General features: G+C 42.0%; 1 protein-coding gene and 2 pseudogenes across 4 annotated transcripts; 1 reads left to right on the top strand and 2 right to left on the bottom strand.

The window, feature by feature from the left end:
• Positions 1–5,185: 5,185 nt before the first annotated feature.
• Positions 5,186–5,340, bottom strand: LOC118592661 (annotated as a pseudogene).
• Positions 5,341–183,754: 178,414 nt separating this feature from the next.
• Cobl (cordon-bleu WH2 repeat protein) lies at positions 183,755–415,881 on the bottom strand. 4 transcript variants are annotated; one of them, XM_036201372.1, is made up of 16 exons: positions 415,579–415,881; positions 334,132–334,335; positions 325,675–325,885; positions 323,044–323,272; positions 320,185–320,229; positions 316,473–316,570; positions 312,818–312,892; positions 289,878–290,051; positions 255,353–255,488; positions 251,749–251,919; positions 213,855–214,164; positions 203,707–203,804; positions 200,617–202,499; positions 198,473–198,592; positions 197,110–197,373; positions 183,755–185,155 (listed from the first exon to the last, which is right to left on the bottom strand). In XM_036201372.1, the coding sequence occupies exons 1-16, from the start codon at positions 415,617–415,619 to the stop codon at positions 185,138–185,140; spliced, it is 4,077 nt and encodes a 1,358-aa protein (XP_036057265.1). In that variant the 5' UTR covers positions 415,620–415,881; the 3' UTR covers positions 183,755–185,137. The 4 variants fall into 4 exon arrangements, with proteins under 4 accessions (XP_036057265.1, XP_036057267.1, XP_036057266.1 ...); XM_036201374.1 differs by lacking the exon at positions 312,818–312,892; XM_036201373.1 differs by lacking the exon at positions 320,185–320,229.
• Positions 415,882–463,332: 47,451 nt separating this feature from the next.
• Positions 463,333–463,485, top strand: LOC118592672 (annotated as a pseudogene).
• Positions 463,486–480,484: the final 16,999 nt, after the last annotated feature.

The following is a 480,484-nucleotide window of genomic DNA, read 5'->3' as shown; positions in this document are numbered from 1 at the left end:
AAAAAAACAAACAAACAAACAAAAAGAGCAGCTTCTCTCCTCCTCAGGCCTCCTATTTCCTCTCTCTTATATGATCTCTCCCTCTCGCCCTTTCTCTCCTCACTGTCAGATACCATCTGATGTGTGTTGCAACCAGGGGCCCTCACCAAACATTGCTCCATGCTGTTTGGACATTCTAGTCATCAGAATCGGGGGTCAGGGTCTCTCTTCTTCACACATTACCCAGGATAAGATGTTTTGTTAGAGCAATGACAAATTCCAGGACCATTATTGTTTGTGATCACCCTTCCAGGAAGGGAGCTTGACCTTTGAGGCTCTTGGTTGCTTTCTTGCTGGGGGATAGGAGACTCAGAGCAACAGCTTAGGTAGTCAGATGACAATGTCCAAAGAATGCATACCTGAATCCCCTGCCTGGTACGGGACACCCTGTCCCCATCCCCACCCTGTTCCATTGACGGTTGCTTTGATGGGCCAAGTGGGTGGCCTGCAAGGTGAGCTTTGAGCTGGGCTGCCTGATCCCCTCTTTATCTCAGAAGCATTCTCCACACCCATCCTGGGGGCGAACAGCCAGCCCTGCAGACATCCATTAAAGTTCAGCAGCAAGCGGGTAAACTCCGTGGTGGCTTTGTTCCAGAGAAAGAAAGTAGAAAGCAGTGCCGTGTGGCTCAAAGCATCTCCTTTTATAACCATCCGTGGAAAGATAAATTTCCCTCATATTCACAAGTTGACAGGAAGAGTTAAAAAATACTTGAAATGTCAACTATTTATATAACCTTTGGCCTTTTCCCAATACTGCAATGTGCATGCTTCCATCTCAACACAAGAGGAGTGAGTTTCCTGTTTTGTTTTGGTTTCAGCTGCCTCCAGGCACCCCTTTCTATGAATTGGCACCCTCCACATGCTTGTCTGTTGGGCATTTGGCCAGTTTCCAGTTTTTGGCTGCTATGAATAGCATTGCAATAAACACCCATGGGCAAGCTGTGTATTTTTTCACTTCTAAAACACATATCCTTCCCCCCAAAACACTGAGAATTTACTTTCCACCTTGGAGTCTAACTTTGTATCTAAGGCTTAGACACAAGGGCTCATCACGGAGCATCTGCCTGTGGCATAAGGTGTTCCTGGTGGGCCACATGCTGCTGGGACTCTTTGCTTCTCCCCACCCCTTTTCCTGTTGGCTAGTCCTGCTCACATGTGTGAGATGTTCCTTCTATCTATCATCCCCCAGGACATGTCTCATTCCACGCTGACCACTCAATTTCCCCACAGTTTCAATGTCCATTTCTAGCAGGCTCCGTGTTTACATGCCAGAGTTAATCTTCATAAACAAGGCCATCTCTTTAGGCTAACCCAGATTTCACACAAGGCTAGGTTGTAAGATAGAGCCTCTGATAAGACAGTAGGACTGTATCCTGAATGGAAGTGAATTTAGTTTACTCTTAGTTCCAAATGGAATCTCATAAACCACTCTCAAATCCTGGTGACTAATATGATTTAAATATGAAATGCCCTTTACAGGCTCACGTCTTGACTGTCTATAGCTTGTAGTACTATGATGCAGGCTTTGGGTGTTGAGAACCTCTGGCAGTAGGCAGCTAGGGATGTGCTTTTGAAGATTATACCAGCCCCTGGTTCTGGTCTCTTGAGCTCTGTTGTGCTTCTTCCTAAGTCCATTATGGTATGGAAAGACTCTACTACACCTTCCCTTCCTCCACTGTGAACTCTACTCTGTCTTGCCTGCCTTGATGGGCTGTGTCCTCTAAGACCATGATTCAAAATAAATCCTTCCTATCTTAAGTCGTTTCTTTCCAGGATTAGGGTCATAGCAAGGCAAATGTAATTAACACAGTGACTTAGAGCCAGCACCCTCTTTGCAAGTCCTAATGGGTCAGTGATTGTTATCAGCCTCACCTGGGTTCCTCTGTGCTGTGACAAAGAGCAAAGTGGGTTGGGGATTGCTGGAGAGTCCTGACACCCTGCTTTTGCACTGAACAGAACAGCGAAAATCCATCACAGACTCTTTAATTCCATATTAGCATTTTCTCATGTCATGTATTAGTTACTATACAGATGAAAATGACACAGATCTTGCCCAGCTCCTTGAACCCGTGTATCACCAATGTGACAGTAGATCAGCCTATAAGCAAGATATTGTGCAGGGGGAGTGGTTAGTGTGAAAGACAGTCACTTGGGATACCTGTGAAAGGGAACGGAGGAAGCAAGATTGATTGGAGAGAAGTTGAAGGGCAAGGAAGCCAAGAAGGGCACAGTTAGTCCTACAGGTGGCTCTGGCCCTAACACCATGCTTTTCTCTTTTCCATTGACTGGATATTGAACAGTGTTGCTTCCACTGGGCATAGGATCAGTCTTGAAGTTCCAGTGGGTGCTGTCTGTCACCTACGTGTGCAACAGCTGGGAGAATTAGCCAGGCTAGGTTAACAAAAAAAAAGGTGGGGAGTGTACCAGGTTATCTGGCATTGCATGCTGTGACAAAATACTTGAACCTTGAACCCAGGAATTTTATAAAGAAAGAGTTGATCTTATAGCTTTGGATACTTAAAGTTCAGAATTATACAACCCCATATTTAGTCTATGGTAAGAGCCTCCTTGGGTGTGTCCAGTGATAGCAAATGTCATTTTGGTATGTGTGTGTAGGGATTGATCACACAGTGAGATGGAACCAGACAACAGGAGGAAGAGACCACTCTCATGAGAACTCCCTTGTTCCATGAGCCTGTGAAGGATAAACAGTGTGCATCCTTTCTAAGGACAATGCCACCAGTTACCCAATTACCTCCCACTAGGCCCTGCCCCTTAAAGGATCCACCACCTCTTAATATTTCCACATTAGGAACCAGACTTCCAACATAAACTTTTGGTGGACACACCAAACCATAGCACACTTTAATCAGCTGTCACTCAGCCGGCACTAGTAATTTGAAGGCACTTACATAACCACTGGATACACAGCCAGCAAGCTCACTAGTGTCCCCAGAAGAAGCATGCCATTAGAAGGCATGCTGAGGGTTATCTAATCCAATACTACTAACTGATGAGAATTGATCACCAGTTCTCTGTGGGACTCTCCCAGTTTTTCTAAATATTGAGTTATCCTATAGCAAGCATTTGTCTGTAAATTTCATGCTGTTTCTCTATCTGCTGCAGTGTCTTTGATAGATGGCCTCACAGGCCCCCCAACCTTAGGGCAGGCTGACCACTTCCACAATTCATAAACCACTTCTCAGTCTAGGACTTCCTGTTATAGGTCATTCATGTCAGTGACATAAAGCCTCAGAGTTCACTCTTGAAATGGGAGTCCACACACAGTTATAACTGATGAGCCCCCTCCCTGCCACCTGTCTCTCCCCCAAGTCTCTTAAGCTTAGTAAACACATATAGCCTAATAAAATCCCACAGATTTGGTAGCTTACATAAGGGGTGTTTATTTTATCACAATGAAGGAGGCTAAAAATGTTAGTCAAGGTGCCAGGCAGAGCTGGTTCCTCCTGTGGTTTTTTCCCATGGCTTGGAAATGACCATCTACTGAGAGTATCTCTACAGGGTCTTCCTTCCTTATAGATCCAGTCCTAATCTCCTCTTATGATGACACTAATCTTATTGGACAAGGTCTGAGTGCTGGCACCATCAGCTTTCCTCACCTGTTTTGGAGGACCTCTCTCCAAATTTGTCACATTATAATTAGAGCTTTGAGATGTGGCATTGAGTCATAGATTTTATCCATGGACACCCCCAGCCCAGTGCTTCCATGCATATCCCCTTCCAATGGTGGGCTTCAGATGTGGCAATAGGTCACCTTTTTCTTTTCCTTTATACGTGATTCCATTTTTGTTGCTGTTGAGAATTTCAGACGTGACTATCTCACTCTCTGTCCCTCTAATGCTCTCCATGCTCCGTTTCAAATTCATGGCCTCTTCTTTTTTGAGAGAGAGAGAGAGAGAGAGAGAGAGAGAGAGAGAGAGTGTGTGTGTGTGTGTGTGTGTGTGTGTGTGTGTGTGTGTGGTGTGTTTGTATGCACATGTTAGGGCTGACCATTTGGGATTGGGCATCCTCTCAGAGGGCTTGTTCCCTGGAGAAGACTGGTTCTTCTCTTAGCAAACATTACTTGCTAGCAGCTCATTCATTTGGAGGTGGAGCCTCATGAGATTCTCCCCACCATCCATGATGACGTGTTGACGGATAGGGTCTTGTGTGGATATTGTTTAGGCGACCATGTTGCGGGTGCAGCATTCCTGTCATGTCTAGGACACTCTCTTTCCACAGTCGTCCTAGTCTTCCGGCTCTTAGCATCTTTCCTTCTCCTCTTTCATGTTGTTCCCTGGGTTGTAGGTGTTAGAATGGTGTTTTAGATGTCCCATTTGAAGCTGGACATCTTAGTCACTTATTGTCTGCATTCTAACTAGTTGTAGGTCTCTGTAGAAGCCCCTGTATTCTGCAAAGAGAAGCTTCTCTGATGAGGGCCATAAAGATAGGTATTTAGAGTGCAGTTGGGAATTAGATTGGTTTAGGAAAGTTAGGTTCTTCTCTAAAGCCCATGACATCATCACCAGTAGGGAGAAAAACTGAATATTGTATTAAAGTTCTCTAGAGAAACAATTAGTATGTTGCATATATATATTCATATGCATATACATATGTACACATATATGTGTGTGTATGAGAGTTTATTGGATTGGCTTACATGATATGCTTTGAGGAACAGCATTGTAAATTACAGAAGATTACAGAAGGCATTATAAAATATATATCAGCAAGAGAAGGAGGAAAAGAAAAAAGTGATGAGGGAGCAATAGAGTGTGTGTGGGAGGGCGTAGAAAGAAGGGAAGGGAGGGAGAGAGAGTGAGTGTGTGACACAGAGAGGGGGATATCTCTTTATCCTACAACTCCTCTGGAGCCACATCACTTCCTAATCCACTGACAACTACCATCAGCACATTTCCTGAACTCCAGACTTTCATTCTCAACCACCAGACAATGGTGCCAGTCTGCCCTGCATCTATTTCAAGTTCATCTTCATGAGCTGGAGGGCCCACCCTGCTTCTTTCTTCTTATTTCCCATGTAGAACCCAGGGCAAGACAGAGAACACACTGTTCCAAGTCATGGAGTAGAGAAAGGTTTATCTGTGTGTGCTCTACAGACTGGCAGCATCCACACCTCTTTTTGGTGGTAGAGCATAAATACTCTCTACTACCACAAATTATGCAGTTGACTTTCCTGCTTTTGGAGAAATCATGGGTTAGCATACCTGTAGTGCAATGGATGAGTCTCACCTTAGGAAAGTCACCCTCATGATCATAAGATCTCCCCTGCCAGGTAAGTATGTATCCACACCTCTAGTAAGCTTGCTAGAAATGCATACTCTTAGGAACCACCCAGGTATACAGAATCACTCACTCTAGGGCTTGCAGCTGTGATCTACTTGAATGGATCCTGACATGCTGGTCTGAGAGACACTGACTGAAAAAATAATACTCAGGATTCAACCTACACACTACTGAGCCTGTTTGGCCACATAGTGTCTAGGACATATATTTGTGCCATTAACAGTGCAGTGAATCCTGTTTAGTGTCTACCTTCTCCTCTGAGCTTTGGGGACCTTGATTCAATCTTATTTACTTTACAAACTAACCCATGCACTGTGTCTGACGTTGAGCGGAGGCTCAAATGCTTTTGAACTGCTATCATGAAGTTGGTTCAAATGATTAACTTAGGGCCGGAGATGTCCCTACCTATGCAACACATGAGCCCCTACCTTGAGTGGACTGCACAGCTGCAAGCGAGGGAAGGGACAGTTAATGCACACTGCACCTTTTCAAGAGAACAGCTCCAGGGAGGGTGATCACCACCTGAACAATCCCAGTGTAATCCCTGATAGCAGAATCTCATTATCCTTGGTATGTTCTTAAGCCAGGATTTCACTCTTGTTTAAACATTAGGTGTGCAATTCATCCTGGTCCCCAAGAAGATAGCTTTTTGTGGAAGCAACCCCTCCTGAAGGAATGGCATGAATCCCTCCACTTTGGGATCTTTCCCTGGAAGCCTTTGACATGCTGAACTCAATAAAACATCATGGCTTAGAGAAAATAGATACTGCCTAGCTAGAACAAGATACATGTGGAATCTTTCAACTTTTTTTCATTCAAAGTCATAATAACCTAATGAACAAAGTTATTGCTCACCTATTTTGCCAAGGTTTATATAAGAGACCTCCTTTCTGTAGCTGATTGGGCTGTTGGAGTCACATTACCCAAGATAGTAATTGTCAACGCTAATGGGAGCACAACAGAAGACTAAGGGAACAGTTACTCAGCATGAGCATCTCTTGCTTAGAACATCCATTTGGGGAGTATGGAGATGCCAACCTCATTCACAGTGAAGGTGCTGAGAAAATTAAAAGCAGAAACTCACTTGTGAATGAGCCTCGGGAATTTGAATACCAGAGGGAAGCAAATGTGCTGAGGGGTACAAGATCCACAGAGAAGCATCCCCATGAGAGACAGGAAGGACTGGCTGCTGAAACACCCACAGGCAGCATTGTGGGCTCTTTCATAAAGTTTTTCTTTTCTCAAGGTGCGTGTGAGTGGTCCTCTATGTCTTGAAACTTCAGGACACTGGGCTGAGTGTAGTCTAGAAATTTAGATCCACTGTCAGGAGTGTTTTAGGAGTGACAAGCATTTTATTGTGATCAAGTCTTTATTTGTCATTTATAGGAAGAGCAACAGCTGGCATAAAGCCAACTGTGATCCCAGGAATCAGACAGCCTGGGTTCCAACATGACTTCTTGTTTCCTGTGGATTCATCTATCCTAGGTAGGTTAACTTTTCTGAACCAATGTTTGCCTAGTGCCTGGAATAAAAACTGTGCTCAGTAAATATGAACTACTCACAATCCACACTCTTTCCACTGTCTCACAGTAGTCTGAATATTAGTCACAGTGTTGTTGAAATCCAGTTCAAAGATAAACTGTTTAGTTCCTTGGAGAGATGGAGTGCATGGAAAGACTATACATTGTAAAGGACAGCTATTAAAAGTATTCCCGATATACTGAAAGTATAAAGGATGCAGTGTGTCGATCACATGCTTCTTTAGATGACTCTAGTACCCTCAGGTTTGGTATAGCCAGGATATCTCAAAATCCCCTGTAGATTCTGAGGGAGAGCCACACTTCAGTCAGTTGTTTTCAAAGGGACAGTCCCTCCAACACCAGGGCCAGCATTTGAGAATACCTTAGAGAAACACATTCCTCAGGTGACTGGCTCAGACTTTCAGGCAGGCAGTTGACCTTAGGCAATTATTATAAACAAAGAATCCGCCCCCAACACCACCCCTGCAGACAAGTGAGTTCTAGCCAGAGGCCCCAGGAGAGAACACAAATAAAGATCCAGCCCCAAAGAGTCAACTTCCAGTAAGTTACCAAGGCCAAATCACTTGTTTGTACAGCCTATAGGAAGCCCCTGGCCCAGACCCCACATTCTCTGAAATTCTTAGCTCTTGGCTTTGATCCAGAGCGACTTTTGACTACTGCCTTCCTCAGCCTACCTGAATGCCTTCAACATGAGAAAGGAACAACACCTTGGAGTGTCCTACACTGACAAAACCAATAGACAAACATAAAACAAGCTTGGTTATGGCCTCACTATACCTCATCACCAAGCAGCAGCACTTCTGAGGCTGACCCCAGTCTCGCTAGATGAGAGAAGCAGTGGGTACATCTTGCACTCTGGAGTTGCAGGAAGTCCTGTTACCCACACTGTAGTTTCCCTCCCTGTGAAGCCGCTACCGCTGTTCCTGCTTCGTTTTCTTGGTCTTCCCCAAGCTCAGAAGGGCTTGCACTCACCTGGCCTCCATCACAGCAAATTCCAGGCTGAAATGTCTCTCAGTGAAATCACCTGTAGTAGTTAGGAGCTAACTTCTTCTGACTAATGATTTGGGGATGTCGTTGACTGAATTCTCATTTTATGCAAAAGTTTTAATATCTGAAAGGCACATACCACTGGCTGAGATTTCTGATGTGTTAGAAAATTGGAGCAAAACAGAAACTTTTTAATGTTAAATTACGTTTACATAAATCCTGATGCCTTGTAGTTTTATTAAAAATATAAAGCTAAAAATAAAGTGAAACTATTTCAGGATGGCAGTTATAAGACCTAATGATAAAGAAGAAACTGTTTCTTTTTTCTTGGTTCTTGTGAAATGCTTTATATATGTGTGTCTGTGTGTCTGACAAAAGAGGGAAAGGGAACTTGTTAGACTGGCTTGCACTAGAGGTCTGGGTGGTCCAACAGTTGTTGTGTACATGCTGAGGGGCTGAGAATCCAGTAGGCATTCAGCCCTGGGAACTAACTGAATGCCTTTCCATTCCTAACCCGGCGCTGAAGTCCTTGAGAACTGCTGGAAAATCACTGGTCTCCTTCAGTCCGTTCTGGAAAGCCGAAGGAGCTGGGATCTGATGTTATCAGAGAACGGGATGACAGCAACAGAGAGAGGTGCTCTGGCTCAGGAAGAAGGCATGCAGGCAATGCTGGTTTTCTTTGGACCTCAGAAGCCACAAGTTGGAAGGTATCACTCACTCTGAAGGAGGGTCTTTTCCCCTCAGCTAATCTTCTCTGGAAATCTCACTGACATGCCCACACGTGCGTTCCTGGTGGATTCTGGCTCCACTCAATTTGGCAGTCAAGATTAGTCATCACAATAGGTGTGATGATTAGCATTAATTGTCGACTTGGTAGGATCTGGAATTATCTGGGAAATGGGCTTCTGGTCGGGCTTCTGGTCGGGTCTGTGGGAGATTATCTTGATTATGTTAATTGATGTGGGAAGACTTATCTAAATTGTTGGTGGGACAGTTCCCTGGTCAGGGAATCCTAGGCTGTGTGAAATGGAAAGAGCAAGCTGAACACTAACTAGCTTACCTTTACCGCTCTCTGTTTCCTCCCGGTGGCTGTGATTTCCGACTGCTGCTGCCACGGCTTCCCTGCTGTGATGGTTTGCGCTTAAACCGTGAGTTAAAATACCTTCCCCTTCAGTTGCTTTTCTCAGAGTGTTTTATCACCGCAACAGAAAGAGAACTAAGACAGTAGGCAGTTAGGATCAGTTGAAAGTGGGGATCCCATGATGCCATCAGGGACCTTATAAAAGGGAAAAGCCTCAGCAAGCACATATGCTCTACCTTACTGCGTGACACCTTCTGTCCTATTATGATGCAAAAAGAAGGCCCTGTCAAGATCCTAGCATCCTGCTTTTAGACTTCTCCTCCAGACTCATGAGACAGATAAACTTCTGTTCTTTGTAAGTAACTAGACTCTTAACATTTTGTTATAGCTCAAAAAACAAAACAAGAAAACAAAAACCAAACAAGCAACCCCCCCAAAAACCTAAGAGACAGATTCATAGATGAATAAAATTTGGTTCAGAGATGTGAAACCGATTTCCCCTCAATCTCTCAAAACAACACAGGGAATCATGGTTTCAGGCTAGTTCCGCTTCCTGGAAGCAGATGTGTGAGATTGTGGAGTACTGTCCCACTCTGTGCAGATAACCGAGACTTTGCAGCCATGAACTTTCCCCCTCCTGGCCTTTGCTCTGTTATCACACTCTTACTTTTAGATACATTTTAACCTGTGTAACATCCTTATTTGTTCAGAAATGGGCAATCAATTAGCTTCCAGGGTGTTTTTAGGAAAAAAAGAAAAGAAAAACTCTTAGAGTTTGCCCACGTCAGTTAATGGACCCGAAACACCTAGTCTCTCCGTGTAGACACAGGTTTCCTTTGTGCCGTGGCTGCTGTTGATCACTGCCTTGATGATTTAATGTCAGAGCAAAAAATGTTGAGTAGGTTAAATTTCAGGAAATGATTTTCCTTAAACATGTGATTCTCTGGAGAGTTTTGTCTTGGTTTCAGTGCTTCTGGATTGTATGTTTCTGATGCAAAGGTGGTGGTGGCACCTGATGCTCCTCATTACAAACCTGTCTACAGTTTCAGTTGTCGGGGGCCAGTGTTTCCATCTTAAGGAGAAACTGACAACCTCTCCTCCATGGAGGACTCATGGCCAGCCAGTGTCAGTCACTGATGTTCAAGGTGGGATCTTCTCTCAGGTCCTTGCTGGGGTATTAGAGCACCAACTAGGTGATAGAAAGGCAGGAGAGATGTGTGAGAGCCCTTTGTTGTGACTCACGTGGCAGATGCAGGATGCAGGACTTGTGGGGTGATGTTCAGCTTTTCTTGGCATATTTTTTTTTTGATCATGGTTTAAATATGAAATGTCCTTCAGAAGCCCTGTTTGAACTCTTAGTCCCCAGTTAGTGACATTGGGAAATTCACTGGCCCATTAGGGTCTTGCTTTGCTGGAAGAAGTACACCCCTGGGCTTTGGCATTTTATATCTACCACTACTTTGTATTCTCTAATCTCTGCTTCCCGTGTGTGGATGAATGTGATCACTCTGCTTTCTGGGTGCCAATCCAGCCTCACACTCCTGCTGGCATGCCTTCCCTGCTATGATGAACTATACCCTGTCTGGAACTTTGAGCCAAAGTAAACTCTTTTTCCAATAGGCTACCTTTGTCATGGTATTCTTTCACAGCATCAGAAAAGTAACTAAAGTGCTGCCCCTCCCCTCCCCTCCCAGACTGCATACTCACTCAGCATACCAGTAGTGGAGGTTTGTATGTAGCAGGGCGCTAACTCTTCATCATATCCTTCTTTTTAGCCTTGCTGCCACCATCTAGACAGACAGCGAACGATGTCCAGCTTCCTCATCCATGTGAAGCAGATGATCAATATCATGAATACACAAGGCTTGGAACAGGCAAGGAGCAGCAGAACTCTTGCAAACCGTTAACTCCACGAATGCAGGAGGTACTGTTTGACACTTAGATCTGATTTGAACATGTCTAACTGTGTCAGGCTTTGCTTCAGAATGTCTAAACAAATCTCTGAGTTAGAAATAGGAGCTAGAGTGGTGTAGAGCTTCCGCTTATGGGCCACCAACCTGTTTAAGGTGTGGCCCATTCAAATTCTTATACAGTTATACCATGTACACAGTCACACCTCAATAAATGTTTCAGCCACCCGATGCAGTACACCATCTTTCAATACTAGACCTCAGCGAGGGAAGTAAGTACAAATTAGGGACACATTCTGTTGTCCTTGGAAGAAAACATGGTCTCTGCGTGATTGCTGTTTGGTTTGCACTGTGCTTGGAAATGCCCATGCAGTCTACAGCTGAGCTGTGCCCTTTGAAAACAGACAGCTCACTGGCCCCCTCGCCTCTGCCCATCGATCTACAGAACTTCTAAAGACAAGGCATGTGACATTGACCATACAAACAGAGACTGCTTTGATGATAGGAAAGGGACTTTCTGCTCATGTTTTCCTGAAGGAAATTTGTATTTTCGTTTTGTTAATTTACTCACCAGTTTAGAGTTTGATGGCTTCTCCTGTCTAATAGGTACCATAATACAACCCTCTCTGGAGTGCTCACCTTCTGTAATCTCTCACATCCCCACACTAGATCAGCCCCACTGCTCCTCCCCCTCTTTTTGAGACAGGATTTCACTTTGTAGCTCACATTTAGACCTGAAATTCACTATGTAGCCAAGACTTGTCTCTGGATTCTTACCCCTCCAATACCACCCTGTTTTGATTTTATGTGCATTTTATATGGTTCCTTGGTTTTTTAAATGAATAGAGAGCAATGGCTTCAAGTCTTACACTTCTGATGTGGTTTTGTTTGTCTGTATGGTAGTCTCTCTGGCGGTTGCTTTATAAATTTGATGCTGTAGTATTTGATTCGTATGTATCCATCATAGAGAGATCTTATTCTGTATTGTATCCTTTATTACCAGAAAGCAACCTTCCTCACATCATATAGCATTTCCTGGTGACATTTTTGTATGTTTGAAAAATTTTTAGATGAAAATAATTGTTGGAAGAAACAAACTAAAAATAATTGTTGAGATCGGTTGAAAGATATTTAGATATTAATTGTTGTATTCTTCCAGCTTCTCCAAAGGCCAAAAAACATCAACCTGAAAAGCTAGGATGTGTTGGGATAGCGGTGTGAAAGCCACTTAGAGTTTCTATTCACATGTCGTTGTGGTTTGCAAGATAGAAAGTGAACAATTTCAATCTCTAATGACAGATTTGAATCTAGGACCAAGGGCTAGAAAGAGGTGTCAGCAGTTAAGAGTATGTAGTGCTCTTGCACTGAATCTGGCTTTATTTCCCAGTACCAGCATTGAGTGGCTCACAGCCACCTGTAACTACGGCTCCAGGGGACCTGTTGCTCTCTTTTGGCTTCTACACACACGCTTCACCAATACACACACTTAAAAATAGTGAAATAAAATACAGACTTTAAGTCTGAAATGAACCAGGAGCCTTCAGTTCCCTGTCATGAAATAGGGGCAAACAAACTCAAGACTGTTGCAATCCTTGCAATGACATAGGTGAAAATGGAAGCCATGCAGGGATTGCTCAGGGTAAGAAGCATTTGCATCTTAGGATGCTACCATAAAAGTTCAACCAGTATTTTTATACTCAAGAGTTCTGGTTCTGAAGCCAAGTTCTTAGGACTTACTAAACCACCTCAGGCAAATCACTTGATCTGCTGGGTCTGTTTTTTTGTTTTTTGTTTTTTGTTTTTTTAAATTTGTAAAATAATGTATGTCCTGAAAATTGTTATAATCACATGAAGTGATTAAGAGTGTATGTTTAATATAAAATCTCACTCTCATTACAAATGCCAGTGTTATGTATTTATCACTTACTGAAAGCCAAATATTATTCTAAGTACTTTTCAAATATTAAATAGATGAATTCTCCTAACAGTCTTATAGATCCCACAATCATATGATATCTCTACAACTAGAGGTCTCAGTTTAACTTGTGAGGAAACACACACAAAGAGAGAATTACTTTGCCCAAAGTAGCACACTTGGCATGTAGGAGAGGTTGAAGACAACTCCAGACAGTCTGGCTCCAAAATCCTTACTTTGATCTGTAATGTCCTCTCAATATAAATATTAAAAAGACAGTATTCTATTATTGGGAGGTTACTAATTTGATTGACTAGGATCATTTTGACATAATCTAAAAGTATATATTAGATTTTTCAGAATATCCCATCTGTGATTTAGCTTTCTAGAAGTTTTACTGAGTAAATAAGTTGAGTAAATAAACCTGGCCTCAAATAAAACACAACACAAATAAATAGCATCAATAAAACCTTCCTGGTAGGTGTAAATCTATATACAATGCAGCTAAATATTGTCTTCCTAAAATTTTAGTTGGGTGGAAAGTTTAAGGTAAGGATCTTAACAGATTCACCTGTCGCATGTTGGAATGAGTCTTTGATAGGCAGGAAAGAGGCTTTTGTAGACTTTTATAGCAAAAAAATCTTCTCTATGAATCAGCTCCATGGTCTCAGGTGAAGTGTGTCACACAGGAAGTAGGCACTGCCGTGGTTGCTCTCCTTTGAGGAGAAAAGATACCATATGTTCAGAAGTGTTGGCGCAGACATGCTGATAAACCATCAACCTATTGCTATGGCTTGAATATGTCTCCCAGTGTAATGGTTAGAAGCCTAATCTTCAGTTTTATACGTTCATGTGTTTGAAAATGGGGCCTCAGGTGTCATGAGGGTACAGTTTCTATGATATCCTTAGTTGCTTTATAAAAATGAGTAAGAGAGACCCAAGGTAGCACCCTTGCTCTGTCTTTCTATGACATGTCCTCTGTTACATTATGATGCAGCAGGAAGGCCCTCACCAGCAGCAGAGCAAACCCCAGGGCCATGCTTTTGTGTTTCCTAACCTCTAGAACCATGAAGCGAAAGCAATGGTTCCCTGTGCTTTATAAGTTACCCAGTATCAGATCCCAAAGATTATGAAAGAAGGGGATTGGTTGTAACCCTGTACAGTAAAAGGCCTTTGAAGATACAAAGGATGAGTCGTTTGGGGTTACCAGCATCCTGTCACGTCCAGCTAGATGGGAAAACTGCTTTGGCTGCTCACACATACACTGTCGTTTTAAAGGGTGACAGACTATTTGATCAACAAACACTAAAACATTTTGAGCTTCTGCGAAGTTAGTATGAGGTCACTCACTGTTAAAATATAATAGGGCAGCCTAGATAATGCCTTCACTGACAGGCGCACAAATGACCAGTATCACATATCACCTTTATTTGCAGACAGGCCTGTCCCTTAGCCTGTTCTGGCCAATGTCTGATGTTAGCATTGAGATCAGCTTTAGAAAGACCTGGACTGAGGAGAAGATTCATTGGTTCAACTATTGAAAGGAAGACAAAAAGATTCAGAGTCTGTAATTTTCCCACCCACATTAAGTTATTTGGATAAAACTCTGCTGTCATAATGGGACTGAACTCACTAAAAATAAAATATGTCTGAGAATACTTTCACAGGTTTGACTACTCTCTCTGTGAGAAAGAACAGAGAAATTTGGGGGCCTCTGCAAAATACAGCCCTGTATCAGAAAGTGTTGGCTTTTGTTGAAATTTATTGCTGGAAATTTATCGACTTGTGAGATAAATATTGACCAAGTCAAAGTCAAGGTTATTACTTATCTTCAGGAATAATAAATCTTAGTGTTTTCAGTGACACAAAGTCAATATGTACTTTGCTGCATAAAGTCCAAATGAAGAGTTTCATCGAAACATCTGTAAATCTCTCCATCATGACCACAATGGTAGCTTTACAAATTTTATTATTAAAGAAAGAAGGGTATAGAGGCCTGGTGGGAAGATCTGCTGTTCACTGCTATGAAGGTAGTCAGGTAGCCCCATTTCCAGGGTGAAGGAACACTGGCTGGCTCCATGGCTGTTAACTGGTTCCTGTTGTCACCAATTCCAAGTCACGAGAATCAAAATTTTCTCACCCTATGTAGGAGGTAGAGTGAACAATAGATTCCTGACCACTGGTGCATTTCAGGACAAAATATTGTAACTTTTTAATACATGCAATAAACGGATTCCAGCAAAATTGATGGAACAAATTAAATGAAAACAGCCTTGGCTTTTTGGCAAGTCTGTTTCTAGCATATATTCACCTTCTCAGTTTACTCCGCCCACATCCCTCAGCAGTCATAGGGCAGTTAACTCTACACAAGTCCTTCTGTAAACATAGTTGTGGGTGCAGAAAAAATGGAAAACCACTAATTCTTCCTTTGGGATGTTCTTCTGTAGGGAGCCATATATTGGATGACTAGCTGAAGGGTGTCTGTTATGTCAGGGATTGCAATTACAATGGACTGCCTTCACCTGAGTCCTCCAGGCACATAGGTGGGTCCAACCATGTGACTGTTTCTTATGTCATGCTTGGCTGCCACTGCAGGTCTCAGCCTCAAAATGGGAGTCCAGCTCCCTGGTGCTGCTTGCGGACACCTCTTCTGCAGTTCCGTATTCTCCCTATGTATTCCCCCTAACTGGCTATTCTTTAGTTCCTATTTATTTGTGTATTTTCAGGGATAGTGGTCAAGCTCATAGCCCTTGTGCATGTGAGGCAAAGATCTTACCGCTGAGCTACACTTCTAGCCCTGCAGTAAGCTTTCAACCTAGTGGCCACAGCTTCTTCCACAGTTTCAGCCAGACACACTACTGTTCAAACCCTTGAGGATGACTTACATGTGTTAGTTTCTTAGGGGATAAGACAATAATTTATAGTAGGCCTTTTGTATCTGCAGATTCCATGCCTACAGATTCAACTACTATGGTTTAAAAAATATTTTGAAATTAATTTTAGAAATTTTCCTTGATCGATTGATTGATTGATTGATTGTGTGTGTGTGTGTGTGTGTGTGTGTGTGTGCGCGTGCGTGTGTGTGTGTGTGTGTGTGTGTGTGTGTGTGTGTGTGCGCGTGCCATGGTGCATGTGTGGAGATCAGAGGACAATTGGTGGAAGTCAGTTCTCCCCTTCTACCATGTATGTTCCAGGGAATTGAACTCAGGTCGTCAGGCTTAGTTGTAAATGCCTGTATGCAAACAAAACCATTGGCCCAAATTACAGAAGGTTATAAAAGTCAAAATTTAAGTTTATTGTCTATAGAGCATTCTGGTGAAAGGCAGAAAATGCTGTATTGTCTACCATGCTGCATTTATAGTGGACATAGACAGACTTATTTGTTACTACTCCCCAAGGGAGATAAGAACTATTTACATATTGTGCACATTGTATTACGTTTTGGGGAGAATCTAGAAATGACTTGAAGTTCACGGGGGGATGTGGATTTGTTGTGTGAAAACAGCACCCCATTTTGTAGAAAGAGTTGGGCACTTTTAAGTTCTGGAATCTACAGGAGTCCTGGAACCCATGCCTCCCAGACGGCAAGGAACAGCCCTCACACAAACTGGGGGTCTGGAAACAACAGTGGTGTTTGTTTTTGAGGTGTCAGGTATGTGAGTCTCAGGTTAAGGAGTCTTCATGGCTGTGCTCCTGTGCAAATCCCTCCCTGTCTCTCCCTGCCGGTGGTTGTGCAAACCCTTGGCGTTCTGTGGTGTGCTGCTGCATCACGCTTGTCTCTGCTTCTTCTGTTGTCTCACAGCACTCCTCCCTGAGAGAATCTGGTGTGTACTCTCTCTTTTCAAGGACACCAGCCATTGGATTAGGGCCCATCATATTGCAATAGACTTTCATCTCAGCTTAACGGTCCTCTTAAAAGCACCCCCTCTCTTACCCCACATGACACATGGTGTGGTGGCACAAGTCTTTAATCCCAGAACTGTGAGTTCAAGGCCAGCCTGGCTTACAAAGTGAGTTCTAGAACAGCCAGGGCTGTTACACAGAGAAACCATCTCTAAGAGGCAAAAGACCCGGGAAGATCCCTCCACCCCGACAAGCTCACATAAAAAGGCACTGAATGTTAAGCCTCAGTCTGTCTTTTGGGAGACATTGTCCCACCTACCACCTCTTCCTAAGAATGAAATTGGATCAATGGACTTTTAATCTCAAAGGTCTCACCTCCTCTGGCTTCTTCCTTCTGCCCCAAACTGGCTCTACCACTCTCTTATTTCTTCTGTTTCTCAGACACTCCTGAATCTGTATTGACTCTTTCCCCACCAGTCTTCCCTCTGCTTGGAATCTGTTCTTTTGAAGTAGAATTTCTTTTCTTCAAAGCTGAACTCAGAGAGCCTTCTTTGGTCACTCAGTGCAAGTCTACTAATTTTTGCCATGTTTTGGGTTCACCTCTCAGACTCGTCACCAATTGTAATTGATCTTCTACTTACAGCTTCTCTCCTGCATGATGATGTATGTGGCTGAAGAGCAGGCACCTCGCATGTCTTGTTTGTGCCTTGTGAGCACTTGCTGGGACAGAGTAGACTCTTACTTGAGATTTGTTGATGAATGAATATTAACTTTTCTCTGACACAGCCCTGCAGAAGGTTGGTCTGGAGTCATATGTTATCTAGAGATTCATTTCCAACTCTTGGTGACATTTCGTTGGTTTTTTAAATCTGCCACATACCTAGCCTGTGTCTACCACAACAAATAGATTCAGCTTCTCTGGAGTGTTATTACTTGCAGGCTTAAAGGAAACTGGGAAGAACTTTATGCACATGTATTTTGACATTAAGTTTGTGTTTTTATATTGAATAGAAAATGTGGCTTTAACTTGCCTTTTACTTTTGACAGTTTGAGAGTTTATTTTGCTTAATGCTTCTATGAGCCCTATGCCTTCCTGGAGTTTTCATGCTTTCAGTTATACCATAAAAAGACCCAGGATCTACAGCAACCCAGTTAAAAAAAAAAGGCTTTCCTGAATCTCATTTCTTCGGGAGACCTCACATATCCTAGAGGGTAGGTAGGCTTAGCAGAGCAATTGGGATTTGAAGGATACACCATTAGAAGAATAGGAGCGATATGTGCTCACTGTCAATTATCATAAGCACCAAGAATGACCTCCAACTGTCAATGATATCTATCTGCCTCTTCTTCCCAGAAGCAGGAGTGCAGACGCTCTAGGAGCAGCTTGGTCAACAGTCTCTTTTGGATCCTTATAAGTAAGTGAAAATTTCAGTCTCTCTGGGCCTTGTGATCCTTGTTCATCCCTGGGGTCCTGTGATTGGGGGTATGGTTGGTCTCCTGTGAGACTGTTGATGGTATTTGGTTGGATTCTCCTTTAGGAAATGATTAGCTCATTAGTAGGGATCAATGCTTTCTCACTGGTGTGTTGTTTTGTGACAATAGATTGCTGCAAAGCAAGGCTGCTCCTTGTGTTATCGCTGCCTCCTGCACCCGTTTGCTCTTTTAACATCTGCACACTGTGAAGCAGCAGAAAACCATCACCAGATACAGGTCTTGATCTTGGAATTCCACGCCTGCAGAACTGTGATCCCAAATAAACTTCCTTGTTTCCTTTATAAATTACTGACTTGGGTAACCTGCTATAGTGATGGGCAATGGGCTAAGACAAGGGGTAGGCCCCACTTCTATGTAAAGCTAGGTATTATATTTTCTGCTTTTCAAACTATACAGACACAGTCACCAGAGTGACAAGCTGGAGATCACATGCAAGTAAATGGGCAAAGCCATCTCCCAATAAAACTTTATGGATACCAAAATTAGAATTAGGCCCAATTTTCATATGTCACACAGTAATCTTTGTTTTATATTCTAATCCATTTAAGAATATGATGATAGTTCTTAGCACATATGCCATATAAAAACAGGTATTGGGCAGCTTTGGCCTATGAACTTGCTTTGTGGGAGGTATAGAGGCACAAGTCCCAGAGTCATTGTAAGAATTAGTGGGCATATGCTTTAGCTCATGCACCAGGCTTAACTCCATGGTGCTTATTCAACAGTGGTGTTCTTGTATCCCTATCCCAAAGGGAAACAGACATGTCTATCATATAAAGCAAGACTTGGAGTCTGAGTGACCACTTTCATATAATTGGAGATCTGCTACTTCAACACTCACTCTCCCACCAGGGTTCTTTGCAGTTTTCTCTCAGCCATTGATTGAATATGCCAAGGGCATGACATCTACAGTCATTTTAGCTCTTCTCCAGCTTACTTTTGGTTCATGTTCTCCTATCCTCCCCCAGTTCTGCCTTTTCTAGGACACCTACATTTCTCCTCTGTAAACTGGAAGATTTTGAGAGCTAGGTAACCAGGAGTAAGATGAACTGGTCAGAAAGCCTTATTTTCAGATGACTTCTGCAAGGGAATGTGTGGAAGAGAAGTCTATGGTGTAGAGACAAGAACAGGCAGAAGTCATTCTGAGAGAGTACATGGGGAAGAGGTAGTATTCAAATGACATGGAGATAATATTCCCTCCATGAAAGTCCATCATGCCGAGTTAAAGGCACAGACACAGGCTCTGGAGTCAGTTCTAAGAGTACCAAAGTACTCCTCACCTTTTGCACCTGATGGTCATGGTACAAGTCTCATAATAGTGTGCACATCACAATGTTGTTAAAGTTTCTAAAAGTTTCTTAAGTACTGTATGCACAGCTCTTGGCTGCATACCTAGTATGAAACATTTGATGAATGTTAGCTTCTCTCTGTAGTCCCATGGTAGATCTAGAACTCAGGACCCACTGCATAGAGGCAAGCATTCTAAAACTGAGCCACACCAACATCCACAAATGACATAACTTCTTTATTTATAGCTGAAAAAGATTGTATTATGTATATACACTGCTTTCTCCTTATCCACTTCTCTGATAGTGAACACATAGGTTTGTTTTATAATGTCACTGTTGTAAATAGTGCTGCAATGGACAGTTGTGTATGAGTATCTGATGTTGAGTTAGTGTCCTCCTGGTAAATATCAGGGGGTTTATTTCTGGATCTGGTAGGTCTGTTTGTAGGTTTTTGTTGTTTGTTTGTAGAAACCTCCATACTGATTCCTACCAGCAGTGTTAAACTCATCAAGTACTTGACTTGTGTGAAAAGCCCAGGAAGAGAAGCAGACCATCTTCCAATTTCTCCCATCATAGAATTTACACTCTATATACTTTCTTCAATTAATACTAAATCTCAGTGCTCATATCTGCCTACCTGTGGATACAAACATTCTGCTGAATATTGAGTAAGAGTTTCAGTGTACTTCAAAGTCTGGTTTCCAAAATCTACTATTCACCTTTTAGTTGTGCTTTAGGCAAATATTTTTAGTTAATTAGCTCTGTTTAAAAGGATATTTTCTAATGACTCTTTGTACTAAGGTAAGAACCACTATATTCCTTTAATAATACTATCCAATACTTGTGAACATGTGGTAGAGCATGTACATTTATATACTACAGGTAACAGAGTGAAGGTTCTCAGATCAACAGCCATAAAAGTGATGGGCAATTTAATCCATTAATATAATTTGGCAATATAATATGAGGAACTAATCCAAAACAGATAAAATCATAAACATAGAAAAGGTCATTGGAGAGATGATTAACATTTCATTATAGAGAATTGGAAAAAATAATTAAAATTTAAATCTGAAACATTATGTGAAACATTTGAAATTATACGTACAAAGATACTCAAGTAAGATAAAAATATTTGCAATGGAGACTTCTCTAGTCAGGGGAGATTAAACAGTTAGGACTTAGAAACAGGGAAGAGACACCAGAAGTGAGCCCAGACCCAATCCCAGAGATGAATCATGTCTCTTCAATCCCAGCTCCCACAAATGTGAGAGTATAAATTTCTGTTGTCTAAGGCACATAGTCCATGACACTTTGTTATGGAAGCCTGAGCAGACTAATTCAGGGGCAGAGAGAAATGAGCTCAGCGTGTGTTTTGAAATAAAGAATTGACAAACAGCAGTGATATCTACTTACAGAGAATGAAATGAAAGCCCCAGAGTAGCAGGATGTCTGTCTACCACACTAATCATCATTTTCACTTCTCCGTTTGAAGCTTTTGTGCTATCCTTTAAAAATTGTTTTATATAATATATTGAACTGTAATTAATGTCCTGAGTGAGTAACTCATTATTACTGTTACAAAATACCTGAGAAAATAAACTTGAGAAAGGAGCATTTATTTTGTTTTAGAGTTCTAGGGCATATAGTGCATAATGGCATAGGAGGCAGGGCAGCAGGGGCAGGAGAGAGCTCCACAGTATGTCCACACTCAGGAATCACGGACAGATGAATGCTTACAATCAACTTGGTTTCTCTTTTTTATTCAGTTTGGGTACCCCAGCCCATGGAATGGTACTGCTCACATTTAGGATGGATCTTCTCACCTCAATCAGCCTAACCTAGATGATCCCTTACAGGCATGCCCAGAAATTTGTTTCCATGGTGATTCTAAATGCCATCAAGATTAGCCATCATCTCCACCCCTTGTCAACCTGACACCCAAATACATCAAGTTTAACCCATAAATTTCAATCCCTTGTCCCTATAGGCTCATGGCAACTTCAAATGCATTCAACCAGACTTCAAAAATTCCCACAGTCTTTTAAACAATTTAAATATTATTTAAAAGGCCAAAACTCTAAGTCTTATATGAAACTCAAGGCAGTCTCTTAACTGTGTGCTCCTATGAAATAAAAAAAATACATATGTTCAACATGCGATGACTCAGTAAATATTCTCATTCCAAAGACTAAAATAATCATTTCATCCGAAGACCAAACTCCAGCCAGGAAACACCAAGCCCTACAGTTCCATGTCCATTTGGGGGGCCTGCGATGAAAGCATTGGGGTCTAACGGGCTTAGGTATGCCTCCTTTCCACTCCTGCAGCCTGCAGCACACATAGCCACTCTCTCGGGCCAGCTCCTTTCCATGCCAGCAGTTTTGTCTCATAGTCCTGACATCTCCTAAATCCCAAGTCTCCATTGCAAAGTAGACTTTTCTTTCAAAGCTTTATACAGTGGTCTCAAAGGTCTTCTTTGCAGGGACACCAACCATGTCATACATTGCCTGGCTTCAGTCTTCTTTGGAAAAATGGTGTAAGACTTTATGACTCCAAATCAGTACCATGTGGATAATGTTCTGCTGTGAACTTGAGATGGAGCCAACCACAGTTGGTTATTACAGCATGGGGCATCTCTTTCAAAGAAACCCATATTAGCAGGTGTTACCCATTCTTCTTCCAGCCCATGGAAACTGCTTATGTATTATTGCTCTCTTTGGCTTTGACTACTCTGGATATTTTGTATAAAGGGAATTGTAGAACTCTGTAGCTTTGTTGAAGTTTCAGTGGCTAGTGGCTGAGATTTTTCCTCATCGCCAGTTCCTGGAGGATCTCTTAAGGCTGGGGAGCAAAGTCAGGGCTCACATGGGGTGTTTCTTAACTTTTGGTGACTATTGACTTACTTCTACTGAGTGGTGTCCAGTATCTTGAAAATTGATCTTTCTTAAATTTTGTTATCATTGCCTTTTAACCTCTCTCTCTCTCTTGTGCGTGCATGTGCGCGTGTGTGTATGTGTGTGTGTGTATGTGTGTGTGTGTGTGTGTGTGTGTGTGTGTGTGTGTGTGTGTGTTCATGCTCTGTAGATGAACAGGAAAGATTGCTCAGAGCTGATAGGAAGAGAACAAGAGGAGCAAAGAATTAGACTTCAGTGAATAAAGTCTATGCCAGAGAGCAAAGGTGAAGCTTCTCAGAACACCAATCCCTCTTCAAACCATTTTACTTTAGAAGCACTTCCTATGTGGACTCTTCCTCAAAATGCCTCTTAGACATTCTTTGACCTTCATATCACCATTTCATTCTACCTCAATATATGATGGTTATTTATTATCACTTGCATTGTGATTATTTTTAGCCTCATCTTTCTCTTATGAAAACTCTGAGTCCAGAAAAACTGGTTGCAACCTTGTTCTGCAGACTTATAATGCCTAGCTCATAAGTGTTTTATAAATATTTGTTGCAATAAATTGATTTTTAAAAATATCTTAATTTACAAAGTCCACAGTATTAGTAAACTATCTTCTTTCTTTCAGTAGAGACTAAAAGGAAAGATGAAATATACCAAATCTTTGGCCAGAGGCTTGTGATGAAGACATTTGAAGCAGGCATTGGGACACAGACCCGAGTTCAGCCTTGCATCTGTCTGCTTCTTGGTTTGCTTCTCTTGAACAGTAGTGAGTCATAGAAACTTTTGTGGTGATGAAATATTCCCTATCAGAGCTGTTCAGTGTGGTTGCTACTAGTCATATGTGGACAATGAGCACTTGACCACAAGACTGGGGTGTCTAATATTTGATAGAAAACAATTCATATGTAAAGGCAAATTGACACCTGTGACCATTGGCTACCATATTGGATCACATAGCTCTAAATCGTTAGAGACAGAGTTCTTATACCTTTCAAACTCTGAACTGTACATGCTCAGTAGAGACTGAAGAGGGTTTTGTAATTGTCTTCTGGAGAATGAAGGAATTATGAATTATAAAAAAAAATGTTTGAGCCAGAAATGTTTCTCTTGCCAAAAAAAGAAAAAGGAAAATAAAAATAAAAATCCAAGTCTGAAATGAAAGGAAAAAGTAAAGCAACAATATCATATCCCAACAATATGGCTGCTTGAACAAGACCTTAACAGTGACAACACAGTGGACATGGTGGCAGGGAAGGGGGACATAGGCGACTAATGACCACTCAGTGGGGAAGGATTAGTCTTTCTCAAGGATGAGCCCCCTACTTGGTTATCCCAAACAAAGTGCTCTGCCCACAAATCATATGTATATACAAGCAACACTAAACAGACACAACTGGTTGTATTTATATATTTCTGTATGTATGTATGTATATGTATGTGTGTGTGTGTATGTGCGTGTGTATGTATGCAACAATAATAAAGACAAAAAGGTAATTTAAGAAGGAGTGAAGTGGGGTCATGGAAAGGGTTGGTGGGAGGAAAGACAAGCAGGGGAAATATTACAATTATATATTAATTAGATAAAAATCTAGTTATAAAAAAGCAACAATAAAAATGTTCAAGTAAAAACTATTGCTTCAGAAGAAGAGGGTTTCTTTAAAACAATCACTTGCCTATGTACTTAATGAGGAATAGTGTGACCAAAGTTTTGTATCTGTATGTCTTAGTAAATGTATACAATCATCCTCTCTCTCTCTTATGTGTGTGTTTATGTAAATAGAACATCTACATACATAATTGTGCCATTCAAGCATTTTAAGACTCAACTTTATTCTGTAAAGAGGAACAGCTTCCAGTTCAGCAACCATCCCCGTCATTGGTGAGCTTGAACTCCGTGACAGTGACCCCGTCATTCTACCTTCTTTCAATGTTAAGGTCACTTGAAAGATCTCCTTTGTCCTGCCCAGCTGGTCTCACTATTTTTTCATAAAGGCAAGTGTGTTAGTTCCTTGGGAGCTTCTGTCAGCAGCGACCAGGGGCTGGGCAACCCAAGCAACAGGACTTATATCTTACAGGGACAGGAACTCTAAAGTCAAGGGGACAGCGCATTAGCTCCTTCTGGAGGCTGTGGAGGAGCAGCCGTCTGAAGTTTCTTGGCTGATATCTGTCTTCATAGTTACATGGTGTAAGAAAAGGAGAGGAGAATAGGGACAGTCCCTAAGCATTTGGGGGTGTCCACACGATCCACACTCTTCCCCATGCAAAGATGGGCTCTGTATATATGACACCGGTCCTCTGTGCCAGTCCGACTCCTTGGAGGCGTAGATGGAGGTGCTTGCAGTAGGCACTTAGAAAAGATAGATATGCTGGTTAGTTTTCCATCAACCTGACACAATCTGCCATCATCTGGGAAGAGGGAACCTCAGCTGAGAAAATTCCTGGGCATGTGGTGCTTGCTAAGAAAGCCATGGCGAGTAAGCCAATAAGCAGCCTTCCTCCATGGTCTGTGCTTCAGGTCCTGCCTACAGGTTCCTGCTTTGAGTATTTGCCCTGACTTCCCCCAATGATGACATGGGATCCAGAGTTGTACAATGAAATAAACCCTTTCTTTCCCATGTAGCTTTGGTCATATTGCTTTATCACAGCAATTGAAGGCAAACTAATAAAATAGAACAGGGCCTCTCCATCTGTGAGCTAGATGGCGAGGCAAAGCTACCTTGTATGGTCTTATTTCGTGCAGAGTGATAGGAGTCTCACCTTATCCATCCTACTCTCCATTTCCCAGGTCAACTTCTACCTTAAGTTTCCTTTGTGTCTTTTCTTGAGGATGCTGAGCTCCCTCAGCAAAGCATCATCCTACCTTAATGCCATTTTTCCTGACAGAAGTCGTGTAAGAAGAGTTGACATCTAACAGCTGTAGTCTTGACTGAGACTCAGAAGATGACTGGGAGTGAAGGGAAAGATAGGTTGTGGGTGAGGTGCACCATATGTCGTGAGCACCTGCTCAGAGCTAGGGGGTCACACTGACATGAGGAGAAGGCCCCTTATTGTAGCCCCCCAAAAGCGGAAGGTGCTGCCCAAAGAGCAGGTATTGCTACACAACTCCCACAGGCCAGCTCCAATGAGTAAGACAGCCTTTGTTTATCATCGCCTCCCCACCCAAACCACACTCAAATAAGCAGCGAAAACCTCCAGACCTTAGTCATCAGGCGAGGTAAATTACAAACTTCTAAGAGTGTGGCTTCTCCAAGATACCACATTTTCCTCGTATAATGAGCCTGCAGTTTGTGGCAAGGAATGACTTAAGAACAAGTGAACTCACTGTCTAAAAAGAGAGTTTTTAATCACTATCAATTGCTCTCTGACTGACAGGACTGTTATTTCTTTCAGTAGGAGAAAGGGCTAAAATACAGAGAGAAAACCTAGAAATAAACACAGCCTGCATAATGGCAAGGTTTTGTGTTGCCAACGTCAAAAGAGCAAGTTCCTGGGTAAGAGACCTCGCTTACTCCTGTTACAGTGACTTTGTAGCTTCTGAGTCCCTTAAAGCAGCTGCTACCACCACTTTGCCATCAGTTTTGGGGCTGAGAGGCAGCCATGACAGAAGCAACATCCTTGTAAACCAGGAGCTCAGTTGAGCAGGAGGAAGCTGGTGAATGAGACAATAGGCATCCACATGCAAAGTCTTCAGGTGGAAATATTATGCCAGCGTACATAGAAGGCTCCAGTGGACTTATGCTTTGGGGACGTGTCACCAAAGGTTTCCCAGAAATGACATTTGAGGTAGATGTGGCACGGTGTGTAGAAATAACCACACAGAGGGGAGGAAAGTTGTTCTTCTCAGCAGTAACATGGAGGTAAGTTCATCCAATGACCAAGAACTTGACTTGGCTGGAATGTAGAGCCCAGCAGGGAGGCAATAGGAAGGACAAGACAGACTCATGGAGTGTGCTGATGCATGACAGCTAGAGAGGAAATGCCTTGCAAGGGTGCTTCGTAGAGGCCGATGTAGCCAGATCTAGGATTTAGTTAATCACTGGCAGAATGTCAAAGGTGTGTGAGGTATGCAGGATACTGTGTCATCCAGCAGCAGGTTATTCTGGGAATCCAGGTGAAGTATCTTGACATGACATTGAGGCATGGTCTGAGTTTCAGGAGCTTCAGCAACTTCCCTTTTATAATGTTGCCCAACTGTTAATTTTGTATTGTTACTAGAAAATTTTTTAGAGGCAGCAGCAGAAGGCACATTGCAGATGGCAGAAATATTTTTCACAGCTTTTATGGTGGATAACAATATACTTGACATTTTTCTCATTAAATGTGAGCTTTGCTGTATGATTAAACTCGCTAGGCATCTGTGATCTAAAATTACAAATGTGAAAAGCAACAGCTCAAATGTTTCAGTCAATAAATACACAGGAGACAGTCAACATGTAACAACTCCATCATATGCTCTCTTCAAGGAGCTGCTCGGCTGACACTGACAATGTTTTTGGCAATGGCCTCACCTTCACACCAACAAGAATAAGGAAACCAAAGTCCCAGACTGCTAATTACAGCCTGGGAGTCCAATAGGAGTGAGTGGTTTCCATTAGGAAATCTCAAGGCTGAAGGCAGACAGAGCTGGGAGAAAAGAGAGGCTTTATTGAGGCAATTAGGGAATTACCAAGAGGGTCGCCAGGGGAATAGAACCACACTGAGCAATCCATCATAATGTAAAAGCATGGAAGATCAGTGGACCAGTCCAGTGAACAGCAGACTGTATACACATGGATCTGCTGAGGTAACTCTTAGTGTTCACGTGTGTGTGTGTGTGTGTGTGTGTGTGTGTGTGTGTGTGTGTGTGTATGTATTCCACACTTTGCTAAAGGAAAGGTGCTTCTGAGAACTATTCCCTTATACAAATTAGCTACCTAGCCAGGGTTCCCAGGTCCCCAGGGACATCTGCCATGTGTGGAGAATCACAAATAGAGTGTGGCTGCTGTATGATCATGACACAGAAAGAAAATGGCACACACGAATCCTAACAGGCCCAAGGGAATGCACACATGGGAGTGGCAGTTAAGTGGATGACCCAGCTAACACAAGGATTGATGAGGAAGGATGTATTCCATTGGGCATGTCTTCATGTTCTAGAGACAAAGAATGGTATGTACAATGTGTCAAAATGAGGGGACCAGGTGTTCTACAGAGAGGATGAAGGAGAGAGGAATGTGACAAGGTGGTAGAGAAGGGCAGGTGCACCAATGGAAACAATTAGCAAGAATGTTGGCCACCAGAACACAATTAGATCAAAGAATTTACAACCTGTCCACAGTATGACCCCCTTCCTGAGTTAGACTGATAGCAGATTTTGTCTATTTGGGGCATTAGAGCTAGGCTGATGCTTAGAAGCTCAGCCTCTCCACTGCCATTGTTAAGGTACCTGTGTGTGGTGCTCAGGTTTCCATAACAAAACATCTCACCTGGGCAGTTTGCACACGGGCATTGATTTTCTCATGGACTAAGAGGCTGTGCACACAAGACCTGGGTGCAGGTGGGGTGGGCTTTTCCTAAAACCTGCCTCTACTCTCCTCTCACCTGTGCTTTCCATTGTCTGTGTTCTAATCACTTCTTAAAGATGTCAGACGTATTAGAGCCCCCCTCCCCCATGACCTCAGATTAATTTAACAAGCTCTTGAATGACCTTGTTTCCAAATGCAGTTACAGTCTGAGATACCAGGAGTTAAAATTTTAACATATGCATTAGTGGAGCACAATTTAGGTCTTAATTAGTGATACAATGATACACACCTGTAATCTCAGCGCTAAGGGGATTGAGGCAGAATCATGGATTTAAAGCCAGTCTGGACTATATAATGAGAGCCTGTTAGAGTGTAGGAGATGGGGGGGGGAGTGGAGAAGGAGAGAAAGAGAGAAATTGGGGTTGGAAATTTCTGGTTGGGGATGTAGCTTGGTGAGAGTGTTTGCCTACATATTCAGACCTTTGGTTTGGATCCTGGTACCATACTGGAAATAAATAAGACCCCAGTAACCCCAGCTTCTACACTCCATTGTTTATTCAAGATGCTCCAGTCATCCTTTCCTTTGTTACTCTTTAATCTAGGAGATCAGAACTGAAAACTGAGAGTTCTGAAAGTGTCTCCATTTTCTTAAGGGCTATCAGGATGTGGTTGACCCTCAAGACTTTGGGAAATCAGCAAGTAGGGGAGAAATATGTTGCTAAGGCTACAGGAGGAGAGAGAGTGGGAATGGTCCAAATATCCTTTTTCCCTTATAATATATATGGAATGTTGTAAAGGAGTGAAATCTAGATATGCTGAGAGTTCAAAGTAGCAAAGATGTATTCTTCCCACCAGACCTCACCCATGCTACCTACCCTCAAGTAATCCATCAAAAGCAAAGTCTGGCTCCTCTTCCTGCATTTTCTCATGCCTCCTTAGTAGGAAAAGAATAATGGTGAGACATGCACATCCTTTCAAGCATGTTTTCATTGGGTTAAAGTTTCTTATGAGTGGCCCCACCTTTATCTTGTGGTTAGCTCGCCGAGGTAGGGTTTAATTTAGCTTGTGACCAAATGAGTAATCGTGGGTTTTACAGCTCCTGAAGACTTCTGCTGCAGTCTCAGCCGAGAAGCACCGTTATGCCCTCTAGGCAAGTGTTCAAGGGAGCCCAGGATTTTTCCCCTAATGGATGGAATACTTTATTGCGTGTTGTCTCAGCTAAGTGAGATTCTAGGATGGGAAGAGGTGTCAGGGATGTAATGTGTAGATCAACATCTATCACTGAATTGCCAGTCATTCTGCTGTGAGCCTTTCGTATGTTATGATGACAGGACAATTAAGTCAGATAACATGTCAAGTATTATGAACTTACCCATTAGCAGAAAGCAGATGTTTAAGTGTCATTTCCTTTTCCATCCATGGACAGCTTGCTTCGATGGATCTTTCTCACAGCTGTCCTTGGGAAGAGAGATGTTCAGCAGCAGCATGTTCAAGCTCAAAGTGGGGGAAAAAAAGGACTTGGCCGTGCTCTGAGCATCTATGATAGAAGACCAGGTAAAAGGACATGGGGACTAAAGAGGTGGGCTGGTCCCGAACAGTCTTGTTAATGTTTCTTCTACTCACATTCAGAGTGGGCTGTTGAGACAGTAAGTTTAGCATGTTCTTATCCATTGACACTTCTCTGATGACCTCTGTTTAAACTGTACTGACGCTAAAAGGTCTTTATAGCATCCGTGAGTCTCTCCCTCTAATGCGCCCTTGGTCTCTGATTCTGCCTTTACTTCCCTCCATGTGCTCTGAGTATGCCAGGCAAGGTCCCACAGCTTGCCCTCAACATTGGCTCCATCCTCAACCCCAGAGGTGATTCCTGTTAAATCTCTTACTACTTGTGGGATGCCACCTCTTCAGTAGCTCTTCCCATCTCCCTTTCTTATTTTACATGCTTATCATCAACTAATGTAGTCTATATTTTTTTCATATAATTTGCTTATTTTGTCTTTTGTAATTTCTTGTCTTCCTTCCTCCCCTTTCATGTTCTTCTTTCTTGTTTAATGACACATATACAAATGGATATATCATGTCGATATATAAATACACATACATAATTTAAAATTTCATTTCTACATACAAGAGAAAACATGATTTATTATTTTTTTTTGAGTCTGGCTGATTCCACTTAGAAAAGTTATTTCCAGTTCATTTTTTGCATGTTTCAGTAACTTCTTATGGCTTGAAAATAAACTCCATGATGGTAGGGATTTTTGACATTTTTGAATATTATTTTTACTTATTCCCTGGTATTTCTGTTATTTAAGTAGCAACCACAACTAGAGTGAGTTGAATTTTTGAATATTCTGAGATGAAGGAAGACCATCAATCCTGATCTGCCCTTGCTGGTTCAACTGCAGACAGTGAACACTTGAAGTTGAACTGCAGCAAAACTAGTTGAATTATAGCCTGAATACTATTGTCTAACTCCCAAACCTCTGCTAAATTGCCTCAGTTACAGCAAAAATCAACTGTAGGCAAAAGTAAGAAGAGCTGAGTCCTGGGACACAGTAGTGAGAATCATTGTTTTTTGAAGGTTTTAGGAGCTAACTATTTAATGTGTTCTCATGGACATGGGTTGGGAACAAATGAAAGGTCCAGCCAAAGTTTCCTGAGTGTGTGTTTAAGGCAAAGAAATCTGTAAGATTTAAAATGGCAGTATAGAAACAAGACTTTATCGAAAACACAGAAGTGATTTAGCTGTCTGTGGGACAAGAGAACTTTGGCCATCAGCAAGAATAGAGAAGATGGAGCTTGTCAGTGGAGATCTGGGAGAGGAAGAAGTACAGCATTTCCTTCTTTTCTTCATATCTGGTGCCAGGGCCAGTCCCTCAGAATGGCATGTGTAACCCATGTGAATGTGTGTGAGAGGAAAATTTGGCAGTGACTGAACTAGTGCCTAGGAGAGATGGATCCATTAAGGAATGACCAAATCTGCCTCTTGATGGCTATATTCCCATTTCTGGCTCAAAGCCTGGCATGTCATAGATGTTTAACCCATGCCTCTAGAATGAACTCATGCTGAAAAATCAGACCTTGGTGCCATTGTTCCCTTTCTAAGCTTTTTTTTCCTCTAAAGACTCTAATGTGGAGGCTTGAGGCTTGTTACTAGACATTAGGTAACAATATAAAATACATTCGTGTGAGCACAGGGGGTTGTGGCCTATTTTTCAAGTATCTGTGTTTCTGGTTTGCTTGGTGGCATTTTGCCTATGTGACTATTTCCTTTTGTCAGTGAGAAAAAGAATGGCCCTCGTGCCTTTGGAAATAAGCTGCCTAGGTTCAGATTTCAGCTCAGTTTTCCTTCCATGTGATCTCAGGGAAGTTACTACATTGCCCTGAGCCTCAGTTTCCCCATTTGTGAAGGAGTAATTATGGTTCTACTATCATAGAATTGAGTTTAGAATTAAGAGAGATAATCCAAGGAAAGTCCTTAATGGTGTGCTGCCTATGGGAGGCATGTTATGAGGAGTTGATTCTTCTTGTTCTCTGTGCATAGGGTGAAAGGTATGGGAAATGAATCCTTCACCCCCTCCATGGGGGCAGGAAAGAAAATAAAGGGAAACCAGGTCTTGTCTTGCTAGGGTGAAGCTGGAGTTGGTCAGGCTTGGTCTTATCTGGGAACAGAAAGAAGGTATGAAGTTATTCCTAAGGACTCTAAGTGCTAAAGAAATGAGCTGTGAGAATCTACAGAATCCCAGTTCCAAACATGGAAGGTATGTCCCAAAGGTCCAGGCATACCTCCTAAGAGCTAGGTGAAGAGCTCAATGTTCAGGAGCAAATAAAGAAAAGGGAAAGACTAGGACCAAAAAGATAGCAAAAGAAAGGGCTGGCCCTGCAATACTGCCTAGAATGTTGTCACCTACAGACTCCTTGCTGGCTTGCCTTGAGTCAGAATTACTTAAAAGGTCAGAGACAGGGCATATAATGAGAGAAAACAGCAAGGCTATCCCCAGGAACTCTCTGGTGAGCTCAGATTTAAATGACACATGAATAAAACATAGAAAAAATGGCATGGCATAATATTCTATGGGGAGTATGAGGGAAGTGTGAGTTTGCAGCATAGCTTTAGGAATATTAAAGACTGATGTGCCCCAAGGACACAGGCTTTCCAAATGCTACCAAAGGGGCTCAGACAAAGAGCAAGGTGTGGTGGTGGTGCCGGCCTGATCCTGGCACAGTCATACTGATTGATGGCAGAAAAGCAGATGAAACTAAAGAGCAGGAACAGCAGCAACAAAAAACAACTCTTGGGCCCCAAGTCAAGAAGCCAGTAATAGTATACTAACACGGGCAAAAATGAAGCAACGTTTTTGTTTTGGGGCGAGGATCATGGAAACAGTCCCAATCCATGTCACTGATGGATGGAACCTCAAATTTAATGTATAAACCCAAAATTTAGAAATCTACATATTTCTTTCTAAAAAACCTTCTATTTTCTCAAAATATTAGATAGTTTGATATTGTTGGACGCTTAGCACTGGGTCATGAAATCTGAGGTGCTGCTGACTTTGGTTGGGAATCTTTAGTTTCCCAGATTCTTCTTCCCTCCCCTGTCCACTACTTGGCTCCTATAGACATTTGAGTTTGTGACCCCTTACGTAAGTTCTGGAAATCCATCCAAGTCCCTGGCTCAGATCCCAGGGGCCCATGAGACCTTGTAAACATTGAACCTCTGTGGGTGATCTTAAAGGAATCCTAGAAAACTGAATTGATGTTATGAAATGAAAATGGGTGGCATCACTGCAGTGTTCAAAAAGCAACAGAAAGTGGAAAAGGTCTCTGGGTAAACAGGGAGATTCACTGAGCAGAAGTATAATTTTTATTTTTCATAAGCAAGAGAGAATAATGGTATCTCTAGAACATGTCAGAAACCCCATCTTCACACTTGTCCAGTGATTTGGATGAAAATAAGGGACAGCTATCTCATCATGCATATAACACAAAGCTGGGAAGGATATTCAAGCCACTCTTTGTGGAAACCTCATTACAACACTGTAGACCCACCCCCACTGACTTTACAGAACAGCACAGTGAGTGGAAAGTAAGGTTGGGTTTTGATCGGAGTAGGTCAGTGGGACTTAAGAATTGGCTGCCAAGGATGCCAATCCAGTCTCTGACTTCTAGACTAAAATGGAAAGATCTAGAAAAAGGAAAAAAGTTCCGGCCTACTGCAGATGTCTTCCAAACCTGGCATACATGTACAATTCAGACACGTCTAAGAGCTAACCATGTAGCTGGTTTCTAGAGCATTTGCCGAGTGTGTGCAAAGCCCTAAGTTCCAACCCCAGCACCTCAACTGTTAGATCAGGTTGATGGAGGTGAAGTGGAAACTAAAGAAAGCAGACAGGCATCTCCAAAAGCAGAATGTAATTGTTCTTTTAATCAGAACAACTGAAGGACCTCAGTCTCTCTGTGAGAGGGGAGATTGTGGCGTGAGGGTCTTGGGGGTTTAGAGGATGGAAAAGGGGGAGTCTGGCATTGTGGAATACTACTTTAACTAAGAAAAGATATGTTACATTTGTTTTGTTTGTTTGTTTGTTTCAAGACAGAGTTTCTCTGTAGCTTTGGAGCATGTCCTGGAACTCACTCTGTAGACCAGGCTGGCCTTGAACTCACATATATCTGCCTACCTCTGCCTCCCAAGTGCTAGGATTAAAGGTGTGCACCACTACCGCCCAGCTATTGCTACATGTTTTTCTGAGATATTTGAAAAGAGGTTGCAGGCATCAGAGCACTCATACCTGCGTCTTCTAAGAAGAAGGATGAGCTCTAAATAACTACTCTTTTACCAATACATAGAAGAAAGTGGACAATGATTCCTAAGCACAAATAATATCTAGCCCGTATGTTATGAGTAAGTCAGAAAACCTTAACACAAGGTAAGGAGGCATTCTCCTGCCTCCTTCCATTCCCTATTGCTTTTAGGGGAAAAAAAATCTTTTTTAACATTGATAACATTTCTCTCCTCACTCCCCTCTCTCTCCTCTTTTAAAAATTAAATCTTTGAGAGTTTTAGACAGTGAATTTTGACCATGTTCATTCTTTTTTCCAGACCTCTCCCAAATCCACCCCTTTTCTCTACCAACCCAAATTTGTAAGCTGGGAGTTTCATCCTATGAGCTAGCTTTTATAGCATTGGAAGGTGCTATGTATGCTACCAAAGGAGAAAAGTAATCATTAGTCCCACTTAACTGTGAACCCTTTGAGCTACAATAATGAGTGGCCTAGCAAGACATCTCTGCTTCTGCAATATTGATTTGAACCACTTTCTGATTGCATTTCAGTCCCACTCCATAAAATGAAGCCCATACCTGGTGCCAATGTTGCACCAACAAAACAAAAGTCTCAATATCTAGGCAGATCATAGGCTCTAGGGTAGAACCTATTATGCTTGCTTTGCTAAATGGACACACCATTAAACTGACTCCTAATGAGTTTTTTCTACACCTACAATGCATCTCTTGACTGTCATCAGAGAAGTTTCTATTCTTAGTAGATGATGATTGACACAGGGACCTACAGCTGGTCAAGGTATGGAGAATTAGAGACTAGAATGTTTAGCCTTAAATAGAGCATTTATACTTCCCTCTTTCCTACAAAGGCTTGGGGATCATTGTGGAAGAGCAGATGGAAAGAGTATAAGAACCAGAGATGGTGGATGACTGCATGCCTTCTAGGCACAGCAGGACAGCCTACACATATGAAGTCACAGTGGTCGTGACAGCATGCATATTCCCTGTGAGCCTCAAGCCAGACCAAATCCCAGTATGTAAAGGGGAGCTGTAAGTGAAGTCCCACCTTTAACTGAGGAGGTCTAAGCAATTGATACCTCCTGGGAAAGGGAGTATCTGCTTCTTTGAAGTGATGCCATTGATAGGTGAACCATGTTCTGGTAGAAGACCACACAGTCATGAACATATGGGCAGCACCATTTGGTCCTGATGGGTGGAAAAAAAAAGACTACACAATAGTTTGTATTCAAAAGCTTATACTCTTGTCCTGAAGTGTTTTGTGTTTTTCCCCAGTAATTTTTTTTCATAGTTTGAGTTTTACATCTTTAATCCATACTGAGTTGATTTTTTTCAATACATACATATGTAGAGATATCCAATTTTCCATATACCATTTGTTGTCAAGGCTATCATTTCTCCAGTGCTGGTTTTTGGCTTCTTTGTTAAAGACCAATTGGCTCTAGATATGTGAATTTATTTCTGAAGTTTCTATTCTATTCTATTCTATTGGTCTTAGTGCCTGGTTGTATGACACAATCATATTGTGCTGTTTTAGTCACTATAGCTTTGCAGTATGTTTTGAGGTAAGATATTGTAATATTCTAGGTTTGTTTTTTTGCTTGAGTTTGCTTTAGCTATTTTGTCTTGTAGTGGGTAGCTGTTCCAACTTTGACCTGGAAGTACTAACCCTATTGAGGCTTCCTGTAGCTGTCACACCTACGAGGCAGATAGAGAGAGGAGCCCTTAAGACCCGAGATCCGGATATGCCATCTCTCTTGGTTCTAGGATCCTGGACACTGAAGGTAGACTGAGCAGAGTTCTCCAGAGAACACCACTGGACTGCACTACACCTTTCCTGGACCCTGTAACCTATCCCTTTACTTTTAAGTTACCCACAAAATCAACATCCCTTTTTAACTACATAGAGTTGCCTTAATACTTCCACCAATATTGCCTATTTGTGTATTCTTGTTTTTTCTTCCTGTATCCTCATGAGTTTCAGGATTGTTATTTCCGTTTCTGTGAAAAGTGCTATTGATATTTTGATGGGAATTACAGTGAATCATCAAATCACACTGTGTAGAACAAACATTTTAACAATATAAATCTTTCCAATTAGTGATCATAGGCTGTCTTTCTATTTTTTAGTGTCCTTGTCTATGTCTTAATGTCACATAATTTTTTCTTGTGAAAATAAACAACTTGCTTGTTAAGTTTACTCTTAGATTTATGTATGTGCATGTGTGCATGCATGTGTATTATGAATGGAAGGTTTAAAAACTTCTTTTGTAGTAAGTTTTTAATGGGATTTAAAAATAGTAGTTATTGTTACATGTTGGTTGTGCATTCTGTAACTTCACTGTATTTATTTGTTAGTTCTAGCAGGTTTTTAATGATATGTTTAGGTTTGTCTTTATATAAAATCATGCTGTCTGTAAACACCTACCATCTGTCTTCTTTCCCTTTTCTATGAGGAATAAGATGAAGGAAGTGGATAGGTATTCTTGTCTTGATCCTAATTTTTACAGGAAATTTTCAGTGTTTCCCAAAGACATTGGCTGTGAGTCTGACAGATAGCCTATATTATTTTGGGGTGCTTAAATTCTATGTTAAATTTTATCCAGTGTTTTTTCTATATTTATTGAGATGATCCTTTTTTTTTTTTATATCTGTTGGTCTCACATATTTTGTTACTATGCTTTGGTTGAATCATTGTACCTTTTTAGGATGAAGTCTACCTGATCATAGGGTATAATTTTTCAATGGGCTGTTAGGTTTTGTTTACTAGTATTTTGTTGAGAATTTTTGCATCTACATTCATCAGGGATGTTGTTGTTGTTTTTCCTTGTTGCAATATCTTCTCTGATTTTGATGCATCAGTGGTACTAAACTAGAAGGAGTTTGAAAGGACCCCTTGTTTTTCAATATTTGGCAGTAGATTGAGAATAATTGGGATAGGTTTTCTTTCAAAATGTGGTCAGATTCATCAGTTAGGCCATCTTGTCCTAGGCTATGGTAGTTTGAATGTAATTGTTCCCCCATAATTTCATAAGTATTGGCACTATTAGGAGGTGTGGCTTTGTTGGAGTGGGTGTGCCCTTATTAGAGGAAGTATGTCACTGTAGTAGTGGGCTTTGAGGTTTCCTGTGCTCAGGATACTGCCCACAGGATACTGCCTGGTGTCTCAGTCAACTTCCTGTTGCCAGCAAGATGTTGGACTCTCAGTGACTTATCCAGCACCATGTTTGCCTGCATGCCATCATGTTCCCTGCCATGATGATAATGGCCTGAACCTCTGAAATTGTAAGTGAGCCCCCTCAATTAAATGTTTTCCTCATAAATGTTGCAGTGGTCATGGTGTCTCTTCACAGCAATAGAAACCATAAGCAAGACAGAAGTTGGTACCAGGAGTGGGGTATTGCTGTGATAGGTCTGACCATGATTTTGTTTAGAGGAATTTATACTTTGGTCCTTTGGGTTATGATAGTAGTGAAATGCTTTAAGCATTGCTTAATGGGCATACTAGGATGAACTTGGAAAACAGGGCTAACTCAAGAGGTTTCAGAGAGGAAGAATTTTAGAATGTTGCTTAGAGATTGTTCTTGTGATATTTTGGTGAATAAGATGCCCTTTGCCCTTGTCCAAAGCATCTCCCTGAGGCTAAAGTGAAGAGTTTTGTATTAATTCCATTGGCAGAAGAAATCTCAAGACAGCCTAGTATAGACTCTGTTATGTGGTTATTAGTAGTAACTGTAATGAAGATTTATAATGAAAAGGAGCAAGCAAAGCAGGGTAAATTACAAGTTGTAAATCCTGTAGAGAAAAATAACATCAGAAAGTGGAATGGAGCTAAATCCTGTGTTCAAGGAGATAAATGGATTAAAAAATTAAGTAAAGGGAGTAGTGACCTCAGGACAAACTCCCACTCAGCTAATTTTCCAACTTGTGAAAGGAATTAAAGAAAAACTTAGAGCTGGGTGTGGTGGGGCACACCTTTAATACTAGAACTCAGAAGGCAGAGGTTGGCAGATCTCTGAGTTTGAGGCCAGCCTGATCTACAGAGCAAGTTTCAGTACAGCCAAACTTAGGCAGTGAAAGACAGAAAGCTGGTGAAGATATAAATGAATTTTTCAGCCCCAGCAAGCAGCAGGACTTGGCAGCTTCAGTCACATGGTTCTGGTTTTAGAGTTAAAGATAGAAGAAAGGAGTTATGGAATAAATCCACTGAGGCCAGGCATGTGCCATGGGTGTCCCTGAATGGAGGACTAGTAGAGAGGCCATTGTGTGAAGCTATGAAGTTGAAACCTGGATTGCCTTGGAGAACCCAAGATGTTAGAGATGCCAGAGTCATGGGATACCAGCCTAGGAGAGCTGCTAACAGAGAGTAGAAACAGCCCAAGAGAAAGAGTGTGTTGCAGTCAACAAAGCTGAACAGAGTTGGAGATCTGATGAGCGTTTTCAAATCAGACATGAAGATGCAGAGTTTGGAGTTTGCCCAGCTGGTTTTTGGTCTTGCTTTGGTCCAGTATTTCCTTGCTATGCTCCCCTCCCTGTGTTTTTGAAAGGTAATGTATATCCTGTGTCATTATATGTTGGAAGTAAGTGATCTGCTTTTTGATTTTGTTTTTTACAGGTGATTATAGTTAAGAGATTGCATGAATATCAGAAGAGACTTTGAACTTTGGACTTTAAACCATTGTTGAGACTGTGATAGACTATGGAGACTTTTGACATTGGACTAAATGAATTTTGTTTTATGATTCCAGGGAGTGGAATGTGGTAGTCTGAGTGTTATTGGCCCCTATAATCTCATAGGGAGTGGCAATATTAGGAGGGGTGGCTTTGTTAGAATAGGTAAGACCTTGTTGGAAGAAGTGTGTCACTGTGGGGTAGTCTTCCAACAAGGATACTTCCCAGTGTCTCAGTCTGCTTCCTGTTGCCTGCAAGATGTTGGACTCTCAGAGACTCCTCCAGCACCTCATCTGCCTACATGCCATCATGCTCCCTGCCATGATGATATGGACTGAAATTCTGAAACTATAAGTGAGCCACCCCAATTAAATGTTTACCTCATAAGAGTTGTGGTGGTCATGTTGTCTATTCACAGCAATAGAAACTCTTAGTAAGATATAGGCTTTCCTTTTTGGGGAGATTTGGGTTTTGCTACTGATTTCATTTTGCTATTTATTAATCAATACAGATTTTCCATATCCTCATCTTTTTGTTGATTATATTATCTAGAAATTTGTGTATTTATTTTAGGTTTTCCAATTTGTTAGCATATATGTTTATATTAGTCCCTAATGATGATTTTTAATTCAATGATATCAGTCATAATAGCTCTTTTTTACTTGGGGTTTAATCTATTTGAATCTTTTCCTTTTATTAGCTAAATTACTAAGTGGCTTGTTGATTTTCTTTCTTTCAAGAAATACTTGTTTCATTGTTATTTTGTAACTTTCTAGTATCTCATTTTTTTTCTGTTCTACTCTTTGCTATTTCTGTCCTAATAATATTGAGTTTTGTTTGTTATTGCTTTTTCTTCTTCTTTAAATTGTACCCTTGGTTGCTCATTTGAAGCCCCCCACCCCATAATTATTATAAACTGGCCTCTTCATACTACTTTTACTGTGTCCTATAGGTTTTAGTATATTGTGTTTCAGTTTTCATTTGTTTCTAGACATTTTAAATTTCTATTTTGATTTCCCATTGATCAATTTAGATGATGCATTTGTATTTTTAAAGTTTGTTGATTCTAGTTAAATTTGATTTGTGTGAAAGAGACACTGAATTCTATTTTGAAAAAAAATGTTGACAAGCATTTTGGGCTCTAAAATATCTAACTTGGAAAATGCTGTCAACCACTGATGAGAGGAATATGGATTCTGCTGCAGCTGAACCAAGTGTTCTGTAAATGCCTGGTGGACCTATTTAGTATACAGCATTGTTTAGCTCTGAATTTTTTTCATCTGGCTGATCTGTACGTTGATGAAAGGGTGTGCTGAAGTACCCTGAAAGCACAGATTATTAATATTTATACCAACAAGTATAATGAGACATTGTACAAAAAGTGAGTATGAATAAAATGAATAAGAAGAGTATACAGTGTGATGCAATCCACCGAGAATTTAATTTAAGGGACTCCTGACTGTGGGTGGATCTTGTCCCTCAAAAGTGCCTTTGTTTTGTTTTCCTTGAGACAGGGTCTCACTATGTTGCTCACTTCAAACTTATGGCTTTAAGTGATATTCTTCTTGAGACCTCTCAAGTAGCTGGGAACGGCAGGCATGCACCACCATGCCAGCTTCCCCAATAGCATTTTGATAAAAGCATAGTTTGGTATATGTGCAAAGCAGCAGAACTTTTTATGTTTTAACTCAGCTGAAGAATAAATCATGGGAGAGGAAGGGAAAGAAAAAGCACCCCACACTTACAATTCCTCCCAATAATCACAGGCTTTATTTTTTGGCCGTTCTGCTTCATAGTTGTCTTTGTGGTTAATAAATGTCTCTTAAGACCTAAAACACCACAGAACCAAAGAAAATGGCTCACAGTCCTTTGTCCTCAAAAATCATTTTCAAATTCTTTTCTTTGTTATATTAAGCAAGTTAAGTCTAATTTTGTAAGAAAGCACAGCTTACTTCCGGGCATCCTATACCATGCAGAGTTTTTATTTTATTTTTATTTTTGTCTGTAATTCTGAAGAAAGAGCAGGGAAGGGCAAAATAGCAAAGCTGTATTTTCTCATACTGACCCAAGAAGAGGTTAATCTCTGTGTCCTTCAATGCCTCAAGTGTGGGCTTTTATAATAATGTTAATACAAAAATCTAACTTAGGCCAGAGTTGCTAAGAGTCTCAAGATTTTGTCAACTGGAAGCTTTAAAAAGTGCATTCCTTTTTCTATTTTGTTTGAACTGGAAGCTACTTGTAAAACCTGGTTTTGCTTCTTGAGAACTTTCTCCTAGACATTCTAGCCAACAAAGGGGACACTTTCCTTGAGAAACTAGGAAATTCCATGAGGTGCTTTCCTGCCACCTTCTTCCTGTCCTCCAGTGAGTGGGAGCTGTCTGGTAAGCAAACACAGACAGTCCTCGTGTAAACCAGCCAGAGGTTTCCCTTTGCAGTGGAGGATGGGAAACATTGCAGAAGGAGATGTTAATCATGGGGTTGACTCTTTCTGGTCTGGGTATGTGGCTGGATCTGCAACCACCCAATCTTGACCCAGGGAGTAGGTGGAGTGGAAAGTCTGATTACAGCTTCCAGTCCCTGGTCATGACTCCCACTGCTTCTTCCAAGGTGTCAGGTTCGCCAACTCCAATGAATTGAACGACACTAAAACTAAGCCATTAAAAAGCACACAGCCCCCAAGACATTACCTGGAAAATATCCATTCATCTCTACTTATTGGAAAGCATTATTCTCTTTATCCTGTATGCTACTTGTGTGAAGAAGAGTGCAGTGCACTCATGCCGAGAGGAAAGGAAGCTAGGCGGGAGAGCTTCGTAGAGAAAGCATTATGTCACTAGGGTGTAGTAGAATGGCAGTGTGTCTGAAGTGCATTAGTGAAGTGAAGAAGACACTGAGCACTTTAGTAGCTATGGTCAGGGAAAGCCTCAGGGAGGAGGTGATATATAAATTGGGATAGACACTTTATAAGTAGAATCTTGATAGGATTTCTCAAGTCTGAGGGCAGCAGAACAAAATCAAAATCAAAACCAAAACAAACAAAAAACAACAGATATCCTGTGTTGGGATAGTGAACTACATCCTTCCATGAACAATTGGAAGAAAGACTGTAGAGGCATATGTGTCCCACACTGGCATGTGTCAATATATGTGCAAGTGTGTGTGTGTGTGTGTGTGTGTGTGTGTGTGTGTGTGTGTAGTATGGTATACTTAATGTCCCCCCTTAGCTTCATCTGGTGGGAATTCCCAAAAGGAATTTGATTGTCATCAGAGGGACAGCAGACAGGCTGTATCTTCCAAATGCAATTTTATAGATACTTGAACCCCTCTACACAACTATGTTGGCTTGTTCCTTCTACATAGGGTTAAGCTGAGAATTTTCCAGAATCTCTTTCCTTCAGTAGTTCTGGGCTAGGTTTGGACAAAGACAAGTTGGAAGAGATCTGAAAGCAGCATGAAGTGACACCGTGGCACGGAGGCTGCTGTGCTTGGATATGGGACAGAGAAGCGTGCGTGTCCCATGCTGCCTCACTTGATGCTACACCTGCCTTTCCATTTGGGCTACAGCAGGTGTTGGCCATGAGTGGCCTGAGCCTCAATAACAGAGACCTACGTGGATCAGAGCAATAGCTAGCAAAGGCCCCAATTTCTCAAATACCTTCACGAGCCCCCTTTGTGATCCTGGATCATTGCCTGGACATGTTTGACTTTCAATTTCCTGACAAGATCCTACCTGCTACTCACTTTATTCTTAGGAAGCTGGTAGTGAAAGAAAGCCTGTCAAACTTTCACTTCCAGCTTCTTGCATACTGGGTAGGTCTTAAATCCAGTATCAACTATCACGCTCCCATCATGCTCATGACTGTTTCCTGACACCCCTGGGTTGTAGGTGGGAGGCTGACACCTCTGGGTCAGAGAATCGGGCCTGCCTCCATCCACTGGGCTGGGTTTGATAACAATCTCTGGTCTGTACCGTCTAGCCTATGGTAATCCATCTGTATTTTTGCTGTGACACTCCTTTGCTGATATTAGAACCAACTTCTTTGGGCTTCTCATTTAGAGTGAAAACTCAAACCTTTCCAAGAATCCTTCAGGCCTTTAGCACCAGACTGGGACAGCTACTGCATGGACTGAACAACCACCAGGTTCTCTCCCACTCCTGTGTGAGACAGCCGTTGTCAAAGTGTCCAGACCACATCATGTAAGCCAACCTAAACTCTCAGTCTCTCTCTCCTCTCTCCCTCTTTGCGCCTCTCCTATTTCTTCCCCCTCTCTTCCTCCCTCCCTCCCTCCCTCCCTCCCTCCCTCCCTCCCTCCCTCCCTCCCTTCTTTCTTTCTTTCTTTCTTTCTTTCTTTCTTTCTTTCTTTCTTTCTCTGTGCTCTATTCTTTTTGGAGAACCTCAGTACACCATGTTCTTTATCTTTTCAGATGATTCTGCCATAATATACTGGTGTGTTCTAGATTGCCCTGAGGTCCTTGCTTCATTTCCTTCTTTACAGACAAGGGTGGTGCCATGCAACATCTTTTGTTCTTGTGTCTGCATTGAGCAGTGTTTACTTTCTGTCAGTCCCTTTTCATGATAAACTTATTGTATCATCATCATTTTTGTTGTTGTCATTGTTATTTAGGTATTTTGAGACATGTGCTTACTACATAGCAGATCTGGAGCTTTGATCTGCTTGCCTTTGTGATTTAAATAAAGGCATTTCACCTCTATAACCGTAGAGCATCATTGTTGATATATTCAAGCTACTGCATGATCAAGACAAAAAAGACAGTGAAGAAGGAATGAAGGGCACTTATAGGGTAGGTTCCATCTTACGGTGGGCCTGTGAGAAGAAGGAGGGAGGGAAAGAGGGCAGGTTTGGGGCTTGGACACTTGCCTGAGGTCAGCCTCAGTTGCAGAAGGACTCAGCTGCCTTCTCCATCTGCAATTTAGAAAGTATGCCTTTATCTGTGTAGGAAGAAAGAATTTTCAGCTGCTTCTGTTCCTTACCAATCCCAGGAGCTGGAGCCCTCTGGGCATCCAACTGTGACTGGTGTAGCCTACGTCAGGGCAGCCTGCCCTAGGATAGTCACAGTCTCTGGAGCAAGCAGATGCAGGGTCACCTTCTGCCACTCATCTTAGACAAGCAGTAAAGCTAATATTATTGTACTACCTGTCTGACAAGGGTGTTGGGAGGGTTTGAAAGGGATGACAGAGCCCAAGCACAATGCCTGGTACGTGGCAGGTTGTCCATGTTCAGCACATTTGTCTATAAACCCTCCAATTCTGGTCAAGACTACCTCTTGAGCTGCATGGCTGCACACATTTGAAATTTACTCATATACACCTTGGTGCTCAGCTAGTCTCCTGCTTGGGGCCATCTGGATGTTGTTCCTGTTTTTCATAGGGAGTAGAACAGGTAGATAGTGGACTGTGGTCCAAAAGAGTTTCCAGGTGGGAAAACAAAACAGCGTCAGTGGTATCAGAAGGATCTGTTTGGCTGTGTGAGTTATTCACCCTGATCAGAGCCTCCCAGAGGTGACTTAGAAATGATTAATAATATCTGAATGCGAGCATTCTTTTCTGAAGGTTGTGGGCTTATAAAGAAGTTCAGTGATAGAGCATTTGCCTGTTTTGTGCAAGGCCCTGGGTTTGATCCCAATTCTTCAAAACCCAAACCAAATAACCTACATAAACAGTCATCACAGAGTTTTTAGACTGACATTGTGCCCTCTGAGCAGACACTCCTCCTCTCCACGTACTCCTGCTGATGGTGAAATAAAGTTGGCACATTCTTGAAAGACACAGCAGCCCACCCTGTACAAGTTTCTGAGTATTCTTCTTATCTGGGCACCTGGGGGAAAGAGCCATGATCAGAAGACGCAGAATCCCCTTCAAGCTCCATGAGACAGTGGCTATCTGATAAAGCCCAGGTGGCCTCTAGGAGTGGACAGCTGGCAGAAACAGTGATTGCTATGGCCCCTAGCCGTCCTCAGGGCTTCTTGGTCTTTTTTTTTTTTTCCTCTCCACTTTCGGTCCCTGAGATATTATCCAGCTTCAGTATGCAGAAGCATTATCTCTCTGCAGTAGAGCATGGTGCTCTGCACAGCAATGCACTTGCTCCTGCAGGCTCTGGGGACTGACCCAACCCTCTTTAGTGCTCAGCTCAATTCTTTCCCAGGAGGAGAGATTCTCATTTGCAGACTCCCCACCTTGCATCTCCAGCTGTTTCTTCCTGGGGCTGAATTGGATTATGAGGACCCATCAGGACAGCAGCTGCTGGCAGTGGCCATGCCATTATTGTGGGCTGGGGGGCTCCCAGGTAGAAGACAGGTGCTGGTCAGGTGAGGTTCTGTGCACATTTTCCCTTGGAGGTGGGAATCTAGGGCAGTGAGGCTACAAAAGCCTTGGGCTTCTGTTTATATTGAAACATTTGAAGGCGTGCCAAGTTGTATCACAGCATCATGGACTAAATACAAAGCTATAAGAGTGGCCGCCTGTGGAACTGAATCCCAACCTGACATGCACCGAGGTCCAATTTTATTCCACAGATGCAGCCATTATCACAGTTAAGTTTGTTGTGGCTGTGAATATATAAATAAGCCTTAACCCAAGAACTCTTGCCACTTCACAGAAATGAGGTAGGTCTTTTTTGACATACAACCTTGTATTGTTTTGGATCTGTCTAGAGGATTTTCCTATATTTCTGAATGAATTCTGGGGTTGTAGAAGTTGAGATGGAACTAGTACTAAGTAGCTTTGGAGGACTACAAACCCCAGATACATCTGAGCAAATCAGGACCTATGTCTTCCTAGCTTCTCTTACTCTCTCAGTGGATGCTGACTAAGCTGGCTGTGTTTGGATGGGTTTTTACAGACTCCTGCGGTCTCCAAGGCTGTCCAGTCTGAATCTTCCAAACAGCAATGACTCCATGTGAGTGAGAGGTAAGATAATATCTCAGGGACTGAAAGTAGAGAGGAAAAAAAAAAGACCAAGAAGCCCTGAGGACGGCTAGGGGCCATAGCAATCACTGTTTCTGCCAGCTGTCCACTCCTAGAGGCCACCTGGGCTTTATCAGATAGCCACTGTCTCATGGAGCTTGAAGGGGATTCTGATCATGGCTCTTCCCCCCAGGTGCCCAGATAAGAAGAATACTCAGAAACTTGTACAGGGTGGGCTGTGGTGTCTTTCAGGAATGTGCCAACTTTATTTCACCATCAGCAGGAGTACGTGGACAGGAGGAGTGTCTGCTCAGCGTCGGTCTAAAAACTCTGTCACTCTTCCTGATTCCTTAGAACTCTAGACCTCCTGTCTCTTCTGGAAATCATAAGTGTGTTGTCACCTGCTCATGCTCAGCAGCCAGGATGTATGTCTTGAGTGCAGGTTGAGTTCCCAAATCAGGCACTTCATATGCCAAATTCGCTGTGGCCACATACGAATACCCAGAACTTTCAGAAACAACCAGGGAGAGTCTTTTTAAATGCAACCTTAGTTGTCATGGAGCAGAGAAGAGATCTTAGTTCCATTTGCTCTTGGTTTTTAGTTGAGGGCATAATGTAATCACTTCATTGTGCTTATGAGTTCATGGATCAGGATCAAGACAGGGCCCAGGGCAGACTCTTTGCTCTTATGGTGACAGATATTTGCTAGGAAGACAGGAAATACATGACTGGAAAATCTCTTCCCAGGCTTCCTCCTGCACTGTCTGCTAACTGGGCCAGGATGGCTAAAGTGAGGCTCACCTGGGACCAGAGTGCTCATGTCGTGGTATGATTTGAATCTGAAATGTCTCCCATAAGCTCATATTTTATCTGTTACTATTCTGGGGCACGATGGGACCTTTAAGAGGAGCAGAATAGCTGGCAGAAGTAGGCCACTAGGAACAGGCTCTTGAAAGTTAAAAGCCTGGTTCCTGTTTCCTGGTCTGCCACAATGTGAACAGCCACTATCACAAGCTTCGACTGTTGTTTATGCATTCCTGGCCATGAAGGTTTGAGACACCCTGAAATCATGAGCCCAAAGAAGCCTTCATTTCCTTGTTTCTTTCAGGTATTGTGGTCAGAACAATACACAATTAACCAATGTGTGTGGCTCGAGCATGTAGCTTGGGCTTCTCAGAGCATGTTAGCTCAGCCATGCGTGAGAATGTCCAGAGAGGGCACTCTAGGAACAAGCTGTATTAACTTTTCTGCCACAGCAACAAACATCTTTAGAAGCAAAGGAAAGGACACAGACCTAACTGAGATGCCCAAGTCATATACATTATAGGGAAGCATTGGTGTGACAAGTATTTTCATGCCATCTTTAGAAAATATAAACCCCATGTATTCTGGATCTAACAGTTCTTTCTGATCTCTAGACTGCAGGGTTCAGTCCAACCAAAGGGAGTACAAGGAGCAGCAGTTGTATAGCACAGATGTGCCATCTTCTTCAGCACAAAGGATGGCCCAGCTGCTTTTTTGTTTTCCATTCAGTGGTAGTTTTAATGAGATGTCTTCCATAGTGTTGAGTCTTTAAAAACTTGGCCCCCAGTTGGTGGCACTGTTTTGGGTGAGATTATGAAGTGTGGCCTTGCTGGAACAAGTATGTCACCAGGGAGTGGGCTTTGACGTTTAAAAGCTCCACACCCTTTTGAGTTCACTTTGTTTTGTGCTTTAGGATCACAATGTGAAAGCTCAGCTTCTGTCCCTGCCACCATGTTTTCAAGCCACCATCCTGGACTCTAATCCTCTGGAACCGTAAGTTCAAATAAACTCTTTCTTCTGTAAATTGCTTTGGTCATGATGTTTCATTGCAGCAATAAAAAAAAGTAACTAATATATATTCCACTCTCTCTATCACACATATATAAGGTATACAGGCACACCATGTCACCTTGGAGCATGCAGAAACTGACAAGGGCTAAGGATTTTAAAGACTAGTGTGATAGTAATGTTGATTATCAACTTGACAGGATCTAGATTCACCTTCAAGATAGGTTTCTGGGTTTATCTAAATTAGGTGCTAATCTCTGGCTGTGCCTGTGAGGGATTAACTTGATAAGGTAAATTGAGGTAGAAGAATCCACTTTATTAGTGGATGGCACTATTCTCTGGTATTGGCTTCTGGAGAAAAGGAAGACAGCTGGGCTGAGCAGCTGGAATCATAGTCTTCCAATTTCTAGCTGTGGATAAAACAAAACCAGCTTTTGCCACCCAAACTGCCCCTTCATGATAGACTGTCCTGTTAAACTTTGAGCCCAAACAAACCCTTGCATTTGGTGATTTGCTTAGTGAGGGTTGTAGAAAAATGGAGGCTCAACCTTGAGGTGATTATTGCAGAGCTGTGCCTTATTCAATAGTTCCCAGCAGTCCCTGTCAGAACTGGGATGCAGAATGGGTGCCCAAGGTCCACCTAAATTCCAATGAGAAGCTTTAGGGCATCATCAGTTGACAAACAGAAGCTGGAAGTAGTTGGGATCTGGGCTTCTGGGAAGAGACAAGGAGGCATTGTGTGCAGAGCCAAAGGTAGATGTTTGTCTTAAAGAAATATCCTTCTTAAGGATGTCATAGCGTCTGATTCTCTAGATGCACCCAGCTCCAGTCTACCCCTGTGTGGTGTGCGGCAAGAGGTCAAACAGTTCCACTTACACTAGCAGTCTTCCTTTCCCCTGGGACCGTAGTTCGTCTGACTTCTATAGAGAACAAGGGAGGGCGGAGAGAGAAACCAGACTTACTTCTTAGTAGCCCCCTTGATGTCATCCTCGGGTATCCCCAAGTGTGGAAGCTGGATGTCAATACCAGGTGTCTTCTGTTCTTCTTCTTCATCATAACTTTTGAGACAGGATCTCTCTCTCTCAACCTGGAGCTCACCATTTCAGCTAAACTGGCTAGACAGGGAACACATAGGATCCTCCTGTTTCTGTCTGCTCCCTAAAACTTGGGTTTACAGATGCTCACTGCCATTCTTGGCTTTTATGTGGGTGGTGAATACCCAAAAGGTCCTCATAATTGTGCAACAGGCACTTCTCCTACTGAGCCATCTCCTAGGTCCCAAGTTTACCTCTTTCTATGAGATGGGGCTCTATATCCTTTGGGGATTATATAAGACACTAATGTTGTCCACCAGGAAAGAAGTAAGAAAGCATAAATCTACCAGTTGCTGTTGCTCATTAGTCAAGGGTTGTCTCATGTACTGAGGCCAACTGTGAAATTTGGGAGATTTGTAAACAAAAGTGTTTTTATTAATTATTTGAAAATTCCAAACAGTATATTTGATTTGTATCCACCCACACATATTCCTTTACCTAACTAGGTCCACATCACCTCCTTCCCCTCTACAAATTCATGTACTCTTGCTTTTTTGGGCTTAAATAGCTCACTGGGCCTACTTTGTGTTACTTGTAACATTTGTGCCACTATCAAGCCTCATGGATATCGTCTAGTCCCACTGGTCAGTATTGAAGTTCATGAGGTTTACAGCTAATTGAGATGGTTGATGATCTTTTCTCCCCAGAAGCCTACCTAGTACTTTCTGGTACTATGAAAGCTAGCCAGCATAGAGGAAGCTTCCTGTGACCAAAGTGTGTGGTGTTTTTAGCAACAGGGTCTTATTACAAAGTTCTGCTGGGCAACCAAGAATAATAGAAACAACATATATTCTCCTAGAGTGGGGGTCTCTAGGGGAGGTATCCCACATCTGGCATTGGACCTTTTATTTAGCAATGTATGTTTTCTGGGAAGAGCATTATCCCTGGGTAGGTTAACTCCAATTAAACTTATTGTGTGAAAATAAAGGTATTGAGGAAGCTTATAGCATAGTAAGTTTGCATATGGTGTTTTCAACTCTCATTGGTATTAATTATTCCCTCCTACAACTTTGCTGTCCTGCTTTCTCATCCTTCTTCCAACTTACACCTTCATCCTCATTATTCTCCCTTCCCCCTTCATCTCACCCGTGTTCTAATATGCCCTTTCAGTTGGGATATTTTTCAAATACTGGTTCCACCTCATTGGTTGTTATAGATTCTTAAAAATTACTAACCTCGGGGCCTGAGAGATGGCTCAGTGGTTAAGAGCATTGACTGCTCTTCCGGAGGACCTGGGTTCAATTCCCAGCACCCACATGACAGCTAACTACTGTCTATAACTCCAAGATCTGACACCCTCACATAGACATACGTGCAGGTAATGCACCAATGCAAATAAAGTAAAAATAAATAAATTTAAAAAAATTACTAACCTCATCTTATTTAACTGTGGTAGGTCATGTACACCTAGGAATTTATCCATTCCTTTAGATTTTCCAGTTTCATGAAATATAAACAGTTAAAGTAGGTCTTATGATTCAAATTTCCTCATATTATAACAATATCTACCTTTAATCTCTACTTTTGTTAATTTAAATCCTTTCTTTCCCTCTCTGTTAATTTGACTACAATTTTGTCAAACTTGTTAAATTAATAGATGTTTTAATTACTTTTTTTGTTTGTTTGTATTTCACTCAATCTTGATTTTGATTATCTCTTCCTGTCTACTGTTTTTGGATGTTGTTTTTACAAAGCTTTCTTGTGCAGTACTAGGTTTTTTTTGTCATAGTGTATGATCTTTTTCAATATTATTTCTTTTATTTTTTATATAATTACATCATTTCTTCCTTCCACTTCTTCCTCCATACCTCTCATATATCCATCTTTGCTGACTTTCAAATTTATAGCATCTTTCCCCATTAATTATATATATGCTTAAATACATAAATACAGCATATTCAGTCTAAATAATTTAAATAATAAGTATATGTTTTCAGGACTGACCATTTGGTATTTTCATTCCTAAGGAAGACTATTTCTTCTATTCTCAGCATTTATTAGTTGGCTTTGGTTCTTAGTGTAGAGTTGAGGCTTCCTGAAATTTCCCCATTTCTGTAAACATATTAGAATCATCCTTGTCCAGCTCATTATGAAGTTTTTAACTTGAGATCTTTCAAATTTTTTGATGTATTAGTGCCATAAACTTTCTTCTTAGGAAGAGTTAAAGTATCTTTATTTGCAGATATTGGTTCTACACATAAAGGACCTCAAAGCCTCTATCAGGGAACCCTTACAACTGATAGACACATTCAGAAAAGTAACAGAATACACAATTAAGACACAATATCTAGTACACTTCTTATATACCAAACTACAAACTACAGAGAAATATCAGGAAAACAATGTCCTTTATTATAACCTCAAAAATATCTCAGAATAATCTAACCAAGAAAGTAAAAGTCTTATATAATGAGAAGTTTAATACACTAAAGAATGAAATTAAAGATACCAGAAGATGTAAAGACCTCCTAACTCATTGATTGGTAGGATTAATATTGTGAAAATGGCCATCATAACCAAAGCACTCTACAGATTCGATACATTTCACATCAAAATTCTAACACTATTCTTCACAGAGGCTGAAAATAGAATCTCAAAATTCATATGGAAGCACAAAAATGTCCCCAAAGTCACTCAAATAACTCAAAACTTGAAATGAAAAACTCAGGAAAGTAAACAAAAGCTTATAAGAAAGCATTGCCAATAAACTGGATGAAGTGGAAAAGAGAATACTAGGTCTCGAGGAGAAGGTAGAGAACTCGGATCACACAGCCAAAGAAAATATTAAATGTCAACAATGACAGCAAACCCCAAAAGAGAACTTTCAGGAACTGTAGAACAGTATAAAAAGACAAAACCCCCAAATCATATGTATAGAATAAAACTTAAGAAACCCAGGTCAAAGGCAGAGAAAATATTTTCAACAAAAAATCATAGAAGAAAAATTTCTAAAGCTAAGGAGATTCCTATTGAGGTATAAGAGGTATACAGAACACCAAATAGACAGAAGCAGAAAAGAAACTACCCACATCACATAATAATCAAACCCTTACATATACAGAACATAAAAAGAATATCAAAAGCTGTAAGACAGAAAGACAAAGTCAACTATAAAGGCAGATTCATCAGAATAACACCCAACTTTTCAAAACAAACTTAGAAAGACAGAAGGTCTTGGTGTCTTCACAGTTAATATAAAATTCTAAGACAGCTGCCAATGCGAACTATCATACTCAGCAAACCTACCTAATAAAAGCAAAGGAGAAATAAACACTTTCGATGATATAAACAGTTTAAAGGATTTTACAACTTCTAAGTCAGCTCTACAGAGCATACTAGAAGGAATACTTAAATCTGAAGAGAGAGATGAGCACACTGAAGAGGTCACAGGGAAGAACCAAGTAACACCAGGATGGATTATCAAAAGACAACCAGGAAACACGAGAAAATCAGCAAAACAATAGGAATTAGTATACATCTTTCAATAATAATTTAGGATATTAGTAGTCTCAATTGCCCAAAAAAGACACAGACTAACAGATTGGATTGGATAATGGGATCTACCTTTTTTTTTTTTTTTTTTTTTTTGCCTTCAAGAAACATATTTCACTATCAATTTTAGCTAACGCCTTAAGAAGAGTATGTTGAAAAGGTTTTATCTCAAGCAAATGAAACTGAAAAACAATCAGGCATAGATATTTTACTATTTAAAAAAAAACAAAATAGTGAGGAGATAAGGAGAGCCACTTCCCCATCAAAATTCCCAAATTGGAAAAAAAATAGAGCTTAAATTTCATTTGGAAACAAAAAGAAACAGACACACTGATCAATGCAGTTGAATTGGAGACCCAGATATAAGAGCAATACTCTTATAGCCAGCTGATTTTTTCAGATACCAACAATACACACCAGAGATAAGACAGTAATTTCTACAATGGTAAAACTCCATAGCTACACGTAGAAGAATAAAACTAGATCCTTATCTCTCACCCTGCTTAAAACTTCCTGCTTCTGAAGGACAAAACTCTTATAAGAGGAAAAGGAGAGGGGATGATAGCCATTTTGAACAACATTGTATTTCAGGTACTATCTTACAAATCCCCCCCACCCCCCCTTCAAATCCCAACTTTAAATGTGTCAAGAGAAGACATGTATTTGTTCTTTGTGTCAGCTTCCTGTCACATGACTACTACAATATTTGGGTCTTCCTAAGTAATAGGAGTATCTTGTTATTCATCATGAACCCCTTTGAGGTCTGAGCATTTTCTCTTGTGATGACTTTGGGTGGGACCCTTAGATAACTTTCAGATAGGACCAGTACCAGGGAGCCCATGTATTTGGAGAAATAGTGTGTGGTTTCCAGGCCCAATTTCAGTATCTAGGAAAGAGGTAGGAGGGCTCTTTGAAAACCTTTCTACAATGAGGTCTAGTGATCTTCCAGGTTGGTGAGCATAATCATGCATTGGGAGGATGGTGGTGCACCCAAAATCCCTTGAGACAGAACTCCTTTGCTTAGGACTTTCTGGACCTAACTATGTGACTTTCTGCATCTGGCTATTCTTCCGTTTCCTGTGTAACATTCCTTATATCCAGACAGTGAGTATCCTGGAAAAGTTGCTGGATGTGAGCAGGGCAGTCATACAGAATCCAAATGATACTGTTTGGTTCGAAGTACAGGTTTCCACTGCAGAATGGCCATCTTAAGTGGGCACAGTGTAGTGGACTGAGTCTTGAATTTATGGAGTCTGATGCTACCTCAAGTAGAAGGTGTCAGAGGTGAATCAATTGCAGTTCAATCATTTTGAGGTCAATTGGAGGATTGCTTAGAATGTATGTGGGATAGAACCCATGCTTTTGCTGAAAAGATAGTCTATGCCTGAGAGGCTGATACTGAAGATACCAGGTAGCTTAGACAATGATTATTTTCTTGTCATTCTGGATTCTTGGAGAGGTACAACTGAGAAGGGGAGGTGCTTCCTGAGTGGGCAGCACAATTTCATGGATTGGGGTCCCAGACTGAACAAAAAGGAGAAAGCAATCAAGTACCAGCATCCTGACCGTGGCTGCAGTGTGTGACAAGCTGCCTCCCTCTCCTCCTGTCATGCTTTCCACTGTGATGGACAGACAGACCTTCACTGTGAGCCAGAATAGATGCTTCCTTCCTTTAGTTGCTTTTGTTAAATCTGTTTTCAGAGCAACAAGAAAAGTAACTGACGAAAGCCCCTATTTCTAAACACAATAACAGAGGCTAGAGATGCCGCTTAGTGATGGGCACACAACTCAGTCTATAAAAATAGGCTATGAGAATGTTTCAGTCCCCAAATTATAACACATGAGGCGTGTGTGTGTGTGTGTGTGTGTGTGTGTGTGTGTGTGTGTGTGTCTATGTGTATGGTTGTACTCATTCCTTAGGGACATCAAAATTAGATAGTAGTTTTATTTCAAAGTTTGTAGGTGACCTGCAGCAGCATGGATTCATTGTAGTCTTTCCAAGATGCCCTGTCATTTTACTGTATCCCATTTACTCTCTTGAATTGGGGCTCCCTCCTCTGCCATTGTCTATAACTTCATACTGCCCAAAGAAGTGAGTCTTGTAAATAAGCATCATGTCTCGCATGTGTCAGGATGAATAGAAGCCTGAGAATTGTTGATTTAGGGTACCATGAATGCTGAGTGGGGGGTGGAAACAGGTGGAAATCCAAGATAGCACAGAGGCACATGAGCAAGTGTCTGTTTTTGCCTAAATTGAGTAAGCTACTTGGAAACTCTTGGGTTTGGGCAGCGCATTTCTCACAGAATGCTAATTGTCATTATTATTTTTGTCAATGTTTTGTTGGTTAAGGAAACAACAAGGAAGCAAATGCTGAAATTGGACACAGGGTTGGTAAATGTACTGTGCATATTGGCAGGTGCACTACTGAGACTTTCCAAGGGCTCTTTTCCACCGGCACCCTTGCCAACAAAACCTCTGCATAGAATGTATCCTGAGGGAATGTTTCCAGATCCACAGAGAGTAGTCCTGGTAGACTAGTGCATGAGAACCCGATTCCACCCTTTAAGACAGTTGTTTTGAATTAGACCTAAGCTAACATGCCAACAAGATACTAATAACCATGATTTTTCTGTATTTCTGTTGCTATTTTATTTCCAGAAACTGAATCCAAATCTTTTTAGTTGTTTAGTTTTCCACTGCAATTTACTGATCTTGTATGCTAGCCAAATTGCTTTTTGGTTAGGTTACAGTGACTAACTTCCTAGCCCTCCAGAGCATTGCTCTTATTGCAAAAACCTATAGAACGAAGGACTTAGGTTCCTGTTGGGAAATGTAGGGCAGAAAACTCGACCTTTCCTGGTGACACTGGCTTCATGTGTGTCAATCATTGTTGTGCTCACTCAGGCCATGTATGTGTTTATTAATTCAAGGATATTGACTGCCTGGCTTTACAACCAACCCTTTGTCATCTGTTGTCTTTGCCACCACTCGTTCTGTAAGGGACATAAGCCACAGTGATTTTTTAAATTCTTTGTAGTGGAAGATCTGTTTTATTGTTATTTTTGACCTATTTCTGAATAATGTTCTCACAAGCTACAATAGAAATGAATTGCCAAAGAAATGGAATAAGGCATTCAAATGATATACCCCAACTTTTCATTATTAGATTCAACAGACATAAAATTACATTTGAATAGGTATAATAAGAACAAACACAACATGAGTGCACTGAAAGTTTCTCAACACTCTTGGTAGTCATCTCAATTGTAGCTTGGAAGCAGACAATTCCTGGACCATGGTCTGCCTAGCCCTGGGGCTGAGATCTTTCTATGGACTTCCCATCCCAGGAAAAGCTCTCTGTGATCTGACCAAAATTCATGCTGTCAGTTTTGGCAAATTTGTTTTTTTCCCTAGGTGGTCCTCAATTGAAATTAGGGAAGAAGTGAGAGAGTTGTTCAGTTATTGATCGAGTCCTGGCTGTTTGGGGCTGTTTGCTGCACTGGTTATGCTTGGTTTCCTTGACTGATTGCTCACAAGAGGGGGTTGGCCTCCACTTCTGTTTGCTATGTCAGAATATTATGGTATGTATGTTCTGTCCACTGTCTATGCATTTAACATCTCAACAGGTATGAGAGTAGGGACCAAGAAAGGCCATAGATTTGAGCCTCAACATTACCAAAATAAAAATCAAATTGAATCTCACATAGAGGTAGAACGGGTGAAGAAATGAGAGCAGATGTGGGAAGATTCCAGGAGCAGAGAGTTGTCCAAGCTGCTGTAACACTGTTGGCCAGATGAGGCTACCAAGATCAATGAATCTAAGAAGTGTCTGTTTCTAATGGCATGATCTAGACAGAGCGTCCTGAGCTGTGAGCACCTGTGGATGGCGACAGGGTGGGGCAGTGGTCGTCAGGTCCCAGCCTGTGTTCTGATAGGGAACTGAGGCAGAAAGTGCAGGGAGGCAGCCAGGCTGAAGGGATGAGCAGCATGGAAGTGCACACTGTCTTGGGCACTACTTCTGTCTCCTGGATGTTGATACTCCTTTTATAAGACAAAAGGTTTCATGATCTGAGTCAAAGTTCTGTCTTTCCTTCCCTGTGGGAAAAAGTCCTCATTGTCTATTGAGTTACATCCTTTGGAAACCAGTAACAAAAGTGTTACAGTATCACCTCAGTTATTCTGGACTTTTCTCCAGCTCCAAGTGGACAGGGAATTTTAACCAAAGTCTTATGGACATGCTATTGCCCAGAGACTTGACAGGATCACCAAGATGAGGTGGAATGAGATAGCTAGCCTATACACACGTGGTTGCAAGGACTCAAGGGTACAGAACAGCATTGAGACTTCATGGAGCTACAAAATGTTCTATGTGGCCAGAGACAGAGTACAGAAGGACAGAAGGAAATGCTGAAGTGTAGTATAAAATGAGGCCCAGCATTGCATTATAAAAGGTAGAATATGAAAATTGGGGTTATTCCAGGATGGGATGGTGACTCTGTAAGACCTCACTGACACTTCTGGGAAATGGTGAAGACATTACCAGGTCCCTACACAGGAAAGGAATACATCTGATCTGGCTTACAATGCTGTGAATCAAGGAGGGAACAAGATGCCATAAAGAAGTAGAGGGGGCCGGGCAGTGGTGGCGCACACCTTTAATCCCAGCACTCGGGAGGCAGAGCCAGGCAGATGGATCTCTGTGAGTTCGAGGCCATCCTGGTCTCCAAAGCGAGTTCCAGGAAAGGCGCAAAGCTACACAGAGAAACCCTGTCTCGAAAAACAAAACAAAAACAACAACAACAAAAAATTAGAGGGGCCAACAAGGATTTCAAGGCATCTCAGATTAACCCTTTCAGTAAAAAAAGAAAGGGGAGATAATTACTATACCTACACAGCCAACATAGACCTAGCACAGCATATGCAACCTGTTGGAGAAACAAAACTCCTTGTAAATACCCCAAACAAAGCACAGCCCTGAAAATCAATCTTATCTATCTAAAAAAGCTTTGAAAATTAAGCTGAATACTTTAATAAAGAATACAATTGCTACATATAGAGAAATAGTGTTTTTATTTCACTTATACTTTCTCTACATCAGCCTTAGCTTTAATTTGATAGTGCTGAATCAGAAGCAACTGAAGAACAGAAGCTGTAGACTCTCATTTACCTGGATGTCGAAGTAGCCAGCCTCAGAAAGCCTTCAGTGTCCCCTCCTGACAATGAAAACGATAATTGGACTCAGTGCTTAGGGCTCTTGTGAGGGTCACATGAGGTAATGTGCATTGTGTACCTTACATGCCCAGCACATTTTAGCTTTTATTATTATGGAGAATAAACCACAAAGCAGAATTTATACCCTGTAGGACATTTGGTGGCTTCTGAGGACCAAGTCTTGAACTTGCTAATATCTCTTTGACCACTTATAAAAAGAGGTGTGTCTAAATCTGGGTGTCATCATTGTGAAAACATGGCTCACAGTGGATCATGTGGGTGGTAGCCAGACACTGCGTCTTTGTTTGGTCATTTAGTGATGTAACCCTTGAAAAATCCTCTCTCAGATAATTCTGTTGGGAACAGTTTCCAAGCCATTAAAATGTTATTCTTGCAAGTCTTCTTGCGTGGGCAACAGGAGTGGAGACAAAATGCAATGTCATTTGGGCTTTGCCTAAAATTAATTGAACCTTCTCTAGTGTGTGAAATTGATAATAAATTTTTGAAATCAGAGCAGTGGCTGGCTGATGTTAATGTCAAGGGTGCAGGTACAGGAAGGGCTCATTAGCACAATCTTCATGGATTTGGAATTGCAAATAATTTTCACAGTGGTCTGGAAGAGATTACTGATTCAGGGACCAGGACTGGAGGAGGGGTTCCCTAAGAAATCAGTACCTATTGATAGATATATTTCATAAGATACATTTTCCTTGGAGCATGAAGCATTTGCAGGATATCCATTTACATGGAAGTAATTGCTAATTATTTACAAATAATCCTTATCTTTCTCAGAGCAGTTTCTCTAGGGAGAAATCGTGAATGGATTATAAAAGGTTAGTCTATGCATAAGATGGAGTTTTGCAGTCAGAAGAATACATTAAACCAACTTTCTAATTTTTTAGGCAGTAGGAGTCAGGAAAGTGGGGGCTAGCCTGGCAGCCTTGCTGTAGTGCCGACAGACAGAAGCCTGGAACAGGAAGAGAGTAGAGGCTTCTCTTCTGACCCTGATAAATGTATCAGAAGTTGTTTCACAGATGACTGTGAGAAAAGGACCCTGACATCACCCAAGAGCATGAGGGTCTTGGTCTCTGAAGTACTAAATGCCTGTAGCCCCATGTTAAACTTACTTCCAATTTTAAATCCTGGAAGATCATACTAATGAGCTATTTCTCTATCTGCATCCTACTAAGAGAGGGCATTTGTGCACCACTATCTAAATGATTATGTTGACCAGTTTGGCACACAGAGTTTATTTTGGCTCGTGGCTTCAGGGGATAGATACAGTCACCACAGAGAGGAGTTCTGTCAAAAAGCTCAGCTCCACATTTATTATATACCAACTCTCATTATATCTTCTCAGAGCTTCAATTTTATAGATGGTAAATTATTTACAACATCCACTTTCTATTATTGGAACTGAAGCCTTGGGTTTGATCCCCAGCACTATATAAACTGAGCATGGTGGCACATGCCTGTCATCCCAGTACTTACAGGCTAGAGGTGGGAAGATCAGAAGTTCAAGATTATCCTCAGCTACATAATGAGTTCAAGGTCAGTTTGGGATACAAGAGACCATGTGCCAAAATAACAAACAACAGCAAAACAGGAATACAGACGAAGACACATACACACAATGTTCAGAGAATAATGTTACTAGTGCATAGAATCCTGGTTTGACTTGTGGGGATGAATATTTATCATCCTATGTCTTCTGTTCCTCTGCACTGGATTAAAGTACATCAGCTGGTCTGTAATAGCCCAGATATGAAAGCAGAAGAACAAGAGAGACAGTTGAGCACTATTTGCTTAGAGTGCTCCTCTCCCTCTGGGGATGTGGATATATGAATTCAAACCTTCAAAAGGAATGTTCTGTTTGTTGATCCCAAGCTACAGCACTGAACATTGACACTGCAAACAGCAGAAAAGGAAGATGGGTTTGTTCACTGCTAATTATAAAAACATTTGCACAAAATCAACTAAATGCTACACTTTTATCTAAGCAAGAATGCCTGTAGTATACAATGGTAGTCAAGAATAGACTGTGAAAATCCTTCGAGACCTACTTGTTTAGATCTTGGAACCTACAACAGAAAGATTGTCAAGGGAATGCTTGCTCAATTTCATTGAAATGATACCTTTTCTTGACCAGAAGTGTAAGTGATTTTACCCAGCTCAGAGCTATTTTACTAGCACCAATGACATTACTGAGTATGGTGGTGGCTGAGTTACCTGTCTTATTGCTGTAACAAAAACTCCTTACAAAAGCATCTTAAGAAGGAATGACTATCCACAGTATAGTCCAGTATGGCATTCAAGTCATGGGAGCAGGTATTGGCCAGTCATATTGTATCTACAGTTAAGAAGCATAGAGACGTGAATGGGAGTGTTCAGCTACCTTTTTCCTTTTTATGAAGCCCAGGACACCAGTCCAAAGAATGGTGCTTCCCACGTGTAGGGTAGGGCTACCCATCTCATTTAACCTAGTCTAGATAATCTCTGATAGGCATTACCAGAGACTTATCTGCTGGGTCATTTCCAGGTCTTGCCAAACTGATAATCAATATAAGCAATCACATGGATTTTACAAAGAACACAAGACCAAAGGTGTTGGTGAAATTCAAGTGAAGTAAACTGTCTTCTTGCAATGTTCTTAAGGCTCTGGGGGAGATTCTTAAACATTGAGATGTAGTTCAGAGAGCCTATCAGTCTTCAGAAAATTTATTCCTTATCTAGCTTCAAGAGGACTCCACATAGTGTTAATGAACTCAAAGGGAGTATTGTTGCTTTAGGATATAACAGTAAGGTTGGGTTATCAGACTTTGTGCTGTTTTTTTTTTTTTTTTTTTAATGTTAACTTGAGAAGCTCTAGAATCATGTTGGAGACAAATCTTGGGAAATCTCTGAAGGATTTTCCAGATTGAGTTAATTGAGATGGAAAACCCCATCAAAAATGATGGGCTCAAAATAAAAAGAGAGGGCAGGCTGAGCATTCATTGTTCTTTACTTCATTGCTGTGGACAAAATGTGATCAGGTCCCTCAAGTTCCTGCTGCTGTGACATCTTCCACAATGATCAATTGCATCCTTGAACTATGAGCCCACACCAGCCCCTCCTTCCATAATTGCCTTTGTCCCAGAAATGAGAGAAGTAGCAAATATAGAGAATTGATAGCTAGAAATAATCGATTGTTGCTGACTGTGGGGTATCCAGCCTTCTGAATTGTTTTATAGGAAGAAGGTAGAAGAGTTTGCAACTGGGGGTACAAAAGCCCTAGAATGCCACAAATAGAGTCTTTCTGGTTGGACTATGGAAGATAACAATGTTAAGATTGATATGTAGACAGCAGAGGTCTGGCTCCTGATATTTTAGTGGGGGAAAGACTCTATTAGAAATTGGGCTAGGGTCTAACGGTATCATACCCTGGCAAAGAATCTGGCTACATTGTGCATGTGTTCTGAGAGTTTGAATAAGGTTGAATTTAAGGCTTATTCTTGTGAAAATGAAATTTATTTGGAAGGAGAGTCTAAATTGAGAGAGCCACAGAAAGGGTTCCCTGATCCTCAGAAGTAATTGCACAAAGAAGCCTTAACCCAGGCTCGCCACACAGAGCCTGCTCTAACTGTGGTCCAAGGAAGCCAGGTGTCATCTAGAGCTGGCAGGAGAATTTGGTAGCATTGTCCTTGTGGTACTTATTTTACAGGCTTGAAGTTGTTTTGAGCTAGGACTGTCCTAAATATCCCCAACTTCAAGTCTCATCCCTTGACTATGAGAAGTACAAGACTTTATCCACACCATGACTAAAAGAAGAAATTGAAAACAAGAGTTAAAAACTTAGGATAATAGGTCCTCGAGATCCATCTCATTTGGTACAGGGCTCTTTTGGCATTCACAAAACCCCAGGTTTGCTTCCCAGGACTTCATAAACTAGGTATGGTGATGCCCATGTACAATCTCAGCACTCGAGATGGTGGCATAAGGCTCAGGATGTCAGTGTCATCTTTGGCTAAATAGTAAGATAAAGGTCATGGGATGCAGGAGCTAATGACTGAATACACACTAAGCAAAATGTATCATCATTAAGCTGGTGAATACACACTCCTTTCCCAACAACTAATCCAAAAAGAAAAGATATACTTCAGCTCTCCAGACCAAATTATTTTCTTCCTTCATTTTTCTTTTGGGTGTTTCGAGACAGGGTTTCTCTTGGTAGCCCTGGCTGTCCTAGAACTCGATCAGTAGACCAAGGCTGGCCTCAAACTCACAGAAATCCACCTAACTCTACCTCCCTGGGTGCTGGGATTAAAGGTGTGTGCCACCACTGCCAAGGTCCAAATTATTCTTTAAAAAGACTTGATATATACTCCCTTGGTCACCTCCAGACTCCTACTGGGACCCTTAGGAACTCTGACTGACCAAGACTGAGGTCAGTAATGTTCAGCCTAGTTCTATATCCCTTCAACCATCTTCAGACTCTTAGGGACTCTGACTGACCCAGTGTGAAACCTGCCAAAGGTTACCCCATGCCTGTGTCCAACTATATACTCCTGCTCAAACCCAAGGGTCTCTGATGGCCACTGGCAGTTCAGGGACCCATGAACTGTGACCCTTTCCCTCACATCTCCATACTTTGCTGCACTCACACAGGTTCTGATTGACCCTGAGTGAGATCAGATGAGTTCAATGATTTATACCTCTATTTCCTCTCCCAGCTCCAGGCTCCTGCCAGGACCTACATGCATAGTCTTATGTGAGGTCAAAGATATATAACATGAGATCTCAGACCTCAGCCTATTGACACATTGAATCCTGTCTCTAAAGATCCATGACTTTGCAATGTGGTTCCAATAACAGCATATCCTGTGGACACCTTTTGAGAGATCAGAGAATGTAGGGATGGCCTCAGTTACTCATCTGTGAATCAGCACTAAGTATCTTCATGACTGAACTCCAAGCCAAATCAAGGCCAAGTAAACTGAGGGAATACAAGGCACCAATCCAATTGGTATATTAGAAAGGCTCAGCCAATGAACTAACTCCAGATATATAAACCCCAGCACAATAACACTATTAACAGCTGCCTGACCAGAGGCCACACCATTATCAGAGAGGCTTCCTCTAGCAGCTGATGAGAGCAGAAGCAGAGACCCACAGTCAAACATTAGGTGGAGAGAGAGCCCAAATTAGAGCTTAGGGAACCCCATGGAAGAGGGAGAAGAAGAACTGTAGGAGCCAGAGGGGTCAAGGAAACCAAGAGAACATGACCCACAGAATGAACTAAGCAGGGTTCATAGGGGTTCACAGAGACTGAAGCTGCTATCACAGAGTCTAAATGGATCTGTGCTAGTTCCTCTGCAAATAGTTGTTATGGTTGTTAGCTTGGTGTTTTTGTGGGGCTCCTAGCAGTGGGAATGGGGGCTGTCTCTGACTCTGACTCTTTTGCCTGCTCTTGGGACCCCTTTTCTCCTACTGGGCTACCTTGCCCAGCCCTGATGTGAGATTTTTGTGCTTAATGTTATTGTAACTTATTATGCCATGTTCAATTGATATCCCTGGGAGGCCTGCTTTTTTTGAAGGGAAAAGGAGAGGGAGTGGATCTGGGGGAGGTAAGGAGGGGGAGTGCTGGGAGCATTGGAGGGAGGGGAAACTGTGGTCAGGATGTATTGTATGAGAGAAGAATAAAAACCAATACAAAATAAAACAAAGAAAAAAACATAACAGAAAAATGAAACCAATGTCTCCTCCAAAAAATCTATTGACCTGATAGTGATAGTGATGGTCCTTGAGGAAAGACACTTAGATGAAATTGCATATAAAGAATAATTATAAATATGTTCATAGGATTCAAAGTGGACACGAATAAACACCAAAATGAATTTAAATAGGTCAAGCATACACTCCTGAATAAATTCCAAGAGAACACAAGCAAAGAACTAAATGAAATTAGAAAATCAATTTAGGACACAAAAAAATGGAATTCAATAAAGAAATAGAAATACTATGATAAACCAAATTGAAATGAAGCTGGAACTTAAACTATAATTCAACTAAAATCCTTAGTAGAAAGCTTGCCAGTAGAATGGATCATGTGGAAGACAGAGTACCAGAGTTTGAGGACAAAGTAAAGAAACTGGAGCATTCAAGTGAAGAAAAATGACACATTTAAAAAATATCAATGGAACATACAAGAACTTTGAAATACCATGAAAAGACTAAACCTTTGAACTGTAGACAGAGAAGGAGGAGCAAAAGAGAAGAATCACAGACCAAAGGCCCAGACAACATTTTCAGTAAAATCATAGAAGAAGAATTTGCAAATGTAGGAAAAGAGATGATCATCCAGGAATAATAATCAAAATTATATAAGTAGAAAACAAGTTCCCCACATTAGATTATAGTCCAAACTCTGAAAAAAAAAAAAAAACCAAACAACATATATTATAAGCTGCAAGGGAAAAGGGCATGATCACACACAAAGGAAGTCTCATGAGAATAACAACTGATTTCCTCCTTCTTCAGCAGGATTCCCTGAACTTGGCCTAATGTTTGACTGTGGGTCTCTGCATCTGTTTCCATCAATTACTAGGTGAAGGCTCTCTAGCAACAATTGGGATAGTCACCAATCTATGAGTTTAGAAGAACATCATTAGGCATCATTACATTGACATTTTTTTTCTCCAGTCATGTTTGATTCTATCCTAGATCTCTGGGCCATCCAGCCTCTGGGTCCTGGCACTACAGGCAGTGTCAGGGGTGGGCTCACTCTCATGGTAGCATGGGTCTTAGGCTGGACCACTCATCATTGGTTGGCTACTTCTACAATCTCTGTGCTATCCTTATTCCAGCACATCCCATAGACAGGACAGACTGTAGGTCAAAGGTTGTGTGGATGGGTTGGTGTCCCAATCCTTCCACTGGAAGTCTTGCCTTGTCATAGGAGATGACCAGTTCAGGCTATGTATCCACCATTGCTAGGAGTCTTAGCTGGGGTTATCCTTGTAGATTCATGGGAGTTTCCCTTGTACCATATTTCTACCTGACCCCAAAATGCCCCCCTTTCTAGTCATTTTCTCTGTATGCTTCCCTTCCATTGCCCCCCCCCCCCAAACTCAATCCCTCATATTCCCATCCTTGCCTGCCCCCCAGTCCACTCATGGGATCTTTTCTATTCCCTTTCCCAAGGAGATCCATGCTCCCAACTTGGGCCCTCCTTGTTACTAAGCTCTCTGGGTCTGTGGATTGTAGCATGGTTTTCCTTTACTTTATAGCTAATATCCACTTATAAGTGAGTACATAACATGTTTGTCTTTCTGGGTATGGATTATTTCACTCAGGATGATTTTTTTCCTAGTTTCATACACTTGCCTGCAAATTTCATGACATTATATTTTTTCTTTTCTTTTCTTTCTTTCTTTCTTTCTTTCTTTCTTTCTTTCTTTCTTTCTTTCTTTCTTTCTTTCTTTCTTTCTTTCTTTCTCAAGACAAGGTTTCTCTGTGTTACAGCTCTTGCTGTCCTGGAACTCACTTTGTTGACCAGGCTGGTCTTAAAATCACTGAGATCCACCTGCTTCTCCCTCCCAAGTGCTGAGATTAAAGGCATGTGCCACCAACACCTGGCTGGTGTCAATGAGTAATACTCCATTGTGTAAATGTACCACATCCCCCACCCCCTCATTCTTCAGTTGAGGGACATCTATGTTGTTTCCACTTTCTTGCTATTACAAATTGAGCTGCTATGAATGTAATTGAGCAAGTGTCCTTGTGGTATGATTGAGCATTCTTTGAGTATATGCCCAAGAGTGGTATAGCTGGGTTTTGAGGTAGATTAATTCCCAATTTTCTGAGAAACAATCACACTGACTTCCATAGTGGCTGTACAAGTTTGCACTCCCATCAGCAATAGAGGAGTATTCTCCTTGCTCCACATGCTCTCCAGCATAAGCTGTCATTTGTGTTTTTTATCTTCGCTATTCTGACAGGTGTAACATAGAATCTCAGAGACGTTTTGATTTGCATTTCTCTGATGGCTAAGGATGTTGAACAGTTCTTTAAGTGTTTCTCAGCCACTTGAGATTCTTCTTTTGAGAATTCTGTTTAGAGAATTCTTCTGTTTAGAGCTGTACCCCAGTTTTTAATTGGACTATTAGGTTTTTTGTTGTCTGGTTTCTTGAGATCATTATATACTTTGGAAATCAGCCCTCTGTGAGATGTGGGGTTGGTGAAGATCTTTTCCCATTCAGTAGGCTGCCATTTTGTCCTTTTGACCATGTCTTTTGCCTTACAGAAGCTTTTCAGTTTTATGAGGTCCCATTTATTAATTGTCAATCTTAGTGTTTGTGCTACTGGTATTATATTTAGGAAATTGTCTCCTGTGCCAATATGTTTAAGGCTGTTTCCCACTTTACCTTCCATCAGATTCAGTTGGATTTATGTTGAGGTCTTTGATCCACTTGGACTTGAGTTTTGTGCAGGGTGATAGATATGGATCTATTTGCATTATTTTACATGCTGACATCCAGTTATACCAGCACCATTTGTTAAAGATGCTTTCTTTTTTCCATTGTATAATTTTGGCTTCTTTGTCAAAAAATCAGGTGTGGATTGATATCTGCATCTTTGATTTGATTCCATTGGTCCATCTGTCAGGATCTCTTTTGTTCATTAGTTTGTTTGTTTTTTTGGTTATTCCAAGAAACACAGCTGACAATCAAAGATGCAAGTTTATGGTGAAAGGATGGCACAGATATTCTAAACAAATGGAACCTGGGAACAAACAAGTATTGTGATCATAATATCAGCAAAATAGACTTCATATTATAAATATACAAAAAAGATGAACAAGACCACTTCATACTAATCAAGAGAACAGCCCCTCAAGAGGATATTATAATTATAGGTGCTCCCAATTTCATAAAAAACTACTAGATATAAAGTCACAAATTAATCCCAATTCAGTATAGTGGGTGACTACAATATCCCATTCTTAACAATATACAGGTAATCTAGACAAAAATAAAGAAACATTTGAATTAATGACTCCATAGATGAAATGGACCTAACAGATATTTACAGAATATTTCATCTAGGTAGTGCAGAATATACATTCTTCCCAACAGTCCATGAGAGTTATTCCAAAATAGATAAAATGCTAGGAAACAAGATAAATCTCAACAAATAAGAGAAAATTGACATTATTTTTCTATTCTATATGACTACAATAGAACAAACCTAGAAATCAGCAGAAGAGATATTAGTGAAAATATGCAAACTTATGGAAATTAAACAACACATTGAGGAATGATGAGTGGACTCATTAAGAAATAAAAGAGAAAATTGAATGAAAATGAAGCCACAATATAACAAAACCTATGGAATAAAATGAAAGCATTTCTAAGAGGGAAATTTATGGCTCTTAAATACATAAATTAAAAAATCAGATATCAGGTCGAGGGGTTCTTGGCTCTGAATTCCAGATCCAACCTCTCCAGGCTCAGGATGGCTCTTGTAAGGAAGGGTCCTGAGACAAAGAAAGGCTATTCTGCTATCAACAAGGTGGTAAGCTGAGAATACACCACCAACATTCACAAGCACATCCATGTGCGCTTCAAGAAGTGTGCTCCTTGGGCACTCAAAGAATCTAGAATTTGCCATGAAGGAGATGGGGACTCCAGACATGCTCATTGAGTGATACCAGGCTCACAAAAGCCATTTGGGCCAAAGGAATAAGGAATGTTCTATACTATATCTGTGTACATTTGTCCAGAAAAACATAATGAGGATGAGAACTCACCAAACAAGTTCTACACATTGGTAGCTTATGTGCCTGTTATCACATTTAAAAATCTGCAGTCAATGTGGATGAGAACTAACCTGCTGAATTTCAAAGTTGCAGAACTGCCTTCAAAAAACAGAACAAGACAAAAAGCCATATATCAGGAAAGTAGCTTTATGATACACCTCAAGTCCTTAAAAAACAAGAAAAAAATAACCCCAAATGCATAATAAGCATAAAGAACATTCAAGATCAGGGTGTGAATCAATGAAATAGAAGGAACATCATAAATAGAATCAATGAAATGAAGAGTTGGCTCTTTGAAAGGATAAAGATTGATAAGTGCTTAGCTAAATCAACCCAAGGAGGAAAAAGGCCCAAGTCAGTCAAATTAGCGATGACAAGAGAATCAACACACACAGAGCAGTGAAATTCACATTGTCAGGACATAGCTTAAAACCTACGTTCTTCCAAATTAGAAAATTCGAGGGAAATGAATTTCTAAATGCATACAACATACCAAAGTTAAGACAAGATGCCACAATTTTTAAACAACAAAACATAAGTAAAATAAGATGAAACCAAAGCCATCATTTCTAAGTTGGACCAAAGCAAAGCAACTGAAGGGAAAGAGCCCAAGAGAAGGTATAAGAACCAGAGACCCATTCATTTACATTCACGTACTTAGGAGTCCCATCAAAACACTAAACTGAAGGCTATAATGTATACACAGAAGACCTGGTGCAGACCCCTGGAGGCCCTGTGCTTGCTGTTTCAGACTCTGAGTTCATAGGAGCTTTGCTCAGTTGACTTAGAAGGCCTTGTTCTCCTAGTATCCTCTATCCTAACTGCCTCTTAGACATTCCAACTTCTCTGAGCTCTGAGGGGGAGAGATTTGATGGAGACATTCCATTTAGAGCTGTATGTCCTAAGGTTGGTCAGTCGGTTTGTTTGTCTGTCTGTCCATCTCTCTCTGTCTCTGTCTCTGTCTCTGTCTCTCTCTCTCTCTGTCTCTCTCTCTCTCTGTGTGTGTGTCTGTCTGTCTGTGTGTGTCTGTGTCTGTGTGTAATATTTGGCTGTGGGTCTTTGTATTTGTTTCCATGTGCTTCAGGAGGAAGCATCTCTGATGATGGCTGAGCAAGGTACTGATCTATGAGTACAGCAGAAAATCATTAAAAGTCATTTTATCACTAGTTTTTTTAAGGCCAGTGTTATTTGGTTTTACTCTAGGTCTCTGTGCTATTTAGGCTCTGGTTCTTGGCCACCTGAGCAGTGTTGGGCATGGGTTCCATCTTGCGTCATGGGCCTTAAGTCAAATCAGGCATTAGTTGGTTATTCTCAGAAGCTTTATGCCACCATTGCCCTAGCATATTTTTGCTGGCAGGACGGCATTGTAGATCAAAGGTTTTGTAGCTGGGTTTGTGTTTACCTCTCTATTGGTACCCTACAAAGTACCTTCTTGTACCAAAGACACTAAAATGTAGAGGTGAAGGTTCTATGTAGGCACCAGCTCAACCTGTCCATGTTGAATGAGTTGTGTGGGTGTTTTCTTCAGCAATGGTGCTTTGCTGTCAGTTTGTAGAGAGCAATCTATTGTCTTGGCAATAGCCTGCATGGTTGGGGATTTCCATGGGACCCCTTTGGCCAACAACTCAGTTAGATACAATCTATTCCCAGTACTAGAAGCTTCCTTTGGTGACAAGAGATGGCCAGTTTGGACTTTTATCTTTCTCCTTATTTGGAGACTTCATTAGGATTGTGTTAATATGTTAATATAGGAAGTTTCCACAGCACTAGGTTTCTAAACTGTCCCTCAAATGCCCCTCAATTCCAGCTATTTCTTCTAAATGGATTTGCTACAGAATTCTGGCAATTCCTTAAAGAACTAAAAACAATGATCCCCAAATCATTTCATAAAGTGTAAAAGCAAAAACTGCATCCAAGCTCTTTCATGAGGTCAGAGTTATGCTGGTACCAAACCCAGATAAACAACATACTATAGACAAATCAGTCATGAATAAAGATGGAAATATTCTTTATAAAATACTTGAAAACTGAATTCAAGAACACATCAAAAAGACCACCATTTATATTCAACTTGATTTCATTCCAGAGATGTGGGGATGATTTAACACATGCAAATCAATAGCTTTATTTTTCACATAAATGGCCCCAAGGATGGAAATCATATAATCATATCAATAGATGCAGAAAAGCATTTGACAAATTCAACAACCTTTCATCATAAAAACTTCATAACAATTAGGATGAGCTTTCTCTCAGTACAATGAAGGTTGTATATTACAAATCTATAGCATCATGCTAAATGGGAAAAAAATCGAGAACTTCCCATAAAGTCAGGAACAAGACAAGAGTGCCCATGTTTTCTTTAGTATAGTATTTGATATGGGGAGAAGAGCTTCAAAGTGTCATCTTCTAAGCATAACACTGCTATGATAATCATGAGTTAAGAGAAGTTGTGCCTTTTGGCACTGGACCTGTATAATCTGGGCCCTCCCAAGTCAACTATGGGTGGGAATGGCCTTACAGGATCCTGCCACTTATTGATGAACTATTGGCAGAAGATTCTTGGAGAGGGATTGTCATTGTATCCAGTTGTGTATCTATCTACTAGTTAGCCCACTAGGCTCTAATGAATAGTTCCAAACCTCATGGTAAGTAAGTCAGGCTACAGAGTATGATCCCTACTCCTTAAACTTCTGTGAGCATTGTGTGCGCATACATACACAGACAGACAGACAGACACAAAAAGAGGCAGAGAATAGAGAGAAGATAGAGATAGGCAGGCAGACATGGGATAGGAGCAGTGCCAAGTTTGGAAGAAAGCAGTCAGGTACATTGGAAGGGATAGGAGAGGGTAATGCAGAGTGACTATGATCAGGATATATTCTACACATGTATGTAATTGTTAAAAATGAAATAATTTTAAAAAGAGGGGATAAGGATACATGGCAGCAAAAGATAAGGCATGCTAATCTCAAATTGAATCCTTGGCCCAAAGTGGATTTTACTTTTATTATTGGAAACATGATCACAGTAACTGGTGAAATTTGGAAATACCCATATACACAGACAATAAAATAATTTGTTCTTCATATATGACATTTTAATATTAAGCTCAAAGACAAAAATAAGCAAACGAGCAAGAAACAAATTGAAATAGCTTACAAAATGGTGCATTCATTTCATGAAGGTAGAAGGTGGACCAGCACAGGGTGTCTCAAGGCCATAGCATCCTTCTTTATTCCAGTATGCGCTTCAGATCCTATAACTCACAGTTCAGAAAATTTCCCTCATTTCTTTCTTCCCCTTCCTCATCTGTACCTCTCCCCCCACTTTATCTTCCACAGAGAGCTTGAAATTATACACTCACATAAAAAGTGGCCAGTTTCAAGGTCTGCCACTCCAAGGGTTGCTTCAAGCACAGCATATAGCTCTCTTGTTCTCAGGAATTTTAGGACAGGCCAAAACAACAACAACAAAAAAAAAAAAAAAAAAAAAAACAGTCACAGGAGATCTTTCTGTGGTTTCAGTGTAAACTGTTCTACATCCCTTGTGATTCTGCTTTTGATTCATGGTTTTTTAAAAGTGGCATTCTTTTCAATTTTACAATCTACTTGGCACCTTGTACAGCCCATAATTTCTGGTTCATCAAAGCAAGGAGTCAGAATTTTTGGTCCTCACACCATCCTGTATGTCTTTGTTAACACTTCATTTGTGAAATATTCAATGGGCTCAGAGGGAAGCTCTAAATTAAGCACAGGATGAAAATGTGAGTGTCTACCAGATGCTTCAGAATAGGTTCATCATATTCTGGGACATTGTCACCTCATAAGTTGCTGTTCTTAAAAACAACCAAACAATTTCATAAATTCCTTTAGCATCTCTCTTTTTTTTTCATTCAGAGTCTCATCTTCAGGCTTGGTATTTATTCAGTTCCTCCAGAATTTCTTTTTTTTTCCCCTCTCAGTTTTTATTAGTTCTTGAAGAATTCCATACAATATATTTTGGTCATATTCACCGCCCTTCCCCAACTCCTCCCAGATCCACCCCTCCTTCCAAGCCTACTGAACTGTATCCTTATTTAATTTCAAACCCATCAAATTCAATTTGTGCTGCCCATATACTCTTGGATGTGTGACCTTCACTGAAGCATGATCAACCCACCAGGGGCTCCACCCTTAAAGAAAACTGACTCTCCTGCTGCCAGAAGCTATTAATTCCCAATAGCTCCTTAGACGGGGTGGGACTGCTTTCCCACCTCCCCTCCTCCATGCTGGGAGTTTTTCTGGATGCGGCCCGTGGAGGTCTTGTGTATGCTGTCACAACGACTGTTCATGTGTGCCAGTGCCATGCCGTGCCCAGAAAACACTGATTCCTCATAGTCATCCTGTGTCTCTGGGTTTTACGATCCTTTTGCTCCCTCTTTGGTGGTGATTTCTGAGCTTTAGGACAAGGGAGTGTGATACAGATGTGTTGTTTAGTGGTGAGCATCCTGCCATCTCTTATTCTCTGCACTGTGACCATTTGTTGGTTTCTAGGTTAATTTGCCATCTACTACAACAACAAAAGCCCCTTTGATAAGGGTTGAGAGATGTATCAACCTATGGGTATAATGACAAACTATTAGGAGTCACTTTAATATTATGTCTGTTTAGCAGAGTATAGTAGAGTTCTCCTTTAGGGTCCATGATACATCTAGCTACAGGTTCTTGGACCTTATGATAGTGCCAACTACAGGTTTCAACTTGTGGAGTGGGCCTTAAATCTAATCAGAAAGTGGTTGGTTACTCCCTCAAAATTGGTGCCACTATGTTGCTAGTGGCCAAGTCTTACTAGACCTATCATTGTTGTGGATCATGTAATTTGCAGTTAGATAAGATTGCTGTTTCCTGTTTTTCCTCTGATAGCATGTACGGCACCTTCCAGAACTTTGGAAACTAGCCAGTAGGAATGAAAGCTAGCCAGTGAGGACCGACTTGATACCCCATATTCTGTGACTTAAGTTTGTGATGTCTTCAGCAATAGCATTGTACCATCCAGTTCTGGTAATTGGTAATCGTTATAATACTGGGCAGAGGAGTCTCTGGGACCTGACTGACTAGCCATGGACTCTAAAAACTTGCCTCCTCTAATTTCCATTCACAGTCTTCTATCAGTTAATATATTGCATTAATGATCTCAAATCACTTGTCCAGTGGAGATAGAATTAGAACAATGTACAGCCTTTCAAGATTATGAACTTCCGCCAGGCGGTGGTGGTGCACGCCTGTAATCCTAGCACTCAGGAGGCAGAGGCAGGTGGATCTCTGTGAGTTTGAGGCCAGCCTGGTCTATAAAGCAAGTTCCAGGACAGCCTCCAAAGCTACAGAGAAACCCTGTCTCAAAAAACAAAAAACAAAAACCAAAACCAACCAACCAAACAAACAAAGGTTATGAACTTCCCCATAGTCTCTGGCTCCTGTCTGTGCCTGTTGAACTTGAATATGTATGAAGGCATTCACCAGCTTTTAACTACCTGATACAAGAGTTTTGTGCACTCTGTTGGTGTTTTTAGCAGACCATCAAACCTTTCTAGAAGGGCTGGGAGAACCTGATTGTTTTGCATGGTCTAAATGGCCAGCTGGTACACTGTGGTTCTTCTTCATTATTTTTTAAACCATTCTTGATCAAGTTAAAACTGTCCTTCACTGTCAGCATCTGCCATCTTGTAAGAATTTTCTGTAGCTAGTACAGGATCTAGGAATCCAGAGTTGCACAGGCAATGGCGCATGGTCCCAGTGGCCCTGGAAAGAGTTGATGACAGTACAACAGTAGACACCAAAAAAGACCCGAGAACTCACCCTTGATGCTCGTATACAAATTTTCTCGTTTTTACCATTGTGTTTCAGGTACAGCTTATCCGTCTGTTAGTAGTGGTTTTATGAAATGCACTATAGCATTTAGGGAAAGCAAGTATTTATTCTCAAATGGTTCAAAACTAGAAATATGCCAATATAATAAAATATTAACAACAGGCTAATATATATACTGTTACAGTTTGAATGTGGAATGTTCTCATAGTCTTGGCTACTTTTTTGTGTACTTGGTCCCCAGTTGGTTGCACTGTCTGGGGGACATGTTAGAGATACAACCTTGCTGGAAAAAGCCTGTCACTGGGGGCTGGAATTTATAGTCTTGCCTCAGTTCCAGTTCCTTTTCTCTGCTTCTGGCATGTGTTTGAATTTATGGTCTCTTAGCTTCCTACTATGGGTCACTACTGCCATGCCTCCCCTGCTGGTATGGACTTTCCTTCTAGAAACATGAGCCAAACTAAACTTTTTACTCTGTGAGTTGCTTTTGGTCATTTTGCTTTATCACAACAATAGAAAAGTAACTAATGCAGCTGTTGTGAGAATTCTCTCTGCTGTAGTATTCTTCCGGTAAATTTGAAATGATTTCAGTTGGAAAATGTTTTAAATGTCTGAAAATGAATGTTAGCTATCATTAAGCTAACATGCAGTAGGGGATCATATTTACAATGTGTATAGCTGACAAAGGTCCAATATCTATAAAGTATAGGCAACTCTTTCACTTCAAAAGTCAAGACAGGGCAGAGGTTATAGCTCAGTGATCGAGTACCTGCTTAAAATGTCTGCCTTCCTGAGTTCAATCATTAGCACATCTGTGAGCATGAGCACAGACAGACAGACAGACAGACAGACACACACACCATAGTATTAAAGAAATGGGCAAGAATACAAGAAAATTTGAGACATTTCATAACAGTGGATGCTCAAGCAGCCAGTAAATAAATGGAAAACTAAAACCATCTCACTAACAATGTAAGAAATGAAAAGTGTAGTCATTATGAGATGACACCTTTCACCCACAAAATGGCCCCAGTTTTAAGTTCTGGAAAAACAAGTATTGATGAAAATGAAGAGCAATGAGAATTCACAGATATTGTTAATGCAAGTTACCATAGTGACCTCTGTAAAACTGAAAATGACTGAGAAAACTCAACCCATACCTACTTTGTGACTCCAGATTTCTCGTTACATACCTTGTAGAACTGCATTCACATGTGTACCAAAGTGTCTATGTCTTTCACAGACAACAGCATATATTAAGGAATATGTAATCAATCCATCAACTCAGTATGCAACAATATGTATATTAAGGGATATGTAATAGCACCATATAAAATACAAATAAGCAGACTGTAATTTAAGCACACCTCATGTTCTAGTTTGCTTTCTGCTGCTATGATAAACACCTTGACCAAAACCAACTTAAGAAATAAAGAATCTCTTTGGGCTAATGGTTTCAGAGGAAGAGTCCACTATGACAGAAGAGGGATGGCAGCAAGTGACTGGAGCAGAGGACCAAGAGAGCATGTCTTCAATCACAAACACAGAGCAGAAAGGCAGAAGTACATTTAGAAACTCTCAAAGCCATCACACCTTCCAGTGATGTGCTTCCTGGCACAAGGCTTCACCTCTTAAGGTTTCCACAGCATCCCCCAAACAGTACCACTAACTGGGGACCACATGTTCAAATATCTCAATCTATGGGGGAAATTTCTTACCTCACCACACCCCACAATGATAAGAAGTTTAAAAAGACATAATTGCATATGCATTTCCTTCCTTCCTTCCTTCCTTCCTTCCTTCCTTCCTTCCTTCCTTCCTTCCTTCCTTCCTTCCTTCCTTCATCTTCCTCCTTCTCTTTCTCCTCCTCCTCTTCTTCCTCCTCCTGGTTCTCCTCCTCCTCCTCCTCCTCCTCCTCCTTCTTCTTCTTCTCTCTGTCTCTGTCTCTGTCTCTGTCTCTGTCTCTCTCTCTCTCTCTCTCCTGCATTTATAGTACTAGACACATTTTGAAACCTTTGGTGAAGAATGGTGAGTCATAACAGGTTTTGGGGGGCTTTGATATCTTAATTGTTGACTGAGTAGTGACTATACAATTATGTTCACTTTATGATGGTAAATTAAGTTGAAATTTTATCATCATTCCCCTTTTCTATACATATAACACTCAGTAAATATTAATATAGTGTGGAGATGGTGGGGATGGTGTTAATTGACACTAAGGATGTTTGAAAAAATGTGCAAATATTTTTCGGAGACAGGGTTTTATTGTGTAGCCCTGGAATTCACTGTGTAGACTAGGCTAGACTTCAACTCACAGTGATCTGCCTGCCTCTGTCCCTAAAAGTGCCAAAGTACCTGGCAAAACCTATTATTAATGCATATATTATGTATTACAAGCTACATATTATACCATTTTATAAAATTATATATATATATATATATATATATATATATATATATATTCATATAAATAATTTAATTGGGGTTATCCTACACAAGGGATAGTGTTCCTCTTAGAAATTGTAGGTTACCAAATAAAAAGCCTAATGCCAGATGTGGAATACATCACTGCAAGTTATTGGTGAAGGGCGTCCCAGAGACACCTAAACAATACAGGCTACTGCCATTGCTCTTGCTGACTACTAGATCTGATGGTAAGAACCCATTGTTGACAACACCACATACTGTTGTCATAGGACATGCAAAAACTAGATTGCTGAGGCCCAGGATACTTCCTTCCTGACAGTTACCTTCATAGTACCAGAAAGTTCTATGTAGGTTGTTTTGAGGAAAGTCATCAACAGTCTTACTTGGCTATGAACCCTGTAGACTACAATAATGATCAGTGTCGCAAAATATGATCATGGGTTCAATAGTGGCATGACTGTTATGGGGGTGGTAACCAACTACTTTCTGATTGGATATGAGGCCACATCTACAGGAAGAAACATATACATGGTATCACAAATCTGGTCAAGAACCCATGTGGTGAACATACTATTTTTATTCTACTAAATGGACATAGTGTAAAACTGCCCTCTGAATTTATCTCTATATTCATCCATCAATGCAACTCCTAGGCCTCATCAGAGAAATGTCCTTGTACAGTAGATAGTGGTCAACACAGAAACTCATGAGTAGTTACAGGACAGACAATAAGTGTCAGCAGAATTCTCAGTCACAAATGGGATATCCACGTCACCCCTCCAAGGCCCAGAGACTACCATAGAAGAACTGGTAGAAAGATACAAGAGTCCAGGACCTCTGCCATGACCACTGAACTCCATGCACACACAGCAACTGCATTTGTCTTCCAAAGACCTTCATAGTATCAAGCCAGCCCTCATTCTAATTGACCACTCCACCTCTAAGAGGAGTGGAGATTACTGATAGTTTCTGGAGGAGAGAATCAGTTTATTTTTAGGGTGTGTCCCATGGTAGATCAACACATATTGTAGTTGATGGGCCTATGCATATGAATGTATGGACAGCCAATATTTTACCCAGGTTATTAAAAAATTTAAAAAAGATAGAGGATATGACGCTGAGAGGTAAGGAGTGGATCTGGGAAGTGTTGGGGGGAGGAGTGGGAGATGAATATGAACAAAATCCATTTTCTGAAAGTCTCATTGAATTAATAAACATAATGAAAATATTAAGAAATAGGGAAGTAAAAGAAATATAACAATAAAAATAGTGGAACAGTTTAAAAATGATTCTGTTATAGATTTAGAAGTATGAGTAGCTAAAATTAGTCACACTTACAGTCTATTTAGCAACATTGATAGCTAAATCATACTGCAGATATACTCTCAATGGGTTCTGCTGTCCTGCTTCATATCTGTGTTCCACCCAAATCATTCCATTTGATTAGGGCTTATTTTTGGTACCAGAGAAAATACCACATTAACAATGATGTTTACTGGGCAGACATAGTTAAATTCAACATTGTGTGTTACACAGGCTCGATTTGGTAACATGCTTCTGTATGAATTTTTCAGCAGAATCTGTTATGTATTCAGTGCTGCTTAGTTTTTGCCTCCTCTAGGAGGGGAGATATTCTCAACCTCATTTGTCATAATAACTTGGTTGTAATATTTTAGACCACAGAATAGTCATTTTTCACAGCCAGTGGTGAATTAATGTAATGATCTATCTCTGTGCTCACCAATGCTTTCGTATCCCATTTTCCCCACTCTGGATTTTCTTTTTCTCCTAAAGGGAAGAGTTTCCTAATTTGTTCTTTCAAAGACCTGTAAGTGGTAAATTCTTCATCTTTGAACTTCAGAGATGGCTTTATTTGTTGTTCACATCTAAAACTGATCATGTTCAAAGTTCAAGATTGGCAATCATTTGACAGTTTGGGAATGATTGATAATGCTGATTGGAAGATTGTGCTATTCCTTTTTGGTCATTTATATTCTTCATGGGTTAATTGAACACATATTCTTGATGTTTTGATATCTCATAAATGTGTATTGGTTTTCATTAACTCTTTTAAAACCAAGAATCAGTTTTTTGAGTGATCAGATTATTTCTACAAATTTAGAAATTTCCAGCTATTATTTCATGAAATATATTTCCTGTTACTCACTTTATCATTTTAGTGATACTCCTAAAAATATATTATAGTCTCTAAATCTATCTTGTATGTCTCTTTTTTAAAAATTATTTTTTACTTATATGTATATGTGTTCCTGCATGAGTTGATGTATACTACCAATATGTAAGTGCCCACAGAGGTCAGAGAGCATTGATGCCTATGGAATTAGAGTTATAGGTGGTTGTGAGCCCCTGATGTGAGTGCTGGGAACCAGAGTCCTCTGCAAGAATAGCAAGTGTTCTCCACAATCAAGCAATCTCTCCAGCCCTGACTTCTTTCTTTCTCCTACATCTCTTTAGTCTGAGTTCTGGGTAAGTCATTCATTACTAGCTTCCAGCTCCCTAGTCTCTTTTGGCAAACACTTTAGAATTTATTCAACAAAAATTTATTGAATTTTAAACGTGTATATTTTTTTCCTTCAAAGATCTTGTGTTTGTTTTTAATGTACCATTAGATTGTCTTTTTTTGGGTTTTCTTCAGTTTACTGAAATGTAGTTTATATAAGTAATTTCAGTTTATGGTTTGATATGCTTTTGGCAATTCTGAAGTCTTCTGACCACCACCACAACCAAAATACCCCTTTGCAGTCATTCCATTTCCCAGACTCAGCCTGCGAAATAACAGCTGGAATTTCCATTACTGAAGTTTTTCCCATTTAAGGACTGAAGATAGAAGAAATCCTACAGTATAGACCATCTTTTGCTTTTAATTCCCTTCCCTTTGAAAAATGTTCTCATTATTTATTGATGTTTTTGCATGTACCAATCTTTTTTATAATTTAAATTTAAATGTTTTTGAAATTCTCATACACGAGTACTGTTTTTATAACATCTTCGCTCCTCTCTCTTACCATCCAACTTCTCCAAGTTTGCCCCCTCTAAATGCATATATTCATCTTTAATTATCAGTGTTACAAATGTGTGTGTGTGTGTGTGTGTGTGTGTGTGTGTGTACAACCTACTGAGTCTTTTTAGTGTACACACACACACACACACACACACACACACACACACACATACACACACACACATGCATCTATTATAAGTGCATAACCTACTGAGTCCGTTTTGCATTGTCATACTTACAAGTGTTTAGGGCTGCCTCCTTGGGCCTGGATAGCCTTTCAGGGAGTTCATCCCTGGAGAAAACTGATCCTCCCTCTTCAAAAGTCACTGATTGCCTGTAGCCCTTCATCTAAGGGTGGGACTTCTGAAATTCTCCTCATCCATGTTGGCATGTCAACTGTTGTTGCCAATGTGCAGGGCAGTCTTAAGCAACCAATTTGTTGCTATTTCGTGCGCGTATCTTCTCTCTCATGTCTGGAAGCTATGCACATATGTTTATCGGGGTACTGATCTGCAGCTTTTGTTGTGCTTGTCTTTAACTGGGTTGGGAATGAGAGTGATACTGGACTTGTAGAAGGGTTTGGGGAGTGAGTGCCCCCTCTGTTTGATCTTTTCTTTTCCTTTGGGTAATTGAAGAAGTGCCACCTGTAGATAGCCTTTGAAAGCCCAGTAGAATTCTACTGAGAATCACCTGGGCTCCTTTGTTATTGTTGTCAGAAGGCTTTTCATTTCTGTTTTGATCGTCTTATTCATTGTGGATTTATTTAAATTGTTGATCTTTTCTTGGTTTAACTTTGGTGGTTTGGATCTTGTTCATTTCTTTAAAATTTTCTAATTTAATCAAGGATAGACCTTCAGATTATTCCCTTATAATATTATGTGTGTTTGTTTGCTGTTAATTTTAATGTTGCCTCTTTCATTTCTGGTTTTGTTAATTTGAGTCATTCTTTTGGTTAATTGGGCCAATGTTCTAGTTATTTTAATTTTTTCTTCAAATTTTGAGATTGTAATAGAATTACATCATTTTCCTTCCCTTTCCTCTCACCAAACCCTCCCATACACTCCTCCTTGCTCTTTTTCAAATTCATGTCTTTATAAAGAACCAGTTCTTAGATTCATTGATCCTTTTTATGGTTTCTTTTGTTTCTGTTTCATTAGTTTCTGCTTGATTTTTATAATTTCTTTCTCTCTAATGGATTTGGGTTTTGTCTGTTCTTGTTTTTCCAAATTCTTGAGCTGTATGATTAAGTCATTTATTTGTGCTCTTTCTAATTTTTTAATGTAGGTGCTTAGAGCTATATATTTTCCTCTTAGGGTGGCTTTTAGTGTGCTCCAGAGGTTTTGTTGTGTAGTGTTTTAATTTTCATTTAATAGGAGGACTTTTAATTTTCTTGATTTCCCTTTTAACTCATTCATCATTTAGTATTGTGTTGTTTAATCTCCATAACTTTGGTAATTATTGGAGATTTGTTTGTTGGTAATTTAAAGCTTTGTTGCATTGTGGTCAGATAGGACACACAGATTTATTTCAGTTTCCAGAATTGGTTCATATTTGTTTTGTGTCCCAGTCTGTTTTAGGGGAGCTTCCTTAGGCAGCTGAGTAGAATTTATGTTCTTTGGTGTTTTGGTGACGTATTTTAAAAGTATGTTAGGTTCATTTGATGAATGGCATCATTTCATTCTAACATTTCTCTGTTCAGTTTTTGTTCAGATGTCCTGTCTATTGGAGAAAATGAGATATAGCAGTCACCTATGATTGCTGAGTTGGAGTTTATCTGTATCTTTATGTCCCATTGTATGTTTTTTATGAAACTGTGGATGCCAGAGTTGGGTGCATGTATATTTCGTGTTAGATGTCTTCTTTGTTACTTCTTGATTGGACAAAGTGTCTTTATCGCCACTTCTGATTGGTTTTAGTTTGAAGTCTATTTTGTAAGATAGTAGGAGAGTGGCACTGCTTGCTTCCTGGTCCTGTTTACTTGGAATATCTTTTTCCATCCTTTACCCTTTCACTTTAAGGTTGTCTTTGAAAGCATGATGAGCTTTTTTATTTTCTTTCTTAATCCATTCAACTACCTTGTGACTTTTGATTAGGGAGTTGAGGCCATTAAAAGGTATGTACTGATTGTTGCCTTTGTTTTTTTTTTTATATATTTTGTGTTTCATTGAACTATGGCTTCATTTGTATTCTTTTTATAATTTCTTAGCTATGTGTATTCCTTTCCTCACTCTGAAGTACTGTTTCCAGTATTCCCAGTAGGGCTGGTTTGGTGGGCATAAATTCTTCTAGTCTATTTATATAATAAAAAAGTTTTTCTTTCTCTTTCAACTACTGCAGATCATTTTTCCAGGTACAGTAGTCTAGGCTGCCATTAAAGGCATGCATAACTATATCATACTAATTCCTTGTATTCTGTGTGATCACAATGGAATAGAAGAATTCTTAAAAGTTGGAATACAAATGTCTGAGAAACATTTGTTAAAATGTTCAACATCCTTTGTGCTTAGGGAAATGTGAATTTAAACTACTTGGAGATCTCAGCTGACCCCAATCAGAATGACTAAGATCAAAACAAACCTAAAGATATCAAAGGCTAGAACGGATGTAGAGAAAGGGGATACCTATTCACTGCTGTGGTAGTACAAGCTGGCATAGTCAGTCTCTATGGAAATCAGTGTGTAGGTTCCACAAAAAATTGAAAATAGATCTACCTTTTGATCAAGCTGTACCATTCATAGACCACTCTATATCCTACCACAGACATACTTGCTCATCCATGTTCATTGTTGTCTTTTTACAACAGCCAGAAAATGAAACAGCCTAGATTTCATCAACTGATGAATGAACAATGAAAATATGGTATATTCAGATAATGGAATATTACTCAGTTATTAAGAAAAATGAAATTATGAAATTCACAGGTAAATGGATGGAGCTGGAAATTATTCTGAGTGAGATAATGAAGAAGAACAGCACATGTTTTCTTTCATTTATGGATGTTAGCCTTGAATTTTTAGATATATTTGTTTCATTTGGAATATCCATAGAAATCAGGAAATTGCTAAGAGCTCTTGGAGGAGAGTTTTCAAGGGAGAGGAGATAGAAAACCCTGGTACAAATGGCTTAAAGGGAATTACAGGACAGGAAGTCTTAAATTGGTTTTTTGTAGGGGGAAGCAGAATAAAATAAGGGAAAGTTGGAGGGATAGATAATACTAAAGACTTTTCAAAAAGTTCCTATGAAAACCTACTGCTGTAGAAGCTTTCTAAAATATGTCTACACACACACACACACACACACACACACACACACACACACACACACAAAGAGTTAAAATGGATTCTTCTATAATAGGGAAACATTGTCCCTAATAAACACCAGGACCAGGAATGGCTACTTCTTTTTGAGTTTTGGCCAGTGGGGTCCCAAAGGCCCTTAGACACAGGCTATTGAAAGCCTTCTGATTATCCTCCAGAACTGAAGATTAAGGCCTTATTGCTGAAGACATCATATACATGAGTCACAGAACATAGAAAAATCAAGCTAGTACAGACCTGGAAACTTCATACATACTGGCTACCTTTCTTTTTTTCTTTCTTTTTTTTCTTCTGTTTTGGTTTGTCTTTTTCTTTCTTTTTTTTTAAACATTTTTTATTTTTTTGTTATTTATTATATTTGTGTTTTAATTTTACACATCAGCCATGGATTCACTTGTCCACCCCCTCCTGCCCCTGCCCCCACCTTTCCCCCAGCTCCTCCCCTCCATTCCCATCTCCTCCAGGGCCAAGACTCCCCTGGGGATCATTTAAACCTAGTGGATTCAGTACAGGCAGGTCCAGTCCCCTCCTTCCAGGCTGAGCAAAGTGTCCCTGTGTAAGCCCAAGGTTCAAACAGCCAGCTCATGCACTAAGGACAGGTCCCGGTCCCACAGTCTGAGTGCCTCCCAAACAGTTCAAGCTATTCAATTGTCTCACTTATCCAGAGGGCCTGATCCATCTGGGGGCTCCACAGCCTTTGGTTCATAATTCATGTGCTTCCATTCATTTGGCTATTTGTCCCTGTGCTTTTCCAATCTTGGTCTCAACAATTCACGCTCTTACAGTCCCTCCTCTTTCTCGACAATTGGACTCCTGGAGCTCCACCTGGGGCCTGGCCGAGGATCTCTGCATCCACTTCCATAAGTTACTGGATGAGAGTTCCAAGACGACTGTTAGGGTGTTTGGCCATCTGATCACCAGACTAGGTCAGATCAGGCTTTCTATTGACCATTGCCAGCAGTCTACAGAGGATGTATCATTGTGGATTTCTGGGGACCTCTCCAGCACTCTGCCTATTCCTGTTCTCATGTGGTCATCATTTATCATGGTCGGTTATTCCTTGCTCTCCCTTTCTGTTCTTGATCTAGCTGGGATCTCCTGCTCCCCTAAGCTTTCTTTCCCTCAAACCTTGCCCTTCATTATTCCCACTGTCGTCCATGTTGTTCATGTAGATCTCATCCATTTCTCTGTCATTGGGTGATCCCTGTGTCTTCCTTAGGGTCCCGTTTTCTAGGTAGTCTCCCTGGAGTTGTGTAGCATTCTAGTCATCTTTGTTTTACATCTAGTATCATCCTATGAGTGAGTACATACCATGTTTGTCCTTCTGAGTCTGGGTTACCTCACTCAGGATGATTTTTTCTAGATCCATCCATTTGCCTGCAAACCACATGATGTCATTGTTTTTCTCTGCTGAGTAGTACTACATTGTGTATATGTACCATATTTTCTTTATCCATTCTTCAGTTGAAGGGCATCTAGGTTGTTTCCAGGTCTGGCTATTACAAACAATGCTGATATGAACATAGCTGAGCAAATTCCCTTGTGGTATGATTAAGCATTCCTTGGGTATATGCCCAAGAGTGCTACAGCTGGGTCTTGGGGGAGATGGATTCCCAATTTTCTAAGGAAGCGCCATATTGATTTCCAAAGTGACTGTACAAGCTTGCACTCCCACCAGCAGTGGAGGAGAGTTCCCCTTGCTCCACATCCTCTCCAGCATAAACTGTCTTCAGTGTTTTTGATCTTAGCCATTCTGACAGGTGTAAGGTGGTATCTCAGTCATTTTGATTTGCATTTCCTGGATAATTAGGGATGTTGAGCAACTCCTTAAATGTCTTTCAGCCATTTGAACTTCCTCTGCTGAGAATTCTCTGTTTAGTTCTACAGCCCATTTCTTAATTGGACTGCTGGGCATTTTGATGTCTGATTTCTTGAATTCTTTATATATTCTGGATAACAGCCCTCTGTCAGATGTGGGGTTGGTGAAGACCTTTTCCCATTCTGTAGGCTGTTGCTTTGTCTTGTTGACCATGTCCTTTGCTCTACAAAAGCTTCTCAGTTTCAACAGGTCCCATTGATTGATTGTTTCTCTCAGTGTCTGTGCTACTGGTGTTATATTTAGAAAGTGATCTCCAGTGCCAATGCTTTCAAGACTACTTCCTACTTTCTCTTCTATCAGGTTCAGAGTAACTGGATTTATGTTGAGGTCTTTGATCCACTTGGACTTAAAGGAAATCAGAGATGCATCACCCTTTACAATAGCCACAAATGATATAAAATACCTTGGGGTTACTCTAACTAAGCATGTGAAGGACCTATATGACAAGAACTTTAAGTCCCTGAAAAAAGAAATTGAAGAAGATGTCAGAAAATGGAAAGATCTCCCATGCTCATGAATAGGCAGAATTAACATAGTAAAAATGGCGATCTTACCAAAAGCAATCTACAGATTCAATGCAATCCCCATCAAATTACCAACACAATTCTTCACAGACCTGGAAAGAATAATACTCAACTTCATATGGAAAAACAAAAAATCCAGGATAGCCAAAAGAATCCTGTACAATAAAACAACCTCTAGAGACATCACGATCCCTGACCTCAAGCTCTACTATAGAGCTACAGTAATAAAAACAACTTGGTACTGGCATAAAAACTGACATGTGGACCAATGGAATCGAATTGAAGACCTGGACATTAACCCGCACACCTATGAACATATAATTTTTGACAAAGAAGCCAAAAATGTACAATGGAAAAAAGAAAGCATCTTCAACAAATGATGCTAGCATAACTGGATGTCAATGTGTAGAAGGCTGCAAATAGATCCATATCTGTCACCAGCTACCTTTCATAGTGCTGGAAGTTGCTAAATATGCTACCAGAGGAGAAAGGTAAGCATCAGTCATACTCAGATGGACACTTTGCAAGCCACAATAATGACTGGCTTGTCAAGACATGCCCACCTGTGCAATAGTAGCATAAACATCATGGGAGTAAACAATACTTTGATTGGGTTTAAGATCCATTCCCCAAGATGGAAGCTGTACCTGGCATCATTATTGGGCTGAGAACCTGTGGCTAGATAGGTCATATGCCATAGGAGAGAATCTATTGCTATTATTCTACTAAATGGACACAATGTTTTATCAGTAAACCTATAAATTAAGGCACCTCCCAACCCTTACCAGAGAAGCTACTGTATATAGTAGATGATGATCTACAATTGACCAAGCAGAGAATACAGGTAGTTCACCCTAAAGGGAACATAGACACCATCCCTAGTTCTCCAGATGCTCAGGAAACATTGAGGAAGAGGGGATTGACAGCATCTAAGAGCCAGAGGTGCTGGCGACTACATGGAAAGTCTTCTAGACACAGTAGGGCAGCTGCACTTAAGATCTCACAGTGGTTGTGACAGTATGTCCAAGATCTAGGCAAGCCTAACCCAGACCGAGTTTTAGAACAGAGGGAGGAGTTAGGCCTAAAGATCTGGTGATTTAGAGAGGGGACAGGTTGGTTGGTTGGTTGGTTTGTTTAGAGAGGGGTCAGGTTTGTTTGTTTGTTTTAGAATGTTGTCCCCGATATTTCAACCTCACCCCAATGGAAAGCCATGCATCCATTGGTGTACAGGCAGTACAAATTGATCTTGATAGGGGAAAATGACACAAAGTTGGGTGGGAAGAGAAGTGGATGGGCTTGTGGAAGGTGTGTAGAGATAATCAGAACTTATTATATGAAATTCTCAACTAATAAAACAATAAATAAGTAATTTTAAAAGACTGCAAATCAACAGCAAGAAAAACCTTAGAGCATGTACAATCTCATGATGCTTGAACAACACACTATTGATGATGTGTCTGGGGAAAAAAAAACCAATCAATCAATTCACTTCTAAAGTTGGATGAAAATGAAAACACAACATATAAAACTTATGGAATAAAGTTTATAAAAGTAGTCATAAGAGGGATGTACTCAGTTCTAAATGCCTATGTAAGAAAACAGAGATCTCAAATAAATAACTTCATGATATAACCCAAAGCTCTGGAGAAAGAAGAACAAGTCAAACCCCAAGTCAGTTCAGGGAAAGAAATCATTAAGATCATGGTAGAAATGAATGAAATTGAAACAAACATAAAAGACAGCACAAAGAATAAAAGAGTTGGTTATCTGAAAAAAATGACATTTAGCCAAAGAGAGATAAGACCCAAATGAGTAAAATTAGAGATGAAAAGAGAGCCATAACGACAGATACCAATAAAAATTTAATAATCATCAGTTCTTATCTGTAAAGTATATTCCACTAAATGGGGAAATCTAAAAGAAATAAATGAATTTACTTATGACTTACCAAAATCAACCACAATGAGATAAGCAATTTAAATAGATATGTAATAAATAGTAAAATTGAAACTAATTAAAAATCTCCCAACTAACAAAGGTATAGGTTGAATTTTCTAGACTTACAGGAAGAACTAATGCCAGTGCTATAAAATAAAGGAATAGAGGAAGGGAGAAATGATGCAATTATATTATAATCTCAAAAGAAAAAAAAACAAAAAGAATGCTGCCAACCTCTTTTTATGGAGTGAGTATTACCCTAATACCAAAGCACATAACACAACAAAAAGGAAAAGTATGGTCTCCATGATGAACATAAGCCCGGAAAGTCTCAGTGAAATACTTTGCAAACTGAATTGAAGAATACAACAAAATATCAGTCATCATGATCCAGTTGAATTTATTCTGGAGATTCTGGGATGGCTCAATATATATAAATCAATATAGGTTACAAATTACATGCATGAACTCATGGACGGAAATCACGTGGTCATCTCTATTGGCGCAGAACTATTTCTGAGAAAATCCATTATCCTTTCATATTAAAAGCTTGTAAGAAATTCAGAATATATCTCAACATAATAAAGGCTATATATTACAGTTCTACCGTCAACATCTTATTAATTGGGGAAAATTGAACATTTCCACTAAAATCAGAAATAAGGCAAGGGTGCTCACTATCTCCACCTCCATTTAATATAATTCTGTAAGTCTTAGCTCAAGCAACAAGTCAAAAGAAAAGAGATAAAGTGGATACAAATAGGACAGGAAGAAATCAAAGTATCTCTATTTGCAGATGATATGGTTCTATACATAAAAGACCCTAAAGAATATAATGAAACATTTAGAACCCTGAAGAAAGATATTGAGTATGATACTAGAAGCTAGAAAGAATTCCCATGCTCATGGGTTGGAAGAGTCAATGTTGTAAAAATGGCTTTTAAGTATTCTAAAAGATTTATTTTTTATTTTATACATCTGGGTGTTTTGCCTGCATGTGGTCTGCATTCCACATGCAGTGCAGTGCCTCTGGATCCCAGCAGATCTGCTGGAACTGGAATTACAGACAGTTGTGAGCCACAGTGTGGGTTCTGGGAACTGAATCTTTACAAGAGAATAAAGTGCTGTTAACTATTGAGCTATGTCTCCAGCTATAAAATGACTATCTAAGAGCAATCTACATATTCCATGCAACCCTAATCAAAACACCAGGGTCTTTCTACACTTAGTAAAAAACAATCTTAAAATTCACATGGAAACACAAGAGACCCCAGATAGCCAAAGTAATCCTGGGGAAGAGGGGGCACACTGGAAATATCTCCACATCTGATTTTATGTTATGCTACAGAGACATAGTAATAAAGCAGCATGGTACTAGCAGAAAATAGTTCATGTCAGTGGAATAGGATGGAGGACCTAGTAACAAACCATACAACCACAGTCCTGTGCATTTTGATGCAGATGTCAAAAACACACTAGAGAAAATAATCTTTAACAACTGCTGCTGGGAAGACTGGATATTTATTTGTAGAAGAATAAAACTGAAACCATATCTTTCACCCTACACAGAAAGTTAATTCCAAATGAAACAAGGGCTTCACTATAAGTCCCAAACTTGGTAACTGCTACCAAAAAAATTAAGAGAATGCTTCAAGATATAGTCACAAATAAGGACTTTCTGAATAAGACTCTGACTGCTTATGAGATAAAGCACATAATCAGTAAATGGAACCTCATGAAATGAAAAATCATCAGTTTACTGAAGGAAACTGTCAACAATGTGAAGAGACATTTTCAAATCTGACAGGTAATTAGAGTCTAGCATATCCAAGGAACCCAAGAATCTAAACATCAAAACCCCCAAACACCCTAACTTAAAAGACAAGCCATGAATCTAAACAGAGAGTTCTCAAAATAAAGAGTGCAAATATGTACTGTGAGGGTTTGAATGTTCCCCAGAGGGTCTAGGATTTGAACACTTAGTTCCTAGTTGGTCGTGCTGTTTGGTAGGAGGTGGTGTGGCCTTGTAAGAGAAAAAGTGTCCCTGTGGGGTGGGCTTTGGGATTCTATAGCCTCACCCTATTTCCTGCTCACTCTTTCTGTGCAGTGCTTGTGGTTAAAGATGTGCTCCATTAGCTTCCTGCTCCTGCTGTCATGCCTGTTTGCTACCATGTTTCCCCACTGTGATGGACTCTTACCCCTCTGCAACCATAAGCCCAGATAAACTCTTCCTTCTCCATGGGCCTTGGCCCTCTTATTTTTCTATGCCAACAGAAACACAACCAACACAGATAATAGACATTTTAAAAAGAATTCAGCATCAGTGGCCATTAGGGAAATGCAAATTAAGACTACTCTGTAATTCCATCTTGCCCTAGTCAGAATGATGATGTTTGGCAGATGGCTCCTGGAGAGGGCAGTTTTCTTCTAACATTCTCGTAGGATGCCCATATCCAAATGGTCAGTCTTACACCCAAGTGCACATAGGCAACACTAACTGGACACCCTATGTATAGACATAGATAAGATTTATTATATATGTCTACATGGTGCATATTTATATCAAAGTATATTTATTGAGGAAGAGGGTATACATTTGAGTAAGGTGTGTGTGTGTGTGTGTGTAAACATGGGAGAAGTTGGAGAGGGAAGGAGGTGTGGAAATGATGAAAATTCATTGCACTCATGTATGGAATTCTCTGGAAAAGTAAAAGAACAAGTGACAACAAATACTGGGAAGTATGTGGGGGAGGAGGCGGGAGGAAGGCTTATCCACTGTCACTGGGAATATAAATTGGTGCAGCCAATGAGGAATCTTCTCAAAAGCTAGAAATAGATCTACCCTATGATCTGGCTGTACCACTCCAGGGCATTGAGGCTTTAGTCACAGGAGCCAGGAAATGGAGTCAGACTAGAAGACCATCAACAGATGAGTGGATAAGGAAAATGTGGTATAGACACAGAATGAGGTTTTAGTTATCTGTCAATAAAACTGAAATTTGCAGGAAAATATTACAATAAGTGAGGTAACCTAGGACCACAAAAACAAAATCTGCATGTTTTCTGTCCTATATGTACAAGCTTTCATTTTTGTTTCAGGTGTTTAATTGGGACTATCTGTAGATGCTAGGGAGCTAGAAAGAGGAGGGAGGAGGTAAGGGACGAGAGGATAGAAAACACATGATATGCAAGTAGAGGACACAAATACTCAGGGCTAAAGGTTTGATCATGGATGGGCCAGGGAAAGGGGAAAGGAGACAGTAAGGGGTTTGTTAACCCAAACTTAAGGATGTATGAAGATCTCTTTGTGGAAACCCACTACTTGGTAAGCTAATTAAAATGTAATTATAAAGAGAAGGAATTTAAACAGAAGTACACTTGTATGTTGACAATGATTCCCCCAGAAGACATGACTTATCACATGATAATCTTAGTGTCAGATGTGGAATAAACCTTTCTGAATTACTGGTCAAGGAGGCACCGGTGGCTCCCCAAACAACATATGTTATACCCATCCACTATTCTTGGTTGACCATCAGAATGACATGGAAAGATCCTGAAGAAACTATACACTTTGGCTAGAGGACATAGAGAATTCTATCTCAAATCTACTGGGAAAGCTTCCTCCCTGAAGGCTAGCCTTCATAGATGAACACATAAACCCATAATGGCTGTGATTGCATGCATAGAACCTGAATAAGATCAAGCCAGCAAAAATCACAGTATGGAAAGAGGTGGAGACTGATAAACTTCCACTTCTATCTGAGGAACTATGGGCAATTGATAGCTGCTGGAGGGACAGTCAGAGGATGCAAATCTTTGGGCTACTCATGTTGCAATAAAGAATCCTGCATTCATGCACACATAGAAGGCATTAAATAGGCTAAGCGGCTTTTTTTTTTTAAAAAAAAAAAAGCGATAACATGAATTTAGGAGGGAAATATGGTAGAGGAAGAGGGGAGGTATTAGAAAGAAGGAGCTGGGATAGACTTGATCAAAATACATTATATATGCATGTGTGAAAGTCTCAAAAAATAAAATAAAAGACAAAGTAGAAGGTTAGTAGGAAGAGGAAAGGGGTTCTCATGAAGGGGGATGTAAGAGAGGTTAATGGGGGATAAATATGATTGAAATACTTTGCATACATGTTATAATGAAACCCATCAATACATATTTTTGATTTTGCTAATAAAATATCAAAAATGAGAAAAAGATGATTTTAACCCAACACTGAAATTGATAGATGTTTAACGTTTTTAAGAGGATAGGTACATACCTTTTTTTGACTGTTCAGAGTATGTCCACCCCTCAGCCATGCTTCACTCACCACCCACCACACCTTGCCGTTGGCCTCTACTCCACACAACATCAGGAGCTGAGATATGGAAGTTTCTGACCCTTTCTTCTGTTTTCCTGTCAATTAGTTTTCATAGTAAAAACAAATATAGCCAGTTGCATATGATTATTTTTAAAATATCATCAAGGCTTATATAATACCTCAAAGAAATCCCCCTCCAAAAAACAAACAAAAAAGAAAATTACAAGTGAAGGAAGGTTGTTTACTGAAAAGTGGATGGATTGCTATTTTTTTTTTTTTTTTTTTTGCAATGGAACTCTGTTTAATTTGCTGGGAATTTGTGCAGACTTTTCAAAATCTATCATTTGAAAAAGCATTATATACAGAAACATGCCTCCAATTCCTTTATTTATCAAGAAAATTTTAAATGTAACAACTCAGATTGTATTATAAAAGCCTGTTATGTGTCTTCTACATGCATATCCTTCCCAACTATCAACATATTTCATCAGGGTGGTTTATGCATAATAAAAGGAAAGCTGCCTTGAGACTTCATTCTCAATCAAGGTTCCACAGTCTGTATTAGATATCGCTCTTGGTATCTTATACTTGGTTAGTTTGGATACTTTTTTTAATGGTATGTGTACATGATGACCCTATAGACTAGATCACACCCCTAAGAAGCCATTACATTCTGCTTACTCTTTTTGACTGGGTTTTTGTTTTCGCCAGAACATCACTTGGTTAGACTCGTATAGATTGGTGTCTTTCCACATTGGCCTCTTCCACTCAGTGACAAACATAATCGTTTTCTCCTCCTCTTTTCATGGCTTGGTAGCTCAGCTCTTTCTAGTGGTAAGTGCTGTTCCATTTCCCAGCTTTGCCAGTTTGTTTATCTATTATTAACAGAGATCTTCGTGGCACGTAAGTTTTGACAGTAACAAATAAAGTTACTCTAATGATCATGTGCAGGTTTGTGGTGGACATAAAATTTCATTTCATCTGGTTAATTACAAAAGAGCACAAATGTGGAATCAAATGGTGAGAGTACACGCTCTTCTAAGAAATCAACAGACTGACTGTCTTCCAAAGTGGCTGCTCTTGGTTTCTCACCAACAGCAAGTCTGACTCTCTGGTGCTTCTCTTTATCAGTGTTCTATGCTGTCAGTCTTGGGTTGTGACATTCTGGAAGAGGGGCTTTGTTTAATTGCAGTCCCCCAGTCATAGTATGTCCAGCATCTGTTCATGTGCTTACTAATTTTTAAAAAGTGGGAGACTTGCTCTCCCTAATTTCTTTTGTATATTTGCACATACACTTATATATGTGGCTGTGCAGGTGTGCCTACATACCATTGCGCAGGTATGTGGAGGCCAAAGGGCAGACTTGGGTGTTATTCATCAGGCCCCATCCACTTAATTTACTTTTTCTAGACTCTCAGGGTTACTCCAATGACCTACAAGTTTGTTCTTATACAAGTATCCCATCATCTTTTAAAAATACCTTTTACGTTTTCTTTGACAATTTTATACATGTGAACAATACATCTTAACCCTATCCATCCCAACTCCTCTGTCCCACTCCCCTAAAGCAACCCTAATGTGTCACCTTTCCCATTTAACAGCCTCCTCTTTTATTCTATAACCTTCTGAGTCCAATTAGTGCTTCTTGTTGGAACATGTACTGACCTTGGTAACTTGTGGTCCTGCAAAGGTCTTGTGCAGGTAATCATAGTTGCAGTGAGTTTATGGGTTTGCTCTTCATGCTGTGTTTAGAAGGCAGCATTTCATAAAGCTCTCTGTCCTCTCTGCCTCTTACATTCTTTTTGCCCCTCATTTTACTATGTTCCTTGAGTCTTGGGTAGGAGGGGTGTTGGTGTAGGTGGCCCATTTACGGCTGAGCCCTCAGGAGACACTTATTCACAGACCTTGTGTCAGCTGTGAGTCTCTGCATTAACTGCTGAGCACTGCAGAGAGGAACTTCTCGGGGGGAGATTGAGTGTATCATTGATTTTGGGATACAAACATAAAATATTATAAGGTAGGTGGACAACATGTCCATTTCGAAAGACAACAGTTGTAGGCTCCACATTAAGGACTATGGCCTCCGGTGCCATGGGCTTTGACCAAATTATACTATCAAGGACAAATATCCTCTTGTGGAGCAAGCCTCAAAACCAAATCAAAAGTGGTTGGTTACCATAACCTTAGTGCCACATTTGCACAAATGGATACATCTTGTTTGGCAGCTTGGTATTGTAGCATGCATTGTTTGTTGCTTGGCAATACCTTTGATGTCTTCCCACCCCAGTAGCCTTTCTAGCACCTTCCAGCACCGTGGAAGCTGGCCCGTGGGGAGGAGGTTTCCCAGTTTGTTTGAGGTTGATTTCTCTATGTGCTACAACCAAAATGTGCAATTTTTTTTTTTTAGCAGTATGGTATTCTGTGTTACTATAGTGTGCAACCAAGAGCAATGGCAGTAGCCTGTGGAGAACACATCTTGTCAGCAGTTGTCAGCACACTCAAGCTCAGATCATAAACTTATCTACCCCCTTCATTTTTGTGTTTTGTTTCATTTCCAGTTTTATTATTCATTTATCTGTTTACTATGTGAGAGTACATGAATGTAGGTGCATATGCCACAAAGTACTTGCGAAGCTCAGAGGACAACCTGTAGGAGTTGGTGCTCTTTTAACATGTAGGTTCAAGGGATTGGTCTCAGGTTATCAGGCTTGGCAGCAAGTGTCTTTCCCTGCTGAGCCGTCTCACCAGCCCCATTTACTTATTTTAAACACAACTGACTCCTCAGATAAACTATTCTAAATATATTTCTGACCATCCGTCTTGGCATTGGTATTTTTGATAGATTTTTCCATGTCTTTTTCCTTTAGGAGGAAAGCACACCAGCATGGCTCTGTGAATTCCATTCTTGGTTTTACTCCTTATTTGCTGCACGAATTTGTAAAAATGATCGGTGTTTTTGATCCCCAGGTTCCTTTTCTGCAGAGTGGCTATCACAATAATAGTTGACTGCCTGCTGCTGCTAGGTCAAGTGTCAAAGCTAGGGATCACAAATGTTTAATAACCTTCGAAAACAGTGAGGGTTGAGAAAAATACCACATGTTCACATAGCAAAATACTATTATTTAAGCTCCATAACTTAGAAATTGATATTCACAGAGGCCGATCACCTAGGTAAACGCGTCTGAGCCTCGTTAAAAGGCAGTGTTCTACTCTGCACTTCCCCGCCTCTCTGATCAGAAAGGCAGGTTTCTCCATTGACATGCTCGGCTCAGCTCAGAGACCTCTGTTTATGCTGCATGTCACTCGGGACAGTCTCAAAGACACAGTATCATGGGAACTGAACTGAAGCACTGGCAAATGTGGTGGTAGGAAAATAGGCAAGCATGTATATATATATTTTACCAGTTTTATTTATCCCACTTTTACCCCTTAGATTGAGTCAGAAATTAGTAAATGTGAAGTTCATTTTTGGATCACGTGATTTGTTTTGAAATAGCATTATCTCAAATAACATCACACATCTCTTATGCATAACATTTAAAAGCATTGCTTTTGTGTCTTCCAGGGTGACAGCCAAGGGAAGTGTTGCCACATCAGTGGGCGTGGCATTTCCAGATAAGACCCAGCCACATCTCCGAGCTGCTTTTCAATGAGACTGAAAAACAACAACGCTAATGTTTCTATATTTCTCCTCCTATTTTCTTGGCACTTTCCATTTCAAGCTGTTTAAGACAATTTCTTCAGTTTGTTGCACTTCATTTCTCTGGCGACAGGCACTCGTAGCAAAACATATGGCCCGGGGCTCATCTTCGGGTTTAATCTAGGTAGTAATTCTTATCTATACCACTCCACCCTGACAATTCTGGAGACATGGCCTCTGTTTATCGTGTTTTCCTTACGTGTACAATGGTCCATCTCTAAAGGAGAAATGAATGGAAACCTGGTGGGGAAAGGATTTGCCGCCACTGTGCTGAAGCCTCAGAGAAAATAGTGGGAGAGTCCTCATAAATATTCATTGTGCGCACTGAGAAGGCGGTATGCTGAATAGGATGACAGATGAGACTTCCCATCTTAAATGGATAATAAGCAGTTCTACAAAACGACTTTCAACCATTCCTTACTTGGTAGAAATGCTGAACACTGTCCCAGGAATTCTAATGAGATGTGTGTCCATGTTTTTTTTTTTTTTTTTTTTTGTTGTTGTTCAAAAAAAAAAAAAACAAAACCAAAAACAAAAACAAACAGGTGATATGCTGCATTAGAGACATTCTTGCCTGTGTGTATGATCTCCATCAAAATGTTCAGAGCTTTTCTGATGCTAAGAATCAGAATTTTTGATTCCAGATTTTTGGTTCTTATCTGAGACCTGGACGTTTGATGTAGGAGTACCCTTAAGTATTTCCTATTGCTCTCAGCACTGATAATTTTATCAGTTGGTTTTCTGTGGCTAATGCCACAGAGAAGAGACCGAGTAACTTATAAAGGAAAGATGCTTAAGATGCCCCTTGACTCTGGAGGTCCAAAGCCTCCTCCGGGCTGCTTTTTGGTGGTAATACTCTTGCTGGTGAAGTCCTAAGGTTGAGGGAGAAGGAAGACCAAGACTGCAGGTTACTTCCTTATTCAGTCCCTATTCACTCACAGAGACTGGACCCTAATAAGCTGATATAATTTTGATTGCTTCCCCAAAGTCCAACTCTAAGAACATGACCAGGCCAGGTTTCCACCCTCTTAATGCCTCACAATGAGGATTAAATGACAACATATATTTTCAGAGGGAATACAACCATATTCAAGCCGTAGTGCCAACCAAGTAGTACTTCTCAGGTTCCGCAGGGGATGGCACAGTGTTCAAGTGCAGCCCACTTCTAGTGCTATGAGCTCCCAGGCATCATTATTGGAGTCACACATACTTCCTGGAAATGATCTGTGTTGGTATTCTTGTTCTTGTTTATAAGGATTGGATGAGATGCTGGCTGTGAGGTGCTTAGTGGGCCCAGCGCAGAGATGGCATGATCCTTCTCGGTCATTCTGAGTGGTCTCAGTTCTGTTGGTGATAGTTTCCTGTCAGAAGCATATTCTTTGAGCATTTTGTGCCCGCGTCTTTCGTTTCCGTGTGAGAGCTGTGATTCCGTGTTCCCATTTTCACTCACCTCTTCCAGCTTCGTTTCTAATGCCACTCACATCACACTTCCAGCGTGTAGCCTGTTTCCATTTCTGTTTCCCAAAGTGGTGACTAACTCTGAAAATACTCTTGTGCTGAGGATAAGTTATATGGACACATGTATACTGGCATTTCTTACCCAGTTTGTTTGTTTATTTTTTCCCTGTCCCAAATTGGGTAGATCCTCACTGAAGTCATTCTTCATCTACTTTTCTGAATCTCCCACTAAACCTGGAATTCTTTATTCAGCAAGGCTGACTACTGAGTGAGCATAAGGGATCTGCCTGTCTCTGCCTCCCCAGCACTGGGACTGCAGACAGGCACACGGCCACACTTCGATTTTCACATGGGCGATGAGGATCCCAAACTGAGATCTTCAAGCCTGTATGACAAGCACTCCCCCAACTGAGCCATGTCCCTAGCCCTGGAAGAACTTTGTATGTAGTCACTTAACATTTTAGATTGAGCAGGCAGCCTTCTTGATCTAGTTCCCACAGACTAGAAACACTTACACGAGAGACTCCCTCTTGCCCCTCTTGATCTAGTTCCATAATCTTCCCTAACCTGAAGTTTCAGTTTCTATGATTTCAACTACCCATCATCAACCATAGTGTGAAAACAACTAAATTGGAAATAATAATAAAAGAACACAAACAATTCCTAGGTTTTAAGTTTCATACAGTCCTAAGTATCTCGATGAAATCACACAGCATCCACTGCTTCTAGTCCAGGATATGATGATCAGTCGCTCAGGGTATCCATACAGCATATGCTGCTGTTCATTTGTCACTAGTAGCCTAGTTGACTGTATAACAGACTAGTGTGATGTCACAGTGCTTTTGTTCAAGGAACCCTTATTTTACTTAATAGTAACCCCCAAGTGAAAGAATTAAAAAGTGCTGGTAATTTAGATATTCCCAAGATGAGTCACTAACATTCTTCCTTTCAATGAAGAGGTAGAAAGGAAAAAAAAGACAGCATGTAAAGGGTTGACTCCGAGAGAAGGTTTGATACATCTGGGAGAGGTCTTAGAACAGCTGCCCAACCATGGGGTGGTGGTGGGGCTAATGTAATTTAGTGCCATTATTTAAAAGAAGCCCTTAAGATGTGTCTGAGGAGAAGGGTGCCTGGGGTGTTGCATGGAATTTGGAACTACTCACCTAGGAATACATGACACCATAAACAACCAGAACGGTAGGGCCACCAGCCACCAGAGGAAGTCTGTTTACTGTAATACTCCTAAATGTGATCCACATGCTGTACAAGGTATTGACCCTATCCAGAATTTGCCTTTTGGACTGGCTGCAAGTAACATCACATTTACAAGGGTGGCACTGTCCTGACCTGTTTCTGCACAGATGTGTCCCAGGGTCTCTTTTAAACCTCCCAGACTCTATGAGCCAGAGGTGATGTCAAAAATAACTGCAGGTACTGAATTCTGAGCACTTGCCTTGACTTGATATGGCTTTACACAACCATGCTTTTATTTTTACAGTCACATCATTAACCGGTTATTCTGCTTTGTAATTGAGAAAGTTGAGGCTGCAGGTGGTCAGTAAATGACCTTGGGCACCACAGTGGTCAGCGGCTCTCAGCTCTGCCTCATCAGTTCTTGACCTCCCATACATTCACATTGTTTGGGGAGATGCTTTGTAGAGTTCTGCCTTGATACCTGAAGCCTTGATCTCAGTGTGTGGAGGTGATGCAGAGATATGAAATTGGTATTTGATCTGGACTGAGAGGCGCTATGTTCCTGTGCCCTTCCCTGTTCACTGTGGCTGCTGTGGGCATTGTTGCATATTGCTTATCCCCTTGGGTGTAAATGCATCTAACACCGAGCTCCAGGAGAAGGTAAGCCCCCTTTCATCATAGCTGATCTTAGCTCAGCCAAGGAAAGCCAGGTAGCAAGAACTGAGACACTTGGAATAAAGAAAGCCATCCCCCACTTTTCCAAGACACCTTTATGCCTGTTGCAAGTGCTCTTCTGTTTTTTTTTTTTCTCAATTTTTTTCCTTTCTGTATTTTACAAGATAATTGACCTTTCTCTAACCTATTTGCAGTCCACCCTTCGTTATACATTCAAGCTTTATCCTTTTCAGAACATAGCTTACTATTTCATGAAACAACACAAGCCTCATTTTTTCATTAAATATTAATATCAGTGTAATAAAACTGAACCATCAGAGTTTTTAATCATCCCACTTTCAATCATTAAATCTCATGTGAGTTATTGATGATGTCAATACAATGGCATATGTAATGTACATTGCTGGAGTTTTAGCACCACAAAAAAATTACGTTTTGCTATGATTGCATCTTGTGAGTTCTTCATGTTTACCTATGACATAGAAAAATAGATGAGAACATATATTTTTATACAAAATGCTATTATGAGAATGTGCATAAATCTACATTTGCAGACCATTGCCAGTTAAAAGACAAAATATGTATGTGTCTTATGGAAACAAGTGTTCATATACTTCTCAGTACTCAGGATAGCTGTGTCAGTTTTCCATTGCTATGACAAAGTATATGAAATAAACATGTTATGAGGAAGAAAGGTTTGTGTGTGCCTGTGGTTTCAGAGGTTTTGGCGCACAGTCCCTTTGCTCTGTCATATTTGGGTGTTTGATGAGGTACAATGTGAGGGCAGAACAGAGCTACTCACCTCACAGTGGCTGGGGAGTGAGAGAGGAAGGGATTTACACCCCCAAACCTACTCCAAGGATATGCCCCAGTGACCTAGTTCCCTTCCACTGAGCCACATACCCCAACGGTTCCAGCACCTCCATGGTTCCATGGACGAGAAGCAAGCCTTCCATAACTAGGTTAGTCCAAGGCCTGCGTGTAGCAATAGCTTCCCATTGTGACTGGTACCTGAATTGGGAACTCCCAAGGCCTTCACACGGGGAAGTACATGAGAATGAACCAAAGTAGAGAAGAGAGGAAAGACAAACATCCTGTGGTTAAAATGAAAACACAGATCACACAACTCAATGCTGGGGAAATTTGTGGAAGCTTCAACAGCAGTTCTGCTCACGGATCATTCTTAGCTATAGTGTCCCTCTGTCGTAGATGGATCTCTATCCAGGTTCTATTCATGCTATCAAGGGCCTTTGTGTTTCCATGGTGTAAACCAGAATAGCTGCAGTTTTACAGATGGCTCAGACAGTACATCACAGCCCAAAGTTCTAATCAACAAATGACATGAAACTTCGGCTGCCAGATGGGCAACACTAAGTGGACGCAGTGGGAGAAGAGAAGAGAAGCAGAGGAGGAGAATGGATAGGAAGAAGAAACTGGAGGAAGAAAGACTCAGAACTGGGAGTGGCCATATGGGGGATTCCAGGGAGAGTTGGAGGGAGAAAAATGGGGAATGAATATAATCATAACACATTGTGTGCATGTATGAAATTCCCAACGGATAAATATAAAGTATTTTTTAAGATGACAAAAATCCAAACAAACCCAAACCTCCAGCTGCCTGGCCACCCAGCTGCCTGGCCACCCAGCTGCCTGGCTGTGAGGTGAGATAGAGAGGTACAGTTTATACACTGCTGAGTGTGAGGATTTGAAGGGATAAAAATGTTTAAATGCCTTAACTGATGAGATGCAAATACCAGGTGCCCTGGCTCGGCTCTTTCCAGATATTTTCTATGGATAATTCAGGGCTTCAAATGCCTTCAAAGCCAAAGTGCTTCTCTGGGGATTAAGACAGTAGTAAAGCAAAGTAAATCCAGGATGGCAATCCTATGACAAATTGATGCCAGCCTTTAAACTTGATAAAGATCCACCTGCCAAAGGATAAGAAAAATGAATTTGTTGTTTACTCTGTAAATGATTTTAAACTTTATCATGGCTGGAAATGTTCATTGGGTGCCAACTCTATTCTGGGCACTAAGTAACACATGAAAGTTAAAATTCTGAATTAGGTAAGATGATGTCTGCTGCTTATCACTCATACTGGGCAGGTAGACATAGGTCAAAACTAAGAATTTAGGACACCTGAGTTCTATTTTTGATGAGTGTTTGGAACTAACTTAGTTCCTTGACCAAGCTGGGCTTAGAAATAGAAATTTCTGACCTCTTGTAGAGGGTCGTTGTTTGCCCAGATGCAAAGAAAATGATCGGTGCTAAAGCTAGCCTAGCTCTTGGTCAGTGGGACAAGACTTACCAGGATGTTCCCCCTCCTGTGGGTTAAGTGCAGTGCCGTGCAGAGGAGCAGAGGGAATGCCAGAGAGCCAATGATCAGACAGGTCAGTTGAACATAACCATTAGAGGATGGAGGTTCTGCAGTGGCATGTTTTCGTACATGAACCTACAGGCTTAGTAGTTGCTTTACATGGGTCTCTGTGCCTGACTGAAATTTTTAAAAGTTATAAGCAGCTATGTCTACCTTGTATGGAGATTGGAATTAGCTTTGAGCGAATCTCCTCTGGGGCCCAACTTTTAATTATAGACATGAAAAAAGGCTCATCCATTCTTGAGAGAGAACATACCACAATCAAATCACATGAACTGCAGCCTCATGATGGCCAACTGTGATCTTTAAAGACAAATTGTGGGCATTTAAAGAGTTTTTAGTAATTGCTTTTAATTGTACAAATTAATGGGATATGTGGTGATAATGATAAACTTCTTAGATGTGCAGTGATAAACCAGAGCAGCCAATGTTGCCATCCTCTTAAACATTTTGAAAAAATTTTGATTATCACATAATCCCTCATTTATGAAGCTGAATGTGATATTTTAGTATACATACACTGTTATGTACTGATCAAATCATGGTAATTAGTATTTTCATATTCTTACCACTCCCTTTGAGTTCCTCTCCTCTCATAAAATGTATGATAGGTTATTATGAGTTATAGCTCCCCCATTTTGTAGAACACTAGAACCTAGTACTTCAGTCTACATTTATTTTTAGTTTTGTGGGCCTTTTAAATTATTCCCTTGGGATTATTTATACGAAAACAGCACTTTGCTGAGCTGTTTAACTGAGCATACAGTGAGTGAAGAAGAGAAAGTTTGCTCTCTGTTAATGGCTACAGTCAGCCCTTCCCATTTGGAGCCTGGAATCCTCAGGTCCAACCAACCTCAGATTGAAAGTATACAGAAAAACAAGTATCCTTTTCCTTTGTCATTATTTCCTAAAGAGCTAAGATAACTTTTGCAGACTTTATGATTTACTAGATGAGTGATCAAGACAGCACTTAGAACGTATGAGAAATTATGTGCACGATTTGTTAGGCACAACTATTAGTTCACTTCAAATATGGGATTTGTGTGACCAAAGATTTTAGTATCCAAAAAGATCCTGGTTGCCATTTCATATAGAAGCTGAGAGATGATTGAGCGTAAGTTGGAGCTCAGGGCTTTCAGGACTGTATGCTTCCTTGGCCTCAATCACAGCAGGGGGATGGTGTGTGTGTGTGTGTGTGTGTGTGTGTGTGTGTGTGTGTGTGTATGTGTGTAAAATACAGTCATTTCCCCTGAATTGAAAACAAAATCTTGGGTTCCCTTGTGATTTGATATTTAGAACACAGTTGGAGTGTATTTAGATGATGAAGAGAAGCCTGGCTCCTGTATCCCACTGTCTACTACTGCTAAATCCTCGTATACACAGAAATAATTCAGAACTGCTGACCAAAAATAAGCTTCCTACTTAGAGTTCAGTATTTACTTGCACTTCTGTCTTTAGCCTTAGGATATATAGTCACAAGAGCTTGGTCTCGGGACATCCTTCTCCACTATACCCATATCTGCAGAAGCTCATGATTCTTACATGAATATGCAGTGTTTATATGGCACCTGTGCACAGCTTGTATATTCTGAGTCCCCCCAGAGGTAATGTCTTTTAAATTCTTTATCCATTCTTTTTATAGTGGACCTACATTTCTAAGTGGTTGGTAGTCATATTTCCAGCCTGGGATATTACTTATGAACTATTATTTATTAACACCCACTACATGAGATGATACAACACCTAAAACACAGTAAGTGTTATGCAAGCAGTTGTGCTGCATTGTTTGGGACTATGACAAGAAAAGATCTGTTTGTGGTCAATCTAGACACCTTTTTAAACTAAAAAATTAGTTGAAATTATAATAAATTACACAGTTTCCCCCTTCTCTTTCCTCACACCATCCTTCTCACGTACCCCTTCCTCTCTCCTTCATGGCCCCTATTTCTTTAATTGTGTGTGTGGGTGTGTGTGTGTTTGGATTTATATAAGTATATTTCCTAAATATGTGAATACAGTGTTCTCAGTCTGTATAATATTACTTACATGTATATGATATCAAGGTTGACCACTTTGTATTGTATAATCAATTTGGGGGTTCTTCCTTAGGGAAGACTATTCTTCCCCTTCTCATCTCAGCATTCTTTAGTTGCCTGTAATCCTTTATCTAGGGTTGAAACCCCATGAGATTTTCCCTTTTCATTTGGCATGTCTATTGGTATCTTCATTGTTCATGCCTTCTTTAGTCAGCCATTTGGTAAGGCTTCATGGGTCTACTAGCTCTCTGACATTTCTAGGAGACAGAATCTCACAGCAAACCTCCTACTCTGCTATTTCTCATGGCCTTTCTGGTCCTTCTTCATCTATGATCCCTGAGCCCTAGATTCAGGAGTTGTGTTGAAGGTGTATTAGGTAGGACTGGACACCACATAGCCGCTGTTCTCAGCATTTAATGAGTTATGGCTTTCTGTAATGATCTCTGTATGTTACAAGTAGAAGTTTCTTTGATGAGGGTAAGACCTATACTTATCTGTGGGTATAAGGATAAATATTTAGAGTATAGTTAGGAATTATGCTGGTTTAGTAAAGTGGTGGTTGTAGGTTCTCCTTCAAGACCTATAACTTCACTAGCCTTGGGAAGTGGGCTAGGTTTCCAGTACCAGGCATGGTTTCCCTTTTGTTGAGTGGGTCTCAGTACAATTAGAGAGCTGTTGGTTACCACCAATGTATGCTTGCCATTAATGAATCCTTAGGGTTACTGAGACATGTGAATCATTGTTGTGATTCCTAGGCATCATTTATGGATGGTACTGTTGGTTGCTTCCCTCCTTTGGAAGCTTGCATGGCACCTTCTCATTCCATGAAAGCTAGTCTTCAGAGGGGAGGCATTTAGGTTAGTTCCAGCTCAGGGGCTTCTGGGACCTGTATCTGAAGTGCATGGTGTCTTCAGCAATAAGGGCTTACCTTCCACCTTTGGAGTCAATTAAGGGCAATAGCAAATGGTTGTATGTTTTGGGACTCTCTTGGACAGCCCTGACCAACAGCTCAAAAGAGGGCTTCTCAGGTCTAGTATTGGGGTTTTTGTTAGGTGATCTTTGGCTCTTGGAGGGAGCACTGTCAGCTCAAATGAGAAAATTCATTAAAATTATATATGCATATTTATACATGGAATTATGTACATTTTATTTTTAAAATAAATAGTTTATTACTTTTTTCAGACATCACTATTGTTATTTTGCCTCCTCCCTCCTTCTTCTGGACTTATCTCCCACTTCCCTATAGAGCCCCCATTTCCACATTTTCCTAATCAGATTGTTTGTACCCTGCTAATCTCCCTTTTGTTGCTCCCCAGTGCCCCTGTACCCCATAAATGGTTCCTTTTTTCTTCCCTGGTTTCTGTAGTTACTCCAGGACATGTACTCCCAGCTGAAGATTTGGAGCTAGAAGTTTCTGATAAGAGAGACCATGTGGGGTTTGTCTTTCTGAGTCAGGGTTACCTCAATCAGTATGATCTTTTCTAATTCTGTCCATTTCTCTGCAAAGTTCATGGTTTCATTTTTCTTTATAGCTGAATAGTATTCCACAGTGTGTATGGACCACAGTTTCAATATCCATTTGTCAGTTGTAGGACATTTAGATTGTTTCCATTTCCTAGTTATTATGAATAGAGAAGAAGTGAATGTGGCTAAGCAAGTGTCTGTGGAGTGTGATGCCAAAGAGGTGTATAGCTGGGTCATATTGTAGATTTATTGTTAGCTTTTTTAAAAAAAGATTTATTTATTTATTATGTATACAGAAGAGGGCACCAGATCGCATTACAGATGGTTGTGAGCCACCATGTGGTTGCTGGGAATTGAACTCAGGACCTCTGGAAGAGCAGTCGGTGCTCTTAACCTCTGAGCCATCTCTCCAGCCCCTATTGTTAGCTTTTTGAAAATTCTTCATATTGATTTCCATAGTAGCTCCAGTTTCCATGAATGAGGGTTCCGTTTTCTCCCACATCCCCTCCAGCATCTGTGGTCAGTTATTTTGATAATCTTTGCCGTTCTGACTGGATTATAAAATCCCAAAAGTTGTTTTGACTTGCATTTCTCTAATTTTTATGAATGATGACCATTTTTTTTAGCTATTTCTTGGCCATTTTTTTCTTCTTTTGAGTACTCTCTGTTTAGTTCCCAGGCCCATTTTTCTAATGGTTCAAAACATTTATTTTTATTTCTGTGTATTTGTATATATTGTATATGGTGTGTGCCTCATATGTGGGTGTCCAGAGACCAGAAATGGGCATTGAGTCAACTGAAGCTGGAGTACAAGGTGTTTGTGAGCCACCTGATGTGGATCCTGGCAACTGAACCTGAGTCCTCTAGAAGAACAGCAAGCTGTCTGAACTTGTGAGCTGCCTTTACACCTCCTAGTCTGTCTTTTGCTTGGGGGAATTGAAACCATTAATATTCAAGGTTATCATAGAAAAGTATATGTCAATTTGTTGTTTTGCTGATTGTATAGTGTTTGTTGTTTTTCTGTTTCTTGGTTTGTCAGCTAATGGTCTAGCATGGTTTATTATTTCCTGTAGCCTCATGGATGTATTTATCATTTTCTTCAGTGCTATGAAATTCTTTAAATATCTTGTACATACATACACATATGTAACAATAATTAAAGAATTAGAGGCCATGAATTTGAGAGAGAAAAAGAGTAAGGGACTATGGGAAGTGTTGGAAGGAGGAAGGGAGGGAGTAGACAAAATAATGATATTAGTGTATTTTCAAAAATTAAAAAAAACTTTATTATAAAGAACTTGCAAATAAAAACATCACATAGTGAAAATATTTCTATAATGTTAGATTATTGGTCATGAATTAATTTAGTTTGTATTTATTACAAAAAGTTTTCCCTTTTCCATTAATTACCACAAACAAGTTGAAGGGCATAGTAACCTGGGTTGCCAGTTAATGTCTTTCAGATTTAGAGTGTAGACTTCCATACTCTTCAGAACTGTAGGTTTTATGTTGAAAAAAGATGATGTAATTCAGATGGATTTGTCTTTTCATGTAACATTGTGCTTTTTCTTGAAGCATGTAGTATTTTTCTTGTTCTTTGTGCTTCATGTGTTGACTATTATATGGTTTATGAAGGTTCTGTTCTTGTTTTATTTGTCTGATGTTCTAAATACCTTCTGAGGCCTAGGTGGCCATCTCTCTTCTTAGATCTGGGAAATGTTTTTAAAGTTGTTCTTCTGTTGCCCAGATTTATACGTTTGGTCTTTTAATACTGTCTCATAGACCATATATGTTACAGTCACAATGTCTTATTTTATTTTTGTAGATATCTGAATGTTCTAATTAATCTGTTTTGTCTTCAATCTCTTCCTGAGGGTTTCAACTATGCTTTTTACTTGGATTGATGAAATCTTTATTTCTAAAACTACAATTTTGTATTTCTTCAGTATTTTTAATCTCCTTCTTGAATTTCTCTTTCATATCCTGTGTTGACCCTCTTACTACATTCAGCTGTTTATGTGTATTTTCTTTGAATTCATTTGGGAGTTTATTTGCATTATGTTTGATTTAACTGAACAATCTTGTAAGTATTTTGTGAACTCTGTCTGGGATTTCATGTAATTCATTCACACTGGAATGCATTACTGTGGAATTTACTTTTTGGAGGGGTCATAAATCCTTGACTTTTCTTCTTTCTTATAGTTCTGCATTCCTACTTGCACTTTCGGCATTCTTCCAGTGGTTTTAAGTTGTAATCTTCCAGGTGAAGCACCTGGAATGTCCAAGTGGGACTGGGCTGTAGTAGGGGCAACGCCATAGCTAAATTCATGCTCTGCATGCTGTAGGTTCAGGGTCTGAACCCCTGTACAGTTTGAGAATATAGTATTAATTACAGAAGCAACCACAACCACTGGATAGGCCCCTATGCAATATTAGAGCTGGTTAAATACTGTCACACCTTTAACCTTCTAACTTTTGAGATAAGGGGAGGTAATAAGATTTAAACTAAGATATTAGTTACTAAGTCAGGAAAGAAAGGGAAGTAGCCTGAGTAAGGTTAGAGATAAGTGTTAGATCAACAGAGAAGAATATTGAAGAGGGCAAAGTAGGAAAAGGTAGGAATGAATGGGGAAGGACATAAGTCGTGTGCAGGAAAAACAGGACATAAACAGTAGAGTGGTACAGAAATATGAAGAATATTACTGAACAATATAAAAAGTCAAGCCAGGTCATTTATTATGACTGTTTATGAAAGAATGATTAAAAAGAGCAATGGGTCTTTTCTGTGTCTATTGAGATGAACATGTGATTTCTGTCCTTAAGTCTATTGGCTGCATTGCATTTGTTGTTTTGGATGTGTTGAATCATCCTTTCATCCTTGGAATAAAATCACCTTGTAATGGTTTAAGGCAGAATCTTTATTTTAATGCACCATTGAAATATTTATTAATGGCCTTTACTTGCATTTTTTACTTACCAATATTGCCAGATGAATATCAGTTACTTTTTTAAAAATTCTTTACTTCAGTACTCATTCTTAGCCATGTTGGATCCTAGAACTTTCTTTGAGCTTACTATGTTCCTTTTAATCTTGAGGCAGCCATTAGACCAGTGGTTTTCAATATGGCTTCTTAGCGTCTCTTTCTTTTCTTTGTGTTCTAGGACTACCAATATACCATTAAAAAACAACATGGGTGGTGCAATGTAGGGGAAATACAAATGAGTCTTGTAGACTTCCCTCTCTTCACTTGTCCTTAGTTAACCTCCAAGCATGTTAGCTGGTAGAAATCCACAGACACTATCCCCAGAGAGGTGCATTAGAGACTGGAGTCTCCTGTGTCCTCTAATAATGTCTCCTTTATAAAACATGTCCTTTTGGTGATTGGCATGCCATTCAGTGAGGAAAACTAGCTGGTTTAGTAACAGCAATATCCTATGTGTTGTGCAACACCACTCTAAATGCACTTCCTGATTTACTCTTTGACCCCTTTTTGAACAGTGAATTACAAGAGGAGTACACTGCTTAACCACAGGTATCTGGGGGTTTCCTGATTATTGTTCTTTTTTCAAAATTTTCTACCTTATTTCTAAAGTAGTCAGAGAAACAGTTCCAGAGGTATCTTAGAATTTCTAATTATACCAATACTCTGTCATTTTTGCTTTATATAGTTTAGGTGCTACTTGATGATATTGTCTTAAGTGTCCTTTTTTATTCTTTGTTAAGATTAGTTTTTATTTTTAATTTTGTATATGTACATGTATTTGTGCAGATATGTGCGTGCAAGTGCTGTTTCCTGTGGAGACCTTGGATCCCCTGGAGCTGGAGTTACAGGCCTTTGTGAGTCACCTGACATGAGAGCATGTGTACTCACCACAAGATCATCTGTCCAGCCCCTTCTTTTTTACTATTAGGCATAGATGGATTGGAGTCTACACAGTATAAAGCTGGTACTGTCACAGTAACTTTCCTTAACTTGTGTTTCTTCAATGTACCATTTTATCAATTTCCTGTGAACTTTTGGTATCTTTATAATCGAAATGTCTCCAAATACCATGTGTTCAAATTTCAATTTGACAGCTTATTATTTAAACTGGTAATACTTTTTATGCTTAAATTTACTGTATATATAACAGATTAGTATCAGCAATTAGTAATTTATCTAACTCTTGGGACTTAGAATTTCTGTCTTACCCCTTCTTCCCACCTTTCATTCTCTTTCTTTCTTTTGGATTAATCGTGTTATTTGCTTTTCTCCAATTATCTTAAATATCTCATTGAATCCTGTTACTCTTCTTTTGTGGCTTTTATGGCTCTTAGATGCAGGTTTTTTTTTTTTTTTTAACAATGTAATATGTATATTGGATTCTACTTTAAGAACTCTAAACCAGAGTTGATGATGCAGCTTTGTGGCCCCAGCACTTGAGAGGCAAGAGGATCAGGAGTTCAAATTCAGGCCTGGACACACAACAAGCCTGACACCAACCTAGGCTATATAAGACCCTGTGTTAAGAACAAACAAAACAGGAAAAGAAATCACGAGGAATTATTTAAACCCAGCTATCCTTTTATCTGTATTTGATGTTGATATTTCAGTGTTAAAATGTTCCTTGTATTACTGAATAATTCCATAGTCATTTCTACTTGCTAGATTGTGTCCCACTCACATGGTGTTTTCTTCCTGTATTTCCATGCTGCCATGGAGATCAATTTCTGTCTGTGTTTCTGTATTTCCTGGAGGGCACATTGTATCATGTTGGATCATTGGTAGAAAGTTTTTTCCAGTGGTTTTTTTTTTTTCTTTCTTTTTTTCAAACAACTTCCTTATCTCTTGGTTTCCATAGTTTCTCCTCTGGATGCTTAGATGGTTTGTCTGTCGCCTTAACAGTGGCTTTGTCTTTGGGAGATTTTCTCTTTAACTATGATGCATGTGTGCACACACGTGTGTGTGTATGTGTGTGTGTGTGTGTGTGTGTGTGTGTGTATGTGTGTGTCTTGGTGTTTATGCTGGTTGGAATTTTGCAATTTTTTTTTCATTCTGTGGCTTGATTTTCTGTGCCAGTTTTGGAAAGCTATTGCTGGTAGATCTTAAGGCCTTCTGACCTTATCTTCCTTTTGTTTCCTTATAGGATTTCAGGTATACCTACATTAAATGTATTTCTTATGTGCCTTATATCTTATTGCATGTGTTTTGAACTCACTGTTTTTCCCAGTGTTCAACCTGAAGTCATCTACTGACCTGCCTTGAATTCCAAGAATGTTTCCATCTTTCATTTTTGTGATATCTAACTCTACCAAAATTTAAAGAATTTCCATTTTGTTGATCTTCATAGTTTTTCTATTAAGAACTTCATAGTTCCATCTATATTTGTAATTACAGTTGTCATTTTGAATTTCATGTGCTTGTCTCAAAATTGTTGCTTACAATTTACCAGATTTGAGAGGCTGAGGCAGGAGGATTGTAAATTACATTCAGTCTGGGTTACTGAGACCCTGTCTAATAACAATACAAATAGGAACAACAATAATAAGGACATAGAGTTGCTGAGGCTCGGAAAGCAGTTACCTTCAGTAAGGGAAAGTGTACTGCTTTCTACTTCACAGACAATGTATCACTTTGAAATTGTCTGCCTTTCTCTATGTTAACCTGAACGTACTAGTTAATGTACTAGGTTAACTGTCTTTGGGTTTTATGAAATACTAGAAATATAAGAGCAGTGTTCCTTCTCCTTGGTGAGTCTTGGAATTTGATTTTTCTCCTTGGCACCCCAGGGCCTCCAAATTTCTTGCATAGGACAAGTAGCCATGGTCTTATCATCTGCCTCTCAGAGTTCATAGCCTAGAAGTTGGCAAATGCCTTTGATGGAAATTATATTTAGAATGTCAGGTTCAGTTTTAAAAATAAAGGAATGTAGCAATAAAATGACTCCCAGTAACATTCTGCTATGCTCATAGATCACTGTCTTGCTCAGCCATCATCAGTGAAGTCTCTGCCTGCAGCAGATGGGAACAAAAACAGAGAGCCACAGATGGGCAAGGTGCAGAGGGTGAAAGACTTTGGGACACTCAGTCCTAAAAGGGAGGTCCCCATCACAGCTCTCTCCCCAGGGCTCAGGATGCTCTGCAGAGGAGGAGACAAAGATTGTAAGAGCCAGTGGGACAGACGACACCAAGGAAACAAGCCCTTCTAGGCAAAGCGGGACAGCTCCATGTATGAACTCGCAGAGACCACAGCAGCACACACAGAACCTGCACAAGTCTAACTCGGATGAGGTCCCAGCACTGAGAGGTGGACACAGCCTACCCTAACCTAGATGCTATCTCAGCTGATAACTCTCCACCCCTAACCTAGATGCTATCTCAGCTGATAACTCTCCACCCCTAACCTAGATGCTATCTCAGCTGGTAACTGTCAGAAAAGTAAGTTTTCTCCACTGGAGTCTCACTGGGTATGCAAACCACATGTAAGCATGGGGCTCATGCCCAGCAGTAGATGGCCAGCACAAAACAAACTCAGTGGTACTCTTGGAGAGTTTTTTGGTTTCATAATGCTTTGACTGGGCATTCTTTTTCTTTTTCTTTCTTTTTTTAACCTTAAAGATCTTTTGTTTGTATGTTATGGTTTCCAGCTTTGTGTTCTTATGGGATTTCTCTTCTCTCTCTCTCTCTCTCTCTCTCTCTCTCTCTCTCTCTCTCTCTCTCTCTGTATGTGAAAGGAAGACAGACAGATGAGACAGTCAGAGAGAATACATGTGTCTCTGTGTCTCTGTGGTTCTTGTGCTTCTTTTTGGCTTTTTTCCTGTTTGTTTTGCTCTATTTTTGTTTGTTTTTACTTTATCATCATCATCATCATCATCATCATCATCATCATCATCATCTGCTTGTTTGTATTCTGATGAGAGAAAGGGTGTGAATTTGGGTGGGTGGGGATGAAGGAATAATCTGAGAAGAGTTAGGAGGGGGGAACTGTAATTAAAATACATGAAAATCCATTTTCAATAAAAAAAATTCCCCTAGTCTATCAACCTGCCCCCTAAAGTTCAGTGGGCACAGGGCAAGCCCTGGGACACGTTTATTTGTTTGTGCTTTTGTTTGCTTGAGACAGGCACTTGCTCTCTAGCCTAGGCAGGCCTTTAACTCTGAGCCTTTCCTGCCCCAGCTTCTTAAATGAGTGCTGGGCTCTCAGAGCTATGCCATCATGCTTGGTTTAGGACACATTGTTGTTAATGTGTTTTGAAAATTAATTTACCCATTGACAATTTTGTATGTGCATATAATACATGCTGGTCACTTTCCTCCCTCCACCTCCATTTACCCTCCTCCCAGTCCCACCAAACCCCCACTGCAATTTCATGTCTTTTTGTCTTTGTTTTGTGACCCATAGGGATTAAACAGGGCCACCCCCGTGGGCAGGAGTTGAAACTATCTACTGGAGCATGAATAACTCGCCAGTGGCCACATCACTGAAGACAATGACTTCCTCTCTCCCGCAGCCCTCCACTGCCATTAGCTCCAGTGGGTGGAGAGGGACCCCATGAATCCATCCCCTTCTATGCAGGTAACTCAGCTGCTGTGAATTTGAGTACCGTGGCCATATAGAATGCTGGGGTTTTTTGTTGTTGTTGATAAGACATTTCTCTAAACTGAGAGGGAACTGCTGTGTCAAATGAGGTTCACATCAATATTTTTTCTTGTTACAAAGATACTGCTTTTTTGTTTTTCTCTTTTGTTTTTCTCCAAAACTTTGCTGTTCTCTGACAGTGGCATACATGGTGGGCAGTGGGCTGTACTCCAGATGTACAGATAGAGGTGTACTTCAAACCAGTTTCCCACATGGAGTCTCTACTGCTGCTAAGAAAGTCAATGTCCTTTTGTTTATTTTTTTAATAAACACATTTTTGAGCTTAGAGCATTTCCAAGTTTTTTTTTTCTATTTAATAATATAATGGTTTTGATAGTTTTGGGGAGAAAAATGCTAAAAGTCTCCAACTATGGTTTTAGATGTGTCTGTTTGGTCCCTTCAGTGGTGTCATGAATTTAAAAACTCTTTTTAGGTGCATGTATATCGAAGATGCCTCTTTCTTTGCAATGAATTGATCCTTTATCATCATGCCCTGCTTGCCTCTCACCATAGTACCCGGTTTTAAAATTCACAGTATGGATATAGTCACTCCTAGTTTTCTTATGACTAAGACCTGTGTGGCATAGGCTTCCCCATCCTTTTTACTTTTAACATACCTGGGTTTCCATCCTCAAAATATGTTTCATATAGTTAATATTTACCTACATCTTCTCTCCCTGACTTAGTGAACATGCGTAATTGACAAAACTGTAATGGGAGGGTTTGATATATGAGTACGTAGTAAGGTGATTAGCTGAAGTAATACAACATTAAGATTTTGTTTATTTAGTTTTGTTTTTATATCCCAACCAAAGCTCCCCCTCTCTCCCCTCTTCTCAGTTCCTCTCCCCCCACCTCCCCTCTACCGCCCCCCATCCACTCCCCCTCCACTGTTTCTCTTCAGATACAGGCGGGCCTCCCATGGATATCAACCAGCCAAGGTACATCAAGTTGCAGTGAGACTAGGTGCCTCCTCTTCTATTAAGGCTGGATGAGGCAATCAGTAGGAGAAATAGGTCCCAAAAGCAGGCAGCAGAGACAGAGACAGCCCCTGCTCCCACTGTCAGGGGTCTTTCAAGAAGATCACATCAGGAAACTGTCACTTATATGCTGCTGTCCAGATTGTTCTTCTAGGTCACCTCTGTCTATATGCTTCTGCTTTCCTGATTAGTTCTAAGTTTTCAGTTTGGGTTTGTTTTGCTGGATTAATTTACTGTAATGATTTGGTGTTTACAGTCTGTAGGGCCTGAGACCCCATGGCTGGAACTCTTAGGCAAGGGCTGACCTTATTCGTAGGGAACTTCTTCCCCAGGGAGCCTGTGTTCTGCACTTCCTGCCTCTGATAGACTTGAGCAGACCCACTCAGCCCACCCAGGGTCATTCCTTCCTAAGCATTAACTGAAGTTTTGAGGTCTTTATTTCAATAGTTGCAAGAGGTATGTGTGTTCATCTTGCTTTTTAGTTCCTTTACTTGGGCCCTTGGCAGCTACCATTAAACTGAGAGAATTTGGGCCATATTTTTTTTCAAAATTGTTTTGTATTCCTTCCTTTTTTCCCCCATCTTTTTTTTTTCTTGGTTTTTCAAGGCAGGGTTTCTCTGTGTAGCTATGGAGCCTTTCCTGGAACTCACTCTGCAGCCCAGGCTGGCCTCGAACTCACAGAGATCTGCCTGTCTCTGCCTCCCAAGTGCTGGGTTTAAAGGTGTGCGACACCACTGCCTGGCTTTTCCCCTCAACTTTTTAAAATTCACAAAGATGCAGTCATGAATAGACCACTGGATGCTGTTCCTCTCCTCCCTTCTCTTTCTCCGATTGTTTTTAACTCTTTCATTTAGCTTAGGTCATTTCTGTTATTATGCCTTAAGGTTCACTCATCTCTGTTTCTTAAGTGTTTGAGCTTAATCTCATTTAGAGATTTTCTACTCTGGATTTTACATGTTTTTCTCTCTAAGTGTTAAACTTGCTTCTTTAACTTATATATTTTGGAATTCTTTCCAAGTAATTTGAGCTTTTGAGCATACCTGTAAAAATTTGTAATAGCTATTTAAAAAAAACTTATGAGACAAAATTTTTTTTATTCATTGGAGAGAATCCTGGCCCATTATGGCACAAAAGGCATGCCCACAACAGTGAGGGGGACACCGCCAGCCGCCGCCTCCATGAGAAGCAACATGTAAAGACACTGGTAAGCCACAAGCCACGTGGCAACGTATAGACTAACAAAAATGGGTTAATTTAAGATAAAAAGGTAGATAACAAGCAGCCTGCCACGGCCATACAGTTTGTAAGCAATATAAGTCTCTGTGTGCTTTCTTGGTTGGATCTGAGCGACTGTGGGACTGGCGGGTGAGAGAGATTTGTCCTGACTATGGGCCAGGCAGAAAAACTCTAACTACACAAACCCTCAAGTACACACACAGGAATTAACAGACAAGAATCCTTAAATAGCTATTACAAATTTTTACAGGTATGCCTTGCTTTGATAGGCCCATGGCTGACCAAGCTCCTCTCCCCACATCCATTTTAGGGGGAACAGAGTGAGAGCAGAGCAAGAGAGGAACTCAAGAGAAAAAGAAACACAGTGTTATTTGAAGAGGAGGACAGGCGGGCACTGAAACCACATGTATCCCTGCCTGTGATGAGGGCAGTCCAGACAGTCCAGGCCTCCTTGTGATGTAAAATATTTAGAACAATATGGTGCTTTCTGGATTCTCTATCTCTTCAGTGCTCATTTGGAAGTTTTCTTTTGGACCCATCTTAGGGCTGGCTGTCTTTTGTGTCCTTGAGACTAAGACATGATCCCTAAGATACTTTATGTGCCTTAGAGAAAACGATCATTCTTGCCACCCTGGGTCTCCTTTCCCCTTGTGTCTCTAGGCACTGCACCTTAAAGCCTTGCTGGGGACCTTCTGAGGTGCAGGTGTTTCCCCTGTAGGGACTTGCATGTACTTCTGTATCCAAACCACCTCTCCTCCACTTCTATCTGCCCAGCAAGGGTCAGCTGCAGGTTAAACGTCATCTTCATAGGAAACTTGCTTAGCAGCTCAGATGTAGCTGAGAATTATAAAGCTCCATGAGGGACAGAAGACAGAATTCCCATGCTTCATTCACAAATGTAACTGGGACCTATCAGTGTTCATTATACACACAGCCGGGATGCTTGGAGACCAGCTAACCTCTGAACTGATTGCTAAACTAGACAAATTCCAGTACAGTTCAAAAGCTAAGTACACAGACTAGATGCTCATCAGTAGAACAAGTTCACAGCTGTACAACACGGCTGACCTATGTGAGCCTTTATGCCTCAGTTTTCCATGGGAAAAGAAGCAGGAGAAAAATGCCTGTCCAGAGAGGTACCCTGCATGTCATGAAGCATCTAATGGCTGAGCAGAGCATCTGCTTCCCATGTCCTCTGGTCCTCTGGGTTTGGCCATCATGGGGAGCTGTACACAGTGGACAGTGGGATCTGGCAGGAGCCTGTGGCTTCTGATGTCACATGGTTCTTGCCTTTCATTTCATGCACACACTGGGCTTCGGTAAGGACACATGAGGAGCGTGTCCATAACAGTAGGTTGGCCTGGTGCGGCAAGAAACAGAATGCAGCATGGGGGGGAGCGGGGAGGGAAGAAAAGAAAGAAACAGAGTGCTTGTCAGTTCTTCTACCTCCACTTCCCACTTGTGTGACTCTCAGCAGGTCCTACAGATGGTGTGAGCATGGCCTTCGCCTCAGGTTCAGTTGGCAAAATGGAAAGGACTTGCAATCTACTTCTTCAGGTCAGGAGAATGCGTATCCTTGGGGATCCTGGGGCCCTTAGCATTTACTGGCCTTCAGTTCTGGAAAATTAAACCTCATAGTTATTTTTCAAATATTTGAATTGCTTGAAGTTAGAGCCTTTTGTCAAAGTGCTAAATAGCAAGAGTATGATTAGATATTGTCCTGCGATGTGCACTTTTAAAATCTTGATGGTTGGGCCTCTTGGCCACAATCGGTTACCTAAAACATTTCAGCTTTCTCTTCTCCTTTTCCTAATCATTAGAGAACAATCTCACCATCAGGACTTCACATGTCTGTCTTTCTTTAAGCTAGAAACTGCCCAAAGCTCCTAGTTCTGATTTGATTGTGTCCTTTGAGGGCAGTTTTGATACCTGTCGTTTGCTTTCATTGGCTGTCAGATTTGCAGCACAGCTTGGCCCTTGTTTCGGGAGTGATAGCTAATAGACACTTGCTTTGCAGATCCATGAGAGTATAAATTAGGTTGTTAGGGACCAATCTGATTTCGAACTCATTCTTATACTAGTATAAATAATGAAGGATGCTAAGATGCTTCCATATAGTTAGTTGGATATAATTAAAACCCCAGAGGTTGTGGTTTTTAAAAGCTACATTTGCCTGTTGTCTGTTGGGAGTTCGAGGTCCTGGGAAAAGAGAGTGTTACTGTCTTATTCTTTTCTTTGCCTTACCTATTTCTGCTCTCCTTCTCTCCTCTCTTGCTTTTGTCTTTCAGCCCTCCAATTAAATGCACAGTCCATAAACTTTAGTGTCAAGAAGGGTGATGGAGGATGACTCCTGTTTCCAAGGAGCAGAGTTAGGGAAGAGCCAGATGAGAGAACTGAATAAGATGTGGTAAGTGATGGGTGAGACAGGATGCCACAGTCCCCATTAGGGTGTTTAGCCCTCTTGAGCAGGATCAGGAGTCAGAAAGGCATTCTGGGAGAGGATCCATCTCAGTTCACGGGAGGTCATCAGCCTTTGGGGAATTTTCTTTGAAGATAACGTCTCTCTCTCTCTCTCTCTCTCTCTCTCTCTCTCTCTCTCTCTCTCTCTCGTTTATTATGTGAATCCAACAATGTCACTCACTGTTCTTGTTCATACTAAATGTCACTTTGTTTCTGTCTCCCCCGATCTCAAATATCCACGTACTCTTCCTCCAGATCTCCACCAACACTGGGGACTAGGACTAGCTCATGCTCATGTGTAAATGACTGCTAGAACTCCATCATTCTTTAGTGTACTTTTACAGGTGAGAAGGACCCTTAAACTCTACCAAAGTGTCTTTTATTATGTGAAGGCTGTATCAAAAAGCAAGGGCATATACGTACAGATGAAGAGACTGGGATACAAGTAGAGCCATGCCCACCATTGTCATAAACTGTTAGGGCCCTGGCATCTCTGTATAGGCATCAGAATGCTGTACCATTAAAAACTGATTTGAGGAAAGCTCAAATCAAGGACATCGAAGCAACTGAGGACAGCTCATGGTCCAAAGTTGAGGTCTCTTTGAACGTTATAGGGAGGGTCTACTATGAAAAGGGATGATTTCATCAGAAGTGGCTCATGTTGGCCAAGCCTGAAAAAGGCAGGCTAAATATAATAACTGTCGTTTTAGACCATGTTTATTCCAAATATTCTTTACCTTATATCTTTTTTTTTTTTCCAGCCACCTAATGCAATTGCGACACATCTGACTTTACTGAGCACTAGTAACCTAGCTAGCATCTTTGGCTTTTTTTTTTTTTTAACTGTTGGGCAAATATTATGATTTGCAAACAAAACCCAATAAAAACACTCACCAAGAAGTGAGTTATCAGAAGCCAATTTTTATTCTACATGTTCAGGTTTCTTTCTTCTTCAAGTTCTCTGATCTTGAGGATTTTTTCTTTTTGTGTGTTTTTTTTTTTTTTTTTTTTTTTTTTTTTCCGAGACAGGGTTTCTCTGTGTAGCTTTGTACCTTTTTCCTGGAACTCACTTGGTAGACCAGGCTGGCCTCGAACTCACAGAGATCCTCCTAGCTCTGCCTCCCAAGTGCTGGGATTAAAGGCGTGCGCCACCACCACCCGGCGTACTTTTCATTTTAAAAGAAACGATCACCCACTCCACTTTAGAAGGCAAGCCAATAATCCTTTGTTTATAAATTCTGGAAAGAGAATGGTAAGTCTGAGGATGGAGGGAAACAGAGCCACACTCTTGATGACACCTCTGAGGATCAGGAAAGATGGAGTTTCCCACAGGGACCTCATGGATAGTATGGAATAAAACATAGTATTATTGTTTTCTATGACAACCTCTCTGAAATGAAAAGCAACAGCACTTTGATCTCCAGCGCTATGAAGAGTAAGTCTCTCACTTCTCTGACCTCCCATGGTGACAGCCCCTTAGAAACTTGCTCCTGGGCATCAGCTCACCATCCCAGTGGTGTCCCTGCCAGAGAGTATGAGGGATAGTTCTCAGAGTGGGGAGGCTGAATCCTCCCCTTGAAATGCTCTCATTCATGTTGTAAAAACTAGGTGTTTCTCAGTGTGTTTATGTGCAGCTAAAAAATAATCTCCCCAGCCATCAGTCTGTTGTGTCCTGCAGACCAGCTCTTTTCCCTCCACAGAACTGGAATATGATTCTGAGTAGGGGCATGTTATCTGGCTGTTAACAGCTATAGAGCATCACTAAGCCATGTCTTGACTCTTTTGTTTGTTTTCCAAGACATCGTTTCTCTGTGTAGCCCTGGCACTTGCTCCGTAGGCCGGGCTAGCCTTGAACTCAAAGATCTGTCTGCTTCTGCCTCCCAAGTGCTGGAATTAAAGGCATATGTCACCACACCTGGCTCATGTCTCGAATATTGCAGTGGTCAAGGCCAAGGGCAGAGCTTGTTCAGAAGTCTGGGAGGAAGATGGCTGGCCCAGGAACCTGTGTGGGAAAGTCTTCTGTCAACCTCTGCTGCATGATGGAGATCCTGGGGTAACAGAGGGTGAAGACTCACAGTACCAGAAGATGCTCTCCAATTCAAATGTGTTATCCATGCCCGTGGGTTTCACCATGACCATCTATAACAATTACACCAAAGTAGTTAGCATTTTCATCACATCACACATCATTTCTACATCTGGGGAACCTTCAGACTTCTCTGGTTATGTGCAATGTGTACAATCACCATAGACTACCATAGACTATAGTCACCTGTGCTGCAGAGCTTTAGAACCAGCTCTTCTTGCCTGTGTGCAGTTTGGTCTGAATTTGCCTGTCTGTTGCTCTAGATATAATATATGATGGTACCCAGGAAACTGATGCAATAAGAACCTAGTGGAAGTTAAAGTTCCAGACTCCCTTACGCTCCTGGCAGTGTTTTATATGGATGTCCATGTGTTACATTTGCAAAGATAACAATGGCTTTTATAGGCTCTGACCCATCTCCCACATCTATCCCACAGTTTGCTTGTGGTTGGGTGCACACAGAAGACATGAGCACAGGTGTGGTGAGGAGTCACTTCAGTTCCCTGTGGCTTAGCAGTGTGCTAGCTATTGTGAAGGATTGGAAGATAAATCCAGCTCTTCTGGCTTCAGCTGGGTTCTCTGCCGAGGAATCCAGGAGTCCTGCCCACTTTCTTCCAGGATTCTTTGGCTTCTATTCCTTTGTTTTAGGGACAGCATGCCTCAAGACCGGTGACAGTGTCAGGGAGTCCAGCTCCCTCTCCTGACAAAAAGAAGCCTCCAGGCACTTGTACACTGCCATAAAGCAAGGGAGGATGAGCCACCAATGGTTATTTTGTCTTTGGATTAAGGAGTGTGACCACATGTTCAGGAGCTCTGGACAGGCAAGAGCCTTGTTTTGCATGATTTCTTCATTCTGTCTTCAAGTACAGGGCATTGGAGAGGTAAGCATATGGCAGGGCCATCTGCTCCCTTGGGGCAACCCAAGGTTCTGCAAAGTACCCAAGCTCTTTGCTCCAGGTGTGATCACGTGCATCTGTGTCCCTGTTTCTGGATTCATGAGGACAAGGCCATTGCAGCCCACAGAAGAGGAGCTGGGTATGAAGCTCGCAACACTCACTCATGGTCCCTTTTCTCCCTATATACGGATGTGATACATGGTTCAAGCCCTCTTACTTACTCTTGTTTCAGGAAAGAAGACAGATGGCTGGTTAAATTTTCACAGTGGACAGCACACTGCTGCCCAGCGGTGCCTGAGCCATGGGGATGATGGGAGCAGCTTGAGTCTGCAGTAATAGCTCCACCTTTTGTGGATGAGTGCATTGTGATGCCATGGTAGGTAGTACATGTGTGCAGACACTTGGCTCCATCAACTGGAAGGTGAAAGTGTCAATTGCTATTGGCTCGCATCCACTTATGTACTCACTGGGTGTTACAAAACGATTATTTTGGGTCAGGTACCAGGAATATAGCAATGGAAAATACAAAGTCTTAGCTCTACAGAGGAAAATGGAAAATAAACAAAAGACCAGAGAAACATTTCAGATAGTAGCGAGAGCTATAATAACCATAACACAGGATAATGGATGACCATCACTGCACGGGGGAGCAGGAACATGAGGAGATTTTAGGGGTGTGTGTCATGGGAAGAGGCTCTACTTGGCTCACTGGAAGAAGAATGATGAATTTATTGACAGCTCTTGAGACCAAGGAGATAGGGACCACCAAACCGTAGCAACTTTGAACTCCTTTTGATATCACCAACTTCCAGTTCTTCCAGGTCCTGCGGGACAGCTCTGCCTACTTCTTCCTCCTGTCTCCCTTCTGCTCAGCCCTCAATTGTTGCAATTCACATCAATTCACTGTGGAGATGCTATAGCTAGCTAAGATTTAATTAACCAATGAGGGTGAAAAAAAAAGAATTTCAAACACTTGCCTCTTCTGACTCCTCTGTAAGAGACTAGGGTGGTAAGGCTACACTATAGCCCAGGGTAGCTTTGAATTTGCAGTCCTCCTGCTTTGGTGTCCTAATGCTGTTATTACAGATTTGTGCCACAAGGCCTGGCCTATGAGAGAAAATTTTGAGCCTGTAACACAAGGGGGGAAAATTATTAAATTTTACAGTGCTAGCCAGTGTGTGGTTATGTGGCCAGAGGCCAGCCATTGGTTTCTGTTGCTGGAATTTGAATGCTAAAAAAGACATGCAAAGACCAAGGACCAAATAGGACATTATATTGAAAGGGATAAGAGTACTGAGCCATGCCCTCCAGGCTCCTCAAATACATAATACAACTGAATCACAGCTTTGGCCCAAGGTAGCCATATTGGGAGCTTGCTCGTTCTCTCTCTCTCTCTGTGTCTCTCTCTGTGTCTCTCTCTGTGTCTCTCTCTCTCTGTTATAGTCTTGCTTGATATTGATGGCTAAAGAGTTACTAAGAAATTATTCTTAGGAAGGAAAAGCTATAACATAAAAATAGGGTTACTAAAATCTTAGTTAATTTGATGATACTGGAGCTAATCAAGTAGGGAAGGGGAACTAAATTCTGAAATAATGATCTTTGGTTATTTATCAGTGTTGGACAGAGAATTTGGTCTTGGGGTTTTAAAAATATAACAAATAAGCATAGAACAATAGTCAAGAGTCACAAATTTGGTTGGAAAATGATCTAATTACATTTCTTCTATAAAACAAATACCTAAATTAAATAACACAAAAAAGTTGAAAATGGAAATGAAAAAAGATAATTTTTTAAAGTACAATTCAGCTACATGGCTAAAAACATCTTGCCCAAAGTGTACAGATGGCTTAGTGGTTAAGAGCCTGGTTGCTTTCTCAGAAGACTTGGGTTGGATTTCAACCCTCACAATTGCAGGTAACTCTAGTCCCAGGGAATCCAATATCTTCTCCAGGCCTCTGCAGGCCTTGCATGAACATGGTACAGAGACATATGCAGGCCAAACACCCATACACATAAAATAAAAATAAAGTTTTTACAGAAGAGTATTACATGGATCAAAGTATGTCTTCTTGATGGAAAATGACATTCTACCAAATATACACCAGTTTAACCACCAAACACAGAAGCACTGATGTCTACATTTACTCAAAACAGACAAAACATGGTTCTATAAAATATGACATATCATACTTACACCATCTATATTTTTATAATGATAAAAAAGAAAAAGACTATACCTATGGAATATTGTCAAGTGTAGCATGTCACAGGATACAAAGAAAAACTCAATACAATTCCCAAGTGACAGAATTCATGTCATATTCTGTGACCAAAAGACAGTGAAAGAAGAAGCTAAGAAACAAAATTAACTGAGCAAAATCTATCCATTTGGAATATTCCAGAACAGTATTCTTAAAATTCTTTGAATAAAAAGGAATCAAAGTGGCATTCTAGACTATTCAGTAACGAACAGCAGTGGGGTGCTATGTATGACAGTTGGACAGCCCAAGGAAAGAAAGGGAACATGCACAGCCATGTGCATTTAAAAGTCTTAAAGAATGGAAAGAATTTAGATAATGTCTTAATAATTAAACTATACTTATGAGCCACGAAAGCAGGTCAGAAGTAGGTGCTATATTAGTGAGATACATGTTTCCCTAACAAAATACCTTAGAGCAATTAATTTGCAAAGGAAAAATAGCCTGGCTCTTCTGAATAGAAGGTTCCAGCTCAAGACCTTGTGGCCTCTTGTGAGGGTAACATATCATGGCAAGGACACCTGATGATCAAGCCGTATCCCTAATGACCCGAGGAGCAGGAACGGGAGATTTAGAGATCCGAGTCCCACAGTCCCCTTCCATGACCCAAGGACAGCTCATCCCACCTTTTAAAGGCTCTGCCACTTCGCTGTTATATCACCTTGAGTCTTTGCAGACATTTACTCTCCAAACTACAACAAATGTATGATGATAAAACAGAAATACCATAGGCTTGAGAAGCCCTCTGTGGCTTCTCTAAAAGGATAATGCAGAAAAACCCTACATTAAAAAACAAACCCTGAATGTAGGAAGGAGAGAAAGAAAAAACCCAACAACTGTGAGGTATAGAAAAGGAATTTTAGGTCAGGGGGCTGCAAACTTGTTCTAGAAAAAAACAGACAGTATGTCAGGCTTTGTGAGCCACAGGCAGTCTCCATGACAGGCCTTCACCATTTACCATGGCTCCAAAGCTGCCAGAGACAAGAGTAAATGAACACATAAGCTATAGCTGACGAAAGCTTTATTTACTGAGGACAAGGCCTGCTCATTGCACTGAGCCATGTTTACCGGTTATCTAACGGATAGTAGGTGCGTCCAGTCAAAGGTGGCCCACTGAGTACACACTTTTGACATGAAGCATTATGGCCCAAATGTATAGTACTGGTAGATGAGACAAAGAAATGAAAACTGAGATATTTGAATTTAAATGAAGATACAGATTTTATGAACAATATAAATGAAACAACAAAATCCCTAGACAAACATGCAAAGCAAAGCAGTGTAGACAACTCCTGTCTGAGTTCTAGAGCAAATGGACACAGCTGTGAGTGTCTGGACAGGGATCTCAGGTGAGTGGTCTCCTTATTACAAGGGCATGGGAACTCCTCCCCATAGTAGATCATTACTTTCTTAGAGAGCTTGGTGCCTCTTGGTGGGCCTTTTTAGGAAACTGAGTCCTGCTCAGAGTTGCCATTTTTTTTTTTTTTTTTTGGCCTGGGGACCCTTATGGTCTGTACAGAAAGGGCTGGTGATTGGCTGCTTATAGGTCAGTCCCACACAATGCAAAAGTGAAGTGTTCTGAAAGTCCCAGAAGACTACAGTTATTATTCCTATAAGTTAATGTACTTTAGAATCTCATTATATGGAAAAGGTTTTATAGGGTCTGATATAAGAATTCCATCAATATCAGAGAAGATTGTTCTAGAAAGAGACATTTATAAGGAAAGAAATAGTATGAGTTATTTTTTTAAAGGATGGCCTAAAACACCACTGCTCTTCCCCCTTACACTCTATGGGACAAGAGTCCAGGCTTACTTGTCCTGGTCTTCACGAACCCATGCCTGGGCGCCAGTCTGTCTGTGTTGCATTCTGGTCTAGAGCCTGTGATTCTCTTCTCAGCTCAGCTCATGTAAGGGTAGGTAAAAAGTCCAGCTTTCTGCACCTTCATGACTGAGTCTTCCTGCTGGCTCTAAGCCAGGAGCTGCTGACACTTCTCAGAGGCTATGTATGTGTCCATGCTTCCTTGCAGTGTGGCTGTTTGCCTCTCCAAGCCGTGACTCAAATTCTAGACACAATTCCACTCTCCAATTTCCTTTTGAATAAGGAGGAGTGCGCTCTCGAGGAGTGCGCATGCACTCCGCTTTGTTCCTGTGCCAGGACGTTTCATTGCCGAGGATGTGGTCTGAACCGCCGCTCCTCTGAGGACTGACTCATCTGTGAGAGCGTCGCCGTGAGTCCTCTTCATTTTCACTGTCGTCACTTCTAGATTGTCGTGATGTCGTCTCCCCACTCCAATAAGTTCACTCCATCTCTTTCTCATCCCACACAAATACAGGTTTTCTGCTCTTACCTTGTCAATTATTACTGTTCTGTGTCCATTATATTTCCTCTCTTTCCTTTCCCTTTATTTCTTATGCACACATGGTTTATAATTTCTCTACTTCTCAGGCATTTCGATGTCCCCATTCTCTTGCTTCTTTCCTTCAGGACTCCCATTGCATGTATGTCTTAATATTTAGTGATGTTCTAAAAATTCTTGAAGTTGTAGTCAGTTTTTGGGTCAGATTTAAAGTGATCTATAAAAAAGCCGCATGAATCCTTTTGCTGTAATCATCATTTGGCTATATATTTTATCCCATGATGTTTTTATTTCAAATGTTGTATTTTTTAATTGTAAAAGTGCCATATTAACAACTAATTTTGTGTCTCTGCTGTGATCTGTTTGTTCATAAATTAGAGCCATATTTTCATTAGGCTACTGAGAACAGATGTCATATCTACTTTGATGTCCTCATCCACTTCATCAACATCTGGATCATCATGAACTGAAGTCTGTTGGTTGTATTTTTATAATTCTTTGTATATTGAATAATTTTGTTGTATAGCCAGATATTGTGAATTTTATTATATGAAGACCTTGAATTTTATTATATCCCTCCAAAGACTGTTAGCTTTGTTTGGCATGCAAATAACTTGGCTAGACCCATATTGCCAACTAACTCTTGAGAGATCACTTAAATATCAGATCCATTTTTAGGACTTTATGGGGCTCAGGACACAGCCAGAGCTGATGTACAGGATTTGGATTCCTTTGTCTGGCTCTGTCCTTCTTGGAATATTCCCTCATTTTTCAAAGACTTAGACAATCCTAAATTATACATTTCAACCCACCCCAAAGCTGGCATCAGGTTTTCGGTTGGAGTTTCAACCAACCTGTAACATGGAGGTAGGTGCCACCTGCATGGCAGAATCCTGTAGTTGAGAAACATACCCAGGGCAGACCTTTTCTTTCCCCTGTCAAATCCCTTCCAAAACCCGCCTCTGTTTATTCTCCAGAACTTCAAATAGCTGTTTAGTATATTCAGCCAGACATGAAATCATTATTATCTGTGAGAAGGTCAGTCTGACAGTCACCTACTTATCCTAAAAAAACATTCTTCCAGACGGGTGGTGGTGGTGGTGGTGGTGGCGGTGGCGGCGGCGGCGGCGGCGGCGGCGGCGGCACACGCCTTTAATCCCAGCACTTGGGAGGCAGAGGCAGGCGGATCTCTGTGAGTTCAAGGCCAGCCTGGTCTCCAAAGCGAGTTCCAGGAAAGGCGCAAAACTACACAGAGAAACCCTGTTTCAGAAAAAAAAAAAAATTCTTCCTTACTTTCTGTAGATTTAAACTTTTAAACATTTGTTGTTAGTAGGTGCAAGAACATAAATATTTCCTTATATACTAAAATGTTTATGTATTTTATTATAAATTCATTATATTGAACTGTTTAATATAATTTGTATTGTAAATAAAATGTGATATAAACTGTATTTATTATAAAATTGATTTTATTTCTTCACATTATAGCTACTTCATCATACATTTTTAAAGAAATTACATTAGTAGATTACATTGTTAGAAATCATAATTTACACAATAAACATAGGGTTGATATCTAAATTACTTATTTTAATTTTTTTACATTTAATGGTGTGTGTGTGTGTGTGTGTGTGTGTGTGTTTGTGTGTTTGTGTGTGTGTGTTTGTGTGTTTGCATGTGTGTGTGTATGCATGCGTGTTAGGCCTGGCAGTAAGTACCTCTCCCCACTGAATCATTTCATCAGCTCCTAAAATAGTTATTTTATGGAAAGGATTATGGATGGGTGTGATAGAGTTGAGCAGCTCACCCATGAGACTGTGTTAATGGTGCAGGACACAAGCACAGATAACCAAGAGATGATGACCTGACTTCTGAACAGAGATTGAGCCCTTGGGGAGAGATATGGTGGCAGAGCAATGAAGAGCAGTAACATACAGGAAGAGCTTTAGACAGGAAGAGGATAAAAGAGATGGAAAGGAAGGAGAGACAGAATGAGAAAAAAGAGAAATATCTCCAATTCAAAATGTGTAGTGAAATTCAACCCAGGAGCTTCTCAAAGACTCTGATGATAGAAAAGCCTGTTAACTAAGTCTACATGGCCAAATTAGAGTAGATGGAGCAAAAATAATACAACACAATAGTCTGACAAAGACAGTGGCATGCGATTTTAGAGTTATTTAGAGTTATGGATGTTATCTACAACTACTACTAAGGCCAGATAGAAATGGTAAAAATAATAGCGTGGGCAAAAATCAAATACCTTGCAAGTGAACATTGTGGTCACTGAAACTTTTGTGTTGACAGGAGATTTGCAAGTCCAAACATTTGCTGAACTCTTTCCACAGCTCCTCTCCCTTTGACCAAGGTCCCCTGGCAGACAGGCAGAAACAACAAGGATGAGCGTTCTCTCCAAAGACTCTTCTGATTCATTTTTTTTTCTAGAAAAATCTCCAGATAAGAAGAGTCTATTGAACCTTAGCTCTCACAAATTTCTTCCTTGGTGTGAGTAGTTAGACTGAATACCACAGCAAACCATTGTCCCAGTTAGAGATTGGTTCTAATGGGCAATAGTCCTTTTCTGGGACTCTTGTGCAGGAGTGTGACCTCAATGGAGTGTGTTTCATGTGGGAAACATGCTTTGTGTTTGGCTTGTGTGGGCTTGCTCCCAACTTTCCTGCTGTGCACCTCTGTGGGCATGATGCCTGCACTGAATGTTTCCTCGTGTCCTGGATGGGGGCAGGCCACCTGCACTTGTCTCGAAGAGATACTGAGGATGGATGGAGGAGTGTGGAAAGCCTTCATTTGCCAAGTTCCCTTCAGTCCAGGCAGCTCCCTCTCACTATGGCATTGAGCTGGGATGCCTTGGACATCACCACCTGCCTAAGCCTTTTTAATAGAACAGCTGAAGCCAGCGTTGTTCATTTGCTTTTGCTTGGCTGCTTAATCCATTCTTGCCAAAAACTCCCCAAGGTAGGCACAGCCAACAAGCCTGAGAAGATGCCAGCTGGAAAAAGCCATCCCTCCTCCCCACCTCCCCCCCCCCCAGTTTGCTATTATTTGTGTTTTGATAATGCCACATAGTTGTTACAGGCTTCCACGATGTTAAACATGTTCTATTAAGCAAAAGCAGTCACGCGCAGTTGGATGGCTGACTTTTCAAAGCTGGAGTTGCTGTAGACACTGGCAAGGTTGACCTAGACACAGGTACCTGCTCAGTCAGTGGGAGCCAAAGCAGGGCTGGCACCTGCTCCTGATTGTGAAACTATGTGGCGCTGTAGGAAACATTTGAGGCACTCTTGTGATAGGAGCCGTCACGTTTTAATTACCAGTAAGCTGCCTCGGCAACACATCCTTTCTTGGCAGCCTGTGAAAAAAATACTTTTACAAACTGGAATGTAGACTGCTGGTTTAATATTTCTGTGAAAAGAAACTCTATGGTGCCCAGAGGGAAACACCGTTTTAAGCTTCCTACGAAGTAACCACACTGCATAGCCAGGCATTTCTGCATGCTGCTCTGTGGCTCACAGGTACTGAGACACTCAGAACACAGGGTGAAAAGACGGAGACTTCTTCAAACATTTCAGGAAGAAAGTGTTTGGACTGCCATCTTGGGGGAAGAAGGAAAACTCTAAGAATCCCTTAGACTCCCTTTTCCCAGCTCTTGTGCTAGGAATACAGGCAGGGTTTCTTCCTTCACGTCTACCCTTCTTCACCAAGGACTTTATTGGCAGGATTATCTCTCCAGTCCACCTGGGGCTATCAGGATGTCCGGAGTTAGTGAGAGCGTTGACACTTGTCTTGCACAGACAACATAAATAAAATGTTTTCCGAAGCAGACGGGCACTTGGATGCTTCTTTGAGATCCACAGCGTTGTAGTGAATTGTTGCATTCCTGGGGAGAATGATGGAGGTACTAGTGAGAGTATGCAAGTCTCCAGGAGTGGGTGCAAGCAGATTAATGCATGGCATCACAGTAGTGACCAGTGCAGGTCCGCCAAGCATCAGCCCATGGAAGTTCCACTGTGGGGGAGGAAAGTGTTCTGCTGTGCCAGATGTCTCTCACCTGCTGCACATGCTTTTCAGGAGCGTGGCTAGAGACTGGACAACACCTGCTAGAGTTGACAGGATATTTGGAATGAATTGGAGGCCAATATAAAAACAAGGTAGGCACCCGACCTCCCATAAGGATTAGATTATGTATATATGCGTGGGATTGTACATGTGTGTGTAGGTATGCTTTCCTGTGCATGTACAAGTGGAAACTGGATGTTGACCTCTGTTGGTGGCTTGTCACTTTATTGTTGTTGTTTAGATAAGGTCTCTCACTAAACCTGGATTCATTGTTTCAGCCAAGTGGCAATGTTAAGAAGTTTGGTGAAAATGACACCCTGAAGGAGAGTGGCTCAGGGGGGCCAGGAAGCTTGGGGGACTAGTCTCTATATCATCTTGTAGTGGGTGACCCAGCCACACTTCAAACCAAAGTGGCATAGCTCATTGGGACCTTTCTCCTTCTCCAAGACTCGCTCTCAGGGCAGCCACTGTCTCCTCTGCCTTCTCCTGTTCCTGCAGTGGAGACAGCACATCCTACATGGTTAAGTACATTCTTTCCTGATACTTTTCAATCAACTTTATATTGGGGTTAACAGGATACTAACTGTTCACTTTAAAGAACACCTTCATGATTTCATTCTCCCATCAGCTAGAAAAACATTGGTCCCTTGCTTTCCTTGTTAGAAAGAACCAAATGAAGAAAGGACATTTCAACCTCAAAACTTCTGCTGGCTTTCTGTGAGTGATAAAGGTCTGTTGTGGTATAATCTAGGGACAAACAGGCACCTTAATGAGGTGGGAGCCCTGGTAGAGCAGGAAGAACATGGGCCTGGGCATCAGATGCTACCAGCTCTTCACTCACGGACTGACTGATGCCTCTGAGTCTCCCTTTCCTCCTTTATAAAACATGAGTTGCAACAATAGTACCATTTTCAAGTCACTAGTGGGAGAATGGCAGTGTTGGAGCTTGCTACCATCCTGGGATCTTATTGCTGTATCTCTGATAACGGCACAGGTGGCAATGTAAGTGTTCATATTCTCATAGCCAGAGATATTCAGTCATAACTAATGCCCAAATCTGAGAATTTCAGAAGCACAGGCTGAGAATCAGAATGGTCAGGAGCCTTCTTCAAGGGGCCTGCTGATGAGAATAGGAAGGTGGATGTCTGGCCTAGGCAAGACAGAGAGGCAACAAGGGAAACAGTTGCTTCCATTGTGATCCACACTCAGCCACAAGGAAGCTGGAGTCACCAGGAACTTCAGTTATACCCGTCATGAGTGCCTGTGTGCTCCAGTGAGAAGGATAGGCAGAAGGGTCAGAAGGTTTGGGGCCCTTCCAGGCTAACCTAATGAGTAGACATCTGCTTGGAGTCTAGAAGGAGAAATCCCAAAGTATTCAGGCCCTAGAACAGTGGAGCCAGCACCAGCGAAGAGAGAGGTAGAGCTGCCCATAGGAAAGGGCATGTGTAGAAAGAAGTAATGACACACATAAATGGCACTAACAAACCTGGTTGCAACACACATGTGAGACAAGGAAAGACTGTGTGATGTGTGACTTCTAAAGGTTAAGAGAAGTTGGGAACCTACCCTCCATGTAATAGGCAATTCAATGAAATATTGGCAGAAGATGCACTGCTCCTTGTGTGAAGAAGCTGTTGGAGGCTGGGGAGGGGGCTTCAACTTGTTGAGTCAAGCAATTATTTCCACAAAGAGAATGCTTGAAATATACACAACTTTTAGAGGTCCATCCTCTCAGAACCTCCGTGCACCACAATGAGTATTTCTAACCTGCAATGAAGATGCACAGAAACTGAAAAACAGGTCATTTCTCACAAGGTTACACTTAGAGGAGTGAGGAGGACTTTGTACTCAGTAAGTGTTGGTGTTGGGTGTTCAAGATAGGTAAGGGTATCCACCTCTGTGTGTGTGTGTGTGTGTGTGTGTGTGTGTGTGTGTGCACATATTTTTGTGTGTACATATTTATATGTGAAGGCAGATGAACAGAGGACAGAGGGCAACCTTTAGTGAATTCCCAGGTGCCTTTCACTATCTGTTGGAGACAGGGCCTCTCATCGCCCTGGAACTTTGGGAAAAGGGTAAAACCAGTTGGTCATTGAGCTTCCAGAAGTCAATCATCTGTCTTCACCTCTAGTTTTACCATCATTGGGTATGCCCCAACATCTAGCTTTTTATTTGGATTTTGAGGTATTAAGTCAGACTCTTGTGCTTTCAAGGAGAGAACTATACTGACCAAGCTGTCTCAATAGTTTGGGAGGCTCATCTCATAATCCAGCATGGATATTGATGCACATGGGTTCCGAGGTTGATTTTTCATTCAGCTCTCTCAGTATTTATGTGTAAGTATGTGAGCACATCTAAACAAATAGAAATAGACAAATCAAGAAGTTTCTACCATAGTATGGAATTCAGTAGAAGGCTGGTTGAGGAGGTTTGCTCCCCACATAATGTCCATTGCACTGTGGCCAACTTTTCCATAGAGTCTTACTGTTGATATGTGGACATGAGGTCTGAATTTGCCTATCTGGGTAACTTTGGTGAATATTCTTGGTTGTAAGCCATACTGACAAGTCTCAAGGCAAGAGAGGACCTAGTATGAAGCTTGAGTGGGAGGATTAGACTCAGTGAGTGGGCAGAGAGCATAAGTTGTCTTGGTTCCCTGCAGCAAGAACAATTAATGGCAGAGGAGAAAACATAAGCATACATTGCTGATGAATACAGACAGGTCGGAGGAGGGTACCATTTTAGAAGCGATGGCATGAAGCTTCGTCTGCACAAGGCACCCTCCTTGAGTAGAGTGGGGCTGGGAGTGTGTCTGTCTGTGTCCTGTGTCTGTATCCTGGTTCCAGAAATGGAGGAGGACACTTGGTGCTCATAGTATAGGGACTCGGTATGCTCAGTACCAGAGAAATGAGGGAAGTTCCACAGCAAGGAAGCTGAGAGGACTTGAGTCTCAGAGCACAGGGCAATCGGGAAACAGTCTCTAAAGTCACTGAGTCTTGAACACAGGGAAGCCTATATTCCCCAGATGTGTTCTTGTTACACCAGGGCATTGATGTGCCTTGTGAGTCTGCTTTTTCATCTTTTAAATCTTGAGTGCTCAGGTTTCAGCCTTTCCCCCAAGTGAGGGGAAACAGGTTGGACATGTCCTTACCTGCAGAGCTCTCAGAGTTGGGCAGTACTGGCTCTAGAGATTGTAAAATTTTTTGCTTTACGTAAATGTGATAAAATTTTGCTCAACTTCGTTTTAAATTTACTTTATTATTGTTATCATCATTATGTATCTATACGTGTGTGTGTGTGTGTGTGTGTGTGTGTGTGTGTGTGTGTGTGTTTGTGTGTATACATGCAGAGATCAGAAGACATTGGGACTCAGACCTCTCTTTCTACCATAAGTTCTAAAGATCAAGCTTCTGTGGCAAACAGTTTTCCCACTGAGCCATCTTGCTGGACCGGTTTTTTCTCCTTCAAGTAAGAAGATGAACACTGTCCATTTGTCAAAGAAGTCACAAGGTCACAATGTGCCAGGTCCTGCTAGTTCAGTTCCAGGGGGCTTGTTTGTTGTCTTGTTTTCACCTTAAAAAGTAAGACACATGGGCTGGGAGTTGGTGGAATGCCTGCCTAGCATTCACCAAATCCTGGATTCAGTTCTCACCATCTCATATTCTAGGTGAGATAGTACATGCCGGCAATCCCATCACTTGAGAGGCAGAGACAGGCAAGTCAGAGTTTGAGGTCATCCTCGGCTACATAGCAAGTTGGAGACTGGATTGGCAGTTGGATATTTCCACTTTTCTTTTTAACAGTGTTTTGGAGCCCTTCCTGGAACTCACTCTGTAGACCAGGTTGGCCTGGAACCCAAAGAGTTCCACCTGGTTCTTCCTCCTGAGTGCTGGGATTAAAGGTGTGCGCTGCTGCTGCCACTGCCACCGCCACCGCCACCACCACCTGGCCCTCTACTTTTCTTTAACTTGTCTTCAAATCTTCACACATCATTTGGTGACTTCTGAGTTTGCTTCCTGACAGCTTCCTAGGTGTTTTTCTTTTGGTTTTCTGTAGTTTCATGATTTCCTGAGATGAATTAAAACATGTATGTAAGTATAAAGTATAAACATATTATTTCCCTGCTGGAGGTTTTCAGGGATTCTGAAATGGGGAATGGATATCTATACTAAATAGGACTGTTTGGCTTCCACAAAACTCTACATTCATCTAGAACTTCATGATTATGGCTTGATTTGTAAATTAATCCCTGCCGATGTGGTTGGTTAACAGAAAATAATTTTACAATGAGCTTGCTTGCATTATTTTGTGGAAACTAGAATTTGTTAGCTATGATTTGGATATTTACTTGAGGTTATTTCCAAGCTAAGTGGTGGAAGCATGGAAGAATTTCTCCTCGTTGCCCAGTAGAAAGAGTAGAAAAAAAAAAAAAAAAGAGGCAACTCAAGGAAGAATCTGCTAACCAAAAAAGAAACGCCAAGCTGTCCCAGAACCCACAGACATTAGGAGCTGGCAAGATGGAACTCTTCCCCAAAGCCTTCCAAGGGCTAGCTCCCTGTAAGTGCATTGACTGGATCTCCAGCATCCAAATATGTGATCATATGTTTATGTTGTTTGAAGTAAAAAACAATTATGATAATTTATTCTGGAAATCAGTACAATGTTAGAAAACATGCCACCCTTTATCTCTTCAAAAGTAAGTCCCGTTTCCCTTCCTCTCCCCTTTTGGGATGTTGGTTGGGCTGAGCTGCCCCTCATTATGCCAAAGTTTCCTCCTCTCGCATGTATAAGCTCTTACTCCTTAGGTTACAGACTCTGCCTATGGTGTATTGTACACACTCTTAAGCCTATTTAATATGGTTTTAATCAACTTTTTGCTTTGCTTATTCTAAATTCTTTTGAAAACCTGTCATTTTTTAAAATCTCAAGTCTGTTCTGGCATCATACTGCCCCACTTCCCATGAACAGATGCCCAAGTCCATCCTCTAAAGCTTTAAGCACAATCTTTGGTCAGTTTCAACATGTGGTGATTTCTTCTGCAAGTTGGCTGTAGAGGAGACCTGGGCTGTTTCACTCAGACACTATGGTGAAGGCTTTGCCTCCAGCCTGGCACTATTAGGAGGCAGTAAAAAAAAAAAAAAATCCTTAGAATGTGGAGACCAGAGGAAGGCTTAAGGCTGTTGGGTAATGCAGCACTGAAGGGAACTATGGGATACTGGTTCCTCTTCTTTGTTATCCTTTTTCCTTACCAGCTGTCATGAAGTGAGTAGCCTGCTCCTTCACACCCTCCCCATCATGATGTGTTTTTGTCTCATCATAGGCCCAAAGTAACGGGGCTGATCCATCATGGACTGAAACCAGGAGACCAAACAAGCTGTTCTTTTGGAAGCATCACAAGTGTGTTGTCATGGAAAACTGACTGACAGTCTCCTAAGTTTTCTCTAGATGGTTTTTTTCCTGTTATCTCATGCAGTCTAGTTTCCACATATGGCTGGTTATCTTTCCATGTTTATCAGCATGTTTTCAAAATTATTTGCAGAATTAATAGAAAGTATAGCATGAAAGTAGCTCTCTCAGAAATTATCTCTATGCATGGGGACTTGAGGACATTGCTAACCAAAGACTGTCATTAAACAGAGCAAAAGCTTTCAATAACTACATTTACCGAGTGATTGGAAGCTGTATTATACTTCCTATACTACCCTCTGATGGCATACCACTATTCTCAGGGAGGGATCCTTTGGGGTCTTCATTTAATCAAAGCACCTCTACACTCCTCATCTAGTGTGGAGATGGGACTGATTTATATTCCTGTTTTCCATAAGAACTTTGAAAGCTAAATTAAGTTTTTGGGAAATAGATTTAGGATCAGAGGAGTTTCCCTGAAGGGTTGCACTTCTTCACTATCGCCAGATTTTTCTTGTTTCTGGCTTTCAAATGTCCCAGGTTTTACTGTGATAAGCAGTAGGGTTACTTTGTATAACCTGGCAGGATGGAGTCATCAGCTCTCCACACCTCAGTGTTCAGAGCATCAGCTTTGGAAGCAGCTCTGCATTGGAATCCTCTCTAAACTGTGCTATTTCTGTAAAATGAGAAGGACTGATAGTTCAGCCATCCTGGAAGGAACAGAGTGAGGTGAAAGGGAGACACTTTGCAGATCCCAAGTATTTAGGTTTTCCTCGGGAATCTCATGCTATGAGAAAGAAAAGACTGAACCCTGTTGCTAGCCAGAGGAGTAACTTATCTCCCAGGGGGTAAAAAACTCACACGGTTCTGAGCACTTTGCAGAAGAGAGTGGAGCCGAGCCAAGAGGGGTCAGTGATGGGAAGAACATCAAGGCTGGGAGAACTTAGTTACATGAATGTCTACTCTACTTAAACCTAAACCTCCTGTTAGCACCCTAAAGATGGACTCAGGGATCACTGAACTTCTTTCTTGCTTTTTTCTTTGTGGCCACATTGAAAAATCTTCTCCTCTTTCCACGTCACTATCATCTGTCTCTTTAATTGGTTATTGAATATAGCACAGCTGCCAGAGCCCATGCTTTGATCCTAAAAACTTCAGCTGATGGAAGGAAGTGCCTCAAGGTTCAATACTACTTCCTTTCCCCTCCACTGTACACAGGACAATCAGAATACAAATTCTAATTTTGCAAAATTCTTCTTATGTGAGCGATAAAATTCTCTTTTTAGAACAATTTGGAAAACTTTGAGACTTACCTGACCTACATAGACCATGTGTGTCTCCCCTGAATGTCAGTATCTTTTCTTTATCTGCTTTCTGTTGCTGTAACAGGATTGCCAAGACTGGGTAATTGATTAAGAATACAGGTTTATTTGAGCTTATCATTACAGAGGCTTGGAAATCTAAGAGCATGGAGCCAGCAATTGACAAATGGGATCTCATTAAACTAAAAAGCTTCTCTACAGCAAAAGAAACTGTTAATCAAGTGAGGGCCCAAAATTTGAAGAAAATATTTGCCAGTTACACATCTGACAAAAGATTAGTGCCTACAGTATACAAAGAACTGAAAAAAAAAAAAACCAACTAAACACCAAGGGGGAAAAAAAAGCAACCCAATTAAAACTGGGTTATGAATCTGAGCAAAAGTTCTCAAAAGAAGAAATACAGACTTCAGGGGAAGCTGGCAGACCAGAAGCCATGTTGAAGTGAGTGGCTGATTACAATGTGAGAAAGTAAGGGGACTGGAATAGTTTATCCCCCCCATCAGCTACTTCTCCAGTCTCTGAATTGATTTCATCGGTACCCACAACAAACCTCTTCCGCCACAGGACTCCAGAACTTTCTCTACTATCAGACTAGATTCAGTGCTGTGACTGAAGCCAAAACAGCTTGTGTATGACTGGCCTTTAACCTTCTCCAAAGACTCCTATCTGGGGATTTGCAAAAGCTGTGTCAGTGGATATGTCATTGAAAGGGTTCCCAGCAACTTCTACCACCAGCATACTGTCAGTGCTCCAACCGGGAATGTGAAGTTCTGGGCTGTAAGCACAAGCTCTGGGCACTGATGAGCCACCAGGCACTGATTCCTTGATAGGAGTGCAGCAACCACTGAAGGACAGAGTTTGCCTTGTCTAGTCATAGCTGACAGAGCAGAGTCAGGAAAACTCCATAAACAAGAAGAGCTGGGAGGCCACTAGAGAAGAACAGGATCACCAAAAATCAATGGGGCCAAGGAGAAAAATCAGTGGATCGGCCAAGGGGATGAAAAACATTCCGGCCAGCAATCTCATTTTCTGATATCTCCACCCTGTTTTTCTTCCCCACTACAACTAATCCTTATCTTCTAGTGATTCCATTATCTCACCTCTCCACCCACCTCGCCACCCTCTCCTACAGATAGCGCTTATCTATAGATAGAACAGGCCGTCGTCACAGGCCAACACTGTCCCCTACTGTCCCAAGCCTTTTACTCTCGCTCCACTCCCTTCCTTCCTTCCTTCCTTCCTTCCTTCCTTCCTTCCTTCCTTCCTTCCTTCCTTCCTTCCTCCCTCCCTCCCTCCCTCCCTCCCTCCCTCCCTTCTTTCTTTTCTTTACTTTTCTTTTCTTTCTCCTTGTTTCCTTTTTCTTCTTTCTAAACCCATTCCTATTACTGTTGTGCCTCACAAATCCCAGAGGCTGCCTAGGTTTATGATATCCGAGTACATATCCATACCCATATATTTAGTCTACTGTAAACCAAATCCCCCACACAGCCACTCCACTTTTTCCTTTGCCTCAATTATTCCCATTCTCGTGTATCTCCCTCTCCTCTCCTTACGATTTAGCAATTGAAAACTTATCACGATCACTGGTCTCCCCATGACTCTTCTCACCTCTTCTCTTCCTTCCCACTCACACTAACATATCAGTACTATCAGGGTCCTTAACTCTCTAAACAAATTGGTACTTGGTAAGTGTTTATTGTATTTACCTGCCACTCTTATCACAGGAGGTTGACTACTGCATAGAGTGACTCTTGCTGTAAATAGTACTCAGCCTGTCTGGACAGACTGAGGACAGAGTCTGGTGCCTGGAACACCAGCAGATAAAAAACATCACAATTCTACTACAGCCTCATCTTTCCTGAATACTAAACACATTCACTGAACAAAGAGAGTCAACCTGAATTTAAACAACATCTTAACCAACGAGCTAACCCCATATGTGTAGATACCAGCTCCAAAAATATGAGTAACATACACAATCAAGGCACACTGCTTCCTATAAAAGTTACCAATCTCATAATAATGACTCCAGATAAAAATGACTTAGATAACATTCCAGATATAGAATTAAAAATAATGGTTATAAGTCTTATAAAACAATTCAAAGAGTACTCCAATATTTTCCAAGAGAACACAGACACACAGATAAATGAAATAAGGAAGCTAACTCACAATATGAAAATAGAATTTAATAAAGAGATAGAAATGCTGTCAAAAGCCTAAACTGAAATGATGGAAATAAAAAACACAATAGGAAGAAAAAAATCCAAATCTAGAAAAATAGAAGCCCATTCATATACAAGAGGCAGACAGATCGCCAAACAGACAGGACCATGTCATAGTCAAAATCTCTAATGTACAGAACAAAGAAAGTATATTGAAGCTTGCAAAAGAGAAGGGCCAAGTTATATACAAAGGCAGGCCCATAAGAACAACTACTGACTTTTTTTTTTTTTTAAATCTAACCCATGAAAGCAAGAAGGGCCTGGATTGATGTCTTTTAAACTCTAAACATCATAATTGCCAACCAGTCTAATGTACCTAGAAAAACTCTTTGTCATAATTGAAGGTGAAAGAAAAACCTTTCTATGATACAATCATGCTAAAGAAATGTATGACCACCAAACTAGCTCTGCAGAGGATGTTGAAAGGAATACTTCAGTCTGAAGAGAAAGGCAAACACACTTAAGACAGTAAAGGAGGAGAAAATAAATGATGTCAACCACTTATTAAACAAAAGAGGACTGAGAAAGTCCAAAGCACAGCAATGTGAAAGGGAACAAACCCCACCTTTCAATAATAACTCTGAATAACTCAGTGGTCTTAACTCACTCATAAGAAGTCATGGCAGGTTAGAAAAGAAAATCACTCATTTTGCTGTTTCACCAAACATAAACACTATCTTAAGGTAAGAGGGTGAAAAAAGTATTCCAGGCAAACGGAACCATGAAACAAGCAGGTGTAGCTACTCTAATATCTCACCAAATAGACATCAAACCAAATCCTTTTTCAGAAGAAATGAGGGGGATTGCTTCTTACTAATGAAGGGGAAAACCCAGAAAGAGAAAATTACAATTCTAAATATATGTGAAATAAATATAGGTTCGTCTAATTTTGTTAAGCAATTACTATAAATTTTCAGTCACAGATTGACCCTAACACAGGAATATTGGGTGACTTCAATATCTTACTCTTACTGTTAAACAGATTAACTTTACAAAAAACTAAATAAGATGGAACAAAGAAACAACTGGAGTCAAAGGGACCTAAGACATCTGCAAAATAGTCCACCCAAACACTTAAGACTATACATTTTTCTGAGAAGCCCAAGGAACTTTCTCTAAAATAGATCACATATTAGAACACAATGTGAGTCTCAATAAGGATAGGAAAACCTCAACAAAGGTATAGAGAAAGAAAGTGTGGTACATTCACACAATGGAATATTACTTGGCTGTTAAAAATGAAATCATGAAATTCACAGGAAAATGGATTGAACTAGAGAAAAATTATTCTGAGTGAGATATCCTAGACCCAGAAAGACAAACATGGTATGTCTTTGCTCATAGACATTAAGTCAATGATAATCAAGCAACAATCCATAGAACCACAGAGGTTAGGTATAGAGGAAGTGACTAAGGTGCAGATAGATCTCATTAAGAAAGAGAAATGGAATAGATAGTTATGGATGGATGGGGTGGCTGGAATGAAAGGATCAAGTGAGGAGGATGAAGGAGGGGACAAGGGAAGGAATGAGGGGAGAGGCAGTTATAATCAAGGGCTATTTGAGCAGCAGTATGGAAAGCTAATGCAGTAGAAGCTTCCTAACATATATACATTTATGAAGTCAATCTAAATGAAATTGCCAAATAATGGGGGAAACAGAGCCCCAACAGGCCATCTCTTGTCATCAAATAAAGTTCTCAGTCCTGGGATTGGGTTATATCTAATTGAGTTGTTGGCCAAATGGGTCCAGTGGGAATCCCCAAACAACCCAGGCTGTTGCCAAGATTGTAGATTGTTCTCCACAAACTGACATCAAGCCCTGCTGTAGAAGATAACACCTACCCAACTCATTGAACATGGAGATGTCAAGCTAGTGCCTACATAGAGCCTTCACTCTCAATTTATAGCATCTTTGATATAGAAAGGTATTTAGCACTCTACCAAAAGACAAAGGTAAACACCAACCCAGGCACAAACCCTTTGATTGACAATGGTGTCGCATCTACAAGATAAGCTAGCGCAATGGTGGCACAAAGTTTGTGGAGATCACCAATCATTATCTGATATGATTTAAGGCCCACTCCATAAGATGGACCCCCTACCTGACAACGTTTGGGTGACCAGGAACCTGAGACTAGGTAGCCCAGGAACCTAGGGCAAAACCAAGTACTGCTGTTCTTAAAACAAAAAATAAACAGCAAACCCTGTAGCAATAAAATGACTCCTAATGACACTCTGCCATACTGATAGATCAGTGCCTTACTTAGCCATCATGGGGGAAGCTTTCTCCTGCAGAAGATGGGAACAAATGTAGAGATCCACGGCCAGACAATATGCAGAGGATGGGAGACTTTGGAACACTCGATCCTAAATGGGGATGTCTCCATCAAATCTCTCTCCTCAGTGCTCAGGGAACCCTGTGGAAGAAGAGGAAGGAAGAGGAACCAGAGGGGCTGGAGGACATCAAGAAAATCAGCCCCTCTAAATCAACAGGAGTAATGCTCCTATGAGCTCACAGAGACTGAAGCAGCATATGCAGGGCCTGCACAGGTCTGCATCAGGTCCTTTTCATATATATTATGACTTCCAGTTTAATGGAATTTCTGAGCTTATCGACAAGTGGGACTTCTTTCTTATGTTTTCTCTTGGGCTCTTTTCCTTCTGTTGGTTTTTCTTGTCCAAATTGGATGTCTTAGTTTTTCTTTTATCTTATATTTTATTTTATTATTATATCTTAGAAGCCTGTTTGCTTTCTAATGAGAATCAGAAAGGGAGTGGATCTTATGGGAGAGGTAGTGGGGAGGGAGGTACTGGGAGGAGCAGAGGGAACAGAAACCATAATCAGGATATATGTGAGAAGGGGAAAAAAAACCCTATTTTTGACAAAAGGGGAAAAAGAAATAGCATTGTATATTCTATATTATCACAATGAATTAAAGCTAGAAACCAACAGCAAGAGAAACAACAGAAATAAATGAATTCATGGAGACTAAACAACACTGTCCTGAATGAAGTGAGGATCATTGAAGAAATAAGGGAAACATTTAAAATCCTAGTATAAAATGAAAATGAAATATCTCCAAATCTATGGAATATAATGAAGGCAGACCTAAGAAAAATGTTTATAGCTCAAAGTGTCTACATTTGAAAAAAATCAGAAATATTTCAAAGAAGCAACCCAGTGACGAATCTCAAGGGACTAGAAAGCCATAGACAGGAATAAAAATGACCAGGTAGAAACTACTAAAACAGAAATGAAAAAAATCAATGAAAAAAGTCAATGAAAGAAAGAATTACTTCTTTCAGAAGATAAGACTGACAAATCATTAACCAAATTAACCAGAAGAGAGGGAATACCTAATAAAATTTGAGATGAAAAGGAGGCATTCCATCAGACATGGAGGAGACTCAGAGAATAATGAGGACATACTGTAAAATTTTATATTCCATGGATCTCAGAAATCTAAAAGAAATAGACGAGGTTCCAGATGCACACACCTACCAAAGCTAAACCAGGATGAAGTAAATAATTTAAACAGATAAAAACCACCAATGAGTTAGCAGCCTCTATTTAAAAATCTCCCAACTGAAAAAAAAGAAGCCGAAGAATGAAAGAATTCAATGAAGAATCCTACTAGATCTTCAAAGAACTAAACCATTACTAATCAGATGATTGAATGAATCAGAAAAGGAACACTTGACAATTCTTTTTATGAAGCCTTTATAACCTTGGTACCAAACCAGACAATGAACTTACGCATAGAGTAGCACAAACATTACAGAAGTAACCAAGCATTTAATGATTAGATTTAAGGCCCATTTCACAAGAGGAACACATGCATGGCACCACACATATGACTAAGCACCAACACTGGGAGCTCATGGTCTCCAGGGATAAACCTATTACTATTGTGCTAACTGGGCATTGTATCAGTCTGCCTCTAAATTCGTGTCTCAGTTCCCACAGATTAGTGCAGCTCTCAGACCTCATCAGAGAAGGTGTGTGTGTGTGTGTGTGTGTGTGTGTGTGTGTGTGTGTGTGTGCAGTGAACAACAGTTAATGTAGAAACTCGCTCCTGATTAGAGCACAGAGAATGTCTGTGGAGTATTCAACCAGAAATGGGACACTTGACACCTGTATCACACCCTTACCTCCCAAGTCAGGGAACATTATGGAAAAGGTGCAAAATGATTGTAAGAGCTGGAGCTAGAGGAGGACCTAGAGGTAGAGGTAGGACCTGAGTGAAACAGTATCATCTTGTTAGGACAGGCCTGCTATACTCATGAGTCCACAGCATCTCTGGCTGTTTATATGAGATCTGTACAAAATCAGGCCAGGCAGCATTCCACCATGGAGGGGCAAGAGGATCACAAGCCTCCACAGCTAGCTGAAAAGTTACTGACAATTAATGACTTCTGATGGAGGGGGAGGCAGTTTTCTTTAAGGATATGGGTACTGGCATGTCAACCATGCTCTAGTGGATAGATAGCCTTACACCCATGACTTTATAGGTAGCAAAAATTGTACTGCATATGTTATTTAAAAAAGGACAAGAATTTGAGAGGGTTTGAAAGTATGAGGCATGGATCTGAGAGGGATTAGAGGAATAAGTACTGGTGAATATTATAAAAATATATTGTATCCATATATGAAATTCTCAAAGAACTAACAATATTATATAAAAAGAAAAATACATGTTGTGGGATATTTGTGCACTGTGTAAATATGTGTTGCTGTGATTGGTGTAATAAAAATCTGAACAGCCAATAGCTAGGCAGGAGACTATAGGCAAGACTTCCAGGCAGAGAGAGAACTCTGAGAAGAAGAAAGGTAGAGATGCCAGGGAGACACTGAAGAGGTTGGACATATGGCACAGAGCAGAGGTAACCAAGCCACATGGCAGAATGTAGATTAATAGAAACAGGTTAATTTGAGTTATCAGAGCTAGTTGAGGACAAGCCTGAGCTCAAGGCCAAACTTTCATAATTAGTAAGTCTCAGTGTTGTTATTTGTGAGCTGGTGGCTGATGAAAAGCATGCTACAAATACAAATGTCCAGCAAACTTAAAAAAAGTTCAACATTCTTAGGTATCAGGAAGATTTAGAGTAAAACTACTTTAGTATTCCATCTCACCCCAGTTAGAATGGCCAACCTCAGGAATACAAATGACAAATTCTGGCATGGATGTGGGGAAAGGGGAGCCCTTATACACTTGCTGGGAGTGTAAACCATTGCAGCCCATTTGAAAATCAGTTTGGAGGTTTCTCAGAAAACTAGAATTAGATTCACCATATGACCCAGATATGACACTTGGGTGCATATTGTTCCGTAAGAACTTTATGTCTTACTATGGAGATACTTGAACATTCTTATTCACTGTTGCTCTATTCACAGTATCTAGCAAATGGAACAGTGGTGGTTTGGAATAAAAAGGGTCCCCATAGGCCCACAAGGAGTGGCACTATTAAGAGGTGTGGCTTTGGTAGAGTAGGTGTGACTTTGTTGGAGGAAGTACATCACTTGGGGATGGGCTTTGAAGTTTCAGACACTCAAGCCATGCCCAGTGTGGCAATTTTTTCCTGGTGCATGTGGATCCAGATGTAGAACTCTGAGCTCCTTCTCCAGCACCATGTCTGCCTGCATGCTGCCATGCTTTCTGCCATGATGATAATGGACTAAACCTCTGAAACTGTAAAACAGCCTCAATTAAATGAGTTGCTGTAGTCATGGTGTCTTCACAGCAATAGATGCCCTAACTAAGACAGGAACTAACCTGGATGATAATGAAAGAGTAACCTCAGTGAGTACTCCTAGTAATGAAGGACCAGAGTCTGAACTGCACATCTTTTGTAGCCAGGCAAGGCTTTCAGTGATGGGACTGGGAAAGGTATTGGGGAGATCCCTAAAGAACTCAGGATGATGCTAGGACACAAGGTTGCCCCCTGAAAACTGACAGCAGGCCCCATTGCTGAAGACAATTTCCTCTCAGCTCATTGAATGTAGAGAAGTCGAGCTGATGCAGGCTTGGAGCCCTCGCCCCTACATTCTAGTCTCTTTGGTATAAGAAGATACTTTGTAGGCTACAGAAAGAGAAACCTGGACACCAGCTCAGCCACAAAACCCTCCACCTATAATCTGTCCTGTCTGCAAGATGTGCTAGGGCAATAGTGGCACAAAATATGTGGGAGTGGGCAACCAATGTTTGGTTTAACTTGAGGCCCACCCTACAAGAGGAAGCCCATGCACTATACTACCTGGATAGCTGGAAACCACAAATTGGATAGCCCAGAGACCTAGGGTAGACCCAAACATGACTGGCAAAAACCCAACCAAAACAAAACAACCAAAATGAACAACAACAACAAAACCCCAATGAAATGATTCCTAATGATATTCTGCTATACTTGTAGATCAATGTCTTATCTCTTTGTCATGAGGCTTCTTCCAGAAGCTGATGGGAGCTGGTGCTGTGACTCACAGCCAGACATTACACACATACACACACACACACACACACACACACACACACACACACACACACACACACAGAGAGAGAGAGAGAGAGAGAGAGAGAGAGAGAGAGAGAGAGAGAGAGAGAGAGCCTAAATTGGAGGTCTCTATCCATTCATTTCCTGCCCTAGGAGATAGGAGCCATGAGGAAGAGGGGGAGGAGAGACTGTAGGAATCAGAGGGGATGGAGGACACCAGGAGAACATGGCCCACTGAATCAACTACACAGGGCTAATATGGTCTCACAGAGACTGAAATGGCAAGCATGGGGCCTGTATGGGTCTGAACCAGGGTCGTCTGTGGGAGTCCAGCTCCCACCCTTTTGAAGGATTCTTAGGTGGAGGAGAGAGGAATTAAGAAATATTAGATAGAAAGAGAGACCTGGCCTACAAGAAGAAAGACAGACACACAGGATAGCTTTGGGAGGGCCTGGATCAATACCCAACCGCCTCATCCTTTTTTGAAAAGGCTTTTTATAACATGCCAAGGGGAGAGGTAAAAGGCCTCCCCCTCCTAAGATCAAACACACCTTAAAGCCAAGTGTAGACCCTTCCAAACTCCTGGTAAACATGCTCATGGCCAAATCATCTCCTTATGAAGCACCACTGGGTAAAGCAAGTCCAGATTCTCTGACCCTGAGTAAGTTCTCACTAGATAGCCTCTGTGGGCTCCCACAATCCTCTGCACATATGTAATGGCTGTTAGCTTGGTATTCTTGTGAGAATACCTGAGCAGTGGGAGTGGGTGTATCTCTGACTTGTTTGCCTACTCTTGAGACTCTTTCCTTTCATTGGGTTACCTTAGCTAGCCTTCATATGAGGGCTTTTGCCTTGTCTTATTGTATCTTCCTTTGTCCTGTATGGTTGTTGTCTCTTGGAGACCTGTTCTTTTCTGAAGAGGAAATGGAAAGGGAGTGGATCTGGGGGAGAGGGGAAGTGTAGGAAGGGATGAGTGGAGGAAGGGAAACTGTGGTTGGAATGTACTATATGAGAGAAGAACATATTTTCAATTTAAAAAAAAAAGAAAATGCAATAGAACTAAACATGCCATTTCTCCCTGAGACCTCACATGGTGGTGCCTTTGAGAGTATGTATGTATTCATCTCTTATCACAAGGATAGAATGATGTTTTATAGAATAAGTATTCTTCTTAGGCAAGGTCTGTGATGTTGCAGACATTCTAAGATAAGCCAAGAATCTCTTAATTAAGGAATTCTGTCACTGTGGGGAGAGAGAGAGACTTTCTAAGTTAGTTTTTGGGCATGTTCAAAGCGGGACAAAGGACCAAGAGGAGGCTAGACTGAAGAAAAGTGCAGGAGGTGTTGAAGGCAAGTGGACAGGGAGTTGTCCCTATGGTGTGATTTTAATAATCTGAGCAGGCTCCTTAGTACTTTGGGGACATACAATACAGGTAGGCATTCCCTCTTGGAGATGAAATCATTAAGATGAAGTGTCTTTGTTTTACAACATCCCATGGAAGTGTAGACATGTGGGTGGAGTAACAGTGAACTTCCTTCAGCTATCACCTTAATGCTGGTGTAATTTGTTCCATTTCTTCTCTTGAACAAGGTTCAGTTGTGGTGAGCTTGGGTGAGAGGCTACAGAGATCATCTGGGATTAGATTCTGTCCACAGTGGCCCAAATTGAGAATAGGTCTGCCACTCATATAAGCAGATGGCTTTTGTCCTTTTTCATTTTTAATCTTTGTTATGACAACTGTAGTGCTATTCGTGACACATATGTCAGACACTCCAATTCAGCACTCAGAGGAGGACTTTAGGGAGAAGGAATGGGGGACGTTTTAAATTTATATAAGCATGCAAAAATAAGGGCACACAAAGAATGCTAGAATGTCTTTCCCTGGATAGTAATCGCTGCATTTGTAATAAATGTAATATATATGATGCCAATGGTATAATGTATAATTTAATGCAGACAATTAAATGAAACTTTACCTAATATGATCCTCAACCTATTTTCTTTGTTTGCGTACTCTCTCTGTGTGTTCATTCATCTTTTCTTCCTCCCTTTCTCCCTTTCTCCCTTTCTTCCTCCCTCTCTCCCTCCCTCCCTCCCTCCCTCCCTCTCCCTCCCTCCCTCCCTCCCTCCCTCCCTCCCTCCCTCCCTCCCTCCCTTCCTTCCTTCCTTCCTTCCTTCCTTCCTTCCTTCCTCTGAACTAAGTTCTAACAGAAAGTTCCTAAGTTGGGATGTCAATATAGTTCGGTGGTAAATCATCTGCCTAGCATGTACGAGGCCCTGGGTTTTCAATCCCCCAGTTCCAGGGAGAACAGAGAAAGAAAAAGAAAAAGCTATCACACACATCTCAACACAAATCCCCGTGGCATGAACCCTTGAGAACTTCTCAGGACAAGAGTTCTCTCATGTGATCACAGTACACAGCACAGCATCAGTGCCAGATACTTTAGTCCATGCAACATTTGTCTCCCACCTGTAGCCACTCTTGTGTTGAACTCAGTAATGTTTGAGAATTTTCCCTCGACATTCATGGGCCTGTCTCTCTAACCCTACCAAGTCAAATGCATTTCCACTCTTGCCTCCTCTTTCATCCAGCTGACATACATGAACCTCTTCTCCAGCCATTAAAAAAAAGACATAAAGAAGACATTATTTATTTATTTTACTCTCTCTCTCTCTCTCTCTCTCTCTCTCTCTCTCTCTCTCTCTCTCTCTCTGTGTGTGTGTGTGTGTGTGTGTGTGCCTGCCCCCAAAGCACTCATAGAAGTCAGAGGACGATTTGTGGAGTCAGTTTCTCTTTCAACCATGTGGGTCCTCAGGATCGAACTCAGGCCGTCGTGCTTGGTGACAAGGACACACTGAGCCATCTCACCAGCCCTCTTTAACCCCTTTCAATGGGATAAATAGTTTCCATTTCAGTTTGGTTTCCTTTGATTGGAGTCAAATTGCATGTCTCTCCATACTCAGCTTAGGCTTTCAGCATTAAGAGTCCTCCAATAATGAAGTAATTGATTAACGTATAGATTTATCATTAGGGGAAATCCTTTGCATTTCCATTTCCCGGGTGGTTTATAATGCATTACTGTACCTGATTGGATGCACAAATCAATGAGTGCTTTTGGCCAGCAGAAGCCCCTTCTGGCTGCCTTCCACATCTGGGCCACTTTTCACCTTTGGTTGAGGAAACTTTCTTACTGTCTCTCATAGCCAACTGTTCTGTACTCAGCCTACCTTTCTCTATCCTGGAATGGACTTTCTCCACAGTAGTCTTGATCTCATCTTAGAGGCCAAGTTTGGGCTCCAATGATGCTGGACTCTTCTCAACTTTTTGGTAGACAGTCAAAGGGCCTACATTTATAATCCATAGCTTTGGGGACCTTTCTTGCTTCTCTAACCTCATAGCTGCTGTTGTTCTTCCACAGTGATACTGTACTTCCTGTTGACCTGGTGTGCTCACTGCTCACCCTGTCCCTATGGATCCAGTTTCAGGTTTGCTTTGCCTCTGCCACCACTGTAGCCCACAAGAGTTCAGCATCATTGGAGCAAACCCTCATTCTGTGTCATCTACTCAACCAGAGAGGGAGAGATTTAAGTTGAAGAGCAACAGTAAGTCACTAGGATTCATGTAAGATGTGGTTGTTGCTCTGGAACCATTTTGGTGTGATGCCAACTTCCAAGAAACTGAGGAACCCAACCCGGGCAGTGGCAGAGGAGGATATATGATGTAATCTTATCTGGGTCATGAATGAGGCATGATAACACAGTTAGGACACAGAGTTTCTTATGGGCTTCGCTATGTGGTAATGATCCAATGTGCAAATGATCTGTAATTGGTTTTTGTCTAGGATTATCCAGAAATCTTTGGTCTTGGCTCTATCAATAATTTTCACCATGGGGATAAGATGATGTGAGGAGAAGTCTTAATTTTTCAGATTCATTTTATTTTTAACTCCTCTCTCTCTCTCTCTCTCTCTCTCTCTCTCTCTCTCTCTCTCACACACACACACACACACACACACACACACACACACACACGCGCGCGTGTTTATGTGTGTATGTGCATATAAGTAGAGATGCTTGTGGAGGCCAGATGTATAGGATCCCCTGGAGCTGGAGTTCCAGATAGTTGTAAGCCACTATATGGATGTTAGGAACTGAACCTGGGGCCTTTGTAAGAGCAGCAAGTCTCTTGATTGCTGAGTCATCTCTCCAGCTGAGGCCACTGAATCATTTCTGAAAGTGAGGTCTAAACAAAAGTCTCTTTTGGTTTCCTTTTTTCACTGCCTGTGTGTAGTTCCAGAGGTAATGAGACCTAATCATGAAGATACTGTCAAAAGTTCTCCATTTTGGGGTCTGGACAGCTACTTGTGACCATGTTGGTGTCCGAGGTCCTTGTTGTAGCTGGGGCTATACTGATTTGTGTGGGCCGTCCTGCCACTGGAGCCATGGTGATTTCTGGCCTGAGCTGCTGCCGAGAGCATGTCTGGGTCTGTGTTCCTGCTGCAGCTGGGGTCTGTGATGATGCCCATGGCCGGTGTTACCACAGGGGGTAATAGGAAGCACACATGTTGAAATCCGTGTTGAGCCAGCCCTGCCCCTCACTGGCCCTAGGATAGCTGGTCCTGCCCCTCATGGGAGAGCTTCTACCTCCACCACTCTTCCACCCCCAACTCGGAAGAGATGGTCCCACCCCTCATTATGGGCATGAGAGAGCTGTCACCAATGTTCTGGGCCTAGAAGAGCTGGCTCTGCCCCGTGCCTGAGGGGGCAGTCCCAGTGGCCTGGACCAACCAGCTCAGCTACTACCAAGACCCACATCCTGGGCCTTGGGTTGGACCACTCTAATATCTAAACCATCTATGACCTGCTGGAATGCTCAAAGGGACTGGTCCTTCCAAACAAATAACCGCAGGATCTCCTTGGCTCAGGGCAACAGTAGGATATCTAAGAGGAGTTTTGGTGAGGATCCAGTGATGATGGTGTGCCAGAGGCCTTGAACCAGACCAATGACTCATTTCAATGATCTCTTTGCAGGTGGGCTGATTGGACAAAAGGGGTATGTATACACACTGAGTGACATACTGCCGCTCCCAATGCCACTAGGATGAATGAAGAGATGCTGGAAAGATGGAGGAGCAGGGGCAAGGGATGGATATGGAGGGACTGGGAGATGAGTGGGATTGGGATGCATGATGTGAAATTCCCAAGGAATCAATAAAGAATTATGCTGTTTTTAAAAAAGTACTCCATTTGGTCAACCCTAAACACATAATAGCAGTAAGTATATAGACTGAGAATGTTATATTTAGGAATATATGTATATACATATATGCATGTAATTACCAGTAGTGAAAAAAGAGACCATGAATTTGTAGGAGAGCAGTGAAGGATATAGGGGAGGATTTGGAGGGAAGAAATGTTATAATTACATTATAATTTAAAAAAAACTAAAGAGAAAAAAATGTACCTTAGCTATGCTGGTGTACGGCCACCTCTCCTGCAGAACAAAGCTTGCTTCACACACACTTACGAATCAATTGATATTAAACAGGGCTGGCTGCACCCTGATGCTGGGGTTTCAGTGGAAAGGTCTCTTGTCTGTTCACAGAAAGTACTGGGGTGAGAGTTTACATCAAGCCCAGGGAAGGCCTTGAGTGGAAAGGTTCCAGCAGATTGCTCTAATAGAAAGCTGCTAAGCTGCTTTGTTCCTCCACCAATTTCTTCATCTTTCTCCTCATATAATAATATGTCTACTTAGAGCTGGCAAAGGCCCATACGACATGCAGAATGTTGAGGGACAGAGTGTGAGCACTGAGGGCCATGAGGCAGTATATTGGGGCATCTACCTCACTCCAGGCCATGAAAGGCAGGAATGATGGCAATTTCATTGGAAATGCTATTTAGGCAAGACCTCAAGGTTGAATGAAGACGTTCAGTCACTTAACGGGAAGAGTGTTCCAAAAGGAACAGTGTGTGTCCAGGTTCTGAGGTAGGGAAAGGCTGCAAGACCAAGGTGTTGGGTGTGGGCTGAGGCCAACACACTCTGAGAGGCATTAGATGAGGAGAAGGAGGTGAGGACTTGCCTGCCAGGAAGAAGCACTTCCAATTCATCCTCCCCCACAATCAGCAGAAGCAGAAAGCTCTGAGGGAATTTCAAGCAGGGGGCTGCTGAGATGGAGATGCTGTGTAGACACCAGATGGAGGTGGGATGGGCTGTGGCAAGAAAAGGAAGCCGAAACACTGGGCGGAAACCAGCTGGTGTTTGTGGCTTTGGATGGGTTTAGGACTCAGTAACAACAGAGGAGGTGGAGAAGCAACTGAGCTTTGGTTCTTCTGCTAGCTTCCACTGGAGCCTCATGATGCTTGGGAGTCCAGTCTGATAGACTTGCATTTAATAGGCTTGGTTCTGGTGCCAGAACTAGCTGTGTACTGTGGGATTTTTATGTATATTCACTTGGCCCTTGATATCCACTAGAAACTGGCTCAGCACCTCCCTCATACCAAAATACAGGGAGACTCAAATCGCCTGATCAAATGGCATAGTGTATGAGCATGACATGTACCTCCCTAACTTCAAATCATCTTTGGATTACTTACATTGCCTAAAACTCTGTGTAAATTATTGTTATAGCATATTGTTTAGGGACACAGTACCAAGGCAAAAAAGTCTATATGTTCATCACAGATACATTTTTTTTTTCCTGAGACAGGGTTTCTCTGTGTAGCTTTGGTGCTTTTCCTGGAACTCACTCTGTAGCCCAGGCTGGCCTCGAACTCACAGAGATCTGCCTGCCTCTGCCTCCTGAGTGCTGGGATTAAAGGTGTGTGCCACCACTGCCCAGCCTCCCAGATACAATTTTTAAAACCATCAAATCTGCAGTCAGCTGGGGACAGGGAATCTATGGATACAGAGAGTCAATTACTTTTAGTTTAATGCCTATAGCAACCCTGTAAGGGATATATAATTGTGTCCATACTTTTCAACAAGTGGGAGCTGAGAGTTAAAAAAGTGAAGTATGCTTGGCAAAGGGATACCACTGGTCATTGGCAAAGTTGTCCCTAGAGCCCCGTTCTTGGTGGGGGTCACTACCCTGTGTCTGTCAGCGTACTAGGAGCAGATGCTATTGTAGAATCACTGTGAGCTCCCAAAAATCCATACTCAAATTCTAACCTTCAGTGCCTCAGGATGAGGCTGGATTGCAGCCAGCCTCTTTACAGAAGGGGTTAAAGTAAAACGCAGGCATTTATGTGGAAGCAATGCAGTGTGGCTATGTTCTTTAAGACAAAGGGACAGGACAGAAATATTGATGTATGTAGACCCAGAAAAAAGGCAGCATTCTAGAAGCCAAAGAGAAAGTCTCAGAGGCCAACACTCACATCTTGAACAGGGACTTCCAGCCTCTAGCACAATGAGAAAATATATTCTGCTGTTACAGGTGGCCGCTTTGGGGTATTTGTTCTCAGACCCCCTAGGACACTAACATATCATCCCTTTGACTTTCAGAATTTCTACCTCACAGGGTCCCAGATCTTCCAACAGCTCCTAAACCTCTCTGTGAGAGGACTGTGGTCTCCCTCTCCCTGAGAGGAAGTGCTAAAGGATTTGTTTGAAACTCTATTTTCACAACAAACATGGTATTGCAGTGTTTATTTGGGGTGGATTGAGGAGACTTGTAGAGAGATTTGCGAGCCAAGAAGCCTGCGGCTGGTGTCATGAACTCTTCTGCAGATCCTGGCCGGTGCTTGCAGTCTGCCTGTGTGTGTGTGTGTGTGTGTGTGTGTGTGTGTGTGTGTGTGTGTGTGTGTGTGATATGGCCATGCAAGTTTCTCACAGCCAGCCCAGCACAGGGATCCAGTGGTTAGGATCCCAATCCCAAGTTTTAATAGTATGCATTAAGGGTTAATGTAGCAAGGCCAAGTTGAGCAGGAAGACGAGATGATAAGATATACTTTGCCCCTCTTTCCTGTCGCTGGTCTCTCTGGTGAGATGTAGATCTTACCTTTCCAGATAGAAGGGATGACGCCTTAGAGAGATGTATTTTTATAATGTCATCATGTGCCTCTTGACTCTTTATGTCTGTTTTACTGCAATTATTGATATTTATCCCATATAAAAATATGACCACACTTCCTAGGAGCCCCTCAAAGTCTCATTCCATTCTAGCATCAGATTAATGTTGAGGACTACATCTCACCTCCATCAGGTGGAAGCATAGGTGAGGTTCCCCAAATACAGTTCCTTATGCGCTATCCTCCCAAACTGAAAACCCATCAAGTCTGAGTAGACAAATGATCTGCACCCCCCACTTAACAAACATGTAATTGTGGGAAAGGACTACAAGAACTGCTTTTAGTTAGGTGGTTGGTATCCCCTAAAATATACATGTCAGTCCTAAATGCTAGAACACATGTGCTGTGGATACCGCTCTGAATAAATAAAATACTGTTTGGCCAGTGGCCAGGCAGGAAGTATAGGTGAGACAAGAGAGAAGAGAATTCTGGGAAGTGAAGCCTGGGGCAGAGAGATGCTGCCAGCTACCACCATGACAAGAAAGATGTAAGGTACTGGTAAGCCACAAGCCACGTGGCAACTTATAGATTGATAGAAATGGGTTAATTTAAGATAGAAGAAGTAGATAACAAGAAGCCTGCCACGGCCATACAGTTTGTAAACAATATAAGTTTCTGTGTGTTTACTTGGTTGGGTCTGAGCGTCTATGGACCTGGCGGGTGAGAGAGATTTGTCCTGACTGTGGGCCAGGCAGGAAAACTCTAACTACAAATGGCACCCAATGTGGGTCAAGAGTTTCCACCTAAAACCTGACAAAAAAGATTCTAAAATGGGGCTGAAAACAGCTTCCTAGTTGTCTCTCTCAAGTTAGTAGCAGCCTGCCAGTTTGAGCTACTATGGTGGGGTTCCTGGCGTGTGCCTCTGACCTGCAGTGTGGTGGGAATGAGGAGTCTATAAACTGCTGTGTGGTAGATTTAGCCTTTGCTAGTTAAAGAAAAAAAAAGTTTCTGGGCTATGCGCTGTTTTGATAGAACTGCTTCTGATAGTTGATGGTACACATGGCTCCAGACCCAGAGCTGGTGGTAAACTGTACCACCGCCATGTTGGGAAGCTGAGGTGGGCAGAGCCAACAGCTGCAGCGGCAGTCTTACAAAGATGGATATTACACAGAGAATCTGGTTTGCATTGTCTTTGGGATTTTTAACTGCAGAAAAAGATTTGATTGTAAAAGCTGTTGAGTTAAATAAATATGTAAATTTTAAAGGTACCTTGACGTCAAAATTTGGATATAAGAATATGTTGCTTTGGAAAAGAGTCTCTGCTTTTGTTTCCACAGAAAGCCAGAGGCTGTGGGTTTGTTCCAGATTAAGATACATCAGGTTTGATCAGCCAAGACCACCTGAAAGGTCTCCAATGACATCATGGCCCAGATGATCCAATATCTAGAATGGTTTCCAGGCAACTGGCTCAGAGGTTTACCCTCACGGACTACTCCATAATCCTAAAATTTTCTTTGTGTCCCCATAAGATACAGCGCCCCCCTCCAGCAGGAAGTAGTAAGAGAAACTACACCCAGTTTCCCAAAATTATCAAGCTGGCTTTGGAGATGGAATTGGCTCACTCCTTCTCTAAACCCAAACATATTGCTAAAAGAAAAGGTTAAGAGATTTTTGTGTCCCAAATCAGAAGAGCCCTCTGGTGTGGGACAGAAAAAAACCTGTATTTTTATTTAATGCAGGTTGATTATAAATGCGATCTCTTTCTAAAGAAGAAAATGGGATATGATATATATATATAACAGGATAAAAGGGTAGATTAATAAACTTACTTCTAAAGAGCAACAACTTGTTTAAAATGTTTTACATTGGTATAGATTTTAGTCTATTGATACAAACTTAAAGTTAATTTTGTTATACTGTGTGTATATTTCTACTTGTTTAAGGTATTATGTTTGTACAGCTCATTTAAAATTGTAATGGATAATTAAAAATAGATTAATAATTAATCATCTATGATAATCATACTTGTAGCCATGTTAGTTAAGTCTTCTAGGTATACATAGAGTATTTCAGATATAGGTAATCTTCAAATACTTCAAATACCTACAGAATATGGCATTTAAAATATTTTTAAAATTTAGACTTTCTGGACAATGAGACATGTCTGCTCCTGACAACACCAATTTACTTCAGAGAGGAGGATGGGCATTGAAGACACTTCATATCTTATCTCTACCTTGGCAAAAATAGCCATTTGGGCAAGAAACTGTTCTTGCCTGGACTGCTTGATCGACTGGACATGCAGGACCCATAGAAAGGTGACCACTAAACTTTGTTTGACAAAATGGTTCTTCAGATACCTGCTTCACAGAGGAAACTGCCAGAAATTCTACAGGACACTGAGAGAAGTGACTGAGAGACTCTAGCCCTGTGGGCTAAAGACAAATGTCCCAACTTTACAAAGGAATTTAGGTGACTGTCCAGGCTGCCAGCTGTCTCTTTGTCTACCCTGTAAGACTCCCGAAAGTTGCTTGCATCCTTCTCCCTGTTTCTCAGGTAATATTATATCCTTCTAAGGTCTTTGATGTGGTTGAAGACTAGATAGTTATAATTTCCTCAGTTATGATAAAAGATAAGTTAGATATAAAAACCTTAGACTCACAAATATAGGACAGATAAAATATTTTGTTTAATTTTGCCAAAACAAATAGACTAGCTATTGTTAACTATAATTCTTTCTTTGTAATTGTTTTGTTATATGTAATTTTATTATGTAAAAGTTAAAACCTTCCTTAAAAAAAAAAAGAAAAGGGGAAGTGCTGTGGATATCGCTCTGAATAAATGAAATGCTATTTGGCCAGTGGCCAGGCAGGAAGTATAAGCGAGACAAGAGAGAAGAGAATTCTGGGAAGTGAAGGCTGGAGCAGAGATACTGCCAGCTACCACCATGACAAGAAAGATGTAAGGTATTGGTAAGCCACAAGCCACATGGCAACTTATAGATTGATGGGTTAATTTAAGATAGAAGAAGCAGATAACAAGAAGCCTGCCACGGCCATACAGTCTGTAAACAATATAAGTTTCTGTGTGTTTACTTGGTTGGGTCTGAGCGTCTATGGACCTGGCGGGTGAGAGAGATTTGTCCTGACTGTGGGCCAGGCAGGAAAACTCTAACTACACACATGATTGTGATTTTGCTTGTAAAGAGGGTTTTTGCAAATGTCAGTCAAAGATTTCAAGATGAGGACCATCCTGAATTTAAGGATGTTTCTAAATTCAGTAAATAGGTTCTTAGAAGGGAGAGTCTTAAGAGTCTTGCACCATGCAGAACCTAATACCACCAGAAGCCAGAGCAGGCAAGGGAAGTTTCTCGTTCATTACCCTCAGAGGGAGTACATTCCAGCTAATACCTTGGCTTTTTTCTCTGGCCTCCAAACTATGAAAGAATCCATCTGATTGTTTAATGTCACTTCATTCAGTGAAATTTATTACAGAAGATTAGAAAACAAATAGACCACTATTAGGATTCTCACAAAAATGGGGTGAGGTGTGATGGTTGCTCTTGTCAACTTGATTAGATTGAGAGTAATCTCCAACAGCTAGAGCCTGCCAATGGAGTGTATCTTGGGAGTTCTCAGGGGGAAATGACAGGTGGAGCCCTGACTGGGAAGAAGAGTTATCCTTAATGTGACCAGGTTCCCAACTGGAAACACACTGGAGGAAGAGGAAGCCAGAGCAAGCTTATTCTTCCCAAGCAGGTGTGTCTGTCATAGTCATTGCGTGTGGTTTTCAAACACAAGATCCTTTGGCCTTCAACCTGGATCTTTTCCCTTTGTGATGTGACACTGTTATCTACAAGTGTGCTGGACCACATTCAGAGCTGTCCTGGGATGCTTGTGGCCTGTGCCTGTAGATATGACACACTGAAAATATTTACTCTATAGACCTTTCTCGAAAAACTTTCCCCATCCCCTTTCATTTAATAATCAAGCCTCAGTTGACAGAGAGGTGTATCAGGGATGAAGTTGTATCTGGTGAGGGATGTTGTTCCCTGACTCACCAGCTAGGGTACTTGAAGGCTTTTGTGGTGGGAGATTGGAGCAGGGCATTAATAACTGGAATAGTAGGATGATGGTAGTTTCTTCTTTGTATTAAAAGTCTTTGTTTTGTTGCTGTTCTTGGTTGCGGGGGTTGGGGGTGGATTACAGGGTCTCATGAATGCCAGATAAGTGCTTTATCACTGAGCAACATCCCCAGCACAACTGGTGTTTTCTTCAATGAAAGTAGGATGTTTACAGAAAGTACAACACAGGACATAGAAAACAAAACAGGAACACTCAACACCACACACACACACACACAAAACACATACTTACACATACACAAAAACACATGTGTACAGAGACACATACAGACACACACGCAATCAACACATACTTACATACACACAGAAACACATGTATACACAGACACACACACACACAGAGACACACAGACACACATACACACACACACACACACACACACACACACACACACACACACACGTACGTACAGCCAGCCAAGAAGGACTTCAGGATTACACAGTCATTAGCATGAAGTACTTATTTGGCTTAGGGTAGGTATGTTCACATATTTGTAGAATTTTACTTGCAATCTTCTTATGTGGCCCATCACCATGTTCTAATACAATACTGAGCTTGATCCCAATGTCCTAGTTGGTTTGTATTTTCAACTTGACACAACTTAGACATACTTGGGAAGGGGGAACCTCAGATAGAGAGCTTCCTCCATCAGATTGCTGTGTGGGCATGCCTGTGGGGCATTTTCTTGATTCCTGACTGATGTATGAGGGACCACAGGGGTGGAACATCCCTAGGCAGATGGTCTTGGGCTATGGAAGAGAGCTTGTGGAGCGAATCAAGCAAGCAAGCAAGTCAATAAACAGCATTCTTCCCCCATTTCAGTTGCAAGTTTTTGCCTTGAGTTTCTGCCCTAATCTCACCGCCCCCCCACCCCATGAGGGGTTGTAACCTGGAAGTGAACAATGAGATTAACTCCTTCCTCTCAAAGTTACTTATAGTCAGTGTTTATCACAGCAAGCTAGAACACCCAGTATGTGTTTGAGAGACACATCAACACAGCTGATTTTTTTATTTTTATTTTTTATTTTTTTGACCAGGCCTTTTGGTGACTAGAATCTGTTTCAGGGCCATGGTCAACAATGCTGACATTTTCCATTCCACATGGATTTTCTGTAGCCAGGGAAGCTGAGGCATCACACTGGCTACCAATGATCTCATTATTAGACCTTAATTGAAAGCAAAGTCAATAAAAACTGGGTGTGGAGGGACAGGGTCAGCATTTAGGATCCAATCCTGTATACTGTCCATGGGGACCCAAGAAGCACCACCTCAGGGCTTCTATCATATTGACCTTGAAATGGCCACGAAGGAGCAACTTGGCATCGCGGCATCTTCGGGGCTGAATGCTGTCCATGGTTATTGCTATTCTGCTGTAGACCTATGGCTACTACAGAGGTTAGCAACAGATTTAGCTGTTAAGTCATTCAAACAACTTCATTAAGGAAAATATTTTAGTTAGGTGGATTGGATTGTCACCTAATTAACACATTTTCTAATTTTCCTTTCCATTTACTACATTTTCCATAAACATTCAACATCATTTTAGCTAGCTGGGACTTTGCTTCATATAGATAACTCATACCTTATTTTATGAATTTCCTATTTTTCTAGTTCATCTATCTTTGTGGTTTTGTTTTGTTTGCACAGAATTCTGGGAATATGAGTCAGTGAACAGGAGTTATGCCAATTTTGATGTGGAAATGCACTTTTAAATGGTTGAGTTGAAGCATGGTAATGATTTAAATTTTTCACTAGTAAGTACATGAGATAATACTAACCTTGAATATGCTCTCTTTTGTCAACAAACTCTTCCACAACACTCATTCTGTGAACCTACAGCCAACCACTTAGGATTTCCTTGAGAAGCTGCTTTCTGTCACTTGTCCTGTAGTACTTGGTAACTTCAGGTGTCACTGATGCAGCCCTGAGACTCCCAGATTCCTGAGAGTGGCCAGGTCTGGACAGCATTAACCTTGTGGCCCTGCTCCACATGTGACCTAGGTCTGCCAGAATATGCTTTCTCCCCTGTGTCCCAGATCGGAGTCCCTTGGCTCTTCCTGACACATGATTTTGTGGCCTGCTGCTGCACCCAGCATGAGATCATTGCCACATACCTCTTGTGTCAACTGGAGTCCAAAGCCAGGCTAGGACCTGTCCTTTTCTCTACCTGGCTCCAATTACTTAATGCTCCAATGAGTGATCCCCATGATTGTCAGATTTTTCTGTGAAATAAAACCCTAAACTGTTACATTTTTTAAAATGACATTCTCTTATTCCTTCTCAAGTATCTAATAATGGGCTAGGGCTCTCTCTTAGAGACTCTCATGATTTTCTGCATCCAACTGTTCCCAGACGATGCTGCAGTTTGGAATACAGAAGGTATAAATGGGGTCTGCCCTTCCCACGTGCCAGCCCTGGCACTTCTCTTCCCGCTGCCTTAACTCGTCATCTTTAATGATGTAATTCTGACCACTGATTTTTGTTGTTGTGTTTCTTCTTTTGGTACCGGGATGGACCCCACAGACTGGTAGCTGGTGCTCCCTAGATTCTTCCTCTCCTGCTTCTTTTGATTCTTGTGAGCATCAAATGCTGGAATTTGTGATTGAATTTGTGAAATACTCACAAGAGAAACACCATATCTCTCTGGGTGTCCACTGCTTTCTTTGTCTCCTATTAACACAGCCAATTTCTCTGAATTGGGGCTCATTATCACATAGTAGAGACGACCTGTAGTTCTGTGTGTATTCTCTCTACTCTACTTCTTCCTCAAAGCTGTTTCCTGGACTGGGACCCTGCCAGAGATCAGGACTTATGATAAAGCTAAGCAACATAAGGCAGACAGAGGTGCATCCTTTTTGCAGTGCCCAAGATGTTGGGCAATAAGATTATCATCTGAGGTCAAGTTTTAAGTATTGAGACCGTGGGCAAGGAGGGAGTTCTGTTCCCATCACACAGCTCCTGTACATCTGTGAGAGGAACTGGGGCTCTCGAGACCTGCATTCTGCAAACAGCCCCTGACCCCCACACACTGCAAAGCAGGAGACTTCCAATAAGGCTGCTGCAGCAAAGGGACATGTTGGGTAACAAAACCCTGTCCAGCAACTGTGAAAGTTAATTTCACATGGCACCTTGTTGTAGTCCTAGGGTGCCAGATATCTGGTTAAATATTATTCATGGATGTGTCCGTGAGGAAATTTCTGGATGACACTGAGGTTGAGATTGAGTAAAGCAGACCACCCTCCTTGATGTAGCAGGGCCTCATCCAATCTGTTGAGAGTCTAAAGAGAATAAAAGACAAAGAAAGAATTCTTTCTCTGCCCGTTTTTAACCTAGGCATCAGCTTTCTGAGATCCTGCCTTCAGACTCAAACTCAAAATGGATTTTATACCATTGGTTTTTCTGGGTCTATAATTCTCAACCTCCATGGTGGCATCACACACACACACACACACACACACACACACACACACACACCATACAAATTCACTCTCCTTTGGCAGACTCCAACTGATACTTATCTCCTTAGTAACTGAAAATCTTATAAAAGATAAAAAGGAGAAATGAAAATAGGGGAGGAACTACTTGAGACAAGAAAGATGACTATTTGGAAGAGTAAAAGGGTTAAGGGAGGGTAATAAGGAAGAGAAAATGGTCAACGTTTATTATATCCATGTATTAAAATGTAGGAAAATGTCATAATAGAACCAACTACTGGTACAGTTATTATATGCTAATATAACAAAATAATGGAAATGAACATGTATTTGTCAAGTAAGTTTAGGCAATATTATATACAAATGCAGTACACATAGTATAGACTTCCATAAGCAAAGTCATATTACAGTTTTAAAAAATGAATCATGAGAAACGTATTTACCCTCCCTAAGCTTCGTGTCCTCGTCTATATAATAACACTTTCATCACATGTAGACATACTAAAGGGTTAAGTCATAATTAGCACTTGTGCTGGTCCCTGGTAAGAGCCCAGGAAAGCACAGCTTTCTCTGAGCAGACTCCAGAAGCACATTAGAATGCACAGTGTATTTTGAAGGCCCAGACCTCATTGGATCTGTGGCTTAGAAAATCTCCACCTCCTCTCTGACAGTGGATGACTTGGGTCACACTAACCAAGAGCTGCTAGCTAACTCCCTAGCATGTGTTACCTTACACATCGGTGTCAAGAGTCACCTGTGTACTCACATATAGAATAAATATGCACATTCTTGAGTCCCACCCCTACTGGCTGAATCAGAATGCTCTGGCAATGAGCCAGGGAATTTGCATTTTTAACAAGCTCCCCCTGGGTGACTCCTAATGCAATTAAAGTCTGAGAGCCGCTGCCTTGTGCCCTGCTGAGTCCCCTCACTCCACACAGACATAATTAAGCTTCTTAATTACACTTTTTGCCAAGAATTAACAGCATCTTAATTATCTGAGAACACTGATTGACAATAAAAGGCACAGGGTAGTTTGGTGTTACTCAAACTGAAGGCAAGATTTGAACATCAAGGGCAGTAGCATCTCTTAGTATAAATGGAGGCTCATTGGCAGGACATTGGCCATTGTAGGATACTCACTCCAGTCTAGGTAGGTCCTTGAGGATAACCTGTGGTTGCCAGAGACAAGTCTACAGACCTTTATGGTACTTCATGAGCAGCCTTGTTAATATCTCTGCTTTTCCCAATTGAAAAGTCATACCTTATACCTAAAATAGTTCCCATTCTGATGTCTGTAGATCTACCTGAGAATATTGTTGGTACCTAACATTGTGGCCTGTGGGTAGGTCTTACTATTAACTATATAAGCAGGCTTCTGTAATCAAGATAGCTTTTCCCAGTCACTTATTTAAAGCACACAAGAGTGGGCCACTGTGTCCTCTGCATCTGCCTGGTGGGGAAAATGCTCTGTTGATTAGTTCACAGGATGGAGATTGAAGGCTGTTTGAACTTTACTGTAGAGCTCACAGGGATTTTCTGCTCCTAATTTCCATGGTTGTCTTATCTGTTCATCTTTGCTCTGGACTTTGAGGCCTGGCTGGTTAAGAGGTAAGACACAGGGAAACTGGGCTCCTGGGCCCTGCTCTAAAAGTATCCTGTGAAACACCTCACTGTCTATGTTGACTCGCCATTCACATTGTGACTTTCTGCCATATCATTGGCTATGATTGATGCTTCTGGCCTTGGGAGAATTGCAGATGCCCCGGGGAGCATGAGCTATTGGGTCCTATTTTTCTTGATTTGCATTTAAGTTCATCATTTATATTGAATCAATAAATCACTACAGAAGCCTCTTAAAGAATGGGGCAGGGACAGAATCATTTAGATGAGAGTTGGGGAGAAGAGAGAGCTATAGAGCCAGGGTGAAGCGGAGCAACCCCAGGTCTCATGGTCCCCCTGAGAACTGCCTCTGGGTTCACACTGATTCTTTATCCCAAGCTAGGTTGCCTGCGGTTATTGCAATTAGGGGTTCTCACTCCTTGATTATGGGAGTATACTTTTTTCCTTCAAATTCTCAATTACTGTTGTAGTTTGAATCACTACTAAAACTCATGCTGAAATTTACTTCTCACTTGTGAGGTTGGACCAGAAGGGAACTTTAAGAGATGATATGTGGATTAGTGCTGGGCAAATATCAGACTAATTCACTCATGGGCCAATGGGTTAGTGAGCTGAAAATTCCTCTCAGCTGAATTCTAGTGCAGCCTATGCAGAGCTCTGGGGCTCTCTCTTTCTGTGTACTTTTTCCTGAGAACATCAGAGGCACCCTTCTCTTGGTACTCACAGCCACATCAGCATCCACGCTCTATTTTGCTCCCTCTCCCCACATCTCATCCTGGACATTCTCCCAGAGCAAGAAGCTGAGCAGCTGCAATACTTACATCATCTGCTCATTTTCCTTTGAACAGGATCATTTACAGCTCGTGCTTTAGTGTCCAGATGTCATTGCTGCATGTGTCGGTGTTTTGTTGTTTCCTGTCGGAGGAAAAAAAAATCTCTTCCTTATAACAACATTGATTACTTCTTGATTAGAAGTAGAAGTTTGCATTTAAATTTAAAAGACGTAGAAATATGTGACTTAAGGTCACTGTGCTAAGTGTAATAAATCAGGCATGAACAGACAAATGACTGCACAATTCTACTCACACAAGCAGTATGCTGATCTCAAAACCTGACAGCAGATACTCATAGAATTCTCTCTCTCTCTCTCTCTCTCTCTCTCTCTCTCTCTCTCTCTCTCTCTCTGTGTGTGTGTGTGTGTGTGTGTGTGTGTGTGTGTGTGTGCACGTGCACGTAACATCAAGGTAGAAGGGAAATTATTTGGGAAGAGGTTCACCAGGAACAAGGAGAAAGGACAAGAGGTTTGGGGTGAATTTGATTGAAGTGCATGCTATACATGTTTGAAACTTTATAATGCAATCCATTGTTTTGTACAACTATACACTAGTTATACAGAAACAGGCCAACAACAGAATGAGGTTGCTAGAGTTTGGGAATTGTAGGAAGAAGAGGGTGAGGGAAGGTTGATAATGGCACCAAGAAATAGTTACAAGGACTAGGAAGGTCCAGGGTGCTGCACAGTAAGGTGACTACAATCCATGATAATGTACTGAGTGTTTCAAAATGCCAGGAAAAAGGATTTTTAATATCTGTGCCATAAAGAAATGGTAAATATCAGGTGTGGTGGTACATGCCTTTAATACTAGCATTTTAGAGACAGAAACAGGAGGATCTCTATGAGTTTAAGGCCAACCTCATCTACATAGTAAATTTGATGCTAGCCAGGGCTACATAGTGAGGCCCTGTTTAAAAAAATTTTTTAGCACATATTGAAATATGACATGAATAATATGAATGACCAAATATTAATAAATCAATCATTAATAAACCCCCCAAATGAATCAAGACTCTTAATACGAAAAATTTAGATTGATAAACAAAGCAAAACACAACTCTACTTATAAGACATAGTTGCAATGAACATTAATCCAAGTGAAAGTCATGGCCAACATGCTGTGTAAAGAAAAGCAACAGGCCAGCAGGGCTTATCCTTTTGGTGGGTAGAACTGATGCATCAGGACCCGCTCACATCAACCAATAGTCTTACTTTGTATGTACCAGTCTTATTGGTACTACCCACTCTGGCATCTCATTTCTTTTCATGGATTTTTTTTTTTTTTTGGCAGCCAGTTGATAGTGTGGAATTGCTGGAGAATTAATATCCCTGGGAGTAGTCCTCAACCATGATAATTGGCATAGAGCATGCAAGTACCCAGCTTCCTCCCTTGGACAGGAAAACCTCTCAGCATACACGTTATGCCAACAGCTGGTCTCCCAGTGAGTAAGCTCCATGTGTCCCATGGTCTTAATGCGACCCTTTATTGGTTTCCCACCCTGCTCTGACTTAGCTTTTTTCCCTCACCCGTTGTGTTCTCCACTTACCAACTCAGCCACTGTCATCTGAATCCTTGTTTCCAGATCTTAGTCAAAGAAACCCAGATATGTGTTAAATAACAGAGCAGTGCAGTGACTTTTGTGAAGTAGAAACCCGAGGGAATATAAGGGGAAATAGATCAAACACAGGAACTGTTCTCAGTTTGAGATAGATCAAGTAGACATAACATTTATTAAGGCAATAGAATGTGGGAGCCACTAATTAGTAACATTGTAAACATAATGTAAGATTCCCCAACTAGACAGAGAACACACCTTCTTCCAAGACCAATTTTCACTAAACTGCATTATTTTTCACACATACAAAAAACAAAACAAAACAAAACAAAAAACCTCAAGTTGCCCAAACAAACAAAAAACAAAACTCCATTGACAATAATTATGGCCAGACTATATAACAAAGTGAAAGTTAGTAACATTGTAAATGTCCTTGAACAATATAAACGTAAATTAAAGCAGGAAGAATTTGATTGTTAAGGCTTACCCTCTTTTTCTTCCAGTGGCCATTTCATCAAGCAACTGTTAGTGATTAGACAACTCTGCACAAAAGGAAAGATAAGGATAAATCTTAGAACTTCTAGAAAATAGCAATAATGGAAACACAACGTATCAGAATCTAAAACGCACGGCAGCAAATACTTATTTCAGTAAAATGAAAACACACAAATGAGTTGCCAATTCAAAATGCTAGGAAAAAATATCAACCAGGAAAAGTGAAACAACAAAACAAACAAACAAACAAAGAAAAGGTCACTAACAAAAAGCAGATTTAAGATGGGGAGAATTCACAGCCAAAGAAAATGGACGAAGGACAGAATACACAAGCTCAAGAAATAAGTAAGAGTCAGCAAGGAAGTGAGCAACAGGCAAGAAGAAACAGGGCTTCAAGTAACATGAGGACCCGGATGCAATCTCTAGAAACCTCTTGTAAACAGGTGGTGGGCATGGTGGTGCCTGCTTGTAATCCTGCCACAGTTAGGAGGATTCCTGAGCTCGCTGGCCAGCCAGCCTAGGCTACTCTGCAAACTCCAGGCCAACCAGAGATGCTCATTCAAAAAATCAAGGTGGATGGCTCCTGAGGAGCAGCACCTAAGGCTGACCTTTCTACAGATGCACTCACACTGAACACACTCCCACATCTAAACACATAAACATTTTTTTAAAAGAAAGTGATAGTAGAGAAGAAATAAAAACTTAGCAGAATATTATGCAAATACCTTTAACAATTTGATGAAAATGGTACATTTTCAGAAAATGCATTTCCTCAAGGTTGACCCCAGTAGAGATAGAAATGTCTAATCAGGACCAATTATCTCAGAAGAAAGAGAGCAATTTATAAAAATGGGTCTTTACAAGTACCATGATTAGATGCTTGCCTGCCTGCCTACCTTTCCTCTCTTTCTTTTTTCCTTATTTTTGATGGCTGGCTTGTTTTGACTTTGTGGAATCCAACCCAGAGTGTTTGTGTAGGTAGGGCAAATGCTCTACCACTGAGCTATAACCCCTACCTGACCCGTTGCTTTCTTATAAAAAGTCTGCCCACTGCAGTCTCCACACTCTGCCCCCACACCCATTTGCCCGAGACCCCAGCCACTTCCTGAGACTCAGAGACCAACCCCCAGCTCCTGTCCGCCCCGGGAACTGCCATCTGGACCAGAGGTGAATGCCTGGGGTTATAGTCAGAGAGGTAACTGCCCCTGGGTCCCACCACTGGACACAGGCCATCCTGGGAGGAACTGCCCAATTTGGCCCCAGTTTCCGGCCAATCAGCAGGCACTGCAGGAAGGCTCCCCTTTTCCAAGACTGCAGGCAGACCCTACAGTCTCCACACCTTGCCCCCACACCCATCTGCCAGAGACCCCAGCCACTTCTTGAGAATCAGAGACCAGCCCCCAGCTTCCATCCTGCCCTGGAACTCCCATCTGGACCAGAGACCAGAGGAACTCCCATCTGGACAAGAGACCAGAGGAACTCCCACCTGGACAAGAGGAGCTCCCATCTGGACAAAATAAGGAGACCTCAGGGACTTCCAGAGACTCAGAGTCCAGCCCCCCAGCTCCTATCCGGCCACCATTCTCATCTGGACCAGCACTCCCATCTGGCCCAGAGCTTCCATCTGGACCAGAGAGAGGCTCCCTAAATCTGTCAGCTCTCTCTGGACCAAGTACACTGAGAAGACCAAGAACGAACCCAAGAGGAGATGGGCAGAAGTCAAGGCAGAAGTACATACAACAAAATAAAGAGCAATACAGCATCACCTGAACCTAGCCCTTCTCCAACATCTCCCTAGACCTGAACATCATGGAATGGAAGAAGAAGAAGAAGAAGAAGAAGAAGAAGAAGAAGAAGAAGAAGAAGAAGAAGAAAACAACCTTATAAGTAACATCATGAAGAGGCTAGGGCCTTATATAGAAGAAATAAAAAATAAAGTAGAGGAACAAACAAAAAATGGGAAGAATGCTATAAAAAAACTAGAGGAGAGGACAATTAAAGCAGAAGAAAACAATAAGTCCTTGAAAGAAAATCATGAAAAAGCAAGGGAGACAGTCCAAGACCTGAAGAGGGAAATAGAAAAAATGAAGAAGACACTAGCAAAAGGAATGCTGGAAATAGAAAATCTGAGTAAACAAACAGGAACTTCAGAGGCAAGTATAACCAACAGAATGCAAGAGATGGAAGAGAGGATCTCTGGTGTTGAAGATACGGTAGAAGAAATAGATTCATCAGTTAAAGAAAACACTAAAACCAACAAAGTCATGACCCAAAATGTCCAAGAAATTCGGGACACCATGAAAAGACCAAACCTACAAATAATAGGGATAGAGGAAGGAGAAGAATACCAACTCAAAGGCACAGAAAATATATTTAACAAGATCATAGAAGAAAACTTTACCAACTTAAAGAAGGAAATGCCTATGAAGATATAAGAAGCCTATAGAACACCAAACAGACTACACCTCCCAAAAAAGTCCCCTAGCCACATAATAATTAAACAACTAAATGTACAGAATAAAGAAAGAATATTAAGGGCAGCAAAGAAAAAAGGCCAAGTGACTTATAAAGGCAAACCCATCAGAATAACACCCGATTTCTCAATGGAGACTTTGAAAGCCAGAAGGACCCGGACAGATATAATGCAGACACTAAGAGATCATGGATGCCAACCTGGACTAATATATCCAGCAAAACTTTCAATCATCATAGATGGAGTGAACAAGACCTTCCAAGACAAAACCAGATTTAAACAATACTTATCCACAAACCCAGCCCTACAGAAAGCACTAGAAGGAAAATCCCAACCTAAGGAAGGCAGATACACCTATGAAAACTCAGGCAATAGATAACACCACAGCAGTAAACCCCAAAGAAGAGAAGTACACACACACTACCACCAAAAAATAAAAATAACAACAGGAATGAACAATCACTGGTCATTAATATCCCTTAATATCAATGGACTTAATTCACCTATAAAAAGACACAGACTAACAGAATGGATAGGAAAACAGGACTCATCTTTCTGCTGCGTATAAGAAACACACCTCAAATTCAAAGACAGACACCTCCTAAGAATAAAAGGCTGGGAAAAGACTTTCCAATCAAATGGTCTTAAGAAGCAAGCTGGTGTAGCCATCCTAACATCCAGCAAAATAGACTTCCAACTAAAATCAATCAAAAGAGATGATGAAGGACATTACATACTCATCACAGGAAAGATCCACCAAGATGAAGTCTCAATTCTGAACATTTATGCCCCAAATGCAAGGGCACCCACATATGTAAAAGAAACATTACTAAAGCTTAAATCACATATAAAAGCCCACACATTAATAGTGGGGGACTTCAACACCCCACTTTCACCTCTGGACAGATCGGCCACATTGAAACTTAACAGAGACATAATGGACTTAACTGATGTTATGGCTCAAATGGACTTAATCGATATCTACAGAACATTCTACCCAAACAAAAAAGAATATACCTTCTTCTCAGCACCCCATGGAACCTTCTCTAAAATTGACCACATACTTGGCCACAAAGCAAATCTCAACAGATACAAAACAATTGGAATAACCTCCTGTGTTCTATCAGACCACCATGGTTTAAAGTTAGATTTCAACAACAGAAAAAACTACAGAAACCCTACAAATCTCATGAAAACTGAATAATGCTCAACTGAATCACCAATGGGTTAAGGAAGAAATAAAGAAATTAAAGACTTCCTAGAGATCAATGAAAATGAATACACCACATACCCAAACTTATGGGATACTATGAAAGCAGTGCTAAGAGGGAAATTCATAGCACTGAATTCCCACGTAAAGAAGCTGGAGAAATCTCATGCTAGTGACTTGACAGGACACCTGAAAGTCCTTGAACAGGAAGAAGCAAAGTCTCCCAGGAGGAACAGATGACAAGAAATTATCAAATTGAGAGCTGAAATCAATAAAATAGAAATAAAGAGAACAATACAAAGGAATAATGAAACAAAGAGTTGGTTCTTTGAGAAGATCCACAAGATAGACAAGTCCTTATCCACACTAACCAAAAGACAGGAAGAGAGCATCCAAATTAACAAAATCAGAAATGAAAAGGGGGACATAACAACAGACAATGAGGAAATCCAGAGAATCATCAGGTCATACTTCAAAAACCTCTACTCCACAAAACTGGAAAATCTAAAAGAAATGGATAATTTCCTGGATAGGTACCACATATCTAAGTTAAATCAAGACCAGATAAACCATTTAAATAGTCCAATAACCCCTAAGGAAATAGAATCAGTCATTAAAAGTCTCCCAACCAAAAAAAGCCCTGGACCAGTTGGTTTCACTGCAGAATTCTACCAGATATTCAAAGAAGACTTAATATCAATACTCTTTAAATTGTTTCACACAATAGAAGCAGAAGGTATATTACCAAACTCCTTCTATGAGGCTATAATTACCCTGATTCCTAAACCAAACAAAGATGCAACAAAGAAAGAGAACTACAGACCGATCTCCCTCATGAACATTGATGCTAAAATACTCAATAAAATTCTGGCGAACAGACTCCAAGAACACATCAAAACAATTATCCACCATGATCAAGTAGGCTTCATCCCAGGGATGCAAGGGTGGTTCAACACACGAAAGTCTGTCAATGTAATACACCATATAAACAAACTCAAAGAAAAAAAACACATGATCATCTCACTAGATGCAGAAAAGGCATTTGACAAAATCCAACACCCCTTCATGATAAAGGTCTTGGAGCGATCAGGAATACAGGGAACATACCTAAACATAATAAAGGCAATCTACAGCAAGCCAACAGCCAACATCAAATTAAATGGAGAGAAACTCAAAGCAATACCACTAAAATCAGGAACAAGGCAAGGCTGTCCCATCTCCCCTTACTTATTCAATATAGTACTTGAAGTTCTAGCCAGAGCTATACGACAACACAAAGAGATTAAGGGGCTATAAATTGGAAAGGAAGAAGTTAAGCTCTCCCTATTTGCAGATGACATGGTAGTATACATGAGTGACCTCAAAAATTCAATCAAGGAACTGATACAGCTAATAAAAATCTTCAGCAACATAGCAGGATACAAGATCAACTAAAAAAAAAATCAGTAGCCCTCCTATATACAATAGACAAACAGGCTGAGAAGGAAATCAGAGATACACCACCCTTTACAATAGCCGCAAATGATATAAAATACCTTGGGGTTACTCTAACTAAGCATGTGAAGGATCTATATGACAAGAACTTTAAGTCCCTGAAAAAAGAAATTGAAGAAGGTGTCAGAAAATGGAAAGATCTCCCATGCTCATGGATAGGCAGGATTAACGTAGTAAAAATAGTGATCTTACCAAAAGCAATCTACAGATTCAACGCAATAACCATCAAATTACCAACACAATTCTTCACAGATCTGGAAAGAATAATACTCAACTTCATATGGAAAAACAAAAAACCCAGGACAGCCAAAAGAATCCTGTACAATAAAACAACCTCTGGAGGCATCACGATCCCCGACCTGAATGTCTACTATAGAGCTACCATAATAAAAACAGCTTGGTACTGGCATAAAAACTGACATGTGGACCAATGGAATCGAATTGAAGACCCTGACATTAACCTGGACACCTATGAACATATAATTTTTGACAAAGAATCCAAAAATGTACAATGGAAAAAAGAAAGCATCTTCAACAAATGGTGCTGGCATAACTGGATGTCAACATGGAGAAGGCTGCAAATAGATCCATATCTGTCACCATGCACAAAACTTAAGTCCAAGTGGATCAAAGACCTCAACATAAATCCAGTTACTCTGAACCTGATAGAAGAGAAAGTAGGAAGTACTCTTGAATGCATTGGCACCAGAGAGCACTTTCTAAATATAGACACTGAGAGAAAAAATCAATCAATGGGACCTGTTGAAACTGAGAAGCTTTTGTAGAGCAAAGGACACGGTCAACAAGACAAAGTGACAGCCTACAGAATGGGAAAAGGTCTTCACCAACCCCATATCTGACAGAGGGCTGATATCCAGAATATATAAGGAACTCAAGAAATTAGACATCAAAATGCCCAACAGTCCAATTAAGAAATGGGCTGCAGAACTAAACAGCGAATTCTCCACAGAGGAAGTTCAAATGGCTGAAAGACATTTAAGGAATTGTTCAACATCCCTAATTATCCGGGAAATGCAAATCAAAGCGACTCTGAGATACCACCTTACACCTGTCAAAGTGGATAAGATCAAAAACACAGAATACAGCTTATGCTGGAGAGGATGTGGAGTAAGGGGAACTCTTCTCCACTGCTGGTGGGAATGCAAGCTTGTACAGCCACTTTGGAAATCAATATGGCGCTTCCTTAGAAAATTGGGAATCCATCTCCCCCAAGACCCAGCTGTAGCACTCTTGGGCATATACCCAAGGAACGGTCAATCATACCACAAGGGCATTTGCTCAGCTATGTTCATATCAGCATTGTTTGTAATATCCAGACCTGGAAACAACCTAGATGCCCTTCAACTGAAGAATGGATAAAGAAAATATGGTACATATACCCAATGGAGTACTACTCAGCAGAGAAAAACAATGACATCATGAGGTTTGCAGGCAAATGGATGGATCTAGAAAAAAATCATCCTGAGTGAGGTAACCCAGACTCAGAAGGACAAACATGGTATGTACTCACTCATAGGAGGATACTAGATGTAAAACAAAGATGACTAGACTGCTATTCACAACTCCAGGGAGGCTTTGTAGCAAACAGGACTCTAGGAAAGACCCAGGGAGCACCCAATGACAGAGAAATGGATGAGATCTACATGAACAACCTGGACGTGAGTGGGGGTAATGAAGGGCAACATTCGAGGGAAAGAGAGTTTAGGTGATCATGAGATCCTTGCTGGATCAAGAACAGAAAGGGAGAACTAGGAATAGCAGACCATGATAAATGAAGACCACATGAGAATAGGAAGAGGCAAAGTGCTAGAGATGTCCCCAGAAATCCAAAATGATACCTCCATTGTAGACTACTGGCAATGGTTGAGAGAAAGCCTGATCTGACCTAGTCTGGTGATGGGATGGCCAAACACCCTAATTGTCTTGCTAGAAATCTCATCCAATGACTCTGGGAAGTGGATGCAGAGATCCTTGGCCAGGCCCCAGGTGGAGCTCCAGGTGTTCAACTGTCGAGAAGGAGAAGGGAATGCAAGAGCGTGAATTGTTGAATCCAAGATTGCAAAAAGCACAGGGACAAATAGCCAATTGAATGGAAGCACATGAATTATGAACCAATCGCTGTGGAGCCCCCAGCTGGATCAGGCCCTCTGGATAAGTGAGACAATTGAATAGCTTGATCTGTTTGGGAGACTCCCAGGCTGTGGGGCCCAGACCTGTCCTTGGTGCATGAGCTGGCTGTTTGGAACCTTGGGCTTACACAGGATACATGCTCAGCCTGGAAGGAGGGGATTGGTCCTGCCTGTACTGAATCCACCAGGTTTAAATGAGTCCCCAGTGGTGTCTTGGTCCTGGAGGACATGGGAAGGACAGGGGAGGGGCTGGGGGGAAGGTGGGGGTGGGGGCGGGAGGACAGGGGAACCCATGGCTGATGTATAAAATTAAAACATATAATAATAATAATAATAATAATAATAATAATAATAATAAAAGAAAGTCTGCCAAATCACTAAATACCAGAAAACTGAAATTCTACTTAAAATATTCTGCCACTTAAAAAAAGGTAAAATATGAAGTATGACCAACATGGATTCTAAAACCCACAAAATGTAATATGAAAAAAATCACTATAAACCAAGTTCATTCATTACTATCAAGACAAAATATAATTTACATGGGTGAGTAGAACTCAGCATTTCATTTAAATATGAGTTCATTGTGAGTCAACAGTACTTATTCTAGGAAGAAAAGGGTGATGTAATATAAGGAAACAGGCTGACATGATGGCTCACACTGTAAGGCTGGTGCTTAGGAGGCTGAGGGAGGAGGGTATTAAATTTGAGGCTAGTCTGGCTCTGTAGTAAAACCCTGTTTCAAAAATATCCCCAGCCCAAACAAACAAGAACCAAAAGACCAAGGCTTAGAAAATACAGATGCCCATATGGATGCATATGTACATATACCCATGTACAGCATGTATTTTTTTTACAAAATTTGTTTTATAATTTATTGCTCACTCAATCAAAACTCCAATTGTTTTGTTGAAGTTAAGTAATTTGATTTCAAAACTGACCTACAAGAACAAGTGATCTTGCTTTGCAAGGAAATTCTGAAGATGAAGGACTATTTTGGAGGCCTTGCCCTCCATATATTGAAAGATAACAAGAACCTAACTATAACCAAAACAACATGTCTAATGAGATATTGACAAACTATTCACACTATTATTTCTTATTTGCTTATCAGTATAAATACCTCTCAAGCTGGTTAAAATTTCTGTTAAAAATGGGCCAAACATTTGAATAGTACTTCAAAGCTGGTTAGTGGTAAATGAGCTCTTAAAATACACAGCATTATTAATTATAAAAATACAAATTAAAACAAAAATGAGATACTACTACATACCTATTAAAATCTCTAATACTTTAAAAGTTTAATTTTAATGATTAATTTTATGTGTCAATTTGTCGACCATTCTTCTAGAGCAGTGGTTCTCAAGCTTCCTAATGCTGCAACCCTTTAATACAGCTCCTTATGTTGTGGCGACCCCCAGCTATAAAATTACCTTGTTGCTATTTCATACCTGTAATTTTGCTGCTGTTATGAATCATAATGTAAAACATCTGTTTTATGGGTCGTGATCCACAGATTGAGAACCATCGTTCTAGCTGCTTCTTTGAGAATACTCTTGGTTGAGATAAGCATAGAAATTGGTGGACACAGTAAGGCAGATTCTCCTCTGCAGTGTGGGTGGGCCTCAGCCAACCAGTAGAAGGCCTGAACAGCACAAAAGACTGAACTGCCACATTGGCAGAGGTAATTCTACAGAGGAAATCCAGAAGCACATATAATAGCGTATGGACATCTGGAGACACATGGACAAAAATGAAGTTATTTGTCTCTCTAGAACAAAATGGTAGGCTGCCGATGAGGAATGGAGAGAAGGGTGGGGCTCCTGAATTCTCCTCGGGTTTCTGACTCATGCAGTGACATGGATGTCTGCACTTCATAATCCTCATTTCTCAGTTGCCTTTGGAATATCGTGAATGCAGGACAACTGCTCTTAAAATGCAGCAAACTGTAATGAAAGTCAATGCAATGTAATCTGTAATTGTGTTGCTTTTGTGTGGGTAATGGGAAATCATGTGGCTTTGTGTATAATAGTTTATTTACGTCAGCTATGGCCATTGGTGCAGGTCCTCTTGACCATGAATGGCATTTCACACAGCTGACGTCTGTGTCCACGTCTAACACTGTCTGGTCTGTGTTGCCTGACCCCAGCTGGGTTTACCCAGCAGCCTGCTCACCTTCATGGGAGAGCTCCTGCTAGTTCCCATCTCCCCTCACTGCTTGGTCAGCTGGGGACCACTTCCTTAGTCTGCTCTTATGCGTGCCCCAGTGGCACTCACCCAGTGTTCTTTGTAGAATGACAATTCAAAATTAATCCTGTTCCTCTCTCTGTAAACGTTCAGTGACTTGTATTGGCATCAAGATGACGTCAAAGTCTATGTCTTGGAAGTACTGAACCATCAGTTATCCTCTTTGATTGTCCTGGTTTTGGGAACCTTCACCCTGGCTCTAGTTTACTCTGGCCTTTCAGAGAAAGCTCTCTGGAGTGACCTGCTGCAACCTGGAACCACTCATTCTTTGGTCCACTGAACTGTCAGCTTGCTGGGGAGCTTTCTTGACACTGTTAGCTACGGTTTGGTGTGTGTCCCGGGTCTGTCTCACTTGTACTCACTGACACACCCTTGCACTTGTCTCTCCTTCCTAGCTCCCTGTGAAGAACTGAAGCTTTGGCATCTCGTGTTCAGTGTATGTCCACTGTGTGTCCACTGCTCGTACTTGACAGCCTTCAGTGGTTTCTGAACTTAAGTGAGACAAGGGGCATAGCCCTACTTTTGCCCACTAATGGTTGACTTTGCTCCAGACATACTCTCTCCCTTCATTCTTAACATCATCTAAAAGCTCCAGAGATGATTTTTCATGCATCTATGCAATGACTATTTGGAAATTTCTGGTTCTTGGTTGGCATAGTCTAGTCTTGTGGCTAAAAATTCCATTTTGCCCCGGAATTGCTTCCCTCTGTAATCAACATGTATGTAGTTCATCAATATTGTCTAATTTCTTAAAGATTTTTCTCTTGGAATTTGGGTCATGACAGGCCCCAAGAATAGACTAACTTGTTGAAACATCACTAACCATATGATTCACCCTTTTAACCTTCCCATTCAGGTGTGCTGAATAAAGAGGGATAAAGTTAGAGCTCTTTGGGGGGGTAGGCACTTGGTCATGTGCCTTATTAGTTAGGAAGGGAAGTGAATGAGTGATTACTATAACTTTTGTTTAAAAAATAGTTTCAGGAGAAAAAAGAATGGAAATTTGTAACTGGTGAAATGTGAAAACAACTAAACCTGGTTTTACGTTGAAAGGAACAAATTCACATTGAGTTCAGATATTACTTGTTGTCTATTCAAGACCACCCTTTGTACCTTAAAACCCTGCCCTTACAGTGAGGCACTGGAGCACTGTTTCCTTTGCCTTGCCCTAACAAGGCACTGGGCAGAGCATTACATGTGCACTTCTAGACCTTATTTCTGTCCTGTGCTATCTACCTGGAGAATGACTCTCATGGACCCAGGAGGCTGACCATTGTGGGACCTGGAGGCTGACCACCATGGAACCTGGAGGCTGACCACCATGGAACCTACAGACTGACCACCATGGAACCTACAGACTGACCATCATGGAACCTAGAGGCTGACCATCATGGGGCATGGAGGCTGACCATCATGGAACCTGGAGGCTGATCATTGTGTGACCTGGAGGCTGACTATCTTGGAACCTACAGACTGACCACCATGGGACCTAAAGGCTGACCATAGTGGGACCTGGAGGATGACCACCATGGACCCTAAAGACTGACCATCATGAAACCTAAACACCAACCATTATGGAACCTACAGACTGACCACCATGGAACCTACAGACTGACCATCATGGAACCTACAGACTGATCACCATGGGACCTTAAGGCTGACCATAGTGGGACCTGGAGGATGACCATCATGGAAGCTAAAGTCTGACCACCATAGAACTTAAAGGCTGACTACCATGGACCCTAAAGACTGACCATCATGAAATCTAAACACTAACCATCATGGAACCTACAGATTGACCATTATGGAACCTGAAAACTGACCATCATGAAACCTAGATGCTGACCATCATGGACTCTATAGGCTGACCATCATGGGACCTAAAGGTTGACCCTCATGGTCTCTATAGGTTGGTCATCATGGACCTGGGATTATAACCATCATGGACCTGGGAATATAACCATCATGGACATGGGAATATAACCATCAGGGACCTGGGAGGATAATCACTGTGTATAGCACTGACAAGGTTCTGTCTTGTGAATTCTAGTTGGATCTGAAAGGAAAGCACTGGGAGGGCCTAAGACTAACAAACAGAAGCACTTCCTGTCCAGCTAGGCTGAGGTGGTCAGCAGCTGACTCTCTGTCACACATGCTTGTCTCCTCTTTGAAGAGTTGCTGAGCACAGAACCCTTGTCAGGCTGTGGTGACTGTCTCTTCCCTTGCCTTTTACTCCAAGGCCCACAACTAGCCTGGTTTGTTACATTCATGCCTCTGAGAACAGTTCTGGGATTAGTCTCAAGTGCACCTGAATGAAGGTATTTCTGGATCTTGATGGACACAGCATCAAGGGTCATTCTGTGTGAAAAAATTCAATTCCAGAACACCAAGGCTCTAGAGAGGCCGTAGCGAGCACTGTAAACTCGTTATTGTACTGGGGAGAGACAGAAGCTCACTAAGAAGGAGTGCTCTACAGAGCTACTGCCAGACAACCTGCAGCCAAGGCCCAGGGCTGAAGTCTTCTTGCCATAGGAACACTCTCACCATGAGTCAGATCGCTGAGCATTGCTGCATTCCTGTCTTCACCCTCCCATCAGACAAGGCTGTTAGATGCCATGTGTATTTACTCATCACCTCTTGGTCTCCAGATCTTCCAGTGACACAGATGAGGAAACCCAGTGCCTACAGTGCTATCATCAACCACATGGCCCGGGGAATGTGTGACAGGCAGGCTTCTCACCTGGATCTGGCAACAGAGCTATATTTAAACCACCTTGCCTTTGGCTAAGCCCGACCCCATCATGTGGGCTAATCTAAAATCAAAGTAGAGTTCCGGAGGCTGGACTAAATGGCAAAGGGTGTCTTGACTGTGATAGCTGTGCAAGGGCAGAAAGGGCATGGGGTTACCAGACTACGGCTAACATGGGTTCCTTCATTAAAAGTAAGCCAGAGGCTGTTTTTCTCGTGAAGGAGACTCTGGGGAAATGGGCTAAGCTACTCTCAGGGGTCCCTAAGGAATGTTCACAGGCATTCCTAAGGTCCAGGAGCATGCTGAAGTCCAGAATCAGAACTAGGAAGTTGTAAAGTTCACTGAAACTATTGACCCATAAAGTCAGGAGCATTCGGGTATGACTGTACCAAGATCTGGCCTTCCACCCCAGGGAAGCACAGAGATGCATGCAGGTACTCTGACAGCCTCCTGTAGCCATGATGCAGCAAGGGTGCCTACCTAAGCAATTCTGACAGCAGAGGTCCTGCATAAGCATTCATCACCTTCAGGGAAATTCAAATCAAAACCACAATGACATATCACCCAACCCCAGGTGGAGGGGCTGTTATTGAATACACAGAAGATAACACATGATGGCTGAGAAAACCAACAGTGGGGCTCTGTTAGAGAGATGGACACTGTCGGAGGGAGCTATTACAGAGACCACAGAACACAAGTAGACCCACTATATGATATAGAGATCCTGAGAGTAAAGTCAACAGAGATAAAGTCAGTACTTCTGTTTTATTGCCTCACTGTTCACAATGGCCAGTATATGGGACCAACAGGTGTCCATCCATAGATGAATGGCTAGAGAAAATCTCTCTCTTTCTCTCTCTCTCTCTCTCTCTCTCTCTCTCTCTCTCTCACACACACACACACACACACACACACACATACACACACACACACACATACATACACACTCACACACACATACAGGGGCAGTACAGTATTCTGTCATAAAAAGAATGAAGTCTTATCATTTGCAGCCACAGCAACATGGTTGGAACTAGGGATATCATGTCAAGCCAGGCACAGAAAGACAGATGTGGCATGATCTCTTTCACACGTGGAAAGAAAAGAAAATGTTGGTTTTCCAGAAGTAGAGGGAATAGTGGCCACTAGAGGCTTAGGAGGGTATGAGGAATAGAGACAAAGAGAAGAAGAGAAGAACCATAACAGAGTTCGCCACAGGGTTAAATCCCAGTGCTGTAAGGCAATCTACAATGGATTATACGTTTTATAAGGAACTAGAAGACAGGATTTGAAAGTTCCTAACATAAAGGAATGCTAATTAACCTAATTTCATCATTTTATGCTGTATTTATGAACGAATGCTCAAATTGAATTCCATAAATATCTATGATTAAAAAAATATAATGAACCTGGGAATGGTGGCACATTCCTTTACTACCAGTCTTGAGGAAGCAGAGAGGAAGGTGGGTCTCTGTGAGTTTGAAGCCAGCATGGTCTGCATAACGAGTTCCAGGTTAGTGGGGTTATGGCGACATTGTGTCCAAGAAAAAGAAAATCCCTGAGCAGTGGCAAGTGCTTGGGGTCCTGGCTGCTGAAGGAACTGAGGCAGAGGGTCCCATGAGCTTCAGAGTTCAAGCAAGTGGAGCTAACAGACCGTTCCTGTCTAAAAAATAATGGTAATTTTAAGTGACAAAAAGTTTTAGAGAATTATACATAGCAATGGTTCTTGACTATTGTTCATATGATAAAAATCACTACTTGCTTAAGAAAAGAAAAGCTGGAAGTGGTGGAGAAAAGAAAAATCAACCTTTCAGGCATGTTGCCATGTTGTCCACCACAGGGGACAGTCTGGGACAGCGAGGTCTGGAAGAGAGATGGCTATCTTTCCTGGGTCTGGCAGAGAGCCCATCAAGGAAGCATAACCACATCCCGCCGGGGCTCACACCCACAGCTGGGCTCGCTGCCTGCTGGTCCCCGAGGATCCTGGAAGCACAGGGGACCAGACACTGACTCAGGGCCAGCACACTTGGCCCTCACTCAGTACGGTGGCCGGTTGTGCCCTCTGAGGCAAACCGTGCTGTTCTCTCATCTGTAAGAGAACAGGCAGATGGGCCAGAACAGCTTTGCATTTCCCACGATGCTCTGTCTTATGGCTGAGTTTCTGATTGGGAATAAAGTTGAACAAGCACCCACTTGTGAAGAGAGCTGGGTGTTCAGACCTCTCCCTGCTCCACCTCACCTCAGGCCTTGCAATCACATGATATTTGTAGCAGCTTCTTGGCCTCAGGTTCCTGAGAGTCTCAAGGACCAGGCAAGCAGAGCCAGAAGAAGCCCCTTGTGGGGAGCCCTAGGCCTGATGGGACTTAGAAGACCTCCTCCCAAGCCGTGCTTCACACCTCTCCTTGGGGACCCTTTTGGTTTTAATTTCAGATGCTCAGGAATGTCTGCAGAAGGGTCTATGTTGCACCTGTCTTTTCTAGTTCTCAGGCAAGATCTATAAGAAGTTAGGTCCTTATTACTCAGATGTACCCAAACATGCAAAGCCTAGATCACCCCAGGGCCCAGCAGTCCTGACTTAAGGCTGCTTGGGTACTAGGACGTCTTAGTGAGGAACCACGGCTCCATGAGATTCCTGGTTCAGGAATCCTGGCAACATAGAGCCTGCCTAACCTCTGCAGACCAGCTCTGTGTCAAGCTCATAGATACATTGATCAGGTGCAGCTTTGATTACATGAGTCCAGTCCATGAAAAGCATTCATTTCTCCTGGGACTAGAGCTCTTCTTGGGGTACAATGGATGAGGGGAGAGTGAGATTTGGGGCTCAGGCCAATGTCAGGGTGAACCCAAGTGTCACCATTAGCAAGTTGCTAGATGTCTCTGCCTCCATTGGGAGGAGGAGGGATCTGATGAGACCTAGGTTTGGCTTTTTGAGATAAATTCAGGAAACACTTGTGAACTCCATATGGCTGAATCAAGGCAATGTTTACAGGGGCCCCAAGTTACTCGGCCTGCTAAGTTAATTACTTCTTTTTGTAAGGAGGAGAAAAGAGCAAAGCAAATGAAGGTAGAGGAGAGTGGTGGACCCTGCCAGCTGACTCTTTAACTCCTGTGTGATCAAAGATGTCACAGGACCTTGGTAGCCCCCCAACTACATCTTACAGGAAAGGGCCTTAAAAGGCCACTGCTGTCATCACTCAGAAAATGGCACTGCTTTGTCCAGTATCCACGATGTCATCCAGAAAGATCTGGGATGATAAATGTCATAGTGCCATGGCAGGGGGACTTTGGCTCTGGGAAATAGAATCACTTACTCCAGGGCATGCTCCACTCTGCTCTCCAAGCTGAGCCTTATTCACGTATGACTCACTTACTGACTCCCAGTTGCTTCAACATTCACACAGTGTATTCTGAGTGGCTTGTGGCCATCTTGTTCTAAGCCCCACCTCAGCCAACTCCTCATCCCCAGTGCTAGTGGCTCTCTGCCCAACCTGGGCTTGGCCAGCTGTACTCTTGAGTTGGAAACCTGCCAGCAAGCCCATTCTTTGTCCCGTCCCTGGCCACTGCCATCCTTGCAGTCTGGAGTCTTTCCAAGGACTCTGAGCTGCCTTGCAGGAACACTGCAGCCTCCCTTTCTTGGGCATCTGCCCACTAGCCATTGGCCAAACAGGTCTTCAGGAGTTTTGTACTCAGAGTTTGCTGCCAGTCTGGTTGGGGCAGACTGTGCACCATTCAACGAATGCCCATGGCATCAGTCCTGTGTTCTCAGGCTTGACACTCTCACATGAATGAGGCCCACAGAGTTCCGGGTCACAAATGCCAATCGACTCCATTGAGAAATGGCCATAGTAACAAGAAGTGCGACATTCCACAGGGGACTAAGTGGTTATAAGAGGCTTTCCTTGGGAGGTGGCTGGGTTTTGGAAGATCAATAGGCATTCTGATAAAGCAGGGTAGAATGAACCCACAAGGTATTTGCAGAGAAATCAAAGCTGCTTAAGCTTTAGAGGGCTCAGAACCTGAAGAGCAGCAGGAAATCTGAAAGGCCACAGCCGAGTGGAGGGACAGCAGCCAGAGCTCAGCCTTGAGCAAGTCCTTTACCTTGCCTGTTTGGCAGGGCCAGCCCCACTCTGGTTACAGAGTCAGGGTATGAGCGTGGCCTCATACCCTGCTGCTCTCAGAGACCTGGTGAGGCTGGGCTCAGAGAAGAGGTGGAGAGCAATGTGTGGTCCCACCTGGATTGACAGTCCATTTCTTTCTCCCTCATGAGTTTCCAGCCTCTAGAGCAAGGGTCTGAGATGCAAGTGCAGAAACCATAGTGCATGGTTTCTCCAGGGAAGTATGCCAGGCAGTGTTAGGCAAGCTGCTGCCACCTGCACTCCCTCGGCGCACACCCCAGTTGGGAACACAGCCAAACCACTCATGAACAGGTGCCAGCATAGTTAATCACTTCTTGATCTTTCCGCTTTGAACACATTTGTATTTCTAGTGGAACACAGGAGTGGGTGGCAGCAGCCTCAGCCTTAGGAATGTCTCTGCAGTGGAACAGAGCCCTGGTGCAGAACCTCTAGTCTGAGTCTCCCGTAGCAGCCTCGGCTTCCCCAGGCCCCCTGGCTATGGCCTGCTCCATTCACCTGCCAAGAAGCTTCTCCCTTGATGCTCAGTTGAGGGGCTTCCACCCCGGCCACCCACCAGGAAGAACCTCCAATCTTTACCCCACATCTTTTCTCCCCCAGGATACTTGTTACACTCTTGATTGGCATTTCTATGTGGCTACTTGCCAGCAGGCTTACTGGAAGGCAGAGACACTAATTTGTAATTGTCTCCAGCACCCATCGGGGATTCCGACTGAGAGAAGCTCTTGTAATATTAGATGAGAAGAAAGAGAAAAGGGCAAGGAAAAGAAGGCACCAAGGAAGGAGAGAAGGGAGGGAAGGATGATGGATGAAGAAAGGAATGAGGGATGGGGTATGATGGAGAAGAGGAAGGGAAGAGGAGAGGGAAGAAAAAAGGGAGAAAGGAGGGCAGAAGAGGAAGGAGGGCATGGGTGTGCCAAATGAGTCTGTACCCCTGTGTTGGGGGTAGATTCTGAGAAAAGAGCCTTGAGTCGAGGCAGAGCTGGACAGAGGCACAGCACAGTGGTGATTTGGGCTACCTGATTTCTCCACCTGCTCTTCTTCCCTCCCTGTCCCAGGAATATCTGTCATGCTAGCCTTCAGCCCCCCTGGGTCTCTGGAATCACCCTTCCTTGGCCTTCTGGCCCTCTTCTTCTTCCTGGTAGATGGACCAAGCCTCCTTTCACTGACAGTGCAGTTCTCTGCTATAACAAAAAGAATTTATCAGGAAAAATGTATGACTCTGATAGAGTATTAGAGGAAATGATGGGATCTGTTGGTACCTGACTCCTATGTGTACAGGAATAAATATATTTGTGTCCAGCATGGGTGTCCCTGAAAGAGTACCCTCAGCTAGCCCTGTGGGCTCAACTTACACTTTTTTTGTTGTTGTTGTTTGTTTTGTTTTGATTTTCAAGACAGGGTTTCTCTGTGTAGCTTTGGAGCCTGTCCTGGAACTCGCTCTGTAGACCAGGCTGGCCTCAAACTCACAGAGATCCACCTGCTTCTGCCTCCTGAGTGCTGGGATTAAAGGCGTGTGCCACCACTGCCCAGCTCAACTTGCACTTCTGATGGCTTCTGGTCCTGGAAAATGTCCCAACCCTTTCAGGAGCCAGGATGCTTTGAGGAGAGATGTCCTCTAGACCAATGTCTTGGCCACTCAGTCTCCTATTGAAGAAGAAGATGACATCATGGTAGATTCTGGAACTGCACTCAGGCCAATCTGCTAGTGTGTGCTACTGTGCATTGAGATTAGTTGCTCTTCTTCTCAGAATGGGGGGATGTGGCTGCAGCTTTCTTCCCTCTTCTGACCCATGTACATGGGATGAAAAAGGACAATGGAGCCATCAATACTACTAATTTTTGAAGTTACTCTGCTATTTGTTGGGGCTTCTGTGATGGAGGAATAATGTCATACTCTTGTCTAAATATTTTAGATTCCAAACCAATAGGTACGTGTCCCAGAAGTTAACATTATCAACATACAGCACAGTTGCTACCCATTAGAGGTGGCCTAATCAGCAGGCACTATGGAGCTTCCATTGAGCCCAGTGGCTAGAATGCTGGGCTGCATATAGGTCTGGAGGTGTAAGGAAGGCACAGGGGGTAGAAGCTGGACCTTCAGGAAGTTGGTGCAATGTGGAGGCAGTAAGGGGAGCCATGGAGAAGCAGCAGTGGGACAAATACGCACAGCCCTGGAAGGAGGAACTCACTGGAAGAATTTAGTGATTAGCAAATGTTTCCTTGTCTTTTTGACTTGGAAACTACTGAAGTGAGCCACTCAGGAGGTGCAGGCACAAGGCCCAGACACACATACAACAAAGTGGGGTCATGGTCAAGTGAGGCGAGCTGGCAGGACACACAAGCCAGCAGTCTTCCAGATCAGGAGCTCAGTTGAAGGGCTTTCCAGAGGCATAGAAAGGGACACTATTTGTGTAGCAGTGATGCTCATAGCGGGGCTTCTGGGATCCATCACTGAAGAGGCAGCTTTGAAAGCTGAATGGGTTAGGCAAGCTGTAAAGGGCCTGCCTTCTAAATTCAGTCACAAACAACTTCCTTCTTGAGAACTATCAGCAGGTTTTAGCAGCTAGATCCATCAGGGAAGAATTGCCAGTGTTTTTTCAGGCTACTAGCCCTGCAGGGGTGCCTGAAAGGATGTCTTACAGGTTCTTTTCTGGCCATAATGTGCCACACAGAGGCAGGGAGCAAAGCAGACAAATCTCAGGCAAGATGTGAGCCTTAGCTCTGGTCATCTTCACTAATCTGTGCTTTCCCAGGAGACTGAGGCGTTCACTGAAACTTTACTGCACTGTGTGGGCCAGAATCTGGTAATAGATGCCATGCATTTTATGAACTACATTGGGATATTTGGGGAATGCTTTCTGTAATTAGCTGAGCCATTTACTTCCTGTTTGAGATTGCTCACCTTTTCTCTTTGCCTCTGTGTTACACAATATGGCTAGAAGGGAGTGGATAGATATCTTTACAGGCTTCCTGCCAGGCTGATGACCTGAGTTAAGGCTGTTGAGGTTTCCCTGAAGGAACTAAGGCTTTCCTGCTCCTCGCCTCCAGGCTCATCTTTGCAGGCAGGAAGGTGAGAGATGAGGAGCTTGGTGTGTGAAGCACAGCTAATGGCAGAGATGAGACAAGGTGGGAGCAAGGAGGTGTGAGCATGCTGGATAGAGTGGGGGAGTTGTCTAGGACAAAGCTGGAGACTCCACTTAAAAGGTATGAGTAGTGGAGGATTCTGGGCATAGCAGGCAGGGGAACTACTCAAAGAATATAAAAATGCATTCGCTCCCTGGGTACTCTCAGTAAATGGGTGGTTGGATATGGACAAAGGAAACAGTGGAAGGACTGTTTAGATTGGGAACAGGGAGGAGAGATGGGGCCTATGAGTCTGGTAGGCTAAGGAGAGAACTCTGCCTTAACTCTGCACAGCAGGAGCCACAGAAGGGTGCTGCAAGAATGTAAGCCACATGATGGACCCATCTAGTCTTCTTAGCCGCCCGTTTGCTCATCTGGAAGTTGATGCTTTGATATTTGGGTTTACTAAGAAGACGAATCAAGAGTAACTGGGGCATCACTTAGCAGAGACCACACCATGAACCGGGAGGGTGTGATTATTCTATATCCCACACCGCAAAACCTGAATGTTTATGTACTTTGAGGGGCAGAACACAAGCACATATAGCATCCTACTGATCCACATGAGCAAAATTAACTAGAGCAGGGGGTCTAGGTGCTCCCTGAGGACCATCTCTGGATCCCTCAGGTTGGATTGGGGAGCCCAGCTTCATTGAAATGAGTTCCAGGCAGTTCACAAAGACCTGAAGAGGGGTGGTATTGTGTTCCCTGAAATATTATGCACCCTAATAAACTTATCTGGGGTCAGAGAACAGAACAGCCACTAGATATAGAGGCCAGAAAATGGTGGCACACACGCCTTTAATCCTATCACATGAGAGGCAGAGATCCATTTGGATGTCTGTGAGTTTAAAGCCACACTGGAAACAGCCAGGCAGGGTGACTCCTTTAATCCCAGGAAGTGATGGCAGAAAGCAGAAAGGTATATAAGGCATGAGGACCGGGAACTAGGCTGGCTAAGCTTTCAGGCTTTTGAGTAGCAGTTCAGCTGAGATCTATGAGGCTTCCAGTCTGAGGAATCAGGATCAGCTGAGGAAGTGTCAAGGTGAGGAATCTGTGGCTTGTTCTGCTTCTATGATCTTTCAGTATTCACCCCAATTCCCAGCTACGGGTTTGTTTTTATTGATAAGAACTTTTAAGGTTTTTGCTACACTGAAGGGTTGGGAGTTACAGGCCCGAGAGACGGACATGTTCACCTGTTCTTCCCTCTTCTACAACAGTCTTCCTCACTCCTCCCTTCTAGGATGTGTCCTCAGGGCCCCTGCACTTGCTCCTCTCTCTGCCTTGTTTATGTCTTTTCTTTCAGTGATTTACCCAAGCCAAGACCTGTCTCCATCCCCTGCGGTTTGACTCTGTCATCCCCTTGTCCTGAGGACTTTTCTCTCTTCTACAATCTAACCTCCGTGGTGATGATGATTTTGTCCACCGAGTTTGCTGAGACTCGGAGGAATACAGAAAGATGCAGCTATAGTTTTGAGTTTAAAGGCCCCCAAAGGCCTATGCATTAACGAGTTGGACTCCGGCCTGCGGCACTATTGGGAGGGAACCCTCAGGAGCTGAGGCACAGAGGACCTTAAGGAAATGGTACACATCTGAAAGAGATATCAAGAGCCCAGTCCCTTCCTCTCTCTTTTGTGTTATGCCACTATGAGGTGAGCAGTGGCCTCTCGGGGCGTGACACTTTGGTCATGGTGTGTTGTGTTACCACAGGGGTAGCAACACTGCCGAAGTCTCTAAAACCATGAGCCAAACTAACACCTTTTAAACTGTTTCCCTCAGGTGTTTGGTCACAGTGATGGAACACTGATTAACACAGCAGCCGACAGAGCTGCAGGCAGGACATACACTGTAGCATGAAATCCACACGACAGTGACAGGATTGGATTTGCATTTATTTGTGGCACTAAGAGAAAGAGCAGACAGCTGTGACTAAGAGCAATTGGCTGGTAGCTCTCGCTTCACTGAGAAAGTTTAGCAATGGTAATCGCATAGTACCAAGTTCCCATTCTATCCGATGCCTAGATTTGAAACAGGGTGAATCAGCAAAATGATCCCATGTATTTTTTTTTTTTTCACTAAGGCAGAGATTTTTGTATCATGAACTTTTGCTGACTTCTATTGTTGTCTTGGTTTCCTCCATATAAGAAAGGGTTTTAGAGACACATGAAAAAAAAAGAAAAAGAAAAAAGAAAAACAACCCACAAAACTCCCTGCTGAGCTTAAATTCTTTAAAGATGGTGTCTACCCACCATGTGCTATAAGACTGTCATATAATAGCAGAGCAGCTGCTGGACCATGCTGAAGTGTGCCAGGATAAGCTGTAAGTCACAGAATATGCAGCACAATTTGGACTGCCCTCTGTGACACGTAAGCACCCAACACCTTGCTCCTTGGCCCTCTGCAGGATTTCAGAAGGCTATTGGTGAAGACTCAGGCTCCATGCAAGGCTCCTTCGGAGTGGCCTGCTGCACTTCATAGCCTGCCGGGGCACTGAGGACAGCTATACAAGTGGGACACAAGCCATAAAAAAAAGGGACAGCCCTTCCAGTGTTCTGATCTTTGCTCCCCATCACCTTGTAAGGAGCCAGGAATGGCCCGCTCACATGGTCCAGTGGGGCTCCTGTTCTGGGCAACACTAGTTGAATTCTAAATGCTTAGTTGGTCAGATCCCAGTCCAAGATCATCTGTGAGGTGTGAGGCTTCACTATGTGAGGAAAGGAATCTGATGCTTTACTGTCCTGCAAAAGCCATCTTGTGGCAGCCTTCCTCCATCACTCTTCTTACTCCAGAAACAGAGCATCATGTAGCATGTGATGGATTCGGACTGGTTCTGTTGATTTATGCTTTTGTCCACCTAGAATTCAAAAGATCTTAAACAAAGGATTTTAACCACGTGTATGTGGTCAAAGTCTCAAAGATCCAAAAATCAATGTAAGGCGTGATTCTTTGTGCCCATGGCTATAATCAAGTGTGAGTGTTGGGCTCCAGCCTGTGTGTTCCCATTACTCTGCCAACAAGAGCAGTTTATTGGCAATTGTGAGCATTCAGAGGCAGATCACATGTCCTTGGCACACAAGCTACACAGCAAAGCACCATCTCCCCTTTGACTATTATGCAGGAACACTGAAAATCCACTGTGGGCACATTGGCCTGGAGACTGGAAAGTACCACTTCTTGTTGGTTTCATTTCCTGTCACTTGGATTCCTTTAGTGATGATCCTGGGAGCTGTACAGGTGGTTTCTGCAGTAGTAGGACTTCATACGAGCAAGGGAACCTGCAATGAAGACAGGTAGAGTTACTGTCTCTGTGGGCAACAAAGTGTACAGAAGGGAGATATGCATGCTCATCCTTGCAAAGAGTGTTGGAGAACTGAAATCTAGACCACTGGCCATGCTACTTACTGTTCCAGAGAGACTTTCCAAAATACAAATACACTTAAAACCTTGCAATGGTTTGTGATTACATGGGAGATTAAATAGCTTGTGGTGTGGATAAAGGTGTGTGCAAGTTTATCTTCTATTTAGCAGGAAAAGTCACCCAGCACCTGCTGGTTCAGTTCTCTCCCGACAGCCCAACAACAGGAAATCCAGATCTAGGGGACTGACTCTAGTGCCTGTCAACATGTTTTACAGAAATGGATTTTCTATGAAATAACCATTGCCGCTCTCCTGGAGTATCAAACTGGGGCACAGTTTGGACAGTACTGGACTGGGAATTCAGCATCGGGCTCTAACTTTTCAGTTTATCAACCAAAGCAAATACTCAAAAGACACAAACAGATTCCTTTCACTGGGTTGCCAGTCCCCGGCTTATGTCCAGTGTATATCCACAGTATGTTGAGTACCATGTGGACTCTATAAGTCTTAGCTCATCTGCCTATCAGTTCAAGGTGACTGTGATATTCTATCACCACCATCAGGAGTTTTTCCTCTCACATATAGACAGGTGAGTTGTGCTTCAAGTCAAGTCACATATAGTTATATTTTAGCCAGGCCTGCCGAGTTGAATGCACATATATGTCCACTTGCATATATGGCTCCAATTTCTTTTTTCTTCATGAGCACCAGTAATCCATCCCCTGTAGCCCTGTAGGCTTGCCTCTACCTCAGTCACCTGGACATTAAGGGGATCCTTTCCCTTTGCAGCCAGGTTGATGAAGCTTTGGACCAAGGTGTAGGTGGATTCCCTGCAAATATTTACTAATTCTGAAGTACCTCTGTTGGGCTGTCCTGTGTGTATTTTCTCAGTTGTCCCTCACAAAAAGGGACTTGTAAGATACCCATGGCAGATCTGCTTGTGCAGGGCTCCAGAAACCCTGCAGAAAGCTTCCCAGAGCCAACAGATGTGAGGGGGAACATGGCTGCATTAGCTACTGGTTAAGAAGGGATAAGGCTTAGCACATCCATGAAATCACTTCTGTTTCCCCTTCCCAGGGAGATCTGAGGCTTTGTGAGTCTGAGGTGACCTTCTTCTTCCAAACTGCCCCATTAACACTGTTGGAAATCAATTGACTATCTGCATTGGTTGGTTTCTGGACTCTACCACATCCACTGACATAGTTATCTGTCTTCATTCACTGTATCTATGTAATAAGTCTTAATATCACATAATGTATGTCCTCTAGCATTGTTCTTTCTTATTTTAAATATATTTTTGTCAGCCAGGCATTGGTGGTACACACCTTTAATCCCAGCACTCAGGAGGCAGAGGCAGGTGGATCTCTGTGAGTTCGAGGCCAGCCTGGTCTCCAAAGCGAGTTCCAAGAGAGGCGCAAAGCTATACAGAGAAACCCTGCCTCAAAAAACCAAAAAACCAAAAAAACAAAAAAAAAAAAATCCCCGAACCCCAAAACCTACTTTTGTCTATCATAGGTACATTGCATTCCAGTATAAATCTAAAAAGCAGCTTTTTCAATAAAAATTTCAATTGAAAAAAAAAAAAGGGAGGGTCTAGTTTAGCCTAGCATTGGGACCTGGGACCTGGACCTATCCTGGGTCCATGAACTGGCATTTTGGAGCCCATTCCCATGGTGGGATGCCTTACTCAGCCTTGATGCAGGGAGGAGGGGCTTAGTCCTGCCACAAATTGGTATGCCAGCTGGTGTTGACTACCCAAGGGAAGCTTTATCCCCTATGAGGAGTGGACGGGGGTGGGGTGGGGTGGGGGGTGGGGTGGGATGGGGGAGGTGGTGGGTAACAGGAGAAGGGCAGGGAGGGGAAACAGTGGTTGATATGTAAAATAAATTTTTTTTTAATTAAAAAAAAATTAGGGAGCCCATACTTTATAATAGTGCTTTCCTCTAAACTCTAGACCCTGGCCTCTATGCTCCTCTAGTCAGGTTTATGTTGTTAATCCAAACCAGCAGAATAAATTCATTGTAGAGTCTAACACACACACACACACACACCCATTATTGGAGACAGAGTCTCAGTATGTAGTCTCACCTGGCCTGGAACTCATTATCTAGACCAGGCTAGACTCTCACTTGTGGACAGTCCAATGGTCTCAGCTGCCCCTAGTGCTGGGATTAATTTGGTATGTTTTAACAAAGCATGTACCAAGGGCACCATAGCCACAATCAAGACCACAACAGCACTTTCAAGAGTCCCTTCAGTCCCCAGATGCCACCAATCATCTAGCACAACAGAGGAGTTTATATTTTCTAGAATTTTATGGCAATCAAACAATTACGGCACGTGCTAAGTTTTATGGCCAGGCTGTTTTCAGCATAATTGTCTTGAAATTAATATATATTGCTGCAGTAATCCACATCTCTGTCATTGCTGTAGTTACTGTATGGATACATCCTATTTGTTTATTAATTCTTTTGCTGATGTTTTGAGACAGTTATAAACACAACTTCTATAAGTATTACATATGAATGCAAATGCATCCATCTTCTTACCCTGTTCTATTTTTTTCTCTGTAAGTGTTGAAGAAAATCATAGAAAACAGGCATTTTCTTACTTTTTGATGTTAGGGAAGTATTCATTCTTATACTATCTGGTATGGGTTAGTTGCCGCTTTCCACTGATGGCCTTTATCAGTTTGAAGAAATTCCTTTTTTCCTACTTTATGGAGTTTTCATGAGAAATGGCGTATGTATGTTGTCAAATGCATCAAAGGAATCTATTAGGATGACTTTAAATAACAGTTCATAAGGGAATGGATTTGAGATGTTAACCCAACCTTGCATTCCTAGGGCATATTTCTCTTGGCTACCACACACCATCATTTTTATTTTGTTTTCTTTCTTATCTATCTCTGTCTGGTAGAGGAATCAGTGGATTCATAGGATAAGCTGGTAAGTTGGGGCCTGCTCTCCTCTTCAGCTTTCAGGATGAACGTGTTTAGAGGTCTTGTTATATTTGTAGAACTCATTGGTAAAGCTATCCAGGAGGTCTGAAATTGTGTGTGTGTGTGTGTGTGTGTGTGTGTGTGTGTGTGTGTGTGTGTGAAGGCTTTTAGTAAAAGCTGCATTATTTAGTCTCTTTACTAGATCTGGAGTTGTTCAGCTTATGTATTTCTTCTGGAGTTTTGCATTTGTATTTTCATAGTTTGAAGTTGGTGTGTTTAAAGTAACACACCCCTGGCATCAAACTGTGTGTGATATTCCTTTTTGATAATAGTCTTTTATGATGCCTGTCGAATCTGTGTGATATTAGGTCTCCTTCCCAAAATTAACAAATAACCTTTTTCTCTTGATATATCCTGTGGCAGGCTTACCAATTTGTTGGTTTTGTTAGAGAACCAGCTCTGGGTTTAACTTTTGAAATGAGTTTTCTCTTTTATTTTATTGATTCCTGCTTTGACCTTTACTTTCTCCTGCTAACTTTAGACTTCAGTTTCTTTCTTTTTCTAGTTTCCTAGGGAAGAACCTAACTCAGTTGTAGAATGACAAAGGACCATGGAATTATCTAGAAAACATACTACTTCGGCAGTACTCCACACTTCCATAGTATAATTCACAATCACCTCAAACTACTTTCTAATTTTCCTTTTTTCCCCCTTTTGCCCATGAGTTATTTAGAACTATGTCATTTCAATACTTGGGGATTTTCCTGAGGCCATTTTGTTATTAATTTATAATTTAATCCTGTTACATTCATGAACATAATTTTTATTTGTAGTCTTTAGATGTACTTACACTAACTCTTCTCTAATATCTGGGTTCATTAGTGGGTGGTGTGAGTCATGTTAAGTAGCTAATGTTGCAGGCTGGCCTTCCATTATGTTCTCTGATCATTTTTGATTGAATGCCAGACAGTACCAATTTTGCCTTGAGTGTTAAATAGTTTCACATTCATATGTATATTTTTAAGCTTTGTTCTAAGATGTGGTCACTGGAGGTAGTTTGATCCCTGTTTGAAAGATTTTTGGGCAAGTAGAGGGCCATGTAAATTGTTATAGAAAGAAGAGAGAAGAGAATTCTGGGAAGTAGAAGACTGGAGAGAGACACCGCCAGCCGCCGCCATGAGAAGCAACATGTAAAGACACTGGTAAGCCACAAGCCATGTGGCAAAGTATAGATAAGCAGAAATGGGTTAATTTAAGATAGAAAAAGTAGATAACAAGAAGCCTGCCACAGCCATACAGTTTGTAAACAATGTAAGTTTCTGTGTGCTTTCTTGGTTGGGTCCGAGCGACTGTGGGAATGGCGGGTAAGAGAGATTTGTCCTGACTGGGACAGGCAGGAAAACTCTAACTACATAGGATGATAGATCCAGTCCCTGAAATTACCTTCTGGGTTGAAGAAGCTTCCAGAGACCCATTGAGTATATTTAAAAAGCTGTGTCTTTCCCCCTAGGTGTGCCTTACCCTTTCTTTCTGGGTAATTTGATTCTACTGGTTCACCTCCACTGTTCTGGGTTAGTAGTCTTCCAACTGTACCTGACCCTTCCCTCTCTACTCAGCCAATACAAACTGTGCCAAGGCAGAAACAGGCAGCCTGAATAGCTATGAATCACATACACACATACACACATGCTAGCACACCTGTAAGCTCTCCATAAATACTATTTCAGCTTTATTCTTCTTGTGATTCTTATCAAAAACCAATCTCAAGATGGTTAAGGTGGAGCCCCACTAAAATGACCTTTGAGCTCCTTAAATGTGTGCATGCCACTCTATGTATATTTTTTACCTGAAAAATAACTGTAAAAAGTAAACAAACTCCAGTAGCACGCAGGTGAAGTCACCCAGGAGTCAAGTATGCTAATATTTGCAATGTGCTTCTACTGCACACAGATAAAATTCTCAGCCAGGTGTGAGGGTCACAGGCCTGCAATCCCAGCATTCTAACACTGAGACAGGAGGACCATTGAGTTCAATGCCAGCTTGGGCTACATAGTGAGATCTTGTTTCAACAAGAGAAGAAAAAGTGTGTGCAGGTAGGTAGAAGGGTAGACAGTGAAGACAGACAGATGTGAGAGAAAAAACACATTGCAAGCTGTCATCAAAAGCTCTCGGGGCTTGCACAATTACAATTATTTCAACTTTTCAACATGTTTGAAATAAAAAAAATGACGAAAAACCTTTCATGCAAAAATGAAGAAAAATGGAGCTTGATGAACTGTATTTTATAGAAGTCAGAGTAAGGAATGGCTTTGAAGCCTAGACAGGCTTTCAAGCAAACCCTCCACTCGGCCTTGGGATAAGTTCATTAAAAAATAATCCCCAGATGTACAGCTAGAACGCGCGTGAGTATGAGAGGCACACGTTGTGGACTGTGTACTTGAACCTTGGCTGGGTGAAGCTTTGAGAGCTGCTCACATTTTTTCTTAACCCCTGTGTCTTCCACTGGTAGAGTGAGAGTGAGATCTACATTACAGAGTTGTGTGTGTGGGGGGGGACAAGGTCATCTCACACGGTGCCTAGTACAATGTGCTGGCCAGCACACCTGCTCGCCATGTGGTTCCAGGGTGCTCCTGTGTTGGCATGCTTCCCCACACGCTGCAAAGGGTCGAGGTGGTTCTTGGTTTTGGAGGTGTCAGCCCAAGGTTTTATGTCTATGGAACCACATCACAAAGGCAGCATAGGATAGGGCATTTATGGCTGGGTACATGCATTCCTTTCACAGGAGGGAAGCAGAAGGCAGAAGGAGCTGGCCAACCATGGCCAGAACTCCCATTAGGCTTCTCCTTTGGCATATGGGCTTCTGGGGGAATACTATAGATGCAGACTATATCGCTTCCCAGAGCCAGGTTTAGTGATCTGTAATGAGGGTTTGGCATGGAGTCACAGGCCGAGTGAGCATTGGCAGCTTGCTAATGCTAGGATCCTGAGATCATTCTATCTGGGGTATTGTGATACCTTACCTAGGTGAATCTCTCAAGACACATAAGGATAAGTGGAAATGGGGCAAGATGGTGGTTGAAGGGGAAGGGAGATGAAGAGGCAAGGCAACTGCTCATCCTTTGCTCTCACAGGCAGTGTAGAAGATCTGGAAGTCATGTCTACTACCAGCAAGACCAATATGATGGTGCGACATGGGTTAGAACAGTTCTCAGTATGTTAGGAAAATTTTTTGGAAAGGAAAGTAAACTTTTTTTTTTTTTTGTATATATAAAAAAAGAAAACTGCAAAAGGGAAGCCTGGGAAAGATCTAGATAGAATTTCACTGAAGCAAGTTTAGGGAGGCAGGTAACTGTCAATGAAGGTTGAGCTTATATTGACAGCAAATGATGTCAGCTCAGGCTTCAGCTACATTGCTGGGTTACTGCCATCTAGATTGCAATCAGGGATCGGTCTACTGTGACAGTCTGCTTTTGTGGCCAGCAGACCAGCAGCAGCCTGGGAGACAAGAGCATGTATGAGGAGGAGAGAGATGGTGCCCATGGGAGAAGATCTCAAAGCAGAGATCAGTGTGGATGCCACACACTAGCACCTCCTCCAAGACTCATGATCCCTAAAAGAGTCTCATATTGTTTTGTTTAGACAAAAAGACAAGTTCTACGGGTGTGTGTGTGTGTGGGGTCACTAGAGAATACAGAAAGCTACAAAAATATTTGACTTTTATTTTTCTTCCTTACTTGCCAAGAAGAATAATCTCTGCATGGAAAAAGGTGAAGTGAACGGTACTCCTGGAGAATGCTGCTGGAGAATGGATTCTTTTTTTTTTTTTTTTCAAAAATAAATCGCCAAGAGAGCAGGACATTCTCTAGTTCAGTTGAGGGTGCAAATAGGCCAGGAAGGAAGATTGGAGATGCCCAAAGGTCATTTTATTTCCCCAAAGGAAGGGAAGGTGTGCACTTCCAATTTGAACTGGGTATCTGGCAAGATTTTCTACTGATCCTCATGGGCTGTGATCTCTCAGCGCATAGACAGCAGGACGCAGCAGGAGGGCTGAGATGTGCAGCACACTATAAAATAGGCACACTCTCTTAATTCTCCTTCCAGCTCAGGACTCAATGCCCACTCTGTGCCAGCAGCTATTGATGGGGCTGAAGACACAATGATGGGCGAGTCTTGTTGTGTAAATCCATGTTGTGCAAGCACAGGCCCACATCCAACAGGGCTTACACTAGCTCTCAGGGAACTCGGAGCTGTGACCTGCATTATGAAGGGAAAATTACATAGTGACAATGTGGGAAAACTGAGCTGTCTAGGGACTGAAGGAGCCTTTTGGAGAGTTTAGAGTGCATTTGAAAACAAGGATGAATTCACTCAGCAGTTTCGTGACATGCTTCATCCCAGCTCCATTTTCAGAGACAACAGGTAACGTGGGAGAGCTGTCACAGGAATATCTCAACTACCTGTCCTGAAGCCATTCCAATTTAACTACACGTAGCTAGGCTTACACAGTGAGCAACCTGGGCCCAGTGTCTGAAACAACTGTACTTAGGAGTCAGGCCTGTGCTGACACAGGTTTCTGTTCCCTAGTCCCCGGAACATGGTGTTCTCTTCAGCCGAGAAGGAAGAGGTTTGTTTTTTCTCTTCCCTAGCTTGGGACCTCCTGACAACGTTTCGTCTAATCAGTTCTTGGGGCTTCCTGTTGAGGTCAGGAGGCATGACATGCATGTGTCTACATCTGTGATTCCTGTAGTGGGAAAGAGGGCACCTGTGCTGTGTGAGCTCAGTGTGGCTCATGGGCATTTGCCAAGGCGGCCAGGAGCTGATAAGATGTCTGGGCATTACAAAGGTGCTGACCTAGGAATGTTTTGCCAGGAAAAGTCACAGGATATCAGCACCCCACCTGCCTATTTATCAAATGGAAGCCACAGCCTTTCCTCCCAGGGGAATAGAGCAGGAGCTTGTTATGCCCTCTGTGTGGGGTGGGGTGGGGATTCTAACCAAGTCCCTCAGTTATTCTGAAAGGTTACTTCTCTCTTTTTGTGTCTCTGTGGCACAGTGCTTTTTGTAGGCACAATGAGGCTTCATTGAGCTGTCTACTCTGAATGGTTCTCCCAGGGCCAGCATCCTGGAAGGTGCTACTGCAGGCTTAGGGGATGAAGCACTGCCACGTACATGTTTACACATACACACAGATAGAAGGAAGCAAGGTGTGCATCCCAGGCCCCCTGACACAATACCTTTCACACAGATCTGCTAAGGCAGCTGGATGCACAAGGTTGTTTTCACCTTTGCTGTGAATAAAGGACTGAAAGAAGGAGGAAGCTATCACTGGGAGGCGGTTATGCACTGAAACCTATCTTTGAGAAGAGGGGACATCCTAGGAGGAAACCGGTGTCCTCACACGGAACCAGAAGCAAATCAGGCAGCTGGGAGTTGTACTGGCGCTGTCAACAGCCAGAGACCTGGGCCACTCACACCATGAAGGCGACTGTGATCACTGTGAAAAACAATGATGTCATCTTTAAGATAATTATTCCTTCTCCCTCAAGCTGACCATCCTGTATGACGGGCAGCATCTTCCCAATGAAACACAAGTTGCAGTAGGGTGAACAACCATCCGACTTTGCCTAGCATGGTCAGTATTTTTTGTTCTTAAAGTTCTAAATCTCGGGGGAAGTCTCTGACCCCAGGATCTGAGCTGAGCAAGGGCTTTCTCAGGGGCAAGAAGCACCATGCAATGGTGCAGCAGCTAGCCAGATCCAAGGGCCCATCTGAGCAGGAAGTTATACTGAATACCCAGGTGTGAGGAGCCATATAGATGCCTCACTGTAGAGGGCCCTGCCCAGGCTGCAAAAGCCAAAGGATTACTGGATTTTCCTCAAGGTCAGTCAGCTGGATCAAAGAGAGGAAGGAAGCTAAAGAAACAGATGGAAAGCCCATGTGTTGACACTCCAGAGCCACCATAGCCCACGGGTCACACAGCAGGAGAGCACCATCATCTGATCAGCGCTTTGGAACCATTACCTGAATTGTGAACATTTCCACTGAGGCCCAGATCCAGTGCTCTACAGAAAGTTGCAGGAGGAAGGTAAACCAGAGACCACAAAGTTGGGGGAATGCCCCCTAGGGATCCAGCACCTGCCCAGGAGAGGGCAGTGTAGCTCATGAGCACCTGCACACCCACACCCACACCCATAAGAGGGGCTGGGAAGGGCTGCTCAGGAGCATGTGTCATCCTACCCTGGCTTCCTAAGCCATATTCTGCAGCAGGTGGCAAAGGTCATCCAGGTATAATATTGACAGAGTGACAAGAACTTGTTCAGTGTCATCTTGCCCCACATCACCCAGGACCCAGCTTTAAGCCCCAAAGCACCTTGTAAACAAACATGCCATAATCCTTAAACACTGACTGACCCATACTTTCCAGAGTGGATAAGGAGAACCTAAGAGCTAAGTCAATCCAAGAAATAATCAAAACTTGGTGTTGTGGATTCCACTTAAGCAGCTGACCGAAAGCTGAGATCATGTGGGAAATGACAGCTGTGTCTCCTACTCCGGCTAGAACATTGTAGCTGTAATGACCTTCCCTCCACGTATGCCTGGGGTGCATACTGGCCAACGTCCTCTTCACCTCCAAACCTTCAGCTGGCCATGTCTAGTGCAGGCCTTCTCATTCTCTGCCCTTCATTCCTGCTCCTTCCTTTCCAAATCACTTAGTCTCTTTTTTCAGACTCCTTCAATCTTGTTTCTTTTTATCTTCCTGCAAAGCAGAGGAAAGCAGTCTCCAAGAAAGCAAGGCTGAGTTTTCAATTTGGAGACTACCACTTGCCAGTTGAATAGCCTCGGCTTTTGGCTTCTCTTGACACAGTACCCTTTCATCATAGCAGGATAAAGTGGCAGCTATTTTGAAAAGCTCCAACTGTCGGCTAGTGAGATGTGTGTAAATATTGAGAGCAAGTGGGTGCCCATAGCCTTTATGCCAGCAGTTCCCTTTCCATAGAGCCCCCATGGGTGCTTAGAACTGTAGAGTGAATATGCTTTCAACTAGACCCGCACATCTATGAATATGAAAAGTTTATATTACATATTAGGCACAGGGAGACATTAACAACTATAATACTAACAACTATAATACTACAACTATAATTGCTATAATGAAAGTTATTTATAATTCCTCAGTTGTTAATTTCTGGAAATTTCCACTTAATATTTTCAAACCGTGGTTGACTAGATCACTGAAATGGCAGAAAGAGAAGCCTCCAATAGGTTATACTCAGAATTTTTCAGAATATATTAAGAGCAGTGAACAAGACATATAGTTACCCCAAATCTTACAGCTAAGTCCCTTTGTAGACAGTTGAATTCATCTGACATATGGATTCTAATGTCTGAAAAGTCTGAGCCTGGACTCAGATGTTGCCTATAGACTTTTTTTTTTTTTTTTTCTGAAAAACATGATTTTAGGAGCTCAGAAACAAAGTCTGATGATGGTCTTCACTAAATTACTTAGGACTTCTCTAAAGAGGCTGAGAGTCACTGGCTCTGGTACTCAGGCTCTGGGAAATGGCTATCTGGGGCCCAGAGGGGCCTCAGAGCTGTACTTCATCATCTTCATCTGACTTCCATGAGTCCATCTCAACCATTCATGACACAAGTTCAGAAATCCACCGGGTCCATAGACATGGGAAAACAGAAGGGCCCAAGTAAAGCTCCCATGCCATTCCCGAGGACTTGCTTGAAGCTTGTCACGCTCCAGTGCTGCGGGATAGGGACCTGTAGCAGGCGTTGCCTCCAATGGAGATGGCTTACATCCTTGATAGGAAATGTCGCTTCTTATCTGGAGTCACACCTGCAGAGCCATGGCTGTCCTCAAAACACAACAAGCCCAGGGAGGTGGGGCTAACCAGGGATATGAACCTAATGGATTCCTGAGGGAGCTGAGAAAACTGTCACTCAGGGGGGCCCATGAGGCTCTGACTTAGCAAAAGAGCTAGTAGCTTATGGCTGCCCATGGAGGGAAGGACCAATTTTCTCAGCCACATGTCCTAGGGACCTTTCCTCTCTTCTGCCTCAGTAGGCTTCTAATCGGGGAAACAAGGAATTCTGCCTGTCTTATAAAATATGAAAGTGACCCAGCTTTGGCTTCATGGGTAACTTGCTTTCCTTAGAGGATAGGCCCTGGGCAACAAGTACCCATTGTGCTAAGTCCATGTCTGACTAAGCCAAGGGACTTGGATCCTCTAGCCTTGTGTGTTTAACATATGAAGTAAAGATTAACTTTCTACCAACCTCTTCAGGGACAGCACAAATTCGGATGGAGAAATGATCTCCTAGAAAATCTAAAACACCCTAGGCTTTCCTGTTATTAGCATAACGTTCCATATCCAGGAGGCATGTGCAACCACAGAAGTCAGTGAATTCATAGGACGGCCTGGAGCTGAAACAGAGCTCAGAAGCCAGGTGGAGTTTTTACTGCTTCAGGAGCCACGGTTTTCTACAGTGTCTAGGCAGGAAGTAGATAAGTAGGCCTGCATTATACTGTACAAAGAGACCCAGGGGGAGGAAAAAAGGTGTACGCTCTGTTGGGAGACTTTGAATTCACTACAAGCCATGCTTTATGCTGGCAGATGAAGGTAGGCAGGGGAAGACAGCTGACGGCATCACAGGCTAAGGGTGCTGCTTTCCCAGTAGGAGTTCCAGCGAGCACACTGTGGATTCTCACCCAGCCCGTCCATGCACTAGCACTGATTTGGGGTTAGGAGGGGGACAGAAGTGGGTTTAGCTTAAATATTGCTACCCTGGGCAGCAGGTGGTATGGAGAGCTGGCTTTCTCCTGAGTCAGCTCTTTTTTACCCAGCCCTCAGTGGTGCCCTCCAGAAGCGGGGCTGCACAGTCAGCTTTACCTCCAGTTCTGTTACCCCTACCAACACTCACCTTTCTCAGCCTTGCAGCTCCTGTGCCCGAGCGGATGGCGTCCATCAAGGCTTGCCTGGCATCCACTGTGTTACTGAGGGTGCCTGTGCTGAACCTAGAAGCCACGATGGAGGCTGACGGAGCCTGGGGGGCTGCAGGAGGTGGTGGTGGCAGGACAGGTGGGGGTGGAAGGCCATGGTCTTCTTGCTGAGCTTTATCCAAACCTGGGGCTAAGAGCGCAGCATCTCGGAAGCTCTGGAGCTCCTCAGAGGCAAGGGATGACACCTAACGAGACAGTTTAGTGATTACTAGAGGGTGTGCTCATGGACCCCATCCCATCTGTGACACCCCAGGGTGATGATGACACTTTCGGGGGGTGATGAGATCATAAATGTGGAACTACCATGAACAGAATCAGTACCCTGTTAAAGGGACCCCAGAGAGTCTCGTGAACCTTCTGTCTTGTGAAGCCTTGGTGTGAAGGTACACTGAACTAGACAGACAACCAAATGAATCATCAACTCTGCAGCTGCCATGATCTTTGACTTTTAGCTTCCAGAACTGTAGGAAGTAAACATGTGTTGTTTCTAAGCCAGCCAGTCTACAGGGCTTTGTTATAGCAGCCTGCCAGACTCAGTCACCATTTATGTAAGGGGCCTTTCCAAGAATATAGCACACAGCTACCCATCTCACAGTGAACCTCAAACAGCAACTTCATGATGAATCACAAGAAAAAGACATCTGTCTGTTGATGACCTATACACATATCCCTGTGCTCTTCCAAAGCATGGCTCACAGGCACCAAGTATGGCAGGAGTACTCTCTAGTCACTCAACTTTCCTTCATATGTGAGAAATAGAAGCCAGACATACAAACTTGAATAACGAGGGGGGTGAGGGTTGATAGTCACTAAAACCAAAGGGGGAAATGTACATGTCACATCATTTCTTAAATCCCATGTATGACAGCTACGGGTGCACTGTCTTGCTCCTAAACTCAATTAATATTTTGCTGATAGTTGTGCATTTTTAGGGATAGCTTCGCACAGCAGCCTCATTCTGTGAGGGTAGGCAGTGGCCTAGTTTTCCTAGCCCGAGATCATGATGAGTGTGTGAGAGACTTTGGAAAGTGTTAGTGTACAGGGTAGGCTTGCAGAAAAGGCAGGGGAATGCCAGTGATCGGTCTCTCACTTTCTATGAGCAGCAGCTGTGACCGCTGCCTGGATTTGGGTGACTATGTGCTAAGCAAGTGGAGTCTGCAGCTCTGACGGTGACTGCCATCAAGTCAGAGAGATGCAAACTTGGTGGTCCTGGCCTAGGTTGCTGGGGAGAAGGACTGGCAAGTTTTTGAACCTGTTATATAAAGGGGAGGCCCATAACCTTACCTTCCTCAGGCTGAGAGTCCCGCTGTGGCCCCGAATGGCTGCCAGAAGAGCGGATCGCTCGCTCTCCGTCTCCATGTAGGATGGTTTCTTTGGCCTTCCTTCTGAGGTGTGTTCTGCAGTCTAGAATATGAACAAAGTCAACCTATTTCACTCTGACCATAAGGAAAGGCTCACTCCATATCAGTGGAGGTCTACAGCATACATTCCACTCACTGTTTGTCTAAAGGTACACTCAGAAGGTCCCAGAAGTGCTTTCAACTTTGCCACAGCATCAAAGCATATGCACGTAACCATTTGATTGTCTAGTCTCATCACATTCAAAGACTTTACAGAGCCATTCAACACCTTGGTAGAGCAGGCTTTGAGCTAGACTATGATGCCCAAATGTAGGCTGGTGTAAATGTTCTGAGCAGGGAGGCGGGGCTAAGCCCAGCTGAGCTCAGTGCATTGAGGCTTCTTCAGCTTAGGATATTTTCAACTTTCTATGGGCTACCGTGACAGAACCCTGTACTAAGCTGGGGGGGGCAGCTATCTGAGACTCAAAAGCTATAGATTTGGGGTTGCATCAAATGTTGGCTTCTACTATGAGACTGTTGTTGCTCTTCTCCCAGCTCTCCCCAACTGGCAATGTTGCAAAGCTTGTAAATCTCCTGAAAGCTTGTAAACCTGGCTGAGAATGTTAGTGGGTGACACTGAGCCAGAGCATTTAGACTCACTCTACCACGTTTCAACTGAAAAACAGAGAAAATAACTCATTATTAGCATTGGTTTAATAATAACATTTTGTTATTAAATGAGTTGATATGGAGAAGGATCACAAAATTCTTGTGTGTGTTTTTTTTTTTTTTAACTGTGGAATGGCAAAGCCATCGCATAATGTTTCAGTCAACAATACACTACACTGGTGACAACAGACTCCCCAGACTGAAAAGAGCTAAAATACTGCTGTCTCTCAGTGACACTGTAGCCATCCTATTGTCCTACTGCAATGAAATTTTCAGGTTTTGGGGGTGATGCTAGTGTAGGCAAGCCTATGCACTGTACTGGTAGACTTGCAGGGGTATGACACACAGTTATACATAGTTGTAACTCTGGATTATGACACGGGTGACCGTGTTACTGTACGATGGATGCATCACTACACTATAGGTTCTATGGTCAACTTTGGCATGGACAACTACCTTTAGGATATGGTTTTATTCCTTTATCTACCTCCAAAATGATGAGGCCTGCTATATCAGCAGCTTCATCTCCTGATGATTACATTTGATGTAACAAGAAGTCCCTGTTGAGTGCTGGCCTGTTGCCATATAGGCTTGTGCGACACCTCACAATGGTCACACAACAATGAATCCAAACTGCTATGCCACTCCCAGAATATGTAGCTGTGTTTATCAATACACAGCTGATCAGAAAGCAGTGGCTCTGCCTGAGTCTTACTCTCTCAGAGTGTCAAGATGTTCTCCAGGAGCTCATGAAAGGCATAGTCCTCAGCCTGTGACCACTAGAAGCTGGTGGAGACTTTAGGAGGTGGTACCTGGTAGGAGGTCCAAGGTCACTGGAAGGAGGTCCTTGAAAGGGATGGTGGGATACTTGTCTCTTTTGCCTCCCTGGTTATGAGGAGCATTTGATCTGCTATGTGTTCTCACCATACTCTGTTGCTTTGCCACAAGCTCAAAAGCAATAAGCTAACTGACCATGAACTAAAACCTCCCAACTGTGAGCCAAGATAAACCTTTCCTTTTTCTAAGTTTTTCAGGTACTTTGTTAAGATAACACAAAGCTGACAAGAGTGCTTCTGGACCAGAGTATAGTCAGTCACACACCCTGGCCTCCCTATTACTCTGTCCCAGAGGATGGATATTTATCGATTGACATTTTTTCCCTTGCACTGCTGGAGCCTGACAAGATAAAGCCCATCAGCCTCTCTAGTGCTTTGATTTAAATGCTTTGAAAGAAGGAGAACGTAGTTAAAATGAAACCTGTAAACTAGCAGCTCTGTCTTTGCAGTTTTTCCTCCAGTCCCATTCTTAAGATCTACAACAGGGATGAAAGGCCTGCTCAGGTGCTCCCTGCACCCAACACTGATGCCCACCACATTCACCTTGCTCCCTGTACCCAACCCCGATGCCCACCACATTCACCTTGCGGAGCTTGTCCCTCCCTCCTGATGAGTGGATAGCTTCCATTAGGGCACTATGCAGAGATGTGTCTTTTGGAACTGGCCTTTGAACAACAGGCTTGAATTTTTTCTTTGGCCCAAAAATGCTGGATGGTAGAGCATCATCTGAGTCTTGAACATCTGTAGTTAACGGACTGGGTTTTTCCTCTGTCTGTAAGATGATGTAGCTAGTAGGGCTAGACTCTTTTGGACAGTGAGGAGGCTCACAATTTCCTGGGGCCCGTGCAGAGCCATTCATCAGTATCTTCCCAGAGTCACGGGCCTCCGCCAAGAGCAGAGGGGGCGGGTGTGTCCTGTCCGGTGCCCATGTGGGGTTAGATGTTGAGCTCGTCTTTTGGTTACTTGTAGTTTGCTTTTCCTTGAAACCACAGCTTGGTCCCACAGAAACACGATCCCTCTGGGAAGATCTAACTGGGAGGAAATTGGAGTTTCTGTGGACAGCAGGACAGTCTTGAGTAGATGACTTCCCATACAGGCTGCTGATCCCTACCCTGGGATGGTCTCCTGCTGGCATATGCACACCAGAGTTGCTGGAAAGGCAGACAGAGGCCTGGTTTGTATCAGGCTCATGCTGTTGTGCCTCTGAGTATTGGTTGGGAGCTGCCTCGTCTTTCTCAGTGGGAGGTGGTCTAACCAGCGTTGGTTCTTCATGACCCTTTTCAGCAGTCTTCTTATGTGGTCTCACCACATCAGCATGGACTCTTGGAGGCCCCATCTTCTTGGCAATAGCAGAGGCCACGTACTGGCTGGATGTTCTTCTCTGAGGCTTGAGGAATGTGACTTCCGCAGAGTTAGCTGCTGGCACTTTCACATGACAAGAGACTGCTGAATGTGGCCGGCTTCTCTCTTCCTCCAGGTGGGCCCCATATTCCTGTGGGGCAGGCTGCTGCTGGGGAGTGGGTGTCGTGAAGGTTGCCTTCAGTCCATTATCCTGCTGTGGTTTTGCTGGTGTGGCAGCGGTGGCGGTGGAGGGAACACTTTTGGCTGTACACTCTGCTGGCCCATTCAGGTATTTTTCCATTGAGTTACGCCTCCAGAACTCTTTGACTTTTCCAATAGGTTGTGCATCTGTTTCGACAACAGCTGATGACCGGGATATGGTCCTGCTCCCATTCATGTGTGGACTCACCAGATTCCCTAGTTCATCAATCTTAATGGCACCAGTGGAGAGGGACCCATCCCTGTCATAATACCTCCTCTCTGATTTGGGAGGGACAATTTTATATGTAGTGAGGCCATACTTGAGCCCATAGCTTCCCCCTGAGGCCTGGCCATGCTGAGACCATGGTGGTAATGTTGAGATGGGGATTTCCTCCTCACTGTCTTTTTGATTCACTGGCAGTGAATTTGCTCCGGGACCTGCCTGTGTCTTCTGGCTGTGAGTAGATCCATGCCCCTTGCCTTTATCCTTTGATTTTAGGTCATCTATAAAAAGCTTAGAAACAAATGAAGTCACTCTGGGATCTCTTTCAACCAGATTCTCATCTTCAGATGTGTTGGCTAAGGTTGATGACTGATTTCTCTTTCTGATATCTTGGGAAGGAGGGGAGGGGTCAGGCTCTTTTCTGTTTATCCTTACATAGGGCTGGCTATGCTCAGTCTGAAATGGGGACAGGTGAGATCTTTGGCTGGTAATGCCCTCTGTGTTAAAGGTAGCTGCATTGTTGCTTCTACTGGGGAACAGTCCTGAGTCAACAGGCTCATCAGAAACTTCCCCAATAAATGTAATTGGGATGTCATCCATGCCATTATCTGGGATTATGGCTTCTGGCAGACTCTGGTTAGACACACCATTTATGGAGCTGGTTAGAGAGCTGGTATCTGTTTCATAATTTTCTTCCATGCCTGCATCGAAAGATAAACACAAGTCACCAATTGGCACCCTTTGTAGTGTTTCCAGTGAGTTAATGTAAGCATGGCCAATTCTTTGATTTCCCTAGGGATTTCTACTGTGTTTTTTAAAGCATACATGTTAAGTGTTATCTTGATTTATAATCTACATCTGTCTGGAGCCAGAAGTGCAACTTTTACCATACAGCAAGAGAGCCATTTGCAGATCACCAGGGTGAGATCTTTAGTCATCACATTTTGCCAAGTCATCCAATTATAAAACAGATTCCTACATTTGAAATTCTGGAAAATGTCCTCAAGTGAACTGGGATTTTACCCTTCTTATTTCTCATGTCTACTAGAAGCACAGCAAGATATGTAGAGTGATTTGCTCTAGCTTTAATTTCTTAAAGAGAGAATAAGTAAGTTTTGGTGTCTTCAGAATTACACTGATTCTTCAAAGCACTAAATGATGGAGTGGGTCATGTGGTCACAGTGTATGGGAGACTATATGGCTGGATCAGATTCCCAGCTGTGTCAACCGAATACCAATGAGGAGACACAGAAAATTGAATTAGACAAAGTCAAGGTCAGTTTTAATGTCTGTTTTATCCTTGTTGTGTTTTTCTAGTTTGTTTTTGATGTGTGCCACAAAGAAAATAGTGTAGCTTTCTTTGTCTAAAGGAGTTCCTGCTTACTTACTGAAATTATTTGTACCTGCCCTGACCTTATAGTGTTATTTTCCAAGAAACATGTTAAAAGAACAGCAGTGCCATGGGGCACTCCATGGTAAGGGTGTTTATCATGGGCAAAAGATTGTGTATTTTTGCCCTACCAAGTAAGGAAGAGTTATAAGTTTTAATAGACAGCTGCTTCTCTTTGTACCATCTAGTGTTTCCCTACCTCATTTTGGTATTCTGGATGTTTCTATCTTTAATGTATGGAGACTTTTATACACAAAAGCAGTATTGCTTGTCACACACTTTAAATACTACTGAGATGCTTTCTTAATATTGCTTGAAGCCCTGACAAAAAGTAGTCCATCAAGAACAGCCCTCACCTGAGAGAGGAGTTTAGCCCTTACATATAGGCAAAACACATCCAAAACAAGCTGTAATCCCGAGACTTCTTTCTTGTGAAGTCATACCAAAGTACTCAGAAAAAGTGACTTCCTGTAAGGTCATACAGGATGCTATCAAAGTAGGAGGCTTGTGGCTGTTACCTTGTAGGTCTTCATCAAGTTCTGCCAGGGTTTGACGGAGGTGTCCAGTAATGAATAGGTCTTCATCATCATTTGGAGGCATGGTGACTTTCTCGTTTCTAAGGAAGACCAAAGAGAAAGGAAGAGTGCTTATTTTCCTAGTACTGATTAGAACTTAGTCCTCTTTTTCCAGAAACTTCAGTTCATATTTAAAGCTAAGTAGTCCCACATTCAATGGACCACTGCTGTCCTTGGAACTGCACAGATTTGTATGGGTGATGTGTGTATACATGTGTATACTGTATAAGGCCCGTAAGTTATGCATGTAGTACCTGATAAGTTTGGAGTGTTATGTTCATATTAGCCCCAAAATGTTATCAACATCTGAACCCCATGTAGTTGTAATGAGGTCCCCATGTCTTCATTCTGCTATACCAGACAAGTGAACATGCTGGTAGGTCTCGTGTACATATCTGAGTTGCACTGTGCCTCGCATTCTAGGGAGTGAGGTACCTGATGACCAGCTGTATGTCATGATGCCAGGGCTGTGTCTCTCTGCTAGACTAAACTGTCAGCCTCTTCCTGAACACCTGCATCATGAACATCTGTCCATGAACATCAGTGTCCCTCAGGCTGTAGTCCTGTAGGCTTCAGGCTCTGGTACAGGACACTTTTGAACTTCCTACGCTGTCAAAGAGCATCTAAAAGCAGAGCATGTGGGGCCATATGGGGAGTATTCAGAAGTCCTTCCATGTTGCCTCCCCAATGTGCTGCCTCTCTGCAGTGAACCATCTGCAAGATTCGGAAAGGGAGGAACAGCTCATTTCTCTACAATAAGGGGCTTTCATACGGTCTGTTTCTTTTTCATCACATTATTGCATCTTAATTCCTGCACGGGGCAGGAGGTGGGAGTTATGGGGCTTGGGAAACCTGACTGTGCCCCACAAGGAGTTGAACTACCTTTGGATTATTTTTATTGTAACCATAAAAATACCATGACAAGAGAGACAGAAAACATTTAGCCCACTGGAATAGTAGAAAAGCCCCCATTCTTGGCCTTCCCTGTGGCTTCCTTCCTGGAGGTCTTTCAGAGGGAAGCTTCAGAAGATGGCATGCCTCTGTGCTAGAGAGGCAGCTTTGGCCTGCTGGACCCCAAATGGAGGTTATTTGTATAAAGCACCTTATTACAACCCTCACAAATGATTTACAAGGTAAGTGGTGTCGTCATTGTCATTGTTCAGATAGGAAACTGTAGAGAGAGACCAACTGACATCTACAAGGTCACTTAGCATTCAAAGCCAGGTGCACCTGCTCCAAAGCCTGAGTAAGGGTAGGCTGCATTGATCAGGTGGCCCAGCCATGTCTAGGGTCAAGAGGGACAATGTGGCCTGCTGTGGCACAGGGCATCCTAAGATATGTCATCCTGCTGCTCAGGAGAGGGAGGTCATAATTTATTTGCGTCACAGGGACAATGGCATATGTGAGACAAATGCTGCCAAAACAATGTGAAAGCTGCCTCTGCGAGGGCCATGCCTCTATTTTCCTATTGTGCAGAAAACACAGACATGTCTGGGGCAATTGTCCATCTTCAGTGAGAGCTGAAGGTTCCTTTCCGCTGACTGTTAAAATTGAGGACCAATTTCCATCATTGCTAATCAGGCCCAGATAATGATGCATGAAATGTGCCTTGTACAATCCTCACTTACGCAGCAAAATTTTTATTCTAATAAATGAGTCTTTCTTTCTTCGTGACTATGTCCATTCGGGAGTCAGGAAGTAGCTTCAGGATCAGTCCCTGCTAATATCCTCTGACAGGCTAGACAAAAGGGGCTGGTTGGAGATGTGTGTGCATGCAGACCAATTAATAAGGACCACAAGAGGTGCCCAACTGTCCTTCCCACTGCTTTGCGTTTGGCGTTTAATTGTTTCAATGCAGTCTACTAAAGCTGTTTCTCTTCCAGGGAATGTGATGGGAAACAAATAAATTCGAATATTTACTAGAATACATGGCAGAGGAAAATATTGCCAGGCAAAATGGTATTTGACAAATAAAACAAATCAGTTTTTAGATTTATACTTGTGGTTTAGGATGCTTAAAGTCCAGCCAAAGAATATATAATAAGAATATATGTATATGTGTACACATATACACATATGTATTCTTTTACATTAAGGTATTTGTCTTCAAATAATGTATGGTTCTATCACCCAGAAGACATTGAAAAGAAGATTATCAGTAAGAATTAAAACTAAATTCCACCAATTTATTCTAAATGTTAAACTAGGAAAGGAAGGAAACCACTTTGAACTAACAAAACTACAATGAATATAAGACATGCACACCTGCTGCTGATTTTAAACAGAAAACAATATGGAATCACATATCAACAAACAACAGTTTATCTTGTAAGGAAGCAATTCAATGGGAAGAGAAAATATAAATGCAACAGTATTCATTGTATTCTGTGAAGCAATCTAAAATATTCAGCTGTAAGGAGAGCTGTCTCCATTGTAAAGGGCAATAAAATCAGTAATTCTGACATCAGAGAGCCTGTGGAGAAACACAGTCCAATCAGTAACCATGACAATCAGAGAGCCTATGGAGAAACACAGACTAATGCTGCTGCTTCTAGCACAATGCATGAAAAAAACAAAAAACCAAGACACAGAACTATATATAGGATAACTGTGATGACAAACACCACATACGCCCGTGGGCAAGGGTGGGCTAAGAATGAGCCATGGTGTGCTGTACTGAAAAGGAGGATTTGCAGGGGCTGTTTACCATCAAGTGCCTTGTGTGATAAAGTAATTGTTTAAAGCGCATGCTTACGTATTTGGGTGCTTTTAGGTGCATGAATGTGAAAGTTTTGGAGATGGCCTTGCTCTAGAGTTCCCCATATAGATGCGACTGTCTGGTCAGTGAGCTATGGGGATCCTCCTGGCTCTGCCTCCATTGTGCTAGAAATAAAAACACATGCCATCATACTGGCTTTTTTTTTTTTTTTTTTAAATGTAGGTTCTGGAGATTGGACTCAGTTCTTCACGATCATATGACAATCTCTTTACTGACCTATTTCCCAAGACTGATGAGCCTATTTTAATGTGCAAAACTGAAACTGTTTCCAGACTCCAGTTAACAATTCTTTTTCTTTTTTTAATTGTAAAAGAGTTTAAATGTTTTTCACATGAATGGTACGGCAAGGCCTTCTTTCCTACAGGAGCCTACTGGTCCCACAATCTCACTGGCCATCCATCAGGGAGAAGGCTACAGTCAGTTTGGAGAAGCCTCAGTCCTTCTCCAAACTCCTATGACCCAGGAACAGTCTCAACTGCTCTAGCTATTAGTAGCTCAGTTCTAGGTGTATGGGCTTTCTTGGCTAGTTCTTCCCTGCATCCAGACCAAAAGCTGTGCTCAAGTCTGAGGTTCCATACTACTAAAGCTGCCCCTTCTCCCAGGTCTTCTTTCCCCTGACCAGTCCCTTTTTTTTTTCTGCCTCAGGACTTCCCTCTCTACCCACTGATGCTGGCACCCAGTCTCAGACCCTGCCAGCACACCTCTATTCTCCCATGGTCCTGGCCTTGCTCCCTGGCACTCAGATGTGATTTGTGCCCTTAGGGTCATAGTTATTCGGGAAGGAGTAGACATAGGCCAGCAGTAGCCAACCTGGGTGCCTTACAGAATGCAGGAAAGTCTAACCATTGCCAGGCCCTTGGCTTATGTTCTTACAAAGCTGCCAAGTCCCTTCACTCTCTGAGAAAGGTAGCAATGGATCCTTTTACTGCTTCTTCAGCCTGCCCTACTTTGTATGTACCTCAAGAATTGCTATTTTCTGAGCTTGAGCTTTTGCATGAAGGGTTATCCAGTCAAGATCAATGCCACGGTCCAATTTATCAATTTTGTTTTCCTGTCTAAGATGTCTGGGGTTAGAGATCTAGTGGCATTTGCTTTCCTCCATACCCTTTCTCCATTGTTGCAAGGAGTTACACTGAAGCATGATGCTGACATTCCTCTTTGGAACCTACCTGTACTCAATCATGGGGCCTGAAGAGTAGCTCCCTGGGCTTACAGGAGAGCATAAGGCATGCAGCACTGAATGCACAGTGGGCAGAGAGAAATGAATGCATCTGCTGACACAAAGCAAATGGGCACGGATGTTTCTTTCCCAGGCTCCCCCCCCCCCCCACACACACACAATGACCAAATCTTTAGATAGAGTTCTTATTGGCAGTTTACTGTGGCTGAAGACCAAGAAAACTGAAAGCAGACAAACATTGAGTGGGCATTTTGCTATCAGCCTACACATGTTGAATAAATACAGCCAGAGCTATTTTCTCACACAGAACTGGAGGTGATGACTGTGGAGAATGCGATAATGTTCATGCTATTGCTGTATGAGGGCCAAGCAAAGAACACCGGGGACTTCCAATCCCATCTGTCTAGGAGGCTCATCTGCCTCATATGCCTTCCCTTTGGGAACTCAGAGTGAGCTAGATGGTATGCCTCTTCTCCAGCTGTGGCAGCTTTGGCCCAGCTTGGCCTCAGCACTTGTGTCTGTAGCTCCAGGCAGCTGAGAATAGGGAATTGTCCTGTCTATTCAGTGCTAGGACAAACAGGAGTGGTGAGATTTTCTTTCCATTTGCTTTTAGAAAAAGAAAAGGGTGAATAGCATGATTCTGACTCATCTCAAATCATAGGATATCTGCAGTGCATTGTTATGCTTCTTTTTGATTTGGCTGAGTTTCTCTAAGAGATGTATACGATTGTGAACAATGTCTAAGAGGAAACTCACAATGTTTTCAGAGAGTAGTGTAATTTGTTTATGGAGACCAAAGCAACCCTGCTACTGCAAAATGATAAGGGCAGCCTGAGAGTAGGTAGCCTGGGAAACTGGATGACTGCTGCACATGCTCACTGCAGCTGTAAGCATTCCCCTGGCGATAAGGCTTCAGAGAGTGACACTGGTGTTTAATACACTGGGGGAGGGGTTCATAATGTGTAATTTTACATCTTCTTGCAATCCTATTTTAAAGGAGAGGAGTGAATGCAATTTTAATTGCTTTAATTTTAGCTTTATTTATACATGTGATTAAAACATTTGTTCACTGTGCAGTAGATTTAGTGAATATTTTAGACATACAAACTATTTCAACTTTGACAGCCATGTGGCAAGTGTTTAGCAGCTAATATGCCTAGCAGCTATAGTAGAGTCCAGTACTCCACATTTTTCTGTAGTATTGGTGATCAAATCAGGGCCTTATGTATACAAGGCAAGCACTCTGCCAAATGAGTGCTATCCTCAACGCTTCTCACACTCCTGTATGTTCTGATACACCTTAGAAGGACTGTACAATATATAACATGCTTTTAACTGTTCCTGTAGCTACTGTGCTGATGGTCATGAATACTCAGGGTTCTACATGGTCATGGTGTTGTTTATAAACACTCCTGTGGTCACGTGGTTTCTGGACTCCAGGTATTATCGTCTGAGCTACATGAATGACTTCTGAAACTTTTGTGGCCACAGTTCCTAGAGTTCTAGTTTAGGGATCCAGAGGCTGGATGATGCAGGGCCCAAGTTCTTTTCCAGTCTCAGTCCACATGCAAGGCTACTTGGGAACACATGCTCTGCAAGTCGGGGAAGAATTTCTCTCAAACTGTAATTATGAACCTCACTGCTACCATCCTACCATTTACCAACAAGCTGGGGCTAGGAAGGTCCTTGAAGGGTTTCCAGGTAGAGAGTGGAGCAATGGATGAGGGTGGGAGAGGGGACCCTCTTTACCTGCAGAAACTATACTTCTCCTCACACATATACGCTTTTTAAAAAAAATCTTCTGAAAATTCCATACATGTAATCACATGTTCTGACCATTTTCACCCTACCCCCTCCTCTCATCCTCTTCACAGTTCCGTTGAGCCCTTCTTCCCAAGAAGTCATCTCCACTCTCATGTGTCTTTTTTTTACTATCATTCATGACCCACCAAATTGAACTGGGTTAGTTAGTATGAATATGGATGGATGATTGTTTATTAGACCACGAGCAACATACCAGTAGCTACAGCAGTGATAAAAGTGACCAGCCTTCCCCCACAACAACCGTCACTTGTCAACAACTCCTGATAATGCGAGAGGGGTGAAGCCTCACGGCCCCTCCTCTAAGCATGATGGATGGTAGACAGGCTCCGTTTTGTGCAGGTCTTTTGTTAAGCACCTGCAGCCGCTGTGAGTTCATGGGTCCAATGGCCATGTCATATACCGCAGATGGTGTTTCATGGCATCCTCCCCATCCGCCGGCTCTTACATCACCATCTTTTGTAATGCCAAAGCGATAATGTATTTTCTACTTTGGGAGGCTCTCCATGTGACTGCATGTGGGTACATTGTTAAGAAAAACCTCAATCCACACAGTCATCTCTCTTACTCACATCTTACCGTATTTTTGCCAAACTGAAGCTCCCCACAGAAACCTTAGAACTCAGAGTTTCATGATGCTGATCTGTAGACCGACGAAGTGCCTGATGACAGCCAGATTGTTCTGGGGATCCTCTGTTTAGCAACACTGTTAGCTCCGCTCTTAGTCCTTGTGGGGGCGGGGGAGACAACATCCCCTCTGCTTCTCCCTTCTCTGCCTATTATTTCTACTCAAAAAACAATGTTCTAGTTTGAAGAGGAGGCAGGCAAGCAGAGCTGGAAATTATCATAAAGATTATCCAAAGAATCCTGTTTCTCTTAGTCCTCCACGAATTATAAATGACAGCAATAGAAACAATAACAGTATCAGTCACCACTTTTGAAGGCTAACAATATGCTAGTCACTATCCTAAGAGGAAGTGCTACATATCTCACTTTTACTGAGGAAGAAATAGGAGTCAGAAGTGTATTTGCAGGCCAAAGGCACACTTTTGCCAAGCTATTCTTTAAGAATAAGGAATGGTGGCCTGGGTCATCTATAACAGACAGGTGTAAAATACTTCTAAATCCACCCAGCATGAATCGTAACCATTTTCCTAGGGCAGAGCTACTGGCAAAGCTCAAAGTGTCACTCAGAAGAAGGAACCACCACCACAGGCATATTTCACCTGTGTGTGTGTGTGTGTGTGTGTGTGTGTGTGTGTCTACCTTTTGGCTGGAATTCCTCTTGTGAATTGATTTTGTGTATCAAGTTTAGAGGAAGACAATGGAAAGATGATGCCCCAATTTTGGGGTGCAGTTTGAATTCAGGGCAGTGAAAAATTTGCAACTGGATCTAATCAAATGAGTTGATGGAAGAGCATCCCCCTTTTCAAACTGTACCACACACAATAAACTAGACTTATGGTCAACCATTCCCACTTGCTTTATTGTGTCAGAAGATAAGGTTTTACTACTGAAGTCCTTAAACTTCAAACCTAGGCTCCAGGGACACTGAGTAGTACTCATCAACACAAGCAGCAATGAAGAAGCGGTCATAGTGGCAATGGACTAAGTCTCTAACCTCAGCCATGCCAAATCAAAGCAGCAACTCTACCACATGACTGCACATTAAAAAAACGAGAGCTAGTAGCCGAGGGTGACCCTCACAGTCCTCTTAGATGGGTGCTTGGGAGAAACAGTAACATGCAAACCCAGGCAATCCTTTCCTCCCAATACAGATGATATCAATAAGTAAAGACAAGAGGAAAGAGAAGCCAAGAGAAGCAGGACCTTTTGGGCTTTTATGGATCATGATTTGTCTTTACATGATGTTCAAATAGCATTTAGTGACTTCCTGAGTAACGGAGGTGAGGCAACAGAAGATCTCATGCTAGTAAAATTGAAAGCCATAAGTAATTCTTATCTCCCTAGTGACTGATTCCCATACTTTCTGCATGTTGAGGGTATCTATGACAACTTACTGGAATCCACTCTCATCCTAGAGTCTTGACCTTGTTTGTTATGACAAAGGGTAACTTTTGGTGTCCTTAACCTTCTAGGGTCTAGCATTCAGAGGTAACAGAGAGGGACACAATATAGCCTGGTCTCATACTACCATTATGCCCTCACACAGGATGAACCCTTTGGGAACACAAATAGCCATCATAATATTAATTCAGAAACTAGTTACTGGATTGGAATTATTCTGGGTAGAGGCAGGAGTTTGGAATGACATCTGCATCTGCACTAAGTGTGGCCCCTGGTAGGAATGTGATATTAAGCAGAGTTTCCAAACAGTGCTTAAGGGAGCATCATCCTAAGTCCCACCCGGAAGCCTTTTGCAGGGGGATGTATAAACCAGTGTCTTTGTCTGCAAGGCTTTCAAGATCTTCTAGTAACCCACTGAGGCTAAGAGGAGAATAGCATGGCTTCCCAAATATATTTGTACATGCTCTCATTCTGAATAGCTGTATCTACATCTGAAAGTTTACAGACAGGCAATCAGGGTAAAAGTGCTTCTATAAGAGTCACAGAATAGTGAAGGCATCCCTATATACTTACTCAAGGGCCTACCTGAGGACTGCCTACAGTGGACTGCATACCTGTTTGGTCTGGCTGTGAATGCTCAAGTTAATTAACAGTATTTTAAATTTGAGAGATGTGAAATACAAATCTAGATGTCTGGCCCACTTCAGACACCATCCACACAAGGTCTGTAACCTCCTTGCCAGGTGATAACTAGATGTCCGGAAAAGGGCTATCTTCGGGTGATGCCTGCAAGTGCTCTGTCCTCACTGCATGTTCCCTTAACGATGGCCTTTGGCCTCACCCCATGCCAGCTGCAGCACATGAGCTTCAACCCCTTCTTACACTGCAGACCTCGCCTACCATCCACCTGGCAACACTCTGAATTGTGTATTTTGAAATACACACATGATATACCCGTGGGCTGAGAATGTATTATTTTTCAGCCGAGATACTTTCTGCCAAAAATTTTAACCTCCTCCAACCTACAGTTTTTCATTTCATGAAGGGAGAGACCCGAGGTCGTCTTGTGAGAGGATAACTTAGTATCTCAGTCAGGATTAGAGATCAGAGAGACTCTTCTCCTTCGCCCCTCTGACAAGGTGAACAAGGTCAGATAGAAGAAAGTGACAGGGACCAGTGCTGTGCAAAGTGGTCCAGAGTGATATAGCTACTGAAACTTGTTGTCAAGTCAGAGAGGAAGTGGATTCTGGTAAAAACAAAACAAAACAAAACAAAACAAAACAAAACAACAACAACAAAACAGACTCTTTTCACAACCTGCCTGAAAAGGAACCACAGGTAGAGGAGCACCCTGATGTAAGAAAGCAACATAATTTAAGCCAATTAAGTCCTTGAGGTAACAGTAGGGGTCACTTAAATATGCAGAGACTATATACATTTGTAAGGCCAGGACACATTCAACCTTTTGACATAAGAAATTATTGTACAATTTAAAATAACAAAATAAAATTCAATCTGTAGACTTAGAAACTCCTATGGTCAAATAGCCAATGAAGAAGTTACTAATTTAAATATGGCAAGACATACAATTTAAAAAAAAAAAACAATAAAGTACACAAAAAACAATTCATAAAAAGATCAAATTGTTAGTAAACAGATTATATAGTCAATCTTTACTATCCAAAGACTATAAATTGAGGACACTTGAGATGCTATTTGACACTCATGGGATCAGTAAAGCTTAGATGTGTCCTAACCACAAACACAGGGTACCACAGACACACAGAGAATCTATTTGCTGATATTCCATGTAGCTGATGAATTTTTCTGATGTCCTAATTTCTCCTCTGGAAAACTCTCTAGATTACACAGAAACGTACATGTAGTTTGCTTATTGTTTCCAGCCCTGAAAACCTGGAATAACCTGAGTCCATTAGTATGAAAAAGGACAAATACATGAATGGTCACTCTATGTGTTATCAAGGGTGACTTTTAACATTGTTGAGTAGAAGAGTAGATCACAGGATAGTGCCTTTGGATCCAGCGTCAAGGCACACTAAGCATTCTAATGCACTGCTTCTAAGCATCTTCATGTCTACACACAGCATGAAGACAGGACTAGAGATAACAAATTGCAAATTAGGGTGGGGACACATCCATGGAAGGCACATGGCACCGGGGTATCAATGATCATTATTTGGGTCACCCTGACAAAAAACGTCTTTCATTGAAAACTAGGAAGTGGGTATAGGTGGCTCCTCCTCCAGCTATTCCATGACTCACCTTAGAATTGAGTTCCCAGAGCCATTTTTCCCCCATGATGGGCTCTTTTGGGGACCCAGTTCTGGAGTTCCAGCTAGATCCTGGTCGCTGCAGTCCTCCTGGTCTGTGGACCATTTATCCTTAGATCTCATGCTGTCTTGTTGGGAGTCTAGAGAAATGACGTCTGAGGGAGAGCTCATCACTCCTGAGTCCTCGGTTGTATCCTCGGATGCAAAACAGCTGCCCACAGATGCTGTCTCCTCAGCCTCTGGTGGCACCTGTGAGACTCCACCCATGCTGCAGTGGCTGCCAGGCCCCAGGGGCAGGCTCACTGGAGAGGACACACAAAGACAGGTCAGCACAGGCCACTCAGGGTGTCATGCTTCCTAACATGGGCAACATCCCTTTGACTTATCTTAAACGTGTGATTCAGGCAGATTTACGTAAGGAAGACCCCCTGCCAAACCAACAGCATCTCCTGGAAACGTGTTAACTCTGACAAGGCCTTCTGTGTATGCATAATTGACATAAACTTTCCCATAAAAATTGGGCACTTGATTAATTAGTCTTTTGTTTATTTATCTTTGTGGTGCTTGGGATTTAACCAGGGCACTGCACATGCTAAGCAAGGGCCCAGCCAAGGAGCTATATCTTCAAACCCTTAATTAGTCCCTTAAACATGCATCCTCCAGGCGATTATGGTGATTATATATTCAAGCTAGTGATAATGAAAGCAACTGTTTGTAGTCTGACTCTTGACTTAAAATGACTTTATATATATGCACACACACATATACACATATATGTATATAACAACAATTAATAAAAAAAAAAAAACAGGGCCATGAACTTGAAACAGAGCAAGGGGGGGTATATAGCAGTGCTTGGAGGGAAGAAAGGGAAGGGAGAAATGAAGTAATTATAATTTCAAAAATAACAGAAATAACAAAAAGTGACTTCCCTAAACAAGCAAACAAAAACATTGAGAATAACCAAAAGTAAACCATTCTGGTGGTATAGGGATTTCTGACAAGCAGCCTCATGGAATGATGCTGGAAATGTGGTCCTACATGTTCATGACATTCCTCCTCAAGGTTTGGACCTGTCTTCCTTTTTAGACTTGAGATAAGTTTTTGTGTAAATAAGAGATGAGCTTGGAAGGGAAGGTAAAATTAAAAGGTATCAGAACTCAAGTACCAGGGGTTGATTGATGTCCATGTGCATTAAGAAGAAACACACAAGGAGATTGAATGCAGAGCTGTGTGTGACTTTCTGTTGACTTTAGAGTTTGTCTCTGTTGAGACCTGATAGGGAACACGACAGTCATCCTCCTAATTGGAGACATGTTAAATATCCCTAGTGAGAGGTCACCTTTCTCTCCCTGAGTGTCAGAAAGCTCTGTGTGTAGAGCTGGAGTTTGCAAGATAGCAGTTCATCACTCTCCACTAGTTGTACTCTAGGGTTGCAGTTGATTCAATAGACACAGGTGCTAGATCTAAAGATTTGAGGCTAGAACCAGATACTGTGTTCCAAAGTCAATCCCCTTCCCACAGCCCCTGGACTTTCGGTGTTGATATAGGCTGTTGATGTGTGCAAGTGTACACTCCAATATTACTGTGCACTAATACAAGTCACACCCTACATCTCTAAACATTATATCTCAGCAGCAACTAAAAGCATGTGCTCAACAAACTGGAGGAAAATCCCTTCATGTGTTGCTTTATGTGAGATCTTGAACAATAAAAAAAATTAAAATGAACACTTATAAGAACACACATTTCACAAAAAGAGCTCAAGGCAAGTGGAGAACTACAGAGCGGGGTGGAGGAGGCACAAATGCAGAAGGCAATGCACTTAATTTCAGAGCGCTACTGAACAAGAGTTGTTGTTCCCATTCCTGGTTAGGCTATTCTGGAACTCAGCATCCTCCTGCCTCAGCCCCCTCAGTGCTGGGATGACAGGTGTGCAGCACCATGCCCAGCTGCAAGACTTAACAGGACAGACTGAAGAAGAAGACGCACTATCTGTATGGGGTGGCTAATGTAAACTTGACAAGATCCAGGATCACCTAGGAGACAGACCTCACGACATGACTCAAAAGGAATCTCTAGATTGGATTAAGTGAGACAACTGAGGCAGGCAGATGACCTTCAGTGTGGGTGACATCATTCCATGGGCCACGGTGCTGGACTAGATAATAAAATAGAAAGCTGAGCACCAGCATTCTTTTCTGTTTTCTGAGTTCTGATGCGAGATCAAATGACACCTGGGGCTACTGCTGCCATGTCTTCCCCACCACAATGGGCTACACCCTAGAACTGTAAGCCAAAACCCATTTATCTCCCCTCCCTCCCTCCCTCCCTCCCTCCCTCCCTCCCTCCCTCCCTCCCTGCTTCCTTCCCTCTCCCCCTCTCTCCCTCCCTCCCTTTCTTCCATTGCCTTTTCAGGAATTTTACCACAGGCATGAGAAAAGTAACACACGGACTTTCACAGCCTGCAGTTCTTGCTGTCCATGAGTTGGTGATAAGCTTTAAGATTCTTCTTTGCTTTCCCCATAAAACCTTGGAGTTGGTACCTATGTCCCTTACTCCTGGACTCCATCCCCACTTGGAACTCTGATCCTCTGAAGCTACCCAATCAGACGCCAGGGAGAGTCTGTTCACTGCCATTCACTTCCCCTCACCTTGACTTTCTCGTTGCTCTTTTTGGTCCTAGGAATCAAACTCAGGTCCTCATGTTTGTGTAACAAACATTTTAATGACTGTTAACTGAACTGTTTCTCCATTTCTTACCCACACTGTGATCTTTAGTTTTTTTTTTAATCTATCTTCCCTTCCAACCTCATGACTTACATGTATGAAATTGTCAACTAAAGTACATGACACATGATGAAAATGCACGTATAAAATTAGATGACCATCCTCAGTCCTCTCCTTGTTCATTTATACATGTCCTGACAAAGTCATCAGGGAAAAAATATCAAACCCCAATTATTAATCTTTTCAACGTAGACAATCCCTGATCTATGATGATGCAGCTTAAAAATTTTCAAATCTAGTATGGTACAAAATAACAAACATTCATTTGGAATGGCATTTTGAATCCCAATCACTGTTGGGGGTCCCTGCTGTGGTCCAAGGCTCTCTTGTGATGTTGCATAGCAACACTGAGTAGCGGCTTCCAGTTAGCCACAGACTAAGGAAGTGAACCACGGATACTCACCACCATATGGTGTTGACAAGCTAGAAGGTTTGTACATCAGTCAGATGTAGCAAACCCATTTCCACTTCTAATACTTCAAATTTCCTTATGTTCCTCAAGATGAAATCTATCAGTCAAGGAGAATCTATACTTACAATGGATTCTGTTTTTATTGTTTTGATCAATAAAAAGAAAATCATATATCATATTCTTTTTTCCCACTAGTTATCAAGAAAGGAGAGTCCTCAAGAGTTAATTTCACCTGGGTGCTAGGGAAGTTCCCAGAAATCCACAAGGATGACCTCACCTTAGAGAGGGTGCCTGAACTAGTCTACCCTAGTAATCAGATTAGTGAATACCCTAACTGTCATCATAGAGCCTTCATCCAGTAAATGATGGAAGCAGCTGCAGAGATCCACAGCCAAGCACCAGGCTGAGCTTTAGGAGTCCAGTCGAAGAGAGAGAAGAGGGATTCTATGAGCAAGGGGCATGAAGATCATGATGGGGAGGTGTACAGAGACAACCAAACCAAACTAGTGGGAACTCATGAACTGTGGACCAATAGCTGTAGAGCCTCCATGAGACTGGGCTAGGCTCTCTGCATAGGTAAGACAGTTATATAGCTTGATCTGCTTAAGGGGCCCTCTGGCAGTGCGATCAAGATCCATCCCTAGGACATGAATGGGCTTTTTGGTGCCCACTGCCTATGGTGGGATAACTTACACAGCCTCGGTGCAGGGGGAGGGGCTTGGGCCTGTCAACTGAGTGTATCAGGCTGTGCTGACACCCCACAGGAGGCCTTGTCTTGGAGGAGGTGGGAAGGAAGGGGTGGAAACTTGGGGGGAGGGCGGGAGGAACAAGGGAGGGGATCTGTGGTTGGTATGTAAAATGAATAGAAAATTTCTTAATTAAAAAAAGAGTTGATTTCACTAAATTTACATGGCCTAGATTAAAAAGAAAAAAAATATTTCTATGTCCCACACTGAGACTTGTGGGTTCCATATCCAATACAGAGTTAGCAGCTAATGTTTATCTTTCATCTCAACATATATTGTCTTAGTTCTTTATATTATATGTCCTGGGAACAAAGAGAAAATAAGGCAAATGCTTCTCATGTAGTGATGCAAATTCACATGATGCATTCTAATATGTTTTTATGTATCTACTGAATAATTCTAAAGAACCACACTCCCCTTTCCTTTTTAAAGCAACACTTGAAAAATTACCATCATGAATTCAAGTGATTACAAGTTACAATAGTTCTTCTGTACTATAAACATTAGTGTTTTCATATGAATGTTTCATTAATTAAAAATTGCAATCCAAAGACTACTTACTATATTTTCATGACCAGCTCCTTCCATAGAAAAATGAACAAAAATTCCTCCTCTAATAGGCAGGGCTTTAGGCCACATCTCTTTTTCCCTGAATTAATTTCCATTCTATAGCCCAATAAAATCTTATCTTAACTGAATATACTTTTTGCGCAAGATATATTTTAAACAAATTTTCTGTAAAATATGTTCATAAGTGAAAGATAAATTTTTATCTTTTCATTGTAAGGCAACACTATTAAATTCTTTTCAGCGTGTACTGAGTTTCTGCCAATGATTAGTAGGCAAGAGAATTAGCATAAATATCTTTTATCCTGAGACACTAGGCATCAACTTCAGGGTCTTGTATATTTCACACAAGCAATCTACCACTGAGCTACACCCCCAGCTACACAAACACACTAAAAATGTTGACATTTTTTAAACAAAATGGTAAAATGCTGCAAACGAATCTTATATAATGAATCAAATTGAGGCTTTTTCTCCTCCATTCATTGCTTAGAAATGTCTGGAGTCCTTATTGTTAAAATGAGGCAGAGTTTAGCACAAATTCAATCCATAACTTTCCGTTTTATCAGATTCAAGCACCAAAGAAAAGCAGAGGTAAAAGAAAGGAATTTTCTTATGGCTCCATCATTCCACTCAAATTTAAAAAGCTCTTCTTCTGTTATATGCCAAAAATAATAGACCTGTCACAAAAATTATGCTTAAAGATCTATAATTGGGCAGTATAGTTAGGTCCTTTATCAATTTGGTTGAAGAGAAGAACTGAAATTCCTGATATTCAGAAGGATTTGTTATCTCTAGTGTTACATATCTGCTCGACCATATGTCAGTATCTCCACTGGTTTAGTTAGGTCCTGAGGGAAAGACTTGTCCACTGCAAGAAACTGTACCTTAGTGAGGTTCCCAGTGGTTAAGTGTCTGTATTTATAAGAGAGAAGAAACTTTGCCAAGCCTGGAACAGGGAAGGAGACATGGAATGATGCCGGAGTTCTTATTTCAGTTGTTCTTGAAAAGGTAGAAAACTCCTGGAAAGCGCTCCTTTGGAAGTCCTGGAGATCTCCAATGGAAACATGATTGGTTAAAGCCACATATAAGCTCAGTGTGGCAGCTGAAGATCTGAGGTGATGAAGTCCATAGAGAATGTCCAGGAAATGTAGTGAGCAGAACATTCATTCTAAGCAGGGGAGTCAGGAAGCTGACTATTGAGCCACATTTTGAAACAAACTTGTTGGAAGGTAGAGATGAACAGTTTGATGAGAGGTAGACAAAACCAAAGGCAGCTTGGGAAATGCTGGGTATTGCTGAGTGGCCAGGGCTCCAGTGTCTCATGTTACATTTATGACTGCATGTATACATATGTGCAAATGGGGAGGTGGGTTTAAGATTAATCTTTGAGAGACCCTCTGCCATCAGTGCTACATGGATAGTGCTCCAACTAGTGTCTGCAAATGTTGTGCTCTCTTTTCTTCTCATCAATTCTCACTGTTCTCATCAAGTGAAGTTGACTTATTACTCTTCAAAATTATATCCTCTTTATCTTTATAGAAACTGTCTAGTATCTCATAGTAATGTCCTTGTCAATTAATTCACCCAGAGACACAGGCCTCTGAAGACCATCCCATGATGAAGGTAGCAAGTATAGGAAACTCAACCTAGACCATGACCATGTTTAGGAAGAAAAGGTGATGAAGACTTAGAAAGCACCAACAGACCAAGAAAATAGAGTCAAATATTTTATTCTTTGCATCAACCTATCCTCATTCCTTTGGGGCATGAACTATGTCCAGCCCTAGAATCCTAATGTACCTATTAGAATCTCAGCCAGAGAAGATGCAACCTGACTTCAATATAAAACAGAGTTAAGTTTTCACTGCTGTTACCTGTTTCTAGCCTAGTTTTCATTTTCTGGGTGAGTCTATTGCTTCCACACACTCTAGCCACAGAAGGTAGGAAACATGAAGCAAAACATGGGTAATGTGAAAAACATGAACATAATGACTAGTCCAATGATAGATATGTGTTTGAAGCTGGGAGCCTCAAAATCTCACAACCTCTCCATCAGCGCTATTGAGGAAGCTGGTTCCATTCATCTGTGACAAATGGATTAGGAGTGAGTTCTCAGTAAGTGCTGGCCATGTTAACTGGCACATGGTTTTCCCACTGGTTGGAAAGAAGCATAGCCCCAAGAAAAATTTCAGTTCATGGAGTTATCATACATATGGTAAAGACTTATCTTGTAGAATTCCAAGTGATAAAAGCTAAACTAACTAACTAACTAACTAACTAACTAACTAACACTCTCTCTCTCTCTCTCTCTCTCTCTCTCACTCACTCACTCACTCTCACTTTGATTAAGTCATTCAAGATATAGTTGTTTCTTAGAATGAAAGAGTTCTATTTAATGAATGTTTATTTTCTCTGACTGAAGATACACATATTTTCCAAGATGGTGTTTCCACTGTAGAAACCTTTATTTTCAAAGGACAGTAATTTGACAGCCACCCAACCTACGCCTTACCTTTCTGAGACTTATTTGTATTGTACATGAGTATAATCCAATTCAGGATATGCTTGAGTAAACCTGAAGAACACTTTGGCAGCCTTCCTTTGTCAGAAAGCAAGTTCACTGACTCCTTACTGTGACTTTGTGTATAGAGCAATCACAGTATGAGTTAGAGGCAAATCTTCCTTCCTGGCTTCTCTCTTTTTAGCACCTTGCCTAATACATGAAAACCTGTGTGCTAACATGATTTGTTTATACAATCTAAATGTAGAAAGTTGTAAGATTTTCCTTCCTACATACCCATCAAAACCTTGACCAATAGGTTTCTAAATGTGTGTTTTAAAGGATGAATACATAATTACCATGAATTTTTTTTTTAGTTTATTTTAAACTTTGTTATAAAAATTTGCAAAAAAAATTCACACACCTAAATTAACCAGATGAGATCCAAATACTATGCAACTCAATGAACTTCTATATAGTTAGAGTTGTTCAAAATGGAAGCTATAGAGCTTCTCATTGGATTTTTATACTTTCACTATCAAATATATTTTTATGGACTTATCTACCACCAAAAAAGAAAAAAGCTACATTTATAACTAGAAAGCAATTAGCTTTATATTCTTTCATAACTCATGCTCAGTGCCTGCATTTGGTCCTTACGCACCCCCTAATATTTAGCCTTTCTTATTCTCTTTTCTGCCTGTTATACAGTACCCCCTCCCCCACATTTGGTTGCGTGTGTGTGTGTGTGTGTGTGTGTGTGTGTGTGTGTGTGTGTATTATTGGGTAGATTCTGCACTCCGGGGAGAATTTTTTTTCTTTCTGAGATTATGTGGCCTCACTATTTTTCATTCTAAGTACACACAATTCCCTGAAAATTTTGTGATTTCATTTTTTTAGAGCTGAGCTTTCATTATCAATTCACTGCTATAGTGACTAAAGCAACAATAAACATAAACATAGGGATATATATATATATATATTTCTATTGTAGGGTATGGAGTTCTGGGTGTAGGTCTAGGAGTGAAGTAGCAGGGTCATATGGTAGTTTTAATTTTAAGTTTTACAGAAATCTCCAAAGTGATTTCTACAATGGCTGTATTAATTTACACCCTTCCCCACAAAACAGTGAATAAGGCTCCCCCCATCTCTCTCCTCTCTTCTCTCTCCCTCTCCTCTTCTCTCTCTCTCCCTCCCTCCTTCCCTCCCTCTCCCCATACATTCTTTGTCAGATTTGCTGATGATAGTCATTCTGAATAGAGTGAGGTGGTATCTCAAAGTAGGTTTTATTTGTATTTCCCTGATGAGTTTGGATATTGAACACTTCTACAAATAGTCATTGGCCATTTGATTTTCTTTTTCCTTTTTTTCTTTATTGAGAACTATCTTTTCTGTTCATCTGCCCATTCACTGAGTGGCAGTTTTATTTCCTTGGTATTTAATTTCTGAAATTCTTTGTGAGTTCTAGATATTGGCCCTTTGTCTGAACAGCAGCTGGTGAAGATTTTCTCCCATGCTGTGGACTGTGTGCCTGCTTCCTTTGCTGTAATAAGACTTTTTCTCTTTCACATAGACTCACCTGTTGATAGCTGGGGCTAGTTCCTGTGGTGCTGCTGTTCTACTTAAAATGTTCTTACCCACCTCTAAATGTGTATATTTTGAAGGATGAATACATAATTTTCATGAATGTTTTGGTAAACATTTGTCTATTTTTAACAAGATTAATTTTGTTTTATGCATAGAATGACATATGGAAATTTTCTGATGTAATTAATACAACATTTAAAGTTCTGCATCATTTCTTAAGTTCTAAGTAACTTTATTTTCTTTAGAGTTAACTCCTTCGATCAATCAGTCTCTTATGCTTTTAAAAAGTAGTCTGGCTCTCATGGTAGAGCACACCTTTAATCCTAGTACTTGTGAGGCAGAGGCAGGAAGATCTTTGTGAGTACAAGGCCAGTCTACACAGTGAGTTCTAGGCCAGCTGGGACTACATAATGAGATCCTACGTTGGAGAGGAGAGGAGAGGAGAGGAGAGGAGAGGAGAGGAGAGGAGAGGAGAGGAGAGGAGAGGAGAGGAAAGGGGAGGGAAGGGGAGAAGATAGGAGAGAAGAGGTGACTCTTGGCTTCTTTTATGTGTTTCATGAGGGTGGCAGCATGGGAGGAAGTGGGTTCCCTATGTACTGGTGAATTTCAGTGTTTCCTTACTTTGGTACAAAAAGCCTAAAGACAGCAGTCTCAGATGTGGCACATGGGTCAGAGCTAGACTATGTGCTGAAAGACAGCTTGACTTCTTGAGGTAAACAATACATTGACACAGGTAGCTGGGTTTCGGAAAACAGTAGCCATAATGTTGGTGTCGGTGGCCAGTGCTTAAACCTAGTCTTCATCAAAGTAAGGTCCCATTTTTTTTTTAAACAAGTTGTCCTTGTTTGTTTTTTGGTTTTTCAAGACTGGGTTTCTCTGTGTTGTTTTGGTGCCTGTCCTGGGTCTCGCTCTATAGACCAGGCTGGCCTCGAACTCACAGGGATCTTCCTGGCTCTGCCTGAGTGCTGGGATTAAAGGCGTGCGCCACCACTGCCCTGCTGGGTTTTGTTTGTTTGTTTGTTTGTTAGCTTTTTGTCAACTAGACTAGACACAAACAGATTTATCTGTGAAGAATTGAGAAAATGCCTCTATCAAATTGCCTACATGGAAGTCAGTCTTGTATTTTTCTTGATTAATGATTGATGGGAGGCAGCTCTCTCTGAGTGATGCCATCCCTAGGCTGGTGATATATATAGGCTGTGCTATATAAGAAGGCAGGGTGAACGAGCCAATGAGGATCCAGCAAGTAACCACTCCCATGGTTTCGGCTTCAGTTCCTGTTACTAGAGTCCTGCTTTGCGTTCTTGCCATGACACACTTCAGTGACAGAGCATGACCTGAGAATTATAAGATGAAACAATCCCTTACCTCCTCAAGTTGCTTTAGATCATTTTAGTATTTTATCAAAGCAATAGAAACCTAACTAAGATACAATTCTTTAGCATATAGCCAAACAGGATTCCTTGTTGATGGTAATGTCATGGCTTTGAAAGTCACCTACAATATCTGAGTATTGACTAATTACTATGAAGGAGAGGTCAGGTCAACACTGATATATTTGAAAGCCTCATCATAGAACTGGGTCTTTATATTCTGTATTGTCCAAGTGGCTGGCACTTATCTGTCTTATGTTTAATTCTCATGATACCTCCAATGCAGGTACCATGATTCCAATTTGGCAAACTGTAAAAGAAGTTAAGAGCTAGACAGATGGACCAGCAGGTAGAAACACATGCTGTCAAGCCTGAGAACCAAGACCCGCAAGAGAACTAACTCTCTCAAAGCTGTCCCCAACCTCTACATGTGTACTATAGCATGTACCCCCTACTCACATAAGTACAGAGAAAATAACTAAATGGATATAACATTTTTGAAGTTCAACCAACAAATTATTTCACCTACCCTTAAGGGTACATGGGACAGAAACACTCTGCTAGGCTCAGAAAAGGGGCAAGTACATTAAAGAAGATTACAAAAGTTCATTTAGGCAAGTTCTAAATCAAGCAAGGTTCTTTCACAAAGAAAATATAATCAGAACTTTACTAGAATATTTGCATTGAATTTTTTTTTTTTTACAATCAATGGAACAAATTGTAGTCACCAATATCCAAGGTTTTCAAAGTATTTGAAAGTATTTTTTAATAAAAATACCTCAGCTCTCTAAGTCCTTCTGTGGCCTCACCTCTGAGTGGAACAGGAAGACTGGGAGTGGAGGGCAGTAGCTGTTGCCAAGAGCCAAAGGAAGCCTTCGTTTCCACTGTCAAAATAGAAACCCTGCCTCCAGGTCAGCTAGTGTATGAAAACACAAGAATTTCATTTAATCAACACCTCAGAAAATTGACCTTTGGGACTTGCCAAGTTGCAAAGGGGCTCAATTTGGAAGTGACTGGGACTTGGGTCTTTGCAGAGCAGGTGAGTCATCTGCCACATGGACAAGGCAATCTATGAAAAATATCACCTGCTGCACTTGAAGTTTCTCCACGTTCTACCTTTCACCATTAGGGATTGAGAGACAGTGCTTAGGGCCTACTTCTGCATAACTGCCCACAACACACTGCAGAGATACCACACCTGGCCTTCATTTAATATAAAAACCAAATAGAGAAGATTTTTACATGTTATGTTGAATTGTTAATTTTACCTATTAGGGAAGTTTTCAACCTGTGGGTCACAACCCTTTTCAAGATTGAAAGACCCTTTCACACACAGGTGTTTTCTAAGATTATCCTGCACATCAGCTACTTACATAATGATTCACAACAGTAGCAAAATTAGAGTTAAAAAGTAGCAGTGAAAATAATTTTATGGTTGGGGGTCACCACAACATGAAGAACTCTATGAAAGGGTTGCAGCATTAGGAAGGTTGTAAATCACTGCATTAAAGATTTGACGTGTTTTAGAAATAAGTGCCTTTTTCAGTTTGCTCTTAAATTTAAATCTCCCTTGTCCTCTAAACACTTTCTCTTTTTTATTGAATAAATGTGTAATCTTTGATCCAGAGTCCTTCTTAATGTCTTCATGCCTTGGTTTTTCAAGTAGATTAGGAATAGTCATTGATTTTTTTTTTATATCATCTATCTACCCATCCATTGGTCTGTCTGTCCATCTGTCTGTCGTGTGTGGGTGTGTGGGTGTGGGTGTGTGTGCACGTGCATGCACGCGCGCTTTGTACACCATGACACGGCACATATGCAGGTCAGAGGATAATTTGTGAGAGTCACTGTCTCCTCTCACACATGGATTCTAGAGATCTAACTCAGCTTCTCACACCCAAAGGCAAGCAACTTTATTTGCTGAGTCATCTCATCAGGCCCACCAACTGGATTTCTATTTCTATTTTTATTTTTTTTTTTTATGGGTCCCTTTCCCCTCTGTTTTCTGTCACATACACTTTGAGGTGTCCTGGTTTATTGTTTGCCATTTTAGAAAAAGATGGATTTTATTTCCAATCATTCAAAATAAAAAATGTTCCTATTTAAGAGTCTTCTAGGTTTGAATAATGCTCATGATCCCTTTTAACACTCCCTGCCATTTAGAAATAAATCAGATCTTTCCAATAGAAGAAGAAAAGACAATCCTCTCACAAACACTATCTACCACTGAGTGTTCCCTCCACCACCCCTGCCTGCCCTACAAGGGGTATCTGGGGCCTATCCAAACTGGTGAGGAGGCCTCTTTCTACTGCCACAGTATGAACCTTAAACTCATGATAAAACAATGAATAATTGTAGTGTTCAATATGTGGAATGCATACTTTTGGTTAAAATTTGAGAATCTTGACATCAAAACTTCATCTTCTGCATGGCTAAGGACATACAGTCCTGTGAGTCACAGTTACACAGCTCGGAAAAAATGACAAATGACCTGCGATGCTACTATGAAATGTTGGACATCTCAAAGGCATACCTGGCCTCCCATGATTCTGAGAGTCCCATCCAGCATTAGGCCAGTCACACCCTCATCTTCATTAACGCCCCCCCCACCCCAACTTCAGTTGTACTGAAAGTGAAATCAATTATAACAGATGAAACTGCCACTGTATCTCTATAACAAAACCTTTCATTTGGTGTTTCTCAAACAACTGAAACACAAGGTAATGGCTGTTTTCTTTTAATATAGATTACATTTGTTCACCTGTCCTTTTTATTTTCATATTGATGGCTTCTTAAGTTTTGCAATTTACGTATCTATCTAATGCATGGAGCTTTCAAGCTGTTCAGTATAATACAAGGTGTTCCAGCTCCTGTCTTGGATTCAGACCACATCATATGCCTTATACTGAACAGAGCCTTGAGGTGGACTTTTGCCACCTGAATGACAGGTGCTAAGTGGCCCAGATGTTCTAGATCAATCAAGATTATTAAAATATTTTTCTTCTTCTTTTGACTGACTGGCCTAGAGGTGAGTGACTTCCTGAACTTTGTTCTGCATGACATTCCACTGAGCTAATGGCTGAGTGACCTTGCTCTAGCTCAAGATTCTCTTGAAGTCCTTTCACCTCTGCTGCCTGAGTGACTCCGTGTCTGCATCCCATTACAGACCCCTGGGTAATGGAGACTGGCTCTACCCTCTAGGAGCCCAAGGGACATCACCTTCCCACACCTTTTCTTATGTTTTCCTCTTCTTTTCACTGAACACGATATAAGCAAATGGAACTTACCTTTTACTTAAAACTTTCCCTTTTCAGCTATCAGACCACTACAGGTGTCAGAGACAATAAACCTTTATTATTCTACCCCTCCCCTCAAAATATGTTGCCATAATGTCATGAAGAGACCTATAAAAGTGAGCAGGCAGCAGGGAGATTAAGGGATCCTCAGCGACTATTAAAGCCTAGGTCTCTGAGGATTATTCATTGCACATCCCCAACCACACCTGCAGCCTCATCTGCTTAGCTGGCCAGCTCATTATTTTCGCCTTCTTATTTGTGTACATTGCCTAAAGTTTGGGACACATAGCCTAGCACAAGCTGTGAACATGACTTATTCAAACTTCTGCCTGGGTCTGTACTAATGAATAAAAGCATATATATTTAATATGGAAAGACACTGTGACAGGTGTTGTTTTAAGACAAGTTCCCTTCTAAATATTATCAGAAACCCCCAAATGGAAAATATACCATAAAATATGTAGAGAAAAGCTAAGTGACTAATATTTACATTCATATAATGTGTTCTTCTATAACACATACATACCCTGCAATATTATCATCTAAAGGCTGCTCAATCCCAGTGAGTGGTTAGCCTACAGACCATGAAAAGTCATACCATGATTTTCCCACAGAGCCCTCTTACCACTCCAGCAGGCTTGGTGATGTGTATCTGCTTGTAACGGTGACAAGATCAGCATCTGAGCCCATCATTTGGGGAAACTTGTATAGAATTGTTTCCAGCCCTATCCAAAGTCAACAGGCTACACAGCCAGCAAATTAAATGTTTCATACACAAACCACCTGTCTAACACACAATTATGGCGGCCCAAAATAACTTGGCTTTATTGGTCAGAAAATACTCACCTCAGCAAAACTACCAATCCCCAAAATAACCTTCATGGACGCTGAGGTCCAGCCCCAAGTTTTCAAGATCAGTCCTCAGGACTTAGGGCATCCTTCACTTTCCTTTTCTGAAAGGAAGGGATGGTACACTACCACCAAAGTTTACCTGGTAGGTTGCTATTAGGATTCTTTTTTTTTTTTCTTGGTCTTAAAACAAGGTTATTTACCCTCTAGATTAGAAAATCAAGAAAATACTAGCAATTAGAATATAATTGCTCATTCATTCATTCTTAGGATAATCATGGTGGTCTACATTTGGCTGCTTTAACTCCTGTTTTTTTTAAGAATACACATATAGGAAAATTTTATAGTGTATGAAGAAAATTAGATATATCACCCACTATTGATTTAGCCACTCATTCTATAGTCAGTGAATTCAAGACACTATTTTCCTCTATCATTTGTATATCTCATGCTTACAGAATTCACCCATTTCACATGTTTCTTGGCGTCCTGGTAGAACTGTGGTCTTTTGGAGACTCAGATACCACTGACAAAGTGCTGGTAGCATATGATGCTGAGCACAATTCTTCCAGAGCCTACATGTGTGGAGTCAGCATCCAACACACCATGCTGTCCTTCTCATAGCTGGGACTCAAAGAGTGGAACTGAAGTGGCATCACCTACCATCACCCCTGAGTTATCCACTAACAAAATTCCTGCTGCTGGTTCTCTTGTCCCGTTGTTCTGCAGGCTTAAGGTTTTCCATCCTAGAGTTCTGTGAGTAGACACAACAATGAGTTCATTGAACCGAAATTTAAGACTGCTTACCCCATCACTTTGGGATCTTCCTATCTTTGAAGGCTAAGAAAGGGTTAGAATCATGGCTAAGGTGACTAATCCAGACTACAAAAGGGAAACTGGACTGTACCTAAGAAAAGTAGGAAAGACTCTCTCTTTAGAACACAGGCTGCCCCTTAGGGCAAGTCTCAGAATTACAATGTCCTATGATTAAGGTCCATGGAAAACTACCCTAATCCATTCCAGGCAGACTACTAATGGCTCAGACCCTCCAAGAATGAAGATTTGTGTTATTTTACTAAGTAATAAACCATAAAGAGCCTAGGCTCTTAATAAAGGCCAAAAAGGGCTATAGAAAGAAGGTAGATGATAGAAATACCAGTTCATGCCATGAATACTGTTATGGAAATGATGACTACAATCATACTTCTTATTTTGTTATGAATATACTTCTAGATATATACAAATTATACAAAAATAAATCATTTTTGTCTGGTCTTTTTTCCTTAACATGTAATACCACTGACATTTTATGTCAGTATTTAAGTATTATTAATTTTACACCAGGAAAAGAGACAGGTCTCAAAGGTGTTGCTGCCCCTGGAGGAAGGGAATACTAAGGTTTCCATAGTTTGCAGTAGAGCTGCATTGTGTTACTTGATATTAAGACCTTGTCTTTATCTGTATTTGGAGATTAAGTGTGGTTTAAAGACATCCATGTGGTCAAGCTGATGAGAGAGAGTGAATTCCTGACAGTTGTTTACATGTCATCTGATGAGTCTAAGTGAGCAAAATATTTCTGGGGTGTCTGAGGCTGGCATGGAACATTAGCATTTTAACTATTATAGATTAGAAGAAAAAGAGGATTTACTGAGCTCAGTATTCAATCTGCTCAGGGTCAAAAGACAACAAACCGCTCTCTTTGCATGGTGACTTCCAGCCCTCTTCACCTTCAGACAGCAGAGCTCCTGGTCTGAGGCCCTTTACATTCAACTTGACTCACATTGCTCTTGAGGCTGTTGCCTGTGTGTGGCAGATGGTAGAGCTTTCTGGTCTCCTGTCACACATGAACCACTCTGCATTTTAATTCAGTTTCTCTTGAAATAATGAGCATGTAAAATACAAGCAGGTATCTCTATGTCTCTAGCAGTTCCATGAATAAAGCATTATTACATTATTAAAGCACTCAAGACTGAACATATATACACTGCTTTCTTGTCATTTCCTTTAAACAATACAATGATTCATATAGTGCTTACATTATGTTGAGTAGTATAAGTAATCTAGAGATAATTTAAACCATACATGAGAGGATTATGTAGGTTGCATGCAAATACTACACAACTTCACAAAAGGAACCTGGGCATCCAGAGTTCCCTGTGAATACTCAGGGGTGACTGCAGACGTCATTCGGGCTAAACATTAGGCAGGATTAACATATCCATATTTCATAAAAACTTTATTATTCTGCCCATGCTTTGAAGTTGTTTAGAGAATGAATTACACAATTAGCAATGGTGTAATTCCTCCCGAATCAGCTTTCCCAGGGTGCAACCCTAACTGCATATCCAGCATGGATGTTTGGCACAGCCTCCCACTTCCCCTCCCTTCTTGCTTCTTTCAACTGTCCCATGAGAGGTACAGGACTCACAGCCATGGAAACATGCTTGAGGGCTCAACTGCCTCTCTGTAGCTTGGGGAATCCTGTACTCTGGTCAGACACTGGGAGACAGTGTAGCAGGAAGGCTCAGGCTTAACTTTTATAGGCGTTGTGTCCAGCACTGGGCCTACCTGTAGTGACTGGGTGAGAAGCTCCCAATTAGCATCAGTTGTGTCTCTGAAGTGGCAAAAGTGTCCACTCTAGGCATCTCAATTAAACACTGGCTGCAGTGCTCCCAGAGGATGCCAGGGCTGATTTATTCCTGTGTTTTGTTGCTGCATAGAAAGACTAGTACTTGCTCATGGGCACTAAGACAGTTGGTAATGCTCTGCCGTACAAAGAAAAGAGGGTACAGAGGAGTCCGACTCTTCAGCTCCTATCTGCCAAGGGCATGCCATCCAGAACTCACAGCCATAGTTGGGAGAGGGCATCAGAGGTTCTTTGAGAAGTGGCAGGAGCTCCCCAAGTGCAAGGCATTAATTTTCAAAAGCAGTTAAAGATACTTTAAGATTTCTCTCAAAGGAGACAGGCAATGACAACATCTTAAGAAAAAAGAGAAAAGCAATTTAGCTCCACATTTCTCAGAAAGGGTTCTGAAGTAGAAAATGAGGTTTTATTTGGGCTTACTTCATAACATGATTAGCATTTTTCTTCTGATATTTTTGTTGTTGTTTACAATTGAGGACTTGAGTTGCTTAATCTTTCTAGTTTGTAGAAATCTGAGGAGAGTATTGAAAGAGATCTTGGGACATCAATGAAAGACAGGCCAAGGGATAGGAGTGATAGGTCACAGAGGATATCTAGAGTGCCAGGTGCCACCTATTAGACATAAGCATCACTGTACCATAACACTTTCAAAGAGACAAACTGATGTTGCCTTGCCTCTTCTCATAAGAAGCAAAAAGTCTAGATTTTAATGTATAATTTCTTGCATTTTGAATTGTAGACATTTTCATACTAATTATGATTTGTTCAGTGTTGATTGTTGTTCTAAATGTCTCTGAATTTATTTGCTTGTGTAATTCTCAAAAGCAGCTTTTCTTTTCATAGAAACTCTGGCAAAGTGCAATTAAATTGCCTGAGATTATCCAATAACAGAGTTAAGAGCTTGGGCCAAGTTGTATGACTCTAGTCTGCTTGCTGCTCTAGAGAGGCTTCCGTAGACCCTGTTGGGGTTGCTCAGGATCATTTCTCTCTCTTCTGCCTGGAGAAGCAGCCTAATTGTCTAGCACAAGGATCCTTGTGACCCAATCAAATCTTACTGTCCATGCTATGGCTTGGTCATTGCATTCTGGCCTAAAAAATGTAACTGCATGGATTAATCACCCTGACTTACTCTAGAGCTCACATGAGACTTACTTTGGTTTAAGGGAGCTAGTTCCCACCTCTAGAGTCACTGGGACTGGCAGAGACAAAAGGCATACTGAGTGACATTCCAGCTACCCATTCCTGGATCTGTTACGCCAAATAATGGAAAGCGTGTCTCCGAAGAGGTATTTGTACATTTGTGTTCCCTCTGGCATTAGTCCTGATAAGAAGTGTAAACAAATTAAATCTCTGTATATGGATGGATGGAGAAAGATAATATGGCATACACAAACAATGGGAGTTACTGAGTCTTTACAAGGAAGGCAATTCTGCTTTATGCCACCACATGAATGAATCTTGAGGGTGTTGTGCTAAGGGCCTTGAGTGAGTCACAGAAAGACAAATGCTGTGTGATTCCATTTACATGAGGTACCTCGAGTATCACATTCTTAGAAACAGAAGTGGGACTGTGGTTGGCAGAGGCTGGGGAAAAGGGCAAAACAGAAGTTAATGGATATAGAATGAGGCTTGTAAGACAGCAAAGACACGGAAGTCTGCTGCACAGCCATGTGAATATCCCAACACCACAGAATCATCGCACACTTGGAAATATCTAATGTTGCATATTTTGTGTTATTTTTTAAAGTTATAATTAAGGGCTACTAACTGATTCAGCAGTTTACTCAAACAATTTAAGATGCCTTGCATAGGTCAAGCAAAAACAAGTCTAAGCAAAACACAGAGGCTGCCAGGCCCTGGAACAGTGTCTCCAGGGCCCTTTTGCCTGTGAACTCTGCAACACAATCTGTGGCTAATGGTTAATATCTTGGCTCAGTTTCCTCAGAAGTCCTGTTAGCTGGGAGAAACCAGTGACAATGTGGTAACCTTTAAGATGGATAGAATTCATTACATTAGAGAAGTGTAAGTATCTGACTTCAGGAGAACATCTGCAGGTCCATAAATATGAAGCATCTTTACAATGTTGTGAAAGAACACAGGATAAACAGGAAGTGAATGCTGAGCTTACTATGAATGATCTGTAAAACCCAAAGTTCAAATGCAACCAAGGCACAAGATAGGTTTCAACTGTGGTGTGTGTGTGTGTGTGTGTGTGTGTGTGTGTGTGTGTGTGTGTGTGTGTATACACCAGCACACAGGTGCATGTGTATTCACAAATGCTTGAAATATCCAAGTGGAGGCTGAGAGGTACATGGGGACCAAGCGTTGGCACAAGCAGGAGGAGCCTCTGATGTCAGCATGGTGTAGGATATCACAGTTCCAGATTGCTCCTGGGAGCATCTCCTGGAATTGACAGGTTTTCTCTGATGGCCAGTGGAGAACTCAGTGTCATCAGAACTGCAGACACTCTTTAAGTTGTCAACATGGATGAAATTAAGTCAGAGGAAGGGCAGGAATGCATACAGGAAAATGGCTACTTCAGGGACAGGGCATCATAGACCATGATACATGTGGATAAAATCAGTACAGCTAGTAGCTGGAGAGTGGTGGGGTACTGACATGGAAAAGGGCCCAGGTCCCAGAGTCAGGATCGACTGCTGTTCCATGATTACACATGGGCACATCATACTCTCTGCAGCCTCCACTATCTCCTTAGCAACCACAGGATGATGACAGCGATTGTTATGGTCCAAAATTTGTTCTAAAAACACACCAGCTGCAGCAAATTCAGAATGGAACATTATGTGAAAAAGGTCTTGAAAGTAGTGAATAAGTAAGTCAGACCATAGGGTAGGCATCATTTGGTGAGACAATATGACTGGCATTCTTAATAAATGAAGAGATCAGAGCCCCAAACACAGAAGAGCTATGAAGGTAAAGGCAGAAAAATGTCATCCATGAGTCAATAAGAGAGCATCCAAAAGAAGCAATCCTACTGACATCCTGATCATGTACTTCTGGCCTTCAAAGCTGGGGAAGAACACGTGGCTTGTTTGAGTCGACAGTCGCTATTACATCACAATAGCCTCCGCAAGGCAACAGTGTATGGTGTGGCTCTGGAGAAGAGTCCTGCACGGTCTAGTCTCGAGAGGTGTCCACAGGTGGGAAACTGTGTGAGCCTAGTGCTTTGGCTCATCTTTGTACTTGCTGTTGGCTGGCATTTTAACACACAGAATAACTGGTGGTGGTGGACTCAAGAGCTTCAGACATGACCAGACACCACTGCCTGTACCTCAAATGGCAAGGGCTGCCATCCTCCGTCTTCTCCTGCAGACCCATGGACAGTTCTGGGGCACGAGAAGGAGAATGAGGAGGCAGAGCAGATGCACAACACCTGGCTGCACACTAGCAGGCCTGGTGCAGGGAGGAAACAGACACGAAGTTAAGCAAGTGGGGCCCAGCTGGCAAGGAACGCGGCTTGGCTTAAGCATTAACTTGATTTTTGGCCCAGACAAGTTACTTATCTCTGTGCCAAGGTTTTCTTATTTGTAAACCAAGGATGTTAACAACAGCACTGCCTTGTTAGGGCTGTGGTAAAGATTAAAGAATTAACCCATAAAAATGGGGGCGGGGTACCTTTAGCTACTTTTACCTCATGCTTTTATCCTATGAGGGGTGAGTCTGTGGAGTACAAAACGCTGTCCATCTCCATAAGAGTTCTTTTTTGCAGACCCACTATGTGCCCCGCTCTGGTCAGAGATCCCCAGACACAAAACAGCCAGTGGATGCAGATATTAAGATGGATGGGGAAACAAGCATATCAATATGGTGGCTTGAGATTCTGGCCCTAGCCAAAGCTGGATAACTCTCCATTTTAACCATTTGTTCACGTTCTCCTCCATTTGCAAATCTCCTTCCGATGGCAAACTAAGGACCACAGTGGTTTGATATAAAATATAATGTTTTATTACATATTGCAACACATGGTCCCTGGCTTGAGGCGCTCATTTAGAAGCTTATGGAACTTTAGGAGGAGGAGCCTCCCTGGAGGAAATCAGTCCTTAGGGGTGAGCCCTGACGTTTCATAGCTGGCTCTACATCCTATTCGCCTTCTGCTTCCTAATTACAGATGCAATGTGACTAGTGTCTCATGCTCCTACTAATGTGCCCTGCCACCATGGACTGTAGCTCCTCAAAATGTGCTCCAAAATAAACTCTTCCTCCCTGAAATGGCTTTTTGCTGGGTATCTGGTCACAGCACCAAGAAAAGGATCTGAGATAGACAATAAAAGAGGCCAAAAATGATTTCTGGGAAGGCTACGTGGATAGGTTCACAGTTCTTACAAAGCCAAACACAGGTTCATAAATATCACGTGTGACATGAACTGGCATCCATAAGCTAATAATATCACATGCTCTACTAACCACATATACGGACATGTACACATACAATGCACTATGTCTGTATGTATGGTTGTATATGTGTTATGAATGTATATATGGATATAGTGTGTCCATAACATGCATGTATATGGTATGGATACCCGTGTGTGTTGTGTGTGCATATGCATATGTTTACAACATGTACCAGTGTCTTTCGACACTATGCATGTGCATATGTATACATTACAAAGAGATACAGTGAATAAACATGTATATCCCCACAAAGCACACACACACACATGTATATATGCACATATACATAATGTTCCCAAATACATGTATTTATTAGTCACCCCAGCAACGGCAGATGGAGAATCTACTAAGCTGAGTGCAAGCCTTCCCTCCTTAACTGTGTGATTTTAAGCAAATCAGTTGATTCTTTTGGCTTTACTTTCTTCTTTGTGTGACTGGAGAGGGATCAGCTTTAAGACTGTAGTCACCAAGCCTGCTTGTTCTGTGTGACTGGTTGCAACATAATATTGGCATAAAAGCAAAGCCCTGGTGTTTATTTATTTATTTTTTTTTGTATCTTTGTTTCCATTCTGCAGAGCTGTCCATCAACAGGATAACTAGAGCTCCCCCTGGTGGTTATACATATAAGCAGCTAAAACCACTTGTTTTCCAAGATACCTTCAATTAAACCAGACCCTTAGGGACCTGCCAAGCTTGCAGAGAACAAGGGTTGGTCAGCAGTTGGTCCACACTGGAGCCTGGAAAGATTCTCCCCTGGCACTGGCCCTGCCAACTCCCGAGATGGTCAGAAGGAGACGGGTTGAAGCTGGTCCTATCAACTGGCTGTCAAGTGGGGTTAGGCTAGAAAAGAGGGAGGTTGACCTACGTATGAGAAATGCATTCATGCTGACTTGGCAGGAGAAAGTGGCATGAAGAACAGCCTCATGTCTCCTCTGGAAACGGACAGGGGGCAGAGGGCAACATCTTGTGTGCGTGTTTACACATCTGCATTTTCACTTACAATAACATATCCAGATGACTGCATGGACGGCAACATGCCATACTCAGTTTTTCTTCTCCCAAGAGTGAGGCCACTTCATCATTAAGGATGTTAATTTCAACGTGTGATGGCCCACACTTCAACAATCTCCTAGTTAGGTGGGATGGAGCTTTACTTCTCAATTGATTTACAACGTCATTAGAAAGCATGTTTTGCTCGTTTTCCCTTTAGATTTATAATACTGACATAGGGTGATGTATGTAGATATGTAAATAATGTTTCCTTTGTGCACAAAATATGCATACTTGCAGAGTAAAAATGGCTCTGGATAACAGAATATTTGAGGATATTTGAGATAAACATTTGAGGAACTGTGGCACAGATTAAGAGGAGTTTGTCTATTTAAGAGAAGACTGAATAGAAGAAAAAACGGTGGATGGAGAGGCTGTCAATGAGGTGCTTCTGGGTACAGGCAGCATACAGCAAAGAGAGAAACTGGCCCTGAGAACAAAGGTTCTTTATTGCTCCCAAGAACCACCCATTCTCCTGTACAAACAGAAGCTCTATTAATAGCATATGTTTAATTTTACACCTCTGTCCACCTATGGTCAGACAGTCAGGAGCCTGGCTGCGAGACACAATCACAGAACCACTCTCCATTTAAGTCTCTTATTGGAAAAGCAGCACCCCAAGACACCTAGGTGCCAATACAAATGTTGGGGCCAAGGGGACCAGAAGGTCCCCAGCCCATGCTTATGGGCACCTGCTGCCCAGGTTTCCCTGGGGGGACATAAGTCTGTGTGGAAGGCTTCTCATACACTCCAGAGGGACTAGCATTCCAAGTTAAATGGAACTTTAACACAAGAACTTGACTGAGCCACAAGGCCATGCAATTATGCCATATGTATGCTTTCCTGCCATCTCCAGTCTCCTTTGTTTGGAGATTTGTGTGAGGCTGGGGACTTTACATTCCTCAAGTCCACTTCTCCCTATGTCCCATGAGAGGAGACATTTGTTATTTAGTCCTGGTCCATTCCAGGCCCAAGATGGCTGTGTGGCACACATCAGCTCTACCATCTGGACTCAGGTTTGGGTTACTCTTTCCTCACTTCTCTCCCGTCTTCACCCAGTTTATAAATCTGGATACAACCTCTCCAGTCTGCCTAAGCCTCTCTTTCTGTGTCCCCTTCCTTTTTCTTTTCTTTTGTTCTTTACTGGGGAATACTGGCAGACACTAGGCAGCTTCATGTGTTATGATAAAAATGCACTTTTTTTCTTAAGAAGGAGCAGAAAGGATCAGAGGTCATGGGGGTCACTTGAAGATAGAATAAACAAAGAAATAACAGTATAAAAGGGACTACTCATTCACGGTTACTAACTCCATCCAGCTACTGAAGAGAAACATGAACCTGCCCACCCCCATCCCAAAGAGGCCTCCTGAGCAGTGTAATTTTACTATTTAGGTATTTGGTTTTTTTAGTGAAATGTTTGAAGTTTTCATGTTGTTTAACCATTGTGACTAATGAGAGAATACTATGTTGAGCTGTTCCCCTGATCCATATTTCGTGGGCCTGAACAATACAGCAGTGTGTACGCACACATACACATTCCTCAAAGAGGAATGCTCTGTAATAGGTGAATTCCAGGACCTTGGCAATTTATAATTGATTGTGATGTTTGAAATGCACCTTGCATCATTGTGAAGAAAGCCTTTACCTCTCCTTTCCACTTCTGGATAGGATATAATCCTATCCCTATTGCAAAAGTTGGTTTGGTTATGGGAAATGTTAGCCTGCACATAGAAATATTTTGAATCCGATTATAGGAACTATAAAAGTTGTGAACAAACTGAATCATATAGATCTAAATTAACATGAAAACTGTGAAAATTAGCAGCTGATAAGCATCGCAAACACAGATGCAATGTGTGATTGATTATAATGGGTGCGAAAATGAAATACCAGTTGAGTAAACAGTTGGAAAATATCTCCAAATTATTTCAGCTGCAAAGTTAGCAGCTTTATGTAAAATGAGAAAGATTCAGAATCCTCACATCAAGAGTGAAAGCTCATGCAGTTTATGGACTCACTGTGTTTCACTGCCCACTGGACAGATGCTCTCTACAGTAAAAACAGAAGCCTTCAAGCTAATTATATATTACAAATAATTACAGTTAATTTTTCTTTTACCTTAGCATTTGCTATAGAACAAAATTCTCCAGGGTGCTTTCTGCTCCGTAAATGTGCAAAAGAACAGGCCAGTTACTAGTCTGCTTGATTTGTGGGTCTCCATTCAGGACATGGGAACTATCATCTTTTACAGATAGCATGCACAACACATTATGGAGAACAGATATCAACATGTTTTCCCTCCAGCTGGCTTATCAGGAGAAGGCACAACCCACAAAGTCAGGGATGGGTTCTGGAGTAAGTCAGAGAGGGGCGCCTTTCTGAAATGCAGATGCTCTGGGGCAAATCAATGTTTCTAATTTGTAAAAGACTCTGGTATAATGCATGGCAGACACTAATCTGCCTGACTTTAACTGAGCTGTTCTGAATAATGCTGTATCAGGCTTTTAGGTGCTCGGTCATAAAAGTAAATTGGAGACTGTCAGAGACTACCCATCCATGTCTTTGGTGACTTTCATGACAAAATAAGTGGGGTTTGTGCAGTCAAGTTGTACTTGCCAGGTACTAAAGTGTTCTCCCTTTGTGTGTGTGTGTGTGTGTGTGTGTGTGTGTGTGTGTGTGTGTGTGTGTGTGTTCTACTTCCACTCATCTTCAGTATATTTTTCACTACATCTCTTTCACTTTTAATCAATTATTTCATAAGTAGTATCACCCTCCCCTTCTGTACTCAGGTTTTGTCTTGAGAATTTTTGGCTGCCATCTTTCTTAAGCATAATAGCTGCTTCTCACACAAATGCTTATTGCTGTAATTATATACAATCTTCTACAAGCTTTAATGTCTGGCTCATAAATCCCAATGCTTTCCCAACATTTTATAAACATTACCTTTTCTTGTTTAGACTTTCCCCATTTAATGATCTGAGGTCAAATGACTGCTACTTATCAGACAAAAGTTCTTTATTTCAATGAAAAAAAAAAGAAAGAAAAAGGAAAAATTAAAAAAGAAAAGGAAAGGAAAAAGCACTTTCTAATGTGTGTGTGCATGCATGTGTGTGTGTGCGTGCGTGCATGCGTGTGTGCGTGTGTGTGTGTGTGTGTGTGTGTGTGTGTGTGTGTGTGTGTGTGAATCCTATCAATTTTTGGCTTTTCTCCCCAGTGCATGGCACCACATTGGCTTTCTGCAGCTCTAACTTGGATTTGTTCTATTACACATACCAGCATCTGCTATGATTATTCCTGTATTTGTTAGCTAACGTTTCATTGTGATCAACAAGACAAGAGCAATAAAAACTACTCTAAGCAAAAACCTTTTAAAAGATTTGGAGAAAAACACACTCACACACACAAAAAAAAAAAACACACAAAAAACAAAAACAAAACAAACAAACAAACAAACAAACAAAAAACCCCTCTCAGATCAAACGTGTCTTTGCATACTCATAAAAATTAACCAAAGCAAGCAAGGATCATTTGCCATTTCTGCTTAACCTTAAATCTTCAGCTATGATCCTTCTCACCTCCTCTGCCTGGGATGACAGAGGCGACAGTAAGAGCTGTAGGATGTCAGTTTCCTCAAGATTGCACAGGCTTGGACGCCATGGAGATCCAAACCATCCCTTGTAGGCATAGTTGCTATATTCTTTGGCACCTCTCTCATCTGTACGAGTCTTAGGACCAGTATTTGTCCAGCAGAGCCACTGTTCTTTCCTTCCACAGCTAAGTAAAACCCACGTGTTTGCTATCTACTCTTATTTTCTGGATAGGAGGACAACCTAGTGTCAGATAAGTGCTTGATGAGCGTCTAGTGAGAAAAAGGTGGATGAATAATGAACAGAAGAAGGGAGAAACAGCTCCTCTTCTCTTTTCTTTTGTACACTAGCCAAATGGCAAAAGACAGAGTAACAGGAAAGCTGGAGACATACCAAGGAGTTGGACCCATGAATGCCCAAGTGGGGAAGGGCACATCCCAGGTCCTGAGTTCATGTGTTCAGCACTTTGTTTTACAAGGTAGATAGACCATTTCCATTCTGGCCAAACTGGCAATACCAGAAAAATCATGTATACAATCTACTTTTGAGGAAAATGGAGACTAAATTCTGGAAAAGAACACGGAGTAAGAAAAAGTATGAATTAATAATAAGCTAAAATAATGTACTTCACAGTAAGAGATGCATGTATCAGTGAATGTCAAATAAGTCGATATTATCAACTTAAAATTTATACTTAGAAGTCTTTATCACCTTCAAAGAAACATGAACCTTAAGCAAATCTTTGCTATCTTTGCATTTATATGTAAATTCTAAAGAAAGTAAAGGGGGTACAAATGAGGCTTTTTTTTTTTTTTTTTTTTGTCCTAAAAGTGGAAGAACGCAGAAGGACAGCAGCATCAGAGCCCGGACAGCAGAGACACCAGGAAAAGCCTGAGGCAGGAAGAGGCCTGTCCATCAGGAGCGCTTGCCATGGGTAGGGAACGACGCACAGCAATAAACTGTGGAGGAAATAGATGGTAGAATGAATGTAAATGTAAAGTCCGGGTACAACAACTGCCTGCTGGTACCATGCACTTCCACCCCTGGAGATTTCACACTGCACACAGAGCGGTGTTGGTCAATTGACGTCAGCATTGCTTTTTTTAGTCCCTTTCCAGGTCTGTTGTTAAGTGGGTCTATTGATCCAGCAGTAGAATTCTGTCTCCAGTGAAAACCGTGTTATGACTTTTAGTTCACCAACTAAAATAAGCAATAACACCTATTAGTTGGAAGAAAAATATTATTTCCTACCTCATTTATTTTCTTTTCTTTTCATATTGTTTAAGAATTTCATACGTACATATAATGAGTTTTGACCAAACCCACCTTCCCATTTCATCATTTTAAACTCCTCTCTTATCCCCCCACTACTTTTTTAAAATCTCAATTTCCTGTATCCTTTTAAAAATACCATCAGATTCACTTAGTGCTACCAGTATATGCATGGGTATAGGCCCGTCTATTGGGGGCATGGATAGCCTCTCAGAAGATGCACCCCTGAAGAAAACTAACTCTGTCACTCCCAGTAGCTCTTCATCAACTGTCAATAGCTCTTCAGCTAGAAGCAGGACTACCTTTTGGGAAAAAAAAATGGCCAAGCTACCTGTAGAACTAGTGAAAAATAGGTGGTATTGTTTTATAATGTTCTCAAGGTCAGATTATCCCTTCTTGATGCTAGTGATACTGGGCAGAGCTCAAGCCTACATTCACAGGTCAGGGTTCACTGAGCTGGAGATAGACATGAGGTGTCAGGGCAGGCTGTGATACAGTGTTTGAAAGGTCCTAAGCACTTTTCAGTTCTGCTGTTTCCTCTAGGGCAAAACTGACCTATGATATAAAGTAGTTTGAAATTTTAAGGTTTTATGGCTAAGGACTGAAATCAAGGACTCTGAAATTACACCACTGCACATGGTTCCCTAAGATGCATCTCACAGGGAGAGGCATTATTAGGAGGTGTGGCTTTGTTGGAGTGGGTGTGGTTTTTGTTGGAGGAAGTGTGTCACCATGGGGGTGGGATTTGAAGTTTCCTATGCTCAGGATACTGCCCAGCATCTCCGTCAACTTCCTGTTGCCTACAAGATGCCAAACTCTCAGCTACTACTTCAGTATCACATCTGACTACAGGCCGCCTTGTTACCCACCATGATGATAATGGACTTACCCTCTGTAACTGTAAGCAAGCCACTGCAATGAAATGTTTTCCTTTATAAGAGTTGTTATGTCATGGTGTCTCTTTATAGCAATAGAAACCCTCACTAAGACAATCATGAACCTTATTTACTTTTGATAAAAGGAAGAAATGGTACTTAATATTTTTTCATCATTCCTGAAAAACCAATGTGCCCATTACTTATTTCTTAGAAGGATTTAAATTTATATGAATCCAGAAAAAAGTTCTCAAAACATTCATATTAAATAAGTTGTATTCCTAACTTGATTTCATTCTATAAGGTAAAGATTTAAGACACACAATCAAAAGTGTAAGGGTATAATTGTTGAGTCAACATAGTGCTTGATTAGCTTGTGGAAAACTGAAGATAAACTTGTCTCTATGTTTCCTAAACAATTTTACTTTTTTTTCTCCAGTCTATGTATATTTGTTATTTCTTTTTAGTGATATGATGGTAAATAATAACCAGCTGTATAGAAGCAAAAGTATAAATAATTATGTCTTCTTGAGATAAGGATAGGAAGCAAAATATTTATAAGAAATTATAAAATATGTAATACTTCTTTTGTAAGTTTTATATAACCAATTGATTCTGACAGAATACTTTCATTAATTTTTGTCAAATTCCTTAATTTATAACAGCCAAAATGTAATTTCATTTTTTATTCTTTACACCTTGAACAATTGTGTATCTCTGTCTTAATTACCATTTACAGAAAAAAGAAGCTTCTCTGAGAGATGTATTAATCTATGGGTATAACAGGAAGTTATTAGGAGCTGGTTTAATACCATGTTGATTTAGCAAAGGAATAGTAGAAGGTTCTTCCCTAGGACCTAAGACCTGTCTAGCGATAGGTTCTCAACAACGGTGCCAGGTATGGGTTCCATCTTGTGGAGCAGGCCTTAAATCCAATCAGAAAATAGTTGGTTACTCACATGACATTCATGCCACTATTGCTTGTATTGCCAGGCCAGTTATCATTGTAACTTGCAGGGGTCACAGCTGAGTAATACTGATAATTACTCTACTCCTCTGGTATCATGCATAGTGTACCTTCCAGCACTACGAAAACTAGCTGGTAGAGATGAGGCTTCAAGGTGAGTACTTGATTTTTCCGTGTTCTAAAACTCCAATCTGTGATATCTGTAGCAACGGGTTCTTAACATCAAGTTCTGGAGGGTAACCAAGAGCACTGATAACAGCCTGTAATGCCAGGGGTCTCTGGGACCACATGGGCCAACAACTCCAAAAGTAGTAACCCATTCCTGGCACTAGGCCTTTCTATTTGTAAGTATATGATGCCTAGCAGTGGCATTGCTGCTCTGTTACAGTGTGACTCCATTTAAAGTCTTTATATTTGTGTATGTATATTTTTAAAGAAGTAGTAGGTTTCTTATGACTTTGCTGAAATATCTGTAGTGTTCTTCTTCTCTCTGTTCCCTCCTTTACCCTGTTCTTCCATCCCTCACCCCAATTATCCCTTCCTGTCCACTATCCCCCTCTCTCCTTTTATGCCATGGTGTCCTAGCCTTCCTCCCTTTAAGTCCCCTCAGCCCTAAATTGGACATCTACATCACACTGTTTCCTCCCAAAACTCAAAGATCACTGTGGAAGAGGGACTGGAAAGACAGCCAGAGCCAGAGGCAGTGGATAGATAAAAGGAACTGTTTCCAAGACAGAGCAGGACAGCTGCACATATGATGTCACAGCAGCTGTGATAGCGTGCCCAAAACCTGTGCAAGCTCAAGCCAGACCAAATCCCAGCATGGAGAGGGTGGAGGGGTGTACAAAGCCCCATTCCTAGCTAAGGAGGTTTTGGCAATTAATAGCTGCCGGGAGAGGGAGAGTCAGTCTTCTTAAAGGTATATCCCCTGGTAGGTTAACTACCTCCCAATGAAAGGCCACAAGTCTAAGACTATATGGGCAGCACAAACCGCACTTGATGGGTTTAACAAACAACAAAAAGATCATACAATTTTGGCAGGTAGGGATAGGGGAAGAGCTAGGAGGAGGTAGAGTGGGGGAGGAATGTGATCAAAACCCATTGTATGAAATTCCCAAAGAATTAATAAAAAAAATGAAAAAATTCACCCTTAACATTTTCCCTTTTTATTAATAATTCTATTTAGCAATTGGCTTATAACATTCCTGGAGATTTAACAACACGCTTTCATGAGCTGACACAGGCCCCTGTCACTGTGCTGTCACTAAGTTCTTCAATTCTCTTTCAAGTCAGGGACATGGTACCTTATAAAGTGCTGAAAATAATAAGCAACAAGAATCAAGTTCCTAAGTTTCTTTTTTTTTCTCAGTGCTGCACACAGACCGTGGCTTTCCGTACTTCTATCTTAAAAAGCATCCAATATTCGTGCTAGGTAGGGATAATAATGCCCAAGGTACAAAAATAACAGGCTGAAAATCTAGTCAGGGACAGACTCGGCTCCCACAGTCAATAATTTCCTGCTGTTTTATGGAAAAGGCTATTCGCTGCTCATGATCTATTTCCTGTTTTCCTGGATGCTCTGCTTTTTCCCACAGCAGCAGGAGCAGCTGTGCAGCAAGCTTGCTTGCCATGATCAGGAAAGGAAGAAATCAATAGGAGAAAAGGGCAAGTGAATGTTCCTGAGCTGGCTCTGACCTCTACCCACCTGTGGACTTAAGGAGCTTTGTAATGAATGGGTTTGTTTTTAAAAGCAGAAGTATATAGCAGGGGGGTGGGGTTGGATTTTAGAACAAGAGATTAGGTGACTTAGGACCACTGACCCAAATGTACAGGCATCTACCAAAGTCTTGCTTCATCTCACCAGCTTTAGGCTCTCTGTTCAGGCAGTTGCCACCAGCCATCAGCCCTTTGTGAGCATCTGCTGTTAGATTCCAGGCAGGCATCTGCAAAGGACCACGGCAGTGTGCTCCAAATCTCTCTGTTCTTAGCTCCTCTGCTGAGTCACTCGCCTGGAGTGTGAATTATTATTGTGCATTTTGCATTGATCAAACTCAAATTACCGACTTTTAATTCAAAATGGTAATTTTCTTTTCTCTGATCTTTCCTTCCCTCTGGCTTAGAATTTCCTTAATGTGTTTTAAAACAGGGTTTCTATTCAAATTTAAGAGGATTCTACAGATGATCTTAGCCAAAAGACCCCCGAAGTGATCACAATTTAAAATCAAAATGCTAGAAATCACACAATGGGATGGCTCCTGCTGAGAACAGGAGAAAATGGCCTAATTTTTTTCTATGCCATTACAATTCCTGGCCAATTCTCTTATAAACATATATCCAAAGAAAGACTTATTTCCTCAAGCTATTCACAAGAAAATGTGTAAGAGAATGATAGCCATTGGATAATTTACTGAAAAAAATTAAAAAATAAAAGCAATGCTTCAGTATAAGCTCCATGTGCTCTATCTGCAAATCCCTGGGGTCTTCTAACTGGAATGTGTAATTGATGAGCCATTAATAGCCCAATTAGGATTGTACTGTAAATCCTGAAAACAAACAATTCAGTGCAACTCATGGGATGATTCCACAGAAATGATTCGGAGAGCAGATTCAAATGCTCTCAGAATGGAAGCTGGTTAGAAAGCTATGAAGCAAAATCCAAATGCACACATTATTATTGGTTTAGACATGCATACCAAGCACTTGCCTATGTAAGTAGTGTAAGTAGATACCTAAAAGGAAATAGGAAAACTTACTAATATGAACAAGATTAAAGAACACAGAGAAGAGACCTATTAGTCTCCCACTCTTACAATTATGTTAAGAACCATTCATACACAGTAATGTTGGAGATGAACTTGGTAACACGAGGCTTTCAGAGGCTATCGAGCTTAATCACCTCTCTTCCTGTGGCATCCATCCATGCAGAATCTGCAATACGTTTTGACAATGAAGGTCCTGACTGCAAGGCTCATAGAGAAGGAACCTTAACTCTATGTGTAGCAGTGGCTAGCAGAAGGAAGAACTTACTCTCTGGCAGAGGCAACTTCACGTGTGCCTTCTGTTGGTTTTTGTTTATAGTTAATGTACTTATGAACATGAAAGAATGTTTTCTAAAGCAGGAAGTAATTTTAAATGACAATACTCTTAGGACTCATGAGTTTGATACACACCTTCACCAACACTGCTTTTCTATTTCCTTACTACTCAGACTATTCAGAAGACAGACACTTTAGTCTCTGGATACTAAAAAGGTATACAATAGCTACAAGGAAGGAGTTCTAAAACCCCCACTGGATGCTAGAAAATACTAAGAATATTGAAGTAGTTACAACTATACATAGACATAGATATATACATGTGTGTGTGCACGCACGTGTGCGTGTGTGTCTGTGTTGCATTTATTTTACCATACATCTTTCAGCAATTTCAGCGTAGGATTTCCTTTCCTTTTTCACTTAAGGGAAGCATGTCTGAACTGCCAGGACCACTCCACTTGCACTTTGGGGCCATTATTAAGGAAAATAAGGATTATTTGGACACAGGCACTGCAGTATCCTCACAGTCAATCTTAAAACAGAGATGCTACCAAGTGACACTAATGGCCAGGTAACAATGTGGGTATGGGGAAAAGGGGTGATTCAGGTCCTGGGCAGGAGAGAGCTGGATGGCACGAGACTTTATCACAATGTTTAAGAGAGTATATAATTTAAAGTGTATGAATTATGTCTGGAAATTTTTAGTTCATTCAGATAATGGTGATGAAACTATGGGACAGATGAGTGCAGGTGAGGAAGGATGTCTACATTCTGATGCTAGGAGCTCTATCAGTATTGCTTCTGCTCTGTAAAAGTCAGAAAATGAGAGATATAGGTAGATGCCAAGTCTGAGGTGGCTTGTCTTGCATGACACTGTCCCTCCTCAAGAGGACTGTTCCCTGGTGATTTCTGGCTTTCAGGTCCTTGGTTGTGCTGTCTTTGAGATTATTTTTTCATGTGTCCTTTACCAATAATAGACAGCACCTTCTCTTTACACCACTCACAGCATATCTTATGGGGACAACCACCAAACTGAAGGCTTCTAACAAGCATGGCAGATACCACTGGCTGTGTACACAATATTAACCATGGTACCCCAGTGCCACCCATCAACTTCCAATGCCTCAAGGAGAGCTGTCTAGATGAGCCTGGTTCATTTAAGGTGATGTCATTTTTGCCAGGCTTTGGGCCAATGTATTCTCCAGTGTGATCAAGAGACATGGAGAAACCCTTCAATGAGTTTGCTTCCTGCTACAGAGGGATTAGAAGAGACAGTTGTCTCCCTCTAAAGAGTCTGGGGTCTGGATGTAACCTATGAAAGAACCACAGGCCTCTTGCTTGAGGCCTGAGAAGGAAATCACCCCAAAGGGGACAGAGAAGGAGCAGAAAGCACCTGGGTCTCTGGGGACCAGTTTGGGCCCATCTCTGCCACACCTGCTCTGTGACATTATGTTCTCTCACTGGGGACACCAGCCCTTGAAGATAGGCTTCATTTACTTGCCACTTGAGTTGGTTACCTATTGCTACCAAACAAGCTGCCCCAACACCCAGAAGCTCAAAGCAATAGCATTTCTTACATCTCAGTTTTGTGGCAGGCCTGCAGACCAGGCATACTTAGTTGGATGACTACAGCAGAAGGTCTCCCACAAGAGCTACATCATGGCTGGGGCTTCATATGTAGGCTCTGCCGGCAAGATGTCTTCCTCCACATTGACTCAATGGGGCTGCTGGCATGATTTATTCTTGTGCTCCATGGACATAGGGCTTCAGTCCCTTATCCAAGAGTTTCCTGAAAGCAGCTCGCCTATAGCAGCCAGGTCTCTCCAAAAGGAAGGCGTAAGGGATGTCTAAGATTAAAGCCATAGCCATCCTCTATGTTCATTTTGGAAGTGACAAGGGTCTCCCTACGACTTTGTCACATCTTCTTCATTAGGAATCACTGGGCCAGGGAAAGAAATTAACAAGTAGGAAGGACATTATTGGGGAACATTCTAGAGGTATTCACCACATTTGAAGATCTAACTCCAACTAAAGAAAAAAGAAGCAAGCAGAAAGTGATATACTAAACTCCACTTAGACTTTCAATCTCTCTGAAGTAAAACAGACACGTGTCTTTTAGAGAACACTGGCTCACTCAGGATAGCCTACAGTACAATTAGGATGGTGTTGCTGAATTCTCTCTAGCTTCAAGTGAACCTCAATTTAATGAAGCTGAATGGAAGAGTGGTTTCTACTATGTCAAGCACCAAGTTGTAAGATAAAGAAAAATATAAGACAACAGCCTCCAGCTTCCTTAGGCGTATACCAAGTACATGTAATATAGCTCAAGAAAGGGTAAGCACATAGAGATGATTAGAAAAACTCAAACCAGAAGGGTGGTAGGCTTGTTCCTAGACAGCAGGGTACACACAGATAATGCAGCCTGTCTGACAAGCTGGAGTGTACAGAGTTCATATTAACCTAGATCTAGTCTGAGACCATCTAAGTTGGGTTAGAGAACAGGCTATAACAGGTGGGCTTTTAGAGTAAAGTCCATACATTAATGTATAGCTACTTTCTCTCTCTTCTGGAGCCCTTGACTCCAAATATGTTCAAAAGTCCCAAATCTGTGTGAGAGCAAACACATGGACACTGTCTTTCCATTTCCCCCCATCACAGGTTAGTGTGGTTTCACAGCCATGGATCAAGTATTTATAAAGGTTAGGGAGGAAGTGAGGGAAGGGTTGAAATAGAGGAAGTGAGGGAAAGCTGTCAAAACACAAGACAGAGGTCAGAGAACCTATTTAATGTCTTCCCATTGCCCTCCTACATCCAGATCCATCATCGACTAGCTTCTGGAATGTTCTCAAACTTAGGAAGGCTAGTTGAGCTTACTGTTTCCAGGAAAGACTAAAACGGTAGAATAATATACACATCTGTCACACAAATCACAATGGGTATGCCAAAGCCAAAGGTGTCCCAGGGATGATTTCGGCACAATGAGAGAAAAGAGCAGGTGACAGACAAAGCGAGAGAGAGGGCCCGAGATGCTATAGTGAGTAATTCACTGCATTACTTAAGGCATTCAAGCCCAGTTCTCTAAGATGGCAGAGCTGGGGGGGTGGGAGTCTACCTGAGGTCTTGTGCATGAGATTCCTGATGGACCAGCTGGCCCTCACAGATACTCAAGATAAGTTTCCACTGAGGGCATGGCAATTCCTTGATAAGGAAGAAGTTTTAAAACTGAAAGGAGGAAGAGAGACATAAGAGCTTGGAGCTCACATGAAAATGTCTCCTTTGAGCATTCATGTAGCCCCAAACAGCCAGAAGTCTGAAGGGAAGAGCAGATGAGAAGCATATGATATGGATACAAATTAACACCAGACACTTTATATGCTCACCACTTTTGCCTTTTTTGAGACAGGTAAGAGGAGTAACTAGATTTCTGCTTTATGCAAAGAAATGGAAGGATACAAAGGTTTCATTTCTCCCTAACGATTCTTTAAATCCTGAATCTAAGAAGGCAAGTTGTAGTCTGCCTGGCTGGGCAGGTGATTGCAATTTTCAATGTCATAAACATCAGACAGGCCAGTTCTACTAATTAGGCAGCATAAGAGCTCTGCACTGGATGCCGGAGATTCTGGGGCGCACGGTCAGGAGAGAAGAGGAGTGGCCCCAGGCTGCTTCCAAGGGGCTGGACTGCATTGCAGGGGCCGAGGGAGACTGAACAAAGTGGCATTTGTTGACTCACATCTAATGGTTTCTGGAGCCTCTATCTCAGCCTATTCTTCACTCCATTACCTGCATCTTTGTGGGTAGGGAGGGTGGAGGAAAGGTGATTTATGATGTGCAGGGCTAAGGAAACGCCATATTTGGAGAAGTAACTCAAAGTCAGATGGCAGTGACCATAGGATGAGAAATTGAGCCACAAGGCAAGAAGAAATCAAGTCTGCTGTGTTAATTCACACCCCTCAGACCTCTAAGGAAGTCTCAGGGCAGGCTGGGAAATGTCTTCATAGTACCGCCAATGAAGGGGGAAGGTCCGCCTCCCAAGCCTAATGAAGGCTTCTGTAAGCTTTTTCCCAGTCCTCTCTGCCTGAAGCTCCAGCCTGCTTGTGGATATCAAAAATCTGGGGGTCTGAAGAAAGGCAAGCAGGGGAGAGGATTCAGGCTTATCTGGCTCTTCCACCCTTTGTAGACCACCACACTGCAGGTCTTGTGGGTGTTCTTTCTTGACAGTGTTCTGAAACTTCTGTTCACTTGTCCCCATGAGGGGGAGATGTTGTGAGTAAGGATAACAGTCACAGAAGTGGCCTCTGAAATCATTGTGTGCCTTGGTGTGAGGGGGCTGAGAATACCCCTCTCTTCAGAGATGCCACAATGGCTTGATACCACCATAACTAGCATTTCACTGATGTCTAGTTGATTTTTTATAAAGATTTACTTTTATTTTTATATGTATTATCAGTTTTCTTGCATATATATATATACATATGCATATATATATATATATATATATGTATGTACACACACACACACACACACACACACACACACACACACACACACACACACACCATGTGCATGCCTGGTGTCCATGGAGGTCAGAAGGCAGTATCAGATGGTTGTGAGCCATTGTGTAGGTGCTGGAAACTGAACCTGGGTCCTCTGCAAGAGCAATAATTGCTTTTAACCACTGATCCATCTCTTCAGCATCTCTAGTTGATACTTTTTTTGTTTGTTTTTTCAAGACAGGGTTTCTTTATGTAGCCTTGTCTGTCCTAGAACTCGCTTTATAGACCAGGCTGGCCTGGAATTCATAGAGATCCACATGCCTCTGTCCCTTGAGTGCTGGGATTAAATGTGTGCCTCCATCACCGCCTGGTACTTGCTGATTATTAATTATCAAATACTTTATAATAATTCATTTTCATGAAGAAACATGCTCAATATAAAGAGGATAAAAATAACTGAAGGGTATAAGAACTATTTGTCGAGAAAGGTAAATTCAATCACCATTATTTTGCCTCATAAAAGGAAATAAGTTAGTGGATAGGTAATTGTCATTTCCAAAGTTAGAAAAAGGTAGATGCAATGGTGGAAAAGCACAAACTTCCTACATGGCACAATTATACCGATGTTGGCCACTGGGCTAGTTCAGAGTGAGTGCACCATTAGAATACAGGGCTGTGATGTGATGCAGTGTGTATGTGTACTGTCACAGGCCTGGCACAAAGGTGATGCCTTCCAAACATGCCGAGTGTGTAAAGCCCTTCTCCATCTCAAGGGAGAAATGCTATACATAGTTATTAACATTTATTAAAAGAATCCCAAGAGACTGCGAGGGGAGATGATGCATAGTGAGAAACAGGCACAATAGAACACTAATTCTGACTGTGGCCAGCCAGAAGCTGCTTCCTCTTTGGGTTTCTCAGCTTCTTTTAACTACAGAGAAGCAGTCTAGTGCCTGCCCACTGACTGAGTCACGGCTGACGTGAAAAAGTGAAGTACTCCAGTTCCTGAACACTGACTGCCCTGATAGTCATTCACAGCCATCCTGAGTGAGCCTCTACAGAATGGCAAAGTCTACTCTGCCAGTGGCTGTTGCTCTCCGAACACACTCTGAGGGAACTCCCAACACCAAGAGCATCAGCTCCTCCCGGATGGTACACCCACAAGCATATCTTTAGCTAAAGTCTAGAGGCAGTAGGAACAACTGACTCACTACGTCATTCTTACAGGCCCCTGTGTGGCATTCACAGTGCATTCTCTGTGAAGCTAGATGCATTGCATTGAGCATTTGGAAAGAAATTTGAAAAGGAAAGGTACAGAGATGTCCAAAAGCAAGAAGGGAATGTCTGGAAACATATTCGTACCAGTAGCGACCAGAAAGACAGATGGTCAACACATAGATGGGATGGGAACAAGAGGCACATACGTTTGGGTCTCAGCTCTGAGGTCTCGGAACCAGCGCCTTCCCCAGGAAAGGTGACAGGCTCTGTCACATCTGTGTCAGGAGGAGGGTAGGGTGGGGGCGGGGGGAGCACTAACTGGGGTGGGCCCCGGGCTGTGCCTCTTGGAGGCTTTTGTGGCACCTGACGTCCAACACCTACATGGAATCAATAGGAAGGATTCAAAGGTTAAGCCAAAGGATGTCCTGTCTTCTAACCAAGGACACATCGCCATTGCTCACCAGACACAAAAACCATTCATGATCAACACCATAGCTCACACCACTCTGCCCCAAACCAGCCATATGCAACACCAAATCCAACAACAACACAGACACACACAACATCAAATTTTATACCAAAGAGGTCACGCCCAACACCAAATCTAACACTAAACAAATAACATCTAATACCAAGTCAAATACCAAGGCAGCCACATTCAATTTCAAATCCAGCCTCAGTCTATACCAAACAAGTCACACTCAATCCCCAATCCCAGTTTACTCTACATCAAGCCAGCCACACCCCGTTTCAAAGTCACTCACCCAATTGTACACCAGAGCCAACCATCCCCATGCTTAAACATTTCATTTACACAGTGTTCTACTGTCAGCTATAATTTGGAAAGATTTGCTTGGTTGAGAGCCATTTGTGCCTTCCAGGCACAATCTCATAAATGCTGGCCCTGAAACAAGTTGAGAAAGCCCCAGAGGCAGCACAGTCAAGCTGAAATGAAACTGTTCCTCACATTGGCCTTTTCCAGGCTCACAGATCTTTCACTTACTTTTGAGACTACCTCACTATCAATTTCTTTCATTTTTTTTTTTAGGACCAAAGTCTTCAAATTTTCTTTTGAAGTGGGTTCCAGGTTGCAGAAAGAGTGAGGGATGTGCAGTCCACCTGTAGTTTGTATCGAGAATCACAGAAGCCCCTTCCTTTTTGTTATGTTAGGATACGTTTATAATTTTATGTGAAAACAAATTCCTTATACTAATGATTTTGCGAAAGCCAATGCGCTTAAGTTCATACATGACATAAATTACCATGTCATAACTCATGTTTACTGTTGTGTTTTTAAAAATACTTTCTTCAAGATGTACAGTTTAGAATCTTCTAATGATATAGCCTATGGTTTATGCCCTTCACCATACAACTAAAAGATTGAGAAATATGCTCTTCACTAAGAGATATGCTCATTTATCCCCTGTTTGGATATGGTTCTCTAGATGTAGTGAAATACTGACTTCCTCATGCTAAAATCATTTCTTCCCCAAAGTGCAAATCAGTCTGAATGATGCTGTTGGTGGCCCCTGGCATGCAGCCTTATGCGGGAAGGAGCACACATAAGGTCACACCATGGGAGCAAGGCACACTGGAAGGATGCTTTCCATGCCAAGATTTATTTGTGATTCCTAATAAATTAGACCCTTGACCCAAAGGAAGGTAACTGCAATATTATTTCACTTCATGTTCCAAAAATAATTCTTGCTTTTTAAAATCTAGATGTCTGAGTAGAAAAATCAACTTTGTGTACACATGTATGTGTGTGCACACACGTGTGTACGTGTGTGTGTGTGTGTGTGTGTGTGTGTGTGTGTGTGTGTGTGAAGAATCTTCTGTCTTCCTTCTAACCTGATACCTAGATTTTTTTTGCTGAGTTTTGTGGGGTGTTGTGGATATCCTCTTAATTCATGGATTCTTCTGATCGGGAGGAAAATTCAGCTTCTCATTGCTGACGAGACCTTGTCTGCCACTCCTGCCCTCAATGGGTAACATTATTTTTTAGAAAGAAAGGGATTCTGTCTGGCTTTCTTGTATCTACAAACAAGTTACAGACTGGGTAGGGGAAGTATGGCAAACTGCTACTATCCACATCTCCTCTTTGCACTACCAGTGAAGGGATGTTAGCTCAGTTCTCAGTTCTAGACACCTACCTCACATCCCTGCTGCCATCTGGGCTGATCTCATGTCCAATATGAACCCCAGGTCATTCCATTTTTTTCCTTCCTTCCTTCCTTCCTTCCTTCCTTCCTTCCTTCCTTCCTTCCTTCCTTCCTTCCTTCCTTCCTTCCTATCTATCTATCTATCTATCTATCTATCTATCTATCTATCTATCTATCTATCGTGTGTGTGTGTGTGTGTGTGTGTGTGTGTGTGTGTGTATGTGTTCATACACACATATATACATGTGCATGGGTCAGGGCATGAGTGGATATCAGAGGACAACCTGTGGGAGTTTTCTCCTTTTACATGTGGGTTCCAAGAACCACACACAGGGTGTTGGGCTTGGTGGTAAGAGCCTTTATCTCTGCGCTGTCTCTTCAGCCCTTGTTTTTCATTCTGATATTATATTCCTTTGGGAAATGGGATGAACTGATATAAAATGCAGATTATTACTTTTTAGAGTAATTGATTCCCAGGCTGTGAAATGCCAGGCATTAAAAGTAAAGTACTGACTAAAGCGAAACAATGCTGACAAACAGCCAAGTCACCCTTATTAAAATTTCAGAACTTGACAAAGCAACCACTTATCTTTGGGAGTATTGTCCCTTTGGGGCCACAGACCCATTGTCAATAGGGAAACAATGGGCAGCCTGAGTCAATGAATGGGTATGGTTGCCTCATGGTTTTAGCCAGGGCTCTGATGTGCTTTTACCTATGGGAGTCTCAGTGATTCTAAAGCTGCAGTGAGATATCCTACTGCAGTGAGATAGCTGATGCTGAAAGATTTGAAACTCAAATGAGCCTCCTAAGGTTCATGGACCCAGGAAGTCTAGCCCTTTGCATCTCCCCTCCAAGGTCTCCAGCACATGAGGGTGGGGTAGAATGACATCACAGATTACTCCTTGCTTACAGGTGTCAGGACTCCAGCCTGATTCTTTGTGTTCCTTACTCTCAATATGGGGGCTTTACTAAATGCATAAACAGTATATAAATGGGGATTATTTTCAAGTAGGAACTCACAGACTGATAACTGAATGCTCAGAGCCAGATGTGTTTTGGAGTTCAGATTTTTCTAATTTTTGAAAATTTTCATATACAGGATGTATCTTGGGGAATGGAACTCAAACCTAAATATGAAATTCATTTATAATTAATATTTATTAATGGTGCAGGTTTTCTCATTTGTGGCATCAGGCTGATGCTCAACCAGTTTCAGATTATGAAGAATTTCAGATTTCAGACATTCAAATTAAGAATGCACAACCTGTATATGCCACGGGGGGGTCTAAGATAGCTTTCAAATGACAAACACATTTCAAACAGCCTCTACAGACATCCTCCAGAGTCACCTGCCATAGCCACTCACACCATGAGCTCCATTCATCACTTTCTCCTGGGGTTCTGGGTTCTCTAGCCACAAGCCACCCTTCCCACCATCTTCGCCTCCTCGACGCCTTCCTCAGTGTAAATAAGATATTAAGGGAATTCAGAGCTAATCATTTCCAGACTTTCTTTCTTTAGCATACATGTTTTCCGGGTTAATATAATTAACAAGGAGTTCACTGCCAGGGTTAACAACAGTGCTAAAGAGCTGTGTTAAAGCAGGCATCCCAGAGACATGCACACAACAGGCCACACTCAACTCACCCACTGTGCTCTTCCTGTTCTCTTCTTTATCCTCCTTGCGGCTGGGGACCACAGGACTTGGTGGTGGTGGCTGTGGAGGAGGAGCTGGCGCCCGCCGCTTCTTCTTCTGTAGATCAGCCTGTGAGCTGAGTGAGGCCTGGGAAGCACAATAAAGGATGACAAGAATTAGTTGGTTTGTACAAGGAACACATGTGGACATCCCAGGGCCGGCATGAGCCATATTATGTCCAGCTCTTGCTCAGGGAGGATGGCAATGACATTGTAACACTGTCTATCAGCAGCCTGGGCAACACTCACAGTTGAAAGTAGAATAGGTTTTTGTGGTGATCCACTGGTTACATTTCTTTGCTCCTGAAGGACTCAATTCTCTTCCCTTCCTCCTTGCAGTCAAAGTTATCACCAGTTCATTCATTCTCACTTGATTGGAATTCATTTAAGAGGAGGGGCCTTGGTGCAGAACAAGATGGCTACACTCTTTTATGTCTTCAGTTATTCCTAGCCAAGTCCTGTCCAAACATTCCTAGACCTTTCCAGGGCTGGATCCTGAGTACACTGCCACCCTCTAGTAACTCAGGCCTGCCATGGGTACTCTTTGATTTAATAATTGAAGCATGCTTCATGAATACTACAATATAGTATCTATATAGCACCATGCTACAAAAAAATAACCCCTTTTTCTTGACTAGAAGTGTGTGCATCTGTAAAACATGTATAAATTTTTATCAGTAATATACTTTTATTGCAAAAAGTTTAAAATGTATATGGAAACAAAAGGTAGAAAAATCATTTTGTTCAGATAAAGTACTAACAGCTGGCATATCTTTTTTCTAATATTTAGCTTTCTCTTTTTAAAGTGATGCTTTTTATATATGTAATATATCACAACAATCTCCTGTATTTTCAAAGTTCTTTGGTATATTTCACATAAAAAGTGGGCCAAACATGAACTCAGTCCTTCAAAGCTTAGCTGTAGGCAAGTCTTGGTTCCTATCTCTGCTCCAGCAACACCCACAAAAAACACCTTCCTTTAGAATTCACTATTTCACCACAGAATAAGGTCAGCATGCTGTCTTGATTTGCATGTGCTAGAGTCCTGTCTTTATGCTCCAGAAGATGGATACTCAGTTCTTACACACACAAGGAAGGGGGTGATTTTTCTACTACAGTGTGCCCCTGACACTGCAGTTTGAGACTTCAATCAGCCTCCATTCTCTAGCGTCTCAGGACTCCATCTTTATCAACAGGTTCAGTTTCTGTTACCTGAAGTCAACTGTGATCTGAAATTCTTACACAGGAAACAAGCAGTTCTTAAGTTTTCCCCTGGGTCCAGCTCCTTAAAGACAAAGCTTCCCACTGTCCCACCGACTCCTGCTTGGGAAAACAGGCTTGCTACCTAATTCTCTTTTCCTAGCTGAACTTCCAGGAAATTAACTTTTTATGTTCTATTGATCCACTGTTTGTGGAACACGCTATACATGAAGATTTTTGAGATTCTGAATCTAAGAATGTCTTTATCTTATTACACTGTATATAGATACAGAGGAGAAATAACCAATTACAAAATACTGGAAACATTCAGGTCTGCCCACTCCCAGACTGCCACTGTGCCCATGGGATACAAACCCTGCTAAGACTCCGTCTTCCACCTGCTTTTGGTTTTCCTCCTGCTGACCTAGAGGGTCCTCTCCCCTATGTGCCCAGATATTCCATGGTGTAGGGGAGCATGCTCTTCGCATCCTTTTCTGAGGCATTTATATTCCTGCAATCTGCAGAATTTTCTAGTTTTGCCTTTCAGGTTTTTCTTACTTTTTTTCCCCCCATTTTTCCTCTCTGAATTTCAGTCAGTTGAGTATGGAGGATTGTGAAGCAACTGCCTATTTTTTTCTCTAGTGTTCCTGCCTCCTTCTTAGAAATTTCCTTTACTCAAATGCCCAGCTCTTTTGAGTGTTAAAGTGTGCTACAGCATATTTAATTTCCATGAGTTCTACTTATTTTAAAAATCAGCTTTGTGGTCTTCTTTCTTGGGTATAGTTTCTCTCATTTTCTCCTTGACAGCAATACACATATAGTATTTTTTTTTTTTTTTTGAGACTGAGTTTCTCTGTGTAACAGTCCTGGTTGTCCTGGAACTCGCTTTGTAGACTAGGCTGGCCTCAAACTCACTGAGATCCATCTGCCTCTGGCTCCCAAGTGCTGGGATTAAAGGTGTGCGCCACCACTTCCTGACCCATGTGCAGTATTTTTACTTTCAGTATTTTTAACTACTTGTTGTACTTTCCTATAAGTCTCTCTCCCTTATCTCTTCCTCTCTCTCTCCCCTCCCTGCACCTCTGTCTGTCTCTGATAACTTCATTTTAACCTGTCTTCAAATATCTGTGCTCCTTGGCTGACTGCTTACAATATACTGTTTTGGAGGGGAGAGTCTATTCACACACAAACAAGATTCCCTGAAGTATCTGGGCAGAAATCCTGTTAGCTGACAGGAAAGAGCTCCACATAACCACTTGTGTAGGATTCTCTCCTAAGTCAACCATCCCCAAATAGTGGACTCAGGGTTCCCTCCTAAAGGTGCACTCTGGGTACAAAGCAGAACAGGATGACAAGGCCCCTCTTGCTGTGTGTGGAGCTCTGACTTAGCCATGTCTGTTGTCTGGAGCCGCCCTTCTGAAGTGGGGGAGAAGGGTCACGTGATGCTCCTGCTCAGATACGCAATAGTCATCAGCCCATTCGGCACCCTTGGGTGCAGTGATTCTGCCCAGGTTCTGTAGCCCAGTTGGGTTCTGGGTTTGCCTGCCCTATCCCTAGAAGTCAATATTCAGCTGTTCCCGCTTTGCTAGGCATTTATCACAGTGCCTCCTGAAAAACTGCCATTGTTTCACTCCCTATTATCTACAATGATATGAATGTTATTTTAAAAACAATTTTTATTCATTTTAATGGGGTTTCAAAAGGAGAGACATTAATTTGTCATATTTTCCTTTACTTTCAAATTTATTGACGTATAGATGGTAAGTAAACATTGAACATATTTGAGGTGCTGAAACTGAAGGTTTGCTATATGTATATAATTATGAAACAATCATAAGCTACTTAATAAATCTATACTCTCACATGCTTACTGTTATTTTCATGTTCATATTCTCTTTCCCCTCCCCCCATCTTCTTATCTTTTATGCAAAAATTCAAGCATTTTCTTAAGTGATTGTTACTCAGCTGGACAGATGAGCCATACACAACTAAGGCCCCTTGCCTTTAATTGAATATTAAGAATGTTTGTCTTGTTGTGTAGCTAGGTCTGTTTGAGGGACCCCTGGCAGTGGGATCGGCATCTATCCCTGGTGCATGAACTGGCTTTCTGGAGCCCATTACCTAGGGTGAGACACCTTGCTCAGCCTTAATGCAGGAAGTACCAAGCTTGATGCAGGATGTACCAAGCTTGATGCAGGATGTACCAAGCTTTGCCGACTCCCCATGGGAGGCCTTATCCTTTTGGAGGAGGGGGTGTAGGGTGGTTTGGGGGGTGAAGCTGGCAGAGGAGTGAAAGGAGGGATGGGAAGGGGATCTGTTGTTAGTATGTAGAATGAGTGGACATTTTTCTTAAAAAAAAAAGAAAGGAAAAATTTCTCAGAACACTCTCATTTCTTTTCCCAACATTTATCTCTTCCTTTCTTCTTCTGAATTTTCATTAAGTCCATTTATTTTCACTTCTCAAGCAAATTCAGAGTGAAGACAGCAGAGTCCAGATTTACTTATCCCAATTTAAAAATCTGTTGCAACAGTAAGATGGAGGACTATGAAGCCCTGGGCCTTGTTCTATACAAGTAATGACTTAGCGTCCATCTGCAGCTTGCAAAGCTTTAATGAGAATTCCTGTAATCAGCTAGGATGTCACAGCATCCAGACCACTTAAGCAAGAGCAGTCGCATGAACATGAATAAGAAAGCCAATTCATTTCAAGTACCTCATCCCTTCCCCCAAGCCAGAATAGCTCAGCTCTCCCTAGGGAGGAAGACAAAGGAAGCATAAGGCCACTCTCTAGATTTTAGAAGGGTTGCTTAGGCAGGGACTGGCTCTGTCGTGAGTTACCGGAGAGCTCTTAGGGAGCTGATGTCATTCAGATGTGGGCAGATGGCAGGAACTGAAGAAATAAAAATTTAAGGGCGGGTTGCTTCAGAGCTCAGAGACTTGGCATTGCCTCCAATGGAGACTGCTATAGAGTGGCACAATCAGGAGTAAGCACTAACGTGCAGATTACTCATTGGGGGGATGAGAAAAGTGGGAAGGGCTGGTAATGCTTTGGCTCTCTGTAGAGGCCTGCATGAGTGAAAGGTTTTGGTCACAGTTGACTGGGGGGTGTGGAAAGAAGTGACATATTTCTGATACCTGTTATTTTTATGTTTATATTCTCTTTTCCTCTCCCTCTATCCTCTTGTAAAATTTCAAACATTTTCTTAAGTGACTGTTACTCACTGGACAGATGAGCCAAACACAATGAAGGCCCCTTGCCTTTAGTTGAATATTAAGAATATCTGTCTTGTTTATTACAAACTACATTTCTTAGAACACTCTCAAGTTTCCTGAGGAAGTTATGGAGACCATGGGATCCTAGAGACTGGCGGCAATGTTAGAACCTGCAATACCAGAGTCAAACACCAGAGGGAGGAAGAAATTACAAGCTACTTGAAAAAAAAAAAAAAAAGAAAGAAAGAAAGAAAGAAAGAAAGAAAGAAAGAAAGAAAGAAAGAAAGAAATTCACAAATATTCTATCTGGAAATACAATCACAGAAGGCCAGAGAAGATACAAACACAGGCAAAGTTTGAGCTGTTCCAAGATCTGCAGATGAACTTACTACCCCGATGGAACCATAAAATGCTATTCTGTCAAGTCTGGGGGAGTGTGTGTGTGTGTGTGTGTGTGTGTGTGTGTGTGTGTGTGTGTTTTGTTTGTTTGTTTTGTTTTTGTTTTTTGTTTTTGTTTCCTCCCAAATGTACAGTTTACAATAACAAATAAAAATAAAAACTACATTAAAAAACCAGAAAACTATGTCCTGAGAAAATCAACAAATTAAATCTCTAGAAAGCAATCCCAAAGAAATGGAGACTGATGGCCTGAAAAAATTAAAAGTAATTATCTTAGTAGAGTTTGATTAATTATAAGAGGACAGACAGACAGGGTAAGCCACATTAAAGAAAACTGTATGTGCTCAAGTTAAAAGATCAACACAAAGACAAAAGCCGGGGGGAAAAAAGAGGGGGTCCTGGTGCTGGAGAACGCAACAATGCTGAAAGCTCACTCTAAGGGTTCACCCAGCAAACCTTGCTAAACAGAAGAAAGGGTCTGCAAGCTTGAAGACATGCCACTAGAAGTCACTGAGTCAGGGGACTTCCTAGAAAGAAGATGAGACTCTTTTTGAGGTAACTTCACAGGGAGCAATGAACACATTATAGAAGTCCCAGAAAGAGAAGAAAGGGAAAAGGGTAGAACTTCTTTGGAGAAATAATAATCAGAATCACCCTACATAACAAGTCAAGTAGATCAAAGGATTCAAACTGAAACAAACCCAGAGCAGACCAGAGGAAAGACACCTGGGAAGAAATCATCAAAAACCAATGGCAAAGAGAATCAGTTCAAAGCAGTGAAGACAGACTGCTAAGTGCTACACATGAGCAGATCGCCAGGTTATAGCTTGTTTCTCAGAAGAAACTGTGGAGACCAGAAGTGATGGGATGGTAGATTCGAGGTTGTGTGGAAAAACAGAATGACAACCAAGAACACTCTGGCAAACTATCTGCTAAAAACAGAGATCTAACTAACAATAACTGCCCAGACTAATGTCGCAGAACGTTCTATGTATATTTTCTTCATATAGTTTTGAATTCAGGTCTTACTTCTAGGTTTTAAAATCCATCTTGAGCTAATTTTTGTGCATGGGGTGAGATAAAAGTCCAATTTCATTCTTCTACATATGAATGTCCAGTTTTCCCAACACAGTTTATTGAGGAAGCTCTTGCTCATGGCATGCCCTTGATGGCTTTGCTGAACGTCAGGTGACTGTAAGCTGGTGAGTATATTTCTGGTGTTTCTGACCTATTTCATTCATGGCTCTATCTATTATTATGTGATCTGCTGCTGCTTTGATTATAGTAGCTTTATAACATATTACACTGTATTTGGAAATCACGGCATGTAATGTCGTCAGCTCTGTTTGTTTTAATTGGTTTTTGTTCACGAGGCTTGGTTTATTTGGGGTCTTTTTGCAGTTCCATGTGAATCTTAGAATTGCTTCTTCTGTCTGTATGAAAAACAACTTTGGAATTTTGACTGGACTGAATCTGTAGTTTTCTTTGGGTGTTATGGACATATTAATAACACTAATACTTCTAACATTTAAACAATGAATATCTTTTCAATTATTTGAGTCTTGTTTAGTTTTTAATCACAAATGCTTTGCATTTTTGCTCTCTGGTTAAAATTATAAAATTCTGAAAGCAAAAAGAAACAAATATTATGGGATCAAGCTAAATGGCCTCTATATATGCAAATCAAAAAATGAAGAGTAAGACAACAGAAATCGGTTGGGAGAAGTTCTTCAAACCATATACCCAATACAGGGACAATATACAAACTGTATAAGGAACTCAAACAACAGTACATAAATTACTCAATTAAACAATGACCAAAGGGTCTGAACACATAGTCAATAGAAGTCAGTTATGGTGACTCACATCTGTAATCCTTATGCTCAGTAGGCTGAAGAAGGATTGCTACGGTCTGATGCCAAATAGGGATACATAGCGCATTCTAGACCAGCCCGAGTTGCAGTGTGAAACCCTACCTTAAACAAACAAACAAACAAACCAACCAACCAACCAACCAGTTTTTGTTTTATATAGCAACAGATATATGAAAACTGGTCAATAACTCAAATCATCATAGAAATGACAATTAGAACCACAATACTTCACCACACCTGTTACAATGGTCATTATTTTGAAAGATGATAACAGAAGTTGGGGAGGATATAGAAAAAAGGAGTACTGGTAGCTACTAGAAGGAATCTGAGTTAGTAGTCATTCCCAAGAAAGAGCATGAAATAGAAACCACATAACCCAGGCATTCCCATTCGGGGTCCATTTGCTGAGGAATGGACAAAAGTGAGCTGAAGGGATATCTGCTCTCTCATGTTACTCACAAGAGCCAATACACAGAGACAAGCACCTGTCAGTGTACAAATATAGAAAGGAACTGTAGAATATACATACAATGGAATACAGAGGAGGAGAGAAAGGGGAGGGTCTTAATCAAAAGATGCCATGTTTCAGTTAAACGGAAGGAACAAATTTCCTTGTTGCTTGATGGGAACCATGGTTCCTAACACTATAATGTACATTCTCAAATTACTTAGAAAATAGATGATTAATATCTCCCACCCCCACCCCCAAAACAAATTGGTGAGGTAGCAGATATGCTGACTAGCTTAACTATTTCTACAATGTGTCAAGGATCACACTGCACCCATAAACACACACAACAGTTATTTATTTAAAATAATCAAATCTTCAAACCAAGGAAGAAGACCTTACCAGAAAAACAAAAGCTGAGGGCATTTATCATGGCCAGACCTTCTCTAAAAGATTGTTAAAAGTGGTTTCTTACTTGAATTGAAAGAATAGTTGTAGTAGATAGTGATCTTTGAGAGTCTAGTATACTCTACCAGGGCCATTGGAGTGATATTTTTGTGTTAAGGATCTATGGTATCTGGTGAGCAGGGATTAAGAATCAGCTGTAATTAACAAAAAATTATCACCACTGGAGTGAAAACTTTGTTTTATGGGGACAACTGATTCTGGTCAGCTGAGGCTGAGAAATCAGATTCAATTAGGAGCCCAGCAGCACTGAGGTGAAATCTTCAGGGAGTATTTCCTCAACATCAGCACACAGAAGCTGTAGTATAGAAGGGGGCCAAATCGGTAACTCATGCTGCCAGCTGAACTTGGTCTAAGAATCACTCAGGTGGTGCTGGCTTTGAAGACATGAAGGGGTCATGGAGAGAGCTGAGGCTTGCCACGGTCAGAGGCCAGGAGAGGCTGTGGGATAAATAAAGTACAGCTTCCATTTCAGTAGGTGCCCTAGGTGTCATGGAGAGAAGTTGAAGCTTTACGTCAAGTAACAGGGTCAAGTCCCTGAAGAGGGTCCAGGAGAGGCTATCAGTGAAAGTACAGCCCAGTTGCAGAGACCCCAGAATTTTGCAGTTGGGACAACTGACCAAAGACAGCAGCAATGGAGGGGAGCCAGCCTGAGTCATGTTTCTGCCTTGAGTTCCAGCCCCTATTTCCTTGATGATGTACTTGGTGTGGAAGTAGAGATGAAAGAAACCCTTTCCTCCCAAGAATGCTTTGGTCACGGTGCTTTATCCCGGCAATAGAACCTCCTACCTATAAGACACTAAGCCACTCGAAAGGGGTCTTCTGACGGGAGTTACATGTTAAGGGAGGGAGCTATCATCTGCCAATTGCATCTCAGTAAGGACTGGGGCCTGGAGAGCACTTCCCAAATTTCAGTTGGGCTGATCGTGTGGCCATGTGCATCTTGTGAACATAGCCATGGCTGGTTTGAGCTCTTGTTGACTTGTTGAGCCCAGAAGTTTTCATTTCATAGTGCTTCTTCCCATCCTCCAGCTCCTACATTCCTCTGCCCCTTCTTCCCTTCCTTGATGTTCCCTGTGCCTTGGTGATAATGCAGGGAAGGGGTAGGTTGACAGCAGCTGGAGGGAAGAAAATAATTCTTCTTCTTTCTCTTTTTTTAATGTATGGCCACTGGTAGGTTTCCCACGCCCCAGTGGATGGCCCCATACTCATGCACATATGGACAGCACTAATTGGACTTAGCAGGTTATCAACAAAACCAAACAGGAGGTTGGGATCAGGCCATGTTGGTGAGGGGAATTGAAGGAGGAAGTGGGGGAATAAGTGATAATGTTTCATTGTATACATGTACAAACTTCTCAAGAATTTGAAACATTAATATAAAAAATGCAATAATTATGAAAAATGAATGTTAGGGCCTCAAATAATTAAAATAGAATTACTATATAATCCATGATCTTATTTTTATGCATACATTAAAAACTACAATTAAGACTGAAGTAGGATTTCAAATAAATATGTGTATATCCATATTGATTGTGTCACTGTTCCGAATAGCCAAGAGTCATGTGAAACCTAAATTTCTGATGATTATTAAATGCATTGTGGAAAACACATTTAGCCTTAAGAAATAAGAAATGATAAAGCATGTTGCAATATGGGTAAACTTTTGGAAGATTCTGATAAGTGAAACATGTCAGTCCTGAAAACATAATGCATGATTCCATTTACATGGGATCTGTATAACAGCCAAAACTCTAAACCACAGGAAGTAGGAACAGTGATTGTTGGGAGTACAGGAAATGGAGGAAGGGAGAGATGAAGTAGTTATAAAATATAGCCATCCAACAGGAACCAGTTTGTGAGAGCTATACAGGGTACACAGACCTCAATTTTGTACAAAGCTACAAAGATTTGTTATTTTCTATTTTTATGTATATGTGCCTGATTGTCTCTTTCTGCATCACGTTCATGATGATGCCTAAAGAAGCCGGAAGAGGGAGTGGGATCTCCTGGAACTGGAGTTACAGGCAGCTATAAGCTGCCTGATGTGGGTCAGGCTAGGAATTGATTGTGGATCCTCTGAAAAAGCAGTGTGCACTCTTGCCTGCCAAGCCTCACTGATGCACACTTGAAGGTGATGAAGATTCTTCCTTTGTGGTCCTGTTGTATCACGTTGGTAATATAAAGAATCCTTGTTAGATGGTTAGCTCACACTGAGTTTATAAATTACCACTAACATGTTTTCAAAAAAAAAAAAAAAAGGACAGCCAACCTTGCAATGTTTCTGCAAATATCAACTATGGTACAGTATTCTAAATTCTAAGGCCTGCACGGCATTGGTGATATGGTGAGACAAGCATCCTGGAGCAGCAGCAGCTTGCTTTGTACCCAGTTAGCGGGATATTAGTAGGCAAGACCTTTGGCAGCAGTTCTGTTTTCCACTGAAGCTGCTGCTGCTAACATTGAAAGCCATAAATTCCTTTGGCCACAGACTTCTTCCTCTAGGCTTAACATAACCCATTCATTAATTGTGGTCATTCAACACTGTGGGTTTGCCTACCTGCATTATTTTCTAGCCCATGCATCCTAATATTTATTTCTTTTCTTATGTTTTGTTTTGAGATTGGTGTTCCCTTCTGTAGTTTAGGTTGCCTGGAACTCAGTATATGTAAATCCACTGTTATGTTCCTGCACCAACTTCTTGAGTACTAGGATGATAGAGATTATCAATTATGTCCTGCTTCTCAACCACTTCCTCAAATACAGTGAGACTTTGGTACCAGCCATTGTTTTATTCCTTTCAGTGAATCAGCAAGAAGCTGATAAATCATTGTTCTGTAACTTCTGAATTTACAATAGATCCAATGATACATACAATCTCCAACCTTAACATGTTCAAGGCTACCGGAGGATAGGTAATTCTACAGAATTTATACAGTCTCTTGGGCTGGAAATGCTGCCCTGAACTGTGATTTGGGGGCCTGTTTCTTTTTCCAGTAATTCATACTAGTTACCAGAGATCACTAGGCTCCCAGTGATGTCTGGATAGGGATGTGTTCTAGAAGTTTGCTGCACATCCACAGTAGGTTGGAATTAATTAGGAGAGGGACCAGGAAAACAATTCAGGCTTACCCAATTTGGAAAAGTAATTTCACCTGCTGAAAGACAGCGACTGTGCCCTCCTCATTACAGATCTGGAGAAGCATTAACGTCCGGAGCCCCTGCCAAAGCTGCCTCACGCCACCACTGAAATGCTTCCTCTGAGCCAATCTTTCCCACTCGGCCAGCACTTGGGGAACAGCAGGTGCCTTTCAGCCACAGGGCCACTCGTACTAAACTAATTAAGGCACTGTGCTTGCAAAGGGTTTGGCAAGGTCTGAGGCCCTCCAATGAAGGTAAGTCCTAATGGGCAAGAACATTTTCCTGAAGCTTTTGGAGGTTTAACATGCTCGAACAAAGGCTTTCAGTAGAAAGGTTTATAGACTTCAAGAAAACACGAACAATGGCAGCCAAAACCATTTATTAGACATTTATTGGAGTTGTCAAGTGTATCTCACAGGACCACCCCAAGATCCTTTCTGAAGAGCCAGTTACTCTCATCATTAAATTATGTATCATATTGTCTGTATAGGGGGCATATGACATGTGTGGAGGCACGTGTGTGCCATGGAACACACATGGGGATAGAAGAACAATGAGAGAGGAGTTGTTTCTCTCTCCACCTTCACGCGGGTTCTGGGGCACACATGGGCAATCAGGCTTGGGTCACAAGTGTGTTTACCTGCTGAGCTATCTCAGCAGCCCACTTCTTTCATTTACGGAGAATAGAAACGGAGGCTTACGGAAAATAACTTGCCTTTGCATATACAGCTAAGAAGTGGGCAATGCCGGCATTCAGCCTTTAAAGGGCACAAAACAGAATCTCTTTGGCTATTTCTTTATATTGTCTATCTGGCTAGGGGTGAGAGGCTTAGGGCTCAACACCTGCAGCTTGAATGGAAATACGTCTTCCAGTGATACTGTAAGCAGTTATAGCCCAGTAGTTTTTTACACTACTTTTTAATTATTATTTTTTTATTTACATGCATTGGTGTTTTGCCTGCATGTATGCCTGTATGAAGATGTCGGATCCACTGGAACTTGAGTTACAGACAGTTGTGAGCTGCCATGTGGGTCCTGGGAATTGAACCTGGGTCCTCTGGAAGAAGAACTAGAGCTTTTAACTGCTGAGCCATCTCTAGCCAACCCCACTAGAGTTCTTAATGTCCCATATGGTAAACATCTGCTGACTGGACACCATACAAACCAGTTCGTATTTGAAAATGTTGCTTTAGAGACACTTCCCTCATATCAAGGCTGGATGAGGCAGCCCAGTAGGAGGAAAGAGTCCCAAGAGCAGGCAGAAGAGTCAGAGATGCCCCAACTCCCAGTGTTAGGAGTCCCACAAAACCCCCAAGCTACCGACCATAACATACATGCAGAGGACTGAGTGCAGACGCATGCAGGCTCTGTGATTGCCAGTTCAGTCTCCGGGAGCCTTGTGAGCCCTGCTTAGTTAATTCTGTGGGCCATGTTCCCCTGGTGTCCTCAACCCCTCTGCTCTTACAATCCTTCCTCTCCCTCTTCCGTGGGTTCCCTGAGCTCTACCTTCATTAGGGAATTCTTGGAGGAAAACAAAACACAAACACCAGTTCAGCTGTTCTGTGGAGCTTGCTTCTATTCTCTTTCCTCTCTGGAACCAGGAACTGTAGCTCCTTGTTACAAATGCATCTTCTCAACAAGCTCCTATATTGAAAGCCTCAGCCCTGATGCTATGGTATTAGGCTAGTAGGAGGTGGGGACTGCAAGGGGTGAGTAGGTCATGGTGGTGGAACCCTCATGGACTGCATCAGTGTCCTTATAAAGCTTCAGATCCCAGCATGTCTACCAGTTAAGGATACAGCAAGAAGACAGATGTCAGACAATCAGGAGGGGGTGCCTCATCAGATACCAAGTCTGAAGCCCCTAGAGCTTTGACTTTCTAGCTCACACGTTCCAGAATTATGAGAAATAAATGTCTAAGTACATTTGGTACAGCAGCCTAGAGAACATTGGGCTACTTAGAGTTAGAAAGCACTGCTCCCTTGGGCCTCTTCGGTTACTTAGTTTCTTAATCTCATTGTGTCAATTATATGTAGCACCAGACTCAAGTTCCAAAAGCATCTCAAGGGGAGGAGAAATTAATTAAAAGATGATAAATATGGATTCTCACTATGAGACACACAGCTTCATGCTTCTTACCTTGACCCCTGCAACTTTGCTAGGGTACGATATTCTATAGGGATTTCATACAAGGTGAGTAAATGAGCCTGTGCTGGCTTCTGTGATCCTTTATAGCTCTAATCTCTACACAGGTATTGTGATTTGAATGAGAATGGCCCCAAAGGCTCATAGATTTGAATACTTAGTCATCAGGGAGAGGCAGGCACTATTTGAAAGGATTAGGAGCAATAGCTTTGGTAGAGGAAGTGTGTCACTGGAGGTAGGCATTGAGGTTTTCAAAATCCCAAGCCAGGTCCAGCAGCTGTTCCTTCCTGCTGTTTGCAGATCCACATGTAGAACTCTCTGCCACTTCTCCAGTACCATGCCTGGTTGCATACAACCATGCTTCCTACCATGATGATACTGGTCTAAACCTCTGAAACTGTAAGCAAGCCCCAATTAAATGCTTTAAAAAAAAAAAAAAAAAAGAGTTGCCTTGGTCATGGTGTCTCTTCATAGACTGACTAAGAAGGGAATTATATGAGCATTCTTAAAGAGAATGGAAACAGTCTTTTGGGTCTCATGTTTAACAAAGCTCTAAAGAACAATGGATCGAAGGGTCCACATATGGTGTTTAGCAGAATGATTACCATCACACATCCATTTATGTGTTTCCTCATCTTTTCATCCATTTGTCTGTCTGTCCATTTATCCATGTACAAGTGTGCTTGGTGCCAAGAAAAACACAAAAAAGAAGAGGAAAACTGAGTGGATTTCCTTCTAAAATAGAATTCACAGACTCAAGGGGTATAATGGGGGCTCCTAGGGGCATATGGGAGAGGGAAATGAGACAAAGTTTGATAAGTCTAGTTTCATTTATGCAAGATGAGAAAGCCTGGAGATGCTATTATATTTGTCCCTGTGGTCACTAATACTACACCATATGCTTGAGAACTTACTGTGAGGAGACACATGCTTTGAAATAAAATTGGCTTTAAATGTGATCCGTTTTGCCAGATTAGAATTAGAAAGGTTGTATGAGTTTTAATCTTCAACAGGTGTTGGTATCCATTCTTGTTTTTATCAGAATACATGAAAAGCATTATGCAGATAATGAACATTGGGATTAGCAATTTTAATAATTACCATTAGTTTTTGTGTGTGTAGAAGAAAACTGCTTGTTCACATGCTTATGGGATGACTATTATATATAATTTCCTTTAAATACTCTATATTCCTAGACTATATGACAAATATTATGAGCCAGATAGCCAAGGAAAGACTAATAGGAGAGGAGTGCCTGGAATAATGGTAACCAGACTGCCAGGCTTACAGGTCCGTGTCTAATGGCCAAACAACATTGAATTAGCCACTGAACTAGCTCTTCCAGTCCCTATGAGGCCCAAATGGGAAAACAGGAAACACAAAGAATAGGAACTTCTGGGGGAGTTGATGCAGACCTCTTACTCTCAATCTTGGCTCTTCCCTCTCAAGAGCATCCAGCCTGGTGGGAACCTGGACACCTAGAGGCACCTTAGCATCAGATCTGCACTCCCTTAAATCATGGTTCCTAAGGGAACACAGAGTTCTCAAAGAACAATATTTGCCTCTCTACTTTGGTTACCTGAGCTTAAACACATTGATAATACTGTTCCATAAAACAAAAACAAAAACAAAAACAAAACAAGACAAAAATTACAATAACAAGAAGGTGTATATAGTTGTTTTCCATGATGATCTCCATTTGCTGCAAAGAGAAACTTCTTTAATGAAGGGTGATAGCTACACTTATCTGTGGGTATAAGGATAAGATTTAGAATTTAGATAAGGAGTTACATTGGTATAGCCATATAGCAAAATGGCAACAGTGGATTCTCATTTAAAACTCATGACCTCACTAGCCCTGGGAAGTTAGTTAGATCTCTAGTACTAGATAAGATTTCTTTTCTGTTGAGTAGGCCGTAAGTCCAATTAGACAGTCTTTGGTCACTATCAATGCCCAGAAATAGAAGGCCAACACAAAATGAACTCAGTGATATTTTTGGAGTTTTAATTTTGTTTCACATTGCTTCATTTGAGCATTTTTTTTAACCTTATTTATCTTAGCTTGTAGGTTACAGACTCTGTGTTTTTATGTTGTTGTTGTTTGTGTGTGTGTGTGTGTGTGTGTGTGTGTGTGTGTGTGTATGATGCTATTTGTATCTATTTATTTAAAATCTGTTTTTATTTACTGTTCTCTAAAGAAACAGAAAAAGAGGGCAGGGAGTTGAATGGGTGGGGAGTTGGGGATGATCTGGGAGGAGTTGGAGGAGGGGAAACTTAAATAAGAATATATTGTATGGAAAAATATTTTCAGTTAAAAAAAAGGAGGTTTCTGGTGCATGATCCTAAGGTTTTGGTAGTCTATGTATTTTTGGGGGGAACACCACCAGCCCAGGTGTCATGACTTCCTTTAAGATACACACATATTCATATTCTCTCTCTCTCTCTCTCTCTTCTCTCTCTCTCTCTCTCTCTCTCTCTCTCACACACACACACACACACACACACACACACACACACACACACACACACTCACACACCCCCTAGGTGTGATTTGTCCCTCTTCTCTCCTTCTCTTTTTGCATTGGCCCTTCCGGAGTCTCACTCCCCCTCCCCATTTTTCCATTTCCCGCTTCATGAGCCCCAATGGATATATCTCCACTACGGCATATGCCTCTACAGTTGGGGAACATCACAGAAGAGGGGCAGAAAGACTGGAAGAGCCAGAATACAAGTACATCTGCCGGGAAACAGCCTCTCCTGGAAATGGCTGCATAAACAAGAAGTTAGCCATACTAACTCCAAAGGGGGGAACCTCACTGGTTTCCCTAGACAAGAACTGAGGAGAATTAGTCTCTCTCAGGGATGACTTCCTAATTTGTTATAAATACAAAGTGGTCACACAAACTCAAAATGTTGTATTTCTATATTTGTGCATATTCATTCATACATAGATACATGTAATAATAATAAAGAGAGTCTATCAATTTGAGAGTGAGGAAAGGACGATATGGAAAGAGTAGGAGAGAGGGGACTTTGAAAAGAGGAAAGGTAAGGGGAAAGTGATATCATCGTATTTTAATTAGAAGTGTATTAAAAAAAAACCCTAAAAGAAAAGCAAACTGCCTTAGGTTGGAATTGGCCTACGTGGGATGTGACCTATTTCTGGGTGTCTTGGTTTTCTCATTTTAAATGGGATCATGACAACACTCACCCCACAGAGCTAATGTAATAATTCATGAGTGCTCAGAAAGGTCTCTGGCTGCAGAGGCTGTTAGAAAGTGCTATATACGTGCATGTTAAATAATTGGGAAGTCAGTTAAATGACATAAAAGAAGCACACTCTCTTTGAACCAGATGTATAGGCCATAGGTAAGAAAAGAGGCTGGAAGGTAGACCAAGATCATATTATCCATCTTGAATGAAAAAGAATAACAGACAACAGACCCAGCCTGATTCCTGAACATCAAACATGTACCAAGGCAAGATCTGTGCTCAGAGCTTCCCATATGTCACTGCTGTGGTTAATTATCACATGGACCCTAAAAAGTGACATGGCTGTAATTTTCACTGTGCCAAAGAGGAAAAGAAGCTAATTAAGGTCAAGAAAGTTGCTGGAGGTTTTGAGCAAAGGTGTCGCAGGACAGCCTGCCCTTTGGATGCTGCAGTACCTTTGTTTGACAAAATGAGAAGGTGGTAGAACAGTATGCATTCAGCCAATCCACAGGTCCCCCATTTTGTATATTAGAAGGAAAGGGTCTGTAGCCAGCCTTCTGCCCTGGAATATTTCCTGGCCTATGCAGGATGCTCACAAAGTACTGGCTGAATCAATGTTCTTAACCAAAGGCATGTAGGTGACTAAGACAATGTTACTTACAGAATAGATGTAGTCATTTGATGGCTTCCTTCTTACTCTATGTGAAAGTTGAACTTGACACTGAGAATAAGACAAGATTAAGCAGGGCAGAGCATGTGATTAGGGTCCTGGGGAGTCAGGGATGACAGGCAGAAACTTCAAAGGAACAGCAGATATTTTGTGTTATTTGTATTTTCTCCATGCCCAGTAGAGGATTTTGCATAAACACAGTATGTGGGGAATATTTGCTAAGTGAATGGATGAACATGTTATGTGCTGCTGGAAATAACCAAGAACAGAGTTTTAGGGGAAGACAGTGGAGAACTGACTCAAAGAAGGAGTACTCTCCCAGGAGAAGGGACAGCCAAGCAAACATGGAAGTAGCTGAAGAAGGATGGACACCTGCTTCTGCCATGGCAGTTCAAGGTGGAGAAGAGGGGCAGGTGTGTGAGTGAGTGACCTAAAACATGGTGGGATGCTGAGGCATCCTCTCCACTTGGACACTGAAGTAGCACACATAATGCCACATGAGTGTAGAGGGAAGTTTAATTAGGAGACCTCAGAGGTGAAATCTGGTGGATCAGGACTGGTACCAGATGGGAAGGGGGTGATCTAGGGCTACCCTAAACTATGGACTGGGCTGTTGTGTTCCTAGAAGGCTGCTCAGACTATGAGCACAGACACCACATCTGGGCATTCTGAGCATATGTAGAGATTATGCAAGAACCCAGACAAGTAGTGACTTCAGGGAAGGAACAGAAGACAGAAATGGAAAAAAGGAAGCGGAAGTGAGAATCTTCATATGTTGGGTCAAAGGACATAATAAGGAAAGAGAAGGTCTTGGAAGATTTTGGCTTGTCATTATTTCTAATATTTATGAAGGCAGTAGTTTTCTGGGGGCGGGGGTAGTCTTGCCCTCTGCACCAGCCTGTTCGGCAGAGCCATCATGGTGAGGCCTAGAGGGCTGAGTTTGTTGAGATCCCTCTCTCTCAGTTAAAATTTGGCTTGTAGGAACCAAACTGAAGAACTCTTGGGTGAGAACTCTTGGGTTTTCTTTCCTGGGAAATGAAGAAGGGGTGGTGCCATATCATTCTAATTTTTAATTTTGGAGCATCTCACTAACAACATCCCGAGGAGATTCTGCAATGCAGCCATCCTTGTGCTGTCTGAAGAATTTAATCTTCCTGGCAGAGAATAGCCCTACATCTTATTCTTTACATTGTAGTTATATTGCAATTTCCTTCAAATTAAAACTTTCCTTCCAGGAGGGAAGGAGAGGCTCATGAGACTCAGCAGGTAAACAAAAGGTCAGTGTCTGGAAGAATAGAAATTTGAAATATTCTAGAGGGGCTTTCCCCCAGAAGTGTATATAGGCTTAAATGACGACTTAGAGAGGAGACTCAGCAGCAGATACACAGAGAGAAGAGGCTCTCAGACTGTCAAGCTGCCTGCGGGGGTGATGAGAGCTCTAGGGCTACAGCTTTCACAAGCTGTCACGTGTGCTGGGGTGGGCATTCTGGTGATGCACCTGCCGTGGAGTCATCCCTATCCCTTGTAACAACCTCTCACCCATACTCCTCATAGTAACCCAATAAACCCTCACTGGTCCACCACATTGGACACTGGTACAGTCATTACTTTGGTCTGTACTGGGTTCCTTTTCTGAGGGGACTAGGGGTGTGTGTGTGTGTGTGTGTGTGTGTGTGTGTGTGTGTGTGTGTGTGTGTTGTCTCCTAAGAACAGTTTGTCACACAGTAACTACAGACAACAGAATAATGATCTGTGTACATGAACATGTGTGGCAGTAATAGAATTCCAGAAGTTCCCATCTAAGAAGATGGATAAGGGATAAATTTCCAATTTAACTGATAAAATTATTAACCTTGAAGTAGGAAGCCTTCCAGGATCTGAACAAAGCACACACTATCTACCTTTCCCCAAAGTGTGGGGAAATGAAAACAAAGAGTTTTATAATCTATTGCTGTTAAATGGCTGTAAAGTTTCTGCATTTTCTTCATGAAAAATATAGGATCTATGTGATAATTTGGGGCTCTGCTTTACTTGTAGGTTCCTTTGGAAGGCTGGAAAAAGTCTAAGTAAACACGTATGCCATAGGTCAACAGAGTGCTCCTCTGGTTGTCTACATTGTATTTTTAAAAAAGCATTTTCATATGTGGGTGTAGGCATGCTGGCAGGGAACACTAAATCTATCATCACAGACTTTGGTAATTCAAGAAAGAAAAACACAGGACACTCTTCACAGAGTGTTGTGAGAATAAACTAAATGTTAGCAAACCAAGACCATCCAGGCAACTCCCCTAAGTAAAGAAGGCGAGACAAGAACAAAATTACTGGCTAGGTATCAGAGACACCAAGAATATAGTCACATAATATGGGTCACACATTAACCAAGCCCCATTTCCTTACCCACCAGAAGAGTAAATCCTGTCATGTAGAGTAAGTCACACATGTTCCATGGCCCTCTGTCACATGGCATAGGTAACACATTAACCAGACCTGCTTCCCAGAAATGAAAGCTCTCTCCTTCCCCTGCAAACCATAGAAGAAACCACTTTGCTGGGCCTGCAAGGTGTAGGAATGGGTGAGATGAAACTGGATATATCAGATTCTACCTGTAGCATCAATAACTCTCTTGCCTAAAGGATTTGGCTCAGTCTCCTTTATTGTCTCCTCTTTATGCTCCCTAAAATATAACACTGAGGTTGTCTATTAAGTATTTTCTTCTTACACGACTTTTTAAAAAAGCTCAAACACAAAATACAAATGTGTTCTCAGCTTTTAAATGGGGATTTAAGTCTAATTTCTCTCCCTATTTCCCATCTTAAGCCAGGACTGAGTTCTTTATTTTTATCTTCCCTCTCTTCCTTTCTCTTCCTTTGTCTCCTCCTTTCCTTCCTTCCTTCCTTCCTTCCTTCCTTCCTTCCTTCCTTCCTTCCTTCTCCCTCTCTCTGTCCCTCCCTCCCTCCCTCTCTGTAACTCACCAAAGATTTACATGGACATATAATAAGAGTATTATATCTAAGGTTACAATGATTAAGAATCGCTCTGACACCACACCTTTAATCCCAGCACTTGGGAGGCAGAGACAGGCAGGTCTCTGAGTTGAGGCCAGCCTGGTCTACAGAGCGAGTCCCAGGACAGCCAGGGCTACACAGAGAAACCCTATCTCAAAATCTTCCCCCACCCAAAAATAATCACCCCACCCTAAAGACATAAAGATAGAAGCTGAGGGAAACAATCATTCTAACCAACTTCCTTAGTTGCTATGATAAAATACTCTGACAAAAGCAAGTTAAGGTAGAAACAAGTTATTATTTTCACAGTGTCAGGGTATAGTCCATCATGGCAGGGAAGTCACAGTGGCAAGTATCTGAAGGAAGAAAATCGTATTACATTTAGTCAAGAGCAGAAAAGGGGGTGGAATGATTTAAAGAGCCAGATGTTAGGAAGGACCGCTGAGAAATAGTGTCTTCTGGATCTGAAAAGGTTCATATACTCATGATCTCATTACAGCTATGGATACTTACAAAGACACAAATGCAATGGTGTGAATGAGTATGCCTACCCTAAGTTCATATATTTGAACACTTGGTCCCAGATTGGCAGAACTGTTTGGGAAGGATTGGGAGGTGTGGTCTTGTTGGAGGGGTGTTACTAGGGATGGACACCCTAATGGAGTTTCAAAAGATGTTCCATTCCCAGTCTCTCTCTTTCTCTGCCTTCTAAGAGAGAAAAGTGGATCAAGGTGTAAACTTTCAGCTGTTTCTGCCCCCATACCTTTGCTCTTCAATCATAGACTCTAACTCTCTGAAGCCACATGTCCCAAATTAAATACTTTCCTCTACAGGTTGTCTTATTTTTTTTCTTACTTTATTAACTTTGGTTGTCTTGGTCATGGTGTTTTATCACAATAGAAAAAGCAACCTACCATTTTCCTCTGTGATTTTATAATACAGAATAAATTTCCTTATGCCCACAAAATGTATGGAATCCTGATTCTCCCAAGTCTGACCTCTGATCTCTTCTTTGTCTCTAATAATATTCGGTACATGGGAAAGAGATAATTTCAAGATTCTCTGGAAAAGCCTCCCTATCTTAAATGTCAACATATTTCCAGGGACACTTCTCAGTGTTCTGTGATCTGCATGAGAAAGCATCTGCAATCCAGGAATGAATACACAATCTTTTCAACCAGCAGAAGTTCACCCACACTGGCAAAGAATAGATCGTGTGATTCTCCCTGGCCCACAGCCAACTTCATAAACATAAGCATTTGACAGGCTGCCAGCTTTCTTTACAATTTTATCTGTCAGGCTTAAACCCAGGAGGGAATTCTGGAAGAGCTGTTTTACTGCTTGCATTCTGACCAACGCCGTGAGTTCTTGAACTGTGAAGTGTGGAATTTCCAGAGGCAGCCATGATTGTTGTGGGTCCATCCAAACCCTGTCCACCCTCAACTTTAGCCATGCTCTTTCTTGAAGGCATCATTCCTCCTCCTCTTCTTCCTCCTCCTTTTTTGCTCCAATGTTACTTTTGTATTTAACATTTTTCTTCTCTTTTGCTCATTTGATTTAGTAATTGTACTAAGGATAAAACTATATACCTTTAATTTTTTCATTCCATTTAGATCAAGAGTGCTATAGTAGGTCTGTGACGATTTCCACAAGTCTAGTATTGTTTAGAAGGCCTCCAAATGGCTCCCATGATAAGGTCTTTACATAAAGTATTCATCTTTATAGAGATTTACATATGTGAAAACACTTCCTGATTTTTAAGGCACTCTTACATGTCTTATTAATAAACACATGGGCTCTTCAAAGGCTCTTTGTCATGTGGACAGGTTATTTTACTTCATAGAAACAGAAGTCAGAAATGTTGATTATTAAGTTCTTTTGAATGACTTGCCCAAAGTTGTAAAAATACACGGATGAGAAAGAGTACCTCTAAACTATTAAATTTAATTTCAACATGTCACTGTGTAAGTACATGCATGTATGTGTGTGATGTGTATTATGGTGTGTGTGTGTGTGTGTGTGTGTGTGTGTGTGTGTGTGTGTGTGAATTTATGTGCTTGAAGATGGGTTTACAAATGTTAACAACACATACGTAGAGCTCAGAGGACAACCTTAAGAGTTAATCCTCATCTTCTGCCTTGTTTAAGACAAGGTCTCTTTGTGGTTTTTCTATTGTACAAAGCAGAGTAGCTTGTACTCTAGGTTCTGGGAATTCTTCTATCTCCACCTCCCATATCCCTGAAAGAGTGCTAGGATTACAGATGCTCAGACTATGTGCCCAGCTGTGGGTGCTAGAAGTTTAAACTCAGATCTTGCTGTTTGCATAGCATGAACTTTTATGTACTAAGACATCTTTCCAGCCCATGCTGTGACTTCTTAATACATTGTAGGTACCTCAGCAAAAATGGACAACATGCTTTCAGGTTTCCTGTTGCACTAGGGTTTTTGGCAGAACACACACACACACACACACACACACACACACACACACACACACACACACACACCCCACAGTGCGTGTACAAATGTATGTATGTATATATGTGGAAACGAATACGTTAACTATGGGAGTGCAAAAACAGAAAGAAAACAATAGCTTTTTAAAACACACACTTATCAAAGAAGTGATCCAAGTTGTGCTGACAAAAGGAACAATATACACAGAGAACAAGAAAGGTGGACAAAAACATGTAAGTTCTTTCACTGGAATGTGTATTTCCCATAATTATGTAAAAGCATTTTGCTTAAGATTATACCTTTTCAAGGAAGTGTTGAAATCATTGTTTTTATTGTAAAAATCACATGGGATTTACCATCCTAACCATTTTTATATAAATGGTAGTGCTATACAATTAGTCCTCTAAACTCTTTTCTCCTCACAGGACTCATCCATTCTTTTCTCTCCCCACACATGACAGACATCACTTTACTTTTTGTATCTATACACTTGACCACACTGGGCATTTTCTATAAATGGCATCACACAGTATTTGTCTTTTAGTGGCTAGCTTATTTCAATTAGCATAATGTCTTCAAAGTTCATCCATGTTGATCCAGGTATCAGAACTATTTCCATTTTTAAAATTAATAATTCATGATACAGGTATACTCCATTTTCCTTAATCATTCATCCACTGATGGGTCATTGGGGTCACTCTCCCTTATTGATTACAATGAACAGAATGAGTGTTGAAATATCTCCTTAGGCCCATGCTTTTAAATCTTTGGGGAACATACCAGAAGGAGATTTATGACAGGAGCCAGTTTGTGATGTTTTGATAACTGTCACATTTTTCACCATAGAGGCTGTACCATTCCCATTTTCCCCAAAAGAACACACCAGTTCCAGTCTATCTACATTCTCGGCATTTTGTTTTTTCCTTTTCTGTTTTTTATAGTAGTCATCCCTGTAAGTATGAGTTCATACTGTGTTTTTTTTATTTGCATTTCCCTGGTGATTAGTGATACTGAACATCTATTCATATGCACATGTCTCTGTATATTTTCTTTTGAAAATGCCTATTCAACTGTATTGTGAATATTTTATTGTTATTCAATATGTTTGCTGTTGCTAAATTCTAAATTATCTATATATTCTAGATGCTAAAACCCCTATTAGAAATATTCTTTTCAAATATCTTGAGTTCCCCAGGCTGCTTCTTCAATTTGTTAGGTCCGTCCTTTGATATAAAAAAGTAAACATGTCACAGACACTAAAATTTCATAAGATTGGTTGAAGAATAAACCAAAAGTCTCAAAACATGGAGGTTATTTAACTACTCCAAACCCAAAGCAGAGACACCCGTGTCCAGAAAGAAAGTTTAATACAAGATAATCCTGGTAACTCAGCACTTGGGTTCAGCTTCCAAAATAGATCATGCCTTCAAGAAAGGATATAGGGTACTTCTCACTTCAAGTTTTAAGCACAGATTTGTATTCTTAAACTCACTTTTCCAATGTTGATTATCAAGGTAGCTGGAAAGAGTCATGAAAATTCTTAGATATAAAAAGTTACAGGAATGGAGAGATGGCTTGGTGATATGCTGGGCACTACACGACTACCTGTAGCTCCAACTCCAGCTTCAGGGGACTTGATGACCTCTTCTGGACTCTTCAGGAAATTGCAATAACAAGTACAACTCCACACACACACACACACACACACACACACACACACACACACACATACATATATAATTAAAAATAAAAATAAACACTAAAGAGGGAAGATGTGAAGTTAAGAGAAATAATGGAACCACAATTTCACCTATTTCTCTGTTGAGATGGCTGACGGGCAAAACCAATGATGAAAATGAAACAGTGTGCCCAGAACATGAAGTCCAGCTTCCCTTTTCCACTGCCCAGGAAACTGTTCCCCACTGGGAAATGGGCATGGCACTTTTTACTTTGATTCTAGCTGAAAGCCTCTCTAAAATGCCACACTTTAAGATAGCTAAAAATAGGTGAGAAATCTAATCTCTTTCAAAGCCACATTTGGTGCTTTCACAGCAAGTGTCAAAGAGGAAAGAATCTATAAACAAAAGGTAGATGTCCAGTAGCTAAAATAGCTACCATTTCCTTCCACAATGCACTTTCAGTATGGCCGCCCTGCTGTTTCCACTGAGGAACTTCCTCTGTGGCCTATTTTCCCAGGCTCTGCAGTGGAAGGGAGACGCCCAGGTTCTTCGGGATGTTTATGTTGGAAAAGAGCCTGTCTTCCGCCATGCCGCTGAACACAATAGTGTCTGCCCTCACTTTCTCCATCTCCAGAGAAGAAGGAAGCCTCCCAAACACCAGAGACATCTCCACACTTCCACTGTCCCAACACTTTTTTAAAAAGCTGTTCCATGCTCCCATGAACGTTGCATTATATTTCCACATTTTAGATACAAATGGAGCTTCTACTAGGGTATCCATTCAAAACAGAATCCTAACAAATCCAAATAACTAGTTTTGTGCTAGTTTGGTTCATTTACTAAAAAGACAGATAAACTTAACACCTGGAACATTTAAAGATTAATAACACACTTCTTTGTAGAATGTGTACTCAAAGACAGTTTGGCTAGGTCCAAAGAATTCTACTTATTTTATTCTTCATTTCTGACAAGGTTTGTGACGTTTCTGATACCATATGAGTACATAAACAGACTTGGAAATTGTATGGAGTCAATAAATAAAACCAGCAGTTCAGAAAATACACAGATAATCACATTTCAGCTATACTGGTAGATATATTTATAGTTTATTTGGCTATATCTACAGTAATGGCTTTAGAATGCTATGCTTCTAAATATGAGCTGTTTTGCACATGTCTACACATTCAACTCATTTCACTGAATTTCATTTTTATATTATGCCTTTTGTCTTTCATTAGTTCTCATATACATTTAAATATTCTAATTAAATAGTTTTTAAAATATAAGCTTAATATGGGCTTCAAAACTCTTAAAATTCATAGACTTTGAAACCAGTAAGTCTAAGACAGTTGAATACATTTATTTAAAATAGTTCTCTCCCCAGCCCCTCCCCTCCATTCCCATCTCCTCCAGGGCCAAGACTCCCCTGGGGCCCGGCCGGGAGTGGGGAGAACAGGGGAACCCATGGCTGATGTGTAAAATTAAAACACAAATATAATAAATAACAAAAAAACCCCCACACACATAAAAAAATTGTTCTCTCAACAGTCCTGTATCCCTCATCAGTTTCATGCCAGTCCAAATTAATTTTTTGACGAAGGATGCATGAGGAGGTGAACTGATATTTAACCTGTTTCTGCCAAGTGTTCTTCTAGTACTTTTACCTCTAGGACAAATGGAGTGAGCTACTGAGAAAGATCATTGCCCTGACAGCAGGAAGCAGCTGTTTCTTAAAAACTCATGAGTGATGTGACATGTGGAGCAAGAAAACAATCTTCCTTCAGCACTTATGGAACTGCCTTGTCTTTTCTGTTTGACCCTCAGACAGCAAACATAGGCTTTCCTTGCCAGTGGTGAATAAGTAATCTCTTCCATTTCAAACATGCCCTAACCCTCAGCATCTCCCTGTCAGGCAGGTCCATGTGAAGGCCATTTACCTCAGTGGCACAATGTTCTTTGGTCTATTGCCTCCCCAGTGTCAGAGCTGGCAAAGGGTGCAAATCAGACTCACCCCACCATGTTCCTCACTCAGCCAATTGACAGCTACATAGCTCTGTGAGGCAAGCAGCATTAATTCCAATGGTTATATGTAAGAAAGACAGCAGTTAGTCTCTAATGTGTCACTGACTGGTATGGCCGCTGCCCTGTCACCTCATTTCTTCTTTCTAAGCTCATTGGCCTTATTGGTAAAATGAAGACAGTAACTGTACATTATTTATAAATCAGAACAACTATTAGGCTATATGAGATGGTAAGCATAAAGGCCTTTGGACAAAAGATGAATTGTTATTAAACAACTATAATTATGTTTATGAGACCTGGGGCCAGTTAGGCGAAGGGGACTTTACTGCCCCATAGTCACAGGAAAGTACTGCCATTGAACATCCATATATCTATGATTTGTCTGCCACAACAACCAGCTTGGCCTTTTGGGTTTTACTTTTCTTTGTACTTCTTATGTGATATACTGGAGATATTAGTGAATAAAGATACAAATTGCTTTGTCTCCTAAACCTGTATGTTGAGGGCTAAGAGAAAAGTGAAATCAAGGAAGGGAATATAGAATGACAAGAGAAGGCAGCTGAATTGGTTTCTTTTCCTGTGCTGTGATAAAACTTCACCCACCAGCAACAGCACAAAAGAAAAGGTTTATTTCAGCCCCCAGTTCAAGGGTATAACGTGTGATCTTAGAACAGCTGGTCACATCATATCCATAATCAGGAGCAGAGAGTGATGAACATAAGGGTCTGCTTTCTTGTCCTCCATTTATATAGTCCAGAATGACAGCTATGACATGGTGCCACACAAAGTGGGAGTGTCTTTACACTTCCATGAATGCAATTTAGATGTTCCTCCACAGGCTAAACCAGAAGTCCACCTCTCTAGCTATTCCAGATTCTATAGATATCACTAACCATCTCCCAGTAGCCATGCTAGTCCTGTTGGACAAACTTACAGGGACTCCATAGTACCCGAGATCCTACAGCCCACCTCAGCCAAGGTGACCTCTCTGGAGAGCAGACACAACACCATGCCATCAGAGGTGACCTTGGGAGCCTTGCCTGCAGAGCGTTTCTGCTAACCCTGCTCACGCTTCTGAGTTCTAACTCAAAAAGTCTAACTTTTCCTCACCCCATTCCTGTTCCTTCTTCAAATATTAGACAAAATATTTTACAACGCCACACTCCCTTGTACTCCCTCTGCCTATACTTTTCTGTACGTCTTCATTTCTACAGCGTCCTTTTAAAGAAGCCACGTCCACATTCTTAGGTTGATCTTATCTTTCCTCCACAGTGACTCTCTTTCTTATGACCCCCATGGTCAAGACTGCATTAAAATACTGTTACTAAAAACCAAATTATGCCTCATAAAGAAAAGATGATCAGCCTCTAGGGCTGAAGATGTAGAGTTCTTGCTTAGTATGCATAAATCCCTGAATTTGAGTGTGGTGGGAGACATGCCAGTAGTCACAAAACTCGAGGTGAAGACAGAAGGGTCAAGAGTTCAAGACTACCCTTGACTGGCCCAACATATATTGAGTGAACTGGAGGCCAGCCTAAGCTATGAGACCCTTTCTCAAACAAGCAAACAAACAACAAGAAGAAACAGCCTTTCAGTTTAATAGTAAGATAGATACTTCAATTCTCAAGGAAGTATTCCTTCAGGGGTGCCCTCAGCAGTTTTTGATTTTCTGTAATATTCTAACCACTAAATCAAAGAAGTAGAGATGTTATAAGTGAAGTGTCTAACATCTAGGATCAATCTGTATCTTCACGATATGAAATATGTTTCCATGTGCATGCTTCACAGAAGCATGAGAACAATGAATTGCAATTCCTGGTCTTGGGGCAGATCCTTGCTTTCCACCAGTATTTATTGAACAAATAAGCAACACCATCACAGAAAACCTTACTTTGGATGATGTTAGTACCTGTTCATAGCACAGGCCTGCACCATTTTGTTTTTGTAGTCCACATTGCTATTTTGAATCCCTATGGCAATGAGCCTAAGATTACATCAAAAATCCCTGTCACGTTGGAAGTTTGGGATGCTGAGCATTAGAATAAAACATTTCAAATAATATAATATAAGAGAAAGTCTCAATAGCTTTAAAATATTTTCCTTTTTATCATAAAAGAAGAGATATATAGTTTGATAGGCATAAAAGTAGGTACATAATAACCATATACTTACGTAAGGAAGAATAGTTGTTCATTATGTATTTGTGGGTAATGATAACTGAACTTAGACAACAGTATTAACTGGTGAACTTCTCCTAGCTGTTTCTAATCAATTGATAGAAATGAAGGAGCAAAATGAACTTCTCTATGATATTATTCACAGCTTTGGGGGAAATGAGGTGTCAGCAGGCCTTGGGTGGAGGGTGGTGTTGCAGTCTTTACTGGGCAATGAAGTCACCTGGAGAAGAATGTCTTCTTGACAGTTTTCTACCCAGGTTGATGACCAGGACTTGGAAGGAAGGGTGACCCCCTTCTTCATAATTCTCTGAAGGTATGGAATAGTGGGTAGTGAGTCTGTCCTTTGTGGTTAAGAACCAAACTTAGAAATAATAGTAAGAGCCACATCTATGTTGAAGATTCACAAGATGGATTAGCTTACGAGAATTTCCAGATAGCAGAGAACTAGAATGTTGCAGATGGAGAGCCGACCTTAGGCTACATTAGTACTATCAGTAGCCATGCATCACCTACCCCATCTGACCTAACATTCTTTTGACAATTAGATAAAACTTTTGGAATATATTCACTTGCTTCCTCATCAGCATCTTAAAGTTATAGCAGACACTTTCCACTTCACTGTACCCACTTACCCGATGTCATCCCCACCAATGTATTTGCAGAATGCATTGATTTATGATGTTCTTTTGTTTTATGACTCTTAAAAGTTCATGTGACCAATTTCATTTGGGGCAACTAGAAACCATGTTCCCAAGCCATCATCACTCATATTTGGCTCAGAACAAACTGATTTCTTTCTTCCTTGTCAGAAAGCACTGTATTTTACATCAACAAAGCTGAGAAGGAAAAATATCACTAAGAGGGGAAAAGATACCAGAGTTGTTTAGCACATAAAATCTGTCCCACGGTGACACTTTTATCATATACCTGATACTTTGTAGCTATAAATAATTTGATTTTTAAGGATACATGGTCTAACTGTGGCTAGACCCTACAGCTCTCTCACGACACCTTTCCATCCTCCGACCTCACCCTCACACAGAGCTGTTCCTGCACCTCCTTTGTACACTTTGCACACTTAGGAACATAGGCACACAGGGGATCTTGCCGCAGGTCCCTCATTCTGACTATTCCAACATGTTCCTGTCAACACTGCTCATTGTTTTCATTTTACAGAGGAGGGCACTGGGGACCAAAGAGAGAGCTGGGGATAGATTTCAGTCAAGCATGTGTCTGACTGAGCATTTGTTCATAATCTGTCATTGCTTTGCATAAAACAAGTGCAAACCAAGTGGGAAAGCCCTGGCTAGATGGAAAGAAAACAATTCTCCCTGGGGCAGGTTGCTGAAGACAGTACATAAATTGTGGCTCAAAGACAGGTACAGCAAGCTAAAATCCCATCGGATGTAGAGCTGAGGTTTTGGGAAAAGCCTTCACAGCATCAGGCAAGTGGGAGATGCAACATGGACTTCCTAACCAGGAGGCAAGAAAAGGAAAATGGATATTTCCTTTCTGCTTGATGAATATTCCTCAGGTCCCAGTGTGCACTTCTTTTGAATTTTGAAATACAGCTTTAGGTCTCAACTTCTTTCATGGTAGTTTTACAGGTGTCTCTTGGTATCAATTTTGTATCCACAATGATACAAAATTCTGTTCATATCCCTTATTCAGAATGGGAATGCATTTGCATATATGATATATATGTATACATCTTTCTATATACTGCAAATTACATCTAGATTACCTAATAAAACATAAATGTTATAGAAATCATATTTTAGGGGACTATGTTAAAAAAGACTGTATGCATTCAGTACAGACACAATATTTTTCTAATTATGTTGGTTCAAGGTTGATTATAGCTACAGATATGGAATCAATGGCTATGTGGAGCCAATTGTAAGATGTAGCACGAATCTTAAAAGTTCTTATTAATAAAATCAAACCCAGGCCAGATATTGGGGTGAATGCTGGAAGATCAGAAAAGCAGAAAAAGCCACAGCCACTTCACCTTGCCAGTTCCTCAGCTGATTTTGTTTCCTCAGACTGGAAGCCTCTCAGTCCTCATCCAGAATGAATCTCAGATGAACTGCTGCTCAAAAGCCTAAAAGCTTAACCAGTCCTAGTTCCTGGTCCTCATGCCTTTATATACCTTTCTGTCATCACTTCCTGGGATTAAAGGCTCACTTCCTGGGATTAAAGGCATGAGTCACCATGCCTGGCTGTTTCCAGTGTGGCTTTAACCTCACAGAGATCTGGATGGGTCTCTGCCTCCCAAGTGATAGGATTAAAGGTGTGTGTGCCACCATTTTCTGGCCTCTATATCTAGTGGCTGTTCTGTTCTCTGACCTCAGATAAGTTTATTAGGGTGCACAATATTTTTGGGGAACACAATATCACCACAGTAAATAATTATTATTTTGTGGTATTATATTTGTTCATGTTGAGATAAATTTTCTGCTGTAGACTTTCTCCATATGTAACATCGATTAGTCAGAATTCTGAGGGGAGACAGTCTTCTATGCAGTGGTAGTTTGCAAAGTGCAAAACAGACATGGTGAGATGAAAATGTTCAGGTTCCTCCCAGACTCAATGAATGGGAATTCTGAGAATAAGGCTTAGAACATGTGTTTACAATCCTACTCTGTGTCTGTTCAAGTTAGAGAAATACTGGCCCAGTACCTAGTGCATGACCTACATCATATGTTATCTCTGCCTGAAAGTTCTCCATAATATAGTCAATGGTCAAGATGCTGTGGCCAAAGCAATGGGCTCTGAAGAGAGGCACCATCCTCCTCCTGAAGAGATAATGCCTTTGTTCCCACTCATGTTCTCAAATGCTCTACACGGAGATTTGTGTAAAGGTAGCATTGCTTGTTTTCCAGCCAAAGCATCTCCAGGGACATCTCTTGGGAATTACCTTCAAACCTAAATACAGATGACCAAATCATGAGTATTTAACCTAGTCAAAGATACATAATAATTTTTTTTAAATTTCAGAACATGGCAAAATTATGCTACCTTTAAGTCACTGACAGGTAAAATTTTAATTTTGCCACCTAGTCGATAAAAAAAAAAAAAGAGAGAGACATGTAAAGATGAAAACCCAAGTATCCTCCTAAGCTGGCCAAATCCTGAAACTAAACATTTTCTACTTATTCAGGATTTTGGTTTTAGTAGCAGCTACATATAAATAAGGTTTCCAAACAAACAACTTATCTTTAGATGAAAGGAAATTCATTAAAAGGAATTGATGTTCTTCCCAACAACCAGGACAACATAGATTTTTGGATTCCTTTCTCAGAAATTGGTAAATAACAAAATATATTTCTTTTTAAAAAGAAGCATGTTCATTGGAAGAGCTTAAATGCAATCTGTATTTCACTCACACAATTAAAAAGGAAGATGGTTTCCAGCAACCAATTTCTCGACTCATTCTGTGCCAAATAAAACAGATTTCAGCAGAAGCTTTTATTGCTGCAGAGGGAACTCTGTTCATTCTGCAGGGGAGAATGTACTGTTTATTTTCCATTTAAAGTTCCCAATTCTCCAGTTACTATATGTTTTTCTGCTCCAGCAGAATATCCAGTATGAGTAACTAAATTAAATTCAGAAAAACAAAACATAACATCCTTGTACAGAAGAAAATGTTGAAATGTTGATGTACCATCTATGTTCTATCACATTAAAGTTTCTTATTGAAGTAAAGTGTTTACATAACCCTGCTCCTGGAATACATATTTTTTATCATTAAAGAAATATCTATCTGAACTAGAACGAAAAAGATGTCTTGGGAGTAACTGGAAATGGCTAATGTTATCAATATACCTGGGTGTTTTGAAAAAGTACAGAATCTAAACTGATTAAAGAGATGAACTATGCTCACAGAAAACAGCTACACATAGTGGCTACATCATTTCATCAAGTGTGGAACAAACAGATGTACCTCTGTGACTAAATTTCCTTTAATCAGAACATGGCTGCAGCATCACAGAAATCTTGAAAGAAATGAGTATTTGAGACAAAAAACATTAGAACATCTTCTAAAATGTGTTGTATTGTAGGATTTTGAGATACATTTCTAGTGAAATGAGTATGGGCCTATAGGGGTCAGATGTGGCCTCTGACAGGCAAGGTTAAGAAGGCCTGTGGAAAAAATAAAGACACCTACAGGGCAAGACTACAGACAGACAAACAGACAGACAGAATGATAAAGATGCTGTAATGGCCAGTCTGCATTGTCAACTTGATCTGATTTGGAAACCTACCTCTGGCTATGTCTATGATGTCATTTCCAGAAAGGTTTAACACAGAGAAGAGCCATGGTGAGTGTAGATAGTATCATCTGATGAACTGAGATATGGACTGAATAAAAAGGAAAGAGAGCTGAGTATTCTCTCATCTCTCACTGCTTCTTGATGGAATGTAAACAGATGTCCAATCTTCTGCTGCTATGATTTTCTTGCCACGATGGCCTGTATCCTCAAACTGCAAACCAAAACAAACCCTTCCCTCCTTAGGGTGATATTTTCTCATAGCAATGAAAACTATAACTAATACATGTCAAGGAAGATGTCAGGACCCCATCACAGTGATATGCAACTGTAATGAAGACCCAAGGCAAAGCCTCAAATTTTGGTGGAATGGACATTGTTTCTAGTATACATAAGTATATTTTCAGAAAAAGCCATGTTATGACTAATGTAAAAATGATTCATACCTACAGACTGTCTGTGTTCTTGAGAGTCATGAAGCAGGGGCAGAATAAGGAATGCCAAGGCATCAGGAAAAAAGAGGGTGTGAAGTCCATCAGAGAGCAAAAGATGCTCAGCATGACTCATGTTCAGGGTACGCTTTCTTCTCCCAGGAGAAGGGATGCAGAGCCAGCTGAAACAAAGCAGCCAGTGAAGAAAAAGCCATCCTCATTCTCAAATTGCACCTTAGCACATGGATGATGATGCACAGCTTGGAAGAGCCAAAAGCATGAGTCCCTCTCAGGTACCCAAGAGGTGATCTCCACACTTCATTGAGGATGTGTTTAGAAAAATAAATTTTCATGTTTTTTTTTCCAGTATTTCCTTTAGAGCTTGAAAAAGAGGAGAAGTAGCTAATCCCTCCCCCAATACCTGCAGAGGACACAAATTTTAGAGATGCCTGAAACCTTAGTACCAAACTACACACACACACAAACAGACTTATACTCTGTGCTTCCGTGTGTGTGTGTGTGTGTGTGTATGTGTGTGTACACATACACTTTGAATAATGTTTCACCTTTCCACTTAATGAAAGCTTCTTTTTGGCAAATACCAACCACTTTCATGTTTAAATTACTATTCCTCACATTTGAGTCACAATTAAGTCAAATAAGAATTATGTGACCTATAGCACTGTAATACCATGGCAGTCAGTCATAACCTAGATAGCCACTTAGTAACGGACAGACAGATAGTCCATACAATATGATACATTGGTCAAAGGGATGGCTCATTTCCTAGCAGGATGGAGTATGACTGATATTTCATCATGCTATTCAGAGGAGTGAGGGAGTTAAATATATAAACTGTTTCTAGAACTTCTTATTTAATATTTTTCGAGTGCAGTTAGCTATGAGTAACAGCAATGTCAGAAAACAATATTATATTTTATACAGTCACATGGTTCCCTACTCCTGGGAAGAGAGGGCTTGACATTTCAAGTAAGGCTTCCAGGTATCAGCAGGTAGCTGAAGGAAAGAGAACCAGTGGAAACCATGGGCTAGGTAAGTCACTGCTGAGGATGTGATCTTCAGCGCAACATCTAATGACACAATGCCTTAGAAGGCTTTGCACTGCTCTTAAGACAAACAGAAAGTGGGCTTCTTAAATACCAGGCCTATGAAATGAACTCTGTATCATATTAAAAGCAACTTAATATGATGAAGTTTCAGTTTTTCTGTGAGTCTGAATAATTTGAGGCATCTTGGTTACACACTTTGTCTCTTTCACAAGCTTCGGCTCTCTTGAAGTAGCTTTATTTGTGCAATTTGTCTCTTTCACAAGCTCCGGTTTTCTTGAAGTACCTTTATTTGTGCAATTTCTCATACGCAATCTCTCTGACACTCCGCAAAACTTCAGTGCTAAAATAAAACACATGTGAATCTACAAGCATTGGGTCCTTAAGAACCAAAGACCCCAAAATAGTTTCCTACCTTAGTAACTGAAACAGAGTGACGTCGCACCTTGACTTCTAAATAAAGCTCAGATGTTCACTCTGAACACAGCTTGGTAAAACTACAAGAGTAAAGAATTCAGCATTTCCAAGGATCTGCAGTGGAGTTAACTGGGTCACTGAAAAGATGCTTTGGCCATGAGAGGAGCATTCCCCTACCTTTTCCGATGTTTTGTCTTGACCCAGGAGTCCAGGACTTGGAGGAGGAGGGGCTCGGCGCTTCTTCATTTCTGACTTCATAGACACTCCAGAGATGTTGCCCAGTGAGAGGGAGGGACCCAGTGTTAGGGACCGAGAATGCATGGATGGTGAGTTGGGTGTTGTCAAGCAGCCCTGTAAGAGAAGAGACACACAGCACCTCATCAATAAGGTGACTTCTCTCTGTATGGATGTCCAGACTTGAAACTACCCACTCAAGTTTCTAATGGCATCTATTTATACTGGCAGACATGAAGGACTGGAGCAAAATGTCTATTACCATTTTCCTAGGAAACTTTAAAGCATTCCAGACCTATGTAGTAGGATCTACTTTATTTTATTTTACTGATTTTTATGAGGATTTTATGCATGCATACAGTATTTGTATCATTTGTCCCTTCTCTTTCCTCCCTGTAATTCCTTCCTTCTGTATTCTCCCACATTCCTCAAATTCATGACCCTTTTTCTTTAATTATTATTTAATTGTCACACACACACATATATACATATATATGCACATAAATTTATATACAACTGTTGAGTTCATTTAGTGTTGCTCATACGTATATGTGTTTAGGACTGAGTGCTTGGGATTGGATCTCCTATCAGAAGATCAGCGTGGGAGAAGACAGATTCTCCCTCTCTCAAAAGTCAGTAATTGTCTGTAGCTTTTTATCTAGGGGTAGGACCTTGTGTGATTTCTCCCATTCACATTGGCACATCAGTTGGTATTATCATTTTCAGGTATTGTTTGGGCCAGCATACTGTGAAGATTTCATGGGTACAGCTCAATCACGAAGCATTCAGCAGCTCTAAACTGTTAAGGGCACTTAACAGCTAGAACCACTTGGCATTTCCATCTAAACTGTGGGCGTAAATCATCAATCTTAAAGCTTTAATGTGTCACAGGAATGAGTTCTTAGAGACTGCAAAGAAGAGGCTCCTGAAGCAATGCAACGGGGAAGAAAAGCAGTAGTTTACCACTGACAAATATTTCACCTATTTCCAGTTTCTTCTAACCTTCAAAAGTTAGATGAAAATGTGATGGTGTATTGTAAGCGCTATGCTTTGAAGATTCTCAGACCAACAGTGTAGAACTTGGCAACAGTTGCTAGTGAGCAAACATATAATTGCCACTCAACACACTTCTTGTTGGTCTCTAGAAACAATTTCCATCCTTGAGAAATGAGCTAAATAACATACACATTTTCTTTCAATCAACTGCTGTGTGCCCAAGTTTCTTAATAGAAAAAGAAGGTATGTTCATGAAGAAAAAAACACTTAGGGAACTAAAACTCTAACATCGCATTAAAAACAAAAGGCAGCTGTACCCTAAGCTATACTGTCACTCACATTGATCTTTATCTACAGCACAACCCATCCTGGATGTGTTCCACATAAAGTCAGTGCAGAGAAAGACAAAGTCTCAGACTTGGGAGATACTAAGTTTGATCTCTGGCTTTGCCCCCTCACCAGCCACATAACCTTGGGCAAGTTTTAATTTGTCTTTGCAACAATTTATATCTTTCAAAACTGAAGTGAATAACTCCTACATAACAGAACCATTATTATGAACCACATGAGTTACTACATGTAAAAGAGCATGAAAGAGTTCTTGGCACATAGTGAACAGTCAAAATGTTTAAGTGATTATGATTATGTAATGCCCTGTCTATCTTTCTCTCCTATTTATGTGAGGGCTCTGTAAAGACAGCGATTGTCTCTTGTTTTAGTCACTGCTATGTCCTCAGCACTCATAGTTCCTAGAGCCTGGAAGGCTCATGAGCTTATATCTGGTCTTTAGCCTCTACAAAACTCCACTTTCACATTTGAACTTGTGGGTAAGGTTTCATGTGACCAACTCATTCCTCATATGTAATCAATCAATCTCTCTCCCTTCTCTCTCTCTCTCTCTCTCTCTCTCTCTCTCTCTCCCCATATATATATATAACATTGTGAACATTGTGGCACATCCCTATAATCATAGATACTTGGAAAGGTGAGGCTGGTGGATCATGACATTAAGATCAGTCTGAGCTATATGGCAAGACCTTATCACATAATTGTTTTAATTAAAGAAATATATAAAAGAGTAAGCAACAACCTGGTATTACTTTGGTTAGTCATAAATTTTATTATTCAATTTCCTGATAAAGAAATTTAGTCTCAGATTTCTTTGACCTTAATTACAACACTGTAGTAATTTTAATGGGAATGGTCACCATAGGCTCACATGTTTGAATGCTTGGTTCCTAGTTGGTAGAACTGTTTGGAAAGGATTAGGAGGTGTGGCCTTATTGGTGTAGGCATAGCCTTGTTGAAGGAAGTGTGTCATTAGGAGGGCTTGAGGTTTCAAAAGACCATGCCATTCCAGTTAGCTCTTTTTCTGTCTTGTGGTTGTCTCAACATGTAAGCTCTCTGCTACTGCTCCAGCACCATGTCTGCTTGCCTGCTTTCATATTCCCTGCCATGATGGTCATGAACTAACCCTCTGAAACTGGAAGCGAACCCCTAATAAACTCTCTCCTCTATAAGTTGCTTACAAGTTGTTCATGGAAAACCTCAAGAACACAGGACCTAAGGGTTCAGGTGACTAAATGAAGTATAAGAAACAAACCACTAAAGGAACTTTGCTCACTCAATGATTGGAGTTGTGGAGAAGTTTCACTGATGGCAAGTTGACTTAGATTATCTCAAATTTTGGAGGAGCATAAACCTCGATTTTCCTTACCAGTCTGCATGTTGCCAGAAACACAGACACCAGAATCATCCAAGCAATTTACTTATATATAAAGTCAGGTAATTACACACACACACACACACACACACACACACACACACACACACACACATACACACACACACACACACACACCCTCCACATACACATTTGACTCACAATATTAACACAAGCTCACACACTCCTGTTAGGGAGGTTGGTTTCCTTCAATGGAGAACAAGACTGACTATCTGGCATCCCAGTAACACTAAGACCATTCTCTGAACAATGCATTTCACAATTCTGGCATCTAATCACTTCTCTTCCCTCTATCCTGTCTAGTTATGGGCCTTCACTTCCTCTCTTCTTAGTATTAACCACTAAGTATGCTTGCCTGACTGATCACACAACATGCTTGTGAAATTAGTTCTGTTCTTTAAATGTCTCTGCATAAAGTTCTATACAGTCTATTCTCATTAAAACATTTGACAAGGAACTTACTGATTTCAAGTTTTAATTTTATGACTCTTCCACCCCTAGAAGCCCTGACATATTGAATGGTCAACAACTAGGCCAAGGACTGCTATCACATTTAAAATGGGGGAAATTCTATTGGCTTTAACACTATTGTAAGCATTAAATGAAGTAACTAAGGGAAAGCACCTGGCATCATTCTGTCATATTAGAAGTATCAAATGAAGCGGCTAGAAAGATGGTTCTCTTGTGGTGGGCCCACGTTTAGAACCCAGAACTCATGTAAGATTGCTCACACCCATCTGTAACTCTAGCTACAAGGGAGCCAATACCCTCCTCAGCACATCAACAACTCCCTGGGGAGTGTGTAAATATAAGTAATTCTCCAGGAGAAAGTAGAGCTACTCCAGGGCCTTGTAGTCTGGATGTGAGAAAAGGGATCAAACCTATGGCTCCACTGTTACAAAGGATCTACTTAATTCTTTGTAATGCTGAAAACCAACAAGGGCCACTTAAAGCTAAAGAGAGATGCTGAGTTCCACAACTCAAAGGGTAATGGGTTCTGGCTTACTGGCCTTTGGGGAGTATGCACTGTTTCTTCCCACACAAAATTATAGGATCTTAGAGCTGGGATGTCACCTTTTCAGACATGAACTTATGTGGAAACTCTCTGCAGATGCTCAGCCTTGAAGAGACAGAGAGCCCTTGATCAAGATGAGAGTCACCAGTCTCTCATCCTCAACTAGCTCTAGCCATTTTGATGTGATCAAAACATACTCTCAGATACTAGTAAGAAACTCTGAGCCAACTAAAATTCTCAGTGCATTCATGCATAAGCTGCCACAAGATCTGGATTCACCTCATCTGCTGAACATGCCCCAAATTTTCCAATCTTAATTCAGAGACTTATGCCAATTTCCCTTGGCTCTGAATCACAGAAAACCAAGATCTATATAAATTTTGTATGTTAGCTCCAGGTGGCCCACTGGTATACTATATGCTTGAGCCTGGGATACACATGGGCATCTACTCCCAGACACTACAGAAAGATAAAACAAGCTTCACCCACTGTGCCCAGTCTGCCTTCTTCAGAGTTTCCATAGGGCACTGGCATGTGTAGGAAAGTAGAGAAGGCTGGCAAACAGATGTTCTGATGTTTAAACAAGAGATTTGATGCCTGCTCCTCTAACTCTTATAATCTTCCTGGCCCTTCTTTCACAATGCTCCCTGCGTCTCAGGTGTAGGACTTATAGATTTTTTTTCCCATTGTGATGGGTTTCTACAACTCTGCATTTCAGTTCACTGTGGTTTTTCTGTAATTGTCTCTGTTGCAAAGCTTCCTTGATGAGAGGTGAGGAATTCACTTATCTGGGGGTACAAGAGCAAATATTTAGAATGCAGTTAGAGACTGCTGGCTTAGTAAAGTGGTGGTTTGTAGGTTCTACTCCAAGATTCCTGACCTCACTAGCCCTGTGTAGTTAGCTAGGTTTCTGGTAACATACAGGTTATCCCTCTTTTTTTATTATAATAGAGAGATGAAGATAAAGATAGGAAAGAGAGAGACAGAGAAAGAGAGAGAAGAGAGGTGTGTGTACCTCATGGAGGAAGGGAAGAGCACAGAAGAGAGCCAGGTTATCCTTCTTGTTAAGAGGATCATAAGTCCAATTAGAGAGCTGCCAGTTACCAACAAGGTATGTGTGACATGAATGTACCTCATAAGTGTCACCTAGGAATGTCAGAAGCTACAACCATAAAGTCTCACCAAAATGATCTAAAAGTGAGGTGAACAAAGACAACAACAATAGAAATATTACCATGGATGGGTGCCAGCTCAAAAGGCCTCAATCCTACACCAAGAACTCTAGGCAACTAAGGGATGCTGGGAGTGGAAGAAACAGCCTTCTTCAGGGCAGAACACACAAACTGGTTATTTACCACCAAATGGTCAGCTCTGAAAACATACATACAAGTAACAATATGCAGACTGAGCAGGTTATACCTATGTATTTAGGAAAATGTGTATATGTGTGTGTGTGTGTGTGTGTGTGTGTGTGTGTGTGTGTGTGTGTACATATACTTATGTATATATAACAGCAATTCATGAAGAAAAAACATAAATTTGAAAGAGAGTAAGGCAGGGCATGTTGAGGCCTTGGAGGGAGAAAAGGGAAGGGAGAAATAATTTAATTATGTTATAATCTCAAAAAATTAAAGACATAATTTAAAGAAGGTGTATTTAAACCTTGCTAATAAGTGTGTAGTCTTCATGATACAGTATATTTCATAAAGCAATTAAGAAGAAACTAAGCCATTTAAGGTCAACTATAGCTTACCTACAATAATGTCCAGAATATTCTATTATTTCTCTAGGTATACATTACTAGGCTTTAATATATAATGAAAAACACTCATACTAGGAAAAATTAAAGGGGCAAAGTCCAAGCTTCCTTGATTAAGACATGAGCATGGTCATTTTTTTCAAAAGCAGAAGCCTCGCTGCAACCAAGATCAAGGACTCACAGCAAGACATGCTGGGTATGCAGCACGGCCATCCTTCCGCCTGTGCACCAAGACCAGCACCTACAGGCTGGGGATGCAGCATGGCCATCCTCCTGCCTGTGTACCAAGACCAGCACCTGCAGGCTGGGGATACAGCATGGGCCAACCTCCCGCCTGTGCACCAAGACCAGCACCTACAGGCTGGGGATGCAGCATGGCCATCCTCCTGCCTGTGTACCAAGACCAGCATCTGCAGGGGCCTGAGTCCATTCGTGAACTCAGATTATTTCTTCAGTGATCTCATCTGGCTTTATGCCATCCATGCCTAGCTCACTTATCATATGATCTTAGGGAAAAATATACTCTGACTCAGAAAAAGATTAATTTTTAATTTACATACTCTGCAACTTTGCCATAAAGGTTTGGACAGTGTTTGAGGAAACTGCCACTATCTGAAATGGTAAGGCTGCTCTTGCAGTATCAGTGTTCCAGGAAGGGCTGGCTAGGCACAGGGCAAAAGGGTAGACATGGCAATTACTCTAAGGCAGTTGTTCATTTCTGGTTCAGGAAAGAATTTCAGAAGAAGGGGCCCTGTCAGCTATAAGCTCCCCTTCCCCCCAAAAAAAACCCCTCAATCTCTCTGCCACAGTAGAAAGATGTTTATAGCTTTCTACTATATTCTTTCTATGTGTTATTCTGAGAAGAGGATTTCTCAGAATAGACAGGCAAGAACCAACAGGTTGTGTCAGAGCTGCCCTGACTTCCACCTTTCAGATGACCAGGTATTTGGTACCAATCAAAGGTGGTCAGTGGCAATGTTCACCTTCCACCCTTCCCTCTGGCCTCACAAAAAGCTCCCGCCAGCTACCCCAGCATTGATCCTTGAGGGGTCACTGATTCTGTACAGAAACCATCTCTCTCCAACTACTTTTTAGGACAATTGCCAAACCAAAAGCCAGAGGAGAAGGAATAAACCGTTATTTCACATTTTCAAGGCTCCCCAGGTACTTCTTAGTGCTGTCAAATCGATGCTTTAAGCTTTCTCACGAGTTTCTGGCTTCCTGGGGCGCTGTGTTCTGTTGCTAAGGAAAAGCTGGCGAAGGCCAAAAATATTCTGAAATTGAAAACAGCTTTGTACACAGGCTAATGGATAGCACTAATCAGCCTGGAGACAGCATCTTCTTTCCGCCTTAGAATACGGTTGCAGGGAAGACTTGGTGGCCTTGGAGGGACAAGGGATGAAAATGGGCTGAGGGGCATTTCTGTTTCTCTGACCCAACATGGAAATGTTCTGGCTCACCCACCAGGATTCTGCAGCTCAGACCTTCAGCTATAGCTGGACTATAGGATTTCTCAGAACAGACAGGCAGGAACCAACAGTCTACAAGCTAGAGCCCTCACTCATTAGGAATTATTTTTATATATGTTGAAACCCTTAGGGAGTTACGGTACTTCTGTGCTCATAATATTAAATTTACATGCTTGTAGAGTTGACTGTGGATTCTAGTTCTGTCTTCTCCTATGGGTCCTGGAATGTAAGGGTCTTACAAAATGTGGATCATCTTTAGGTAGACACCCAAGAATAAGTAGTCAAATAAAAATTGGTCTTTCTTTTGAGGTTATGTTACTGTGCTTTTTGATATATTGCTGTTGAATTTGCTTGCTTGCTAGCAATTAAGTATTACTGTTAATAGGATGCTCAGCATATACTTTTTACATAAACTAGAATAACATAAAATTCAGAAGGAACTATCTATACTCTGAGACTAAAACACATGTAAACATTATCTCATCCTACTTATCTGAATAATAGTAGCTCATTACTGAGATGCTGCCCAGAACTATGCATTGCTGTTTTTTTTATTTTTATTTTTTAAAAAAGATGTTGAATATGACTTGGCTGTTGCTGTTTTAACAGCATGCTCAACTAATTAAAACCATATAGGAATTTTTTTCTTCCCAGTAAATTAGCAAAGTAGTTGCTCAACTCAGACTGTTTCTCCCTATCTTCCTCTTTCTTGTCATCAGGAAAGGGAGGTGAGGGGCAGCACAGGCAGACAAGCAAAGGAGGCCTCATTCATTCGCAGAAGGGTAATGGCGGTTCTGCCAGCTGTGTGCCCAACTCCCTTCCCTTTACTTTATTCCAACGTCTGTGCTAAACTGAATGCTATTATCTCCCAGGCTCTTTTGTAGCTTTATACACCTGTGTTCTTAAACTATCTCCAATAAAATGGATATGTACTTCCAGGCTTGTCTTCTCTAGACTGACACCCAACCATAGTCACCAACCATAGTCACCAATGAGAGCCACCCTGGAACTAGGTTGTGCTAAAAGGCTGATGCCTCCATGTCTAATTACTCCAACTTTTCGGGCACTGTGTGAGAGAGTGTCTGATCAAAACCTCTGGATTTTGGAATCTTGTTATAGTAGCATATCTTTCTCTATTAGGGTGGCCACTGTGAGAGGTTACTTGAATGCCATGGATGTTAGTCTAGCAAAGAAAGCCCGAAGAAAGACTATGGCACAGTTTTAAGCTACTTCCCTAAGCAGAAATTTGTTGAGGGTGTTCACTGGATCTGAGAATGGACCAGCAACTGTGAGCTACATGGGATAGACCTCATGGGTAACTAGTAAGTGAGGCCAGGAGGCAGAGGGGCTTGAGAGCCACAGAAAGAAGGTAACACAGTTGTCATTACAGTGTTCAGTGCAAAAGGTGATATTTTAAAGGAGACAGTAGACCTGGGGGGGGGTGGTACTAAAAAAAAAATTAATATCCTGGTGATTCAACAAAAACATCAGGCTTTTCCCTCCTCTGCTTCTGCCATATAAATTTTCTGCAGGACATAGGATATCCTTTTCCTCTTGAGAATCAGCATTCTCAACAATGCAGTGAAGCAGGGGTCATCAGTGACATCTGGGGCTGGCTTACTGGTACTTGTGCCTGGTCATCCTGACCTCAACCCCCATGGGTTGGAGATGGCAGTTCCTAGAGAGGAATGGGCACTCACAGTTTCCCATGAACAACCAGTAATAATTGAGTGTGCTGCTCCATCCTTTTAAGGAGGCAGCCTCATTCCAGATCTCTGCATTAAAGCCTGCTTTGCAACTCTGACAGAAGTTTTAGCACTAATAGATTCTTACTTTTTTTGTGTGCATCATAGCTTTGCTGAAACTCTGTGATCCGCTTTAGTGTAGGACATGAATACTAACGAATTAGGCCAGAAGTCAATTCCCATTGGCTGTACTTCGAACATGACATTTTTACATGTAAGTAATGGCTTTACTTGACTTTCCAGCTGCATTGTTTAATGCAATCTGGATTAATAATCGTAAGATTAATAAGAAAAATAATAAATGGTACTTGTCTTTTAGAGTTGAAATCTTTTATGTGCTACCAAATCACTCCAATGTTTCAAAAAGAAGCAGGCTGCAATTGATTGTTGAAGTCAGAAGCCAGAAGATAACCCCCAAAACAAATAGCAGAGGTAGATTTTGACATGGTCAAACCCGTGTAGATGACTGAAAGAGGAAACCACAGTTTGGCAGTGCCATTAGACATACAGTACATAGAAGATAAAGTGTTAATAGTAGTGACAATGACTGTACACATAATTTATGGGAGTTCACGGCTTTTTATCTGCATAGTCCAAATTCCTTTCCTTACCCCAAATTAAAAAATAAATACTCGGAGGAAGATATCTACAGAGTAGTACATACTAATAGAGGTCATACTTGATTAAATGGAACATAAGCAGACCACCACCTTCCTAGTAATATTTAAGGCAGCTATTTGACTTGTTTAGGTTTTACTTGAGGCATCTAATCTGGGTCTAATTATAAAGATTTCTATGGAGGACAGCCTACATCACTCAGGAAATTTCCAGCATTCTTATTTATTCATCGCCGCAAGACCAAGAGGATTCACATCACACTAAATAAAGGGAGAGTAAAAATGGGAGAAAACTCACAACTTGCATATATATGCACATACACACACACACGCACACACACACACACACACACACACACACACACACACACACACACGCACACGCACACACACACACAATGCTTCTAGCCCATCTAAGACAGAAATTCATTATGCTAAAAGAAAACAAATACCAAAGGCAATAGAGTTAACTTAGGAATTATGATTAAATATATAGTTTTACTTCAAAATATTTATATAAAAAGCTGGAATACATATATTAGCAATAAATAGCTATTATTTTCAAGTGAGGAAGCCAAACAATTTCTTTCTTACACTTTTAGTTTTCATGTGTTTTCTTCCTTTCAGAAAAAAATCTCGCCAAAGTATTCATGAAGTAGTTATTGTCCAAATTTACCAAATTATCTCAGCATGAAGTTCAATGCCATCCCTGAAGAAATGTTCTTTCCTGAAAGCTCATCCAAGTTTCACCCTAAAAGGAGACACCAAGCTCCAGGGAGGCCATGGCAGGAAGCATCACACAGAAGTATCCAGGTTTATGGGAGGCCACCCTTCAAAGAAGTTATGCTTTCTAATTATGGGTGCATAGCTTCATCCACAGCTGAAAGCACTCTTAGCCAAGCTACTAGAGAGTCATTCTGACTGTGACATGAAAAGAATTACCTGATCTTTCTCACCACAGTGGAGGTCATGTATGGAGTAATGGTAGGTCATATGTTCAGCTTATCTCTAGATTCATGTTTCCAATAGTAGCTATTAAAACCACCCTTTATATACATATGTACATCCCAGGTGCATGCTCACACATAGGCACAAATATGTACACCACGGCCTAAGTTAAACATGTAAGGGTGAGCTTCCTAATCATAAAATGGTATGACTGAAGAACTGGAAGTTTTACTTAGCCTTTCTTCTCCATTTCCTTTAAACTCTTCTACACTTGAGCTGGAAGCCCAAATGTCCCCTTAAGTTGGAGCTCCCCTCAGGATTCTCAAGGAATTCCAGAGGAGAGTTGATCTTACGTGTCTAGGCCTTCTTCCTCTCTCACTGGGAGCAACCTACACCAATGAGTAAGTGGACCCCTAGCATGTAGATGAGCATCCATCTGAGTACCACGACCTCAGGCCCACAGCATTAGTACAGGTTCAGTCTGTGCCAGTGAGAGTCATGTCTGTGTGCTTAGTTACAGCAGGGGTGGCTGGCCGCTCTTCCTCTTCTCATCACTGCATCTTTATTATTTCTTTCAGGTGTTTCTATCTCCCTCCCTCTCTCTGTCCCTCCCTCCCTCCCTCCCTCATCTCTCGCCCTATCAATATTAATTGGTCTTATCCCATGAATCAAGACCCAGCATTGGAGAATAAGCCATCACTTCAAAAGAGCTGATTACTTTATATCACTGTGATTATACTTAATGTTCTACATGCTGGAAAAGTGCTGATGAAAAATGTAAAAGCTCCGAGAAAATATCTATGATGTAGCAGAAATGTTACTGTGATTCAGCTATATTGCAAGGAACATTTGTACATCATAGTATACAGAAAAAGCTATAACATTTTCATTTCTCAGTTAAATGAAGAAAAGGCATCCTCATCTGTTAAACTATAAAAAAAAAACATACTGTGTACTGTGTATGGACACTTGTCAAAAGGGTCCTTAACCTGGGTGAGGGAATGTTGCTCCAGAGGGGTGATTACCTCAGGGTGGGAGAGCATGAGATGTGCTATGCTTAGAAGGGCAACACCATTTGCACTTCCTGTGTTTCTCAGAGATTAACAATATAATACAGTACAATGTAATATAAATGTAGATAAACATGAAGCCTTGTGAGCTGTGCATGATGGATGGGTGGTTGTGTTTGTCCTCGGCAGTTCAGTACAAATCGGGGCTAAGAGCATTTCTAAAATGCAGAAGGACCCTCAGAGGCAGTTTCTTTTCAGAGTGGGATCCTGAGTGAAGGAGGAGGATGCTGAGGACCTCTAAGTCTCCCCAGTCATGAATGAGTCCACAACTGTGGTAAGAGACAAGGTCAACATGGAACTCACTTAAGCTGAAAGTCATAGCAAAGACCAGCCAATAGGGAAGGAAATGTAAAGTAAATGGAGCAGCAGGGAATGCTGGGATTTTTCAAGATGCTGTAGAGGTAGAGACACATGTCACAAGATACCTGGTCCATGGTCCTAAACACTAGAGATGAACTCATCCCAGGACTGCAAAAAAGCAGAGGCTAGATGCTCCCAGGGAACCCGTAGCTGCACTGCTGCACACTTTGCCTGCTAAGCCCAGGGAGAAAGCAGACAAGAGAGCTGGCACAAGAGCCAAAATCAGACAGCTTCAGGAAGAAATAACTCATCATAGAAAGAACACATGAGATCATAAGAATGTGCAAAGTACAGCTGGCCTTGTGCCCACCACTCGACATTCTCAGGGTACAAACTGAAAATAAATCCAGAGCATTAGAACAAGGTAGCAAGAGGTCTGAGATAGCATAGGTGTTGGGTAATGAGTAGAAAAAAGACTCTACAATTGTTTGAAAGGACATATCCAGGGAAGAGCCACAGTATAGGAAGCCTGTCTCCACACAGATCTAGATCCAGGAAGATGTGCACAGGAAGTTTGAGGGAGCAACACAGGAAGAGATGAGATTGAAGAAATGAGGAGGCCCCAGGAAGACGCATCCTTCTCAGGCAGCCAGACCTCCAAGGCTCTAAGCCAAGGAGGCTGCAGACAGCATCTCTCTAGCTTTTGAAGGGCTGTACCAGGACCGCAAACTCCAAAATTAGAAGGTGGTTGCATAGACTGTGCTGGGAGTTGGGAGCATCAGCCTGGGCAAGATGATGGCAACAGGGTTGTGCCACAACATAATGCTCTGTGTACTCCCTGCAGGTAGCAAATGACCTGACAGTGTGTCACAGGTGCAACAGTAGACAAAGGAGACAAAGAGCATCCTAGGTTTCTGTTTAGGTATAGACAATACAGAACTACCATTTCCAGGATGGAAATGGAAATGATCATGGGTCCAGTGCTCTGCAAGTCACCCCTCCCTAGAATCTGAAGCAACTTAACCCAATCGACATGCAGCCACGTGAGAGTCTACCTTTGTATTCACCTGTTAGAGAATAGGGACAAGGCCAGGCAAGAACTAAGGATGTGAGAAACAGCAGGTCATGCCTTAAGGGAGGAGAGGAAATAAGTGTTTTGAGAGGAACATTTTCTACCCCCAGCATCCCTACAAATACCATGTTTTCGGTAGAAGTTAAAAATCTGTACTTCTTAGCCACTACACTGTACAAGTAAGGGGTGGAGAGATGGGAGAAAAAGAGAAAAGCTGAATGGTTTGAGCATGATGAAGAGAGGTAGAGCTGAAGACTCAAAGGTAGACAGAAACAGCGTGATGTGAAGCCACCTGAGACCTGGTGAAGTCAAGTCCTGGCCCATGTTGCCACTGAGGGCCATGACTGGGTCGATGGCCATGAAGCAGCAGGGGTCTGTGTCAATGTCCAAGGCATACCAAAGGCCATGTGGATGTCCCTGGTCTAGATTGCCACCTGGGGACAATGATGATAGCCAAGGGCTGCACAGAGTTGGCCCCACCCCTCACCGGCTGCAGCACTCTGGAGAGTGGGCCCCTGCACTTTGACTGGGCAGCACAGTAGAATTGCCGCTAGAGGTGTGGGTATGGGTGAGCTGGCCCTCGGGGCTTGAGAACAGGATAAATGGCCCTTTCCCTTGCTGCCTGTGGCATTGGGTGAGCTAGCTAGGCCATGCTGGAGAGTTCTCTCTGATAGTGAGGATGAAGGAGAACTGGCGGCCAGACCAACCCAATTACCAACCAAGCCCAGAACCAGGGCTATGAGTTGGTCCACCCCCACATCCACCTTATCTATGAATTTTTGGAGCATGTGAAGGGGTGGTTCTACAGATCCAAAGCTGCAGGCTCTCCATGACACAGGACAACAACAGGATATTCAAGAAGAGTCCCAGTGAGGGCCATTATTGATAGTGTAGCAGAAGCCAGCCTTGAATCACACCAATGACTCACTGCAATAAACACTTGCAAGTGAAGATGTTTGGACTAAAGGGTACACTGTGTGACTCACTGTGCCACAGTACAGCTTCCATGATGAGAGTTTTTTCTTTTAAAATTTATTTTGTTTGGGGGAGGATGTTGCAAAGCAAAGAGTCGATACCAAGAGATAGGGAGTTGAATAGGATTGGGGTGCATGATATGAAATCCAAAAAGAATCAATAAAAAGTTTAAAAAAAATCTGCAGTACCTTTTTTTTTTCACTTAGAGTTAACAACTGTCAATCAACTTTTCGGGCTCTGTTATGTATTACAAGCTAAGCATCTACAATTGCTGGGTGTGGAGTATCCCTGAAAGCTATGACTTAGTTCTTAGAACCTATCAGGAGGTGGTGGAACCTTCAAATGGGGGCCTAGTGTGAAGAGTTTAGATCACTGAAGGAATAGCCTTGATGGGGCTATTTGAATCTCATCCTCTTCTTTCTTGGGTTCCTGGCCACCATGAGATGACCAGCCTTCTCTGCCACACACTTCCCTTATAATCTGCTACCTTACCTAAGCCCTGAAGCAACAGGTTAATCAACTATGACTTGAAACCTTCAAAATGCAAAATGTGAGCTAAGATAAACCTTTTTTGAAAACTGGGGGGGGGGGGGGGGGGGGGGGGGGAGAGAGAGGGAGGAGAGAGACAGAGACAGAGAGAAAGTGTGTGTGTGTGTGTGTGTGTGTGTGTGTGTGTGTGTGTGTGTGTGTGTGTTTATGGAGATGGCACCCAGGATCATGCACACAATAGGGTACGCTGATGCTCTATCATTAAGCTACATCCCAGACTGCCTTAGATACTTTTCTTTTTAACTTTAATATGCATGTGCACATGTGTGGGTTTGCATGCAGAAAACACATGTGGATGGCAGGTGGCTTCCTTTACGGCTCTCTACCTTTTTTTTTTGGGGGGGGGGACTTGGTCTCTCACTGAACTTGGAGCTCACTGAGTCCCCAGGATCCTCCTGGCTCTGCCTCCCAGTGCTGGGGTTATAGGCATACATGGCCATACTTTTTCTTTTTCGAAGGTGGGTCCTGGCAACTCAGTTTTTCATGCTTCTGTGACAGAACTTTACCCACTAGGCCATCTTCCTAACTTCATCTTAAGATATCTCGCTTCAGTAACAGATGCTGATAAACACAGCATCTCTAATTGGACAATTAGAAGTCTAACAAGCTCTGACATTCCAAAGGTTTTGGGTACTGACATGATGCTTATGTTTCCCATTGTGAAGCCTTTCAGATTTTGAACTTTTGAATTAAGGACTATCAGCTGGAAAACCAAACACAAATACTGCAGATACTTCTTGTGCCAAGTATTTGGATAAGGGGCATTAATTTGAACTCTCACTGCAAATACTTTGGGAGGAAAAGTCACTGAAGCTTTAAATATGAATGTTTCTCCGACAGCTCCCACATTAGCTCTAAGAAGGACATAGCATGACTATTTTGTTTTTAATACAATCTTTCCATTTATTTCATGGGGGGCATATGTGGAGGTCAGACAGAGGGCAGCTTATTGCAGTTACTTTTCTTCTATCATGTGGGTCCCAGGAATTGAACTCGGGTTCACACTTGGCAGCAAGTGCCTTTACATGCTGAGTCATCTCCTCAGCCTAATGTGAACATTTTAATTACTCTTTTTCACAAGTGCACAGAGAAAAAATATTTGATAACTCCTCTCAGCTGTGTATTGAGGTCTACCTACCTCCAATGTACAGGAATTTCACAACTGAGTCATGGGAAAGGAAACTCAAAACTGAGTGACTTCACAATGAACTGGTACTTGTTTCTGACAGGAGCATGCCCTTGTAGGAATCAATGTATCGACACAGACCTGTGAGATTCATAAAATTCCCGGTTGCACTGATTCACTAATTCTTCTGCTAGCTTCATTAACGCAACAACAAAACTTCCAAATGCAAACAGTTTTGGAGACCGCAGTAGCCTGCGTGAATGAAACAGTAACAAGTGACAGATACAAGAGCTTTATCAAGAAATAACTGAGAGTCCTCATTCTGCTTCCACTCATTCAGCATCATTCAGTTTGCCTAAAGATGCTGGGGGGCGGTGATGCTAAACCCACCCAACACAGGGAAAGATGGGGCTCTACAAGGTCAGAGGACTCTAAGTGCTTAAATCAGAATCCAAATTCAAACAGACACAACCCAGAGTCAGTCTCCTTTCTGTGCTGCAGATGGAACCCAGGGCCTGCTGTGCTAGGCAATGGCTTTCCATTGAGCTGGACTCCTAGCTTCCTTTTACAAAAGCACATCCAGCCTTTTCAACTATGAAGACAGCAGGGCAAAATTTTAAGCATATGATTTTAAATGGGAAAAGAGGAGAGCAAATCTGCCACTCTACGTGTATGTCAGAGAGAAAGGTACAAAGTGACAAGAAACCTTGGAGACTAGAAGCATTTGATGTGACTTCCAGGCTACTCATACACGTACTAGTAGCTAGCACTAATAAGATTCAGTGGACTTAAAAACAACAACAACAACAAAAACAACAAAGGGGACCTGAAGTTGGGGAGAGAAACATGGTGTTATGATCTTGGAATTAGAGTAAGGGAGTGGATGTGATCAAAATATACTATATACATGCATGAAATTCCCAAAGAATAAATAAAAATATATTTTTAAATTGCCATCTGCTATTCATTTTACAATATTGAATATATAATGTAAAAGATACAGACTATACAAAATTGATTTCTAACAAAAGTTAGTTCTACCCTAAAAGCACATGGCTCAGCCCTCAGGATATATTTTCTTATTAGCAATTTGTGAATGTTCCAGAAACAGCCTTCTTGAGCTTTTCCAGGCGAGGGCAAGCCTGATTCCTTGTACTTGTGTGAACACTGACACCCTGTGGTGAGCCAGCTCCACACACATGCTTCTAGCAGCCTCTGAGAGTCCATTGTCTTCTTCTAGACCAGTACCGGCTAGGAGAGAAGACAGGCTGGAATGTGTGGGAAATATGACAGAATTTCCTTAAGATGGTATTTCTAATGGCCTTTCCTAAGTTGTCCTTGTGTTCATGGGCTTCCTTGCTATTTTCTGGAGTCCTAAATGGCTGGGCTTGTGGGTAAAGACTACAGAGAGCTTATGAGGGCGTTGAATATGGAATCCACTGCAAAACACAGCAAGAGACTCCTTCTACCTAGGGGAGCCAATGCCATAGTACCAATTTTCCCCAGGACTTGAATAGGGCAAGTGAATAAACTGCCTCTCGTTTTAATTTTATGTACTTATGTTTTGATCCCTGATTCTTTAACTCATTCATCAAAAAGCCTTTGACTTCACAGTAGCAAGACAACAGTATCAATGAACCTCTTGTTAATGAATTGTAGATTGGTGCATTTATAGGATTATTTTTAATCAAATGATGGGGCCTATTAAAGGTAGATTATTTCCCATGGCTAATTCTGGAAAGGTCAGCATGCCTTGCTCAGTGTACCTGAGCTAATGACAAATCCTCTAAAGCACATTCCCTCCATAGACACAGAAAGAGAAGCTTCCTGGAAAATGTGGTATTCCAAGAAAGTCATTTGAAGCTTTTAGAAAAGCATTGAGCATACTTAATTTGATTCAAATAACAGAAGGAAGCTAAATCTTGGAATAAGGTAAACTTCAGTCTATAGAAACTGAATTTTCCTGAGAAGTGGGTTATATAGACTATTTATATTGATACCTTATTTTGTAGTTGTTTGTTTCATAGATATGATAACCTAGTTACAAGCTTCTAAAGAAAAAAGCAATCAACAATATTTGCAAGCCCTCTGACAAAGCTCCACACTCAATTGTGTTCAGTATTTCAGCAGGCTTCTCAGTGGGTGGAGTTAAGTGAGTCATGCAAAGCTAATCTTTATACTGGGCTCTCCTGAAGGGTGCTGTTTTATAGTTGAGGAAGGGAAGATGGACAGGTCCCCCTGCTAGGATGGAATATAAAGATCAGCTCCTCACCCCGAGGCAGGTACTTGCCCTGGGTCTCATAGAGACTGACCCTACCCTTACCCCAGACATAGACAGACAGACAGACAGACAGACACACACACACACACACACACACACACACACATCTCCAAGCACTCTACTGTCTGTGGCTGGAAAAGTTATATAAATGCACAGAGCAGCCTAATGGCAGAGGAGTGCTCAAGAGTCACAAAGCCATCATCTCACAGCTATTAAGGCAATACACAGTCTGGTATAGGGCCTAGAAGAAGAAGAAATCAGGAGATGGAGAGCTTGCAATTTATCACTGGATCTATGTACTGGGAGTCTCTCAGTTTAAATAGTACAACTAGAAGGAGGAACAGCCGCCTTCAATCCTTCAAAGCAGAGAACATACAAAGATATGAAGGGCTCCTGTGCCCCTTGACTGCTGATGCAATCTGATCCTGCCTTCTTGTCAGTTTGAGGGTGTATCTGCAGGCTAGAAGACAATAGCAAAGTAACAGGCAATGGCAGCACAGTGTTCTGAAGGAATGCTGTGTCATCTATGCACTTCGGCAAAGCAGAGATCACATTAAACACCCACAAAGGGATTCAACAAGTGCAACAGAATCGATCAATCATCCACCTCTGGAAATTGGATTTTTCTGTGTCTGTAAAAGGAAGATGGACTGAGATCATACAACTAATCTAGCCGCGGATGCCAGGCAGGGCTGGGGTTGCAGCTAAGGTCACCAGTAGGGACACTCACCATTTCATTACATGTCATCCTGCCCTAGGACTTGAATTGTTTTCAAAATCAGTGGTTGACCTACATATCAAAGCTTTATTACAGACTGTTTTACATTAAAAATAATTATCCCTGTTTTTTCTAACAGGGAAATATATATCCCAGAGAATACCACACATCAGTAGGTAAACATCATTTTCTTCCCTTCACAATGCTGCAATGAATCACGGTTGTTTACCCGCTCAGTCTCCCACTCAGGAGCCTGTGGGCATTGTTTAGCTCTTGCTATTATAAGTGATGTCGTAAGAAATGGACTCCTGCATCACCACAGACTCTGGTAAAGGAGCTTTTACAATCAATAGCTTTCTAAAAGTAGAATTTCTGATGCAAGGAATAATAAATCTACTTAATAGTTTGGCTAGATAGTACCAAATCCCCCACTTTAAATGTTATGTTTTTTGATATTCTGCTCAGTAACACATTTAAGAGTCCCCACAGAATAGCCAGCAGAAGTGATGGGCAAACTTCAGAGATTTTGCCATCTAATAGGTGGGTAATAAGAGTTCCCTGTAAGTGTAATTAGTATTTCTCATGACTAAGTTTCAACTATTTTCAATAATTTACATACCACACACACCAGTTTTCTTTCTACATTATCTACACATTCCTATCTATGCATCAACCCAAATCTGCCTTTATTTCTACAAGCCCTCTCCCATGGGATACTTGGAGTTCTATAGTGTTTATACTCTTCTCACATTCTCATTTCCTCAGCTCTCCCTCCTCTTTCTCCTGGATTGCTTTTTTTATGCCTTTATTCTTCATCCTGTCATTCAACATTTTACCCCACAGTCAAATTTATCGAAGTTCTCATTAGCACATCTTGAGTTTGAGCCACAGCTAGAGATTATTCACACATGTTTTCTGCTGGTCGCATGCCTGGTTTCAATATACACATGTAGATTTCTGATCTTTGGATTTGTTGTGGTGTATGCTATAGAGCATGCTCAATTTTTACTTTTCTTCATGCTCATTCCCACCCTCACTTATTAATGTTCGCTGGCCTCTGCTGCGGAGTGCTGACTGTACTGTAGTCCACATTTCCTGTGCAATTGGCTCCAAGTTTTCCTATTGTGTTGCCATACTATCACAGTATCGCCAAACTGCTATAATTTTCTTCAAAGCTTCAAAGTTTACTTGAAAAAACATAAGGCTTTCCATCTCTCGGGCTTTTTTTTTTTTTTTTTTTTTTTTTTTAAGGTTTTCTTGGCTATTCTTGTTTGTTAATTTTTCTAACTGAACTTTATAATTAACTTAATTGGTTCTAAAACAAAACCTAACTGAAACAATGGTACTGAATCAACCTGTCCAAGAGTATGGCCCCTGTTTCCATAGAAACAGTTCTATTGTTAGATATATTTGTAGGATCCATTTTTTTGTTTTGTTTTTTTACTGTTTTAGACATTTCCAATGAAGTTTTTGCTTAGGTTCTGACATCTATGTGTCATCATCCATCATTTATCCACTCATCCACCTTTCTATCTACTCATCCAGTCAGCCAGCCATGGCTATCATGACTATGTTATGTTCTTAAGCACACCAAAATGGCTAACCCAAATTAGCAATGCTTACTGAAAAATTAAGCTAGCATTCATTAATGTAGAAAGAGTTACTACTTGATTATATAGCAGCCTCAAATGTATGAGAGGCCAAGCCCTTGGCTATAATGGGTTCCCCACTCAAACATAAGTAGTTTGTTTATTGAGTGTGTGAAATATTAGAAGACATTTTGTTTTCAACATCTCCTGGATAAAATAGGCTGATGAAAGACAAGCCCAAAAGACTAGGGAGTTTATAGCCATCAAAAGTCATCCTCTGTTGATTTAAGTCTGTTTAATAGCAAAACAAACACAATGCCTGGCTGGTGCAATTAGTTCAGATAGGAACTTACTGAAGATTACCACAGAAGAGTGTTCCTTACAATCATTCCATAATTCTATTCAGGCTTGGGCGATTTGTATGGGAAAAGGCATGGACAAGTGTGTGCCCCTGTTCATGAGGGCTCAGCAGAGCTTTGGGGATTGCATTAAATCCTCAAAACTGCAAACATTCTTACTTGCCAAAAAGAAGTGGCTATAATAAAGGCGGAAGTCTGGTTTCCACGGTGCATTCATAGGAGGCCATTGAAAGGAGGAAACACTTAAGTTCGGAGCATTAAACTTGTGTTTTCAAGTGCATACAGAGCATCAGTACATCTCAGCACAGCTGTGGTTAGAGGCAGACATGACATAATTACCTCAGGCACATATTTATTTATTTCCTTGAATTTAAAAACGTAATTGGACTTTTGTAACTAAGGGAAATTTGACATTTTCTTAGGCCAACAGTATGGGCTTCTTGTACCAATTAACTTAGATAACAGGCATCTCCCACTGTCTGAATGAGCTAACTTGACAAAAAATAAGCCCAAGATTGTTCTCAAATAAAATTCCACATTCTTGCCTGCCCCCACCCCCCCAAATAGACTTGCACTTCATGAAAATACAAATCATTAAGAATTTGTTTATAAAAATTAGTAGAAAGTAAGGCTATTACAAAGACTTCAAGTCTCGCAAACATAAGGTTTAGAAACTACCCACTGGCAATAAATAAATAAATATATAAATAAATAAATAAAATAGTGCGTGTGACAAGCACTGGATAACGACTTAGATAGATTGTTCTTCCTTTACACCTCCCAGAAATCAGTGGTTCCAGAGTGACTACACATCTGATGGCTCCCAAGTTTGGGCCATGAACAGATTTGGAAGACAATTTGTTTATTCTGATCCTAGGTCTCCGTGCTTTGGAGTGTGCTTTCTCGAAAGACACTGAAGAAGTAAAAGGTGCCAATGTGACAGAATTGCTCTACCCTTATGGACTATTCATAGAAAATGTTCCTCAGTTTAAATCAGTAAATGTGGAAAGATGTACTGAATTAGTACTGAGTCTCTTCTGAATCTGTGGAATAGGTGAAAGACAAGTCATCTTTCATTTTATTAAGAAATGTGTTTATGCTGGTTGTTGGTGGTGCACAACTTTAATCCCAGCACTTGGGAGGTAGAGGCAGGTGGGAGTCTGTGAGTTCGAGGCCAACCTGGTCTACAGAGTGAGTTCCAGGACAGCCAGGGGTATACAGAGAAACCCTGTCTTGAAAAAACAAAAAGAAAGGAAGGAAGGAAAGGAGGGAGGGAGGGAGGGAGGGAGGGAGGGGGAGGGAGGGAGAGAGAGAGAGAGAGAGAGAGAGAGAGAGAGAGAGAGAAGGAAGGAAGGAAGGAAGGAAGGAAGGAAGGAAGGAAGGAAGGAAGGAAGGAAAGAAAGGCCTTTGCAAGAAAAATTTATTTCTCATGTTTAACGATTCAATAACAAATGTAATATCATTATATTATTTTGAAAAATTATTATAAAAACTTAACATATAAAAATGATTTCTAATTTATAGCTATATAACCACAGAAATAAAACAAATCTTGGATATTTCTACAACAGTCTTTATTTCAAGATTGTTATTAAATGCTTTAAAGTATAAAACACACACTGGCTAGAAGAAAATTTGATGTGGTAACTGATGTGAGACCAAAAGTGACAATATAAAATTATTACTGACATGGAAAGTTTGTCCATGCAATTTGGGTGTGCATGCATGCATACGTGTGTGTCTGTATGAATGCATGTATGCATACATGTATGTGTGTCCACATGTGTGTGGAGGATAATATATGAGCTAGCAGAAGCCAGAGGAGTACACTGGCTGTCCACTTTGTCACTCATCACCTTACTCCTTTGAGACAGTGTCTCTCACTGACCCTGGAAACAGCCATTTCAACTAGACTGGCTGTCCAGTGAGTACCCAGAATCTATTCATTTCTAGTCTCCGATCTGGAGTTACAGGCACACGAAGCAGCCATACCTGGCTTTATGTGTGGGTGCCAGGCACCGAACAATCTTCCTATGCCCTGTCTAGCTAAATTTTAGAGGTAAATGTCAGACCTTTATTAAAGATATTCAACATATATGTCCTTATATGATGCAATGAATTATACTGTTTCGGGTATTTAAAAAATTATAAGGAAACTTTCTTGATGCCAATTTTGAAATGTGGGTAAAATGGAGTTTGAAGAGATTCCTTTCTTGGTTCTGTGCACAAAATACAGTTACAGAGCTTAATAAACGTTAGCTCTGGGTGGCCAGTGGCTACAAACTATCAGCCTGCTCCTGGTAGCATATGTGAAAACTTCAGAAAGTGTACATTTGCCTAATCTCATGCAGGGTTCTCCTGCCTGTGCTTAGTGGAATACAGAAGAGCAGAAGCCAAGATACTGAACATTGTCCAAATAAGTACGAGCAACTACACACAGCCACTACAGAAACCAAGTAGAGGAGTGAACAGAAGCTAATCTTCAGTTTTGTTATCTGCAGTGGGAAGTTCTGCCTGGCTAGCAGAAGCACCCACTGGATTAAGTACTCACGTTCAAGTCCCCTCCAGACGCTGACTTCAAGGGGTCCTCATCACTATCTGCACCCGACAGCCCGAGATGCTCAGCCTAGAACACAGACATGCACCCCACAGTCAACTCCAGGGAAAATCAGCTCCAACAAGCGCAGGCATCCTTAGCAGCTATTAAGGCAAACAACACTGGCATGGCATGGCCAAGCTTCCAACAATGGAGAGTGCAGAGTCCACACTCACTCCTTCACCTTATGAAATGGAATACTGTCTTAAAACAGCTCCTAACCAAAGCACCCCCTCACTCCGAAATCACATGACTGAACCCACAACTCATGGGAAGAGACTTACTTTTTCCTTTTTTCTTTCCACAGTGCATTTCTTTAATTTAGAAAACATTTAATTTAAAAAATAGCAGGGGCCATGAACTGACAAGTTAACCCTACGAATCAACTGATTAACTAGGTCTTGAAGATTTCCCAGTTTTAATCCCCACACAGTTAATGGACTGAGTGTACACAGAAACCATTTACCAAACAGCTGATTCCCTTCCTATGCATAAAAGACAAACAATAATACACCATCAGCCACATGATCAGGTAGGGAGAGCTAATTGGAAAATTCAATTCCCTGGCCTCCTAATGAGAATCTGGGGACATGACCCCCAAGAATTCACATTTTCAATTAGGTCTCAAGATGACACTTGCGTATGTTTTGAAAACAACTGGTTTAAGAGAATAAATGATGCCAAAGTGATATAAAATTGGCATGCATTAAAAATAAAATTATAAAACCTTGGCGCTCACTTACTTGAACCAAAATTATGTTTCTTTAAGGTATATCCTTTATTGGCATTTTATGGAAGTAACATTCGCTCACCTATATCCACCTATGCATAATCTTCCATCACGGCAATATGCTAGAACATAACTTCAGTTTGAATGCTTTCACAAGTCCCCATTCTCAGATTTGATTCTGTACTGAGGCATGCGTATGCCTGTCTGTCATCACATCACAGGATTTTAAGAATCATTTTAAAGTTATTCCAAGTGCTTTTTATAGATAAAGAAATTGAAAGTTTTGCTAAGCATTGTACAATATAAATGAGTTATTAACATAAAGGACTTAGAAAGGTGTTCATTCTAGCATTTATTAATTCTATAACTGACTAAATTACAAAGGCATGAGCTGCTTGACCATATTGACCCATATAATGTGATGAAACTTCTTCTCTCCCAGGTCTTTAGGGACAAAGGTAAGGATGTATTTAGCATGCAAAAACCTCCAACTATAACAAGGAGAGAGGCAAAGAGCTAGGAAGTGTATGCATAAAACACCACACACACACACACACACACACACACACACACACACACACATACACACCACACACACACACACACACACACACACACACACATACAGAGAGAGAGAGAGAGAGAGAGAGAAGAGAGAGAGAGAGCGCGCCAATAAAGACAAGGCTGAGTAAGTGAATGTCTAGAGCAAAATATATTTAAATATTTAAATAAGGCAATAATAAATGAAAGATGAAATACATAAAAAGTGAAAAATTACTCTAGAATTCCAACACAGAAAAGATAAGGTACCACATAAAGAAATGTCCTTATGATGAACTGAGCAGAGTGTACTACCACATGACTAAGAGTCATGGGTTCCTGGTGTCTACCTCTTTCTAATTATCAAGTTATATGGCTGTCTCTAAACCCCAAGCTTTGGCAGCTGCCTTACTGGCTAAACCAAATGTACTCCGACCCCTATATTTTGCTTTATTTTCTGAGGTTTGCCTCACATAAAGAAGGAGTTGCAGAATCAGCCAGATCTAAGGTGAGGAATGGGGAATGGGGGATTTATTATGAACTGGTGACCAAAAGGACATCAGAAAACACAGTCCCAGCAAGTTCATCTAAACAATACCAGGAACAAAAACACAATTAAGAGACCTAAAGAATTTTGAGTCCTTAATTTCATTTATACTAGACATGAAAGGAGAGGAGGCCAGGAAAGGAAGGGGAAGAAAAGGAGGAGGGAGTGAACTGCCCAAGGCTAAAAAGATCTCAGTAAAGAGACATATCCTGAGGACGAATTCTCAAAGAACACAGAAAAACATGGTAAAGAGCAGAAAATATATAATTATATACCCCATCATTCACAGATCAGAATAAGAAAACAAGTACAAGGTTCCAGGGGGAAGGAGGAATAGATTGTGAAATCACTAAAGACATGAGGGTTAAGAGTCTGGAGTTCAGCCAGGCAATGGTGGCTCACACCTTTAATCCCAGCACTCGGGAGGCAGAGGCAGGCGGATCTCTGTGAGTTCAAGGCCAGCCTGGTCTACAGAGCGAGTTCCAGGAAAGGCACAAAGCTACACAGAAAAACCCTGTCTTGCAAAACAGAAAAAAAAAAAAGAGTCTGGAGTTCTATGTAACTTATATCTAGTGGAAGGTGCTGGTTGCCTCCACAGCTGGACAGACCCTGCGTTAACAGGTCAGGGTCACTGGGCAAAGCACATTACATTGCTAAGCTTTAGCACCATCAACAGCAGCAAACACAGGGAGAATCATAATACCAGGGCTGCAAGTCGCAGAAGGAAAGAGCAGATGTCTATGTAGCACAGAGGTACAGGTCTGTGAAGTAGAGCTGAAAGGCTTCCTCATCTCTTAGAAAGGCACACTGATGGTGACCCTGCCCCAACTGAGAGAGTGCTATTAATGTCAATTATTTATATTAGTCATTTCTTTAAAAAACAAAACAAAACCAAAAAACAGTGTGTGAGAGAGAGAGAGAGAGTGTGTGTGTGTGTGTGTGTGTGTGTGTGTGTGCGCGCGCGCATGTGTGTGTCTTACACACATGTGCCTGGTTTTCTACAAGGAGCTGGGAACCCAAACTCAGGTCTTCATGCTTGCACAGCAAATAACGCTTACCCATTAAGCCATCCCTTTGCCTTCAACTTTGTATTTTTGAGCCATAATTATTAGCAAGGAACAGACATTACATGCTAGTAAAATACACATATTAAAAGAATAAAATAACATTAATGTGTTCTTTGCCAAACAGAAGTAAAAACAAACAAAAAGCCCTTCATTATAACTCTTTGTAATGTGACTTTAAATAATTGTATAATATTACATCTATAATATGAACATAAACACTTATTTAACAAAGAATAATGAGATAAAAAACAACTCACAGTGTTCTATGATTTCAAGCCATGTTAAAAAGGTATGAAAACATTTAAAAACTATAGAAAATGGGCTAGTTCTAGACAGATGCAAATTGTTTTGAGTTCAGTTCTTCCAGGCTTCCTACTTTAAGCTGGAAAGCTGCAATTATTTGCACGAACACTGACCAGGTACTTAAACTTAATAATGCAAGATTCACTCATTCATATGCCCAAGAACTGTGTGCCAAGTCTCACAGCAAGTGTGTGAGTGTGGACACCTGGCAGGGTGTGGCTCACCTTGGCCTAGAGAGTCCAGAGGTTTGCCACTCTACCAATAAGTGAACACCTTCATCTTAAATAATTGCCTGGAGCACCAGGTGAAGAAGATTCAGTTTTACTAAACAGAATTATTTAGAAAAAGTCTCAAGATTGGTCCAGTAAAACTATTGTGAGAAACACTTTTATACCCCAGAGTCATGTGCATATGGTGGATTACCTTACTGCTGCTCCTTCTATTAACTTTGAAAAATCCCAGAAATTTTTTCTTCTCTTTATCTGTCTCATCATTGCCAAGCGATGATTTCCTGAACACTTCTGGAGGGGAAAAAAAAAGTTGTATTCTTCAGCATTTGAAATGTGAGATTAAGTACTTCACTTGTTAAAACCTTAACCGAATCCTTTAATCTGTTAGTTCTAAGAAGAAAATCATCACGATTTCATTCAAAGCCTTCGGCGCTACCTCAAAGCCCTCTGGCCCACAGGAAATCACATGAAGTCCTTACACAGGTTTTTAGGGACTAAAGCAGCATTTTCTCTGAGAGTGGCTTTGTCCTTGTGGAGTTGAAAAGAAGCAAATCAATGGAGGTTCAATAGTGACGCCTTTCAAGAGACGGCTAATGCAAACTGTCGTTTTACATCTGCTAGCAACTGCATTTAAAAAAAAAATAGGTAATGTATTTTCCTTTTTTCTTATTGAAAATAGAGAATTTTCTTTTTTTCATTTTTTTAATTAAGAAATTTTCTACAAACAAGGAAAATTACAAAAAAAATAGGTGATATCAACTTTATAATTTTATCTAATCAAAAATAATTAAAATATTATAATTTTACCAAGGTTAATATGAATGTGACTGATCTCTTACACTTGCCTTGGTACTAACAACATTTCTTCATTTGGACTGACTGCTTAAGCTCTAAGGGCAAGAGATGGTCTGGTGCTACTCAATTAAATAGTACTTGCTACAAGGGCTGTGGCATCTGTAAAAACAGTCTGCCTTATGAGCTATAAGTAAGGTTAAAGAAATGCTAAATAAATCATGGACCCCCCTGTTCTTTCCTAGAACATGGAGTGGAAGAGACTTGGGTACTACTGAAACCAGATCTCCAGGGGTACTAGTCATCATTTTTTCTCCATTTTCTTTCTTCTACCTTTAATTAAATTTTTGATTTATTTTATTTTACACGTATGAGTGTTTCCCTACAATGTATGCTTGTGTACTACATGCATGCCTGGTGCCCATGAAGGCCCAAAGAGGACATCAGGTCCCCTCAACTGGAGTTGCAGATGTTTGGGAGCAGCCCTATAAGTTCTGGGACCCAAACCCAGGTCCTCTGAAAGAGCAGTAAGCACTCGTGACCACTGAGCTGTCTTCTCTCCAATCGTGGAATATTTCCTTTTTAAAATTACGTTCTCCTGCTTGCCTGTCCTGGGCTTTGACTATTCATCCACTCTGCCCTTCTCTCCCAATACGTAAGGGTATGAAAGAGCTGGGGAAACAAAACAGGTGCTTGTACAGAGAAGAAAGATCAACGTTCCCAGACCAAACTGCAGGGCGGCCAGACCTCAGGACCACTGGTGGAAATACTGCCTTGTGGGATTTGACACACTGCCATGAGTATATCAACCCAAATACAGTAAACACCCATCAATGTTTGTGTCTAATGACATGTGGTTTCATGATCTAAGTTGAAGAACATGAAAGTCAATGCATTTAAAAATTCGTAATGAAATAATACTGTCTATTCAACAAAGGCAAACCAAGGCCCTGTGGTGCTTAAACCATCCTGCAGGAAGCAGAGCCTTTGTCCTGTTTGGGCAGGCCAGGGCCCTTAATGACATGCAAAGGGCTTAGCTAAGGAGATTAGCGGGCTCTGCGTCACACAGCAACCAAACCAGAGGACTTGCTTACATGATGCAGTTGTACAGACACACATGCACACACATAATTATATGTTAGCCACATCAAAATCTTCACTCAGTATAGAATTAGGAAGAATAAAGTATCTTACAGCACAAAATAATATCATATTCAAACTATGGCATGCATTAACGTGTGTATTTCTAATTTATATTGGTTTTACAACTGAATGGCATATTACAAGAATATATTAAAATTGGTAACAACTGCAGAACCCCATAGACAAACAAGAAAGAAAACTTGTTGCTATCACACAGGCCCAACTCTAGTGCCCATGAAAATGATAGATTGAATCAGAAAATAGAACGAAGCTAAATCTTTTGTTTCTCCCCTTAATAGACAGTGACTGTTGAGGGGCCTGGGAGCACCTTGGAAGGGTTATGTATAACCCTGGCATCAGAACCATAGTGTTTGCAAGGTGGCTTCTCACGCTACTGTCTAACAACTGCGTGGTACAGTAGGGCCTCAAACTGATGACATGTTTCTAAAGCCTTTACCTATGGATTGATAAGAGGGTCCTGATACCAGACAAACTCTGTAGAAGGGCAAGAGCAGAGCAATAGAGAGACCTCTACACTGCCCTCAGTCTCCACAGACAGCTTGCTCTCTCATGAGGGCAGTGAGTTGTGGACACACAGATCTCCCGGAGAGCATGTGCTTTAAGAATTGGAATCACAGCTCCAAATGGATGATCATACATGTGAACAGTGCACTTATTTTCGAGGCTCACATCTAATCTCCAAGAAAGCAATTCCCATGTGGACATATTAAAGCGAAGGAGACAATGATAAAGGTGTGTTGAGCAGCACAGGAGGAGAAAGTGAAAATATCGCTGAATCTAGTCCAGAGCACCTGTTTGTCTAGATGGGAAAAGTGGAAGCATGGCAGTTCCATGACCAGAAAAAGGCCACCAAACAAGTTTCCAGAAGAGAGAACAGGAGGTCCCACATGGTCTGGGAGGGCCTTCTCATCATAGGCTGTCTCGAAGGTACAGACACAAGGCAGTAAAGGAAGATGCAGTTAAGTTTGCCTCTCCCCAGCCCCAGTCTGCCTGAATCCCGAAGTAAGATCTCCCAGAATGGCTGAAGCCTTCACATGTCATGAGTGTCCTGTTCAGAACAATGGTGTTCCTTAAAGAGAACGCTACTGTGCGAAATTTTGTTGTTGAGGAGACAGGTCAGCTATGGGCTGGTAAACAGGACACTCAGCCCCAGCACTCGATCCTCCATCACATCACTGGGCTCCATGCACATGCTGCATTTTCTTCCATTAAGTGTGTTTTAAACATGAATTGGCATTTATTATATTATAATCAATACTTTAGCAAAAATACTTCTGCCAAAAACAGAAACTCATCAGAATGTTCATATGGGTATGTGTATGCTCTAAAAGGCTCGTTAAAACTGTAATTCATATGTGTTTATGTCTGTATGTACATGCTTATGCAACTATGTGCAAATACATGGATGTAAATATGTGTACCTCCACGTTCATATATATGTGAATGTACATGTAAATACATAGAGACTTTCTAAGTAAGTGCCAAATTTGAACCAACCTTTTGCATAACTATATTACTAGGATATATAGGGCTCAATTTCAATCCCACACTGGCGCATATTGTGCAGCATGTAGGCTAGACCTGGGCAGGAAGCACAAAATTAAGAACCACAGATAAGTGGAGGCAGAGGGACCTGGTGTCATTTCAGTACACATCACTTTCACCTGAAGTCCTGAGCCACAGACTTTCCTATCTTCAACAGTGTCAGCCATTTCTATGGATTAAAGCCACACAGCAAATTCTCACACAGGTACATTCTTGTCTAGAATAACTGGGAATCTAAAAACTTAAATCATAACCTCCTGTCAACCCAGCAAGCCCCCTCCCTTCCCTGGGGCGCCGCAAGCCAAACTCAGCTCCTCAGGGTCTGACATACATATCTCCTCCGTGCACCCACCCTCCCATCTGGAGCCATGCAGAGTGCAACCTGTGAGCTCACTCACTGTTACCTTGACAGCTCAGAGAAGGCTCAGACTGCGTTTTGGTCAGAGGAACTGGAAAAGGCAGGCAAGGAGAGCATGAGAACAGCTTGGAGGTCTGCAGCAGCCCTGACCGAAGCTATAACTACTCCTCAGCCTCAAGTGTGGGTTACACCACTCACGAAAGTGGTAAGGGTGTATGTAGAGCTGGCCTGTATCTCTAAGCCTGGACTCCTAGCCCCTGCACAGGGTGCTAGTCCTGCATTGAGCACAGGGGGCAGCAGAGCCTTGGGATTCTTCAAGCAGCCACCAGAGACCAGCCTGGCTGAGGCATCAGCCACCAGCCTTAAACTCTGGCTGCTCTCTCCCCTTTCTCCAGAAGCTGCAGGACCAGGGAAAAAGCTCCCCACCCTCTTGCAAAGGCTCCCCACCCACACCCTAGCAGCTCTGTTGGTCAGCTTCCAACGAGAGAAGGGTCCTCAAGGACAGCCTCTGGAAAAATGCTCCTTTTGCTCCTTTCTTTCCTTTCTTTCCTTTCTTTCTTTCCCTTTTTGTGTGTGTGTGGGTGTCTGTGTGAGTCTGTGTGTGTGTGTGTGTGTGTGTGTGTGTGTGTGTGTGTGTGTGTGTGTGTGTGAGAGAGAGAGAGAGAGAGAGAGAGAGAGAGAGAGAGAGAGAGAGAGAGAGAGAGAGAGAGAGAGAGAGAGAGAGAGAGTGAGTTTCTCTGTGTAGTTTTGGTGCCTGTCTTGGATCTTGCTCTGTAGTCCAGGCTGGCCTCGAACTCACAGAGATCCACCCCTGGCTCTGCCTCCCGAGTGTTGGGATTAAAGGCGTGTGCCACCACCGCCCGGCTCCTTTTTTCTTAGATGTCGGGTGGTTAGCAGGATGAGATGGAGGCATGTGGCAGGGTGGTAACTGAAGACATCAAAAAAGGCCTGGTCCAAGTGAAAGGCATACAGGTGGCCTTGGGCTGGGAGTTCTCCCCACCACAGGGTTGGGAGATAGATTGCCATGGCAGAGAGTGGGCTACTCTGGGTCTTTGGAGTTTCGGTCAAGAGTGGAAAGGCTAGTTGGCTGTATCTCATGTTCTGCAGCTCCCCATATTCCATAGATTACATGAGCTGGTCCTGCTTCGGCTTCAGCCTCCATGTCTCTGATACCTCAGTGGGACTTCTTAACAGAAAGGCAGGCTTGTGTGACTTCTCCAGGAAGCAGCTTGGCCTCTGCTCTTTAAGATATGTCCAAGTGAGTGTGTAACAGAAGCCTAGGTGTGAGAGTCCTTTTATTCTTGGATCCCTAAACATAGAACAGTTTTTCTTTTCCTTTCCTTTCCTTTCCTTTCCTTTCCTTTCCTTTCCTTTCCTTTCCTTTCCTTTCCTTTCCTTTCCTTTCCTTTCCTTTCCTTTCCTTTCCTTTCCTTTCCTTTCCTTTCTTCTTCTTCTTCTTCTTCTTCTTCTTCTTCTTCTTCTTCTTCTTCTTCTTCTTCTTCTTCTTTTTGCATGCCCCCTCTTTCTTCTTTTTATTAGGAGAGATTTTCTTTCCCTTTTGTATTATAAAACAAGACCCTCCCCCACAACACAAAAGAAAAATCCCATAATCCAAGTTTCAATGTAACCAAGCAAACATACCCTCAGCAATCGGGTCTGTGCTGCTGACATTGGGAGCACTACTGTCTGTGCTTTAAAAAGATACTGGTTGGGAGATCACACCTGAGGTCCCAAGTTCAACCTTAAGTACCACAAATATCAGCAGCAATAAACTTGACTATGTTCTAAGCCTCAGAACACCTTTTCCAGGAGACTGACTACTCCATGTACCTTACACTACCTGGAACTAGAACCCTTTCTTCCATGTCAATCGGGAGGATGAGGATCCCCAGAGAAGGGGTGGGTTGAGAGGAGCCAAAGCATGGATTGGACCCATAGAAGACCACTGTTTCCACAATATATTTGCTAATAAGGAAAACCATATTTTTATTAGAATAGATTATCTTAAAAGCTATATTTGAAAGACTATAGGAGCACATATAAAAGACCAGCTACATGTTTTTAGAAGTGCAGGCTATCTGGAGAATAAATAAGATGGGCAGCAGCAGTGTTATTTGGACCAATGTTGTGAGAGTCCCCGGCAGATAATCGCAGCTGCTTTGACTTCATGATGGCGGCAGCTATGCCTTGACCAAGGGCAGAGTTCCACAGCACACCTAAAAGTCCATTTTAAAATTGAAGCACCAAGGACTATAAATTATATTTTTGCCTGACAGTTATTTAACTAAAGCTTCAAACTGTTATGTCAATTGGAAAATTCTGATTACATAATGTATTTAAATGTACCAACATTGCACGGGGGCTGCCACTCATCCATGGCACTAACAATTATGCCACATTCACACCACAGGGGCCACATGGGCAGTAAACTAGTGTAAAATTTGTCTGTAGGACTGATCATGGGAAGCAGAATTGGTTGATGTCAGAAGATAGTCAATGTTCTTCTGGCAGGTGATCTTAGACAGGAACAGTGGCTAAAGCCTGGGAACCATGACAGCTGAACCAGAATTCAAGCAATGTTGTAAGTAGTCTCTGAGTAGGAATAGCAAAAGGTGGATCTTCTCTTCTCACCATTTCTTTTTATTTGCTGTTCCTTGTCAGAGTTTGAAGGAAGAAGGAGGCCAAAGCCATTTGCAGAGGTGTCAATGAGAAGACTTACTTGGCAGACAGGCCCAACTCTTCTTCTGCCTACTTCACCATTGGACAAACCCAGGTGCCTGAAGCTCCCCACACCCATGTCTAGGTAATGCTACTGACAGAGGCAAGCAGAGAATACAGGTTTTGTGTGCAGACCACATGTCTGAGTTATTATGTGTCAGGGTATGTACAACACGGCAAGCCTCACCTCTTCTATTGTCCCACGCATACAGCTCCTTTATCCCTAATTCATTCAGGGACTTGGACAGCTCCAGCTCCTCCCCAGCAACATTGTCCCTGAGCAGAACCACGTGGTCCGGGTTGACCTCACACTTTGCACAGATGACTGGCAGAATATTCTGCAGCGGCACCTCAGGGCTCACACGCACGACAGCTTTCTGCGTTCTCAGGTAGTTCACGACCAGACGCACGGATTTCTGTAAGAACACACCAGACACAAGAGTTCCATGAATGCGTCTTCCTGGTATTACTTTAATTTCTGTCTTAATTCTAGAGTTGAGTATGGCCCTGGTCATTCTTTCACAAAGTTGGTGGGTTCAGGAGAAAAAAAAAATAGCATAATGAATACTGAAAAATAAATGTACAGAATATTAGATGTGTGATAGGATCTCTCTTCTAATTAGCAACTCCTAAACAACAGGGAGAAATTGACATAAGTGAGGCATCTAAATTTAAATCCTGTATGTGTACAGCCTTTCACAGATTCTGGCTAGACTCAGGCACAAATCATTTATATATTTTTCCTAAGGGAAAACTCTCTGTAAATAGTATGAGTAGTTTTAAAAATAAGTCTCACAAAACAAAAATGCTTGCTTAAGAAGTCAAAATATCCATATAATGTGAATATATATAAGTTTATATATATATATATATATATATATATATATATATATATGTAAAGGCATTATATGTATTATAAGTACATATAAGGTATATACAGGCATATGTGTACATATAGATATACACATATTTATATATGTATGTACATATGCACAATATATAGTTATATTAAGTCAGAAATATATTTAACCTTTTTCAAATACCTAATACTCAGAAAGAAAAACGATTTCTCTAAATTGGCTGATTATAAGTACCCATAGCAACACTAAGTGGCCCATCAAAAACTTATAGGAGTCCAAGCTTCATGCAGTCTACTTCAGTTCATGCTCACTGCTCTCCACATGGTGCAAAGACCTTGCAAAAGTCAAGGTAGCATGTGTGAAGAGTAAAAAATGAAGGTCATGGTCCTCCTGAACTCTGAGTGGCAGCCTTGGAGGACTTAATGAACTGGAATTTAGGAAGAATATGGGGCATTGATCCAGCTTAGGATTCTCCAAGAGGAACTATGCACATAACCTGAGCTTAACGCTCAATGGAGCCTAGACAATTAAGAAAAGCCACAGGGGGCTGGAGAAATGGCTCAGAGGTTAAGAGCACTGGCTGTTCTTCCAAAGGTCCCGAGTTCAATTCCCAGCAACCACATGGTGGCTCACAACCATCTGTAATGAGATTTGGTGTCCTCTTCTGGCCTGCAGGCATACATGCAGACAGAATACTGTATACATAATAAATAAATAAAATCTTTAAAAAAAAAGAAAAGCCACAGGCTCTGAACAGGTCCCTTTTCTATGAAATACTGCTTTTGTTTGAAATATAATTGAGATTCTCCCATAAACTTAGTATGGAAAGTTACCAATTAAATGTTACTAATCACTAAACACTAGAAATTAACAGGAGACAAATTACTGGCCTAAATGCCAATTTTGAAAACAAAAAAACTGAGCATATCTTCCAAGAGTCTGATCCAGGCAGTACTGCCTTAACTAGAGCCCGAAGAACATCCTTAAAACCATATTACAAAGCTGTAAGAACTTGGGAGTAAGCTGGGTGTGGTGGCACATGCCTTTAGTCCCAGCACTCAGAAGGCAGAAGTAGGCAGATCTCTGTGAGTTCAAGGCCAGCCTGATCTATACAATGAGTTCCAGGACAACCAGGCCTACACAAGGAAACCCTGCCTCAGAAAAAAAATTTTTTTAAAGGAATTGGGGATTAATTTTACTTGATAATTTATGGCTGCAATAGAATAACAACTAAGATATTCCCTGAATGCAATAGTCTAAATATTTAAATTAAAATTTTTTAAATAATATATTGCGATCATAATCTCTCTTCTCTTCCAACTCCTACCAGGTCCTATCCACTACCCAATTTCATATGCCTGCCCCATCCTTCCCTCTCGGAACCAAAAGAAAACAAATAGCAAAAATCAAGAATTAAAATTAAAAGTTCCAAAGAGCCTATCTCTTCTCTCTCTCTCTCTTTCAGACAGCAAATTCTTTTATGGAGCTCTGACTCTTAGGGCCAAAAGATATCCAGAAATATGTGTGTCAAGAAAGCAGTCACCAGTTAAGTAAAATTCAGTAAAATTGAGAAATCAATTTCTTGATCAGACAACTACATTTCAAGTGCTCAGATATAACATAAGACCTGTGACTATCATGCTGGAAAATGCAGATTTAGGAACACTTCCATCTTTAAGGTGGTTCTGATGGACATTTTGCCCTATAACAGTTTCGACTTGTATAATATAGAAAGGGTCAGTATTACAATAAACATTATCGATTTGGAAAGTTCTTATGTCCTGTTGCAAATCTCATTAGTACCTACCTTCACTGGGCATAGAAGAAGAAACATCAATACAGCACTGTATGTTAGGTGCTCAAACAAAGAGCAAGCCTGACCTTGACAGCACTCCTGCACACTCACACACAAATCCGTATCTCTGTTTATCCTTGGACAACACACAGGCACCACTGACCTCAGGCACCTTGGCTAGGCCAGGCTTAAGTTTCTCTTCAGGAAGTTTTTCTTTCAGCAGTACAGTGTGTATATTCAAGGACCCAATCAAAGTATTTGGCTTAAAACTCAAGGGCTGTTGGGTCTCAGAAGACCAGATCTCCAGGACATGATGAGAAGGATTCAGGTGGTTCTGAAGGCAGAGGTCAACCAGAAGGTCCATCATGGCATGGCTGAAAAGAAGAAAACAAATCATGGCTATCAAGACTGTCTGCAGGCTCCTTCTGTCTAGCTGAGTAAGGCAGAACAAATGGACATGAGGATGCATGAAAAAACCTGGAGAAGAAAAGAAGAAGAGGAGGAGGAGGAGGAGGAAGACAATGACGACAAAAGCAATGTAAAATCTAAGTTCTTATCCATGATTATATGATGGCATATTAACAGTTTCAATGCTACCAACATTACTAAAAGAAAAACTATTTTAACAGCCCCTCAAAATCATAATAGATGAAAATAAGAGTTCCATTTCTAGTTTAATCCATGGAGCTACTAGGTTAACTATCTAAATTCTATAAGCAAAACCTACACAACCTATGGTTTCATGGCACTGATTTTTCAGTTATTTGTAATTTAAAGTATTCAAAGATTAAATTTTAAGTTGAAAAAATTGAGACGTGCTTTGATGAACAATGAGCCAACAAATTAGAAACTGATAGACTCTACCAAGATTGAATCAAAGAGAAATGAGACTCTTGAACATACCAATAACAAATAAAGAGATTTAATCACCTCACCAAGAAGAAAAACCTAAAACCAGAGGATGCAACAGAAAATGATACCAAATAATCAAATAACACACCAATGTTTTTTAAGCTCATGAATAATAGCAACAAAAGAATAAACATCTCCTAACATCAGCAAACCACAGGCTGCCATACCAAATGAACAGGGCTGAAAAAAAACCTCCAGTAAAATACTAGCAAATATAATTCAACAGCACAGCAAAAAGATTATGTACCATGAATGAACTAGAATTCAAGCCCAGATCAATATATAAGGGCAAGTCAATAAATAATGTGATATATCATACCATCAAAATAACTCGGTGTCCAAATCTCAACTTTCTATATCAAATGACATTCTAAAATCAGCTGACCCAATCTCTATGTAATACTGTCCTCCATCCTTCCAAGTCACCAAGGAAAGGATGTAGAATTCCATAGAGTGCTTCATTCTGAGGAAACTGCAATGGCATTTCAACATCTGAGGGTTGGAGCAGTTATCAATAGCCAATAACCTACCTACTCCAACTTATCATTAAGTGGAGGGGGAGGCACAAAAACAAAGCAAAACCTAAAACTCCCAAACACAATAAACTAGATACACCTCACTATGCATGTCACATTACTAAAGAGCACAGAGTCATTACTAATCCTGCCCTGAGGAGCAAACAGGTTCCCACACATTCCTGGTGCCTACAGCCTATACCCAACTCAGATCAGTTTTTATGGAAAGGTGAGGAGGTTTGGGGGCAGATAGGAATGAGGTCTTGGTAGCTGCGCCACCCTGCCCCAGCTATCTTTCACTGTGAAAGCCCCGTTGGTGCTTTCTCCTGAGGACTGACTTGGCTGTAATGGGAACCTGGGTACAGATAAGAACACACAGGATGCTAGGTCAATTCACTATGTGTTGTGAGGGGGCTGGCACTTGATTTAAAAGGTGATGCTCACTGGCATGACTTGTGACTTTGCCATCATTATATATTCCTCAAAAACAAGTGTGAGTGGGGCCATGTCTTTTCCAGTTTGAAGCATACCTGTTAAACTGCTACTTGGTGGAGCTCCTCAGGTCTCTAAAAGCTCCTTTTTTTTGTTCTTGTTTTGTTTCGTTGCTTTTTTCGAGACAGGGTTTCCCTGTGTAGCTTTGCGTCTCTCCCGGAACTCACTTGGTAGCCCAGGCTGGCCTTGAACTCACAGAGATCCGCTTGCCTCTGCCTCCCAAGTGCTGGGATTAAAGGCGTATGCCACCACCTCCTGGCACTAAAAGCTCCTTTGATCATCCTGGAGAAACCTATCCAGAAAGGGAAAGATGGCTCTCTGCATAGTAGCAATGCCTAAGAATGGACAGAGGTGCTAGCTGCCTATAGTCCCTGTGGGTTTTTATTACAGACCCATCAGATCCCAACTTGCCTCCTGTTGCCTATGGACCAAGAACTAATGACTTTATTAATGGAGTGGTATGTGTATACCTCCACACAGTCTTAGTAGGTCACTGGGTTACTGTACCACAGAGAATTTTCCAAAGCCTGGCAAGGGTGCTTGGCCACTCTTCATCATTCTCACCACCTGCTGAGTCTGGCCTCTCCTCCCATGAACTCCTAGAGAAGTCCTGGCCCCTGGTCCACAGCTTTCCTGACATCATCCTCTAGTCAGGGACTGGTGTCTTTCACACGGCAGCATTCTGTTAGTGATACTCAGATAGCCTGCCTGTGTGGAATCCTGGGATCACTGCACATGGCCTCTCTGGCCCAAGAAAAGTGCCTGTACTGCTTTTTACCTTAGTTTCCCCATTAGGCTAGAGCCCACCTTAGAGGGTTGGAGCTGAAGTTTTCCTGTTTCCGGGCCTGCTGGCAGTTGGGACAAATCTCTCCCACTAATGTCCCCCAAGTAAACACACAGAGACTTACATTACTTATAAACTATATGGCCATGGCAGGCTTCTTGCTATCTGTTCTTATATCTTAAATTAACCCATTTCTATAAATCTATACCTTGCCATGTGGCTCATGGCTTACCAGTATCTTAACATCTGCTTCTCATTGTGGTGGCTGGCAGCTTCTCTCTGCCTCAGCCTTCCACTTCCCAGAATTCTCCTCTCTCCTTGTCTTGCCTATACTTCCTGCCTAGCTACTGGCCAATCAGCACTTTATTTATCAATCAATCATCCACAGCACTTCCCCTTTTACTTAGTTGGGTCTGAGTAGCTGCAGGACTGGCAGGGGAGAGAGATTTGTCCTGATTGTGGGCCAGTCCGGACCAGGAAAACTCTAGCTACAAAGGGTTGTTGGAGATTTCCATAAATTAATAGCTTCAAGACACTAAACACCGTCAGCCCAGATGTAGGCACCATGTCACTGCTTGCTAAGAAAATGACAGTTTACTGCTCTGTTCCATGTGAATTGTATACTACTCTAGCAGAGGATCACAGTGTATGTGACTAAGTGCCACCCTGTTCTCAGCAAGTGACATCAGACCCTTGAATTGCAAAGGAGTTTCCCCTATCTCCTAAGGAATGAACCTTAGCAATCAGACACACTCAGAATGTCAAAGGCATAGTCAGGCATGGGAGAAAATCAGGAAGTGCTAGAGATCTGGCCCCCAGGGATGATGCCATAGGAACACTCAAGAATCTGAATAAAATACACAAATAGCCCTCTGTGCCAATTCTCTACCTAATCACCCATTTAAAATTAAGGCGAAATCACATGCTTAATAGAAGAACAAAAATTATAGTAATAAAGGGGGAGTGACTATCTCCCAAAAACAAGTAAGCAGAGCTGGAGGGCTCACTTATAACTGCCAGTCTCTTTTAATTTTTTCCTCCCATTTATCCTCCATGGCTTTTTTTCATTCAGCTGCTTTGCCCTCTGCTGCCCAATGCCTTTTAACATTCATAACACAGATGAAACTGTCTCTGGGCACTTATTATAAACCTAATCATAAATTTGAAAAGTGAGAAGAATTTTTATAAACTACTTTCTCTTAAAAATATTGCTTTCTGCTAGGCAGTGGTGACCTTTAATCCCAGCACTCAGGAGGCAGTTAGTGAGATCTCTGTGAGTTCAAGTCTATCCTGGTCTTCAAAGTGAATTTCAGGAGAGTCAGGAAACCCTGTCTCGGGGGAAAAGAAATTTTTTTCATATATATGTATGTATAATATACATATATTGCTTTCTAAATGTAAACAAATTTTAAAACTTGGTTTTTCCCAAGTCAGTGACTTCAGTAAGGTCTTCTGCCTTATGTGGCTGTTTTCAGAGTTATACTAAGGGACTGAACAAGAAATGAAAAGTCCTGTGCTGCCACTATCCCCATGCTGGTGAGCCACGCAGAGGCCAACAGGGCAAAGTTAGAGGGGCCACAAACCAACTGCCCTCCTGGACTGAAGGGAATTTCTCTCTAGATCACAAGCTGTTGTGATACCATACCCTCAGATGGATGGGATAAGTAGAAAGGCACTGGGGACACTCCGTCTGGGTGTCTGGGTGATAAAGACGATGGAGTACATATAGTACTCCAATCTCCTTCCTCATGTCATCAGGCCAGGAAGAGCCCAAACTCACTGTCAGGACAGAGTGCCTGGCCAAGGGCACAGCCAAGAGCATGCTGTTAGCAGAACTCCTGAGAAGGATGCTATCTGAAACTTTAGGGCTATGGAGACTTAGTTTGATGGACCCCACCCATGGTGTTCTGATTCAGCCAAGCTTGGGTGGGGCTGAAAAACCTACACTTTTTTTTTCCAGAGTTGAAGACCAAACCCAGGGCCTTGCACTTGCTAAGCAAGCACTCTACCACTGAGCTAAATCCCCAACCCCCAAACCTATACTTCTTACAAGAGCCCTGGTGGTGCCAATGTTACAGGTGTAGAGGCTCACCTTTAGAATGTCATGATACTAAAGTATCATGACTTGTACACTGGGAACCTATGTTGACTGAATGGTCACTGGGTGCTAGGTACACAAAGTGCTTTCAGGTATATCCCAGCAGTCTTAAACTGAATTTACACACATGGCCAAATCTCAAACTGTTCCAATGTGTCCTAGTTTCTGGTATGGACCAAGGCCAGCATGTGGCCCTAAGCTCTGGGTGAGGCATACCACAAGGCCAGTACAGATCCTGAGAGAAAGTCCAGTTTGACAGGTTCATGTGGCATCAAAGAGGAAAGGTAAGACGTAATCAAGGCCCTTGGCAGACAGTCTGTACTGAGGATCTTTACCAGGGAACATGTGGACAAGACAGTAATACAGTCAAGAACAAGACAGGAGACCAGAAAAAGGCCCACAGACAGGGAGGTCTGGTGGCCAAAGGCAGGATTTCAGATATGAAGCTGAAATCTCTAATCAGAAACCAGTCTCATGAAAGCCTGGGTCCTGGTTAACAAATGCTATAGAGGAACAATGGAGTAAAATTCCAGAGACTTGATCTCCCAAGGCCATGCAGCTGTTGCCTGTCTATACAAGGTCTAATAATATGGGTTTAGAGAGAGGTGCACATTGCAACTGAACTTAAAAGCAATCTGAAAGCAACGTTGCCTGGAATCTTTGTTCTGGAGAGAGGAGATAAGCTTAAGCTGGGAATCCAGGAGAACCTGGTGCTTATCCTGTTCAGTAGTGATCCCCTATGATGCGGGTTATGGGAGCAAGTGTGGACAGGTTCTGCCCCCAAGGTATGGTATCCCTTTTCTGACCACAGTTACTCTTGTCCTTTTTTAACTCTGTCCTTACTGTTTTTCACCTGCGTCTTAGAGGTCACCTTTCTTCAGTGTCTACAGCAGTGGTTCTCAGCCTTCCTAATGATGCAACCCTTTAATACAGTTGGGGTGACCTCCAACCATAAAATTATTTCACTGCTACTTCATAACTCTAATTTTGCTACTGTTATGAATCGTAATGTAAATATCTGATATGCAGTGTAGTATATCAATAGGTGACCCCTGTGAGAAGGTCGTTTGACCCCAAAGGAGTTGAGACCCACAGGTTGAGAACCACTGGTCTATACCATTCTGTATCCAGCATATAGGAGAGGCAGGTATCTTCTATACAATCCTCACTGAGAGGTTGTACTGTGGCAGACCTGGACACACCTAACTACCCTTAGAGCAATGAATTCTGGTTGTCTTAAAAATTCATCTAAATTTTATATGCCACTCACTATGTTTGTTTTTCCTTGGGTTTGAAGAAAATTAGTGCTCCAAAGCCAGATTTCTTAATTTGTGTAGGCTGCAGAAACACCACTGCATGAGCAGGTCCATCTACCTTTCCTTCTTACTCTAGACTCTGTAACGTGGACCTGCCTGTTTCATATGTGGGCTGCTCAGCAAATGTTCCCCCTTTCCCTGCTGCCTGAGATACCTTCTGCCCAGTGACTTGATATTATTTCTTTTGCTTGATGGATAAATGAACATTTTACTATTTAGTAACCTATCAAGAGCCCACAAAATAATACTTCCCCTGGACCACCATCCAAACAATGACAGTACCTTCTACAAACTATCGGGCTGTGGGTGTGTGAAAATACTCATTTCCTTTCTCAGGACAGCAAGCTCTTTGCCATTCAAATGTCAGACCCTCAATTTTGCTATTTCCACAGAAAAGACAATCTCCTTTATTTAAAAGGGAGGGAGGGAGGGAGGGAGGGAGGGAGAGAGGAAGGGAGGGAGGGAGGGAGGAATGGAAGGAAGGAAGGAAGGAGGGGGAAATTGGGTATGGAAACTCCTGTAAATAACGATGTTCTTTAATAGCCTCTATCATAGACTTAATAACTAGGAAGTGGAAGTCTTATGCTGCTTTACAAGGCTCATGACCTGGAATTCCCTGCACAGGTATAAACTTGTCTATTCTGTGGTGTTTAGGGCACAATGGTTCTTAGGGGCAGAATCAGGACTGCATCCTGGGAGAGATTTCATCTATTCTGGAAAAAGAAGCACTTGCCTTCCCCTGCCAGATGCCCCTTAGCTCTGTGAACCAATGTGGATGTGACTAATTTTCTACACTAAAAATGACACAGCCTAACACTGTCAACACTTACTAGCCTTTTAAGAAGCTCCCCCAGGGCTGAGGGGACTGTGTCTTCAAAGATGTTCTCTTCACTTGTGCTCCCAATTAAAGCAATGGGGCTGCTGGCTTCCTTCCCACTCGCCATGCAGAGAGCTGGCAGCCCAACTCGTAAAGGCCTGCCAGGCCTTCTCTCTTAGTCAGGAACAGTTCCAAGCCCCATCCTTACATCTTAATATTTAAGAACAGATAGAAACACAAGTAAAAGTCCCTAAGTTCCAGAGAAGCTCAAAAAATCAAAAACTATGATTTGCAGAATGGGGTCATAAGCATTCAATCATGCATGTTTCCTCTAGGAGATTCTTGCCCATCAGGAAACACAAGGTTCAAGGCTGGCTATGTTTTGTAAAGTGCTATTTAGGGCAAGATGAGCATGTCCTTTGCTAAAGCCACTGCTTAAGCAGAAGAGAAAAAAACAAAAAAAGGAACGAAAAAGCAAAGAGTCAGGAATCTGACATCTAGGGAAGCACACCTTCACCTGTAGCACCCAGAGGGCGGCCCAGGGACAGAGGCCTCCAGGTTGATGCTGACTCTTCCCCACCCCCCCTACTCTAAGCTTCCCTGCTTAGAAAAGAGAATGTTATCTGAATCATTTATAAGGTTCTGCCTCGTCTCTGTGGCAATCTCACAAAACTGCACGGTGGTAACTTCTGCTCTAAAGGGAAGAAGAAATTGAAGGAGAGAGGGAGCACAATGCATTCACTTGAAAGTGTTTTGTTGTTGTTGTTGTTGTTTGTTTGTTTGTTTGTTTTTTTCAGAGATATTTCTACTTCCTAGGAGGAACCCCACCTTTTCCTGTGTTTGTAGATTCATGTGTTACTATCCAGACGCCGCAAGCTAAGGGGAGAAAAAGTGGTAACTATCAACTGGGACAAAGTGTAAAAATGGGAAATATACATTTACTGGTAGACTGGCATGCATTCTAAAATCATTTTTAAACTATGGTATGATAGTGTAACATACTCCTGACTTTGTGGGAAATGTGCACTAAACATAATGACTGTTCTATAAAACAACCAGATACACACAGAAACTCTCACAATTCACAGTCTCTGAGCTGGGCCTGGGGAAATGCCACCAGGTATCAGTCTCAAGCCCAAGAAGCTCCTTTGATGCTAATGTGAAGATCTCCCTACACCTGTGACAATGGCGGCAAGGAGGAGGAACCCTGCTGAAAAAAATCTCCTTACTCTATGCTGGTGGTGAGACCTCCAAGGACATTGTGATATTACCCGTTATAAGTAAAGGCATGGTATCTTAGAACACACCAATTCCAGTTGTGGCTATAGACTGAGGCTGGAAGCAATACTCATCAATATTATGTTTAACTATCACATAAAGTAAACCTGAAAATATATGATATGTATCTCTATACTTTTCTCTGAGCCCAAACTCTACCAGTGTGGGCTTTTAGCTCTGGGTCCCCTACAGAGATCCTGGCTGGACCAGTCAGCCCACACTCTTCCCAGTGGGACTGTTCTGGTTCTCCTAGGCTGTGATCTTGTACCAATCCATAGCATGTATTCTAACTGAGTCAGATTCAACATAGAACTAAGTATGGCATGCCTACACCCATTCGTCCTTTTCTTCCCACATGCATGAGGCAGAACACAGGAGCTATGTATCACCCAGGTACCAGGATCTTACCTTCCACTGACCACACTCTGTTTCTCCAGTCCACTGGGCAGAACCACAGTGATGTCCAAGGTGCTATTCTGTAGTCCCTCCTTCATGTGGACCAGGCTTTGCTGTGAACCCAGTGTGGCATCATGAGGCAGTTTCTGTTCACTGTGGACACTCTGGGCAGTAGTCTTTCCAGGAGGTGGTGGAGCACGGGCCTTCATCTTCCTTCTTGAAAATGATAACACAGAGACACTAGATGAGGGTTTTATGCTTGCCTCCAAATGATTCATCCTTAAAAGCATTCATGGCTTGCTTCAGAAATACCTTGAAAGCTATGGAGACCTTTTAAAGTTCTGTGTCAGCAGTCTCCAGTCCTAACAGATAATATCTTTCACAAACAAGTAAAAACCAAACCAGTTCAAAGAAACAACATGAGAAGAAGCATTTCTGAAAGTGTTTCTGAAAAAGAAACATTCTAAAAATGTTGTCCCCGTCTGTAAGCAACATGTCCTATTTTCTACCCACCCTGGTAGGTGTGTACAGATGAGTTTGCTGGCCTGGTCCTTTCTGGATTCTCCATGCTGGCTCACTACTAACAAGTAGGTGGTCATACCTAATTTTCTGCAAAGCTCTTGTGTCCACCTTTACCAGCTCAGGAACTAGGACCAGTTTTGAGGGCCTGGATCTATGAACCTGTAATACTGGATGCCCTGAGCCAAATAACCATCATAATTTGCTTAATAACTACCTATTCATTCAATAGTCACTTTCCAGACTTCAAAATATTTTGCAACCCAGATTGATTTATAGCTTAATTAAAAGCCCATAATCACTCAATATCAGGCAGAGGTAGGAACCATACCTAGCTGATGCCCCATGCTCCTACTGCCTACTTCCTGCCTGCCCTGTCCAGCCCCAGCCAGAAGACCCACACAGAGGCGATGAGAGCCCTTCACACACCCTGAGCTCTGTTGCCCACCTGAATTTCTGTAGGCATTCTGGCATGAGGTTTCAATGATACCAGACAGGCTTCTAGAAATTCATTCTCAAAAACTCATAAGACTATACTATGTGATATGATGACATCATTTCTAATGGTAGACAATTAATCTAACCACATACCAACCAGGAAATTAAATAATAGGACATCTCAATAAAAAAATCAATACATTATTTTATATTGGGATATTGGTACTAATAGTTAAAAATGTATAATTCAATGAGCAAAACCAGATGTTTTTGAAAATAATTTTAAAAAATAGAAAATTTCAAAATAGTTGTTTAGGAAACCATTTTTAGAGAGGGCTACATTCTAGCAACAGATTCTACAACAGTCTAGAAAGACACAGTGAACAATTAGCAGTGGACGATGCCAGATATGACATGTGCTTTGCTACTGTAATGTGTGTTACTTGTAAAACATGAGCCATCATTTAGAAATGAGAACAAGCAGGAAATGGGATCCAGAAGAGGCTGTAAGCTTCCAGATGTCCCCATCATAGTTAACACAGACTGAGGAATGGCACTTGGTTACTAATCACTGCTGTGAGAAGTAATTATAAATTAAGTTTAAAAAATAAAAACATCAGATTTATATTATAATATTTGTATGTTATGCTATATTTTAACTGTTATTGCTTATTTCCTTTCATGCATAGACATAAAAGTCAAAAATACCCAGGAATAGTGGTACACTCATATAGCTCCAACACACGCAAGAGGCTGAGGTAGGAAGGAAGATAACAAGCTCCAGGCCAGCCTGAGCTACATAGTAGCTTTCATGCCAAATCTGGGTTCTATAAGACAAAACCATGAAAAAACAATTTAAAATAAAAATAAAATCCTTAGTATTAGAGGTCCCATTATTTATTAATTCCTATTTCCTTCCATCTGTGCCACTTTCAAAGGTAAGACTTTTCCTATGTTATAGATAACAAAGGGGCCCATCCCCCCAACATTACAAAGACGTAGAGCTACCCTCAAACCCAGATAATTTACCACTATAGTATTGAGTCTCTTTGAAGGACAGCTGTCAAATCCATTTCGGAGATGAAAAAGACAAAGACAAAGAAACATTCACCAATTAGCCTTAACTCCAAGCTGGAAACCCAGTCTATGAATTACCTCCCACAGTTGCTTAGACAAATAAAGTTTATTTTGTAATTTTTAGAGAAGAAATGCCTTTCCAATTGAGCAGAGCAGAATTGGCTAGGAAGCAGCTCAGTGTTCAGTACCATTACAGGAGCATAGCGAGGCAACAGCTGTCATCCATCCCTTCACTCATTTCAAAAGCAACCCCGTTACCATCTTCTGGATACCTTGTGATATCACTTTATCCACCCTACTGTGTTCATGAGCCCAGTGGTCATGAACCTCACAACTCCACAGTCACATAGCCAGCTTCTTTCCCAGTCAGTTACACCGCCCTCATCAGGTTCCTTCCACAGTGTTTAGGAATCATGAGCTGGGTGCTGTTCCTCACAGCACATCCCACAAACTATCTGGGAAAGCCCATTGACTATGGCCTGATACAACTTGGAAGGCTGTGAGTACTCTGAATAGAGCTTTTTGCTCGGGACAGTGAGGTGTGTGTGTGTGTGTGTGTGTGTGTGTGTGTGTGTACTTGCGCGCATGCGCGCATCATATACATACATGTGGCAAGTCAGGCAATATTTAAGAAAAAACAGAATTCTTTCAAAACCACAACATAATTTCTAGTTCTTTCTGTTAAAGAGGAAATGTGACAGTGTACTGAACACAGTCACAGCAAAGTCAGCTGTGTCCATTCCAGTGACAGAGGGGGTTTCCACCTCAGTGACATCATACATCTTTGCCCCACCAGACTATACTGATAACCACACCTTTGGGGTCTTCAATGTCTCCCATGTCTCTCCCACTGTCCTGACAACTGGTTCATAGTCTGGAGCAGCCCCACCTGTATGAGCCTCATGGCACTCTGCCCTCTCCCTACTCTTTGTCCTGTGTAGGTCCCTAGAAGACCACAGTTTCTGAGTGCTCATCTCTGGATGTGACAGGCCTGGAGAAAGACCTATGACCAAGATGAAGAGTCTCCACTTCTCTACACTCAGCCTGAAACTCCATAAGGAGCTGAAAATGTGCCTTGTGCCTGTCACTGTCCAGCTAAATCCTAACATCTGAAATGTATGGATTGTAATCAAATGTTAAAATAGCATTATCATAGCTACAACATTTATTTCACTGGACACTGAAATGTAGCCATTAAGATACTATAGAGATGGAACACCTGTGCACTACTGAGCCTATGCAGCAGCACAGACACTACAGGAGACAGGAAAAAAGTTAGAATTACCATATGACTAACAAGTCCTTCTAGATATAAATGCTGAATAACTGAAAAAGGAGGCTTGACTAGATATTTGTTCACCTGTGTTCATAGCAGGTGGCTGTTTTGATGAGCAGGCTGCCAGATGAAGCAAGGATGCTGAGCCTGAAGAGGAAGCGGATAGAGATTTTAAACTGTCTCTTAGGAGGTCATGGTTAACATGGGTGGGGATCCTGATGGAGGAAGCAAGCTGTGCATGGAATATGATGAAGCCTTGACCCTGGCTCCCTCCTGACTCATCTTCCACCAAGGGACAATGTACTGATGCAGATATGTTATAGTTGGGCTTGTCAAGGATGTGTGCATTAGGGAGCAGAGGTTTCTAGTGTGGGTGAAGTATACAGCCTTAGGGTAAAGATCTTTCCCTTCTCCATGCTTGCAGGCATGGCTTCTCTGAATGTCCTCCATAGAACATAGTCATAGCTGGGTATGGTGGCCTATGCCTTTAATCCCAGAACTCAGAAGACAGAGGCAGGTGGATCTCTAGGTTCAAGGTCAACCTGGCATACAGATAAAGTTCCAGAACAGTCAGAGCTACATAGAGAAACTTGTAAACTTTGTCTTGAAAAACAAAAACAAAAAACAAACAAAAGAACATAGCGGTAGTGAGAAACAGAAAATTGCACATTTCCTGTACTTTTGAACAACACAGAGAGAACCCCTGCTGTTCAAACAGATATCCTGAGTCATCTTCACTCACTTGTAAACAACCTCATGAGTGCTACCAAGGAGATGGCTGTCAAAGATCTATGCAAATCGTCAATCTACAGAAGCTAAGATTCAAGAATATAGGAGCACATGAGAGAGGGTCAAGCTTCTGCCCAAGTGCCATGAAGTCCTTAGTGCTAGGGCCTTGCCTGGCTCCTCTTGGGCACACCCAGGGCAGGTGCTGCTCAGCCGCCACCAGGTAGGGCCACCCAGGGCTCTTCAGGAGATGAATCACTGGCATACAACCCAACTCCTTTCCAGCTCTCCAAGTTAAAACAGTGGGTGTGCCTGGCAGGAACTGTTTATAAAAAGTATATTATATAAGAAAACAGTTCTGGCATTTCCAAGTTATCAGTTGTGGCTCCAAATGATGTGGGACCATCCTACATCCATGCTCCTGAGTACTTGCTAGTTTTCTCATCAGCTCATGGCTCCCAGTTGAGTTTTATTTCTGCCAGCTTTTCACTAGAGAAAAGAGTACTTGAAACCTGGTCCCTGAAAGCTAGAGGACCTATGAAGACATGGGCTGCATGGTCCAGAGACTGCAAATTTCAGGCTCTATGCAGACAGATGAATTAAACCCAAATTCCATAGGGGATCAAAGGCCTTCACTCAGACTACAGAGGCCCAGGATGAGGGAGTCCAGGGTCCGTAGACTGAACAGGGAACATTCATACCTCTTCCACTTCTATGTAGCCCTAAGGCCAGCACCTAAAGGGTATCTACTTTGTGTTTCTCTTATCTCTCCATCAGAACCTTCAGCTGCAGACATAGAGGCATAAAAACAATTTTTTTTTTTTTTGAGACAGGGTTTTTCTGTGTAGTTTTGGTGCCTGACCTGGATCTTGCTCTGTAAACCAGGCTGGCCTTGAACTCACAGAGATCCGCCTGGCTCTGCCTCCCGAGTGTTAGGATTAAAGGTGTGCACCACCATGCATACATTTTTTTTTTTTTTTTAAGCCACGCAGGACCAGAGGACACAGAAGGCATGAAGAGGCAGGAACTAGTGCTTGTTTGTCTGAGAGTCCCTTTTCAGCTGAAGCCTTTTGCTGAGGAAGCCCTTTCAGACTGAGGAGTCCTAGAGATAAGACGTGACAGTGGCTTGTTCCTTTGTCTCTCTGATATTTCAGCATTGACCCCAATATCTGGCTTTGGGTTTGTTCGTTTTTTTATATTAAAAGACCATTTAGAAATTAGAGCTACAGCTGGTGTCCAACTTCTGGGACACAAATTCACGAAAAAGCTGCTTGTCTGTGGCCCACGCTAGAGCTACACAAGGCCAGGGTCCCCACCCTGCTGGCTAAGTTTTTGTTACAGCCTCTCTGCAGTAAACTCCATAGGTTTTTTTGGCTCCAAAAACCACAGGAGTTAGCCACTTTCATACATTTTTCCCTGTGCAGAAAGCTGGATCTTTCATTTCTTTCCTCTCCTGGTGGGTTTTGGCTTTCCTTGGGCCCCCCTCCTCGGGCTGCGGCGACACCATTATCTGAATCATCATTGACAGCAGATTTGGTGAGTCAATTAAGATTTGTTAAACGGTTCCCAGAGCTCAGCCTGGTGCCTGGCTGTGGATGTCTGTATCTGCCTCCATCAGTCACTGGACAAAGGCTCTATGATGACAGCTAGGTTATTTGCTAGGCTGGTCACCAGAGTAGACCAGTCCAGGCACTTCTGGACCACTGCCAGCAGACCAAGGTGGGGTCAATCTTGTGGATTCCTGAGAGCCTCCCTAGCACCCTGCCTCTTCCTATTCCCATGATGTCCTCATCTATGAGGAGAGATATCACAGGCGAGGGACGTCGAGATCATGATGGGAGGACGTGTAGAGATGACCGGCCACACTAGTGGAAGCCCATGAACTGTGGACTGGTGGCTGTGGAGCCCCCATGGGACTGGACTAGGCCCTCTGGACATAGAAGATGGTTGTTTGGCTCAAACTGTTTGGGGGGCACCCAGGCAGGGGGATCTGGATCTGTCCCTGGTCTATGGGCAGGCTTCTGGAATCCAGTGCCTGTGGTGTGACACCTTGCACAGCTTTGGTGCAGTGGGAAGGGGCTTGGACCTGCCTAGGTTCAGTGTGCTGGGCTCTGCTGACTCCCCATGGGAGACCTCGATTTGGGGGATGTGGGGATGAGGGGTGGCTTGGGGAAGAGGGCTGGGGGTGGGAAGAGAGAGGAGGGGGTTCTTTGGAGTATGTGGAGTGAGTAGAAAATTTCTTAATAAAGAAAAATGAAAAAAAAAAGATTTGTTAAAGGTAGGAATTGGTTAAAAGAAAAAATTAGGAAACATTTTACAATGGAGGGAGTTTGGTCTCTGATAATAAGATAATAATAGACAATCTAATAATGGAACAATTAAATGATAGGATAATTAATGTTGATGGGATTTATGTAATGTCAATTATAAATATTATTTGTTTGATCATTTCTATTTTATCATTTAAAAAAGTTGGTTAATATGAGTGCCAAGATAAAAGTTTTAGAAAAACTTGTTAAAACAGATCATAGAGATATTCAGACCCAGACAGAAGAATTTAAAGGAGAAGAAATCTCAACCTTGCATTATAAGGTTACAGAGAAACTACCTAATGCTTTCAAACAGCCAATCTTAATTTACCTAGTAACCTTACAGGAACTGCCAAATGATAGATATCCCCATGACTGGATATAAGCTGAATTGACTCCTGTGCAAATGTTAAATTTCAGGAGACTCAAATAAGCAATAGTCTCATATGACATCCACTAATCTTTTGTGAAGCAGATGTTAAACTCATGGTCAGCTTGTAATGGAATTATCCCTCAAGACTGGGAGATTTGCTTACACCAATCTTAGAGGCTGGTCCCCAATTACAATAGAGGACCTGGTGGAAGGATGACACTAAGACCATTGAACAATGAAGTAGGGCCAGAGGTCTTGAAATGACCCAAGATCAACTTCTTGGATAAGGTGATTATGCTGATGTAGAAAGACAATCTTTATACGATGACCACACCCTGGCTTTATGCCACATGGCAGCCTTGAATGCTTGGGACAGAACTGAAGAAGTAGGAAAGAAAATTGAGTCATTTACTAAAGTTATACACAGCCCAAAAGAAATCTTCACTGATTTCTTACTAAGATTGGCTCCAGCAGTAAATAGAATGACACCAAATTCAGAAGCTAGAATATAATTATTGAATCTCTGGCTTTTGAAAATGCTAATGCACAATGCAAAAGGGTAATTAGGGCCTTAAAGGCAAGATCAGCACCCTTGGGAAAATAGATCCAAGATACAATAAATATTGAATCTCATGATGATGCTTGGATAGAAGAGATGATTTCCAGAGGTTTGAAGAAAAATATAATGTCAAATGTTTCAATTACAGTAAACACAGTCACCTAAGAAGGGACTGTAAACAGGGTGTTACTAGAAATAATGTTTTTTTCAAGGAATAAACCCAACAGAAAGCCCCTCTCATCTGGATTATGCAAAGGTATGGCAAAGGCAGACATTGGACTAACAAATGTAGATCAACAAGGGACAGGCAAGGTAATCCCTTGCCTTTGCCTGTAGAAAACACCCTGAGGGACCTTTCAAAGGTCAAATTCCTTTCAGGGTTTTCCTGTTATCATGGAAGAAACTCCGTCTCAGGGCAATTAAATAACCTAAGGCCTATTGTAAGAAACCATACTGCTCTGGATGATAGAATAGCTTTAGAAAATAAAACAAAAATTTACGGAAAAATTATAAATCAAAATTGATAAAGATTAGATTTGGAAACTCCCCCAAGTTAGGGTTGGGGATGGGTTTTGCTTTTGTCTTTCAGGAGAATGAAAGCTAAAGAATCAAAGAACACTAGACACAAGAGACATCTGAAGAACAAAGAAAAATCATTCAGAAAACTTGTTGCAAGAAAAAGATTTTCTGCAATGAACCATGACCACACCTAACACTGATATTTGAAGTCTCCAAAAAAGATGATGGGACCCCACAACAATAATCATCAGGATGATGATGACACCATTAAGCTGACAAACATCAACCAAAGATCAGCTTTGGACTATAAACTGCTCAGGACAATACTGAGATGCTAGCTGAGATGATACAGCCTCACACACTACTCTTGTCAGGACTTGACCATAATCCAAAATTTTCTTTGTGTCCCCATAAAATTACCAGCATCCCCAATTAGCAGGAAGTAGCCTACAAAACTATGCCCCCAAAATGGATTACGGATGTTTGTCTTTACTTAGGGGTTGGTTAAAAATTGTTATTGGTTATAGTCAATCTCTTTCTAAAAGAAGAAAGGGGAATATGATATAAAATGTATTATATAGAAATAATAGGATAAAAGGGTAGATTATTGAATCTACTTTTAAAAAGCAACTACTAGTTTTAAGTATTTTACATTGGATTAGATTTTTCCATATTGTATACAAATTGTGTATATTGATACAAAGTTGAGATTATTTTTGTTGGAATATACTGTACTTACACTTTTACACTTGTGCAAGGTATTGTATCTATACAGCTCATTTAACAATGTAATGCAAATTGCTAGTCCTTGAAAGTAATTATTAGAATATAAAGAAATGAAAGTTAGTTATTATGATCAAAGTTGTAGTCATATTAGGTATGTTTTCAAGGTCAAACAGATATATTTTAGATAGAAAGGACATCTTCAAACACTTCAGAGATCCTCAGAATATGGCATTTAAGATGTTTTAATAACATAGATTCATTTTTTTAATGACATTGAGATATGTCTGGTCCTGGCAGCATCAATCTACTTCAGAGAAGATGATGGGCATCAAAGAAACTCCATATGGAATTTACTTTCTTTGTGGCAAGTTAGCCACTGGGCAAGAAAGTGCCCTTACCTCAATTGCTGACAGTATGCTGTCCAAAATGGACAAGCAGGACACAAAAGGAAGGGCTACCATACCTTGCCAAGGCAAGGTGGGAAGGCCCTTCAGAAAATCCTGCTTCACAGAAAAGTCTGTTAGATATGCTAAGTCTGTAAGCCAAAGATGGATGCCTCAATGTTGCAGTGGAACCTTGGGTGACTGTCCAGGCAGCCAGCTGTTTCTATCATTTCTCACATTTTTTTGAAAGTCACTTGTTTGTACTTCCTGCTTACTCAGTTAATATCATTTCCTTCTCGAGTCTCTGAGGATGTTGAAGATTAGATAGTTATAGTTTTCCTTGTTAAAAAAATTCAGAAAAGAAAATCACTAAAGAGGTGTAAATTATATAAGTTTGAAAGACATCAAAAGATAGTTTTGCATTGGTAATACAAGTTAAGATAGAAAGTGAATTAGGTGCAACATTTTGGACTTACCAAAATAGGATAAATAATGGAGTATTTTCTCTGAGTCTGTCAAATGTTAATGAACTGGGCATCATTAATGTAATTCTTGACTGTATATATTATATATACTTATTATATATAATTTTTCTTATATTAGTTCTTTTATTATTTTAGACAAAAAGGAGAAATGTGGTGATATATTGTGTACCCTGATAAAATTTGCCTGAAGATCAGAGGACAGAACAAGCCACTAGATTAAACACAGAGGCTAGGTAGTGGTGGCATACACCTTTAATCCTAGTACTCAGGAGGCAGAGATCTGTATGAATCTCTGAGTTCAAAGTAACCCTGGACTACATGAGATTGATTCAGTCTAGGAAAGAAACAGAACTAAGCAGTGGTGGCACACACCATTAATACCAGTACTTAGGAATCACATGTCTTTAATCCCAGCACTTGAGATTTCATGCCTTTGCTTGGGAAGTGCACATGCCTTTAATCTCAGCACTAAGAAGGAAGTGATATGGCTGGGCAGAGAGCAATATATAAGGTGTGAGGAGACAGGAACTCAAGGTTTTGGCTAATAGCCCCTTTTCAGCTGAAGCCTTTCGGTTGAGGAAGCCCTTCAGGCTAAGGAGTCCTAGAGGTGAGACGTGGCAGTGGCTTGTTCTTTTGTCTCTCTGATCTCCCAGCATTTATTCCAATATCTGGCTCCAGGGTTTTGTTTTGTTTTTTTTTTAAATTATTATTATTAAAAGACCATTTAGAATCAAGTTACAGTTTGCTGATACTGACTCCCCTGAAAAACGCCAGTATGAGATTCCTGCAATTTACCAAGCAAGATATCCTGCCTAGCTAATGCTAAATAGCACCTGCTTACAGGACATTTTAGTGGAACCAGGTAGAGCTGGCACATCCTGCCTGCCAATCACACCATGAAGCAAATCGTTATCTGTTTATGCTGCAGGTACAGGGGAGTTTCCTTTCTCTTCTGGAGGTCTCTGGATTCCTGTCTTTGCTTTCTCCTGGAAGAGAGCCTTTGAGTGCAAAATGAGCTGTCTCTGTTCTGTTTGAGTGTCAGTTACTAGCCACAAGTCTAGACAGCAATCCCAAGAAAACAAAGACTTCAACAGTACAGTGCTAAGCCCAGGGAAGACAGCTCAGAAACCACTGGGCCAAAGAGTGGCCCTGTGATCAGTTGTCTTGTGCTCAACTTTATACAAAGGATTTCAGAAACCCCACTCTCATCCAGAGTACAATCAGGTCAAGAAGTTAAGGGGTGTCATGTCCAGCGCCAACTCCTGCTTCTATAATCCATTAACAGTGAATTTTTTAGCTATCATTTCCCTGTATAATTAGGAACTAGTCGTCAAACCATTGTATGTATCCAATCCTAACAGCAATTTCATGTGACAAGCTTCCTCTCTCCAGTCTGAGGCTACTGAGGATCCAACAGATTCATCAACATGCAGACAAGCACACAGCTAGAACATCAGCATTCCAGCTACAGCATTGCTGAATCCTGAGCATTGCACTAGCTGCTGTGTACACTACACTGCCTTAAACACTTTTCAAAACCGAACAGCCCCAAGCTAATGTAGAAATGCAGGCCCTATGCACTGCCTTAGCACACCAGGGGCCCTGCAGGGAAAGGGATTGGATAAGGGCCACCCTTCAGCAAGGTTTCCAGCATACAATCAGATATATCCTCTTCTCTAATGAGGGCTATGGCCAAGCTCTGTAAACAGAACTGGGTGCCCCCTGAGAACTGCACCCACTGTTAAGGCTCCATGTGACTCAGACATAATGTCAGGAACTTGTTAAATTGCCTCAGAAAATGGAGAAAGAACTGAACTTGCAAACAGATGGAAATACACGCCCAGGCTGATGGCAAGTAGTTGAGCTGAGGCAGGCCCCAGTCAGTCCCAAGGGCTCCGTAATGCCTCTAGGGTCAAAACCTCCACTGAACATATAACCAAAGCTGGGAAATTTCTCAAAAACAAGATATACCAAATCTTCTTCCTGTAAACATGATTTTTGCAAAACAGGTTGTCTTTCAGGAACCCAAGATAAGAAATCCTATAAGACCTTCTCTTGAGGCTCGGCAATACCAAAATTCAGGGCATTGCTCCTATGACAAGATTATCTTCTAATGATGGAAAAGATAAATCAGGAAACTTCTGCCAAAGCTTTCTCAACTGTCCTTGCCTTTCAAAACAGAACTTAACTCTAAGAAGACATCCAAGGTACAGCCACTTTGGAAATCAATATGGCGCTTCCTTAGAAAATTGGGAATCCATCTCCCACAAGACCCAGCTATAGTACTCTTGGGCATATACCCAAGGAAAGCTCAATCATACCACAAGGGCATTTGCTCAGCTATGTTCGTATCAGCTTTGTTTGTAATAGCCAGAACCTGGAAACAACCTAGATGCCCTTCAACTGAAGAATGGATAAAGAAAATAGGGTACATATACACAATGGAGTACTACTCAGCAGAGAAAAATAATGACATCATGAGGTTTGCAGGCAAATGGATGGATCTAGAAAAAAATCATCCTGAGTGAGGTAACCCAGACTCAGAAGGTCAAACATGGTATGTACTCACTCATAGGAGGATACTAGATGTAAAACAAAGATGACTAGACTGCTACACAACTCCAGGGAGGCTACCTAGAAAACAGGACCCTAGGAAAGACCCAAGGATCACCCAATGACTTAGAAATGGATGAGATATACATAAACAACCTGGACAACAGTGGGAGTAATGAAGGGCAAGATTTGAGGGAAAGAAAGCTTAGGGGAGCAGGAGATCCCAGCTGGATCAAGAACAGAAAGGGAGAATGAGGAATGACAGACCATGATAAATGATGACCACATGAGAACAGGAATAGGCAGAGTGCTGGAGAGGTCCCCAGAAATTCACAATGATATATCCTCTGTAGTCTGCTGGCAATGGTAGAGGGAAAGCCTGATCTGACCTAGTCTGGTGATCAGATGACTAAACACCCTAACAGTCGTCTTGGAACTCTCATCCAATAACTGATGGAAGTGGATGCAGAGATCCTCAGCCAGGCCCCAGGTGGAGTTCCAGGTATCCAACTGTGGAGAAAGAGGAGGGTCTGCAAGACCGAGAATTGTTGAATCCAAGATTGCAAAAAGCACAGGGACAAATAGCCAAAGGAATGGAAGCACATGAATTATGAACCAAAGGCTGTGGAGCCCCCGGCTGGATCAGGCCCTCTGGATAAGTGAGACAATTGAATAGCTTGATCTGTTTGGGAGGCATCCAGTCTGTGGGACCAGGATCTGTCCTTAGTGCATGAGCTGGCTGTTTGAAACCTTGGGCTTACACAGGGACACATGCTCAGTCTGGAAGGAGAGACAGGACCTGCCTGTACTGAATCCACCAGGTTTAAATGAATCCCCACGGGTGCCTTGATCCTGGAGGAGATGGGAATGGAGGGGAGGGCCTGGGGGGAAGGTGGGGGGGGGGGCGGGAGGGGGGAGGATGGGAACCCATGGCTGATGTATAAAATTTAAAACACATAATAATAAAGAAAAAAAAAAGAAGACACCCAAGATTCAGATAATCGAGGCCTAGAGTATGTATTTATAAAACAGACAGGCTGAGACCACATTCAAACTATAGTTTGCAAGAGAGCTGTTGAGAGGTGCTGTCTAGCTCACTGCTCATTGGATGCAGGGATGGAAGTTTACAGAAATACTTCATTTCAGGGCAACAGTCAGCCTCAGGATACCCTCTCATAAGTGCAAATGAAGTACTGGGCATGGCTACCTACTCCAGATTCACCAAGTCTCGCAGGTCAGACCCAGCAAGTCTCTGAGGTACTGTGCGTCCTCCAGCAGGTGGCTCTATTTGGACAAACCATTGTAATCTGTAGGCCTCAGTTTCTTCAAGAGCTGAACAGAAAAAGGGGAGGTTTACCAGGTAGTGGTGGCATGAGCATTATATGAAATGACTCTAATGGGGACACAGGCAATGATCAATGGCTACTACTTAACCACACATATTTTTACTCTTTGGGATTAAAAGAAAAACCTTTTATCTGTGTAAGAGCAGAACGTTAGCCTATTCTTCCAGATGCACAATGAAAAGCTCACTTACGCAGCAAACCCACTGAAAACTAAGAAATGCTATTCACAATATGATTTTAGTTTTGACCTAGGGTGGAGGACGCTTTCAGTAACTCACCATAAAAAGATTGCCTTTCCTGATAGGATTCTCTGCAGCACAGTAACAAAAGCTATTAGGTCTGACCAACCTCCAAACTCAGGGACCAGTACATATGGGAATGCTGATATCTCACCAGACATCAGGTACATTTTCACAGAGGAACATTTGAGAGCTGGGTCTCATAGCTATTACTGAACTCCTATCAAGTTAAGAAAGCCTGTAGTGTGCTTGACTTAGCTATCAGCAAATACTCCACCCTGGGGCTGAGCATGGCAGGTAAAAGCTAGAGTTGTTGTATTGTTGAATAAAACAGAAAAAGGGGTATCTACTTTTAAAAACAAGCCCATACTGGTTTACTGAGGTTTGAACATTCTTAACAAATGAAATGAGGTAAACTGGGAGAAAACTTACCAATTGCCAAACCATTAGCCAACACATGCATACATCTCAGGCTGTTCCCTACCCAGGCCAGGGGACTTGCTCACGCTACATAGAAATGAGCATGTGCTTTCTATGGTAGTCAGTGCAGTCCCAGGAGCTAAAGGAAAGATTCCACTGGGCTTAGTCAGGCCTAGTGGAGGAGCACAGTGACATTTTATGAGGGCCATCTGATGTAGTACTTCACGGGTGGGGAAAATGCTGCTGCCTGGCTTCCCAGCAAAAAGCTCACAAGGCTCTTTGCAGAATGACATCAATGGAATTATCCCACTCCCCCCACCCCCTACCCCGTTTAAACCCATAAAGCCCGAAGGAGAACACAGAAGTTATGAAGGAGGAAGAGCAGAGTTCCTATGGAATGAGGATGTCTGGCAGCACCTGCTTCTTCCTCCCAACGCATGTGCAAACCTCTGGGAGTTGGCAGTGTGGGTGCACAGGCGTTCCCATGGGGAAGATGCCTAAGTATTCTTGGAAAGATGAGTCAGCTCTCCTAACACTGCCAGCTGGCCATATGTGCTTAAGCTTTATTGAATTTGGATATAGAAATTCTTCCTATCATCTTCTCAGCCATGATGTAGAACCTTCTCCTGAAGGAGTTTGGGGTTTTCTTCTTTTCAAGGCTATGCAACTGGAAGCTCATTATTTCTTGGTAGTCTGTCTTTAAGGATGGTGTATCTATCTATCTATCTATCTATCTATCTATCTATCTATGTATCTATCTATCTATATTTATTTATTTAGAGCCTGAAAGATATGTTTTGTTACTTACTATCTATCTATCTATCTATCTATCTATCTATCTATCTATATTTATTTATTTATTTATTTATTTATTTATTTATTTAGAGCCTGAAAGATATGTTTTGTTCCACTCACAGTCCTGTCTCAGAATCACAGAGGCTGCTGCTGATGCAAAGGACGCAAGCAAGCAGCTATGTCTGGGAGTCAGGTGGACTCTCAGCTCTCCTGCAGCCAAGAGCTCAAAGACCCCAATGAACGCACAGCAGGTTTCAGGATCTGGGAATCTGGCCATCCTCTCCAGCTCTCCTCCATCTTTGATTGTTCCCCTCATCTCCATGTTCACTGCTGTGTTACCAAAATCAATGGCCTGCCTGGCTGACAACCTCCATAGTTGTGATCAGCCTTTCTCATCTCCTAGGGACAAAGGCCACTTTCAAAACAGACCTAGGAAAATACAGAGTAGGCCTCTGGCATCCCCAGGGAGAGGCCATCTCCTCCAATCTTCCTCACAACAAACATCCAGTATACTGAACCCCCCCTCCCCGGCCCTGCATATACAGGCACCATGAGGATCCAAGTCTGTAGCACCCTAGCCCCTAAGGATATCCAGAGCAGAACTTCCTAAGGAGCCTCTTGTCTCTTCCAGTACTTCATCATATGCTTAGGGTTCAACCCCACACTCTCTCTCCTCTTCCTCCTGACATTCCCCAAAATCTTTCTACTCTTCCCCCAAGTCCAACTTGATTTCAACTCTGCCGAGGCACTTTCCATGTCTCTAGAGCCACAGATGCTCTGGCTGTTCCTCTCACCTTCAGACTTTTAGAGTAGACTCCTAAGAAATCTCCACCACCTACCTGGCTCACCAACTCCCAAGTCCCATCTCAAGCCAAAGATGTATCTTTTCTAGAAAATCTCCATCTAGCTATCCTCCATGATACTAATGTCTGAGTCTCCATTCCCTGCTTCGTCCAGATTGTTCTGTCTGATCTAAGACTCCAATGTTATGTCCATCGTTCCCTGCCTCATCCATGACAAGAACATTGGTGGTTCTATACACAGAGTAGGCTCCCGGTTTCATGGTCTGCCAATCCCTAGCCCCCACTGAGTTAGTAGAGAACAGAGTCATAGGGCAGAATGTAAAAGTGTCCCTCAGTGGGAGGCAAGAAGGTAAAGAAGACCCTTAAAAAGGGATGGGGAAAGGTTAACACTGATTGGGCTCATATCTCAGTACCATTAGGAACATGCATGACCTGACAATACATGCTATGATTGTCTCTCTTTCCCCTTTGTATGATGGGGTTAATGGCCACCCCTTCACCATGAGATCAAGTAGAGACTGGAGGAGTCTAATCTTCAAAGTCCACGGCCAAAGTCAAGTTCCTGGTGCCTATGCCTTCAGAAATGACCCTGCAACACAGTGCAAAAATGAAGCCATCTGTGTCACACACCTCTTGCAATCTAAGAGCTGACTCAGAATCTCATCATCAGACACTAGGAATGTGCTTGCACTGGGGAGCCCTGGAAAGCAGCAACAAGCATCTGTCCCCTGCTATCACACTAAAGAAAAAATAGGACATCAGACCGCCCTCTTTACCTGGTGCTTCTCCAGTTACCCCACAAATAAGTGGGATTCCTGGAGACCTATGTAGGGCTGGGCAGGGTGAGGTCAGCAGACAGGATGCACCTTCAGGCTTGAAGCATCCCAAGAGCTCAGTGACAGAGGCCTCTGGGATTCAGGGGTGCAGATAACACACAAACAAATACCACAAAGTATTTTTAAAAAACCATTATACAATATCCCTTCTCTCTCTCTTCCTTCTCCATTGTAACAAGACAGGAAGCCCAATGGTTCTCACAGGCCAATGCCTAGTTCTCAGTCAATTGATCAGTCAATCCCAATGATGGACAAACATCACACTGTTTTCAAGGTTTGTTTTTGTTTATGCTGTCATTGTTAGTGTTCTTTGCTTAGACTTCTTGTTGCAGGTGTTATCTGGGAAGTGGGTGAGTAGAGCTGGAGTCCATGGTCTGGCATCTTTACACAGTTCTAAGTCCTGGGGGTGGGTTGCAGGAATTCTGAGAGGGTGGACAAAGAGCCAGAGAGGCTGTGTTGCCTGTTCCCACAGAGCCTGCCGGGCCACTCAGCTCAAGTTTCACCAGCCCAGACATCTGCTGTGAGGCCCGGTCCCTATTTTGAGAAACAGTCACAGTGAGGTTATCAAGTGTCATATTTTCAACAGAGAATTAAAAGGCACCCAGCACTTGGTTCTTTGTTCAGAAAATGCCCATATGGAGTCAGAGTGACCCTGGGTTGCTGTGTTTTCACACTGTCCCTTCTCTCTGATGTTTTACTGGAGGTATCTTGGGTTATAGCATGTCTCACCACCCCCACCCCCGGGGGAAGGGGGGGAGCATGTTGTGTCTATTTTAGGCAGTGGAAGCTCTGTTTAAAACAACAGCAGAAATAAGATTGTAAGGTGATTGAATTAAATTGTAGGTACATTTATACACAGGTCTAGCTGGTTTTAGAACAAATACACGAAAGTTTGTTAGCATGTGACACTGTATGTAAGAGTGCCGGCCTAGAAACAAGGAAGTCCCGTAAGACATGGATGTGGACCACATGGACATTTGTTTCTTTGACCCACTGTGTTATATGAGTCCCCAGCCCCAGGTGCAGGGAGCTGGCTTTATTTTCCTGAGAACTTCTCTGAGCTCTGGTCAATTCCCATCAGTTACTAGTTGTGTGGAAAGCCATGTGGTCAGATTTCCCTGCCTTTCAGTTATTTACAAAAGTAAGTAGAAAGAGAGCTGGCTTATCAGTGGGAAGTTACAATGTGTTTCAGAGTAGATGGCTTCCTATTTAACTCCTGGTTCTGGCATCTTTATCTTAAGATTCCCACTCCACTTGGTCCTTTTCTTCATGCTTTGTTAGAAGGAATTTAATACAGCTCTGTTATTTTTTCCCACTGATTGGGGGAAAAAAACTACACTGTGTAGCTTACTGAAAGCAAATGACTATCTTTAATATTTCCCTGACTTCTGGGCATCGCATTCTGTTCTTCCTGAGACAGGAGACATACTGACTTCTACCCTCGCTAGCTCAATGAGTGGATTCACATGAAAACTGTCAATTTTATTGTAGAATTTTGGAACTAAAATGAGCGCCAATTCAGCCAGCATATCTCTTCTGGGGCTAATGTGATGATAAGATGTAATTGGAAATTGGTTATGCTTCCCAAATTTGACAAATTTCATTTTAATTAGGTTTGTAAACATTCATTCTGCTATGTTCAATAACTTAGTTGCTGTTTATATTTATTTTTGCCAATCACTCTTGTGGCTTGTTTTCCCATTTTCATAGTTATGTGTTGTGCAGTTTACTTCTGATGGTTTCCTAATTACCTACTATTTAAAACTAGAATGCCTAGGTAGTTCCAGAGGATGTAGCTAGCAGTGGTCAAGTAGCCTGGGGCAAAACTGGACAAATGTCCGAGAGGACATTATTTCAAATTGGCTAGTTAGTTCAGTATACCTTACTACCCAGACTTCAGTTCTGGGGCAGGGGTTCAGTTTTGGAAACTAGAGTTGAAGGGGACAGTGTTGCATTGTGGAGAGTTGGGCTATCAGTTACGTCTCTGTCATTCTTCTCTCCTGGAAGCAGGCTCTACGCACTACCCAAATGGCCCCATTTCTCAGAAGGTGAACATGAAGCCTGGGCTAAATCCCCTGCTCCCACCATGAACTCCACAGTTGTGGGGCTTGGCTAGGGAAGCACCGGCTCCTGCTCTTGGCCTCTTCTCCTTGGAGATCTACCTCCATGGCCCAGATGGGGACATGGAACAGGGGGTGTCCATGGCGGGTGGTCTCTGTTCTTCCCTTGTTGGTAGTCTGGCTGGGTGCCCTGGCATGGGAGAACAGCAGCTGGCTTCTTTAATGGAGCTTCTTCCCAGCTGTTTTCTGCAGGATGTTTGTAAACCTGTGTTTGATGATGTTACCTTTCAGCTATTATTTATTTTACTTGGAAGTTCTATCCAAGGGGATACTATCTACTTTGCCTGGGACTCTGCCAGTGACTCTAAATGACTGCCTCACCAGGCCTTCCCCCATTGATTTCTGCTGGATGCTTTGGACACCGATGATTGTTTGCTATCTCTTACCATTTATTCTTTGACTTGTTTATGTACTTCATAAATCCACTCATTTAAAGTCCAAATATGACTATCATGGGTCATTCTCTAAAACTTACAAAACACTCACTTCTCCCTCACCACTCTATATAGATGCTTCCTAGAGCTGTCTGTTCGATTAAAAAGGACAACCTTCTCCAATGCAGTGGCACTACTTTCAGGTCAGGGGCATAGGAAGAGCTGCACTCCCCTTCTAGACCCTCCAAACCAGCTATCAAGTAAGGAGATGAACCACAGACTCGGTTAAACAGCGAGATGGGGTAGGGTTAGCTTTTAGTTCCAGCAAAAGTGCATACTCTTCTTACTTAGCTCCCTCCACTTTTCCCAGCCCCAATCCAGTCTCACCTTTTACTCTCTCTCCTCTTCCCAGAGACAGGGCACTTCAGCATGCTTGGCCAAAATCCCACCCCAAACCTTTCTTATATAGGAAAAACAAAAACTGTTATGTTTTCAAGTGTGTCCCCTCCCTTATATAAGCACAGGCTTAGCCTTACTCTGTTTGGTCTTCCAAGACTGAAGAAAACTAACATTTCAGTGAAACTCTGAGGTCTTCAGTGGCTACCCACATGGGAGCTATGATCTGACTTAATAGATAGAAAAATTCAGGTTTGCTGTTTTCATAAGAAGGGTTGGGAAGTCCTAAAAATAGAGAAATCCAGTTCCTGTCCACAAGTTACTTAAACTAGAATGGGAATTCAGACCTGGAGCAATTATGGTATAGAACAGTAGATACTAGACAAGACACAGGAGATCTCCCGAGAAAACTCTTCATAAGGCCTTTCATCTGGGCAGGGATGGAACTCTACAGCTGACAAAAAGGCTATTTTGGGGGGAGAAAAATCACTAAACCCCCATACCAGAGACTTAGAGTTTTCAAGCTTTGCTGGAAGAATGACCCTTAGATCTGTTGGCTTGATCCCCAGGAAAGAGAAACGATGAGACCCAATCCCAGGGAAGACTGGTAGACAGATTACACCAGCATGTCCAAGAGTTGGGGCATTTAATTCCTTTCAGTGTGGGTGGATACCTTCACCAATTGGGCAGGGGCCCTTCCCCTCAGGAGAGAGAAGCCCTTTGAGGTGATCCAAACTTTAATTCATGAAATATCTCAAGATCTAGACAGCTACAGAGTCTTTGAAGAGATAACGGACCAATGTATTAATGCTGGTCACAAGGCCACAGAAGTGTCATTATCATGGTCTGCATCCCCAGAACTGTGTTCTATGGATGATGAGGAATGGAGCTCACCAACTCAAAGAGATGGAGCTCTCAATAGCATGAGTATTAGAGGGAAAATAATGAAACTCCTGAAGCAGGAGAAGACACCAGCCAAGTGGCAGGGGCAGTGTCTTCCAAATGGCTACAAAACTGAGAGCATACTGGGGTTAGTGGGTAAGATAATGCCTTGTCTTCTCCTGGTGTACAAGACGACTGATTTCTTCCTAGCACACCGAGTCCTCTCTCTCACACGCAACAGGCCAGGCCTGGTGGGGCAGAGCCTCTGTTGAAGCCACTTGCGTCTGTTCCCTGTGTTGCCTAGTGCCACACTCTGTGTTCCCTTTGCTTTCTCCCTGGCTTGCCCCAGGGCACTCACTGTTGGAAGAAACGGGATCTCCCTCCAAAGGCACACTTAATGATTTCCAAAGACATGCAAGGTCTCCTGGCTGCTCCTTCCTATGGCTGCCAAACCTCTTACAGACCACTACAGTTCTGCTGAGGTCTTCTCCTGAGCTCTAACCCTCATGCTTAGCAACCAACAGAGCTTAGCAATTCTATGCAGGGAGTGCAGGGCCTAGGAAGGAAAAAGAAAAAAAGAAAAAGCCCCTTACTGGGTCAGCATCTCTAACAGTCAGACTTCTACTTCTGCACCTGGACTGGTCGGATAGCTGACCATGGCCAGTCTGTAGGAAGTTATCGTGATTATAGACAGTGTTCCCTCTCAAGATGGCCCCTCTTGCTCATTCCTCCTGAGGGTCTGTCTCTGCCCTGATCTCATACCTCTTACAGAGTGCAACAAAAACTTTAGGTGGTCCTAAAACACCACCTTATATTTTTTAACCCTCACTGCCTCTTCATTTCTACCCACTCCTGTGAGAATGAGAAGTCATTTCTGCAAACTCCCAATTAGGGTATCAGTTCTGTGCTTCTTCTCAACACTTTCCCCAGAGCTCTGCAACATGTGCTCTGATCAACTCGGTCCCAAGTGGCATAAGCTTTGTCTTCTCACCAAACTCTGCACCAATCAGAATAGTCAAGAGTAGCTAGCTGAAAATATAAGCTCCAGGCAGAACTGCCAAGTGAATTAATTGCACCCATAGAAACAGCATGCAAAGAGCACAGAATTCATAAACATAGAAAATTGACTTTCTCAATATGGGTGCACTACATCCATGAGTTTAATCAAATGCAGAGTGAAAACATTTTTTTTTAAATTACACTGAGGCTGGGCATGATGGTGCCTGACTGGAACCAATCCCATCACTTAGTAGGTAGAGGCTCAGGAGGACTCAAGTTCAAGTCCACCTGGACTTCATAACCAGACCCTTTCTCAAAATAAAAATAGCATCTGTACTGAATAGACCTTTTCCTCATCACAATTATCTAAACCATAGAATACCTACTTATATAGAATTTACATTGTAGTATTCATTACAACTCATAGAGAGATTACTTAAGCTTTCTAGGAGCACTGCATAGGTTCTGGGCAAGGACTATGCCATTGTAAGTAAGGGGCCTGAGCATCTGTAGACGGGTATTTTGGAGGGTCCTGGAACCAATCCCTTTGTGGGTATAAAAGGGTGACTATTTAGGACTTTGTTATTTTTGGAAGTTTGAGTGGGCAACCTATGATACAAATGTTATATGGTCTCAGATGTTTTGGTAGCTAACAGTCTATTAGAGATGATAAGAAACACACTTAAGTTTTAAAATGAAAGAAAGCATGTGATTAAGTGATAGGAAGTAAGGAAGGCAGCTTGTAAGCCATATGGCAGGATTTGAGTGTGGACATTTAAAAGCAATTATTAATGGTACTAAATTATGCAAAAGAAAGTTAGATGAAATAACAAAGCTTTTCCACAGAGTAACTTATAATTTTATAAGATAGTTATTTTGGCACAAAAGACATATTACCCAGAAGGTTAATTCTCAATATAACAAAGATCATTGTAAATATTAAATAAAAATAAGAATCAGTTATATCATATAGTATGCGTTATTTAATTTTAAGTAAAAATATTTAGTAGCACTTAAAGAAAAACTATCACTCCATGAATTTGAAACAGGAAAAGAAAACTCAAACACCCTATCCTTCACAAAGAGCAATCCAATATCTGAATTCCCTATTCGAAACAAAGGGGCTATGTTCAGAAAGAAGCATTTCAATATACAATCTGGCAGAAAGTGACAGATAACCTGCACTCTGTCCAGCCAGGAGCTACACCAGCAAGGACAGCTCTTCTTGTCTCAGCCAGCTTGGGACCTCATGATAACTGTGGCTGCAGGGTACCTAATTAACTACACTCCTCCAAGTCTCCTGAGACCCTTCGCTGTTCATCTTCAGTCATGAGGCATTGCTCGAAGCCACGTTAGTGAACCAGGTCCCTGGCACGCATCTCAGACACTATCTCGGCCCCACCCTTGCATACTTTGTCCTAGCTCTCAGTTCTAGCAGTGACAGGGACAAACTGATATCTGTACATAACACAGCCCAGCATGACCTTTGGCACTGGATCCAAAAAGAATGCACAGAATGCTGATTAATACATCACTAAAATGTTTATGAAATAAAAGTTATAGTGGTTGTTATTCTAGATTGTCCTTGACTTGATCACATATCGCAGTTATGAACACTTTGCTATACCTGCTGACTTCTTCCAAGGTAGGACATGGGCAAACAGACATTTTGTGTAGACAACTCAAGTGCATTTTAATTATTCTTTTTAAACTACATGATAAATATCAGAGAATAATAGAAAAATCCCAGGGTTTTCACAGAATGATCTAGATGGGGCCGTCTACCTGCTTCATGTCAGTGCCGCTAGGGTCCAGCACATCACAAAAGCTCCTCACAGCTAACCGAGACTGGCACTTCTACAAACCAGAAGCACATCAGATCTTTGGGCCTCAGTGTCTTATAAGATCAGTGGACACCTATGAATATCATCGGAACTTGCACAATCCATGCCCTCCATTACTAAATTGAGAACACCACATTCCTTCTTTCTTGTCTATGTTGCAAAATCATAGGATTTGGAACATCAACACCACCCACCAACAAGTCCTTCAAATTACTTCCCAACTGGAATTGACTCTAGAAATACAGTGAGCTTGGGGTCCTGCTCCTTCAGAGCCATGTGCCTTCTTGCTAGCATTGAACTGTCCTGATACCTGCAGGCTGTGGGGATCGTGTTCTCTTCCCCCTCTCAAAGACCCCTGCTAGCCTTTGGTACAAGGCCTCTTGAGGCTTCTGATCTCTGGGATAAAGGGTAAATAAGGCTATTCCTCCTTTGGGAGTGTTGCTGTACAGGAAATAAAGATTCATTTTTCTCAGTTTTAAACTTGAGACAGTCCTAGGCAGCTGGATGGAAGATGGGGTGTGTGTGTGTGTGTGTGTGTGTGTGTGTGTGTGTGTGTCTGTGTCTGTGTGTCTGTATGTTTATGTATTTGTGTATGTGTGTTGAAAGGTATACATATATATGTATATGTGTGTATGTATTTATCTTGAAAGAAAGGTACATATTTTTCTTGCCATAGCTATAGGAATCTTACAAATGTAAGTTCAATAAAAAAATTAACTTTTACCAAGTTGATTAGGCGAAAGCTCAGTGGTCTGAGATTTCTAATATACAGTAAAATAAAATGGGTTGATTACGATGCCTATTTATGAAAATAGACTGCCTATTTATGTGAGTTTGCCTTTCTACTCATCCAGTTAATTTAAATGAGGCAACTTTTCAACCAGTTTGTATGCCTCTCCTCTCTCTTGGGCTCTTGGTGACCCACAGGATTAACAGTATGGTGACAGGAAGGCGTGAGTTCTAGGACAACCAAAGCAAAACATGAGTCCTGTAACCTAAAATGGAACCTTTGCTAGAGAAAAGAATGCCTGAAAACCAACAACTAGCACAGAGAATTTGCTGCTTAACCTGCACACGGCCTTCCCCAAAATCTAATCTCATCGTGTGCTCCACAGAATAAAACCCTGGAAAGAAAGGGCAACATGAGTCTATCTTTATATAACAAATCACACTTTCTATGAGGGCAGACCAAGGAATCCAAAAGTGACTTTCTCAAGTTCTTCAAGAGTAGCTCATCTGAATTATATAAAGATAATGTGACTCCTTTTAACTACGTTTTTCTTAATGAAATACATTTTGCAATTTCACTTCTCCAAGCAAGACACACCTACATTTTTGTCACAGCTTTTATTCTTACTTGACATTTTCCTTTCTTCCCACTTTTGCTTCTCAGTGAAGACTCTTCATTTATTTTTGTACTCTGACCATCCTGCAGTTTTCACGCATCAAAGTAGTGGAAGCCAGCAGACCCAGCCCCGAAGGGAGGCTCATGCTCTCTGCACAGGGTTGGGTCTGACTGTGAACTCTAGCTTTATCAAATGAAGTGCAGAGTGGGCATTCTCTTGACCAAAGTTCACGTGTGGCAGGTGTACAAACACGGGCTCCCGTGTCTCTAGTAAGCAAAACCAAAGTCCCCTCAACCCATCACACCCATCCAACCAGCCATTCCTCCTACTAGCTGGCTATGATAATTGACAAAGCAGAACGGGCTGTGTGTACACATTCATCACTACCAGTTGTCCATGTGACCAATTATATAACTTAACTAAATATCAGTTAAAGTAATGAGATTTAAGTTTAACAACTCCATTAATTGCCTTTTCCATCACATGGGCAAACTACTTGAGATATGCAATTGTCCTAGCTGGCTTCCCACTGCTGTGATAAACATGACCCAAAGCAACTCAGAGAAAGAAAGGATCTATTTGGCTTACTCTTTGACATCACAGTACATCATTAAAGGAAGTCAGGATAGGAACTCAAGCAGCAACCTGAGGCAGGCTCTTGAAGCAGAGACTATGGAAGAATGATCCTTACTGGTTTACTCCCTCTGGCTTGCTCAGCTTCCTTTCTTAACACAGCCCAGGCCCCACCTGCCTAGGGATGGAACCATCCACAGTGGGCTAGACTCTAGTACATAAACCAGCAATTAAGAAAAAGTCCCTATCTATCTGCCCACAGAGCAGTGCCATGAAGGTAATTCCTCAGCTGACCCTCCCTGTTCCCAGCTATGTCAAGCTGACAACTGAAACTCTGACAGCAAGGTAATGAATGATAGGGTTTATCTATTTCACGGTTTCAGGAATTTCACCCTGTGGCGGCAGGGCTCTGTTGTGTTGGGCCTATGGTGGCACAGTTCTTCATGGTGGAAGCTGGTGATGGCGGAGGCTTGTTCTGTTACCTCATGATAGGAAGCAAAGAGAGAACCAGAGGGTGGGAAATCTTCATATCCCTTCGAAAGGTGCACCTGTAACAATGCAACTTCCTTCCACTGGATTCTACCACCCAAAAGCACCACTCTGAGGACCAAGTTTTGCACCATGGGTCTAGGGGACATTCCAGACCCAAACTACAACGAGAGTAAAACAATGGGGTGGCTGTATGTAAAATACTGTGGGCAAATAATGACGATTGCCTTTATTTTTAAAAGTCTTCCTTGAAGTCATCAAGCAAACTGTAAAAGAACCGGATTAGTGAAGTGAAAATGCATTCACTGCTGACTTGGTATAGCTATCTTTTATTTTCTTTGTCCCTTATGAAACTTCAAAGAAAATCTCAAGTTCTTATATTAATAAAATTGCTTAAAAGATGCTCTTATGTATTAAACCCCATGACAACCATAGGGGGCTTGATGTAATACAGGCAAAGGCAGTAGTCCTCCATGCCAATAATGTAGGCATCTGCAGCAGCAAACAAAGACAAGCTGGTTTTAGCCTCACCAGCCCCAGGTACTGGGTGCCCTGAGAATGCTGAGGTTGAAAGCACTTGGGGAAAGGGCCTTACTCCTGCTGTGGTTTGAATATGGTTTCTTCCCTCCAAAATGCATGCTAAAATCCTGCATGTAAAAACTTTCTGGAAGTGAACAGGTCATCAAGATAAATGCAGTGTTTTCAGGAAGGGATTTGCCACCCCAAGGACTAATGGTTATCAAATACTGGTATGAGCAAGGTCACCCCTAGCACTGTGTCTTATTCCACATGTTCACACATCTTAGTTTTCTACTATGTTATGATGCAGTACGAGATCACCATCAGGTAGAGATGCTGATTTTGGACTTGCATAATTTGGAGCTGTGAGCCAAAATCAGTCAATCAATCACAATCAATCTCAATCAATCTCTCCCTCTCCCTCTCCCTCTCCCTCTATCTCTCTCTCCCTCTCCCTCTCCCTCTCTCTCGACAGGGTTTCTCTGTGTAACAACTCTAGCTGTCCTAAAACTCATTTTGTAGACCAGGCTGGCCTCCACCACACAGAGATCTGCCTGCCTCTGTCTCCTGAATACTGGAATTGAAGGCCTGTGCTACCACCGCCAGGCCCCTCTATTTTTTATAAATCAGCAATCCTCAGGAATTCTGTTACAACAACTGAAAGATAGCTCTATATTGGAGAATTTGCCAATGAAGGTATTCTACACATTTTGTTAAGATAAAGGTACATATGTGCTAAATTTCCTTCTTTAAATGACTTTGTAAAGCAGCTGGCCAAGTATTGGCATTGCTTAAGATGATTTTTTTTTGGGGGGGGCACTGTTAAATCTCCTCAATGACAGTCATAGTCTAACAACAGATTGTAGTAAATATTCTAAATTTAAAATGATTAACAATATCTTGAACAATATAACCATCCTATAAATGCCACATGAATGGGTAGAGGACCAGAGATAAACATGCAAATTAAGATAAATGCAATAAATTAAAGAACAGGCAGCCCCATGAAAATGTATTAGATACACTAAACATCTTATTTTCCTGTATACTTCATACCTCTTTTCTCTAGGCATTTCAAGCACAAAATACACTCAACAGTTTTGTATCTCCCGCCATTTCAGGGGTGAGAGTAGAGTGTTAAGTAGGAAACCACTGGTGATAAGGAGTTCTGCATCTGCTTCAGGGTGCTACCAACCACATGAAGGAGTACTTAAATCAATTAAATGCAATAGTTCTCAAAGCAAGCATCTCTCAGGCATGGCGAAGAACCCTAGTCAATCCTATGACTCTTCATCAAACCTACACAAAAAGTACTTAACACTCAATTTAAACTCAAAAGTCTCAGTTGTGCCCAAGCAATTCTTTGGAGGTGTTTTTTCAGTCAAAAGCACAGTCAAGTTTCAGGCACTGTGATTCATTGCTGGACCCAATCTCTCCTGTGTCTTTGTTTTGTATTGTAGTTCTAGCATTGGATTTTTAAAAGCAGCTTTATTGATACACACATACCATAAGATTTTCCCACTGACACTGTACCATTTGAATGTTTCATTGATTCACAGCCAACAATTTTACATTTTTATCAACCCCAATGACACCTATATGTCTTAGTATCCAATCCCCTTGCTCCTTCCTTCCTTAGAGTTGAGCAACTATTGATCAACGTTTTTCTGGATTTGTCTATTACAGACATTGTCATTTAGATGGAACCATACACCTCATGGTCTTTGTGGCTAGTTTCTTTCACATACATAATATTTTCAAATTGTATGCTCATTGCTGCACCATGTATCAGCACTTGCTATTTTGAGTGCTGCAAGATATCCTGATGTAAGAGTGGGCCACATCATATTTATGAATTCAATAGTTAGTGGACATTTTGGCTGCTCCCATTTTTTTAGTTACGGCAAATAATGCTGCCATTAACATCTGTGGAAAAGGTTTTGTATGGACATGTTTCCATGTTTCTGCATAGGTATAACATTGCTGTGCCATGTGGCCAGGCCATGTTTAATAATTAGAGGAGTTGACAAATCATTTCTCACAGTCACTGGACAGCCCCACAAGCGATGCACGAGGCTTCTAGCTGCTCCGCATTCTGGGGGCATCTGTTACTGACTTTTCTTTGGTCGTTTTGTTTTTTGTTTTTGTTTTTGTTTTTGTACTGAGTTTTCCATGACAGCCATTTTAATGGTTTTTCAGAGGCAGTTCACACGGTTTTCATTTGCATGGCTAATGAAATCACTAATAGAATCAGGCACATTTCATGTGTTTATTGACAATTTGGATATCTCTTTTAGAGAAATATCTGCTGAAACCTTTCGGCAGTTTTCTAACCAGGTTGCCTTTTTACAACAGAGATGGGAAGAGTTCTTTACAGGTCCCTGAATCAAGTGCCTGCATCACATAAGAAATGGGCAAATATTTTAACACACTCCATAGATTACATTTTTACTTTCTTCATGGTATTTTATGAACCACAAAATGTTTGTTATGTCTAACTTATCCACGTTTTCTTTGGACTACTATGTACTTGCTGTTAGTCTTAAAAAGCTTTTCCTAATTCAAAAATCACAAAAATTTACTCCTGTTTCCTTCTAAGAATTTTCTCATTTTTAGCTCTTAGATTATGGTCTGTGATCTGGGCCAGCAATATGGCTCCATGGATAGAGGTGCTTGCTGCAAAAGCCTAGCAACCTAAGTTCAATTCCTGGAATCCATGTAAAGGAGGAAGGGGAGAACTGACTCCACAAAGTAGTACTCTGATCTCCACTGCATCACATATACCCATACTCAATCACATGTGCACGCACATACACACAGTAATAACAGTAATACTAATACATTTAAATCAGAGTGGGTAAGCCACTGCATATAATACAAATACTAAATCCAGCTTCATTCTTTTGCATGTGGGTATACAGCTGTTCCTGGCAGCACTGGTTGCCTGGCAACACTGGTTGCCCTGCAGCACTGGTTGCCTGGCAACACTGCTTGGAAGGCTCTTCTTGTTCACACTGAAATCAGGTAAAACAAGTCCTGGCATGTTGTGTGCTGTTCTTTCTCAGGGTTGTTTTGGTTCTCCTGGGTCTCCTGCATTTCCACAGGACTTTTAGGATCATGACACTGAGTTTTATGAAAAAGCTTTACAGCTGCTATGTTGAACGGTCTCAATGTTCATGTTATCAATTTTCTATATTCGGACAGCATTTGGTTTTCAACTTCAGGACTCACTTCAGCTTTGGCATGACCTTGTTTTCTGAGACTGTAAAACATTGCGCATCTCAAAATCATATAAAGAGGAATGTTTGAAAAAGTCTCACTTCTATTTTCTTCAGACATCCTTTTCTTTTAGACATCTATTTCTCTTTATGTTTTTTCCCCAAAAGAAAGCAAATATGTGTTTATTCCATTCCCCCCCTCAATTCTTGCTCCAAAGACATACAACAAACAGCTTCCAAATGCTCTTTTCTCCGACAGTCACTATTAGAAATCACTGTTGACCACCAATGAGTTTCATCTTTATTTTTATGGCTGCTACAAAGTACTTTTAGAAAATGAGCTAAGACTAAAAATACTGTCTTGATATGAAAGAACAGAGAAAGAAGCATCTTCCCTTTGATAATTAAACATGGCACTATCACTGTAGAATGAGGTGTTATTTGTATTTAATTGGATCCTAAATTCAAAGCAAATAGAAAAAAGCATTATCTATTTACAGCAAGTAGACAAAAACATATCTTCAACATTGAACTGTGAACTTGAACTAAATCATATAAAAACAACTAAATCCTATCACCCACACAGAGCTCCATCTCCATCTTCTTGCCTTCTCTTTGAATTTCTCTTTCATTCACCTCCATTAGGGTATTCAAAGCAAGAATCCTCCAGATCAAATATTAGAGCTGCAAGTAACTAAAATTCTCTAGACAGGGGCCTACTAGTTCTTGGGTTTATGGTGAAGGCATGGTCCTATATCCCATGGGCCCTGTTTGCTTTATGTTTCCTATAGTCTTGCTCAGACCTCAACACAGTGCTGGATGAGTGTTTGACTCTGTGGTATCTTACTTCTCAGGTGACCTATAGTGGTCCTACCTCCATTTAAAAAGTATTAACATATGCTATCATGTACTTAAATATCTATGTATTCTTACTCACTTAACTAGAAGCACTTTGTCAAGCTGTTAGCCAAACATATATTTCCCCCAAATCACTAATAAGAAACTGAACCACAGGATTTCTGCAAAGCCTGAATTAATCTGAATATCTTATACTATTTCTGAGCCTGCTGTTTAGAACATGCCAGATTCCTTTGTCTAAAAATAAGCATTTTAAATGCACATTCTAACTGAAAGAGGGAGCATCCCAGCTATCTCACATTGCTGCTACTGTGAGGGTAAAGTGAAAAAATGCCTTTAAGAGTGTCTGGGATAGTGCTGGGTGCACGGTGACATTCAGCCATCCTATGAGAGCATTTCTTCGTCTTTCTCTGGGAAAAGAGCCAAGCAGTAACACTGCAGCCTTTGCCAAGTCTCCTCTGAAGAAACTTATTGATGGCCAGACCCCGGACACTATAGGAAATGGCATCCCCCAGGCCTTAATTATTTTCTGGTAGACCAGTTGCCTTGCCCTTGTGTCATTTGCATTCTTATGAGGCTAGCAATGAATCATGACCAAAGCGCTGTCGTCTCACGTCATGAGAGACTGCCGTTCAAGGAGAACTGGCCTGCTACCAACACAAGGGCCATTCAGGCTCTAGAGGTGGCCTCACCCATCACAGTCACTCAGCTGACCTGCAGGAATTCCAGCCCTGCTCTGTTTTATTCCTTAAGCTCCTGCAGAATTGGATGCTCGCCTCTTATCAGCAAGTCTACCATACCCTGACACTGGCCTCAAACCCAGGAGCAGCATGTAGTTACCTCTCCTCTATGACAGGACCAGAGGCCATTTTTACCCTCTACACTAACATTATTACTCTTGGTTCGGTTTTCTAAAATTCACTCTGAAATCCCATGAGCAGGATTTCCAGGACAAAGGCAGTGTTCCCAGGCAGTAACAGAGCTACCTAGCCTTTATATTGGCCCTCCATCAGCCTGCCCTGGGTACTTCATTTGACAAGAACAAATTAGCAATCTCACTTGATACAGACTTGAGAAGTGAGCTAAATAAAAGGCTGAAGCCAAAGGCACAAAGATCCAGTCATGAAATCTTAGGGGAGCCATCCCAGCTGTTCTTCCTCAGCATCCTTTGCAGTGATACAAGCAAGTCTTTGTGTACCAGAAAAGCCCACTGTTGGCACACACAGCCACTGGGAAGCAGAACCCACTCTCACAACGCCACGGAGGGTCAACAACTGCACCCACATTGTCTTGAGTTGGGATTCACAGGCCAGAATCCCTGGGGAAAACTATCATGGGAGCTGCCTGCCAGTGGTGCCATTGCTGGAGGTCATAGCTCTCCTCTGGCCACCCTACTTTCACATAATCTCTCTAGTACACAGTTCTAGGCATAGTCTACTCAAAATGAGCCCACAAGGAGGCAGAGCTGGTACCACTGTTAGCACTAACAGGAAACACAAACCTACATGAAGAAGCTGTGAGGCTTGATGAAGGTGGCCAGCTAGTTCACAGATGACAGGTACACTAGAGGGAAGTTTTATTGTCTCATGATTGTCCAGCTTAAAACATTTCCTGCCAGGCAGCCTGCCTCCCCGAGTTACCAATGCAGGTAAAGAGGCCACACGTTTCCTAGACTGGAATTTTTACCGTTACTTTCACCAGGATTATTTACCCGTTACATTGTACCTAAAACAGAAAAGGATGTGAAAGGCCCCACAAATGCTCAGAAGTCCACAATGCCACAGATTCTTCAGTCCCTAGAGTAGTAGGCAGGACTCTGAGCTTCCTAAGCAGTCAGTCACAACAAAGATGACTATCACAGCCAGGGTCAAGATGGAGAAGCCAGTGCCCTGCAGAAGCATGCTGCCAAAGGCCCTTGTAAGAGGAAGGATACTGTGAGATATAGGGAATTCCAACCCCAGTAGCATGCTAAACATAGAGACCACCTAACGACACAAGAGCTCAATATCAGAGTATGAGAACTGTCTGCCTAATGAAGAGAATGTGGAACCTGGCAACAATCTGGAGGTGCTGGTTGAACTATGTTTTAAAGACCAGCACAATATCCATCACTGAAAGAAGGGTATGAAGAAAGAGGAAAAGATGGGAAACGCAGCTAGACATAGGAACAATTGAGCTTACAAGCATGGTTTGAACTTAGGATGCAGTGTTTAACTTACTTTTGCTGCTTCTCCTGTCTGCTGGCTGGCAGCTGCCTGGCTTCTGGCCCCAGGCGTCTCCCTCATTCTCTCCTCTCTTCCTCTCTTCAGCCTACAGTTATCCTCCTATTTATTCTCTGTGCCCAACATCCTTGCCTATCCCTCTTTTGCCTAGCTATTGGTCATTCAGTTCTTTATTAGACCAATCAGGTGCCTTAGGCAGGCAACGTGAAACAAACATAACACATCTTTACATAATTAAACACACATCCATACATCATTAAACAAATGCAGCATAAACAAATGGAACACACCTTTACACAGTTAAAGTGATATTCTGCAACATAAACAAATGGAGCACATCTTTGCCCAGTTAAATTAATATTCCACAGTAGAGAGTCCTTGTCCCAGAAACAGCAAGAAGTGCTACAGAACAGTGAGTGGTCTTTGTGCTCTCAGAAGGTCACACAGTCAGGAAAGAATGTAAGGCCGAAAAATTGTGGGTTTCTCAAGAGTTTTGAGAAGAGAAAAGAAAAGAAGGTGTTACCCTATAGAGTGGGGCCAGAAACACCTGGATACACCCCAGCAAAAGTCACACGGGACAGAGCACTGATAAGTCCTCCAAGAAGCTGGGGACAAAAGCTTCTGAGATGAGAGAATTCCAGGCCATGTGTACATGGAGCAATTAGCATTGCCATGGCGGGGCTGGGCAAAGCAAGATGAAGACAGCAACATCAGGGCTCAGGGCTCGCTCTGGCATTAGTGGCAATGTCCTTAATAGCAGTAGGGTGACCACATATGGAGTGACTACTCATTCACTGGGAACTTCCCAAACCCAGAGAGTGGCCCTGGGACCGAGTCCTATTCGAGGAATCACTTGTCGAGTTCACCCCACTGGGGTAAAGGAAGAGAAGCATGCTCCCACTCGGTCTCTGCTGAGCATGGACCATACAGCCTGAGAAGATCTGGACTGGACCCTAGGACTTCATTCTCAGCTGCTCCTGGGCTGCTGCATTTGAGTGGTACTGGGACAGAGAGAAGGAGCATGTGCACTGTTGAAAAGGAGGGAAGATGAGAAGCGTGTGTTTCAAGAACTCTCTGTAGCAAACAGAAGACAGGTGAGCAAGCAGGAGGCCTGAAGCAAGAAAGCTTCAGAAACCTCAGGAGGAACTGGCAAGGGGCTGAACTAAGGACCGGGGCTGCACAAACCTTACAGTGGGGATGAGACCATGGAATAGGGAAATGCTGGAGGAGACCACAGTGAAAGGGAGGGGTAGCTGAGCAGAGGCTGGAGTTCAGGGGGTCCTGACCACTGCCAGCATTTTCCTCTCCCCACACTATCTGGCTCATGACAACAATGCTGATCCCACACACAGCCACATTCACCATGTCACTTTGTGACCTGGGCCGAGGGGATGACCAAGGTCCCTCCAAATCCAGGCTTGGATTCCCATCTGCTGCCGATGCTGAACATGCCTTAGGATCCACACCTTGTGTGGAGCCAGGACTTCTCACAGGAGCCAGGGCTTCTTGGGAGACAGACCAAGGTCAGCTACCCCAAGTAGGGTCTGAAGCCATTCAAGATGGCATAGACTATATAGGGACAAGTTCTGTCAAAGGGGAAATGTTCACAGCTGGATCTATAACTTCTTCCTGAGCAAAAAGAGGGTGGGTGGGTGCCTCTCTCTCTCTCTCTCTCTCTCTCTCTCTCTCTCTCTCTCTCTCTCTCTCTGTGTGTGTGTGTGTGTGTGTGTGTGTGTGAGACAGAGAGAGAGACAGAGAGAGAGAGAGAGAGAGAGAGAGAGAGAGAGAGAGAGAGAGAGAGAGAAACTAGCAGATGACCTGCTCATGCAGCAGGCAGAGGACTCTGCTTTAGGGTATATTGACTTTTAGATGAATCTTAACCATTTTTAGTACAAATTTCAAAAGCCATGAGGATAAGAACTCCCAGACATGGCTGTACGGCTAAGGGTTTCAGCCCTGCCAGCCTGGCACTAAGTGCAAGGACTCTGGTTGAGGCCTGGGAGAAAGAACCGGCCAGACTGGTCTTGATAGATTGTCCCTCTGATGGTGACACAAGTCTAATGTCATCGAACACCTTTTTGGCAACTTCCGAACATTTCATAATCATTTCTATGCAAAAGTATCTGGCATTGTAGAGTTATCCCCTTTTCAAAGGGAGAGGAGATAACTAATACGGATGGAATGCTCACTCTCACTCTGAGATAGTGCCGAGATAGGCGTCCAGACACACAGTCTCCTTGGATTTTCATGGCAACCCATAAGGGAGGGGTTACTTCCCATTTTTATAGATGAAACCGAGACTGGGATTAAGTAACTGTCAAAACACGAGATAGCTAGCAAGGAATGGAGCCATAACTCCAGCTCAGGTCTGTCTCAGCTCAGTCACCAGGAGATGCTGGCTGCCAAACAGAATGGTGTCTGATAAAAGTAATCCTAACATGTGAGGCAAGAAGAACCAGATGCCTTCATTTCCCTTAAGCTGGTGGCATCAATCCAGCGAGTCCCGGAAGTCTCCTGCTCAGATCAATCACACGCTCTCATTGCTACTGAGTCCCTCCTGAAGGGCTACATGATAGTGGCCTTAAACCTGTGCACAAAAGCATTTTAATAAGCTGCTCGAGAAAACCCACAAGGCAGAACCTCATTCTCACTCTTCAGTCATGTTCTCATCTGTTTCAGCACCCCTCTGTTGTTCAAGGCTAGTGGCATTTGTATCCCTGAAACCTCTAGAGAGTTCAGAGCACAGAGCCAATGTGAAACTTCAGAGGGGAAGGTCCCCAACCACGGACTCCTGCCTCTGTGTCTGTCCCACGGACAGATCACTACCAGCATTAGGGCAGAATGTTCATCAGCGAGTGCTAGAGGGCACAACTGTCGCCTGGTTCTAGCAAGGACACAGATGCAGGTGAGACAGGGTGCTCCTGGCCCTGGGAACAGAGCTTACCATAGAGGAGGATGGAAGGGGGAACTGCAACCTGCCAGGCCCGCCTCTGGATGGGACCCTGTTCTCCTAGTGGTTCAGTGGAGACTCTTGCTGCTCAGGGCAGAAGGATGGGAATGAAGGCTCCCACTCCCACTGAGGTCACACAGGCAATGTTCTGTTTCTTGTCACTTCCCTCCCTGTTACGGCTCTCCTCTTAGGCTTCTACAAGGAGCTCAAATTTCACATAGATTGATACAGTCTATGTGGTCCAGCAGATTTTTATTTATTTATTTATTTATTTATTTACTTACTTACTTACTTACTTACTTATTTGTTTACTTATTTATCTATTTCTCTATCTACCTTTATTTATTTATTTATTTATTTATTTTGTTTTTTCAAGACAGGGTTTCTCTGTGTAGCTTTGCACCTTTCCTGGAACTCGCTTTGGAGACCAGGCTGGCCTCGAACTCACAAAGATCCGCCTGGCTCTGCCTCCCAAGTGCTGGGATTAAAGGCGTGCGCCACCACTGCCCGGCGATTTTTTTTTTTTAACCATATGATAAAACATATACCCACTAACACAGTCTAAGGAAACAGCATCTCTGTATCTATAATAAAAACTAGGTCCACGTGGTATTCATTCCACCCAGGATTCTGTCTACATTTTTGACTCATGATTTCTTTTACAGTAATTTATAATCCTGCCAGCCTTCTTGAGTTACTATAGCATTTAGTATTTGATATTCAGCTGATACCAGGACAAACTGTAGCATTTCAAGTACCTAATGACACATGCTGTGGAAATATTTTAATTTGGTAATTAACAAACTTGTATGTGAGCAAATTAATCACAAAATAAGAATTATCATTTTCTGTCACAGAAAGCAAATGTATAGTCAATACAGATTGAAATTTATTTATTATAAGCAAAAGATTCATTCAGGACATGCAGTTTTTGTTTTTCTTTTTTGCTTTAAAGGTCAACTTGCTATTACTTTAAAGGACAAGGTGAGAAAGGTTTTTCTCCCGGCTGCTTGCCAGCCCTTTTGCACACATGACTCATGTGCAAAAATACCACCATCCTCCCACACACAAATGGATGGTTGCATTGCGGGGCAAAGCACCAGTGTGTGCCTGTTTCATGACTTGCTTCTGAGTGCTGTGGACTGTAGACTGTTGGAGAATTGTGTTTTTATTCAGATAATGCAACTCACTTGCCTTGGGAGGTATATGGAAAGGGAAATGTGTAAACTGAGTCCCATTTTTATATATCCTATTAACACTATGGCAACCTGCATTCATTAGTTTCTTAGTTTCAGCCAATGATCTATTACACAGCTAAATTAAATAACATAATTACAAAAGCAAAACCATTTCAACTTGTGTCATGGTTAAATTTCCAAATGGGTTTGGAATAAACCTCAAAGGAGTCAAAGATGTCATCTCAATTTATCAATCTTCCTTCTAGCACACTGGCTCTTTAAATAAACAGGGTGTGTTAGCAGGAAACCAATAAAAAAAATCATCCCTAGCTGGGCAAGGTGGTGCACACTTTTGATGCCCGCTCTAAAGACACAGAAGCAGGAGGATCTCTGTAAATCAAGACAAAATTGTTCTCCATAATGAGTTCCAAGCCAGATGAGACTACAAAGTGAGACTCTCTCAACATAATAGTAACAGTCATCGCTGTCGTCATCATCATCATCATCATCATCCCTTTATTTCCTTAAATTTGACTTTTCATGCCAATTCTGATAGAGTAAATAGCCGGTCTACTTAGGTAAGCCCTCTGAACTGAAGGTTGTTAGCCCTTTTCCACACAGTAGTTGGAGACAAAACAACCCTAGGGGGGAAATCTAAAGACAAAAGCCATTCCTTCTGGTCATCAAGCAAGGTCCACATCATGACAGCATCTGAAAAGGCTTTCTGCCACTACCTCTATTTCTGTATATTTGACCACTTATAAATCATAGGCACATTATTAGTATATTGTGAGCATTACAAAAAACATACAAAATAGATCTTTGGAAGACTAAGACAAGAGTAAATATTTTCTTGCCAAAATCTAGTTGGATCACAAGGCGCAGACAAGGATAACACACAACCACTTGGGGGAACATAGCTCTAACAAATGAACAAGTGACCTATCCATGCTTGGGTCTTACGGTGGAGTGCTGAGGAACCTACAGCCTTCTTCCCCATCCTTGCCAAGGACAGGAAATGAGTGTTCTGGAGCCAGGAGTGCAAGCAGCAGCAACCCGAAAGGCAAATGCACCCCTTCTCCCTCCCAGCATGTTCCAGAAAGCTGCTGGGCCTCTAGGCAACCCACAGCTGGAGGTCTGCTCTAAGGTCATACACATCAGTAGCTGCAGCAGAGGAGAGGGCTGCGGTTGTCACAGTTCTGTAACTAACAGAAGGAACAAGAGGCAGCCACCACCCAGAGTCCCTGGCTGGCACAGTTGGCAGGAATGTGAGGCATGTATTCAAGTCTGGGTGTTGCCTTACCCCACAGGGTGGGGAAGCACTCGGGAAGGAGCCCCATGTTCGCCTCGCCTGACTCCTGCCGGTTAGCTCTTCTGTGGAGGATTCCAAGTAAGCAGACAAGACCTGCTCAGTTTAAGGCCAGGGACAATAAATGCAGACTTCTTGGTGTCATCACTGAAATCTTCTTTTGATACCAGAGGCAGGAAAGGAAAATCACGTTTCTGTGGGTCCTTTATCAACCTTTTCTATGTCTGCTCATCTTTTCAGTTAGAAAAATCAATGTTCAGTTATTCCAACACTCCCCATACAAAAGACAAAGTGTCTGTCCTGTCTTCAGGGAAAACAAAACAAAACGAAAATCCAGAGATAGCTGAAGGCTGTCCTGAGAAAGGGCATAAAAGGCTCATGGGCTGCTTCTCCTCCCTTCTGGCTAAATTTCAATTAGCAGAATGTAAATATGCCGGGGCCTAAACCTTTCCCAAGCACAGATTTCTGTCTGGAGTCTACTGACACAGCCAGCTTCCCACATGGACATGGGACTTACAAGAATGCCCCTGTCTTGTCATGCAAATGCGTCTAGTGAGCAGAACCTGTGAGTGGGGAACATTTGGAGCACCTGATAAGGCACAGGGGGGTTAGTTGAAACAAAATGAAAGGCATCCTTTTCAGAAGGGAAGAGAAATTTGAAAAGTTTCTTTATTCAGCCCAAAGACAGCAAAGCTCTGCACCAGGACCAGCTCCGAGGTGGTGAGAAAGCAGCAGTCCCATTCAAAACGAAGTTGCTTCCAAACTCAGATTCCTGGACTTAGTTCCGAGTTTCCTCAATCTGCCCATTCATTCCCATATTTAACATGTGCTTACCGGGTGCCAAGCGCTGCTTTCGGGCGTCGTGTGGTGAAGTGAGGGTAAGAAAGTACAGCCTGAATTCTGGCAGAGGGCAAAAACATCCGACTTGCTTACACTTCAGACACTATTAAAGGAGTCGGTGCCTTTTGCTGGGCAAACTTGATTATGCAGACACAAACATCCCCAGGAGACATGACACAGAAACATAAATTTAATAGCCCACTGTCAGATTTTAATCTTCTGAATGGAGTTTCATAGACTATTTCTATAGAAAATAGTAATGCTAACAGGACAGAGAAGACATGTGGAAACTACGGCCCCACAAAAGGCGATCTGGAAGACTGAAAAACCCATTCACCTCAGTGCTGTTTTGATAGCAACTTATTAGAGAATTACAAAGCATACAAAACACATCTAACTTTTTGAAAAACAAGGTTATATGATTTTAGACATGTTAAGCAGGTGGAGAAGATAGCTCAGTCAGGAAAGTGCTTCCTACACAAGCCTGGGTACCTAAATCTACCTCTACAACATGTGAAGAAGAATGACAAGGTGATTTCTGGGGTTGGCTAGCCAGCTAGCCTAGCCATATTGGTGAGCTCCAGGCTAAGGAAAGACTCTGTCAACAACAACAACAACAAAAGGTAGACAGCTCCTGAGGAATGACACCCAAGGTTGACCTTTCACACACACATGCATATATGTCCACATACACCCACATGGACATGCATGTGCACATATACACACACGGAAGTATGTTTGCTACCAACACACAGTGCTGAACTCTTAGTAATTTGCTTTTGTGCAATGTATTTGTGTAGATAACATGTGGGAGGGCATTAGCCAGGGAATGTGGACAGGCTGGTCTTCCTCTGCAGCAACAACTGGGCTCCTGTGCATCCTTTCCAGTCAAAGAAGACCTGCTACCACCAGGCCTCGGCGCAGGCACTATGAGCCAGCCCTGAGCACCTCTTCCATCAGGGATGGTGCACTGGCTCACAAGCTTTGGTCCATTCCCTGCTGTACCTTCTTACAAATGCAGGTTTGTCAGCACATTGGTTTCGGACTGTCTAAAAAGCATCTTTGTTAACCCAGGGCCTACTTGAGAATACAACAGATTATCTTTATATCAGAGGTCTACCCTCAACCTTCTTTAGCTAGCAGTTACATTTTGGTATTTAATGGACTGAAACAGATACCTCTTTAAAGAAGACAAGAGGGCATCTGAGATGGTGAGGCAAGTAAAGGTGTTTGTAACCTGAGCTCTATCCCTGGGATCCATGTAAAAGTGGAAGAGAACCAGCTTCCCAAAGTATCCTCTTATCTTCACAAGGACAACATAGCGCCCCCACCCTCCAACACACATCTTACATACATGCACTCAGAATAAATAAAATTTGAAGAAAGAACATATACAAATGGGAGTAGGTGTATAAAAGACATTGAAAAAAATTTCCAATTGCCAACATGCAACCAACCTAAAAATGACTTTAACATTTTTAAAATGGGTTGGTGAGAAAAGAAGAGGACAATATTTCCTGTTACACATTTCCAAAAACTCAAATTCCTCTGCCCATGGACAAAGCAGCAGTGGGCCCCTGCCAGAGCTCATTTATGAACTGCTCGGTGGCCATGGGTGTCATGGCAGAGCCAAGGAGTCCTGTGGAGACAGATGGCCCACAGAGCTGGAAGCATTTACCACCTGACCCTCCGCCAAAGTGTTTGCCGACTCCTGCCCCGCTGTGTAGGGCACAGGGCACCAAGACACGGGCTATCCCTCTTCCAGCCACTCTATGAACCACTTCCGTGGCTCTTTCTGTGAAAGAGCTCCTACCAGGCTCCTCCAGGGGCCAGATTGTGAGGTGGGGACATCGTCATTAAATGTCAACTCTGACATTCCCAAACGGCTCAGGCCAGCAGTATAATAGTTAGTCAGTCATACTATTTACATAATTTTGCAGCAGATGATAGCTGTAAAGAGAGTGTAGAAGTATTTTTACAAAACTTCCATTGTAATGTTTAAGGAAAACCTAAGTGAGCTGCTAAAATTTATAAACACACAAACAGATGTTTACTAAGGTCACAGGGAACTGAGAAAGATCCAGGGCAGGAGCAGGACTGAATCTCAGATTTTACCACATGGTTTGCAGTTCCTAGGTGACATTCTGGGTATGGCCCTCCATCAAAAGGCTGCCACATTCTTGTAAAAACACAGGAAATTAACTCACTTAAGTGAGTTCTTGCTAGCAGTGAGGGCCTAAGGAGCCTAAGCTCCCTGCTCTTTCAGGTGGGCATGGCCCACTTGAGCTGGGTCTTCTTCCACTGGAGGGTAGAGTTTCTTCCCCTTTTGCATCTTGAGTATGGATTTAGCCTGGCGAGGTCTCACAGCTCAGAGGCAGGACATTTAATCCCAGGCAACCTGATCCAACACAGCATCCTTTTCTTCAAGTCTCTAGTACTCTCACTCTGAAGAAACCCAAATCACGTTTTTGTACAGATAAGAATTAGAAATATTTAGCCCATTGAACCCTCCACCACAGGTAAAACAAAAAATCTTGTTTTAATTTGAAGTTTCAAAAAGAATATTCAGATTACTAAGAACAAATTAATTCAGGAAAAGACTAATTCATGGGTCATTCAGTTCTAGTCTTAGTCCTAAAATACCAGTGAATAGTTCCTTAGATGCCTAAAACATTCAAATAGGCTCATGCTATACATGCTGCCAGATCAAGGGGAGCCCACATACCCACACAAATGCTGCCTAGGCGCCTCTCTCTGTATCACCACCTGTCCCTGGAGTCTGGAGATGTCCAAACAGAAGGCCAAAGCAGGCTTGTGAGCTTAGAAGGCTACTCACAATCCACTGCTTACCAGAAAGAAGAGATGCCACAGAACGGATCCCTTTCCTCAGTGTGTGCTTCCATTATGGAATGCCACACAAACAACAGCAGAAACAATAACCCAAACATGTGCCTGTTCCTGTTTTAGAATAAGTCAAATGCTAACCAATCAAATAGCCATCTTAAAATACAAACCATCTACTATTAATCATCAACATATTGTAAAGGTGTCTGAGGTATTACAAGAAATGCCACTATCTAAAATTCATATAAAATTTATCATAAAAGTAACCAGTACCTACAGTGACATTTCTGAGAAAATTCTTGCAGGTGTCAGATCATGACAACCTGGATCGGACTTACTCCCTGCCACAGTCCTCCACTTTAAGAAAGAAGACTGTTCCTCCATCCTCAGCTCCTCCTGTGTGAGGGCCTGGGCAGCTTGTCTGCTACATATTTATAGCGGCCTGGTCTAGCTGGCATTTAACATCAAGGTTCTAAATGAGAATAGTGAGCTTTGCCAGCAAGACAAACTAATTTTACTTCTTTGAAAATAGTTAACTTGCCTAAATTGTTTGATAATCAAAACCAATTCTTAAAATACTTTATCACTTCAGTGGCCTTGGTATTCCAACATCTCATACAACTATTTTAGATGTTTCTTTTTAAGTGTCTCTGAACCATCCCAACTCCTGCATCCTGCAGCGCTTTCTCTGTTGACACCAACTCCACCCATTTGTGATTGGGACTTGTGCTAGTCAGTTGTTTCATTTCATTTTGTTTTTATTTGATTTTTGGTGTACATGACACAAGCTTCATTCATCTGGTAAGAAAAAAAAAAAAGCATCAGTTAAGGAAATGCCTACATCAGACTGACATAGGCAAGCCTGCTGAGCATTATCTTGATTAATGATTGATGTGGGAGGACCTAGCCCACTGTCAGTGGTGGCAGCCCTGGGCAGGTGGTCCTGGAATGTGTAAGGAAGCAAGCTGAGCAAGCTATGGGGAGCAAGCCAGTAAGCAGCACCCCTCAATGGTCTCTCTTTCAGTTCCTGCTTCCATATTCATGCTTTTGTTTCCTTCAACGATGGACTGAAATCTGTAAACTAAAACTCTTTACTCACCGAAGTTGTTCTTGATCATGGTGTTTATCAGAGCAACAGAAAAGCAGGTAAAACCTTGGACAGGCCTGTATTCCTTGTGAAAATGCAGTCTTCCTCGGCCTCTTGTTCACAGCTCTCTTCCTCTTCTTCATGTCGCAGGACACAGTGGCCCCCTTCACAGTGGCACCTTTCTTCTATTCCTTGAGCTGGCCTTCCTCTCCTCTCCTGGAAGAGCCTCGTTTTGCCTGAAATTCACTGTCATGTTGTGCCTTGCCTTCAACTGCCCCCTCCAATATAAATAGACTTCCAATTTACACCCAACCATGTTTTAGCACCTTCCCTACCAAATAAATACACTCAGCTCCCTCACTGTGCCCTTAAATAACTACCCCAGCTCATCCCTGTATCTAAGTCACCCCAGGCCTAAGGAGGGCATCACTTGCAAGGACCTCTAATGTGCTCTTTTCTGCCCACGGTTATTGCTTCGACACCCTCCAATTCCTTTTGATCTGTTGGCTTTATGGTCACAGTGGGCTCCGAACTGTTCCCTACTTACTCCCTTGCTTGCAAAGGAACCAAGTCGAGACCACTAACTCTCTGTAACAGACAGGCAGAAATAAGCCGCAGAGAGGGGGTGTCTGGTGCCAAGCACAGTAGACAGCTCCTGCATCTGTGGGGTGACTTATTCTGGAAAGCTCAACCTACAAAGCCCCACTAAAATCTGCCACTCAGCATGCTTCTCTGCACAGGCTCAACACAATCTTTGTCTTGCACAGTGGAAGACTGCTAAAAGTAAACAACACTCCTGCAGGAATTCAAAATTCAGGGACTCCCTGCCTCCAAAACAACAGATTGGTTTTGAAAACACTAGTTTAAATCTTGGTTATTTAGTCATGTTTTGAAATGCAAGGCGGTATTTTGACACATTGTTAATAAAAAGAATTCTTCTCTGACACCAATAATTTGGTTTGATTTGAAGGTCTGCATGCTCATTATGAGGCTCTGAAAGGAGAAACACCCATGGTGATAACAACTTAAAATATAAACAATCCTGCTTGAACTCTTGGCTGCCTAAGAGTTCACTTCATCAGGGGCTGAACCATTGGAAGAGATGCAGGCAGGGATGAAGAGACTGGCGGAGACAGGGCTGACAGGGCTGGTAAACACGAGGAACCCGTTACAGAGATGATTACTCCATGCCAGAGAGTTGAGAGCAACAGCAGAGGCCAGCTCACAAAGAGAGGGGGCACAAGGGCAGCTTCAGTAAGGGCCAGGAAGTTCCACTGGGGAGTTCTCTTCTTGGCCTGAAGGATAAACCCCTCAGGACATTATGCTTATGTAAAACTGAAGCAACAAACACCTCATACTCTCGCTTTTTTTTTTTTTTTTTTTTCTGTTCCCACATTTAGCATACTTGTGGTTGCTGTTGGAGAACTACTGCTTCTAGATCTGGCAGGGCAGGGCACACAGGGTGACATGATATGCAGAGTTCTGGCCCTGCTCTCCAACTGGGTCATATACTGTTCCAGGGTTCTGGCCTCTGCAGTCCAAGTGGCCATAATCCTTTCTAGAGCACATCTGCCAGGAGAGAGAGGATGAGGATAAGACCCCACCACAGCAAGAGGTTCCTTGAAGGATGGAGAAAAGACTATGTAGAAAACGCACAAAGAAAAAGACATCCAAGTATGTCTGCCACACAATGCAGCCTGGCTCAAGAGCCACTATAAAGACACAGATATCCTCAGCCCTTAGTATCTAGTAGAGTCAAAGTTACAGATGCGCAGAGCACCAGGCAGCCCACAGGCACTGACCTCATGGTCAGTGAGTGAACACAAAATTACAGACGCCCAGGGCACCAGGCAACCCACAGATACAGACCCCATGGTCAATGAGTAAACACAAAATTACAAATGCCCAGGGTACCAGGCAACCTACAGTCATGGACCCCATGGTCAGTGAGTGACACAAAATTACAGATGCCCAGGGCACCATGCAGCCCATAGACACAGACCCCATGGTCAGTGACAAGTGCTCAGGAGAAACCGCAGCATCCTACCTGGCCATGCAAGGGCACAAACACAATCACCCATAGACCCCTAGAAGGCTAGCAATTGTGGTTTCCGCCTCCCAGTGGGAACCCCAGATATGTTCTCAAAGCCCTGGCAAATGCTGCAGCCCTATTCTTCACCTGTTTTCCTCTTCCTCTAACCTGTCAGGTGGGAACTGAAGTGTCTCCCTTAATATGGAGGAGTTGACCCTCTTTCTACTCACTTGTGGATAACGATCAGCCCCGACTCTTTTCTCTACAAATGAGGACTCTACTATGAAGACAGGTTCCAGGCCACTCCGTACATTTTCGTTAGAGTAAGAGAGGAATGGTAAGGAATCTCTTTCTGTTGCTACTCTCATACATGGGTGGATGGCCCGCACGCATCCTCAGTATCTTCTGAGTCTATGAAAGAAGGTCTCTGACCCCATTAAGTCTTTGTTTTGGGGAACATGAGGAATGGGCCTCATTGACTTGTTACAACTCCTAGAGAACTCTGGGTCCTGAAGCCTATGGGAAAGGGGAGGATGACTCAAATTTCTGGGACAGGAGGCACTACCCATGGTAGCTGCCAGGTCAGGGTGGCCCCTGCTGGTGAACCCATACACTCAGCCACAGATGGAGACTCTGCCTTGACTTCAGGGAGCGTCCATGCTGGACTTTTTCACCAATCCTGCCCAGCGGTGGCTCTTCTTATTTTGTCATTGAAACCTTCAGAAAACTTCCAAGAACACCATCAGAAAGCCAGCGACCCCACAGGGCAAGGAGGCCCCAGGGGTAAACACTGGCCAAAGGGCTGTGTTGGAACCTGAGAATGGGCATAGAGGCATGGTATTAGTGGGCTGAGCAAGGGAGTGGGTAAGTGGGAAGGAAGATGCCTCCAGAAGAGGGAGGGAAAGTTTCAGGTCACTGTTAGCAAAGGGTAGGGGAAGGCTGGACACAATGTCAGCCAAGTCTTACGTGCACCTGGGCCCAATGCCCAAGGAAGAACCTGGCTTGCACCACAGAGGAGAGAGGAGTCATCTGTAGTCACTGCTTACACATAAGCAAGTAGGAACTGACCTCCAGAGTTATGAGATACAGCACAGGAAACCGGAGGGAAGGAAGGCCCAGAACATACACATGGAGGGTAGCTGTAGTAGATACCGTTCATGCACTTCTGCTCCTGGTCTGTCACCAGCCTGTACAAAGGCAGCAGGCAGGGAACAGCACCCCAAGCACAGAATCTCTCTCAATGCAGGATATAGCCCTATTGCTTCCTCGATGGCCACAGATGCTCTGGAGTACACGTCAATGTCACGTCCAATCCAAACGTGCCAGTTGTGCTCTTAAAAAGCTAGGGTTGCCGGGCGGTGGTGGCGCACGCCTTTAATCCCAGCACTCGGGAGGCAGAGCCAGGTGGATCTCCGTGAGTCTGAAGCCAGCTTGGGCTACAAAGTGAGTTCCAGGAAAGGTGCAAAGCTACACAGAGAAACCCTGTCTTGAAAAGCCAAAAAAAAAAAAAAAAAAAGGCTAAGGTCAGTCAGCCAAGAACATACCCTACCCCTGCACTTTCCCACTGTTGGCATGATGCAATGATTTTTAACTTGGCAGCATCCAGTCTTAATTGTGAGCCCAGATTTGTCTGATATCTGTGGATAAGCCAGCAGATATCTGCACACAGTCACTCCCCATCCAGCAGCTCCATAGGGCACAAGGCCCTGCCTTCTCTTCATTTTCTACAGATATCATCAAGAGCAAGAGTTTCGTGAGAAGTTTTCTGCCCTTCGAATGCTGTTGAAAGGAGGTGAGTGATTGATAATGATGTGTCTCTGGCCTCCATGTATCCGGATGTTTTTATATCTAAAACATTGAAAATATAGGTATGAGTTACATGGCAATGTAAGGTACAAAGATCAACAAAACTGTCAGTTTTTTAATTATGAAAAACAGAGTATTTATTTTGATGTAAGATTTCTACCTATCAAAAGTCCAGTGTCCCAAAGCACATTTCCAAAAATCTGTGGAACTTTCACGTATCAGTACAATCACTGTTTGGGGGGAAGAAATCAGCCTTTCCCTAAAGGAACCTCCTCCCCTTATACCTCTGTTCTCCTTTCTTTGAGGAGTACTGGTTTGGAGGGGCAGGGGCAGGTAGGCCTGGCTGAGGGGAGTGAGAAAACAACTAGGAGCCAGGCCTATCAGTGCCAGGGAATGAGTTATAAATAAGGAGTGTGGGAAGGCTGGGAGGACAGTGTTAGACAGAGAGACATAAGGGTGAGCTATTGAATTCCTATATCTTGCTCTGAGATAAAAGGGAGTGTGTGCATGTGTCACACACATGTGAACAGATACATGTGACAATAAGAGAGAAGAGGGAGCAGCAGAGAACTTTATATCCATGTGAACAGCAGGGATATATGGAGGGAGAGTGTTTCAAGATTCTCTCCTTCCTTTTTTCTTCCTTTCTTCCTTCCTTCCTCCCTCATTCATTCATTCATTCATTTATTCATTCATTCACTTATTTATTTATTTATTCACTTATTTATTTAATAATTTATTTATTTATTTGGTTTTTTGAGATGATGTTTCTCTGTGTATATTTACCACACTTCAGGGCAAGGCCCCATGTTCAGAAGTATATGGTCAATACAAAGCAAATTTAGTACCTTTGTCTTAGTCATGGTTTCTATTGCTATGAAGAGACACCATGACAACTCTTTTTTTTCTCCTTTTTTTATTTATTATATTTGTGTTTTAATTTTACACATCAGCAATGGGTTCCCCCTGTCCTCCCCACTCCAGCCCCTGCTCCCACCTTCTCCCCACCCCCTCCCCTCCATTCCCATCTCCTCCAGGGCCAAAACTCCCCTGGGGATTCAATTCAACCGGGTGGATTCAGTACAGGCAAGTCCAGTCCCCTCCTTCCAGGCTGAGCAAAATGCATGACAACTCTTATAAAGGAAAAGATTTAATTCGGGTGACTTAACAGTTTCAGAGGTTTAGTCCATTATCATCACGATGGGACATGGTGGCATGCAAGCAGACTGGTGCTGGAGAAGGAGCTGAGAGGACTACATCTTGGTCCACAGGCCACGGGAAGTGAACTGTGTCACTGGGTCTAGTTTTAGCATAGGAGACCCCAAAGCCCACCCCCATGGTGACACACTACCTCCAACAAGGCCACACCTACTCCATTCAAGCCACTCCTTTTTGGGGCCATTTTCTTTCAAACCACCACATTCTATCTCATATAGCTTTGTTAGGGCATTTTTTGTCTTATTGGTCTATTGCTTGCATATTCTGGTTTATGATTGTGTGTGTGTGTGTGTGTGTGTGTGTGTGTTGTATTGTGTTGTTTTTTAAAGAGAGAGAGAAAATGAATGGAATTGGGTGGGCAGGGAGGCAGGGAGGATGGGGGGGTGGAGAGAAGAGAAAAGCATGATCAGAATATAGTGTATGAAAACAATCTTTTTTTCATTAAAAAAGAAGAGACTACTGCAGGAAATTATACTGTAGCCACTGAAGAGGCAACACACAGAGTCTGGCCAATGAGAACGACCAATGTGCTGACTTCAGCTCGGAACTGGCCCAGTATGGGCTCTCAAATACATCCTGTAGTCACTGCAATATTCTAGGACCACCTCTGAGCATGCAGGATGCTGTGTCTGTGATGTAAGCAGGCAGTTCAGTTCAACATGCATCTCTGGGCTGCCTAGGAATATGAACATGTCTAATAATCCTAACTGTACTAAAAACAGCAGCAGCCTGGAGTACCCAAATACAAGAACACAAAATTCTTATCAAGCAATAATTAAGTGTAGAAATTCCACATGTACAGACTCATACAGGCCCACCAAAAGGGCAGTGTCTGGTCAGATGAGTTGAACCCAGAAACAGGCCAGGGCAGGGAGGAAGGGTGAGCCTCCTCCCAGGCCGGGGGACAGAGCACTCCCAGGGCCCCTTTCCAGCACTAGAGACAGCAGTGTTATATTCAGACAAGTCCCTGACTCTCATCTCCCAAGCCAGTAGGTTACAGACAGTGTCTTAATACTTCATTTTTTTTTCCAAAAGCAAAAAACCAGAAAAACAAACAAACAAAAACAACCCCCTCCAAAACCAACAACAACAACCAACCCACAAATAAACAAACTACAAAAACTATAAAATGGCAGCCACAGAGAACAGGGACAGGGGTGGAGACCCTGTCTCTTAGTATGCACTGTCTGGTTTTGTTTTATTTTTCTGTTTTGTTTGTTTGCTTGTTTGTTTGGTGGTATTTCTTTTAAGATTTCAATTTGGAGATACATGATAAGTACAGGCTCTACATAGCTACTGCATGCCTCGCCTGTGACCGTTCCAGGCTGTGCGTTATGACTAATTGCAGCACCCACACAGCCTCAGGGCAGGTGACAGGGAAAGGCTCTCCTCAGAGACACTTGTGTCCTATAAGGAATGGTACAGCTGTTATCGTTCTCAAATTACTACCAAGCCCCACCCTGGGTGCCAGTGAGATGAATCTTAAAATCCAATGATTCACCAGGGCAGCATGTGGCAAAGTTCGGAAAAGGCATTGTACACACTTCAAATTTATCATGAAGTTCTCGCAAGTTCAAAATGATCTATTAGATCCTGATAATTCCAATAAGACACATAAAAGCAGCCGACAGTCATATCCTGACAAATGAAGAGGAAAGAGGGGGGCTGCATTCCGTTTCCAGAGTGCACATTGCTTTTTTCGGTAAATTTAATATCACGGTGCTTTAAAGCAAATATATTGAAGATTTCAACTACAGTTCCTAGGCATTCCAATTGTTTTACTGTGTAATCTTTGATGTATGTATTAATTTAAAAATCAACTTAAGTGTTTTAGTAGTTTTAGATTTGCAGTGAATTTGAACAGGGGTCATATATGCCCACTTCCTTCACAGAGGCACAGCCATTCCCACTATCAACACTCTCCACTGTGAGCACGCACTGTTAAAGCTGGTACACTGTAGCAGACATCACTGTTACCTACATTACATTACACTACATTACTACATTACATTACATTACATTACATTACATTACATTACATGACGTCACTCTCAGTGTTGTACATGCAGTAGGCTGTACAGCAAACAAAGGTGCAAAGCCACAAATCACCATTAGTGTCCTGTAAGCCCTTTGAGTGTCCCACAAATCCTTTGTAAGGTGCAAATGTGCCCACTTTCCCTCTCCTCAATCCTGGGCACCCCTTGATCTCTTTTACTTTCTCCATTATCTCTTCCTTCCAGGAGTCAGTTGGAAGGATGCAGCATGTAGCTTTTTGAGATCAACGACTTTAGCTTTGTAGTACACACAGTTAACAGCCCGTCCTGTCCTGTCCTGGCTTGACTCATTATTTCTTCTTAGTGCTGAGTGTGTTTTCATTGTCTGGATATGAACGGTACACAAATGACACAGAAAGAGAAGAGTGGCTGAAATACAAGGAATGAACGATTTGTTCAGTGCAGCTACAGAAGCTGCTCAGGGCACACAGCACTACACAAGCTGTAGAACAGTGGTGGATGGACTGAGAACAAAAGCCAGAATGCACAGGACCACCAGCCACTTCTCTGCTCAGTCCTGGACTCAGCACAGCCTGAAACCTGGGGCAGGCAAGGCTGGAACAAGGAAATCTGGAGAAGCACCATGCACCCACCCCCTCCCCCCCCCCAGATCCAGCAGAAAGAGAAGAAAAGGAGGAATGAGAATGTGCAGTAAGTGAAATAAACAACTCATGGGTCCTTGGCAGAATCACTGAGGCCAAGTTATCTTAAAGCTGAAGGCTGCTGTGGGATGTCTTTCTGTATGCTGTGAATATGTGTTGCTCCCACTGGTTAATAAAAAAAAGCTGCACTGGCCCATGGCGGGGCAGGATGGAGCCAGGTAGGAAATCCAAGAGAAATAGAGAAGAAAGGTGAAGTGAGAGGAGATGCTCCAAGCCGCTGCCAGGAGAAACAAGATGTGAGAGAACAGGTAATGCCATGAAGCCACATGGCAAAACAGATTCCCAACATGGCAGAGGTACATTTACCACCTGCACTGGGACCCATGCTCACACAGAATCTGGGGAGCAGTGGGTCTATGCCTCCATCAAGCAGCATGTGGCCCAGAAACCTTTTTTTTTGTCTGCACTAGCAAAAGCTAAATCCGCTATGCAGTGCTCTGTGAAGCTTGGAGATGCCTCTGTGTATCACAGTGGGAATCCACCATGTCGTGCTCAGTCTCGAATGCTGCAGCATCTCTGTGCCTTTGGCCTTCATGAGAGACACAAACCAAGAAAATGCTCTTGCCTGGACTGTTTGACAGTATGTTGCATAAACTGGACATGTAGGACCCATGGGAAAATGACCCCTGAACTCTGCCAAAGCAGGGTGAGATGGTTCCTACGTCACAGAAGAAACTGTCATTCTGCAGGACATGGAGAAAAGAGACTGACAGCCAAAATAGGCAAAACAGTCCTTCAAATTTCCTACTTCACCAAGAAATCTGCCAGAGACTCTAGGCCTGCAAGTTGAAGACAGATGTCCCAATGTTACAGAGGAATTTTGGGTGATTGTCCAGGCAGATTGTCATTTCTAGATTTTGTTTTGTTTTGTTTATCGAGACAGAGTTTCTCTGTGTAGCTTTGTGCCTTTCCTGGAACTCGCTCTGTAGCCCAGGCTGGCCTCAAACTCACAGAGATCCACCTGCCTCTGCCTCCCGAGTGCTGGGATTAAAGGCGTGCGCCACCACTGCCCAGACTTCATTTCTAGATTTTTAGAAGTTGCTTACAAAGCACTTCCTGTTTACTCAGGTAATATTATATCCTTCTGAGGTTTTTGATGGAGTTGTAGACTAGATAGCTATAATTACAGTTTTTCTTAATCATGATAAATGGTAAATTAGATATGAAACTTTAGACTCACAAAAGTAGGATAGATATTTTCTTTAATTTTGCTAAATACCAATAAACTAGGTAATGTAACTATAATTCCTACTTGATATCTGTTTTGTTATATGTAATTTTACTATATTAAAATAAAAACCTTCTTTTTTGATTAGATAGAAAATGGGAAATGCTGTGGGATGGATATATGTAGCTACCATTGGTTAATAAAGAAGCTGCTATGGCCTAGGGAAAGGCAGAATAGAGCCAGGCAGGGAATCCAAGCAGAGAGACAAGGAGAAGAAGACAGAGTCAGGGGAGACACTGAGCACTGCCAGGGGAGCAAGATGTAATCGAACACAGGTAACACCACGAAGCCATGTGGCAAGACATAGATCAATAGAAATGGGTTAATTTAAGATGAAAGAGCTAGCTAACAAGAAGCCTGAGACATAGACCAAAGAGTTTATAATTTATATAAGCCTCTGTGTACTTATTTGGAACTGAATGGCTGTGGGACAGAAACTTCCGGCAACAGAAAACAAAGACATCTTGAGAGCAAACAGAGCAAACCACATTTCACATGACACGGAAACAATGCCTAGTGAGTGACGAAGCCATGCGAAGTACCAAAGAGAATTTGTACATTCGGTGATTATCCTGGCTGCGGTTTAAAATGAATATGAGATACCCCCATACTTGGTTCCTCAGCTCACTTCATGATTTTAGAAGGTTCTGGAAACTTAGGAGGTGAGGCCTACCTAGAGCAAGGAGGTCACTGGGGGCAAGTCTCTGTGGGAGGGTCTTCTTGTTTTGGGCTCTTTCCTGTCTCTGCTGCTTCCTATCTACAACCAGGTGAAGAAGCTCTTATAGATACCATGTTCTACCAAAACACACAAGGTCAATCATGAAACCCCAACTAAAGTAAAACCTTCTTCCCTTCAGCTGCTTATAAGAGCTATTTTGGTCATAGCCATGAACTAATACCTTCCTTTACATGTAAGTTGAAAAAGAAAAGACATTCTCAAATGAAGGCAGATAAAAATAATTTATTGTCAACAAAACTGTTCTACAATTGCTAAATTAAGCTCTTCGGATATGACAAAACATGGCAATGAATATGGCACATAAATTATAAGGAAAAGGAACCTGGGAACACATTTAGTCCCATAGACTATGCGTATTTTGACTTCAGTTCTTGACAATGTACACAGAGCACAAGGCACAGATGACACCATGCGAGTAGATACGCCAAGCATTCCTTACAAGAAATGACTGGCAACAGCAGTACTTTGGATTTCTGAGGGGTTTTTTTTGGGGGGGGGATTCTTAAATATTTGTACATTTATAGAATATTGTTTAGCTCAAAGTATTTTATATCTTACAGAATTTCAGATTTCAGGGCTTGAGATTGGAAATGCTTGACCTGTACGTTATAGTCCACATAAATGGCAAAATATTAACTTAAGTAAAATGCCAAAAGCCTGTGCATTTTCCATACTAGTAAATTCACAGAATTTTAAAGGTTTCCTAAAGGAAATTAAAAACCCAGAAATTAAAAAATCAGAAAATTAGAATAGATAAAACCTAAAGATATCCACTTAAAACTATGTTTTTTCTGTGGGGAATGCTGTTCAGTGGTGGGTCACGTTTAACATGCATAAGGTCCTGACTTCAATCCCCACCAACATAAACAGAACAAATAACTTTGAATTTATAGTTAGGAACACTATAGAGAAGGAGTATTCAGGCCCAAGTAGTTTCACTGGTAAATTCAAACTGAATACTCAATCACTTCTACAAAACAGAAGACAACACTTTCCAAATTATTATATAAGGCTATTATTAACCAGATGACAAAAACATGAAAAAATAAATAGCATAAGAACAGAGACCAACATATCAATAGCCCTTGGCAACATACATAACAAAACTTAAGAAAAAAGAGCAAATAGAATCAGGGATACATAAAAGGAATAATATGTCACACAAAATGTTGATCACAGAAGTACAAGGCTGGTTCAATATTTGAAACTTGATTAATGTAATTAATCAGTTACTGTAAATAATCAACACTATCAGTTGAAGAAAAACCAAATTAAAAAAATGATGTAATTCAATGTCAACAAATAAAGAAGAAAATGGAACCTCTTTAGTCTTTAAAAAGACATCTATAGGGGGCTGGAGAGATGGATCAGAGGTGAAGAGCACAGACTGCTCTTCCAGAGGACCTGGGTTCAACTCTCAGCACCCACATAGCAGATCACAACTGTCTGTGACTCCAGTTCCAGAGAACCCAACACCTATGGCAAAACACCAATGAACATAAAATAAAAATGAACAAAATTTTTAAAAAGACATCTATGAAGCATCTACAGATGATAGATTTTTTTTTTGGTTAAAAAACTGAGTGTTTTCCCACTAAGATGAGGAACAAGATAAGGATAACACCATCAGTCCTTTCACTTGACCCAAACATTGGGCAACAGGAAGAGAAAAGGTTTAAAAGAAATAAAGTTGAGACCAGTGGCATGAAGCCATGCCTGTTTCCTAAACAGTCATATACATTCCCAAAGAATCTTCAAATAATGGAAACCCACAGAATTAATAGATTTAGCAAAGGAACAGGACAAGGTCCACATGCAAAATCATTAAATTTCTATATTATCAATCAACAATTTCAAACTGGAATTTGAAAATCTCACTTATACTTTTGGTTCCTAAAGAAAAAATATTTAGGTAATAACCCTCCTGAACACTGATAAAATTAATAGAAGATGCTGGTGGGAGAGATGGAGGGGGCCTTAGAAAAACGGGGCAAATATTCATGGATTGGGAGACTGAAATTGCTTTACAGATTTCACATGATTACAGACACTGTCGATGTGATCATTTTGTAGCTGTGGATAACCTTATTTAATAATCTGTGTGGAGAAACAAAGGAAAAACAGCTGAGATAGTTGTGAAAAAACAAGAATGTTCAGGGTATTAGACTACATTATTTTAATTGTTACTACAAAGGTACAATACTCAAGCAGTGTGGTATTTGTGGGGGATAGCTATAAGTCATTAACAAATTAATCAAGAAACAGACCCTCACAAATATGGCCAGGTGATTTTTTTTTTGACAAAAGTATGAAGGAATGAAGCAAAATAAACAAACAAACGGGGAAAAAACGGTCTTTTTAATGAGTGGTGGCATTGTGACTGGACCCTGGGCTAAAAAGGACAGAGAGGAGAAAGTGGAGAAGGAAGAGACATTGACCCAAATCCCACATTTATATAGAAATTCACAAAATGAGATGTATACAAGGAAGCATAAGACAAAACCTTCCTGTTGAGGAGTGGGCAAGAGTTCTCAGACATGGTACCTACACATGTAGACATGAAGATCAAAGAGAACAAATGTCTTCAGTGAAAACTTCCACTCTCCTGAAGATGATGATTAAAAACAACAACAACAACAATGAAAATACAAGCTATAGACTGAGAAAAACAGATTCTCAAATCGCACACAGGGCCAAAGAACTGTACTCAGGTTACATAAAGAAACTTTAAAAACAATATTTTCAAAACAAAACAACAACAAGAAAAAAGGAACAGGCAAAGGGCTCAGACACATTCTTTTACAAAACAGATGCATGGCTGGCAAAGTAATGAAGCTATTAGTCATCAGGTAAATGCAAGAGCAAACATACTCACCCTAGCAACACAGAACTCGGAAGTGCACACAAACACAGACCTGCAAGAATGCTGATAGCAACATAGCAGTGGTGTAACACTGGAACAATGAGCGATGGTAAACAGATTGGTGGACCCACAGGGTAGACTACTGCCGAGCAACAGAGGAATAAACCAACATACACAATCACAAATGTAATGGTAAGTGTAGGCTCAGAGGGATACACCATGTTGGCTAGCTTTATATCAACTAGAAACAAGTAAGAGTCATCTGAGAAAAGGGAGCCTCAGTTGAGAAAATGCCTCCATAGGCTGTAGGCAAGCCTGTAGAATTTTTTTAGTGACTGATGTGGGAGGACCCAGCCCATTGTGGGTGGTGCCACCACTGGGCTGGTGGTCCTGGGTTCTTTAAGAAAGCAGGCTGAGCAAGTTATGAGGAGCAAGCCAGTAAGCAGCACTCCTCCATGGCTTCTGCATCAGCTCCTGCCTCTAGCTTCCTGCCTTGTTTGAGCTCCTGTTTTGACTTCCATCAATGATGAACAATGATGTGGAAGTATAAGCCAAATAAACCCTTTCCTCTCCAAGTTGTAGTGCCCTGGAACTCCCAAGTTGGGTAACTGCCACTCTGCTTGCCGACCTTGACCTTGATGTCCTCCCTATGCTGATTCCCTGCCAGTCTCCACCCTCTTGAATGCTCACTGGAGGTTCTTGGTTTGTGTATCCTGCATTTGGTGTAAAAAGCTTAGATGCAAGAATGTAGAACATTCAGTAGCGAACTACTGCCCTCCAGGGTTCCTCCATTGTGCTGTAAGCCTGTATTTAAGGTTTCCTCCCTTCTTCAATAAACGGCATTCGGCATCCTTTGGCACGGATGACCCGCTGTCTTTTGTCTCTTTTTTTGATCCACAGCTCCTCACTCAGACATGGTAAACGGGTGGTGGTAGCGCAGGGGCTACCACAACACAAAGTTGCCTTGGTCATAGTGTTTAATCACAACAAAAACATACCTGCAAGATTTTATTTGCATGGCATTCTCAAAGTCACAGTGAGGAAGAGCAGACTGAACAGTTGTCAGGAAGACTATGAGATGAGAACATGAAAGGTCAGGGTATGTTCTTCACCCTGACTATAAACACAGATCTATAATGTGTTAGCAAACCTATACAGATATTGAACATACGGGACTTTGTTAAAAAATATAAATCAACTGCATACTATGTTAACTTTAAAAAATAAAATGTTAAAAACAAGAACTCATTCAAGTATCTGTCTTTACAATTAATGTTTACGAAAAATTATCTTTCCCTTAACGTCACTGGAAACCATGACAATCATCCTTCATAATGGAGAAAGTGAGGACCCTTTGGTTTACCAGGACCCCCCTAATATCAAAATTTTCACCTGTTAATGTGCCTCCTATAAAATGGTAAGGTTGTATTATTTACTTATAATTTATATATTATCATATACACTTGAATGTCTAATTCATTTGCAGTACCTAATACAACATAAATTATATGGAAGCAGCTTGTCATGCATTGCTTAAAATGCAAGGAAAAGGCCTGTACATATTTATTACAGATGCAATTTTTAAATAACTTTCAATCCTTGCATATTCAAACTAAAAATGGAGAAACTGCAGCTACAGTGCACAAACTATATTCATTTGTTTCAACCCGTTCTTAAGAATAATATATGTGTAAAATGTCAAAATGGATTGCCTTCCTGTGGATAACAATGCCATGTAGATACAGCTTAAATAGAAAGTAGGGTGGATCTAAATTTACATCTATACCCATAGATTACTTCCTATCTCAGACCTCATCAGGGAAGTTTCTTTGTGCAGTAGACTAGGCAGTTAAGGAAGAAACCCCCAACTAGTCAAAGCACAGAGGATAAATGATGGTGGAATGCTTGACCATAATCGAGCTCAGAGACCATCTTGGTAGAGGAGATGGATTATGAGAGCCATGGACTGGGGAGCAGTGGGGCAAACAGTGTCTTCTGGACATGACAGACCACCACCCTCATAAAGGCAACAGCTTAGTTGCCTTCACAAGGCATGCATTAGATCAAGCCTGTGAACATGCTTGGAAGGGAGAAAGGGCTTAGAAACCTTACACCCTGAGGTTGAGGGGCTATTAACCGTTGATGATTGCTCAGGAAGAGAGAGTGAGTTTTCTTTAAGAATATGGCCCCTGGAAAGTCTACCATCCTCCAGCAGACGGCCCACGGAATATACTGGCATCACAAAGTAGACTCAGTGGGGGCAATTTTATAACATGGTGGGGGGCATGAAGTTGTAAGAGGATTTAGGAGGCAGAGATAAATCTTGGGGGAGATGGAGGTAGTGAGGGTGGATATGATCAAAATACATCATATCCATGTTTGATGGATACATAACAGTCACTGCATCTCTTCCAAGTGTTCCAGCTGGGGTTCTGGGGTTCAGAACTGGATAGACAGTGAACAGACATCAACTGGTTCATGACAGGGCTTTTTCTTTTTGCTGTCTAGGGCTTGGGGCTGTCCGTCCCTCTGGGAACAGTACTTCCAAGACTGCACCTGCTCCTCCTCTGTCCTCACTTCACACTCTTTCCCCTGGGGACTTACAGCTATGATTGTTGAAGAACACCGTGTTCCATCTCAGAAGGGAAGGACAGATTTCATAGACTGCATGGACAGCTTTATCACCTGAGCTGTGAGAATCAATGTTTACGCCACCCCCACACTCCATCCCCCACCTCCTCCACCTCTCCTCTGCTCCCCCCTCCAATCTTCTGCTGAATCCTAATGCCCAAGATGATACTATTTGGAGGTAGGGCCTGAAGGAAGAGCATAGGCCATGGATGGAGAGTCTAAAAAAATGTGATCAGTGCCCTGAGGAGGGGTTCTTTCTCTCTCTTGCCTCTGCCTGCATCTCTCCCACTTCAGGACAAGAAGAAGGATCCCATCTGTAAGTTAGTGTGCTGGTCTGAATGAAAACAGCCCCATAGGCTCACAAGGAATGGCACTATTAGGAGGTGTGGCCTTGCTGGAGTAGGTGTGGCCTTTTGGCAAGAAGTATGTCACTGGGGATTGGCTTTGAGGTTTCAGAAGCTCAAGGTAGGCCTAGTGGCTTACTGTCTCTTCCTATTGCCTGTAAATCCAGATGTAGAATTCTCAGCTACCTTTCCAGCACCATGTCTGCCTGCATGCTGCCATGCTTCCCACCATGATAATAATCAACTAAACTTCTGAACTGTAAGGCAGCCCCAATGAAATGTTTTCCTTTATAAGAGTCACCATGGTCATGATGTCCCTTCACAGCAACAAAACCCTAAAATAGGAAGAAGGCTCTCACCAAGCATCAGAACCAACCATGCTGGCCCTGTGATCTGGGGCTTCATGGCATCCAGAAATTGTGAGAATAAATATTTGTTATCTAAGTTGCTTAGTCTATGATATTCTTAGTCAGTTTAGACTGTCAGAAAACTAAGTCAAATACACAGTAGAACAGCAAGCAAAAATACAAGCTGGCTAGTTCAGTGTGAACTTCAGAAAAACAAGGAAGTTAAGATATGGTTTTAATTTTAAGTCTTGCTTTTCACTTCAAATTCCCACTTAACTGGGCTTCCTGTATGTTGACAACCAACCCTAGGACATGGCAAGTGTGTGTGTGTGTGTGTGACTTGTGTGGGGTACAAATGTAAGTGTATGTGCGTGTGTCCACATGGAGATCAGAACTTGATATCAGGTGTCTCCCTTTATCCCTCCCCACCTTCTTTTTTCAGACAAGATCTCTCACTGAACATGAAACTTACTGACTGAGCTAGACTGGCTAACCAGCTAGCTCCTGAGGTTCTCCTGTCTACACCCTGCCTTCCCTGCCAGCAATGGGGTCACTATGTCCGGTTTCCTACGTGGGTACTAGAGATTCAACCTCCAGTCTTCACATTTGTGCAGCAAGCCCTTTAACCAGCTAAGTCATCACCTTAGCTTCCAGGCCCTGGGAAAATTCTTAATCCTCCTTGTCACAGTACCCTTAGGGAAGAGAGGAAGGTGAGACCTACCAGATAGATGGGTGATAACAAACGAGACAGGCAGTGTCAGTTTCTGCTGTGGCTTTAGCAACCTTTAATCAGAGTTAGTCTCTGGTCCACTTGGTGATCTCTAGGTCCATTCAGGAGCATGGACTCCCTGAAGGCACCCAGTGCTCCCTGCTGAGCACTCCAGGCAGGTCCTACTCACAGTCCCTCCACTGCATTCTCACTCCATATGACAGCTGGCACTTTGCTCCTTACCCCAAACTCATGGCTGAAATTACAGACCTGCTTTGACAACCACCATGACCCAGGGAGTTGGCAGCTCCAGCTGTAGGCCGGCCTCCACCACTCTGGCTGTGACTCAGAATGAGTCTTGATGAAATGAGGCTGAACTGGACCTGTCCTGTCCTCTGAGGAAGATCAAGCATGTATGATGGCGCTATCATGTTTGCAAAGGCATTTACAAAATGCTCTTTAAACTATTCTCATGGGCTCACAACCAACCAAGTCATAACATCAGAACTCAAAAGTTCTTTTCCTTTCCCAATTTGCACCTACAGTAGATCTCTGCTCCATCAATGACTGGCATCCTAATCCCCTCCCAACGCACAACCTCCTTCCCAAGGCAGCACAGAACCTCTTTCTCCTTCCTCAAGGGTGCCACTGCTGCATAGCCCAACCTCTTGTCTCCCAGCACCCCCTGAATGCTACCTGAGTTAGTTTCTAAGATAGGATCCAATGATCCCTTGTGTTCTTCCAATGCCTTGGTCAAAACTCCTGATGGGCTACACTGCTGTGTGGCCTCTATGAGAGATCCTGCCCAGATATTCTTTTTGCTGGCCTCCCTTCATGCAATGCCAAATTTCTTGCCATCCATCAATAAATACATCTCATCAGATGCCTCTGTTCCTTGCTCCTATTATGCTACTATGCCTTTTCTACTGGAAGTTTCACTGCCCAGGCCACTGCACCCAGCACAGGCAGCCCCAATGCTCCTGACTCAATGGAGCCCCATGCCCACAGAAGTATGGTTCCACAAACGCTCACACTACATCATCAACCACTTATCACACTCCACATGCAGGAGTTGTGCTTACAGAGTCTGCAAATTCTGTGTAAAGCTTTCCAACAAGCCACAGTATGGATGGGAGTACAGGGCCCTGGCCAAACAACTGTAAGGGATTACCTTTTAGTGCCAGGAAAAGTGGCGTCACTTTTGGGGAACCAGAGTATGTCCTACTTTTAATAATTGGAATCATGGAAATTATTGTTTCTCTTACGCTCAGCTTGTCAGAAATGCTAGGACAAAACTGATGCTCAGTCATAGCACACTGCTTTGTGTTCATAGCTAAAGGCTCTCTCCATTCTCTGTTTGCTTGGCTTGCTCTGCTAGTTCTGTTTCTATTACCATCCTTGCATATGGGCCCTATTAAAGCCTCAGGGAAACAGATGGGTACAGAAAAAAAATGGCAGCACAGAAGTAAGAAGATGGTATTGGGAGGCACCCATTCAGAAGGTACTGGGTGTTAACTGGAGCAGCATCGGCCTCACCTCAGGGTGGCTGGGCCTCCATCTGAAGTTGAGAAGCAATGATTGTTCAAGGTCCACACTTACATTGAAAAAATACAGTCAAACACAAACACCCAATCCTGGAGACAGTAGAAGACCAAGTCACAATATCATGATGTGTGCCATGTGCTGTTGGCTACCAGAAGACAAAGGGCCATTTCTTTTTCCTTGCAAATCTGGCTATTGATCTCTGGGACATGTTGGTTCCAAGAGGCTAAACAGACTGGAACACCCCTACCCCAACCCCTATCACTAGGATCTTCCCAGCAGAGATCATGTGAGTTACCAAATGTCACAGTTCAAGGAGCCGGCTTCAGGAAAGCAAAACAAAACCTGTTAATATCATTGACAGACTTGTATTCAGTCTTCCTTTAAGTCTTGTCTTAAGCAAAAAGTTTAGCTGTTCCCTCACCCATAAAGATAAGCATAAATACAAAGAGAAAGGGCACCGAGGAGTACACGTGCATGTGGCTGTCTTCCTGAAGTTAAACCCAAGCCTATCCTCAGCCAGCTTGAACCTCTGGGGCTCCCCTACCATCCTAGACTACTTCTCAGTAACATTCCTCACATTATCAGTCTTGTCTTCTCCTTTCAAGTTTCAGGAAGACTGAATTACCAAAATAATGACACTAACCATTAATATGTGAACAGCACTTCCCCACAGATCCAACCCTGACTTCGTTCACAAGCACATGCCCCTCCCTACACAGGTATACTAATCTTCAGAGGAAGCCCTGGGGCTCTCCCTCTAGTGGAGCCCCCCCCCCCAGACTTGACTGCCTGTCCCTCTTGCCACATCTCACCAAGAGCAACAGCATATAGTCTGCATGACTACAACCGTGTCTGCCTTCTGAAGAGCCGAGTCACCAACATTTAGTACTGAATCCAAAAACAGCAGAGGCCAGGTTAATGTCAAGGTGTGCATGAATCATCAGCTAGATGACCAGCACCGGGAATACTAGAAACTGGAAAGAGGAAACCTCAGCTCAAGGAATTCAGCCACTGGAGAATTAGAGCCACAAAGTAAGACTGATTCTTCACTCTGCATATGTGGGAGGAGAGGCCTAAGCCTCACACACTTGCCACACAGCCCATGCTTGGAAACAAGGGGCCCTTATAAAGAAGGCTGTTGTCTCTCTGAAGAAAGCTACCAAACATACATCACATCTCAAATCAAAACACTTACATGTAAAATTCAGTATGTTTCATACACATTAAAATGGGGGGGGGACGGCCTGGCAAATATAATTCCTGTGCATAGTTAGTGGAATGTACGACAGGGCAGAAGTTCCTTTAAACATTAAAAGCACACCAATCATGTGACCCAGCCTTTCTTCTCAAAGTACTGACCCAAAAGGAAGGGACTATGTGTCACATAGAGCCTGTATGTGAATGGTCACAGTAGCTTTGCCTATAAACCTGGAAATCATCCAAATATCTGTCAAATGGAGAATGGTTAGACAAACTGTTCCAAGTTAGTGCATGGATCGGTGCCTGTCAATAAAGAGTGTGAAGCCCAGGAGTGCCACATGAGAGTAAATAACAAAACCATTACGTTCAGTGAAAGAACATAACAAAAACAGAGTACTGCAATGCACAGGGCCATATATATACAGCCGCATGTAGATTGATAGCAGCACCAGACAGAGGAAGGGGAGGGACAGTGGAGGTGCACACCCAAATACCAGAACTCCTGGCTGCAAGGAAAACATTTAATTAACATGGTGACTATGGTGATGAAACACACATCAGATTTTCTGAGATGGCCCTTCAGAGAAATAAACTGGACGTATCTGGGCCCTGCACTTCAGGCAGAATTAATTGGTCCTTTAACCATGAGTGTTCCTGAAGCCCTTTGCTGACTACTCACAGAGAGTGAGTGCTGAGCCCATCAAGAGCTTGCCTGCAATCTGGGCTCAACTGCCTTTTCTCTAAGCAACATGGATGAAGCATGTGCAATGCATTAAAAATGGCAGCAAATGGACATTATGAGGAACAACATGAGGATAACAAGGGTAAACCCGAACTGAGATACTTGCTCACTTTCTAGTATCAGAAGGTTTTATTGTCCTTTGTTATTAACAGTAGGCAAATTTTCACCATTTTGTGAATGTTTATGTAAACAATAACACATACTCATGTAAAGATAATTACCACATGCAGTTCTCTGCACACAGAAAAACAACTATCAGAACACCTTGTGCCCATCCCACCTCAAGTGAGATTTGGTTATAAAAGTCTCCTCTTTAGACCTCTGGTGGATGTTATTAATAGGGTCTTGACAGTTGCTTTGGAAGAAGGAGATTCAGCTGATTGCTCCATAGAAATTCCCAAACAAGTGTAGCCACTCCAACCACCACCCCCAGCAAGGTTTTGACTTAGTGATTTGTATCTAACCAACATATTTGGAGCTATCACGTGTGACTTTGGAGGCTAGGGTCACATAAGCTTCCTCCTCCATTCCCCCAAGTCACTTCATCATCTGCAGGTGTCAGGTACCAGCTGTGAGACACCCAAGCACACAGAGAAAGATGGCCACACCGCAAAGACCTAAAGCATCCCACTGTAAGTAAACAAAGATGGAGCCATCTCCTAGCCATTTCATATGAACGACTACACATAGCTACTGCAACAAGGGAGCTTATGTCACATTTAGAAAAGCTGTTACTGATGCCAGTTGCACAGTTCCAGGATACTAACACAAAGTAACAGATCAGTACTATCTGTAGTCTTAAATCCAGTCACTTTCCTTTGTGATCAGATGTGATTTCATCACAGCAAACAACAACCATCCACACATATAGGCTACCTACATAGAGCCAGCCCCAAGGAGCTTTACAACCCAGCACAAAGGCAGATAACTGAGCAAGGTGGGCTACATCATCATGCTTGATTTATTTGAAGTTTGTTAGTTTGGAGATAGGATCTTCCCCTGTAGCTCAAACTGCTCTGGAAACTCACTATGTAGGCCGCTCTGGCCTTGAACTCATAGCTCTTCTGCCTCAGACTTCCCAGTGCTAAAATAACAGATGGGAATTATAATGCCCAGCTTACTTCGATGTCTTTAATCAGAACATTGGCTATTCTCCATCTGGAAAGTAGAGAATGAAATTCATGAAATTCAAGTGAAATGTATCAAGTATCATTAAACAGACCCCCAGAAGTAACAGTAATGACCTAAATAACATCAACAGAGAGCATTCTGTGTAGCATCCAGGATCCCAGACAATCCACAGCTATAAGCAAGCTTAGAGTGGACTTGCTTGTGTAGAATAGAGTAGACTCTAATTCTCCAGTCCAATCAGCTCATCTCAGTATAATGACTCATTTCTGTTATTTCAGATCTCTTCCACTTACTCCTAAAGACTCCCCTCCAAGACTCTCCCCATCACAGAGTTCCTGTAGTCAGGAAGAACCATCTGAATAAAGTCTCTTATGGTGCAAATGGTATGGCCAAGAAAAGACAGCTAGAGGCAGGTACTGCTCTTTCCTAGGGCCACAAGCTTATACAACACACCCTCTCAAAGACCAGCCAACACAACCTTCCATGGTCTGTATACACACACACACACACACACACACACACACACACACACACACACACACACCCCTCACAGGGCTCAGCACTCTTAAGACACTGAGAAATGAAGTAATGTAGCCCAGCAATTGCAGTCAGTCCCCACTACCTGGCTTCCTAGAAGGTATAAAGTTGTCTGTTAAGAAAGCATTATATTCTCCAACATCTTCCAGACCCAACAGTGCTGATGCACATATGAACTTAGAGACTGTGACATCATGTATAAGACCTGAATAAGTTCAAGCCAGACAAAATCCCAGCAGGGCTAAGGGAAAGTAGGCACAAAGTCTGTGGAAGAGAAAAAGTATGATAAAATAATATGGTATAAAAAAACATGTTTAAAAGCCAAGAAACAAACAAACAAAGACATTTTGCTGCAACTTTGCTGGGGAACTAAAAAGAATAATCATCAGAGACCAAAGTAATCTAGACTTTACTCACCTTTTCCTGTCTGTTCCTATTTCTTCCCAAAGTCATAAGCTTGAAACCTCCCGGCACACCAGCATTGGTTCCAGGGGTACACACCTGGGGCTTTCCCACTCATTGCAAGTAAAGATGGGCCCTATGGCTCTGGAGCCAGTGGAGGCTGGTAACCCTGTTCAGAGGACAGGTGGTATTAATGATAGAAATGCTACGTGTGTGTGTGTGTGTGTGTGTGTGTGTGTGTGTGTGTGTGTGTGTGTGTTATGTGTGGTACTGTTTCCGGGTTTCCCTCAACTAGCTACTCAGTCTCTCTGGATTCAGTATGTTCAGCTCCAAAATGGGGAGTGTAATGGTCCTGCAAACAGATCTACTGAGGTGGGTGAATGACAAAATCCAAGAAAAGTACTCAATGATTCAGGTGGCCTGCTCTGGGTCTAGAAGCCCAAAGTTGTATGCATCCTTCTCATGGTATGCCTGGGTGTCTCCACAAGGTTCTGAGCTTCTTGAAGCGGGGATTCACTCTCAAAGCCATGCTCTGTGGACATTCACTGTGGACAGATGAGCCCACAGACTAAATGTGAGTAACTCTGCATGTCTCTGACCAGAAGCTCACTGGCTTCCATTCTTGCTTGCTTTATGTACACATGTGTTCATGCTGTAAGTTTTAGACACTCCCACTTCTCAAAGAGCAGGATGCACAATGTACTAGAATAAACAGTACACACTCACAGTCCTTGGTCTATGTCCTCTACCGTGTCATTACCACCTGTGTGTTGCAGAAACACTGGGTAAGCAGGATGGATACCTTCTCAGGGGAATGAAAGAATAAACTGTGACAAACTCCAAGCCAACCACGCCAAGGACCAAGCACGCCTAAGTAAACCCGGCCTTCCTCCCAGGTCACCTGCCTTCCAAGGACCTGAGTGAGCTCTCACTGCTCCTCCCTGATCTCCCTGCTTTCACCTCAGACTCTGGACTTCCCTCAGGGCCCTCCAGCATGTTATCCATGAATATCTGAGGAGGGAATGAGATTGCATCAACATAATTAATAGGTGAATGTATCAAGTTAGCTGTCCTTGGTCATGAGAGTTAACCCTCTGTGGTCTGCAGTCCTTACCTTTAAAATAGTATTAGAACCCACCCCATGAGGTATTTGTGAGAAGTAACACTGAGGACACACACGAAGACTTTAGACATCACGTACCCTGCCAATTTCTACACCCTCGGCTGATATCACCAGGGCCTAGCCCCACCTGCCCCTTTACTTCAGCTATATACTAGAGCAGCTGTCCTGACCCCATGGCGGATCACAAAGTTAATCAATCTTCAAGGAGATTGAGGCACCTGCTGACAGTCACATCTGATGAATCATTATCCTGTGGTCAGAAGACAACACACCCATTCCCACCCTAAGGAAATTTATGAAGCTGTGCTTCTGCCCAGTTCCCACTTCGTGATCTGTCCAGGACACCAACACCCCCACTGTGAAGGTTTTAACATTTCCAACTACACTCCCTCCACCATGACTGTGGGACAGAGCAACGCCCTACCATCCAGGACTCATCAGACTAGAGCCGCATCAGGATCCCAGCTCCATTATTAACGAGATTGCAGAACCAAGACATCGTCACCACAACCCAGCTAACCTCCACCTTTTTTTCCTCTCTTCTCTCTCTGGAATCATGAAATGTTCTGAGAACAAACTTTGTCCATTAGCATCATGTTGTGCCCAAAAATGCTGGCCCGATTCCCAGTTCATCAAGACAAAGCCATGTTCTGCATTGCCCACCTGCTGACCCTCCACAATGCCTCCTGATGCAGGCATCTAAGTCACCTGTTACCCTTGCTACTGACTTAGGCACGCACGGTGGTGACTACAGCCCACACTGTCATCTTCCTGTGGCTTCTATTCATGCCAGCTGGTACCCTTCTGCCATCCCCTCGCTATCCCTTACCCAATTTTCAACCTCCAGCTCAAAGCCTCACGAGCTCTTAACCCCCCTCCTAGCTTCACAAAGGCATCATGTCTCAGCAGCAATAGCCAGGCCTTGTCTTTGATTGCCTCTGCCTGCTCTTTACTGCCTCGACCTCCCCTCACCTACATCCCACTCAATTCCTATGTCCTCTCTGAGGACTGTCCCTGTGCCTTGTGCTAAAAAGGCCCTTATGAAAGAACACTAGCTAACAAAGGTAAAGACCTGACCTCACTCTCAGCAGAGTAAGTTTGGAAAAAACAAGTTGTGAATAAAACAAGAACACCTTTCCTAGTGCTGAACCGTGACAAGAAGGCCCACTCCCAGACATCGCTGCTGTTGTAACCGAATGTCACAGCCTAGGAAACCTACAAAAAATACAGATTCCCTTACCCCATGGTTCTGGAGACAGAGAAGCTGAGGGCATGACACCCGCATTTGCTTAGCATTTGATACAGCTGTGTCCTGAATTGTGGTGAAATAAAGCAAAGCTTGTGGGCTAACTGGGCTCTTGCTATCTTTTCTGAAAAGCCACTAAAGTAAGCGTGGGGTCCCCACCCCATGATCTTAAATCCCAGTTACCTCCCAAATACCTCTCCACTAAGATATCCATTTGGGAATTAAAATCTCCAACCTATAAAGATTGGAGGACACTTTCAAGCCATACCCACATTCTACTGCTATGTAAACTGATAAAGCCCTTCCTCCCCCTAAAGGATCACAAGTGTCTTGATAACCACGCTTTCAAACTATATATAGGGCCCTAATGTGGGCTCACTCCACCTCTTGATGAGTAACTTCTACTGCCAGTTTGCATCTATTTTTAAAAAGGGGCATCACATACAGCACCAAGCACGATTATCAGAGCTGGACACCGACACCTGCCAGGCAGCAGCGGAACCAGGCTCTGGCACATATGAAATCACTAGTTCAGTGTTTCCAAGGTAATGCTAAAACTATGATAACATATACTAATTCACAGGCCTGCATTTTCAAAACGAGCTAGTGCCTCCATTACTGCTATATACCCTATACTTTATGAAATAGGATGGTTAAAATACTATAATAGACTAATGTTTTTCTAAGCCTCCTTACAGAGTTAATGCAAAACACTGTAATCTTAGAGTAATGTTCTAATATTCATTTTCAGAGGGCAAAGATATACATAAATGCTTTCTACCCCTTATAGAGTCTGAGGACATAAAACCCAATTGAATGAGAAAGGAAAATGTCACCATCTAAAACCCTACATCAAGTTACTGTGCTGTATCAAGGTGGCATCATCACTGGTGGGATAGGGCATCCTGCCCCATCTGGACAGTGGGGCCTCAGGAAAAAAGGCGAGGCAGCTTTTTAATGACTCTTAGATGTTACATGGGACAAGAACAGGCATACTGTTCATAGTTTAGCTTAACTATTGTCCAACTCCCAACAGCAATGATCTATACACATGTGCAGCATTTTTCCTAACACTCAGACACCAATGTCTAGGTAAATCATCCTGATTCTTGTTGCTTCTTTTCTGATTATTGCTGCCGGTGTTACACAAACACCAAACTCCGAGATGTACTTTCACACTCATTTTAATTGGCTATAGGATGGCATACAACTCATTAAGGGCAGCCATCACTTCATCCTGGATGAGACCTGGCCCCATCTTCATGGAATCAGACAACTGCCAGGAGAGCAGAACTTAAAGGATACATAGAGCAGACACTTCTGTGTGGGGGCAGAGCACTGAGCCCCCAGCCAGGGTCACTAAGCTGATACAAGGTGCAGCCCACACTCAAAAATGATGACAAAACTCCTCAAGAGAGACAAACAGGTCTCCAGAGCATCTCCATCAGCTCCGAGTCTTTCCTGTTGTGTCCACCCCAGAACTTCCCCATCCTACCTGATCCATATACAATGCTGTGCTCATAACATCTGCACAGGAGCAATTTATGAACACAAGCTACCATCTTTATCGAGCCCCTACTGCTGTTTCCCCATGTTAAAGCAGCAGGCCCTTCTGAACACTATGCAAAGTCCTCAGTTTCCTATTACAGTAGCATTGGCCGTGTCTCTACTGTGTGAAAACAATGGGCAATGTAGTGAATGTCTCTCTACAGACATGCTCTGGGACAGTGTACCATACTAGCACCTACTGTCTGTTCCCTTGTTTAGCCTGATGGCTTGCTGGTTGAAAAAAGTAACGGGAAAAAAAGAGGAACCACCATATGGCAGGCACTCCACTGGATCCTTTTACTCCTTGTCAAATTATCTCATGAATTCTACTACCCTAGGCCAACAAGATGGCTCAGGGATAAAGACCACATCAACCTGATGGCCTAAGTGAGTCCCCAGTCTCACAGTAGAAAGAAAGAAGCAACTCCGGAAAATCCTCTTCTTACTTCCACATGCACTGTAGCGCGCGCGCGCGCACACACACACACACACACACACACACACACACACACACACCATATGCACACTAATAATAAATAAAATTTTAAAACTTGTAAAAACATTCTATAGTCCATGAAATTCCAGAAAATCAAGAGGACCTGGGGGACAAGAAAGCTAGCTAACTGGTTCAAGTTACACATGTCTCAGTGGCCAAGGATGGTTTGGAAGATCTTACTTTTCCTCCCCACAAGATTTGCAGTTCCACATGCTCAGCATGATAGAGACCAGAACTGCAAACCACGACCATGGTTCTGCAGCAGCATCCCTCACCCACCGTCCCAGGAAGCACCCACAGAGCAAGGCCTTCTTCTTTGCATCGCTAACAAAAGAAAGAGGGACTGGTGGGGAAAATCTTTCACAAAAGTCATATAACCACTTAGACATATTGAAAACAAATAAACACATTTTCAAGCCAATAAACATTTTTTTCATTATAGAAACACTGCCTTTTCTAAATAAAAATGTTATACAAATGAGTGCATAGCCCTCCCCTCAGGGCACAGGAGTTTATTATAAAGACCAACTCAGATTAAAGGCAAATAGCCCATCACTTCCCACTAAGCTGCCCGTTAAATGATCATCACTGACGTAAGAGACCTACAGTTTTGAAAAGACAGCACCAAGAAAACATCTCAAGCATACAATTTTCCTCGGGTTGCTGCTCAGATGTCTTGTGTAAGGAGCAATGTTTCCCACAGACCAACAGTTAAAATAAGAGTCAGGGGTATACTCTTCCTCCTTCACCTGAGTTAGCTATAGCAACTGGTTAAAACAGAAACAAGGATTCTGCTCAGGTCCATCTATCCAATATCACCACAACAGATTCCACTGGGGGGAAAAAATTGGATGAGGGATGTTCCACGCGCACAGACTCCCATAGAGCTAAGACTCTAATACACAGAGCAGATTCAACACAAAAACAACTCACACTAGGTGAGAAACATATTAGTCAGGAAGAAGGAATGGTTTTCCACTTTTGTGTCTCTCAGTGGGCGATGTAATGTTAGGATTTGGAGAGCCCCTAAAAGCCCGGCATTTTAATGGCTTGGTCTTGAACTTGGTGTTACTGGGGCATGGCATAACCTTAAGGAGGTGAGCCCAGATGGAGAAGGTCCTGTCACTGGGGACCCTGCCCTCCCTTCCTGTGTCTACTTCCTAGCCACCCTGATCTGAGCAGCTTCCTCCACTGCACTCCCTACCATGATGTGCTCCCACTGACCTGAAGGCAACAGGAACAAGAGACCATAGACTAAAGCCACTGAAAACCATAACCACAGGAAATCTTTCCTCCTGAGAAGTTAATTATCTTAGGTAATTGTCACATTAATAAGAAGCTGACTAATAAAAGTAAGAACCAGTGAGCTGTAGGAATGTGTGCAATACCAGGCACAATAACCCAGTAAGAACCACACCCTCCCAAACCACCCCACATCCCCACATCCCCCAAATCGAGGTCTCCCATGGGGAGTCAGCAGAGTCCAGCACACCGAGCCTAGGCAGGTCCAAGCCCCTCCCCACTGCACCAAGGCTGCACAAGGCCTCACATTACAGGCACCAGGCTCCCAAAAGCCTGCCATGCACCAGGGACAGATCTTGATCCCCCTGCCTGGGTGCCCCCCAAACAGTTCAAGCCAAACAACCGTCTTCCGTATCCAGAAGGCCTAGTTCAGTCCCATGGGGGCTCCACAGCCACTAGTCCACAGTTCATGGGTTTCCACCAGTGTGGCCGGTCATCTCTGCATGTTCTCCCATCATGATCTCGACGTCCCCCACCTGCAGAATTCCTTCTCTCTCATCGATTGGATTCCCGGAGCTCAGCCTGGCGCCTGGCTGTGGATCTCTGCATCTGCCTCCATCAGTCACTGGACAAAGGCTCTATGATGGGGGATGGGAGGACGGGGGGGGGATCTGTGGGTGGTATGTAGAGTGAGTAGAAAATTTCTTAATAAAGAAAAATGAAAGAAAAAAAGGAAATAAAAATTCCACATTGAGGTAGGTGATATAAGATTTTTATTATTATAATTGTGCAGACTTATGTATAACTACAAGAGGAAGTTCTTAGTCTTATTGCAACTTGATATGCCATGTTTTGTTGATATCCATTGGAGGCCTGCCCTTTTCTGAATAGATATGGAGGAGAAGTGAATGGGGGTGTACAATGCGGAAGGCCAGGGAGGGCCTGGGAGAAGAGGAGAGAGTAGAAATTGTGGCTGGGATGTTGAATGAATGAATGAATGAATGAATGAATGAAAATAAATAAATAAATAAATAAAGTTTTTATTTATTATAAAAAAAGAGCCACACCAAAATGCTACACACTATCCTTCCCCTGTCTAGCATGTCCCTGCAGAAGGACATCAGCCCTTAGAAGCCCTGTAAGTGCCAAGTACACTCGTTGTCAGTGAGACTCACTTACCAACAACAAAGGGACAGGTAAAGAATCATCTAGCTCTCACTGAGGGTTGCCTAAAGTTATACACAAGAAAACACAACTAACAAATCTATAAGTTCTGAAGGGAGTGCATTTACTGAACACAGCAGAATTCTGTACCTCTATCAAATGCATCAGCACAAGACACAGAGAGCCGAGTCATATCAGTACAAAGGAAGGCTTTTCATGTTTATTAATTCATTAGCCCGCATCAAGGCAGAAGTACTTGCTAGATGGGAGGCAGAGTCTGGGCCCAACTTGTATTAATTCAGCCATGCTCTCACTGCATCCACCCACTTCTGAGGGGGGTTCCTCTCCTACCACACATGCATACTTCCTTCAGAAAATTAAGTCCCATCTAGAGTCTCAGGGGTTGTGCTTCCTAGAACTGTAGCAGGACATCATCAGGTGGACAGCAGCAGGCGACAGATATCAAGAGGCTTCATGTGGATGCTTGCGGTAGACTGTTTCCAAGGCTGGTGAGAAGCTATAGCATACTGGGGTATCACATCCTCCTGCAGGAAGCAGAAGAGGCTCAGCAGAGGGGACTTGGGAACCTCAGTTCTGTGTTTCCAAGGGATGAGGAGTAGGGGTTACCTGCCAGGCTGTAAAGTCACAGGACAATTGAAACCCCAACCAGAAGAAAGCTACTACTGTCCTTCTGACCAGGGGAATACCCTGTAAGAGTCAAGTCTCACAGAGCATCCAAAGACTCAACATGACCTACAGCATACCACCAGTACAGTAACACACCTAACTGACAGCCTATGAACACATCAATTTTCTTCTTTAAAAAGAAAAAGGAAAAAAAAAAAAACTGGGTTGGAGAAATGGCTCATTGGTTAAGAGCACACTGCTCTTCCAGAGGACCTGGGTTCAATTCCTAGCACCCACATGACAGCTCACAAGTGTCTGTAACTCCAAGATCTGACATCCTCACACAGACATACATGTAGGCAAAACACCAACATAAATAAAACAAAAATAAATAATTAAAAAACTATAACCCAAAAGATTACCATTCCAAAAATGTGAAATTGTAGGTAAATTACCTTCCCGTGTGTGTGTGTGTGTGTGTGTGTGTGTGTGTGTGTGTGTGTGTGTAAGCCAGAGATCCATGTGAGGCATCTTCCTCTGTCACCTCACCCCACTAATTACTTGACTCAGGATGTCTCACTGAACCGGCAGCTCCATGTTTCAGCTAGAGTCTAGCTGCTAGACTGAGAGGGTATCAACCCCCAGGGGCCAGCCTGTTTCTGCCCCTGATGCTGTGCTTTATGGATGCATGCCACCACACCCAGCTTTTACTCGGCACTGGGAATTCTGAGCCCAGGCTCTCATGCCTGCATAGTGAGCACTTTACCCAGTGAGCCGTCATTCTAGCCTTTATGGTTCTTAATGGTTGTGAAATTTTCGCATGAACTTCATTTGGAGCATTTTCTTTGAAAATGAATCACTCCATGAACACCAGTCAAAAACATCCGAGAAGTAGTTAAGGATAGGAATTTAGAGGGCTGATATAGCATGAGAAACAAGGAGATTTCTGTACCCCAACTAACACTCGTGAGAACAAGTCATGTGATCTGCTGAGGGCGGGAAGAGATCTCTAACTCATTCCCCATACTGAAGATGCGGTCAGAGCATAACTCACCATTACCATAATAAGTGACTGAGGCACTGAGTAGGACGGACAAGGTTTTACTTCTACCTTAAAACCGAGTCAACAGAAAATTAGCGGCAGCAAGATGGGTGATCAGACAGATGGGGACCTTGACAAGGAACTATTTACAATGGCAGACGTCTAGATTCTACCTACACTACACCAGGTGCTTTCAAGCTAACGATTTGTTTAATGAACATTAGTGAGTTTCGTTCTTAATTATCAAGGTTCTAGCCACCTGAACAGAAGTGTTCATGTCTGAATTATCACTCCCACCCAGGCCTATTTTTAAACAACTCCCCAACTATTAAGTTTGGGAAACACTGCCAGGACTGATTGAGGAAGCTATTTAAGTATTTAATTGCTCAGACTATGTACTTGGAATTGAAAATCAGTGTACTGGGTACGTCTCAGTTTCGGTTCTCCAACTCTTCCAGCCACACACAGTATTTAAGTTGTTGAACTTCGTAGACAACCTTCATCATTGGAGAACAGGCGTTCACTGCTCATCCTGCCTTCTCTAAGGAGGAAGGCAAGAGGCTCTCCAACTTTCCCAGCACAGTTAGCCTATGCCTCTGGCTAAGGAATTCTCTCCCCAGTCTGTTCAACTTTAGACTGCTGCATACCATGAACAAAAAGAAGTTGGTAGGACATGAATACAGAAGATGAAAATCATTAAAGTCAAAGCATGCCAGTCCCCCAACATCTGACAGAGAGAAAGGCCTGGCTCCTTCCCTTCCATCCTTTTGGGTGACTGTCTAAATGTCACTTTTTCCTGGGGATGGACAGGGAACTTCTTTGTTCTGAGTCTGCAAAGTCCTGGACAGATGGCAGGGGTGAAGATTCTACATTTTCTTCACACTCAGATGTGGAGACAAGAATCAAAAATACCAGCTGCTAGAGGCCAATACATAGCCATTCTCTAAAGCTCAGGCCTGTTTCCTGCCAATTACAAACTGAGCAAAATAAGGATGCATTTCTCAGCACAGGCTAGAAACCATCTGGACACACCTCCTGACAGCTGACTTCTGAGGCCCCTGGTAGGAAGGAGAAGAGTCACATGTGCACTGAGATCACCTGTCCCATCAGTCTACTGTGTCAAGCTCTTCCTATCCCTTACTACACCATCTTGTCAGGGACTGTGTCCCCCTATGCTGAGTCTCCCCTTAATGACTGTATGATGAGAGCTGGCCAAGGCCACATGTATAAAAGAGATACATACAACTTGTGTCACAAAGTAAAGGGCAGGTGCTTCTGTGTCCTGCTCCTCTTTGGGACTAGAACATGGCGAAGCCACAAGCTGGCCATTTCAAAACATCAAGGCAAGGAAGGATCTTTGTGATAAGCTGGGATCACCCCAGCCCACTCACTGCACAATCCCGCTAAAAATGGACATATTTTCCCAAAGCCACCATTGCTCCAAGTTCCTCAGTAAGGCATCTGACACCTCTCAAGTCAGTGCAGAGCAGGGCCACATTGCTGGCAAACTTTGTTAGGGCAGAGAACCTCCACTGCCAGCTGATCCATCTGTTCACACACAGTCTGGCAGAAACAAGGGCATGCGAGAGTTTAAGAAAATGCCACTTCTTTTTGAAAGAGGCATCCAGCACATGCTGGGAACACACTGAATCATATGACACGAGGCCCCTCTGAGTTCTCTCTTATCCACAAATGGGAAGCGGAGCTGGTTTACTGGATGACAGCTGTCTCCTGTGCCACAGGCAGATGACACTAACACAGAGGGTGCCTGCCTCTGAGAAGCTCTGAATTCAGTGGGGAAGAGATTAGCAAACTAAAATCACAATTCCTACAAGGATTCTGACAGGGGAAAGCCTGGAGACACAAGAGGAAATGCCAGTCAGCTAACTTCTGTAAGTCACTGGAGGCCTTGGATGGAAAGCCTACGTGGCCTAAAGGCTTCCAGGAACCATCCTGGGACAGAAGGAAAGGCTGCCAGGGCAAGGTGATGGGGAAAAGTGTGCAACATTGGCAGAATTGTAGGGAAGATGCTGCAGTGGCCACCAGAGACTGAGAACCCACAGTCAGAATCCTGACCAGTCACCTTAGACCTCCAAGCCACAGAGTAACTTACATTTAAAATGAGCTGAAAACAGGCCAGATGAAGAACTCTGTCCTGCAGGTGCACTGGCCACTCACACAGGGCAGCATTGCTGGAGTGCAGTTGCCCGGCCTCACACAATGTGAGATCAGACAGTTCAGCTGACTGACACGCAGAGCCCTGTCAAGAGGGCTGCAGACCATGCTATCAAAGGTGCACACTACCACCAGCATCCAAATCTCATTCCAGTCTTCTCTCTGCTTCCCACAGGAGAACAGGAGTAACAAGCAAAAAGTCCTAGTCACCTAAAATGGTACCCACTAACCCCACCTTCTCCTGGTGCATAAAGAGAATGGGTACCCTTGCTGCCTTGTGTCTGGAGCAACATGGGGCTTCCCCTAGAACAATGGATCCCTCAACGGGTTCTAGAGCAGCAAAGACTGGGCAGGAACTATGGGAAGAAGGAGGAGGTAAAGGAGTAGGACTCCTGAGTTCAGTGATCTAGAATTGGACATTTTTAAAGGGATAAGGGCTTATTGAATTCTCTAAATAAATTCAAGGTAGTGTTTTGCTGTTGTTGTGTGCAGGGTTGGTTTGTTTATTTGTTTGACTGATTTTAGGTTCTAGGAGTGGGGACCTATACCACTGAGTGAGAATCCTAAGAGATTCTCTTAGGCCACATTTCCACCCTTCCTTGTGCTTTTCGCTTTGGAAATCGGTCTAAGTTGCCCAGGCCAGCCTTGAACTCACTCTGGAACCCAAGAAGACACCGTGACTGAGTCTGTAGCTCAGACTGGCCTTGAACTTGTACTCTTCCCACCTCAGTTTCCCAAGTAGCTGAGACTGCAGGCCTGTACCACTATGCCCAGATTCAGCTGGAGTCTTTAAAACGCATCACTTGGGTGTGGTGGTGGTGGTGGTGGTGGTGGTGGTGGTGGTGGTGGCGGCGGCGGCGGCGGCGGCGGCTGTGGCGCACACCTTTAATCCCAGCACTCAGAAGGCAGAGCCAGGAGGGTCTCTATGGGTTCCAGGTCAGCCTGGTCTACAGAGTGAGATCCAGGACAGGCACCAAAACTACATGGGGAAACCCTGTCTCGAACCTCCCCCCAAAACAACAACAACAAAACAAAAAACCACATCACTTGGTTTGGTGTAGATGGGAAGCGGATCTACAAGAGCATTTATGTGAAAGCACATGTGACCTGGGAATGTGTCTAGCTTAAGTAAAACATATTTTGACAGTTGATCTTAAAGCTTCTTGTTTGGCTGGGCAGTGGTGGTGCACACCTTTAATCCCAGCACTTGGGAGGCAGAGGCAGGTAGATCTCTGTGAGTTTGAGGCCATCCTGGGGTACAAAGTGAGTTCCAGGAAAGGCGCCAAGGCGACACAGAGGAACCCTGTCTAAAAAACAAAACAACAACAACAACAAAAATGTTTGGCTAGGGAACTTACTTTAATTAGACTTGGCCTGTGGAAGACAAGGTCCTAGCCAGGAGCAGTTTACCTCCTGTGGAGGGAGACTAGACAGATGATTTTAAAATCCTAAATTACCACCGGGTATTGCTGGCTGGGGGAAAAAGCTATCTTACAAATAGACTAGCTCAGAAACATGGGAAAGGCCCAGGGGATGGACCGTGGGGAATGTATGTACTGTTGGAGAAACACACCATTTGTCACTGTAAAGTGCATACATACCACCGTGGATCTAGAAAGATGAGTACACGTCTTGAAAGCAACTACCATTCTTAGCTTTATAAAAGGCAACTGAAACCTCGTCAAGCATACATAATGTCCCCCTAGCAAGAGAAAAGTCGGAAATATAGAGTGATGGAAGCAGGGAAGGCTAATGGAAACCTGTAAGAGGCCCTTCAACCACACAGTGGCAAGACAGAGGAAGACTGCAGACACACAGATCACAATTCACTTATATAAATGAAAATCATTTTAAAAGATACATTATCTATACCAACAATATAAGTCAATGTAAATAGTTTAAGCAAAGTGCAAGTAGGAGAAGACATGCAAGTTTTCCGTGGCTGGTGCAATATGAGAGCTGTGCTGTGTTGCAGCACAGATTAAAACACACCACTGAGTAGATACACAAAATCCACAAACCCCATCATTCAATGTGAATGGAGCCAAGGGGACACATAGAAAATACACTGTCTGTTGGATGTGTCTACTTAGTTCAAATCTAAATAAAACCTTGTTCGTGCATTTCAAATTTGATTTGATACTAAATATTTCTGAACAGTTTTGAAAACTTTTGATTAGTTGCAAAAGCAAATATTATTGTAAATTCAATCACAAAATTCAAAAGGCCTAGTATCTTAAGGCTGTTATTATGGGATACAGATACATCCTATAATCACTGTTTTCTTAATAATTACAGACATATAATTGGGTACATACAAGTTATGACCTCATTTTGCAAGTCACAAATTAAAGAGGCCACAGAATTCAAGCCTGCATAAATGTGGAGATTGTCCTATTTCCAGGTCACAGTGCCACCCAGTAATAATCTAATATGCCCATGCATGGGAGACCATGAGAGAAAACCAAAGGACGGCCTGCATTCTAGAATCCCAGAGACAGGAGTGATTCAACAGTTTGCAAGTATTTTTGAAGCAATGTTCATGGCCCTTCAGATCCATCATCTGAACACAGCTATTCTGATGTAATAAATTGATCTGTGATTATCTGACATTATAAATGTCTAATTCCTCATAGATAAAAACCATGAATACAAAAAATAAAATCCCTAGGAATTAAATGTTATGTAAGTGAATTGATGGACTAAAGAAGAGCTCAGAGTAACATCTTTAAAGATGTGGTTCAAATTTAGTGTTGAAGTTTTGTGACAGATAATCCTTATGCTCTCATTCTTAAGGATCTCAGCACTCCCCAGTCCATTCTCCAAAAGCAAATCTAAATGTCTTATGATATGTAGTTACTATTTCTTTACTATTAAAACACTGAATGGTTTGGTGCAAAACATGAGTATGGCTGGTCATACTACCATTAAAATGGATAGGTCCTCTTTCTTGACATTGTGTTGACTGCTGACAGGTAAGAGTGTCTCACATTGCCCACTTTGAGCTGGGCATAGCAATGCATGCCTGTCATCCCAGAGGTCTGAGGCACGAAGATCACAAGTTCAAGGCCACTCTGGGCTACATAGAGAGACTCTATATCCCAAAGCAACAACAACAACAACAAAAAGTCACCCACTTATTTTTTTTCAAATTATTTCTTGTTCTAATAAGTCTAATAAGTAAAATAAATATATGCATACAAATAAGTAAAGCTATGTTTTTTTGAAGTTCACTAATTTTGTATGAGTGACTCAGCCTTTGCTCAGATGTACCCAGTTTTGAAATTTCATGTCAATGGATACTTCCTAGTTCTACACAACTTAGCATTTTCTCTATAGAAAACAAATCAATATCTACCATCCTGCCAAATGCCAAACACTCTCCCTTATTTACATGGTGTTCAGTACAGAATTCAGTCTCTAGTTCTATAACAACCAGCTTCTAAGATGGATCCCACATACTCAAACAGATACATTCAAATACATTAAGTATGGGTTTAACTATATTTTAAAACTTCACCAAAAAGCAATTTGCTTAAATCTGTATTCTAAAATATTCCAACAGCTATCACTTCTGACTAGTTGAAACCTGAGGAGAGAACTGACTCCCAGGTTGTCTTATTAATCTGCACTCATGGGTGTGGCCAGCCACATTTGCGCACACACACACAGACACACACACACACACACACACACACACACACACACACACACACACACACCACACCCTTTAAAAATGAGCTCCAAAATTCCCTAAGCAACACATCAAGTCTTCACACAATCTCCTTCCTAAAAGAATGCCTTCCCCAGACAGACACGCGTCACAGTCACTGCTTTAGTGGAATTACTAAGAAAAATATAATTTCAATCCAAGTAAAATTTGCATTTGTGTTCTTAGCAAAGATAACGCTCTAAGGAGATGATTTTACATTCACCAGCCCATCTGTCCCTTCATTAATCCATGCTTTATAATGTGCAATCTCTTGCCCATTCTAACCGGTCTACACAGCACAAGGGGGACTGAGGAGTTTTTGTCAATAATCACAAACTCATTACATCAGTTGTCTGCTGTCACGTGGGAAAATGATAGTTTACACAAAGTTTAATTTTATAACCAGCCTCTTTGGTATCAGATAGAAAACAAACTTCCCTCAAGCACACTGCAAACACCGCCTATTCTCAAGAGATAAAGAAAACAGTCATTTCCGAGCAACAAGCCAACAAAATCTAATTGCCTCCAACAACACTGTCAAGCCCCAAATGCCATCACAATCCTTTAAGAGAGGCAAGCAATACAACTAAACCATATAGAATATCCAAAATCCAAGTGCCATTTCCTTCTTCGAATTTTAACAAGATACTTTATATCGAACTTGTAATCTTTGTTGAAAAAAAATAAAAGCATATGTTATACTTTCTGGGTGTTTCTGTACTCAAAGTATAAACAAATGGCAATAAAAGACATTACAAAAAATAGATCTACATTTCCTGGACAAAGGGGTTGAAGCAAGCAAACAATATGTTGGGGATGCTGGGCATCACGCCTCATATACGCTCTGCACCATGGTACAAGTCCTTGGTGACCAGAAGTGAGGAAGGTGGACCTGGATTGTCCGGTTGGCTGCTTAGGGTCAGGCTGAAGAGGGTGGTTTCACTATTACCAGACTCTTTTACTGGTTTCTGCAGATACTCTAGGAAACTTTGCAGGCCTCCTAAATATTCCATTCATACTTATTTATAAGAAAGTGTGATCAAATAATTCAATTCCCTTAAATACATTTATGTAATAATCTAGAAAAGCCACAAATGTAAAAGCCATTCTGTTTACATCTCTCCAGGCCGTGTTGGGATTTCTGGTTACCAAGAAAAAGTATTCCCGTATTTATTTTCTTTAAGGGGAATCTGTTTGTTCAAAGGAATTATATAACCACACCTAAGTGTAGTGGGGGGGGAAGTCTTTTTTTTTTTTTAACATTCCTTGGCTTCAAAGTTATGAGTTACTAATGTAGCTTACTTTTTGGAAGCCTCCAGGGGAGATTTTTAAGAAATAATAAAGAGCTGCTTTAGAAGGGTTTTTATAAACACTTGGTCAACAACATCCACGGGCAAAGAACAGGGTGAGTCAGTGGACATAACTGCAAAAGAAAAGAGATTTGTTGTCCCCCATGCTGCCTCAGAAAACCCAGTTGCTCAAGTGGAAAGTGGGCCATTCCGTGAGCAGGTGCCGGCCCACCCCAACTCATTCCATTTGCAACACTCATGACACATTTACTCCAGAGATCAGAGGTCAAAGGTCGGCCCCATGGCACTCTCCGAAATCTACCTAGTCCACAAGGGCTTCCAACTGTCCTGACAGGGATGGGCACGAGTGGGCACGATCTGGGGAGGGGTTAAAGGGCAAGGTTGTTTGACCTGTGTTAGGCAAGTTTCTCTTTCTGCAAGTACAATCCTCAATGTGACAGGCAATCTCTGCTGCCAAGGTGTGGGGACAGCAAAAAAGAAATTGAAGAGGTTGGGACATTAGAGTATACCGGAAGACGGGGATGACAGCTCTGCTTTCCTGGTCCAATGAAGGGGTCTTCACCTCTTCCGGCCCCATACAGCCGTGGGGGTGGAGCAGCAAGAAGAACAGTGTTCATTTAGTCCCTTTCTCTCTCTCTCTCTCTCTCTCTCTCTCTCTCTCTCTCTCTCTCTCTCTCTCTCTCTCTCACACACACACACACACACACACACACACACACACACACACACACCCCTCCCAAGATCGCCTGGCCACATGGGCTTCACATGTCCAAGGACCCTCCTGTCATGAGGCAACGTGCAAGCCAGCCACTGGGCCTGCCAGGGGTGGCTGGAGGAACCCCCACACAGGACCAGACGGGCACCACTGGAGTCCGAGGCCCGGAGTTCCGTTGTCCCCTCGGCCTACAGCGGCCACGATCGCAAGGGGCAGGAGGCAGCTCCAAGCTGAGGTTCTGCACAGAGGGTCACCCCCTCCACACACCCCCACCCTCGACCCGGACACACATATATACACAAGGGCTTTTACACCAGCACCTCTCGCGGAAAGTGCTTTCAGGCCAGGCCTGCCACGGTGACCAGTGCAAGACCCTGGCGCCCCAAGTACTCAGCACCTCGCGGAGACCTGTGCCCGCCCTTCTCCAGCACCCACTTACCCGGTGGGGGGCTTGGCTGCCAGTGCGCGCGGCGCGTCCATGGAGCCGGCGGGCTGCGCTCGGGGCTCTGCCTGCCGAGTGAGGCGCTGGCTGCGGCGCCGCCGTCCTCATTCACTTTTTCCGCGCTGACCCATCGTCCTCCCACGCGGGCTTGGCGAGGATCGGCGGCCGCGCCGAGAGGAGAGGTCGGAAGCGACCGGAGGCGTCCGGGCGGGCGGGGGCGCGGGGAGGGACCGACGCGGCTGGCCGGGACGCGGGAGCAAGGTGCGCCGCGCCCCCGCCGAGCTGGCTCAGCCGCGCCCACCGCGGCACCGCCCCGCGCCCGCGCGCCGCTCCCCAGCCTCCGCCTCCCCGCGCGCCCCCGCCGCCGCCCGAGCGCACCTGGGCGGGGCGCGCACCCCGTGGTGGGCACCGGCTCGCCTGCCAGCCTGCCGGCCTGGCAGGTGGTAGGAACTGGGCAGGGAACCACCTGGCCACCTGTAGCTGTGCAGGGCGAGGCCGGTGGACTGACTGTCGAAAATTGAGTGGAAGGAACAGAGAGGCGTACCTGGGGCCTCAATTTCTGCCCCGGAACCTTAAAGAAGCTTTGTCAGTGCCACAGAGCTACTGCGAGGGGGCGAGGACAGTGGTCCGTGAGGTTCTTGCTGTGCAGCCCCGGGAACTGGAGAGGGATTTAGTTTGGGGTACAGGTACACTTTCCTCAGACTTCAGAAAGCAGTGAGACTGGTGCGGACCTGCTGTGCCAACAAGAACTGCACTGGGTTGGATGCATGCTTCGATTTGCCAGCCTGGTTGACTGGATAGTCGTGGGCATTACTGTGGCGACTCCTGTGTGCGGACTGGTCGGCAAAAATATCAGCAGAGGCAGCAGGTGCTGAGGCCTCAGGGCAAGTCAACCTGAAGGCCCAGATCCACCAAGCCTCACTAATCCACACTGCTAATTGACACCAGGGGAACAGGAAAAGAACCTGGTGGCTATGAAGTTCAGCCCTACAAATACAGCAAAGGTACTAGGTTCTTAGAGTCAGAATAAAAAACTAGTAAGATGCAAGATGCTGAGACTGAACTCGGTATTCAGAAGCCAGCCCTAAGCCTTTCTGCCTCTGAGCCCCAACTTTCTGTTTAAGGAAAGAGGGGAAGACCAGCCTTTGTACAAAATGTAAGTCCTGAGGTGGTTGCAAAGCCTTCAGGTCCCCCAGCTCCAGTGCCCACTCAGCATGGCCTGGCCTCATTCTGAATGCAAATACTCAGAGCACTTTCCCACCCGAGGGACTGCGGGATCTGTATGAACCCTGCTGGATCGGCTCAGATACCTGCTACCCAGGGAGGCCTTTTGTGACCCCTTTGCACTAAAGCACACCCCTTTGCACTAAAGCACACCCCTATTCTCAATTCCCATCTGCTTCTTGTCCAGCGTCTTGAATTTGACACTCTTGCTCATTGTCTCGATGTTCCTCATGGATGCTTATCACTTTAATGTGTGTGTGTGTGTGTGTGTGTGTGTGTGTGTGTGTGTTATAAAGTGCTTCCATGTATATGCATACAGATTTTATATTTATATACATATGGGTGTGTGAATTATATATAGTTGGGATATAAACATACGCATATGTCCATACTGTGTTGGATATGCTTTTTTGTTTGTTTGTTTTTATGTGTTTGACCTGGGTTTCTTTCCTGAGAATGTGACTCGGTGAACAGTGTGCCTTGTCTGATTTTTTTTCATTACTCTCTACATCTAGGAGAGCAAGTGAGGGTGGACTGGGGCTCACTACATAAAGAGAACATTGAGTGAATGAGTTTCTAGGCTGCTTTCCAGCTCTGGGTGTGGGTATCAGAAGTTACCTCCTGGAATCTCTAAGATCGCTCCATGCTCTGGACACCACTGTGGGAAAGGCTAGCCTGGGAGAGGCCAGCAGGCCAAGAACTAGGGATCTAGACCACAGTGAATATCTCAAGAAGTATCAGTGGCTCAGATGGTGGGTGGGCAGAGGTAGCAGCTAGAAGTTATGAGCATGGAAGGCAGTTGGTTCTCAGAGAGAGAGAGAATACCACACAAAGAGAATTAGAGGAAGGCAAGGCACTGTCCACCTCAAGGCTGAGCTTCCCATTTCTGTCCTAGGAAAAAGGCCCTGGTAGCATTGGGCTTGGACAACTTCCAGTTCTAGGGAAGCCACTAAACACCATAAGCTGAGAAACCCAAAAGGGAAATGGAGTGGGTGGAAGAACTGGGAAGACTTACCACAAAGAATCACAAGGCAAGGTTGGGGCTTAATAGCCGTAGGCAGATCTAAGCTCCCGACGCCTCTGCTTGGGTGTAAATAGGCCGGCCCTGACAATCACAACCCAGCTTCCCTTACAGAAAGGGTCCCAACAGATCCATCTGTGTACAGTTGTTTCCAAAATCATATCTTTCCCACACATACCTATGAAGGCCGGTAATAGGCAGAACTAGATGGGGAAAAGAGAATTAACATGCAGAAGGCATAGCTCTTTGAGACAGAGGCTGTAAAACAAAGGTCTGAGGGGGATTCTGTACAGTACCACGTGCTGAGATGACTTGACCTTGGAGGTCACTGGATGCTTTCATGTACTCCTTGATGTGAGTAGAGCAAATAACATAATGACATGTAAGGACACTGATTCCAGGAAGAGGTTGATTCCTCCCTGCATGCACTTTAAAATGCCTTTCAACAAACCAACACTCTTTCAAACATTGACCATCACAAAATATTTTATAGACATGAAATGGCCAAGATATTCTGATAATTATCTATAATTACTGAGGGGGTAAGGATGTTGTGTATGTCAGTTTGTATGAGGTGACTAGTCCACATGAATTGATGATGTCAGGGTCCCATCAAGGTGTCCCTGAAGGAAGAAGGGGGAGGCAACCCGCTTGCACTTCTTCAGATCTTAACTTCCTATGTGCTACACAAAGGCTGTGCCTCTGTCCCTTTCATCCAAGAGCACAGCTAAGCACCAGCTGTGCATCTCGGGGTTGTGACTGGTGATGCTGGTGACATCACCGAGCTCTTGACTCAGAGGAAAGAGCTCACACCAGAGTAAAAGTCACTGGAGAGACTTTCTTGTCTTATTGTGTCCCAACCTCCCTTTTCTCTTCTGCTTTTCCTCTCAAGTCTTGTCTTTCCTCTGGTAGGGTCACCTGGGACCTCAGAGACCCTACTACTGTACACCCAGACCATATACAAGGTGCCCAGGATGGCCCAGGGTCACCACAAGGCACATAAAGATGGGTAGAGGTGAATCTGGCTAGGTCAGTGCTTCCTGAATTTGAATGTGCAAAGGGTGCAGATTCTGATCCAGTCAGTGATGCACCTGAGAGCTTTTGTTCCTAATGGGCCAAATTTGCCGGCCCAGGAACTGAAGGTCCCACACAGTAGCTTCTGGACTGATCCTGCACTGACTGGTAGGGTTGCCAGCAGCAAATTCCTTCTCTCTGAACATTCATTTCTTTCTGTGCAATGTGAGAGCAACCTAAAGGGGTCCAGGTTTTGTGGGGCCTTAACCTTACACAATTTCAGGAACCTTTTAAAAATAATAACATGATTGATATAAATTGTAATTCTAAGGTGGTTACTTATTGTATGGATAGAATTTTGTGGCCTTTGAAAGACAAATAAAGTCCTAGTCTATAATCCACGGTATTTGGAGAAAGGTTCTAGGGCAGTAAGATAAAACAGTAACATACTGTTGAATCTCTGCTCCCATGTGGTAGATGTCCTATAGGGAAAGAAGAAATGCCGTCATTTTCAGTATGCTCAGCAAAGGCCACCTTAGGACACAGTGGGAGGGTAGCAGTGTGGGACCTAGGAAGAAAGTCCTCACCAGAACCTAAGCCCAGCAGCATGTCAATCATATCGGGTTCAGCGTTCAGAGCCATAAGAAAATGAATTTCTGATTTTTAAGCTACCCATTCCATGGTATTTTTGTTATGACAGTCTGAAGAGACTGAAAAAGATTTAGAAAATAAACCATTGAGATAATTGTTCAAAGTCGATACATCACTACAAGCAAGCAGGTTGCTAGCATATCAGTAAGTCAGCCCCCAAGGGGTAAGAATAAAGAGTAATATTTATCTCACTTGTCTGGGAAAGGATTAAACAAGATATCACTTATGAACTGCTTACGGTGGCACCTGGTACTTGTAAGTAATCAATCCACTTTAATTCTGATTGCACAGATTAGATATCCGTTTTTTACTTGAGGTACATAGTTCCCTTCAAAAATGTGTGACCAGAGTTCTAGCTCTTTCAACCATTGCTAGAACATAAACAAAAGCCATAGCCCAGTCATTTGGCTCTGGCAGGTGACCAGAGTCGGGTGGTTGCAGGAAGGTTATTGGTGGTAAATATTGCCAGAACAGGGATGCCTTTCTTCTTATGTTAGTGAAGGTCAAGAAGTAGCTCGGGACCATGGCTTGCTGTGTAGCTGGGTGGCTGGGTGACCGGCCCCTGGAGTCCTCCTTCTCCCAGATTTCTCCTTCTATATAGTCTCTCTGCCTGCCAGCCCCACTTATCCTTCCTCTTGCCTTGCTATTGGTTATTAGATCATCAGGTGTTTTAGACAGGCACAGTAACACAGCTTCACAGAGTTAAACAAATGCAACATGAACAAAAGCAACACACCTTAAGATAATATTCTCCGACACTTTCTCTTTAGGACAGCATCTTCAATGATTAATATTGCATATCCACTTGATTGTATTGGGAAGTGCCTGGGCATCTGTAAAATACATCTCTGGGCAATGCTGGTGTGGACGTTTCCAGAGAAGATAAGTTAACTGAGAGGGGAAGACCTGCTTTGAATTCACTGTCCTCTCTGAATGAAATCAACCGTGAAAAAGGAGACAGCCAGCTAAGAGCAGACATTCTCTATCTATTTGCTACAGTGGGATTTGCTCTGTTCATCCCATGCTCTCCACCACAAAGGAATGACACATCAGAGACAATGCGCAGAAGAAATGCTCCTTCTCTTAAGTTACATTGTGCATTCTGTCCCAGCAACTCAAAGGCCAGCTAGCACAGTGTGTCTTTGCCAGTTTTGTGTGTTCCATAACAATACTTGATACTAGGTAATGTATAAAAAACAGGTTTGTTTATATCATAGCTTTCGAGGCTAAAATTCCAGGATTGTGTTGCCTAATCCCATAAGGCTGGCTATGTCACAGCATGATGGATGGCATTACAGAGTAGAAGAGAGATGGAAGCAAGGAATGAATAAAGGGAGGGACCAGACTTGTTCATTTACAACAACATTCTCTAAGTAGAATAAACCTGGTTCTAAAAGAACTACATGACTCCCTTCAAACGGTGGTATTCCATGAGCTAATCAAATCATAAAGGTCTCAGTATGTCAACACCATTGCATTAGGGAAAAAGCTTCCACCATGTGAACTTTTGGTGGCAAATCATATCTAAAACAAAGCAGAATCAAGTATTTAAATGGCATATTTTACATGCTTGTTGGAGCCCATTTCCAGGTTTCCTAGTGGCTTTACCCAGCAGGTCTGCATAGAGAGAATGATTGGACCACGGGCCTGGGTGCAGGTGTCTGAGATAGTCTGCACTTGGCTGTTGTGGGGGAGGTCTTTTACCCTACCCCTCGGCATCCTTTAAATACCCTAGGGCAGAGACAGTCAAGGCCCAATGGATTAGGACCCAGGCCCTCCTGAGGCTATCCTGTGTTTCTATCTGTTTCTCTTACCTCTCTCCTTCTATCCAATATTTCCTGCTGCTCCTACTCAAGTATTCTGGGGAAATGTGGGGGTGAGGGATCCCCCCACATGCTATCATTAGTTAATAATGATGGCTTAAGTATTTGTATAGATTGCTTCTCTTTTATGGAAAATATAGTTTACATTCCATGAGAGTCATCCCTTTTAAGGCATACAGTTTGGGACTGGTGTGGCAGCTCAGTTGGCAATATGTTTGACAGACAAACATGAGAACCTGGGCTTGATCTCCAGAATCTTGGTCAAAAACATAAGTAGCATGGTAAGACATGCTCATAATCCCAGCACTAGAGAGCATAAATGAACAAATCTCTGAGGCCTGTCAACCACCAGTGTAGCCTAATTGGTGAGTTCCAAGCCAAGTGAGAAGCCTTGTCTCAAGAAAAGAGTGGAGTACAACTAAGAAGTGACATACTAGGTTGACCTCTGGCCTCCAGGTGCGCGTGCATGTGCACACACACGAAAAAGAAATAAAGAATACAGTTTAGTGGGTATTTGTATACATATAGATCTTGTCAACAACCACCACCATCTAATCCCAGACCATTGTAATCACCCCAAGTAAGCCCTGTATCTATTGGCACTCATTCCTTGGGACCATTAATCTCCCTTATTAATTTGCCTATTCTGGATAATTTATATACATGACACCAAACAACAAAAGGTCTTTAATGCCTTGATTATTTTACTTAGGATAATATCATCAAGGTTTATCCACATGTCATTACCTCATCTTTTAATACTCAAATCATACTCCACTGAATGTACAAACCACATTGAATTTAACTGTGGATCAGATGATAAACATTAATTGAATTTCCACTTTGGATGTTATAAATATTGCTGCCATGCTATACATATTGAAAATTGTGTAGATGTATATTTTGGGTTCTCTTTGGGTATGTACTTAAGAGGCATTGCCAGACCAATAGGTAACTCCATGCTTATTCCTTCCAGGTTCCCTTGAGGAAGTGCAAAGCTGTTTTCCAAAATGGTTGCACCATTTTACAGACCTGCTAGCAATGGATGAGGCTTATGGAAGGAGTTCCTATCTTACTCTACTTCAAAATCAGTCTATGAGCTGAATCCATGTCTCCACTTTGCTTTGTTCATTCCCTTTGAACCAACCCCCAGCAATTAAACAGTATAGATACCCATTGGTCTCCTCCTCTCTTTGAGTAATAATTACAATAACCTCATGTACCCAGTGGACAATACTCCAATGTTTGTTGAACCATAGCAAAAGTTAATATTTAGAAGCAGTGGCTATAGGGGCTGGTGGTGGATAGTTGCAAGGTCCAGCATGTGGGTGAGATTCAGCATCCAATACCTCAAAAAGTAAAACAAAATCAAAATACAACAATTAGATGCCATGAAATATGATAAACTTGTTAACAAATTCTAATCACTTAATGTTTAAGGAAACCCCAAAGGGCTTGAATATAGCTCAGTGGTAGGGTGCTTATCTGGGTTCTATCCCCAGCACTGCCCTCTAAGGAAAATAAACACAAGACATAGGTACCGTTATTGTCACCATTTTACAATTGGGAAAAATCAAGAGTTTGGGAGCCTCATACAGTTATTCATGTTTGCACAAAGCAAGGGCTTGTTCCCTGGAATCTTACCCTGCACATTAGGCCCTTCACCATCCACAAAGCACAGTTGCTCTCATGTATGCCGGCTGCCCAGCTCTTCTGACGATGATTCAACACAGAAGTAGTGCCAACACTTAGGGTTTGTCGGAAAGTGTGTGCTGTGCTTACAGCCAAACAGCAAATGGAGAGAATGTGTAGGTGTGGCTCTCCTGCCACGTTGTCATGAAGCTTTATTTAAGCCACCAGCTGTCATCATTTTTCTTCTGATGAGATCCTTCTGGGAGCCCTGCTTCTTGTTGAAGGAAGCATCGCTTGGCCGCTCTGCCTTGATGTGCAGTCGGGGTGAACTTATATAACTTTGCACCTCCACCCTCAGCCCACACGAGGATTATGCAACTGTGTGTAGGATTCTTTGCAGGGGTTTCCGGAAATATGAGCCTGCACAGAAAAGGCATCAAGCTGTTCTGACTAAAGAAGACTTTCTGACCTGGGCCTGTGTGTGTTCTGTCTCTATGAAGTATTTTGCCTCAAAGAACTTGCGTAGTTAAAAGTCAGCAGAAAGTAAATCTCAGAAGTCAACAGACAAGTATGTCCTCTGTGATAGCTCCGTTCTGTTCCACTTTAATGCTATTCTGAAAAATCAGAGGTGGATTGATCACTGTTTCCTCTTATATACCTCCTTCATTGCTACAAACTCTCTATTTCCTAACCTGATCAAGAATGAAGAGATTGGTGAATGGAACTACATTCTAAATTTCATTTATAGTTTTGAATATTGGTGGTGTCTTGTATCAAAGCATGAGATTCTAACTTGGATGGAAAATGCCGTCTTTCTAGTAAGCCCAAACTCTGCATTTACACAAGAAGAAAGAGGAGGGAGTCCTTTCTGAATTCCTGCATTCCCAAGTATTTAATATTTAACCGGGATCCCAGATAGCACCTATACTTTGGCCTCAGGCTGTACCAGGCATACCAGACAAAAGAAGGAGTTGGGTTGTTAAGACACTCATGACGCGAGAAGCTGAGGAAGCTTCTAGAAGTTTATCCCCAGGGCTGAGGGTGGAGAGCAGAGGAAGCTCAAGGGCACTCTCAGCATCAAAGGTGGGGGAATGCAAACCTCATACTGTGTCACACACATTGTGTTTTGCTCCAGTCTTGCCTAGTTCCAACAGGTGTGGGGCAGATCAACATCTAAGCCACATCGTCTTACAGTGCAGTTGTGGAGGGAAGCCCCGGCACAGGGTTTTAGCAGAGGCCACCACATCAAAGACTAAACCAGAGGATCTTGGGGAGCCACCACTCATGGCAGGACCACTGATCTGTGAAGTATGGAAAAAAGCATCTTAGGGGAGTTTCAGAGCTATGGGTGGTTCCTTGAAGATCCTTAAGGATACTAGGATAGAGGCCAGGACATTCTCCTTGTTATGCTAGTTAGGTATTATTTTCATTCATTGTCTAGGACAGCTGAGAGAACCTCAGCTGTGGAACAAACAATTTCTCCAGAAATATTTTCAAAGACTTTCAAGATTCTGCAGATTCATAATGGCAGAAATGGTGATGGAGGGTCCCAGCCTCCTTCAGAACAATACTCCGGGGAAGAGGACTCTCTAACATGTCTGCATGCCATCACCACAAAGTTCACTGTGGAAGCAAAGCACTGGACTGAGCCCTGGGAGTCAAGTTGAAGAGAGGGAGGGGGGATTGTATGAGCAAGGGGTGGGGGTAGTCAAGATCATGATGGGAAAACCCACAGAGACAGCTGATCCAGGTCGTGGGAGCTCAGGGACTCTAGATGGACAGCTAGGGAGCCTGCATGGGATCGACCTAAACCCTCTGCCTGTGGGTGATAATTGTGTAGCATGATCTGTTTGTGGCCCCTAGCAGTGAGACCAAGATCTGTGCAGGAGCTGACATTTTGGAACCTATTCCCTATGGTGGGGTGCCTTTGCTCAGCCTTGGTGCAGTGGTTTGGAGCTTGGTCCTGTCTCAACTTGGTTTATCTTGTTGTTTTGACTTCCATGGGAGGCCTTACCTTTTCTGAGGAGTAGATGGGAGGTGGGGGTAGAAAGGAGATGGAGAGAGGGAATGGGAGGAGAGGAGGGAGGGGAAACTGTGGTTGGTATGTAAAATAAATTTAAAAATTTAATAAAAAAAGTTCACTGGGGAGTTGGCAAACCTTCAGGCACAAACAACAGACAGAGCTGAAAGTGTGTGTGTGTGTGTGTGTGTGTATGTGTGTGTGTGTGTGTGTGTGTGTGTGTGTGTGTGTGTTTAAACTGTAAAAGAAGCTTATGATAGCTAAGTCAGAAATGCCATGGCTGAAATATCTGGAGGTGATGGTATGTCTCAACAGCTGAGGGCTTTCCCTGGGGTGCATCTCATCCCTGCCTGGTGAAATCACACTTTCCATCTTAACTAATCTTCTGGGATTTTAAAAAATGAAAAAGCAGACTTTGGAATCTTAGTTCAGGAAATGTCACAGCCTATTATACTCAACTTCTAATCCAATGTTTTCCTTTGTTTCACTCATTAAAAGACAGAGAGTTCTCATGAACGGCCATGCCAACACCAGCATGCTAAACTGCAGAAATAGTGGCTTCCCACACTTAAACAGATTAAAAAGTATCCCAAGAGAACAGATCTTAAATGCAGGCAGCTCTGTTATATTCACTCTGCTGAAGGTATTACTTTAATTTTCCCAACTAATCACATGAACACCACACGGCTTTTTGGCAAAAGTCAGGTTTCTTCCTGTGAGGGTCCAGCCCCTGTGGAATGTTCCAAGCACCCTGTGGGAAAGTTATGGGGTAGATAAGATCTTGCTTAGCATCAGCCTCAGAGGGAGCTGCAGCTCTGTGATGAAGTGATGTGTCACCGTCAACCCATGCAGAGATGGGTGCTGTAGATCCTGTGAATCTGGGTCTTCAGAAGTGGGCTGATGCCTGCTGGTCCCGGGACTTCTCTGGCAGACTCGTGAAGGTGCTTGTGTTTATGCTTCCCGGGTTACAGCTAATGTTGAGCTGTATTTATTTAGCCTCCCAAACCCAGAAGCGAAAATGAAGGGAGGGGATTGATTCTTGAATTCTGGAGTGTAAAGACCCAAGACCACTTCCCTTTCCATCCTCATCTCTCCTCCAACCTGAGTGTCAACAGGTTTGCAGATGCTCCAAGCACAGTCCTTACAATGAGGTCAAAGGTACCCGATGCCGTACATCTGCACAACTAGTGAAATCATTGAAATAATGCTGAGACAGCCAATTCTCGGTGGCTCCATACCTCTGTTTGCTGTAGCTGCCACTCTTCAAACAGAAGGTCACGAAGCTGCTTTTGGTCACCTGAGGGACAGTGATTTGACTTTGTTGGCACTAGGGTAAAAGTGGGATCATGACTTGATCATTTTCATCTAGGGACTCCGAGCAAGGCAGTGGCAGGGCCTCTGGATCAGATGCTCAGGGACTTGAATCAGAGGTGTAAGTGATATAAGAGAAGCTAGGCTACCAGGAGCAGAAGCTAACATGGAAAGGCAATGATGGCAAGAATTTACTGACTGCACGTCAGTCAGCTTTCCATCATTGTGACAAAATACCCGAATGAATGAATCAATCCACGAAGCAAAGCGTTTGTCTGGGCTTCCCGTTTCGGTCTGTGGTTACAGGGACCTCTTGTCTTGGGTATGTGGCAACCCAGTGTACCACAAAAGCAAATGGCATAGGTGTCTACTCACATCCTGACCACTGGAAAGCAAAGACAGACAAAAAGAAGCCAGAGTATGCCTTGAAGGATCTAACTTCCTGCTACTAGTCCTGAGCACCTAAATGTGTCACCATTTTGCACAAGTCCAATAGTTACAGACTAGATTTCAACGAATAGCCCTTGTGGAACTTTTCACAAAATGTTATCTTAAAACTTCATACTTAATTTATTTTTAAATTGCTTTAAAAAAAAAAAGCAGATGGCCAGATCTATCTATCTATCTATCTATCTATCCATCCATCCATCCATCCAGCCAGCCAGCCAGCCACCCACCCACCCACCCACCCACCCACCCATCCATCCATCCATCCATTCATTCATTCATTCATTTAATTATTTTACTTTATGTATATGGATGTAACACCTGTGCCTATGTCTGGGCACCATGTACCTGCAGTGCCCACAGACGCCAGAGAGGGCATCAGTTCCCCAGGGACTGGAGTTCCAGCCAGTTTTGAGCAGCCATGTGGGTACTAGGAATCAAACCTGGGTCCTCTAGAACAGCAGCCAGTGCCCTTTATCACTGAGCCATCTCCTCAGCCCCTGGGGAGCCTTGTAGATCGAGATAGTCACAGTTTATTTGTACTTTCATTTCACACTGATGATTACTAGTGACACACCTTCGTAGGAACCTCAAGTCTTCCTCACAGAGGCCTGGATGTGTGGCCTCCCCAAAGCTTACTGCAAACTGAAACACAGGGGTCGTTCTCAATATTGGAACAGGAGCATTTAAGGTTCTGAATGTAAAGCTTATTCTTTTCTTTTCTTTTTTGCTGTAAGATTTCTCTCAACTTGTGATAATGATTTCCACTTGGTCATTGCCATCTCCAGTAAAGAATATTCCAAAACTTTAAATCCTGAACATATATTTTCTTTGGATCTTTTTACTGCATAGTGCCACTTCTAAATGAAAATGAAGACAGAGCCAAGAGAGATGGCTCAGCAGTTAAGAGCACTGACTGCTCTCGCAGAGGACCCAGGTTTGGTTCCCACTATGCACGTGGTGGCTCTCTACCATCTGTAACTCCAGCTTCAGGGAGTCCTATGCCTCTTCTGCCCTCTGAAGACTCCTGTATGCACATGGTGCACATAGACACACACTGGCATGCACACACAAATATACATAAAATTAAAAGTTTTTAAAAGACAAATTGTCTTTAATTTATATGTAGACTCACCAAAAGGACACAGCATATATTTTGTAGCTCCCACATGTGATGTATTTTGTTCATATCAGAACTTGCTAAATAAAACTTCAGAAAACTAACCAAACTGCTTTTATTTTGTTTCTGCCTATGATTGTATAAGGGGAGACTAAATGGGAAAGGAGCCATGAGTTGCCTTAATTTTTCTCTTTCCTTCTTTGTCAATATCTTCTGCTTTGAGTGGTACATATACGACAACAAATACAATGAGCAGACGTTCCAGAAAAGAGAAAATCTCATTCATGACTTCTATACCACTCACCATGGGTTAGATTCTCAGCTAAACCAGTTACTGTGCTGGCCAAAGAAATGTGTGTGTGTGTGTGTGTGTGTGTGTGTGTGTGTGTGTGTGTGTATGTAAAAGTGTTTCTGTGTGTGTTTGTGTGTGTGATTGTAGTTCCCACCAGACTCCCCCAATAATGGAAGAGGGGGTGATAGTTCCTAATTTGTTCAGAGACATCAGAATTGCCCTGATACCAAAATCACAGAGAGATATAACTCAGAGAGAGACAACAGCCAGCACTATCATGAATATAGATAGAACCCTGCAACTATAGATGTACAATCAGTAACTGAAGATTCTCTTGAGAAAGCAGAATCAGTAAGAGAAAAAGAAAGAGACAGAGACCAAGATTTAAACTAATTCATTGGCTTACATGATTATGGAGTCCATGAAATGACCACAGACCGTATATAAGCTGGAGGCCAAGGAAAGTCAGTAACACAGTTTCAGTACAAGCCTCAAGATGTGGAACCCAGGGGGAGCCAATGGTGTAAGTCCTTGTCTTGGCCCAAAGGTCTCTCAAATCACAAGAAGAAGAAGGTGGATTCTCCAGCATCGGTGGAGGAAAGGATTCATTCCTTGTCCTCCTGTTTCTATCCAAGGCCTCAGTGGATTGAATAATACCGTAATACCCACGTGCATTAAGGAGAGCAATCCTCTTTACTCTGTCACCTCATTTGAATGTCAATTTCTTTCTCAAACTCTCACAGACTCTCCAAGAACATATCATTGGGATGAAGGGATGGCTCAAGAGCACTTATTGTGCCCATTAAACCACAATTCCTCAAGTTCCTGCTTTCCCTCCAGCCCTGGTAACTACCATTCTACTTTCCATGAATTTGATGAGTGAAAGTGAAGTCATATAGTACTGGTCTTTTTGTGACTGGGTCATTTCACATAGCCTAATGTGTATTGCAGCATGCATCAGCAGCCCCTGTTTTAAGCTAATTAATACACCAATGTGTATATCCGCTACCTGGATTACTGCTATCACTTTGCTATTGTGCATGATGTTGTCAACATAGGTATAGTCCTCCTTTAAGAGCTTACTTTCAGGAGCCCACAAGGTGGTTCAGTGAATAGAGGCACCTGCCACCAAGCCTGATGACCTGAATTCAATCCCAGAGCCTCATGGGGGTGAAAGGTGAGAACCCACTCCTGTGAATGATCGTCTGACTTCCCCACAGCCACTATGGTCCATGAACTCAACACACACAAAAAAATATTTTTTAAAAGACCACTTCAACTATGGTTAATAATATGAGGTTGGGAAGAAGAAAGGAACACTTGCTGCTCTTCCATAGGACCACAGTTCAGATCTCTGCATACATTGTACAATAATACATAGTCATTTGTTACTCCAGCTCCAGGGAGTCTAATGGCCTCTTCTGACCTTCATGGACACTAGCACACATGTGTGCATGCATGTGCACATACATACATATATACACATACATAAAAATAAAACAACAAAAACCATATCATTATTTGCCAGCTATCAAGACAAACTTAGATTACTGAAATGGTCACATTAAAGGAATGATTCAAAGCTCACTTCTTATCAACTTGGTGCTCATCCATATCACCTTAATCCAAACTAAACCTCCAAATAAAGACAATTGTAAAGTTCTAGTTAGACCTAACACAACCCAGCTCTTCTGTACCCAACTGAAACTGACTAATCTCTTTCCAGAATCAATGGTAAAGACCCCGAGTAATGTTTACTCTTCTCCTGGGAGCCCATAACTTTAATACTATGATGGGACACTGACAACATTTATGTAAAATTAGTACATTTTCCCCTTCGTGCACTGGAATGACACAGGAGCAAAAACAAAGAAGCTCACTAATTATATGTACTATATGCACAGAAGCATATTCTCAATTAAATAAGGCTATTAGGATCCTCCTTTCCATGACTAGTCACATGGTCATCGCTGGCATTTATACTCTTCTACTATTAATTCTGTGTCCTTCCAGCAAGCAACTTTTTTCTTTACCTGGTGGAGTAGCTCAGAGCTGCATTCCTGAAAGGCTGTTAGATGTTCCGCCTGGATCGAGCAATTGTAGTTTTCTACTGGCCTTAATCGCAGGGCATTGTAATTCTGAGAAATGCCCTCAGAAATGGCCTGTGCTTCAGAAACATTTCCCCACCTCCACTGTGAAACAGCAGAACAATTTTCTCCCTTGGCTGTCTAGATCAGCCACCCTAGGCAACATAGTAACTCCCTTCTCAGCCTATTGACGCAGAGACACAAGGAGCCCAAAGTGGCCAGGAGGCAGTGTCAACCTTGAGTTCAATGGAATCATTGTTTTGTTACCTGGTGAAATAATTCTTTGATCTGGGTCTAAGAACCTTAGGCCAACAGAGCATAAGTCTGTGGGAACAGGAAACAAACTTTTTCTAGTTGGTTAACAGGGGTGATGGTGTGTGGGGCCACTCCCAGCTCCACCCCTTCATTTCTAGACCCATGTGTTTCAGCTATGAGAAAAACGACACCATATAATAGGACCTGATTCAGAGCATAAGCAGTCTTCTAAAGAACTGTATCCAGCTTGCAAGACAGGCTACTGAGTAAGTGTTATTATCCTCAGAAGCCATCCACTATTCTACAGATTAGCGGCTTCAGGGTGCTGAAGTTCATACGAAATTCTATGAGCATGATACCAATGCTATACTTCTTTGGCTGTGAAAAGAAAATTTTGATTAGAGCCAATGCTGTGCAGCATATCGTGCTAGATAAGGCTTTCTCTAATTCTAAGGATAGGGGTTTTGAAAAGGACAATGTAGTCAGAAAAGTCAAATCCAGTTTTTAGTAAGAGTCTAGTAAGAATGAAATGATATTCCTCCCACTAAGGAAGTGAAACAATATATTCAAATATTGTCATATAACTGTCTGATCACTACACAGAATAACATCATACTAGGAAATCTGATGTGGTTGGAGCTAGGTCAGCCTTGATCAGAAGACCATAGTATTAAGCATGTGACTGTAGCTAGAAGTTTGCTTTGGTCCCGCCTGGCTCCCGCGGTCCCATGGCTACTCAGACCCTAATGAACACACAGAGGCTTATATTAATTACAAACTGTATGGCCTATGGCTCAGGCTTCTTGCTAGCTAGCTCTTACATCTGAAATGAACCCATTTCTATAAATCTATACTTTGCCATGTGGCTTGTGACTTACCGGTACTTTACATCTTGCTTCTCCTGGTGGCAGCTGGCAGTGTCTCTTCTGCTCTGCCTTTCTCCTTTCTTTCTCTCTAGTTAGAATGTCCTGCCTAACCTTATTCTGCCTCACCATTGGCCAAACAGCTTTATTTATCAACCAACCAGAGCAACACATACTCACAGCGTACAGAACGACATCACCCATCATGTGACTAACTTCCATCCCTGCCACCGTAGCCACCTTTGTCTTGTCCTTGCACATTAGATGATGACGGAGGTGGCAAAGGAAAGGAGTTGAGAGGGGTCCACACAATGGGTCACCTTCTACACCTGATTGCGAAAATCCCCCTTGAATGAACATTGACATGGGTACTCTAATACCTTCTTGCTGGGGGATGTCTTTCTCTGTGCTGTGAATATATGCTGTTTCCATTGGTTAATAAAAGCCTCTTTGGCCTATGGTAAGGCACTTAGATGTAGGCAGGAAATCCAAAGAGAGAGACAGAAAAGAGAAAGGCAGCATCCGGGGAGACGCCAGCCTGCTGCCCAAGGAGCAATGTGCCAACAGACAGGTAAAGCCATGGAACATGTGGCAAAACACAGATGAATAGAAATGGGTTAATTTAAAATATAAGAGATAGCTAACAAGAGGCCTGCCATAGGCCATACAGTTTGTAAATAATATTAAGCCTCTGGGTGATTATTTATAAGTGACTGAGGGACCACATGTCTGGGCTGTACTGGAGGAACTCAGGACTAGAAAAAATCTTTAGACTATACCTTCTTGTCTCCTATTCATGAAAAAGAAGTCTAGTCTTTTCTTTTCCCCAAAGTTCTTTACTACTAAGCTGGAAACAACTCAAGTACAGAACAGGTAAATGAAAAAACTCATAACAGTCTATACAATATTATGTTACTTGTCAATCAAAACAAAACAATCTAAGGACTAAATCTAACATGCTTTCTATATGTTTTATATATATAAACACACACACACACACACACACACACACACACACACACACACACACATATATATACACACACATATATGTATACATATATATCATGGAGAAATATACAACAAGCTGCTAGTTTCATTCTCTGAGAAAACAGAATGCTGGACGTAGCAGCCTTCCAGTTTAGAGGCTATTGCTCTTCTCATTATTAATCCAACCATATCACCATCAAATGTAAGGCCTGGCTAGAAGTCTGAATCTAACCGAAGTGTGTGGTGTGGTGTGGCAGTGGCAGTGGGTGTTGGTGGTGATGGTGGTGGTGATGATTGTGTGTGTGTGTGTGTGTGTGTGTGTGTGTGTGTCCATACATGTGTGAGTATGCCTGCATATAATTTCCTTGTGACTCCCTGGCATGTTTCTTGGACTTATTCCCACAGTGATCTCTGATAAAGGAAGAACTGATACCTCTGATACACATACGTATTAAGTTTAATCTGCCCCTAAGGAAAAAGTCTCCTATTTATTGAAGAAGGTAAAAGGAGGTTTCTTAACCAAGTCCAGACATTCCTCCTCCATGGTCCTGCATGAACTCAGAGTTTCCATTCCTTATCTCAATTGGCACCAAGCTCAAGCTTCCTTTGATTTTTCATGGATACTTCTCTCAGCATTTATCATGATATCCTTTCCATTCTGTGAACTAAGAACAGACACATTTGCGATTGGATCCAGGTAAGTTTCTTAATGGCCCTGGGTGCAGCATCCTCAGGCATAAAGTGAACATGGTATCTCAGAACCACAAATGAAAAACACTTTAAAAATATATATTTTTTAAATGCATATGAGCACTCTATCTGTATGTAGGCCTTTATGCCATAAGAGGGCATGATTGTGAGCTATCATGTGGGTGCTGGGAATTGAACTCAGGCCCTCTGGAAGAACAGCCAGTGCTCTTAACCACTTAGCCATCTTTCCAGCCCAAATTAACACTCTTCAGCAATTCATTGAGTGAATGGGATGCCTACTCATTTTCCAATCATTTGCTTAAATTTTTGTATGGATTTAAAGGAGAAATGAGAACCAGCTTCATGTGTAATAATCTTGAAGAAGCGAATTCATTGGTTATAGACAAGGAAAAGTGCCTATCTAAGGCTCATACCATATCCTGCCCTGCTTTGCTGTTCTGTTTGGATAGGTCTCCATGTTTAAGCTGCCACAGCATTCCATAACTCATGATTTCTACCCTCTGCTAAGGCATATGTATTTGATTATACATTGGACATATGCATCAAAATGTCGCATTATGCCTTATAAATTTGTAGAAATGCCATCCTAGTCAACCAAAATATAAAATAAAATGAAGAAATAATTGGAAGACAATATCATAGTTCTTAAAAACAGGAGGATTTATGATTCCATAAATTCTTGTTAGAGATGTTGAAATTTAATTATGTCTGCTTAGAATAGAGCCCGGAAGGAAACACATTTGCGTACTAAAATTGCTAGTTACTGAGAAAGGAAATGTGATGAGCAGAGCCTGGGTGACCAGGGCGAGTCAGTGAAGCCTTTGCCGTCTTTACCCACAGTGCATCTGCCAGGCTCTCACTGATTACAGGTTATGCCATCTAATTTACATGGTCATTAAGACATGGGAGCGAATAGTATTTTTAGTGTATTAACTAAACAACATACTGAAAGCCATAAACCTCTTTCTCTTGAGACCCGCCAATTACAGTAAATTATGTTACATTAAATTCTCAGCTGACTTCATGGTGAACTGTGGGAGCCACTCCTCTGGGCACCCATTCCTTCTAGTCTCTCCCACCTGCTTTTCACTGCAGCAAAAGTGCATTTGGGTCCTGTACTTTGTTCAAGAAATTGAATGTTTCAGTAAAACATACTGTACAGGAGAGTAAACTTATTTAAACTTATAACCTCTCACCTCAAGGGAGCCCAGGAACTGCTTACATTTCCCACTTTGCATGATACCACTTGACATCCTTTGGAATTTCCTAAGAGCTCTGAGCCTTTCTTCTGGTCCTTTGTTCATTGCTGTGATAGTTAATTATATGTGCTGATATGACTATGGGATATCTAGACATTACATACATATATCCATAGTCAATGCAGACAAAACAGCTTTTTCTCATACTTTAAGAAACGATTTGTTTTTATTGTATGTATATGGGTGGGTTTTTTTTTCTGCATGTAAATCTGTGCACTTTGTACAAATCTGACTTTGATCTTCTGCAACTGGAGTTATAGACCCTTTGTGAGCTGCCTTGTGTGTGCTAAGAACTAAACCAAGTCCTCTATAAGAGCAGCAAATGCCCTTATCCACTGAGGCATCTCTCAAGCCTCCCTTTCCATGTACTTTTGACCTGTGAGTTGAATTCATGGATGCGGAACCTGAGGATGCAGAAACCTAAAGGGATTAAATGGATACGTGTACCTGCTTCTTTCTGTTCTAGTTCTCTGAAAATTCTCACTAATAGAGCTAGCAACCTTGGTAGTTGTGTCATGAGGAAACATAAGTACTCCTTAGCTTAGGATGGGGCTATGTACTGACAAGCCTATTGTTATCTTCAAGATACTATAATCAGAAAGTCTATTTACTATATCTGATGCTGCACATCCTTGCTTAGCAGCGGGGCATAATAGAGTTTTGGTTAAAAATCCACATTCTGAAGAAGCTTCCTAGAGCTTCTCACTGCCTTACTTTGCACCCTGAGGGAGTATAAGTTGAACACACTACTGGGCTGAAAAAGGTCAACATTCCAAACTCAAGCAACCACCTCTGTTGTATGCATGCTGCCTTCACACCATTGTGGAGTCAAGCCACCAGAAGCCAAGGAATGTCTGTAATCATAGGAACCTTGCAATCTCTCCCAAACCCCTTGGTAACTTGCCTATAACCCTGTCACCTTGCTAATAGGCTCAAGGCCCTAACCCCTAAGACTACCTCTCCCCAACCTAGGTCTTTGCTCCCCCAACCCTTACGACCCCCATAATCACCCTTTCCTGGATCACTCCTTTTACCAAGCCCACATATTAAATACCCCCAGCTGCTGGTGTCTGGGTCCTGCTTTCATTGCTGTCTTTCAAGATCAACCCCTCTGAGAGCGATTTCTGGGTTGATGCCAGCTCCTGCCCGTCTCCTCTTCAGGCTTGTTCTAACTCCACTTGCCTGCTAGTATCACTGGGTCCTGCATGCGGGCAAAGCCAAGGGCCAGAGCTTGGTCTTTCTCTTTCCTGCTCTGCTCTTTAAACGGCATCCATGTACAATCATAAAAATATAAAAGAAGCCTTCAAGAGCAACAGGAAATTAAAGAATTGCTTTAAAAACATGCAGAAGTTTTAAAGAACTAAATTGAAATGTATGATTCTTTTAACATTAAGAATAACATTTCAAAGTGTTTCTAAATAATTTTTAAACTTAACAAGTTTCAAAACAGTACAGAAAGTCTGTGGGTGCCCTCAATCAATTTCCTGAGTTAATACCATCTATTACAATGGCATCATTATCCAAACCAGGAACTTGACATTGGTGTGAGGCTGTTTATTAAACTACAGCAGTTAGTTAAAAGTTGCCAGTCTCTTGACTGTTCTTTTTCTATCTACTCCAGGACCCCAGGCAGCATTTAGTTACCACTTCACAAGAGTCCTCTACAATTTAAGATAGTTCTCCAGTTCAACTTGGTCTGATGTTTTCTGACTAATACAAATATTTCTCTTTTTTTGTCTTTTTTAGAAAAACATTTCTTTTTATTGATCCTTTGGGAATTTCACATCATGCACCCCAATCCTGCTCATTTCCCAGTCTCTCCATATCTGTCCCTTCCCTCCAAAAACAAACAAACAAACAAAAACAAAAAACTAAAAACATATTAAATGAAAACCAATGGGCCACAGAGATCAACAAAGACTTCAGCTGCAGCATGACCATGGACCCAGACATGGCCCTTGGCAGCAGCTTGGGCCCTGATGTCGCCATGGCCCTAGTAAATAGCATATAGGTTGAGCAATTCTAATCTGAAAATATGAAATGTAAAATTTTTTGAGTAACAACATGACTACAGAAGCCATAAATTCCACACCTTGGAATTTTTTTTTAACACACAAAATTACTTAAATTATTGTCTAGACTTATCTTTGGGTTATGTAAATAAAATGTAGTATATGAAACATAAATAAGCCGGGTGGTGGTGGCACATGCCTTTAATCCCAGCACTCAGGAGGCAGAGGCAGAGGCAGGCGGATCTCTGTGAGTTTGAGGCCAGCTTGGGCTACAGAGTAAGTTCCAGGAAAGGTACAAAGCTACACAGAGAAACCCCGTCTCAAAAAAGGGGGGGTTCTAGAGAGATGGCTCAGCAGTTAAGAGCATTGGCTGTTCTTCCAAAGGTCCTGAGTTCAATTTCCAGCAACCACATGGTGGCTCACAACCATCTATAATGAGATCTGGTGCCCTCTTCTGGCCTGCAGGTAAAACCTGCAGGGAGAATACTGTATACATAATAAATAAATAAAATATTTAAAAGAAAGAAAGAAAGAAAGAAAGAAAGAAAGAAAGAAAGAAACATAAATAAATTCTACATTTAGATACCCCTAAGCAACTTGTTATGTGTATAATAATAATTCCCTAATTTTTTTTTCCTTAAATCCTTCTGAAACACTTCTGGTGTCAAATGTTTTAGATAAGGTACACTCAACTTGTAAATTTATAGACTTTTTTCTAAGATGACCGACAATATCCTAAGTGTTTTAAAAAATATATTAACCAACTGGGTGGTGGTGGTACACACCTTTAATTCCAGAACTTGAGAGGCAGAGGCAGCAGATCTCTGTGAGTTTGAGGCCAGCCTGGTCTACAGAGCAAGTTCCAGGATAGCCAGGGCTACACAGAGAAATTCAGTCTCAAAAAACCAAAAAAAGGGGGAAAAATATATTAACCTACTTAAAATCCTCAAATGGATGATTTTTCTTCAGTTTTACAAATGAAAAAAAAAAAAAAAACTAGGTAGTTAAGCAACTGCCCAATTACTGCATAGCATGATTATTAGTGATAATGTGGGGACATAAGACCCTGCTATGTTCCTCTTGCCCATGTATGTCCAGCTGCACAGGTGGCCAGGAATCCAAGAATTCAACTTTGAATAGGAGAAGGAAAAATGTCTTTTCAATGCTTTTCTTTTCAAGTGTGTGTGTGTGTGTGGGGAGTGGTGGTGGTGGCAGTAGTTGTGCTTTTTGACACCGAGTTTCACTATGCAGCCCTGGCTGACTGAACTGGCTGTGTAAACTAACTAGCCTGGTCCTTTGTCTCTGCCTCCCTAGAGTTGGGACTGAAGCTGTGTGCCAAGACAGCCAGTCTAGAGAGGAGAAACTTCTAACAACATCACTGAAAGAGGGGCCAACATATTCGTATAGTCCCTGGAAGCCCTGAAAGCGAGCTCCTTCAAATCATCACCCAACAGAGTTTAGTCAACTGTGTGAGTTGATGAGCAAGCAAAATTAAACTTCATGCTTTTTTTGTTTTCTCTTTATTCCTTTCAAGATTGCAGGCTACACTCAGACACACGACCTCAGAGAAACTCCAGGGAATAATCAGGTGAAGGCTGAAAACCAGCTATCAGAAAAGCAACAAACACTTTAAACAGATGGGAAGAAAAGAGGTCACATCCAGGGCAGTGGGTGTTAATAGAAAAGACACCGTGGAAAGCCTTCTCCCACAGAGCAGAGGCAGGACGCCATTTCAAAAACACTTTTGCAGCTGTGGCTCTTGACAGCCCAAGACCCTCTGTGAACCTCAGGAAACTCAGATGAAGTGGTTTAGGACTGTGTGCTGAAACCTGAGCAAGAAAATACTGAGCAACTGAGGGGAGACAGAGACAGACATATGTGTGCGCACGTGCATGTGCAGGGGGGGAGAGAGAGAGAGAGAGAGAGAGAGAGAGAGAGAGAGAGAGAGAGAGACAGAGAGAGAGACAGAGAGACAGAGAGAACAAGGTCTGCACAGCATTCAGTGAAGTTAAGTCTGGTGGTGGCCAAACTTTACAGGGAAACTCACACAGATAAGCGCACAGGCTATCGGTAAGAGCTACAGAGGGGCAAAGGAATTCACAGAGGTGCATTACTATCTGAGACCCTACGTGTGACATGCTGCCCACAGATCGTGACAGCATCAGGAGTCCCACCATCCAGAGTAAGATTCGAAGTGCCAAAGCGACCACTCCATCACAGAGGAGCTCCCAGCAGCGAGGCAGGCTTCTCGGAGCCAGGGAGAGAGCCTGAGAGACTCCAGAAGGAATTCAGCCACCAGGCCAATTGGTTTCATTTCCTGTGTCCTCGCCCGACTCTCTTTCTCTCTATACATCTTCCTCTTTTGTCTAATACTCAAAGTTTATCTAGCAGTCCAGCTCCGACCTTGCCTTATATGTCCCCTCCCCCTTATACTTCTGTCTTTCTTTTTCCTGGCCTGGTTTACAGGGTCTGGGCGGCTTAGCTCCTGACAGAGATTACTAGATGCCATTATGATACCAAATCTTTACATTTCTTTCTCAGTCTGTCTTTCTTTTAGTCAGACTTCATATCCTCCAGCTTGTGTGTGTGTGTGTGTGTGTGTGTGTGTGTGTGTGTGCGTGCGCGTGTGTGTGAGAGACCTTCCAGTTCCCCATTTTGTTTACGTTCCCTCTTCTATTAGCCCAATACTAATCACTAGTCTTGCTGCATTTTGCTTCTTATCTTCCCCCTCATCTATAATAGCTAATACATTGGTACTCACAGTACAAGCAGTGTCCCTTTACTCTGTCAAACTGTTGATACTTTAGGAGAAGTTGTTTTGCAGTTGATTATTACACTGGTTTTGTAGGAAAACTATCCTTGCAGAGTCACAGCTGTTACAGAGCATATTCTATGCTCAGTGAAAGATGAGGGATAGAGCCTGGTGCCCTGGATAACAGCTTAGCAGATAAAATGACACTTCAACCCTACTACAAATTAATCCCTCTTGAACACTACAAATAGTTTCACTGAAAGAAAAAAAAAATGACTTAAAGAAAAGAATTCAACTTACAATCTAATGGTTGATGTGCAAGTCCTAATGTAAAAACACAAGTAATATGAAAAACCAAGACTAGAGGACTCAATAAAAACCCACAAATCCCAGCATAAAGGCTGCCAATGCAAACGACTTTGATGAAATTATGGACAAATAATTCAAAAGAATGATTATAACATTTTCAAAAAAAGAGGATATGAATGGACTCATGAATAAATTATATGAAAACAAATAGCTAAATGAGATAAGAAACTCAACACAGGATACGTAAAAAGTATTCAGTAAAGAGGTAGAAGTACTGAAAAATGAGTCAAATAGAAATGATGGGATTGAAAACTTCAATAAGTAAATACAAAATGGAATGAAGAACCTCAACAATTGGACAGATCATGGGGAAGATGGAATATCAGAGCATCAAGACAAAGTAGACCAGCTGAAAGATTCAGTCAAGGACAACAAATGTATGAGTGGAATGTGCAGGATCTTGATTGCATCATAAGAATACTGTTTCTATGAATCATTGGCATAGAAGGATAACTCCTAACAAAGGCATGTAAAATAGTTTTCACTAAAACCATTACAGTAACATTCTAAAATCTAGGGAAAGGCCCATGCAGGTATAACAACTATACAGAACACAAACTGACAGAATGAGAAAATAACTTCATGTGCCACTGAAGCTAGATACACAGAACAAAGAAAACACATTGAAAGCTGCAAAAGAGAAACACAGCATTACATACAAAGGCAAGCCCACCAGAACAGCAGATGATTTCTTGCACAAACATCAAAAGAGAAAAGGTCTTTGGATGATGATGTTATTTCAGTTCTGAATGATCACAGCTTCTGTAGTGGTTTGAATGAGAAAGGACCCATAGTACCATATGTATGAAAATGTAGTCCCCAGTTGGTGGAACTATTTGGAAAGTATTAGGAGATGTGATGTTGTTGAAGGAGGTGTGCCACGAGGGGTAGGCTTTGAGATTTAAAAAGACCCATGTCATTCCAGTGTGCCCTGTCTGCCTTCTACTTATGGTTCAAGATATGAGTTCTCAGCTGTCCCTGCCACCATGCTTTTGCTCTGCCATCATGTACTCTATCCCTCTGAAATTGTAAGCCCAATTAAATACTTTTCTTTATAAGTTGCATTCATCATGGTGTTTTATCCCAGCAGTAGAAACCATAATTAAGACAGGAGTTGATAGCAGGGTATCAGGAAGTCAGCTATTGCTATGACAGACCTGAATTTTTTTTTTTTTGACTTGAATGATGTAAGTGAAGCTTGATGAATCATCTTAGTATGTGCCTGGAAAACATTGCATTGAACCATGCAGACTGTTGAGGCCAAGTTCAAGGGGTTTTAGAGGCAAGCACTACTAGCAAGTGGGCTAGAGACTGCTCTTGTGAAACTTTGGCAAATAATGTGGCTGCCTTCTGCCCTTGTCCTAAGAATTTTCTTGAGGCTAAATTGAAAAGTATTGCATTAATTTCTTCAGCAGAGGAGATTTCAGAGCAGCCTAGAATTGACTCTTTTTCATTGTTTCTAGTTATCAGGCTTGTGTAGACCTACAATGAAAAAGTGTAAGCTAGACAAAAAGAAACACAAAATGTATAATTTGAAGAGAAAAAGAGGACCAGGAAATTTGATGTTGGAGCCAAGGTTTGTTCTTTAAATGATAAAGAGATTAAAGAGAGATAAAAGGGAGGAGTGCCCTTTGAGACTCCCCCACCCCCAACTTGTGAAAGGAAAAAGCCTAAGGAATTTTATGCTCTTAAAACATCCTAACAAATGAAAGCTGCTACAAATGTGATTTGGGGACAGGAACAGTCTCCATCTCAAGCAGAGAGCTGAACTTATAGTTGTAGGTGGGGTTTTCTGTCCTGCCAGCAAGCTCCCAAATAATCACACAGAGATATATTACTAATTCTGGGCTGATAGCTTAGGCTTTCTACTAACTAGCTCTTCTAATTTAAATTACCCTATATTTCTTATCTATGCTCTACCATGTGATGTTACTTTTTTTCAATATGTCATGTTCATCTCCAGCTTCCTCTATGTTTCTGGTTGGTGACCTTCCCCCACCCCCCCATTACTCTGCCTTCTTCTTCCCAGTGTCCTCCTAGTTTGGCTCCTTTGCCTAACCTCTTCCTGCCTAACTATCATCAGCCATTTAGCCTTTTATTAAACCAACCAGAAGACACCTTGGCAAAGACACATCTTCACAATGTACAAAAAGAGTATCCCACAACATTCAGTCTTGTCCATGTGCTTCTGTCTTTATTGTCATGAAAGACACATGATTGAAGGAGCCGTGGAATCTTCCTCCATGGTTGAGAATTGCTAAAGCCTGGCAATGTATGGCAAGACAGTCCCTATATAAAGGCACTGAATGGTCATTGCATGAGGCTGTGGAAGTGAAGCCAGGATTGCACTGGAAACCTCAAGAAGTTCAAAGTGCCAGAGACACAAGGTATTTGCCAAGGAGAGTAACACACAGGTGGTAGAACCAGCTCAGGAAATGTTTGTTGGAGGCAGTGGAACTGGAAGAATAGAACTGTCTAATTCCTTTGATATCAGACATGGAGCTATAGAATGTGGAGTTTTACCTGCTAGATTTTGGTCTGGCCTTGGTTCTGTATTTTTCCTCCATGCCCCAATTCTTCCCTTTAGTAATGGTAATTTATATTTTGTGCCATTGTATGTTGGAAGTATATATTTTTTAAAAAACAATAGAGGATTATAATTAAGAGATTTCTTTGAGTCTCAGAACAAACTTTAAACTTTGGCCTTTTAAACAGTGTTGATACTGAAACCCTATGGGAACTTTTGAAGTTGGACTAAATGCATGTTGCATCATGATACGGGCATGAGCCTATAGTGGGCAGAGAGTGGAGTGTTGTGGTTTGAATGAGAACGGCCCCCGTAGGCTCGTTTTGAGTACTGGGACTCCAGTTGGTTAAACTGTTAGGGAAGGATCAGGAGGTGTGACCTTGTTGAAAGAGATATGTCACTGGGAGTGGGCTTTGAGATTTAAAAAGGCTCATGTCATTCCAGTGTGCCCTGCCTGTCTCCTACTTGTGGTTCAAGATGCAAGTTCTCAGCTGTTACCATGCCTTCACTCTGTCATCATGGACCTCACCTCTCTGAACCCATAAACCCAATTAAATACTTTCTTTTATAATTTGGCTTGGTCATGATGTTATATCACAGCAGTAGAAATCCTAACTAAGACAACTTACAACACAGATTGCTATATTTACTAAAACTATCACTGTTGGAAAAAATATTCATAAGAAAAGCAGGCTAAAGGAATGTGAGATACTAACCTTGTTCCATAGAGGATATTGAAATGAATTTTTCAGACTGAAAAGAAAGATAAACATATATAAAGGGCTACAAGGTAAAAATAAACAATGGCAAAATAGTAGTTAAGCAAATGAGGGAAATGCCAAACACTACAAAATGAACAAAATGACAGAAATTAACGCCACCCTTCCAAAACTAACTTTGAATATTAGTGATCTCCACTCTCCATCCAACGGCACAGACTGTGGCTGGAGAAATGGCTCAGGAGGTTAGGGCATCTGCCCCCAATTCTGATACCCTGAATTTAATTGCTGTGGCCTACATAGTGAAAGGAAAGAGCCAACTATAACAAGTCGTCCCCCATCTGCACACACATGCTGTGGCAAGAGCCTTCCGTCCCCTCCACCACATAAATATATGTAGTAATTTTTAAGACACAGACTGGGGTTGCATTTAAAAGCAGAATTCCTGTATTTTTCTGACTCTAAGAAACAACACATTTTGCCATCAAAGATAGACACTACCTGTGGTAGTTAATCTTGTCAACTTGATGAGGTACAGGATCACCCTTCCTTCCTTAAGATGCTTTTATTATCTGCTTTGTCAAATCAGTGATCAATCAACTAATACACTGCCCTGTGGTGGAAGGATGGAAAAATGTTCCAGGAAAATAGAACCAGGAAACAAGCAGTAGTCAATGTTCTAAGACTGTACAAAATAGATGTCAAACCCAAACTATCAGGAGAGAGAAAGATCACGTTAGATAGATTAAAGGACAAATTGAAAAAAATACTTACATTCCAATCAGGTGGAAATTCTAAAAGAAATAGATGGATTTAAGTTCAATACCAAATCACATAAATAATTTAACAGACTTAGAGCAAGCAATGAGATTAAAACAGTGAAAAAACAAAACAAAACAAAAAATACCTCCTAACCAAGTAAAGTTCAGATCCACACAGGTTCACTGTAGACTTCTACTAGACCATTTAAAAAGCTAATGTCAATACTTCTCAAATTATTCCATAAAATAGGGAATGGATGCTTACAAACTTTTTATGAAGCCAGTATCACTGTGATACCAGAACATATCAAAACACAACAAAAAACAAAATTACAGATCAATGTCTCTGATGAACCTACATGCAAAACTTCTCAATAAAACACTCAAAAACTGAATTCAAGAGTAAGTCTAAAATATTCATCATGATCAAGTTGACTTCATATGAGAGATGCAGGGATGGTTCAACATATACAAATGAATAAATGCAATACGTCACATAAAAGGACTGATGGACAGAAATCACACAATCATCTCCACACAGAAAAGGCCATTGACAAAATATGGCATGGAATCTCTGAAGAGACAAGACATGGGGAGAACATATCTTAACACAATGGTTGTATATGGCAAACTTACAGCCAACATCATGCTAAATTGAGGAAGAAAATAAAATATTTAAATTAAAAACAAGAACAAGACAAGGGTGTCTATTCTCTCTACTCTTCTATCCATGGTGGTGCCTAAAGTCTCAGCTAGAGCAATAATGGCCACAAAACAAGAGGAGGAAATTAAAGGGTTACAAATAAGAAAGAAGTCGGTTTCTTTATTATAGGTGATGCTATTCTCATTCTAAGGAGTCTACCAGAAACTCCATGTCTGACCTAACACCCCTATGACCATTGAGTCAATCCTTTGGTAGGTAGAAAAAAAAAACAGTAGCTTCTACCAACCAACAGACTGAAAATGACTTGAGATAGCATCTAGGCTAAATATCTGAGTTTTCTCCCTATTTTTCTGTAACTTGCTCACCTGATATTTCTACCAATGGATGTGAAAGGTGCTATGATTTATGATTTTCTTTATTCTGTTACTATAGAATCTCCATGCAACTGTTTCCATATGTGAACATAAAATTTGGGGCAGCTTGAATCTCTGTTCCCAGGCCCTATTTACTCATATTTGACTCCAGAATAAACTGTCTCTTATCCACTTTGAGGTAAGAGTTGTACTTTAGTGTTGTCAATAGTCTTGCTCAGCTGTGGGCTCTTCCTGTAACAAGACTTACTTGTCAGCAAGATATGCCCACTGGTTCAATAGTTTCAAGTCTATTAGAGAGGTAACCAGCTACCTTCTGATTGAATTTGAGTTCTGCTCCATGGGAGGGAACTTAAATTTGGTACGGTAAACTCAGTCAGAAGCCTGTGATTCCAGAAGTCACAGGCTCTCTCTAGTGGGGAACCAAGTAGTCTAAGTTTCTACATGGATGTGATCTTACAATCAAATTGCATTTTAAACAACTGTGTTTATAGCCACAGATTAGTGGTGACTTAGTTTTTGTCAGAGAAGCTTCCCTTTTCAGGGTATAGCAGTTACTACAGAAACGATAACCAGTGGACATCATAAAAACCAGTGACATCCGGGCTGTGGTGGCACATGCCTTTAATCCCAGCACTCAGGAGGCAGAGGCAGGCTGATCTCTGTGAGTTCAAGGCCAGCCTGGAGTACAGAATGAGATCCAGGAAAGGCGCAAAGCTACACAGAGAAACCCTGTCTTGAAAAACCAACAAAACAAAACAAAACAAAACAAAACAAAACAAAACAAAACAAAACAAAAAACCCAAACCCAAAACCAAACCAAACCAAACAACCAGTGACAGTTGAATGCTGAGCCATAAATGGGGCATCTATATTATCCAATGTGAGGCTCAGGGAGAGCAGAATGTCAGAGCTGGGGAAGGGGTGGAGTGTTGTGAGTGTTATTGTTCATGCACAACATAAACATTGCACTTACGAATTTATGGACGCTGTAATTACCTGCACAAGAACTCCATGAGGTGAGGCTTGTTGATATTCTGTTGCAGAGGAGGGAAGAACACATGAGGCCCCACCCTCATGTTTATGATAGACAGTTAATGGCTGACTAGAACCAGAGACACTTCTTCAGTGGTATAACCACTGGTAAAGTACATTATTATATATAATTAATATCTGCTAAGAAAAATAATTTAAACACAAATAATTTATTTCAATATATTGTTAAAATTTTCTATTTATTATTATAATTTTCTATTTATTATTATTATTCATCTTGTGTGTATATGGTAAACCATCACGGGTAAATAAAATACCTTATTTTTAAAGAATCTCCAGATGAAATTGTCTAAAATTTCCTCATTCTTGAACTCTCTTTGAGGTGTGTTTCTATTGAATTCCTCTTTTATCTTAAGATACAAGTTATGACCTAGAACAATTGCATTGAATCAGGAGCTGCTAGATAAGAAAATAAAGACTGCAGATTCCGCTTAGCTGTTAAGATCATGTGCTGCTATTGCAAAGAACCTGGGTGCAGCTCCCAGCACCCACATGTGACTCCAGCCCTGGGACTCTTTGATGCCTCTGGACTCCTTAGATACCTGCATTCATGTGTACATATCTACACACAGGTACACAAATACACATAACCAAAGGTTAAAAAAAATCCTAATAAAATAAAGAACATTCTTTCTAAGAAAAAAAAACAACTAAGATAAGACTGTTATAAAACTATGAACTCTGTGCCATTAATCAGAGTGTGCTTGTTATGGATATTCTGCCAACAGTCCCCAGAGCTTGTTCCCAAGTACTGAGCGAAGGGTGTCCTATTCAACAGTGCCCCCTTATGCACCAGTTCATTGTTTTCTATTCTTTTGCATACAATACATATTAATAAGCACTCTTTTACACAACAAATGATTAATCACCATATTAAATATTAATCTACAATTATAACGATGCATCTATCTTGGCCATTGAGCAGCCTGGAACAGACTGCTGTTTCTGTATCATTAAAATCACCAGGAGGAAAATACATTGCAAAGATGACCGACTGACTGGCCAGAGGTCAGTACTGGAGTGGCTATCACCTATCAGTGACACCTGGGACTAAAGAGCAGGTGTTTCCCCAGCCTGGGTCCAGCATTGCTTAACAGATTTATCAATGACCTGATGAGATGTCATGGCAATCATGACTTCCTATATTTGCAGTGGATGCAGAGCCACAGGGGGACAGATAGGGCTCTGGAAGCGATGGTGGCAATTCATATTGGCCTGGGCAAAAATAGCTCCCACTATTTAGTGCAGCAGTGAGTGTGGTGCAACTGTGAGGAAATAAAAGTTAGGACACGGGCAGGCAACACACCCAAAAAGCAAGGGACCTGTAAGTGTACAGCAGACAGTATCTCCTCCTAGCTCCCTAGTGGTTAGGGATCTAGGAAGTTACTGAGCTGGGCAGTGGAGCTGGGCAAGGAGAGGGACTTGACAATGGAAATAGGAACTCAAGGAGATCTGTGGGAAGATGGTTCACCGCAGAAGGCCACAGCTTGATTACTGCCACATAAAATAAGCAGCAAAAGAAGAACAGTGGAAAAGGTAGATTCTCTAAGGCCATGCAAAGTGCCTGTCCATAGGGCTTAAACATAAATCAGGAAGAAAGAAAATTCCAAGCTGTGTGTGCGTAAGTGTTAAAAGCTTCCAGTAGGAATTGTGAATTGTGAGAGCACTGGAAGTCTTGCAGTTGGAGATGGAAGAGCAACAGACATTCTGCTTTGCTGTGAATTGGTCTATATGCTATATACATTGTGCCTCCTAAGAAAGCCTAGCAAGCAAGAAAACACACAAAAACATACAAACATACTTTCATAGGTAAGGTTACTTAGAGTGGGATTCCCTTTGGTACTTGTCCATTGAAATATAATTTGTAGATCTTAATGTCTTTCCTTTTATGTGTGTGTGTGTGTGTGTGTGTGTGTGTGTGTGTGTGTGTGCGCACATGTGTATGTGTTTGTGTGTGTGTATGTGTGTGTATGCAGAGTGGTGTGCACTACCTAAGATGATAAACACAATTTGCTTAGCAGGAAAACTATGACTCTGCACCTTGCGGAAACGGTGTGATTTGGATCAACAACACTGCCTAACAGTTGTTTCTTCAATGAAGAAAGCTCTCTAGGATGTCACTTGGTTCTGTTAAGTCAATTCTCTGTATTGTGTTGAGTTATGTAACTTAGAGATAGTCCGTAAATAGGAAAATAAGCAGTCATTTGCTATTTGGACTAGTGTACACTGGAAATGTTTTCTCTGATTGTGCAAAATAGCCAAATGAGCAGCTGCAGCCTCTCCTGTTCATCACTGAACATCAGTGCTCCATGGTGGAGTTTTCTTCAGCTGTCACAGTGAAACCAGATGGCATAAACTAGTGCAAGGCAAAATACCCACCTCTTTGCCAGTGGACTGAGAGGTGAGCTGCTTGCTGTCACTCTCTAATAACCAGAGGGATGAGGGGTAACTTCTGATCACCTCCCTCACTCACTGTAATGGACTCATAGCCCTGGTGACATGTCCTGCAATCTGGCTATACAGAGGCCACCCTTCCACCCTGAAAAGAAACCTCTAGGTTGCATCATAACCATTTGAGAATTCTATTTTTTATACTTCCGGTATTTTGAAGTAATAAATACCAGTTAATCATGCTTATTTGGACATTTTTAAAGAATAGTGGGCTATTTCTTTCAACTTAACAATTGCTATTTGATAAGCCTTTACTACCTAATATGTCTAATCAAATTCTAACAAACACCTGCAGACTGGAAATGGTTGTGATAAGTTATTCAGACCCCAGTCATACATTTCCATAAGAGAGCTTGCATATGCCACTAGATAAAATGTGATTTTAGTATTAAAATATGATCACTGCTCAGGTTTCATAACTAAGCTTTTTTTTGCAATAAAGTACTTTGACAAATTTGTTTTAATGGAATGATATTCATTATCTCTTTTTATAGCTCAGACACTGTTGAATTTGTAGGGCCACAAATATTTAAAATGACATAAGCATTAAGAATGCTTATTCCTGTTGGGATTTGTTGTTATTTTACACCTATATAAACTTGTGTAATTCCATATATCCCATATATATGAATGTGTATAAGATTAGTTTAAAATAGAACTTGAAAGTATTAACGAAGATTCAGGCCCATTTCAAATGTAAAGCAGTAAGGAAATCTTTCAGTATTCACATTCTGGTAGCTATGTCAATATAAAAGGATGCTTAATTATAAATATTCAAATTCCTCACTTCTTCCAAGGGCTGGGGATTGAACTCAGAGCGCCTTACATGTAGGCAAAGTGCTTTACAACTTTTGCTATAGCTTTACTTCTGAATTTGACTTGTATTTTACGTCTTCATTTATGAATGGGCACATCACCAATTGTCTTCCTCTGGAGCAGATAAGAGGATATGAGATCTCTGGCTTCTCTGGTCCAAGATACAGTAATTAAACTCCATTTCACTTTCTCATGTGCTTTCAGGAACATCTCCAAAGAAAAGAGGAATTGATTTGATTGGGCAGCCGCGGTTATTGATTGACTGGTTGGTTTATATTGATGGAATGTAAAGGAGAGAATATCTTCACAGTTACCCCCTTGCTTCAGCTATGGCCACACTACAGTTTGCTGGTACCAGACCATCAGCATGTGCATCAAAACATATTCAGTCCACTGCTTTCCGAGCCAGAGACTCCTGAGCAGAGCCTCCCAGAATGAGTGCAGGAGCATCTAGCACGTCTGCATCTGATGTTCCCAGGACATACAATACAGCCTGTCCAGCAGCCGGGCTGCTTGGGTTTCAAGTTAGTGTGGTGATAGCCCCTTCCTAATAGGGAAGAGGATCGGTTGGCTGTGTGCTGTGAAGGCAGGCATTGGGTTTCAGTCCAGGAGGAAGAGCGTATGGGATCCCTGGTGTCAGGTTGGCCCTGGCATCTTTCCCTTCTTTGCCTTCCGGAAACTTCAGACACTCAGGGTGGTGCCGAAATTCCTTGTATCATTAGCCAAGGTTTCCCTAGTGTGGAGCATTCTTAGTTCTGGGATATAAAGGTGGAGCATATAGAAAGTTCTGTTTTGTTTGTCTGGAATGCTGTTCTTACTGACTGTGTTAACCAAAGCAAAACGTTATAGGAACCTATTGGGCTATAATTACCTGTAGTTGTGAAAAGACTATTATAACAGATTTGAAGTTAGAATCTCCATGATTTGACACACAGCTTGTAATTATCAGGGATGGAAAGCTAGGGCATATCACTTAAAACTTCTGAAGTGGTTTTTAATCTATAAAATAAGGATACTACTGTTAATGATAATTAAATGCTTACATGATTGTTAAGAATAGGCAAAATCCATGCTCTTACTTCAGCATAATTGCTGGGCCATGATTGCAGTTTGCTACCCTCTGACCATTGGCTCATACAGTGAAAAACACCTAGGCCACTGGTTTTCAAGCCATATTGATCTAAGAGACCACTGTATGACAAGTGGATTATATAATATGTAATTTAGCTGATGGCTAAGAGACTTTCAACAGAAGCCCCTTAGGAATCATGCAAGATGGTATGGCCCATATCTTCAGTGGTGTGTGTATACACCCTAGCTCTGCTTTATGGGAATATATAAATTTTAGCCAGGGCTGGAGAGATGGCTCAGAGTTTAAGAGCACCAACTGCTCTTCCAGAGGTCCTGAGTTCAATTCCTAGCACCCACATGGTGGCTCACAACCATCTGTAATGAGATCTAGTGCCCTATTCTGTGTACATAATAAATAAATAAATTTTAAAAATTTTAGGCTTATTTCTCCTTGAAATCATAATCTTCAGGTTTAAAGAATTCTCAAGAAGCCATGTTTTCTATTCTTCCCAATATGCTTAAAATGTACAGATTATATAGCTCATTCCAAAAAGGTGAATTGCTTTGCCCAAGATACAGAGATATTAATGTCATAATGAAGAGACAATTGTGAGCAGTGTACATGGTATTGTCATGTGATATACTCCTAAGAACTTGGGCAGCATACCCTGAGAGTCCAGCAGATAACATCCGTGCATAATTGATGGGCCTCAGAGCTTATAGAAACTGCCACAAAGGATGTACAGGTCTAGAGGTGTAAAACTCTGTGTCTTGTATAATTGTTTTCTGTGCAGACTTTCCCATAGAAGCATGAAGCCTACTGAGTGTAATTACTATCACTTCTTAAGATTAATAGGTCTCATCACAATTAATGAAGTGGCTGTCCTATTCCTATATTGTCCTCTTGTTTATTTGGTTAATGGGAATTTTTTTCAAACAAATTGGTATCAAGCTCATATACACATGAGAATTTCCCTCTTGAAGGCCAGGGACTCTGAAGATCTTAAATTTCAATGATTTGGCAATGCCGAAGACCCGTAAGATGTCAGTCACATACCTCCTTCACAGGCACCATCCTGTAACTTTGTCAGAACCATGTCACCAAATCCTAATGTAGTTGTCTTTGCATTCCAAGGAAGAGCCAGGGGTAGCACTAACTATCCTTTCTCTCATTTCTCTGTCAGGCAACACTAACCCCTTCTGCTGTGTGTTCCCCTGACCTACTCGGGCAGACACCACCAGCCTGCGAAATCTGCATGAAAAACAAATCATAATCACAAAAATGTACTCAAAGGTGGCTGACTAGCCTGAAGGCACAGGTCTTGGAGTTTGCATAACTTGGGACTGAGTGAGAGTTTTGAGAATCTGTTGCCAACTCTACTTCATCTCTGCACATGACAGTCACCCTGACACCCTGACAGCCTTCAGATTATGGTAAGGATGTGCTTGCAGGTGTTTTATGATTTGACTGCTACAGCCTGAGAAAACAGACACATGTGTTTGTTTTTATAACTTGTAATAGTCTGTATAAAGACAAGCTTCTCAGTCCATTGGAGGACAGTGTCCTTGGGTGGGATGCCATTTCTCTGAGTAGCAGCACATGGGAAAATTTAATTGCCAGTCATTCTACCTGTTCTGTTAAGTGGCTCTTTTCTACAAAAGATTGAAACTGGCAGATCATGAGGTCACTCTCCAGTTGCTACACTTTCCCTGCAAGGCAGGTTTCACTGGGCTGGAGAAGCTTGACAAAGGCAGCATTTATGATCTTCTATGGGAGTTTCAGGTTACTGTTGTTTCTTTGGGGACTCCTGAAACTTTGGACCTGATCCAGAATTTCCTAATTGAATTCATACCAAGTTTAGAAGGCTTCCCAAATGTATCAGATTTATACAAATTGAAATAAGTTGTAGTGGAGCCACAAATTGGAGCCTCAGTTCTCCCTTGAATACAAACACATTGAGAATTAAAGAAATATATGTAAAGAGAGGGAGAGAGCAAGCTGATGAAGTATCAATTTGCTGTTTCATCTGCTGGTTTAAACTAATGTTTTAATCTCTAAGTACTTATCTTTTGTGTTATTTAATTGGATCAATGCTGATATATTAATTCTCAACATATTTATTGAGTGCCTACTATTGTCCAGAAAATATGTCTAAGCCCAGGATATGCTGCATTAGATTTGAAATAGTTTCTTTGAGAGACAGGGCTTCCAGTCTTTAGGAAATTTCTATGATTCATCTCTTTGGGGCCTAATATCCTGTTTTCAAAGCACATGGGTCTTATTTGTGTGATAACATTTTAATTTTTCTTGCCAAACTCCATTCAACATCCAATTAAATTCTTTCACTTTTGGTGTTTGTTATGTGCCATGCTTACTGTCAGGGCGCTGTTACTGTAGATGTATGGTTTTCTAATTTTTCAAAGTATACAAAGGGTATTTTCAGAATGCTTGATGTTCTGAAACATCAGCCAAAGAAAAGGCTATGTGTTCTGGTGTAGCTTTTTCTGACCATGAATTTTGTCTATGGAATTACAGGGTTAGCTGTTTGCTCTGTATATTCCATTGCATGAAAACATTCTACTTCATTTGTCAAACATAGTAGTAATTCACAGAAGTGTTGCCTAAATTTTTCTAATACAAGTAAAGATACTCTGTTTATTCTAGTGCATGTGCTTGTGTAGAATTGTATAACAGCTCCCCTTATTGTCTTATCCAGGAAATGGATTGTTGAATCATGGGGAAGGGACCTGCTCAACTTTAGATGCTACTGATAGGTTCCCAAGGTGGACATGCTGATTTAAAGTCCCACCTGTGAATTGTGAACTAGTGCTTATTCTTAAAGAAGCAGGATAGAAATGCAGAGAAAGGTAAGAGGACCTGGGAAGGGAAATGAGTTATTACTCTGGAACCTGGTTTAAGTCTCTTGCTGGCTGAGATTCAAAAATTCCAAACACAACCACCAACAACAAACTCCCCTGTGAAGATCGTCTGTATAGAGACAATCTTCCTTTCTCTTCGAGAGATACTTCAAATAAGAATGCTAAAGTAGCAGTGAACCATGTCTATAGTCAAAACATAGGCTCTGGCTTCCCTGGAGGGTAAGAATACCTTTTACTGTTCTATCTATGCTTCTATTTTATCAGCCTGTGAACTTGTGCAATGTACCTCACAAACCGCACTCCAATCTTATTCATTACATTGCATTTTATCAAGCATCTTCTGCAACACTCACACTTATGTCCACATTGAAACAGTTTTCTTAGTAAACTTCAACTTGGCTTTATATTGACCTGCCCTGATGTTTTTCTTTTCTGCAGTGTAAGTTAAGAGTCCCAGCTTTATCAGAGTAGGTCACTGGAGAGAGTTAGACTTAGACTATACAGCTGGCAGCACTGAGGGGAGGTTTTTGCTAGCATAGATAGACACCAAGACTTGGTATTGTCAGTATTTTCTATTGCAATTCTAATGGCATGTGTGAATGGAGATCACACTGTGCATTTCATACCGTTTCCTTGATGATGCCTGCTCTTCACAACTAAAGCAGAACACAGTCTAATTTCTACATGCAGATCTTATGAATTCCATTAGTGCAGATCATTGTCCTTGATTAAATATGTGTGAGGCTGCATTTGACAAGCTGAGAGTCAGACCTTGAGCTGATTAAGGCAACTGTGATAGGGCGTATGCAAATGGCTATGACCTCTGTCATAGACAAAGGTTACACTAACTAAAACCATATGTTTGATCAACTGTACATTCAAATCCTAATTCCCTCCCTTTGTTGACCAATTTCTTCAGCAGGCAATGTCTAGATACTGGTGGGTTTGCTCTCTGTATCCTTGTCTACTTAAAGCCCTACCATATTGGTCACTCTATTCTTTCTTTACACATTCTCTCTCTCTCTCTCTGTCTCTCTGTCTCTCTCTGTCTCTCTGTCTCTCTCTGTCTGTCTCTGTGTGTGTGTGTGTGTGTGTGTGTGTGTGTGTGTGTGCATGCACATGTGTATATGTGTGCACACACACGCACCTGTGTCTAACAAAGAAAAGAAGTTTCTGATCATGACTTTTATGATAAGGAAGCATTTTCTTACACATGTCTCTTCTATGGTAATTGGTCTTGATTAAGCATTCCATTTCTATTGGCATCAGTTCTAGGGAAATATGTTTTTATTTAAAAGTTCAAGTTTTATCTAATTACAAAAAGTATCTGTATAACATCTGCTAAATGCATGAGTCTTACATTTTTCTCTTTTATTATTTTATTTTAAAATGCTTGCATATGTGTAGTGTGTGATTACAGGGATTTATATGTGGAAGCAAGAGGTCAACTTCAGATGTTCCTCTGGAGATATTTACATTGCTTTTTGAAACAGGGTCTCTCCTTGATCTGGAGTTCACTCTAGGTTGGCTGGCTGTTGAGTCGTAAGGATCTACCTGTTTTGCCCATCTAGTGCTAGGATTACAAATGAGTGCCCCTGAGCCTAGCTTTATTTTTAACCCCATGGCTTCTGGTGATCAAATTCAGGTCCTCAACTTGTGTAACAAGTGCTTGACTGAGTTATCTCTTCAACCCTCCTCTGTCTGTTTGAGCATGCAACAAACACATGTGATGGGGCCAGTGCTTGGCTTAAATTCTCAATACTACCATTAGTCTTTGGCTTTGAGCACTCCATGCTCTGCTCATAGAGGAATGATGGTACAGGAAGCAGGTTTTCCTACCTTCTTACACTAACACTGCAGTTAGCCTTTGTTGGCATTTGAGTCAACACTGGATCTTGTAGCATGGAGCTCCCAGGCCTCAGCTTTGTTTCTGCATTTTCCTCTTGTATACAAACTATGAAAGAATGCAACTTTTAATTTCTACCATTTATGGTTAGGATAATAACTATTAACACTGAGTTGAAGTGAATCCTGAGATGGATCTGAAACATTTATTTAATTCTCCAAGATTCAATATGTTTCAACAGCAGAAATACCAGTGTGAGGGATATAGCTCAGTGGCAGAGAACTTGCCTACCACCCATGGAGTCTTGAAGGGCATATAATGTGATTTAAGTACACTGGACTCTCCTCACCCATGGTTTTTCTTTCTGTGGCTTTAGTAAAGCATAAGTAACCTATAGTATGAAATTACTATTTGAAGCATTATATAAACAATCCATATGGGCTTAACATACTTTCTTCTGGCATATCATTATACTATTTGTTTTATTATTATTGTCATAAATCTCTAACTGTGTCAAATTTATAAATTAAACCTTTTAATAGATATGTAGGTATGATCAGCCTTTCATACTTGCAAGTTCTGAATGCATCGATTCAGCCAATCGTGGATAGAAAATATTTGAAAAAAATCTGATCCATACAAAACATGTACAGACTTTTTTCCTGCAAGTATTCTCTAAGAGTAAGACTAATAGCTACTTACACATTATCTTTGGTGTTGTAAGAAAGCTACAGATGACTTAGAGGATACAGTAGGATGTTGGTGGCTCATAAGCAAATACTCTTCAGTTTTATGAAAGGATTTAATTATCTTTTGGCTTTGGGAACTGCAGGGTACTCTAGAACCAGTAGCTCTCAGAAAGCAAGGGACAATATATTAAGAAAAAACAGCCAATAGAAATCTTAGAACACAACCTCTGCAAAAAAACAGGGGTAACTGTCCTCCATGTATAGATAATCTATGCCTTGTGGAATGCTGGAAACTTCCACCTGGCAAAAGGGCATTTTGGAAAGGCTGCACCAAGCTATAGGATTTGAATTGGGTATAGACATGGAAGGATCTGTGGGGAGTGGAAGTAAAGCTGGGTGGCAGATCAAGGTCAAGTGTCCAGAATACAAGGGAAAAGCCTGTGTCTGAGTCTCTGGGGAAAAGTAAACAAACATAAATTGTTTGTTTTCATGGTCTCACTGGGATCTTTGAAGTGTTCAAGAAAACAAGGTTTAATTGGTCAGTTGGAGTCTTTGATTTCTGTATATTTTATTACTCTCTGAGCTCAGGTCTTATGTGATGGAAGGAATACACGGTGTGCTATTGCCTGGTTTTCATCTTCTCCATGCAGATGGCATTCCCTCCCCCCCTCCAGGTCACTAAAACAAGGTGGGGGTATCTAGCTGGGGGTGAGACTGCCTTTCCCTCTCCATTCATAGTAAAAATAAACACAGGTGCTGGTGTCTGGAGGTCTCTGCTGCATGGGGATCATTATAGAGACACATGAGCAGGGCACAGCCTGTAGCTTTCTAAGGCTGCAGAACTATGGCTCAGGAGTAGAAGGGCCTGGCTGTCTGCCATCCCTGTCTCAGAAAACCACTCATAGCCCAGGATCTTGCATATATCAGTTTCTTCCCTTTACTCGTGAATAGTCAGTCATAATGCAATGGTGAGATTTCCTCATTTATTTTGTCCTTTTCTCGCTCTTGTTTAACCTGACATTTCATAAAACATGCCTGCTTGTTAGTTCCCTCCATGTGACCTCTAAGATGACACATGTGTGAAAATTTGGTTCCTATTGTCTGCTCTACACACATGTCCTTTGTAACAAATTGTAACAGGGTGCAGAAAGCACCAAAGAATGTTGGGGGCCTTTGTCATACTGTGCCCTTATTCTGCCTTTTCTTAAAGATAGAGGGGTCATGCTTGACCATGTTCTCATAGGATTTACAGATAGGAATTGAACTCCTGTAGAAACAATGGGATGTACTTTGCCTATCATTTGAGCAAACATGGTAAGTAAATGGTGGCTCAAACTCAAAGAACAACCTTTCCAGTCATTCTGAACACATCAGATTTCTAATATCCCCATTCGCTTGGCATGATGTAAATATTCCTAATGACAAACGCTGATGCCGTCGGATTTAACCTCTCATATACCCCATTATTTGAAGAGCCCCTGACTCCTTAGTGTGATAGTCTTTATTATTTTATCAGACTTGTCTAATTTGACCGGTAAGTAGGAGAAAATAAATTTGTTTATCTGTGGTGGTTAATGATGGCAAATACTTCATCACTGAAGTGTTTACTGATACCAAACTGTATTTTAAATCCAATTGTTTAATCCTACACACAAGTGATGCATACTTTGTCTTAGAATCAGAAAGTATGGGCAGTTTTTCCAAAATTCAAGGTGTATTTTACACAAATGCCTACTCTGAAGGTCTCTGGGACTCGTTTCAAGATTCTCTACTGGGACCCTGCTTTGTAGATGATACCCCATCTAACCCTCTTGTGAGTGGCTCAAGGCTAGTCCTTGGTGTCACCTTTGACTTATCCTTGCCTGTATATATGCCCCCACTTCATGCTGGCACCATCCCTTTAAGATAAGCCTTTTAAAGTAGTCCCAGAACTAGGGAAGGTGAAGTAATAGCTGGAGAATCTGAGACCAGTCTGCCTACCTATGGGACACAGTGGAGAGCTTCTGCTCTGTGGCTTTACATCTTTCTATCCTACTCTGCATGTTCTCTGAAAATTCATTTCCTGTAGTTACCTTATTAGATCTCCCTAGATCTGTTACTAATATATTTAAAATTGCATTTCCTAATTCTTTGTCCTTACTTTATTTTTCCTTGTATTTATCATCACTTGATATATCATTAATGCATTATTATTAATGTTATGGACTGATTGTGCTCCCTATGATTAATATGCTAAAGTCCTAATCCTTAGTGTCTCAATAGCATTGTATTTGACCAGGTATGTAAAGAAAGAATTTAGCTAAATTAAATTGGTCCTAATGTTGTTGCTATGGTCTAAATGTCTGTGTCCCTCTAAAATTCATATGTTGAAACCTACCCAGTGAGATGGTTTTCGGAGGAAAGCTCACATGAATGGGATTACCTTTATAAAGGTACCTTAACATGTGAAGACATAGCTAGAGCACTGCCATCTACAAACCAGGAAATGGATCCAAGAAAGGCATGCTAGAGGAGTTGATGGACAGGCACTGAGTATCAGCTCTCCATATCTATCACAGCTCTTGGGATTAAAGTCAAGGTATGATGCAGAGGCACTAACCACCATTTAGCTGGACATGCCCTTTATCTAGCACAGAGATGGCCTTCTGATGAAGACTGTCTACTAGATGATTACAACCTCCAGTGTGTATTTACCATCTGAGACAGGGCTTGTCTGGCCTCTAACTCTTGTTCTACATCTGTAGCATGCAAGCACTTACAAAGTTAAACATTCCTGCAAACCAAGGATGCCAGCAGAAGTGGTGAATGCAGGAGATGCCTTCCAGGCAGGCCTGGTCTACGTTTCCCTGTAGTTGGAGTTTTCCTGCCTGGCCCATAGTCAGGACAAATCTCTCTTACCCGCCAGTCCCACAGTCGCTCAGATCCAACCAAGAAAGCACACAAAAACTTATATTGTTTACAAACTGTATGGCCGTGGCAGGCTGTTTGTTATCTACCTTTTTTATCTTAAATTAACCCATTTTTGTTAGTCTATATTTTGCCACATGGCTTGTGGCTTACCAGTGTCTTTACATGTTGCTTTTCATGGCTGCGGTAGGCGGTGTCTCCCCCCAGCTTTCTACTTCCCAGCATTCTCTTTTCTCTTGTCCCGCCTATACTTCCTGCCTGGCCACTGGCCAATCAGAACTTTATTTACACAGAGCGATATCCACAGCATTTCCCTGTCTTGGTATTCTGGACAACAGCTCTGTAATCTCCATAGGCAAGTACACACACAGTATGCACTTGGACATTATCCCAACTAGACATGTAGATGTCCTTTACTCGGGAGACTCCAGAACATTCTGAAATTACCCGAATTTAGTCTTCTTTCCACCATTGTTTTGGAATCCAATCTTCTTCAAGAGGAAAGAATACTTATGTGGTCCTATAGGAGGTCCTGAAGATATTGGCAGCTAACCAGTGAAATCATATTATTTTAGAGTTTGGATATGAAGTGTTCCCTCAAAGACTCTTATGTTTTGAAGGCTTAGTCCCTGCTACAAGGAGTGTTCAGAGTGACTTTGGAGAAATGATGGGCTTAAGAGGGCTCTGACTTGCTGAATGGATTAATCCCCTGATGAATTCCTAATGTGACATTACTGGCTATGGACCCAGAAACATGGAACCAGTTGACTATTGAATAAAGCTTCTGAAACTAAACTATGGTAATTTCTTCTTGTCTTGAACCAAATGAATCCTTCTTCTCTGAAGTTGTTTGATTTTGATGTTTATCACAGTGACAAAAACCTGACTGACAACATATTACTTGTGCCTTCTGCAGTACAGAATGATTCTTCAATTTCCTGGTAGTTATTGTTCTCTGAGTGAGGGCCTGTACTTCCAAGCTTATTTCTTGGGACATTCATCACACACACACACAAAAAAATCCATTAAACAACCTGTGTAAGAATAGTAATTCCTCACTATCAGAAGGTCACATTTTATGACAACCACAGCCACAGTGACAAACCCTGAAATTCTGTTCCCATCAGGCCAGGGCAGGTAGGAGGTCATTTCGAATCTTATTTTGTACGTTTTGTGAGTGTACAAAATCTGGTGCAGTCCTTCTCTAGATGTCCTTCCACTCAGTGGCAATGCATCTAGGGGCTTTGGAATGAGTGACCCTGGAAGAGACACATTGTGTGAAAGCATCAGCTGTGACTCTGGTTGGAGGCTCATGCTCAAGAACTGAACTTTGCTCGTTTCATTGTGTGACTCTGTGTGACATCCTTTTGAGATATTTGTATTCTGGGTAAATAATAGGGTGGGGGCCATGAAATATTGCACCTGTTCCAGTATGCTGACTGCACCCAGCTTCTAACCCTGTTGCCCTCCTCTGCCCACCATAGACACAATCATAAGAGGGTACTGTTCTGTAACTGACTTAGTGTCTTCCTAGTATGTCTTGGGCATTACATACATCCTTGAACAATGCTGTCTTTTGTGTGTGTGTGTGTGTGTGTGTGTGTGTGTGTGTGTGTGAGGGAGAGTGTCCAGATATATAACCTTTGGATATTGATCACTTCCCTACAGTATTTTAACATTGGATCTCATTATCTATTTGAGGATTGGGCTGGTTTGTTTTTTTTTTTTCCTAGACTCAGTACGTGAGTTGTGGATCCTTCACTGCATATTGCGTTATTTTAACCTCAGTGGCAATTCTCACCTCATCCATTCCAGTCTGGTTTCAGATAGGAGATGAGGTGGTTTTTGTTTTTTGTTTGTTTGTTTTTTTTTTTATAGCAAATGAGAGGGTGCAGCATAAGAGTGTTGCTGAGTGTGCCTGTATTTTGGACATGTCTTCTTTCCCAGCAGAAACTTGTGGAGATTGGGAAAACATGTCTGCACTGGTACAAACACGCACAGAAATTCATGCTGTCCTGAGGAATCGATGCAGACTTTGGTTTCTAAATTACTACACTTTCTTAAACTCATATATACATATTAGTTAGTGATGGAGGCTTGGAAATACCTGTTTGTCTTCCCATTAGATACCAAGTATGCTCACAATATTAAATGGAGGACATTCACTGGGCACTTTCAAAGCCTCTAACCTCTTTTTTTTTCCCCTTGTACTTTGTTATTATATAATGAGAACATCCCTACTGATCATCACCAAGATATTTTCTAACTATTTGTAACAATTTATTCATTACTGGTAGCTTTGATGTCCCTTTGCCCTCTTGATATTGACTGGGAAACTTTTCTGATGAATGAGCCATGCATGGGCGGTCCTTTAGGATACTCACTATGGGGACAGAGGTACTGCTTAGATGTGAATTATGAGGATTAATTAGATTTAATCATACACTACACTTATGGCACTTTATGGTCAAGTTCTCAGTAGACACTAAGACTTGCCTGCTGTCACTGTTACCAGAATCATTTCCACACCATCACCATGGCCATTGTAATATCTCCTACATTACCAGAACGCGTACTATCACCAACACCATCATTACTATCATCACCAGCAACTCTACAGCATCATCACCACCATCACCACATCGATTTCACCAATGCCATCTCTGTTGTGGTTTGTTTTCTAAGAATCATGCAATGGAGGCTGGATTCATAGGTGTTTTGGTAAGAGGACTACAAAGAGGTAGGTCATAGTAAGAGGTCCTTAGTTCGATTGGGGGTATGCTCTCAGAAGGGATACTGTGACCCCAGACTCTCTCTGATTTCTTGTTTTGCATCTCTTCCTTGTATACACAGTCTCACCATGATGTTACACAGCCGAGAAGACCCTTATCAGAGCTGTGCCAGTTTTATGCTCTCGATCCTCCAAAGCTGTAAGCTAAACACATTTCTTTGTAAGATTATCCTGACTGAGGTAGATAGTGTACTACTATAATCCTCATAACCATTATTGTTACCATAACCACCTCTTCACCACTAACACTACTGGCAATCACCACCATCACCACCACTGCCGGCTCCTTCTTTATAAACACACATGCCTTTTTGCTTTCTTGTGCTTTATCTGATCCTCCTGGGCCACTGCAGTCTAGTTGGGCTTCAGTGGCCTGCCCAGTCTGTCCACAGGTGGAGGAGTGGGGGTTGGAGACTGGAACAAGGAGGTCCTCTCTGAGGCTCCAGGGTGGTCCCTGGGAAAGCAGTGCCTGCTGTGGCTGGGGTGGAAAAAGGAGTGGAGGAAACCCACATCCCTTTGTGAACTCCCACTGAGTGAGCAGAGCCTCTTGCCTATGTCAAGGGAGGAACAGGGGATGGGGCTGTGCAAACAACCATGGAGCCCAGCAGACCCACCACAGCACCTCTGTTTAAGGCCCTCCTAGAAGAATTGCTTGTATTCATCATCCCAGACTCTTCCTTTCCCTTGGGCTCATCTCAGTAGGCTGACCCAGTGTGAAAAGTCAATCCTTCTTATGTCAGCTTTTGTACTCGCCTTTCTGACCCTTCTTCCCCTTTCCAGGTCTCATTTTGTCTCATTCTGCATCTTCCCCTTTGACCCTTCTTCACAGATGTACCCAGCTGTGTTTACCACCACCCAGCTGTGTTTACCTCCTCTGTTGCCCAATGCACAGACCCTAGAGTTACAGGTCAATTGGGAATAAATATAAAAGACTAACATCAATTAAGGCCGAAACAGAACACTCTGGATTGACATTTCTTTCTGCTAACAACGGTGAAATAGTGACCCCATGAAGTTCCCAGGAGTAATGTAGTACCATATTGGCCCCAAATATTTTTTGAACTCAGATGGTTAGGCAAATAAACCAAAAATATAATTGCATTTGTACTTTTTGTATTGAAGAAACAAAAAGCAATTGTCCTGGATCTAATAGCAATCTTTGATTTCCACAGCTGTCCCAGGACACAATCAGTCATATTAGAATAGAAATACGCAAAGCCATTCATGTTTGTTGGGATGTTTTCCTCTTGTTGGAGATCATCCTAGTCAGCTTTCTGTTGCTGTGATAAATACCATGGCCAAAAACAACTCGAGAACGCTATTTATTTCAGCTTACCAGTTAGAGTCATTCATGGAGGGAAGGCTCGAAAGTAGAAATCTGGAGGCAGGAAGTGAAACAGAGACCACAGGGGAACTCTGCTTACCTTCTTCCTTTGTACAGTTTGCTCAGCTACACTTCTTATACAGGCCAGGTAAACCTGCACAGGGGAGGTGCTGCCCACACTGGGCTGGGCCCTGCCCTCCCACATCAACCAGAAATTAAGAAAATGCCCCACAGACATACCCACAGTCCATGCTGACAGAAACTGTTCCTCAGCTGAAGTCCACTCTTCTCAGTGTGTACAGTTTATAGCAAGTTGTCCAAGCTATGATGACAAGGACTGAGGTTTCAGACATGCTAAGTGCATGCTGACCTGGAGCCTTGTCCTGTCTTTGTAGTTTTACCAAATAATTGTGAATCACAAAGCCCAGAGTCAATGATTGAGTCACAGAAAATGTCCAGTTGGAAGATGGTATTCAATACTGCTATAGATGTACATCTTCAGTCGATGGAAATCTTCAGTAGTGTTCAGTGGCTCAAGGAACAAGAGAATGACTGTTCCTTTAACAAATCCATTTATGGGAAAGAAAAGTGGAGAGAGAGAGAGAGAGAGAGAGAGAGAGAGAGAGAGAGAGAAACCCTTTCATATTAAAAGAGACCATTGGACACCATTATCAGCAAGCTTTAACAGAGACATTATTTGAAAAAAAAAATAAACACAGAAATAAAGAGACATTCAGAGATACCCAAGCATCCTCTGGATATTGAATGGTATTAGGAACAATTGATATTTTAGTTTTGGAATGACTGTGTATACTGCTTAAAAAGAATATTTGCCCTTTAAAAGAATATGGTAAACTGTTTTGAGATGAGAAACCTGATGCAGGGGAATTGCTTCATCATAATCTGAATGGAAATAAGAGCAGATGGAGGGAGATGCTGCTGATGTGGGTGACTACTGTAAGGAAATTACTTCCCCTTTCCCCAGTTTCTCTGTCTAGAGTGTCTGCATTAAAAGTAAAATGATAACATTTACTTAGTAAGAGAGATGCCAGGACCAAGACATTAGCTTTCCCAGGGTTAGGTCCAGGCTGCTTCACTTTTGCTGATCCCCAATGTGACTTCTCCAAATGTGGGGGATTCAACTGCATAATTTATAGTAATGGAGGACATTGTCTGTACAGGAAAGTCAACTAGTAATAGTAAAATGAACAAACCAAAAAAGAACAAAAGGGCAGCTAGGAAAGACACCACAGCCTAATGGAACGGGGCCTGTAATCGGAGACTGAAGACAAATGCACAAGGGTAATGTTTGCACTATTCAAATGAGGAGCTATCAGACATTGATGACTGATACTCAGAGGAGGGATTACAAGACTTGGTACTTAGAAATAATAGAATTTATGGTTTTACACATTTGGAAACTGGTGAGGGATATCTGGGCTTTAGGTGCAAGACATCCAGTGAGAGAGAGAGCACTTGCCCTGTGCCCTCTCCATCTCCACCAGTGACACCCAGCATCTCTGTGGCTCCCCTGGAGTTTCTTGAAGAAGCTCCACTGGTGTCGTCATACTTCTCACTGCAGCAACTGTCACTTCCCGGAACTTTATACCTTTATTTTCCTGGTTGACTTCTTCCTGTTTCTAAGCTTAATATGTGCACCTACTAAATTTGCCAACTAAAATAGACTAATGTCTTAATAGGACACACTGAAAATGTGATTAAACTCTCCTGATGGAGAAATACTTGCCTGTGTTTTATGATGAAGCCATCATCAGAAACACATTTATAAAAGCAGAGGTGATTAAACCACTTTCAGATCTCAGAAATAGGGTAGAAGTGCTCTTAGGCGGGGGTAGCCAGTCACTGGTATCAAGTACTAGCTGATGTATTAATGAGGCCACTTGGGCTGGGTGAAGCTGAGTGAAGAGCTGCTACTAATATCTGATACAGGCACAGAACATTGCAGCCCCTATTTTCAACACCCATCAAATAAGTATACAGTTGCCTAAAACAGCATTTTCAAGTGTGGACTCAATAGGAGAGGCATAGTTAGTCCACGACAGTGTAAACATTGGAGAAGATCTGCACATGTAAGTGAGTGGTAAAGCTTTTGTCTAGTATGTGCAAGGCCCTGGGTTCAATATGTAGTAATACACACCACACAGACACACACAGACACAGACAGACAGACAGACAGACAGACACACACACACACACACACACACACACACACACACACACACACACAGGAAATTAGCCTTAAAATCTCAGCTATGTCCTTTACCAACTGTACATAGTCGACCAGGCTTCGGGGTTGTCCCCTCCAGAAGCAATTTCGAACCAGGCTCAGGGATGTGACCCCTGGCCAAGGTCAGAGAGGTGGAGATGATGGACAGTCAGACAGACAATGAACAGGGGAAGAAAGGCGACTATGTAGCCCAAAAAGATGCTGGGAGTTGGCAGCTAGAGGGAGACATGAAGTCTATGTAGTTTAAAGAGGCCCTGAAGCTGGAGCAGAGACTTTCCCCAGATTATGTGGAAGGCCATGTTCGTGGACAAATTTCCTGCACTGGCTCAGGCAGGCCGTGTCCCATTAAGTGCTATCTACAATCTTGCCCAAGCCTCGAGGCGATCAGTATCTGCATCAACCTCGGAGGGGTTCTGAAGGGCAGCATGCTATCCTGTATGAGCAGCATCAGGGAAACAGCATGGTTCATGGAGGTGGGGGATGACTGCGTGATGTTTGCTCCTGAGCTTGGTTACCAGGGCAGCTCTCTTCGGCGGGGGCGGGGCAGAGGAAAAGAGTGAGCCACAGAGTGGTTCTTCTGCAAGGCTGCATCCAATCCTCTGAGGGAAGCCAGCAGGGTTCCCTAGGCAGCTCGCCAGACTGCCCGAGCTCCAGCCAGTAAAAACGCTTGCCTCAGAAGCCTTGGAAACAAATCTGCGGAAACCACTTCCATCTAGTGGTAACTGTGATAAAATACAGCCCACAAATTGCAATGATTGCCTAAGAAGCCACAAACCCTGTGGCAAGCTTTATTGTCCACCTTCACACCCCTCCCCGCCCCGACCCTGACCAAGGGCAAATCACCTTCCAGATCAGCAGTCTGGCCCTGAAGTGAAAGCTGTCTGTCATCTTCACCAAAAGTGAGAAAAACTTGGGGGACTTACAGCTTCTGGGGCTTGTTGGCTGCTCAAAGTAGTCACTTCCTGCACCTAAGGAGAGGCAAAAGTATCTATTCAAATGTTTCCCTAGAAACATGAAGCTATGCAAAGAGTGTCTAGATAGACAGAGAAGAAAAAGACAAACAAATGGACTAATAGACCACGCACAGGCAACTATTTAGAACTAAACAGTAAGTGAGGCCTAAGTAATACAACCAAATCTGGTTGGTACACAATGCTTTGTTTTCATTTTTCAGCCTTTTTGTTGCTTTGGGAAAACCAGTATTTCATGATTGTTTGGCCAAGAGGACCTCAGAATAATGTTTTATGTTAATTCACTTATGTTGGTTTCCCTAAAGGGAAATTCCGTAAGGGCAGCCAGGGGGAACTTCTGTGCTTCCTGTTCTATCCCTAGGTAGTTGTAGTTCTAACCAAGACTGAGTCGTGGAGGCAGAGGCACGGAGCTCACTGAGCAAGCATGCTTCAGATTCTCAGCAAAGCATGCCTGCTGCTCTGAGCTTCATGTTTCCTCTCTCTCCAAAGGAAGACATTCTGTGCTCTTCATTTTCCCATTTTTTGTTTTTCTTAGATTATTTCCCAGTTGACAACAATCATCATCCTTCTCCCAAACACCCAACACCCACCTGCAAGTCACTGAAATTTGGAGCCCAAAGGACATCTATTTAAGTCACTATCTCAACACAACAATGAGTCATCTTTGAGACATTTGGACAAGATGCATCCTCACTGGCTAATTGGTTTTGACTATTGTAACATTGTTTTATGGAGTCATGAGCAGCTTAGACTATTCACCCACTGGCTTGCTCATACTCCTATTTCTTCTTGTGATTAGCCATTGCTGCTCAATATCATCAGGGCATAGTCTTCTTTACCTAATCTAAATGGAGAGAATGCCTCTGTTCATACTCTCTTACAATTGTTTATTTCTCTTTGATTTCATTTTAGTGCTTAGTTATGTCCAGTTACTTAATTTAGCTTTGATGATCCATTTTATCCATTCTTTAAACCAAACTCTATTAAGTAAAGATCACTCTACCCAACTCTGTTTCTGCTCCTGCAGCAAAATGCCTGAGACTAGATAATTTACGGAAAATAGAAATTCTTCTTCAAAGGTATGCCCTGTTTTTGAAGTCCAATATTGAGGCACCAGCAGATTTGGAGTCTGATCAGTATCTAATCTCGCTGTTTTCAAGAAGGCACTATGATGTGGCATCCTCTGGAGGAGAATAAGGGTGTGTGCTCACATGGCAGAAAGGATGAACAGACACGACAGCTTTCTGAGGCCTCTTTTATAAGAGCACCGCTCCAGTACATGGAAGAAGAGCGCATAGTCTCATCTCTTTCCTAAAGACCCCACCTTCTAATACGATTGCCTCTGTGATGCTGTAGATTTCAGCATATGTGTTTTGGAGAGACATGTATCAAAGCCATTAGCATCTTCACACAGATGGAACTTCTTTCAAAATCTGAAGCAATTATCATATACGACTTCTATACATTTTATTTTGTATTTGAAATAGCTGCTATTCCTCTGATGTCTCTGTGTAAGATATCTCTTCATCTGTGTTTCCAGGTAAATCCATTCAGACTTCTGTTGGGAGGTAGTGGGGAATTTGATGTTAGTAGTTGATAATGCCTTTTCTGCAGTGTCACATGGGCCTTTACTTTCCATGGAATACTCATGAGCTAGGTCACATTTCTTAGCTTTTCTGTACTCAGACATAGGTGGTGAGCATGCTCTGCTCAATGGGCTGATATTGGAGTTAATATGTGTTTTATATAGATTGAGTCATATACTACCTAGCAATGCACTCTCAAGATATCTATCTATCTATCTATCTATCTATCTATCTATATTCCTTTGTGTTGGTTACTTTGGTGACAATGTGTTGAAATAAATCATTAGTTGTGTGCTGATAAATATAAATCAACATGTTGGTATGTTAGTATGTAATATCAGACAGTGTGAAGGTAGGAGGAGATACCAAGACCTGGCTGTGGCTAGCCAGCATGAGCCAACATTGGACACACAGCCATCAAATCAGTTACCTGGATATAGAGTTACAGCAGGGAGCAACCACGAGAGTTGTCTAGCTAAGAACAGATGCTATATGTAAGAAAGCAATTTTTTTGTGTACTAACCCTCAGGGATTATATTTCTTGCTGAAGGTCAAACAGGGCTTATTTATTATGATTTCAATATTTGGCACAAGATTTGAGATTTCCAGTGTTCTGAAAGACTAGAGAGCATATTATCAAATCCTTGTTCTAGAAGTGTTTTGGTCTGGTATAAAACAAACACTGAAAAAATATGTCATGGTCCAGGAGTGTTCACATGGTAGAGCACATGCTCTTGGGTTTAATTTCCAGTAAGAAACAGACACACACACACACACACACACACACACACACACACACACACAGAGAGAGAGAGAGAGAGAGAGAGAGAGAGAGAGAGAGAGAGAGAGAGAGAGATTCTCTCCCTCATTCCCCTCCATACTTGTAATGGTTATCAGGACTGATGAAGGAGGCAGGAGACTTGAGGAAGAAAGAAGGGATTTTGCTGACTACTCACATACCATTGGTTCCCTCAGAGAATAAAGCCCCAGATGGTATGCTTGGGAGGCACAGGCCTGAAAGAATGTGCTTGACCCCAGGCCCTGGAGAGAGCCACAGGTTTTTTGTTTGTTTTGTTTTTTAGTTTCATATGAGGGCTAATAAACCATTTATTTTCCATTTTTTAAAATTTTAAAGCCTTTTATTCATTTTACATACTAACCAGTTTTTCCTCCCTTCTCACTTCCCCTTTAATCACCCTCCCCTACCTCCCATTTCCCCCACCCTGCCTCCAACCACCCCTCAGAGAGGGTAAGGCTTCCCCTGGGAAGTCAACAAAGTCTGGCAGACCAAGTGGAGGCAGGACCAAGCCCCTTTCCTCTGCATCAAGGCTGAACAAGGTATTCCTCCATAGGGAATAGGCTCCAAAAAGTCAGTTCATGCATTAGGGATAAATCCTGGTCCACTCTATTTCCAGTGTGGCCTTCAACTCAGAGATCCAGATGAATCTCTGCCTCCTGAATGCTAGGATTAAGGGCGTGTGCTAACACTGCCTTACCTCTATGTTTAATATAGTGGCTGGCTTTTTCCTCTGATCTCCAGATAAGCTTTATTAGGGTGCATAATATATTGGGGGACACAATATATCACCACAGTAAGTTTAAACTTTAAACATAATGTTAACCATAACACTTAAATGTGCCTGAAAATTTAATGAAAATTTAGGGGAAAAAAACAGGAACTCTCAAATGACTCAGGTTTAATTTGAACAATTTATCATTTTGTTCTAGCAGAGGAAATGGTACATTAAATAGAGATTAAGTTAGTACAGATACACTTTGTACCTAAGAGTTTCAGGAATGAAAGTAGTGTCCCCACCATAATGCTACAGTGTTGCTCATTGCTTGTATTTGTTTTCTATTGCTGTGTGACAAATTGCTATAATTTAGCAGTTTAAACAACATACATTTGTTATCTCATAGTGTCTGTGGGTCAGAAAAGGGAAAACAGCTTAGCTCTCCCCTAAGCTTAGGATGTCTGAAGGCTATAATTTAGATACTGGCTGGGGATGGCATCTCCTCTGAGGCATTGGGTTCTCTTCCACGCGTGCATGGTTATCTGCAGAACTCATTTCTTAATAGCTTAATCAACAAAGTAAAAAATGTAAGTGACTGATGCAAGTGATAAGTGACTACGTCCCCAGAGACCAATGGTTGGAACAGGGAGTGGGTAGAGAGCAGATGGCATGGCCAACATAATTTATGCTAAAATGTCTTCCAATCTTTAATTCTGTAATGGAAGGATGATAGAAAAGTCTCCTGAAATTCTGAAGAGTGAGACATGAATTCTTACTATTCTCCATCCCTTTGAAAGCCCCCTTCCCACTAATTTCCCATATAGTATTCATTGTACCATTTCTATAAGCAAACTGACTTTCTAGACTGGGAATTAAAGTTGAAATCCCTCATCTCATAGACTCTCAGGGAGAAGGAGTAGATTAACATCAGAGACAGCCTTGGAAAACACACAGTCATGTCCTGCTACCAATGGGATGGAAAGTTGTGCTTCTGCACTCTGTCTGAAATCAAGCACTAGCTGGAAGAGCTGGCGAAGAGACCAGCTGGTGCTGTGAGCTTTGGGCACCGCAGTAAACATGGGAATGTGCTGCCTGGATGCCTTCTTTTAAGGCCCTTCTCTGGTCTCGGGTGCATGCTCTCAACCTCCATAGAGTGAATGGCCAGGCCTGTTTCTGGATTAGGTGTCCTTGCTTGCCATCTGGTGTCTGATTCTGAAAACACACTCACATTACTTGCAGCAGGATGTTAGCCTGGAAGGTAGGCAGGAAACGTGTGCTAGAGAGGAGCAGGAGAGGCTGGAAATGATGGGTTCATGATAGAACTTATGGGAAGGTTGTCATTAACAATAGCACAGAACACCATGTGACCTTGCGGATGAGTAGCCGTGGTTGGCAGAGATGAGAACAAGGAGGAGAGAATGTTAGAGGTTGAGAGATGAGACTACTACAGGCCAGCTGAGAATAGAGGGAAATAAACAAGAATCATGCTTGGTGTTCTTTCAGCTGAGTGACAATATGCCTAGAGCTAAACCGATGCAAAAGCAGAGTCTTTTATTGAGAGTTAGCTCAGGCCTCTCTGTCTGACACAGCAGAGCAGGAGAGACGCTGAGCAGCAAGAGGGCAGGGTTTTACTAGTGGGTAAAGCAAGGTGTGGGGAGTCTTGGGGTCTACAGATTACATAGGAACAGACTCAGGATTGGTTTACGTGAGTGACCATTATGTTAGTAACTTTTAATTGGCTAGGATTAGTTGGGGATTTGTCAAGGCTACAGTTATCCATTTTGAGGCAGGCCTGGACAAGTCCCAGGCTTTGTTCTTGAGTTGCTGTGGAGGCTGGCTGGCCTAGCACATATTGACTGTGGGGGCTGACTCAGTGGCCCAGGCTTGGTGTGTCTTCTCTCTCTGTCCCTGCTGACAGAAGCATCAGTTATTAATTGTCTTCTGTTCATGGCCCTCCCAGAAACTGCTTGCTCAATCTCAGGAAACTGAAATTGAGGCCTGATCTCTGAGAGAAGACTGAGCAGCCTATTATGGCGTCTGTCCTCTCAGTATGAATGAAAACATTGGCTTTTCTTGGGTCTGAAGTCTGTAGCCTTTAGGTTGAAATTTACACTATCAGCCTTCCAACTTGCCGACCTTAGATCTTAGGACTTGGCCTCCATGATCTAATCTCCCTGCTCACACATACACACAATTGACTCTGTTTCTTCAGAGAACTCCAACTTTTATCCATTCTGAAACATACATTTACTGACAACACTGTTTGTACATCAAACTTTTCACCTTGTAAAAATGAAATTCTATATCTGTGATGCTTTAAAGGAAAAATGTTTCCAATAGTCTTGGGCATTTGGACACTTGGTACCCAATTGGTAACACTATTTAGTAAGGGTTAGGTGGTACAGACTTGCTGTAGGAAGTAAGTCACTGTGAGAAGGCTTGGAGACTAAAAGTCTGGTGACATTCCTGTTTTCTCTTTTGTGTTTTGTACTTGTGGTTATGATATGAACATTCTGACCCGTGCTCTTGGGAGCACATGGACTCTGGACCAACAGTTAGGGAACCTGCATGGGACCAATCTAGGTCCTCTGCATATGTGTGACAGTGTATGGCTTGGTCTGTTTGTAAGCAGTAAGATCAAGACCTATCCCTGATGCTTGGCTGGCTTTTGGGAACCTGTTTCCATGCTGGATTACCTCTCCCAGGGGGAGGAGCTTGGTCCTATTTCAACTTGATATGCCAGAGGAGGCCTGCCCCTTTTTGAATGGAGATGGAGGAGGAGTGGATGGATGGGGAGGGGAGTAGATGGGAGTCAGTATGTGTGTGTGAGTTTGTGTGTGTGTGTGTGTGTGTGTGTGTGTGTGTGTGTGTGTGTAGGGAACTGGAGGAAAGGAGAGACAGGAAGCTGGTTGATATGTTAAATAAAGGAAAAATATGTTAATAAATTTTTTTTTAAAGACATAAGCATTCAGCTTTCTGTTCCTGCCTCCAAAATTGCTGCTGTGCCTTCCTCCCATAATGGACTTTTATCCTCCTGGAACCATAAGTCAAAATATACTCTTTCTTTCATAAGTTGTCTTTGGTAATGGTGTCTTATCACAACCACAGTAAAGTAACTAACACCATAGCCTTAAACAATAACTCTCCTTCCCCTTGTCACTCAGCTGCTAGTCTTTATCATCTGCCTTCTGTCTCTAGACATTTAACTAATCAAGACCCTTGTAATAAAAGAGATGATATAGTTTTTGCTCTGTTATTTGCTTATTGTGATGAGCCTTTTGTCCTCTAGATCACTCCATGTTGTAGCATCATTGTCAGGATGCCAACCTTTTCTCCCTTTGTAGGTTAAGCAACATTCAAAACTGTAAATTGTATAATTTGTTTTCCCATTTATCCTTTAATAAACACTCAGTGCTTACATCTTTTGGTTATTGTGAATAAAGATGTTGTTGTTGCTGTATGTATATATTAAGATCTTTATAAGTTATTGCTTATAATTATTTTAGAAATACAAACAGAAGTAACATTATGATATCATGTGGTTAGGAGCTATGTCACTTTTCAGTACCTCCAACAGTAAACAAAAGTTCTCATTTTTCCACATCCATTATTTTAATAATAAAATATGTATATTATTTTATTTCATTTTTCTTTAATGGCAGCTGCAAATGGATGCAAGGTAGTAGAATATTTAGCTTACAAATTTTCACAGGAACTTTATGACTAAGTCCTTCCTTCCACTTAAGCCCAATTACTACATTTATCTGATTAATTTGCCACAATGTATGTGATAAATTCCTTGAGTTAAAGCTTTACGGGGATTAAAATTTATTACAAGGAGAAGCAAATCCAACTCTCCAAGCAAGTGTCTTCTCTTCATGTGATCCTACTGGGAAATCATACTCTGCTGTCTATTGGGTTCCAGTCTCAAGAAGCTGGCCATTTGCCACTGGCTGAGTGACTAGAGAATATGGACCACATGCCTTGTGCTGCTAGAGAGGACCCTGGTAGCCGAAGGGGTGGGGTGGGGTTCTCTGTGTTCACACACTGGAGGGAGACAGTCATCATGTGGTAGTGAAGCCGCAGTCTTGGAGGACTGCCAACACCACCTGCCAGGCTCCTGCTGTGGCCTCTCTTCACCAGAAGTGGGACAGATGAGAGTGTCATCCTTGTGCCTGGATTTTCCTTGAACAGCAGACGCTGAGAGATTTTTGACACTTCATTTATGATGTTAAGATGTAGCAAGAAGCAACAGTTGACTTCATTTGGAGCTTTCTCTTTCCACCTCCCCTGCTGACACATCTAGAAGATGGTCTTCTTTCTCCTCAGCTTTGTTTATGTTAAAAAAACTCTCAATACTTGGACAAACTTTGTCTTTTTGGCCAGTCTTTGAAATCCATATTTAATTATGACATAGGCTACTGTCATGGTTTTTCTGGCTCCTTAAGGTGCACATGCAAGGATTCTGAGGGCAGGAGATTCATTGAGAGGGTCAGGACTGCTGGAGGTGGACATGACAGAAAGTGGGGAGATGAGGGGACGGCAGTGGATCCTGGGGAAAGCAGAGGGAGGAACAGGCTATAATTAAGATTATAGACTGCCCTAAAGACAGGTTCATCTCCTGTTTTGCAGATCTCAGAGGGCAAACTGTGGAAGCCTCCTGAAGAACAAGTAGAGTGGCCAGGCAGCAAACTACTGACATCAACAGCAACTCAAGCCACTTTAGGACACCACCAGGAGAGCACCCTAGGCATGGCCATGTCCTTGGCAGAGAGGCTGAGCACAGGGAGTTGGTCTTCTTGGTCTACGCCTGTGGGTTGTCAGCTTGCTCCAGTTGACAGCCAAGGCCCAAGCCCTTTACCATAACCTTGTCTTTGCTTTCAGTTTTTTCAAACTCTGAAGCAGAAGTGTGTCTTATTGCCCAAACTGCTCTTTGCTTCGCTTCATCTACATGATCTATCTATCTATCTATATCTATCTATCTATCTATCTATCTATCTATCTATCTATCTATCTGACCTCATATAATGTTGTTATATAATGTTGTTAGGGAAGGGAGCCACAGGAGGGCCTTACCTATCCCCGGATGCACCAAGCTGAATTTTTAAGGACACCCAGGCTTCACTTTAACTTGTCATTGCAGTAAAGAGGTAGGCTCATTGCCTTCACCTTCACCTCTATTGACTTGCAGTACCTTTCCCAGCCCCCACTCATACCTGACTGAACATATATTGTTCTACAGGCTGGACTTGAAAGATCACATGTCTCCAACCTCAACCGTTTTAAAACACCTTAATTGGTAAAGCCACCATGCATGTCATTTAACTTAATGACTTGTTATTTCTGTTTTGTGATGATAGATGTCCTCTTATTGGTGCCACCCTGTGGCAAAGAGAAATCATTGAGGATATTTAAGCAAAGAGCCCAGTCAGACAAGGGTTACTCAGTGCGTTGTTTGGCTGCATTGAGGGGAAGGTTTGGGCTTAGGTAGGTGGTGTGATAAGGCCATCCAGGGTGCTAATGTGGCAGCGATAATGCTAAGACTGTCAGGAAGAGATCCAGTAAATCCTGTCAAATGAAAGGGAAAGAACCAGCAAAGGCAAACTTTTTACAAATGTTTTTCCTGGGAAGATCTCTAGGATTAACAAAACTGAAATTTAAAAAGTTTTCATAATTAATTATGAAATATGAAATAATGTCTAGCAGAATTCAAGCAAGGAAGTACCTTTAAAACTGTGTGTGATGCATTATCTGTGGGAGCAAACAAAGGTTCCCTAGTGAGATCTGAGCTTGTTTTATGCAGCAGGACTGCATTAGGGGATGGATTGACCATGTGCATGGTGGTCACCAGATGTTTGGGATTATTCTGCACTTGGCTGTGCTGGGGGGTGTCTTTTCCTCCACCCCTTGGTATTCTTTTAAAAGCCCTTTAGTAGAGACAGAAGGGGCTGGGGGATTTTGACCCAGGCCCTCCCGAGGCTATCATGTGTTTCTGTCTGTCACTCTCCTCTCTATTTCTATCTAAATCTTTTATCCCTCACTCCTCAAGAGTCCTTGGGGTAAATAAATGTGGGAGCTGCCCCCCCCCCCCAGTTATTAAATGTCCTCAGGGATATTTGTCTCTTCGTCTTCCCAATTAGAGCCTCCACTCTGATTTTCCTCTTTCATATCACCTATATTCTGTTATTCCCCCTCAACCCTACACACACACACACACACACACACACACACACACACACACACACACTCACTCACTCACACTCACGGAGTTCCTTTATACTTTGCTGGTTTCTGTGGTTATACATATACTCAATCTGAAGATTTGGAGCTAGGAACTGCAGATGAGAGAGATGGTATGATTCCTTATCTAAAATCTAACTCTTATCCTTATACCCACAGCTAAGTGCAGCTATTATTTCTCATCAAAGAAGCTTCTCTCTGCAGCAAGTTGAGCCCATGGCAGAAAATCACAACTGAATATAAGGCAAATATCAATGGATTGTGGGGAACACAGCCCCCAAGGATACATCTGCACCACAACTCCTACATCTGTGGCTCAGGGAACATAGAAGAAGAGGGACAGGAAGATTTAAGAGCCAGAACAGCAAGAAGTCTGCTCCAAGTAGTGTCTCCTGGGAATGGCTGCAAAACCAAGACTGGAACAGTGGTGATATCAATGGGCAAGTTAATGGAGAGAGGGGAAAATTTCATGGGGTCCCTCTCCTAGTCAAAGGACCCCAGGCAGCAAATGACTGCTGTGAAAAGGAGATTTAGCCCATTTCAGGGATGAGCCCCATTATTGATTGTCCAATGCCGAATAGTCAGCCTTGAAAACACAAACATGTGCACAAAGACCGGGCTGCAGGTTGTATTTATATATATTTGTGCATGCACCTACATACACACATCTGTAACAAAAATAATCAAAGAAAAAGAGGCTATGAAGTCAACAGTAGGGGCATGAAATGGCTGGAGAGAGGAGGAGAGGAAATTGATATGATTCTATTCAACCAAAAGGAATAAAAATATAACTATATTTCTTCCTCCAATGCCCTCATCACTCTCAGCTTGATAGCTTTTTTATTTGATCATTATTGTTGCATTATATGCACAAATATATAAACATAACCTGCTGAATCTATTTTTCTTGTTTGGTTTCAGAGCTGTGTGTGTATGGTTTCAAAGCTGACCTCCCCCTATTGGATAACCAAGCAGGGGACTCATCCCTGGGAGAGCCAATTCTCTCTCTCAGCATTCACTAGTTGACTATAGTTCTTTGTGTGTGGGATCCTGTGAGACTTTCTTCCTTCCATGTTAGTATGTCTATTGATATTTCCATTGTTCAGGTTCTTGTCTATGCAGGCATTTCTAAGTGAGGTGGTCACACACATGGATCACCTTGAGAAGGGGAAACAGATGAGATCTCCATGAGTAAACTGGGGATGGAGTGGGGGCAATAGAGGGCATGGGATAGGGGATGAGACCATTAGGGAATGGGATGGTTGAGCTGGGGAGGGACTGAGTTGGAGAGCAATGAAAAAGATATATTGTTAGAGAGAGACATTATGGAGGTAAAGGAGAAACCTGGTGCTAGGGAAAATCCCAGGAACCTCTAAGGAGGACCCCAGCCTAGAATACTAGCAATAGTGGAGAGGGTGTCTTAGTTGGCTTACCCCAGTAAGCAGATTGGTGAATAACCGAACTGTCATCATAGAGCCTTCATTCAGGAACTGAAGGAAACAGATTCAGAGATCCACAGCCAAGCACCAGGCCCAGCTCCAGGAGTCCAGTTGAAGAGAGGGAAGAGGGATTCTATGAGCAAGGGGCGGGGGTCAAGATCTTGATGGAGAAATCTACAGAGACAACTGAACCAAGCTCATAGGAATTCACAAACTTTTAGACCAACAACTGTGGGACTGGACTAGGCCCTCTACATACAGGACACAGTTGTGTAGCTTGGTCTGTTTGAGGGGTCCCTGGCAGTGGGATCAGGATCTATCCCTGGTACATGGACTGGCTTTCTGGAGCCCACTACCTATGGTGGGATGCCTTGCTCACCCTTGATGCAGGGAGGAGAGCTTGCCTCAACTAAATATACGAGGCTTTGCTGACTCGCCATGGGAGGCCTTACCCTTTTGGAGGAGGGGATAAGTGGGGGTCTGGAGGGGAGACTGAGAGAGAGCAGGAGGAGGGATGAGAGGGGGATTTGTGGTTGGTATGTAAAATAAGTTTTAAAAAACTATAAAAAGAGAGAGGTGGCCACACAGCTGACCTCCTTCATGTTGGACCTCTTCCTTTAGAGGACAGGCCAGTCAGTCATCCTTCCTGAGCAATGAGCACCTCATGGACTCATTGTTCATGCAATCAAAGTTGCACTGAGAATTACTGCCCTGGATATTTTCCTTCACACAAAGGAACACACATGTGCACACATTTACTAAGTTTTCTGATCTGAATTGGCCATGCTGGCCTACCTGCACTCGAGTTACTATTTTCACTGCTCTGGAGAATGATATATCCAAGATAAACACATCTTCTGAAGGCTCATTGGTCCTTTGGTTATGGGGAACTGAGATGCCCTTCTGGATTCTCAGTCTCTTTAATAAAAGAATTTTTAAAAAGATTCAAAGAAGCCCAGGCACAGCAAATTTTGAGAGAAAAACAACAGGATAGTCAAGCTGCAATTCCTGGCAGCTGCCAGGAGGAGAGGAGATGAGAACAAACAAAACTATGCTTTTCAAGTCAGGTGCAGAGTCAGGAAAACATTGACAAAGGGTGTCTGGGAAGCATGCTCAGGTTTTAGGCCAGTATCCAAAACAGAGACAAATAAAAGGAGAAGGAAAAACCTGCTCAGTGCTAAGCTTGAGATCTGAGTTCAGGGGCACCCAATTCCAGGCTATGGTGTCCCAGGACAAACGATCGCACTGAGGAGATGTGGTTAGAAACAGAAACAGATGGTGTATCATGAAAGAAAAAGCATCCAATGGGAGCGGGCTAGTGAGCCAAGGAAAGAGCCTCCCATACCAGGTCAAGAGGCTTGCAGCCCTTTATTGGACACTTACGTAATGCCTGTCCAACCCCTTCATGTTTTGCAGGCTCCTCTTGAGCTGGCTCTATTTATGACATGAAGCCCTTCCAGTTCTACAACCTGGCTTTTGTCATGGGATTCTTAAAACAAAACAAAACAAAAACTATAAAGTCTGCTGCAAGATCATGTCTCCTAGAAAGACAAGGAAACAACACCCATGACCCATGATACCTCAACAATATGTCTACATAAAGGATCTGAACAATGACAACACCACAGATATGATAACATGGAAGGGGGGAAATCTCACTGGTTCCCCACCCTAGACAAAGAGCTATAGAACATCAGGCATTTAACAACTGATGAGAGAAGAATTAGTCTTCCTCGGGAATGAGGCCCTCTAAATGGCTATCCAATATCAAATGGTCAGTACTGAAATCCTATACATTCAAGTAACACTAAACATACTCAGTAAATTGTATTTCTGTATTTATCTGTTTATATATTTGGCAATAATAATTAAAGAAAAAGAAGCCATGAATTTGAGAGGAAGCAGGATAAGAGGTGTGATGGGAGGGGTTGGAGGGAGGAGAAGGAGGGGAAAAGGCGTGATTATATTTTCATCTTAAAATTGAAATTAAAATACACAAATCATATGTTCATCTTGATGTTTCAACCTTCAGTCGCCTGCCACACTATGACTGTTCTTAATACACCCATACATTCATTTAAGCACTTAACAGTTATTCACTCATAATGGCCCTTCAATATGGGCTTCTTGTCCCCATAAAGAATCAAAGTCAATGTCATTATATTATCATATGTTAAGGTGATCTTAACTCTTGTTGCAAGTGATTGATAGATTTATAGATCATTGACAAGGGATTTTCATCCTGAGATGATCAATACACCAAGACCCACAGACACCACTCGGGGTTAAAGAGAACATTTAAATGGTGAAGTGGAGTATTTGTTTATTTATTTGACAAAATCTCATGTCTCCCGACTTGGCCTTCACTTCGTTATATAGTGGAGGATGCAATCCCCTACCTCCACTTTCCAGGTGCTGAGATGACAAACATGTGCCACCAGGTCTGGTTGGTTTATGAGGTACCAGGGATCAAACCCAAGACTTACTGTGTGCTAGACAAGCACTCTACCAACTGAGCTACATCCCCCACTGGGCCTAGTTATAATGCACTTAATTTTTAGTTAGAGCTTGGAAAAGAGGACACTAATATGGAATGCTTCAACATGGGATGGACTTGGTGAAACATTATGTCTGCATTTGTGCTCCTAAAAAAAGAGAGGTGTGTGTGTGTGTGTGTGTGTGTGTGTGTGTGTGTGTGTGTGAGAGAGAGAGAGAGAGAGAGAGAGAGAGAGAGAGAGAAAGAGAAGAGAAGAGAGAAGAGAAGAAAGAGAATATGAAATAAATACATGGACTTAAAACCAGAGTTTGCATTGTAACTACCTATTAGTTCCTTTAAAATATTGATTATATGATTTTTAAAAAGAGCTCCTTTTGGGAGGTAATTTTTTTCCACTTTCTGTTGTAGTCCTTTTCATGTTTCTGCCATTTCCATAATTTATGCTAATTTTGCCACTACTTTAAAAATGTTTTAACGGTGGCTCAGGGGGATGGACACACCCGAGTGCTGCCTGGGACCCCTGCAGCCTGGGGTAGGCAGGCACTTCTACAATAAACAAATATGTGCTGGAGAAGTGGGAAAGATAGAAAAACAGAGTGGTGCGTGCGTTAGGGAAAGGTGGAACTGGATGGTGGTGGCAGGTGAGAGAGCGGGCTGAGGTCGACATGCTGTCATTGTCCCGTAGGATTGGTGGGATGGTGTACAACAGCCAGGAGCTTCTGCAGACATAGACTCAGCCCTGAACCTGCCACCTGGCTGCGGGATTCCCCTGGCTCTGGACAATGATGGAGGCCCGAGATGGGAAAGTTTCACTTTTTGGATTGCACCTCCTCAAAGGACCACCATGGTCCTCGATACCACCAGAGGCCATGTTGGTGTCAGAGGTCCATGTTGCTGCCTGGACCGCCATGAAACCTGAGATCCACGTGGACATTTGCAGTCTGTGTCGCCACACCATGCCTTGGCGATGTCCGTAGGCTTTGCTGCCTTGGGGAGCCATGCTGATATAAGTGGCATGTGTCGCCACCCGAGGCCATGTTGAGGCTCATGGCCATCAGCCGCTGAGGGCCGTGAGTGAGATAGTGGTCCTGATATGGCCAAGAGCCGTGCTGTTGTCTGTGGCCAGTGTTACCACCAAAACCCATGCAGATGCTTGTGGTTGGGGCTGCTACCTGAAGCTATGCTAATGTGTGTGGGTAGCAGGAGAGATGGGCCTGGCCTTCACCAGCCCTCAGCATTGTGGTGCAGGTGGTGGTGTGGATGTAGGGGTGCAGGAGAGCTCACCCTTGGACACCAACCACACAGCTCTCCTCACCCTCTCTTGGTGGGCTGGCTACTAGGAATTTTATCATGCTCCAGTGAATATAGGACAACACAAAATTGAGTCTCTCTCTCTCTCTTTTTTTTTTTTTTTTTTGAGGTGGGAGGTTACATGGGAAGTGAACACAATCGGATCGTATGATGTGAGATTCCCAAATAATCAACTAAACTGTTTTACACTTTTTTACTTAAGTACATTTATTTGTTAAGAAAAATAAATGTGGATATCTGCTCCAGAATCCAGGAGTGGCTATGTGAGGGTGTTAGAGTAGGAACAGGCTTTGTGTGGGCTGTGAGGGCTCAATAGGGAAGCCCCCAAGAAATGCTGTAACTTTAAGAATTTCTTGGTTTTACTGGAGTTG

This window comes from Onychomys torridus, chromosome 10 (assembly GCF_903995425.1).
Source record: "Onychomys torridus chromosome 10, mOncTor1.1, whole genome shotgun sequence".
Lineage (NCBI taxonomy): Eukaryota > Metazoa > Chordata > Mammalia > Rodentia > Cricetidae > Onychomys > Onychomys torridus.
The sequence above is the reverse complement of the archived record's forward strand: the minus strand, read 5'-3'. Positions and strand labels throughout refer to the sequence as shown.

Bases quoted from the DNA above. Each gene is read 5' to 3' on its own strand.
- Cobl (XM_036201372.1), bottom strand. From the start codon at position 415,619: ATGGACGCGCCGCGCGCACTGGCAGCCAAGCCCCCCACCGG. The intron at 334,336-415,578 runs GTAAGTGGGTGC...ATCATTTTCAAG, and splicing joins GCAGCCAAGCCCCCCACCGG to AAGGAAGATGAAGGCCCGTG. The intron at 290,052-312,817 runs GTGAGTACTTAA...CTTCTCTTACAG, and splicing joins CGTCTGGAGGGGACTTGAAC to GGCTGCTTGACAACACCCAA.